Below are 576716 nucleotides of genomic sequence, written 5' to 3'. Positions count from 1 at the left end.
ATAATAAACATCAGTTTGCAATTCTGAAAGGGCCCTCCAGTTGGCCCATTGGATCAATATCCATATTACGCGACTCCTCCCTCACTCACGGGCCAGGCAAGCCAACAAAACTATTCAGCTGACTTAATTGTTTAACTAATATTATTATTAACACAATCTTCATTGCGTATCGCTTCCGACAAGCAACGAGCCCGCAAGTGAGTGATTAGTCCTCGTGGGATGGTTGAATGCATAACGAATAACGAACATAGTTCACCTATCCTGTTCGCATTACAGAATGCAAAGCCTCAAGATGGCACGCAATCCTCCTGCAGATAGATAGTACTGAGAAAACTCCAACAGCCTACCGTCTTTAAGAAATGTTACCAAAACGTGCGAAGATTCACAATACGCTGGAAGCATTTTTGAACAGCTGCTACTCTCATGGAATAATGATGCGATTTGTCTATTAGAAACGATGACGGGAGATGAGCATTCACATGCGCACATACTGCCGGCTACGCCATGGTGTAACCGGCAGTAAATGCAATCTAGGGTTAAAAGGAAAGCTGGGGGTGGCAGTTTTCTGCATAACTCCTTAAGTGAAGGTGGGTGAAATTATATTCATCGCACTTCTGCTTGCTTTTAAGGATACTTGTAATTAGAGGCGTAATATACAAATTCAGCAGCACCTATACTGATATAGCAGTAATTCATATTCCAACACGATCATATGTCGATACTAACAGGCATCCTATATAGCTTCCACCTATCAGCAGTCCACTTGATCGGTGGAGATTTCAACCCCCCCCCCCTCCAACCTCTTAAGACCTTGTATTAGTCTCAAATCCATGTACCAGATACTTCGATTTCGATCTTGTACCGATAGTCATCCTTCTCCGAAACCCCCTCCCCCCCGCACCAGACTTCAACGCTGTACGTAACGGACATACAAAGGTTAACTGGATACAAACAAATGCCTCGAACATACTATATCAAACACGTGGTGAGTATTCGAATTTTGCCATGCTGAACCAGGGCATGCTTCAGTCTCTAAATATACAGCTTCTAAGAATATTACTATCTGAGAACAGTCTAGAGCAGTGGTGTCCAACCTAAGGCCCGCTGGCCGTATCTGGCTCACGAATAATTTTTATACGGCCCGCGCGGAAAGTGAACTAAAACAATTTTAGAGTCGCGCCACTGCGTGTACAGGGATGCAAGTGTCGAGCTGGACTGTATAAAAAGTGTACATGTAGTCAAATGCAGTTATATGTACGCTAAATGCAGTTATGTACGTATCAATCAATCTTTTCATATTGTGAAATTCTACCATTTCGATATAACATGTTCATTGTATTGAATTATTATTAATTTGTACTGAATTAAAAAATAATCCTTAAAATTGTTCCCAAAGAGGAAAGTCGATTTTGAGTGTAGTGTTTAATCAAAGGTGGACTGAAGACTATTTCTTCATTGAGTACGATTTAAGAAAGCAGTGTTTGGTATGTAAGGAGACTGTGTCAGCTTAAAGAATATAATTTAAAACGACACACTATGATTCCAAGCAAATCTTATGATCAATATAAAGGAGTGTTCCAAAATGAAAAAAAGTGTTCAAAATTACAAAACAAATTAAGAAAACAACAAACACACTGGAAACGTAACAGTTAAGAAATGTATCTGCTGTAAGTGCCAGTTATCAGGGTGCACATTTGATCACTTTTGAAAGTAAACCGTTCAGTGATGGTGAATTTGTTAAACGTTATTAAAAGTAGTGGAAGAAATTTGTCCGGAGAAACGAATAATGATACAAGACAGTTTGTCTCGACAAACAATTATGCGAAGAGTAGAAGATATTGGAAAGAATTTGTTCGAGCAACTTTTGGAAAACATAAAACAAATGAAATATTTTAGTCTGGCACTGGATGACAGTACTGATGTAAATGGCACAGTCCAACTCCTTATTTTCATACGTGGAATTAATGACAATTTTGTACTAGTAGAAGATTTAGCTGATCTACAAAGTATGCACGGAATAACTACAGGTAAAAATCTGTTTGAACATTTTTGCCAATCTATTGAAAAGTTACGATTACTTATTAAAAACCTTGCATTGTAGGAGTCACAACTGACGATGCAAATATATGATTGGTAAAAATATAGGGCTTAAGGGTAGAATAACCAAGAAAATGATAGATATCGGCGCTGAACCTCCGATTAGAATTCACTGCATCAAGAAGCTCTCTGTGGGAAAGTATTGGATCTCCAACATATTATGAAGAATGTGGTTATTTCAAATGTAACTTTTATAAGATTACATGGCCTTAATCCCTGGATGTTTCAACAGTTTCTTTCAGAAAATGAAGCTGAATATGAAGATTTAATTTTAGATAGTGCAGTGAGATGGCTGAGCCATGGCAAAGTGTTATATCATTTCTTTAAACTGCGTCATGAAATTGATATTTTTATGACAGAAAAAGGGAAACCAATAAAACCGCTATTAAATATGGAGTGGCTGTTTGATCTTACAATTCTTACTTGCTCTTAATTTAAAACAACAAGGGAAAGGAAAATTGGTCTCTGATTTGCATGGTGACATCAAATAATTTCACAATAAGTTATTCAAATCCCAAATTCAGCAAAACAATTTAGCTCACTCTAAATGTTGTACCGAGCTAAAAGAGAAACACATACAGTATTTCCAAAGAATCGTTGCCTCTCGTTATTACAATTACTTTTTGACGAGTTTGAAAGTCGATTTGCTGATATAAGATCCCTGAAAAAGAATGCTTGTTTGAGAATCCATTTACTTCTATGGCTGAAAACCACAATCTCAGTTTGCAACTTGAAATTATTGATCTTCAAGGCAAAACATGGTTCAAAAATAAGTACAGTACAGCAATACCTCGGTTAGCACGGCTTCAAACAGCACGGGTTTCACTATAACACGGTTTTCAATTAGGTTTAAGTCAAATTAACTGTACATATTAAAACTCATTGAATAGCCTAGACACGTACTCTGCATGAGTATATATGTTGCGTTGCCTAGGTACGCATATATGCTGCGGCCCCAACTCTATTGTCGCACATGCACGTGTGCTCCCCTTAGGCAGTCAGCTGCAACGTGCAACAGTGTTCAGTATTTTTAATTCCATCCTGACGAGACGACGTGATAGCTTTTCATTTCACAATTTATTTTTTATCTCTTTAAATACGATAGAAAATATATTTACATCTTGGCTAGAAATCACTGCCAACAACATGCGTTCTGTTTGGCAACATATTTTATCCCATTTCGCAAATGATTTCACTGGTTTTGAATCGCAAATTCAGACAATTGCCGAACACATCGTGAAGATTGTTGGAAAAGACTTGGGATTCGAAACTTTGGACACTGCCAATGTACGTGACTGCATTGACCCACATGCAAATGACTTAGATCAGGGGTGGGCAACTTTTTTCGTCAGCGGGCCGAATGAAATTTTCGTATCATGATGCGGGCCGAATGAAATTTTCGCATCATGATGCGGGCCGGAATAGATTGAACGATTTAATAAAAAAAATCAGAACCTAAAAAATGTTATATTACTTGAATTACCAAATTATTAATGTATTTTTTAAAAAAATATCTGAATATCCAATTATCATTGAAAATGCGGCATTCGGCATCAATTTTTCTTTTTTTTTTAATTGGCTCATTTTATGGGCTATAAATTATATTAAATTAAAAATTGTAATAATTAGAAAAGGCATAAAACATAAAATATCTCGCACCAATATTATTTTTTTCAATAAGAAGTCAAACCCAAAGGAACTTCGTTCGATCGATGCTACAATAATAATTAGGAAATAACTCTTTGACGCTGCGTAGAATCACTTGGTTACTGTTGTACTGGCCGCGATTCCCGATTGAACCGAATTAAGCCGAACGTTTATGGCGAGTGTAGTCAGGTATGGATTTTCTATATTTATGCATTTACCGAGGGGGCCGGATTCAACATCGTCGCGGGCCGGCTGTTACCCACCCCTGACTTAGATGCAACTCTCCTTGAAATTGACGAGCGAACTGCTTATGAAAAAGAGGAAAACAATTGTGAAGTGGATAACACTGAAGTAGCACCAAAAGAATTTTCAACAGAAGAATTGGAGAAAGTTCTTTGGGAGGTTTACATGGCCTGCGAGGCGATTATGAATGGAGATCTGAATGTTGAACGTAGTATCAAGATACGGCAAATTTTACAAGATGGGATGCTACAAAGACTTGTACGCCGAGAAAAAGAAGAGACGATTTCATCAGACTTTTTTCACCACCTATTGAAATACCTAAATAAACAATAAAGCTTTTTTCGCATCTCTCATGATGTTACCTTTTCATTAATAAAATTTTTGCAATATTTTTTATTTCAAATATTTTTAATTGGCTATCAAGCATATTTTGTTATAGATTTATTATAATTTGTTTATAGACTGTTTCTCTGATACGCATTCAATTAAAATCCATTATCATTATAACTCAATCAGCACGGTTTCATATAACACGGAACAGTTTCGGTACCAATTATCAGTGCTATGCGGGGTATTGCTATATATGGACTGCAAAAATAAACTAATTGAATTCTACAAAGCTCTCACATCTGAAGATTTTCCACTAATAAAACAAAATGCTATGAAAATCGCTACTTTGTTCAGATCAACATATGTCTGCGAGCAAATTTTTTCACGCATGAAATCAAATAAATATTTAAAAAGAAACAGAATACTAGATGAGTATCTTCATTTTGTATTGAGAATTGGCGTCATAAATTTTCAACCAAATTTTGAATGATTATCTAAAAATATCCAGCCTCAATTACCTCATTAAATGTTAAGTTTTGTTCAGTAAATGTTATTGTGTATTGTACTTAATAAAATTTTCGAATATTTTCAATTTTAGATGTATCATTATATTTATTTATTCATCTAATTATTGAAAAGCAGTGATCCTTTCCACGTACAAATTTTTATTTGCTAAATTTTCTAAAGTGAGCATTTAAAAGCAAAAAGTAAGGTATTTTTTTTTTAAACAAAAGTAAGTAATATTTTTATAATTTAAATAAAATGTAAAAAATAAATCACTGACAGATTTGTTGCACATAAAAGTGTTGGGAATTTGCATTTTTTATATATAGCCTGAAAATAAAAAACGCTAACATGAAAATACAAACTTCCTTTTACATGTAACAATATGTGGAAAAAGTAACACACATTTTTCTCGAATCACTCAGTGCGGCAGGCGAAACAAATCTAACTTTAAATTTTGCCCCTGTATGGAAAAAAATTTGGACACTATGAGGATGGTGAACAACTGCTCTTTAATAAGCAAAAGATAAGTAGTCTGAGATGAATTTTCACTATATGTATCTACTTGTGAAGTCTAGATCTTAACTGTAAGTTTATTTTAAGACCTGTAATTCGATTTTTATTTCTAATTAGATTTTTCTTTAATAAAAATATAATAGAAGGGGAAAAAAAAACTAATTATCTTCTTACAAAATAATTGTTTCTCACATCGCTACCCAACTTTTTGTAATGTACTTTACTTATTTATTCCTGAATTTTTAATGAAAACTGAAATTCAACACGACGTATTTCACAGATCTTCTGCGATTTAATAAATTAAACACACCTCAGATCGTAGAATGCTGCTAATGCTGTCGTAAAGTACTTTACATATTTCCTTCTGGATTAAAAAAAATAATAATAATAAAAGACAACACGTATTTCATTCCTGCTGTCATTAATAAAGGAAATTAGTAAGAATTCATGATCAATGTATTTAGTAAATGGACAACAATAAAGCGAGCTCCTGAAGTTCCACATGCGCAAACAGAGAAAACAGAGAACCGAGAATATAACTTCAGAATAATTTCAGAAATCGTTAATTTGTATAAACTAAGCTGTTAATAATTCTGATATTCAGTCACGTAATATTAGAAAAAAAAAGTAATTAACACTGAAAGAAAGAATGATTAGCGAGCTAAAATCAAATTTGAGAACAATTACGCATTCTGCTACCTTTCCGTCAGCAGCACCACCACCTTTCCGTCCAATAACGTACTAAGAAATATATGCTACACTGTTAGAAGATAAAAATGCTTTAGTTTGAGGACCAAATGCCAATACTAACTTGCATCCTATATAACTTCCACCCATCAGTAGTCCACTTGATCAGTGGAGATTTTAACTCTCCTCCCCAACTTCAGCTAGTCAATATCCAGACAAGAATGTTAAGTAGTTTCTCTGCAATTAGTAGAAACCAAATTAATGACTTCCCTATAGGATGGGATGACCTTTTAGACCTTAAATCCATTGTACCGCCGTACGTCACACCAGAAGCTACAATTCCGATCATATACCAATAGTCATTCTTCTCCGCACTCCCTACCCGAGACGTCAACGTTGCGCGAAACGTACATATCAAGGTTATCATGAGACCAAGAACATCTGGATGCAAACAAATGCATCGAAGATACTATATCCATTCCGCTATAAGTACTGAAATTTTGCGATGCTGAACCAGGACTTGCTTCAGCCTCTAAATACACTACCCTACCATTAATATCCGGACACTTGCCTTTAGACAAAAAAAAGAGGTTTTATTGCGTCATTTAATATTTTTTGCTGAACCCTTTGGCTTTTATGACGGCCTTGAATCTTCGCGGCATATTCTCAACCAGCTTTTTTTTTTTAATTGTCAGGTGATATGTTCCTCCACTCGGCCTTTAAAGCAGCCACCAGTTCGACCTTGTTCTTTGGGCGATCACGACGTGCACGTATATGACGATCCAATACATCCCAAAGATGCTCGATAGGGTTCATATCAAAACTCTCGGCTGGCCAATCCAACTTTCCCACACCCATCTCCTCAAACCACTCTGTTACGACCCGAGAAGTATGGCATGGCGCGTTGTCTTGCTGATACAGGTATGGGCGCCTTCTCCGAAGTACTGCCATAATGTTGGAAGTGCATAATTTTCCAGGCTGTCCTGGTACTGCACAGCATTCATGGTTTTGTCGATAACGACTAATGGGCCCAAGCCAAACCATGAAAAGCAGCCCCATACCATGACACTGCCTCCACAAACTTAATTGTCGGGAGGATACAATCAGGAAGGAACTGTTCCCCTGGCATTCGCCACAGCCAGGAACGGCTATCAGACTGGTAGAGTGCGAACCTCGACTCGTCTGTCCATAGGACTGTTTTCCAGTACTCTACAGTCCAGGATTCGCACTCCTTACGCCGTGTTAATCGGCGTCTAGTATTTGTTGAGGTGACAAATACTAGACGCCGAATTGTACTAGTGCTGACATTAGTCCCAATACTCTCACAGAGGGTTTGCGCGACTTGAGACAATGGCAAATTACGATTTGCGCGCACAGTTCTTCGCAGAATTCTCTTGTCCCGTTCTGTTAGTTTTCGGGATTAACCAGGTAGTTTTTTGGCAGATTCAGTCCTATTCCTCTTCCATTTGCATATGACGTCACTAACCGTTGACCAAGGGATCCCCAGAGTGACTGCGATATCTCGTACAGAACGCTTGCTTATGTGGCATCCTACTATCATTCCACGTTGGAAGTCTGTTAATTCTGATGTCATATTGCATGCCCACTTTTGCAATTTTGTCTGTTCGAAGCCCAGTGTGCATATTTATAGCAGATTTTGTGACGTGTTGCATGACAGGACCTGTTTCCCCATTCATGGAGGGGTGTCCGGATATTAATGGTAGGGCAGTGTATATAGTCTTTAAGAAAATTACTATTTAAGAAAGGTCTAGAGGATGGTGGACAACTGCTCGTTAATGAGCACCTCAAACTAAAGAAAATGCTTCATAAAAGCTAGAAAAATTATAAGCCTGGTGGCATACCCTAGCCCGAGGGCAACTCCATCCGCCTTACTAATGGCAATTAACGTAGGGGGATGCACTCTTGTATGAGGAATGTTCCCAATTCTCATTACAGATGGGGAAATCAATATGCTGCGATTACAGTTTTCACAGCATATTGATTCTGAGGAATGGATGAACTTCATCGCAAAGTTTGTAGGAAGAGACCTTAATCTTAATCCTTACGTCGAGAATAGCGTTCCTACCGATGGAGTACACAGGAAATTCTCACTAAAATAACAGTCGATTACTACAATTATTACAGCAATTAATAATATGTCTGCAACGAGTACTTTGGGGTGGACGAAATCCCCCAGTTCATGATTATGTGCCTGGGCCCGTTCATTATCGACTCATAATATTTAATGTCATACTTCGTGGAGAATCTTCGCCACTGTTTGGAATGTGTACACTATAAGATCGCTGTCAAAGATGACTACTCTCCCTTGAACTAAGCATTTAAGACCAGTCTTTCGGTCGTCACGTTTTCTCAAATTGTTAGGCAAAAAAATTACTTTAAAACCCTGAATAGTTATAAATTTCCTGTTTATACTCCGGGACGACCAAACGGTCAGAGGAGTTCACGAGATAGACAGAATACAAGAAACAGCACCGTATTCAGCAGTCACGGATTTGAACCCCGGTCACTCAAGGCACGTCTACTTATGCACCCGCGCGCCTGACCACTAGGCTACGGCTGCAGACACTTGCACATATATTGCGCAATACAAGAGATCAATGAACTAGCAACCTTCAAATGACAACTAATCAAATCATCACAGCATTCAAAAAGTATGAAGTAGTGATAACCTAACTGGATTTGAGGGTGGCTTTTGGCAGTGTTAGTATTCCAACACTCCTGAAACATCCCCAGTCCTTCTATAACAGTAGATTTTAAAGTACGTTCTGAAGAACCCTGGGATTCTCCAAAGAACTCCAGGGTTAAGCAGAAATGAACCTTTATTTAAAGGGTTCCTCAACTGTTTTGTTATTGATTTTTTTTAATATTTAATTTCTACAACAATGCTATTTTTGAATATATTGGAGTTCCGTGAAAAAAGTTCGAAAAAGGGTTCCGTTGCCGAGAAATGGTTGAAAAACACTGCTCTTTTTAATTTTTAATTACTTACTGTTTTATAACGCCGCATTTTTAATTACTGTTTTATAACACCGCAGTTACTAACTGCCAACAGGAACATTACGCTCACTACTGGTGTCCAGCCATATCAGATATATATCAGACCGATATAATATCGTACGCGGACGATTTAAGAATGTTAACATCAGTAAAACTATCCATCCAATAACTTTCACGATACATCGATACATTTAAAACAGTCTCAGAGAAATAGGAAATTATTTCAAATTCTTTGGTCTGAAGACAAGTCCACTTGAATGGTCTTACTGAAGAGAGTGAAGCCTAGTCCGAACGTCCTGCAGCCTGTGCATGATGGCAAAATGATGAAGAGTTGCAAAACATCATGACCTCATAGTGATCTTTGACATAAGTTACGTTTTAACTACCATCCTGAGGAGTTACACCTTAAGACTTTCGCTTCTGACTTTTCCGACGACGGTTTCGACCCGGAACTGAAAACCACGGGATTGAGTCAAGCTGGATTAGAAAGGACAGAAACATTTTTGGATTTTCTTCTCATTATGACGGAATTAAACAGACTCCGGTGAAGTTGCTTGACAAAAAATATCCGGTTTTTCTTCTGCCAAAGTGGAAGAAACCGTTCTAAATGTCGGATGGTTTCCCTCCAATTGGATTAAAATCCGAATCCGCATATATCCGTTTGAGTTATAAGTGTTAAAATAAAAAAGAATCACTGGTTTGTTATTTGGAGCACTAGCAACTAAGGCCATATTGCTCCGGGATGCCGCAGCCTAGTGGTCAGGCGCGCGGGTGCATAAGTACACGTGCCTTGAGTGACCGGGGTTCAAGCCCGTGACTACTGAATACGGTGCTGTTTCTTGTATTCTGTCTATCTTGTGAACTCCTCTGATCATTTGGTCGTCCCGGAGTATAAACAGAAAATTTATTTATTTATATGCGGTGGTCATTTCCTGACCTTTCCGCATCCTCCGTATTTGGTGGCGACGGGCTCGAACCCCGGTCTAATCAAGAAGCGTGTGCTACGCGCTGCTGCTCCTGCCCACCTGGCTACGGAGGCACCAAAGAATCACTGGAAATTGCAATTATATCGAAGGAGGACGAAGGAAAAACCCAGCTTTTGTCCTAAATCCTTACATGGGGGAGTAATTGTAGGCACAAAGGGAGATGATGTCCTCCAAATTCGGAGAGATGTCTACTTATGGAACCGCCCATTGGTACCCCATATACTTGTTGTTAAAAATCTCCTTCATGGGTGAAATAATTCGCTGATAAAGTATATTTAGTAAGGTGGTTATATCCGAAATATCTAATTTGTTCTGTTTTTAAACATTGCAATTTCAACACCTTCTGAATTACACCTCACCCGGATGCAGCCGTTCCTGAAGAAAACCCCCAGGTAAGAGTATTCTTCTGCCTTAAAATAAAATATATAATATTCCTAAAATTTAATATTCCTTTAAAATTTCCAAAAATAACCTATATTACCCCTTTTCAAAAAAGTTTATTTTAAATCCATAATGAGATCGCAGATCCTCTACAAGGAAAAATTACAATAAATTATTAGTATTTGTCCGATTTTACGAAAATTAGCGGGTCTCGACTATTCAAGTTGTCTGTCCAACTCTCTACTCTGTAGTGTGATGAAATGAATGCATAAATGGAAAGACTTTTTAATGTATCACGAAGCATTTCTTCAGTGTTCCATGTAATGTAGAGCAATTTTGTTATGGGCTGCTTTTCAGCCACAGTTCTAAATATGGCACTTTATCTATTCATGACATGCGGATATTTAATACAGAAAAACGTGCTAATATGTTTTGCTTTGTTCATGCTTTGTATGTGTAGCGTCTCTTACAATTGCAAATTTATTAATCAATGGGCGTCGGCGTCGTCCGGTATGACCACTGTCTGCCTAAGAATCATGAACCCTCTCTATATGCATGGAGGGCTGATTCACAGAGGTTTTTCTTTGCTAGCCTTCCTTTTTTGCGGATTGTGTTGGATTTGTTGAATGTTAAATGTTAAGTTTAGGTTTAATACTTTCTTATTATTTTTTTATGTAAGTCAAAAATGCCTGAAAAGCAAGAAAAGAAATACATTTTGCGTTAGGGCGACATAGAGTCTGTTGGTGCTTCATTTCCCCTCTCGTCACCCTTCACTTCATCACGACAATCATTTCAGAGGAAGATCATGACACTGGGTGGTATGAGTCGTCAATATATCGTCAAAGGAAAAGGAAAAAAAATAAAAGGAGCCTGGCTGATAACTGCAAATATCAAGTGAAAACAGTCTTTCTAGGGAATTCAGTCGGTCTGAGACGGAGGAAATCTCTTACAAATGAGAAGTCCTCCTGTCCTCGATCGAAGATTATGCTGATAGACATCTGATCTTTTGAAAAAGGCTTAACGTAATCAAGTGGTTAGCGCGAGAGTACAGTAGCACACATGTTTAAGTTAGCCGTGATTCGAGCCTACGTAACTTCTAAATAAGGTATTCTTCTTGTATTAACTATCTTGTAAACTACTATAACCCTATATGGCCGTCTAGGGGTATACACAGAAAAAAAATTATATATATATTTCATTTAAATGCAGTGGAAGCTTTTTTTGGCCAGTACGAAAGCGGTATCTTGGTCGACTTGGATCAAACCTGCACACATATTTTAGTGTAGATCACAGAAGATGCGAGAACTGTCCATCCCGACAGTGTCGAGTTGACTGTCCTCGTGAGCTGAGAATACAGCGAGTAACAAAGAAATCCTGAAGCAAGTGCATAACTGAAGCATCACAACACAAAACCATACAATAGTATCCCATTCTAGTGCGGCCGGTCTTCCACAAAAATTTCCATATCCCAACATGTGTTAAAGTGTAGAGAGCATTGAATGCTATGAAGTGATGGACCAATCATGATAAGCCTTCTAACAATGGATGCTTTGTCATTCTGTCCATTATCGCACTTCTCTGACAAGCGTACTACTGACAGAAAAAACGATTGAAGAGGGGTGGAATGGAAGACCGAACTTTCATTATGCACACTTAAGAAGAAGAAACCACACATGCAATAAGTTCAACAATTTTCCATTAGTGTACTAGATGAATTCTTCCTCAATCCGCACATGCTCTCTGTCCATCTTACATGTGATGCCTGCAGAAACAGAATAACACTGCGGAAGTTCTTGGAAGCCATCTCTTGCACGTACATGCAGTTTCTGCGATGATAGTGCAACTAAGGGCGACACAATTTTAAAAGGATTTTTTCTCTAAATATGAAAAATAATGTCGGAATCTGGAATTAAAGTTTAGTGATATTGGATCAGTTGATCAAAAATTATCTGTATTGTGAACAAACAAGAGGACAAAAAAAAAAAATCCACACTATCATATGTATTGAAATGCATTTCAGAAAGCTGAATGGTATCGCTATTTCCAAAGGTTTTGACATGAATAATTTCACAGCAAACTGAAAAAGTTTTTCTATAAGGAATTAATTGAAACATATCTAGATCGAAAATGATGCAATGAACGTCGAAGTAATTTATCACTGATTTCCTTATTAGTTTTTTGGACATGAAACAAACTAGATTTCGCTGAAGGTCGTAAATAAAAATAATTAACGTGAGATATTAATACGTATTATTTATTTGCTATACGGAAGAGAAACAAGAAAGATACAATAGGCGCTTTACGCATATATGCGTAAAGCGCCTATTGTCTTCACGCCAAGTCTGCCTGTCAGCCCGCATACAATAACTCGACTCCCAGTGGATGGATTTTTATAAAAATGCTATGTTTAGCACTTTTATAAAGATTTGTCGAGCCAATTCAAATTTCTTTAAAATAGAACCAATAGAAATCCGGAAATTACCATTTCTTTATCCGTCTGTATGTAATAACTGGACTTCCTGTAGATGGGTTTCCATGAAATTTTATATTTTTCTCTTTAGAGAGATATTTGTCAAGCTTTTCCAAATTTCAATAAAATCAGACCAAAAGAAATCTGACAATTATAATTTATATTTTTCATACAAATAAAGATATCCATATATCGTATAATAATAATAATAATAATAATAATAATAAGTTTCTTTATTTACTTAAATTAGATATATTCATGATTACGCAGAACCCAGAGGAATCTTAGAACATAGTGCATCGATCTCACATTGCTGAGGCACTTCGCTACGATCGGCATTGTACTACGTACTCCCAATAAAATGCACTGATCCAATAGAGAAGTACTGTATATTGCTTTTTATTTAAAGTGCATGCTATTACCCAAACTTCATTATTTAATTACCAGTAAAGTTATTTGACTCTTTTTGGTATACCCTGTATATATTCTTAAATTACTTTCTCGTTACGTTGACAATTCAAATTTGCCGATGATAAACACACAGGGACTTCGCTAAAATCGTGTAGAGGTGTGGCTGATTGACATTTCAATGACACTGTAACCGTTGCAAATAGTACGACACTTTATATGCTGTTAATTTATTTCTGTATTATTTTTTTTTTTTTATCTGCACTGATGGGTTAATAAAGTTCTGAAAAAAAAAAATTAAACTTTGAAGGGCTCAAATAGCGGGTATCCCTAAGCAAGCGTCTAGTGCGCCTATGCATACCCGTAAACATGCAACTGTGAGAAAAGGAATGCTGGGCTGCACCTTGCATGATCATAAATCTACATAACAAAAAAGAAAAACAACTCAGAGATCTCAAAATATTTATTAGTGAATGCTGTTTTCCCTCTAGTCAGACGTCAGTGATGAACCATCTGGAACTTCGGGAGCAGATGATGTACTTCCAAGACCCCCAACATAAATTGGGCGTGTCCAGCAAGGAACAACAGATCTCAAAAATTTGCACAGTTCGCCTCTTTTTTGCAGACAGAACAACTCAACATATTGTAGCCCCGGCTGTGGTGTTGAACCCTTTGGATCCTCTCCCCCGCACACCGGCCCCCATGAGCACAGTCCGACCTTCCAGGCTGACAGTCCTTTTACCCAGGATAAGTGCATGATTCATGGTGAATCTAACCTGTACCAACCTTGCAGAAGACATCAGGAGAAGCCTGGTAGCCAGGTTCTGAGCCAGACTCATCACTGTTACATGATGGAGATGAGAGAAACCCCACATCAAAACAGGGAGGACTGGATCCACACTCAAGGGGATGCATTCTGTCTCTCTGATTAATTTAACTCTCATGTGCAATTTCCCAGGCATAACCCACAAATGGCTTGCGCCCAAAGCGTTTGACTGTGAAAACACAGGGAACAGAATTCCATCCTAGGAGCCTAATAGGTCGGTTCCAACCGAACCTACCTCGGTCCCTCTGTTGAGGAGACTTGAGGAGATATATAATATTTCGTTTATCCAGACCCGGGAGAGAATTTTTGTTTCCAGACTGGGACCAGCAACAAAAGCGGAAAGTATCAGGGCACTCTTTGCCCAAGAGCTTAGGATCAACTTAGACGCAAAGGCTATCAAAACTAGACATCCGACCTATTCTTCCTTTATCATCTCCTGCCCTAGAATCCAAGACTACTATGTAGTCTTCGATTCTAGCTGCTGGCCCGTAGGCACCCTCACAAAGCCGTTCCAAGAGAGGAGCAGATCGATCGCCTACAACGGACCCAGTCGAGATAAGCAGCCATAACTACAAAAGGATAACATGCTACCAAGTTCACACGAAGGAGAGATTCTTTGGTTTATGCAGAATGTACGCAGCCTAAAAAACAAGTTTCATTGTCTCCAGACGCTTCTATTTCTTAATGAGTTTGATGTCATCTGCCTTACAGAAACATGGTTAACGGCGGATCATGGTTAAAGCTTGATCTCACCCCTTTTAACACCCCTTACAAACACATAGGGAATCATAGGATTAGCGGTCGGGGAGAAGGTGTTGAAATCGGATGGTTTCCCACTCTTTATTATCAAAATTTGCAGCTCATATATAGTTGACCTTCTCCTTCATCTTTTCAGACAAATCCTGCAATCTGGAACAGTTCCTTCAATTTGGAGAACTTACCACGTCAAGCCCATTCCAAAGATCAAGAAACCCCAAATCTCCTAAAAACCTGCGACCAATCTCCTAAAGACCTGCGACCAACCTCCATCAGTTGTTCTTCACTCAAAATTTTTGAAAAAGTAATTCAGCTAGCAATTGCCCAGCACTGCTTTGTACACAGGTCTGAGTACCTGCATACCGTTCTGCACATGAGATCGAGAACTACCAATCTTCTTGATACCCTCTTCAGAATTCAGCGGACCCTTAACAGCAAATCACAGATTGATATCATATTCCTGGACATTAAATCGGCTTATGACAGAATACACCTCCCAGCTCTTTTTACCATTCTGAAACACTACTTCCGTCTGGCAGATACCTTACTTCAAATTTTGAAGTCAATTTTACTTCCTAGACACCTGTCTGTGACCCACAACGACTTCCAGGTAACTATTGCCGTCTCAAGAGTCATCCCGCAAGGAAGCGTGCTGTCAGCTAGCTATCCTGTTTGCAGCAGTTTTGGAGCCTTTCCTAGCTCAGAATCCTAACTTTATCTCTTACGCCGACGATCTGACGTTCTAAGTTAGCTCAGATCATAATCATCAGATTCATGATATCACTCAACAAGCTTCTAGGCAGATAGAAAATTATCTTGGAAAATTATCTTGGATGAGCTTGGAAAATTATCTTGCAACAATTGGGCTGCATCTGCGCCCTTACAAATCAGCGCAACTGCCGATAACCAAGAAGAGAGTCAAAAATGATATCCAAATCTTTTTTAGTGGGAAGCCGGTGCAAAAAGTGACCTCCCATTGAAGAAAAGAAGACCGAATACAGCATCATGTTGTACTGAGAGGATGATTGTTGTGCAATTAATTCATCATTGAACTAATTTCTGCCTTTCCTATAACTAATAAATATCATTCTGTTACCGGCATTGTATAAATATGATTCTTTACATTAATTTGCGTGATCTCTAAATACGAGGGTAGTTTAGTAGTCGACCCTCTTCTTCCTATTTCACCCCCCAGCCTTCACTCTCCCCTCCCAGCACTTTTTCTTGCACAGCGTATAGCCCTACACGTCCAAATTTAAAATACACCAAAAATTTTCGCCCAACCTTTTAGGCACTTTAGAAACAGGCTTTCAGCGTCAAACCCCATATTAGTGCTTTAATGTAAGTGATTTAAAATCAACCGCGGTCGTTCCAATTTTATTTTAGGTCCTAGCCACTAAAATCCCAGGAAAGTAAGTGGCAGGACCTGCCAGAGTACAATTGACTCAATGGTAACACCCGGCTAGCCTCCACGTGGCGAGGTATGGGCAACGTCTGGTCCCATTAGGGGCCTGGCGGCCAATAAGCCGGAGAAACAATGGGCACAACATATAACACTACTCATGACCCACACACTTCTAAATCTCTGGCTTTGACAGGGTACTGTCACCGATACATAGAACATTCGCGGAGATGGGAGAAATCCCAGGAGCCGCTAGACCCTCAATACCTCATACCTCATACCTCATGAAGAAAAGAGACTTAACGCAGCACAGCTGCCAAACGCCATTTGGCGACTTGAAGAGGGCACCCTAGCCTCCTTCATCTTTAATACCCATATCCCCCGGTGGGGGGGAGAGACGGTCTTACTGTCTCATCCCCTTCTCGCCATTCCCACTTTCCCTTCTGGTGGGGCATGGGCATGCCCCACTGTGACTTGGAGTTGCCTCCTCTCTCGACTCCATACTTCTGTCTTTTCCCCCCAGACTTCAGTCTCCCCACCCACTCTACCTGCACATACGCAAGCGAATGCCCTACACATCGGAATTGATTTAATCATCTCCAAATTACGTTTTTCGCCCATACACTCGGCGTTTCAAAAATTTAGCGTTATTCCCCATAGAATTTACCAAAAAAAAATATATATATATATATATATCTTAGTTTATTTTTTAACTTTCTTTTCCTCTTTTTTTTTTTTTTTTTTTTTATAGGTCCTAGCCGCCGAAATCTCAGGAAATTAAGCGGCAGGACCTGCCAGAGTAAATCTTAGTCTACTGGTGTTTCCTGGTCTGCCTCCACGGAGCGAAAGTGGGGCAACGTTGGGCCTCAGTAGGGGTCCAGCGGCTAAACGACCAGATGAACAACGGTACATGACATTACACATATACAATATCCATACACTTTTAAATCTCTGGCATTTCCCAGCGAACTGGTTCACTCACAATGAAAGCAACGCGGAGATGGGGGAAACCCCTGGTGCCGTTTGACCCTAAACACACTTTACACTGACCTTGGCCTCACCTATGATGTTGGGGTCACCTTTCAGCCTCACTTTGTCAGGATGAGGCAGAAGACATACGCGGCTCTTTGGGCAGTGCGTCAGGAGCTCGTTGGTGTGCATCAGTCAGCGCTGCTTGTTCGGCACATCCTGAGGTGTATTATGCCGATCCCTCTCTATGCATCAGAAATTTGGTCATCTTGCCCCTGCCTCATACCTTTACAAGTATCTCAGTTTAGAGTACTGGTTGCTTAGATGGATGAACAGGGTGGTAGGCCACCCCCTAACTATCTCCAGATCGATGCTACAGGCAAATCATCATGACAAAAAATGTCCTCACGCTTGTACGGGCTCTAACGGGGCGAACTGATGCTCCATCGGTATCCACATTAATCTCGGGCAAGAGGGGAGCACCCCGACTCCTGTCTCCCTCTGCGTCTTACGCTGTCAAGCACTGATTCCCTAAGGAACATGTTTCCAGCCAATTGTCTTCGGATCTTCAATAAATTTAGGATCCACCCTGATAGGTTCTGTGAAGACAAGCTCTACAGGAAGGAAATGCTCAAAAACTGCTACCAGATAATGAATCTATAATATTCACCTGCTCCTGGACATGACTGACTGTTTTTTTTTTTTTAACTTGCCTATTTGTATTTCACAATGACTTTGTTTTGTCTTCATGCAATTGTATATTTTGAATATTTAATCCTGGAAATGTCTTGGGTCGAGCACGCATGTACTCTTTGTATATTGTACATGTGTGTGTGACCGGGAAAGGTGTGCCAGAAGGGTGTGAATATTTACAAACTAAAGTGCGAGGAACACATGTACAATATGTACATGTGTTCCGGGGTGACCCAAGGTTTCTTGGGAAATAAACTGATTTTAATAATAATTATAATAATAAAGGAGAATAAAGTCGTCTATTACCACAATTATTCACCTTACTGGAATAATGAGTATTACTGCAGTAAAGTGGTATGTAATCGGTATTTGTTATTTAATCTATACTTTTAAAAACTGAAAATTTGTAATTTGTCATTTTTAATTACTTTTGTTGAAAATAAAAGTATTTAAAAAATGCTGGGCAAGGATACGTGCTCAACAGGGGAATATACCATTATGATGATATTAGGTTGGTTGGAATAGCATCCCTTGAGGGAGTTTAACTGGTAATTTTTGCTCGTGGATAATATCAAGAAAGTTGGCATCAAAGTTTAAGTTAAATTAAACTGCCACTGAAGCATCATCATCTTGCCATATTTCTTCAGTCTTTTTTGTTATTTCTGTAGATGTGTGTGTGTTATTTCTGTAGATGTGTTTATTCTGCTCAGAAGACCAAAAAAAAAAAAAAAAAAATACATATATATATATATATATATATATAAAATAACACGCAGAACCATCTAAGCGCATCTTCATTGTGGCTATTATTCTAATTTCGTCTTTTTTTCTCTTTTGGCGTAACTATCTACTGCAGAAGCCAAGTAATGTTGTACTTCTGACTACTGGACAACTGTTTCTGAAGGCGGCCCAGTAAAGCATCTTGAAGCATCCAATCTCTCGAGATCTTTTTAGACATATTTCTGCATCACAATAACTTACTAGTTAGTCCTTGTATTAAGGAAAAATAGGGTCATAGCTATGCCTCCATCACGAATATGCTACTAATCTTATGGCATTTCCTGAAGGCTATCCCAACAGTGCACTCTTTGGTGAAAACAAATCTGGTATGTCCATTTCTCTATTCATCTGTCACCATCGTGTTGCGAAATTCGTTTCGCTTACAGGTGCATTCCAGTGGTATCAAAATACATCTGTCCGTTATTAATAAGCTATAGCGATGTGGTAACTGGAATTTTCCTTTCAACTGGTCTTTTAAAATTGCAATGAAATTTCACCCAACTATGACTAAGGGCATCGAGAGCCAGCACGGGTTCTGACGAAAACTTCTTACTGGATGAGCCCACCTTTCTTTATAGGAAGCATGGACTTCAATCCCGCCACTCCTCTCCCCCAATGTCTGGGCTTGGGGAAGCTGACCTGCCTGTGTTCCCCTCACTCGACGCTCCTATGACTTATCCTTTGTGAAATAGGGAGTGTTTTTATCGGTCAGCTTACTTTATAATCACACTGTACATTAAAGAAACACGTTGTTATACTGTGTTTAATTTCTAAGGGCAAGACTTACTCGTAATTTAAAAATTTAATGAATTTCAAAAAATTAACTTACGAAACATCGAAATGTTTATTATTTCCTTCCTCACTCATGTTAGCATTAGCATTAGTAGAGGCATATGACGCAAGAAAGCAAGCTTATGTAGCAACAGCCAAAAAAAAAAAAAAAAACATTTCGCACATCCATTCCCTCTAAACGTTTGTTCAGTTCCTCCTTGAATTTATTTATCAACTTCCACAACGACAGATGGAAGTTTATTCCAGCAATCAACCCGCTGGATAAAGGCAAATTTTTGCACATCTATTCTATAACTGTCTTTCCTCAATTTGAATTTATGCCTCTTTCTGATTCTTCCTCTTGAAGAATAGGATTCTTCAGGAGAAAGAATCCTATCAGAATTGAGCCTGCTCAACCCATTCAAGGCCTTATACACCTCAGTCAGATCACTTCGCAGGTGTCTAGTCTCCAGATGCTGAAATTTGCAGAACTTAAGCCTTTCTTGGTAAGACCACCCCTTCGTTCACTTCACCAATCTTGTTGCCCTTCTCTGTACTCGCTCAAGCAACTCTGCATCCTTCCTAAAATGAGGTCTCCAGATCTGTACGCAGTACTCAAGGTGTGGCCTCACCATTGCCTTATACAAAGGGATAATCGCCTCCTTTTCCCTACTAGAAAAATTCCTATATATCATTGACAAAACCCCATGACCTGCTCCGGCAGCCTATCTACATTGAAGAAACTTCATATCTGACTGCAGTGGCAGATTCAGGGTAGGGACACCTGCCCCCTGTCGTTTCTCGGGAAAATATACACCAGTCGTTTAAATCCCTTCAGTTACAAAAGAAAAAAAAATGTTCATTGTTAATATAGGATTTTATCTATTTTTGCATTGTCTCAGCTATTTTCAACTGACTACAGTAGTCAACGCTGATGCTAATGTGATCGCCATTCTAGTGCACAAAATGGTGCCCCTCCTGTTATTTTTTTCTGGATCTGCCACTGTCTGACTGCACAATTACTTCCAGGTCTTTTTCATTTTCTACCACCCTAAGTGTAGTACCACACAGTTGGTACGTTACTCTGGGGTTACTTCTATCCATATGCAGTTCTTTGCATTTGTTAATCTTCAGTTGCCACTGCTAAGCGCATTTGCCCAACTTTCCTAGATCCTGTTGCAGTAGCACACTGCCATTACTGTCATTAAGAACCCTGCCAACCTTTGTATCATCTGAAAACTTCGACATTATGCCTGATATATACCTTCATAAATATCATTGATAAATATACAAAACAACAGTGGGCCTAAATCAAAAAAATAAACAAAAAAAAAATATATATATATATATTTATTTTATTTATTTTTTTTTTTTTTGTATGTGTGTCCGAGCAACTATACGCGAGTTTCCACGCTGCAGATCCTTTCTTGTGCGCTTAATAATGTAATTCAACACTATACTAAGATAAGAACTTCAGTTCAATTCAAAACTGGTGTTTAGTTGCTTATGAAAGGAAATCCAATTTGGAAACCTGTGTTTAGTTACTCAAAAAAAGGAATTCCTTAAAAAAAAAAAATGATAAACAGGGCTAACAATATAAGTTTTTTAATTGCACTCCGTAATAGTTTTTAATTCGTTTTATAGTAATTTCTTTAAATGAAACCTGAATTTAACCTAAGCAATTCAAAATGAACCTAACCGATTGTCAAGCATTCAACTTTTGGAAATCAGAGAATGAAATTGCGAAAGGAAACTACCAGTTATTTTACAAAAATGAATTTGAAATGAATTTTGAGAGCTTCACTTTTAAATTAAATTGGAACAATGGACGTGTTTCTGTCTTTGTGACAGCTTTCATGGCAGTGCATTGTTGGAATGACTGTACCTTTGACACCAGGTCCCTATTAAACTGCAGACCCTATTCTAGTCTATTAACCTTTTGGGCACAACTTATTCGGAGGCTACGTGTGTCCTATGGCTGGCTACTGAAAAGTTATCCATTTGGGACATCAATTTTAATAGTCTTAAACTTATCGAAGATTATTATTATTAGCAACTTTCATCAAACGCAATACTCGAAGAGCAGTCTTATGGTGGTTTATGTAAATAGTCTGTGAATTCGTCATCCAATTAAAAAAATAAATAAATGCTATTTAAGAATACGCGCATTATAATATGAAATGACCTACATTTTCCTGATGAGTCCGTTCAGAAATCACGATTGCGTGTTCATAAATGGTGTTGCCATGAGCGGATATATCTCTCTTCGCCCAGGTCGTTTCCCAGCATGAATACCGGTTATCGCGTGTCTGCTCCTTGCAGCTGTCAAGTTTTCTCTCCGTGCCATGTGCTGAGGGCTACGGCCTATTAGTTTTTATACAAGGCTAATCTTTAGAAATTGAGAATACTCTTGTTTTTTTCGTGTTTGACAGAGTCGAAGCAATTTGTCATCTTGTTAGATAAAAAGTAAGATTTACTTTGTTCTTTTATACGGTTTATTTGTTCTTGACACAAACTTTACATGTTGGCATCAAGTTAGAAAAAAAAAAAGAAATCAGTATTCAAGACAAAGGATACTATGAAAGAAATTCCACTATACAAAAGAATGAGATGGCAAGAAATCTAACAGATCTTCAACAGAGCGATGTGGACATTACAGAGCGTAACACACTATATGTCAAAGAAAACAAGCCTGAGGAATCCAGACAATAGCGGATCATCAAGAGAGAGGCGCCTCCGTAGCCAGGTGGGAAGGACAGCAGTGCGTAGCACACGCTTCTTGATTAGACCGGGGTTCGAGCCCGTCACCTCCACCACATACGGAGGATGCGGAAAGGTCAGGGAATGACCACCGCATATTCCGGAGCAATATGGCCTTAGTTGCTAATGCTCCTAACAAACAAACAAACATCAAGAGAGAGACAGACCCCAAGAAACAAAAGCACTGAGACTATATTTGGGTGAGGGTGGAATATTTGAGACTATATTTTGGGAATACCAGCATAAGGAAAATGGGCAGACCCAGCCTTCATGTTTTTTTTTTGGGGGGGGGGGGTTAAACATAGGAAAAGTTTACAGATAACGAAAAAGAAGCAAAACATGCTTTGCGTGAAGGTAATTACTCCATTTCTTCTGGCTTTCAATTCCGCCCTTGTCAAGAAGAAGAACCCACGAAAACACCTTGTGCATTTTTTTTTTTTTTTTTTTTTACTCCAAACAAGAAACCTCGAGTGATACTCTGTCGAAGCTAAACGAAAGTTCTCGGGTATCGAACCGCAAGCGATCAAGCCAGGTCAGAAGTCCACCTAGAACATTCAATTCAATAAAAAAAAGTACTGTACTCATACTTCTATAGCAAATAAAAGGCACTGTATCGGTTAAAAGGGGAAATGGATAACAATTATCAAGGCTCTACACCACATTGCAAAAAGCATAAAGAAATATCTCAACACGTTTTACAGACATTGTGAGTTAGGAGAACAAAATAATAGTTAACGATGGCGGCATTCAAAGATGGGCATAGACAAAAACTCTTCAATACAATGGAAGAGCTAGCATTATCTAACAGGATCTAAACTAACCCAACCCAATCAGGATTTCAGAAAGCGATACGATCAGAAAGACATTAGAAATCTTTGCTGCTCGCAAAATATTGGGAATAGTCTAATCGGGACTCTCATTTATAAACAATAATGCCAGTTTTGTCAAAAGTCAAGCTGAATAAATGAAAAACTCCGTTATTTTACAAGAATCTGCCTTAACGGGTTACAGATTAAAATGCTTCAAGTTGCGTCATTATCAAAATGGAATAGTTACCATTAATAATCAGTTGCTGTTTGAAGAATTTTTATGGAAGATAACCTCCTTTTCAGCTCGAAACTTGCTTTTAACCGACTTTCAAGCAGCAGCCCATAAAGCGCCTTTCTTAAGAAAGTGATCGAAGGAAATAATTAAGAAATTGAAACTCTTTGAGAAAATTATTTCAAAATGCCATCAATCCATCTTCGCATATACAAACATATGGCTCGTGCTCTTTCCGATGTTGATCATATGAGAACTTTTACTGATATCGCTAGTCTTTCAACAGCCGAATAAGGTTCTCAAGATTCAATTTTATCCATTCCGACAGATTTCATCATTATGGAATGAGAATGACCAATCAGCCGGACCCTGATTCCTTGATAATGCTATCAATCTGTCTTAAACCGAAAATGTATTCAAAGAAAAAGTGATGAGTAATGCAATTTTCATCATAGTCTACGTGTGTTCGTAATCATACATTATATATATCACCACCAGACTATGCAAAAAACTATAGGCGTAAGACTATAGGTTCTAATACCTTTCGGGTTTGGGGTTTCATAAAAAAATCGGGCCCTTTCAGTAATCTGATTGATTCTATATATACAAAACAAATTTTACTATATAAATTCATAATTTTTCTAATAAACATTTTATACAGGAATGATCATATTTGAGTTACTTCATGAAAGGTGGTGTTGTGCCACCTTTTTTTTTTTTTTTAATCTTATACTAATATCAGTCGAATCTTATACTGAATATTGTAACCCTTAATATACTGAATTCCATATATAATTTAATATAATGAATATTGAACATATGAATTATATGCTTCCACGATATTACTTCTTCACTGTTCTTTCACGAATCAAATTCTGCTCACATTTACTCTTCTAAACTTGTTAGGTAATATTAAATTAATGAAGTTTTTATTTCCTCTGACTAGAATTATGTTAGCTTAATATTATTATAACTTTTATTGCTTTCTTATTTATTGTTTAGAGGAATATATAGAGGAATACATATGTTAGAGGAATATTCCTTTCCTGTCTTAATACACATTCAATTTACGTAAACACAATACTGAATAAGTATATTCGTATTTTTATTTAAATTATTAAACCTATACGCAAAAGGCTGAACAGTTCGGTTTATCAGGTAAATTACTTTCCACCTGTATAATTTCTAAGTAAGATTTATGGTTTATTAGTTTTATCTGCTTCCTGAAATTACAATAAATGAAATCTTGGATATCAGCATCCTTCGATGCATTCGTTCCATACATACAATACAAAATTCATATTTAACGAAATTTAGGAAATAAGGCACATGTCGGAAAGAAAATATTTTAAGACAAGGGGTAATTATTGCAGATACACAGCCATTTAGAAATAATACAACGCGGCCAGTACCGATTTTATTTGTGTCAAAGGAAAACACAATAACCATCGGCGGCCATCAAAATTGTAGCCGGCGTTTAACAGCGAGTTGCTGTCAACGTAACTCTTAGGAACCATATTGGATCTATGTTAATTTCTGAATGGCATCTCGCAAAGCTTGTAATGAGGCTAGCCTTTAATATTTCTAACACATGATGTTTCAAGGTAAAACGAAGTATTAACTTACAGAAAAACTCCTCCTCTGCTTTGCTTGAACACGAGATAAGTACTGAGACATTCTCTTCAGCTGTACAGAAGCCACACTACTGCAAAGAAATGAACGATTTCAGCGCCATCTCTTGTTCACATGATCAAACAGCACCAATGAGGACAGAGTTATAGTACTATTCCCTTCACAGCAGAGAGTAAAATTCATACTGCTAATCCCGCTTAGTGAAGTTGATTCCCTTATAATAATAATAATTATTATTATTATAAGGGAATATCATTATTATTATATGTAAAGTTTTATAAGTAAATCTATATTTTAATAAAATTTATATTATTTACATACAGAAATTCTAATTTGAATATTCTTCATTTGGAGGGGGGGGAATAAAATTGATTTTTTAAATTAATATTAACTGAAGATTTCTCATTTCAATCACTTATTACTTATCACTAATTGAATCTGAACCACATTTTGTTTGCAAAAAAATTATGTGAATTATATTGAATTATATCTATGTTGTTGCCGTTATTATTAATAAGAATGATCGTTAATCCTTAAAAAGTTTTCATTAAGGATTAATAATCGTCCTGGAAAAATACTGATCCTTATTGATTATAATTTGGCCGTGAAGGGAAAGTGCAACGCTATTTAACCTTGTAACCAGCTACAATCAAATGTTGTTTCAGAAAAGAAAGAATCTCTATTTAAATAAATGCTCAATTATTGCAATTAGAAAGATTACAGAAAGAAAATGAAATGCATAACTAATTAATTTTTATTTTTCCACCTTGTTATATATCAGTTATTTATTTTATATGCGTTAAGATATAATTTCAAAATAATTTCATAATGGGGAATCTGTCACAGCAGCTAGCCTATACGAATAAACTGAATAACTTCAAAGAGCTTTTTAAGAAAAATCTAAATATAAATTATGAATTATCTTTATTACAAACAGTTAAAAGATAAAAATATTTAATGCAAATTAATACACAAATCAACAATGTTGAAATATTACAATGATTTCTGAAACGATGTATGGAAATATGTTGATTGCAATAAATCCAATAACAAAAATATAATTACTTATGCTGAGGAGTTGGGGAGGGGGAAGCAAGTCAAATCCCCTAGTTCCGGATACCACTCGGAGAAAGCCAGGCCAGCCCAGGGAGGCCGTCTGTCTCAAGATCGGCGCCTTTGTTACTACCGAAGGCATATGAACTGGCATTGTTTCCTTATCTCAAAATTTTGCGAGCCAAAAATTGAATCAAGAACTGGCCTTTTGGCAGTGAGGGGAAAGAGCAACACTATTTAAATAACGATTCTCTCTCTTTCTCTCTCTCTCTCTCTTCCTCTCGTACCAGATCAGGAACTAGTGGATTAAACTGCATGAATGGAGTGAAAGAGAGAGAGAGAGAGAGAGAGATTTGATAATTTTCAGGCTTTGTCCCTGTCGGACTACCTTCCTTTTTGTCTACTGAAACAACGTCTGTCAGGAAAGCATCTAATAACGACATATACCAGCGATGATGGCCAGCCTGTGATAATTTGACTATGCTTTCTTCTCGGCGGATATCCATGCACCAATGCGATAAGTGTTTAAACTGGGATTAAATAATTAAATTAATAATATTCCACCAATATTATTAATTTATATTCATTATTAAGATATATATATAAAGTTGTAAGTTATAACTTAAAGTGTACGTAAAGATGAGAGGCTGAAGTGTTATATTGCTGTTTATAAAAGACCAATATTCTCTGTTTCGAAGAAGCGCATAATGCATCTTTGTGTTCCTTCCCCTGGTAGCATCAGTGATGATGATCCCGAGCATTTTTGCTGTTATGGGTATAGCATCAGGCATGCATGTAAAATTTCACTTATTTTAATTGATTGCAATAAAGATAATATACCTTGACTGTACAGTGCAATACACCAATGATGATGCCACGTGCGCTATTCTATCTCTTCTCAATAAATGAAATGAATTTGATATAGCAGCAGGAATAGTGCTACAAGGGTATGAAGCAGATCCCAGGAGGAACTTTGGCTTTTAATTTATTATTTATGTATTTACTATTATTATTTTTTTTTATTTCAACACAGATTTAATTGATTTATTGTAAACTCCACTGAGATGGTGGTCGTGCCGGAGTATAAACAAGACCATTTTGAAGACTTGCGCTGCCATCTAGTCTGCCTGTTCATTAAATCAGCTCTGCATAGTAGCCTTGTGTATTTTATAAACCCCTAGTTTTCCTTATCCGTGAAGGAATTTGTGTGTACTTTCGTGTAATAACGATTATATTTATTTATTTATTTGTACAGTGAATCTTGTGAGTATGTACTTGGCACACCCAGAGTCCTGAGCTGGATATCATCATTCTTCTCTTTCTTGGTGATTCCTTTCTACTTCTGACTCTCTCTCTCTCTCTCTCTCCCTCTCTGGGTAACTCGGGAATTTTTTTATTTTTGGCTGGTGCAGCATAAGCCTCAGGCTTCCTTGCACCATATGACTAATAATAATAATAATATTTTTTTCCATGGGGGAAATCAGGAAGTACACGAACCTAAGAAAGGCGATCAAAGAGATGTGGCATATGCAACAAGTAACGATACCATCCCGATCATCGTGTCAACCACAGGTATGGTGCCAAAGACCCCTACATAACAGTCTAGCAGCAATAGGTCTCCCAGCGAACACCTACAAGGAACTCCAGAAAGTCGCAATCCTGAAGACTTGTAGGATAGTCAGAGAGTTCCTCGACCAACAGTAACATCAGACATACCAACAACCACCCTGTGTATTTGGTAGCAATACCCGTCGCGAGGTGGAAGCCCCAATCAAGGAGAAATAATATAAGAGCAATAATAATAATACAAGAAAGAAAACAATAGTAGCTTTTGCAATTGAATAAAACGAACATTTAACTCTAATCACTGAATGAAATAGAAACGAATGGGATAGCCAAAAAGAAAAGGCTCCATCGATGAGTTTCATTTCTTTGAGAGATCTCTACTACATAGTAAAAGTATGTTAACGCAAGAGTTAATGAATCAAAAAATAAATAAATAAAAAAAATAAAATCTCTAATCTCAGTGGATGGCCTTTGTAAACAAATGTGTAATTTTTAATAAAAAAACCCTTTTTACTTTAAATTACAGATACACTAAAAAATATGTTAAAAATTAGAACCTAGAACAATGAAATCCAATAGGATTTTTACCGCCAAACTTTTTGTAATGAATAGATAACCATATAATGCAAAAGATATTAAAATAGTATAATTTAGTATTAATCATTTCCAATATTTAATTCAATATTTAACCATAAGTAAACAATATTGCTTACTTATGGTTCGTAATATCCCAATTTGGGATATTACGACCAAAATCTCGATGTCTGTACAGATTTTGGCCCTAATGTCACAATGTCATCGAAAAAGTTCTATGCTGTTTCGTCTCGTTTTTCGTGTATTTCAGTCTGTTTTGCTGAATTAAATACATCTTCAGCAACAACATCATATATCTAACATTATAAAGTAGTAAAGTAGCAATGCGAATTGAATGTTCGCTTGCTCACGCATTACTTATAGTACTATTATAGTACTGTTTTCAGGTCTAAAATAAAATTTAAAAAAAAAAAAAAAAGCAGAACTCTTTTAAAATTATTGATAAAAGAACGTCGAATATTTTTCGTAATTCATGGAAAATACTTACGTGTGAATGTCTTTATAAGGAAGGCCCTTCAAATAGTGTTCCTTATAAAATAATCAACAAATGTCGCCTTGATGACGAAGTTGAATATACAGCATGTATGGCATTTTTGAGAAGAACTGGATATGGTGAATGCACTGATATAAAAACTCACTTAAAATAAAGAAAATATAAACAAAATTTCAGAGGAGGAAACCAATTTTGGATTAACTTTCGAAATACTCTTATTGGTTCCATAATGGAACCTCACAACCATATCGTACCAACTATCAGGTTTTCCTTACTCGTCGAACCCCTTCCTCCTCAAAGTATGGTAATTCCGTCATTGCAAGCAAGATTGAGTGAGTTAAGTCCTTTCAACACCTAAATGTAAATAGCCAAATGATTCGCCACATGAAGTGAGCATGGTAATATAGTAGACTCAATTATCTGTAGGGCGGATTAAACAATAGGTTTAGATTTAGACTTCGGGAAGAAGTCTAAGCTGCGTCTTGCAAGATGTTTTGCATTTGAAAATTTACTGCGCTGGAGGAACGTTGTTGCATCGTGTTGGCATTTATTTTCTATATTAAAAATTAGATGCAAAATTGTGTCTATACTGAAATAACAATATATAGTTTGTAGTAACATGTGGAACGAAAAAGATGTGTTAATGGTAGGCTGACCATACATACGTACCGTTTTTTTTTAACGTTAAAAAACGCTTAAATATTGGCGAAACATAACCTATAAACGTGATTATGTCGTAGGATGGCTACTAGTCATTCGTGTAACCACAGTTAGGGGCGCCTGGAAGTACAACTTCAGTGGAAGGAATATTTTCCATAATGACAGCATGTGGTAGAAGGAGAAATCTAGATTAAATGTTGAAACCTTGAAAGCAATGTTAATTATAAAGCAAAATTGTAATATGGACCGTGATAACTTTTACGACAAGATCTTAAAAGACCAAAATTTGTTACGCAAAATGCGTTCATCCGAAAAATATTCTTAGTATGAACTTGATTATGCGCAGTCCCCTCCACGTCGACCTAAAAAGATTTTGTTGAATATTTTTTTCTGCTCTTTCCGAACAACATTTCTTCTCCCCGTCCCGTTTTAGCCTCATGGAATTACGGTCAGCCTAATTAATGGCTGCTGATGCTTGTGCAGTAATTTGTGCGAGTACATCATGAAGGAACACAAAAACGAAAGAACAAGTGTTGGATTCGTTCACGTCTACAAAAGAGAAATGCGTATGATGCAAATGAATTACTAAGGAATTTGAGGAACTACGACCTCTTATTGGTCGAAATTCGTACGGATGGAAATTTCAAATACTTCGAGCGTATGACTAGCTCTGCCATGTAGTTATTACTGGGGAAGCATGAATCGATAAAATGAAAAGCATACACGAACTTCAGGGAAGCTATATGCCACTTTACCCAAGAACGATTACTAAAGAATTGTACGCGAACCACTTGGAAATAAAATGGGCACCAGCTCCAGAATTTTTCATATTACACTATTTTCTGCGTCTTCTGTAAAACACCGAGTTTCTCATTTTTTTTTTTTTTTTTTTTTTTTGCTGCTTCTTTAATTGGGACATCCAGTAGCTGTACATACGGCAGGAACTCCAGACATCATATTTTGCCTCCCTGAACTTATATTTCTTTTCTTTGGGGTTTCAAAGACAACATACTGTTGTTTGTAATTATCAAATTACTAATTTGATAATTAATAAATTATTAAATTAGTGCAATTCTCTGAAGTCCATTTAAACGCCATGTCGATGAACTAATTACTTATTGCAATTAACTACTAAGCTCGCACCATAATGTTTTTTGGTGACGCAACACGTACAAGTCTTAACTGGTAACAAACCGTTCACATAGAAGAAAGATTTATATGACTGCATGTGTTTCATATTTTCTTTACCACTCTATATGGAAACTTGCAACGAACGCCAAATTTTCTTTATTAAGACATCAACATAATGCAATACTGCAACAAACGCAATATATAAGTTGCTCTTATGTTTCTTAAATGGAAACGCAGCTTTAGAAAACAAAAAGAAACACGGAATCCATTGCAAATACTGTTTGTTTACATTCTGTAATGTCTCTTCAATTTCTAAGAAATCGTAAAGCCATCTTTTAGTAATTATTCCATGTTAGTGTTGCGCAATTAACTTTAACATCCTTCCCCCAAGTTAAAATTCCCTCATCAATGAATTAAAAAGATGGTAACGCGCCAACTTTAATGGGTTTCTGTTGGACTGCATGAAATAACAAGAAATCGCTGTCGTTGAATTTCGAAATGTGCAGCGTCGTACTGTACAATTCGGTGGAATGCAAAGCAAGGGTAAAAAAAAAAAAGAACTTCGCGATTTTCCTATTTCAAAAAAAATTATATTATTAGTAGTGGTATATGATGCAAGCAAGCATACAATGCATCAGCAAAAAAAAAAAAAAAAAAAAATGAAAAAAGAAAAAATCTCACCACTTCTCCATCTCCTCCAAAATAGTTTTGTCTACTTCTTTAAATTTATTCAAACACTACCCACTTCCCAAACAAAGTATGGAAGTTTGTTTCAGCAATCAATCACCCGCTGGCTGAAGGCCTCACATCTATCCTGCAACCATCCATCCTCAATTTGAACTTATGTCTCTTCATGTGTGTAGTCTGAGCAAGAGGACGAATTATTATTATACTTGTATTATTATTTCTCCCTGATGGAGATTCCATCCTATGATGGAATCTCCATCAGGGGTAGAGGTACCAAGTGCAAAGGGCGGTTGTAGCGGAACCCCTCTATCCAACAGTTGTTCAGGATTGCGACTTTCTGGATTTCTCTGGGACATCTTGTTCTGCTAGGCTCTTTGACTATGTAGGGTCTTTGACACCACACCGGTATCTCCCTGTACTGGTAACAAACCGTTCACATAGAAGAAACATTTATTAATATGACTGCATGTGCTTCATATTTTCTTTGCCGCTCTATATGGAAACTTGCAAAAAACATCAAATATTCATTTTTCATATTTCTTCATATTTCTTCACGGTTTGGTTGTTGTTGGGTTTTAGGAGCATTGGCGACTAAGGCCATGTTGCACCGCGTATATTGTCTGTAAATTGCGTGTGTTCCGAGGTCGACTTATTTCTTTCTGTTTGTTGGACAAAAACCCCGAGTTTCCAGGAGAAAAAAACATGCTTCCCTCGCCTGAGACCGACTAAGTGACCCACGTTTTGAAAAAGACCCATAAAAATTCCTCCTATCACTGACGGGATTTTTTTTTTTTTTTTTTTTTTGCGCTGGCTTCCTGTGGATTCAGATTGCAGGATGTTTTACCCCGTATTTAGGAATTATCTCCTTGGGTGTATGTATGTATATATACAGGGTGTTTCAAAAGTGAGGTCAATAATTTAAAGGTGAACTGTACAGACTACAATATGCAAAAAAGCCTAGTAAATATGGGTTCTTAAGTGAATCGTTTTCGAGATATTGCACAATTCTAGTTGAGATCCACCACTGACTTATTTGTTTAGCTTATTTGTTATGCTCATTCTTTACCTTTCCCCTTTCTCAATGCTCTGAGATGTAGTAGGCATACTAGTACTTGTCAAAGGATAGTCAACACGGAAAGAGGTTACAGCAACGAAGAGTATGCAGACATGCACTTCATGTATGGTAAAGCCATCGGCAGTGCACTCGAGGATGCACGTTTGTACCAAGAAGCATTTCCCCGCCGAAGGCAGCTCAACAGGCGCACATTCATCAGGGTACATCAATGCCTTAAAGAACATGGGCGCTTCGCACGTGGAGTACGAGCAGGTAGGCCCAGAAGCATAACACCTGATGTTGAGGAAAGGGTGTTAGAAAGAGTAAAAAAAAAAAAAAAATCCAGGAATTTCGACAAGGAGGGTTGCTCTGCAAGAGCGGGTACTGAGTCATAGCAGTGTGGCGAATTTTACATCGCCAATTATCGTATCCCTATCATACCCAGCGTGTACAAGGTCTCAGCAAAACAGACTATCCTCCCAGAGTGTAGTCTGTTTATAGTCAGTGGCGGATCTTAACAGAAAATGTGCATTATTTCGAAAGCGGTTCATTTGCGGAACGATGTTCACTGGAACTTTTTTGCTTATTTAATTTGTACTTTTCACCTTTAAATTATTGACCATCATTTTTGAAACACCCTGTATATATATATATATATATATATATATATATTTTTTTTTTTTTTTTTTTTTTTTTTTTTTTGCGGTCTCCTAGGAGTGGGCATACTAGTGATGGGATACTGGCACCCACTAGTCTTACACTTAGATGGAGTATTTGCCTACAATTATATTGGTGGAGATGGATGTAGATTCGTGTGCCACTGTGACAGGAGACATACATACATGTCTTAGGTCTGGTGGTGCGGGGTTTCATGCGCGAATTGCGCTACAGTGATAGTAGACCAAGGTCATACAATATACTCTTCCAGGCCCGTTCTGTAGAGATTCTATACTATCTCAGGCATCCAAGGTGGAGTTGGGCTTATGCCTGGGAGCCACCCCGCTTCAAGAACACATTTACACACACATGTCAAAAGTTATGTACACTGCATTTAAATATATGTAAATATATCCTGTATATAAATCTTATTTATAACTTGGTGTACATTAGTCTCGAGGTTGTATTTTGTGTGTGTAAATAAAGGAAAAATGAAAATAATGTCTTAGGTCTGTGTAATCTTTTCCTCGGTTTTCTGGAGGTTGCTGGTGTTAAGTACCGCAATTTAGATCAGGTAGGTAAACATTTGCTTCCTGTTGATAAGGGTTGTCTGGTTGTTGTGAGGGTGTGATGTGGTTTTAGGAACATCAAAAAATTGTGTGTGCGTTATGTGGTCTATTTTTTGTTTGTTGTCGAAAATCCAGTTTCCGGTAGAAAAAATCATGCTACCCTCGCCTGACCGACTAACTCAACCAAGTTGTGAAAAAGGCTTCTAAAATTCCTCACGTCATTGACGGAATCGAACTCAGATCTTTTCCACCCGGTGTAGGAGGATGGCGATTCTACAACTGTATCAACTGTGCCACACACGAGGGCTGTTGTGCGGGATCGTCTTTGTCAGTTATCATGGCGCGGTCCCAATATAGTTTGTGAGTAGGGGTCTCTAATACGGCTTGAGGTTCTTAGTTGTAATACGATGCACTTTCTTTCATCAACTGGTATTTCCTGGCTAGCTTCTGATGACCAGATCCTGGCGAAAAGGTTATGTCTGGGAGCCTACTCCATCTTATCACCCTGCATCCTGCGGCGATGTGTTGGATCGTTTCTGAGGCCAGGTGCCATCGTCGAGATGTGTCATCCGTCATTCTGAGTTCCCTGGTGATGTATTTTCTATAGTTTTTAGTGTTGTTTACCTGGTCATGGATGGCAAGCATAAATCCTTCAGTCTCCGAGAAGAGCGTCCCGCTCGTGAGCCATGCAATGGAAGCCATCGTAGCCATCTTGATGGAGGTCATTATAGTGTCTGTCATGGAATGTCTCTTTGCTCCTCTTTCTAGCTTCGTTTGTTCCATCTGGGCCTTAGGCGTCTCCTCGCTTAGGTTGAGTGGGGTATGTCTCATGTCTATCTTCCTTATGGTCTGGTAGAAGGTATTGTTTTTCCGGAAGTAGTACCTCACGTCCTCTATCGTTTTCTTTTGTTGCTCGATGATGTCTATCAAGCCCCTTCCTTCTCCTTTCCGAGCTGTGGTCATTTTCTCTACGGCCGACTTCGGGTGGTGCTGGCGGCTGTTGTTCATCATTCTTGTCTTTCTCATGATCTCCTCCAGCTCGGTGTTAGTACACTGTATGATTCCGAAGGAGTACGCTGGCACTGGGGCTGCATATATGTTTATGGCTTTAACTGTGTTCTGTCCATTTAGTTTTGCTTTTAGCAGGCTCTCAGTCTCTGATGGTATTTTTCAATCAGGTACGCTTTTATCTCCTTGTGCTCTGACTGTTGAGTCTGCCTCATCCTCAGGTATTTTTAGGTCTTTCCCTCTGTCATGGCTTCGATCTCTTCTCTGGTCTGCAGCTGGTAGTTTTGGCCAACTAATTTCTCTCGATGCACTCCGCAGGTCTTGCAATTGTCTAGTCCAAATTCCATCCCGGTATCATTGCTGAATTCTTCAGTGATCCACAGAAGCTGTTGGAAATAATTCTAGGTTCCGCGTAGAGTTGATGTCGTCCATATACATCAGGAGGGAGAGGGTGTACAGGTTTTTCCTTCCTTTTTTGAGGATATATCCGTACTTGCTATTGTTGAGCTTAGTAGATAGCGAGTTGATTGCTAGACAGAACCATAGTAGGCTCAGGGAATCTTTCTGAAAAATTCCTCTCCTGATGGGAATTGGTCTGCTTGTTATGTTCGCGACCCTGATGGTGGTACTCCATTTTGCCATGGTTGTTTGAAGTTTGTTATTGTCGGATTGACTTTGTAGATCTTCAGCATCTCTATTAGCCAGCTATGAGGCACGGAGTCGAAATCTTTGCGGTAGTCAATGTCAGGTTACGGTGCTTCTTGTAGGCTTACTCCATGACTATCGCATTAACAGTTAATTGTTCCTCGCATCCTTTACTCATCCGCTTACATCCCTTCGGCTGCTCGGGGATAAGGTTTTGGCTCTCCAAGTGGTTCGATATCTTCTTGGCTGAGCAGGATCATGTACATTGCTGGGAGACAGGTAATCAGTCTGTATTTCTCTCGGGTTTCTTGTATCTTGGTCCTTAGCCTTTAGGTATGTGATTCCTTGAGTAAGAAACTCTGGGACTGTCTCTAGGCGACTTATTGCTTCTTTCTCATCAATCTCCAATTCTGTCATCTCTTGTATGCCCTTAGTTTTCTTCCATTCTAGTTGTATCCAGGAGGTTCTGCTGTTATGTCTTACTTCAATGTTCCATATGTTGCCCAGAACTTCTTGATCATCTTCTGCTCAGGTGGTCTGTTGCCTTCTTTTTTCTCTTGTCCAATTTTCCTGTTGAAGGCTCTCTGTTTTTCATCAAATATCCTCTTATCTATTTTTCTCTGGGCAATCTCCCTGTAACGTCGAAGTCTCTTGCTGAGTTCCAGGCATTTCTGATTGAGGGTGTCAAAGTATCATTCGATCCTCTGTTTATAGGTCTCGTGTTTGGTGTGGATGTTTTCTAGTCTGCACTATAGCACGGTGGAATCGTCACCGTCCTCCCCATACCGGTTGGAAAAGGACCGCGTTCGAATCCCGTCGATGACGCAAGGAACGATAATGGGCTTTTTTCACTTCGTGACTGAGTTAGTCGGTCTCAGACGTAGATAGCAAGGTTTTTTCGTCCAGCAAAACAGACAAATCGATCATAGAACACGCAATTAACAGACATAAGACACACAGCACTGCAGATAAATTTAATTATTTTGGCAGCCTAAAAATAATAGTTAGTTTTTTTTTTGTGGGTCGACGTAGTCTTTCTGGAGGATAACTTATCTTCACTCAGCTCTTCTGCTGTAGCTTTCTTTCACACACTAGTGGTTCCTTGCCTTTGTATTTTCTGTTGTTGTTCTTTGATTCCCTTCCGTTCACACGGCCATTTACTGTGGCTGCTACAGCAGCACAGTAAATGGCCGTGTGAACGTTGTCGCTTTAGGTGGTATGTGACTTGCCACGGGTCTCTGCTTTGGTATGGTGTTGTCTGTCTTTGTGGGATCCATTCTCTCGAATTCTGCTAAGGCTTTCTTCCAATCTTCTTCTCTTCTGTATAACGCGATCTTGTCTATTTCCAGTTCTTGTCCTTGCGGTTCCTCCTTCAATTCTGGTTCCGTTGTGTCCGAATTCGTTGTTGTTTGTATTTGTTCGCTCACATCCTGCTTGATTTTTTTCCAAGATTACTGGAGCTATCAGGTTCTTCTTCACGATGGGCTGTCTCTGGTTTGCTATTCACTTTTCAGTGACCTGAACAGTTGGGAACCGTTCGAACTGTGGTTGTGAAACAGAACACTGTCAATACCAGAGGTTTAAAGGTGTATGGATTTTGTATATGTGTAGTGTCGTGTGTCGTTGTTCCTCTGGTCATTTAGCCGCTGGGCCCCTAATGGGACCCAACGTTGCCCCACTCCGCCCCGTGGAGGCAGACCAGGTACACCAGTATCATAGTTATTTACTCTGGCAGGTCCCTGCCACCTAATTTCCTGAGATTTCAGTGACAGATCTAAAAAAAAAAACAACCGCTACAGATACGGGGTCAGCCAAAACAAAAGGAGTACTAGTTGGGCGATTTGATGTTATTAAGTTTTTGGGTGTAGGGCTCAAGCAATTTGGAGTTGATTCCGATGCTAGTTGTAAGTTTGAGAAGGGGAGGGAGACTGAAGACTGGGGGGAAAAGTTAGAGATAGAGATACGGAGTCCATAGGGAAGATGATCCCAAGTCAGTGGAGCAGGCTCATGCCACACCAGAGTGAAAAAGAGGGGCGGCGAGGGGGGAAGACCAGGGGTAACCTTCCCCTCTCCTCGCCCGGGGAGTGCAGGCAAAGGACCATGCAAGGCAGCGTGGCTAGGAAGGCCTAATGGCAGCAGCTGAGCTGTGCTGGTGGTTATGTCACTCTTGGGACGAACGAAGGAAGGAGTTTTTTTTTTTCTCTCTGAGAGGACTGTCATATCCAGGAAGTTTCTTATTTTGATCTTCCGTGGGTTGTGTTTGAGTGTCTAACCCGTCTTGCAGTGCAGATTGTGGAAACTCAGTAAAGGCGGCGTAGCGCTGCTCGTCCATTATAATCAGATGCTCAAATGCCGGGGATTATCTTGGATTTTAGTGGTAACCTTAGCCGGAACGCATCATATTCATGGCTATCATACATTACGTGATCCCACGTTTCTTCAGCCCCGCAGTGACACAGTGAATCAATGCGTAGGGATGCTAGCTTCCCTTTAAAGGGTCCGTGGCCTGTCAAGAGAAATATAGTATGGAGGCTGGTGAGTATCAGGGAGGAGGCGTTGGACTGATGGGGTTCACAGAGGGAATGAATTTTTTGGTTATTAATCCTTTGTTGGTGGTGTCCCATGTCTCTTGCCAGGTCCTGTACATAATTTCAGATATTCTGTTCCTTTTCTGTTTGGGGTTGTTATCAAGGTTAAGAGTGATGCTGCTGTTTCGGTGGGAATACTCTTTTTAAACCGTTGATATAATCCTCTTCTTATTACCTCTAGGTGTAGGGGTATACATCCAGCTAGCACCTGTAGAGCTGGGGTGCTTACTGTACGGCATGCTCTTGTTACGCTGTATGGAGTCTAGTTTACGGCGATTTCGGGCGAGGGAGGCCCTAGTACACCATACTAAGGCACCATACCAAGCTATTGGGAGAAATATGACATTATAGATGAGGGCCAGAGCCCGGCGCTTATGGCCCCAGTCTGCACGGCTTATACGGATGATCATGGCCGTGTATTTTTTTATTTTCTCTGACATATATTTCAAGTGAGGATGGGAATTTAGCTTCATATCTAACACGATTCCTAAATACTTGATTTTTGGGTATAATCTTATGGAGGTGTTGTCAATTTTGAAAACCGGTGGTCTTCGTAGTTGGAGCGTTCCCTTGAGCAATATAGATTTTGTTTTCTCTCCCGAGATCTTTAGTCGGTGAATGGCCGCCCAATCCTGGAGCATAGTTAGTGCGCAATTTGCGCGCTCCTCTAGGTCAGCTCTTGTATCACCATGCACCACCAAAACCAAATCGTCAGCAAACGCAAGGGGTTGAGCCATCCCCAAGTCCATCCCAAGGAACTCGTCCAGGACGATGGACCAAAAGAACTACTTGGTGTATAGCTTCGTCCTTTACATTGTCAGGTAATCCGTTTTGCTTCGTTATTTCATAGTATGCTGGCATGTAGCCAAGTGGTCAAGCGCGAGGGTGCATTAGCGCACATGCCTTGAGTGATGGGTTCAAGCCAATGACTACCGAATACGGTGTTCTTTCTTGTATTCTCTTTGCCTTGTTAACTCCTCTGACCATGTGGTTGTCCCGGAGGGTAAACAGAGAAAAATTTATTTATTTATTAATGTATTAATTTCGATGTTCCCACTTCTGGTGTTGGCCTCTTCCTTCCTGAGTGGTCACTCGCACAGGGAGCACTTACAGATGGATGGGCTGGGTGGGCTGGGTATGGTTACCGCAACCTTTCAGTTGCGGTAACCATACGTGAGACAGTGTCACCTGCTCCACTGTCGTCTGTGGGAGACAGTCTCCGACTTTTCGAGTCGACCACTCTGTCAAAGGCCTGAACGCCATTGATTTCTTGCAGGACAGTCGATCAGTATGTTCAATATTTCTACCTCTCATATCTATCCCCGCTAAGGAGGTGGACCTATTTTAGCTTTGGCTTTTTCAAGAAGTGTAAGGTAGTAGTTACCATAGTGACACCAGATGGCGAAAGTAGGTACGATGAAGCAACTTTCGCGATTTTTTTCGCCCGCCATGTTTATTATTATTTTTTTTTTTCTCAGTGGAATTCGAATCTGCTTCCATGATATTAGCGATCCTGCGTCGTAAGCACTGGGCTATCGCGCCTCATTATTATTATCATCCACTTACTGATCAAACACCCTTGTACAGAAATTGCCTAAGAGAGTGGCAGTTACATTCATCAATACTTAATAGATAACAACATTAAAAGGAACAATAATTCTATGGGAAACAATTATGTACACTATTAACTGAATCGCAAGATGTAAATCTGTTATACAGTATTTCATCAGTCTAATTTTATTATTATCTTTATAAAAGACATACGGTTACAGCTGTTGACCAGGGGTAGGGTGTAGGTACATAATCAGGGTGTAGATATATAACAGAATATAATACTATATACAGTTTTACAATACATGTAATACTTATTATCTGACTTATCAAATGCATGTAGTACTCTTTATCTGAATTATACAATACATGTCACACTTGTTATCTGTTTAAGAATTACAGTTTTTAATTAATATAGTCAAGTAAAAACTTAAAACTGCTACTTATAAAGCATAACATCTGACTTGACACAAAGTAATGGGAGATTCACCATATGTAGCACGAATATTAACAGCATGCTGAATGTAACATGACACGATGTAACTTCAGATACGACAATAGTACAAACTGATACAATATGTACAGAATAAAAATTTGACAATTCATTTTTACTATTTCCATCAATCGGAGTAGAGTAGGAAGCGTAAGTCATATCTTTAAATATATTTCTTGATAAGTTCAGGATTCCTAGTGCTCGCAAGTTCCTGTCAGGAAGTCAAGAGTGTTGTATATTTTTTTTTACATCTGTATTAGGAATTTTCGAGAACTTCTTTTCTATATGATTTGCTTGTGCAACGTTTTTCAGGGTTCATATTTAGGTTATTAAATAGCTTTATCGTGTTTGCCGAGTGTCATTATATTCCTTGTGGTGATCATTTATCTCCAAGATGTGACCTCTAGATTGGAGTGTAATATAAAGATGGTAAAAGAGATGGTAAAAGATGAGAGAGAGAGAGAGAGAGAGAGAGAGAGAGAGAGAGAGAGAGAGAGAGAGATGGTAAAAGGCTTAGATGAAATACTGTTTAGCCATCTCAAGAGCCAGTATCCTAGTCATAAGAAAGCCTTGATACTGCCTTTGAGGAGTTGATGACCAGATTTGTGACCCTCACAGGAAAAATGGAACAACACATCTGTTGATATACTGCTTCATTAAAGTGAAATTTCTAATACCGGTGAGCTCCTGTCTGGTTGTCCAGAGCGCCGCGTATGTATTCCTACGAAGGAAGGAAGTTCAGTCCCTTCATCCCGCTTGAGTCCAAGCTCAACATGTGACTGAACCTTTTGGACTCAGATATCGTTCACGTATATTGTTATTTTATTTGAATTTATTTTATTTACGAAGGACATTTGCACAGTTTTGTTTTTATTTAAGTGTAGCCCGATACAAATCAGGTATTTTTGGAGTTTAGCTTCCTCTTTTGGGCTAAGAAGGGTTCTAGCGCTATAGCAAAAAGTGTAAAAGGTTGGTAGACGAGACGCCACCTGGTAGGAATCCTTTATCGACCTGATACGTAGCTTACATGTTCCCGTGTGTTACAGTAATTTGTCTGCGCCGAAGTCTGTTCTTTGAAATGTGGAGGGTATTTCCCGTAATGAGGAAGTAGTGCAGCAGAATAACTGAAAGCTAGGATGGATAAGTTATCATATGCTGCAGCAACCTCTAAAAAACCGACATTCAGTTGCTGCTTATTATTTAGTACTTGCTGGATCCTCAGCAGTGTTCCCGTGAGGTTGGTGATAGTAGATCTCTGAGGAACTATTGAATTCTAGTCTATGCTTTAAAGCAATGTTGGATAATAGTGTCCAGGATTGTTTTTTTTTTTTTTTTTTTTTCCGAAGATTTTCTCTAAAGAGCATCGAACAGCGATTGGTCTGAAGTCTTTTACAGACTTAGGGGATAAGTTAACGCAGTAGCTTTTCCAACGCTTAGGGAAATCCTTTTCCATCAATATTCTCTGAAGTATGTGTAATAATATATCGACGATAAAACAGCCACAGATTTTATTCATAAATAGTAAGAGTCTTTTCTCTCACTTTTTAAGCGCCTTAACCAATATTCTTTATAGAGTCATACAGAGTTTATATGACCTTATATTCTTTTGTTGTAGTTCCTCTTCTTTCCTGATTCTTCATTAAATTTGGAGTTTCTTGAAAATTTCAGCTGCAATAAGATTCTTGTAGGTCTTGTCTTGGCAGTACCTATTCGAATCGATTTTGAGGTCTAAAAAAATTCTATTGTGTTAACAGGGAACAGCCGCCTTAATCCCTTTTTGTTATGGAGAGCACTCCGTAAGCTATGGGGACATTTAAATCTTTCTTCAAGACGTGGTCTGATCACAAGGTTCTCAATTTTAGGGACATCTAAACTCCCAGTCAAAAGTTGAGGTAGAATGCAGATGTTACTTATGGTGATCAGCTGAATCCACTTGGATCTTCGAGCTTGCATTCCATTTGGCTTTTGATACTATTACAATATCAAAAGCAGATTCCCGGTTGATACTATCCCAGATTCCCTTTTGATACTATTACAGTATCAAAAGCAGATTCCTGGGATCCCCGGTAATCCTATTCATCGATCGGAGTACCTAGTACTCCAGGCTGAGAAACTTCCTTATTAGCATTAGTAGAGGCGTATGATGCAAGAAAGCAAGTTCATACAGCATCAGCCAAAAACAACCCCGAAAAACCTTCCCATTTCACCCATCCATTCGTTCTAAATGTCTGTCTAGTTCTGCCTTGAATTCAATTAAGCAATCAACTCCCGCAACAACAGATGAAAGTTTGTTCTAGCAATCAACTACGCACTGGCTAAAGGTAAATTTCCGCACATCTATTCTATAACTGTCTTTCCTCAATTTGAATTTATTTCCTCTCAGGTTCGTCATCTGAGCAAGAGGAAGACTCTCGTCAGAATTGTGCTTGCTGAACCCCTTCAAGACCTTATACACCTCAATCAGATCACCTCGCAGGTTCCTAATCTCCAGGCGCTGCAATTTACAGAACTTAAGCCTTTTTTGTTGGTAAGAGCATCCCTTTGTTCCCATCCCGGTCTTGTTGCCCTTCTCTGTACTCGTTCTAGCAAATCTACATCCTTCCTAAAACGAGGCTTCCAGACCTTTACGCAGTACTCCAGGTGTGGCCTGACCATTGCCTTATACAAAGGGATAATTATATAGGATTTGGGGCAAAGAACCAAATTGTCGAAGCATAGCGGGAAATAGAAACGATTTTTGGATGTATTGGGTTACGAATTCCAGTTATTTCCTGTTTTACAGCCTTCATGGCAACTTTACATTACATTATCAGAATAAAAAATACAGTTTTTATTCTGGTGTTTTGAAAGTGCAGTTGAACTGTGAGACCCTCATCCGGAATCACTTCGAGGTCAGTGCATGCCATCAGCATTGAACTTGCTCAATCCATTCAGAGCCTCAAAATTCCATATAAAGATGAGGGGAGGAATAAACAAGGCTGGAGCGTGGAACTAAGCCCGGAGGCATTGCAAGTCTTAAAGGACAGGACAAGAGTATATATAGAGTGGGGAAGCTACCGCTTTCGGGAGCGAGTGACAGTTCCTAAATGTTCGGCAAGTTCGGCCACTCTACTCACGTCTGCTCGCAAACGGGCCCAACATGCGGACACTGCATAGAGAAAGGACATGATTATAAAGACTGTCTTCATAAAGATAAGGAAGCTACCTGCGCAAAGTGCAAGTCAATGAAACTGGAATTTGGGCACTAAATCAGGGATCCCAAATACCCAACCTACCTTAGAGCCAAGAGCATATACCTAAATAGAATCAATTAGGGTGACAAGAACTAAAGATTATAATAAAACAATGATAAAAAATATTTAAGACTAACGCATAGCGAGTTAAAACGGTGGCAGACCAAATCCGCGTCAGGGCCGATGCAGAAAACATTGACGCAATCATACTGCAGGAGCCGAAAAGTTCATGCAAAGCGGGTAGCGGGGTACCCATTGCAATATAAGGTAATCTACACTCAGGTGAAGTCCCCACGGACTGCAGATGTGCAAATGTATATCCGCAATTCACAAAGGAGGCTCTAAGGGTGACACGAGTAAAACAGTAGTTAAACTAACAGACCTGTTAGTTTAACTACTGTTCCAGGGAAAATAATAGAGTCACTGGTTGAAGATGCATTGCAGTATCATCTAAACAAGACTGCGGTAATAGTTCAGACACAGCATGGGTTTGTTAAGGGAAAGCCTTGTCTGAAAAATTTGATTGGATACTATGATGTGGTTACAAAGGAACTGAATGCAAAAAATAATTTTGATATCATGTACTTCGATTTCAGGAAAACTTTTGACACTGTTGTGCGTGGAAGACTACCTTACAAATTGGAGCAGAATGGTATTAAGGGTAAGTTGCTACAATGGATAAAAGGATGGTTGAATGGGAGAAGATAGAGAGTGGTAATCAATCGACGCTGCTTCATGAACTAATATTATTAGTGGAGTACCCCAGGGTTCGGAGTTGGGCCCACTGTTGTTTTGTATATTTATCAATGACATTGATGAAGGTATATCAGGCTTAATGTAGTAGTTTGCAGATGATACAAAGTTTGGTAGGGTTGTGAATGACAGTAATGGCAGTGTGCTTACTGCAACAGTATCTGGAACATTTGGGCAGAGAAGTGGCAACTGCAGTTTAACATTGACAAATGCAAAGTACTGCATATGGGTAGAAGTAACCCCAGAGAAACGTACCAACTGTGTGGTACTACACTTAGGGTGGTGAAAAATGAAAAAGACCTGGGAGTAATTGTGCAATCAGATATGAAGTTTTATGAGCAGTGCAGACAGGCTGCCAGAGCGGGTCATGGGGTTTAGTCAATGATACATAGTAGGGAAAAATCAGTAGGGAAAAGGAGGTGATTATTCCTTTGTATAAGGCAATGGTCAGACCACACCTTGAGTACTGCGTACAGGTCTGGAAGCCTCATTTTAGGAAGGATGTAGATTTGCTTGAGAATGTACAGAGAAGGGCAACAAGATTGGTGAGGAGAATGGAAGAGTGGTCTTACGAAGAAAGGCGCAAGTCTGAAAATAGCAGCGTCTGGAGACTAGGCACCTGCGCGGTGATCTGATTAAGGTGTATAAGGCCTTGAATGGGTTGAGCAGGCTCAATTTTGATGGGATTCTTCCTCATGCTCAGATTACGAACAAAAGGGAGCATAAATTCAAATTGAGGAAAGACTTTTGTAAAATAGATGTATGGAAATTGCCTTTAGCCAGCGGATAGTTGATTGCTGGAACAAACTTCCATCTGTCGTGGAAGTTGATAGGTTAAATGAACTGGATAAACATTTAGAGGGAATGGATGTGTCAAATGGTTGTTTTTTTTTTTTTTTTTTTTTGGCTTATGCTACATAAATTTGCTACATAAACCTAGTTAATTCAGTCATTGGATTGATGTGTTTTGAGTTATTACCCCTGGAATGGTCAAGATTTTGGATAATTCTGATTGGGATTAGGTCAATAATTAGATTGGCTTTGAGGTATTGGTGGTCTTTGATTTTTGGTTGCACTGACTGATAGTGCTTGTTAATAATATAAATTCCTAAATGGGTTATGATGCTTGTCAATACTTATTAAATTGGCTATTGTGGTTTAATTGTAATATAGGTTACGTTGTTTGAAACAATACCGGATATGGTAATTGATAGTAAAGCTGAAATTATATATGCTTGGTTTAAATCTTATTAGAGAAGTAACTAATCGTTGATGATATACAAAGGTACTGATGATATGGTGTGTTTATTCTCTGACTAAGTCCTTTAATTTGGCTGGTAAATCCTTTAGGAGTTCAGTATCTTATAGCAATACTTGAAGAATTACACAGTTGTATTAGACTTAATTATGGATACTGAAGTGTTGTTAACTCTGGGTTAATCCTATACTTAAATTGTGTATATTCCAGTCTTTTATCTTTTATTTAGAGTTGTTCTATGAAAGTTAATGCAAGAAGAAGCACATTAATCTCTCTCCCTCTCTCTCTCTCTCTCTCTCTCCAACGTGCGCTGGATGAGGACATTTAATTTATTTAAGTAAAATTCTGTAATATAATCTATTTATTAATTGCTTTGCTGTCTGATTGACAGCTGGTTTTGCGTTTCAAATATCCCAGTCGGGATTTAGTTTTACGTTGTCCTGATGGCAGCTATACTTTTAATATTATTTTTAAATATCCATACTTGCTGGATACATAGATTCCTTATTATAATTTTATAATGTTTATGGATAGTGTACTAACTGTCTTGTTATTTTCTGGGAGATGCCTTTCTCTTTCATATCCCACCTTTTCTAATACTTTCAGATCCACCCCTCATTTCCATACTCTCCCACTATTATCCCATTTCTTTTCATAATTTAGCTTGGAGTTTCCAGGTAATCCCTGGAAGCCCCAGTACGAAACTTTTAATTTTGGGTCCCTGGCGCGGCTTCGGATGAAAGTCTGGGGGCTGGGGACCAGGTGTCCTCTGCCCCCTGGCTGCGAAGACGCCAAGCGCTGGCACTTCACATTCAACAGATACATTACACACCCACATTGCCACACTTGTGGGCTTTGGCTCATGCCTTACAGATGCAACTGCGGCATATAGAGGAAACCCTGGAGAATGGCAAAAAATACAAATTATAATTGAATACTTGAAAAATCCCATTAACCCATACCTTTAAGTGACTAACACAATTGTGGTTCAGTACTTAATTGGTATGTATGTGGATTCTAAGATTAATCGAAGACAATGCTAGGATACTGAGCTGGTTGTTTCATGAATGGAATATTGTACATAGTTGTAAATAATCTTTGCACTGAAATTAAGGGTCCGTGATTATTGATTCTGGAATAAAACTTAGAAAGAATATTGGCGATGTATTTATGCGTTAAAAGAATGCCAAATTCCTTTGGTGGGAATTTGAATTCCGGAGCTCTTGTTTTTAATTTCTGTGATTTAATATTTAAATTGAACTTGTGGTGCTGAAATTATACCTTTGCTGAACTGGTGGTGCTTGATTTGGTGTTTTGCTTGATTGCAAAACTTTAAACTATAGTCCTAGTAATATTAGGACTGAATCAGACGGATGATTGGTTTAATTGTTTTTGAAAGTGGTATGTTATTGTGCACTGTGTTTATTGAACTTGGATTGCACTGCTGATGGCGCCTCCGTAGCCAGGTGGGAAGGAGCAGCAGTGCGTCGCACACGCTTCTTGATTAGACCGGGGTTCGAGCCCGTCACCACCAAATACGGAGGATGCGGAAAGGTCAGGGAATGACCACCGCATATTCCCGGAGCAATATGGCCTTAGTTGCTAATGCTCCTAAAAAAAAAAACCAAATAACAAATAACAAGCACTGCTGATACTTAGCTACTCTATATGAGACTTGGTTTGTACATGGTTGGGTCTCTCTTCCATGTGTGCGACATTGGCTCACAGTATTGTGGGAATTGATGATTGGTGTGTCCAAACTGTAGATATGGCAGTTGTGGATGGGAAAAGATCCTTTGGTTTCTGTATCTAGCTTAGTGCGAGTAATAGATGTATTGGTCTTGAGTTGATTGTAAGGACCAAACTTAGGATAAGGTTTGATTTGTTGGGCAATGTGATGAAACCTGCCATTCTCAGCATGGAAAGGATACATGCTGTACATTTATATCCTCTAAAATGGATGGTGTTTAGTTACTTGGGCAGATTTCATCAATTTTAACTTATGAAATCTGATTTATGATTGATTGATGAAGATTGATGAATTTAACTTAACTTCCTACAAGATTTCATCTTGTAGGAAGTTAAGAGTTTTCTTTACTGTCTTATTAAGAGTGATCTATCTGATGGATTGTGTCACATGATTACTTCTCATAAGTGCAGGAGTGAAAGCACCCTTCTTGCAAGGGTTAAATTAAATTAATCTCCAAAAATGATCGTAGTTTTGATAACCAAATTTGGTATTTACTTATTTTTGTAAATAGTGATTTGTCTGTTCTTCTCTAGTTGAGAGAAATGTTAAATTGTTGGCTTCGTAAATAATTGGAATATTAGTTTTAATTTTGATCTGATTGTGTGGCCTTACCAAATTGGAAAGTAAACTTTTGGTAAGTAAAGACACTAGTGGACAAAGTAAACTTTGTCCACTAGTGTCTTATATTCTTTACTCTTTAAACTCTTGCTTTCTTCCTCTTCTGGGGATGCCTATTTCTTTCATCCCACTGCTTTTCTTCTCTTTCCCATCCATTCCCTTACTCCTACTTCTCACGCTATGTTCCTTCCTTTTCATTTTTCCTTATTTATTGGGATAACAAGTTTTCTTGTTATTCCACTAAGAGTCTTTGCCTGTTGGTGTTCCCCGACACGCCTCCACGTCGCATGGGCCAACCATGCATTGGGAGTCAGGGGTCAACGAACCAGGTGTTCGCTGCCCCCTGGCTGCAAAGTTGCCAGGCGTTGGCACTCAATATTCAACATAACGCACACATAAACTTTTCACACCAACACTTATTCCCACTTGCCGGCTTTGGCATGTTTGCTTTTCAGACGCACTGCGGCACATACGGGAAACCCTGGAGACCGCCTCAAAAAATAAGAATACCGTAAATCCCATTAACCTCAAACCACAGCAGAGCTCGTCGAAACTGGTGCCATGAATATGTGACTTGGATCTCTGAAAAATGGGATGCAGTTCTGTTCTCTGATGAGTCCCGTTTTAGCATACAAACAGATTGTAGAAGTTATTTCATCTGGAGACAACGAGAAATGCGGTACCATTCCCACAACAATCAGGAAAGGGACACTTACGGTGGAGATGGATTCTCGTGTGGGGCGGAATAACGGCCGCGCCCCTCTTCATGTTCTGTGCTCCTCGTCAGGTACCGAGAAGAGATCCTCGAATCCTATGTGCGACTTTTTAGAGGGGTATGGTTTGCTCAGAATTTCTTATTATCCGGAAAGCCTATTTCCCAATCACACAAATAATCGAGAGTCTGTGCATCAATGGTTTGCTACCCCTGAGAGGTTAACATGGAAATGATGGAGGAATGAATATCTTGAAACTGAAGATATCCGGACTACCCTCTCTAGCACGTTTACCAGACTTCAATCCGATTGAACATGTGTGGGACACCCTTGGCCATAGCATTGCAGGCCGACAACCAACACCTCAGTCACTTGAGCTAAGATCTGCGCTGGTGGAAGAATTGGATTTGTTGCTAAGGAATCTTATAGACATCCTTATAACGAACATGGTTCACGCTGTTAGGCCTGTTTAGCCGTTGGAAGGGATCATACGCTGTACTGATATCATATGACTAGATTTCGAGCATTTTGTATCGACTTCTGTAATGTGACCTTTTTTGGTAATTGTTATACAACCCCAATAAATGTCTCTTATACCTGTTCGAAGAGACTCGCTGTCTCCTCATTTCATCGTTGTTCTATGGTACACTGCTATACCAAATGTTGTCTCGCTTCAACGTAAGATGCACAAATTACCCCACGTTTTCTACGTGTTTTGTTAATTTTGTCGAGCAGTGTATTGTGTACGTACTTATCTATATAATATCGGTGTTTAGATACACCATAGACACGCTTAAAAAACTACAAAGTAGTTGTTGTGGGCATCATTTGCTCTTTCTCATATTGTGCTCTGCCTTCACGACGAGTTGCCATGATACTGCACTACCTCAAATAAGTAACGCTTCACTAATAGAGAAGACTATTGTTACTTATTCTCAGTGAGTACTTATCTATGTAAATAAATTTACTTTTGTTTTTCATATTTATCAGTATTTTTTTTTTCATTTTGCATATTATCCGGGAAAGCCTATTTCCCAATCACACAAATAATCGAGAGTTTGTGTATCAATGGTTTGCTACCCCTGAGAGGTTAACGTGGCCCTAACTGCAAGTTATTTAATTAATATCAAGTGATTTTTTGTTTGTTTTTTTACGGAATAGCATTGCAATTTTAAAAAAATTAAAACAAGGCACTAGGTAGAAAAATGGATACCATTTCCTAAAAAATTGTGATCAAATAGTGCAAATACTGAACTGAAAGCTTGATTTAATGGACTTGTGGGTGGGGGTTAAGCCTCTTCGTTAATTGGCTGTCATTGAAATCCGAAAGACAAAGTCTCCGAAGCTGCCAGAACGTTTTGAAAAACGTGCTCTACTAGTTTGGTTTGGTTTTGGTTTTTATGGCGCATGAGCGACAAGTCCACGTGCTCTATCCTACTGAATTCATTGTTTTGTTTTAAATTTTTCCGAATGGAAACGAATATTCACAGACAACCAATCTGCAAGTAGCAACTGATTGCAAATTTACTTGCCTGAAAATTTATTATCGCTTGTACAAATTGTGCGCCGACCAGACCATTAATTAATCATTACCTTCCCTCTTTTTAAGCAAGGGCATAAAGGGATGAGGATATTCCTCCTAGCCCCGAAAATTTGTTGGATAAAAGGTTGAAAAGGGAAGCTATGACAGTTTCAAAAGTGTTCCGCATTTACGGTTCATTCCCTTTTCCAATTTTTAAAGACTTGGGCGTTACATTACATTATGCATTTTATCCCTCTGCTCATTAGAATATATCATTGGCTCCTCGAGCATTTAAATTGATAAGTTTAATCAAACGCTCGGCATCTTCCTTTAGGGGATTCCAGAGGAGTAACTGGGTTAGAGTGAATGTGGCACTGATCACAGACGTCGATTCATGACGGGCAATAAATGGAATAAGGAGAGTCTCAGAATAACTAAATTTATAATTCAATTTTTAAAAAATATATCACTGCACCCGATATTATCTAAGTAAATTACTGTAATAGCTATATAATTATTACTTTATTTCATAATTTAGTTAAAAATTATGAGAGCGCGAGTGATTTTTTATGGGAAATTTCAATCTGCTTCTTATGGGCTGGAGAAATTGGGAGGAAAACTCACCATGAGGATTTTTATTGGAATTGTGTTAATGAAGCTGCCCGTCACTGATGTTACCTCAAATAACTGCATTCAGTTCAAAATAAGTGGAGTGACAGATGCCAATGTTGAAAAGAAATGCAAGTTTATGTGTCAGTTAAGCAATGTTTATTCAGTGCACATCAGTTTGAAATATGGCCTCCAAGACAGCCATACAAGCGGCCAAATGTCGGGATAGGGTCGAAAAGTAATGGCATCTTGTTAAAGTGTGGTAGGGCCGAGAGATATAGATCAGGATGGTTACATGACAGGAGGATGAAGTTGTAATTAATTATTACTCTTCACACTGACTAGAATTAGAAAGGAGAACGCTCAAGGATCGGTACAGGATCTAGGCTTATTTCTGATTTACTTAAATGGCGCTGACGAGGGCCTGATGTCAAAATTTGCAGATGATTAGAAAATTGGAGATTGGTTAATGAGCGGTGCCAAGCTATGAATTTTAAAGAGTGAGATGAGGCAGCCTTTGGAGATGGCCAGATAAATGTCAACTATGCTTTAAGAAAGATTTGGAGATTAAGATAAAGGCATGTCTGCGGCTGTGTCGGAAAGTACGATTAGGAGACCACTGTGAGAGGTGGACTACACACACGCCTTCCGTTTCCTGTTTGGGATCCAGTGAGGACCATATGCACGTGGGAAGGTAAGTGCGGGACAAAGCCAATCTAGCCTCCATCAAGGAATGCATAAAGTGTAAAGTATTTGTCTAACGGAACCAGGGGTTTCCCCCATCCCCGCATTGTATGCATTGTAGGTGTAACACAGAGGTCTGTGAAAGCCAGAGATTTATAAAAAGTATATGGACAGTGTGCTGTTGTGTAGTGTCATGGTATATTGTAACTCTGACCATTTAGCCGTTGGGCTCCTGGTGGGACCCCCGTTGCCCACATTTGCTCCGTGGAGGCAGATCAGGGTACCCAGTAGCTTTATATTCAACACTCTGGCAGGCCCTGCCACCTAGTTTCCGGGAGATTTCAGTGGTTAGAGCCCAAAAAAAAAAGTTATCGGTGGGACTTATCGCTTTAGTAATGCTATTCCAAAAGGATTAAAGGTTGACTGAATTTTCGATTCAAGTTATATTTAGTCCGAGAGCTGTACATGGTTACAAAAGTTAGAGTGGGGGGAGAGATTGAAGGCTCAGGGGGTGTGGGGATACAGGGAAGGCGTCCCCAAAATTAGCAGTGGTAAGAACTACCAAAGGGTGAATAGGGTAGCAGGAGAGCGAGGCGACGAGTCGTCTCGTTCCCCTGCTAGGAAGGGGAGTTGAAGAGAGCTGGGCAGGAGCGCTTGGCTCAGGCAACGAAAGTCGGCCACTGTTCGTCTTCATTCCGTTCTTTTGTACATCTTCATGGTTGCTCAGCTTTGGAGCGAAGAAGTCGTCCTTCCTCCCCCCCTCCGCCAGGGGAGAAGAAAGGAAGCGGGCCAGCTAGAGTGCTCGGCTCAATTTGCAGAAAGGCGGGAGGCAAATGCCTCATTAGAAGCTTCACCGCAGTAGCTCTCTCTCATAGGTGCAGACCCAGTCTGTCTTCTGGGGGCTTCCTTCCATTTTTATGGCTGTCATGGTTTTGGTTGAGTTACTGTGGAATAAGGTTAAGTCTTCGCTTGTAGAGGTCTTCTGCAAATTTGGAGAAAGCTATACATTCTTATTTGCTGTCAAGAAGATGACTTTCCCGGTTTCTAGGCAGGAAGGTGATCATAGTAATAAGCTGGCAGCGGAGGGCATCATAGAGCTGACATTCATGCATAAGATGCTGCCAGCTCTCCAACTCTCCACAGCAGCACACAGGATCGTCAGTAATGCCCAGGGCTGTGAGTTTGGCTCTGAAGGCTCCTTGTCCGGTGAGTAGGAAGGTTGAATGTAGTCCAGGTGAGACCCATGGCGGTGCTTTCGAGAATAATTTGTTCACATTTGGGAGGAATATTTAGCGATTTCTCCTTTGGGGGCGTTGTTCCATCTGTTTTGCCAATTTTTTCTGAGATGGGCAGTAAGTCTCTTCTTTTCCATCGAGCGACTGGTGGCAGGGTCCGCATTGAAGCCCATGAAGGAGAATGCCTTACCTTGGGACAACTCATAGTGGACACATCTTGCCACATCGAGATCGAGTGGGAGGGTTCCTTCCAGCACCTGCAAAGCATGGGTGCTTACTGTCCTGTAGGCCCGGGTAATAGCTAGTAGCATGACTCTGTGGGTGGATTCTAATATTCTATGGTTGCTGCCATGGTGACTTTGGAGTATTATGCTCCTAAAGCGTATGTAACTATTGGAATGAAAGCAGCTTTATAGAAGAGCTTGAGTGTTTTTCAGTCCAGTCTTTCCTAGCAACCCTGCTGACTATAGCCGTTTAGCATCTGATTTTCTTCCTGATGTACTGGAGGTGCGCCTTGAAGGAGAGCGTGGTGCCGAGCATCACTCCCTGGTACCCGAGTTCTGCAGTTAGCCGCAGTATGGTTGTGCCGATCTTGATTTGATGGGGTCTTCTGTAATCAAGGGTTACCCAAAGGTGGATGGAGTCTATTTTGGTCTCCGAAATCGTGAGGAGGTGTATTTTGGCCCATGTTTGCAGGATTTGAAGGTCGTGGTTTGCCTTCACTTCAAGTTGTGATCTATTGTTTCCAGCGACCGTAACGATAAGGTCGTCTGCAAAGGTTTGTGAGGAAGCGTCACCAATGTCCGTATTAAGGAACTCGTGCATAACTATGTTCCACAATGTTGGTCCCAGTACAGAGCGAGGACTATGTACGGGGCGTTTATCTTGATGCGTCTGTCTGATAGATAACTTTTGATTGTGGAGTGCATACTGGGAAACACCCAGAATCGTGGTATGGGAAACTATCACATGCGATAGCCGTTTCATTTCAGGTCGTCATTAGGGGACGTTAGGCCAAGGCATTATGTTGAAACCATACTAAGATCTGTGTTTCTGCATTTTCTACGCTTCATCTTCAATCGGCGGATACTTCATCCTCCCATTCTTCTGATGCCACTAGACCCTTGGCAACGTGTTCTAATACTTTATTTTACCCATTGCCATTGAGCAGCGTCCAACACTTAGCATTAGTACAGGCATACGATGCAAGAAAGCAAGCAAGCTTATACAGCAAAAAAAAAAAAACCTTCCCATTTCACCATCCGCCCACACAAAGGACGATTTGCCGTGTTGACCATCCAGCTTCTGGAAACCCCCTTTGATGCTGAGAAAAGTTAGTAAATTGTATATGAAGAGAGCTCATTGTTTTGTTTTTCACACACGTTATTGGACGTTCTACTGAACTGTGCAGCTTGGCATACTAATCGTTTATGCACAGTTATACTTGCACTTTTTCAAATAGATCCGTACATTCTTCACAGGTGGGACAATTTGAATGAAGAGCAGTGTATATGAAGTACGGCGAGAATATTCTAAAAATTACTTTATACACAAGTCAAAACTGAATTTATGAAATATTTGCTGTGTTGTCTTCAAATTGTTCTCCTTGGGAAGTATGCAAGAAACGACACCTGAAAGCATATAAGTAATTAGCATTAGCATTACTAGAGGCATACAACGATGAGCCAAAACATTATGACCAGCGAGTCATTATGCAAATCGAAGCAACTGCAGGTGAAGTACGGCGCGGGTCGAGACATGGTGTAAAAAACACATGGTACTGAGCTCCGTTAATCAGTGTTACTCTTGTTCTTCAGATGGGAAAGGCAGCAGACTTAAGCGAGTTTGACAAAGGCCAAATTGTAATGGCCTGACGACTGGGTCAGAGCATATCCGAAACGGCACGGCTGATGAGATACTTACGGTCAGCAGTGGTTAGTACCTACCGAAAGTGGACCGAGGAGGGAAACCTACGAACCGCAGGCGAAGTGTTGGACGACCATGGCTCATCGATGAGCCACCTCCCATACGGTACGTGGTAATAGAAGGGCGATTGTGGCGCAACTCGCCGGTAATTGGAAAGCTGGTGACCGGAATAATGTGTCACAACACACAATACATCGAACCCTGCTGAAAATGGGGCTACGTAGCCGCAGGCTGCTCCGAGTGCCCATGCTAACCACGGTTCACCGGCGACAGCGCCTACACGCGAGCATCGAAACTGCACCTTGAGTGATTGGAAGGTCTTGGTCCGATGAATCATGTTTCCTGTTCTACCACGTGGACGGCCGGGTACGTGTGCGTCGTTTACCTGGGGAAGTGAGCGCCTGGATGCACTGTGGGACGAAAACAAGCTGGTGGCGGCAGTGTCATGCTGGGATACTCTGGGTCTAATCATCCATGTGCTGGGCACTCTGACATCTACCATCTACCTAAACATCACCTACATCCTATCTACCTAAACATCAGCCTGGGAAAGACTAATCCAAACGAAAGGAAACACAGACCCATATGGTCTAGTCTATAAACTGCTCATCATCCAGATCCCCTCACAAGAAATATATGCTACCATAGCTTCCAGAGAAACCTCCACAAATGACTGGGAAGAAACCATCAACGTGATCCTGGACACGATCACCTGGAACATGAAGAGACATCATACCAAAAAGAAATGAGACAAAACAGAGCATATCAAGGATCCCCAGAGGAACTACCATTCAGCTTGGAGGAGATATGCCAAGCCACAGCCACTATGAGGAATGGAAAATGCCCGGGGCATGATGCCTTGGAGGTGGAGGTCCTAAAGAAGGCGTGGAAAGTGATCCCCATGTGTCATCCAAAGTGCCCTCAACTCCTTGTCTCCTTTCTGGCACCTTCCCCAGGACCTGGAAAACCTCAAAATCATCCTGAAAAGTCCCGACAAACTTCAGCAAGACCCTACTTCATACCGTCCGATCGCTCTTCTCCCGGTCATGGGCAAAGTTCTGGAAAAGGTCATTGCAGCCAGACTGATTCACAACAACAAAACAAAAGGCCTATACTCATCAAAGCAGTATGGATTCACCCTCGGGCGCAGCACAGAAGACACCATCTCAGAATTGATTGCCACAAGAGATAACTCTAAGAGCAAGTACCTCCTAGCCATCTTCGTGGACTTTTCGGGGGGGGGGGGGTTTGACACACTCTGGTGGCAGAGCTCCCTCGCGAGGTTCAGGGAAGCCGCCATTTCTGCTCCGCTTTTCTCCTTTCTCGCTGATTACTTCTATGACTGGGAGGTGATGGTTCGGAGCGGTGTTCAGGAAATCAGAAGAAAAATCACAAGGCTCAATCTTGGGCCCACTCTGTTGGAACCTTGTTTTCGACACCTTATTACATAAGACCTTCCGGTCAACAACATTAATAGCTTTTGCAGACAACCTCACTATAGTTACGGCCGGCAACTCTAGGAGGGAGATAGAAAATAATGCAAAACAAATCCTAGAAGAGCTTGCCACATGGGCAGATAAACACAAATTAATGTATCCAAAAAAAAAAAAAAACACGCAAATGTTGATCAAGGGAAACTCAATAGAGAGCACCCACGACTCGTCAAGTAGAAAGATCAAAGAATCAAATATACACAAACAACTAGATACCTAAGCGTCATGTTGGATGAATCAGCTTCCTCCCACACACGAAATACTTAAGAGAGAAGACAATACTTTCACGGAAATAACCAGAAGAGAATGGGGCCTAAAAGACCACACGCTAAGGTTATATTATAACTGTGTTTTCCTTTCTATTCTTACTTACGGAGCGGGTGCGTGGGGATATAGAGCAAACAAGGTGACAATAACCAAACATCTGGGACAAGCACAAAGACAAGCGCTCTTAACCATGTCAAGGGCATGCCGAACAACTTCAACAATGGCATTACAAGCTCTACTAGGGAAAATGCCAGAAAATCTAGAAGTACAATTCTAGATTTTCAGAATAATTCTAGATCTATTCTGTGCCTGAAGTACAGAATAAACAAAGGAACACCCACGACTATTGATGACATCACTGTTGATCTGCAGGCTGAAAAGAAAACGGAAATAGCAAGAATAAGGAATGTGATGAGGGAGAAATGACAAAACACCTGCACAACCACGGAAAAGGGAGCAACAACAAGATAATACATCCCGAATGTGCAAGAGCTAATCAAGAAGGAAAAAGTATGGCTAGCGCCAGGTCTATATGCCTCCTTCCTAATGACGGGCCATGGCAGTATAAACGCCAAACTTACACCAACTGGGCCTAACAGAGACACCACAATGTCACTGCGGCGAGCCTGAAACTGCTGACCATATACTCAACGATTGTCATTGTTACCAGGATCTAAGGCAGGAGCTCTCCTCCTTAGTAGATTCCACACCAACAATTTGCAGAGTACTACCATCTGCGGCTGCTCGCCACCTTCAATAGGTGCCTCGATTATGGCGAGTTCCCTTCAATCTGGAAGAATGCTCACCTTAAATTAATCTTAAAAAGCCCAGACAAACCACCAGAAAACCCGAAATCGTACCATCCGAGTAGCACCCTCTGGGAAAGTACCATCGACATCACCCTGACCACGCCAACTATTTCTGGAAAGTTCAGCAAGTGGAAGGTTAACGAAGCATGGACCACTTCTGATCACAGAGCGATCACCTATTCTCTTGGCCGCTCTGTGGAATCGCACTACATCCCTTGGTATTGGCGTTCCGCCAATACCAAGGGATGTAGTGCGATTCTGCACAAGGAAAGCTGACTGGCCAAGCTTTCAAGCCGAACTTGTAAGAAGACTTCATGAAGATTCTTCACAACTGAATCACATCACCTCTGAGGACTGTGCAGTTTCCCTCTCCAAGACCATCAAAGAGGCCTGTGCTATGGCAATCCCCAAGAGAAGGCTCTTCAAAAACGCAGTCCCTTGTGGAATGCTGAACTACAAGATATGAGGAAGGGAGTCCACCAAGCTCGTAAAACTTTTCAGAGAGCCCGTGCTCACCTCCCACCCTTGGAGGTCGAAGCGGCAAATTACAGTTACCGATTCTTAAGGAACAGTTACATTACCATGATTATACACTGCAAAAAAGCTTCATGGCAGAATTTAGTCTCGATCACAGGAAATGATAAACCCTGGGGAGTTGTCTATCGTATCGTTGTGAACAAACTTCCTAGAGGTGAAGTTCTCAGTACAACTGTAAAGCCTGATGGTTCTTCCACCTTCATGTGGGAGGACTCTGTCCACAAAATGCTAAATGCCCTCTTTCCAACAGATGATGCACAGCTAACTGAAGAGCAATTACATATTGTTACCGCTAACGATTCTTACACAACAGAAAATACTGAAGAACCTTTTACTAAAGAACATAAAACTCCTGGCAATGACCTCCTCGAGGTGGATGTTATCAAGAATTTTGCAACCTACTTCCCTAACACCATGCTCGCCACTTTCAACAGATGACTAATGGAAGGCCACTTTCCTGCTATCTGGAAGGAGGCTTGCCTTAAACTCATCATGAAGAACCCAGACAAACCACCTGAAGAGCCAAAATCTTACAGGCCAATTGCTCTCTTGCCAGTCCTCGGCAAACTTCTGGAAAGGCTTCTACGCTTCAGGATTGGGCAGCCATTCACCGACTAAAGATCTCGGGAGAGAAAACCAAATCTATATTGCTCAAGGGAACGCTCCAACTACGAAGACCACCGGTTATCAAAATTGACAACACCACCATAAGATTATACCCAGAAATCAAGTATTTAGGAATCGTCTTACATATGAACCTAAATTTCCATCCTCCCTTGAAATATATGTCACATAAAATAAAAAAATACTCGGCCATGATCATCCGTATAAGCCGTGAAGACTGCGGCCTTAAGCGCCGGGCTCTGGCCCTCATCTATAATGCCATATTTGTCCAAATAGCTTGCAACGGAGTCTCAGTATGGTGTACTAGGGCTTCCCTCGACCGAAATCGCCGTAAACTAGACTCCGTACAGCGTTCTAACAAGGGTGTGCCGTACAGCGTTCTAACAAGGGTGTGCCGTACAGTAAGCACCCCAGCTCTACAGGTTCTAGCTGGATGTATACCCCTACACCTAGAGGTAATAAAAAGAGGATTGTATCAACGATTGAAGAAGAGTATTCCCACCGAAACAGCAGGCATCACTCTTAACCTTGATAACAATCCCAAACAGGAAAGGAAGAGAATCTCGGAAATTACGTACAGGACCTGGCAAGAGACATGGGACACCACCAACAAAGGATTAATAACCAAAACGTTCATTCCCTCTGTGAACCTCATCAGTCCAAAGCCTCCTCCCTGGTACTCACCAGGCCTCCATACTACATTTCTCTTGACAGGCCACGGACCCTTTAAAGGGAAGCTAACATCCTTAGGCATTGAAGATGATTCACTGTGTCACTGCGGGGCTGAAGAAACGTGGGATCACGTAATGTATGATTGCCATGAATATGACGAGTTCCGGCTAAGGTTTGCCACTAAAATGCAAGAAAATTCCCGGCATTATGAGCACCTGATTATATGGACGAACAGCGCTACGCCGCCTTTACCGAGTTTGCCCAGTTTGTCTTCACTGCTAGACGGGTTAGGCACCCAAACACCACCCATTGAAGATCAAAGTAAGAAACTTCTTGGATATGACAGTCCTCTCAGGATAAGGAAAAAAAAAAAAACCCTCCTTCCTTACTTCCTTCGTCCCAGGAGTGACAGAACCCACAGCACAGCTCAGCTGCTGCCATTACGATTTCCTAGCCACGCTCCCTTTTGTGGTCCTTTGCCTCCACTCCCCGGCGGGAGGGGGAGTTCATCCCTGGTGTCCTTCCCCCCCTCGCCACCCCTCTTTTTCACTCTGGTGGGGCATGGGCCTGCTCCACTGACTTGGGGTCATCTTCCCTATGGACCCCATATCTCTATCTTCCCCCCCCCCAGTCTTCAGTCTCCCTCCCCTTCTCTAACTTACAACTAGCGTCCGAATTAACTCCAAATTGCTTGAGCCCTACACCCAAAAACTTAACAACATTAAATTGCCCAATTGGTACTCCCTTTGTTTTGGCTGACACCTATCTATAGCGTTTTTTTTTTTTTTTTTTTTTTAGGTCCTTGCCACTGATATCTGAGGAAATTAGGTGGCAGGACCTTCCAGAGTAAATAATTATTATAGTGGTGTACCTGGTCTGCCTCCACGGGGCAACGTTGGATCCCATTAGGGGCCCAGCGGCAAAATGGCCAGATGAACAATGGTACATGACACTATACAAATACAAAATCCGTATCCTTTTAAACCTCTGGCACTGACAGTGTTCTGTTTCACACCCACAATGTATAGCACGCAGAGAAGTTCCCACTTCTCCTCCTCACCTCTGTTCAGCTGGAGGATACCTTCCTTCCCATCACTTGCCATTTCTCCTCCTTGTTCCCACTTTGATTCCACTTCTTGTACTATCTTCCCCACTCAATCTCACCATTTTATTTATTTATTTTTTTACTTATTTTATTATTATTTATTTAATTAATTAATTAATTTTTTTTTGTTCTCCGTCAGGAAGTTCAGGCTGCCCGTGACGGAGAGCAACCAGAGTACTATGGAAGTCTGGCTCACCTCCCAGTGGTGGTGGTGGTGGACGGCGAAGTGGAGTCCCACTTCGCCGGCGAAGTGGGGCCTTGCGGCTAAGAAGCCAGAACATTACAACAGAACCCAACACAAAACTCTTCACATACAACACACTACACTTTTTTCTGGCTTTTACAGAATTCTGTATATATCACAAGAGTACTAATGGTGCAAATGTGTGAAACCACAGATGGCGCCTTACCCAAACACTATTCCACTACGCCACCACCAATTGACAAGCCAAAGCTCACAAACAGCAAGGACAATTTCAAGGCATTCAACACTTCGCGACTAAGGCCTTTAAGAGAATAAAGTCCAGTAGGAGCGAGGACAACCGGATTTGACAAATAACGACCAACCTTGGACCTGACTGAAGACAACATTCTTTCCTCTCTCTCTCTCTCTCTCTCTCACACACACACACACCACCCTGAGTGAGAGATAATTTATCCTTACTATAACTCTCATCACTTCTTCTTAGGGCGGTCCTATTCTTGGAATTTCCCCCTTTCTATCACTCTTCCTTACTTCCCCCCTAAATTGAGGGTCCTGAATCTCTCAGGGACACTCAGCCAGATGATAGTAGAACCCGGCACGCCTCCACATGGGAGGAGGGGGGGCGGACACCTAGTGTCTCTGCCCCCACTTGCTAAGTTGCCGGTTAGAAAGAAAGAAGTCTTATAAACAAGAAGACATGAATCGGCTAATGGGGGAAACTCCGGGCTCCGCTCAGGCAACCGAAATACACGCACACACACCTAAACATCACTACCTGGACTCTCATCTACACTTCAATCGCTGAAGAAAACCCCAACTACCAAGGCTAAGCCACTGCATTCCATCTGTCTCTAGGATGGTATTACCGCAACAGCGAGACACTGGCCTGGACTCTCTCCGAATTCCTGAAGATCCCCTTCCTGAACGTGACCTAACCTGAAGCGACCATCATGATATTTATGAAGGGGAGAGTCACATGGCCCCCATCATCCATGCTCCCTTGCATGGAGGATGGAGGAGTTGGCTTTGCCTACCTCTCCTCCTCGCCATCCCTCTTTTCTTTCTAGTGAGGTATGGGCATGTCCCACTGATTACATAGGGCTATTCTCCCTGTCGGACCCATATTTCTATTTCTATCCCCCCAGTCTTCAGTCTTCCCTCTCCTTACTTTTTATCTTTCACAGCGCGCAGTCCCACACGTCAAAATTTTTAAACATCAAAATTTAGCCCGACCTTTCAGGCACTAATGTTATCCCTTCAGCATACAAACCCAACTAGTGTTCTTAAAATTAACTTAAGCAAAACTGACCCGCGATATACAGTACACGTTTTTCTTTTTTTAGGTCCTAGTCACCGAAATCTCGGGAAAGTAGGTGGCAGGATCTGCCAGAGAAACAAAGGAATAAATGGATACTTTCATACACCTGGCTGGCCTCCCCGTGGCAGAGTATGGTAACGTCGAGTCCCACTAGCGGCCTGGCGGCCACAAGCCAGAAGAACAATGGGCACAACATATTACGCAAAACATGATCCACAGACTTTAAATCTCTGTCTTCGACAGAGTACTCGACACAAAGAACATAGGCGGAGATGGGGTATGTTACCCGAAAATACTTTATACCTAAACATCATTGCTGACCCGGTACACCCTTTCGTGACAACGGTCTTTTCCTCTGGCGATGCCATCTTTCAGCAGGATAATGCGCCAAGCCACACCGCCCAGATTGTTTGAGACTGGTTCGTGGAACATGAGGAAGACTTCTAGGTATTGCCCTGGCCTCCAAATTCCCCAGACATCAATCCCATCGAGCATCTGTGGTTTGTGTTGGAACAGCAACTCCGATCTGCGGCGTCTCAACCACGGACCTTACAGGAGTTAAAGGATCTGCTGGTTACGTGTTGGTACCAGATACTACCAGACACATTTAGAAATCTTGTAGCGTCCATACCTCGCCGGGTACGAGCTGTTTTGGCTGCACGTGGAGGACCAACATCACATTAGGTAGGTGATCATAATGTTTTGGCTCATCGGTATATATTCCTGACAAAACGTCATAAGCTCTCCTGGCAGCCTGTCTGGACTGTTCAGAAAACTTCGTATCTGATTGCACAATTACTCTAAAGTCACTTTCATTTTCAACTACTCTGTGTTACCATACAGTTAGGTAGTACTACTTGAGTTTAGTACCTGCTGTGGAAAATCTGGGATTGACTGCAACCTAGAAGCAATAATCTTATATTTATCAATTACCATTTACCAGCCGATGTGCCTAATTTTTCTATATTGTATCGAAGTAACGTACCTTGATTACCATCATTAACCACCTTTGTATCATCTGCAAACTGAGACATTAAGCCTGATGTATCCTCATCAATAAATATTAAGATAACAATGGGCACTGTATTGAACCATGGAGGACTACACGAATAACAATAGTCCACGAAGAGCAGTGTCCATTGGTAACCAGTTGTGTTCTCCCAATAAACCTTCCTTTATTCATAGCTGTAACTTTTCCTGAATGCCACACTGTTCCAATTTGTACAGTAGTCTTGTATGCGCAACAGTATCAAAAGCCTGAAATCGCTAGAATTTATCACGTGTAAATGGACATAGAAAATACCTATTCAGTTTCTCCACAACCTATGCAGGATCGGCAACAGTTAAACCAATGAAATCAAACGGTTACATCCCTCCTTGTTGTCTGTAGCGTTTTCATTAGTAAAGAAATCTTTGCTATTTTTCCCTTGCCAAAGATTTCTCATAATCTACCCTAGTTGCCCAAACTCCTTTGTGACTTCATTGCAAATTATTTTATATCTACCATAGGCTTCTGGATCATCTGATCGTTTATATTCATCCCATGCATTTTCCTCCTCTGTCAGTCTTATCAGTTCATCTAATATCCATTTAGTGTTAACAAAGCCTTGAACAATATTTCTTAGTTGGTATGAAAACCCTAACAACTTCTACAAATACTTTCCTAAATGTTTCTAATTTAGAATTTTCTGTTGGCATCATCAATTAGTTACCATGTGCAAAATTTAGAAACTCTGAGGCTAGTCTGGCCACCTTTATGAAAGCAAAAGTTCTTTTCTTTACTCTTATTTATTTATTTGTTATTAACAGCTACAAAACAAAAATCAAACATATCTGAGGGTGCAGCTACAAAGCATCATTATGCAGCTCCAACGCAGAGATATTGAGTATAAATTTTCCAATGTAAAGAAAAAAGTAAATGTCTTAAAGAGAACAACAATAGAGTAAATTGATATCTACAGGAAAACAAAACTAAATAAATAAAAGGAGGAAGGATCAGTCAGACTGAAATGAACAGGAAGGGAAAAGGTTGAACAATGGTATTTCTTCACACACATTACAGAATCAGTCTTTTTAAGAAGAATCAATTTTAGGATTCAGATAATGGTTGCGGTTAGGAATTTCAGTTGCCTCTTGAAGTGTCCAGGAGTTTCAAATATCTCCAAGTTTGCTTTGTTGATTGATCTTGCAGTCCTATTATAGTAGTTGTAGTATCCATAATTTGTTCTTGCATAGGATGGTTTTAGCAATGGATGGCTTCTTAAAGCTCTTGTCAGTGCGTTAAAGTTTATTTGTGAGACGAGATGGGGGCAATTTATGGTACCATTTACCAGCTGGTTAAAAATGAGTAAGTTCGCTTTATCTCTCTTTCTTCCAGCGTTTCAAGTCCAAAGAATATGCACCACTCTTGATAAGACTTCTCATTGTATGCAAGTCCACTTTTAAAACAAAAGTATTGTATTGCTATTTTTTTTTTTTTTTTTTGGATATTTTCAATTTCTAATTTTTGGTAAGGTGCATGGGGAGAGACCTGTGGGGAAAATTCTAGGGCTGGCCTAACATACATTTTGTAGAGAAAAGATGTTAAGTGCCAATTTATTAAAATCTCTGTTAACTCTTAAGAAAACGTAGCTTTTTGCGAGCTCTAGAGCGTTAGAAGCCCGTGCGAGCCATGCACTGCAAGTACTACAGGATTGGGCAAACCTGCATACACTGGAGATTTCCCCGACCAAAACGAACTCAATTCTACTGAGAGGAACACTCAACATCAGACGGCCGCCTCAGATAAAAGTAAGGGGAAGCACAATCAAACTATCAAAACAGATGAAATACCTAGGCATTATCCTAGATTCCAACCTGTCCTTTAAACAACACCTCTTATATCTGAAGGAGAAGCTGAGAAAATACGCATCACTAGTAGTCAGAGTAACACGCAGAGACTGGGGACTAAACAAAAGAACATTATCCCTCTACTATAAAGCGATTTTCGTTCCAGCAATTACTTATGGAGCCCCAATATGATACGCCAAAGCAAGAACCGCAGCAAATAAAAGAATCCTCGAAACAATACAGCGAAAAGTACTCCTCACCATCACCGGGGCGTGTAACACGGTGAGTGCCTGTGCGCTGCAGGTCTTGGCGGGAACTCTCCCTCTGGACCTGGAGGTGGCAAGATGTGGGTTGATGTACTACCTGGCAAAGGGAACACCAACCACGTTTGACACTGGACCCTACAAACAACCACCAAACGGAATAACATAAAATCATGGAACACCTGAAAGAAACTTGGCAGAGGAGATGGCAAGAGACGGCCAAGGGTGAAGTCACACGGAAATTTATACCCTACGTAGACAAGACCTATCCAAAGGCCCCCAAATGGTTCTACCCGGGACTGAACACCACCTTTCTCCCGACGGGCTATGGGCCGTTTAACGCAAAACTGAATGCACTCGGACTGACCGAGGACCCAACTTGCACCTGTGGCAATATGGAGACGTGGCAACATATCATGGAGAAATAAATGCCATGAGGAACAAAGATCAGTACTCATCACCAGTATAAAGTTCGTACCAAAAAGACAATGAGCATCACCTCCTGGATTCGGAAGACGAGTACACCGCGTTCAGCCGCTACGCCCAGGACATCTTTAGCAGACGGAGATCGGAAATCGCTATCCACAACAATACGGAAACAACTGAATAGAAGAACTCCATTGAAACTAACCAAGGAGGAGACATTCAAGACTACAGCATGAACATGCCGCATGACTACAGCCGATCAGAAGAAATTACCAACAAAGATAACTCTCCATTCATGACCTGGTGCAAAAGGCCAGGACTGATGCTCTCAACGAATATGACTACCAGAATTGCATCAAAGCAGTACTACAAACTGACCAGAGTCATCACTCCTCTTCTTGACCCCATAAGACGAACACGAGACTAGTGAGATACTGAACCAAGACTGTGACCTACCTGAAGTGACACTGAAGTGAACATCCAAAAACCATGACTGTGACCCCAGTAACTCACCTGAAGTGATTCTGAACTGGCAATCAAAAACCATGACTGTGACCGCAGCTACGCTGTTGTCTCGCCTTTTTGCGATCTGGGTTGGACACCTAGTCTGGCCCACTTTCTCTCCATATCCTGGTGGGTCTGCCTACATGGGGCTGAGTGTGGGCAACGTTGGGCCCCAGCAGGGGTCTAGCGGCCAGAGGAACAACGATACACAACACGATACTTCCAAATCCCATACACTTTTAAATCTCTGGCCTTAACAGTGATCTGTTACACCCACAAAGAAAACCACGCGGAGATGGGGGAAACCCCTGGTACCGTTTGACACGAACACACTTTACACTTTACCTTTCAAGTGTTCCAAAAGGTGAGCGCACACACACACACACACACACACACACACACACACACACACACACACACACACACACACACACACAAACGCCCTGCAGGTCATCGCAGGAACTCTCCTCTTGATCTCTAAGTGGTGAGGAGAGGTATACTTTGAGCTCACCATGCCTTGCACACAAGGATTTTAGCGCTGATCCCACTAAAATTTGTACCAAGGAAAAAAGACCGCTCCAGGCTTATCTGCTGCTGTCGCAGGGGCGCTGGGACAATTCCACAAAAGGCGAAATTACCAAAAAATTCCTTCCCAAGGTTGACAGATTTCAGTCAAAGCTGCCGATCTGGTACTCACCAGGTCTATTCGCACCTACTGACCAGACATGGTGCCTTCAATGCAAAATTGACAACACTTGGAATATCAGACAATCCTAACTGCCTCTGCAGAGAACATGAAACTTGGCAGCAGCAGCAGCTCATGTTTGACTGCCCCCAATATGATGACCTCCGTTGCCAATTGATAACAAGAACACAATTCCTTCCCAAAGACCAGGAGCAATACTTCCTCGAGTGCAAGAAGGTATACGTTGCCTTCACTGAATATGCGCAGGAGTTATACATGAGACGTCGAACTCTGCATGCCCAACAACTTAATCCAGGAATATGACCGCAGAGGAACTGGTGGAACCACCAAATATAGGAGACATCAACATTCAAAAATCGGAACGAGACTCACTAGACTAACAATGATATCACCGAAAATGACTACAAAATCTGACATGGCTGAGGAATTGAAAAACATGGATATTGGTAGACCTGAACGTGTCTCACCGGACTTTACCCATTGAAAAAACTACTGTTGGGACAACTAGAAACAGAAGATAACACGGATACCTTACTGCTGGTCCAGACTCTGTTGAGTTGAAACTGGAACCACCGGACCTAACAACATGCAGCTCCACCCAAGCGCCTACTCGCGATGTGAATCGGGTGCTTTAATTCGGTTTCACCCTTAAATCCATTTCCCTAGTGGTGGGGGGGAGACAATTATCCAAGCGGTGAGTGGGGCTCGCTCCCACTGACCACTTGGGCTTCAGTCTCGCCCTTTCTAACTATACCGACAGAGTACGCCCCCACAATACCACCAAATTTAAGTAAATGTCTAAATTCCAACAGTACGACTGTAAACCTCATTCGATCTATTCCAAATTCCAGCGTTCCCCAATTTTTTTTTTTTTTTTTCACATAGGCCCTTCCCATTGAAATCTTCGGAAACTAGGTGGCAGAGCCTGCCAGAGTACAAATAATATCTACTGGGTACCTGACTTGCTTCCTTGTGGCAAAGTGTGCTAACGGTAGGTCCCACTAGGGGTTGGTTGGTTTTTGGGTTTTATTGGCGCATTAGCAACTAAGGCTATAATGCGCCAAAACCAGGTTATATATAAAAATGTTAATTTCACTGACCTCATTATTTAGGTCACCATGTCAAGATATAACAACGGTATAAAATGTATAAAAGATAAATCAATAAAGAAATAACAATAACATGTAAATTTTAAATACAAGTAAAACCTTTATTGATTTAAAATAGCTAAAAAAAGCAGACACATTGTCACTGTCGGATAAAATCTGCCCACTAGGGGCCCAACGGCTAAATGGTGAGAGATACAACGCACCACGACATTACACAATAGCACAATATCCATATACTTTTTAAATCTCTGGCCTCCACAGAGTACTGTGCTTCACAAATAAAATATACAACGCGGAGATGGGGTAACCTTGATGCCATCAGACCCTAAATACTTTACACTTTATCTTTCAAGTAGTTTGCAATCCAGTCCAGTTCCTCTCTTCTGATACCATTACGTTCCAGTTTTATAATGTCTTTACTTGTCGAAGGCTTTGCTTAAATCAAGGAAGATGGAGTCGCCTTGTTCTCATTCGTCAAGTTCCTGGGATATATGCGAGACAAAAGAAATCATATCTATGCAGGTGGAACGACTCCCTGATAAATCCGGGAGAATAATCCGACAGATTAAGTTTCATAAATTTGAATGGCTGCTTCATTACAATGGATTCAATTATCTTTTGAGAGTATATTTAATTGACAAACTGGTCTATAGTTGTTGGGTGAGGAAGGGTCTCCTTTTTTTTATAAACAGGGGTAACAAAAGCTTATTTAGTTGAGCTGGATAGTTTCCACTCTCGAAGAACAATTTAAGTGAAGTAATGGCTTTACCATTGTAGCTCCACATTTTTTTCCATAAAACAGTAGGTATCATCCGGACCTCATTGGAGGTCCTTTTTCATACTGTGGATAGTTCAACAATTCGGCTTTGCTGATTTCAAAACTCTTAGTGAAACATCATCGTCTGTATCTGTTTCTTCAAAGCTGATAGCTAAGTAGTCCATCACAGACATAGATGACAAATCATTGGGAATATCCAGCGTGTTTACAGCCGCGTTTTGATTTTTAGCCTTGAAATAACTAATAGAGGCTTCATATCTTTTGCCTCAAAGAATCTTCTTTCAACGAAGCCCAAATATTTGTCGTAGTCCTGTTTTAATGTCATCTTGACCTGTCTTCTTAAGGAAGAATATTTATTATAAAGCCATATTTCCTTATTTATCTTAAACCTACTATGCATTTTTCTTTTTTTTCCCCCGTAAGGTTTTTAATTCCTTGAGAACCAGTGTGGGTAATTTGAATCAGAAGCACTATAGCATGGAATAAGGTTGTTTGCAACTTTGTTAATGATTTGATAAAAGCAGTCCAGTGCTTCTTGGGGATCATTGATTTGATGGTAGTTACATCTTTAAGTAACGAATCTGGAACTGTCTAGTGTAATAAATTTAAAAATGTCCTTTTTGGATCCGTTATTGATTTCAATTACTAAGTTTGCGCACCCTCATTCATTTTTATCTCCTCGTAATGAAAATATCGGGATAAGAAATCGAGCAGGCTACCATATTAACAGTTGTAAACCAAGGAGACACACCAGGCAGATAGTTCACCCGAATGTCAAGAGGAAGATGGGTTGGAATACCTATGTCCTCGTCCAAGTTGAGGCCCCGCAATTTTTCTCATTTCTTTTCCTTAGTTTACAGTAAACTAAGGAAAAGAAATGAGAAAAGAATTAGGACTGCTGAGCAAGGGCAAACCAAAACAGGCTAAGGACCAAAGCAAAGAGCACAGGAGCAACATACCAATACATACACATCCAAAACCTAAAATCCCTTGGATGTTGTGGTTGCTGCTAAGCTGCAGTTAGAAGAACTAATGTCCACGCAATATAACAGGTTCATTTCGGCAGTGCGCAAATGAATTATTCAGTATTAGCTTTATCTGAAGACGGCTACTACAGAGGTAATAATCCAGAACATGGTACTTGCGTGCCATCCACCTGTTCTTATTCCATTCTTAGCCTGTTCTTAGTCACCCTAGAACAGCCCATGTATTTGCTCGTCAGACTACTGACGATTCTTGCACTGCTTCTAACAGAAGCAGTGCAAGAATCGTCAGTAGTCTGACGAGTAGTTACTGAACTGCTTCTGTTAGTTTGTTTGTTATTTGGTTTTTAGGAGCATTAGCAACTAAGGCCATATTGCTCCGGAATATGCGGTGATCATTCCCTTGACCTTTCCCCATCCTCCGTATTTGGTGGTGACGGGCTCAAACTCCGGTCTAATTAAGAAGTGTGTGCTACGCACTGCTGCTCCTTCCCACCTGGCTACGGAAACGCCACTTCTATTAGAAGCAGTTCAATAACTACTCGAGGGAGAGAATCTAGAGGAGTGATAGGAATAATATAGACTGGCGACAGGGGCCAAAATTACACTTGATCCTTCTTGTGAGCAAACGGTGATGACCTTATGCACTAAAAATAAGATTGAAAGAGGCGCAAAAACTACCAGCAGACAATACCATCTGGAAAAAAACGTGTCTATTAACTATAAGCGACATATCATTGTTGTCAAAAACAATAAATTCAAATATTAATTTTGATATATTGTAATGAACAAAGCAAATAAATTAATATAAATATAAAAATTTAAGGAATCTCTTCTTTTGATTATTACTGTTGATGCAATCGGACTAACGGAAACAGTGCAACCTGGAGATAGGTCAAATGTGTAATATCATGCGATTGGTTAGCTCTTTGCTTGATGAAAAAAGCAGGTTTCTTGGAGGAAAACCATGCAACCCTCGTCACACACCGAATAACTCACCACATTGTGAAAAAAGTGCATAAAAATTCCTCCTGTCATCGACTAGAATCGATCCCAGGTCCTTTTCATCGCGTGATCACTGGCCCGGAGAAGAATTTCATTATGGAATGCAACGAGAAATATGGAGTGGCGAAGTACAGTTGAGGGACTGTCATGCTTCTTAGTAAAAATTCTCCGAACAATTAGGCAGTTTTCAGAATCAGATTAAGTTCAGATGGTAGATGAGTCTTTGTGGTCTGGGATCAGAGGCGGATTTAACGGCGGGCGCACCGGGCGCGCGCCCTGGGCCCCGATTTCTGAAGGGCCCCTCAAAACCCCAACTTTACACTTTTTTCTAATGACACCAAGTTTGGTTTCATATGTGCAATTTTAATTACGTACAAGTTTATAATCGGCGGTAAAACCTGATAGTATGTTTATATTCGCTTATTTTCATTATTTCATTACTACACTGCATACTATAAACATACTACAAAGGTTCTCCTGCTGTGCAGACTTACGATATACGCAAATACGCGTATATCGTATATTGTTGAAATTATATTAAGATAAAATTAATTCCTGTTGTTACATCAGCGCCTGGATTTTCGTAGCTAATGAATAATTTTTGAATTTTAATTAATCATTAATTTATTGCGCTATAACGAAAAATCTCTTCTCTAGTATTCTAATCATTCAGACTATTAAATTTTATATTTTTCTTTTCATTGGTAGGCTACCAATGGTAGCTAGAAAAATGAAATGACATCTATCAGGGGCCGAAAAAAGACAAATTAAAAAAAGACGCGAATATAATACATATATTATATTCCAATTTTATTGGAAATAAAACATTAATAGTACATAATATTTTTTATTTATTTAAAAAAACGGTTAACGTGCATTTTTATTTTCCCTGTCTCTCTCTTTTTTTTAAGGGGCCCAATATTTTCTTCTGCGCCCGGGGCCTCAACCGACCTTAATCCGCTTCTGTCTGGGATACTAAAGGAAAGACACCAAGAGAGGTTTCTTACAGATCAAATGATTCTAAGCATTATGACAAAAATCTTTTAGGTAACTCGAATGGGCAATCAAATTGTAGGTGCCATAATGGACCACTTCAAGACTTTATGGGCAACTACCTCTTATAGTCAATACGTCATTTTGAAACTGTTTCTTCAGCCGCCTGTATAATTTATTTATTCCATAATATCACCGCGGCACTAATATTTCAAAAAGATCAACATCATGTTTTGTGCAAAGCTGGAGGAAAAGTCTACTGAAACACACAAAATATTGCGAACAAGTTACGAGGATGAGGCTCTTGTCCAGAAGTTTGTTCTACACTGTTGAGAAAAAACTCAGACAACTGGATGCTTGCAAAGATTTAGTTGATTTAAATCTGATTTCCTAAACAGCATTAGGCCTCAGCAGACTTTTTTGTTTCTGCTTTCCAAGTTGAAATTGGGATCGAAAAGACACTTATTTGATAGTATGACATTCAAAAGAATGTAATAGCAGAACTAAATGCCATCACAACAGAGGAGTTTTCCAACACTTTCCAAAGCTTGTATGAAGACTGTAACGAATGTATTTGGTCCTTTAGGGACTATTTTGAGGGCGACGAGTAAGAATAATATTTTCCTTATTATTTTACCTTATTTTAATTCAGTTACAATACTTTTTTGCTGCACTGCATAAATAGCTAATTTATATTTTTATCATTATCTTTAATAATTCAATTAATATATTACACTACAATTACAAATTATTTGTATTACAGTATTTAGTAATTTAAGCTTGTAAAAGTTCTAAATAATGGACTGGCTTTGTCAAAAATCAATACGACAGAGCAAATGAGAGATTATCACAATAAAAATACGTTTACCAGAGAGTTGCATCTATTCACATATCCCTCTCTTTATATATTGCTCAAAAAATTCCAACGCAAAATGGTTGATCAAACAGGAAACAGGATCCAAGTTAAAAAAGAAAACCGTAGTCATGAATTATGTTCAAAGTTGCATCTTTCTCATACGGTAACATGCTTCCGAAATGTCGTCTGGAGTTCCTCCAATACCCGTGAAGGAATTCCTTTTAAGGTAGTTCAATATCAAACTTCCTTCTGCCAATATAATACGCAAACAATAGACAACATAATAACTGCAGCTACTAACAGAGAAAATTCAAGAAACCAACAAAACAATTCAACACTAACCTCTCCAGGCTCAAACAAATGGACTGAATGTTTCCTTAATCTCATAAATCATCACAACACCGATTGCCAAAGATTTGTCAATCCTACAGAAATCAGGCCTACAGAAATCAGGCTCAATGCAAAATGTACCAGTCTGCAACTGCCTTTTGTTAACACGTGAAAACAAATCATATTCATCGTTTTATGTATATTTGTATGTTACTATATTCCCAAGAGACATCATCTTTGGTGACAGTAAAGTTATTTATATAATTTATGAGATCCTAAAAGGTTTTCCCCAAGATAGCTAATTTTCTGTTCAGAAAACCATCCAATTCCAAATTAGTACGGTACTTAACCGAGAAAAAGGGATCACAAACTTTTTAAATTCTCTTCTCTATTATAAAGACTTCTTAATTGTTTATAGAAGGTAGTTTTTGTTCAAATATGTGTAGGTTACGTGTTTTTTGCGCTCCTAATCCAAGCATATAGATGACAACGCAAGAACCGGAACAAATTAGAAATCACTGACCTTCCAAAGCGAAAACCATGACGGCTAGGAGAAAGCAATGCACTGCAATAAGAGGCATGAGCTTTAACTGCTACTGAATCAATTTTAACTATTTTGGATGAGTAATTTAGAACCCTTACTGAAGAAAGGAATTGCATAAGCAAATTTAAAATAGCATGGATAGACAGTACAATATGATTGGTTAAAAACATCTGGGGTGAAGAGATAAAAGAGGTTTCTTTCCCCGCAAAAGACTAATAGCACACCACGGGTTCAAACATGCTACTTATCTGGTTGGACAGTTTTTGAAGGCTCGGATTCTATTAAATTAATCATTTATACGTATTAAGCATTGCTTCCTAAAAAGTTCAGTAGAGCAATTATCACGATGATGAGTTTTTGTGAATAGATCGATTTGTGATTAGCGTTTTTAAACAATAAGGCAGGCTCTAATTTATACCGTCCATTTTTGGAATTTGGAGTTACACTTAACCACATATGAGCAAAGAAAAAGGGGAGAATTATGAGCTCTTGCTTTTGGATGGCGAAATCTTTCGAGCAGATCCTCGTGGATGAAATTGCCAATGATGAAACCGTTACGATCTTGGATATTTCTTTGTCCTCAACTAGTAGCTAATTATATTTATTTTATACTCCAAGAGAGCAGCTGGTCACTGTGATAAGAGGAAAGATGATTGAGCATTATTAAGCTGCATGCAATCCAATGAAGAATGAATCATGTGAGCTCATTACATTCATTATAATGAGTCAGCAACATAGCTCGTTATACTCAGTGAAGTAGGGAAAAAAAAAAAGAGCTAATTAGAATTACGATGACATGATTACGCTCCAGTCTATCTAGTTCTTAATATTGTTGTTTTTGGATGCGCGTGGCTATCAAAAACAGACGGAGTTTTGCAATAAAGCTAACTTCCTTTATTCCTTCGGTTTTCTTCTATTTCCCGTTATTCTTGGTACAGAATTACTGGCAAATATTGAGTGAGAAAACGGCATTTGTGTTCTCTCTCTCTCTCTCTCTCTCTCTCCCTCCCTCCCTCCTGATGTTCGATCCATGGAGAGCGCACATGACGGCTGCGCGCAGGAGACCGCTGTATGCGATATCAGCTATGGCATTTGTTGCCGCCAGTGCTGCCATTTGGGTTGTTGCTGTTTACGGTATCCGTATCACTTTTACCATCACACAAGGTCTTATTCGACTGTGGGATTACAATGTTTGCTTCGCTTCACTTCGGTCCATTTGGGCATTGTACGGTAAGCATTCCTATAAGCACATTTTAGCTACATTTGCGTGTCTGCAAATTCGCACGCCACTGAACCGTTCTCGGCGTTCCGTAGAGTGACAGTGCCGTTTTCCTGCCATGTTCCTTTCCGGAGTTTAGGATTAATGCACACGATTCTTTTTCTTTACGTTGCTTTTTTTTTTTTTTTTTTTTTTTTTTGGAGCTTTACTAAATGTCTTAAGTGTTATTTTTAGTAAATCGTTCAAGGATCTTTGACTTGCAATTAGGATGCTGGTTTCGTATGTCTCAAATCCCTTCGATTTAAAGTCGAATTCATTTCTTCAGTTTTTTTTAATGTTTCTTTAAAATTCAGATCAGCAATTCAAATCCAAACGATGTAATGAACAGTCAAAGTGACAAAAATTTATAATTAATAATAATAAAACCATGTAGTTGAACAAAATATTTACAAAATTTCGTAGATGGTGCTGGAATATTGGCTATTTATATAATTAATCAAAAAAAAAAGTTAAAAAACACGCATGTTTTCCGGTGTTGAGAGCTATGACCTTTGAAGCATCTCTGGGGCCGACTGCTTTGAATTATTTCATTTAAATTCAAGTGGTCGAAGAAGCTGTCTTAGAATTTACCAAACCTACAGGAACCAGCGTCCCCATCCCCCCTATCAGCGGGCAAAGCGAGAATTTGATACGTGGGATGTCAGTTGGGTTCTTGAACAACACGGGACTTGTCGCCATTTTGAAAGGACGTATCGAGAGGTTTTGTAAAATTTCCTAATTATTGTAATATCACAGACTGCATTTTGATTTTTGGGATGTTCACATTCCGTCACATTCCTATTTCTCCAATATTAACTGTTCTTCGACCGATCAGACGAATAAGCTTAAGTAAACGGATAGTAAAACTACAGCTGCTGCCAGTGCTATCCAAGTCACATAACTCTTGTTATTGATCACACAGATCATAGCCCCATTTTGTGGGAGAAAAAAAAATTTAGCGCACCTCTCACAAAAGCTATCTCGTCGTCCTGAAATATAAAGGCTGCCCTTAGTGGTATTGATCTGCTGTTATAAATAAAAGGCTTATAGCTACGCAATTTTACAATATAAAATTCATAACATAAGATAGCAAAATAAATATGTCTCAGAAAATATTCTGTTCGAGGCAAGGGCACTTTTTTGAAGTGAATAATTCAGCGCAAAGAGACATGTCTGAGAAGAGTAGTGGATAAGGAATAACTCGAAAGAAATAACGATGATGTGGCAAAAATAGTTTTGCAATGCAATATCTAAGATTTCCTCAATATATGTTATACGTTGACCTATTTATAATGTTATCGCTTCAACGAATTATATGAGAATACACTTTAAAGATACGTGAAAAATACTTCATGGGACAAATTATGATGTAGAAATTTTAAAACCGTATTGTTTATATGCTATAAGGAGTAATTTTTGTCGATTATGAAGCTAGGAAATTTGCATAATTTGAATTTCAAATTTAAGTGTTTTTCCGTTATTATTGATATTTTTAATTTTTGCAAGACGAAAGTCAAATTTCCGCGAATGCATTTTTAAATTACAATTAATGCGATCGCCAACAACTTTATTCAAAAATGAAAGATGCATTCGCATAAGATTATCCAGATGCAGATAATGATCATGGGCGTATTGGAGAATCGAATAAGTTTTCTGGTGTCTTCTTTCCAGATAGAAAACCAAAACCATTAACAGGGGAAATAGAAATGTTTTTCTTTGGCATATATTAATCATTTTAATTTTTAGAAGAAGAATATTTCATTTAATTTTATTTTAATAATACTCCATCAAAATTCTGGTTGATTGCTCTTCTTACTCGATCTACAAGGTTTCAAATATCAAGATTTGGGTTATTTAACCCAAAATCTTGGATTCATCGAAGATTTCCGGTTTAGAATGCAGAGGTTATCGAAGGACCAACGAAACTATAAAAATTTAAAGAACAAAACGCATAAAAAAAAACTAGGCAGTCTAATGCGTCTGGAAACAAGCCAAAGCAAGGTTACGTAGATTATTCTTACTACCAATAACACCAGTCCCACTGAAGTGATGCATGGAAATTATCCTGAAAAATAAATGCTTCTTTACAATAATTTATATGATGGTGAATTCGAAGCCTTTTCTTTAACAATAAATTTTGATGCGTAATATCAGTGTAGTCGGTGTTATACAGAAGTGATATGGATGCAACTTACCCTATGTTTCATCGATAATTCGTTTTATAAGTGGAATCATTATTTTATTAAATTTATGTGTCAGTTTTGTTGCTTACAGTTAAATAACAAAATGCCAATTTTAATATTTAATTGTTTTTAAAGTAATATTTATACAATTTTTAATATTTAAACTATTTAAATATTTAATTATTTCATTAAAATTAAAATAAAAACCAGAAAAATTCAAGAATATTTCGGATAACTGGCCCTCTACTATATCATGCAATTGGGAACACGGTTTCTCACATCCTATCGGGGCTAGTCATTTTACTATGCTTTTAACTTTAATTCGTTTTGGCTTATTTTTCTGTAGAGCGATGGTACTTCAGGTTAGCTACTCACATACGAATGTTAAATCATCAAGTAGTTTAATTTGTACTCTGCACTCTCTGCCTCACCTTTCTTTTCGTTTATTAATTACAACGCCATGTAATTTCTTAATGTCATTGCAGTCCTACCTTTAAATGCACAAGAATGATGTATATAAACATTAGCATTAGTAATGGATAATTACTAATGGTTACTAATAGATAGAACATTAGTAATAGTTATGCAAGAAAGCAAGCTTATACAGCATCAGCAAAAAAGGGAAAAAATTCCCATTTCACCTATCCATTCCCTCTAATAGTTTGTCTAATTTTTCCTTGAATTTGTTTAGGCTATCAACTTCCACAACAACAACAGATGGAAGTTTGCTCAGGAATTAACCACCACTGCTTAAAGGCAAAATTCCGCACATCTATTCTGCAAACGTCCTTCCTCAATTTCAATTTGTGTCGCGCATGTGCGTTGTCTGAGCAAGAATCCCATCAGCTTTGATCTTGCTCAATTCATTCACACTTCAATCAGATTACCATACAGGTGCCTAGTCTTCAGACTCTGTAATTTGCAAAACCGAAGCCTTTCTTGATAAGAACATTCCTTTGTTCTACTCAACAATCTCGTTGCCGTTCTCTGTATTCGTTCCAGCAGCTCTACATCCTTCAAAAAACGAGAAGCACTTTGCATTTGCCAATGTTAAACTTCAGTTTCAATTTTTCAGCCCATCTGCCTAACATTTCTAGGTCCTGTTGCAGTAACATACTGTCATTGCTGTCATTAACCACCCTACTAATCTTTGTATCATTTTCAAACCTGGATATTGAGCATGATGCGTTCATCAATATCATTGATAAACGACAATGGGTCCAACACCGAACCCTGGGGGGTCTCTACTATAAAACATTAGCTCACGAAGGGCAGTGTCCGTTGATTATCACTCTCTGTCTTCTCCACTCAACCGTCCATTTATCCCTTTATTCATAACAGCAACTTGCCCTTAATGCCACATTTCCCCAATTTGTACAGCAGTCTTATGTGCAACAGTATCAAAAGGTTTCCTGAAATCTCAGTATATGATATCAAAATAATTTTTTGCATCCAGTTGCTTTGTGACCACATCGTAACATCCAATTAAATTGTTCAGACAAGATTTCCCCTTAACAAACCCATGCTGCGTCTGAAGTATAACTGCAGTCTTGTCTAAATGATCCTGCATTGCTTCTTTAATTAATGACTCCATTATTTTCCCTGGAATAAAAGTTAAATTCACAGGTCTGTGATTGCTCCTGTCACCTTTTGATCTTCCTTTGTGAGCTGGGGATACATTTGCACATCTCCAGTCTGCAGGAACCTTCCCTAAATCCAAGAATGCTCTCGTAATTATGGCTAAGGGTTTGCTTACTTCCTTCGCTACCTCTCTTAATATAATTGGATAGATCCCACGTGCCTTACGTTGAACTTCAGAAGTTTCTCTTCCACTTTCCTCTCAATTATTACAAAATCATTTAGCTACCTGCTAGAGTTTGATAAAATTCTGGCATCCCCTTCTCTAAAGAATTTCTGATATGCCATCAACAATCGCGCTATCAATGTCAAGTGGACCAATTTCATTCATCCTCTTCCTTCTGGTGTTTACATAATAAAGAAACCTTTGCTGTTTTTCTTTGCATCCTTTGCCAAAGATTTCTCGTAATCTGCCTTCGCTGGTCTAACCTCCTCTGTGACTTGATTCTGGACTAGTTTATATCCACAATAGGCTTCTGTGCACCTGATAATTTATATATGCATCATATGCATTTTTTTTTCTCTACTAAGGGCTTCATTAGTTCATCTGACATCAATTTAGCATCCATATAGTCATTTGTTTTTGATCAGTTCACAATTTCGTCTATCATTTGGATATGGATACTTTGGACATAGAAAGCATTTAGTTTATAGTTCTGTTCTTGAAATTGAAGAATATTCTGAAATATATTAGACTTGAGATTATCTTGTGATAACAAATCAAAAGAAGTACATTGACAAAGAAAAATCATGGCCGAAGCTAATACTGAAAATCCACGAAAGCCATTCTAAGAAGTTCATAAAAAGTCTGGGACTTCCAAACTAAAAATATCATGATATTAAGAGATGGATCTTTAAAGAGTGCGTTCTGGTTTCAAGCCCTATATACCCAATTAATCCAAGCTTTCAATAATGATTCCTTTGAAGATAGATATGTTAATCGCCGTATTGAGCAACAGAAAATCTACAAAAATCTACTGAAATTACAAACTGTAAAGAAATAAATTCTCCTGGGTGCGTTTTTTTTTTCAGACAGAAATGATCTTAATAGGCCCTATGGACCTTGCATAGCTATAGAGGTTAAGAGATTCAGCACTGCAAATTTTTCCCTAGGAATCTAAAAATATCGTATTGTCAAAATTTGCGAATCTAGACATGCGAAAATAACTATTGTGTAGTTTAAGATTTATACTAGTCCTACGTGCTAAACTTGGCCTTCTGTAATAGCGAGAGTAGCTCTAATTCCTTTGAGCCCCTACTTTGGCTTGTAGGCTAAGCGTACGTCCCATCGGGACACCCGTAATAAGTTATGCCTTAATAGGCGCACGCTTATTACAAACTTTCTCTGTAACAACCAACCCTAGCCAAACATAGCCCACCCTAATTTTGGGCATTAATTACACTAAATGGAATCCTTCTAGTTCCAGAGCCATTCTGATCGTCAAAGCTGGTGTCATTGGAGTTGATTCTATCATCCTAGAACTGCGTAGAAGCGTCTATCCGGCCCTCAAATGCTATTTCTTCCCCCTCCACATTAAAAAGAATATGCCTCAATTTTTGGCCTACCCTGTGTATTAGAACAGCCTTTTTTCAAACAGATCTACTGTTACAAAAGTCCAAATTTAGAGTGGATGGGTCGTAAAGTATTAGCTAAATTCCTTGGTGCGGATGAAAGTTGAATCGATGAATTTTTGATTAAAACATGTCAATGCCAAATTTAATCAGACTGTTTCAACAAGGTGTGTTCTAGGTGCATGGACAAATATCCACAACAAACATGACGAAGTTACTTAATCGGTAACGATGGCATTTCTGAGATTTTGCATAAAATAGTACAAACTAGTGTTTAAACTCATAATTGGGAATATTCTAACCTGAAAACGACAAAATGTCGGAATGAAAGACTATTATATCACGTGGTATATACCACGTGATATAATAGTGTAGTGTCTATCAATTTATTAATATAAAAATTAAAAATCACGTAACCCTTTCGAGTAATTAGAGTTGAGAAAAATTCTCAACTCTAATTACTCGAAATTAGTTAGAGATTAGAGAAAAATTTTAGTTAAAGAGTAGATTAGTTAAAGTAATTAGAGAAAAATTTTATTTTTCGTTAAATCATGAATAGTAAGTTATTTAGAGAATTTGCTTTAAATCTTTTTTATAGGTCTGTTATTATTGTTATATAGTTTTTAATGAAAATAAAACAAATTTGTCACTGTTATCTTATTGCTAAATATTGCACATTTGTTAATTAATTACAAACAAGGAATGGCAGTTAAATTGCAGGAGAAAGAATAACAAAAAAGTAGCACACTTATGGTAACTTTGTTTTAAGCAGAAATACATTTCTTGTCAACAAATAATTACCGTATTTACACGCGTATTCATCATACTCGCGTGGTTTTAAACGGTCATACCCGGGGTAGAATAAAATGTAATTTTCACCACTGCGTACAAGTAGCATTATCGTTTTGCTGATTTTGTTTATGCATTGCGACTTCATTGAACACGGCAAGCTTTTTTAACGTTTAGTGCACGTGACTCACTCCATCCATGTTTCCACTTCACTTGTAAGTTGAAACCGATGTGGCACAGGGTAAAGCAACGAAGTATTTATGGTATAAGAAGTAGTGGTGTGCATCGGTCATGTAACTGGTAAGGAGTTGGTGCGTAACTAGTGAGGGAGAATGACCAAAGTTTCAAGAAAATAATGCACTTAATGCTCTTGATGAAACCGAAGACCACGCCATTCGGAACGATCTCAATACATGTTGATGGTTTTCGAAATGATCCATCACATTACAAAAACCCTATAATGATCCAGTATCAAATAAAGGTTGATGATTATAGCCAGTGCAATATCGGTGTTTTTGTGGCCTAATTTCTTAATAGATACATCGCTTTTATTTCTCAAGTTGCAGACGTAACAAAAATAATGATTATGGCTTTAAATGATTGGTTTCATTGTGTAAATAGCTAACGTTTTTTATAGGCGCAGTTCTAGGTTTAAATGCAGTGTTTTTATTTCGCGCTTGTCGGTAAAAATTCTTTTAAGATGATTTGTCCACAGTTTCAACACCGATCATAACATAACAGTATTTGAAATCCTGGAACTTAATTGTCAATTACTTCATTTTGTTTACTGAATATCAATCGCTGTATTTAGTAATATGGACTCTTTATTTCTTTTCTTTTTATAGGAATTCCTATTACCAAAAAAAGCCTTCGAGAGATGGAACCGACACCCACAATGAACTGAACTGAGTTTTCAATATACAGAAAGATGCACGTTTTATAATTTAACGATTAAGTATACAAATGTTGAACATTTCGCTTATTCACTGGATATTTGTGTTCAGATATTAAAATCTGATAAATCATGCACAAACGTGATATGTTTTCTTCATTGGCACGAAAATAGTGCTATGGAAGCATCTTCTGAGGATGTCGGGGAGAAAAAAAAAAGACAAAGAATACCAAAGTATATGAAAAGCGTACCTATTAAAATATTAACTCACCCTGTTGATAAGAATATAGCCTGGAGCTTCTTCTTCTCGGTAATCTTTGTAGCTGTGGCTATAGTCACTGGTTTCCCCGTCGTGGCTGTCCTTACGCTGCTTTTGCCTATAGCTATGTTATTTCGCCAAACATGTGCAAGCTGCTATCGTTGCTCAGAGAGAAGGTGCTTCCCTAAAAAGATAAACATGTTATCAGCAACTGACTCGTTTTGGTTGCACGATTCCAGATTTAATTTGTACGTGGCACATTGTTTATTTTTCTTGGACTATGGTCTAAGTGCAGCAAAACTACGTGACCTTATTACTGTGAGAATAATCAATAAAACTACAGAAGGTGGAGAGAGAGCATTCCCTCGATTTGTTGAAAAACTGGTATCATTATCCACAGGTTATTGCTGGATGGAAGATGTTGCTTTCAACATCGACAATCACATATTCCAAGAATCCAAGAGGATAAGAAACAGAAGACAACTTCGAGAGCACGTGAGCAATCTTATGGGGGAACCACTGACCCTTCAGCGTCCCCTATGGGAAATTCGACTCATTTCCAATTTTGGAAGAGCTGGCGATACTGTATTAATTGTAAGGATACACCAGGCAATCAGCGATGGAATTTCGCTTGTCAAGATATTAGCAAATTACATGTCAGACAGTGAACAAACCGGACATACAAAGCCACGCTATGGTGGAATGACATTCCCGCTGAATGTATTCAGAGCCCTTATTGTTGGACCCTTAACATTTCTAAGTTGGTTAATTTTCACGAAGAGAGATTATAATTATCTGAGACACGGCAGACTGCATTCGAGGCAGCGTGTGGTAACGTGGTCACGAGATATTCGATTTTCAAAAGTAAATCGCATTAAGCAGGTTATGAGGTGCACACTAAATGATGTTTTAGTCACTGCGATATGCGGCGCTGTGAGGACGTACTTCAAAAAATGTGGAATCAATAATCCTCCAAATGTGACGGTAAGTAGAAGTTAAAAAAGTTTATAAACATTAAAGTATTATAAATAAAACATGGTTATAGCTGAAACAGGAACATTCTAAATATCTCATTCTGTGTTATTTATATATATTATCTTCTTCACTTCCATTAAAAAACCAAACATACCTTGCGCTCTTCATATTGGAATTACTGCGCGAGACCAATTGTTTGAAACAAAATGGAGCATCGCAAGGATGCACCACTTTGCTTTTAATATGATGGGAATACCAGAATTTGGCGAAAAGAGCATGAAGCCACGAACCCATCCTGCCAGGTATAAACAACGCAGGGTTGTATTTGTCGATGTAATAATATGTGAAATGTTTTCCTGGTGAACGATAGGCTCCTTAATACCAGTGGAGCAACATTTGGATGCTGCAGGTATCTGGAAATTGTTTCCGAGGTGAACTACTTCATGGTTGCAGTGTATGTTTCTGCAAATGGGTTCTTCCACTAATATAACGTGCAATGTCACAAGGCCAGAATTGTAAAGAACTGTCTCAGGGAATATGAGGGAATTCAGCCTACTGGTATCTCAATACAATTGAACACCTGTGTGATGAGATGAGACGAGCTCTTTGGACTCAACTGTGGAAAGCACTTGAATCAACATTTCTGTGGAAAGCTTTCGACAAACTCGTTGAGTCCATTCTACGACGAATTCAGTCTGTTCTTAGTGCTAAAGGAGGACAATCATTATTAGGTAGGTGTACCTAATAAAGTAGCCACTCAATGTACGCAATTTCCTCTGACTCTATTGAAAACACAGAATTTCGCATGTCTGTTGGTTATTAAAGAAGAAAAATTAATGGCTTCGAGCACAGAGAAGTCGCACTATGAAATAATCACAGGGATTTGATGTAAGTTCGATTTCAAAATAAAATAGCAATAGAGGAGTTGGCTAAAGATTCTATATAAAAAAGCTTCAGCTAATTCATGCAATTCCTCCAATGACAGAATTTTTCACGACAAAGCCTTGAAACTAGCTTAATAAAAAAAAAATAATTAAAAAGGGTTTAGGGCTAAAAGCCTCATGGGAAATTAACTACACGATCAAATTAGTGCAAAGCACCATTTTAGTTAATCATCGAAGTAGGTGAAATGGCATCGTTTTTGTTACGTCTTGTATAGTGTAGTGAACGCCTTTACAACGAGTTTACTATTATTGCACTATCTCGAATAAGCAAAGCTTCCCCGGTAAAGAAGACTAATGTCACTTATTCTCGGCGGATACCACCATTCTATGACGAATAGCCGTCACAGAATGACGAAGCTTCACCGTTTCGGAGCTTGTTAGAATCTCATGTGGGAGGGTAGGTATCCCAGTGATACGCTGGCAGACGATCCCTGGCCGTCCCCATGTTCCAGGAATGTATAGAGATATGCTTGGTGCAACCCAACAATTGAACTGCGACATTTTCCTGTTTGCTATAAATTCAGCGTACAGGCGGAACATCAGAATTCCACAACATAAACGTATTATCTGAATGGCAAACCCATCTTTTTGCTACCATAGATCAATCTGGACATTCATTGAACATAATCAAGAAGATCGTTAAACCGGAGAATCGAACTGGAAACCCAGCGTATGGCACAAACAGCATGAACCCATGGACCCATTCTGCCATATGTGAAAGCTAGCTGGGATCGCCTTCTTTAATAAATGAATAAAAAAAGGTACTCTGGTGACCGAGGAAGCTGCTATATAGGCGGAATATACTCTTCTGTTCCTATCATCTACAATTCTCTCCTTGTGACGACGCGTTACCCCATTGTAATAACACGTTCTGAACTGAATACACAAGGCCTCCGTAGCAGAGTGGTCAGGGGCGGGAGTGCAGTAGCACACGCTCTTTGAGTAGAGCGGGGTTCAAGCCCCTGACTGTAAATATGGTCGATCTGCCAACCCGTACTGGACCACGGTGGCAGATTATGGTCCGTTTCCCTCAACATGGATTTTTGAGGAGGCCTCCATCCTGCAGTGGATTGCCGTTACCAAGCTTACAATGTTCACACCTGGCAGAATGGGTCCATGCTGTTTGTGCCATACGCTGGGTTTCCCATTAGATTCTCCGGTTCAACCATCTTCTTGATTATGTTCAATGAATGTCCAGATTGACCTATGGTAGCAACAAGATGGCTTTCCATTGAGATAATACGCTTATGTTGTGGAATTCTGCTGGTTCCGCCTGTACGCTGAATATATAGCGAACAGGAGAATGTCGCAGTTCAATTGTTGGATTGCACCAAGAATATCTCTATCTTGGTTCGGGGATTCGCTAAGAGCATAGTCCCACATATTTGGCTATGTAATAATACCTGCAAACATTTTAGCTGTGAAGACAAGCCAATAAAATTACACACAATTAAACTAAACATCAAATTCCAAAAGATACACTTGTCAAATTGCAATAGTTTCAGGCATATTATATACTTCTCGCTGTCATACTTCTGCCAAAATTTTATGTAACTTTTTTCCCAACCAAGCAGATAATATTTTAAGAGGTATAACATTCCTTTTAAAATATTAAAAAATATTATAATTACCTTGAAGAAAGTAATTTCTATATTTAAGTTTTTTAATTCCCCACAGATGAGTATACCTGTGGACTTGAGGTATGAACCAACATCCACGGAAACAGTTCCGCAGATGGGAACTCGTTTCGCTTTAGTAAATGTCCGATTACCGACCAACACAGAAGGGTCTATTCCTCGTCTGTGGGAAGTCCGGCACATAATGGATGAACTAAAAACATCTGCGGATCCCGTAGTAATGTATGGTGCGATTCAATTTTTGTTACTTCTTCTCCCTGAGGTCATATCTCAATGGTTGCTCGGAAATATTAACCAGAAAGGCAGTGTCTTCTTCTCAAATATTCCAGGACCAGAGGAAGCTGTGATCCTAGGCTCGCGAAGAGTGAAGAAAGTGACATTTTGGATGGCATGCACGCCTGAAATTCCTATTTCGTTCTCGGTAATGTCATATGCAGGATCTCTCCAAATCGCCGTGTCAGCCGAAAAGACCTTCGTCTCCTCTCCCAATGTGCTACTGAAGGAATTCACGACAGAAGTAGGTAACAAAATAATTAATGAATGTTAAATGCAAATTGCATTGTAGTTTTAATTTATATAATCATATGTAGAATAGTAATTTTAAATTATGATTACACAAATGAGACGCAAAGCAACTCAATTGGAATCAATACTGATGGCATAAATTCTATCATAATAAATCTCAAGCTCTTCTCTACCAAAGCAAAAGGCCATTGTCACCCAGCACTTTCATCAGCTCTCTGGATTCTAACAAGTTTTTAACCAAATTGCAATCCTGCTGGTGTTTTTGTTATAAGCTATCTAGAGTCCAGCGCCATCTACATATTACGCCATATTACGTTGTGTACGTATTATGTTTCAAAAAATATATCTTCACGGGACCATTTACATGTTGTGCGACTGCAAAACCCGAAATAATTCACGTGGAAAGCCATACTCCTCAGAGTAGCTTACTACACTGGCCCGACTGAAGATAGTTTAAAGAGTTCCTCCAGTTTTCAAAGGTTGGAACCGGAACCTCTTAAAACGAGTCACAAGTGAAAAAACACTATACTGTCATGGCGGACACGCCCTACCTGAAAATACCTGGGGGCTTTAGGGGAAATTCCCGCCGTCACCCCTCCTATGCCTCTTTTAGGATAATCTTTGATAGTCTTAATACGGAAAAGTTTCTAAAGCCAAATGTTCAGTCTGTCACCCTTCTTTTCATGTCCTCAAATTGTGATCCTAAGGTTACTTATGAGTTACGATTCAGTCAGAGATGAAATTTTCCATGCAATGTAAGTAAACAAGTAACTGTGATGGTGCATGGTATCATAGCTATGATATATAGGACCTTCACAAGTGGGGAAAAGTATGTCATTGTCCCTTGATGATAATGGAGGCTATACTTGAAGAAAGACGTAGAGATTCTGTTTTTCTTCAAGCGTGGGTTGCTAAAGAAAGTGTTCAAAGAAGGATAACCAAATTGATAGGGTACTAATCGACGTCCATATGAAGAACACTTAGAAAGAGTGGACTGCAAAGATTGGCAACCAGACATCTTGGGGGCCTGATAGAGGTATATAAGACTTGAAGGAAATCAGTGAAATGAAAAAGGGAGATATATTTTCACTGATAGAAATGAGAAGAACAAGACAAGAGACGAAAACACAATATTTTTGGGGAAACGGAAGGTTGGATTTCAAGAAGCTTACTTTCTGTGTAAACTTTATGGGATTGTAGATCAGCGGAATGCCATAAAGGTTGAGGTGGATAGTTTTGTAAAGTTCAAAGTGGAATTGGACAGCCAGTTGTTACAGAAAAAGTTCTCTTCGTTATGTCATATAACAATAAACTGCCACATTAAGGCCGCCGGAGAACCAACTCATCTGCCCGTGTGTAATATATCCATCAGCTGTGTGCGCGTGTTATCTGGTCAGATCGCTGTTTTTTTTTACTGAACGAAAAGCCCGACTTTCCGGGGGAGAACTTTGCTATCAATGTCTGAAACCGACTAACTCAGCCACGGAGTGAAAAAGAAGGCCTTAAAAGTTCCTCGCGTCATTGACAGGATTCGAAATCGAGCTTTTTCTACCCGGTGGGGAGGACGGTTATTAAAACCACACGCGTGCCCTCCTCATATAATATAACAATTATAATAATACTAATATTGCTTCCTCCTCAGAATCCAAACGGACGAGACGAAACGAAACGATACGATACGGTTAACAGTGCAGCATTGCCGGACATGTCCCATAACGAATGTAGTGCTCATATCTCCAGACACAACGTTTCGGATCCTGATTACCCTCCCAGGCTTGTTTGTCATACCGGTATGCTAATCTGTAATTGCTAGTACGGCAATTTTGGAGTTTACCATAGTCATTTGGCAAAAGCACGTACATAGATGTCCCGTTACAGCAATCTGAACCAAGCCATCTGAGGATGTCCCTCTAAATTGTTACATGCAGAACATACGACTATTGAAGAACAAGCTAACTGATCCCACAGACATCTCACTGCCGATTGCCTTTGATTTTGTTAAATTTATAGAAACGTGGTTAAGAGAAGAATCTCTTCTTTCACACCTAACCTTGAATTCTAGGTTACCATTGCAGAAATACATTCGCCATCTGTCAAAGCTAGCAGTTTCCGTTGAGAAAATTAACAACATGTCCTGGTAACACCTCGAAGCAATTTTGCATTGTACAAGTTAGAGGATATGGCATAACTGCATTTAACCTTCCTCTGACAGAATGAAGCGGGTAAACTTTTCTGCACGGGTCATTACTTTGGCTCGCTATAATCAAAGTGCGGTCATTACAAGTGTTTCAATTTGCTACTGCTTGCTTCTTCCGAACTACCGAATAAATTTAGGCAAAACTTTTATTAGTTTTGTTTGTTTCTTTATGATTTATTTTTCGTCAAAGTAACTCAGACTATGAGGTGTCAGTGTACTTTTTCTGTGAACTGCGTGTATTTTATGGTCGGTTTCTTAATATAGGATGAAAATGCTAAAAATGAAAGGTATTAGAACCTATAGCAGTAATGTTCATGGGTTGAAGGCTGAGAAAATAGAAGAATGCGAAATTGTTGACATCAGACTTGAATTCCTGTGGAATTCAAGTCTGATGTCAACATGTGAAAAAATTGTTCCAAAGAACAGAAGTAGCGACCATAAATGAAAAAGAAAAGTTGGTTCTATGAGACTGGAGTTGAACAGCGAATGAATGGATTACTTTCATTCTGATTGCAGCATGTGTTCGAACTGGTTTCAAAGAAAGTAAGAGGATTGCAGATCCCGGTTCAGAAGTATCTATAAAAGAGGCATTCAACAGAAATTGAACGTCTTTGAGATAAAGAGTGGATAGACTTTGTAAGACACGTTGTTAATTAAACCTGACTGTCTTATTTTGAAGAGAATCTAGTAACTTTCGGGATCTTTTAGGAGCACTCTCCAAGATGCGGGAACCATAGTAGGATGGATTTGAGAGTTGCGCAGAGTGAGTGGTTGTTTAGAAGAGCCAAAAAAAGAAACCCAATTTTTTTTCATGCAAAGAAAGCAATATCTGTGATGTGCTTATAACGAGAGAAAGAGAGAGAGAGAGAGAGAGAGAGAGAGAGAGAGAGAGAGAGAGAGAGAGAGAGAGAGAGAGAGAGAGATCTTTATTGCAACACAAAGATGACGATTACATCAGTCAGGGTAATCCCCGAAAGGATGTGACGAATATGTGTGTCAAGGGTTTGTGACGAAATCAAGAGTTTCATCGAAAGCAAGCTTAGAAGAAGTACTGTTTTTTCACAGGATATAAGACAGGTTGAATTTTAGACGGATTGAAATTTACGAAAGTTTATTCGCTCCATATTTACCTGGAGACTAGCATTTAAAGAACTGGTGGTGGATATTCGCGTTTAGGATGTTTGCGTAGGGCAAGGTTTCTCAAACTGCAAAGTGGAATGCAGTTGGTTGTGATAAGCAAAATTCTAGATAAGATTTATCTAGAATTTTTGTGGGGAAAAATGATTAAATACACAAGAAGGAAAACAGCGAGAGAAAGAGCCGAACCTTGGAGGCATTAGATGAGAAATTAGTTTTCTCTCTCACCGCTTAGCCACGGGTGAGGGTTAGAGAGAAAAACTGAACATCCAATTGCAAAAACAGACCGAAATTCGTAAGATGGAAGCTTATTTATGAGACCACTAGAAGATCCAAACAATATCAAAGCCTCAGAAATGTCAGGAGTAACTGCTTTAGTTTCACACTTTTCCACCGAATTTGTCCAAAGATGAGTAATATAAGCCAATATATCAATGTGTAAGTGGATCAACACTGACAGAATCGATACAAGCAGGTGATCAGATGGTTCAGATAGTTTAGGAGTTGGCAGTTGATGGACTTCTCCATTACTTTGGAAAGAATAGAGGTAAGTACAACGGGGCGATAACTTAAAGGAAGACATCTGTCATTTTAAGACTGACTGGATATGAGCAAATTTTAAAGCAGAAAGAAAAACACCAGTGGAACAGGAAATTATAAAAAACGGCAACACAGAACATTATCGAGCTCAAGAGCAACGTTTCGACGTGGAAAAATGCTGCCATCAAGAACTGGATCTTTCGTGGCATCGGAATTCTCCTCACATTCTGTCGCAGGTGCACGGGAAGGAGGTATTGAGTGGTCTGTATTGGGTATGATTGGAGGGGTATATCAAGATCGTTGATACAAGACAGAGGAAAAAGTAGGATGTTAGTAAATGAACTATATTTGAAGATGATCTCTATCTGAGGATTTAGCTGACAATGCAGTAGAACCATCAGCTTGTAACAAAGTGGGATTTGTTAAGTGTACAAAACTGAAGAAAGGGCTGCGGCCCTGGTACAAAAATCTATGTAATGATGAGCTAACGCTTGGTCTCACACAATAGAGCAAGAGGGCCGTACTTATAAACAGGCGCATGAGGCACTAGCATCGGGCCTCACCACAGAGGGAAGCCTCGCATGGCCTCTGTAATCTCCAATTGTTAAAGCGATCTTTGTATTGCAACGTTTGTGTTTAAACAGATCAGTAAAAAATAATTGGTTTTTTTCCGGATTATATTTATATATGCAAGTTTTTTATTTTTAGACTCTGGACCTCTGGTATCTTTAAAGAGGGGGGCATAAGAGCTTAGTGCCTCGGGCCCCCTAGCAGTGTAAGTACGGTCTTGTAGAGCAACCACATCCTCCAGTTTCAAAAGGAAGAGGTCAGGCAGGACAGCTCCAGGACATTGTGGAGGTGCAGAATTCGAGTCCTGGCCCCCAATACGGAAAAAGGCGGATGGTTCAGTGTGATTGTTTTCCCAGAGCCCATGCTAGCTCTCGACACCTCTAACCGCATAATGTTGCTAAATTTCAAACCTAAGGACACAGATACCATCAACTTTCTTTCCAATAAAAGAAAGATAAAGCGAAGGGAGCCCTTTCAATTACAAAATTGCAACGTATTTGCTACAAATTAAATATATAATATGTTGTAAAATATACTATACCCGGCGTAATCTTAGACAGAGAAAATAAAACACTAAAGACCAGAGGACTCGCATCGAGGCTGAGTGACTGTACATGACTTAATTGAGATAATAAATGAAGATTACTGTACAGAACAATGAACGTTTAGAATTTACCAAGGTACAGAATACAACAATTAATATGAAACAAAATATTTATCAAGTGGAAGATGAAGAAGGTGAAGATAGAATGAAAATTAAATGAAAAATAACATTAGGATAAAATGAAAAATAACATTAGGATAAAATGAAAAATAACATTAGGATAAAATGAAAAGTAATAGTACAATAGTACAGTAATACAATAATGACGAATGTAACACATCGAAATACGAGTACAACAAAAAATAATATGAAAAAATGTATAAATAATAGATAAATGAGAGTGCAGTAAATTCTGTGAAATCCGACACTACAATCTGGAACTTTTAGTGAAATTTCTCTCTTTTTCATATGCTTGGTTGTAGCGGTTCGTGACTCTGATGTTTGGGGGTGCTGCGTCTTAAAGTTACCTTAAATTGGATTGGTTATAAGACATGTAGATATACACAGTAATAATAATAAACAAGTTAAAATACTACAAAACATTAACTAGACATTTACCATTAACAGACTTGAACTTTTATTTTAAAACAAAATCCATTCTTCGGTTTTTGTTTGTTGAAAATAGTTTAATAATTTTTTCATTCAAGTCTGGTGCACTGTTGCCCAAGCTTTTCTCTATTGAAAGCACTGCTTGAGCATTTAGCCTTTCCTGATTCATAGTGCTCCTTAAAAATGTTTTTATTCTTTTTAATATCGAATGGCAGAGTTTGGGCTCTGAAGTAGTCATCGGAATGGTCAAAAGAACTTTTATGAGTTTTGTAAGTTCACCAAGAACTTCAGCTAGATTATTTTCTGAAATAAATTTCGGCGAGTCAGTTAATTTGCAATAATTGTGTAGATCACGTCTGCTATAGAAAACTTGTAATTTTGTAAGGAGTTTTTCTCTTTCAGTCATGGGATATGCCTCAGCAGACTCCTGTACCTCTTCAATGGGCATTTTCGTACGAAAAATAAAAGTTCTCCTCGTTATAGCAGCAATTAATTGTTTTGTAAAAGAATATCTCTCACCTATGTCAACACTTATACAGTATAGTCGCATACTTCCTTCGCTTCAATAATCAGTGTTTTTGAAGGATTTTCACAGTTCATTGAATTCCTGATTTCAGAATGGCATTCTTAAAGTTTCCTATCATGTATTTTAACTGCCTCAATTTCTCAAGATTGCATTTGGTTATAAAATAACTTCCACGTGAGGCATTATCTGATGGAAAAGTTCTAACCAGAACTCAAATTTTTCATTTACTCAAGATGTTCAAAATTCCAGTTGCTTCTGAAATCGTCTTATCTGCGTTTGCTGTCGCTTGTAATTCCTCCGTGCAATTTTTTTAAGGATTCAAAATTTTCATAAACGCTGTTCACGGTGCATATATTGAAGTTACATCTTGTAGGGGAAGGTCGGGCAACACGGCTGTCCATATGCTTTTTGAGAACAGAGAGACGCTGTGGTGATCTCGAGAAAAATGTTGGTATCGACACGAGGTTCGAAAAGAATATTTTAATCTCGGGTACTACTTGTTGCTTTTCTCATCATCAGATTCAATTGGTGTGCATAGCAGTGAATAAAATGTGCATTTTTGTACACTTCTTTTATTTTAGCCTGAACATCCCCTTTCTTTCCTTTCATCACACTTGTGCCATCAAATGTCTAAGCAACCAGTTTTTGAGTATTTCCTTCGAGGATTATGTCTAACTGATCTAGAATGCACTTCAACATTCCGTCTGCCGTTTGGTTTTCCGGAGTGAAAAAACCCCAAAAATGTTTCCATTCGGTTCATATCTCAGAACAATTACCATTTGTATATGTTCTGAAACATCTGTTGTGTCATCAGCCATGACAGCTACGAATGAAGCCTCTTTAATTTCTCTTTTTATTTCCTCAGGGCATATTTGCAGCAAACAGTCAAGAATATCATTCTGAATAGTTTTTCAAATGCCTTTAAATGCTGCATTACTTTCTGAATGGTTCTTTAAATTGGAATCTAATGTACAGGCGAAATTTATTAATTCTCTGAATATTTTTAGAATCGTCTTTTTCGTCATGTCCACGTAAAGGAATTTCAAACTGTCCACAAAATTTAATGCAGTCTATTAGTTTCGATTCTTGGTAACTTTTCTGTTATGTGTGCAGATCGGAAGTCTGTAGGCCTCACTAAGCTGTTCTTTTATATTTACGCTTCCTAAAACCGATAGTGAAATCACATTATCAATATGTTTCTTCGAACTCTCATGATTTAGAGTTTTTTCTTTCGTTCTGTTTATGTTTGTAAAGCCACTTTTTGTCCACGTTAAATCACCTCCGAACAGTAAACATGGAAAACAAAACAATACATTTTAACTTCACAACCACAAAGCCAACTTTTCCCTTGGTACCATTCAGTTTTAAAACTGCGAATATATTTCTTATTATTACTTATTCCCCGCTGAGAAATTTGAATATTTGGTGTGGGACGGCCTTCTTTTTTAATCGCCTTTTTTTCTTGGAGCGATAATTGTGAAAAATTTAAGTTGCTGAAGTTTATTCACTACCACGCGATTTTCTTCATAGGGAACATGGGAACCATGATTGAATCAAATTTCACAAAATCGTGTGTCGTAGAAATAATGTTTTACTTACACATCGCCTCATAATATAACTTCATCTTACCAAGTTCAAGCTGAATTTGCAATTAAGCTGTAATCACATAATTACACTGTCGAATGTTGAGTATTGACTTAACACCGATATTATTTAGTTACTTAATGGGAATCGGGCAAATAACAAAAAGACACCGACATTGTGGCAACACACCCATCATGATCAACGATGAAATCTGCAGCTTTACATTTCGTTTCATCTATAAAAATTATATATTGGCAAGTTGCCAATAGACCTGGTATCTGGTTGCCAATGGCAACCAAATACCAGATATTCACTGGAATGCAAAATGTGTCAATGCTTGGCGCACAGTGAAGACTACGGTTAATTAAACTTCAAAGTCTGAAACGATTTCGTGTTTTTATTCGTTTATTATTTAAATGATTACTGGAAATAGAGTATGCGAACACTATATGCGGGTCCCGTTAATAAAAATATTCATTGCGTTGTTCTTCACAAAATTCCATATAACTCCGTTCACTGTATATAGTAGTAGTAGTGGCATGTGATGCAAGAAAGCAAGTGTATGAGCTTATGCAGCATCAGCCAAAATCCTGTTGCAGTAGCACACTGCCTTTGCTGTCATTAACAACCCTGCCAACCTTTGTATCATCTGTAAATGCCTGTCCAGTTCCTCCTTAAATTTATTCAACCTATCACATTCCACAACCACAGATGGAAGTTTGTTCCAGCAGTTAACCACCCGCTGGCTAAAGGCAAATTTCCGCACATCTATTCTACATCTGTCCTTTCTTAATTTGAATTTACGTCCCCTTAGGTTCGTAATCTGAACAAGTGGAAGAATCCCATCAGAATTCAGCGTGCTCAACCCATTCAAGGCCTTATGCACCTCAATCAGATCACCGCGCAGGTGCCTAGTCTCCAGCCACTGAAATTTGCAGAGCTTAAGCTTCTCTTGGTAAGAGGATCCCTTCATTCCCCTCACCAATCTTGTTGCCCTTCTCTGTACACGCTCAAGCAAATCTACATCCTTCCTAAAATGAGACCTCCAAACCTGTACGCAGTACTCAAGGCGTAGCCTGACCATTGCCTTATACAGAGGGACAATCAAGCAAATCTACATCCTTCCGAAAATGAGGCCTCCAGACCTGTACGCAGTACTCAAGGCGTAGCCTGACCATTGCCTTATACAGAGGGACAATCACCTCCTTTTCTCTGCTAGCAAAATTCCTATATATCATTGACAAAACCCCATGACCTGCCCTGGCAGCCTGTCTGCATTGCTCAGAAAACTTCATATCTCACTGCACAATTACTCCCAGGTCTTTTTCATTTTCTACCACCTTAAGTGTAGTACCACACAGTTGTTACGTTTCTCTTGGGTTACTTCTACCCATATGCAGTACTTTGCATTTGTCAAGGTTAAACTTCAGTTGCCACTTCTTAGCCCATCTGCCCAAATTATCTAGATCCTGTTGCAGTAGCACACTGTCTTTGCTGTCATTAACAACCCTGCCAACCTTTGTATCATCTGCAAACTTCGACATTAAGCCTGATATACCTTCATCAATATCATTGATAAATATACAAAATAACAGTGGACCCAACACCGAACCCTGTGGGACTCCACTAATAACATTAGTCCACGAAGAGCAGTACCCATTGATTACCACCCTCTGTCTTCTCCCACTTAACCATCCTTTTATCCATTGTAGCAACTTACCCTTAATACCATTCTGCTCCAATTTGTACAATAGTCTTCCATGCGCAACAGTGTCAAAAGCTTTCCTGAAATCCAAATATATGATATCAAAATTATTTTTTGCATCCAGTTCCTTTGTAACCACATCATAATATCCTATCAAATTTGTCAGACAAAACAAATTCCCTTAACAAACCCATGCTATGTCTGAATTATTGCTGCAGTCTTGTCTAGATAATCATAAGATGCATCTTTAACCAGTGACTCCATTATTTTACCCGTAACAGAAGTTAAACTAACTGGTCTGTAATTACTCGTGTCACCCTTCAATCCCCCTTTGTGAATTGGGGATACATTTGCACATCTCCAGTTCGTGGGAACCTCCCCTGAGTCCAAGGATGCTCTCATAATTATGGCTAAGGGTTTGCTTAGTTGCTTTACCGCCTCCTTTAATATAACCGGATAGTCCACCCCAGGTGATTTTCTTATGTTTAACTTCAACAATTTCTCCTCCACTTTGCTCTCAGTTATTACAAAATCATTAAGTATCCTGCTACAATTTGATAACCTTCTGCCATTTTAAAACCTTAATAACTCCTCATGTGTGAATGTAGATGCAAAATACTCATTCAGTTTGTCTGCTATCTGAGCAGGATCATCAACAGTCGAACCATCGATGTCAAGTGGACCAATCAGATTCATCCCCTTCCTTTTAGAGTTTATATAACTAAATAAATCCTTGCTGTTTTTCTTAGCATCGTTTGCCAAGGATTTCTCGTAATCTGCCTTCGCCTGCCTAACCTCCTTTGTGACCTGATTACAGACTATCTTAAATCTGCCATAGGCTTCTGAGTCGCTTGATAATTTATATGCATCCCATGCATTTTTCTTCTCTGTTACGAGTTTCATTAGTTCATTTGATAACCATTTAGGCCTAAACCTTGAACAATATTTCTTAATAGGTATGAAACTTTTAGTAGCATCCACGATTAATTCATTGAATGCTTCCCACTTAGAATTTACTGTTGGTAACATCGTCAGTTGATCCCGCTATAAAGAATTTAAAAATTTTCTGGGACCACTGAGCACAGAAAAATTTTCTGAGCTATTAAAATTTATATATCTAGATTTAAATAGCTGGGGGGGGGGGGTGCTGCAGTGACTATGGACGAGCCGCCCCTGCTTGTATGACTATATTTGTCATTTAGTCTATTTTTTTCTGACAATAAGTCTTACAACCAAGGAAGTGGAAGTCTTACAACCAAGCAAACTAACCTGTGCAAAGAGTTATCTGAACCATTTTCAAACTAATGGGCTCGCTAACAAGTTAATATTTGTTTTAAAGAGTGCTGTGCTGTTGCACTATTTCAGGACTAACTGGTTTCCATAACGTAGTAGCAGGTGGTCTCTAGTGAGAGACTACCTGCTGTCTGATTAGAGACCTGAAAGAGGCTGTTATAGACGCTTCATCTTTTAAACTAATTTTCAATTTAACCTTTAGCGTCGACTATCTGTTTGAAAATAGTGCAATACCGCGATAACTAACTATGAAGGCAAGTTTGTTTTGCTAAAAAAAGTTAAAACCATTGCATTATCAATTCAGTTTATATTGTCTGGACGCAAAAAGATGGAAGAACATGATAATCCTGCAAACTTCTTATGACTTCTCTGAGGCTCTATGACTTTAACTATATAATAACTTTGAATTTCCTTCTTTTTTCTTACTGAGTAAACTTCGTTACGTAGCGCGAATTGCTCTTGCAAATTACAGCTGTGTGGCTGATCATACGGCGCTTGCGTGAGCTGGTGACTAATTTAATTTAATAACTCTTTAGAATAGTTGAGAGAGCAAAGAGAGATACGAAATGCCGATTGTGGGTACAGCTACAAAATATATGAATGATTTAATCTATGCTTAATCTCTTCCGTAAAAAAACTACTTACTGACCCACAAATAATAGAATTTCATATATCTCGTTATAAATATTCCTTAAAAAGAAGAAGAATAATTAATTTTTTAAATCCTCCAATTCGATTTTTTTTTCTCTCTGAAGCAAATTCATTAATGTTATCTATTTCTTTGACACCGTACTAGACATACATTTAAAAGTGATATTACAGTACATGACAACATATTCTATGACTTTATTCATTGTCATTTGTTTACATTTAGAAAACTGCAAAAACTACTCAACCACTAAATACACCTCTCTAAAATCCGGCATCGTGGGCATGAGGTGTCGGATTTTAAAGAGTTGACTTGTCTAAATGGTACATGCAATGTTTTATATTGCACCCACCATAGTGGCAGGTAGCAGGAACGTTGACTTCCATATTTATATGCTGCCTAAAGAACGATTGGGTAGATCACTGCGAGAGTACAAAGCACCATCTTGGCATGCACTTATCTCATGCCTAAATTTTCAGTTAAAATTTGTCTCTTTCTTTGTCCATATTGAGTTCTGATGTAACTATTCTAATGCTTAAATAACGATCACTTCTAATTAATGTCCTTGCCCAGTCTACATTTTCATAGCTATAGGCCGGCCTGGCTGTTCATAGTCCTCCACATTCGCACTTCCTTCCAAAAATCTTTATGCCATTAAAACACGCGAGCCCTTGACATAGTAATTTCTCCATAAACTTGATGTAACTGATCACTTGCAGATGGTGTTTTCTTTAGTTTTGTTAAAAATTTGAGGTTGAGTCTTTGTCCGATTCTTTTGTCTGTCTTTAGTCTTTGTCGAAATCCCTTCAAGGAGACTCCTCTCAGTTCTCTCTGATTTTCTCATCACTTATGGGGCCCGCTCCTGCTTTCCTTGCATATGCAGGTCATTTTATGCTACATGCTTTATCTACACAACTTCAGGCAGTGAATATTGGCTTCCATGCCTTTAATAACTATCTAGTCTATTTCTACAAACTGGCAAGATAGTAGGAGCATGCTCGTTCGAATCCAACTCATCTTTTTCCCTTCATCCCTCTTAAACAATTAAATTCCTGGAATAATACTGGACTAAACTCTGAAAGATCACTTCAGAGTATAAATGATCTGTAGCATTGCGAATACATGACATGAAACACAAATTGAAAATATGTTTTACTACAAGTTCTTTACTAAACATAAAATATTTTAAATTTTGGGTTATTCGAACCGAAGCTAATACACCCATATGCGTTGTCTTATATTTTTGTGTCTGTAAAAATCTTTCTCTAGTGTGTTTGCCAATTGTTAAAATAAATTAAAAATCAATCGAATGCCTTATAAATTTCAGAACATATAATAAATTTAAATGACTTCTAGACCAATGTTTCCCAACCTGTGGTTCGAGTAACTTATTGGACGTGGTCGACAGGACTTCAGTAAAACAGATTTCTTTTCAGTGGGAAATAATCCTATTAACATTGGAGAAATACATGTATACCTACAACAAACTAACATATTCTTAAGGCTACAATATCATTGTATTTAGAAAATAGTTATTAAATATATTTTTATGTTAATTTAATCTTTCTTGTGGTCCGTCGTTTCTACTTCGAATATAAAAGTGGTTGTATCTGAAAAAAGGTTGGGTAACTGTTTTAGACAATGCAAAAAAAGTTGGAAATAGAATCGGAAATTAAACCTGAAATTGATCAAAGAAGAAAGCTCAAATCCAAGACGAAGTTGGAATGATAAAAAAAAAACATTTTAGGATCCACTTTTTAAACATTTTTGGACACGCAATCCGGGCAGCGGAAAGTCAGGGTTTGAGCTGATCGTAAAGCATAACGATGAATTCCAATATGGATTTAGAAATTCTGCGTATAGATGGTTATCAGAAAGTCAAAGAATTCTTCGAATTCAAGACTTAAGTGTTGTGAAACCATTTCTAAGACAGTTATTCTCACTGAAAATCTCGCAATTCATGTACTCAAACAATTTGATGGTATCATTAGCAAATCTTTTTGTGGTGCTGAGAATTCTTACAATGTTACGCTGCATTCATGTTGGAATCCATTGAATATCCACGAAGGCTGCCACGCCATTTGATCTGATCTTGTGGTGAGAGCTTTGGTTTCTAGTTCACCCATTTTGAAGATGCCCGTTAATGGGATAAATCTGAGGGGCGAAGTGAACCCACTGGAAAAAATATCCATTGCTGATAATAATAAGAATGTCAGTTTTGTCCGTTGATCTTTCAGGAGCAGCGTTTTATGTTCATAGTCGACTCCATACAACGTTCTGTTATCTGCTTTCGTCATGCATGTAGATTAAAATAAACTGCAGCGCATTGTTTGTATGAATATATACAAAAATAATGCAGCGCATTTTGAAATGTTACAAAACATCTTTAGACTACGGGATGCATTATAAAATAAAATTTTCTGGAATGAACACACATGCTCAGAAGACTACGTTTTAAAATTTAAGTGGAGTTATAATACTTTTATTTGGAAAACGCCTTTCGATACACTGGTTAAAAAGAACATTATTATTGTCAAAGTATTAGTAAAATAAGTCACAATTTACAGGAAAGAAATACTGGCATTTAAAGGCCGCTGCTAACTTGTTACTAAAATAAATATAAATCGATTTTGTAAATAAATACCATCGCAATGTAAGAAAAATAACTCCAAGTATAGTACAATTCTAAATAATTTGCATATTTCAGTTCTTATTATTTTTTGTTTCGTCACAGATTAATCGCTTGTCTCATCTTTTGGAAAAGCGTCGGATCCCCGGGGAACATCGTAGACGAAGTAGCTATTCTGCTGAGCGACGACAGGAAGAGATAATCAAGCCCCCTGTTCAGGAAGTGAGTGAATGCAGAAATCGTTTAAAATCTTAACCACTGTTCCACCTTTTATTAAATTTAGCCCTTAATTGCATTTTGTATATTTCAAATTATTCTCACGTTAATATAATAATCCAAATTAGTATTCAATATAATCATCTAAATCAACTCGCTGTGTCATGAAATATCTAATGGTAAAAATGCAACTTTAAGCCAGGAAATTACAAATCATCTTCTTACAGTTGGTATTTAATCTCCGTTGATTATCACTTGTATGGGCAATGAAGAAGCATTCTCAAGGGCAGAAATTCAAGACAGATGAAGAACTCCGTGTCTTCGGTTCACGTCAATTCGTTACATGAGACAATTTGGTGAAAGGCAATTAGTGGTTACAACAGTTCGATGAGAAGGAAAACGAATCTTGAAAACGAATAATGTCTAGGTCAACTTTAACTACCCTCGTAGTAAAGAAGGTGAACGAGTGCTACATAAATTCCTATATACACACACTTCGTTCTGATGGAGGAATGCTGTTCGTGTTGTGCTCCTGTAATTTTGTTAAAGTTCAACTATTTTGAACTTATGTTATTCAATGCGGATGCGCTTATGCATTCATTCACCTCCACCTCTGTGCATGTGCAGGTACACTATGTAACCAGAGGGAAATCAACCACCAAACTAGTTTGCAATTACCAATGCCATATTGCAAGCATTTCAATAAAGATGCGAGCTTGTACTCGCTTACTTAGACGTTCAGGCTGCCTTCGATGCGATAAGCGTGCCATCCCTTCTCTACACGTTTAAGGAATACAATAATTTTGGCAAAAACCCATTGTGGTTCCCGACAAGCCTTCTACGAAGAGGGTAATCATAACAAAAACTGAGAACAAAAACCACCTTGCGCATCATAACCACAGAAGCTCAAGAAGTTGTCTATTTGGTGCCGAATTTTCAGAAACAATAAATCCATTTGTAACAGCTCGTTCTCCCATCACATCAGACTTATCTTCATAGGGCTAATGTGTCATCAGTAGAGAAGACAAGTTCCAAGATCAACAAAATATTTTTCAAAGATCAATCGCACAAAATATCTCAAATTACATTCTACTTGAAGCAGTATCCCACTATCATAACCTCTTTACTCAAGGATGTACCATCAACAATGTTAATAGTCACACTAACCTAGAAGTCATCTTGTATTTGAAGAGGATTGAGAGAATCTATGTGCCATTGTTCTAAGTGCTTTTTGGTGTCTCTTTCCGTCAATTTCTCGGGTCTGTCTAGTGCTATTACAGCAGGTATGTTATACCTGCTGTAACAGCACTTCCATTACGGCAGGTATACCTGCCGTAATGGAAGTCACTAATTCGTTTTTATGGGCTGTGGAAGTCTGGCGTAACTGTGACCTTCGATACAAGCTCTGAAAGGCGACCATGCAAGATAGAGAACAATAATAAATACATGGAGCCCATTATAGGTGTTTTCTGTTTAAATTTTGTAATTGTAGACTTTCCTTGATATCCTCTGATTTCTCAGAAACCTCATCTCCATCTCTGCTTTCTACCGATTAGCTCATGCTAGTTAAAATTCAATAATCCTTCAGTTTTACTGCTGTACGGTTAATGTGACATACTTCTCGCTATTTTTATAATTTTGAGCCGGTTACATTTATGAGTTTTTCTTTGATTTTGATGATTATCCGAGCAATTTTTTTTACATAAAAGGAATAGATAATAGGGAGTCTATAATAGTGTCACCCGGGAGATCAAAGAGGCCATAGGAGCTGATATTAGTACAAGACGCGTACTAAGACGCAGGGAGCTGCGTGGAATCCTATTTCACAGAACAGCTGCGACACACAAACCAAATGTAATTGGACCCTGGAACACGTTGGCAAGCTGAGTTGTGATGCACGATTTTCCTATATGGTGGCTACGTTTTCGGTCTGGCGGATGTCCAGAAAACTTTAATTACAAGTTGGCCGAGGTGCTGTCACCATCTGAGAGTGTTTCTTGTGGTTTTAGCTTGGACCATTGGTCTCCTGAATAGTGAATTCTATACGGTACATTGACATTCTGAACAATTCTGCTCTTCCTACACTTTGGATTCAGTATGAAGAAGTGGGAGTGGGGGGAAGAAGTTTTTTCTTTCAGAATGGACATTTTACTATGTTGTACTGCACAGTCGGCAGTAATTTGGAGACATGGAGGTGCAAAAGTTTCATTGGGCTGCTCAGAGAGCAGACCTTAACCCCACTGAACACCTTTCGGATGAAATGGCTTCGGGCAGGGCCAACACGCCCGAAATTAGCTGTGTTGAAGGAGGAATGGACTAAAATATCGTCCTTCCTCTTATCAAAGATCGGTTCGAAGTCTACCGAAACACTTTTACTAGATAAATATTGAGCCAATAAAAGATTCTTTGACATATGTAGGCATGCGTTTTTTCTTTGTGTGTGTGTGTGTGTGGCAAATACTGGTGTCTTCCTTTCGAGAATAGCACTGATTAAATCTTTTCAAATTTCAAGTGAAATGTAATCATTAATGTACGCAGTCCATTACATTTCAAGCGCGTTAGCAAATACGTAGTAATATTTCATGATTTATCAACAAAATAAGTCAAGCCATCCACATGAAAATTTGGTACAGAGATTCCTAAAATGTTCTAAGTAAACTAGCATTTGGAAATGGATTAAGGGAGATTATAGCTTTCCAGGGCCCACCGAAACATAAGTTGAAAATGTTATATCGATTGAACTTTTGACGTGAATACGTCTTTAAGTTCCGTCCGGTAGAGGGGGGGGGGGGTCTCTACGAAAACTCTAGCGACCAAAAAAAAAAATGGCAAGATTTGTCGCGCTTATATCTCGTAAACTATAAATGATAATCTAATGATTTAAATTTTGTTGGATAGAGGGTTTTTGTCTGTATTTAAAATGGTGGGTAGTGGGGTGTGCAGCGGTGAGGGGGGGGAGGAGTAGCGCTTGCGCGTGAACACTGAAAATGGCTTGATTGATTGATTGATTGATTGATTGATTTAATTTTTATGGCGCAAAAACAGCAGGGTTATAGTGCGCCAGGAAAATGTTAAAATATAAAAAGGTAAGACTGGTAATTTGTAAAAAACTTACGTCGCCTAAAAATACATAAAATCATATAAATAAATAAAATCAGTACAATGATAAAAGCAAATTATATATTTCATATGAGTGTATACATATTGATCAACTTTAAAAATTTAAAAACTGCTGACACATTGTCGTTGTCATTTAAAATCTGACTGAGTGTATACGGTTCAGTCAGATGGGTAAAAGCAGTAAAACGAGCATTTATAAAACTGGAACAATCACATAAAATGTGTTGGACGGTTAAAATGGTGTCGCATTGCTCACACATAGGAGGGTCATCAGCCCTCAGCAAAAAGGAGTGTGTTATATGACAGTGTCCTATGCGGAGCCGAGCAAGAACAACTTCCTCCTTGCGATCCTTGCGTAAGCTGGACCGCCAAGGATGGATCACAGGCTTAATTCGACGCAGCTTGTTCGTAGTAACCAGGCGATGCCACGAATCATGCCACTCAGAATGCAGGTTACTACGGATAACTTGCCTGTAGTCTGTATAGGGGACTAACAGGTCAAGATTATCCGTCAGGGCTGCCGATTTGGCTGCATTGTCAGCCAAATCATTTCCTCTAATCCCGATGTGACTGGGGATCCAGCAGAAGCGGATATCGAATCCAGTTGTATAGAGATTGTATATTATCTGCTGAATTCGGGACAGGGTTGGGTGATTAGTGCGTGACATCGCTGATAAAGCCTGCAGTGCACTCATTGAATCGGCATAGATAATACACCGTTGGTATCGGTGTTTTGTTATGTGATCTAGAGCTAACTCTATCGCATGCAGCTCTGCAGTGTAAATGCTGCAATCAACGGGTATCTGCTCTGATATGGTTTTATCTGGAAAAACAGCAGCAGATCCCACATACGATTCTGACTTCGAGCCGTCTGTGTAAACTGGCAAGAAGTCAGAATGTTCTGCACGGTGTTGTGAATAGAGCTGAAGGTAGACAGAGGCTGGAGTATTAGACTTCGTCGCAAGTTTGAGCGAGAAGTCACATGCTGGTGTTTGTGCATGCCAGGGTGGAAGGGGCTCCTTTGGTGATTGAGCAACCTTGTCTACCGACATGTTAAGCTTATTGAGTAGCTCCTGAACACGAATGCCGAATGGCCGATTGGCAGTACGTCGTGTGTTATAAAGATTTTCCCATCGTGGCTCGAAAACGGATGTCCACGTGGGATGGTGTGGTAGGGACTTCAGCTTGAAGGCATATTGCAGAGACAACTGCATTCGCCGAAGCGACAAAGATGGTTAATTTGCTTCGGCATACAGACTTTGGACAGGCGAAGTTCTAAAAGCACCAGTAGCAATACGGATGGCTTGATGATGGACGGGGTCAAGCCAACGAACAGCGCTATTTCTGGCAGATGAAAAGACCTGAGACCCATAATCTAATTTTGAGCGTACAAGTGCACGGTACAGACGTAGAAGAGTGCAGCGGTCTGCACCCCAAGAGGTAGAGGAGAGAGAGCGGAGGATGTTAAGCCCTCTCGTGCACTTTGTGCGAAGCTGACGAATGTGTTGGACAAATGTCAGCTTTTTGTCAAAAATGAGTCCCAGGAATTTCGCCTCTGATACTACTGGAATGGTGCTTTGTCCAAGTCGTAATTCAGGCTCGGGGTGGAGGTTACGTTTGCGACAAAAATGGACGCAAACGGTCTTCTCCGGTGAAAACCTGAAACCATTGGCCGTGGCCCAGATGTTATCACGGTCAATAGCTTGTTGCAGTTGTCTCTCAATAACCCTCATATTGCATGATTGAGAGAATATGCTGAAGTCATCGACATAGAGTGCACTGTTTATAGTTGGAGGAAGTTGTTCCGAAATAGAATTTATTTTAATGGCAAAAAGCGTAACACTTAAGACAGATCCTTGTGGTACTCCCTCCTCTTGGCAAAAAGGCCGAGAAAGGGAGGATCCTACACGAACTTGGAAATAACGGCAGGATAAAAAATTTTTAATAAAAATTGGAAGGTGGCCTCTTAGACCAAGGTTGTAAAGGTCTTTTAAAATACCAAATCTCCAAGTTGTGTCGTACGCTTTTTCCATGTCAAAGAACACCGACACCAAGTGTTCTCTTTTTAGGAAAGCATCTCGAATAGATGTTTCCAGTCTAATTAAGTGGTCCAGTGTGGACCTGTTTCTTCGGAAGCTGCACTGAAAGCGGGAGAGAAGGTCGTTCGATTCTAAATACCATAAGAGACGGGCATTGACCATTCTCTCCAATATTTTGCACAGACAGCTGGTCAGAGCAATGGGACGATAGTTTTTTGGACATGTAGGATCCTTTCCTGGCTTAGCAAAAGCAAGAATAGTTGCCTTGCGCCAGGTATCCGGAAAATGCTCTTTAAGGAAGATTCTGTTGTACAGGAAGAGCACATGGTCCATGGATTCTGGTGAAAGATGGTTGATCATTTCATAATGGATGTTGTCTGGTCCAGCAGCTGTAGCCTTTGTACGGGCAAGTGCTGTTTTCAGCTCATTGATATTAAACGGCCCATTGTATGGGTGGGAACCCTTTGATGTGAAGTTAAGGGCCTGTTTTTCAATGTTGTGCTTTAAGACCAGAAACTCTGGGGAGTAAGATGATGTTGCAGAGATGTTAGAAAAAGTTTCCCCAAGAGCATTGGCTATTGCAGTAGAGTCTGCAATAGTACATCCATTATATTCAAGGACCGATGAGGGGTGTGCTGTGTATTTTCCCTTCATTTTCCGGATTTTTTCCCAGACCACCTTAGTACTGGTCGTCTGGGTAATGGATGATGTGAAACGGATCCACGATTCCCTTTGACTCTGACGGCGGATGTAGCGTGCTTTGGCTCGGGCACGTTTAAAGGCTAATAGATTGACTGTGGTAGGATATCTTCGAAATATCCCCCAAGCCCTGTTTTGAGCCTTTTTAGCTGCTGTGCATTCTGGATTCCACCATGGCTTTGGAAATGGAGGAAACCGGGTGGATGTTTTTGGAATTGTGGTTGTAGCTGCATGGACAATATTTTCTGTTATGCACGTAACTGCATCATTGATAGGCTCCTGACTGAATGTAGAGTTGTCAAATTTTGCCAGGTGTTGAAAGGCACTCCAGTCAGCTTGATCAAACTTCCACCGCGGTAACCTGACAGGAAGACAAGGTCTCCCAGTAATTAAGGTGGTTATCACGGGGAAGTGATCACTTCCATACAGATTCCCTTCTACCTCCCAGGTAAGTGAAGAGAGAAGAGAAGGCGAGCTGATAGAGAGATCAATGGCAGAAAACGTACGGGTAGGCATGTGGAAGAAGGTGTTTGTTCCAGTATTTAGAAGGGAAAGGTCATTGTCATTTAGCATACGCTCTATGACTCGTCCCCTTCTGTTGATGTTAGCACTACCCCACAGGGTGTTATGTCCATTAAAATCCCCGAGAAGTAAGAAAGGGGGGGCAGCTGCGTTAGAAGATCATCAAGGTCTGCCTGGGTGATGTCAGTCCCAGGTGGCAAATAAATGGAGCACACAGTTATTAAAAATCCCACTGAAAGGCGAATTGCAACAGCCTCTATGCTAGTTGTAATTAGCAAGGGCTGCACTGGGGTCTGGTTACCCACGAGGATAGCCACTCCCCCATGTACAGAGCCATCCGCAATTCTATCCTTTCGAAAAACTGTGATGTTGTGCATGGTGGGATCATCATTTGCCTTTAGATATGTCTCCTGCAAGCAAAAGCAAACTGGCTCGTGCTTTTGCAGGAGGGCCTTGATGTCATCAATGTTTCGCCGAAATCCACGACAATTCCATTGTAGGAATTTAGCCATTAGTTTGGCTTGGTGGGTCCATCAGGCGGCTTCCGAGGTGCTGAGGGCTTACTTTTATCAGTCTTGGATTTGTCCTTTTTGGGGAAGAATGGACGCTGTCCCGTGTCCATTTCTTCCTCCGCGAAGAGTTCCAAGACTGACTCTTCGGGTACCTCCTTCTGCTCGACATCCATCTTTTCTTGGGTACTAGGGGGGACTTCCCCTTTCTTATTCTTTTCTTTCATAATTGTCTTTGTTACTTGTGGAGCATCAGGAGGTACCGATATAGGAGTGGCAGCTGATTGGTCCTTTTGTGCAGGTTTTTGAGAACTTAAGAGATACCGCGCGATGGGAGTGAAAGACTCCTTTGGAGGAATGGTCATGTCCGTCTGAGTTCCGACGGAACATCTCCCTGCTACCTTCTGGGCGTAGGTAGGTCTGTTGGTATTCAGGGGTTTCACCGATTTCCTCGCCTCCTGGTATGATATGTTAAGCTCTGCCTTCAGCCGTTGAATCTCTTTTTCTTCTTTCCACCTCTGGCATGCTCGTGAGTAGGCCGGGTGTTCGCCTTCACAGTTAATACAGGTGGGTTTTGCGGCTGAACATGCTGTTGTTTCGTGGTCCTTTGCACCACACCGGGCGCATGCAAGGACTCCACGGCAGGCCATTTGAGAATGTCCATACTTCTGACATTTAAAACACCGTAAAGGGTTCGGAATGTATGGACGTACTGGACAGTTGATGTATCCAGCTTTAATCTCATCAGGAGGTTTAGGAGTGTTAAAAGTCAGGATAACGCTCCTGGTTTTAACAATTTTTCCATCCCTTCGCGCAGTGATTCTCTTAACGGCAATGACTCCCTGTGGTTTTAATTCGGAGCAGATTTCCTCCTCGTATACGTCGAGAAGGTCCCACTCCGAAATGACACCTCTAGATGAATTGAGTGTTCTGTGTGGTGTCACTGTTATAGGGATTCCTCCGATTGATGTTGTTCGGAGTAGATGTTCGGATTGCCTGTCATTTTTAGTTTCAATTAAGAGGTCTCCAGAACGGAGCCTCTTAACTGACTTGGGTGAACCTGCTAACCCATCCAACCCTTTTTGAATGAAAAAGGGCGACATTTTACCAATCGGTTTTTCACCGGTTGAGTGCATTATTAGGAACCTTGGTACAGGCCCTGATGTTACTTCTGTTCGCTGCCTCTTTGTACTAATGATACTATCTGGGTCTTCGTCTATGTTTGCAGATAGGGACCGGGTTGGGGCCCCTGAAGAAATATGTTTATCAGGATTCATATAGGTTTTTAAATTGTTCAGTGCCCGGGCTCCCCACCCACCACGGAGCCCAAAGGGACGCCCACTACCCGGCATGCAATAAATGCGCTCGGGAGTGGGACGCCAGGGCTACCCAGACACTATACCCGCACCGCCGCCAGCCTGAATCCTGTCCCTCGGACCATGAGGGTAGGGGCGTGGCATTGACACGGTTGACCCTCGCAGGCGAACCTACTAGCCGATTGATCCTAGCCGGGCCTTCCAGGACCACCCGTCTTGTCGAAGCAGGGGCCAAAGTGGTGTATTGGAGCTGGGCCCCTCAACCACCAGGATCCCCCTTTCCGAATTTCCACGGGTCGCAGCGCACGGCAAACACGCCGGATTCCATTGATGTAAGCCCGGAACCTAGGCTGTGGGCGTTGGATCCCAGTGACGCTAGTCTGGAAGTCCAGCAGCGTCACTGGGAGGTCCCCTCACCACGTACCGGTGCCCACGTCGAGGGGCTGAAAATGGCGACGCCGCGCGGCGTTTGGGCAGTAACTTTGGATTGCAAAGAGATATGACGTTGAAATTGGTGTCGATTTGTAGAGAATAACAGGATCTACAATATTATTTAGCAATAATAACCGACAAAAAAAAATTTGTAAAGTTATAAGCCAATAAGTGTGCCGAGTTGAAGAAAATTTTCATAATGTCGAAAAAATTGCAAAGGAAATATGAACAGAAATGTAAGAAACGTATATCATTGGAAAGAAAAATTTAAAAGTTCAACGTGAATTCAACTTGAAGTACATTTCTACATCACCCACTACTCTAGGCAACACTTGTATAGCTTTAACCTTTGTAAGAAACATCGATGTGAATACTATGCCATATATATCTTACTTCTCCTATCATCGGCCTTTGATAAATAAAATTATACTTCACTTATAACCACCACATCTTACCCTTCTAATAACACAAAGCCGGATTCACGCCTTAAACGATTGCGGTTGTGTCCCCGTACACAACCCACCCCATTTTTTTTTCCTAATTAAATGATGTTTAAACATCCAATAACATACTTCCATTACAAGTTAGGTAATGTACGCAGTGCGTTACATTTCAGACTCATTCTGTTTTTTTTTTTCTTTTTCTGTGATTATCTGAAGTGAAAAGGTAAATATATTTATCTTCTTATCTGTTAATTACTAAAATTATAACTTTATAGAACACAATAAACTCTACAGTCTCGAAAAATAGCTGTTCAGTTTAATTACAACTGCATATATTATTTATTACTCTCCATCAGTACTTTTAAAGTCTTTTTCTCTCTCTGCATGCATCTCCTCATAAGCAGACAAAAATGTACAAATATTTTTGTGTTATGTAAGCGCGTAGGAACTGTCTAAAGCTTACAATATTTCATTAAAATTATTTTAAAAATAAAAGAAATAATTTCCAGATTTTTCAATGAAATTTGAGATTGCTCGACAAACCTTTCTACTATATGAACCAAAAATGAAATTTAGTGAAAATCCGTCTACTGGGAGTCCAGTTGTTACATGCGGACGGACGGAGGGACGGACGTTGTTAAAGTGCTTAAAAAAAAGGTAGATTCCCCAATACATGCTACCTTTTTCAATAATACTTGAAAAAAAAAAAAAAAAAAAAACACGGCGTATCAAACTTCTTTTTCATTAAAATACATCTTACAAAAGTATTTTTTAAAGGGAAAGTATAGTACCAAATCAAGTGCAATGCCCATACAAAAAATTCCGCTGCTACCATTTCTGTTTTGTGTTGTTTTGATGTACTTTTATATCTCTACGACCTTCTGCCATTTATACTTCTCAGAAGGTCGAATCTTCAAAGGTCAGATGTATTAACTGCAGTCTCCAACGGCAGAGTAGCGTGAATCTCAGTTTCCTGTTCTACTTTCATCATAATGCCTCTTAAATCCAACTTGTCATTGTGTCTCTGCAACTATTCTTTCGGGGACGTCTAACAATTTCAAGATGCTGTTTCCGATAGTGTCAAGCATTATATTTGTGACTAAAGAATGACTGCCTTTATTTTCTGGCCTTAGCCTGCAGCTATCTTGAACCTAAGGAGAACTGTTCCGTGCATTCTCTAACCTCGTGTTTGCTATTTAGTACCTACATGTAAGATGATTTTATTTGCTTATATTTAATTCTCCAATTTTGGAAAGATAAATTTAAAACGAATCCGATATAAAAATAAATAAAAACTTGAAAAACAGGAGGGACGATATATAAGGCGATATTTATCTCAGGCGAACTTTTGGGAAGAGCACACCATTTTTCGAGATGGACGATCAGGTGTGCGTGTCGTGCCATAGTTCCACTTTCTGTAATCATTCTTATACTGCTTGGAGGAGATTTTTCGTGGAACTCTTTTCTGCTTATTATTCTATCTGAACCCTTTTGGCTATGAGGTGCTTTAATTAGTTATTTTTTAATTATTATTATTTCTTGTTTACTTTTATGTTAAAGTCTTATTTATAGCCGAGTGTACACAATTCAGCAATACAGCTTTCTGTCTTGAAGAATATTGTTTATTGCTGTCCCCAGATCTAAAGGTCATTTGGGAATATCAGTTCAAGTATGCTGAAGTCAAGTGTTCAACACGTTAGGCGTAGGTCATAGATTGTTATTGATAACTGTTACTGCCAACCTGAACAATTTCAGTTTTTTTTTTAAAGTTTTATACATTTTGTTTTTCCGATTCTAAATTAAGGCTGATCTGTTGATCTGACTCTGCATCACGCTTGCTGGACTCTTATAATTACTACTGTTATTATAATTTTATGAATGCGTTCGTTATAAAGGTTTTAATGCAGATTTATGTAGCTAAAAGTGGAGAAATTCAGTTCTTTTTTTACAAAAGAATGGATGTTCCTTCAAACTAGACGCTTGACTATATTTTCAGCCCAAAATCAGCTGAAATATCTATTAAGTTTCCTCTTAATCCAGACTCAGTGGATTAGCTGTCGATATAGATACAAATTTTCTCCTCCACCAAAATTACAGTACAATGCAGCATTTTTTTTCCTTTGATATTTGTTTTTGAAGTTCTAGCTCTCACTTCTTTATACCGCACTATATCTTAATATAAGTGATCTTTGATTAAGATCATTTTGTGAAAAATCCGAAATAGAGTCAATGCACTGAATTCTTTTTTATATTTTGTATTAATCTTCCAAACACTTCGACCTGAAAACTGTAAGGGTTAAAAAGACACGGAACAAGCAACCAACCGATTTATACGTATTTTAATGCCAGAGACAATAAAATTTAATTCTGAACAAGTCATAAAACAGAAGCAGTAAAGCACTCAATATATTTCTTTGAATATAAATAAAGATTTAACTGTAGATTAAATTAATTTAATATCACACCGTTTTATATATTTTTCTGCAAATGGACATAATGTAAATTTGTTAATATGTCAATGTTTACACACACATACAGATATAGACTTACGTATATTTGAAGTGCAGAAGTGTTACAGATGTGATATTCCTTTACTCTTTTAGCTACAACAAAAACTGCACGCTGTCCAGGAAGAAATCCATGACATTTCAGAAAAACTAGATGACGATATTTTAAACACGAATATGTCTCTAAAAGATAATATTATCGAGTTTCCCGGATCTAAAGCTGCCCTCTATCAGCGGTTAGATCAGCTGAAAGAAGAATTCTCGGAGTTAATGACAGAATTACGCAGAAGAAAATCACTTGCCGATGGGATCATAATTAATGTAGAGGTAAGCTAAATATCTATAATCCTACAGTTATATTCAAGCTCAATGTATACGTAATGACAATTTCTCTCTTTTAGTGCTATCGCTTACTCAGTAAACTTCGTGACTTAGCGCGAACTGCTCTAGCAAATTACAACTAGGTGGCTGTCTGCGCTGCTCGCAGAATTTTAACGAAGTAAATTTGTTAAAATCAGCATCGGATAATTTGATAACCCTCATTGAAAATGTCAGTTCTTTATGCTTTATTCAAACACTGAAGCTTAAGATTTGTTGCAAACTGATACACGTACTACTAGGTAAAATTGGTTTAAAATGCTATTAAATTATAGCATTTTAAACCAATTATGGCACAGTCATGAAGATTCAACTTTTTCCAATATCCGAATTAGTTTTCTTTAAGTTACAATTTAAAACTCATTATTTGGACTACAGATTAATACCGCTACAGATAAGTATGTAATATTAATACATAATTCAAAATTATTACTCAATTTACGAAATACAATGTTATTTTACCCGACTGTTCAAATTTAGGAAGAAGACCTGGATGGTGGATTACGACGCCCGAGGAAAAAAGTGCAGGCTTCGGCAGTTCGACGAACTAGTCTTACTTCTGTTTTATCTACTGCATCAACCGCAAGACCTCTCACTACACCAACCACACCGCATCATGCTTCCTTTGTCATGTCAACACCAAATCTTGATTCATCTGTCTCTCCTTTCTTGAACCAAAAACCTGTTCCATTTTTCAGAACTAATCAGGTAAGAACGAATCTTACTGGAACATTAGATTTATTTTAGAAATAAAATTTGATTTTATTAAAATGAGAACTGCATTTTAAGGATTTCATCAAATGGCTCACAACCTTTGTTGTCCTTGTAACCCCCGTCAGACAAATCCGTCGTTAACCCAATCCTAGCATATGCATTCAATGGCTAGGACATACGAGGCAGGGTAGAAAGAAATACGCTTTTATTAGACGCTTAGACCTATCAATAGGTCTAAGCCTCCTATCAATAGGTCTAAGCGTCCGGCAGGAGGATTCGGTCAGCAGCAAGGTCTGATGACCGAATCAAGTATCGACAAGATACCTGAAACGTTACTCAAAGTATATTAGTTTAGGTAACACCTAAATAAAATATATTAAAACTCCACGTGCAGTAAGAGTGGTAATTTAGATATATTATAATTTAAATGGATAGAAACCACGTAACGTCCTTCCCTAACCATGTTAGAACTCTGTAAAGATAATTTTACGGTAACTGTATAGCCAAATAACAGCTTACATTTGAGCAACCCTCGTGTATTCCTTAAATCTTTGAAAATTTCTTATTTCTGTGCTGTTTTGCGAAAATTTCTTAAAAAACCCCTATGATCATAATACCACACTTCGTCTTTTCAACAAGGTTCTCCAATTATATGTTAAAATTGGGCATTGCAAAAGAAGGCACAGGCGTCTGTGTTTATTACACCCACTATCCTGAATACCAACTCGCCAATGACAATGTGATGAACAAATGCAATGTTCATATAGAGTTTCGCACTCCCCTTTTAGCTAAATGCTCCACTAAGAGCCTTTGAACAGCTCAAATATGCAATGCTTCCCTGAGGAGCAATTTTCTATTTACACGTATTTCAAAGAAGGTGTCACTACCCTGGCAGCTATTTCGGTAGCTTTCCATCTCATCGGAGAGCGGGCGTGACATCAGATATTATTTTTCGCACGTTACAGGGACGTAAACATTTCCCTGTCGTATTCATCACGTTCATCACAGCTTGTTTCGTCTGTTCATTTGCTAACAATCATGAGAAGAAAATGTTGATTTATATTCTTATTTAAAAGCGCCGCAGCATTTCCTCTGTTGTAAATTTTCACAAAAATGAACAAAAGCCATCATTACATAAGAATACCAAACGAAAATGATCGCTAAAAAAAATTGACAGTCCATTTTTATGAATTCTTAGTTATTGGAGTGGTCTTCACACCATTTAAACGGAGCTTCACATGAATCTAGGAAAGAACACGATTTTAATTGCAATGTGAACCCCCGCCTCCCCAGATTTGAAAAATTCAAATATGGGCAACTATTTTTGGAAAATAACAGCAAGTTGCACTTATGTGCTGTTATTTTTCATTCACATAAACCCACCATTTCAAGCACTGATCGCTGCACCAGAGTCAAACCGGACTTTCATCCCTGAAATTGAGTAGAGTTATGGTATATTTAAAATAACGAATCTTAAGTGACCCTTAAAGATGAGTGTCACTGCCAACTCTCCTTATCATATTATCAACTTCTCCAAAGTTGGTAAGGAGAAATTTAGACTGCGTTATATTTTTCAGGCGGGAAAGATAGGTATTAATGCTCCCTAAGAAAATTGTCACAATTTCTAGTTATTAGATTAATTTATTTAAAAATTTCCTCACTATGTAACCTACTCCAAAAATTACAACAGGTTAATATGCCCACATTCTGAATTCCTTATATATTCTTTATATTTTTCAATTACAACTGATTAAATGATAAAGTGTAATGTCCTTTTTGTCAATCGCCTTTTTTTTAAATACTATTTGACTAACATTGGTAAAATTACAAGCAAAGAAGCAACTGCTAGGGTCTGATAGATTTTATCAACAGAGTTGAGAGTAAATCCGAATCCTCCTTCCCCTCATTACGTTGAGGGGAAGACCACTCTGGAGTTAGGCAATTTGCAAGTAGCTTCCAAATTTATTAATTCAAACAATGTCCATTACATACTGTACCTTATTATACAATCCTAGCATTAAGCATCTGTACTGACTAGATTTAAATTATATACCACCATTGGGGATTGCTACTAATAGTTCTGCTAGGCAACAGACCACATTGATGTACTGCATGCACATTAACAGAGAATGCGGCGTTCAGAGCGAGAGGAGTTCAAATGTGCACTACGCAGAGTGCACATTTGTGCTTCTTACAGCGGAACGATTCTCTCCAGCAGCAATTCACCACCATAGGAAAAAGGTGTAAATCGACAGCTGTATGTCACTCCTGCGAGTGCACAGATAGGCAGATTTTGCCGTGAATGAAGATCTGGCGAGAAAAACCATCACTCAAGACAAGCGCAGACATTTATCATACAGATACAAAATATAGAATATCATACAAAAAATTCACATAATGAAAATGCCCACGTCTAAGTGTATTATATAGAGAATGAGGTACACACTAAGCAATAACGCACTGAGAAAATCCTTTTCAAAGCCTGGAAGCTTTGGTGGTAAAATTCTTTCTCCTAGAACACGGTGTCCAGTCTTGCTCAAACCTGCAAATTATGGAGATAAAGCAGACGTGCTTGCTGAAGGTAATTTCTTCCTAGCTTAAGCTGCAGACGAAGTTTCTTTATTCCTGTCGTTCCAACTAACTTTCTCTTCTTATCAATAGATTGAGCAGTCCGTATCAAGCAATCCACTTACAATTATCTCTAACCAGTTCAAGCATCTATTCTACATTGAATACCTAAAAGCATCAGTTCAGAAAATTACGATTCCAAGCTCATCTCATTCACCATTCAAGTCCGGATTCCATGTTTCTATTTCTTTTGATTTCAACCATCAGTTTTGAAAATTCACAGCTCATGAAATCTCTCCTTAAAAGTTCATCAAACCATTTCAAAGGATCTAACACTTTAGCTTTGAATTTTAAACAAATGTCCCCTTTCCGTTTCGAGGCTGTGAATGACATCGATCGTATTGTTCCATACATTTCTTTACAGAGCTTTCAAATAATTTGGACATGTATTACATCACACAGAAGGAGAGAACCAGAATTAGCTTGGTGTAAGCTCGCACAAAATGAGCCATTATCTCTTGAATAATAACAGCTTAAGGGTGGATCTGTGTATGACAGACGATGTGGCCAATGAACTGTATATTAGTCATGAGTCTGCCTTCTACCAGACATGATCTACCTACTGCATATGTGCAGAACGTGTCGAAAAGAGCGCCGAATTTGGCTAGAGCTGAAAGTACTGAAATTGGGCTGCACCAAAAAGCGCGCCGAAATTGGTTATAGCCAAAAATGACATATTTTTTTCTCTAAATGGCGAATCAAATATTTACATCACTGCCTTTCCTACGGTAATATCAACAATAGTTAGCAGGTAATAGTTAAAGTTAATGTTAATTAATATTAACATTTGCTCCAAGTGACCATCGTGCGATTACCTTCTCTGTGGCTTGTTCTGCACAAGTCTACAATCCTCTATTAGGGGATCTTAGATTTTCTTTGAGACACATCATGTGGAACCGATTTGATGACTCTGTCAACACTGACTTCTCACATAAGCTTCGTCCACTAATTCACAGCTTCTGAATTAGCTTCCTATGTTAATGATATACTCTGCCGTGCCTGTAATAAAGCAGCCTAAAAGATAATTCAGTCTTCCAATTTTACTCCTTGAGGAAGCTGGAAACTCTTTGATTTGTTAATAGGTGCGTTTTAGGAGTAATTACCACCGACATCACAGAAGCTGACCACCTCCTGACGTCAAAAGATTAAAGCGGAATATGAGATACTCAAAAGGAATTATATCAAGGCTATCACTATTTGTAAAATTAAATCTTCGCAGAACTTGGTTGCTTCCACTAGCAATTGGTTCCTTGTTTATTGCCTTACCCGGAACAAATTACATTCTCCTGCTGTTCAATGTCCCTTACTTGCAACCAATACTGAGACTCTCACCAAGAAGGACACCATTATGGACGACACACTGCTTCTTTCTGATCGCCCGAAGGATGACTTGCCTGTCCATCAATAAATGAGATTGCTCAACGACTCCTGCACTTTTGAATCTCAGCCTTTTACGCAACTGGAGGTGGACACTGTCCTAAAAGGTTAATAAATGTGGCTGTACAGGTAGACCTTCATGAGGATATCTTTATTAGGCAATTATACAAACTCCTTCTATTGGTTCTTCCGACAAATGACTTAGTGAAAGTACTTTTTCTGTTCTTTGAAAAACAGCTCTTCCTTAAATTAATTCCTAAACCTTCCAACATCTCGAGTGAGAGATCCTTTTGTCCTATTGTTCTGTTATCTCATTTAACCAAAACACTTGAACGATTGATCGTTATAAAGCTCACTTCTTGTTTGCTAATAACTGTCTTGTATTAACTGATAAATATCAATATGGTCCCTCATCTGGACGAAATACTGAATTAGCCCTTGTTGAATTTCTTTCTCGAGTTCATTCTGCAAACTTTAAGTATGTCCTTGCAATTTTGGTTGATTGCTCTGCGGCTTTTGATCTATTATGGTGGTCTAGTCTTGCTGATTGCTAACTAACTAAGTCTAACTTGGAAATAAATAAATGGAACATCTTTCAGAGAAAGTCAAAAAAATCTACTTCAATTTGATTCTGTGGTGTGGCTGTTGTGTCACGTTAGAAAGCTTACAGTCTCCAGTCTAAACAGTCTCCTTAACTGCTCTCTGTCCCTTGATTTGCTCTTTTTGTACCGAAGTTGTGCTTCTACATCAGGTATGCTGTCCTTGAACCTTCTTGGATATTACTGTTAATGTCAATTCGATCCCAATGCAGAGAAAACAAGCTGTTCGAACCTTTTGAAGCGGGCATTGGCAAGACAGGTCTCCAATGACCTTGTTACCTTAAAGTTTATCCCTTACTTAGACAGGCACCACTCATGCCGTCACTATACATGCTGCGCTGATCGGTGACTTCACTCCTAGGTGATGTGGTAAGTTCACTTGTGGAGAAAGAGAGGTGGTTATGTTTTGAGAGTAATGGCTGGAATTATTGATTAATATTATCTGATAATCGAGGGTTTTTTTTTTTTTTTTTGATGTGTTATTTGTTTGGAAAACTTTAGGATACTTCATAGTTGCTTTCAGGTAAGTTTTATTTGATTAATTTCATAATAATATTGAGATTGCAGTTGTATAAAGTTTACTTTATCGGAGGCAATGGCGGGAAACGCCGCCATTACGGTCGTACATTGCCACCGTAGTATCGGTGGCAGTGTAAAATTTAATGGAATATGGATATTCACTGGAACAAGTTAAAAGAACAAGTTAAAGGGGTAACTTTCATGTTTTCGAAGAAGCCAAAATCGCCTACTAAGTGCATTTGAGTCATCAGTTTTATGCCAAATTTATATAATAACATAACTATGAATGACAGAATTTACTTAACGTGGAGTTCCCACAAACGTAAACCTTTTACTAACGAAGTGTTTTTTTGTGTTTAGCTTACGGGCACACGACTCTCCATCGTGTGGACATTGTTCCCGTGGAGGTCATGTTTGCAGAGTGCCCACACAAGGACGAGCCACTGTCCTGTGTAAATTTCAAACGTCGCAAACGTGATTTTCAGTATTCAGCACGAGATCCGGTATGTCCAGAATATCAGCGTTCATTACAAATGATAATAATTCAAATTTAAAGAAATCTATTGTTAAATTAAGGATAATGCCCATAAATGGCCAAAGATTGTATCAAATGAAATCAGAGTAGCTGATGACGTTAACGGTATAGATATTATTGCTATACAAGAGCCTTATTGTATTAAGGCTCAGTATGAGGAAGGAGATCCAAAAGCTGGAACAGCGGGAATGAACAATAATATTGATATAGTTACAACATATAGTTTAAATTCTAAAAATGCAGTATGTGTTATGATTACGTATTTTTCAATTTAATTTAATTTCAGTTTATTGTTCACCCTTTGTTGACTTTAATGAGTTTCTTAAATATCTGGAGCATGCTATGCAATATCTTGGAGATAGCAAAGTTATGGTATCTTCAGAGATGTAAATGCAAAATCAAGTTACTGGTATAGTTCAACGACTGATCCTAGAAGGAAATTTCTGGAAGAATTTGTAGTCCCTGGGGCTATTATATAAAATTTCAAGAGAAAAACTGCATACAGCTGAGCTATTTGGCTCAGTTCTTAATAAGACAGAAGAAACTGTAGCATGGACAGATAGTATTGATGCAGTAATAAAAAGGTTGTTTCCTACAGATGATTTTTCACATGATTTTTGCAATATCATGTGGAAATACGAGAAACAAACATTAACAACGCAAATGTTAGGAGATAAAAACAAGATTTATTATAAACAATATGGGTTTACTGCAAGTAGAACTTGTGAGAATGCTCTTGCTGATTTTGTTTCTCATCCATCAAGTTATGGTGGATGCCCTCAAGGATCTGTTGGGACGATTACTGTGGAACATCATACTAAATGAATGGCTTGAAAGAGGTTCTGATTGTTGTAGAAATATATCTTTTGCAGATTACCTCACGATCATCGTTCGAGGTAGATCAAGGGTAGACACAGAGAAAACTTCTAACTACATCCTTAATAATGATTAACAAATTAATAATAAATACTAGTAAAACAAAAATTATTTTTAAAACTCATCTAGGTCACAGAAGACCACCACAAATTAAAGTTAATCAAATAAGTTAACCTTTCATCCTCATTTAACATATATGGCGGAGAAAATTACAAAGTTCTCAGAAATAATTAGGATTTCAAGAGCGGACTAAGGCCTTTCTAGAAAAACGTTATTTTTATATTATAAAGCAGTTTTACCTATTGCCACATATGCATCAGGAGCCTAGTTTTATAGAGCTGGAACGGTGTATCATTTGAAACTTGTTTGCAAATCTTAAAGTTCAATGTTAATTGTTGTCAATCGTGAGACAGTATGAACTGTCGCATTACAAATATTAGCTGGAACTATTCCATTGGACTTATGTTCTTTTTCGAGGATTATGTTACAGAATTAAGAGGGAGATACCAACTTTATACTGAGTTTGATCTACAGGCCAATCCAAAGAAAAAACATTGGAATGAACTTATTAATCTATGGCAGACTAGATGGGACAGCTCTTCAAAGGGAATGGTAAAAAAGAAGTTTTATACCACAAGTTATATTTTACTAAATGAGTTTACAAGAATATGATTTTCTATGGGAATAGAAACTTCATACATTATAAATGGACATTGGTCCCTGAATGAAAATTATTCCAACTGGGACTACATGATACATGTGGTGCTGTAGAAAACTGAAAGCATGTACTTTATGACTGTCCGTATTATGTTGACTTACGATTGCAAATGCAAGACTGCGTTTCTAATTTCTGTCTTGGGGAAGAAGAGAATCTTCTCTCCACCAGAGCAACTTTTCAGAAATTAAAATAATTTGCTACAGAAGTGTTTAAAAGAAGACAGATGGTTATTGAAGAGAGGGGACTTCTAATAGCAGTTAAATTTCTGTCTATATGTCCTCGTCTCGTCTCGCTGCTTCTAGGACAGCTGAGCCCGAAGGATCTCAGTGTCTCATCTTCGGCCAACTCAGCAGCTGTTCCCTCACGTCTTCTCCTGTCCGACCGATTTCTCCCATAGATTCTAGATACTGGGCGCGAGAGAGAGAGAGCATTTGCTATGGGAGAAATCCGATTACCATCTAGATTCTAGATGGTGATCTGAAGTTTTCCCAGGATCCGGTATACAGACGAGGAATACTCCGTGACCACTGGCCGAGACCACAACAGTCTTCCTCTGTGGTCTAATAAGTTATATACTCAGTTAATTTCTCTTAGGAAGTAATCATAACTTTATGCATTCTGATCTAAGAACCTGCATACTACTGGTCTTCCGATCCGAGCCTGACTGGAGGGTTTGTCTACGCCTATTTAATTCAGGCACATCTTAGTGTTCTATAAATATCCGAACTTGTGTGCTTTGACAATTGTACTGTAACCCATGTCTTTTATATATTAATTTATACTGTACTTTATTATTATGTTTCCTTACACGTTACAATAAAGATACCCCTTATTAAAGATAATTTTTTAATTTTCTCCTTTTTTTTTCTTCCAGATTAGATATGGCAGAAGAAAATCTGATTTTAACTAAATTCCCCCTATTTGTTTATATTGTGAGAAGAATCAATGCACATGTGGAGTAATAATTTCTTTTAATCAAGTAACATGCTTCGTGGATTATGTATAAATCATGCATATTATATATGTATAAATGAATCACATTGACTTTGGATAGAGAACAGTAATTCTCAAGTAGTTTCCAGATACATAACTATTTTTTTCCTCTTGATAAATGTGAATAAACAGGTGAATATTGTACGTTTGGGAAAGATACGCATTTATTTACAGTTTTAATGGTTTATTACGCATTTCAGTTGCCGAATAACAACAAATCATACTTGAATTCAATAGTTAATACAAAAAAGCATTACGAAACAAAAAATTAAAATTAATTTTTAATAACTAAATTAAAAAGCATAACTAAATTAAAGTAGTTACTAAAATGTCACACAACCATCACTTATAAACTTAGTCACCTTGTCAAAATGCAACTGATTGAACTATATTTCACATTTTATTTTTTTCAATCAAAGTACATATGCGCAACAGTTGACCATTTACAGCGCATGGAAACAGAGAAAACGAAAATGCAGTTAATAGTAATACATACAATATAATATTTACATTTATATATTTACACCAATATTATATAATCATAAAACAAATAATAAACAATAAATACAAAACAACATATTTAACAATTATTACTATTAATTATTGTTTATTATTCTATTGAATAGCAAAATGTAATTCAAGTAAAAGATATGCATTATACAATTTAGGGCAGACAGTTTGCTCCATGGGAGATAGCGCCGAAAAAATAAAAATTACTGAGAATTTTTTCTCTAAGGTTTTAATATTTTAATTTACATTGAAATACAAAGTATATCATATTTACTCAATGCTATTTTTTGATCAACGGGCATACTAACTTTCTGGGAAGGGTGGGGGAGAGGAAAATATTTATTAAGCATCAATATAAAAAAATAGAAGAAGAAAAAAAGCAGTCTATTTGTATTTTTTTTTTTTTTTTTTCTGTTTTATTTCTGGCTCTTGCCAGAAATAAGCGTAATGTCTTTTGGGTTTTCTTCTGTTGCTTTGTCTTTGGCTGCAGAGCCCTTAGTGGGACTCTGTGCTGCCCGCCACAACCACTGGGAGGTAAGCCAGGCTGCAGATCATACTCTGGCGGGCCATAAAAAACAATAAATAAATAAAAAAACTTTTTGTTGAAGAGAGCATACAGCGAGTAAGATCTCAGGCAGCATTATAGGGAAACCAGAAACTGATACACGGACGCCATTCGGAAAAGTAAGGAACGAACTTGGGAACGCTTAGTGACAACAACTGGAAATTATGACCCCTGGGGAACAGTCTGCAGTCTATCAATAAACTCGCTGGGTTGTTGTTTGTTATTTGGTTTTTTAGGAGCACTAGCAACTAAGGCCATATTGCTCCGGGGGATATGCGGTGGTCATTCCCGGACCTTTCGGCATCCTACGTATTTGGTGGTCACGGGCTCGAACCCCGGTCTAATCAAGAAGCGTGTGCTACGCACTGCTGCTCCTGCTCACCTGGCTACGGAGGCGCGAACTCCCTGGGGAGGGGGGGGTTGTGACTACCACACGAACCCCATAAGGTCAAATGACAACAAGCTGGGAACAATCAATGGTCAACATCTTGAATGCAATATTCAAGGAACCGGTGGTCCCAACTCTATAGGAACAAATTCATCTCTGTCAAGAAAACCGGAACTACAACACGCAAACCACGGAGCCCACCCCACCCTTCACCATGGAGTTGCTCAGTGCTGCTGCCGCCGCCCGGATAAGAAACAGAAAATGTCCCGGCCTAGACATGATAGAACCCGAAAGACTTAAAAAAAGTAATCGAATATACACCGAAACTTCTATTGACCCTGTTCAACAGATGCCTAGAGGTAGGGAAATTCCCCACAAAATGGAAAACGGCCAACATCAAACTTATCATCAAGGGTCCGGCTAAGAAATCAGAGTGCCCGAAATCCTACAGACCTATCGCACTTGTTTCAGTAGTTAGCAAATTTTTTGAAAAGCTACTGCGCAAACGAATCCTCCAAGCAACTGCCCTCCCAGCTGGGTCAGTTTAGATTTAAACCGGAACCCTCCACAACAGAAACCTAATTAACAAGGTCAAAGAATGTGACAATAAGTATTTCCTCGTAATATCGATTGACTTTGCTTGGGCGTTCGACTCACTCTGGTGGCCGAGCGTCCTGGGCAGACTCAGGGAAGCTAAAGTATCGATCAACCTCTATACAGCCATAGAAACCTATCTCTCACAAAGAAAAATTGAGATAAACACTCCGTACAAAAAAAGTCACAAGAACAGTACACAGAGGATGTCCACAGGGTCTGTTTTGGGCCCACTACTTTGGAACTTGGTATTTGATGAGTTCTTGAGGATGGACCTAGGAGCGGTGGGGGTGCAGGCCTGATTTTGACAGTGCAAGCAAACTCCAGAGCCCAATTGGAAATTCTAGCAAATAAGGCCCTGCAGATACTCCAAGAGTATAAGGTATAAGGTATGTTAGTGTCTAACGGCTCCTGGGATTTCTCCCATCTCCGCGGGTGTACATTGTATCGGGGCCAGAGATTTTAAGTGTGTGGGGGTCATGTGCTGTATATTGTGTTGTGCCCTTTGTTCCTCCGGTCTATTAGCCGCCGAGCCCCTAGTGGGACCCGACGTTACCACACCATGCCACGGGGAGGCTGACCGGGTGTACCACTGTAGCTAGAGTACTCTGGCGCGTCCTGCCACCTACTTTCCTGGGATTTCAGTGGCTAGAACCAGATTTGAGAATGAGATGATCGCTGTTTCTTGAGCAACGGTTGTAATTTTAACAGAGCGTAGGGTTGTTCGCTGATAACTTGTTCTAGGGCCAAATAGGTAGGGCAGTAATTTTGATGTTTTTAGATTTAGACCTGTGGGGCATGCGTGTGTGTGTGTATATAAATATATATATATATAATACACACACACACACGCACACATATATATATATATATATATATATATATATAAACTAAATAAAAAAAAAAAAAAACGTTGTGCAAGAGAAAAGTAAGGGAGGAAGGCAGAAGACTGGAGGATAGGAAACAGAAGAAAGGGGCCAATAGGGAAGATGGCCCCTGATGACAGTGTGGCATGCCCAGTGCCTCACCAGAGAGAGGAGTGGGGTAGCGGGTGGACGAAAACCACCACCCCACAAAAAAAAAAAAATCATTCTGTAAGAGAAAAATAGGGGGGGGGGGAGTAAAAGAACGGATGGCAGGAAACAGAAGAAAGAAGCCGAAAAAAAAAAAAAAAATGAGAGAGAGATATACCCCGAAGTTCAGGGTAGGTACAGCTAGCACGGCCAGTCAGTTGGAGCCGACAACTTGCTGGAAATCCAGCAGTGTGAGTGCTGCTATGGTGGATGGGTCATGTTCAGTAAGGTCTAGTTCAGGATGCCGTCATTGGGACTCCATTTGGTGAGTCTGTGTCGCATCCAAACTGAAGGCTGGTCCAGTAGTCCATCAGAACGAACAGTGGGAGTGGTCAAAACCGGGAGTCCAAGATTGATGGTCAAGTCCAGGGATCGATGCTAGGCCTCTTCTTGATGAGATGTGTCACATCTGGTCGAGAGAAGTTTGTCCAGAAATCAATGATGAGGAATTTGTCAAGGTATGTGCGGACCCTGCCTTTTATTGCACTGCTGGTCAAGTCTCGTGCAAGTTGGTCCAAGGCGTTAGCATCCATGGCTCAATGATGCGTAGCAACAATTGGCAGTCATGGTTGTTATGACCTATTGATTCGGATACTAAGGTGGTGGTAGTGCTTTCTGCCTGGTAAATAAGTCCATTGCAAATTGAGTCAGAGCTCGGTAAGTTTCTTCATTCTGTAGGGTGAGGTGTTCTTGATTTTGGTAGTTGAAGCGTAGTTTTGTTATTAGGATCCTCCTGAAGTGGGCCAAGAAGAATTTCTTAACAATGTCACCGACAAAGACATCGTCGGCGCTGCTTAAAGGAACTCTGCAACTGAGACGACCCCCCCCCCCCCAGATTAAGATTGATGGGACAACTGTCAAGTTCGCCAGTCAACTAAAATACCTGGGTGTCATACTAGACAATAACTTATCCTTCCAACCACACCTCAAATTCCTAAGACAAAAGATCAGAAACTACTCTGCCATGGTAGCTAGGGTCACAAACAAGACAACTTCCTCCCAATAATTATATACGCTTCAGCAATCTGGTACGAAAAAACTGCCCTGGTCGTAAATAAGAGAACCCTGGATGCAATTCAATGCACCATCCTGCTCACTGCCACACGCACCAGCAGAACGGTGAGTAAACCTGCGCTGCAGGTGATAGCAGCAGTACTTCCACTTAATCTTGAAATCACAAGAACAGGACTCCTCTACTACTTATCTAAGGGAATAACCACCACTTTTCCTGGAATTTACAACAGACCCAACAAACAACCACAAGGCAGAAAAGATCCGGCTTCAATCTCACCTGCTGCAGGTGTGGCAGGGCAGGTGGGCAGAAACAACCAAAGGAGCCATCACCCACAAGTTCTTGTCGCAACTTGAAAACATTCATCCAAAATCGCCTACTTGGTTCTTCCCGGGGTTTCAAACAACGTACTTGCTAACTGGACACGGCCCCTTCAACGCAAAGTTAATGGACTTCGCCCTTGTAGAGGAACCATACTGTACATGTGGAAAGATTGAAACCTGGGAATACCTCATGTACGACTGTCCGCAATACGAGGATCTCAGGTGCATCCTAATCACGAGTATAAAATACCTCCCCAGCGGGCAAGAGTTTCACCTACTGGATTCAGGGGAGGAATACAGAGCCCTGACCAACTTCGCTCAAGAACTCTTCTCAAGAAGGAGAACGCTAAATGCAATATACCAGGAGTGAGAGATGACCAGCTAGATAACAAATCAAAACATCCTTTCGGGCACATCCCGGAATGATAATTATGCGGAAGATACTAGCTGTCTTGCCTAGGAAGAGTGACGGCGCACTTCCTATAATGATACGAACCAACACTTGAACCAAGAAACCCTGCCTATGTACCAACAAATGTGAGACCTAAGTGAAACTGACAAATGTACTAACCGAAGATAGGGAACCAAAGAAAAAGACATTTAACCTGAAAGGGACACTGTCCCACGAGAGACTCTACTACCGGACATGATCTTATATGATTACACTAAGACTGCTGCAGCCTCGCTGCCATGTAATAAATTGGCGATCTGCACCAGCTCCCTTGCCTGGTACCTTTTTTCCTCTCCCGGCAGGAGGAGGAGGAGACAGTCTTCCTGTCTCCTCCCTCCCCTGCCACCTCATATACATCGTCTGGTGAAGCATAGGCATGCCTCACCAGACGAAGTATAGTGAGGCATGGGCATGCCTTACTGATCACCTGGGGTTGCCTTCTCTATCGACCCCATATTTCTGTCTCCCCCTACTCTGACTAATACGCCAGCGTAAACCCCACACAGCTAATCGACATTAACGATTTCTAAATTGAAACTTCAACCAGAACTTAAGTGTTTCCCCCCGTTTTTTTTTATTTTTTTATTAGGTCCTTTCCACTGAAATCTCAGGAAATTGGGTGGCAGGACCTGCCAGAGTGAAAACTTAAAATTACTTGGTAAATAATTTTAAGTTTTCATTGAGTAATTACTTGGTACCTGATCTGGTTTTCACTGAGTAATTACTTGGTACCTGGAGCCCAACGTTGTCCACACTATGCCTCTACGAGGCATAGTGTGGACAACGTTGGGCTCCAGCAGGTGTCTAGCTGCTAAATGGCCAGAGGAACAACGATACCTAACACTACACTTACAAAATCCATACACTTTTACATCTCTGGCCTTTACAGTGAACTGTTACACCTACAATGAAAGCAACGCAGAGATGGGGAAACCCCTGGTGCCGTTAGACACGAGCACGCTATACACTATACAGCGAGTAAGAAGAAGAGGTCAGAATGTGCAGAACAGTAGCTGGAGTGGACTAATAGGGAAGGCAGCCCACTCAAAGTTAGGCGAAGGCAAGGGATGGAGAAGGGGATTGAAAGTCACAGGAACAGGTGCTCCTGTGTGAGCGCCATTGGTCTTGAGCTCTCTGAGTATCCCGCAATCTGAGGAGTGCCAGCATGAATCCTACCCTTATCGGATTAGCAAGGCAACTTTCCTTTGAAATCCTGCAACAATGTGCAAGGTCTAGACCAGCTGCATAACCAATAGCAGCAAAAGTGACGTAAGCAGATGAGCAAAGAACAATTAACCATTGGCGCCGCAGTTATGGAGCGAGACAAATGCAAGACCCATGGATTGAATCAAGGAAATCCAGTCGGCCGAGCCTACCAGCTGAAGACCGGCGAAAGATTGAAGCCGTGACAGAGGGATGTACCAACAAAAATCTGGGAATAATGCAGGCTCATCAGTTGGAACACAAGGAGATCAAAGCCTGAGAAATATCAGAGACTGAGAAGCCTGTTAAAAGCTGAATGGCGGGAACAAGATCAGAACCATAAACACCTACTCAGTCCCAGTGCTAACATACTTCTTCGAAATCATAGATTTAAGCAACAGTGAGCTGGAGGAGATCGGACAGGATAGTGATGAACAAGAGCCATCAACACCACCCAACGTCGGCAATCGAGGGACTAACCATAGACAGGAAAGAAGGACAATAACAGACTTCATTGAACAGAAGAAGTCAATTAAGAACCGGAAGGTTTTACTTCCAGGAACACAACGCCAATTTACCAAGCCATAAGGAAGATAGACAAGCAGCACACACCGCTCAAACTCAATAAAGGGCCCCACTCATTCAGACAGAAGAAACAACGACAGAAAGATGGGCGAAAAACGTAGTCCATTGAAAATTACATAGATGGCTTCCAATGCGTGGTTAACGAGCGAAGCTCTTTCCCAAGAGGGAAGGATTCATGCGTGCCGTCCAAGACCAGGTAATCAAAATCAGGAACTACAAAACTTAAACTATTTTATTAGGGTCACGAAAATTTAATTTCAACTACCCGTGTGTATTGTGTTTGTAAATTGCTACTTTGCTGGACGAAAAACCCCAGTATTTCCATGATAAAAACGTTTCTATCTACAACTGAGACCGCCTAACTCAGTCACGGAGTGAAAAAGACCCATAAAAGTCCCTCGCCTCATCGACAGGATTCGAACCCGGGCCTTTTCCACCCAGTGTGGGAAAGACAGTGACGATACTACTGTGCTACGCGCGCAGACACCAGGAACTACAAAAAATACATCGCCAAGGACCTTGCAGTGGCAGATACAAAGTGCACTGTATTACAAGTACGAACCTCAGGCCGTCTACCGACCTCTCCTCATAAACTCTACCGGGACTGCGCCATAATAACGGATAGGACGATCCAGCACAACAGACCAGACATAACCCTCTTCGACAAGAAGGAAATGACTACTTACGTGATCGACATAGCGATGTCCAACACCAGCAACCTCCAGAAAGCCTACGAGAAAAATATCAGGAAGTACAGAGACCTAAGACAAGAAGTCAAAGAAATGTGGCTCATAGAACAAGTAATGACCATCCCGATCACAACATGGTGCCAAAATGTCTCCATAAGAGCCTAGCGGGAATAGGCCTCTAGAGAACACTTACATGTAACTCCAGAACGCTGTGATCCTGAACATCTCTACGATAGTCACAGAGTTCCTCGACCAATAATAGTAACCGGATATAACAACCACCCCATGCACCTGGTACAAGTACCTATCACGGGATGAGGAAAAAAAAAACACATTAGGAGAAGAAAGAGATAATAATAACAACTATTTGTTTCACCAACAGGAATAGTGAATGAATTCGGCAAATTTTCTTACCCTACACTAAACGGAAAAAAAAAAAAAAAAAAGATATTTTGATAGATCAAAGAAAAAAGTAAAAACTACCTGTTTCACTTCACCAACGAATAAAATGCATTGAAAGAAATCGCTGATTTTTCCTTCACACGCTTAGCGTAGACTAAATATTGTCCACATTTGATATATGCAAAGATTAAATGATCTTATATATACTATTTCCAAAAGTAAATTTGGCAATCTGTGGAAAAATGAAACGTACACCATCTACTCTTAAGTATAAAATCGGTATCTACGTTCACGCAGAAGCAGGCAGTTCGACGAAATATAGTACATCGGTAGAGGCGTTGAGTTTGCGATTTCTGTTGGAAATCGCAAACTCAACGAAACTGCAACACCCTACAATTACATCAACAGTGACCGCATAATCACTAAATGGAAACTTCATGGTGTTGCTTCAGTCGGGAAACAGTCCTCGTCGAATTAGGAACGACGGAGACCAAAGGAACTGATATTAGTACAATGACAATACGGTGGAATCACCATCGCATTGTATTTTGCAGAAGAGTTGCCGCATAAAACCAAACATCACACAGGCAGCGCAGCAGGCACTTTCTTGGTGCACAACCCTTTGTAATTGGTGCCCAGAGAGTTAGCAAGCTGTTATTGAATGGCGAATCACTATACGCGGTTTTCCATCAGATCGAAAAACCGCGTATAGTGATTCGTCATCTTTGGGTGTAGCGGAGGCCCGTAAAAAGTTGACCAGAGTATGTAGTCCGAGTTGTGAAGTTTAATGGAGGTGTGGTCAACGTCTGGGGTTGTTTTTCGCTTGGACTTGTCGCCTCAGGAATAATGAATACCATGCGGTACATTGAACAAATTGAACAATCACTTATCCGACTATTTATATTCTGAACAATTCTGCTCAGAATTGTTCAGAATGTAAATAGAATTCTGGCAGCAGTATTTGAGAGACCTCTTTCTTTCAGCATGGCATTGCACCATGTCATACTACAGTGTGCAACAATTCAAAATTATGGGCGTACAAAAGCTTCATTGGCCTACTTAGAGCGTGAACTTCCTTCCCGAACATCTTGAGGTTGGAATTTTGACTTCTGACCAGGCCATTGTAATGATGACCAGAGGGGAGCCAACAATAACTTAAGTATTGTATCAATAAAAGTTGTTTTGGAAAATGCAGAATTGCTTTCTGAAAACTGTATATAGAGCGAAATCCTTAAATTTGAAAACAGCTTTCATTTCAGCAGACTTAGTCCCAAAAAAATCCAAGAATGGGCTCTCTCAATATAAAATTTATGATTCAGATATATAAAAATGGATGATTTTATATCGAAGTGCAAAACGGTGACAGATTCATCTCTGATTAATTTGATTTTTTCGTGTGGGCCTATAAATGAAAATACTACATTTCTTCGGTTATCTGGTGACAAGCAGACTATAAATTGCTTGCGAGTCGTTTCATTCTAGATTGTAATTCCAATTTTTAGACATTTATCGGACTATTCACAAGTTCATAAATATAAAATTATTTTCGAACATAAAATTGCATTAAAATTACGAGTGAAGTTCCAGACAACGAAATTCGCAAGCTACAAAAGTTGGTGAATATATATCAGATGAATGTTGTAGTTTTGTAACAAAATCAGCAGATCGATGTCGTCAAATGTATGCAAACAAAATTCGTGAGTAATGAATAAATTTTTTTGTTATACTTCCAAATAATATTTCTTCATTTATTACTCTTTTTATGGCAACTAACAGAACAATGGCTGTTGTCCTCTAAGAAGTTAAAAGGCTTCTAATCGGGCAGCGCGAAAATTACGGGTATGAATAAAATTTAAATAATCGCGATCGAATTAGTCAAGTAGCTTTGCGGATTGTAATATCCTAGCTTTTTATGAAATTTTGAAACTTTGTAAAGGTGAAAGTTTTGTACATGCATTCATATTTTGCCATTCACGAGAGTTTGGTTCATGAAAATCCTCACAAAGCTACCTTTGACCTTCTGGAAAAACTAGAAGGGAACTTTTTCCCTACCTTTGATGGGAACTCGCGAGATATGGAAGCTCTCAATAATACTTTTTTCTCAATCGAAATAAAATAGTACAGATTAAATATGCAGTTAATCTGAATGACATTTAAACACCTTAACTGATCAATAAATATTCATTTATCTCTGATTCCGCATTTTCCTCATCATATATGAATGTTATCCGGTGATGGCATTCATTTACAATGAGGATGATGCACCTTTGACGATTTGTAGTGTGGCGATGAGAAAAGTCAGAGACGAGTCATTTGGGGTCCCTACTACTAAATTTGGAACATTTGGGTATACACTCAGTGATCACACATTTTTAATCCTTCAACTGTTAATTGTTTTTTTTTTTTTTTTGTTTTTGTTTGCAGCGCTAAATGAAGTGAAGCGACACAAGAAATGAAGTGAAGTGGAATACAGATCATTGATTCAATTCCTCTTTCTGCAAGGGAAAATACCCAAAATAAGCTGGGAAAAATGGGCGCAGTTTATGTAGAACACTACAGCGTTGTTGCACATTGGTATAAACAATGTCAAATGTCAGGACGCCAATCAACTGCAATAATAGAAGAGTGTTGCAAATATTGAGGCATTAAGCCTGGAAGATCGCGGTATTAGCGTCAATTAACTAAACTAGTGTAGAGTCTGTGGAGAACATCATCCATGAACATGAGCATATGAGTAAAGTGTCCGAAAGATGGGTTCCAGACTTCTCGCCACTTACCAGAAGAAGGAAAAGGCACCATGTGCATATGAAATAAATATGTTCCAAGGCATAAATATATGAAATAAATATGTTCCAGTACCCTACAGTTCATCAATGGACTTGAAATAAACTCTGATAGTCAATGAATAGGTCTTACAGACGCCGGATGCTTGAAGAAACCTGCCGTCTAAGGCCTGAGCTCTGCTGCTTCCACAGCTCGAAAGGAGGCTTTCCTCCATGAATGTTATAAAATTGTATACAAATGAGCGGAGCACAATCCCGTGAGCTTTAGATGTATATTGACTATTTATTATAAACTACACTGCATAATAGTATCAGCATTTCTCATGGCACTATGCATATGTTAATTGCTTATATATTATTCATGTTCTGTAATTCGATCTGTTTGTAATTTTGAAATTGTGTTTGTGCACACTTTATGTAATTGGTGACTTTTGTTATTTGATCTGTTGATAGTGTATACGCCTCTTTCCTGCAGGCTATTCAGTAAACGAATACCGTAATAAAGCAGATTTTAATAATAAATATTGGCAATGTTCCAGGAAAAACGGAAAATTGTTGCACCCTGATTCTCTCCGACCATGCACTTTCGGATTTCTTCGTCTTTCCTGCCCTGAAAAGTCCTTTTTTCGTGGCAAACGCTTTGCTGCTGCTCAAGTGATTTCTGCTGCTGAGTCGTAGTTTGAAGAATAGTCAAAGGACTTCTACAAAGCTGGCCTGTGGAAGTGTATTGACAGGTGGCAAAAATGTGTGTCATTTTGTCTGGTGACTATATCGAAAATGCCGAAAGGGGCGCCCAATTTTTGGCTACTGAAGAAAGTACCGAAATATGGCTGCGCCGAAAAGCGTGCGGAATTTGGTTATAGCCGAAAACGGCCTACCAAATCGGCATACCTTTAGGTTTCTAAATGGAGAATCAAATATACACATCACTGCCATTCCCTACACTGTTCCAATGGTAATAATGACTTTATAGTTAGTATCAACATTTGCTCAAGAGACGTTGATATTAACTATAAAGCACGTACCTACTCTATGACTTTTTCTGCACAAATCTACAATCCTTCATTACGGAATCTTAGGAAATTTTCTTTGAGCCGCATCATACGCTTACTTCTGAATGAAGCTTATGATTTCAGGTGAAATCATAACCTCAGAAGATTATGATTTCACCTGAAATCATAATCTTCATTCACAGCTTGTAAATTAGCTTCCTATGTTAACGATGATCTCTGTCGTAAGAAAGCAGCCTAAAAGAAAATTCAGTCTTCCAATTGGACTCCTTGACGGAACGGGGGAAACTCACTTTTCTACGTCGTTTTAAGAGTAATTAACACCAATATCCCAGAAGCTGACCGCCTCTTGACGTTAAACACAAAGCAGAATTTGTAAAGACTATTACTATTTGTAAAATTAAATCATGGCAGACTTGGTTACCACCACTAGCAATCGGGCACTTGGGTCCATCTTTATCTCCTTACCCAGAACAAATTACATTCTGCTGTTTACTGTTCCTTACCTGCAAAATGTATTGAGACTCGCTCCTGGAATGTGAGAATCTCAGTACCCTTAGCCCTCTAAAGGCCAGGTCTCTCTAACCTTGAAGGAATTCATGAACACCATTTGGACATTCTGCTTCTTTCTAATCGCTCGAAGGATGATTAGTCTATCCCTCAACACATGAGACTGCTCAACTACATGTGCACATTTAAATCTCAGACAATTACGCAACTGGAGGTGGACAAGTTAATAAAGAAATGTTAAAAGTTAATAAATGTGGCTGTCCAGGTAGCCCTTCATGAGAACATCTTACTAAGCAATTCCATTCCCTCCATTGGTTCTTTCGACAAATGTCTCAGAAAGTACTTTTCGTGTTCTTCCTTGAATTAATTCCTAAACCTTCTACACCCCGAGTGGTAGATTCTTTTTGTCCTAATGCTCTTGTTTCATTTAGCCAAAACATTTGAAAGATTGATCACTATTAGGCTCACTTCTCTTTTTGCTGGTAACTATCTCTTCTCGTGGGTAGCCCGGTTGATAGGAAGATCGTTGTCCTTCCCACACGGGATGGAAAAGACCGGAGTTCGAGTCCCGTGAACAGGAAGTATTTTTATTGGCCTTTTTCAAAACGAGGCTGAATTAGACAGTCTCAGGAAAGGTTAGATGGTTTTTTATCCCGAAAACTCAGGTTTTCCGTCCAGCAAACAGAAAATCGACCACAGGACACTCACATTTAGAGACAATATATCTGGAGCAATATAGTCATAGTCGCTGATGTTTCTACAATAACAACCGAACCGAATGTTATGTTAATAACTATCTTGTATTAACTGATCAATATAGTCCCTGACCTGACGGAATACTGAATACGTGCTTGTTTAAATCCTTTCTCGATTTTATTTCTGCAAACTAAGTATGTCCTTGCAATTTTTGTTGATTTCTCTACGGCCTAATATATATATATATACGTGCTGATTATCATATCATATACGTGTGATATACATATAATATTTAAAGAAGTTATTTTGAAATCCGTACAATTTCTATTATTTCTAGGTCTAACTCCGATCTGTTAGTAGGATCTGCTGCTCACAAGGCTCAGTTCTTGGGCTACTCGTCTGGAACATCGTTCTTGACCAGTAGCTCCTTAAAACTTTTCCTTCGACTTTCAAATTGGCATACGGTGGATAATCTCACTCTGTTGACCCTCGGTTGAAACAACTGCCAATTTGGTCATGTCACATCTCTCTCAATGGTCCACTCTATCCCAAGCCAAAACTAAGGTTGTGTTGGTTAAGTGTTCGCTTAATATTTTACTGTATGATTTTATTCACATTATGTGGTATTAACACCTTTTTTCATGGGGCTCATGTAACAGTGAAATACACACAAATCCTGTCGAAAATTATGGTTTCGTTGTATATGTGTTGGCTCATGTAACAGTGAAATACACACAAATCCTGTCGAAAATTATGGTTTCGTTGTATATGTGTTACTGCTTTTTTTTTTTAATCAGTCAAATTCTGATTTAATTTGAAAGCTATGAAATTCTGATGAAATTCTGTTTGCACACTCAGAGTAGTTAGTTAGTTAGTTAGTTATTTGGTTTTTAGGAGCATTAGCAACTAAGGCCATATTGCTCCGTTATATGCGGTGGTCATTTCCTGACCTTTCCGCATCCTCCGTATTTGGTGGTGACGGGCTCGAACCCCGGTCTAATCAAGAAGCGTGTGCTACACACTGCTGCTCCTTCCCACCTGGCTACGGAGGCGCACTCAGAGTAGTGCACAAGTTCCTGTTAGTGAGGATGCTGGAGATTAGCTACATTTGATGTAGGGTGATTCAAAAATTAGAATTTTTAAAATAATCTTTTATTGCTGAAAATAATCAGAAATTACCAGATAAAGAAGTTAATAACATATTCTCAAAACTTTATTGCCTGTTGTTCTTCCTTCAACAATTGTCAAATTCATTACAAGTATAGGAGCATCTTGTTGAACCACTACTAGAACTGAACTATGCTTGCCAATAATAAGTCGTTTTTCTCTTGAAAATATTTGAATTCTTCCTTGAGTATATAGTGATTTTGTTACTTGTTTGCAGCGGTCTGCCAGTCTGGGGCAGATAGAGTTCCCTCCCCACCACGAGTTATTCCAAATTTTTTCGGTCTAGTAACATGCAAATTAGCCTGTGAGTGCAAACTTGTACAGACATAATTCAAACAAAATCGAATTATTAAATACCAGACTGCTCCAAAAAAACACAAAAAAAAAAAAAAAAACACTAACGTATAACCAAATTTTAGTTTGATTTTCGGCTCAGCCAAATTTCGGTACTTTCGGCTCTCCTTTCGGGTATCTTGGCTACAGCCAAATTCGGCGCGTTTTTCGGGTATTTTGGCTATAGCCAAATTCCGCGCGCTTTTCGGGTATTTTGGCTACAGCCAAATTCCGCGCGTTTTCGGGTATTTTGGCTATAGCCAAATTCCGCGCTCTTTCGGGTATTTTGGCTATAGCCAAATTCCGCGCTCTTTTCGGCTTTAGCCAAATTCTGCGCGCTTTTCGGGTATTTTGGCTATAGCCAAATTCCGCGCGCTTTTCGGGTATTTTGGCTACAGCCAAATTCCGCGCGCTTTCGGGTATTTTGGCTATAGCCATATTCCCCGCTCTTTTCGGCTTTAGCCAAATTCTGCGCGCTTTTCGGGTAATTTGGCTACAGCCAAATTCCGCGCGCTTTTCGGCATTTTTGGCTTTAGCGCTTTTCGGGTATTTTGGCTACAGCCAAATCCCGCGCGCTTTTCGGGTATTTTGGTTAGAGCCAAATTCGACGCGCTTTTCGGCATTTTCGGCTTTAGCCAAATTCGGCGAGTTTCTTTTTTAGCTTAACCAGATTTCTCTATCTTTTTTTTCTTGTCGAAATTGTTTTATTGCCGCCGAATTCAATGGAGCCACTTTGGCAGTTAACCGTCATAGATTCTGTATTTATTGCTTGCTAGAATGGATGATAGCAAGGATAGTATGTTCGAAAGTTATATATATTTTCGTACATCTGTCACCTAATTCTGCCAACAGAAAATATTCTTGCATCCCTGTAAAAAAAAAAAAAATTAACAGCATGCACAGACCATGCTAGGAACCTTGCCGAATTCACTGACAAAGCTACCGCCCCGGAAAAATTTTATACATTTTCAAATTATAAATTAGATATAGGAAGCTTCTTTTCCAACTCTCCTAGTCCAACTCACTAATAATTCTTGAGGATGGCGATACCTATTTTGTAAACCAGGTGGGACATACTCCAGATTGGGAATATGATGGTCTTATCTTTTATTTCGTCCTTGTTTTCCCTATATATGACTTACCAGCAGATACCATCTTATAACGTTTAACGGTGATATCGGTGATATCTTATAACGGTGATATCGTTTTACAGGTTAGAACTAATGATATTAAGAAATCTGAGGACTTACTTGACAAGTACAGAGAAACGTTGGGAAAAAGTCGCTAGTTAGGATTAAATTTTAAAGTGTCTACAGTTCCGCCCAGACTCGATAGGAGGGAATATATGATGAGAGCTTTGTCAATCAATTCCGCCCTGGAGAGATTCTGCATGGCTCGCGGGTAGAATTTTTCACAGCGTGGTCTGCACTTGTTAACAGGAGAGACTACAGGGACGCGAAATACTTAAATAGAAAGGATACAAGAATATTTGCTGATGCTATTGAGACAGTGTTAGATGGATTGGAAAACTGCTCCTATCTTAGGAGTAAACACAGCAGCTGTAAGTTATTATCATAAATAATAACCTACAGCAGCAGGCAGAGGTGAAAGCAATTCTTGCACTGCTTCTATTTGAACGTGCAGCAGCCAAGGTGTCGGGATCCATCAGGTTCCATCGGAGCCTGATGGAAGAAGCAAATATATGGGTTGTGCTAAGGTAACTAAGAGGAAAAACAGATGCACAAATACTTGCATGCACAATAATGCTAGAAGCATAGTAAATAAACCTGATGAAGTTGAAGTCTGATTAAGTTGTCGAATGCAGACATTGTAGGGATTTCGGAGACGCGGTGTCACTCAGATATAATGGAGGAGAATTTCAGTATGGGGATAGAATATGTACAGAGAGGAGAGAGCATAGGAGGGGAGGTTATGCTCTTAGTAAAGAATCATGTGAAATGGATGATTCTAAGGAAGTGCATCCAATTCATTTGTGTGGCCAGTGCAACGATGAGGCAATTTGGAGTGACATAAGCACTGGTAACACAAAACTCAGATTAGGAGTGTGTTATAGGCCTAATGTCTATGAGCAGTATAATGATCAACTATACAGAGTAATAAAGTGGACCAGTAAATCATAATGACTTATAATGGGGGTGGTTAACTTTCCAGATATTGAATGAAACCTGTAGATCGATCACTCACGCACAAGCTTTTATGGATTTATTGGATGACTGCTTTCTACAACAGGTTATTACAGTTTTTAATTATATCTAGATTTTATTTCTTAGAAACAGTTTCACAGTTTATTACAGTTTTTAATTATATCTAGATTTTCTTTCTTCGAATCTATTATCGATTAATTTGCCATGGAACTTTTGACTAATTTAAAATCGGTTTTGTGGAAGTTATCGTTATATTTTTCAATTCCTTACTTGTAATGTTATTTTTTCTGACTTAATAATGAACAAATTCAAGAATTCTTTTCCTTCACACACTATCCTAACCATATCAGCATAAAATTCTTAACTAGAGTCATTGAAGAGACTGTCATTGACAAAACAAGAGACAGAATGGTTGGTCATAAATTGGTATTCTTCAGAGCGGAATGAAGCAGAGTGGATCCCTGAAGAATAGGTTCTCGGACTTCTCTTGTTTCTTTTCTTCTTTTTCTTAATGAGGGAATACAGAGGAAGCATGGTATACAGGTCTCGGTTTATTTTATTTTATTTATTTATTTTTTGCTACATTCGGAATAACTTCGTTTCCTCTCGTTATTTCGCCATTTTAATATTGTACTAATAATAAGACAAGACCTTCCTTCAAAGATTTACTGAAGATAGATAAATGTTTTTATCTTCAATAAATGCAGATATAATGTTCTTGTTTATACTCCCGGCACGACCACCAGGTCAGTGGAGTTTACAATAAAGCAATCAATACAAATGTTAATCGTATTTAGTAGTCACGGGCTTGAACCCCGGTCCATTCAAAGAGCGTGTGCTACTGCACTCGTGCCCTTGACCACTCGGCTACGGCATGCACTTCAGAATTGTTTTCCTCTTCTGCATATGCAGTTTGATCGTCAATTTCAAGGAGAGTAATGAAATGTGGTGGTGTATCTCCTTGTTTTGTCTATAATAATGTTGGACAGAGTCAATGTCAATAAAAGGAAATGAAAAAAAAGCAGTCTTTTTAAACTAATGAGAAAAAAAAGTGTTAATGGATCCGAAATTATCTGAAAAAAAAAATTGTACTGTATGCAATAGTGACTTAGCCATTTGCTTATTTCATTTCAGAGAAGAAAAACTGAGTTTTAATGGCCAACCTGCTGTCCAAACTCCCAACCAAGTAAGAACTGTATCGATTTTCTATCGATATATTCATAACTTATAAGAGAGAACTATTTTCAAATATTTGCTGGAGTTTTGTATCTTATAACAATTTGAAACGTTTAAAATTTTTAACGATTATTTTCCTTCAACTTATAGACCGGGGTTCGAGCCCGTCACCACCAAATACGGAGGATGCGCAAAGGTCAGGAAATGACCACCGCATATCGGAGCAATATGGCCTTAGTTGCTAATGCTCCTAAAAACCAAAATAACAATAACAACCATCAACTTAGTCCATTAACAACGTAATTAACAATATCCATAAATGGAGGCATTATTATTTGTCGTAACATTGAAAATTCCAATGAGTAGATGGCAAATATCGAATTAAATAGTTCCATTTGGAGTTATAAAATTTCGATAACTAATAGGCATAAATTAGAGCAGTTATCGGCTTTAATCTCAAAAAATCTCTCTCTCTCTTTTCCCTTTAATTAATCTCTCTCCCTTTGTAGTCAGGATTCATAATAATACTATTTAGTTTAGAAAATATTTATATTTATTTGTTAAAATGCATTTTTATGTGAAAAAAAATGTCGATAAAGTTTTAATTTGTGTGGATTAAAGCATAACAAATGTTATGAAGTTTTAGAAGTTTTAACACGACTAAAGTGGGCAAAACCCTGATTTCTGAAGTATAATGAGAGACTGAGACTTATTGATCATGTACCAAACTATTATCGCATAACAGTTTTCTTCGCATGAACATTTCGCATATTATCGGATTTTGGCAATCCAACAAGCGATAGGCGGATTCGGCTTCTCTCGGAAATAAAATAAACCTAAAACCTGGAAAGACTACAGACCTATCTCCATAGAATGCAACCTATTAAAAATTTGGAAATCCATAATCAAAAAAATAAATAATGTTTTGGCCATCGTCCATCCTATCTTCATTGAAAACAAGTCTACTATCACTAACCTCCTAGAGACAAGTTGCAGGATCCAAATCGCCCTGAACAATAAAAGCCAGATGGATATCCTATTCCTGGACATCAAAGCCGCTTATGACAGAATAGCGATCCAATCCCTCCTCCACTTCCTGGAATCTCACTGTTGCATTACGGGAAACTTACTCACACTATTGCAAGATTTACTTACAGAGAGGATCATAATAGTAAAGCATGAAGATTTTAACATCAGTTACACAGTAAATAGAGGAGTTTCTCAAAAAGGGGTGCTCTCTGCAACACTATTTGCCGCAGCCCTCTTTCCTCTCAACCTGCAATAACGTCATAACCTATGTCGACGATTTGAAAATATTCTTCCCATCTAGCAGTAATGACGATGAGCATAACGTTGCTCTACAAGCCACACAGCAGTTAACTAATCTGGCCAACTTCCTTGCCTCGATTGGGCTTGAAATTAATCCTTTCAAAACTGCCCAGATGTCCTTCTCCAGAAAGCATAAAATACATAACATCACCATTCTCTTAAATGGCCAACCCATCCAAAAAGTCGATCATTACAAGGATCTGGGAATTACCTGGGACAACAAGTTATCTTCACTGAGCATTTCATTACCACCAGGAAGAAAACACTAGCCACCATCTGGCGCTCAATACAAGAATTAGCTGCGTTTCAAAATGCTCAACTTGTGAAGGAATACTATTACTAACCTCCTAGAAACAAGTTGCAGGATCCAAATCGCCCTGAACAATAAAAGCCAGATGGATATCCTATTCCTGGACATCAAAGCCGCTTATACATTGTTAGGTGCATTGCCCTGATGACCTTATACACTTCGATCATCTAGTCCTCAGCTCCTGAAACGTACGTTAAAACCTTCCTAAACAGAATATTGGATACTCAGTGGATACTCAGGCTAAACAAGATTTTCCAATTCCCCTTCACTGTCTCCATAGAAACCCTAAACCGGTTTCAAGTTAACTGTGAAAAACTGTGCTCCAATAACGCCTACAGAAAGACTATCAACAAACAACTGAGTTGCAACACTACTAGCTGGAATTCACAGGCTTTTAGTACTCTGAGTTATGCTGTCATTACTACATTCGAGTGCGAAGTTAATAAAATTTTAGTGTTGCGAATGCTCCTCTACGAAGACATCCAGAAATGAAGAACAAAATTTTTATTTTAATACATATTTCCTTTATTTCTAAACTGTAAATATTTTTGTAAATTTATCCTCTGCATTGTAAATATATCCCTCTGGCTTGCACCGTACAAGGGGCAATTATATCTTACAATCAACTGAAAAATAAATAAATAAATTTCTAGCCTCTTAAAATGGAAAACGTTTTGCTGGGTGGTAAGACTAAAGCTAAAGTTGGTCGGTAAGTCTACCGATTGTGCTTCAATTTTTTGAAAACCAAATCAACAATATAAGAGAATAGTTAAATACCTTTCAGTTTCTCAAGTGATTCTGAAAACAAGTTACGCAGACTTATCTAACAAACTTGGATTTTTTTTTTCATTCGAATAAAAAATATATGATATAAAGCAAACAAAATGGTACGTTTTAAACCGTATTTTCAAAATCACTTTTCGCTTATCAGGTTGCATACAGACCCACCGCAACAATCCCCACAAAATTTTGGAGAAAATTTATTTCTAGCATGAGCTGATAATATTACATATCAATAAATTCTCGAATAACAAATTAACTGTAATAGAAAACACTAGGGTTTGACAATTGTGCAGGTAACGTGAAGTATACAATTAGATTTGATTTAGGATCTTTGAATCGCACTTAGAATCACTAAAAGAAAAAATTTAACTTTAATTAGCTTGCAGATTATGCTTGTATAAAAAATAAGTGATATTTTTACATTAAAAAAAACATAAGATCCTTCATTTGATTAACCTAAGTCAGATTCGTCCGTGACCAGAAGAAATGCTAAAAGTAATCAGTATACGCCACAATACAATATTATAAGTCAGATAATGACCAATTAGATTAATTTAACAAATTATCATAAAAATAAACAAAAAAGCAAATAATCAGTCGGGTTAGGACTGACGTTAATACAATCGCCCTTCAAAATTACAGTCCAAGATGCCATCACGATAGAATTTAGCAATCGACCAGGATGATGGCAAGTTGTGTGTTCAGATTCACGTTTGGGGAACATCTATTGAAACTTTATAACCTATTTAACCTAGAGTACAGGGAAGGGATGCCGCGCAGTTGTCTTCCTTCCTCCCTCCTCTCGGTCCATTCCAAGCTTTGGGCGTAGGGTTGACGAGACCGCCTGTTAGCTCAATTCAGCACCCATAATTCCAAGCATCGTGATTTCTTGAGGATGCATGTGCGTTGCGGACCTTTCATGAACATAACGTGAAAGACTGTCTTCTGATTTAGAATCATTTGATGAAATACCTCTGCGCGAAGCAGAACTGAACTAAATTCCTTGAATTTATTTACGCTATCAACTTCCACTACGACAAATGGAAGTTTGATCCAGCAATCAACCACTCGCTGGCTAAAGGCAAATTGCCGCACATCTATTCTGTCACTGCCTTTCCTCAGTTTGAATTTATAGTTCAGGAATAAGTCGTGGGACTTATTCCTTATAAATCAGCAGTTCAGCGGGAAATGTTAACGCCAGCATATCACCACTCTTCGTTACATCTTTATTACATGGAGGACACGAAGTAGATAAAACTGAAAGTTGTAAGAGATGAGGAAGAGTTAGGAAGTGATATTAGCTGCAAACTGTTGAGTCGGTTAAACAATGAGTAATAATATTAGGGGTGGGGAAGGTAGTATTGAGACTGAGTTTTTCGGAATCATTAAATCAGCATTGTGTGTATTACAAGCAGATAAAGTCACTAATAAGCTCGTCATTATCTGATCATTACGACTCTTTAACAATTTATATTGAGAAAATGACATTTTGTCCATTACTTGTTCCCCTTTTTCTTTTGTTTAGCAAATGGTCCTATTAAATTCGTAGAAGTCAGAAACCCAAACTAGGTTTTTCACTGTCAGACTGTGAAGCTTGTACACTTTCGGAGAAGTAGGTAGTGATAATAGTGTATAACGTAGCCTTGCCTTCTTGCTGCGTGAGAGATTCATTGTGGGAAAGGGAAGGAAACCTTTGGCAACATTAATAGGCACTTTGGAATTAGAGCCTACTAAATTGGAATTGCAATTTACACACTGAAAGTAAAATACTGTGGTTTGAGATATTTTATCCTACAATAAGTGAAGAATATCCAGTCAAGTATAAAACTGACTACTCAAATTCTCAAGCATATAAGTAAAATAAGTAACCTGAATTAATATAAAACATTTAACAGAAGAAAAACTCACCTGAGATAAAACGCTGCTGACAGAATAACGTTTCAACAGCCTTCTTTGCAAACTTAGTGAAGAGTTCAAGCACTGAAGAGTACAGCTATATCATGGATAGGACAAACACACCACTTTTTCCGAATATCCGTTGTGATTTAGTTGGAAAAGGGCTACACACATTAAATTCGTGGGATTACCTGAAACAATTTATAATTAAATTATGAAATGACATTAATATAATCAATTACGTAAATATAAACAATATTAATAAATAGACAATTATATTTATGTAGGTTAGCTGAATAGCTATGCGAGTCTAATCATTGTCATTATGTTCATTAATCGGACTCATCACAAAAATTAAATGTGACAGAGGAAAACATTTCGAACCAGCTTAAAAGATCTATCTAGTCGACGTATTTTTTCAATTGAAAAATACACGTCAATCTGTGTTACTTAACGCCACATTCTGCCACAAGGTTACTCTCCTCGTTGCTCAAATTTTCAATCCTAAACAACATGTATTTATTCCCGGCTGCTGTGTTACGCGTAACTTGCTTTTTTTTTTCTTTTTTTTTTTGGCTTTCTTACAATTACATGCTGGACACTAACAGTCAGTGTGGTCGTTGTTTACACTGACTTATCTCAAGTTGAGATAAGTCAGTGTAAACAAAATGCATGGGATGCATATAAAAGGCTTGAGATTCTCAAGCCTTTCATTCTTATCATTCACAGTCTTCTTTGCCATAAATTACTTTCATTCTGCATTCGCGATCCCCTTCTCCAGAGGATAAGCATATCCATCCACCCATAGTTTTACGCTGGTACCGGCGTTCGTCAGCAGTTTCATTATGCTTCTGTTGTTGCACGTTAGTCACAACCTTACATATTTAAAACGGCAGTTTGTTTTTAAATATTTAATAACACAGATAAATTTGTTACTTACACAAATGATATTAAACTTTAAATAGCTGTACTCTGCTCTTATCGTGCATCCACACTACCGAGTGATTTAAATGTTTCACATTTAGGCACTGCTAAGAAAAAAATGGGCAACGTCTCTAAATGTTTTATAGGCCTAATGACTCGGATGTGTGCAACGAACAACAGTACAGAGAAATGGAATGGGCCAGTAAATCAGAATTGGGAATTTTAACTTTCCAGATATTGACTGGACGTGTGGTTTGGTCACTCGCACACTAGCAAGACTTTTGTGGAACCACTAGGTTGCAATGATCGCAGTGTACTGATGTGGGATTTACTTAAAGATGTAACTACGATCAGGGGTAAATAGGAGGGTTTTTGCTTTCGTAACGGTGACTATAGTGGTCTCAGACAGTTTTTAAATTCCATACAGTGGGACCAATTGATGTTGTCACCAACAGCAAATTCCAAATGAATTTGGATTAATCTTGGAAGCTACTAGGCTTTTTATATCAAGTAAGAAATAGTGTTCAAGGTTTCGGCCTAAATGGATGTCAGATGACCTAATGAGACTCGTGGTAGAGAAGAAAAATGCATGTAAATTATCAGGCGACACAAAAGCCTATGGTAGATATAAGCTAGTGTAGGGGTTGGAAACCTTTGATCTTCTTTTGCTTTATTTTAGTGTGCTAAGTAGGCCTAACTCTAGGTGGTAGATGACTCTCATCAACCGGTGAAATACCACCACTTTGCTTGTTGGAGGCTTGAAGTGGTGGAACCCATGTTTAGTCTCTAGAGCTAAGTTCCGGTCAACCCTTCCCTATCTCTTCCATCATGCAGTATGATTGATGACTTTTGAGGTTATGATGAATGTCGTGGCGAGATCCAATATTCCTTACATTTCGAGGGTACAGCTCTAAAATGGTGTTCGCAGGCCGGCCGCTAGTTAATACGCTGGACCGAACCTATTGGTAACTCTCTAGGAGGCTTCCGGATCAGCTAGTGTATAATCTTGCTACTTCTACTCTGCCAGATAGTGACTGGAGGAAGTCCGAGTAGTGTGTATGAGGGGAGCATTGTCGAGGCCACGTTACGTCAAGGATCTGGGTATATTCTTACCACATGTACGCCATATCCAAAAATTTCATTACTTCATACAACATGTCCCACTCACTTTTTCTTACTATTGAATACACCATGAATTGTCAAAATAATAGAGCAAGCTTATCTGCGAAAAGATATAAGCCTCCCAAGCACTTCCTAATTCATTTCACAAATATACGTGGTCTCAATTCTAATCTCAACGATGTCCATTTCCACTTGCAGTCTGCCAAACTCCATGTACCTTTTCTGACAGAATCTCAGTTATCGGTTGATTCAACTATTGCTCATCTCAGATGCCCAAATTATTCGCTGTATGATTCCTTTCGCTTCTAAGGTGGTATATGTGCATATGTCCGTTCTGATATTCCCTGTCAGAGACTTGGAAATTTGAAATCTCCTCTCTTTGATCTTCTCTGGCTTAAAATCTCTCTACCTCATTGTGTAAAATTCATCTGTTGTCTCTACCGTTCTCCCAACTCCACTAATCACTTGGAGCTCTTTGACTTCCTCTCTTTGCAACTTGACTTTCTCCAGTACAACTTTCCTAACAGTGAGGTAATTTTCATTGGTGATTTTAATGTTCACAACTCCAGCTGGCTTCCGTTTTCTAGTCACACCGACCCAGCAGGTCGAGATGCTGAGGCTTTTGCAATTACTAATGACCTAGCACAGATTGTTCATTTACCTACAAGAATTCCGGACAATCCTAATCATACAGCCAATACGCTTGATCTTTTTCTCACAAACAACCTTTCTAAGTACACGGTTGAAGTGAGAGGTCCTTTAGACACTTCAGATCACAACTTGGTGATTGTCTCTTCTCCGATGGAACCTTTATCTCATGGCTATTCCCAACCTCATGTTGATTGGCATTACAAGAATTCAAAATGAGATGACCTGCGAGACTTCTTTTCTTCTTTTCCTTGGTCGGATTACTGTTTCAAAACTTCTGATGTCAACGTTTGTTCAGATCGTGTCAGTGAAATTATTCTTGCAGGAATGGAATCCTTTATCCCACACTCCACTTTAAAATCTGGTCCTTTATCTAAAGGACGAGATTTTAACTTTATCTTTTGGGGATTACCCTGACTTCTAATCTCTCTTGGCACAAGCACATTACAAACATTGCTTCCTCTGCATCTAAAAAACTTGGTTTTCTCTTTCGCTCTCGGCGTTACTTTTCTTCCAAACAGCTGCTCACTGTGTATAAATCGCAAATCCGCCCTGCCATGGAATATTGTTCCCATATCTGGGGCGGTGCCCCCAAAACCTCTCTCAGGCTTCTTGATTCCATTCAGAAGAGGGCAGTTAGATTAATTAATGATTCATCTCTAACAGAGTCTCTCCACTCTCTTTCTCATAGACGTATTGTTTCTGCTGCATGCCTCTTCTATAGATACTTCCATGGGCACTGTTCTTCTGAATTGGCTTCTATAATTACTGCTCTCTCTTTAAAAACAGTCCAAACACGTGCCGCCACCAGCCAACATCCATTTACTGTCCAACTTCAAACCCACAGAAACAACTTTTCATCTTCCTCATTTATTCATTCAACTGCCATTTTCTGGAACAACCTTCCTTCATATATATTTCCTGAAAATTGCAATCTACAGAAGTTCAAGTCCAATGTCAACAAATATCTTCTTTCGTCTTCTCAACCTCCAACCCAAGCACGGTACTAATTACTATAGGTTCTAATATCTCTCGTGTTTGGGGTTCACATAAAAAAAAAAAAAAAACTATGACACTAAAAGGTTAGCCTCATTATAAGATCCTCACAATTAATTAATATGTGAAGGCTACCCTCCTTTCCGTAACGAAAAGGGTCCGTACTGTTGTTATTCTCATATCCTTTGGGCACTGATAAGAAAACAAACGGGCAACGTCTCTAAACGTGTTATAGGCCTAATGACTCGGATGTGTGCAACGAACAACAGTACAGAGAAATGGAGTGGGCCAGTAAATCAGAATTAGGAATTTTAGGGGAATCCGAATTTGGGAATAATTGGGAAGAGGAAAATTATTTATCTCAAGACTCAACCCGCAGATAGGTCCAAATCTTATTAAAGAAATGTGCGACAGAGGATTAGGGATTGACGTAGAGGTCAAGCAAATACGCACAAGACATCCTGCATATTCCTCTTTCATACTCTCCTGCCCACTAAATAGTGAAGGACGGCTCTTGGACAAAAACATCTGGCCAGTAGGAACGCTAGTGAAAACATACAGAGAAAGGGCTGGGAGGCCAACAATTAGGAACAGCACCGCGAACCTACGAAGAGCCCAATAGCAATCAACACTCAATTTTTATCTCGCAAAAGAATCGAACTAGATTATTATCTTCTTGCAAAACGTAAGAAGCATATCGAATAAGCTTCACGCGCTACAAACCTTACTACTCAACTCGGAGAATGATTACATATGCGCTTAGTTGAAACATGGTTTCATAATAACAGACACCTGGACGCCCTTGCACACTCCTCCAGTTACAACTGCATCGCAAATGGAAGAGAGGGTAAAAGAGGAGGCGGTGTAATGATTCTTTTCAAGAAAGGATTCTCAGTAGTCAAAGAACTCGAGGCGCAATCGGAAAATTTCGAGGCTATCATTGCCACTTTTGGTACGGAAACGAGGAGATTGCAATTAAGCGTAATATACTTACCACCGGAGCACACTAAAGAAAACAGAGCCGAGCTTCTTACGTGGCTCACCTCAAATCTGAGCCTCAAATCATTATGATTGTGTCTGTATTCTCTAGTTCGAATACCGACACAATCATAATGGGGGACCTAAATATGCCACTACCAAAACATCGGGAGGGAAAAAACGAGTTGGACGATACAATGAAAGCTTTAAACATGATCAAATTGAAAACTCCGGCAACAAGAGGAACTCAGTGCCTAGATCTCATATACTACAATACCCCAAATATAAAGTTGAGGAATAGCTACATGAAATTCACTTCGGATCACCAACCACTCACGTGTGAAGCCACTTTAAGAATAATCCGGGACATCCGTCAAACTGAACCGCATCCAAAAAGTAATACAAAGATAATGTTCTCATCAAAATATATTAAAAGTGACGTCATTCTGAATTATATGCCATGCATCTGATGGCATATAATTGGCAAAATCTATACCTTTTGGGCACTGATTGATGATGCCTTATCAGCGCTCTCACAATCACTCATGCATATGGCTGAAGAAGGAGCATCTAAGGAAATAAAATTACCAGACAGGGCAAAGCCCTGGTTCAACTCACAGTTGAAAGTAATCTTCAAAAATAAGCAAAAATTGTTCAGGAAATGGAAAAGAACTGGGCATCCAGAGGACCACACTCGGTACAAACATGAAAGAGCACGTTTCATGAAGGGAAAGAAACGGGCACACATAGATATGGCTAAAGCAAAACTAAAAAAAGGCCAAAGAATTGTCAGCAAAAAAAGCCTCGCGCATAAAATGACTGAAACATCCTTTAAGGAATTGACCGAAGCCACTTTCGGAACACCCCTCAAGGAAAACCAAATTGACAGCGAAGCAAACAGTAACAGGATACAAGATGTAATCAAGGGGTTTAAGGAATCTATCAATAGTAATCGGATTGTCACTAACAATGAACATCTAAAGGAAATCAGTATTAGCAGAGACAACTTAAAAAGTGCAATCAACAGCCTCCCAAATAAAGCATCGATTGGGCCAGATAATTTCCCACTATTTATGATCAAAATCTGTAGCTGTTACATCATCAATGTACTACTACACATATTCCAGAGAATTTTGATGGAGGCGAACTTCCCGAAGCTGTGGAAAAGCTATTTTGTAAAACCTATCCCCAAAATAAAAAACCCAAAATCTGTAAAAGACTTCAGGCCAATCGCTATCGGATGCTCTTTGCAAAAAATCTTTGAAAAAACAATCCTGCACACCATTATCGAGCATTGCTTTAAGCACAGGCCAGAACCATCACCAACTTCATGGGGACACTGCTAAGGATCCAGCAAGCATTAAAAAGCAAGCAGCAGGTGGACGTAGTCTTTTTAGATGTGGCAGCCGCGTATGATAACATATCCATCCCAGCTCTCATAGTCATTCTGCGGGACTACTTTCACTTTACAGGAAATGTCCTCCATTTATTAAAGAGTACTCTTCGGCGCAGACAAATTGCGGTGACAAAGGAAAACATGTGCGCAACGTATGAGGTTGATAAAGATGTCCCGCAAGGCGGAGTCTTGTCTGCCACACTTTTTGCCATAGCGCTCGAACGCTTCTTAGCCCAGAACAAGAAGCACTTCATCACATACGATATAAATGATATAAAATTTTTTATTACCTCAGGAGATCAGAAATCAGCTGACTACCACAACCAAGTGGCTAATACTAAAATAAAAGAACTTCAAGAGTATCTAGATTGTATAGGGCTGCAGTTGAATGAAAAAAAGACGGCACAAATGACTTTCACAAATAAAATAAAGCCAAACAAAATGGAAATATTTGTGAACGGCATCCTCGTCCAAAAGGCACAGTCACACGTTGATCTTGGTCTCAAGTGGGACGAAGGCCTGAAGGCCCGCACTTCGCATACATCCCTAACAAAACATAAGCGGCGCTTTGGGCAACCAGGCAGGAGCTCACCGGTATTAAAGACCCCGGTCTGATGAAGCAATACATCAACAGATGTGTTACTCCTATTCCCCTATATGCGGCACAAAACTGGTCTTCAGCTCCCGAATGCAGTATCAAAGTCTTTCTAGGACTCGAATACTGGCTCTTGAAATGGCTGAACAGAATTTCAGCTAAGCCTTTTACCATCTCAAGAGCTATGCTATACTCCACACTCTGAAGACAAGTAATCACGTCAAGAAACATAATGACCCTCGCTCAGCTTTTAACGGGACGACTGGATGCACCGAAAGCCCGAGAGTGGATAATAATACCCGGCGAAAAACCAAGAGGAGTTGGAGATAAGGAACCACAACTGAAAGCGGTATTTACGCAGTTGGATAGCCTCGGAAGATTCTTTCCAGCAAATACCATCCAGCTTTTTAACAACCTCAACATCAATCCTGAAAAGCTCTGCAATTGCAAATCCTACAGAAAGGAAGTTCTCAGAAACTCTTACTTGCAAATACAGATGTAAGGATACAGTTTCAGCACCTTGTTCGGCCAGGCACGAGCCACTGGGCTTTAGGAAACCCGACCTCATCAAGAAATAGGTGTCAGGATGGTCCTACCTACCCCACTCTAATCCCCATTGCAGAAGACGACTGCTGGAAAATTGAACTTTCAAATTTTTATTTTGCTGTATCGCGGTCATTCCTGTTGTCATGTTGTTTCATATGCTGTACGTTGTTTGGCTGTAAATATTTGTGTTTATGTAAATATGGTGAAACTCCCACTTGTGTGTGTTTAAGCGGGTATGCTTCAATTGTCATGGTATTATGTTTTTACCAGTTTACAGTAGTAAAAGCCTTTGCGAGTAATTAATAACTCAAATATTCTATATTCCAGATAAAGTGTACATATAAATCAGATATTATGTATTTCATGTATTTTATAATCGTAACATAGATGTATATTTTGTAACATAGTTGTATATGTATGATCACCCTCTAGCCAGTGGCTGTAACCGGGTGTTCTCCTAAGAGAAATAAACTGATGATAATAATAATAATAATAATATAATAATAATAATAATATTCTATCTTAAATTTATATACACATAACCTTTAGGACTTTCAGAAATTCCAGGTTTTGTGGGAGCTGTGTAGAGCGAAGCAAAACTGACAACTCAGGATACTTGTTCAGGTAAAAGGTTAATAATAAAAAAAAAAAAAGACATAACATACATATATAACAAAAAAAAATCGTATATATTTTTTTCGTATATATCGTATAAAATCGCATAAAAAATCGGTTATTAAAATTAAGTATCCCCATGTAGAGGGCGCTGGAGCTAGTTCTAATGATCGTACTGAAAAAAATTTGGACAACAACTTTATTTGGACAATAAAGAATAGGCTCCCCATTTATTGGAAAAAAAAAATTATTTACAAAATGTGTCACTGTATGGCGCTGTGTCACTAGGGCGCGTAAATATTTAATAACAGATAAATATTAGTTATGATTATGCAAATAACTTAAGTTATTTGCATAATCATAACTAATATTTATCTGCCTGTCTACCAGGTTGTCCTCAGGGCTCCGTACTGGTGCCACTGGTCTGGAACATGGTTCCCCAAAATTGCCTTGGGAACTCCTTTGACAACACAAAAATTGTAGCATTTGAGGATGATCTCACCATCATCGTGACTGGAAACTCACGCTCTGCACTACTCTGGAAGCTAATGCTAAGCATGTTTTTTCCAATCTCTCCATCTGGACCAGGTTAAACAAGATCCACATAAATCCAGCTAAATCCAAAATGATGATCTTCAAGAACAAACGACCTTCGGAGACCCCCGAAAATCAAGATTCTGGTCTGCAACTGCCTTTAGTTATGCAAGCAAGGGTCTTAGGGGTCACTATAGACCACAAACTCTGCTTCTTCCCACACCTCCAACACCTGAGCACCAAAGCTAAAGGTTTTTCTGCCTCCATCCTCAGAGTCTCTCGAAGTGATTAGGGTTTGTCTAAGAGAACATTATCGCTATACTACAAAGCAGTATTCCTACCCATTGTAACTTATGCTGCTGGTGTGTGGTTCCACCTTGCAGTTATTATAAAAATGAGAAGCAAACGAAACTCCATTCAAAGGGGAATGATCCTGGCCACCCACCGTATACGCAGGACTGTCTCCACGGCAGCTATTCAGGTAATTGCAAGATGATAAGTGTGAAAAAATAAGATATTACAATGAACTGGTCAACATTTGGCAAACCTGGTGGAAAACGTCGCCACAAGGCACAGTAACCAAAAGATTCCTCCCCGAGTTAAAGTTTGCGATGACCAAAACTGCAAGATCCTGGTTCTCTCTCAGCCTTGAAACGTCCTTCTTGGTGACCGGCCATGACTCCCTGAATGAAAAGCTGTACCAACTGGGGTTTCTCGCTACCAACCTATCCTGGTACCAGTTTTCCTTGGCAAAAAGAAAAAAAAAAAAGTTTTCTTTTTGACTGTGAGGATCTCAGAGATCAACTTCGGAGAGACATTCTGAACTTCTCCCCATACCATGTGGATCAACTAATCCAGACTCCAGACAATCTTTCTTCCCTACAGGCCTTTGCATCTAGCATTTTTACCCGGCAAAAGACCTCATATGCCAATGCCAACTAAAACCAGACAAACAATTCTACAGACTAGATTTCACACTTGTGAAGGGGAGGCTAAATTCAATTTTTTTCTATTTTTTTTATTTTATTTATTTTAATTTTAATTATTATTATTTTATTTTATTTTATTATTAATATTATTATTATTATATATTTTTTTTTTATTTTAGTTCGGTTTTTTTTTGCAAAATTTGCCATACTATCAATTTTTATTTTTCATACATAAATATATTACTTTATTAGTATAATATATTACAATATATTACCTTTATTATAAAATATTACCTGCACGCACCACTAGCTTTTTTTATTTTTATTATTTTTTTATTCTATTTTTATTTATTTATTTATTATTCTTTTTTTTTTTAATTTTAAATTTATTTATTATTATTATTTTTAAAATTTATTTAAAATTTTTTTTTTTATTTTACAACCTGTACCACGGGTAGTTTTTCTCTCTCTCTCTCTCTCTCTCTCTCTCTCTCTCTCTCTCTCTCTTTCTCTCTCTTCCCTCTGGAATGGGTCCCCAGAGGTTCCTGGCCCACCTGCTGACAACACTAGGTGGGTCAGAGTCTCTTCCGAGACGGTACGTGTTTTACTGGGACTGGCCCACCTTCCCGTGGTGTGGACGAGTACCCAGAATCATCTGTCCAGGTGACTGATGTTTCTGGGTAGCCAAGCGGCCAGACACAACAACAGAGCACACACATAATACACACAAATCTACGTCACATCTGGCCCATTTGTAGTGATACTGTTCTTCACAGAGATACGAGGCGGAGTTGAACAAATGTTCTAGGTGCCGCCCTTACATACCCATATGTCCGCATGTCCGAGGTTGTCAGTGGGACTGCAAGGCTGAGGACTGTGTTTAGGATGTTTGTTATTGAACATGCCCATGTAGTTGTCGTTTCTCCATTTGGGAGTCGGGTTGCAGCAACTACCTCACCCCTGGGGACTTTGTTTGTAGTAACTTTGTACACAAGTCCCAAGGGTCGCTGTTTCTGGTGGTCTGAACGAATTGCTTCCAGCATTCCTGTTTGGCTCTTTGTGTCTGGGCAGTGTATGCGTTTCTTGAGTTCCTGTAGTTTTGCCTCATAGCCTCCACCTCTGTGGCTGGCCAGGTCCTTATTATTCTTTGGAAAGCCTTTCGTCTGGTTTGAGTCTCCTTCATAAGTCGCTGCAATTCACTACTTCCCAGAGTATCGGGCCCGGGATTGAATTTCTCGTAGGTATTGCCGCTTCGCCAGCTCGTGTTATCAACGCTGTGATTCTTTTTTGTAATACGTTGAAGTTCAGTTCGGTCAGTAGTTCTTCGCGATGTTTGTGTTGTCGTGACAACACAAACATCGCGTTTGACTTCCGGATGGAGAATCTTTGATGAATCTGCCTTGCGAGAAGTCGTTGGTTAACTGTACGGTTGAGGTAGAAGATGATAGCTCGATGATTTGAGGTGCATCATGCATTATGCACCATCCACCCGTTAATATTGCTTGCTGTGTTTCTGGTAGCCATTGTCACGTCTATAGTTGCCTCCCACATGGTGTTACAAAAGGTCGGGAGGTTGTTAGGCTGATTCAAGACCGTGATGTGGGTGTTTGCCAGGAACTCCTCCAGCCTTTGCCCGTTCCTGGTTCCCTCTCGGTCTGCTGTGTCGCTGTGCCAAACTGGCGACCTGCAGTTTGCATCAGTGCCTATAATAATCCGTGCTCCTAGCAGCATGTCAAGGACTGTTTGGAGGTACCTGACCGCAAAAGCGATATCTTTCCCAGGACGGCAGTATAAAACAACGACGTAATAGGAGCCAAGGACAGCGAGTATGTGGGCACAAGCCGCCCACGCTGTGCAGAGATGCGTGATCCTTGTTGTAGTTATGTCCGGGTTCCTGACCACTATTGTGGCCCATGGTGTGTCTTCTTCCATTTGGATAATTTTATAATTCAGGGGGTACCCTCTGACCGCCTTGAAAGTAGTATATGGCTCTTCAAGGATGAGGGTGTCAATATTCTCCTCATCCGCTTTCACTCTGACCTAATCAGCCACTGCTCTGGCTCTTTGCGCATTAATTTGCAGAAAGGTGACCTGGGTATTGTTGTATGTTCTGTTTTGTGTCCCATAGTCTAGTCAGGCTTGGTAGAGATGCGACTTTTTGGTACTGAACATTTCTTGTCCCTGCGTGAGGTTTGGCGTCCATTTTGAGACTTTCAGTTGTTGCAGGTTGGTTCTTCAGTTTTGCTTGGGCAATTGGCAAAGGAATGCCCTTTGGTAGTGCAGTGGCCGTAGGTCGGTTCGGCGTGTGTGCAAGTGTGAGCGGTGTGCCCAAATTTGCAACACCAAAAACATTTGGGGATCACCACCCGTTCCTGAAAGCGGTGACTGTAGGAGAAGATATTATCAGGGCTATAAGATACCTTCAAAGTGTACTAAATACTCTTCCTGAAGGGAGAATTATCGTTGGGGCAGATGTAAACTGCAGGTCTCCCGCGTGGTACAGCACAACACCAGACCGTCGAGGAGCAACAAACGGCCAAAGACTGGAGAACTACCTGGGTAACTCCCCTTTCGGAATCCTCAATCAGCCAAACAACCTCCCCACTTTCAGCAGCACCCTTTGGGAAGCCACCATTGACATTTCTCTTGCTACAAGAAACACAGCCAGCTATATCTCCGACTGGAAGGTCCAAGATGATTGGACGACCTCGGACCACCGAGCCATTACATTCAGGATCACAAAAAACTGTAATAGACAACCAATTTCCAGAGTAATGCAACATAGATATGCAATAGAAAAAACAAACTGGGACACGTTCAGGGGTGCCCTGCTGGAAATGGTGGGAAAACAGCAGCAGAAACTCAGGCAAACTCAAAATCCAAACCTTCTTCAAAAAGAGATTACCACCCTATTAACACAAGTCTGCAATGCCACAATTAAAAGGAAAAAACCTTCTCCGGGAGCGGTGCCCTGGTGGAATGAGGAGCTTCGAAGGATGAGAAAGGAGGTACAAGCCAAACGAAAAGCGTTCCAAAGGGCGAGAAGATCTTGGCCTGATGTGGAGGTCGAAGAACTTAAACAAGTATATCGAACAGCAAGAAACGTGTATACGGAAAGAATAAAGAAATCAAAGCAGCAATCCTGGGAGCAACTTGTCTCTTACACGGGAAATTCTGATCCCTGGGGGGTGGTGTACAAAATCACCACAAACAAACTCCCCAGGGGGGAAGTGAACACCGCTACAGAAACCCCGCAGGGAAACCTAACCACCACCTGGAGGGACTCAGTCTCAAACATCTTAAACAACGTTTTTCCTCCAAACATTAATCCAACAACAACTGAGCAGCATGAGATCTGCAGAGAAAATGAAACCTATTGGACTGGACAAGTTGAACCGCAGTTCACACATGAAGAACTCCTAGCCGCAGCAGCTCTTATCAAAGGGAAAAAATGTCCAGGGCCTGACTTGTTCGAGCCTGAGATTGTGAAGAAGGTTGTGGAGCTTTCCCCGGAGCTATTGCTGCACCTATTCAATCTCTGCCTACACACTGGCATCTTCCCTGATGACTGGAAAGTTGCAAATATGAAACTTATCCTTAAAAATCCGACAAAACCACCACATCTACCAAGTTCGTACAGGCCCATAGCCCTATTGTCCGTATGCAGCAAGCTCCTAGAGCGTCTCCTCCATGTACGGATCCAAAGCCACTATGAGAAAGCAAACCTAATATCTCCAAACCAATATGGTTTCAGACCAGGGCGTTCCACGGTTGATGCTCTACAGGCACTGCTCACTGAGGCCCACCAAGCAGACAGAAAATACTTCCTGATGATTACAATTGATTTCGCGGGAGCGTTCAACACCCTTTGGTGGCCGAGCGTCCTCCGTTGACAATTTGTTCAATATCATGAAAAGCTACCTCTCAAATAGGGTAATCACAGTAAATGCACCTTATCAGAAATTCACAAGACGGATACACCGTGGCTGCCCCCAGGGCTCGGTCCTGGGGCCGACCTTATGGAACATGGTGATGGACGAATTTCTATGCCTTGACCTCGGGGAGGTTCGTTCACAAGCCTTTGCTGATGATCTCATCCTGATGGTGACTGCAAATTCCAGGGCCCAGCTTGAGACATTGGCAAACCATGCACTCCAAATCCTCCAGGACTGGGCAAAAACACACTGCTTGACCATATCACCATCAAAAACAAAATCTCTGCTTCTTAAAGGAACTCTCTGTATTACAAGACCACCACAGATTAAAATTGGAAACAAGACCATAAAGTTGTCAGAGCAACTGAAATATCTTGGCATAGTACTAGATAGAAAACTCTCCTTCCAAGCTCATCTCAAATACATCAGAACCAAAGTGAGAAACTATACTGCCATGGTTGCTAGGATATCCCGGCGGGACTGGGGTCTCAGCAAGCGAACCCTCTCGTTGTACTACAAGGCTATCTTCATCCCTGTGATTACGTATGCAGCCGGAATCTGGTTTGGCAAGGCTACGACTGCAGTAAACAGACGAATCCTGGATTCCACTCAACGCACGGTCCTGCTCTCCATCTCTCGTGCCTGCTGCACTGTGAGTACTCACGCCCTCCAGGTCCTGGTGGGGGCCCTCCCCCTCGACCTGGAGGTGGTGAGAAATGGAATGTTGTATCATCTGTCTAAGGGCGTGTCTCAGACCTGCTTGGGATTCGAGCTGAATCTTACCAACAACCAAAAATTTGAGAAGAGGAGACTTCAAGCACACATGCAGTGGGTGTGGCAGGACCGCTGGACAAATTCAACCAAGGGGGAAATCACCAGGAGATTCATCCCAGATGTTAGCAGAATCTATCCAAAATCCCCATTATGGTTTTCTCCAGGCTTGTATGCCACGTATTTGCTTACTGGCCATGGTTCAATAAAGGCAAAACTAACAACCTTTGGCCTAGAAGAGGACTCAACATGCGCCTGTGGAGGAATTGAGGACTGGGATCACCTCATGCACGAGTGCCCCCTCTACGATGACCTCCGCTGCCAGCTTATCACAAAGTTGACTTATATACCAAAAGGCAAAGAAAACCACTTACTGGATACTAAGGAAGAGTATCAAGCTCTCACCAACTATGCACAGCAGCTTTTCTTGAGGAGAAGACAACTAATTGCAGCAACATGATAACCCTCTACTAAATGAACCCAGGGACCCTGATGGTACTGGAACCAGGCAGCTAAACTTAACCAGCATTACCATCATTGGTGTGAACTACTATACATTCTCCAAAATGTCACCCATCAAAGATAACTACCTTTGAATAGAGACAACCCACAAATTAAGACAATCTAAGAAAGACAAAAGGTTCTTATTCTTCTGGACTTGTCTCTCATGGATGTGACCAATAAGACAATCTCCTAGATAAAGACTGACAATGCCACCGGCATGCCATTGGATGTCAACTTCTTTTCTTGGCCAACTAGCATTCCGAACCATGTACCCTAACTTGGTTCACTTTAATACCCCCTCCCCTGGTAGGGAGAGGGAGGGGACGGGTTTCTGTCTCCTCCCCCTCCCTGCTACACCCTTTTTTTTTCTCCTGGTGGGGCCAGTCTCCACTGACCTTTCTGGGGTTGCCTTCCCTATCATCCCCATATTTCTATCTGTCCCCCCCCTTCCTCAGTCTTCACCCCTACTCTAACTAAATATGCATTTTATTCTATTTTATTTTTATTTTATTATAATTTTTTTTATTTATTTATTATTATTATTATTACTTTTTTTTTTCATTTATTTATTTTTTTTTATTTATTATTATTATTTTTTTATTTATTGATTTTTTTTTATTATTATTATTTTTATTTATTTTTTTTATTTATTTATTTATTATTATTATTTATTATTTTTTTTTTTTATTTATTTTTTTTTTTTATTTATTATTTTTTTTTTATTTTTTTTTTTTTTAGGCCCTTGCCACTGAAATCTTAGGAAATTAGGTGGCAGGGCCTGCCAGAGTAATTACTTCTAATGCGATCCCTCTATGCCTGACCTGCCTCCTCGGGGTTAAGTGTGGGCAACGGGGGGTCCCACTAGGGGCCCAACGGCTAAAAGGTCAGAGGAACAACACAACATGACACTACATAACATAAACATGTACCTTACACTTTTTAAAATCTCTGGCCTTCACAGTGTTCTGTGTTTCACAAACAGAGTACACAACACGGAGATGGGGGAAACCCCTTGGGCCGTTAGACAATGAACACTTTACACTTTACACTTTGTTCGGATCGATAAAAATCCTGGGCTGTCTGGCAAGAGCCTGCCAAGCCGCCGGGGCGAGGTCTAATGTCCAGTTTACTCACGATGGGTTTCTCGATGGCGTACTGTATTTAGCAGTGAGCAATGTTTCAGGGTCTTGGCTTGGTAGGGTGTGCACCAAGTTCAGTTGGTATATCTCTTCTATGATCTGGTCCGGTGTTATATCTTTTTGCAAGTCATAGATCATTATGACTGGCCCTTCCTTTTCGGTGCAGTCGCTGTCAGTCCTGTCAGTCAACCTGGCATTTTGTATCATTTTTTTCTGCTTCTTCTCTTGTTTCAGTCTCGATCCGAACTCCAACATTTCTGGTCTTCCTGACCACTCTTGTTCGTGTGCTTTTATGGTCGTCTTGGAGTTTGGTGATGACTTGCTTCTTTAGTTCTCAGCCGTTTGACTTACGTCCGGGGCTATCGGTTGTAGTACCACCAGATTTGGCTGCGGTAGGAGCGTTTTCCTCTTGGGAGTAGGAGGTACATTGGACCTGTTTTGCTGTGCGTTTTCCGTGGTATTCCTCAGCGCTTGGGAGTATGTGGGCACGCGCTGTGTCATTTTGTTTGCCCCACATTCCTTCTAGGCTTGTATCCGTGTGATCTCTCTCTCTCTCTCTCTCTCTCTCTCTCTCTCTCTCTCTCTCTGGGTCGAGATATGTGTCGTGGAGAATTGTCTCCATTTTATGAAAAATGGTCACAATTTGTGTCCTCAGGCCGGTTAACACTCTGTTTGGATTTTCTTTGAATATATTTTCCAGTGTGGTTTTGAGGTATAGAGTCTTTTCGTATATAGAGGCTGTTATGGCAGGATCAAGGGCTTCTTTATCTTCATTTGTATCCTTTTGGGACCCAGTGATTTCTGGGTGTTCCATAATGTCCGTCTGAGAGAAATGAGTAAGGAATGAGATCTTCCACAAGCTGCCTGTAGTTTCTGGCTTTAACATTTCCTAGAAAACCAGTAGAAATATTTCGAAAGGCTTTCCACGCTGATGGAAAACAATAATGGACCCAACATTGAACCCTGAGGGACTCCACAATAACATTTTGGGACACAGTGATTTCTGGGTGTTCTGTAGTGTGATGATATACCATCATCAATATCATTTATAAATACAGAAAACAATAATGGATCCAACACTGAACCCTGAGGGACTCCACAATAACATTTTGGGACACAGTGATTTCTGGGTTTTCCATAGTGTCCGTCTGAGAGAGTGTAAGGAATGAGATCTTCCACATGCTGCCTGTAGTTTCTGGCTTTAACATTTCCTAGAAAACCAGTAGAAATATTTCGAAAGGCTTTCCACGCTGATTTCTCGCTATCACTGAGGACACATTTGAACTGTTCGTCTTTGAAAATTTGCCTTATTTGTGGACCAATGAAAACGCTTGCCTTAACCTTCTCTGTAGTAAGTTTGGGAAATTCTCTTGCAAGTAAAAGAATGCAGGACCGTTCACTTCCAAAGCCTTCACGACATTTTTAACGACCCTCAGTTTGATGTGGAGTTGTGGAAGCAAAACTTTATTTGGATCTACCAGAGTGTCAAATGCTACATTCTTCACTCCATGTATTAATGATTTTTGTTGTGGCCAACACGTCTTCTCGTAGTTCATATCCTTGATACGACTATCCCACTGTATTAACCCTTTGGTAGTCCAAATAAAATGGCGATTACCTTTAAATCACCATATATCTGCCACTCATATTTCTGAGAGTGAACATCTCAGACGATGTTCTCCCTGTTTGCGTATGTTTCGTTTTTGTGGACGGCATACGCACAGGTATTGAAGGCAAAATATTTCCATTGTGTAATAGCACAGCCTTAAGGCTAACCTTCGAAACGCCTATAAATAGTGGTCATCCTTCGTGAACGTACTTCATGTTCATTGCTGCCATTTTAGAGTGAGGTCACCTTATGTTTGATACATCATAGAATTTATTTCGAGTGCGAAATTTTGTCACTTTCACAGAATGATCTAGAACAAGCTACTCAAAGTGTGGTCCGCGCACCGGCACCGTTCCGCGACGAATTGGAAACTGGTCACGAACGTTACCGATCCCCGACGATTCGTCCGTTACAGGTCCATGATATTTGAATTTTACAAAAGTATTGGTCTGCGACGGATTGGAAATAAAAGAAACTGGTCCTTCATCACAGTTGGTTTGAGAAGTACTGATCTAAAAGGTTCCACTGTTGTTAGCCTTGTCGCCAAAAGCACTGCTTTATTCTTCGGCAGTTAGAGATCCTTAATGAGGTCATTAAGCACAGAAATTAATGATCTCGTCCCTGATGAGGTCATTAATTTCTGTGATGTTATGTGGTTCAGAAGGTTGAAGGTTTTGGACAAAATGGTGGATCCCTTCACTTAGATAGTTACTGTATTTCTTCGTGTTTATCATGTTGATGTTCATCAGCGTCTTCATCTTCATCAGAGGTATACAGAAAAACGGTCGGTTGGTTCAGGAATAGGTAGTACTTCACTGCGAGGCACGGGACGAATTGCAAATGGTATATTTGGTACGTCACCGTCTACTTTTTCATCATTGTCATCTCTTTTCTAATATGAGGAACAATACTGAAGTAACAGTCTATGACGTGATTTGTTGGCTCCCTCGATATTATGGGCATAATAAATCGCATAAATCGTCCCTTCGGTTCACCCACGCGTTGAGTTTTGATGAACAGGTAGTACAGCATATGTGTGGAGACCAGTTCTTGACCTGGTCGCCTACTTTAGACTCAAAGTACAAGTAGTTCTTTTTTATGGCTCGAGTTAAGAGGCGCTTCCTTGAAGATAACGTGACTTCTCCACGTACTTAAAAGAAGTCATCCCGACTATTCACACAATTACGGAGCATAATAATCTTACACGACACAAATACAGTACTGCCAAAAAGTAGGAATTTCACAGAAAACAACCGTTAACTGAGAACAAATCACCCATATGATATGATTCAGTGTTTATTACAACAAACTTGGAGGCGCATTTGAGGCGACAACTTATCACATGATGCAGAATGAGCCTACACTTGCCGGTCACGTAATAAGAGCGTCGTGGTACTGAAACTGTGGTGTTGCCATGCTTTTTGCCGAGAGCCGTCGTTGATAATGTAGAGTATCTTTCCTCAGCATGAATTGTTGAGGAGGCTTCCATCCTGCAGTGGGTTGATAATGGCTGCACTTTATTTATTTTTTTTATTTATCTCGCTAATATGGGACCCCAATTGTAATTCGAAAACAAGCGCCAATAGATCAATTTTAATGCGATTTTCGTGTTCAGTAGCATAAAATTAGTCAAGATGGGGTATTTTCGTTTTCGTAACATTTTATATATTGACCAGTGTTATTGGAAGATATCCAGCGGTAATGCTTTATAAGCTTGCTCTCTTATACATATGCCATTGCTGCTGATAATACTAATAAGGCGTATCAAGCTTATTTCTAAGCTTGCAGATTATATAAAGGTTGGCAAGGTGGATAATGACAGGAATGAACTCATTCCTGTCATTATCTCATTCCTACTGCAGCAAGTCATGGATAAATTATGCAGATCGGTAAAGAAATGGAAATTTGGGTTTATCATTGAGTAATGCATGGTACATCATACGGGCAGCAGCATATCAATTAGGTGGTACCACAATCTATGCGGTTGACAGCGAAAGAGACGTGGTGGAATTATAAAGTCTGACATGAATTTCTCTGGGCAGTGCAGACAGCCTTCTAGAACAGATCATGTGTTTCTGTCAATTGATATACTGCTACACGTACCACAGTAGTATCATCACCGTCCTCCCAACAACTAAAGTCCCGGGTTCGAATCCAGTCGATAACGCGAGAAACTTTAATGGGCTTTTTTAACTCCGTTGCTGAGTTAGTCAGTCTCAGGCGTAGATAGAAAGGTTTTTCTCCCGAGAATTAGGGTTTTTTCGTCCAGTAAAACAAGCAAATCGACCATAGAACATACTCAATTTATAGACATAAATATGGGTTAATGTATTCAATTACGGGCAATCCTAAAATAATAATTTGATAATTTGATAATTTATCAATTGACAAATTTGATCTGTGCGTACCACAGTGGTATCGTCACCGTCCTCCCCAAAATTAAAGTCCCGGGTTCGAATCCAGTCGATGACGCGAGGAACTTTAATGGGGTTTTTTTCGTTCCGTTGCTGAGTTAGTCGGTCTCGGGCGTAGATAGTAAGGTTTTGACCAAAAAACTGTGGGTTTTTCATCCAGCAAAACAGGCAAGTGGACCAGAGAACCCACGCAGTTTACAGACACAAACACGCGTTTATGTAATCAATTACGGGTAACCCTAATATAATAATTTGATTTTTTTTTTTTTTTTTTTTTTTGTCAATTGAAACTGAAACTGTGCCAGCACGGCAGAGCCGTGCCGAGAGTGATTAAAAGCTGAAAGGGGCGCCAAATGAAAGATTAAATAATTGCCAACGTTGTCATGATTAATAGTAGAGCGCAGTTTTTCATTCTTGCCTCAGGTACTAAAATGGCTCGCCACGGCCCTGCAGCACTGACAAGGAGGTGATTATTCTGTCCTGTCCTGTAAAGCAATGGTTAGGCTGCATTCTGAGTACTGCATACAGGTCTGGAAGAAAGATACGCACTGTTAGAACGGGTGTCAAGAAGATCAATATGATTGATCTAGATGCAAAAGGATGTCCAACTGTTGAGATTTTATTTCTCAAAATTGCAGCACGTGGAAACTAGGAAGGTGCAAGAAGTCCTTACTCACTCAATCCATTTGAGGCTTTAAATGCATTGAGTAAACTACATGCTGATGTGGCATTCTTACTCTTTCTTGGTCAACATCCATATGAAGACAACCTAAATTAAATGAAGATGGCTGCAGAACAGATGTGCGAGAATTTGCTCTCAGACACAGAATAATTAATTATTGAGACAAAATTCTATCGGGTTTTGTAGAAACAGGTAGGCTGAATAAATTTGAGTAAACTACATGCTGATGTGGCATTCTTACTCTTTCTTGGTCAACATCCATATGAAGACAACCTAAATTAAATGAAGATGGCTGCAGAACAGATGTGCGAGAATTTGCTCTCAGACACAGAATAATTAATTATTGAGACAAAATTCTATCGGGTTTTGTAGAAACAGGTAGGCTGAATAAATTTGTTGGTAAGATTGCACAGATTGTTGGTGGGGATGTATAGATGAGGAGATTAGTTATTTTCGCCTGATGGTGCATTAAATTGTTTTGATGCACCTTTTTCACTACTAACACTAAAAGCTTACTAATGCTTGTGTCCATGCAGGTGGCACCATGGTTATAATCTCTGCGTTATAATCACTCCACACCTGGTTGAAATGACTGGGTTCAAATCCCGTCTTCTTCTATGGTTATGAAAAAGGATCTAAAGAGGTGGGGGGAAGTCTTGTGTCTTCAAAGCATTGTAAACAAAGACCCCTCGGCTTTCTGTAGCAGTTGATAGATGCTGTGGAGTCTCACTTCCTTATATCCTGAACTAACCGATGCGTTCCAGGGAAGGCCCAAAATTGAACGAACGCATCGACTGAGAATGGCGTTAATTCGTGCACGGTTTTCTTGGTTGGTGGTACCCCATGAGATAATTCCGTAGGGAAAGTGCGGCTGAATTAGAGAAAGGAATACTAGACTGAGAAGGGAAGGAGACACCCAGGCAGAGGCCCTGGCGAGTATTTCCGCTAATGATGAAGTTTTCTTTCGTAGGGTTATCATTTGTTTTACCCAACTTAGCTTATCATTAAAACAGATTCTGAGAAACTTGGTTTCATTTATCCTTTCAAGTTGTTTTGCTTTGTATATTATATCGAAATCAACATTTAGTGCAGTGGCGTAGCTACCATGTACGCAAGCAAGGCAATTGCCTCCGGGCCCAGGCCATTTAGGAGCCCAGAGTCGTTGGCTGGTTCCTGTTTTTGCACTTTTTATTAATTAAGTAGGGGCCCGAACATGTTCCTTGCCTCCCGGGCCGAAAAAGGGTAGCTGCGCTAGTGATTTAGTGATTCGTTTTTGGTTCTAAATGCCTTATATTTTAATTTTTCTGTTTTCAGTATAAGCTAATTCTTTTGAAGCCAACTATGCATTACAGAGAGCAAGGCAGAGATTTTGAGTTTAAGCTGGTTAGAGTTTTTATGTGTGATCTGGATGGAAATATCATCGGCATACGCTATTAGGTGGGAAGATAGGAGAAGAGAGAGAAATTCATCGATGTAAAGAACAAATAACTGATGTCGGAGTATGACTGATTTGTTCTTACGACAAACTGCCGATCAGTAAGGTAGTGTTCAAGGAGAAGGTTAATTTTCCCTCTCAAACCAAGGTCATTGAGTTTGTTGAGTAGGATGTTATGATTTATGCAATCAAATGCTTTAGATAAGTCAGGAAACCGTGCTATAGCCTAGTGATCCTTTTCAGGACGATCGATGATCCTTGAGGAGAAGTCAACTGTTGCAAGATCAGTGGATGATTTTGAGCGATAGGCATACTGTGGTTGATGGATGAGCTGATTTACTTCAAGGCAATCCATGAGTCTGCTATTAAGAATTTTTCGAATAATTTTGCAAAAACCGAGAGTAGAGCTATTGGGCGAAAGTTGTTGATAGAGTTATTCCTTTGGAACAGGAATGATTATTGCTTTTTTTGAATTGAGAAGGGAATTTATCAGATTGAAAGGAAGTTGAATATATAAGGTGTTTCAAAAATGATGGTCAATAATTTAAAGGTGAAAAGTACAAACTAAAATTAGCAAAAAAGTTCCACTGAACATCGGGCCGCAAATGAAGCGTTTTCGAGAAAATGCACATTTTATGTTAAGATCTGGCACTGACTATGGAAGCATTCTGGGCAGTCTGTATTGCTGAGACCTTGTACATGCTGGATATAGTAGGAGTACAGTAATTGGCTATGTAAAATTCCCCACACACTGCCATGACTCAGTACACACTCTTGCAGAGCAACCCTCCTTGTGGGCCTACCTGCTCGTACTACATGTGCGAAACACCCATGTTCTCTAAGGCGGGAAAATGCTTCTTGGTACAAACGTGCAGGCTCGAGTACACTGCCGTTGGCTTTACCATACGTGAAGTTCCGCATACTTTTCGTTGCTGTAACCTCTTTCCTTTGACAAGTACTTGTATGCCTGCTACGTCTCAGAGCATTGAGAAAGGGGAAAGGGAGAGAATGAGCATAACCTAACCTAAACAAACAAAAGCAAGTCAGTGGTGGATCCCAACTCTGTACAGCTTACCTTGTCAGTGGTGGGTCCCAACTCTGTACAGCTTACCTTGTCAGTGGTGGATCCCAACTAGAAATGTGCAAAATCTCGAAAACGATTCACTTAAGGACTCATATTTATGAGTCCTTAAGTGAATCCTTAAGTGAATCTATGTATGGTGCTTGAGCAGCACCATACATAGGTAAACTGTTTTGTTTGAAGATTGTAAAGTTCTCGCCCCTATGTTTTTTTGCATATTGTAGTCTGTACAGTTCACCTTTAAATTATTGACCATCACTTTTGAAACACCCTGTATACTTAAAAATTGAGCCAAGGACTTTTCAGCAGAGAAGGAGATATTTCATCAAAGCCAGGGGGTATTTGTTTTCTTTCAATTGATGTCCTGCTTCTAAAATATCTTGATCCGAGAGGGATGCGAGAAAAAAACGAGTTTCTGATTGAGTACTTGGCAGATTCTTTCATTTCATTGTCTCTGGAGTCAAGTTCGTTTTGAAAGAGGTTATTCACACTTGAGATAAAATGGTTACAGAAGGCAGTAGCTTTTCGCTGGTCATCTGAAATGACTACGTCGTTTTCAACCACGTCTCTAACGTAGCTCCGTGTTTTCAGTTTCCTTCCCGGTAATAGCTTGTTCAAAATTGTCCCTTTTTTTTTTTTTTTTTTTTTTTGCTTACTTGTTTTTATAATATTTTATTTTTTCTGACCGAATGCAGTCTGTGACTTTGTTTCTGTACATTGTGTATTGTATTTAATTTTATTTGTCTCGATTCCTGTTGCTCTAGCAATTCTTGCAAGGTTGTCCCTTTCCTTTAACGTGGTACGAATTTTGTTTGAGATGAACGGGTATATTTTTCCTATTGGTCTGGTCTTTTTATTCCCTGGACTCCTGATATATGACATGTATTTTTCATAACTGCAATTTTTTTTTTTTTTTTTTTTTTTAATTTCTTTGTTTTAACTAGATAATTTTGTGAACTAGGGAATGGTTAAGTTTTAACTCTTCAGGGAAACGAGGAGGGAAATTTGTAAACCGAGTACGAACTCCAGTTATATGAGTATAAGAAGCGATTGTGCATTTCGTTATATGGTAAGACGTTTGTTATCTATTTGTACATATTTTATTCTTTATGTTTTGATTTCTTCTTACATCTTGAAGAGTTTCGGCTCTGTTAGGCGGTGTATATATTTTACAATAAAATTTGTTGCGAATACTTAATTAAATATACCCTATAATTTAGTGAAAGTTCTCTAACGCTCTTGACAATATTCCGGGTACAGTATAGGTCAGTAGTTCCCAAGTGTGGGGTGGTCCCCACTTGGGTTCCCACTCGTTTTTTTTTTTTTTTTTTGATGCAATAGTATCCTAAACCATCCCATTAATCCATGTACGAAGCGTTTTTTATTTATTTCTATTATTTGTATATTATTTCTTCGAAATTAAATGTATTGAATACATATTATTTTAAGAGGCTCAAGGTATAAAAGACTGGGAACCTCTGCTATAGGTGCACATCGTATTGATATGCATATTAAATATATACAGATTGAGCCAAGAGTCATGGTACACTTGAAATTTTTGTTTATTTAGTATATCTATTAATTTGTCTCATTTATTTGTTATTTTATTTGCTGAATTTATTCCCACGGACGTGGATGCCTCGTTTCTCTTAATATATTGAAATAGCAAAGATTTTAGATGCCCTGTTACTTTTGATAAGTTCTTTGTGTACAGTATACAATATGAAGTATCAATTTTGATTTTATTATTTCGATGTTTGGTATTTCTGCCAGTACTACAAATATGAAATGAACTTGTGATGCCTTCCTTAAAACATGGCTTGAACTGGTTCTATATATATATATATATTTATATATATATTTACTCCGATAATATTTTTTGGTGTGATTTGATTTTGTTTGTGTGACTTGATGTAATTTGTTTGGTTATGGTTATCATAAAAGTTGATGATGCTGGTCACGTTGCTGACAAACTGTATAGGTACTTTTGGATCTACTTCCAAACATGAGTTTTTTAAGGGATGGAGTGGCCAAAAGTATATCAATTTGCAAGGATAATGTAAGATATTCTTTGAGTGGTGTGGTGCATAGGTAAGCTGTATTATTTGGAGAATCATTAGCATTATGCATTAGCATTAGTAGAGGCATATGACGCAAGAAAGCAAGCTTATGCAGCATCAGCCAAAAAAAAAAAAAAAAAAAAACCACTCCCATTTCATCCCTCTGTTCGCTCTTAATACCTGTCCAGCTGAGCCTTAAATTTATTTAGGCTATCAACTTTCGTAGATAACACTCGTTACTGAAACATAAATATTTCGTAGATAACGCTCGTTACTGAAACATAAATATAGCGTTATAACTGTGTTGGGATACAAGTTTAGGATTTAATTTTATACTGAAATTGAAATTTTATTGAAAGTAAATCGAAATCATGACTTAAACCAGAGCAGCAAAGCAAAAGGCTCAAGCTAATGGGAATGCTGTGGGTCAGGGGAGAACTGAGGGGGGCATTTGCCCTCTGAATCACAGCCTTTTAAGATGCATTATTTGCTTGATGTTTGCGGAGCAGTCAGGTATGGGACATGATACTGCCATGGGGGATGTCTTTGTATGTGCACAATGCAAGGAGTGTAAGGAAATCCGGCGACAACTCACCGTTGTTATGGGCCTATATGAGAGCTTGAAGGACAGGGTGGATGCCCTCGAAGGATTACAAGTGAGGGGCCCATCAAGCTCTCAGCTGCCCATAACAACGCCAGAGCTTGCACTTGGTCATCGCACAACACAGCGGCAACCCCCAAGGCAGAATGCTCTGGTCCCAAAGGAACTAGTAGTTGTTGGTGACTCTATTGTCAGGGAAACGGGAAACATGCTTTGTAAAAAGGATAGGTGGAACAGGACCAGGGTATGTCTGCCAGGGGCAAAGGTTGATGACGTTGTAAAGCGGATATCATCTTTTAAGGGCACAAAAGGTGATATAGTTGTACATGTTGGCACTAATGATATTAAGAGTAGGAGACCGGCGGAATTACTTAACAAGTACAGGTCACTGATGAAAGAAAGCCGTGAATTAGGGTTGAATTTGAAAGTGTCTGCAATTCTGCCCAGACACGATAGGAGGGAGTATATGATGAGAGCCCTGTCGATCAATTCGGCCCTGGAAAGATTGTGCAGGGCTCAAGGGGTAGAATTTTTTTTCAGCCTGGTCTGTACTTGTTAACAGGAGAGACTGCTTCTACAGGGATGGGATACACTTAAATAGAAAGGGTGCAAGAATGTTTGCTGATACTATCGAGGTAGTGTTAGGTGGGTCGGAAAACTGCTAGATTGGGGGGATACAAGGACTAATAGATTAACAGTAGCCACTGGCAGAGGAGAAAGTGATTCTTGCACTGCTTCTATTGGAATGAGCAGCAGCATGGAAAATAAGATGCAGGATATTACAGAGACTGCTGGGAATCATGGGGGTACAAGTAAACACATGGGTTGTATTAGGGAGGCTAAGAGGAAGAGCAGGTGCATGTATACTTGCGTGTACACCAATGCTAGGAATTTAGTAAATAAATTTGATGAATTTGAGTTATTGCTCAAAACATTAAAGGCAGATATTGTTGGGATTTCAGAGACGTGGTGTCACACAGATATAAGGAATGCAGAACTGGAATTTGGGGAGTACAATGTCTACAGAAAAGATAGACAGGATAGAAAGGGAGGAGGGGTTATGCTATTAGTTAAGAAACACATAAAATCCAAGGTAGTGAAGCCAGTCGACATCGCTGGGCAGTGCAGTGTCGAGTCAGTTTGGTGTGACATAAGCATTGGGAGATCAAAATTGAGAGTAGGAGTGTGCTATAGGCCTAATGACTGATGAGTATAATAAAAAACTGTACAGAGAAATAGAGTGGGCCAGTAAATCAGAGAGCTTATAATGGGGGATTTTAATTTCCCAGATATTGACTGGAATTTGGGGGCTGGTCACTCACACACTAGCAAGGCTTTTGTGGATTTATTGGATGATTGTTTTCTACATCAGCATGTTCGGGAGGCAACTAGAGGGAGTAATACTCTTGATTTGATTATCAGTAGTGATTCTTCATGCATTAAGAATCTGCAGATAAATGAACCACTAGGTGGCAGTGATCACAGTGTTCTGAAGTGGGAGTTACTCAAAGAGGTAACTACCATTAGGGGGTAAAGGGAAGGGGTATATGAGAGTAAAGTGGTATTGCTTTCGTAAAGGCGACTACGATGGACTGAGACAGTATTTAAATTCTATACAGTGAGATCAACTGATGATGTTATAATAGCAAATTCAAAATGGGAAGCATTCAAAGAACTTATCTTGCAAGCTACTAGGCTTTACATACCAACTAAGAAATATTGTTCAAGGTTTAGGCCTAAATGGATGTCAGATGAACTAATGAGGCATATGGCAGAGAAGAAAAATGCATGGGTTACATACAAATTAACATGTGACACAGAAGCCTATGATAGATACAAGTTGATCTGTAACCAAGTTACAAAGGAGGTTAGGCAGGCGAAGGCAAATTACGAGAGATCCTTGGCAAGGGATGCGAAGAAAAACAGCAAAGTTCTTTACTTATGTAAACTCTGGAAGGAAGGGGATGAATCAGATTGGTCCACTTGATATCAATGGTCAACTGTTGATGACCCTGCTCAGGTAGCTAACAAACTAAATGAATATTTTGCATCGACATTCACACATGAGGAGTTATTCAGCGAGGGGAATGCCAGAGGTGTATTCAACTCTAGCAGTAAGCTAGAGAATCTTGTAATAACTGAGAGTAAAGTGGAGGAGAAATTGTTGAAGATAAACACAAGAAAGGCACCTGGGGTGGATGGGATCTACCAGTTATATTAAAGGAGGCAGCAAAGGAAGTAAGCAAACCCTTAGCCATAATTATGAGAGCTTCCTTGGACTAAGGGGAGGTACCAATGGACTGGAGATGTGCAAATGTGACCCCAATTCACAAGGGAGGATCAAAGGCTGACACAAGTAATTATAGACCTGTGAGTTTAACTTCTGTTCCCGGAAAATTAATGGAGGCACTGGTTAAAGAAGCACTGCAGGATCATCTAGACAAGACTTCAGTTATAGCTTGGACACAGCATGGTTTTGTTAAGGGAAAGTCTTGCCTGACCAATTCAATTGGATACTATGATGCAGTCACAAAAGAACTGGATGCAGGGAATAACCTTGATATTATATATTTGGATCTTAGAAAGGCTTTTGATACTGTTGCATATGGAAGACTGCTGCACAAATTGGAGCAGTGTGGCATTGGAGGCAAATTGCTGCTATGGATAAAGGGATGGTTGATGGCAAGAAGACAGAGTGGTAATCAATGGACACTGCTCATCGTGGACTAATGTTATTGTGGAGTCCCTCAGGGTTCAGTGTTGGGTCCATTATTGTTTTCTGTATTTATAAATGATATTGATGGTGGTATATCAAGCTTAATATCCAAGTTTGCAGATGATATAAAGGTTGGCAGGGTTGTTAAGGACACTACTGACGCTATGCTGCTGCAACAGGATCTGGAATGGTTGAGCCGATGGGCCGAGAGTGGAAAAATGAAGTTTAACATTGACAAATGTAAAGTACTACATACGGGAAACAGTAACCCCAGAGCAACGTATCAACTCTGTGGTACTACACTGACAGTGATAGAGAATGAAAGGGACCTGGGGGTGGTTGTGCAGGCAGATATGAAGTTCTCTGAGCAGTGCAGATGGGCTGTAAGAGTAGCTCATGGTGTATTGTCAATGATATATAGGAATTTTTCTAGCAGGGATAAGGAGGTGATTATTCCCTTGTATAAGGCAATGGTCAGGCCACACCTTGAATACTGTAAACAGGTCTGGAGGCCTCATTTCAAGAAGGATGTAGAGCTGCCTAATCTGCTTTGTGACTTGGTTACAGACCAGCTTATATCTATCATATGCTTCCATGTCACCCATTAATTTATGTATCCCATGCATTTTTCTTCTCTGCCATATGTCTCATTAGTTCATCTGACATCCATTTAGGCCCAGACCTTGAACAATATTTCTTAGTTGGTATGTAAAGCCTATTAGCTTCCAAGATAAGTTCTTTGAATGCTTCCTATTTTCAATTTGCTGTTGGTAACATCATCAGTTGGTCCCACTGTATAGAATTTAAATACTGTCTCAGACCATTGTAGTCTCCTTTACGAAAGCAAAAACCCTTCCCTTTACCCCTGATGGTAGTTACCTCTTTGAGTAAATCCCACTTCAGCACACTGTGATCACTGCCACCTAATGGTTCCTTTATCTGCAGATTCTTAATGCATGAAGTATCACTACTGATAACCAGATCAAGAGTATTACTCCCTCTAGTTGCCTCCCGAACATGCTGATGTAGAAAACAATCATCCAATAAATCCACAAAAGCCTTGCTAGTGTGTGAGTGACCAACCCACAAATTCCAGTCAATATCTGGGAAATTAAAATCCCCCATTATAAGACTCTCTGATTTGCTGGCCCACTCTATTTCCCTGTACAGTTTCTTATTATACTCATTAGAGTGATTACACCTATAGCACACTCCTACTCTCAATTTTGATCTCCCAATGCTTGCATCACACCAAACTGACTTGACACTGCACTGCCCAGCGATGTCGACTGGCTTCACTTCCTTGGATTTTATGTGCTTCTTAACTAATAACTTCCTCCCTTCCTATCCTGTCTATCCTTTCTGTACACATTGAACTCCCCAAATTCCAGTTCTGCATTCCTTATATCTGTGTGACACCACGTCTCTGATATCCCAACAATATCTGCCTTTGATGTTTTGAGCAATCCCTCAAATTCATCAAATTTATTTACTAAACTCCTAGCATTGGTGTACATGCAAGTATACATGCACCTGTTCCTATTCTTAGCTACCCTAACACAACTCATGTGTTTACTTGTACCGCAATGACTCCCAGCAGGCTCTGAAATATCCTGCGTCTTGTTTTCCAGCCTGCTGCTCATTCCAATAGAAGCAGTGCAAGAATCACTTTCACCTCTGCCAGTGGCTACTGTTAATCTATTAGTCCTTGTATAACCCCAAGCTAGCAGTTTTCTGACCCACCTAACACTGCCTCGATAGCATCAGCAAATATTCTTGCACTCTTTTTATGTGCAAGAATATTTGCTGATGCTGATGTTCTTTCTATGTTCTAAAAAAATTCTACCCCTCGAGCCTTGCACAATCTTTCCAGGGCTGAATTGATCGACAAGGCTCTCATCATATACTCACTCCTATTGTGTCTGGGCAGAATTGCAGACACTTTCAAATTCAACCCTAATTCACGGCTTTTTTTTCAACAGTGACCTGTACTTGTTAAGTAATTCCGCTGGTCTCCTACTCTTAATATCATGTTTTACAAGAAATGGAATTCCTAACTCTTAACATTCATACCCAAACCAAAGAAAATCCACACATGATTGTCAGTACTTATTATCAGCATATTTTTTCCTTTAATGTTTGGTGTGATATTCTTGGAGATAATCTTATCGGTCCTTATTTTTACCGCCAAGACTCTTTAGGAATGACATACCTACATTTCCTATGTGAAAAAATGTGTGGGAACTACCTTTAATGCCTTTGAAAATCAGCAGAGGATATGGGCTGAGTGCACAACCTACTTTTCTTATATTTCTGGCTTTTAAATACAAAGACCAGTGAATTAATTGCTTAGATTTCTTGTGAAGTCACATGGAATCCATGTGATTTATTTTATATTATCATACAAGATGAACTGAGAAATCACATTTTTTGGAAGTTCCAAAACTATTAAGAATAGTCCTGAAATGATAAGATGTGCCAGAGAAACTATGGGTTCATGCTCATTGCTGCACTGAAGAAAATTGAGATCACTTTGAACAGCTGCTTTAGATGTTTTTCCTTTTAGAAATGTGTTTAATTTTGTTTTTTATGTTTTCTAATTATGATTAATGTTTAATGTCTTGGAAAAAAATACTTTTGAGACCTATATTTATAGGAACTTTTTATTTTTAGGTATAGAGTATATTCCTGCATTTCTTCCGTGTAATTTTTGAAACACCCTTTATTAATTGCACAAACAGTTCATTAAAACTTTTAGTTATAGCTTATGCTTTACTGTAAAGCATAAGCTGTAGCTAAAAATTTTAATGATTTAAGATATTAGACCTTGCTCATGAAAGAATTTCACTGTATGCAACAAATAGCATATCATAGAGAGGAATATCACAACTCTTTTACTAACTTAATTATGCAAACTTTATTTAAAAACTATTTTATAACTGCTAATATTATGTATAGAGTGCATAAATGAATAACATGTGTGAAATTTAGAGTATCGCATTCATGATCACTGTTTTGATTCATATAGCCATGACTGTTGCAGTACCAACAACTGTGGGAAAGCATCTTAGCTTTATTAAACAGTGGAAAGGTAAAGTATTTGTCATTTAATTTGATTCATTATGTGCTTTGTTATACAGTGTGAGGATTTTTTTTTTCTTACAAGTTGAATATATAATTCATCAGTTATTTTTGCTGATTCTCACCAGATATAGTTTATTACATGAAGAAACGAGCATTGTATAGCACAGCAATATAGTGACTTTTTATAGTGATAGTCTGTAGTACATTTACCCCTATCCCTTTTACATGTGAGCCTCCGTAGCCAGGTGGGAAGGAGCAGCAGTGCGTAGCACACGCTTCTTGATTAGACCAGGGTTCGAGCCCGTCACCACCAAATACGTAGGATGCGGAAAGGTCAGGGAATGACCACCGCATATCCCCGGAGCAATATTGCCTTAGTTGCTAATGCTCCTAAAAACCAAATACAGTAAACCCCCACTATTCGCGGTTTCGCGATCGCCGATTTAATATAAAATGAAACCTAAAAAAATGTGAATTTTAAAGCGCCGTAAATATTTTCCGCCATAAAAAACATGGCCGTGGCTAAGATTATCTTTCCCGGTCAAAACAGCGCTCAGTGGGGGGGGGGTGATAAAATCGCGAGTGTAGATGTTTCTCGCTAATCCTTGTTCAATATGTGTTATGCGTTTGTCATGGAAGGTTTCGTCGTTTGCTTTTAATTTATGTTTATAAATTGAATAAATTCATCAATTTATAAATTGATATGCTTACAAAAATGATAAATCTACCATTTTGCAGTGTAAAACAGACTTTTTCGAGTGTGTTAACGGAAGAAAGTGACTTTATTGTGGACAAGTTCTTTCTAACTCCTACAAAAATATGGCTACGAATAAAAAGAGAAATGTGAAAATATCAAAGAAGGTGATGACATTGGCGAATAAAATTGAGTTATTAGACAAAATTTCTAATGGTCAAAGTGTCTCCTCAGTGGCAAAGTATTATAAAATCAATGAGTCAACGGTACGATCAATCAAAAAATCGGAAGAAAAAATCTGCCGTAGTGTCCATGAAAACGTGCTAATTGCTTCAAAAATTTGCTCTGTAACTCGGGATGTTAAATTAGAAAAAATGGAAAAGGCTTTAAATCTGTGGATAGATGACCGAACTCAAAATAAAATTCCGTTGAGTTCACTCATCATTCGCGAAAAGGCAAAACTCCTTTATCAAAACTTTAGCGAAACTGGTGATAGCACTGGCGGGATGTTTTTTTTTGCTAACAAGCAAAGGCGCTGGTTTGAAAGATTTGTTTGAAATTTCTAATAAATATTACATTTAATATTAAATTGTTTCTTATTTTCATTTCGATGCCATATGCTTGCATTTCACTATGTACTGTCTATGTACATAGTCAGTACCTTCATACTATGTACATAGTATGAAGGTACATAATAATACATACATAGACAAAATTTTAGACTAGTTTTTCTTATATATTTCATACTTTGGAACGGAACCCCTTTATTACTATGGGAGCCATAACTCAGTATTCGCGTTTTCGGTATTCGCGACATTTCTCAGGAACGTAACCCCCGCGAATAGCGGGGGTTTACTGTAACAACAACCTTTCACATGTATGCATATATATACTTTACATCAGGCCTGGGCAAACTTTTTGGCTGAAGGGCCACATTAGAAATTCACAAAGAAGGCCGGGCCGCACGTAAATTCCTATTTTTAGATATACATATATTATTTGTTATCATGAAGAAGAAATACAACAAAAAATTATTCTCTAACAACCAAGAATTTAATGAGATGAATGGAACTGTTTTACATCTTTTACCAATTTTTTAATTTCGGGTGTTAATTTTGTAGTTGAGATTCTTAAAACTGCTTGTAAATGTTCATCGGTGATGCTTGATCGTAAACAATTTTTATTTAGATTCATGATGGAAAATGTTTGTTCACATATGTAAGTTGATCCAAAAATAACCAACATTTTTCGGGCAAAATCTTTAAGTTCGTCGAATTTGTCCGAATTAAGAGTATTGTAAAATTTACAGATTTCCTCACGACGGTGCAATTCTCTCAGATCGGTATCACACTGCAAATCTATAATCTGAAGCTGTAGTTCACTCGGTGCACTATCAATTTCTATTGAAAATGGGTCGCGCACTATTGCCAAACTTGTCTCAATTTTTCGGAAGTCGCCAAATCTTCGTGAAAAGTCGTCATTCAAAGCGCTGATAATTTCACAATATTTTTGAAATTTATTTTCTGGAATCTTCAGCAACTTCATGGTTGGAAAGTGGTCTACCTTGTTAATTAATAAATGTCGAAGGAACAACTGGAGTTTTAATTGAAATCCATTCAAACTTTTTACCATATCATGGGCGTATAAATTTTTCCCTTGTAACACAGTGTTGAAAGTATTTAAGTGTGTCACGATGTCCAGGGTAAACGCAAAATCACAAATCCAGTTATTATCAGTTAATTCGGGAAAGTCCATAATATTTTTCAGTTTTAAAAATAAAATGATGTCATCTTTAAGATCCCATACTCGCCGAAGTACTTTTCCTAAGCTAAGCCATCGAATTTGGCTATGATAAGGAATATCTGTGTACTCGGATTCAATATCTTGAAGAAAATTAATGAATTGTCTGTGTTTCAGGCCCCTCGATCGTATTAAATTTACTAGTTTAATAATACAAGATGTGACATGTTCAACTTTTAACACATTTTTACATAATACTTGTTGATGTATAATACAATGAATTGTAATTAAATTATAATCAGGATAATTTTCACAAATTTTATCCTGAATTTTCTTTAACGCTCCAACATTTTTACCTGTCAAACTTGGTGCTCCGTCAGTTGTTACGCTTACCATTTTGTTCCATTGTAGATTATATCTTGTTAAGCATTTTTCAACTTTTTCAAATATATCTGCTCCCGTTGTTTGGTCTTTAAGAGATTCCATCGAAAGAAGCTCTTCAATAATTTCAAAATTAGAGGTACATCCACGTATGAAAATTAATAACTGCGCAGTATTCTTTTGGTCGTTACTTTCGTCGAGAGCTATCGAGTACCATGTTATGGATTCTAATACTGATAATAATTGTTCATTCAAATTTGTATCGATACATTCAATTCTTCTTACTATGGTTCGCCGAGATAAACTTATATTCTCAAATTTGTGTTTAATGTCAGGACATATAATTCCACAAGCTTCAGTCATACATTCTTTAATATAGTCTCCATCAGAAAAAGGCTTGTTGCTTTTTGCAATTATATGAGAAATAACAAAACTTGCCTCTACAGTAGCTTCTTGTTCCTTAGTTACCCGTGTAAACACATTTTGTTGTCTAGATAAATTTTGAATCAATCCATCAGCAGTTTTCTTTCTCGCTTCCGGAGTTAAATTGGCACCATATTCGGAATGTTTAGTAGTGAAATGTCTTTTAATGTTGTACTCTTTCAACACTGAGACACTCTCCCGGCAGATGAGACAAATAGGTTTATTATTTATGTTAGCAAAAAAATATTTTGTGCTCCACTCTTCATTGAAGACACGATGCTCTTGTTGAATTTTTCGTTTTTTATTCATTTTTAAAAGGACGTAAATATTTTTATCGCTACTGGCACCAAAGATGATAACCGAAGATAACGCAAAAAACTAACTGCGGGATGACCGTCAGAGAAAACAGACTGGAACTGAGGGCAGTCAGCAGGTCTATCCTATTACTCCGCCACCTCAGCAAAGCTGTTGTCGTCATCACCAGTTGTCTGTTACTGTAGTTTCGCGCGGTTAGTTTATAATCGCAAATTATATTGTTATAAAAGGGCCCGTTGGAATTGGGACAGCATGCCGTTTAATCGGGGCAGGAGACCCCAGCACTGGAGATTACCCTACGATTGTCTCCGACGGTACCACATGGTTTGGTCGAAATTCTGGAGGTCACAACCATAAAACAATAAAAACAATTAGCAGTCACCTGTGTATTGGGCTTTTCTGTTAGTGAAATCTATCATAAACGGACAGTAAACTCGATCTTATTGAATTTGCGATAATAACGACAGCTGGCATTCTGTGGGTTATTATGGTGAAATGTGTTTACACTTCCATGAAATCTTCAATCATATAAAAAAATTAATTTTCAGATCTTCTCTTCATTCCTATTTTTAAATCTTTGTAACTCGTTACTCCGTTCTCACTTGCGCGTATCCTGTTACTTGCAATTTGTGTGTACCGTGTTCTTTGTTATTGATTGCTTATCTTTTTACTGTTTTAAATTTTAACCCCCACCCACAAATTTCAGTGAACAGAAATGTCAACTAGTTCGTATGTACATATTACAGTACGTATTAATTCTTCCGATTATCACGTATATTCTTCCGATTTTCACGTATCATTTAATTTTTTAATTAGTAAGGTAATAAAGGGTAAATTTGTGCTGTTTAATATAACTTTACTTTTATAACCTGTGGATAATATTCCTCCTATTTTCGCTAATTAGAATCGCTGTTTAATAGAATTAAAATTCAATTCACAAACGTGATCACAATGACCGGCGCTTACTGCACATTGTAATAGTGAACGGTACTTTACATGCTACCTATCAAATCACATTACGATGCTGACTCCATCGTAATGTGATTTGATTGTACAGTGAAACAATTGTAAAGGGGGAGTACATTGCATTTTTAACTATTTACGTGAAACTTCGGATAATTGGGGCAGCCGCTTAATCAAGCCAAAATGCACTAGTCCCGATGTGTCCCAAATAACCGGAATGGACTGTACAAATTTATTTTTCAAAAAGGCGTCGCAAAGGGCATAAAATAAGTAAACTTTTTTCGAAAATACAATTAAAGCTCGCGGGCCGCACACAAATGTGCGGCGGGCCGCATGCGGCCCGCGGGCCATAGTTTGCCCGGGCCTGCTTTACATACTTCTCCATATAAGAGATCAAAAGAGCATTCTGTCAATTTATTTATTTCAAATCTGATTCACAGAAATGCCACCCACAGACATTGCAGATCATATGGTAGTCAAACAGTTCAGTAATGGGATTAATTTCATGTAAAGGAAGCATTAAAAAAGTAAAAAAAAAAAAAAAAAAAAAATTAAAATATCACCGGCCTGTAAAATATAAAAGGTATCCATAATATAAACAGATAAAAAGCTTAAACTAAAGATTTTGTGTTAATTTTTCCAGTAATGTGCACATTGCACAGCATTGTCAGATCACAAAGCTAGGTCCTCTGTGAAGTATTGTGGACCAGAGGACAGCTCAACAAGTTTTCCATGGTTTGGATGGCACTGCAACCACATTGAGTACCATCTGTTTAATCCCAGTGGGTGTGATTAAATTTTGATATTCCTGTAAGGAACCAAAGTTTGTTTAAACTTTTCCACAGGGACCAGCCTAAACTGGTTCTGTGTGGATGTGCCTCTGATAGTGGAAAGCTGATAAGTCTGCTGGGTTTTTATCAACAACGGCTTTTTGCCAGGGTCTTTAATCTGGTAATATCAGGAGGAAAGCAAAGCTTTGTGCAGGAAGCTCCTACAGGACAAAAGATTGTATAGATCTTGTTGCTGGCCATATTGTAAATCATCATCATCAGTCATTTTCAATCCACTTCAGGATGAAGACCTCTATAGCAACTTCCAAATCCTTCTGTTTTGTGCAATGGCCATCCATTTGCTACCCATGAACTTGCGAATTTCATCTATCCATTTCCGTTGTTTCCTTTTAGCTCCTCTTGGGTACCATTCTGTTATTTTCTAAGTCCATCTGTCATCATGTCTTCAAGCTGTGTGTCCTGCCTCATGTCTTCAAGCTGTGTGTGACCATTTCAGTTCTTTAGTTTGGATAAGAATGTCCTTTATTTGCGTTTGCTGCCTAATCCATGTGTTTCTCTTCTTATCTAACAGTCTGATTCCTAATATAATTTGTTCCATTCTTCGCTGTGTAGTTTTCAGCTTCTCTTCCATTCTTTTGGTGAGTGCCCAAGTTTCACTTCCCTAAGTCATGGTGGGGAGTATACATTAGTGCAGTGTTTCTCAATCTTTTTACTCTCGTGGCACATTTTCCAAAGAAGAAAAATTTTGCGGCACACCTACGTAGTCATAGAAGAAGAAATTTCTAAATTAAATAAATAGAACGAAAAATAATATTAACAATTTTTTTATTTATACTTATATTATATCTGTGTTATGCAAACAATTCTTACAACCAAAATAAAATATTCGGACAATGATGTTAAAATAAAAACGACGTTAGTTTTTTTTTAAGATTTCGCGGCACACTTGGAAAATTTTGCGGCACACCCTTTGAGAAACACTGCATTAGTGCATTATTTTGAGCTTCAGAAAAATTGGGATATAGCTCCTCAGTATTTGACTATATTTCCTGAATGCTATCCATCCGAAATTTATTCTTCTCTTGTCTTCCAGCCATTTATCGTTATTATAGCTAATGACTTGTCCCAAATAAGTATATGAATCCACCTTTTAAATTACTGCTCCTTCAATGATTATATCCTTTCTGTGGCATACTTGTTTGTCATTATTTTTGTTTTAGCCATATTCATCTTTAGTCCGAAATCATTACTAACTCTGCATAATTGATTAAGATTTTCCAATTCTTTGGGATTGTGGCTTATGATCATAATGTCATCTGCAAATCATAAATGGTTTAGGTACTCTCAATTCACGTTGACTCCTTTCTGTAACATCTTCTGAAAGCTTCTTCAAGGGCAGCAGTAAACAACTTCAGAAATAGTGTCTCCTTGTCAAACTTCTTTCTCAATTTTAAATTTGCTACTGTCTTTGTCTAGTCCCTAGGTTCCCAACCTGTGGGTCGCAACCCTTAAGGGAGTCTCAAAGTGTTTTCTGGGGCCTCACTGTGGTTAATTTTAGTTGCAATTATTTTTATAGGAAATTTCAACACTTATTTATTAATTTCAATATGGCATATAGCTACACTGCAATATTCTACTAGTGGTTGTAACACTGATTTTTGATAAATGAAAGGAAGTGACTTAAGGTCCACCACTATGGATACTTAAAAGATATTAAAATTCCACCGTGTTCATACATATTAAACATTTTATATTATTTTAATTATTTGCTATGGCGGGCCCTTAATATTTTTTCAAATTTCCGCCGCGGCGGACCTTGATTCACTCCCTAAAAATAAAATATACAAATGCAGTGTTATCGTTAGGATAAAATTCTGTTACAAATAGTAAACTGAAAGAAATATTCACTATGATGCAAAATTGAATATCAAAATTAATTTTTAATCGGTGTCTCGGTGTGTGTGAATAAGACTGTTGAATGCAGACTGTCAAATAAAGGTGAGTTGCTCTCTTAACACAGTTGAAGATCCACTTTAAAATCTCGTCCTTTGTCTAAACCTTGGTTTCCAATAAATGTGCTAAGACTGTTCAAGAGAAGAACGTTGCATATTGTAATTGGATTGTATCCAAATCTTCAGTTTCATTTTCTGCCTACACTAAAGCTCACAAAAATTGTAAAGTAGTTATTAATCAGTCCAAACTAGATTTTGAACAGGCTAAGAGTAGAAAACTTGCTTCTTGCCCTAATGGTAGCTGAGCATTGTGGTCTCTTGCCAAATCTATTGGCCTCGACTTTTGCTCATCTCTGCTCCCACCTCTGTCAAAACCAGTTGGTTCTGTTGTCACTGTAGCCAAGGATAAAGCTGACCTGCTAGCATCCTATTTTTTTTTCCAACTCCTGTACTGATCTTGGTAAAACACCTCCCACCATTCCCAACAGGCTCCATTCAATGCCTCCTGTGTTCTTCCGTCAAGAGGATGTCAGAAGGATTTTGACAAATCTTGATGCTAAGAAAGCTCCAGGTCCTCATGGTATTTCTCCACTTGTTCTCAAAACCTGTGCTCCTAAACTTCTGTTCTTTGCCACCTTTTTTCACTTTCTTATTCCAAAGGTGTTTTTCCTTCTGCTTGGAAATTTGCTCATATCCAGCCAGTTCCTAAAAAGGGTGACAAATCCTTCCCATCCAATTATCATTCCATTGCAATTACTTCTACTCTTTCTAAATTATAAATCAACAGGGATTACCTTTATTTTAGATATAGGAAGCTTCTAGTCCAACTCGCTAATAATTCTTGAGGATATCTATTTTGTAAAGCAGGTGGGACATCGTCCCCACTGTCAGAACCGTAGTGTTCAGACCGTGCGGTCTCAACAATGAGCGCTCATGACTGCTGTCTACAAACACCATACTTCTGGCAGCATGGAAACCATTATTTGGATTGCATTAAAATTAGGTTTTTGGGATCTAAACTGTTTAATAAATATGGACCGGACCGATTATTTCTTTTGGTCTTATAGCTGGACTTTAGAGTTAAATTTAGGGGTCTAATAAAATTGGATAGGGGGTTATTATTCTCTACATTCCTTAAGTTGGACTAGAACTTTTCGGGCGTCATGTTCACAGGAATGGAGCAACTCACAATTAATCCGAAACTTTTGTCTTGTGTTGTAGTGTTTGTTCTTCACGCATGCGTATAAGTGACCAATCGTCGGACAATAGGAATGGCCTACGGATATTGATTGAAGTTTCATGTAGTTTCATCTCTAAGGTTTCTGCAATAAGTAGTTTGTGATAGTTCTGTTGAATATTTATAATTTTTGTTTCATTAAAGCTGAATGAATGTCGTTCATTTATTGCGTGGAACGAAAGTTCCAGTGCATTTGAACAACACGCCCGCACAGAAGCTTCGTGTTGTTTTGCTCGAAGCTGTGCCACACCCATGGTAGATCCTACATAAACAGCGTCGCAATTTTTGCATGGGATGCTGTATACGAGGTCATGCTGTGATTGGAATGTGGTATTTGAAGGTCGATTTCTGAAGAATGTGTATAATTTGTTCATGGGTTTTGCTATGATTTTCATGTCGGTTCCCTTGCATATTTGATTAAAATCAAATATGCAATCTCTCTCCACTTTCCCTCAGTTATTACAAAATTATCTACTCACTGCCAGAGTTTAACTCACCTCTGGCATTCCCCTCTCTGAATAACTCCTCATATGTGAATGTAGATGCAAAATACTCATTTAGTTTGTTAGCCGCCTGAGCAGGATCATCAACAGTTGAACCATCAATATCCAGTGGACCAATGATAGCACATTGCCGATGATAGCACATTGCATTCCAGTTTCCATTTTGAGAAACCTTGCCCTGCTCAATCAGCTTCAACTTCTCGAATATCTGCTGCCAATTCCTTAAATGCCGATCTCCAGGTAATTCTCCAGTGGGGCAAAGACAACTTAGTTGATTTCAGTTCTTCTAAAACTCAGTCTTGTCTTATATCTCGCAAAAAAGGATTTTTGTGCTTATCTTTGGTGACACTCCAATTTCTAGGCAAAATGATATATCTCTTTTGGGGATTACCCTGACTTCTAGTCTCTCTTGGCACAAGCACATTACAAATATTGCTTCCTCTGCATCTAAAAAACTTGGTTTTCTCTTTCGCTCTCGGCATTACCTTACTTTCAAACAGCTGTTCACTCTGTACAAATCACAAATCTGCCCTACCATGGAATATTGTTCTCACATCTGAGATGGTGCCCCCAAAACCTCTCTTGGGCTTCTAGATTCCATTCAGAAGAGGGAAGTTAGGTTAATTAATGACTCCTCTCTAACAGAGTCTCTCTACTTGCTGTCTCATAGACGTACTTTTTCTGTTGCAATCCTTTTCTACAGATACTTCCATGGGTACTGTTCTTCTGAATTAGCTTCTGTAATTCCCGCTTTCTCTTTCAAAACGGTCCAAACAAGTGCCGCCGCCAGCCAACATCCACCTTAAGTGGTACTCCACTTAAGGTGGTAGAAAATGAAAAAGACCTGGGAGTAACTGTGCAGTCAGATATGAAGTTTTCTGAGCAATGCAGACAGGCTGCCAGAGCAGGTCATGGGGTTTTGTCAATGATATATAGGAATTTTGCTAGCAGGGAAAAGGAGGTGATTGTCCCTCTGTATAAGGCAATGGTCAGGCCATGCCTTGAGTACTGTGTACAGGTCTGGAGGCCTCATTTTAGGAAGGGTGTAGATTTGTTTGAGCGTATACAGAGAAAGGCAACAGGATTGGTGAGGGGAATGAAGGGATCCTCTTACCAAGAGAGGCTTAAGTTCTGCAAATTGCAGTGGCTGGAGACTAGGCACCTGTGCAGTGATCTGATTGAGGTGTATAAGGCCTTGAATATGTTGAGCACGCTGAATTTTGATGGAATCCTTCCACTTGTTCAGATTACGAACCTAAGGGGGCATAAATTCAAATTAAGGAAGGACAGATGTAGAATAGATGTGCGGAAATTTGCCTTTAGCCAGCGGGTGGTTAATTGCTGAAACAAACTTCCATCTGGTGTTGTGGAAGTTGATAGGTTGAATAAATTTAAGGAGGAATTGGACAGGCATTTGGAAGGAATGGTATGATTTTTTTTTTTTTGGCTGATGCTGCATAAGCTCATACACTTGCTTTCTTGCATCACATGCCACTACTACTGTCCAACTTCAAACTCGCAGAATTAACTTTTCATCTTCCTCGTTTATTCATTCAGCTGCTGATTTTTTGGACCAACCTTCCTTTATATGTATTTCCTGAAAATTACAGTCTACAGAAGTTTAAGTCTAATGTCAACAAATACCTTCTTTCATCTTCTCAATCTCCAACCCAAGCACGGTACTAAGTACTATAGGTTCTAATACCTCTCGTGTTTGGGGTTTTCTTTAAAAATATATATATATTCATTCAGATGATATCAAAGAAGTGTTCCTGTTTTGTAGCAGTGCACTTGAAACTGGAGGACTACAGTGGAAAAACGTCTGTGGGATTTGTACAGATGGAGCACCAGCTATGCTAGGATCGAAGTCGGGCTTTCAGACAAAAGTGAAAGAACTTGCTCCCCAAGCAAAGGGCATTCACTGCATGATTCTCCGATATGCTCTTGCCAGTAAGACTTCACTGCGTGATTCTCCAATATGCTCTTGCCAATAAGACTCTTCCAGCTCCTCTGCAAGAGGTACTTGATTCTCTGAACAAAATTGTGAATTACATCAAATCTGGAGCCCTCAACACCTGTCTGTTTAAAGAACTCTGTAAAGACATGAATTCTGATCACAAGGTTCTTTTCTACAATGCTGTATGCTGGTTGTCGAATGGAAATGTTGTCAATCGTGACTTTTAGTTGAAAGATGAAATCAAGTTGTTCCTGGAAGTGCAAGGGAAACATGACTTTGTGGCTTACTTTAGTGATGAAGCTTGGAAGAAAAGAGTTGCTTACTTAGCAGACATTTTAGACCAGCTAAATAAACTGAACCTAATATTTCAGGGTAAGGAAACACACATTATCCAATTTCAAGACAGTCTTCAGGCATTTGTATCCAAGCTGCAGAACTGGCTTCAGAAAGTAACTTGGCGCAGTATAACTTTAGTCATTTTTGCACCAATAAAATCAAAATCAGAAAGTAAATCTTGGAAACATTGCCATGTTTGAAAAACTGCAGTGTGGTAGAGGAATCTGAAGGTGAACTGAATGAGAATCTGGAGGAGGAGATTAATGGGCACCTTGAATCCCTTGAAAAGGCATTTCAGTGGTACTTCACTGCGCTTACAGAAGAAAAAGAAGCTGCACTGGTATGAAACCCATTCTCTGCTTCCCTGAATGTAGAGAGCATTTCTGATGAAGTACAGGATGAATTCTTGGATCTGCGGAACGATTCCTCGGCACGTAATTTGTTTTATGAAAAATTTCTAACTGTTCTAGTGTGCCATGTATCAGTTATATCCAAATGTCACCATGCTTGCCTTTCGAGTTTTACTTACATTTGCTTCTATGTATCTCATGCGAGAGTGGATTTTCAACACTTCTTCATATCAAAACAAAGGCAAGAACAGACTGGATGTTGAGGATGATGTGAGGTTGGGTTTAAAAAACACTCAACCTTGAATATTGAAGCTGGTTGCTCAGATGCAAGTACAACCATCATGTTAAATATTAGATTAGAATTATATTCTGAAAAATCTATTTTTAATGTGTTTTCTTTACCCTATTAAAAATGCCTTTTTATGCAAATGTGGCAGGGGTCGCAAGTTACTTGGCTATTATAAAAGGGGTTCGTGACTCAAAATGTTGGGAAACACTGGTCTAGTTTAATAAAGGAGGTAGCATTCTCATATTTTCTTCAAAATCATAATGTATTGGGTATCCATACCTTGCTTTTCCAGTGCCTGAAACATTGCCTTTTCATAATTTACATGTATTGGAGTCAAATGCCTTTTCATAAACCACAAATGCCAGGCCTAATGGTGTTTTATATCCATTTGCTTTCTCCATTAGTTTTGAAGGTGATCCATAGTTGAGAATCCTGTCCTAAAGCCGCCTTTCTCTTTTGGTTGATTCTCCTCAAGTATTCTTTCTAATCTGTCAGTAATGACCCTTGTGAACAACTTGTAGATGTGGAACAACAAGCTTAATTGTTCTGTAATTTCTGATTTATCTCCTATCTTATGCAGCAAAATTATGATTGCATTATTCCACTCCTTAGGCTTCACACCTTTCGTGGTGTATTTTGTAAGGAGTCCTGCCAGTTTCTGTGTCATGTCTCTTCCTCCCAATTTTAATTACTCTACAGTAACTTCATCTCCACCCAGGGCTTTCTGATTCTTCATTTTCTTCAACGCCTTTTCTACCTCATCAGGAAGAATATCGGGTATGTCGTATGTGTTGCTAATTTGCGATCTATCTTCCCCACTGCTAGCATCATTTCCTCACTCCTTGTATAATTCTCTATAGTAGTCTTCTGTTATTTGAATTATGCCTTCTCAGCTATTTATAAGTATTATCGAAAGGAGTGTATCGAAATCAGGCAACAACTCAGCGTTCTTATGGGCCTATATGAGAGCTTGAAGGACAGGGTGGATGCCCTCGAAGGAACTAAATTGAGGGGCCCATCAAGCTCTCAGCTGCCCACATCAACGCCAGAGCTTGCACTTGGTCATTGTGAAACACAGCGGCAACCCCCAAGGCAGAATGCACTGGTCCCAAAGGAACTAGTAGTTGTTGGTGACTCCATGCAAAGTGCCATATACCCGTAACTCTGAACCAGATTCCAATTTCAATCCAGTTGAATGGATCAACTATATAGCCAGATTCCATGACAACATCACACAACCATATGATTACCAACCAGACCTCATTTCTAGTCCAGATGATGAGCTGTTTTCCATTCAAATCGATCGACAGCAGCTTCGTCAAGCAATCAACTCGCTACGTCCGTCATGCACCGCTGGCATCGATAAAGTCCCGCATTTCATCGTAAAGTGACTCAGTCCATATATCCTTGATCCTCTGCTCTACTTGTTCAACTCCATCCTCTCTCATAGAGTGTTTCCTGCATCCTGGAGAAAATACAGTCTTGCCCCACTACCTAAAGTTCAACTACCAAGCCAGCCGAAGCACTATAGACCGATTTCCACTGCATCCACGCTCCTAAAGCTACTGGAAAAAGTCCTTCTTCCGCATATAACACGCCATCTTCTTCCACAATCATCAAAACAACTCCATTATGTTCTCCCTAATAGATCAACTGTCTCCAACCTTCTGGCAGTCCAAACGGAAATTTTAAATGCATTTGAGGCCAAATCAGAAATGGCGGTTATTTATGTCGATATTGAAGCTGCTTTTGATAGCCTCAACATCTCAGCCCTTCTGAATCTCCTAACCAATTTCTTTCGGATCAAAGGTTGACGTTTTCGCTTTTCTGCACTCGCTCCTCCGGAATAGAACAGTGTACCTCACTCATCGTAACCTCTGCTACACCCGATCCATCAATGCTGGTGTGCCACAAGGTGGCGTTTTATCGGGGTTACTTTTTACCGCCCTCCTTATTCCGTTTGTGTGTAACAGAGATGATGTCATTACCTACGCCGACGATATAAAGTTCCTAACAGAAATACCACCATCAGCCGACAGGGGAGTGATCACATCGGAAATCTGTAATAAGATCACAGCTTTCTCCAGCCATCTCAACCATTTCGGTCTCAAACTGAACCCCCAAAAATCCGTTATTATGGTTTTTTCTCTGAAGAAGTGTCCCACATCCATACAACCATCACTGCAGGGTGCAGTTATTCCAAGTGTTACTAAACACAAAGATCTCGGTGTAACCTTCGACCCAAACCTTAGGTTCAACTGTCACATCGAATGTGTTCTACGCAAGATCAACCGAATGCGCTGGATTGCCCGTCAACATCTTCTTCATAACACAGACGCAAGAACCACAATCAGATATCTGGAAACCATTGTGTATCCTACCTTTCTGTATGCCTCTGAAATATGGGCATCCGCAGTACCTTCTCTCATGAAGCCCATCTTCGCCAGTGAATACTGGATATTGAAGTGGGCAACCCACAAACATCGACTCCCCCCTCAGCGGAGGACCACCAGCATGGCCGACCAGCTCCAAATCCCGCGGCTGCCACAAATAATCAGCATGAGGAGAACTGTGACCACAGTCAAAATGCTGGTTGGCAAAATCAACTCCCCTGACTTCTGGGATATATGCCAGTGGCATGTTCCATTTCCTTCCTTACGAGCCACCCCTCTTCTTCAGCTACAACGGAACAGGCTGAAGATCAGTGACAGATTCCTACCTGGACAAGTACTTCCTACAGTACAAGCCCTGCTAATGATCGGAGTTGACCTGCAGAAATTCGCTTCTGATCGCAATTACAGGCGCTCGTTGGCCGAACTTGTTCCCCTTTTGTTTGGCCCCTGATGTCGACTCATACTGATATCTCCATCTGCTATCTCCTATGAGGCGCATAATGGCACGTCGCAGGCAAATCGACGAACTGTCTCACAAGAAAATGCAATTCCGAACATCAATTTGGCACTGTGAAATATTCTGACTTGTGTGAATATGCTTAAATATGTGCTTTGTACATATGAACGTGCACATACCTTGGTGTACTGTCTGCCTCACAACTATGTACATATGAACGTGCACATACCTTGGTGTACTGTCTGCCTCACAACTATGTACATACTCATATCTATTGAATGGCTAATGCTACGTTTTTAATTGTTATGTAATCTTTTATACTGCACAAATTTTTATACTGTACATATTTTTATATTACCCTATATCATTGTCAAGCCCCTGGCCTCCTGACGGGGGCGGGCACATTATTGTATCTGTATCTTTACTGTACAATAAAGATTTTCTCTCTCTCTCTCTCTATTGTCAGGGAAACGGGGAACATTCTTTGTAAAAAGGATAGGTGGAACAGGACCAGGGTATGTCTGCCAGGGGCAAAGGTTGATGACGTTGTAGAGCAGATATCATCTTTTAAGGGCACAAAAGGTGATATAGTTGTACACGTTGGCACTAATGATATCAAGAGTAGGAGACCGGCAGAATTGCTTAACAAGTACAGGTCACTGTTGAAAAAAAGCCGTGAATTAGGGTTGAATTTGAAAGTGTCTGCAATTTTGCCCAGACACGATAGGAGGGAGTATATGATGAGAGCCTTGTCGATCAATTCGGCCCTGGAAAGATTGTGCAGGGCTCAGGGGTAGAATTTTTTTCAGCCTGGACTGTACTTGTTAACAGGAGAGATTGCTTCTACAGGGATGGGATACACTTAAATAGAAAGGGTGCAAGAATATTTGCTGATGCTATCGAGGCAGTGTTAGGTGGATCGGAAAACTGCTAGCTTGGGGGGATACAAAGACGAATAGATTAATAGTAGCCACTGGCAGAGGTGAAAGAGATTCTTGCACTGCTTCTATTGGAATGAGCAGAAGCCTGAAAAACAAGATTCAGGATATTTCAGAGACTGCTGGGAATCATTTCGGTACAAGTAAACACATGGGTAGCTAAGAATAGAAATAGGTGCATGTATACTTGCGTGTACACCAATGCTAGGAGTTTAGTAAATAAATTTGATGAATTTAAGGTATTGCTCAAAACATCAAAGGCAGATATTGTTGGGATATCAGAGACTTGGTGTCACACAGATATAAGGAATGCAGAACTGGAATTTGGGGAGTATAACGTCTACAGAAAGGATAGACTGGATAGGAAGGGAGGAGGGGTTATGCTATTAGTTAAGAAATACATAAAATCCAAGGAAGTGAAGCCAGTGGACATCGCTGGACAGTGCAGTGTCGAGTCAGTTTGGTGTGACATAAGCATTGGGAGATCAAAATTGAGAGTAGGAGTGTGCTATAGGCCTAATGACTCTGATGAGTATAATAAGAAACTGTACAGGGAAATAGAGTGGGCCAGTAAATCAGAGAGTCTTATAATGGGAGATTTTAATTTCCCAGATATTGACTGGAGTTTGGGGGCTGGTCACTCACACACTAGCAAGGCTTTTGTGGATTTATTGGATGATTGTTTTGTACATCAGCATGTTCGGGAGGCAACTAGAGGGAGTAATACTCTTGATTTGATTATCAGCAGTGATTCTTCATGCATTAAGAATCTGCAGATAAATGAACCACTAGGTGGTAGTGATCACAGTGTGTTGAACTGGGATTTACTCAAAGAGGTAACTACTATTAGAGGTAAAGGGAAGGGTTATTGCTTCCGTAAAGGCGACTACGATGGACTGAGACAGTTTTTAAATTCTATACAGTGGGACCAACTGATGATGTTACCAACAGCAAATGCAAAATGGGAAGCATTCAAAGGACTTATCTTGGAAGCTACTAGGCTTTACATATCAACTAAGAAATATTGTTCAAGGTTTAGGCCTAAATGGATGTCAGATGAACTGATGAGGCATATGGCAGAGAAGAAACATGCATGGGATACATACAAATTAACACATGACACAGAAGCCTATGATAGATACAAGTTGATCTGTAACCAAGTTACAAAGGAGGTTAGGCAGGCGAAGGCAGATTACGAGTAATCTTTGGCAAGGGATGCAAAGAAAAACAGCAAAGAGTTCTTTACTTATGTAAACTCTAGAAGGAAGGGGATGAATCAGATTGGTCCACTTGATATCGATGGGTCAACTGTTGATCATCCTGCTCAGGTAGCTAACAAACTAAATGAATATTTTGCATCGACATTCACACATGGGGAGTTATTTAGCGAGGGGAAAGCCAGAGGTGTATTCAACTCTAGCAGTAAGCTAGAGAATCTTGTAATAACTGAGAGTAAAGTGGAGGAGAAACTGTTGAAGATAAACACAAGAAAGGCACCCTGGGTGGATGGGATCTATCCAGTTATATTAAAGGAGGCAGCAGAGGAAGTAAGCATACCTTTAGCCATAATTATGAGAGCTTCCTTGGACTCAGGGGAGGTACCCGCAGACTGGAGATGTGCAAATGTGACCCAAATTCACAAAGGAGGATCAAAGGCTGACACAAGCAATTATAGACCTGTGAGTTTAACTTCTGTTCCAGGAAAATTAATGGAGGCACTAGTTAAAGAAGCACTGCAGGATCATTTAGACAAGACTTTAGTTATAGCTCGGACACAGCATGGTTTTGTTAAGGGAAAGTCTTGCCTGACCAATTTGATTGGATACTATGATGCAGTCACAAAGGAACTGGATGCAGGGAATAACTTTGATATTATATACTTGGATCTTAGAAAGGCTTTTGATACTGTTGCACATGGAAGACTTCTGCACAAATTGGAGCAGTGTGACATTGGAGGCAAATTGCTGCTGTGGATAAAGGGGTGGCTGAGGGGGAGAAGACAGAGAGTGGTAATCAATGGACACTGCTCATCGTTTAGTGGAGTCCCTCAGGGCTCAGTGTTGGGTCCATTATTGTTTTCTGTATTTATAAATGATATTGGTGATGGTATATCAAGCTTAATGTCGAAGTTTGCAGACGATACAAAGGTAGGCAGGGTTGTCAAGGACACTACTGACACTATGCTGCTGTAACAGGATCTGGAAAGGTTGAACAGATGGGCTGAGAGGTGGCAAATGAAGTTTAACATTGACAAATGTAAAGTACTGCACATGGGAAACATCAACCCCCGAGCAACGTATCAACTGTGTGGTACTACACTGACAGTGGTAGAGAATGAAAGGGACCTGGGGGTTGTTGTGCAGGCAGATATGATGTTCTCTGAGCAGTGCAGACGGGCTGCAAGAGTAGCTCATGGTGTATTGTCAATGATATATAGGAATTTTTCTAGCAGGGATAAGGAGGTGATTATTCCCTTGTATAAGGCAATGGTCAGGCCACACCCAGAGTACTGTATACAGGTCTGGAGGCCTCATTTCAAGAAGGATGTAGAGCTGCTGGAATGAGTACAGAGAAGGGCAACAAGATTAGTGAATGGAACAAAGGGGTGCTGTTACAAAAAAAGGCTTAAGTTTTGCAAATTACAATGTCTGGAGACTAGGCACCAGCAAGGTGATCTGATAGAGGTGTATAAATCCTTGAATGGTTTGAGCATGCCCAATGCTGATGGGATTCTTCCTCTTGCTCAGAATAATCATCTGAGAGGGCATAAATTCGAATTGAGGAAAGACAGATATAGGATAGACGTGCGGAAATTTGCCTTTAGCCAACGAGTGGTTGGTTGGTGGAACAGACTTCCATCCCCTGTCATGGAAGTTGATAGCCTAAATAAGTTTAAGGCTCAGCTGGACAGGTATTTTGAACGAACAGAGGGGTGAAGTGGAAGTGGTTTTATTTTTATTTATTTATTTTTATTTTTTGGCTGATGCTGCATAAGCTTGCTTTCTTGCATCAAATGCCTCTACTAATGCTAATGCTAAAGTACACCCTTGCTATTCTTCAGTTTCAGTATTATTTGTCTTTCTGTATTACTGCCCGTGGCTGCTTAATGCTTGTTCTACTTTTCTTGTGTTAAATCTTCTTATGTCCACTCTGTCTCTTTCTAATGGTCTTGTATAGCTCAGTATACTCAACTTTGGCCTTGTCAGTGTTTATTTTGCTCTTCATTTGTCATCATCAGTTCATTGTGACAAGCAGTGGAGGACTGGTCAGAGTATCAGTTTGCCCGATGGCAAGTGGGCCCCCTTTCGATAACATTAGACAATAAGTTAAAAATGTTAATGCCTTTTAGTAGCTTGAAAATATAATAGAACTTCCAATATTATTACTGTATGCAACTAAAATTTACGTTGTATTACTATTTTAATAAAATTTTTTTAACAAAATCATTTTTATTAAAGGGTGGGCCCTTTTGTCTCCTGGCAACCAATATTTTTAGACCCAGTCTGCCACTGGTAACAAGTGTTTCTTAACTAATATTTTCTTCTTTGAATTTCTTTTTACCTATAGGTTTCCCAGGCTTTATCACTTTCAGAAAATTATTGTATTCGTTGTTGATATCTTGGTCCTGAAGATATTGATATCTTCAGGACCAAGGTTGGTTCTTCAGAAACTCAAACTTGTTCTTAAGTTCCAGTACATACTGCTTTTTCTCCTTTTCTGTTATCTCAAAAACCTTTGTATTATTTATTCTACTCAGTTTTTTTTTTTTTTTTTTTTCTTTTTTTAAATCTATATCAAGTGTGCATCTTACCATTCTCTGATCACTTCCAACATTTACCTTGTTCAACAAGGTAACATCATTCGCAATATATCTTCTGCTAGTGAGGATGAAGTTGATTTCATTAGTTTTTAATCCATTTGGGTTCTTCCGTGTCCACTTTCTGTTCACTCTTTTCTTGATAAGTGTTCATTACTGACATTCCTCAAGATTCTCCAAATTCCACAAGTCTTTCACCTCTTTCATTTCTTTCACGAATTGCAAAATTTCCTACAGTTTCCCTTTCTGTGCTGTTTTGTCTCTTTCCAACATTAGCATTGAAGTGCCCTATAGTAATGGTGTAGTGAGGTTACTGTTCATCTAGAAGTCTCTCAATTTCGGTGTACATTTGGCTCGATGTTGGCACATAAATCATAACTTTAAGCTTGTACCTCTTAGAAATCCTGAATAATAGTCTTGACACCCTTGGTGATGTACTTTTGAATTCCAAAATGTTTTTTATATCTTTAAGGACCAGAAAGCCAACTCCACCTTCACTTCTTTCACTGTTTCCATTGGTGTACAGTAGATTTCCACTTGATAAACTTATAAGTGATTCATTTCTTCTTCTTGTTTCAGCCAAGCCAATGATATTCCATTGGTTCTAATATCCTACCTTCACTGATGAGCGATACAGTAGATGGGATGAAATTGCTTACAGGTTCTTTCTTTTGTTCATGTTAATTAAAATTTCTTTGTATGGGAAGGTTATTATCTTCCAGCATGTAAAAGTCATTAACTAGCATTGGTTTGAGGCTTCCAGTCTGCAGGTCAAGTTTAGAAGGGGATATAATTTATTTTTAATGAAAAGATCTCTCCCGAACAGGGCTGATGTACTTTGCAGTTAAGAAACATAAGGCTAAAGCTGTTGTTCTTATCATGTATTGGTTGGTTGGCTCCCTATTTAGCTGACATGAGCTTCTGAAGGATGTTATTTTGGGCTTCAACGTTTAGTTGGGTTTTTTCTGTGTCTTTTAAAGGTAAGGGTGTAATCCAGTGTGAAGCCTATGTAAACTGGGTGATTATCAAAATTTTGTTAGACGCCATTCAAAGAGATGTTGGCTGACCTGTTTGGCAGGACCAAAAGGCTACTGCATTCTGTCAATGCAATATCAACAACTATTTATGTCTGTATATCTACAAATTCTCATTAAACTCTACTGAGACATGCTGAAATCTGTCAGCTGTTTACAAGTAATAGTAACCAATTTTTATGTATGATAATTTCAAAAATTGGCGTAGGAGAGCATGACACCTTTAACAAACTTTGAGACAATGTGGAGTTGTCACGTTGAGTGTATGAGATTGTTGCACTTCTTCTATTGGAACATGCAGCAACCTCGAAATCGAGGTGTCAAGGATTTCAAAGGCTTGCTGCAGATCCTCCAGAAATACATGAGCTGAGTTTTAGCATTAGCATTAGTAGAGGCATATGATGCAAGAGGGGAACAGGCAGTCAGTCTAAAACACTGATGGATCCAATATCTTTCTATTCCAGAAGATTTAGGAGAAGTCTGGTTGGCCTGGCTCCCAAAAATCTACTCGTGCACACCTTCTTGATGGTGTTATGTCACTTAGGTGGCAACAAACGTATAGAGTGGTTATCTTCAAGATGCCTGGTCAGCGTGAAGAGGAAAAGACCAAACCCTCCAGCACATAACACTAAGATGAAACAAATGGCCCTCAGTCCCCAGCAGCTTTCACTCCCCCCTCTTACAGCAGTGAGAGGATCAGAGTGGAAGCACAGGGTGCTAAGAATCTCTGAGTACGACCAGGCTGCAATGCACGGAAACTGAACTTGGCCTGTTACAACGTAAGATCACTCATTGGTGAGGACAGGATATTAGAGCTGGAAAAGGAATTGGAATATCATCGGTTTGGCTGAAACAAGAAGAAGAAATGAATCACTTATAAGTTTATCAAGTGGAAATCTGCTGTACACCAGTGGAAACAGTGAAAGGACTGAAGGTGGAGTTGGCTTTCTAGTCCATAAAGATATAAAAAAACAACATTTTGGAATTCAAAATGTTCTCAAGACTACTACTCAGGATTTCTAAGAGGTGTAAGCTAAAGGTTATAATGATTTATGCCCCAACATCGAGCCATGATGATGATGAAGAGGTTGAAGAAATGTACACCGAAATTGACAGTCTTCTAGATCAGTGGTCCGCGATAGAATTTTGGTGGTCTGCAGAGTAATCTGAATATATGTGCAATTTTTGTGTTTATTAAAATGTTTCATTATATTCTGATTCTACTTTTTTGCAATTTTCACCTGATTATGATGCATGTTTATAAAAGGCCCAGTGAAATATCCGGTATTAGCGATGCTTTTATTGTGGAAAAATATAGAAAGCTATTTCTATTTCTTATCAATGGCCTAGCCTGGACTCAGCGCAGTTCATAGTTCTTAGGTAAGTGAGCAGTGATATTTTTATTTTAACTGTGCACAGTGTGATATTTAATGGCATCAAAGAGCTTTCTTGTTTGGTTTTAGATTCAAATAAAATAACCCCAACGAGTGAGAAAAAGCAAGCAAGCATTTTGCGCTTCTTAGGTAATACATCGTGTTGTCATGAGTTGGTTAATGAATCAGAGCCTCTGCAGCCACTGCAAGGCATCATCAGGAAGGACATTAGAACTGGAGGCAGAGAGAAGAAAAAGTTCAAAGTTTCAAGAAAATATGATGCGGACTACTTGAAGTTTGGATTTATTCAAGAACCTGGAAGTGAACTGGATCCACGGCCGCTTTGTATTATGTTCTGAGAGTTTATCCAATGATGCCATGAAACCTTCAAAACTCAGCAGGCACTTTCAGTCAAAACACCCAGATTTAGCTAAAAAGCCAGTTGAATACTTCCAAAGGATGCATGAAAATTTGCAAAATCAAAAAAGTTCATTAGCAACAATGATTGTTGAAGATAAGTCCTTAATAAAATCTTCTTATTTGATAGCACTTCAAATCGCGAGATGTAAAAAGCCGTATACGATTGGAGAAGAATTAATTAAACCTTGCTTGTTACAAGCCTGTGAAGAGGTTTTGGGGAAACAGGCTGTCCAGAAATTGAAAGGAATTCCTATGTCTGCTAACACTGTGAAGCGCAGAATTGAAGACATGGCCGAAGATATTGAAAATCAAGTGATTGCACTTGTGAAAATTTCTGTTTTATTCAATTCAACTTGACGAATCAACAGACATAACTAACAAGGCAGTTCTTTGTTTTGTGAGGTTTGATTGCAAAGGAGAATTAAAGGAAGAACTCCTCTATTCGCTAATCTTGTCGGGTAGAACAACAGGCTCTGAAATTTTCAATGCACTTAATGGTTATTTCCTGAAACACAGTACAGTCAGTCCTCGTATAACACATGTTTACACTACACGAATTCGATCATACACGATTTATAAATATGGAACGATATCTTATATAACACGAACCGAATTCGCTTATGCACGATTCGCCTTTGTGTTTACAAGAAATGGCAGTTGAACGCAGAATCACCCACAACCGAACCCAACACGATAGGAATGAAGAGAAGATTCCGAAAATGTATTTATGTTTTTTATATCAGTGAAGGGGAAACACATTTCACCATAATAATGTAAAAACCAACACAATTCCAGCTATCAGTATAATCGCGAATGCAATTAGATCGAGTTTACTACCAGTTTATAACAGATTCCGCTAGCAGAAATGCAATTGGAAATTGTTTTTATTGTTTTATGATAGTAACCCCCAGAAATATGCTTTAGTTAAATGTGAGGTGTTAATAGTGTATCTCTGCCTTTACGGTGTTGTTTATTCAGTTGCTACACGCGTGCAGCTTTGTTTATGTGTATCAAGCATGCCTCCTCATTTTATAATTGTGCTTTATTCCCTAAAAATGAGTAAAATACTGAAAAGGCTTGAAAAGGAAGCGTCCCGGTGGAGACACTGCAGATTCAGAGAGAAAAAGAAAAGCAATATCGATAAACAGAGGCGGACTGGGTCAAAAATTCTTGCCCAGGAAAATTTATAGTGGCTTCATACTAGCATTTATGGCCAAAATCACACTGGCCTCCGGCCCACCGGGGTTTCCCTGGTAAGGCTTATGGCCAGTCCGCCTCTGTCGATAGAGAAAAAATATGAAATTGTGAAACGCTTTGAGCGAAATGAAAGACCATGTGATATTGCACGTGCTACAGACCTAAATGAGGCAACGCCGAGAATTTCAAAGAATGCCCTCGTGCAATGCATTTTAATGAAGAATGCAGAGAAAATAAAAACAACTTTTATAGCAGGACCAACTCAAAGTGTAATTAAAATCCATTAGATTAAGACACAAAGAATTGGAAGAGATGGAGCGGCTGTCATCTGTTTGGATAGAAAAGCAAACAAAAAACAAGTTTGTTTACGATAGAAGCAAAAGCATTAGCAATATTTTATTACGTAATAGTCGTAATAAAATACTTACATATTTTATTACGATTATTTATTGTGTTTGGTAATGTTTTGGTTACAAATGTGTGTTCAATCTTGGGTGGTTGGCACCTAACCCTATTTTTCCCATAGGGCCTGTTGCTTATATTGCACGATTTTGCATTGCATGAGGGTTTTGAAGAACACAACTATCGTACCATATGAGGACTGACTGTATTGAATGGAAGAAATGTTGGATATGCACAGATAGTGCCGCAAGCATGCCTGGACATCGTTCAAGAGTTTTTGCAAAAGTGAAAGACGTTGGACACCCAGACATCTTGTTTACTCATTGTATTATACATCGTGAGCAACTTGTGACGAAAAGATTATCTCCAGAACTGCACGAAGTACTCTCTGATGTAATTAAAATTGTAAACGAAATTCACCACAAAGTGCTCAATTCTTGAATATTTGAGGCACTTTGTGAAGAAATGGGCTCTCAGCATACTCATGTTCTTATTCACGCTGAGGTGAGATGGCTGTTGAGGGGCAAAGTACTAACTCAATTGTTCGACCTGCACCAAGAAATCAAGTTATTCTTCCAGCAGCAAAATAATTCAAGGTTCCATGATCTTTTGTCCGACAATGATTGACTAGCCAAGTTTGCACACCTGGCAGATATTTTTTCTCTGTTAAACGAGCTGAACACTCCCTTGCAAGGTCAGCTTACGGGCATGTTCACACTGCGAGGCAAAATGGATGCATTTCAAAGGAAGATATTTCTGTGGCAAACGTGGTTGGCTGAAGAAGATCTGCAAATGTTCCCAAATTTTGATGATTATATGAAACAGGAGGATGTTAACTGACAGGTAATAACTCTTGTTCGATTGCACGTACAGACGCTCACTCTTTTGTTCGTTATTACCCAAAGGAAGAGGACCCCAGACATGGAAATACGTGGATAATATAGATCCATTTTCGGCGAAAATCAAGGATAGTAATTTGAACATGAAAGAAAAAGAAAGCCTAATCGATCTATTATCCGACGACAGTCTCAAAGGTAAATTCCACTCGTCACTAAGAAGATCTCATTTTTGGCTTTCTGTAAAAAGTGAGTGCTGAGTGAAAAGGCCATCAAATTTTAATTCCATTTGCAACTACATATATGTGTGAAAAGACATTTTGATCAGTTACTGCAATTAAAAAAAAGTACTGCTGTCGGCTAGAAATACAAACGGCTCTCCGTGTTGCAGTAACGTCATTGGAGCCAAGAATCCAACTGCTTATTTCAAACAAGCAGCAACAAATGTCACACTGATTATTTTTCAATAATTAATCCTTTATACACCTCTATGTCGAGGTGCACTCGATATTTGATAATTGTTAATATTAATTATTTCTCTTAATTCTTTTTTAATAAAATTAAATTTAAAATGTTTTTTTGCATTTTTCATAATGAATATATCTGTGTTTATTTATTATACTTTTTTTTATCATTATAAGGCCATTATATTATTAATTATATTAACATTAATGATATTCAATTTTTTGCAAAGAACTTGGAGTGCAAAAACAAGTTTAGAATGTTACTTTTATGGAAAAAATCATGGTAGTGATCCGTGTGATTCAAAATTGAGTTTAGTGGTCCGTGAGGTCCGAAAGGTTGGCGACCGTGGTTCTAGATGAACAGAAAACTCACTACACTATCATTATGGGGGACTTCAATGCTAAGGTTGGAAAGAGACAAAACAGTGCAGAAAGGGGAACTATAGGAAATTTTGAATTTGGTGAAAGACTTGTGGAAATTGCAGAATCTCGAGGAATGTAGTAGTAGTGGCACGTGATGCAAGAAAGCAAGTGTATGAGCTTATGCAGCATCAGCCAAAAAAAAAAAAAAAAATTACAAAACAATTCCCTATAAATGTTTGTCCAGTTGCTAAGGTCAGTCAAGATGCTGAGGCTTTTGCAATTACTAGTGACCTCGCACAGACTGTTCATTTACCTACCAGAATACCGGACAATCCTAATCATACAGCCAACATGCTTGTCTTTTTCTCACTAACAACCCTTCTAAGTACACAGTCGAAGTGAGTGGTCCTTTAGGCACCTCAGATCACAACTTGGTGATGACCTCTTCTCCAGTGGAGCCTTGATCTCATGGCTGTCCCCAACCTTGTGTGCCGCCTCCATAGCCAGGTGGGAAGGAGCAGCAGTGCGTAGCACACGCTTCTTGATTAGACCGGGGTTCGAGCCCGTCACCACCAAATACGGAGGATGCGGAAAGGTCAGGAAATGACCACCGCATATCCCGGAGCAATATGGCCTTAGTTGCTAATGCTCCTAAAAAACCAAATAACAACAACAACAACAACCAACCTTGTGTTGTTTATCATTACAAGAATGCAAAATGGGATGACCTGCAAGATTTCTTTTCCTTGGTCGGGTTACTGTTTCAAAACTTCTGATGTCAACATTTGCTCAGATCGTGTCAGTGAAATTATTCTTGTAGGAATGGAATCCTTTATTCCATGTTCTACTTTAATATCTCATCCTTCATCTATACCTTGGTTATCCAATAAATGCGCTAAGGCTGTTCAAAAGAAGAATATTGCATATCGTAATTGGCTTGTTTCGAACGGCCTTAGTGCTTGGTCACCCACCAATTTCCAAGCATTTGGGAACTTGTATGCTGCTTCTAGGTTAAACATAATGGGTATTATGTGACATATTAGCCTCTTCCCATTTCTGAAAGATTTACTGTTATATATTTCTGGGAACATAAAGTTGCATCATTCTAATAAAGAAAAAAATTTAATATCTTTAGCCAGCTGCTTCAGATCATTTGAAAATACTGTCACCTTAGAGCCATTTTAACCCTTTTCAAATAAAGGTGTATCAAAATTTTCATTTGTGACAACAAAAAAAAAATTGGAAAGCATTGTGGATTACAGTAATCTACAGATTCATGATGAGCTTTTAATTTCATGAACAAGAATTTGGCACTTCAAATTTGATTTATGATCTGAAAACTCTCTCTCTCTCTGTCTGTGTCTCTCTCTCTCTCTCTCTCTCTCTCTCTCTCTCTCTCCCCCCTGTAGGTTTGTAGTTTAAATGCCAATTTTGGGATCCAGTTTGGGTTCATTCTTTCATGTGACTGGTCCATTTTTTTCTGATATCGTTTTATGTCATCTACTATATTATCTACTTTTAATTTCTCATGAATATCTGAATTTCTTTGATCTAGCCTTGTAAAGCCTACTAATGGTCTTAAAAATCTCGTTTGTGTTGCTTGTAGGTTTTTTGCATCTTTTATTTATAACCTAAGACACAACTATAGGAGAGGGCTGATTTTAAAGTAATGTTGTGCAATCCTAATTTTGTTTCAGTTGTTTGTATTGATGTAAATATTAAATAAATTTGGTGATAGTCCACATCCTTGTTTGACTCCTTTATTGGTGTTAATTGGATTTGATAGTTGGCCATTAGAATATTTTATGCAAACTTCTGAGTTTTTATATAGGCTTTGTATCGCTTTCCGCAGTTGGATTGGAGTATTTTCTTCGTGTAAAATCCGCCAAAGTTTTTTTCCGGTTTACATTGTCATATGCTTTTTCATAATCAATAAACAGCAGGAATGTTGGTATGTTAAATTCTCTTCTTTTCTCCAAAATTTGTTGTAATGAGAAAATGGCATCTATTGTACATCTTTTTCTGAACCCACGTTGTTCTTCTAAAAATTGTTCACTATATTTATTAAGTTTATTCTTTATTACAGGAGTGTCAACCTCATTTGTGCCGCGGGTCATTTCCCTTATTAGTGTAACTCATGAATGCCACACACGGCCTATGAACCTTGCCATTGCTAAGCCTGAGGATGCTTTTTAATTGCTCAGTTGTTGCTTGTTACTGATTGATACTCGCAGCTGAGAATGCACTAATAACTAATTGAAAGGAAATAAAAGTCTGGATAAACAACAGAATGAATAATGAAAAGCAAGTTTATTCCAGATAATACAATATTTCAATGAGGAAATATACATGAAATTAAGTCATCTAGGCCTTTTTGCCAGACATTTGACTCAGTTTTTGTTTGCAACCAACTTTGCGAGATTTGGAGTTAAAGATTGAGAAGGCACAACCTTCATTATGGAAAAAAGATTGGCATCAGTTAGCCTTGATCTGTGGGCTGTTTTGTTAACTTTCGTACACGAAAACAGTTGTTCACATAAATATGTGCTCCCAAAGTAACGTAGAATTTTTGTGCGGCAAACTTGCATATCTCTGGATATTTTTGCCCTAAATATGAGTAGATTTTTGGGAACCCAACTTCTCGGTATTTCTCTTAAAATTGAGTAATTCTGCAGATGAATTAGTTCCATTTGTATGGAAATGGGAGTTTTCTACACATTAAAAGAAAAAGGACCCGTGAAAAGAAAAAAATCTTCTTGGTGCTCCTTGAAATCTTTAAAGTGCCTACCAAATTCGTCTTTAATCTTTTCTATTCTCTCACAATATTTTGAAAAGGTGTAACTTTGACTGATTTTTCAACTGTTCACACATAGAAAAGTAAGTCAGAATACCCTCTTTTAATTGATTTTGCCAAACAATCAACTTAAACTAGCCAGTGCATGTCTGTTATCAACTGATCTTTCCCTTGTAGTTTGATGTTTAGATCATTTAAGTGACCTGTAATATCTACTAGGAAGGCCAGATCTTGTACCCAAGACTGATCCTTCAGAAGTGATACATCCTGACCTTTTGTTTCTAGAAACAATGTTATTTCTTCCAAAAGTTTAAAAAAAAAACCTGTTTAGTACATTGTGGCAAGACAACAAATAAACCTCTGTATAGTATGGCAGCCCTTCAAATTCACTTTCCTGGCACCTCTGTAGCCAGGTGGGCAGGAGCAGGATTAGACCGGGGTTCGAGCCTGTGCCCACCAAATAAGGAGGATGCGGAAAGGTCGGGGAATGACCACCGCATATCCCCCTGGAGCAATATGGCCTTATCTGTTAATGCTGCTATAAAAAAAAAAATTTAAAAAAATAAAATAAAATTCACTTTCCAAGTCCTTAAGAAGGAGAGCAAACTGGAGGTGATTCAGTCTTCTGGGCAGGATGAAGTTCACAGTTTTGGCCACGGTCTTCAGCACATAGTCCATTTCCAGTATTTTCAAACACAGAACCTGTTGATGAATAATGTAGTGGAGAGACTAATTTTTGTTTGTCCAGATACTTGTCCTTCAGTGTTGATACAAATACTTTGACTTTGCCTGTCATCGGTGGAGTGTCATTGGTAGTCAGAGCCATGAGTCTCTTGAGAGCAAGCTTGTATGGCTAAGGTAAAGAAAGCCTGCACGAGAAGCATGCAAAAGTTCAATGAAATTTACCGGTAAAAGTACTTTGCCGTAACGGCATTTGTATTGTTGCTCACTCTGTCGATCTGGAGTAGAAGTTGAATGCCATGGAAGCTTGAAACCCTCTCGAAGTTGGTAACCTGACCTTTTTTCTTTAGAATCACTAATTGAATCACGAACAGAGTCATATTGGAAGTTCTGGAGTCATAAAAAATGTTCGTAACGTATTTTCACCGGTAAACTTTTTTGACGTTTGCCGTGCTTCTCGTGTGGGCTTCCTTTGCCCTTTTTTTTTTCCTTAATAAACAATTTATCCGCTAGTCCACCAGTGATTCTAAAGAAAAAAAGGTCAGGTTACCCCCTCCACTTCGGGAGGGTTTCAATCTCCCATGGGATTCAATTTCTACTCCAGACCAATAACACCCACAGTCTGTTTACCGAGCGAGCAACAATACAAATGTCGTTACGGCAAAGTACTTTTACCAGTAAATTTCATCGAACTTTTGTGTGCTTCTCGTGCAGGCTTTCTTTACCTTCGCCACTTGTATTTCTCCAGAATGCTCCATACGATATCACAAATGTCTTCCCCAGTAGTAGTTCCATGGATGGGAATCATTTCCAAAAACTCTTCAGTTATTTTCAAATTGTCATCGCAGGCTTGAAGAAACAGTGCAACTTGCACCATGTCTTGAATATCATTACTTTCATCAAGTGCAATTGAAAAACATTGCAGATGCTTCCTGCAGTTGTTCACGCAGGTTGTCTATCTTGGTTATCCTTTTAGCCACTGTTTCTTGACAACGAAATTTCTTGGAACACTTTCACATTTCTGGGACAGACATTTTCAGCTGCTTTTATCATGATTCCTTAACCACAGAGCCTTCACTGAAAGGTTTGGAATGCTTTGCGAGTAAATAGCTGATTTCATCACTGCCTTTGTTAATTTTTGTAATTATATTTTGCTGCCTTTTGAAGTAAGTTTTTCATATCCTTTAGTTTTTCTTCTCTTGAAGCGGGAAAAAATGCTTCTTTGTGAATTGTATCATAGTGTTGTTTAATATTGTACTCTTTTATTGACACTAATTGATTCATTGCAAATAATACACACAAATTTTGCCGACCAAGCTAGCCAGGTGACCCAAAGGTTGCGGGTTCGAATCCCGCCTCAGGCTTGGATCAGAGTAAAATGCAAAAACTTTGGGAGGTGCATTATGGCCACAGAAGCCGATGCGCCAAAAACTAACAAAAAAAATAATAAAAATACCATTTACCTCTGCAAAAATAACTCAGTTCCCATCTTTCTTGGAATTCTCTCCTCACCAACAACCTTTCTCTTTCTGGTTGGCTTGGAAAGCGACATCACATCATAATTGTGTGTGTATAAGAGTTGCAACACAAAACTGTTTGTTTCCTGATTTTATTAAATAGAAATTGCAACATAAATATTAGCTCACTTGCATTACGACGTAACTGAATCAAACAATATGAAAGCCACAGTAAAACTAATTGTCAGCATTCAAAACTATTGGTTAAATAGGCAATGGAAAATTCTGGAAATTTTGCAATCACAGAAAGCAGTGGAGGCTGTGCAGGCCGCAAAAATGCCCATCGCGGGCCGTCAGTTTGACACCCCTGCTTTCGTATATTAGAGTATAGCTTTGATGCAGTTCATAGCAGTGTAATCCCTCTGTAGTTGTTGGCGGTTATTTCTGGTGCCCTTTTTTTTTTTTTTTTTTTTTTTTGTAAATTGATTACTATTCCTGTTTCCCAATCTCTCGGTATCTGTTGCTTATTCCATATGATGTTAAATTATTTTAGTAGTGCATTTTTTAGTAAGGTGCCACCATACAGTTGTACATTCAAACTGTCTATGCTGCCTGGGCTTTTTTGATTTTTGTTTGGAATAGTGGATTTATTTGATCATTTGTGTTTAGTTTTAATTTCTTAAAAATTGTGAAACGTCTCTGTGGGTCCATGATATCACCCTCTTAAGAATTTAACAAATTTATCCCAGTCATCTCATCCTAACAAATTTATCCCAGTCATCTCATCCTATTCTTCTGCTTAGTTTTCTGACTTCTGCTCTATGCTTTTTATATTTTATGAGTAGATGTAGGTCTTTACTTTGTAGAGCAGTTTATATGCCTTTATTTTCTCATCAATTGTTTGTTTCTATTCTTCATTCCAAGTTCTTAACTAGTTTTTATTTTTTATAGGTTTGTATCCAAGGCTTTCTTCAGCAACATCCAGAATTGATTTTTTTGTTTGACCAGATTCCCTCAACATTATCACTTTCATCTTTCAATCGACTTTCATACAGTAATTTAGTTCTTTTATCTTCCAACAAATGTATTTTTAATTTCTTAGTTTTTGTTGGTTGGAATTTTTTTTTTTTTCCTTTTTATTAAAATAATTTATTTTTAATTTGAAAGTACTTTCTAGTAGGTAGTAATCACTGTCAATTTCACTGCCTCTAATCTTACTGTGTCTAATTTTATTTAAATTTTCATTAATGATAATATAGTCTATTATAGATTTTGTGTTTCTTGCTTCCCATGTGAATTTATGGATATTCTTGTGTCTGAAAAATGTATTTTTGATTTTAAGTTTATTAAAAATGCAGAAGTCTGTGAGACATCTTTCATTATCGTTGACCATGGGTTCACCTTCTGAACCTATACATTTGTCTATTGATTGAGCACCAACCCTTCAATTAAAATCTCCTGCTAGTATATGAAGTGTTCATTTATCATAAAATTCTACAGTTTCATCAATGTTGCTTTCTACTGGTGCATAGATGCCAATGATTGTTATTGTATATGATAGGATTTTTAGTCTTAATTTGAACATTCCAGGTGATATCTAATATTTTGTTTTTCCATTCTTTTTTAATTATAACTGCAACTTCTAATGATGCCCACAAATCATTTGGTATGCCTGAGTGTATCATTATGAACTTACCTATTTCTCTAGATCCTTCATTCTTCTTTTTTTGTTTTGTGTAATGACTGATATATCAATATTTCTATTTTCTAATTCCATGGTTAATTCATCCAATCTATGATTTATTCCCCTAACATTTCAGGTAGCTACTTTAATATCCTTAATTACAGACCTATATCCATTGCCTGGGTCGTTATCCTTGACAACCATCTTGTTTTTACCTCTGAGCTTATTTCGAGTATTCGGAATGTCCCCCAGATGGGTTACCAGCCTTTTGTGGGGTATGTGATGGGACAGTTATACTGCTGTGACATATATACATTACTCTCCAAAAACTGTTTTCATAGTTCATTGAACCTTCCAAAAAAAAAAAAAAACAAGTGACTTAGGCCAGTATACAAAGAAAGCTTACTAATTTTGAGAGGGGTCTTATGGTCAGATGTCACGGTCTGGCTTGTACAATTCTGACAACCTGCACTGTAACAAAGTCAGCTGTCAGTGATATTATCACTAAATGGAAGTGAGACATTGCCACCACTGTCTAGCAATGCACAGGAAAACCATGGATGCACGTGACCAGAAGGATAGTATGACAATCCTGCAAAACATCAATCGGGAATTTAAAGCATTAATAGGGGTTTGAGGTCTGTATAAACAGCCTCTGTTTTCATGGAAGAATGGCAGCACCAACATCAACCACCATTAGCTGTCTTGCCTTGTATGGTGCAACAAATGTATAACTGTTAAAAGTGTGACAAGTGTCACTACACCCTATTTTGATTAGGTGGGTAGATGTGGATGTGAGACAGGAGATTTCTTGGAAAACATTTGCTGCCAAAGTGCTTTGTACCAACAGTGAAGTTTGGAGGAGGGTAAGTTGTGATATTCGGCCTACAACTTTTGAGTAGATGGAATGTCTGGCACAGAGTCCCAATTTGAACCTATGGAACAGCTATGGGATGAACTGGAACACTGAACAAGAGCCAGACCAATACGTCCCACATCAGTAGCTCAGCTGGTCGCTGTTCTGCATGGGGATTGGAGGACTGTGCAACTGCTGTAGTTTGTTATTCATTGACGGAAAGCTTACTGGGTGGGGGGGGGGGGGCAAGGAGATCAACATGCAGTTGAAGTGAGTAGGGGTGATGTCAGTATGAAACTCTTGTGCTGGATACTCTTTGGATTATAGTGTACTGTGCATTGCAGTATTTTATATTAAAAAAAATAATAATAATATAAAAATATAAATTACAATAGGTTTTTTTTGTAAAATTAGTATTGCTACCACTATATCTGGGGGCAAGGAGATCAACATGCAGTTGAAGTGAGTAGGGGTGATGTCAGTATGAAACTCTTGTGCTGGATACTCTTTGGATTATAGTGTACTGTGCATTGCAGTATTTTATATTAAAAAAAATAATAATAATAATATAAAAATATAAATTACAATAGGTTTTTTTTGTAAAATTAGTATTGCTACCACTATATCTTCTTGTTAAGCCAAAAAAATATATTTTTTGATATCTATCATGAACTGCAGTGTATCATTATTTCAACTGCAAAATTAGGTAACTTAAAATACAATAAAAATAACAAATCCAGTAACCTGGGTTAAAAATCATTGCTAAACTTCATAATGAAAACTTATCGACAGTAGTATCAACTTGATTATTTTGTGTTAATTTTACTACATATTATATATGATACATATAAAGTAAATTGCAATGTATGTATGAAAAAATAAGACAAAATAATTTTTTTTGCATATGTCTTCTAATCACATCCATGAGGAAATTGTTTATGGTGTGTCAACCACTGTTGAGGAAAATATGCTGTTTGAAAATTGTGAAATATCTTCCATTTCAGTTATCAGCAGGCTAATAATAAATCTGTTAACCAGGCATGTTACATTAAAAAACTAAAACAAATTTTCATATCATTTCATTGTTTTGTCAAAACTATTTATTTGTAAGAGTTTTCAACAGTGTTTTCTGCATTAAACCTATAAATTCTATCATTTACCTTCCAGATGGTAGGCTCGTTTTGGGATCATCATCGCTTACTGGAAGGTATTGGACTGGTTCAGTGTGCTGTTTTCAGATTCCAGACGAAGCACCAGATGTTGAAAAATCTATTGCAGTAACAGAGACAGAATCAGGAATATGCGATGGCATGTGTTTTGGCGATAGTATGGTTGTTTTAGGATTAGATTCTGGTAAATTCCTTTACAGAATGCTTGCATTTCCTTACTGAGATGGTATTACAGTAAACCTTAATGTGTATTAATTGGGGGAGAGGTCATCTGGATTAAGCAATAATCCAGATTAGTGAAGAAAATGATTGTCCTAAAAGACAAAAAAAACTTAGAAAACAAATAAATAGAAAATTTAATGATATAGGTAGTGCTGATTATAATAAATAAAAATTATATATATATCACTGTAGAGCCTTTTATTTAAAAACTGTAAAAAGACAATACATTTATCCATTGATAGAAGACTAGATTAACCGGGACACTTCAAAACTCTAAAGTTAAAAAAAATATATCCACGGAAATCATAAAATTCAAGTAATAAATAGAATAGGTATAAACAGATGTTTTGCAAGTCGTAAATACATGACAAGAAGCAGCATTATAAGTCATGATAAAAAGTTTGAAAATGTTGCATCCGTTAAATCTTTAATGAACCATTATAATGTTGGTAACCAAACCATACTTGACATCATAAAAAATAAAGAAAGGTATTATATTTTGCGGGCACATCTGATAGCATTAAAGGCATGACTATCAGAAAAATTATGAAACAGTCTACATACGAGGACCTTGATAAGGCAGCCGTGTTGTGGTTTAACCAACAATTACATAAACCCATAATATATAAAATATGCACGTATATATGTATAAAGAAGTATGCAAATTAAGCAATAACACCCGTCCGACTCAGAGTCAACAACAATACTGAACAATACACAAGATAATGTGATGTTTCTTCCTTCTCTGCACAGCCAGAGTGACTCATCTGCCTTCCTAAATCCCGTATGTCTTTCAACGTACAATACTCAACTGTGAAAGAATTTTTCCTATTTTGATCCGGATTAGCAAGGTTTTACTGTATTATATTTTTATAGCTAAGAGATACATACAAATATGTGATCAAGCAATTCAATCTTTGTATGTATTACAGTGTCCCTCCCATTACTCTCCCCCCTTTTTTTTATTATTTTAGAACCAAAAATAGACAATTGCTAATTTAGTTTTCAGAAAAAAGTATGAAGATGTGCATTTCTGAATGGCTGTTGTAGCGGAGTAAGCAAATATAAAGGTATATTTTGTTGCACTCCTGCAGTAGGAGAACCTCGTCCTTGTAGTCTCTAATGGCTGTTGTTGCTAAAGAAAAATCTTTAAAAAAAATCTTGTCTTGTAAACTCTTGAGTTTTTGATTAACCCAGATTATAAACAGAAAATTTATTTTTAAGTAATGTTTATTTTAAATAGCAAGAAATGGGTCCATATCAATTTGTCAGGAGATGAAACCCCAATTCAGGACCCAGAAAAGAATAGTCAAGTACAGGCTGCTCTGGTCAAAGGCGTTTTTTTTTTTTTTTTTTTTGGGCGACTCTACTGTCAGGGAAACGGGTAACATTTTTTGGATAAATGAACTAGAACCAGATTGTGTTTACCAGGAGCAACAATTGATGATGCTACCAACAGATTGTCAGATTTTAAGGGAGGTAAAAAGAGGATTATTATTCGTGTGGGGACTAACGATATTCAGCATACACGGCCTCAACATCTGTTGGAGAAATATAGGACTATGCATAAAAAAATGCCACAAGTTAGGTCACAATGTGTACGTGTCTGCAGTTCTGCCCAGACACAATAGGAGGGACTATGCTGTGAAAGCCTTGTGGATTAACTCATTTTTATCAACATGGCCTGCATTTGTAGGTAGTAATCTGTTTTATAGAGATGGTATTCATTTGAACAAAGATGGTGCAAGGATTTTTGCCAGTATCATTGAGGATACTCTAAGGGTTCAGGGAAACTGCTAATTGGGGAGGGGGAGAAGGGTAATTTAGATCCCTGTTTATTTGATGATATGGATCAAACCCCAGGGGCTCACATCTGGTGAGTACGGGCTTGGCACACCCAGGGTCCTGAGCTGGATATCATTATTCTTCTCTTTCTTGGTGATTTCCTTTTACTTATCTCTCTCTCTCTCAGGGTAACTCGGGGAATTTTTTTTGGCTGGTGCAGCATAAGCCACAGGCTTCCTTGCACAATATAACTAATAATAATAATAATAATAATAAGTAATGCTTGCCCTCAGCTCAAGAATTCTTGTTTGTTGCCACAACAACCGATGTTGATACGTTCTGAGGTTAGCAATGGTTCAGATGACAGGGAAGATATAGCTTGGGATACAAACCCAAATGATTTCAAGGGGTGTGTAAGCATAGTAAACTATAGAGGATTACTTAGTCTCAACTAATGCTGATATAATAGGGCCAACGGAAATGCGGTGCCACCCAGAATTGGTGATGACGAGTTCCACTATGGTATGTATAATGTATTTAGGGAAGATAGAAGGGGTGGAGTGGTCATGCTTCTTGACAAAAGCAGCCTGAGTGCGAGCTTTTGCTGAGTCTGAAGTTACATCTGCTAGCATAGAATCTGTGTGGTGTGAGTTAGTCAGAAGCAAAGGAACAATGAGAGTGGGAGTAATCTACAGACCAGAAGATTGTGAAGAATACGATGAGAGGCTATATGCAGATGGAATGGGCAGGCAAGCAAGCATGAATGTCTTATTATGCGAGACTTTGATCTGCCCTGGGTTAATTTTAATAAGGGGGAAAAAACTTTTTAAAATAAACTAGAAGATTATTATTTGTACCAGCATGTTAGAGAAAGTACTAGGGGTGAGATTCTTGACCTCATCATTACTACAGTTTAAGGCGCTGTATGGCATCTGTGAACTGGGTAGATTGCCGAGGAATGGTGAATACATTTGAATTATGGAATACTTTTAAAGCAAAAATCACAGAAGACATGAACACATACATACCTTTAATAAAATATTGCTGCCGAAATGGATGACAGCGGAGGTGGCTCATCAGATAGAGCAGAAAAAGATATCATGAGACAGTTACAGAGCAATGAAAAGTACTGAAGCCTATAACAGGTACAAGTTGATCTGTAATAGTACCACAAATAAGGTCAGAAAAGCCAAAGCTGCTTATGAGAAAGCATTGGCTAAGAGAGCAAAGAATGGGGACAATGAATTTTTCGTGTAAGTGAATACAAGAAAGAAAAAAGCGAATCAGATTGGATTCTTGTGCACTGGGTGTGTGTGAAAGTCTTAGACAACCCAGATGATGTTGCGGATGAATTGAACAAGTACTTTGCATCTGTCTTTAGGGATGAAAGTCATTTCATGCTGAAAAAGAGGCTGAGCCATCTGAAATTAGCGATGTTGTAATTATGCAGATGATTGTTTATTAGAAAATCTTTTGAGCATGAAGGCAAGTAAGGCTCCTGGAGTTGATGGCATATACCCCGTAGTTTTGAGGGAGACTGCCAGGGAATGTATTGAACCATTGTGGTTAATTGTGAGAGCATCTTGGGAAATTCCTGTGGATTGGAGAAGTGCATTCCAATACAACATACATTAAAGCAGTTCTAAGAGTTAGAAGTTAGTGACTACAGACTGGTTAGTCTGACTTCGGCAGTAGGAAAAATCTAAGGGTAATTAAGAATGCAATACAGGGTTGGTTGGGGATTTATTTGGTACATCAGCATCTATGGCCATAGTGCGCCAGCAATACAGGGACATAGATAGATGGACATGGCATTCTGAAGGACACACAACATGGCTTTGTTAAGAGTAAATCATGCTTAACTAACTTAGTAGGCTATTTTGACACAGTTACTTCTGAGTTGGATTTAGGGAATAATTTCAACTTAGTTTATTTGGATTTTAGCAAAACATTTGACTCCCTCTCCCACGAGAGGTTACTGCAGTGGTTTTCGACCATTTTTTTTTAATAATGGCACCCTTAAATAATTTACTTTATTTTGTGGAACCCCTACTCAATTTTTGCCTGTTTGATCCGACTCTCTCTCTCTCTCTTTAAAAATATGATATATATATATATATACAAAAAGTTAACTATAATGTAATATATGTAATGAAACTGTTATCTTTTATAATGTGAGGTTTTTTTGTATATTTTTTTATTTTGGAATTGTAAATAGAATGATCAGTTTATATATGTAAATACTATCAGTGTTGTGGTTTATGGAAAACAATAATAAGGATGTTCCTTTTATAATGAAATAAATATATAAATTAAAAATATATATATGTTTAAAGTAATTTAAACCCAAATTATGTGGCATCCTGCAATGTTGGTGCAGTACCCTAAGGTGCTGTGGCACCCCGGTTGAAAACAACTGTTTTACTGTATTAGTTTGAACAGGTCAGGATTACTGGTAAGATTCTAAGATAGATTGCTGAGTGGCTGCAGGGCAAAAGGCAGACAGTTGTAATTAATGGATATTCTTCAGATTGTAACTTCAGGATTCAGGTTTTTCTGGGATCAGTTCTTGGGCTACTGTTGTTTCTCATTTTCATAAATGACATTGATGAAGGGATAGAAAGCATGATATCAAAATTTTTAGATGATGTGAAGATTGGCAGAATTGTTAATGATTAGTGCCAAGCAGTGCTCCTTCAGGATGACTTGAACAGACTTCAAAGATGGTCAGAGAAGCGGCAGCTATGGTTTAATGTTACTAAATGCAAGGCCTTACACTTGGCAAATAGCAACCTACAGATAAATTATACACTTCATGGGGTTTAATTAAAAACAGTGGTGGAGGAACAGGATCTGGGAGTTACAATACAGGCAGATACGAAGTTTTCTGAACAGTGTAAACAGGCAGCCAGGAAAGTCCATGGTGTCCTATCGATGATTTATCGAACACTATCCTGTAGAGATAGAGAGGTCATAATCCCATTGTATAAGGCAATTGTAAGACCATATTTGGAATACTGTGTGAAAGTATGGAGACCTCATCTGAAAAAAAAACATTGAACTTCGTTATAGGGTCAAAAGGCTGGCAACTCGAATGGTGAGATTGGCAGGATGATGACAGTATGAGAAAAGGCTTCAATTATGTGAGCTACAGAGCTTGACAACCAGACACTGCAGAGGTGACCTGATTGAGGCTCTGAGAGGGATAAGTAAATTGAATGAAGGTAGAATTCTCACTGTTCTAAAGAATTCCAGAACTAGGGGTCGTAAATTCAAATTACAGTGCTTAGGTTTAGATTAGATTATAGGAAGTTTTATTTTAGGAAGCGAGTCATTGATAGCTGTAATAAATTGTCCTCACAGGTAGTTGAGGCTGATAGTTTGAATACATTCAAAGGTCAACTGGATACTTACCTGTGTGAAGAGGGAAGCATATAATTTGTGTTTTCTTGTCTACATGTGTTTTTTTTTTTTTTTTTTTTTTTCAGTGCAGCAAATGCTTGCTGCTTTCTCGCACTATATGACAAATACTATTACTATATCGGTTTGGTGAAGACAGTTTTGTTTGTGTGTAATACAGATGTATGACAGTTATTACACTAAATTTAATCTCTGACACTTTCATGTATGGGAGCCACATTATTAACAGAAAATTTGTTGTACTAATGCAGTAGAAGAACCCTGAAAGTAAATAAAGGTTAGGTTTTTTTTGATTGCTGAAGACAATGTTGCTATACTAATTTTAATGATTGAGATTTTTTAGACCAGAGGTTAAAAAATATTTTAGATATTTTTTGTTTATTATTCTTTATATATATCAAGATTGCACCTATATGTTATTCTAAATTAGATTGTGGTTCTCAAGTATACACATCTGCTAGACTCGGTGTACTCCGACAGTTGGATCCCATCTCCACCATCATGTGATTCGTATTCAGTGCCGGATTAAGGCACAGGCTAGCAGGGCCCTTGTTTGGGGCGGCATTCTTTAAGAGGCACCAAATTTTACAAATCATGAAAAAATATATGTATCCTTAGTAAAGGGGACACTGAAAAATCTTTCTGCCCTGGGAGCGAAAATACCTTGGTCCGGCACTGTTCGTATTGTATCTGGAACATTCGGACATCTCCTGTCTAGAGTCTCGATGTCAAAGTAAATGAACTATCATTATCGCTTTGTTAGCAACAGTTATCTCTGTGGTGCCTCCGTGGGCAGGAGCAGCAGTGTGTAGCACACGCTTCTTGATTAGACCGGGGTTCGAGCCCATGACCACCAAATACGGGGAATGCGGAAAGGTCAGGGAATGACAACTGCATATCCCCGGAGCAATATGGCTTTAGTTGCTAATGCTCCTAAAAACCAAATAACAATAACAGTTATCTCTGCAGTATGCTTTCAAACTGAAATCTCTGCCAGACCACCCCATATAGACACCCATTTTTGAGCCATGCTGGGAAATGTGAAACACTTGCCAACTGTCCATTCAGTATTTGTATCCAGTGGCTACTCAGAGATTTGGACATTATAGTAGACAATGTTGCCCCATCACTAAGACAATTCCCTTCCACCCTGGCATTCTTGTGTTCCAGCGTGCAACTTCTCTCTCTTTCTAAACACCTTGAGTTGGTCCTTGAGGTTGTCACAGACATTCTCTCAGATATGCCAGACAAGCTGTACTTGCTACCTGGGAGTCTAAAACGCTGATGGAACTGATATTCGGGTGACACTCAAATCAAGTGAACCCAATTTCGGCGAAGTCCGGACCTTCTATGACAGCCAAATCCTCTGCTTGCACCTTCACGATGGTTGGACTGTTAGTAATCCTGGGTATAACCTCCATGCACAAGTACATGGTGGGTGACCACCCAGGTGTGAACCAACGTAAGCAGGGGTCGAGGTGTGGCGCCCACACCACATGGAGGAACGCCGCCCCTCTATGTTACCAGGCAGTACTAGGTGGTAGATGACTCTCATCAACCCGTGAAATACCACCACTTTGCTTATTGGAGGCTTGGAGTGGTGGAACCCATGTTTAGTCTCTGGAGCTAAGATCCGGCCAACCCTTCCCTATCTCTTCAATCATGCAGTATGATTGATGATTTTTGAGGTTATGATGAATGTCGTGGCGAGATCCAATATTCCTTACATTTCGAGGGTACAGCTCTAAAACGGTGTTCGCAGGCCGGTTGTTGTTATTTGGTTTTTAGGAGCATTAGCAACTAAGGCCATATTGCTCCGGGATATGCGGTGGTCATTCCTTGACCTTTCCGCATACTCCGTATTTGGTGGTGACGGGCTTGAACCCCAGTCTAATCAAGAAGCGTGTGCTACGCACTGCTGCTCCTTCCCACCTGGCTATGGAGGTGCTCGCAGGCCGGCCGCTAGTTAGTACACCGGACCAAACCTATTGGTAACTCTCTAGGAGGCTTCCGGATCAGCTAGTGTATAATCTTGCTACCTCTACTCTGCCAGATAGTGACTGGAGGGAGTCCGAGTAGTGTGTATGCGGGGAGCATTGTCGAGGCCACGTTATGTTAAGGATCTGGGTATATTCTTATCACATGTACGCCATATCCAAAAATTTCATTACTTCATACAGCATGTCCCACCCACTTTTTTCTTACTATTGAATACACCATGAATTGTCAAAATAATAGAGCAAGCTTATCTGTGAAAAGGTCTAAACCTCCCAAGGACTTCCTAATTCATTTCACAAATATACGTGGTCTCAATTCTAATCTCAACGATGTCCATTTCCACTTGCAGTCTTCCAAACCCCATGTACTTTTTCTGACTGAATCTCAGTTATTGGTTGATTCAACTACTGCTCATCTCAGATGTCCAAATTATTTGCTGTATGATTCCTTTTGCCTCAAAGGTGGTACTTGTGCATATGTCCGTTCTGATATTCCCTGTCAGAGACTTGGCAATTTGGAATCTCCTCTCTTTGATCTTCTCTGGCTTAAAATCTCTGTACATCATTGTGTCAAATTCATCTGTTGTCTCTACTGTTCTCCCAACTCTACTAATCACTTGGAGCTCTTTGACTTCCTCTCTTTGAAAAGAAATAAAATATCGAAGCAACGAAAAGAACCATATATGTAGTTATTGTAACATGGATAAACATACACTGAGTGATCACTGAATTATGACCACTACCTAATACTTTGTAGGTCCTCCTTTTGCCTTCAGTACAGCAGCTATTCGACGTGGCATTGATTCAACAAGATGTCGGAAGCGTTTGGGAGGTATGGCCAACCAAGCTGTGTGTGATGTGGCCAGCAATGCAGGTATGGAGGTGATTGGTGTATAAAGAGACGCCTGATATACCTTTCCATAGTGTCCCACAATTGCTCTATGGGATTGATATCGGGAGAAGTTCGGAGGCCAATCGATATGCTGGAAGTCAGAACTGTTCCTCAAACCATTCGTGCATAACGTGCCCGATGGCTCGGCACATTGTTATCTTGTAAGACATCATCGCCATTCAGGAAAAAGTGTAACATAGCAGGGTGAACGCAGTCAGCAAGCAGTTGACGATAGCGGAGACCATTGATACATTGTTCCACAAGCACTATGAGTCCAGGTTCCTGCCAGTGAAACATGTCCCACACCATACAACCGCCTCCACCGGCCTGCACTTTTGATACCATGCATGATGGATCAAGAGCCTCATGTTGTTGACGCCAAATCCGTATAGGACCATCCATAGTGTGGATGGTCCTATACGGATTTGGCGTCAACAACATGACGCCAAACTATAGATGGTCCTATACGGATTTGGCGTCAACAACATGACGCCAAACTATAGATGGTCCTATACGGATTTGGCGTCAACAACATGAGGCTCTTGATCCATCATGCATGGTATCAAAAGTGGAGGCCGGTGGAGGCGGTTGTATGGTGTGGGACATGTTTCACTGGCAGGAACCTGGACTTTCTCCAGTCCAACTTTCCTAACAGTGAGGTAATTTTCCTTGGTGATTTTAATGTTCACAACTCCAGCTGGCTTCCGTTTTCTAGTCACACCGACCCAGCAGGTCGAGATGCTGAGGCTTTTGCAATTACTAATGACCTAGCACAGATTGTTCATTTACCTACAAGAATACCGGACAATCCTAATCATACAGCCAATATGCTTGATCTTTTTCTCACAAACAACCCTTCTAAGTACAAGGTCGAAGTGAGAGGTCCTTTAGGCACTTCAGATCACAACTTGGTGATTGTCTCTTCTCCAATGGAACCTTTATCTCATGGCTATTCCCAACCTCGTATTGTTTGGCATTACAAGAATGCAAAATGGGATGACCTGCGAGACTTCTTTTCCTTGGTCTGATTACTGTTTCAAAACTTCTGATGTCAACGTTTGCTCAGATCGTGTCAGTGAAATTATTCTTGCAGGAATGGAATCCTTTATCCCATACTCCACTTTAAAATCTCATCCTTTAGCTAAACCTTGGTTTTCCAATAAATGTGCTAAGGCTGTCCAAGAGAAGAATGTTGCATATCGCAATTGGCTTGTTTCTAATTCTTCAGTTTCATTTTCTGCCTACACCAAAGCTCGCAACAATTGTAAAGCAGTTATTAATCAGTCCAAACTAGAGTTTGAACAGGCTAAGAGTAGAAAACTTGCTTCTTGCTCTAATGGTAGCCGAGTATTCTGGTCTCTTGCTAAAGCTATTGGCCGCAACTTTTGCCCATCTCTGCTCCCACCTCTGTCCAAACCAGATGGTTCAATTGTCACTTCAGCCAAGGATAAAGCTAACCTGCTAGCATCCCATTTTTCTTCCAGCTCATGTATTAATGATCTTGGTAAAACACCTCCCACCATTCCTAACACGCTCCATTCAATGCCTCCTGTGGTCTTCCGTCAAAAGGATATCAGAAGGATTTTGATGAATCTTAATGCTAAGAAAGCTCCAGATCCTGATGGTATTTCTCCACTTGTTCTCAAAACCTGTGCTCCTGAACTTACTCCTATTCTTTGCCGCCTTTTTTCACTTTCTTATTCCAAAGGTGTTTTTCCTTCTGCTTGGAAATTTGCTCATATCCAGCCAGTTCCAAATCCCTCCCATCCAATTATTGTCCCATTGCAATTACTTCCACTCTTTCTAAAGTAATGGAGAAATCAATTAACCGCCAACTCTTAAACTACCTAGAAACCTTCCGTCTGATCAACGATCGCCAGTATGGATTCCGTCAGTGTCGATCCACTGGTGATATTCTAGCTTATGTTACCCATTTATGGAGTAATTCAATGGAAAGGTTCGTTGAAACACAAGTAGTTGCTCTTGACATCTCAAAGGCTTTTGATTGTGTTTGGCATAAAGGTCTTCTAAACAAGCTTCCATCTTATGGTTTGCCAACTATTTTTAGTAATTGGTTATCCAGTTTCCTCTCTGATCACTCACTGAGGGTGGTGGTAAATGGCTCTCTGTCTTCTAACTTCTCCACTAATGCCGGTGTCCCCCAAGGTTCAGTTCTTTCCCCACTCTTTTCCTCTTGTATATCAATGACCTTCTTCCATTGACTGGAAATCCTATCCATAGTTTTGCCGATGATAGCACATTGCATTCAACTTTCCATTTTGAGAAACCTTGTCCTGCTCAATCAGCTTCAAGTTCTCGAAAATCTGCTGCCAATTCCTTAAATGCCGATCTTCAGGTAATTCTCCAGTGGGGCAAAGACAACTTAGTTGATTTCAACCCTGCTAAAACTCAGTCTTGTCTTATATCTCGCAAAAAGGATTCTTCTGCTCCTATGCTTAACTTTAGTGACACTTCGATTTTTAGGCAAAATGATATATCTCTTTTGGGGATTACCCTGACTTCTAATCTCTCTTGGCACAAGCACATTACGAATATTGCTTCCTCTGCATCTAAAAAACTTGGTTTTCTCTTTCGCTCTCGGCGTTACTTTTCTTCCAAACAGCTGCTCACTCTGTATAAATCGCAAATCCGCCCTGCCATGGAATATTGTTCCCACATCTGGGGTGGTGCCCCCAAAACCTCTCTCTCAGGCTTCTTGATTCCATTCAGAAGAGGGCAGTTAGGTTAATTAATGATTCATCTCTAACAGAGTCTCTCCACTCACTTTCTCATAGACGCACTGTTTCTGCTGCATGCCTCTTCTACAGATACTTCCACGGGCACTGTTCTTCTGAATTGGCTTCTATAATTCCCGCTCTCTCTTTCAAAACAGTCTTAACACATGCCGCCTCCAGCCAACATCCATTTACTGTCCAACTTCAGACCCACAGAACCAACTTTTCATCTTCCTCATTTATTCATTCAACTGCCGTTTTCTGGAACAACCTTCCCTCATACGTATTTCCTGAAAATTATAATCTACAGAAGTTCAAGTCCAATGTCAACAAATATCTTCTTTCGTCTTCTCAACCTCCAACCCAAGCACGGTACTAAGTACTATAGGTTCTAATACCTCTCGTGTTTAGGGTTCACATAAAAAAAAAAAAAAAAAAAACCTGGCGGAAGGCCAGGACTCCATCTCTTGCAAGTCTACACAGATGGTTCTAAATCAGAAGTGTCTCTCGCTTCCCAGACACTACAGCTCTGCAGTGAATATGCGTAAGTGCCGCATATTCACTGCAGAGCTGCATGCATTTGAGCTAGCCTTGGATCACATATAAGCATACCACCACCACCACCACCACCAAAAATGTATATACAGATTCATTTCAGGCCTAATGAATAATGAGGTACAATTCTTGTCCAGGGTCTAGCAGTGGCTGTATTATCTTTTGGAATGCAATTTTTATATTTTCTTCTGCTGGGGACCCAGGAAAAATGGAATCAGGGGAAATTATTTGGCTGATATTGCAGCCAAACCAGCAGTTTCCTTGTGTAACTATTAGTCCCCTACACAGACTACAGTCAAATAATACAAAAGAAACTGGTTTCCCGATGGTAACATTCATAGCATGGGCAGAATACAAACAAATTATGAGATTAAGCCTGCAAGTGAACAGTGGTAGTCTAGTCTGTGTAGGAATCATAAAAGAGAAAGTTGTTCTAGCTCACCTCCACGTAGGACACAGTCGTTTGACATATTTTTCTACTGATGACTCTCCTATGTGTGAGCACTGTGACACTGTTTTAACCATCAAGCACCTTTTTACAGAATGTATAAATTTTACTCATGAATGACATTTATGTTTTAGTGCTTTTAATCATTCGACTGAGCCTTTTAGTCAGATTTTGGCTGATAATGACAATATGTCTAAAATTTTTAATTTTTTTAAAAATTATAAATATATATGCATATATTTAACTTGTTTTTATATATATATATATTTTTTTCTTTGCTCATTTTTATTGAGATTTACTTTTATTTAGCTTTTACATATATTTGGCTACGTACAACTTTTGTGTATATATAATTTTTGACGTGGTAGCCTTTGGTCACCTTATGATTTTTCTTCTGTATTAACCTTGTACTTGGCACATAATGGTTTGGTGCTACCAGTGCACCATAAAACAGCAAATCAGTCAATCAATCAAGCATATTCAATTGGATAACATGGTGACTGATTTTGTCCATCTAGTGAGCTCTTTTGCTGACTCAAATAAATTTGTTTATTGTTTACAGATCTGTGTTGGCAAAACTTTGCAATGATAATGTGTTTTTTTTTTTTTTTTTTTTTTTGCCTCCCTACCTTCATGCCTCAATGATTTTATTCTGTTCTAGTAGTAGTAGTAGTAGTAGTAGTGGCACTTGATGCAAGAAAGCAGTGTAGGAGCTTATGCAGCATCAGCCAAAAAAAAAATCACACCATACCCTCCAATTGCCTGTCCAGTTCCTCCTTAAATTTATTTAACCTATCAACTTCCACAACGACAGATGGAAGTTTGTTCCAGCAATTAACCACCCGCTGGCTAAAGGCAAATTTCCGCACATCTATTCTACATCTATCCTTTCTTAATTTGAACTTATGTCCCCGTAGGTTCGTATTCTGAACAAGTGGGAGGATCCCATCAGAATTCAGCGTGCTCAACCCATTCAAGGCCTTATAGACCTCAATCAGATCACCGCGCAGGTGCCTAGTCTCCAGCCACTGCAATTTGCAGAACTTAAGCCTCTCTTGGTAAGAGGATCCCTTCATTCCCCTCACCAATCGTGTTGCTCTTCTCTGTACACGCTCAAGCAAATCTACATCCTTCCTAAAATGAGGCCTCCAGACCTGTACGCAGTACTCAAGACGTGGCCTGACCATTGCCTTATACAGAGGGACAATCACCTCCTTTTCCCTGCTAGCAAAATTCCTATATATCATTGACAAAACCCTGAGGAAGCATTTCTAACAATCACATTATATATTTATTTTATATCTATCTGTTATATCTATTATTTATTATTTATTTATTATATCTATTTATTTATATTGTATCTATTTTATATATATCCTACTATTATTAATTTGGAATGAGATTTGAAAAAGTCACTGTATGACAATGCCGTTTGGAAAGTTAGTTTCTTCTAGAATGTTATTAAATATGTATCTCTGCATGAGAAAGAAATGCAAAGGAAACATTTCATTGTTCTCTTATTCTAGCCATATGTTTTCCTCCCCCTGTTTTAGGTTCTGTGAATATTTTGCAACTGCAACAAGATTTCTTTTGTTCCGAAAGCAGTAACTGCGAACACGATGAAGCAGTTTGCTCCTTAAGTGTTAATTCAGATAACAGTACTGTTGTGAGTTCTAGTTATGATAAATGGTATGTACATATGCATATGATATAGATGTGTACATGTGTATTTTCTGATAATTAACAGTTAATCTGATAGATATATAAAAGGTTTTTAGTGCTTAATGTGTCCTTTTTCTTCCTGGTTGAATTTTTTTTTTTTTTTTCTAAGGCATTTGGAAAAAAAAAAGACAAGAAAGACAAGTCAGCAGTACATTAAAACTTCATAAAACTAGTAATATTTGGATATGTTCTGTCATCTCTAATTCTATAATTCTTAATTGTTTTTCTTTATCCATGTTTTGCTTATTGTAATCTATTAACCCTAGGCCTCCTTCTGGCTGTGAACAGCCAGAAGGAGGCCTAGTTGAACAAGCCCTTCGGGGCTTGTTCAGCAGTATTGTTAATTCTGCTCATACATATTTATTCTGAAATTATTTCAGTAGTTGGTTATGGAAAGCGAGCTTGCTGTCAAAAATAACTGTAATGCAGGGCTGGTTCTGGCTCCTCTGCTGCCTGCGTGGAAATTTACGAGCTGTATTTCAACAAAAACCTTTACACAATTGGTGGACGGGCCTGAAAAAATAAGTACCTTGACTTGTAAGTGCAGCAAAGTTGGTGTTTCTGAATCATTTTGTAATGCTGATTTTAAAAATACCTTCCATTTGTCTCCATCGCTTCCATCCCGCAGTGGGTTGATAATGGCTGCAGTTTACCTTTAGATTTGTATTTTTATAAAGGAAAAACTAAAATTCTTTTTAATAATATGAACAGATTTAAATTAGATTTTTATTAAAACCAAAATGTAAGAAAAAATACATAACTACATAAAAAATATAAACAATATAAAAAAAACTTGCACTTAAAAAATTTTCAAAATTGTTGTTAAAACTGCACTCTTCTACCTTTCTTATTAGCTAGGTAATTCAGCAATGGTGTTGGATAACTCTAAACTTTCACACAATTTATTTTTGATTGATGGGAGTTTCAAATCATTTAGCCTCTCTTGGCTCATAGAGGTGTATTTTGAAAAAATTCAAGTTTTCTCAGAAAAGGGTGTTTCTGTAATGCTGATTTTAAAAATAACTTCTGTTTGTCTCTAAACATCCGGTTTCTTCAAAAATCTTTTTTTTTTTTTCCCCTCCCGATTAATTTTTCACGAATTTTTGTTAATTTTGGCAGAATTTGTGCACTGAAATTATAACAAAATATTACTTTTACGAGCTCTAAACTTTGTATGTTGAAAACACTATTAAAAAGGGTAGTATGGTAAAAGTCCACTAAACACAAAACTCCCTTTTTAAAAACTGATTTACAATGGGTCAAATTTTTGTTTCTTTGATTTTTTTTTTTTTTTTTTTTTTTGCAGATCCTTCTACTTTGCAGTCCCTCTTCAGCATTCAGCAATAGTCAGCCATCGTGTTGATATTCAACCTCCCCTGTTACCCCCATCTCCATTAAAGTTCTGGTAAAACCTCTCACCTTGTTCTTCACTAACACTTCCTAGAGATTTTCTGGGAAGTAGTCAATGTGAGAGTTTGAAAAATGTACCTTGACACTCATGTTGCAGCCCAGCTTCTTTATGAGGGACATTCAATAAATTATCTACCTGCCTATGAAGGAAATGAGATAGAGGCAAAAATCTGTTTTGATTTTTCAATGTAACTCCCCTGAACTTCAATACACGTGTTCCATTTTGTTGGCAATGAGGAAATACCAGACAAATAAAATTCTTTGTCCTCTCCATCAAAGAATGCAGAAACAGCAGACTTCAGTTCATTGTTATCAGCAAAACGATGTCCACTTAGGTTTTTCTTGAGGTGAGGTGTCGAAACAGGAAATAGTCATTGGGAGCCAGATCTGAACTGTAAGGTGGATGGGTAGGTTCGGTAAAGTCACAGTCTCAATGCAACATGACCTGTGCACTGGTGTGTTGTCATGAATAAGCAGCACACCTCTGGAAAAGTTTTCCACAGCATTTTTCCTTTATGTCTTCCTGTAGGTTGTACATTAAGGATAATAAATATGACTCCCCAGTGCTTGTGTTCCACGTAGTGAATGTACAAAAGTCCCTCAGCATTCCAAAAAACGATGGCCATAATCTTGCCAGCGTGAAGGTTGTGTCCAAAATTTTTTTGGTCGGGGAGAATCCTTGTGCTTCCATTGCATTGATTCTTGTTTGGTCTCAGGATCCCAGTGATGAATCCATGTTTCATCACCTGTAACAATTCTGGAGATGAAAGTTTCAGGATCTCTTCCATAAAGCTCTAAATTCTCCTCACAACACCGTACTCTGAATTTCTTCAGCACCAGGGTCAGAAATCTGGGGACCCACCTTGCACTGACCTTACTCATCCCCAAATGTTCATGAAGGTTGGTTATGACTGTTTCCTCAGATATATCACATTCCCTAGAGATTTGGGACACCTTTAAACATCTGTTATTCGGCACAAGGATTTTCACAGCTTGGCACATTTCTGGAGTGGTTGCTGTCATGGGCATTCCTGGATGTGGATCATCTTTGATGGACTCTCTCCCACTCAAATTGTTTTGACCAGAATTTTACCTAGTACTCTGAAGTTGCACTGTTGCCATATAAAGCCATGAACGGCCTTTAAATTAAATTTTCATTTCCATTTTTTTCTTTGGCAAGAAAATTGATGGCTGAACAATGCTCCAATTTCAGCAAATCCATAATTTGGTACGGGTGTCTTAATTCTTTCTCTTACAGCAGCAAAACCTAAAAACATAGTGGGATCAAAATTAGTATCATTGAAATGTGAGATTTAAGTACCAATGGGGATTGGTAGATGCCGGATAACTGTAGTTTCTGGTTGCTTGAGAATTAGTATTAAAAAAATACTTAACTATTATACTAAGCCCAATACTTTGAAAATTAAGACAAACATAGACAAATTTTACTAAAGAAACTGAGTTTTATTATAGAAACCGCTTTTTGAATACAGTAACTTACAAAAAAACACACTCAAAACTGTTGAAGTAGGTAGAGAATTCACTGGGCAGACATTGCATGAGGATAGTCCGGATCTGCTGATGTAGCTGGGACAGGATCAGGAGGGTCTGTAGATGGTTTTGGATCTGCATCAGTAGATGATGTTGTGCTGCCAAACTTGCTTTCAGCATTCTTCAAAAATGAATGAATATCACCTTACTTTGAGGTCTTACGTCTCTCAGACAAAGTCAAGTTATGCATGATGTGGAGCTGCATAAGATGCTGAGAAGTGAAGAAGGGTTGCTGTTCTGCAAAAGCTATTAAAGTTTCAAATGCTGCAGTAGCTCTCTGCCAGGATACTTTTTCCACCTGACACACATCGTCATCGCTTTCTTCCTCCTCTGCAACTTTCATTTTTCCATGATTCACAACAGCTTTTATAATGTCTTCCGTATTCAGTGTATGAGTTGCTGGTATATCTTCATCCACAATAAGCCAGTCGCCCACTTCATTTCAAGGCAAATTCATTTCTTCAACTAACTCACAGATTTCATCATAAACAGTGCTATTGACAGCTGCACTATTGCCTGGAAACTCCTCAAATTCGACGGAGGAATTCTCAAATATCACAGCTGGCCACAACTTTCTCCAACATTTCTTTAATGTTTCATTTCTCACAGAGTGCCGGGCACAATTGATAGTGTAGATAGCATCTTTGAGGTTATATTTCTTCTGAAAATCCAGAATTGTCCTATCAAAATTAGTCACTTTCTGCGTGAAGTTGCGCCTGTAAAACATTTTTGTTTTGCATCACCCCCTGATCCATTGGTTGGATCAGACTTGTGACGTTAGCTGGAAGATAACACACGAAAATGTTGCCATTAACTAGCTCTTCAGCAGGAGGATGTGCATGACAGTTACCCAAGAGCAACAAAACTTTACTATTCTCTGCTAATGCTTTCTTTCGTAAATTTTCTTTAACACTAGGGACAAATGAATAATGAAACCACTTGGTAAAGATTCCTGCGTCCATCCAGCTGTTACTTTGTGCATGATAATGTATGGGAAGGTTACTTACGCCTTTAAAGCACCTTGGTTTAGCAAATTTGCCGACCACACACAGCTTTACCTTATGATTTCCTGATGCATTTGCATAAACGAGCACAGTTACACACTCTTTATTTTGCTTAAACCCATGAGCTACCTTCTCATTACCACCAGACAAAGTAGAATTAGGCAGACACTTCCACATTAGTCCTGTCTCATCTGCATTATAAATCTGTTCTGGGGTAAAGTCATTTTTTTACACTATTTCACTAAACACCTCACAAAATGAAGCTGCAGCCTGACAAATCCAGCTTACGGATGCCGTAACGAACCTTGAATTGAGTAAGCCAGCCACTTGAAAAGGAACACTTACCTTCAATTTTCATTTTCTCATGAAATTCTTTTGCTTTTTGTTGCAACATGGGTCCAGAAATGCAACCACCCTCGGATCTTTTCAGCGAAAACCACTCATACAGCCTGGTCAAGTACTTTTCTCGGTGTATGAAGAGTATTATGCTTCTCTACACTCTTGTCACTCTCCGACTTGGCATAAAACTCCTTTATTTTCTGAGACAGCCTTAATGTCATAGATCGTTGATGAGCCAACATTAAATTCTTCCATGAGCACTGCAAGACTTTCACCTTTCTCAAGCCTCTTGCATATTTCCATCTTCTGCTTGAGGGTAAGCACTACACGTTTACTCTTACTTGCTACCTGTTTTGGCATACTAGGGGTTGAAAGAGAACACAGAATTTGAATAACAGTAAATCAACCAGTAAAAGTGAATTGTTGGGAGTGAGAGACAAACATGTGATGAGGGACATGCGTACACGTACTCACAGCCAAAGCGGCGTGCCAGGTTTGAATCATTTTTATCTAGAAATTAATATGTATCATTTTAATTTTTCAACTACCTACTATTTCCACTACTATTTAATAAAATTTAATAAGATTTTTTGCCAGTTGCTTGAATTCTGGTTAACGGAGAGTCTACTGTACCTTGTTTTAGCTTCTTTTGGGCAATTGAAGAGAATTTAGTACAAAAGTAGTTGAAGCAAGGATCTTTCTTTGGTAACACTTTCAAAAACTGTTTCATCAAACCCAGTTTGATGCAAGGGTGGAAGTGAAAGGAGGACAGTTTGGGATATACCAGTGGTTTGTGAACTATGTTCTTTGATTCAGACAACAAATTGCACCTCATTAGCCAGACTTTGACATCCCGGTGCTTACCCCTTGCCTAACTGTCCCACTCACACAAAAAGTAAGGCATTTTTTGTGTAGCCAGATTGCTGTCCAAGTAATATGCCTATCAGTTTAAGGTCAGTACAGACCAACCAACGAGTTATGTTCTTCATACTTAATATTTGTCAACGACTTCAAGTTCTCGTACATTTCTTTCAAATGCACAGAGTGAGCTACTGGAATTTACCCATATTCATTGTGGACCAACACACCTTTTAGACCTCCTCTTTGATGAGTCAATGAAAAGTGTCCACTGTGTAGGATGAGTCAATGAAAAGTGTCCACTGTGTAACTAATTCCTAAATAGTTCATTTATATTACTGCAAAAAAATCATAGAATCATCCTCAGAAAAGTAAGATACTAGTTCTTGTTCTCAGTGTCTGTACTATAAGAAAAATGTCCCATGTGCTAGATTTCTTGACCTAAGTTTAGAACCAAGAAGTTCTGCCGATTCCTTTGGTAAATTTAAATCCCTTACCAAATCATTGAGTTCATGCTGTGAAAACATATGGACTTAATATCTCCAGGCATGTAGACTTCAGTTTTATCTTCAGAAGAAATACATCACCAAGGATCCCAGTGTAACAGATGACATGTTGTCAATGCCACCTATCCCCAGAAACAATCCAGCACATCACTGCAGGATGCAGAATGATCACCCAGACAGAGTACACTCACCGACACAACCAGGTGGCCATTATAGTACATCAGAAGCTAGCACAAAAATACTAGCTGATCAAAGAAAGTTTACAGTATTAGAAATACAAGTCTCAAGGCATACTAGAGACCTCTACTCACAGACTATTCTCGGACCATGCTATAATAACAGACAAGACAATCCACACAACAGACTAGGCATTAACCTCATCAACAAGAAGGAAATGGCTACCTACCTGATCGACATAGCGCTGCCCAACACCAACAACCTCCAGAAAACAATACGAGGAAAAGATCAAGAAGTACTCAGATATAAGACAGGAAGTCAAAGATATGTGGCATATGAAACAAGTAATGCCCATCCCGATCACTGTGTCAACCACTGGCATGGTGCCAAAAAGCCGCCATAATAACTTAGCAGTAATATGCCTTCCAGAAAGAAATCCTGATCACTTGTAGGATAGTAAGTAAGAGAGTTCCTCGACCAGCAGTAATAATAAGAATAATAATAGTAACCATAAAAAAACAACCACCCCATTCACTTGGTACCGGTACTCATCATGGAGCAGTGGGGATGGGGGGCCACAAAAGAGAAATGGTTTTTATAATAATAATAACAATTCCAAATTGAGTATATATTAGATGAACTGGGAGACCCCAGAACACAGACTAGTAGAGCCTCTACATAAGAAAATAAGGTTGGAGTTAATAGTTTCAAAAATTAATCATTAAATTTATAGAAAGCACAATTCATGATTTTACGAATACATTTTTCTTAAATAAATTTGTTCGTATTCTTTATTGTGTGGCCACTCGCCTACGTTAAGTTATTGATTAGTCTTTTTCCAGAATTTGATGAGTGATGATCAAATTTCACCAGTGTATTGCAGGCTTGTTATGGTAAGTTCCAGAGGTGGGGTTGGTGGAGGGCTTTTGTCAGGTGCAAACATGGTCTAATTCTCTTGTCAGTTGTGTTTACCCTAAAATTAATCAGTAGTTACTCCAAAATTGAACAGGGGGGGTTAAATTATTCAAGAATAAATTTGAACATAGTGCTGGGAAATTGGTCATGTTAGGCCCACTTAAGGATTCTATAGGAAAACTCAGGCCCAAAGTTCTATAGAAAGTACGTTTCTAATTAGGGGTAGCAGTCCTGAAATTAGCTGTATACAGAATTCTAGAAAAAATTTATTTATGAAAAACTATATCCGTTTTGAAATGATCTTCATATTTTTAATTTTGACTTAATCTAATTTCATGAGCCAGAAGCCCTTCAGTATTCATTTGTAAGAAGTTATGTGGGTTTGAGTCTCAAATATTCTGAGAAACTTTAATTCCAGAGGTTAGCTTTGGACAAGGATTGTTAGAGGAAGTCTCAACACTAGTGAAGAGTTGATGTACTGAGTCTTATTAATGTATAAGATAGGAAAAGAAAGTTTTAATACCTCATGAGAGCAAAGAATAGAGCTGATAAGGAAACTGCCTTGCTCTGTCTTGGAGTCACTGGTTAATAAACGATTTGAAATGAAGTAATCTTTGATAGGATAAGCTGAATGAAGGATAACATGGGATCTTTGGCTAGAAGGGAACATTTGAATAGAAAAAGTAGAGAATTGATGGAAACCGAGCCAGATCAGTAAATAGGTTTAACTTTTCTTAGAGTAGTTGATTCTGAACATAGGATTAGGCACAATCAGTCTATGCTCTAACAAAAAAAAAAAAAAAAAATATATATATATATATATATATATATATATATTAAAATTCTGGCACCAGGATTTTTTTTTTTTTTTTTTTCCCTCCAATTTTTTTTCTGTTTTTTCCATCTGGGATATATACTTGTATATCTTAAAAACTGGTTTCTGTACTGGGTAGGAATAATCCAATATTGGCACAGAGGCTTTAAAAAATGCTCTAATAAACTGCACATTACCAAATATTTAAAAATCCTGTTGTGCAACCCCAGTTTAGAGGGGCTCTATTTAACCGTTTCGGAAATGTGAAGGTACTAAGTGAAAATTTATCAAATAGAATTCCTAAACTCAACTGTATAACTGAATGTGAGTAAAATTAGTTTGCACTCACCCTGCATTAAAAGAGATAGATTCAAATATTTCCTGGAAATAATTCATCATTCTTAAGAAGTTCTAGTTAAAAAGGAATTAATTCCCTCCCCACTTTTTTACATTTCTCTCAAAGCTTAAAAGGACAATGCAGGAATCGCCCTCAGTGCCTATCAACTGGTACCAATGGACTTGCTTCTACCTAAAAAACTTCACTTTCAACAGAATGTCTTTTGCTTCTCATGGGTGGAGGCAGATCGATGTTACTTTATTTCAGTGCTATACAGCAGGCCCTCGTTATAACATGGTTCGCTTTACGCTGATTCGCTGTAATGCTCTTCTTATATTATAACCCATATCTGACTATAACGCTGTCACAAATCACTATAATGCTCTTTTACAGATTGCATTTTTGGCATATTTAACGAAACTGTTTCATTTGATGGAGTCGATAGCTTGAAAATGAATAGCAAAACAGCATTAAAACGTTTCCCCATGCCAACTTGAGAAATTTTCCCACTCTCAGTGAAATTTTCTCACATGCTAATTTAATTGCAGTACAGTGACTTGTTACGTAGTTCCGAGATCAACATTTTAAAAAATGATCAAGTATATGCTTGTAATATTTCCATTATATGCATTCATCCGAAGTCTGGTCATCACTCAGAACAGTATTAGACATTGTGCGTAACTGACAGTTTACTTGGACATTGTATCATAATTAAAGCAACCAATGCAATTACATTTTTTAAGAGTTAATAATGGTGGATAAGAATGAAAAAGCAACAACATCTGGATGCAGTACAAAGACTACAAATGTAAGAAAAAAGGCTGAAGTTTAAAGTGTGGCACCTTTGTAGCCAGGTGGGCAGGAGCAGCAGCACATGCTTTTGATTAGACCAAGGTTCAAGCCCGTGACCACCAAATACGGAGGATGCGGAAAGGTCAGGGAATGACCCGCATATCCCCAGAGCAATATGGCCTTAGTTGCTAATGCTCCTAAAAACCAAATAACAAACAAACAAACTGAAATTTGAAAATTAAATTAGACATTTTGAAGCAAATTGATTCTGGTCAACGACAAGCGGATGTGTGCCATAATTTAGGACCGGCAAGTTTAACTGTAAGAACAATCATAAAAAATAAAAGAATTAAATTTAGCAGCGGGAAAGACAGTTGTTCCACTGCAAGCAACTAGGACCAGGCAGGCTATTAGGATTGAAATGGAGAGACTTTAACTAATTTTATTGAAGATAATATCCAATGTAGAATTGAATTAAGTTAAATATTATAATAAAAGAGAGAGAGAGAGAGAGAGAGATTAACCTATATGATGAGCTGAAGAAAACTCACCTAAAAAAAAAAAAGTGGAACCATTTTTAAAACTATTAAGGTACATCACCAAGGGTGTCAAGACTACTACTCAGGGTTTCTATGAGGTATAAGCTAAAGGTTATAACGATTTATGTACCAACATCGAGCCATGATGATGAAAAGGTTGAAGAAATGTACACTGAAATTGAGAGTCTTTTAGATGAGCAGAAAACTCACTACACTATCATTATGGTGGACTTCAATGCTAAGGTTGGAAAGAGACAAAACAGCACAGAAAGGGGAAATATAGGAAATTATGGAATCAGTGAAAGATGTGTAATTTGCAGAATCTCGAGGAATATCAGTAATGAACGCTTTTTTCAAGAAAAGGGTGAACAGAAAGTGGACATGGAAGAGCCCAAATGGATTAACAACTAATGAAATTGACTTCATCCTCACTAATAGAAGATATATCGTGAATGATGTTACTGTCCTGAAAAGATAAATGTTAGAAGTGATCACAGAATGGTAAGATGCACACTCGATATAGATGTAAGAAGAGAAAGGAAAAGACTGCCTTGAGTAAATAATACAAAGGTCTTTGAGATAACAGAAGAGAAAAAAAAGCAGTATGTACTGGAACTTAAGAACAAGTTTGAGCTTCTGCAGACTGCTCAGGACCAAGATATTGACAAGGAATATTACGACTTTCTGAAAGTAATAAAGCCCAAGAAACCTATAGGTAAAAAGAAATCCAAAGAAGAAAAAATTAGTCAAGAAACACTTGTCATGATGAACAGAAGACGACAAATGAAGGGCAAGATAAACACTGACAAGGAGAAAATTGAGTATACCGAGTTATGCAGACCATTGGAAAGAGACTCAGAGAGGACATAAGAAAATTTAACAAAAGAAAAGTAGAACAAGCATTAAGGGAAAACAAAGGATTTAAATCAGCAGCCATTATCAGAAATACAGAAAGACAAATGACACTGAAACTGAAGAATAGCGATGGTGTACTTATAAACAGCAGAGAAGACATAATTCAAATAGCAGAAGACTACTATAGAGAATTATATATGGAGCAAGGGAATTATGCCATAAATGGGGATGATGGATCGCAAATTAGTAACTCATACGACAAACCCGATGGCCTTCCTGATGAGGTAGAACATGTGTTGAAGAAAATGACGAATCAGAAAGCCCCGGGGTAAGATGAAGTTACTGTAGAGTTGTTAAAATTGGGAAGAAGAGACATGACACAAAAACTGGCAAGACTCTTCACAAAATGCATTAGAAAAGGTATGACACCTAAGGAGTGGAATAATGCAATCATAGTTTTGCTGTTATCCAATTAGCTTGTTATCCCACATCTACAAGTTGTTCACAAGGATCATTACTAACAGATTAGAAAGAATACTTAATGAGAATCAACCAAAAGAGCAAGCTGGCTTTAGGATAGGATTCTCAACTGGATCACCTTCACATAATATCACAGCTAATGGAGAAAGCAAATGAATACAAAACACCATTATGACTGACATTATGAAAAGGCATTTGACCCTATACAGCATAAGGCAATGTTTCGGACACTGGAAAAATAGCATAGATACCCCATATATTATGATTTTGAAGAAAATATATGAGAATGCTACCCCCTTTATTAGACTAGACAAAGACAGTAGTAAATTTAAAATTGAGAAAGGAGTTCGACAAGGAGACACAATATCTCCAAAGTTGTTTACTGCTGCCCTTGAGGAAGCTTTCAGAAAATTAGCCTGGTCGCAGAAAGGAGTCAATGTGAATGGAGAGTACCTAAACCATTTATGATTTGAAGATGACATTGTGGTCATAAGCCATGATCTCAAAGAATTAGAGGAAAATCTTAATCAGTTATGCACAGTTAGTAAGGATTTTGGACTAAAGATTTATATGGCTAAAACAAAAGTAATGATGAACAAGAATGTCACAGAAAGGGTTGAAGGAGCAGTAATTGAAATGGTAGATTCCTAATCTGGGAAAAGTCATTAGCTGTAATAATGATAAATGGCTGGAACTCAAGAGAAGAATAAATTTTGGATGGATAGCATTCAGGAAATATAGTCACATACTGAGGAGCCATATCCCAATTTGTCTAAAACATAAAATAATGAACCAATGTATACTCTCCACCATGACTTATGGAAGTGAAACTTGGGCACTCACCAAAAGAATGGAAGGGAAGCTGAGAACTGCGAAGAATGGAATGAATTATATTGGGAATCAGACTGTTAGATAAGAAGAGAAACACATGGATTAGGCAGCAAACTCAAGTAAAGGACATTCTTATCAAAACTAAAGAACTATAATAGTCTTGGGCAGGATACATAGCTTGAAGACATGATGACAGATGGACTAAGAAAATAACAGGATGGTACCTAAGAGGAGCTAGAAGAAAACCTGGAAGACAACAACAGAGATGGACAGATGAAATTCATCAGTTTTTGGGTAGTAAATGGATGGCCATTGCACAAAACCGAAGGAACTGGAAAGTTTCTGGAGAGTCCTTCATCCTGCAGTGGATTGAAAATGGCTGATGATGATGAAGGGCTGGTTGAATAGATTTAAAATCCAGAGAGAAGCCACAAGTGCAGATCAAGGAACCAAAACTTTCAAAAAAGAACTTGTTAAAATTATTGAAGAGGGGTATTATGTGTTATACTTCTCAACAAGTTTTTAACATAGATGAAGCAGGACTTTTTTGGAAACGAATGCCTAAAAGAAGTTTCATATTGAAAGAACAAAAAAACATGCCAGGTTTCAAAGTGGCGAAGGATCGGTTGACTTTATTGTTGGGTGGTAACGCTGTGGGGTATTTAAAATTAAAACACCTTTTAGTTTACCAGGAAGAGGGCCGAAGTACAACCCAAAATGACACATTTTTCGTGATTAAAGTCATCAATTAAATTAAATCAATAAAATCATGATTTTAATTGGAATTAAGTTTAATTTTGATACGTAATGTAGTTACCACAAAATTATATATGTATGTAATGCAGAATATTTTATATGTACAAATATTTGAATATTAAATATTTTGACTGACATTTGTGCATCTTTTCACTACTGTTTATTATTGATTAGGAAATATCCTATGGCACCAACCGCAACTCACAAATACATATGTTACCTTATGGGAATGCGGCACTCCCATAAGGATTCACTAAGTGAATTCTTTTGGGATTCACTTAGTGAATCCCATTCCGGAAAAATAGAGCGCTAAGTAAATCCCATAAGGGGATTCACTAAGTGAATCCCATAATGAAGATAATTCATTCCGGAAAAACAGTGTTAAGTGAATCCCATAAGGATTCACTTAGCACTCTGTTTTTTCGGGTTGGATTATCAGCGTTAAGAGAGGGTCACCTGTATATATTACAGTGCACATCCTCATAAATCTAATTTAATTATGGAGTCAGGTTTACTAATCATCATTAATAAGTGAACAATATTAGGTTGTTGTCATTGATTATAATTCATGTTATTTCATTTTAAGATAAATTTTCTTTATTTTATTTATTTATTTTATTTTTTTTTTTTTTGTAATCCTAGTATAAAAATTTGGGATGTGCAAACATGGAGCTCTGTTGCTACCTACAGACCAGGTATGTTTTTTTTTTTTTTTTTTAATTTTCATTTTCAAATTGCATGAGAATTTTTACAAAGCATATTATTTTAAGAAATATATTAAAGAGGGTATTTGATGATATATGTGGGAGTAGTACCCTCCCCCGTAATTACCTATCTTTTCTTTTCTGCTTTCGACCTGAAAATGCATTTCCCCTTTAAAATAAGCAAGCAATACAACCCTTTTTCTTTCTGTCATATTCATCTTAATTTCCAGAATATGTTACTTTTGTTTTATTCTCACCTGAGAATATCCATTCAAAATTACTATGCATGTATCAGTCTTTGTCTACATTGGTATGTTTAAAAACCTTTTACTTATTTAATGGCAGTAATAAACTTATGACTATATGTAATAGCATCATCTCTGTCTGCTATAGCATCTCTCTCCTTCCTCCCTGTCCCACCTCCAGCCAGTGCTCACAGCCACATTATGTATAGTGTGCACCAGACTCAAATAAATACTACTGTAGGCTGTTAAAGGGAGTAGACATGTTTTAAGTGGCTTTGATGTGATAACTGAAGGGGATTAACATCAGGTGTCTGGTAGATTTGATATAGATGTTATAACATACGATCACTCATCGGTGAAGACAGGATATTAGAGCTGGAAAAGGAATTAGAAAATGTGAATTGGAATATCATCGGTTTGGCTGAAACAAGAAGAAGAAATGACTCACTTATAAGTTTATCAAGTGGAAATCTGCTGTACACCAATGGAAACAGTGAAAGGAGTGAAGGTGGAGTTGGGTTTCTGGTCCATAAAGATTTTAAAAACAAAATTTTGGAATTCAAAAGTACATCACCAAGGGTGTCAAGACTAATACTCAAGATTTCTAAGAGGTACAAGCTAAAGATTATAATGATTTATGCACCAACATCGAGCCATGATGATGAAGAGGTTGAAGAAATGTACACTGAAATTGAGAGTCTTCTAGATGAGCAGAAAACCCACTACACTATTATTATGGGGGACTTCAATGCTAAGGTTGGAAAAAGGCAAAACAGCGCAGAAAGAGGAACTATAGGAAATTTTGGAATTGGTGAAAGAAATAAAAGAGGTGAAAGACTTGTGGAATTTGTAGAATCTCAAGGAATGTCAGTAATGAACACTTTTTTCAAGAAAAGGGTGAACAGAAAGTGGACATGGAAGAGTCCAAATGGATTAACAACTAATGAAATTGACTTCATCCTCACTAACAGAAGATATTGTGAGTGATGTTACCGTCCTGAATAAGGTAAATGTTGGAAGTGATCACAGAATGGTAAGATGTACACTTGATATAGATGTAGGAAAGGAAAGGAAAAAACTGACTTGAGTAAATAATACAAAGGTCTTTGAGATAACAGAGGAGGAGAAAAAGCAGTATGTACTGGAACTTAAGAACAAGTTTGAGCTTCTGCAGACTGCTCAGGACCAAGATATTGACGAGGAATATTACAACTTTCTGAAAGTGATAAAGCCCAAGAAACCTATAGGTAAACAGAAATCCAAAGAAGAAAAAATTAGACAAGAAACACTTGTCATGATGAACCGAAGACGACAAATGAAGAGCAAGAAAAACACTGACAGGGAGAAAATTGAGTATACTGATTATGCAAAGCCATTAGAAAGAAACTCAGAGAGGACATAAGAAGATTTAACACAAGAAAGGTAGAACAAGCATTAAGGGAAAACAAAGGATTTAAATCAGCAGCTATGAGCAGTAATACAGAAAGACAAATGATACTGAAACTGAAGAATAGCGATGGTGTACTTATAAACAGCAGAGAAGGCATAATTCAAATAGCAGAAGACTACTATAGAGAATTATACAAGGAGTGAGGGAATGATACCAGCAGTGGGGAAGATGGATTGCAAAGTAGCAACACATATGACATACCCGATATTCTTCCTGATGAGGTAGAACATGCATTGAAGAAAATGAAGAATCGGAAAGCCCCGGGGGAAGATGAAGTTACTGTAGAGTTGTTAAAATTGGAGGAAGAGACATAACACAAAAACTGGCAAGGCTCTTCACAAAGTGCATTAGAAAAGGTGTGATGCCTAAGCAGTGGAATAATGCAATCATAGTTTTGCTGCATAAGAAAGGAGATAAATCAGAAATTGGAAATTATAGACCAATTAGCTTGTTATCCCATATCTACAAGTTGTTCACAAGGGTCATTACTAACAGATTAGAAAGAATACTTGATGAGAATCAACCGAAAGAGCAAGCTGGCTTTAGGACAGGATTCTCAACTATGGATCACCTTCACGTAATATCACAGCTAATGGAGAATGCAAATGAATATAAAACACCATTATGCCTGGCATTTGTGGATTATGAAAGGGCATTTGACTCCATACAACATATAGGCGCCTCCGTAGCCAGGTGGGAAGGAGCAGCAGTGCATAGCACACGCTTCTTGATTAGACCGGGGTTCGAGCCCGTCACCACCAAATACGGAGGATGCGGAAAGGTCAGGAAATGACCACCGCATATCCCGGAGCAATATGGCCTTAGTTGCTAATGCTCCTAAAAACCAAATAACAACAATAACCATACAGCATAAGGCAATGTTTGGGGCACTGGAAAGACAAGGCATAGATACTCCATATATTATGATTTTGAAGAAAATATATGAGAGTGCTACATCCTTTATTAGACTAGACAAAGACAGTAGGAAATTTAAAATCGAGAAAGGAGTTCGACAAGGAGACACAATATCTCCGAAGCTGTTTACTGCTGCCCTTGAGGAAGCTTTCAGAAGATTAGACTGGTCGCAGAAAGGAGTCAATGTGAACGGAGAGTACCTAAACCATTTACGATTTGCAGATGACATTGTGGTCATAAGCCACGATCCCAAAGAATTAGAGGAAAATCTTAATCAGTTATGCGCAGTTAGTAAGGATTTTGGACTAAACATGAATATGGCTAAAACAAAAGTAATGATGAACAAGTATGCCACGGAAAGGGAAATAATGATTGAAGGAGCAGTAATTGAAAAGGTGGAGTCATATACTTATCTGGGACAAGTTATTAGCTGTAATGATAAATGGCTGGAAGTCAAGAGAAGAATAAATTTTGGATGGATAGCATTCAGGAAGTATAGTCACATACTGAAGAGCAATATCCCAGTTTGTCTGAAACGGAAAATAATGAATCAATGTATACTCCCCACCATGACTTATGGAAGTGAAACTTGGGCACTCACCAAAAGAATGGAAGAGAAGCTAAGAACTACACAGCGAAGAATGGAACGAATTATATTGGGAATCAGACTGTTAGATAAGAAGAGAAACACATGGATTAGGCAGCAAACTCAAGTAAAGGACATTCTTATCAAAACTAAAGAACTAAAATGGTCTTGGGCAGGACACATAGCTAGAAGACACGATGACAGATGGACTAAGAAAATAACAGAATGGTACCCAAGAGGAGCTAGAAGAAAACCTGGAAGACAAAGGCGGAGATGGATAGATGAAATTCATGAGTTTTTGAGTAGTAAATGGATGGCTAGTGCTCAAAAAAGAAGGAACTGGAAAGTTGCTGGCGAGGCCTTCATCCTGCAGTGGATTGAAAATGGCTGATGATGATGATGTCTGGTAGATAAAATTTTTGTTTAAATTTTATTTCAAGAATTTTGTGGAATTAATTTCTATAATATTTTGATTTTAATCAGTAACTTTTCTAAAGTATTTTTTTGCTAATTTAACGTCTGTAATATATTGTAAATTTAAATTTTGTAATCTTTCTTAAGTTCAAATTTTACCTAAATAATGGTTGTTACAAGATTCGCTTACAATAAAAAGTCTAAGGATGTCATGGCTCAGACGGAAATGCATGTCAACATTTCCAGTGCGAGTCATGAGTTTGATGATTAAAAGACTTTAGAATACATGCCTGTGGCTTGTATTCTAAGGTCAGTCTAGTAGACAAACCATACCAATATCAAATTAGAACTTGGTGCATTGTGGGAATTTCAGTCACTGAAGAAACAAAAAAGCAAAGGTAACTGGGAGCTCATCAGAGACTCAGGTATATCATGACCTGCCAAGTAGTGAACCACCAATTTGGGTTCCAGAAAAGAATAGTCAAATGCATACTGCTGTGGTTAAAGGAGATTGTTTTATTGGAGGACTCTATTCTCAGGGGAATAGATAGCAATTTTTGTAACAAAAATAGATGGACCAGAACCAGAGAGTGTTTGCCGGGAACAACAATTGATGATGTTACCAAAAGATTGTCAGATTTCAAGGGGACTAAAGAGAGCAGTTATTATTTGTGTGGGGACTAATGACATTAAACAAACATGACCTAACCAATTGTTGGATAAATATAGGAACAATGCTAAATAAAATGCCACAAATTAAGTCAGAAGCTGTATGGGTCTGCATTTTTGCCTACACATGATAGGAGGGATCATGTCTGAAAGCCTTGGGTATTAACTCAAGACTTGAGGGAATCTGCACGGCTCTGGGGGAAGTTTTTATCAGTATGACTCACACTTGTAGGAGAAGGCATCTATTTTGTAGATATGGTATTTAAAAAAGTTGGTGCAAGGAATTTTGCCAGTATCATTGAAGGATACCTTAAGGGTTCAGGGAAACTGCTAGTTGGGGGGGGGGGAAGAGAAGCGTAATATAGATCCACATTTATCTGGTGATATGGGTCAAAGTAATGCTTGCAACATCTCAAGCATTCTTGTTTGTTGCTGCCGTAACAGCCAATGTTGGCAAGATGTTTTGAGAAACAATGTTTTGACATTGTTTCAAATACATGGTTAGATAAAGCTAGGGAAACAAACTTAAATAACTTCAAAGGACGTGACATGGTAGTAAACTAAAGAAGAATCCTGAGTCTTAATTGTGTCTACAGTAATGTCAAGAGTGTTGTAAATAAAATGGCTGAAATCAAACTGCTGGTTATGATAGCATTAGCTGTCATAACCAGCATTACAGAAACATGGTGCTACTGGGAAATTGGGATGACAAGTTCTACTATGGTTTGTATAATGTATTTAGGAAAGATCAGGAAAATAAAGGGGTGGTGGGGTTCGTGTTTCTTATCAAAAGCAGCCTGAACACAAAAAGAATGCTAACGCCAAAGCTACTTCTGCCAGCACAGAATCTGTGTAGTGCGAGTTAGTTGGAAGCAAAGATATAATGAGAGTGGGAGTAATCTACAGACCAGAAGATTGCGAAGAGTATGACAAGAGCATCTAGATGCAGATGGAATGGGCAGGCAAACGTGAATGTCTTATTATGGGTGACTTCAATCCACCCCTAATTGTTGGAATAAGTGGGAGAGGAAACTCACCATGACGAACAAAATTTTAAAATAAACTAGATGATTATTATTTGTACCAGCATATTAGAGAAAGTACTAAGGGTGAGAATATTCTTGACTTTATCATTACTCACAAATCAGATAATATCACGGAGCTTAAAGATCAGGAACCTTTGGCAAGTGTCACACAGTTGTTAGTTGGAAGATGAAAAAAGATGTAGTAGTTAAAGGTAAAGGCACCGGTTTTAATTTCAGAAGAGGGGAAACTATGATAGTTTAAAGCACCACATGGCATCTGTTAATTGTGAAAATTGCAGAGGGAGAGCAAATGCATTTGAATTATGAATTACATTTAAAGCAAAAATCACAGAAGCCATGAATGCAGATATACCATTAAAAACATATTGCACAAGAAAGGGTTATATGTATGAGCTGACTGTTTGCCATGAACAATTTATTTATTTTTTTTTTTCTTTTTGTATTTCATCAGTCAGCATTATGGGCCATCCACTTAGACTTTGATCATTGGCAGTAACTTTACCAACTTCATTGCCCTTGACGTGGAAAACTAACTGATGAAGAGTGCTGACATCAACAGTTTTATTCTTATACATGGCTATTAATCTATTACTCTTCAACAATCCAACTCAGTAACTAAACATTGTTTGAAATGCTACTCAAATATTTGAAACAGTGTAACTTTTAAATCGACAGCCCACAGAAATGCTATTTCACAAGTACTAAAAACTATTGGTTATGAAAAAAACCTAGTTGGAACTTGCCATGCCACCTGCCGAGGTTATGAACTAAGAGGCATTACATTTTAGCCTGCTCTCATAGTCTTCTCAGAGTTTTGTTATTAAATGTCCTCTGTGAAGCTCTAATATAAATCCCTTCAGCTTTTGAATATATTAAAATCGCAATTAGAAGAGAGAGAGGTTTTCAGTATTTGAACCCTATGGGTATTTCCCTACCCAAACTTAAATAAATTTCCATTTTATTTTTGATATAGCCAAGGCTAGAAGATTTTACATGTTTGTTGTGACTGTAAGCATACAGAATTAAAGAGAATAATAGCAAAGCTCAACTGACGGTACTCACCTCAAATAATCTGCTTGATTGTACGGTGTTTAAGAAAAAGTTATGGAAATTCGATTAAGTTGCACAGAAATGAAATTTAAAAATAAATGGAGTATGGATTATTAAAAACCTGTAATTAAATTTTTCCCAAAGGAAAAAGTGCACCACCTCATCCCCTGGTTATCCTATATAAATTGTTGAAACTATGAAGAACTAATAAATGATTCATACTTTCAACAATTTATGTAGGGTTGTTGTTGTTGGTATTTGGTTTTTAGGAGCATTAGCAACTAAGGCCATATTGCTCCAGGAATATGCGGTGATCATTCCCTGACCTTTCCGCATCCTCCATATTTGGTGGTGACGGGCTCGAACCCCAGAGAACCCCTTCTAATCAAGAAGCATGTGCTACGCACTGCTGCTCCTTCTCACCTGGCTACGGAGGGCGCCTGTTTTATGTAGGACAACCAGGAGATGAGGTGGTGCACTTCTTCCTTTGGGAAAATTTTAATTACAGGTTTTTAATAATCCCTACTCCATTTATTTTTAAATTCCATTTCTATGCAACTTAATTGAATTTCCATAACTTTGCCTTAAACACCGTATAACTAAGTGGATTATTTGAGGTGAGTACCATCAATTAAGCTTTGCTATTATTGTCTTTGTCAAATTTTAAAATAACAGTAAATTAAGGAGCTCTATTAATTAACTGTCTCATACAGAATTATTAAAAGCAGCTAGGTTTTCAACTGGTTCGCAGTGGTCTGTGTATTTTAAAATAAACCATCAAACTATCAACTTCAGCTTAGCTTAGGATTGATAAGTCTTCTCGGGTTCAGGGTTTGACTTTTTTTATTTATTTTTTTTATATCACATCAGTGGGCAGGTAGGCATTGAGATTGTTGAAAATGAAAATGGCCAAACTGGCCAGTTGAAATGATTTTGTTATTAGTGATGGCTGGTGAGTGACTCAAGTCACTGAGCTTTGCACTAATATCAACAGCCAGGGCTACAAATACAATTTGGTAAGAATTTGATTTTATTGTGGCATGTCTTGTTCAAATAGGAAATCATAGCGTATTCAGTACTGTTGAGATAGAACTGACACAAAATCTATTTGGTGAAAATAAAATGATTTGTCTCAGGCTTTTCAAATTAGCCCAAAGCAACTGCAATTTCAGTTCCGAGTGACAGAATTTTCTCGAACTAAACACCAAGAAGTAGAGCAGGTTGATAAGTTACATGGTGTCTAAAATCATGTTTTTAAGTAAAATATATTAAAAAATGTTTTTAAAATTTTTATGGTACTTTTATGTTTTGCCTTATTTAGTCTCTCATAATCTTTTTGCCATCTAAGTTTTATATTTTTATGACATCTTCCTAATTTAATATTTAATTTTATTAGGTTTTTTTTTTTTTTTTTGTATTGTATGAATAATAAAAGAAATGAAAAAAATAAATGTGCAATAAAATTTATAAGCTGACAGAATGATCATGTTTCTTGATTCATATCTAAAAAAAAAATTATATAAAATATGCAGTCATTACGTGGAATGTGTAAAGACTTATTAGTGAGGGGGGATGATGGCAAATTATCCACTATTCCCATTTGTAATAATATTATATTTAAACTTTTTTTGGAAGATATTTTCCTATAATGCTATCCCCCCCTCAAGCACAAAGATGAAAAGAACAGTTGCTTTACTCTAAAGAGTTTAGAGGCAGTGTTGGGAACAAGCATTCAACTGAAAGGGATTACTGAATGATCATTCTGTTGTCATCCTAACAGCCAAATACTCCATTTATTTTTAATCGATAGCTTTAACTTAATTTTTTCTCATTACTTGGTGTGTGCTGTGGATCAGTAGTATACCTGATGACCAACACACATACCACAAGCATTTTTTTTTTTTTTACCCCAATTGTTTATTTGTAATGGTTTACTACATGGTTTACTGGAATTCATTCACTTAAAGTTAGTTGGTATTTCCCATGAGAAATAGATAGTGAAACTTTTGGACATTCAGTGACTCAAAACTGTTTCAGTCTTCACTATTGGCAGCTGCTACTTTGCCAAATGACTCATTTTGATTATCACTATTTTGTATTCACTTGAGATAATAAACAAACATCTATTGATAAAATTTAAATTTGTTACAGGCTGTTATTTTATATTGTCACCATCTTTGTATGAGTGAGATATCAAACCCCCCCCCCCATCAAAACCCCATCCATCATATTTCTGGACATGTTGTTAATGAAACTTTTTGAATTTATAGCTCATGGTGATATTGTTTGGGCAGTGTCGTGCAGTACTGTTGAGCCTAAAGTCTTCCTCTCATGTAGTCAGGTATAACTTTTTCTTTTTAGTGTGTGTGTTTGTGTGTGTGTGTGTGTGTGTGTGTGTGCGCGTGCGCACACAAAGACGATAAAGAAACATTTTGAGCATATTTTATGGTTCGTATTTTGCAAAAAAAAAAGCTTTCCAAATCTGGTATACTAGAAAAGAATCTGCCAGTTGAGTTCTTGGGTTGGTAACTTTATGGCATGGAATAATTTGTTAAAAATTCAAGGTAGGATTATATGTATTGCTGTTCTTTGCTGATAGAGAACTCAGTTTCTGAATCTTGTAATTTGTATGTGAATCATTACACTGATATGATAACCATAGTAAAAGTTGTTCAGAGTATTCACTAAATGTTTTGAACAACTTTTAGGTTACCGTGTTTGCAAACAACATTGGTACAACAACTAGGATTCATTTAAAGACGGCAGAAAAAAAAACAACCCAATTTGCTCATTTGTGTGATTATTTCAAGGTTATTTATATAGAGGTTTTGTAGTTTGTACAATATGTACAGATATACATAGTTCAAGATGTGCTTTTATATTTAGACCATGTTTGCTATTAGATATGATATATTAAAAAAAAAAAAAAAAAAGTAAGCCAAGAGATCATGGATGTTCAAAATAAAAATAATGATCATTATTAAGTAAGATTATTTAATGAAGCTTTTTCCACAATTGTATTGCTGTGCAAGAATAACTTGGTATAATTAGACCTAAAATTGGCTGAGTGTACATTTCTATATTTAAATCCCTCCTCAGGCTTCGGTACATACATGTACAAAATAAATTAACACAGGTTGACATAGCAATATTTTTTTTAACTAAGTTAAAGTGAAATATCAAAAGAGTAATTAACAAGACTTCTAATACTATAATGAACTGAAACTGTCTACAGCTGAGGAAATTTTAACTAAACTCCAGATCAGACATACTGGACACCAATGTTCCCAGAACACTCAGTACTTAAAGGCCATAAACTCGAGTACCTCCAAGAAAACAGATTAGCATTAGCAAAGGCACATGATGCAAGAAAGCAAGCTTATATAGCATCAACCAAAAAAAAAAAAAAAAAACCCCTTATTTCACCAATCCACTCGCTCCAAATGTTTGTCAAGTTCTGCCTTGAATCTATTTAAGCTATCAACTTCTACAACCGACAGATGGAAGTTTGTTCCAGCAATCAACCACCCGCTGGCTAAAGGTGAACTTCCGCACATCTATCCTACAACAGTCTTTCCTCAATTTGAATTTATGCCCTCTCAGGTGATTATTCTGAGCAAGAGGAAGAATCCCATCAGCATTGAACATGCTCAAACCATTCAAGGCTTTATACACCTCAATCAGATCACCTCGCAGGTGTCTAGTCTCCAGACACTGTAATTTGCAAACTTAAGCCTTTCTTCATAAGAGCAACCCTTTGTTCCATTCACTAATCTTGTTGCCCTTCTCTGTACTCATTCCAACAGCTCTACTTCCTTCTTAAAATGAGGCCTCCAGACCTGTATACAGTACTCAAAGTGTGGTCTGACCATTGCCTTATACAAGGGGATAATCACCTCCTTATCCCTGCTAGAAAAATTCCTGTATATCATTGACAAGACACCATGAGCTACTCTTGCAGACCGTCTGCATTGCTGAGAAAACTTCATATCTGCCTACACAATTATCCCCAAGTCCTTTTCATTTTCTACCACTGTCAGTGTGGTACCACAGAGTTTATACGTTACTCTAGGATTACTGCTATGTAGTACTTTACATTTGTCAATGTTAAACTTCATTTGCCACCTCTCAGCCCATCTGCTCAACTTTTCTAGATCCTGTTGCAGCAGTGTACTGTCATTAGTGTCATTAACAACCCTGTCAACCTTCGTGTCGTTTGCAAACTTGGACATTAAGCCTGATATACCATCATCAATATCATTTATAAATACAGAAAACAACAATGGACCCAACATTGAATCCCGAGGAACTCCACTAATACCATTAGTGCACAATGAGTAGTGTCCATTGATTACTACTCTCTGTCTTCTCCCACTCAACCATCCCTTTATCCATAGCAGCAATTTGCCTCCAATGCCACGCTGGTCCAGTTTGTGCAGCAGTCTTCCATGTGCAACAGTATCAAAGGCTTTTCTAAGATCCAAATATATGATATCAAAGTTATTCTTTGCATCCAGTTCCTTTGTGACTACATCATAGTATCCAATCAAATTAGTCAGACAAGACTTCCCCTTAACAAACCCATGCTCTGTCCGAGCTATAACTGAAGTCTTGTCTAGATGATCCTGCAATGCTTCTTTAACCAGTGCCTCCATTAATTTCCCTGGAACAGAAGTTAAACTAACGTGTCTGTAATTACCTGTCTCCCTTTAATCCTCCTTTGTGAATTGGGGTCACATTTGCACATCTCCAGTCCATGGGTACCTTCCCAGAGTCCAGGGAAGCTCTCATAATTATGGCTAAGGGTTTCCTTACTTTTCTTTGCCACCTCTTTTAATATAATTGGATAGATTCCATCCACCCCAGGTGCCTTTCTTGTATTTATCTTCAACAATTTCTCCTCCACTTTACTCTCAGTTATTACAAGATTATCTAGCTTACTGTTAGAGTTGAATACACCTCTGACATTCCCCTCCCTGAATAACTCCTCGTGTGTGAATGTCAATGCAAAATATTAATTTAGTTTGTTAGCTACCTGATAGAGGGATCATCAACATTTGAGCCATCGATATCAAGTGGACCAATCTGATTCATCCCTTTCCTTCTAGATTTTACATAGGTAAAGAACTCTTTGTTGTTTTTCTTTGCATCCTTTGCCAAAGATTTCTCGTAATCTGCCTTTGCCTGCCTAATCTCCTTTGTAACTTGGTTACAGACCAGCTTATATCTATCATAGGCTTCTGTGTCACATGTTAATTTATATGTATCCCATGCATTTTTCTTCTCTGTCACGTGTCTAATTAGTTCATCTGACATCCATTTAGGCCTAAATCTTGAACAATATTTCTTTGTTGCTATAAAAAAGCCTAGTAACTTCCAAGATATAATTCTTTGAATGATTCCCATTTTGAATTTGCTGTTGGTAACATCATCAGTTCGTTCCACCGTAGTCACCTTTACGAAAGCAGAAACCCTTCCCTTTACCCTTGATGGTAGTTACCTCTTTAAGTAAATCCCACTTTAGCACACTGTGATCACTGCCACCTAGTGGTTTCTTTATATTCAGATTCTTGATGAATGAAGAATCATTACTGATAATCAGATCAAGAGTATTACTCCCTCTAGTTGCCCCCGAACATGCTGCTGTAGAAAACAGTCATCCAATAAATCCACAGAAGCCTTGCTAGTGTGTGAGTGACCAACCCACAAATTCCAGTCAATATCCGGGAAATTAAAATCCCCCATTATAAGACACTCTAATTTACTGGCCCACTCTATTTCTCTGCACAAATTCTCATTATACTCATCAGATTCATTAGGCCTGTAACACACACCTACTCTCATTTTTCCTTTCCCAGTGCTTATGTCACACCAAACAGACTCAACGTTGCATTGTCCACCAACATCAATTGGAAGCACTTCCTTAGAATTTATGTGCTTCTTAACTAACAGCATAACCCCTCCTCCCTTCCTGTCTATCCTTTCTGTACACATTGTACTTCCTAAATTCCAGTTCTGCACTGCTTATGTCTCTGATATCCCAACAATATCTGCTTTTGATGTCTTGACTAGCACTTCAAGCTCATCGAATTTATTAACTATACTCCTAGCATTGGTGTACATGCAAGTATACATGCACCTGTTTCTATTCTTAGTTACCCTAACACAGCCCATGTATTTATTTGTTCCATTATGATCCCCAGCAGTCCTGGAAATTCCCATTGCCTTGCTTTCCAGGCTGCATTTCAATTGCATTTCAATATAAGTTATTTGTAATTTGTTTTTTGTTTTTTGTTTTTTTTTAGGAGCATTAGCAACTAAGGCCATAATGCTTCGGGAATATGCGGTGGTCATTCCTTTGACCTTTCCGCATCCTCCGTATTTGGTGGTGACGGGCTTGAACCCCGCTCTAATCAAGAAGCATGTGCTATGCACTGCTGCTCCTTCCGACCTGGCTACGGAGTCGCCTTCAATAGAAGTAGTGCAAGAATCACTTTCACCTCTGCCCGTGGCTACTGTTAATCTATTAGTCCGTGTATCTCCCCAAGCTAGCAGTTTTCCGAGTCACCTAACTCTGCCTTGATAGCATCAGCAAATATTCTTGCACCCTTTCTATTTAAGTGTATCCCATCCCTGTAGAGTTAACAAGCACAGACCAGGCTAAGAAAAATTCTACCCCTTGAGCCTTGCACAATCTCTCCAGGGCCAAATTGATCGACAAGGCTCTCATCATATACTCCCTCCTATCGTGTCTGGGCAGAATTGCAGACACTTTCAAATTCAACCCCAACTCACGGCTTTTTTTTTCAGCATTGTCTTGTACTTGTTAAGTAATTCTGCCGGTCTTCTACTCTTAATATCATTAGTGTCAACGTGTACAACAATATCACCCTTTGTGCCCTTAAAGGCACAAAGATGAAAATCATAAAAAAGTTAATCCTAACAATTCAGAGTCAATTCACAAATGTTTACCAACATAAAGGATTCCCAGCCAAGTCCATTCATTGATCAACATAGAGAAATTCATCTCTTGAAATTCAACAGAAACTATCAGTCTCTCAACTCATCTGTTGAGTTATCAAGAAATCGTTTGGCCCATCGCTGATGAGTCAGAAGATTTCTTGGTGGCTCAACAGGCTTCTGTCAGCTGTTACTCCAAAGAATCCTCTTTCCATTAAGAGCACAAAAATGCTTATCCAAAAATTTTTTGGATATGCATTTTTGATTCAAATACAACCAGAAAGCATCTATTATCTTTAGACATGAAAGCCTATATAACCATCCCTATAAATGAGGCAGAAGCATGTATGAAAGAAGCCTTAGATCAACAACTTCACATAGAATTTCCTATATCAATAGATGATATCATGGTTCTCGAAGATCTTTTGGCAGGAGAATCATACCATATTTCCAGTTTAAAAATCAATTTTACCAACAAATATTGGAACTTGGCATGGTGGTCATTGTCTCCACTACCAAACAAACACTCGTGGCAACCTTGAGTCAAAGTTCTAGGAAACATCTCCCTTGAGACCCAAAATTCTGGGGCTGTTATGTTGATGATTACAGCAAGGGCTACCTCTACTTCAATAGTCAACATATTTTTCCCGTCAAATTTTTTTCACTATGGAATTTACTTTCTCGGAAGTTTATAGAAAGCTTATTGACACTCGAATACTGACACTGCCATTACTATGTTTCAAGCAACTCTACAAAAATAGGGATCTGCAGGACCTGCATCTTGGAGAGTCCTGCACATTTCAAAGCATGCTATGCAAGAATACTCATTCATCAGAAATGGCCATCAAAAATAACTATCCAATAAATCAAATATCTTCAGCAAACTATTGATGAAACCACTAAGGGGTTCAACAGCAACAAAAGTAAAAAAAAAAAAAAAATAATAATAAAAATATTAAAAATTGAATGAATATCTTTGTGTGGGAAAAAAGACTGTTTCTTAAAATATTCTTACTTCTCATTATCTAAAGAAACATTCTTAAAAAGCAACATGAATAGTTGTGATTTCTGTGATATGGCTTTTGGTGTTGGTTCATCAACTGGGTGCTGTGTGTTTTGGGAGAGGAAATATGTTATTTTTACTCTACCAGTATGCTTTGAAGGACCCCAAATGTATACTGAATCCTCCTTTGCTTATCACAATCAACAGCCTCTGACAAACATGAAAATTTGAAAAGAATAATTTTACCAAAATGTTCTAACATCATGTATAGAATCAAGGTAACTTTTTTCTTGGATTTGGATATACATTGTACAGTACAATAAGTTACCATATAGAAATGTAGTATTTTTGCTTTTTTTTCTGCTCATTTATGTAGAGCAGGGGTCTCAACTGGGGGGGGGGGATTTTAGGGTTTTAGGGGGAAGAGAGATTGGGACCACAGATTGACAGACTCAAACTGTTGGAATATTGATCTTTCTACAAACTACAATTCTACAGATTGTACATAATCTATGGGACATCACACTTTATTGGATGTCACATTAAAATAAAGATAAATATTTGACTTTTTTGTTTTTTATGTGCAGATTTTGGAGTCTTCTGAGTCAGACAATCTTGGAAAGGAAGAGGGGGATGACATTTTGACATATGGTGAAAAGGGTGAATGGGGAAAGAAAGGTTGAGAACCACTTATGTAATGTGATCACTCAGAATTGGGTAAATTCCAAGATTTTCTGTGGATCAGAACCAATGTTCTAATTTTTAATGGCCTGTGTGCACAAAAATTTCAAGTTGTGCAATTTTTTTGACTTCATTGAGAAATCTGAAAGCAACAGATTAATTTTCAGAAACATTGATAATTGCTTGAAATTTCCATCATTTTGCTGTGGGCCAAGAAAACATGGTATATATCGTTTGCATTAGAGTTTCAATATCATCTATTAACTTGACTCTTTCCACTTTCACAAATGCCCAAATCCTTACAGTATGTGTAAAATAGAAGCATCGCCTGCTACTATTGTTCTGATGCTGCAATATTCCACCAAAATAAGTTTTATGTACAGTAGAATCTTTAGGCCTACATTTGAAGTACAGTGTGAGGCATTTGTTGACAGATATATCTGTGTTTTTATCAACTGTTATTGTATGAAAATCTGCTAAAGCTATTTCCTTAATTTCTTTTAGAATAATGCTGTTGATAAGCTTCAAAATTTCAAATATGTAATTTTTTTTTGCTTTGCCAACTATCAGGAATTTTCACATACTTTGCCATATGTTCATTATGTCTTGAACTGAGAGCAAAGAGTTATTTTAATGGCTAATGGAGCACTTTAATTTGCCACTGGGTTTGAACGTTTTTGTTCTCGTTCAGCTGGACTTTCACACAGCACATGCAGCAGCCCTGTAGCTGGTAGTGAAGGATTTTGGTGTCTAGTTTTTATACATTGTTGACATGGGATTTGCTTGTGAGATGACACTTTTAAAAAGTCTGGGGAAGACTAAGGGCTATCCTTATAAGAAGTATGAGACAGAAATCTGCAAAACTTTAAAGTTCCCAAATGATGTCCCATCTCTTTCCACAGCAAATCTCCTGGAACTTTTGCATCACGGCAGTAAAAACATATAACGTTATTTTTTTAATGGAATATATATCAAATTATAACTCTTAAAAATATGACTTTTTAAAGTATTTAAAGTTCCTGTGATATAAATGTTCAGTAATGCTTTCTGTGCAAACCAGAAAGGGAAATGACTGTTTGTTAAGAAGCATACAGTGTTACCAAGAGACATTACACAAGCCTCAAATTGAGCACTAAAAGTCTTGAATAGCTATAATAATGCACACTGCCTCTCACAGCCAGTCTCATGGTTGTCCATTTTTCAGTGGACAACAATGTTTGTTTTATTATTATATTTTTTGTGCACAGTTAAATTTTCTGTGTGCTGATTTCAAAACCTGTGTGCACATGTACAACTCAGAGGAAACATTGGTCAGAACCAAGGTTGCCAGATTTGTAAATCTGGCAACTGTAACTGTATTTGTAACTGTTTGTAAACCCTCAATTTCACTGCCATCAAATTACCACTATACAATCCCAATAAATATGTTCTGCTACTTATGTAGTGTGTGTGTGTGTGTGTGTGTGTGTGTTTATTTCAGTGTTTCCAATACACATATACACACACAGTTTTTTAAATTTTCAATTATATTATGTGGGGTGCAAATGGTCTTAAAAAATAACCTTCAGTTTAACAGACATTTCGCAGTAACAGAGATCCCATCCCTCTATTGGTCTGTAAAATCAAGGGTTTACTTGTAATGATGAAAACTAGATATAGAACCAAAAATTATGGAAAATTAATTTTTTTCATTGAGCTTATGGTGTGTGTATTAACCTCGAAAGAAGTGGAGGAGGGAAAAATCCATAATTTATTGTTGTGTTCATCTTGTATCCTTAGTGTATGTAGTACTAATGAAGAAAAGGACATTCTTCTCAAAACATATTCTGTCAGTTCCATTTGATGTACAATTACAGGGTCCAGTCACATTATTATGACCACTTACCTAGTATCCAGATTATGCACTTTTCACAGCATGCACCACAGCCAGCTGCCATGGGAGGGACTCGATAAGTCCGCAGAAGATTGCTATGGGTATCTGTGACCATGCAGACTGCGGAGTTCCAGTAGGTTCCTTGCTGGAGGATCCATCCTTCTGATGTGTCGATCGGGGTGGTCCTATAGATTTTCAATTGGGTTAAGATCCGTGAAATTCAGTGGTCAAGGGAGTAGCTTGAAGTCTTCGTCATGCTCCTCAAACCACTCATGGATAATTCTGGCAACGTGGCATGGTGCATTGTCTTGCTGATAGATACCATTGCTCACAGGGAACATGGTCAACATGTACGGGTGTACCTGATCGGCGATGATTGATAGGCAACCATTTGCATTCAGGGTGCCCGCCAGAGGTATCAGCGGACCCAAGCCATGCCATGAAAATATTCCTCAGACCATAATTCCACTCTCACCAGTCTGCCTTCTGTCAACAATTGTGTCCATTCTCGGAGCTTTACTCTTAATAAGCCACCGTTCATTCACTCGGTGGGGCAGAAACTGTGACTCATCGGAGAAGGCCACCCTCGGCCAGGGTCCAGAACTGGTATTGCTGTACAAACTGATGGCGTTGTTTGCGATGAACAGCAGTCAGTCAGCATGGGTGCTGTCACCAAGCATCTGCTTCGGAGCCCAATGTGCAACAGGGTTTGCTGCACTGTCGTTTTGGTGACCTTTCTGGTGGCCCCACGGTTCATTTTGGACAGCCAGTTGAGCAACAGTAGCATGCCGATCGGTCCTGACCAACCGTTTCAGCTGGCGTTCACCTCTGGGATCAATGGCGCATAGGGCTCCACAATTGGCATGTCGGGTCGTCAAAACTGTTGCATTTATCCAGTCTTGATATACTTTCACCACTTCAGCACGTGAGCATTTCAAAAAGTCCACTGTTTCAGAAATTCTGGCATCCCTCGCCCAGTAGCCAATGATCATACCTTTCTCCAGGTCTTATGGGTCGTGTGCTTTGCCCATGACAGAGGCTGTTACTGTGTTCACTGATGCCGAACATCAAGCCTTATATGCTTGTGGTGTGTGAACTTGACACATGTGCTGTATGATTCGCTAGGCATGCGTGATGTCTTGCATTGGGGAGTGGTCATAATATTGTGACTGGATTCTGTATTTATTAATGTTAAACCAACTAATGTACAAGGTATCTTTGAAATTCTGTATACACAATTTGATAATTTTTCCTTGGTGCATACTTTCCAATTCTTGCAGTTTTTCCAGATTCTCTCTCTCTCTCTCTCTCTCTCTCTCTCTCTCATACATTCATGGTTTTATGAAAGTTTACATTTCTTTGGTTTTGAGATACCTACCTACTGAATTTATCAATAATGACTTGTGGCACCAATAGCTCATGTTTAATATAGTTGTATTGCTATGAGAATGAACTCAGAGTTGCCACCAGATGCAGTCTTTTAGAACTAAAGGGATGATTGGAGCACTTTGATTTTTATATAAATTATAGTTTTAAAAAAGTAATCATAATAAATGTATAATGTAATATCTGTATTCACCCTCTTTTCCTTAGTTCACTAATCCCTCCACTTCTTAGACTGTCTGGTGATGACTTTGAGTTCATTTTCATGGCAGTGGAACTTTCTAGAACACAATAAACATACAATCTTAGTAGAGATTAAGGTCACATGTTTTGTAAGTGCTGTGGTTTTGGTCTCATCCTAGATCCTAGTTTTTTTTTTTTTTTTAATGTTTTTGATTAATTCTTATAATTATTTGCTCTGTAGAAAATATTGGAAACATACCACCTAACCCAGGTTTGATTTTTTTTCTTTTATTTTTTTCTCCATGTGTATCAGGTGTCAAATCTCTTTCAAAATAAAATATTCTTCCATTTCATGTGTGAAAAAGTGTTACTTATTTTTCATTTAAATTGTTTGTAGTTGTGGAAAAGTTCATACAAAACAAATAGTAACAAAAATATTGTCAGTAAAGGAAACAGTGGAATTCAGATTATCCACACCTTATAAAACAGTTATAAGGATATTTGATTATTGGGATAATCAAATATGGAATATTGGATCTTTGCTGTGAACATACTTTTAGTGCAAAAAAAAGCAAAAGTAAAGGAAGCTTGCCATTTCTTGATTTAAAGTGAAGAAACATCTTGCATTTTTGCATACATTTTAATGGATATGTTACTTTCACTGAGGCTTCCACTTCCCCACGTTGAAAAGAGTCATGAAATTTCCAATAGCCAATGCATTATATTATTGGATGTCACTGGGAAACAAAAGTTATGAAAGTTTTCTTATTTCGACTCCAAATTTTCTCAGTGCTGTACAATGTGCATTGTGCTGTTTGGTGAATTCCACCTGAAAGATGGATCTACATTAAAAGTTCTGATTTCTAAAAATTTGCAGATATTGCTGACTTGCAGTACTGTCGGTGCTAACAAGGTTCAATGATTATACCATTTGTTCTAGCTCAGTATTGTCTTAGACTCTAAAAGTCTTCAAAATAAAACTCCTTCATTGTTTCATCAGACTTCCTAGACTGTTGTTTTCTTAGCCATTAATTACTAAGATTATTCCTCCTCATTCCAGAAAAAATGTGACCTTTTGATACTCATTGAAACACTTTTTCTTATGGGAAAACTGTTTTCCTGTGAAAATTTTTCTTGTGGGCTACTTTTCAAGGCCTTTAATTTTTGTTATAAGTCAGATTATATTAAATTTATTTTTGTTGAAACAGAACTCCTTGTATCACAGAATGTTAGTTTTATTAGCTCTTTAATCTATATTGGCAGTGCTGTGAACTTCGGTTGCCACTAGAATTGTACACATTTCTTGGGGTCTGAATTCTTGAGAACTCAGCTTTGTAATAATGGATGACATTTATAATCTTGTGTTTGATTATATTTACAAATGACTGACATTTAGGTTAACTATATACTTGTCTTTCAGGATGAGAAAATATTATTATGGGATTTAAGAATACCAAGACCTGCTACTGTAATTGGTAAGCTCAGTTTCTGTCTTGATACTTATTTCACACTGATAAGCTGTAAAATATATTTTGGATATGATTTACAGAAAATTGGTATCAATCCTAAATGTCAAAAGATGCCATTGTCAGATTTTTTTCCCACTTAAAATGTGCAGGTATATATAAAAATTTAATGCATGTAAATAGGATGCAATTTTTACTTTTTTTTTTTTTTTGAAATATTTATAAATACAGCCACTCCCCAGCTTATGTAATACTCGCCTTATGGAAATTCGACTTTATGTAAGTTTTTGCCAGCCGGTGCAAACTTCAAAAATTTGTGGAAACGTATTTTGCATTCTGTAGGAATAAATGAAGGTAACATGAAATTATCGTAATGTGAACCCAATAACACACTTTTTTTTTTTTTGGTAATTCGTTCCAAGACCTTAGAAGTTGAAATTTTTGCTATATAACTAAGCTATTTATCTCTCTAAAAGGTCATTTTTATGATGGAAAATTGCACTACTCTTTCATCATTATAAAATTATAAGAATCAATTTTGAGCGCTTTTGTGATATTTTCCTAAAACACATTTCTGGAGGTCACTAGAATAAAACAATTTGTACTTTCCAGTTTATTGGGCTTTTCTGTTAGCGCAATCTATTATAAATGGGTAGAAACTCAAACTTATTGCATTTGCAATAATACCGATAACTGGAATTGTGTGGGTTTTTAGGTTACGGTATTGTGGTGAAATGAGTTCCCCTTCACTGAAATCTTCAATCATATAAAAAACATAATATTAGTAAAAAAAAAATAATAAGAGGAGTTTACCTCAATATAGTGCATAGAACACTTCCGTATGATACCCTCCAGAAATAGTAAAACAATTTAAAACAATTAAAAATCAAATTAACGCAATTAAAAGAATCTAACGAAAACATTCAAAAACGATTTTTGAATATTTTTGTTAGATTCTTTTAATTGCTTTAATTTGATTTTTAATTGTTTTAAATTGATTTGAATTGTGTTAAATTGATTATTTAATTATTTATATTTTACTCTAATGTACTGGTAAGTTGTCGATTTTTTTCGTTTTTTTCCATTTTAATTTCTGGAGGGTATCATACGGAAGTGTTCTACGCACTATATTGAGGTAAACTCCTCTTATTATTTTTTTACTAATATTATTATCAATGTAGAACATATTGAGTAGTACAGCTTTGATTCATACTATAAAAAACATAAATAAATAAATTTTCAGAAACTCCTCTTCATTCCTATTTACTTATTACAATTTGTGAAGGAAAAGGGACCAACAGAAAGTGCAAGTGCTGGCAATGCTAGGAAACGAAACAAGATTGATTTAGAAATGAAAATCATTAAGAAGTACGAAGCAGGACAAAGTTTGTAATCTTACTGCATGGGAATTAGGTCTTGCTGCTTCAACATTGAATACAATATTGAATATAAAAGAACATGTTAAAGGATCAACGCATTTAAGATCAACAGTGATCACAAAACAGCATTCAGGTACTATATCGAATATGGAACAGCTATTAAGAATATGGATGGAAAATGAGATTCAGAAGCAAGTGCCCCTGAGTCCAATGGTCATTCAAGTAAAAGCAAGAAGTATTTATGAAGATATTAAGGATAAGTACAGCAAACCCCAAGCCAAGCTCATAGCAAGCAATCTGTGGTTTAATAGGTTCGCGCTGGTTTCCAAAACATTAAAGTATGTGTGAAGCCGCCAGTGCCAATTCTGCAGCTGCAGAGATATTTTGTGATGTGTTCGAAAAACCCCCTTCTAAATCTCCACAGCCCTCAACTTCTGCAGCAGCATGCTTATCAGCTGGAGAGTTAATTCTGGCAATGATGCTTGAAAGGTAAAACTGCTGACTTTATGCTTGTCTCCTCTCTCTTTTTGAAATTTTTATAATTTTGTATACTTTTGTAATTTTTCCTGCACACGAGATAAAAAAATTGAATAAATAATTCTATTTACATGTTCGGCGAACGTTTCTTTTTTGCTTCAATCAAATTTGCGAGTGCTGCATAAGCATTTGGGGAAATTCCGACTTACATAGAGTTCCGCAGAACGCTACCCTTAACGTAAGTCGGGGAGTGGCTTTATTTGTTTAGAAAATGTAGAAAACTTGTTTATTTGTAAATGAGTGGCTGTATTTGTTTAGAAAATGTAGCTTTTTTTTATCTTAACGTAGGATGCTTACCTTAGAAACAGAGTCAGTAAAACTAGTTTTAGGACTGACTTCAGTCCTATAACAAAATTATCTTACTGCTATAGAAGTGGATTGTGTAAGATAATTTTGAGTAGTTCAGTAATCAGAATTTTAACATAATATAATAATAGTTGTTTGCTAAAGTTATCCTATAGTAAAAAAAAAAAATGCATACATACATGTTTAAATGCATGTTTAAAAAGCTTGTGGCTTGGGTATGAAGTATTTATTTGAGGAACCTGTAACATTGTCCCCTTTGGAGTTGGTACACTTTTGCCACTGATGCTGCAATGCCTTAACTCCAACTGCAAAGAAAATTTTCTCTTGGGTCTCCAGAATGTATCCATTACATCAGTGATGTCAGTATCAGTGGGAAAATGGATACCACCCAGATATTTTTCCAAGGTGAAAGCCCAATAGTACTAGATCTGTAAATATTGGTGAGGGGTCTATGACAGTGTTTCCCAACTTTTTAATAGTTGCAGAACCCTTAAGCAGCTTTTCAGGTTTCATCTGCACCCCCTTCTCTTTCCCACCAAGTAGTAATAGTGGTAATAGTTCTTCATTATTGTATGAGATGAGAAATGAAAATTTTATCATTTTTAATATAGGTATTTAAATGGTACATAAACAAATGCTCCGATACATAATTCACTAGCAAGTAATTGACATTTTTAAACATAAATAAAATTACATCATTTGTGTACATTTATAAACAGAAATTTGTATTCAAATATTGCAGTAGGCATAGTGTATATTATAATATTGTTTAACATGACAAATGAAATATCTATTGTAGATTAGTATCATGACAGTATCTCGGTGTATATTATTGTACTGTCATAATAATGGCATGTAAAATTTATTATGTAAATTAAGAAAGACTTCCAAAGTAAATATAAAGTTAAATATAAACAATTTGTTAACACAAATATAAACACCCACAAGCAATCTCTTTTCCTAATGGGATATTTGAGCTTGCTGCTTCTTACAAATTTCAGCAATTCTTGGACAAATCGTGGATAGACAAACTCTCAGTTCCTCGTCAACAGAAATAAATTTCTCTTTTTTTTTTTTTTTTTTTTTATATTTGCCAAAGTAATTTTTTTTATATTTGCCAAAAATCAAATTCACATATACATGTATATGTGAATTTGATTTTTCGTTTAGGATGAAAAGTTGCTTGTCTTTACTGGCAAGCACTTTTCATCCTAAATTTGGGTATTCCTTGGAAACCTGAACCCAAAAGTCGTTCAGTGGAACTTCTTTATGCTTCTTGTTTAGGGATCTATCGTTACACATATCAACGAATTCTTCTTCCTCCTGGGTATTGAATTCTGTGACTCTTGAATTTCCAGAAAATAGTGTTCTAAGTTACTTTTTAGCATTTTTAAATAGTCTACTATCAGTCGACATATTTCTGGTGTATTTAACTTGGCTGTAAATGGAACATTTCTAGTTGACTATTGCTAACACCGTTTATCCAGATGTGAATTTTTTCTAATAGAGCAGAAAGTGTATTGCAAAAGGTTAATACATTTTCATTCTGCCCTTGAATAGCAATAATTAACCTTGCTCAAATGTGCAAATATGACTGGAAGATAAGCTAATTTGATGCACCATGTTTACTATGTAATAAATCACAAAGGTACATATGTTTTCATTGGCAAAAACATTGTTAGTCCCTTTCTTAACCTGTAAATGCTCAACTGAACCTCATGCATGATAGCCATCTTACAGATTCCATTGATTTGCATAAGTTTAAAAAAAAATGAGTCTTTACTGGCCTACTTTTAATGTAATTAACCGTTTTAACCACTTCATCAAGAACAGTTTTCAATTATGAACATAGAGTTTTGGCTACAAGAGCTTCATGATAAAGGAAACACTGAATAGGAATTACATTTTTATTATGATGTTTCACTGGGGAAATATCCTCTAGCATGTCATACTGAGAGCACCATTGGTGCAAATTCCAACAGAATTCCCGAGACAAACCCAAATACTTCATATAGAAATCCACTGATTTGAATATATCTTCACCTTTGGTGGATTCTTTGAGCTCTTTGCAGCAAAGGAACTGGTTTATTATTTTATCAACATCTACAAAATGAATAAAAACTAAGAGTTGACATTTTCCACCCCCATCTTTGGACTCTTTCACTGGAAGACTAGATGCAGTAGCTTCCTTTACCCTTTTCCCAATATTCACTTTGAAATTTGCTGACATATTTTGTCTTTTGACACTATTATTAGAAAGGGGAATTTTCTTGATTTCTTTTCAGCATCAGTACCTAGCATGATTTCTGAGCAGGCTGGAAGAATCAATAAATCACCTGTTGTATGGGATTTCATTTGCTTAACAATCAGTTCTGAGACTATGTAACTAGCCCCAATTGATCTTTGAACTTCTTAAACAAATAATGAAGATTGATTTACTCGTTTATCTAATAGTTGTTTAAAATACTCAACACTTTTGCCAACTCTGTGGATGTTTAATATACATATGGAATTTTAATTTACTATGTACGATTGTTTGTTTAGATAATTTCTCACCACAAACAATGCATTCAGGTTGGGAGCGGTTTTCATCACCAAACCAATTTAAACCCAATGCTAGATAATCATCACTGTATAGTCTTAATTTACCTCTAATGATTTTTTAGCCTTAACATGGCTACTGCATGAACTTGTGTTTACTTGTAATTCATCCTCACTCCTGAAGATGATGGAGCACTTTTCACCACGTTCTGCTACACTGTTTGATTTTTTGCTTTTTAATAACATATTTATCCAATTTTACTATGAGTCCTACAAAAGATTAAATTAATTAATATAAGCACCTTTAAATAATAGTTAAAAACACAATAATATACTTTTTAAATAAGTGTACACTTCAAAACATTCATGAAACATAATAAGATGACTAATGCAAGAGAAGTGTACAAGCAAGCTACCACTTCACAGGTAAGAGTAAAACAAAAATCCTTAAACACTAAGCTTTAAGTTTTAGGAAACCATCACTACTGTGTCTTAAGATTTACCACTTGTTTTAAACATGAATTAGAAGAAACAATGTCATAACCATTCTAGAATGGCACTCACCAACTTGGCATGATCAAAGCCAGCCATGTATAGTCTTGTGTGACATATTGGAACAGACTGGAATTCCTTTGCTCACAGAATGTGAGCAAAGGTGTAATGACAATGTAATCCAATGAGCTTAAAGATGAAAATAACTGAGTTAGCATGAAAAGTATGCTTTTTGTTTGCCTCCAATTTCTATAGTCCAAACTAGGAAAGACTATCAGAATTTTAAATGCCATTTTTTCCTTCAAAACTCTAATACTGAAAATGTTAGTTTATTTTCTTACTATTCATGTTTAAATGCAGCAAGAGCAACGGCAAGCAGTAGAATTTTCATGACATGCCCTTTAGAGCAGTGTTTCTCAACCGGTGGAACTTGAGCAGACTGAAAATATTTTGGTATGCAATAAGCTATGGATTTCCTGACAGTTCATTGTTATCTCTAGAGTGGAACAAAGAAAATGTTAGAATTTATAGTATTAAGCATTTGAACACATTGTTGGGACCAATAAACTGAGGTTAATCCAAACATAAAACCTGTTCTAGAAATGTCATTTTTAGTCTTTCCGTGAATGATTCCCACTGGCTCATGTAACCTCCAAACTCAAACAAGCTTGTACAGCAGGGTTGCAACCAAATTTTCTTAGAGGCCTAACCCTTCCCAATCTGTGCATACATAGTACGACACTCATTTTTGGCCATTTTACAGTTTTGTATCATCAGAGAGTATCACAGCAGAGTTGAACTAACATTTAGGGGCACCCTACATAAGACCCAACACATGTCCATATCCATCATTCCCAATTACCCCACTCACTGCCCTCCTATCTAAGGGAAACAGTGAACAAATGCACCTATTTTAGTGCCTTGTCTTTTAACTACCTTCCATTTTTTTTTTTTTTTTTTTTTCCCCCAAGAAAAGTTCAAAATGCTTAAGCATCGCAAGAAATATATATTGCCTATTGTGCTTGTTTCCTCCCAGTTCATTTAGCACTGTAAAAGATCTTAGTGAACATTCTCATTTTTGCCTGGAATGGAAGAAATACAGTCAGTCCTCATATAACACGATAGTTGTGTTCCTAAAAACCCTCGTGCAATGCAAAATTGTGCAATATAAATAACAGACCTTATGAGAAAAATAGGGTTAGATGCTGATCACCCAAGATTGAGCACATACTTGTAACCAAAACACTTATGCAGTTGAAAAATTTAATAATTTAGTCATTTAAATTTAGTTTCCTACCTTAAAAATAAATGAAGACAGCTTGAGGGAAAGGGTTGAAGCAGCAGAATTATGGGGGAAATGGCAGCAGGTTGTCATCATTATCAGAACTGGAAGGTGGGAGGAGATGCAGGTGAGGGCTTTGGATGAAATGTGGTCACACCAGAACTACAGGGCTGTGGCTCATTTTCTGTCTCTTTTTTGGGTGTTTTCATAAAAAAGATACCTAGTTTCTGTTGTTTTGCTACCTTCCTTCTTTCACAAAGCAGCTGCTTATATGGCTCCAAAGCAGATCGAATTGTATGAACTGCTCTTCTGCTTCTTATCTTCTGCATTGTAATTGTTATCTTCTAGCCATTGCATACTTTTCTCAAATGAATTCAAAACTGAAGTAGAAAGCTGTTTTATGGTGGCTTGCAGGCAACCATCTTTGTTGTCTTCCCCATCTTCCATCAACAAGTTGAAGTTTTTCAGTTGAAAGTTCTTTCTACAATTCCTTAAAGCCAACCTGCTTTGCCAGGGCAACACAATGTTGCTCATTTACAGGATCAAAGCCTTTAAAATCACTAATAAAATCTGGTAAAAGAGGCAGCCAAAATACCATGCAAGCATTCTTTATGTTGAATCGCTTACAGAAGTCCATAACTATTGGTGCATTTTCACCCTCTGTTGCTGCTATCAACATCCTAAATGTGCATGTTGTGTAATAGTGCTTAAAAGCAGCAATTACTCCTTGGTCAAGTGGCTGGATAAGAGATGTTGTGTTAGGAGGTAAAAACAGGATTTTGATGTTTGGTGGCAGTTCAGCAAGGGTTGGAGGGTGACTTGGTGCATTGTCCAAAACAATTAAAATCTTGAAATCCAAATTTTTCTTTTTTGCAGTAGCTTTGAAACATCCTCGAACACATCTAGTAGAAAATCAGTGAAGATCCACCCTCTTCTGCTGCTTCTAAAGCAAACACCCAGGGTAGACCTTATGATCGCTTTTAACACTCATGGATTGGCTGCATGATAAAAAACAACATGCTTCAGTTTCAAGTTGCCACTTGCATTTACTCCTAACATAAGTCAAGCTATCCTTAGCAGCCTTGAAGCCTGGAGCTCGTGCTTCCTCTCTTGAGATATATATTCGTGATGGCATTTTTTTTTTCCAATATAGTCCGGTTTCATCAAAGTTGAAAATTTGGTACAGTGTGTAGCCCTCTTCCTCAACTAGTTTTTTCAGTATCGGCAGAAATGCCTTTGCTGCTTCTTCATCTGCACTCACAGCTTCACCTGATAATTTCCCATTATTGTAAACATGACATTTCCTGAAATTTCATTCCAAATTATTGTTTCTTGACAGTTTTCAGCTTTATTTCTGAGGTCTCCAAATATTGCTAATGCTTTTGCATTTATTGTATGCAGACTTTTTCCTGATCTCTTCTTCTATCCAAATCTGATCTTCTCTTCTATCCAAACAGATAACAGACATTCCATCTCTTCCAATTTTTTGTTTTGATCTAATGGATTCTGTTGCACTTTTTTGTTCTAGCTATGAAAGTTGCTTTTATTTTCTCTGCATTCTTTATAATTGTTCTCAGCATTGCCTCATTTAGGCCTGTAGCAAGCACAATATCACATGTTCTTTCATTCTGCTCAAAGTGTTTCACAATTTCATATTTTTCCTCTATCAATATTGCTTTTCTATTTCTCACTGAACCTGTAGTAGCTACAAATTAATATTTCTTTTTTTCTTTCAGAGCTGAATGACTGAAAAATTATCTAAGAATGACATTAAGCTTAGTGCTTCTTGGAGTACCAGGTGCTACACACCATTCAGAATTTGACAGGCAGAATCCACACTGGCCTCCAGTTGATCAATAAACCATTTTAAAGAAAAACTGGAAGTGTTGCCGATTGTCCTTGAAGTGGGAGACGAAAAAGTGTAATTGAAGAAGAAACATTGGTGATGGTATGGCACTGCTTGCAAACAGCCAAAAAATATCGAAGAAGAAATGGGTTATCCGAAGTTTAGTAGTGTGCATTCTTCAAAAAAAAAAATCATTTTCACCCATAAAAGTGCAACTTGTTCAGGATTTGCATGGAGATGACACAGATCGGCAACAAGAGTTTTGTGAGTGGATGTTGCAAAACAGAGATGTATCGATCTTCTTTGGTGATGAGCAGTATTTTACCTTAGTGGTAATGTCAACGGAAACAATATTTTTTTTACTGGTCGGTTAGTGATCCTAATTGGATGGAAGTGACTAACATGCAAAACAACTCCTGTGTTATGGTGTGGGCTGGAAAATGGGATGGTCAAGTGATTGGTCCTTGTTTCTTTGACAACAACATTACTGGAAAAACATACTTAAATATGCTACAGACTTTTTTGACGTATTTTCTGGATGATGTTCCTTTACAACAAAAGATCAACATGTTCTTCCGGCAAGATGGGGGCACCTCCGTGGGCAGGAACGGCAGTGCGTAGCACACGCTTCTTGATTAGACCAGGGTTCGAGCCCATGACCACCAAATACGGAGGATGCGGAAAGGTCAGGGAATGACCACCGCATATTCTCGGAGCAATATGGCCTTAGTTGCTAATGCTCCTAAAAACCAAATAACAAATAACAATCCGGCAAGATGGAGAACCACATTCATTGGTTGCACAAAACTACCTCAATGAACAGTTCCCCAACAGGTGGTTAGGATGATGAAGCCCAGTTTGAATGGCCACCCAGGTCACCAGACTCACACCCCTCGATTTTTTCCCTTTGGGGTCATTTGAAGTCTGCTGTTTACCAGAACTGCCCAGGAAGCAGGTAGTATCATTAGAATGCCATCAAATTACAAAAGAGACATTGATACATGTCAAGACATCATTCACACAAAGAATTCAAAAGTGTTTGCAAGTTGGAAGTGGTCATTTTGAATATCTGTTACAATAAGAATAATTTACTCCATAGTGTGACTTTTGACTTGCCCTGTACAAAATCTATTAAGAAGTCATTGCTGCCACAGAAAGTAGCTATTGATAACGACTCCGTTGTCAGGAAAACAGAAGATATGCTATGCAAAAAGTTTAGATGGAATAATTCACGAAGCGTGAATTATTCCATCTAAATAGAGCAGTTATCTTTTTAAGGACACAAAAGGTACCAATGATATACTAGTATTGATGATATTAAGCATAGGCATTTGATGAATTTGAAATTCATCAAATGCCTGGGCTAAATTTGAAAGTGTCTGGAACTTGACTCAGAATGGCCTGTACTTTTTTAACAGGTATCCCATCCCATCCCTGTTTTAGCAGGGGATGAGATACAACTTTAAAAATATGATGAGATAAGAGTGATGGAATGTACCTGAATAAAAGAGGCACAAGAATATGTCTTATTGAGGCAGCATTAGGTGGCCTGGAAAACTGCTAGTTGGGGCAGAGGCTGATAGACGAATGGCAGCCTTAAGCAAAGGCAAAATTGACTCTTGGAGTGCCTCTATTTGGTATATGATTTAATGTGTATTAAGGCAGATTATGTGGCTTGGGGTAGTCATGGGACAAGCAAATATATGGGCTGTTAAGGTTAATAAGAGCTATCTAGTAACCAAGTAGGCTTATACATTATTTCTAGGAGACATATTAAACAAATGCCTAGTTCTTCCTTGAAAAGAACTAGACAAATTATTGAAGGAGATGGAGAGATGATGCAATTTTTTTTTTTTGGCTAATGCTTTATAAGATTGCTTTCTTGCATCATTTGCCACTATTAATACTAAATTTGATGAATCTGTGGTATTGGTAAATCATCAAATGTATACATTAGAAGAATATTAGAAATATGGTGCCACTCTGAACGGAGGATGCACAATTTGAATATAGAGAGAACCCTACATGATTATTATAAATTATTGGATATACAGAAATCTACAATAAGAATGAACTAAGCCAGTGGTTTTCAACCCTTTTTTAATAATGGCAGCCCTAAGTAATTTATTTTATTTTGCGGCACCCCTACTCAATTTTCTGCCTGTTAGATTCGATTCTCTCTCTGCATATATATATATATGATGGTTATTACAATAATATAATTATAAAAATTACATTTCATAATACAAATTATATATATATATATAGTATATAATAATTTTATTCTTTATATAGTAAACATCAATTATAGATCACCACAAAATTAAAAGGATACTGTACACCTTTTTATAATGAAATAAACATATAAATTTTTAAAAAAATAATAAGTTTAGTAACTTAAACCCAAATTACGTGGCACCCTGGAATGTTGTTGTGGCACCCCAGTTGAAAATCACTGAACTAAGCATTCAAAGAATTCTTTGTTTATTTTGGCACTAGAGAAAAAGGGATGACCCACATTGGTCCGCTGGATATGAATGGGCAGAACTATTAATGATCAGGTGCTGACAAACTAAATAAATATTTTGCATCTGCATTCACACTTAAAGAAGTTTTTAGGGATAAGGATACCAAAACTATACATAATTCTAACTGAAATCTAGATTATTTTATAACTGAGAGGGAAATGAGAGAGACTGTTAAAACTAAAAGTAAAAAAGTTACCTAGACCTCGTGAAATTTATCGAATTATATTACAAGATGCAACAAAAGAGGTAAGCAAATCTTAAGTCATAATTATGAGCACCCTTAAAGACTGTAGATGTGCAAATATTCCTCCTATTAAAAAAGGGGTATCAAGGGGCAAGTGAATAATTACAGACCTGTAAGCTTGATTCCTCGGCCCCGGGTGCCAAGCGATTGACTGAGCGATTTCTACTTGTGCTTTCACTGCGACTTTTTGATAGGTGAATTCTGCGTTCTCTTTTACGTTCCTCTCTTTGAGAAATCCTTTAATTTAGTAGCTCTTGTATCAAAAGTACTGGTAGAGAGCAAGGAAGGAAAGTAACCTTTCTTTATTTTTCATATCTAATAGACTAACTCCTACTAATTTCGCTTGGTCACTCCAGGCACTGCTCCTGCCTCCCCGTGGCGGGGCCGGTAACCTTGGCAGAAAAGTTCATCTGCCAGGGGCTAAAAGGAGCCAAGATGGAACAAAATATGTTTCCTTGTTTAGAACCGACAAGCAGTCGGCTAAACACAGAGCACGAACATGACTCTTCGCAAGCAAAGAGGTTAAAAACCATTTCCTCTGCGACCGAGTTTCCTGCATTTTTAATAATGCATTCATTGTCCACACAACCTGTCGGCAAGCTATCGCCTTTTCTGATACAGAAATGTTTAGAATCGGTTGTTGGATCCCCTAAAATGGTGAAGCGTCTCCAATCAGGAGACCTTTTAATTGAAACCTCAAAAACATCTCATTCGGAAAAATTGTTAAATTTAACAACATTCAACAATATTCCAGTGTCAGTTACGCCCCATAACACCCTGAACTCGTCTAAAGGTGTTATCAGTGAATGGGACCTATTAACTGTTTCTGAAGAAGAAATAGTACAAGAGCTTAGCGAACAAAAGGTGACACATGCACGGAGAATAATGACCAAAAAAGATGGCAACCTACTACCAACTAGGTCTATTATTTTGACGTTCAGCACTCCGAATCTTCCATCTTCTGTCAAAGCAGGTTATTTAAACTGCAAGATTAGACCTTACATCCCGAACCCCATTCGCTGTTTTAAGTGCCAGAAGTACGGCCATGCACAAACTGCATGCAGAGGCGATGCTGTGTGTCCTATTTGTGGTTCTAAGGAGCATTCCCAAGGAGAGTGTACAGTTTCCACTCCTACTTGCCCAAACTGTAAAGGAAGCCACCCTGCATTTTCTAAAGCATGTGACCTCTGGAAAACAGGAAAAAAAATCCAGAAATATAAAGTGGAGCATAAAGTTACATATCCTGAAGCAAGAAAGCAAGTGCTATTAACCATGCCTAGCAGATCATACGCATCAGTGACCAGAAGTAGCCGCTCAATTGCAACACAAACAGATGTCTCCATAGAACCAAGCAGTTCTTTTTCCACCTGGGCCAAAACTGCACTGCTAACATCCAAAAAGAAACTTACAGTCAATGAGACCAACAATACACCAATTAGTATCCCAACTGATGCTATCTCATCATTGCCCGAAACAGCAAAATCAGCAAATGTTGAAGACCAAGAAAAAGGGAAACAATGCAATAGGAAAATGGAAATTGATATTCAACCAGAGGATGAAGAGTCAGTTTTAGAATTATATGCTAATGATACCATAGAAACAGGACGCCCAACCTTTTCAAAGAATGAAAAATCAAAACAAAGCAGACTGAAACCTTCTCAGAAAAAACAGTCAGATCAATCTTATTCAATCAAATCCAAACAATGAATAAATTCATACAATGGAATTGTAGAGGATTACGTAGTAATTTTGATGACCTGAGTGATTTACTTTTTCAAACAAATGCAGTAGGTGTATGCTTACAGGAAACATTTCTATCACCAAAAGTCTCTCTCAGATTCAAAAATTACACCATGTTTAGATGAGACAGAGATTCTGATGGTCCTGCCCGTGGGGGCGTAGCTGTTCTTGTAAAATCTACTATACCATCAAGACATCTCCAGCTACAAACTTCCTTAGAAGTTGTTGCAGTTCGGATGGCATTGGGAATATCATTAACTCTTGCATCCATTTATATCTCGCCCAATTATCCTTGCTCCCTGGCTGAACTTGACAATCTAATTGCACAACTGCCACCTCCTGTCTGCTTATTCGGTGATTTCAACGGCCACCATCCATTGTGGGGATCTTCCACCATGGATAGGAGAGGCCAATTAATTGAATCATTCCTGGATAACCATAACCTGACTCTGCTGAATTCTGGCTCTCCGACTTATATACAACTACCTACAGGTACTACCTCAGCCATAGACTTGTCCATCTGTTCAGCATCTCTTTTTGCAAGCATGAAATGGTTAGTGTTGAATGACCCATTCCATAGTGACCATTTTCCTATTATCAGTTCAATTGAAACCCAGGCTGTGTCATGTCCAAAAGGCCGTACTTCTTGGAATTTTTATAAAGCAGACTGGGTAAACTACTCAGCTTGTGTCCTTCTCGACACTCAATATGTTCAACATCAACATATTGATGACGTAACTGACCACATTACCAGCCAAATCCTATATGCAGCAGAAATTTCCATCCCAAAATCAGACCAATGCAAACATGTACACAAAAACCAGTGGTGGAATACGGATTGCTCTAAAGCAAAAGTAGAAAAAAACCGTGCTTGGAACCGGTTCCGCAAATGCCCAACTACTGCCAACCTAATTTTATACAAAAAACTCAGAGCCAAAGCAAGGCAAATTAGGAAGAAAGCAAAACGTGACTCCTGGATAAGCTTTGCATCAACTATTAACAAAAATACTGACACTCGAATTATATGGAAAAAAATACAAGCTCTCAATGGAAAATTTCCTCCTCAGCAGTCCCCGATAATACAATGGAATGGGCAGGACCTATCCTCTTCTACTGACATTGCAAATGCTTTAGCAGAATCCTTCTATAACATTTCCGCCTCCTCCTCTTATGTCACCTCCTTTCAACGCATTAAATCTGTTGAGGAACGTCATAAATTTAATTTTTCAACTAGACTCTCACTTCCGTATAATCAACCCTTTTCTATAGCTGAACTCAAAGAATCCTTGAGCAAATCTCCAAATAGTGCAGCAGGACCAGACGGCATTCACTACAGTATGCTGAAGAATTTATGTGAAGCTGATTTCTACATACTATTACTCTTTTACAACCGGATCTTCTCAGAAAATACATATCCTCTCTCATGGCGTCATTCCTACATTTGTGCTATTCTAAAACCAAGTAAAGATCCTTCCATAGTTGAGAATTACAGACCAATATCCTTGACAAGCTGTTTGGGCAAAATCTTTGAAAGGATGGTGCATAAGAGGCTCATGTGGGTGCTAGACTCCCAAAACGTTCTTTCCGATCATCAATATGGCTTCCGTAAAAACAGATCTACCCTAGATTTACTACTCAAAATTGAATCTAACATACGTAACGCTTTTGTCATGAGACAACATCTGGTGATGGTGAACCTAGATATTCAGAAAGCATTTGATACCACTTGGCGTCATGGTATTATTAAAGATATACATCAGTTGGGGCTGAGAGGCTACCTTCCACAATTCATCCAGAACTTTTTAAGATTACGCACCTTTCAAGTCCGATACCAAAACATGCTATCAGCAACTCACATTCAAGAAGAGGGTGTTCCTCAGGGTTCCATACTGAGTGCTACCCTATTTGCTATTCGGGTCAACCACGTATTGGAAGAACTTCCAAAATCCATACAAATATACATGTATGCAGATGACCTCACCATATCCTGCCAGTCACAAAGTATGAATACTGTTGAAAGACAGTTACAAATTGCTCTTTCCAGAATAGAATCGTGGACCTTACGTAATGGATACCGCCTAGCTGAGCAGAAATCCACCACTACTCATTTTTGCAAATTACGGTCACTGCATCCCGATCCTGAGCTAAAGATCAATAACATTTCAATTCCTCTTGTTGACACTGTCCGTGTTCTTGGTCTCGTACTGGATAAGAAACTGAACTTTAAAGCACATGTAGCTTATCTTAGAACTATCTGCTTGAAAAAGTTGAATATTCTCCGGTGTGTGTCATCTATGTCATGGGGTGCTGATCGACATACCTTGATCCATCTTTATCGAGCCCTCATCAGATCCCGCTTAGACTATGGCTCTCCAGTGTATGACTCTGCGAGAAGAACTACATTAGAGCAATTAAACTCGATCCAGCACAGTGCGCTGAGAGTTTCTCTAGGAGCTTTCAGAACCTCCCCTGTTCAGAGCCTTTATATCGAAGCTCATGAGCCACCTTTACATCTTCGGAGGAAAACATTACTTTTGATGTTTGCCGCAAAAATTCGCAGTTTGCCCTCCCACCCTAGTTGGAAATATCTGTATAATACCGAATGGGAGTCATTTTACAACAGTAAGCCAAATGAAAACCGACCTGCTGCACTTAGACTTAGAGAACTCACTCAAGCATGGAATATAGACATCAGCAATATATTTCAGGACATGACACTTCCTGATCCGCCTTGGACAAATATTTCTGTTAATTACGACGATTATTTTCAACAGTGGGGTAAGAACACCTTGTCGCCCTCCAATATTGCACAATTACATGAAACTCACTCTTCTAACTCAGAGGCCTGCAAAATATATACAGATGGATCAAAAACTGAGACCCAAGTAGGTGCTGCAGCAGTCTTCCCTTCAGTCACCATTTCTGTTTCATTACCAATAGAATGCAGTATCTTTACTGCTGAACTTTATGCTATTAATTTAGCTCTCGACCGGATAACTGAATTTTTAATTACGACCGCTTTAATATACACCGACTCACTCAGTGCTGTCACTGCTATAATAAGTGGTAACAACTCTTCTCACCCTGTAATAAAACAGATTCGTTCTAAGCTACTTGCCTGTAAGGAATTGAAACAAACTGTGACATTCTGCTGGATCCCAGGACATTCTGGAATAGCTGGCAATGAAAGAGCGGATCATGCAGCCAAACAACCAGAATCCACCATTACGCAGAAATTTCAAGTTCCATATACAGATTACAAACACATTATCTGTAAAGCATGTTATAACAGTTGGTCATTAATCTGGAAAGATTATCCAGGAAATAAACTCTACCAAATAAAACCGGAACCAAAGCTATGGCAATCCAGCTTCAGCAAAAACAGGCGAGATGAAATAATTTTAGGAAGGCTAAGGATTGGGCATACGCACCTCACTCACCTATATCTATTAACTAATGACAGCGCTCCACAATGTACGTTCTGTCAAGTACAACTGACAATTCGCCATTTATTAGTGGACTGTCCCCACTTTCAAAATATCCGCTTAAACACCTTTAAATCAATAGCTAATACACAGTCATCAATAAATTTATTACAGATTCTGGGTGATGATTCTAATGAAAAAGAACTATTTATTTTCCTAAATCGTATAGGAATATATCATAAAATATAGTTATATCCACTATTAGAAAGACACAATATGGCCCTAGCAGCCTATGTGTCGTTAAACACAACAACAACAACAACTTGATTCCTCTGCCAAGGAAAATAAATGATTAAAGATAAGTGGTCAGTGGTTAAAGAAATAATGCAAGATCGTTTTTAGAGGAATGAAGTTATACTGCTTTCACAACATGGATTGGTAGGGGATCTTATCTGTCCACTCTGATTAGCTACAATGGGGTAGTCTAGAACTGGATGAAAAAAATAATTTTGACATATTGCTTAGATTTCATTGATACTGTTCCAATAAATGATTGCTGTACAAATAATTGAACAATTGCATTGTGGTATTAGGAGTAAGTTACTGCTATGGATAAAGAGATGGTTGAGTGGAAGAAGACAGAGTGGTTATTAATGGCCACCACTATTTTCAATGAAGGCATATCATTAATGGTATTGATGAAGGCAATCCAAATTCACTGTCTAAGTTTTCTGTGATGCAAAGGTGGACAGAGTAGTTAGTAAAAACAAATTGGGTGTGCTACTCAGAGATCTCCATAAGTTATGCAAATTGAAAAGTGTTGGTTTTGGCATTTAATGCTGATAAATGCAGTGTACTGCATTTGAGTAACAGTAATATCGAAGAAAAAACATGACAGCACCACATTAAAAGTAGTGGAGAATGAAAAAGAACTTGGGTAATTGTACAATCCAACATGGAGTTTTGTGATCAGTGTAGACACAATAAGATATCAGCATGGACAAGGAGGTTATTATCCCATTGTATAAGGCAATGGTTGTGCCACACCCTAAATATTGCATATAGATTTGGAAGCCTAATTTTAGGGAATGTAGATTTGTTAGAATGGGTTCGGAGAGAAGCAACATTAGTCAAGGACATAAAAGGGTATTTTAAATTAAATTAATATTGATTAAGAAATGTTTTCTTACCAGGAAAGACTGCAGCTCTGCAGTTGCAGCAGCTGGAAACTAGTAACCTGAATGAATACAGATATATACAGTTATACCCAGTTATTTATTAACAAATAAAGTACAAAACCAGTAGCTTTCGGAATGCGTGTCCCTTTATCAACTGATAAGTTAATATAAAATTGGAATACATTACAAGCAAATGTGGCACGTTAATCATGCGTCATTGTTGTAGCACGGATGTGTGCTGCTTTACTTACGCCAGTGATCATCCATCAATAAAACGGTTGTTTCTAGGATGGGATGTAGACGCATGCCTTTCTGGCGATTTAATGCCTTAGGATTGTTTATTATGTTTAGTGACTCTAGCCATAGGCGGTGGCGAAAGTGTCGCGCGTGGTCCACTATCTCAAAGTCGCGCTTGGGGTCAAGATCGTGGTTGGTAGCCCAAAAATGTTCTGCGACCGCGGACTGGTCAGTTTCGGCAAGCCGGATTGCTCTGTCGTGTTCCGTGAGGTGATCCTGGAGACGTCTCGATGTCTCACCTACGTAGCAACTGTTACAGGCCCTACAGGTGATACGGTACACTACATTGCTGCGTAAAACAGGTGTGATAGGAGTCTTCACGCTGGAGACAAGTGAACGTAGGTTCCTACCGGGTAATTGCACACATTTGATGTTGTAACTTCTAAGGACCTTCGAGATACGTCCTGACACTCCTGGATAGTACGGAATGTAGGCGGACGATATGCCGACTTGTTTCGGAGGTCTTGGGTTGGATGTAAGTTCTTCTGCCTGTAACAGGCATCTGTTTAGTACATGGGATGGATAACCGCATCTGGTTAGGTCCGTCTTCACACGGGAGATCTCGTTACGTCTAATTGTGTCGGTGCTGGAATGGCTCCAGGCCCTGGAGAATAGGGTGCGGGCAGTGCTATTAAGATGGCTTGGAGCATGGCCGGACCTGTAGTTGGTGAATTGACCGCACCACATGGGTTTGCGGTATACTGATGTCTCTAGACGTGGGCCTACGCGATGCACTAGCACGTCCAGAAACGGGAGCGAACCGTTCACCTCTGATTCTACGGTAAACTTGATGAAATTGGATAGGGAGTTGAGGTGTTCTAGTAGTACCGTTTCAGAACCACGTGGTATTATGGTAAAAATATCATCGACGTATCTACACCACGTTGTAATAGGTGTAGGTGGGTTCTGGTGTATCTGCTCCTCCAGATCTTCCATGGCGATGTTAGCTACTACGGAACTGACAGGGGCACCCATAACAGTGCCATGTACTTGTTGTAGAGTGAGTCTTCAAAGGTGAAGATGCTGCTAGAGAAGACTCACTCTACAAACCTTTGTAGAGTGAGTGACCAAGCCATCTCAATAGCACTGCCCGCACCCTATTCTCCAGGGCCTGGAGCCATTCCAGCACCGACACAATTAGACATAACGAGATCTCCCGTGTGAAGGCGGACCTAACCAGATGCGGTTATCCATCCCATGTAATAAACAGATGCCTGTTACAGGCAGAAGAACTTACATCCAACCCAAGACCTCCGAAACAAGTCGGCATATCGTCCGCCTACATTCTGTACTATCCAGGAGTGTCAGGACGTATCTCGAAGGTCCTTAGAAGTTACAACATCAAATGTGTGCAATTACCTGGTAGGAACCTACGTTCACTTATCTCCAGCGTGAAGACCCCTATCACACCTGTCTTACGCAGCAGTGTAGTGTACCGTATCACCTGTAGGGCCTGTAACAGTTGCTACGTAGGTGAGACATCGAGACGTCTCCAGGATCGCCTCACGGAACACGACAGAGCAATCCGGCTTGCCGAAACTGACCAGTCCGCGGTCGCAGAACATTTTTGGGCTACCAACCACGATCTTGACTTTGAGATAGTGGACCACGCGCGACACTTTCGCCACCGCCTATGGCTAGAGTCACTAAACATAATAAACAATCCTAAGGCATTAAATCGCCAGAAAGGCATGCGTCTACATCCCATCCTAGAAACAACAACGTTTTATTGATGGATGATCACTGGCGTAAAGCAGCACACGTCCGTGCTACAACAATGACGCATGATTAACGTGCCATATTTGCTTGTAATGTATTCAAATTTTATATTAACTTATCAGTTGATAAAGGGACATGCGTTCCGAAAGCTACTGGTTTTGTACTTTTATTTGTACTTTATTTGTTAATAAATAACTGGGTATAACTGTATATATCTGTATTTGAACTATGGACCCCAGTACTCCAGGCCCATTCGTTACTAACATGAATGAATGTTTTAAAGCTTTAAATGGGTTGAGTAAACTAAATAAAGGGGGTGGCAAAATGAAGTGGGTAGTGTTTTGGCTGATGCTATAAACTTGCTTCCTTGTTTCATTTTTCTACTTCTAAAGCTAATACTAAATTAAACAAGAGTTACCTCCATTGATTTTCTAATAATTTTCTTATATGTAAAGTAGAATCTCTAACTCTGCTGAAGCTGTCTGTATTGACATTTGTATCTTGGACTTCAAAATTGCTTTGCTGGAATTTCTTGATCCGTTTTGGTTGTGTTCTCTCCCATGTTCTACCCCCCCCCCCATTGTTTTATGCATGCATAAAACTGTCCAGCATGCACACATATGACTGACTTGTTTCTGAGTTATTAATATCTAATTATTAGGTGTTAATAATAATTAATATCTATTAATTATCTTAATGATTATTAATATTTAAAAGAACTCCGTGTTAATTTTATAGTAAAAACAGTGTAGTGGTAGATGACTTTCATCAACCGGTGAAATACCACCACTTTGCTTACTGGAGGCTTGAAGTGGTGAAACCCATGTTTAGTCTCTAGAGCAAAGTTTCTGCCATCCCCTTCTCCCCATACTTAGTACCGTGCATGGGTCCTTCAACCCATGCACGGTACTAAGTATTATAGGTTTTGATACCTTTCGTGTTTGGGGTTCTCATAAAAAAAAAAAAAAAAAAGTTTTAACTAGAAAATTAATTTATCTTCTGAGCTTCATTATCTCTGCAGCAATATTAAAGTAATTTGAATATACATTCTTTTTGCATGGACCTAGGGGAGGAGGCTATAGGAATTTACATATTTATTATAACTATTCTTTTGGCACCCAGTAAACTACATTACAGTAAACAATGAGATGTTCATCCATGTGGCAGCCTACAGGCTCAATTTTACAATATGAGTACTGTTGGCCACAGCAGAGATTCCTGTTCATCCTGTAAGACAGTGGTCTCAAACTGGCGGCTGCAGGCCGCATCCGGCCCCTGAAGCAATTTTACACGGCCCGCGAATACATTTCAATTATGATTTGTTGTAAATACGGTGCTTATAATTTTAGAGACATAGAGATATGGACTGAGCTTATGTGCACGACTGCTATTGAAGGAAAAAGAGATGGAATGAATATGTTGGGGCTTTGTCTTTGTCACTGTATGCTTGTATGCCAGGCCACGTGACTGGGGTAAGGTGGGAGAATTTCCCACGTCGGTACAATCAGTAAATTTAGTTCGCCAGCCGACAGTTGGTGGCGCTTCAGTATTGTGGTGTTTCAGATTTTTTCTGTTGAGTTGGTACTTCTGATATATATTTTCCTTGAGTCAGTCACTAGTTGGTTGGTTAGCTGGATGCACAGCTGCGCAGTTCATATTGCTATATAGATGGAGACAAACTAACGTACGGCCCGTCAGCTGCTTTCAGATCATGCATTCAGCCCGCATGCAATTTGAGTTTGAGGCCACTGCTGTAAGAGATCCAACACTATCTGTGTAGAGTGAACTGTGCTCTCTCTTGGCTAGAAAAAATATTTCCTCCAAATTTATTCTTAAATCATTGGGAAAAAAATGAAGTCATTCTGAGGGAGCTTTAAATAATGATCATTAGTTGTCATGCCATTAACAAAAATCTGCATATTTTCTTGCATCATTAATAAAATCATGCTTAATTTAACTGAGTATTTGGAAAAGAATGTTGCTAGACACTTAGACTTTGAACAAAAGCTTAGAATACTAGTCTTTTTTTTTTTTTTTTTTTTTTTTTCTCTCTTGGAGCACAATGCATTCTTATTGATAATTTTTTGATAATTTATTTATCCCTATTTTGTGTTACAATTGTTGGGAGATAACAGCAAGAAGGGAGGGAGAACACATAAGCCAGAGGCTTTTTAGGGGGTGTTCCCTTTGAAAAAGATAACAATAAAAACAGATACATCATGAATCGGACATGTTTCTACATTCCATTACAGAGACTTCGTAAACCAACCACACATGTCGCGTGGTTAACAACAGTACTTATAATTACATTGTGAGTACTTTTACAATAACAAGTATGAAAGAAAAAAATATGAAATAATTGCATAGTGTGTTACAAGCTTTTTGACAGCTATTCCTTCAACTTGTTTACACAATTTCCAAACTGGTATGCATTGTGGAAAGTTCAGGAGTTGAGTGGAAGGTGGTTTAGATCAGACATCCCTGGTGATGTGTTCAGTCAGGAGCTTCTTGAACTTGTTTAGTGAAATGGCATTTTTGATGTTTTCAGGAAGATTATTCCAGGTTTTTGCGCCTCTGTATTTTATATTTTTCTGACCTATGGCTTTTCTAAAAAGCGGAACCTTCAGGTTCACTTCATTTCTTAAATTATATCTTATTCCTTCTTCTTCTATTGTTTTAAAAAAGGATCTGAAGAGAGGAGGAAAGTTCGGTGTTTTCAAAGCATTGTAGACAAAGACCGCCTCAGCTTTTTGTATCAGTTGGTAGATGCTTAAGAGTCTCGCTTCCTTATATCTCAAAGTCACCGATGCATTCCAGGGAAGGCCCAAAATTGAACGAACACATTGATTGACAATTGAATTGATTCTCGTAAGGTTATATTGACTGGTCGTACCCCATGAGATGATTCCATATGTGAAGTGAGGCTGTATTAAGGGAAGGAGGTACCCAGGCAGAGGCTCGGGCAAGTATTCCTGCTAGTGACGAAGTTTTCTTTCGTAAGGTGATCATTTGTTTATCCCAACTCAGCTTGTCATCTAGCCAGATTCCTAGAAACTTGGTATCATTCACCCTTTCCAGTTGTTTTCCTTTGTATGTTATTTCGAAATCAATATTTAATGGTTTATTTTTCGTCCTAAACACCATATATTTGGATTTTTCTGGGTTTAGTATCAGCTGATTCTTTTGAAGCCAACTATGCATTTCAGAGAGCAGGGCAGAGATCTTGCATTGAAGTTGGTTAGGGTCTTTATCAGTGATTAGAATGGAAATGTCATCGGCATACGCTACTAGGTGGGAAGATGGAAGATGAGAGAGAAATTCATTAATGTAAAGAACAAATAGGATAGGTCCGAGAAGTGAGCCTTGAGGTACTCCCCTGGAGAAATAAGAAATGTCTGAAAAAGACTGGTTTGTTTTAACGACAAATGGCCTATCAGTAAGGTAGTCTTCAAGGAGAAGGTTAATTTTTCCTCTCAAGCCAAGATTGTTGAGCTTGTTGAGTAGGATATTATGATTTATGCAGTCAAAAGCTTTTGATAGGTCTAGAAATAGTGCTGTTGCATAGTGACCCTTTACAAGACAGTCCGTCATCCTGGAGCAGAAGTCAACAATTGCCAGGTCAGTGGATCTTATGCAAACTATATATCTTTCCCACCACTAATTCTTGTAAATGTTTTTACAAAATGTCTTTAATTAACCTCTGTACCACTGATTGTTTATTACTAATTCTTTTTGTTACAAATCTTTCTAATGTTACTAAGCAGATTTTCTTACTACTACTTAACTTCCAATTTTCTCAGGTAAAATTCCACTTCTCTCGGTTCCTACTGCTGTAACTTGGCAGCCACAGAGTCCTACTGTTTTTGCTGTAGGGGATAGTAGTGGTATGGTTGTGATCAAAGACATTCGTGGTACAGTTAGCCCAGTCCTGAAATTTAGACCACACGAGAGGCCCATTTTTAAATTGGTATTTTCGTCTAATAATAGGTGAGTAATAGTCCAGTATTTTTATATTTCTACCATAGCATGTTCCTGAAATGCTAGCCATGCTATTGTCCCTCTAGTAACAGCTTGAACTTATGCTCTTTAGAAACGACTACATTTATCTTTGATTCACCCTAAATTAACTATCATTTTAAATCAAATATCATGAACACTGTTATTATCGATTTCAAAATTGTTTCAGAGATGTTGTCAGATAACAGATAGCTCCATTTATGTGTTAAGCAGTGAATAAGTGTGTCAAATCGACACAAGCAGCTTGCAGAAGAGAACTAACTTGAAAATAACTTTCCTTACATCTATGATATAACCCTATTACTGAGCTGCATAAGACAGAGTAGCATAATTATTTAAAACTCTTTCAAACCAAATGTTGAAATAGTATGCATTCCCCTCTTTACCAAACTGCTGAATTGGGCCAATATGGCCCAGTAATAGTTATATTCAATCGCAAATTTCATCTACACACCACTTAGCTGGTCATTCAGATTCAATATCTTTATATACTGCTCTAAGCAAGGTTGCTAACTGAGACTACATAGCATCTTGTGATTGGGCAAAATAATTCCAAAACTGGTAATGATAGTACCTTTGGATTCTTAATGAACAAATGAGTGCTGAGGCTTTACAATTGTTAATGACTTCACACGGCTATTTCATGTACCAGGCAATCATAATCACTCTTAGTTTATCTTTTCCTCACCAACAAGCCATCAGAGTTAATAGTCCCCTAGGTACCTTGGATCACAACTTGGTGATGTCCTCTCTCTCTCTCTCTCTTCATGTCATTTGGCATTAGTTACAGGAACATAAAAGGAATGATATACATGATTGCTATTCCTTTTTTTTAATGATTAGATTACCATTTTAAATCTTGCTATCTAAATGTTTGCTCAGATCATGTCAATGAAATTATTCTTGGGTTGAAATCCTTCATTCTGCATCTCACCCAAAAATCTCGTCCTGTATTTAAGCCTTGGTTTTCCAAAAAAAAATGAGCTAAGACTGTTTGAGGTAAGAATGTAGAATAACGGAATTGGCTTATATCGAAGCCTACACTAAAGCATGCAACAGGTGTAAAATGGTTATTAATACTCCATACTCGATTGGAACAGGCGAAAAATAGAAAATTTGCTTGTTGTCCAAATGGTAGTTGAGCATTCTGCCCTTTTGCCAAAGTCAAGAGACCAGGACTATAATCTTCTAATCTCTCTCTCTCTCCACCAAAAAAACACTTTCTCTTTTTCTCTCTCAGCGTTATCCTGTACAAATCTCAAATAAAATCTGCCCCATGAAATATTGTTCCTACATCTTGGGATGCTGCCCCGAAAACCTCTCTCAAGTTCTAATTATTCAAAAGATGGTAATCACATTAATGACCAATCTTTCATATAGTCTCTGTTCATAAACATTCAATTTCTGTTCCATGCCTTTTCTGTAGACACTTCCGTGGGCCACTGTTCTTCTGAATTGGCACCTGTAATTCCCTCCATTTTTTTCAAAACTAGTCCAAACACATGCTGCAACTTGTCAGCATCCATTTACTGTCCAACTCCAAAACTCACGGAACCAACTTTTTCCACTTCCCCATTTATCCCTTCTACTTCTATTATGTGTAATCTTCCTTCAGAATCTACAGAAATACAAGTCTAATGTCAACAAGATACCTTTCACATTTGGGGTTTTCATAAAAAAAAAAAATTCTCCTTATTAATGATGTTTTATTCGATACTTACTTTATATTAATTTAATTAATATTTGAAACAGTATTCTTCTCTTTAGATTGACTTAGCATAAATATAGTTGTCAGGTGAACCAAAGAGTATAAGCTCAAGCTGTAATTTTAGAGACAACAGCAGTGTTATTTTCTCACTGTTTCAGTACCTGCATTGAATAGTGCCCCATTTTTTTTTTTTTTTTATTAAAATGTACCCATCTCTTTGATGCAGCATGACAAGAATTAACTCTAGATTGGAATTTCCAAAATTGTGTTGTTCGCGTTATTATTAGAGCATAAATTCTTTAAGTAAATTTTTAGGAGCGCATGAACTATTTAAATGAATTATTCATTGATGTTTATCCTTCCACTGAGACATAATGACATTTATAACCACTTAGAAACTTATAATGGTCAAAATAGTCGATATGAACACTATTTTATTTTTAAAGCATTTATTCCGAGATATTATCCTGAAAGTGGAAGCAAATATTAGAAATGCCTTTGCCAGAGCAGATGTCAAAGAACATCTGGTATAAATATATTTCAATATTGAAAAGCATGCAATAATGCAGTGAAATATGACACCTTGCAGTATTATAAGGACATTTATCTAAATTTATACAAAACTCTATGATGAACTGACCTTTTCAAATTCAAATACAAACCTTCCTTTAAAAAACATGAACAAGAAGGATGGAATGTTGATACGCCTTATCCAATAAAAAAATTTTATTGGATAAGAAGCATTAAATCTAAGGCAGTACATCCACTTGGCATAAAGCACGAGGAAAACGAAAATGAAAGTAGGAGTGTATTATAGAATGAACCAACAAATCAGAATGCCTTATACAGAGGGATTTGAACTTTAAAGATATTGACTGGACTTGTAGATTCATTGCTCACCCAACAGCAAGAATTTTGTGGATTTATTGAATGATTGTTTTCTAAAGCAGCATGTAAGAGAGGCAATAAGAGGAAGCAATACTCTTGATCTGATTATCAGCAGTGATTCTTCATGCATTAAGAATCTACAGGTAAACGACCCATTAGGTGGCAGTGATCACAGTGTACTGGTGTGGGATTAACTTAAAAGCATAACTACTGTCAAGGATAAAGGGAAGGGCTTTTGCTGTTGTAAGGGTTACTACAGTGGTCCCAAGCAGATTTTAAATTCTATGCAGTGGGATCAACTGATGATCTAACAGAATTCTGAATAAGAAACATTTGGGGAATAAATTGTAGAAGGTACTTGGTTTTTCATACCAACTAAGAAATACAGTTCAAGGCTTAGACCTAAATGGATGTCAGATGAAGTGATGACACTTGTGGCAGAGAAGAAAAATGAATGGTATGCATAGAAATTATCAGGTTATATAGAAGCCTGTGGAATATATAAATTAGACTGCAATCATGTCACAAAGGCAAGCTAAGACAGACTGAGAAGTCTGGCAAAGAATGCAAGAAAAGCAGCAAAGACTTTTTTACTTATGTAAACACTAGAAGGAAGGGGATGAATCAAATTGGTCCACTTGATATCGATGGTTCAACTGTTGATGATCCTGCTCAGGTTACTGACCAACTGAATATGAGTATTTTGCATTTACATTCACACACGAGGTATTCTTTAAGGAGGAGATGCCAAAAGTTTATCAAGCTTTAACAGGGAGGTAAATGATTGTGATAACTGAGTGGAAGAGAAAATTTTGAAGCTAAACATAAAAATGACACCTGGGGTGGATGAGATCAGAGGAGGTGCATGTGGACTGGAAAGTGCAAGTGTATCCCCAATTCACAAAGGAGGGGATCAAAGGGTGACACAAGTAATTATAGCCCAGTTAGCTTAGCTTCTATTCCAGGGAAAATAATGGAATCTCTAATTAAAGAAGTAATGCAGGTTCACTTAAACAGGAATGCAGTTATGCTGCTTGCTATGCTGCTTGCAGTCACAGCACGGATTTCTTAAAAGGTGACTTTGTCTGACCAGATTGGTTAGATACTACGATGCAGTAATAATGTGGTGCACTATGGCTATAGATGCCCATGCGCTTAAAAAATTCCCAAACAAACAAACAAGCAGTAATAATTGAAATGGATGCAAAAAATAATTCTGATATATACCTTGGATTTCAGGAAAGTGTAGATACTGTTGCATATAAAAGACTACTGTACAAATTGGAGCAATGTGGCATTAAGGGAAAGTCACTGCTATGGATAAAGGGACAGTTGAGTGGTAAAAGACACAGTGGTTATTATTGAACAGTACTCTTTGTGGGGTAATATTAGCAGAGTCCCCCAGGGTCATTGTTGTTTTCTATATTTATGAATTAAATTGATGAAGGTATATCCGGCATAAGTTTGCAGATGACACAAAAGTTGGCAAGTTGGTTAATGACAGTAATCAAGGTACGCTATAGCAAAAAAGATCTAAAAAATTAGGCAGATGGGCAGAGAAATGGCAGTCGAAGTTTAACATTGAGAATTGCAAGATACTGCATATGGGTAACAGTGATCCCAAAATTAATGTACCAACTGTGTGGTACTACACTTAGATTAATCAAAAATGAAAAAGACCTATGGTTAATTGTGCAATCAGATATGAAGTTCTCTGAGCAGTGCAGTCAGGCAAGCTCATACAGTAAGGTTTGGCAACCTGCAGCTCACGAGCCGCATGCGGCTCTTCGAAAGTGTAACTGTGGCTTTTTAACTTTTAGCCCACTGTAAGACAAGAGCGGCACGCAGTGGGCGGTGACATGAATATAACATTAGTTTCAGTTGCCTCAAACACTTCTCAGTTTAGTTTGCATGCACATTGCAAGCATTAATAAATAATATTTAAAAATATATTTTTTTAATAAAACACCTTCCCACTCTATACAATTTCTTAAAAATCACCCCCCCCCTCCCAGCTTCAGCTGAGGTGCTGCTCTTCGGATTCTTTTTTTTTTTTTTTTTTTTTATTAGATCAAAAATGGCTCTTCACTCAAAAAAGGTTGCCAACCCCTGTCATACAGTTTTGATTGTCCCATTCTTCAAAAGACTGTGGTTAGGTTAAGCTGTGTTTTGAGCACTTCATACAGGTCTGGAGGAATGTAGATCTGCTTGAATGGCTGCAGAGAAGGGCAGCGAGATTGATGAAGGGAACAAAAGGTTGGCCCTACCAAGAATTCATTTCTGCAAATTGCAGCATCTGGAGACTTGGATGAGTACCTGTGAGGTGATGTGATTTGAGGTATTTAAGGCTTTGAATGGACTTAGCAAGCTCACTGCTGATGGCATTCTTCATCTTGCTCAGACTGCACATATGAGGGGGGACATAAATTCAAATTGCAGAAAGATGATTGCAAAAGAGATGTGCAGAGTTTTGCCTTCAGCCAGTGGGTGGTTGATTGTTGGAACAAACTTCCATCTATTGTGGAAGTGGGTAGTTTTAATAACTTCAAAGAACTAGACAGATTATCAGAGGGACTGGACAGGTGATGTGAGAAGTTAGTATTATATAAAATGGGAATTGTAGTGCACTTTTACAAATGAAAAAAAAAAAAAGTGATTTAAGAAACACTCCTTTTCCTTAAAATCATCCATTTTAAGAAAATAATGTATCAAGTGATGAAATATATTCATTACTTATTTCTTCAGAAAATCTAGGGGTAGAAATAATTTTAAATTATTTTTATTATCAGTTAAAAGTTATTTTTTCTCCATATTTTGCTTGAATTTTTTATTGAATAAGGAGTGTCAACATTTAAATCTTTTAGTTGGAGTCTGTTGAAACTGACCAATTGCTTGGTTTTTTTTTTCAAGTTCCATTTATATAAAAAAAATTACAATTTTTTTTCCCAATTTTTACACTATTTACTGTTATTTAAGAGTTATATAAGGTAGAAAAAAAGTAAATAAATTTGAAAGATTCTTTTTCACAAATGGAAAGAAAATTCAAATTTCACATCTCTTCCTTATTGTAAAGGTGGTAATAAAAAATATCAAACAGAATGAAAATAAATGGGCCTGTTGTACTGGGTTCCTGGATTCCATAAAGAGATAAATAATGCATAATCCGGTGAAAAACTTTTAATAACAAATGTCGTGAAGCTTTCAGGGTTAAATGGGCTTCATCAGCAAATTCTAACGGGATAAAGACATTAAAGACAAAATTTAACAGATACAGAGTTGTGCTTGCAGTGATGCATGAATGGTCACAGGATTAAACATTCAACTACTAGATTGCTGCTCGTTGTTGTTGCACGGACAAATGTGGATTTTCTGGCAGCATTTATCCAGTTTAAAGATAGTTGCCTCCAAGATATGGTGTAGCCTCGTGTCCTTGAAGCGATTCATAGTTCTTGAATTGCATGATGATATGTTAAGTGACTCTAGCCAGGGGTGGTGTCGAAAGTGTCGGGATTGGTCAATCACTTCGTAATCGTGCTTGGGGTTAAGGTCATGGTGGGTCGACCACAAGTGTTTCGTGATTGCGGATTGGTCAGTCTCACCAAGACGAATTGACCTGTTGTGCTTTGCAAGGCTGTCTTGGAGGTGTCTTGAGCTCTCCCCCATGTAGCAGCTGCCACAATCTTTGCAAGTTACGCGGTATATCACAGTGCTGTGCAAAAGAGGGGCGACCGGGGTCTTCACATTAGAAACCAGAGAACGCAAGCTCCTACTGGGTAGTTGCATGCATTTTATACGGTATTCCTGGAGGATTTTCGAAATTTGGCCCGACTGCCCGGATAGTAGGGAATGTAGGCATTTATCATGCATTGATGACAGTCTTTGGTTGATCATGAGCTCTTATGCTTGCAATAAGCACTTGTCTATATGGTTGTTCCATCTGATATATAGTTGGTAAACTGCCTGCACCACATTGGCTTATGGTATGCCTAGGTTTCCAGGTGTAGGCCCACACGTTTTACCACGACATCTAAGAATGGAAGGGACCCGTACACTTCTGACTCTAAAGTGAACTGGATGAACACTGACAACGAATTGAGGTACTCCAGTTATGTTGCTTACAACCCGCCTGTACCTATTACAACATGGTGCAGATACATTGATGACATCTTCACTGTCATCCCATGTGATTCTGAAGCAACATTACTAGAGTACCTCAATTCGTTGTCATCCAGTTCACTTTAGAGTTAGAAGTGGACGGGTCCCTTCAATTCTTAGATGTCATGGTAAAACGTGGGCCCACACCTGGAAACCTCAGTATATCGTAAGCCAATGTGGAGCGGGCAGTTTACCAACTACAGATCGGGCCACACCCCTAGCCATCTCAAAAGCACAGCCCATACCCTATTCTCCAGTGCTTGGAGCCATTCCAGCTCGGATGAAGCTAGGTGCACTGAGATTTCCAGAGTGAGAACAGACCTGGTCAATTGTGGCTATCCAACCCACATATTAGACAAGTGCTTATTGCAAGAGCTCATGATCCACTGAAGATGTACAAATGTATCCCCAATTCACAACGATCTTTGCAAGCTACTGCGTAACTTGCAAAGATCGTTGCAGCTGCTACATAGGGGAGAGCACGACAGGTTAATTTGTCTTGACCAATCCGCAATTGTGGCACACTTCTGGTCAACCCACCATGCGTGATTACGAAGTGATTGACTAATACCGAGACTTTTGCCACCGCCTCTGGCTAGATTGCTTAACATATCATGCAATTCAAGAACTATGAATCGCTGCAAGGGCATGAGGCTACATCCTATCTTGGAGGCAACTATCTTGAAACTGGATAAACGCTTGCAGCATGTCCACACACATCTGTGCAATAACAATGAGCAGCAATGTAGTAGTTGAATGTTTAATCTCATGACCATGCACGCATCACTGCAAGCACAACTCGTTAAATTTTGTCTCTAATGTCTTTATCCCATTAGAATTTGCTGATGAAGGGGGGCGCCTCCGTAGCCAGGTGGGAAGGAGCAGCAGTGCGTAGCACACGCTTCTTGATTAGACCGGGGTTCGAGCCCGTCACCACCAAATACGGAGGATGTGGAAATGTCAGGGAATGACCACCGCATATCCCGGAGCAATATGGCCTTAGTTGCTAATGCTCCTAAAAACCAAATAACAATAACTGATGAAGGGGCCCATTTAAACCTGAAAGCTTCACGCCATTTGTTATTAAAAGTTTTTTGGTGGATTATACAGTAATTATCTCTTTATCAAAATGAATATTATAGTTGTAGAAATTTAGATGAACATAGAAAAGAAATTGTATGTGAATGTGGAAGAAAAGTACAAACAACTTATTTGTATAGTCATAAAAGATATACATATAAGAAGTCTTATGGAACTTAAAGGGAAAAAGAAGAATTTTCTATTTCCCCCCCCCCCCTTTGAAAAAAAAAAAAAATAGCACTAGCATTAGTAAGGCATATGATGCAAAAAAGCAAGCGTACACATCAGCCAAAAAAAATTCCCCTTTCACACAATCATTCACTTTAAAGGTGTATCCAGTTCTTCCTTGAATTTATTTAAGCTATCAATTTCCATAACGACAGATGGAAGTTTGTCCCAGCAATCAACCACCCACTGGCTAAAGGTTATTTCCGAACATTTATTCTGCAGTCATCAATTTGAATTTTTCCCCCCTCAAGTTTGTAATCTGAGCAAGAGTAAGAATCCCATCAGCACCGAGCCTGCTCAACCCATTCAAGGCTTTATACACCTCAGTCAGATTACCTCGCAGGTTCCTAGTCTCCAGATGCTGCAATTTGCAGAATTTAAGCCTACCTTGGTAAGGCACCCCTTAGTTCCCCTCACCAATCTTGTTGCCATTCTCTGTACTCATTCTAGTAACTCTACATCCTTCCTATATTGAGACCTCCAGACCTGTATGCACTACTCAAGGCTTGGCCTGACCATTGCCGCATACGAAGGAATAATCACCTTCTTCCTACTAGCAAAATTTCTGTATATCATAGACAAGACAGTATGATCTGCTCTGGCAACCTGTCTACTCTACTCAGAAAACTTCATATCTAACTGCACAATTACCCCCAGGTCTTTTTCATTCTGTACCACCCTGAGTGTAGTACCACACAGTTGGTACGTTTCTCTGAGGTTACTTCTACCTATATGCAATACTTTGCATTTGTCAATATTAAACTTCAGTTGCCACCTCTCAGCCCATCTGCTCAACTTCTAGATTCTGTTGCAGTAGTGTCCGTGACATTAAACTGTCATTAGCAACCCTATGAACCTTTGTATCATCTGTAAACTTGGACATTCAGCATGATATACCATATCCATTGATAAATATACAAAACAATAATGGGCCCAACACTGAACCTGGGGAACTCCACTAATAAAATTAGTCCACAAAGTGCAGTTATTCCATTAATTAGCACTGTCTTCTCCCACTCAACCATCCTTTTATTCATTTTTGGACAGAGGGTTTGGAAGGCCCAGTTGTGAAAGTCGTAACTAAACATAACCATGCAGCTCAAACTGCAAGGTCGGAAGCATTGCAATTGATTGGTCAAATATGGCAATATGCAACAACCACGAACGAACGACCACAGAAAATTGTTGCATCAGTTATTGCAGAGGCTCATACCAATGTCACGGCATTACTTTCTAAAAAGGATTCACTTAAACGAACCATTTGTCGTGTTCGATGCAACAATGGTACTCCTGATTTACCGAGCAATCTCCAGGACCTAGTAATTCCACAAAATTATCAAGAAATTATTATCGATGGCAATGTACAACAGTTTTTAATTATATTATAAATCAACAGGGATTGCCTTTATTTTAGATATAGGAAGCTTCTTTTCCAACTCTCCTAGTCAATATCAATGATTAATTGTGAGTTGCTCTATTCCTGTGAACATGACGCCCGAAAAGTTCTAGTCTGACTTAAGGAATGTAGAGAATACCCCCCCCCCCATATCCAATTTTATTAGACCCCTAAATTTAACTCTAAAGTCCAGCTACAGGGCCAAAAGAAATAATCGGTCCATATTTATTAAACAGTTTAGACCTTCAAAAATCTAATTTTATGCCAATCCACATAATGGTTTCCTTGCTGCCAGAGGTATGGTGTTTGAAGACAGAAGTCTTGAGCGCTCATTGTTGAGACCACACGGTCTGAACACTACAGTTCTGACAGTAGGGAAGATGTCCCACCTGTTTTGCAAAATTGATATCGCCATCCTCAAGAATTATTAGCGAGTTGGACTAGGAGAGTTGGAAAAGAAGCTTCCTATATCTAAAATAAAGGTAATCCCTGTTGATTTATAATATAATAGAAAATAGGAATTATCAAGCACTTAATAGCTCTCAATTATCAAATCTATTAAACAGTTTTTAATGTATGATTCTCAGGACGAACTGCTCCCGGGTCGCATGCTTATTTTTTCCACTAGTAACAATCTTCAGTTATTGGCGCATAGCCAGGAGTGGTTTTCTGATGGAACAAGAAGTATGCTGCAATTTCTGCTAGAATCAAAAGAATAGTCCAAGATTTTCAAAATCATAATGTGATTGATTACCTTAGAGGCATTGCATACAACTTCGAGTTTTAAACAATAATAATGTGCATTTATTCTGTGATTGATTACCTTTGATTGAATCATTCTATTAAAACAAAATAAATTAGAATTAATAAAAAATTAGGTGTATTATTTACATTTCTATAGCCTATTCATTATCTACTGGGGCGAAATGTTTGTTATTTGGTTTTTTTTTTTTTTTTAGGAGCATTAGCAACTGAGGCCATATTGCTTCGGAGATATGCGGTGGTCATTCCCTGACCTTTCTGCATCTTCTGTATTTGGTGGTCACGGGCTCGAACCCCGGTCTAATCAAGAAGCGTGTGCTACACGCTGCCGTTCCTGCCCACCTGGCTACGGAGGCGCCAAGGGCGAAATGCAGGGGGCAACTTATCCGGATCCCGAAATTAAATTGCTCACAATAAAAACACTTTTTCAGGCTGTAACATTTGTATTAAAAGATTTTACCCAACACCTGTATTATATCAAAGTTGCACTGCATGTATTCAGTGATGAGTTGCCAAAATCTTAACAACCAGTTCTCTATAATAATAAAAAAAGTTCTGATTTTAGGGATGTAACACAGTATGCTGTTAGATAAGAAGAGAAACACATGGATTAGGCAACAAACTCAAGTAAAGGACATTCTTATCAAAACTAAAATGGTGTTGGGCAGGACACATAGCTCAAAGACATGATGACAGATGGACTAAGAAAATAACAGAATGGTACCCAAGAGGAGCTAGAAGAAAACCTGGAAGACAACGGTGGAGATGGATAGATGAAATTCATGAGTTTGTGGGTGGTAAATGGATGGCCATTGCACAAAACAGAAGGAACTGGAAAGTTGCTGGAGAGGCCTTCATCCTGCAGTGGATTAAAAATGGCTGATGATGATGAACACAGTATGTATTTTTTTGTACTTTTCTCCATAGGAAGTGCCAGTGCATTGAGCTATTCTGAATCATACTTAACAATATTAAAAAAACATTACATGTTTATTACAATATAAAAAGTATTAATTACATAAATTTAAAATATGTTCATTTCAAACAAAGAAGATATAAAGAAGAGATGTATGAATAAGCAAACCATAATGATGTTTAAGAAAGAAATGCCTATCATTCTTGTATTATTATTATAAACCTTCTCTCCTTTTTATGAGATTTTTCTGCCCCGTGATGGGTATTGGTACCAAGTGCATGGAGTGGTTGGTTGGTTGTTTGGTTACTATTATTATTACTGTTGGTCAAGGAACTCTCTTACTATCCTAGGTGTTCAGGATCATGACTTTCTGGAGAGTTCCATGTAAGTGTTCTCTGGGAGGTCTATTGTTGCTAGATTCTTATGTGGGGGCTCTTTTCCACCGTGCTGGTGGTTGACACAGTGATCAGGATAGGCATTACTTGTTTCATATGCCACATATCTTTGACTTCCTGATCTTTTCCTCATAGTTCATGGAGGTTGCAGTTGTAGGGCACTGTTGTAGTCGATCAGGTAGGTGGCCATTTCATTCTTGTCAAAAAGGGTTTTGTTCTGGTCTGTTGTGACTTGGCAATTATAGTCATAGATGCTGATATGCCATAAAACCTTTAAACAAACAAACAATCTAATCTGTTGTGTGGGATCGGTCCATTATGATAGCATGGTCCCAGTATAGTCTGTGAGTAGTCTCTAGTACAGCCTGAGGCTTGTGCTTGTAATATGGTAAACTTCCTTTGATCAGCTGGTATTTTTGTGCTAGGTTGGTCTTGTCTGTAAGTGTACTCTGTCTGGGTAATCACACTGCATCCAGCAGTGATGTGCTGATTGTTTCTGGGCCAGGTGGCATCATCGACATCTGTCAGCTGTACACTAGGGTCTTTGGCGATGTAGTTCCTGGTGTTGATTAATTGACTTTGGATGGGCAAGCACTAATCCTTCAGTCCTGGGGAAGAGTTTTCCTTTCGTGAGCCAAGCATTGGAGGACATCTTATCTATGTGGTCTTGATGGAGGTCGTTGTGTCTGCTATGTTCCCACCATTCAGCTTTGATTTTAGTAGGCTTCTAAGTCTGATCATATCAGTGAGTTGGGCCTTCATCTACTTGTGGTCTAACTGGCAGGCCTGTAACATCCCCACAGATTTGTACATATATCTCTCCCTCTGTCATGGCTTCAATCTCTTCACTGGTCTTCAGCTGGTAGTTTCTTCTGACTGGATGTCCTTGATGTAATCCATGGGTCTTGCACTTGTCTAGGCCAAACGGCATCCTGATGTCAGTGCACAACTCTTCTGATCCAGAGTAGCTGTTGGAGTTCATTCTTGGAGTTTGATGTCATTCATGTATATCAGGTGAGAAAGGGTGTACAGGTTCTTCCTCCCTTCTTTTAGGGTACATCTGTATTTACTGTTATTGAAAATGGTGGACATGATGCTGTATTCAACAGGGTTGAGTGCTAGACAGAACCATAGTGGGCTCAGAGCATCCCCCCATGGAAGATTCCTCCTTTGATGGGTATTGGATGTCCTTGATGTAATCCATGGTCGTGATGTTCTAGTCCGTGATGGTGGTCCTCCATTTTTCCCCAACTGCTGCTAGGAAGTGTGTCACCGTTGGGTTGACTTTGTAGATCTATCAACCAGCTGTGGGGCATGGAGTCGAAGGCCTTGCATTTGATTTTAGCAGAGTTCTCAGTCTCTGATGGTATCAGTGAGTTGGGCCTTGATCTCCTTGTGTTCTTACTGGTGGGCCTGCAACATCCCCAGAGATTTGTATGTATATCTCTCCCTCTGTCATGGCTTCAATCTCTTCACCGGTCTTCGGCTGGTAGTTTCTTCCGACTGGACGTCCTTGATGTAATCCAGATGTAGGCCATGTACAGGTTGCAGTGCTTCTTGTAAGCTTGCTCCTTAATTGTAGCACAGTGGGCAACTGCTCCTTGCATCCTCTGCTGCTCAGCCATGATATTCTGGCTCTTCAAGTGACCTGATATCTTCTTAATTATGCAGCTGGTCAGGATCTTGTACATTGTTCAGAGACAGATGATTGGTCTATACTTTTCTGGGTTTGTGGCGTCTTTGTCATTAGCCTTCAGGTAGATGATTCCTTGAGTCAGACTCTGGGATTGTGTCAGGGTGCATTATTGTCTGGGTGAACTGCTCTGCTGTGTGCCTGTGTATGCAGTTGAACTTCTTATGCCAGTAGTTGTGGATATTATCTATTCTTGGAGTTTGCCAGTTGTGGGATTTCCTGTTGTACATCTTCCTACTGAATCTCCCATCTCTTGTACTTCCTTGGTTTTCTTCCTTTCTAGATCCATCCATGGGGTCACGACCTTTATGGCTAACTTCACTGCTCCGCAGGTTTCCCCAGAACTCTTCGTACCTTCTGGTTTGGGTGTGGGTCCATTGCCTTCCTTTTCCTCTTGTCCCACTTTCTTGTAGAAGGCTCTCTAGTTTTCATCAAATGTTCTGTTTTCCTCTTGCACTCTCACTGCAACAGCAAAGTCTCTTGTTCAGTGCCAGGAATTTCTGCTTGAAGGTGTCAAGGTATTCTTTGATCCTCTGATTATAGGTCTCATATTTGCTGTAGGTGTTGTCTTTCTTGAGGACATCCTTCACTTTTCTGATCAGCTTCTTACCTCTGTTACCCCACTGGTATTGGGTCAGTTGGCCTATCCTCACTTCTTTCTCTTCCCGCATCTGCTGTAGCCTTATTCACAGGCTGGTGGTTCCTTGTCTTTGCATTCTGTGTTATGCTGGTGTCTGGTTTTCCTTCCATTAATCCTGGTGGCTGCTACAGCAGCACAGTAAATGGCTGAACAGATGGTGTTACTTTGTTGTTGTTGAGATTATCTGGTATCATCATCATCATTATTATTATTATTATTATTACCTTGTATTATTATCATTCTTGTGTAAACAGGCAGCCAGGAAAACCTATGGAGTCCTGTCGATGATATATCGAACATTATCCTGTAGAGAAGTGTAGGTCATAGTCCCACTGTATAAGGCAATTGTAAAACACATTTGGAATATGTTCAAGTATGGGAACCTCATCTGAAAAAAGATATTGAGCTTCTTTAAAGGGTCCAAAGATGGGAAACTCACATGTTGATATTGGCAAAATGGAAACAATACAAGAAAAGACTGATTGTGTGGGCTAAAGAATTTGGCAACAAGGCACATTAGAGGGGACTGATTGAGGTTTATAAGGATGTGGGGCGGGAGTTAGTAAAATGAATGAAGGGGGCATTTTTATGTTATAAAGAATTCCAGAACTCAGAGGCATAAATTAAAATTACAGGGAAAGAGATTTAGACTAGATCCTAAGTTTTCTTTTAGCCAGTGAGTAGTTGATTGCTGGAACAGGGTTGCCTTTGTAGGTAGTTGTGGCTCACAATTTGAATAAATTCAAAGGTCAACTGGATAGTTTGCAAAAAAATTTTTTAACCAGCTCTGGCTCATCACTGCCTGTATTAATACATATTGAAATATGTGATGTTCATTGTGAAAAGTACTAATAGTTGAAAGTGCAAAATTTCGTACCCCCCCCATACTAGTTCTAATATCTTTTATTATATACTGTTTAATGCTTATCTACACTTAATTTTTAGGATTTTATATGTACTATATTTATTTTTATTTCTATTGTTTAGTTGGTCAATTTGATTATATTAAAATATATTTACTAATACTTTTTTAGATAAAATAAATCTTAATATAAGATTTTTAATTATTTATTTTGCATATTTTGTAATTTCCTTTGCTAAGGGCCTGAAATCCAGAAATTCCCAAAATTCAGAAAGTGTAGTCCCAAGCTCTTTGGATAAAGGGTCAGGTAATTTATGATTATACAGTAATACCCCGACTTACGCGAACTCGGAGTTACGCGGTTCTTGATTTTTTCGTTTGGCAATGCTGCCGCCCACTGTCTTCAAGGTCGTTTTTCATATGTTATCGATATACGGTGCGACGGCGGAGAATGAGAGCGAAAGATGAACAAAATTCAACTTTGCTGCTTTTATGTTTTTTATATCAGTGAAGTGGAAACACATTTCACCATAATAACGTAAAAACCAACACAATTCCAGCTATCGGTATAATCGCAAATGCAATTAGATCGAGTTTACTACCAGTTTATAACAGATTTCACTAGCAGAAACGCAACTGGACTTTTATTGTTTTATGGTAGTAACCCCTAGAAATGTGAGGTGTTAATAGTGTATCTCTGCCTTTATGGTGTTGTTTATTCAGTTGCTACATGCGCGCAGCTTTATTTATGCGTATCAAGCGTGCCTCCTCGTTTTGTAATTGTGCTTTATTCCCTAAAAATGAGTAAAATACTTAATTAAAAGGTGTGAAAAGGAAGCGTCCTGGTGAAGACACTGCAGATTCAGAGAGAAAAAGAAAAGCAATTATCGATAAACAGAGGCGGACTGGATCAAAAATTCTTACCTGGGAAAATTTATAGTGGCCTCATACTATGGTTTATGGCCAAAATCACACTGGCCCACCGGGGTTTCCCCGGTAAGGCTTATGGCCAGTCCGCCTCTGTCGATAGAGAAAAAATATGAAATTGTGAAACGCTTTGAGCGAAATGAAAGACCATGTGATATTGCACGTGCTACAGGCCTAAATGAAGCAACGGCGAAAAGCACATGACAATTGCAAACTTGACAAGTTGAAAATTGAAAAGGGCTCAATTGTAAAGGGCTTAAAAATTTTAGAAAACATAGACTCCAACGTAGAACGCGTTATAGCTACAAAGCAAGGAATAAAAAAATTATTAGCTTGCTACGAAGAAATTCTGCGTGAAAAAAAGAACGCGCTATGTCGTCAGACGAATTTGTTAGATTTTATGAAGCCATCGACATCGAAATAACTTTTTAACGTAAGTAATTTGTTTTTTTAATACATATTTTGTATTACTATGTATAAAGAACTGCAATTTTATTAATATTTTTCTTCTAAACTAGTGTTTATATTAGTCCTTGGTCCCAATTAAGCAAAATTTATATGTATTTATATGCAAAGTTGTACCCCGACTTACGCGAATTCGACTTACGCGATTTTCGTCGGACCCACCTTTCGCGTAACTTCGGGGTATTACTGTACTTTAAAAAAAAAAAGAAGAAAGAAAGAAACTTCCTATCTGGCTTCTACCATAGATATTGTGAAAATAACAAAGAAAAATTGAAGAACTGATTTAATGATAGTATATTTCTAGTAAGTTCCTTCCCATATGAAGCTTTAACTCTGTTAGAAGGGTAGTAAGTAAAACAATAAAGAAGAGCTTCTCATTCTCTATGATAATATAATTGGTTAAACACTTGTCACTCATTTGGTTCTTCCTTAATTTTAGTCATTCCTCCAAAAACAATTATTTGAAGATATAAAAGGTTGAGTGGCCTTCTAGAATTGCTTTCTTGATTGTCTAATGGACATGTAAGTTAAAACCTAAGAATGGGTGCTTTGGTTTATTTTCTTCACCAATCAGTGGGAAAGAAATAGTTTTAAGATGGGGCACTTTAAAACTTTATTCTTAATTATAACCTGTATTGGATAATGTTAATAAATAATATCTTAATTTCATCATCCATACTGTCCAAAAAAAGTTTCCTGTTCCTATGTCCTACTTCTCAGAGTAATTAAGCAGGCAAAATTGTAGCTAAAACCAAAGCTCTGTCAAAAATTAACACAGGAGTGAACACACAAACACATGGCACACATTTTGCACAAGCATGGTGCCACAAAGAATTTTTTTACTGCTCAACTTTTCCAATCAAAGAATTGATAATGCACATCAATTGGAATTTTTTTTTTTTTTTTTTTTTATCTATTCTTTTGGAATAGACTTCAGAGCCTGCATAAAGTTGAATATCTCAATTGTGGCCAGGATTTCATTTTTTAAATGAACTAAAAGTCTTTCTGAGGCAGATCTGGTGAATAGGACGAGCGATCAGATTGTATAAAATATAGTTTTGGGTTAATTAATTTGTGGAAACTGCAGTGGTGAAGAAGATGGGGCTACAGATTGAATATACTTATAAAAATTGTAATAATTTTTTAATTCAGTTTCATATTTATGTATTTTTCTATGTATAAAGAAATGTATAATTCTTTTATTCCAGTTCTTTGCTAGCATCCTGTGCTGGTGATGATACTGTTAGAGTTACTGAAGTTGGCAAGGACAGGACAGAATCTGTGTAAGTAAAATAATAACTAATTTAAAAAACTGAAATATTAATTAGAATTAGTATTGGCAACGTGGTGCAAGGAAGCAATGCTTATATCTTTGGCAAAGGATGCAAAGAAAAACAGCAAAGAGTTCTTTACTTAATGTAAACTCTAGAAGGAAAGGGATGAATCAGAGTGGTCCACTTGATATTGATGGGTCAACTGTTGATGATCCTGCTCAGGTAGCTAGCAAACTGAATCAGTATTTTGCATCTACATTTACACATGAGGAGTTATTTAATAATAACTCTTCATATTTCACTGTACAATTCTATTAAATAATAGAATTGTGCAGTAAGATATGAAGTAATAAACTCTGGCAGTGAGCTAAATGATTTTGTAATAAAACTGAGAGCAAAGCTGAGCAGAAGCTGTTGAAGATAAACATAAGAAAGGCAGCAAAGGAAGTAAGCAATCCCTTAGCCATAATTATGAACGCTTCCTTGGACTCTGGGGAGAGGTACCCATGGACTGGAGATGTGCAAATGTGACCCAAATGCACAAAGGAGAATCAAAGGGCGACACAAGTAATTACAGACCTGCTAGTTTGACTTCTGTTTCAGGGAAATTAATGGAGGCACTAGTCAAAGAAGCACTGTAGGATCATCTAGACAAGTCTTCAGTTATAGTTCAGACACAGCATGGGTTTTTTAAGGTGAAGTCTTGTCTGACCAATTTGATTGGATACTCTGATGTGGTCACAAAGGAACTGAATGCAAAGAATAATTTTGATATCATACTTGAATCTTAGGAAGGCTTTTGATACTGTTGCACTTGGGAGATTGCTGTACAAATTGGAGCAGTGTGGCATTGGGGACAAATTGCTGCTATAGATAAAGGGGTGGTTGAGTAGGAGAAGACAAATTTGATTTTATTTTGGGTTTACTGGTGCAACAGTAACCTAGGCTCTAATGTGCCAACCACGACGAGAAATTACCACAGAGAGTGGTAATCAATGGACACTGCTCTTTTTGTGGACTAATATTATTAGTCCTCCAGGTATTGGGTCTATTGTTGTTTTCTGTATTTATTGAATGATCTTGATGCCTAATTTTGTAGACGATACGAAGGTTGGCATGGTTGTTAATGACAGTACACTACTGCAACAGGATCTAGAAGAAAAAAAAGTTGAGCAGATGGGCTGAGAGATGGCAACTGAAGTTTAACATTGACAAATGTAATGTACTGCATATGGGTAGAAGTAACCCCAGAGTAATGTATCAACTGTGTGGTACTACACTCAGGGTGGTAGAGAATGAAAAGGAACTGGGGGTAATTGTGCAGTGAGATATGAAGTTTTCTGAGCAGTGCAGATGGTCTGCAACAGTAGCTCATGGTGTCTTGTCAAAAATATACAGGAATTTTCCTAGCTGGAATAAGGAGGTGATCATTCCCTTGTATAAGGCCACACCTTGAGTACTGTATATAGGTCTGGAGGCCTCATTTTAGGATGGATGTAGAGCTGCTGGAATGAGTACAGAAGGGCAACAAGATTAGTGAATGGAACAAAGGGTTGCTCTTACGAAGAAAGGCTTAAATCTTGCAAATTACAGTGTCTGGAGACTAGTTACGTGCGAGGTGATCTGATTGAGCTTTGAATGGTTTGAGCAAGGTTAATGCTGATGGGATTCTTCCTCTTGCCCAGATTAATTGCCTGAGAGACATATTCAAATTGAGGAAAGACAATTGTAGAATAGATGTGCAGAAATTTGCCTTTAGCCAGTGGGTTGTTGATTTCTGGAACAAACTTTGATCTGTTGTAGAAGTGGACAGTTTGAAAAAATTCAAGGCAGAACTAGAGGAGCAAATGGTTGGGTGAAATGAGTTGGTTTTTTTTTTTTTTTTTTTTTTTTGGCTGATGCTGTATAAGGTTGCTTTCTTGCATCATATGCCTCTATTAATACTAATATAGCACCAGCTGAAAAGAAAAAAAAAAAAAACAAACTTAATTTTCCACCTTCCAATAATTTATCTAAACCTTTCTTAAATTTACATTCCTCCACAATGCAAGGCAGAAGTTTATTCCACCAATCCATTAGTCTTTGGATGAATTCAAATTTCTTCAACCATCCTTTTATAATTTAAATTTATGCCACTTTGTGTTTCATCTTAGAAAGATTAAAGATTCATCAGCATTTAGTTTACTTAACCCTTTTAAAGCAGTATACATTTTAGTACACCACACAAATGCCTACTTTCCAGAGATTGCAGGTTACAAAACCCCAGGCTTTATTGATAGGAATATCCTTCTTTGCTCCCCAAAATAATCCTGTTGCTCTTCTCTGCACTCATTCCAACAGACTTTCCTTTCTAAAACGAGGTTTTCAAGCCTAATGGGGTATTCTAGATGGGACCCAACCATTGTCTTATACAACAGGATGATCACCTCCTTGTCTTTGTTCACAGAACCACATGAGTTGTTCTAGTATACTATTTGTACTGCTCAGAGAATTACATGTCAGACTACAATTATCTATAGATCTTTTTTTATAAGCCACTTATATATCATCCAAATGGCATGTTATTCTGGAATTAGTGTTATCCAAATACATTTTTCTATACATTTCTTAGTTTATATAGATTCTCTTGAAGTAACGTAATTTGATTACCCAATAACTGTGTCCCCTTTGTATCATATCACTAATATTAAGAACAGTAAGAGGCCCATCACTGACTCCTGCAGAGCCCCACTCATCACATTATTCCATGAACAGCAATGGCCATTTGTAATCACCCTTTGTCACCTGCTACCCAGACATCCCTTTTTGAATATTATAACTTGTTCCTAATGCCACATTGATTTAAACATTAATTTACATGTAGTGCACTATCAAAGGCTTTATGGAAATCTAAGTATACAATGTCAGAATTATTCTTTGTATCCAGATCCTTTGTGACAGCTTTACTAATCAGGATGGCAGAGTGCGATCTACCATTAACAAACCCATGCTATGATTGACATACAGCTGCTATGACCTTGCATTGCTTAACTATTGATTCCATTATTTTCCCTGACACAGGGTTTGTAGTTACCCACTTCCCCCTCTAACCACACCTATGAATTATATTCATAGGTGTGGTTAGATGCATTTGCACATCTCCAGTCTGCAGGTACTTCTTCTAAATCTAAAAGTGCTCTCATTATTATGGATAAAGGTTTGCTTACCTCTTTTGTAGCTTCTTGTAATATATTTGGATAGATTCTATCAGCCCAGGTGCTTTCTTCACTTGTAGAATTTCTCTTCCTGCTTTCTGTTATTATAAAGCATTGTTAAATATTATAACTCCCACTCAATATCAGACAAGGCTTCTGCTAACTAGCCCTATCCATAAAAACTTCATGTGTGAATGCAGATGTTAAGATATTTATTCAGTTATCGGCAATCTCGGTAGGAGATAACAGTTAAGCCATTCATATCCAGTGGGCCAAATGTGGTTCATCCCTTTCCTGCTAGTATTAGCATATACAATGAATTTCTCACTGCTTGATGGAACATTGCTGATAACCTGAGTGAGTTTTCAATCCACAACTTCCATTTGATAACTGGAAGTTAAAATCCCCATGTCTTTGCACGCTCATTTTTTGTTTTCCCATAGTCTGCCTTAGCCTGCCTAACATCCCTGATGACTTATTGCAGGACTCTATATATCCCCTGCCAATTTGAAATCATCCCATGCATTTTTCTTCTTTGTCACAACTCATCAAGCCATTTTGGTCTGAATCTTGAACGGCATCTCTTAGCAGTTATAAAAGATAGTGCCTCTGTGATTCCCTCTGAACTTCCCATTTGGAATGTAGATTTTTTTAACAGAATGAGTTGGTCCTACTGAAAGGCATTTCAAAAATCTGAACCCATTATAATCACCTTTGCAAAAGAAAAATCCCTTCTCTTTACCCTTGATAGCAGTCCTTGAAGGTTCTTAATAAATGATGGAACATTGCTAATAACCTGAGTGAGTTTTCAACCAACAACTTCCATTTGATAACTGGAGGTTAAAATCCCCCATGATAAGACATTCTAATTTGCTGGCCCACTTTATTTGTGTCTATAGTTGTTCATCATACTCCTCAGCCTATAACGACACCAACTTTCATTTTTGTACTTGTAACCTATATCTTATTGGTTGTACTATTAACCTTCCTTAACTTCAGACAAGTGGTCAAGCACAAAAGTTAGTAATGCATACATGTTTGAATAGTTCAAGCCTGCTTGACTGCTAAATACAGTTAATGAGTGTATTCATTGTCAAAATAATTAATTGTAAACTCCTATAACCTAGTAATCATGCCAGAGTACAAACAATAACTTTTTTTTGTAACCAACATCCAAACTTTGCTTCTTAACCAAAAATCTGAGGAGCATCATCTCATGCTCAGTTAATAAAAACTATTGTAGCATTTCTGGAGCAATTTAAAAAAAAGCTTCAGCTGTACTGGAAGCATCAAGTAAGCCAATGCGCATTTAATTATAGTCTGGTTTAGAAGCCTCCGTAGCCAAGTGGTCAGAAGCGGGAGTGCAGTTGCACATGCCCTTTGAGTAGACCAGGGTCGAGCCCCTGACTGCTGAATACGGTTGATCTGCCAACACCTGCACTGGACCAGTGTGGCAGTATGGTCCATTTCCCTCAACATGAATTTTTGAGGAGGCTTAATGGCTGCAGGTTTTTTTTTTTTTTTTTTTTCAGAAGACTAGAGTAGCACCTCCATCATCCCACTCATTTGGCAAAAAAATTAGTGATAATTATGATTCAACTGAAGTTGAATTTGAAATTTTTTAATAAAAAATTCTGGAGCAATTTAAAAAAAACTTCAGATGCACTGGCAGCAACAAGTGATCCAGTGCTGCATTTAATTATTAGTCTGGTTTAGAAGACTAGAGTAGCACCTCTAGCCTTCAGTTATGGATGGATAAATTATTTCTGAACTTAGTACAGCTAGTGAAAGATTTTCTACAGTAGCATTTCTAATCCAAGAAAGAAGGATGCAGCTGAACCTGGAAACTGCTGATGATGTTTTCTTTTTGCACAGAAACTTAAAAAATGTGTAAAATTAATTATGATGATGTTTTCTTTTTGCACAGAAACTTAAAAAATGTGTAAAATTAATTATGCTATGAATATATTTCAGTTATATTTTTATTTGTTTTTTAACTTTTTATATAGATTTACCTCGTTAATTTATTACATTATTATTGCTGTATTAAGACAATTTCTTAGTACATCAGTTCATTGTGTGTGTTGTTGTTAGTGGATTGGGTTCGGGTGTAGGTATAATACAATGAAACAATGCAAGATTCGGCTACTCAGCAGTGCCTCTCGTGTACTGCTCAGAAACATTCCCATTCTACTCATTTCGCAAAAAAATAGTGATAATTATGATCAACTTCGGCTGAATTTGGAATAGCAGATTTTTAGATTCTGAAAAATATTGACAATTTGAGAATAAATATTTACTATTACGTTAAATATTTCTTATTTTATTTATTTATTTATTTATTTATTATTAATTTTAAAATAAGTGCTATTTGTCAGAACACACTTTTGGTACAATGAAATGAGCCATGTTTTTGCTGTAAGGGAATTTTACTGTAGAGTAATTTACTTATTGCTTAACCTTATAACAGCTAAAGACTGGTTACAGTCAGTGAAATGAATTTGTCAATATTCTAAATAATACAGTTTGTGTAAATTTTGCATTCTACTGAGATGTGTAATAGTGATTTATGGAACAACTTCATGGATTATAATTTATGTGAAGAAAAAAGTACTAAAAATTTTGCATTCAGTGTGAATAAAATTATCAGATATGTTTGGATGTGCAGTAAGCTTTTGCACATATTAACACGGAGACTAGTGACTGGAGGTTCATTCAACCCATTTGCTAAAGGCATTAAAGTTATTTAAAACTAAACATGTAATTACTAATGTGTATCCCAAACGTAAGCTGAACGTATGGAAAAGTCAATAAATACAGTTGCAAACTGCATGTGCTGTTTGTATTGGACATTGAGCTCAGTCTAATTGAACTTGAACATGCCTGAAGTCAAGTGAATGGCTGCATTGCTGCTGAGAATGGAGCAGATAGAATTGCAAAAGGTAGATCTTGCAGATGCACAAAATTATTACAGCAAGTATTTGGTTATGTTATGTTTTGCATGTACTAAAGGTGAAAAAAGAAATGTGGCAATCACATAGAATGACTAATAACGATAGTTTAAACTTTACTAGAAGGATTTTATACGGCAGCACAATGGAGCAGTGGCAAATTAAGTGGAATAGAGGAGTTAACACAAACATATGCATACGAAGAAATCAGAAAATTATAATCTCTCCCCCTCTGCTGATATACAATTTACAAAAAATAAACTAACCATTATAATTATGCTCACAGAACAAAAATATAACTAATGATGAATATTACAAAGAAAAGGCACATGAAACAAGTCTATTATAATTCACAGTTAACCAGTCAGGCATTATTATTTCAACAAGTCATTAAAATTAGCAATTAATTACACATCATGCATGTATACATATACTTTAAAATCCACATCCTGCCATCCCTCCTTGAAAATATTGTTCTTTCCATATCATTCTCTACACAAAAATTTGTTAATCCCATACAGCTAATAGTGACTTTACTTGCTGTCACAAAGCATAAATATTTGACTGTATTTTAAAACTTTTTTGGTATCTCAAATACCTTTATATAAACATTAAGAAGGTTTAGTTAATGTTGAGAAATTGGTAGGTAAATTTTAAGTTTTAATTTATTAAACTGGTCTTTTGATAGTTATGAAAATAATTCGCATGAGGATTATGTTCGTGATTTATTGTGGATTTCTGAAGATACTTTGTACAGCTGTGGTTGGGACAAACAAGTGAAGAAACATATTGTCAATGCAAATATGGAGCTTAATAATGGATCAGAATCATAGAATTTTCTATAAACAATTTAGTATAATTGCAAAATCAAGTAAGTATACTATATCTGTATGTTTCCAGTCTGGAAACCATCATTTTCAGAATGCTTCACGGAATTAATTGCTAAAGAAATCATAATTATTTAATGTGAGAAATAATCAGTCTTGTGTGCAAAATGGTGATAAAAGGAATGTATAATGGAATATGTATAATAAATAAACTGTTAACATTCATTTCATATTTGGTATTCTAAAGTTGTCAGCAGCCAGGTGCAATTTGAGGCCAAAAAAATACAGGATGCTAATAAGTAATTTCTGGAATATTATTTTATATTTTTACATAGATACTTGTAAATCTTTCCAGATGTTTGCTGATATGTAAATTAAAACACTATTGTTACCTCAATTGCTGAAGACAGCATATAAGCAAAAAAAAAAAAATGATGAAATTAAATTTAAAGCACAGTATTCTTTGAAAAGGTGTAACTGCCTGTAAACATGAAAGGAAATCCCTACTGCAATAACCTAATGGGCAAATACAGATGTCCACTATGAAGAAAATAACATAAGAGAAAGTTTAAGGGAACTACAGTGGCCCCAAAGTTTCTTTTGTTATTGGTGTCTAACCAGTGTACTTAACTAATGAAAATGGGGAGGGGCTTTTTTTGTGAAACATGTTCAAGTGCCACAAGGCCCATTTGTAAAAATTTTCACATTTATTTCTCCAGTTCATATGAGGTTGAGTCACGTGGTGTAATTATTTTACCTTATGGAAAAAACTAAATAATTGCGATGTGAGATAATATTTGAGCTCCCTCAGGCCACTTGAAGTATCCGTATGATACAGTGGTTAGTAAAGCCCACAAACTATCTCAGTGTGGACTGACAAACAAAGTGAAATATTTTGTTTGATGGGCTTCTGTGATAAAAATAAACCAAAAAGGTAGGGATATGTTGGCAAAGGTTTGCACAATGGCTTTAACTGGACTAATACCATTTTTATATTTTAATAAATTTTCCTTTCTTAAAGTTCATATACATACACCCATAATTTATTTAGAAATATATGTTTATAAATTTAAAATATTCTTTGTTTTTTCTAAGAAAAACCCTTAGACTTTTTCTGATATCCAACTTGAAGTGCTTATGCTTCTTTTCTAGCTGCACATAAGCATTGAAGTGCTTAAGATCATTTCTGCAGCAGCTTAATGCTGCTTGCATCTGTAAATTTTGCTTCCATAACATTGAACTGAATTTTGAATTAAATGACTTATAAATGCCTTCCGTGAATTTTGCTTTCTAGTAGTCAGTTTCAGAATCTCTTCTGTGTAGTCAGCCTTGAAAAGAGCATGCATCTATGTGCCAAAAAAGAGATGTCTGGACAGTTGACTTGAGTTTATTAGTGGGACTCAAATTCCTTTAATATCTTCTAGTACTGTAACACTCCACTATACTATGGTTGCTGGAAAAGGAACTGGGAAGTAAAAATTCATGTTTTGCAGACTGTTTATCTGTGACCTTTTAGGTAGAACATATTCCTTTTCATACATGTTGATAAGTATCTTGCTTTATCATTTTCCCTCATCCACGTAAGATGCCATGCAGTAGTTTTAGTAGTACTGATTAAAAACTGTTAGCCTCAACTTGTGAGGGCAACTTGTTCCAGCTATCAACAACTTGCTGGATAAAAGAAAACTTCTTACAATCATTCTCAGATAGATTATTACTCTATAATCTCCTGAAAATGTAGGGTACTAGTTTTAAATGCTGAAACTGGTTTCACTGCATTTCCTTTTATAACACCCTGTATTTTCTAGTTGAAGAGTTTCTTTGGCCATGGCTTGAACTGAAAATAATAATCTATCCTCTCATTTTATATGGATTTTCATCTGTGTTATTACTAATCTCTCATTCTCTAACCAGTTTTGACTTAAATTTAAATTCAATATATACCTCCCTATGGCATCATCATTATTAATAATTTCTATAATTTATTTCTATTCTCTTATGTAATTACTATTTGCATTTTATTTTCATTTTTAATGTATATAATAAACTTAGTTTTTCACCTTATTTGAACTTTTATTCTTTCTTGTTTCTTATTATTATTCTTTACATCTCATACAATTGGCAGTCTATGCAAACTGCACTTCTATTTTCATGCTTAATTCATTTTTAATTGTGTGTGTGTGTGTGTGTGTGTGTGTGTGTGTGTGTGTGTGTGTGTGTGTGTGTGTGTGTGTGTGTGTGGATATATATATATATATCGTGTAGTAGATGTAGAGGCTGGAAGAAATAATTTGAATAAAATAGATATATCCAAGCAAATCTATAGAGTACACAATTATTAAACCTTAAATATCTATTGTAACGAAATGAATTAAATTAAACAAGGCATATTGCTGTATACTGCCCATTCTTAATGATTTTTTCAAGATTAAGAGAAAGGTGGCAACATGTGTGTGTGTCCTTTATTTCTGTTATAATCTTTATGCAGGCAATAATATATACTAGATAGGTGAAGATTGGAATTCTAAAAAGGAAATGCAAAATAAAATACAATGGAATAAAACTTACTATTTCCATTGGGGGGGGGACATAAACATTGCCACTTGCAACTCTCAAATTAAAGTGAATATGCTGCCAGAAGGACAGTAGCAACCTTGAAATAAAAATAAAAAATTGTCCAGAATAGCCAAGTGTGTGTTGTTTTTTTTTTTAATTTTTTAAATTAAAGGCATATGTGATGAAACCCAGCTGTAGATTAGTATTAGTAGACGCATTTGATGCAAGAAAGCAAGCTTATGCAGCATCAGCCAAAAAAAAAAAAAAAAAACTTCCACTTCACCCCTCTGTTCGTTCAAAATACCTGTCCAGCTGAGCCTTAAACTTATTTAGGCTATCAACTTCCACGACAAGGGATGGAAGTCTGTTCCACCAACCAACCACTCACTGGCTAAAGGCAAATTTCCGCATGTCTATCCTACATCTGTCTTTCCTCAATTTAAATTTATGCCCTCTCAGGTGATTATTCTGAGCGAGAGGAAGAATCCCATCAGCATTGAGCATGCTCAAACCATTCAAGGCTTTATACACCTCTATCAGATCACCTCACTGGTGCCTAGTCTCCAGACACTGTAATTAGGAGATAATAGCTTGTGAAGTAGTAATGCGAATTTTACTGATCTTCGAAAAGGTGAAAAAAGCAAGAATATACAAAGGGTACTAGGAAAGTTTTGCAATACAGCTTTGTTTATTTAATTTTTTCAAAGTAATTTCCTCTACATTCAATACACCTCTCCATCCTCCGAAACCAATCTTTAAACCAGTTCTGCCAAGTTTCACTAGGGAGTAAAGCACACTCGTTGTCCCAAGCCCGTAGAAGGTCCTCATCACTGGAAAACCGCCTCCCTTTTAGCTTCATTTTCACATGCGGGAACAGTGCAAAATCGCAGGGATCAAGGTCTGGACTGTAGAGAGGGTGCTCGAGAAGTTTCAGTCCTGTCGTGGTCAAATATTCGGTGCAGGCTTTGGCGCGGTGAGCTGCAGCATTATTGTGATGGAGGTACCAGGTGTCCATTCTTGACTTTGGCCGCAGGTTCTTCATAGATCCAATGACTTTAGGCAGGCATTGTTCAGTATACCACTTAGCTGTGACTGTCTTCTGCGTGTCCAAAACGACACATTCCACAATTCCACTCGATTTGAAAAATACAGCTATCATTTTCTTCTTTACAGATCGGGATTTTCTGACAATTACGGGTGTGTCGTCATCATCAAAGCCCCAAACTTTGTTTTGAGCCTTGATCGGCAGATCGTAATAGTACAGCCAAGTCTCGTCACCCGTCACGATGTTGTTCACATACCGAGATTGTCCCTTATCAAACTTTTTTAACATCTCCAGGCACCAAGTCACACATCGTGTCATCTGCTCTTCAGTCAGTTGATGCGGCACCCAGAGAGAACAAAGTTTCTTCACGTGCAAATGATCTTGCAGAATCGAACGAATTGCTGGTGCATTTAGGCCCAAAGTATCCTCTATCTGTTGGTAGGTCACTCGCCTGTTTTCGTCAAGCTTTTTCCTCACAGCAGTAACGTTTTCCTCCGTAACTGACGTTCGTGGCCTTCCCGGCTTCTCAGAATCCTCCAGAGCGAAATTTCCCCTTTGGAATTCTCTATACCACCTGAATATTGTTGTACGATGTGGACAATCATCATCTAGTGCAAGAGTCATTTCTTCTAAGCACTGGTCTATGGTTAAACCACGCACGAAATTATATCGCAAAACTGTCCTTATCTCATTTCGTGACCACGATGCCATCGCAAGCACTTTACACTCTCACTACTAATGAATAACTGAGCCCATCGACTTGGCGCGGCACCTACTATGCACGTATGAACATGTCTCAACATGCAGCAACAAGCAGCTTCCTGTGATTCATTGTTGCGTCATATTGCAAAACTTTCCTAGTACCCTTTGTATATATATATATAGTATCCTGTTCACCCTTGGATTTCTCTAATAGAGATATAAAAAGAAAATATGGCAAAAAGTAGAGGAATTGAGATCACTGATCTTCAACTTTCCAAACCTAGTTTTCCATCTACCATACAAGAAGTATACTGTTTCTACATACATGGTGCCTGGCTGTGCCAGGAACCTATACCCAGTTTGTGTGATTAAGGATTAGAGAAAGGTTTTCATTTTATGTCCCAGAATAATAATAGAGCCAACTCATTGAAAAGGCCTCTGGAATCAGGAACTCTGTAATTCATCCGTAATGCTACTAAATAAAGCTGACTCGAATCTGTAAAACGTCTTTATTATGATAATATAAAATAAAATACATGTGTACTGATCGTATAACTGTATATTAAAATAAAATAAATGTTGTATAATAATAATAAAATATATAAAATTAAAAGCGATAAAAGTTGTTAAAATCACTAGAACCACTAACAGAGGGGTTCTCAGCAGCAGCGGCTGCCTTCATCAGCTATATTCAGCAGGATGACCGACAATCTGTATGTACCACATATGTCTCAGCAGGTCTGCAGCATGAACTGTGGCATCTGCACATGGTTCACTTCTCATGCATTGGAACCGGAAAGTGGACGGGTCACTCTAAACCATTTGTGCCTTAGTAGGATAAGGGTTTCAAAGATTGGATGAATGCGACAGCCCTTATCCCTATTAAGACTGTAGTGCTCAGACGAATATATTCTTAAACTCTCCAGCCATTTCCAGTTCCAAAAGCCATGTGCCTTATCCACTATTATGGCTTCTTTAGCAGTAATGCCATGCCCCATTTCCTAGGCATGTTCTGCTAAAGCTGAACCTCCGTAATTTGCAGTCTTAAGGGCTCTATTGTGCAAGTTGCGCATGAATTGTGTAAGGTTGCACAATTCATGTCACAGACCTGCTGAGGCATATGTGACAGATTGTCGGTCATCCTGCAACCACTATAGCTGATGAAGGCAGCCCCGCTGCTGCCCAAAAGCTCCTGTGTTAGTGGTTCTAGTGATTTTAACAACTTCTATCGCTTTTAATTTTATATATTTTATTGTATTTTATTCTTGTTATACAACATTTATTTTATTTTGTTTTAATATTTTAATATCCAGTTATACGATCAGTACACTTATTTTATTTTATATTATCATAATAAAGACATTTTACAGATTCGTGTCAGTGTTATTTAGTAGCATTACAGATGAATAATAGAACCAACTTATGAAAAAATTTCATCTCTTCCATCCCTTCTACTAATATGATGAGATGAGTATTTCATGTCTCTCTCCCATCATTCCTTAAAATGCAATGTATACTCCTGCAATCACTGTAAAAAAAAAAAAAGTACAATGTGGAGCATTAAATAAGACTAACATCAAAAGTGCTTCACTGAAAATATTAATTACAATACTTAATTGGTCTTAATTTGTCCTCCTTTTCAAAAGGCTCTTTTTTTTTTTTTTTTTTTTAAGCCTTTTGAGAAACTGCTGTTTATTCATGGATATCCTCAACTAACTGGAAATGAGTCATCTGAGTGAATTTCAATTTCAGAAATGGAGGTGGAGAGATAAACAGAGTTCAGAGCACAGACATGCAGGAACTTGGTTTTTGGGCAAAAACTGCCAGAATGATATCACATTGAGTGCAGGTCCATTGTGGTAGTTCAGAATGCAACCTTGCAAAATTCTAGTCTTAGTCTCTCTCTCTCTCTCTGAAAGCATAACATGAAAGGTATTAAGGTATTACAACCTATCTACAGTACTCAGTAGTGCATAGGTTGTAGGTTGATAAGACAGAACGTATTTGTTGGCATCACACTTAACATTACTGAATTTCTGTAGATTGTGAATTTTGGGAAATACATGAAGAAGGGTTGTTGCAGAAACAAAAGTAGAAAGAATAAATGAGGAACAGCAACAGTTATTACTGTGAGTTTGGAATTGGAGTGTGAATATACATTGACTAATTAAGATATGTATTAGGAATGGTTTCAAAGAGTTCAATTGCATGAAAATAACTATAAAGCAGAGCATACAGCAAAAACTGAATGTCTGTGTGACAGAGTAGAGTAGACAAAGTTTGTAAGAGAAGGGTAATTAATTAACCTGACAGCGTCTTTTGAGACACAGTCAGGTTAAAGTCTGGTTTGAGCACCTCCTCAGATGTAGGAACAATATTCCATGGTGGAGTAGATTTGAGATTTATAGTTGGTAGTTATTTACAAGAAAAGTAACACAGTGTAAAAAGGAAACCCAGTTTTTTTGATGCAGAAGAACAATGTTTGTGATGTGCTTATGCCAATAGAGGTTTGTAGTCAGAGTAATCCTAATAGAGATATTGTCATAGAAGCCTTGAAAGCATATATACCATTAAGAAAATATAGCAAAAGATGGATTCTGAGATGAATGAATAATGAACTAGCTAGTTGAACAGAGCAGAAAAAGATAGCATGGAAAAGTTATGGAGCAATAAAAAGTACTGAAGCCTATAACAGCTACAAAATGATCTGTAAAAATGTTAGAGGCTGACAAAGGCAGATTACGGGGAATTTTTCTTGTATATTAAGAAGAAAAGAGTGAATCACATCAAACCCTGCTGATGTTGCAAATGAACATTGATATTTACAGAATACCTTTGTGGTGAGACAAAACTGTGCATGTGAAGCTGGAAAGCATGAAATTAGTGATACTGAACATTATTTGTTAGAAAAAGTCCTGGAGTTGATGGTATATACTGAATAATTGTGAGGGAAGCAGCAAGGAGTGTTGGGTGTGTGTTTAGGATTTTTTTGATATTCTCATATACAGGTAGTCGTAGACTTACGACCTATTCGCTTTACGACTGCTACTGCGTCTCGCACCGCGTTTCAGTCTGAACTGAGCATACACACACAAGATTGTTGCTGGAAAGAATGCTATACGCAATTCAACCCCTCTCTTAATTAATGCAGTGCTCTCAGATTTTTCTACTACATTCACACGCCCTATCCTTGTGGTCCCCAAGCCCTGAAGCCTAATGAGAACGGTTGTGCATGTAGCGTCAGCCCACTGCCCAGTAACGTGTGTTTGGTGCAAATAAGCTAGTCTTAATCCGTTTAGTCAGCTTTGCCGTCACAGTCAAACAAAACATCTTACCGATGTATGTATGTCGTGATTCATGCATCTCGATCTCTGTTTGCATACATATTACGTTCACTATTTCTGGTTCAGTTATATTTGTGTTACAATTAGTATTTTTTTAAATGCTAAACATGTCAACCAAGAGGAAAGTTCATATCACAAATTTAAATAAATACACCAACCGTTCTGATTAAAATAGTTTAATACTTAAAAATATAAATATAATAAAATGTACCAAGCAATACAGTGGATACTGTAAAACAATATTTACAAAACTGATTTACTATAAAATAAAATTTATTACGAAAATGTTAAAATACAATAAAATAAGAAAATTAAAAGCGATAAAACAATGATTGTAGCTTTCGGGGGCATCCGCCTCCTTTCTCAACAACAATGCTACTTGGGCAACACATCCTTTAGTATCAGGTTCACGGCACCCGTGGCTGACCAGGCGCATGTTCGGTATTACTTTCACATTTGATGCAAGTACTACACATGGGAAACAGCAACCCCAGAGCAACGTATCAACTCTGTGGTACTACACTGACAGTGGTAGAGAATGAAAGGGACTTGGGGCTGGTTGTGCAGGCAGATATGAAGTTCTCTGAGCAGTGCAGACAGGCTGCAAGAGTAGCTCATGGAGTATTGTCAGTGATATACAGGAATTTTTCCAGCAGGGATAAGGAGGTGATTATTCCATTGCATAAGGCAATGGTCAGGCCACACCTAGAGTACTGTATACAGGTCTGGAGGCCTCATTTCAAGAAGGATGTAGAGCTGCTGGAACGAGTACAGAGAAGGGCAACAAGATTAGTGAATGGAACAAAGGGGTGCTCTTACGAAGAAAGGCTTAAGTTTTGCAAATTACAGTGTCTGGAGACTAGGCACCAGCGAGGTGATCTGATAGAGGTGTATAAAGCCTTGAATGGTTTAAACATGCTCAATGCTGATGGGATTCTTCCTCTAGCTCAAAAAAATCACCTGAGAGGGCATAAATTCAAATTGAGGAAAGACAGATGTAGGATAGACGTGCGGAAATTTGCCTTTAGCCAGCGGGTGGTTGGTTGGTTGGTGGAACAGACTTCCATCCCTTGTGGTGGAGGTTGATAGCCTAAATAAGTTTAAGGCTCAGCTGGGCAGGTATTTTGAACGAACAGAGGGGTGAAGTGGAAGTGGTTTTTTTTTTTTTTTTTTTTTTTTTGGCTGATGCTGCATAAGCTTGCTTTCTTGCATCAAATGCCTCTACTAATGCTAATGCTAATGCTAACATGTGCCAGAACCGGAAGTGGCTCAAGAATGTGGAACCGAGAAGCGCTCATCTCTTGCAAGGACTACAGCTGCCAAGATGGGATGGAGCCGAACACCCCTATCCCTATTTATGCTTCTGTTTTCGGATGAGCCAATCCCCAAACTCTCCAACCACTTACGGTCCCAGAACCTGGTCAAGGATGACAGCATTCTCGGGGGAGACTTGGTGCTGTTTTTCCCAATAATGCTCAGCATTCATGGACTTATTGAACTCTGCGGTCTGTATGGCTCTCACGTGTTCCCCCAGATGGTCTGTTAGTTGCCGTTCTGTCTCCCCCACATAACACTCCCCACAATCTGGGCATCTGATCTCATATATAACCCCACTAACTAGAGTCCCTAGCAATGGGGTCTTCGACCTGTGACACTACCGTGTGCAACCTCCGGCCTGGAAGTTGCACACACCGTGCCTGAAAATCATGAAGCATCCTTGCAGTACGATCTGATAAGCCCAGATAGTAGGGAATATAAACTGTGGTGACTGGAATGGATGGTGTTGTTTCATGATTAGATTGCACATCTCTACTATATTTATCAATGACCCTCTGGGGGTAACTGTATTTTATAAGGTCCGTCCTGACTTGCTCAGTTTCTTTCTCTCTCTCCTCAGAGGTACTACAATGTGTCCTAACCCTACTTGCTTGTACATTACTCCTTGAAATACTAAGGTGGTACTAGAGGCATAACTCTACACCACAACATATATCCTCCAAACTTAAATGAGATCTAGCACTTAAGGTATCATCTTTCTGCAGGGCTAGCTTTACACATTCCACCCCATGTACTATGGGGATACAAATAAATAATAATATTACATCTAACGACATCATTACCTCATTCTCTCCTACATTTTGGTTCTTTATAAAGCTCACAAATTCCACACTATCTTTGATAACAAACACAGATCATCCCACTATAGGGGAAATCAGCTGCGCCAGAAATTTTGACAAAGCATAAGTAGGGCTACCAATAAAAGAAACAATAGGTTGTAGCGGGACCCCCACTTTATGCATTTTTGGTAGCCCATAAAATCTGGGCAGCTGACACTCCGATGCATCCATAGACCAATATCTCTCTTTAGAAATCTTTCCTGATTTTAACCAGAGTTGTAAAATCCTGTTAACACGTTGTTCTAACCCGGCTAATGGCTTTCTTTGGATGATCTTATATGTGCCACTATCCTGTAACATATCTAAAACTTTTTTTTTTGTGGGCGAGACAGAACGGCGACTAAAAGACCATCTGGGGGAACACGTGAGAGCCATACAGACCGCAGAGTTCGATGAGTCCACGATTGCTGAGCATTATTGGGAAAAACAGCACCAAGTCTCCCCCGAGAATGCTGTCATCCTTGACCAGGTTCTGGGACTGTAAGTGGTTGGAGAGTTTGTGGATTGGCTCGTCCGAAAACAGTAGCATAAATAGGGATAGGGGTGTTCGGCTCCACCCCATCTTGGAAGCTGTAGTCCTTGCAAGAGATGAGCGCGTCTCATTTCCACATTCTCAAGCCACTTCCGGTTCTGGCGCATGTGAAAGTAATACTGAACATGCGCCTGGTCAGCCACGCATGCCGTGAACCTGATACTAAAGGATGTGTTGCCCAAGTAGCATTGTTGTTGAGAAAAGAGGCAGATGCTCCCGAAAGCTACAATCATTGTTTTATCGCTTTTAATTTTCGTATTTTATTGTATTTTAACATTTTCGTAATAAATTTTATTTTATTTTATAGTAAATCAGTTTTGTAAATATTGTTTTACAGTATCCACTGTATCGCTTGGTACATTTTATTATATTTATATTTTTATAGTATTAAACTATTTTAATCAAAACGGTTGGTGTATTTATTTAAATTTTGTGATATGAACTATTCTCCCAACCTCAGAGGCCTTTTTGAGGACAAGAGGAAAGTGCCTTTGTCTACTCCTAGACCTGTCAAGAAAGAAAGAAAGGCCATTGATTTAGACACAAAATTGAAAGTGATCAAGCAGCATGAAGAAGGAAAGAAGGTAAACGCGATCGCACATGATTTTAAGTTATCTCATTCTACAGTGTCGACGATTTTGAAAGACAAAGAAAGGATTCGTGAAGTTGTTAAAGGTTCGGCACCCATGCGAGCAACAGTGATAACAAAACAACATACAGGGCTCATCCATGAAATGGAAAAATTGTTTCTTTGGATGGAGGATCAGATATAGAAGCGAACACCCTTAAGCCTTCTTACAGTGCAGTCGAAGACTAGAAGTCTCTCTCAGACTCTCAAGAAATGTGCTGGAAAAGATTACACTCAGACATTTATAGCAAGTACAAGATGGTTCAAAAGAAGATTCAATTCAATCTTCATAGGGTTCGAGTCACTGGAGTAGAGAATCAGCAAGTGTGGATGTGGAAGGAGCTCAAGAGTTTTAAGTCTGGATGAAATAATTACGGAAGAAGGATATCAACCAGAGCAGCTTTTCAACGTGGATGAGACTGGATTGTTGTGGAAAAGAATGCCAGAATGCACTTACATTCACCAAGAAGCCAAAAGCATGCCTGGTTTTAAGGTACTTAAAGATAGGCTGACATTGCTCCTAGGCGGGCACATCACAGGTTTTAAACTGAAGCCTTTTTTAATTTATCATTATGAAAATCCCCGTGCGTTCAAGAATGTAAACAAGCACACTGTGCCTGTATACTTCCGTTCAAACCGAAAAGCCTGGATGACTCAAACATTGTTTGAAGAATTGTTTTGTACCTCAAGTTCGTGAATATTGCTTCGAGAAAGAAATTCCTTTCAAAATTGCATTAATCTTAGATAATGCACCTGGCCATCCACCTCCATCCAGGTGTAAAAGTTATTTGCGGCCAAATACAACTCAACTCGTTCAGCCTATGGACCAGGGGGCGATTGCCAAATTTAAGGCGCACTATCTTCGAACCACTTTCACCCAAGCTATAGCCGCCGACCCAGAACTATCTTTGCGAGAGTTTTGGAAACAGTACAGTATTTATAAATGCATCAAAAATATTGCAGCCGCGTGGGAGGCTGTGGCAAAGAAATGCATGAATGGAATCTGGAAAAACTGTCTAGCGTTTTCTTAATACTATTGATGAATTTGATAGTGAACGTGAACTTTAAATGGTTATGGAAAATATTGTAACACTGGCAAATGAACTTTCTTTAGAGATTGAAGTGGAAGATGTTGAGGAGCTGCTTGAGCAAGAATCTGGAGAACTTATGAATGAAGAACTTATCGCTTTAGAAAAAGAAAGAACGGCTGAAGAAGAAAGGATGGAAGAAGAGAAAAAAAATGAAGATGAGGAAGAACCAGAAAGAAAATTCACCACTAGAGGGTTATCTGAAGGTTTTTCTCTACTAAATAAACTTCTTACACAATTTGAGGAAATGGACCCAAACGATTTGCAGGGATTGAACGAATGGTACAAGATGCTTTTCGGCCATACAGTGAAATTTACGAGCAGAAAAGGAAACAAACAATTCAGACAAAAATCAACATGTTTGTGAGAAAAACAACTCCCACTACATCAAGTGGCGGCATTGAGGACCCGCAGCCAAGCACAAGTGGTCAGTAAAATATTTCTTATCTGTATTTTCTACATATGTTTTGTTTAGTTCTTTAAGATAAAATTTTTTTAGGTTTTATACAGTATTTGATATCTTTTTCATATTTTTTTATTTTTGTAAATAGTAAACCAATTGTGTTGTACACAGTGTCTGATTTACTTAAACTGGTCCGGTCTGACTTACGTCCAGATCGCTTTACGACCGTGGGTTGGAACCTAACTTGGTCATAAGTCGACGACTACCTGTATAAATGAACAAGTTGTGTAAGATAAGAGTAACCACAAAAGCCTCACCATCTCAGCCAGCTAGAACATTAAAGCCCAAGAAAAATTACCACAGTATTAGAAAAGTTAGATTGGAAAAAGTTTCAAATAGAGAAAGTGAATGTTCTGAGTGATTTATAGAACCAGAAGAACAGTTAGTGCAAATGATGAATTTGAGGAGTACAGAGATTTTAGCATTAGCATTAGTAGAGGCATTTGATGCAAGAAAGCAAGCTTATGCAGCATCAGCCAAAAAAAAAAAAAAAAAACCCACTTCCACTTCACCCCTCTGTTCGTTCAAAATACCTGTCCAGCTGAGCCTTAAACTTATTTAGGCTATCAACCTCAACTACAAGGGATGGAAGTCTGTTCCACCAACCAACCACCCGCTGGCTAAAGGCAAATTTCCACACGTCTATCCTACATCTGTCTTTCCTCAAGCTAGAGGAAAGACAGATGTAGGATTCATCTGAGCTAGAGGAAGAATCCTCTTCCTCTAGCTCAGAAAAAGGAGTCTGCTGACAAGGCTACTAGAGACGGTCGTGTTCAAAGCCGCTAAGTGGATTTTTCTTATTTATTGATTTGAAATTATTGTTTTTCTAAAACTTTTGATTTAAATTCAGTAGTATAACATTATTTTGTGATTTTCTGATTAATTTGGTGTATTTATTCTTTACTCGGCCTTGTAATTGCATAAAAGTATCGGTAAAGGTTTCCACGTGTTTCAACTCCGCTACCATTCGTAATTTTCCCGCCTTTGTGATACGATAGTTATATAACGTACTAGATAGCGTTAGTTGAACTTCGTTAGCAGTTAAATTGTACGTTTAAATAAATACATATAACGACTTAGATTACAAACGTAATATAATTAATTATATTTAACATAATTAATTAATAAATTAATAGAATCATGACTCAGACCAGAGTAGCAAAGCAAAAGGCTCAAGCTAATGGAAGTGCTGTGGCTCAGAGCAGAACTGAGGGGGGCAGTTGTCCTCTGACTCACAGCCTTATAAAATGCACTGTTTGCTTGATGTTTGCAGAGAAATCGGGTACGGGACATGATACTGCCAAGGGGGATGTCTTTGTGTGTGCGCGATGCAAGGAGTGTATCGATATCAGGCAACAACTCAGCGTTCTTGTGGGCCTAAATGAGAGCTTGAAGGACAGGGTGGATGCCCTTGAAGAAACTAAATTGAGGGGCCCATCAAGCTCTCAACTGCCCACATCAACGCCAGAGCTTGCACTTGGGCATCGCGTGACACAGAGACAACCCCCAAGGCAGAATGCGTTGGTCCCGAAGGAACTAGTAGTTGTTGGTGACTCTATTGTCAGGGAAACGGGGAACATGCTTTGTAAAAAAGATAGGTGGAACAGGACCAGGGTATGTCTGCCAGGGGCAAAGGTTGATGACGTTGTAGAGCGAATATCATCTTTTAAGGGCACAAAAGGTGATATAGTTGTACACGTTGGCACTAATAATATTAAGAGTAGGAGACCGGCAGAATTACTTAACAAGTACAGGTCACTGTTGAACAAAAGCCGAGAATTAGGGTTGAATTTGAAAGTGTCTGCAATTCTGCCCAGACACGATAGGAGGGAGTATATGATGAGAGCCTTGTCGATCAATTCGGCCCTGGAAAGATTGTGCAAGGCTCGAGGGGTAGAATTTTTTTCAGCCTGGACTGTGCTTGTTAACAGGAGAGATTGCTTCTACAGGGATGGGATACACTTAAATAGAAAGCGTGCAAGAATATTTGCTGATGCTATCGAGGCAGTGTTAGGTGGGTCGGAAAACTGCTAGCTTGGGGGGAGACAAAGACAAATAGATTGACAGTAGCCACTGGCAGAGGTGAAAGAGATTCTTGCACTGCTTCTATTAGAATGAGCAGAAGCCTGAAAAACAAGATGCATGGTATTTCAGGGACTGCTGGGAGCCATTGCGGTACAAGTAAACACATGGGTTGTGTTAGGGTAGCTAAGAATAGAAACAGGTGCAGGTATACTTGCATGTACACCAATGCTAGGAGTTTAGTAAATAAATTTGATGAATTTGAGGTATTGCTCAAAACATCAAAGGCAGATATTGTTGGGATATCAGAGACGTGGTGTCACACAGATAAGGGATGCAGAACTGCATTTTGGGAAGTACAACGTCTACAGAAAGGATAGAAAGGGGGGGGGAGGGGTTATGCTATTAGTTAAGAAACACATAAAAACCAAGGAAATGAAGCCAGTCGACATCGCCGGACAGTGCAGTGTTGAGTCAGTTTGGTGTGACATAAGCATTGGGAGATCAAAATTGAGAGTAGGAGTGTGCTATAGGCCTAATGACTCTGATGAGTATAATAAGGAACTGTACAGGGAAATAGAGTGGGCCAGTAAATCAGAGAGTCTTATAATGGGAGATTTTAATTTCCCAGATATTGACTGGAATTTGGGGGCTGGTTACTCACACACTAGCAGGGCTTTTCTGGATTTATTGGATGATTGTTTTCTACATCAGCATGTTCGGGAGGCAACTAGAGGGAGTAATACTCGTGATTTGATTATCAGCAGTGATTCTTCATGCATTAAGAATCTGCAGATAAATGAATCACAGTGTGCTGAAGTGGGATTTACTCAAAGAGGTAACTACAATTAGGGGTAAAGGGAAGGGTTATTGCTTCCGTAAAGGCGACTACGATGGACTGAGACAGTATTTAAATTCTATACAGTGGGACCAACTGATGATGTTACCAACAGCAAATTCAAAATGGGAAGCATTCAAAGAACTTATCTTGGAAGCTACTAGGCTTTACATACCAACTAAGAAATATTGTTCAAGGTTTAGGCCAAAATGGATGTCAGATGAACTAATGAGGCATATGGCAGAGAAGAAAAATGCATGGGATACTTACAAATTAACACATGACACAGAAGCCTATGATAGATACAAGTTGATATGCAACCAAGTTACAAAGGAGGTTAGGCAGGCGAAGGCAGATTACGAGAAATTCTTGGCAAGGGATGCAAAGAAAAACAGCAAAGAGTTCTTTACTTATGTAAACTCTAGAAGGAAGGGGATGAATCAGATTGGTCCACTTGATATTGATGGGTCAACTGTTGATGATCCTGCTCAGGTAGCTAACAAACTAAATGAATATTTTGCATCGACATTCACACATGAGGAGTTATTCAGCAAAGGGAATGCCAGAGGTGTATTCAACTCTAGCAGTAAGCTACAGAATCTTGAAATAACTGGGAGTAAAGTGTAGGAGAAACTGTTGAAGATAAACACAAGAAAGGCACCCGGGGTGGATGGGATCTATCCAGTTATATTAAAGGAGGCAGCAAAGGAAGTAAGCAAACCCTTAGCCATAATTATGAGAGCTTCCTTGGACTCAGGGGAGGTACCCATAGACTGGAAATGTGCAAATGTGACCCCAATTCACAAAGGAGGATCAAACACTGATACAAGTAATTATAGACCTGTGAGCTTAACGTCTGTTCCAGGAAAATTAATGGAGGCACTGGTTAAAGAAGCACTGCAGGATCATTTAGACAAGACTTCAGTTATAGCTCAGACACAGCATGGTTTTGTTAAGGGGAAGTCTTGCCTGACCAACTTGATTGGATACTATGATGCAGTCACAAAAGAACTGGATGCAGGGAATAACTTTGATATTATATACTTGGATCTTAGAAAGGCTTTTGATACTGTTGCACATGGAAGACTGCTACACAAATTGGAGCAGTGTGACATTGGAGGCAAATTGCTGCTATGGATAAAGGGGTGGTTGAGGGGGAGAAGACAGAGAGTGGTAATCAATGGACACTGCTCATCGTGGACTAATGTTATTAGTGGAGTCCCTCAGGGCTCAGTGTTGTTTCCATTGTTGTTTTCTGTATTTATAAATGATATTGATGATGGTATATCAAGCTTAATGTCCAAGTTTGCAGATGATACAAAGGTTGGCAGGGTTGTCAAGGACACTACTGACACTATGCTGCTGCAACAGGATCTGGAAAGGTTGAGCAGATGGGCTTCGAGGTGGCAAATGAAGTTTAACATTGACAAATGTAAAGTACTACACATGGGAAACAGCAACCCCAGAGCAACGTATCAACTCTGTGGTACTACACTGACAGTGGTAGAGAATGAAAGGGACTTGGGGGTGATTGTGCAGGCAGATATGAAGTTCTCTGAGCAGTGCAGACGGGCTGCAAGAGTAGCTCATGGAGTATTGTCAGTGATATACAGGAATTTTTCCAGCAGGGATAAGGAGGTGATTATTCCATTGTATAAGGCAATGGTCAGGCCACACCTAGAGTACTGTATACAGGTCTGGAGGCCTCATTTCAAGAAGGATGTAGAGCTGCTGGAACGAGTACAGAGAAGGGCAACAAGATTAGTGAATGGAACAAAGGGGTGCTCTTACGAAGAAAGGCTTAAGTTTTGCAAATTGCAGTGTCTGGAGACTAGGCACCAGCGAGGTGATCTGATAGAGGTGTATAAAGCCTTGAATGGTTTAAGCATGCTCAATGCTGATGGGATTCTTCCTCTAGCTCAGAAAAATCACCTGAGAGGGCATAAATTCAAATTGAGGAAAGACAGATGTAGGATAGACGTGCGGAAATTTGCCTTTAGCCAGCGGGTGGTTGGTTGGTGGAACAGACTGCCATCCCTTGTGGTGGAGGTTGATAGCCTAAATAAGTTTAAGGGTCAGCTGGACAGGTATTTTGAACGAACAGGGGGTGAAGTGGAAGTGGGTTTTTTTTTTTTTTTTTTGGCTGATGCTGCATAAGCTTGCTTTCTTGCATCAAATGCCTCTACTAATGCTAATGCTAATGCTTTACAATTGTTGCGAGCTTTGGCATAGGCAGAAGAAACTGAAGAATTGGAAACAAGCCAATTACGATATGCAACATTCTTCTCTTGAACAGCCTTAGCACGTTTATTGGAAAACCCAGGTTTAGATAAAGGACGAGATTTTAAAGTGGAGTGTGGGATAAAGGATTCCATTCCTGCAAGAATAATTTCACTGACACAATCTGAGCAAACCTTGACATCAGAAGTTTTGAAACAGTAATACGCCCAAAGAAAAGAAATCTCGCAGTTCATTCCATTTTGCATTCTTGTAATGCCAAACAATACGAGATTGGAAATAGCCATGAGATAAAGGCTCCATTGGAGAAGAGACAATCACCAAGTTGTGATCTGAGGTGCCTAAAGGACCTCTCACTTCGACACACCTCGACTCCTCCTTACATTGGTTCACACCTGGGTGGTCACCCACCGTGTGCATGTGTATGGAGATTATACCCAGGATTACTAACAGTCCCACCATCGTGAAGATGCAAGCAGAGAATTTGGCTGTCACAGACTGTCCGGACTTCGCCGAAATTTGGTCCACTTGACTTGAGTGTCACCCGAATATCAGTTCCATCAGTGTTTTAGACTCCCAGGTAGCAAGTACAGCTTGTCTGGCATATCTGAGAGAATGTCTGTGACAACCTCAAGGCCCAATACATTAATGGACCTCAAGGAGCATGAATTAATGAAATTTTTATATGCAGTAAAAATATACCCAGCATCTTGATATAATGTGGTCTCGACAGTGCCTCTCCACCCACAACACTACCTAGACTCCCAATCACTAGATGTTGGAGAGATGAACTGGATCCTGCTCCTCCTCTATAGAGTTAACAATGTTTGGTCAATAGACTATAAAATAACAGCTACGTGACTGCTGGTTTATAGTTTGACCATGTGTAGTTTGTGTTTAGTCACGAACATGCCTTTCATATTGAAGAAAACATGCATTGTCTCGTAGAGTGAGCTGTTTTCTCACTGCATACATCATTTAATTTTTGTCATATTGGAAGAGCCAAGTTTTATTGCAGGTGATCACATTACTCAAACATTAGTGCACATTGGTTTTCTGGTTGATTTTTTATCTTCAATAAATTTTTTGCCACCATTTTAGCATACTTTTCTCATGGCTTCCTAAAATTTTCCTTCCTGTTTCCTTACCTAGATTTAATGCTTTTACTATCATTCTGGTACTCAAATGGCAATCATTCAAATGTAACGAACAGTCCTTACATTCTTCTGAATTTTAATGGACACTCGGGTCAGTCGTCGTGTTCACTTCTTTTCTTCTGATGAGTATTTTGTGTCATTCAAAAATGCATGCTCTTGATAAGGTCTTTCCCATACATTTACATAACAATTGATATATTTCAGTTGCAGTTTTCTTTAATTTCATTAAAATTTTGATAAATTTCCACATTGAGCATTTTAATGGCATTTGTAAAATCTTCATTCAAAAAAGAAAAAAGTGTGTGTAACTTTACATTTAGTTGCTATATTGACACAACTGTAATATACAGTACACAACTACAAGAAGGATCAAGGTACACAGCTGCCTGGAGTGGAAACTATTTTTTTTTAACTGTGCATGTGCAGTGTCATTATTTAATGGTAATGGTTACATCTTATTATTCAACTCACAAAACACATGATTAAGATAACATTAATGTTTATTTCAATTTATACAAGCAGCTTTTATTATAAATGTATATCAGTTTATATAAACTTTAATTAACAAAAAACACAACTAAGCTTATCTGGATATAAGTGCCAAAATTTTTCACAGCTATATAAAATAATCAAAAGCAAATAGTTTCTGCATATACTGCATTTGAATAATCTGGTGAAATGGCTTAAAACCTCCTGTCTAGTTTATATTTCAAAAGGAATTACTTAATTTTCTAAAGAATTGTTTTAAAGAAAATTCAATTTCAAATAAGTGTTATTACAGAAAACTATATTTGTCAAATATATAAGCCAATCAAATGTGAGTACATTGTCATAAAATTTACCATTAATAGCGACAAGTCCATATGTGGTCTACTTGGGAAACTGCCACTGATTTTTATATCCAGAATAATAACAAGGAAGACAGTATCTTGGGCAGAGAAAATAGAAACACTATTTTTGTCCACATTTTAGGAACCAAAGTATCTTTATCACAAATCATTGTTCTAAAAGCTGAACATAATTAGCTGGGAAAAGTCCAACCTGGTTTTTACATTCGCCACGCCACCATCCTTCATCAATCTAAACAATTTGAGAAAATACAAAATGGTATTTTTTAAATTACATTACGAATTGAAGGTAATAAATAAACTGTTTAGAGTAACTTCACCATATGTGCAAATTATGTTGCTTATCTATTGAAATTTTCATACATGACTATATATATATTTAGCTCATTTCGACATGGGAATTGTTATTTCAATATGTGCTGCCATATATAAACATGAAAAACAGTCTGTTCACTCACATTCATATTATTTTCCCTATCATGTTACAGCAAGTTATAAATTATAATAATAATTTCATTATTAATTTAAAAAAAAACTGTATCCTGTACGCACAAAAGATATTTTATGTGAAAACATCTCTGCCGAAAATCAGAACCGTTTTAAAAATCGAACAAGAACTGAAGTCGTGAACGATGTAAAGGTTTATGCTCATGCCCACTACTTTCTACTGTCTACCAAATCTACGTTAATGACATTAGCATCATACTTCAGTCCGAAATATTTAGTATGAATGGTGTAATGTTTTATGCACATGCCCACTACTTGCTCTATAAAATCATTTGGAAGAGGTTGGCAAAATCCAAGTCATCAGTCTAATTACCCATTTAATTGTAGCCGTTTGCTGAATAGTATGATTGCAACAATACAAGTATTTGTATTGTTGCAATTTGCATTTTTGTTACATTCCACTGTTAGTGCCTCTATAGATGTTTTCACATCAATAACTTTATGAATAGTGAAAGGGACTCAATGCCACACAGCCTTTGCATTCAACAATGCAGAGCATTGTCAAGAGTATCAAGCTAGCTAATCTAAGAAAAAAAAGGAGGTATCAATAAGTGTGCGAGAAAGATAGACTATTGAGATTGCTTAAAAGACAAACAGAAAATCAAGTGTTGGATTTAGCAGTGCCTTCAACCAGCAATGCCGCTCCTTCTAACAATAATATACCCAAAGTGAGTATTAATCATGTTCGATGGAACATTTCTCCAGTTGTGGAGCAGATGAGTTTAAATGATCAAGCTCTTTTACCTTAACCGACTACTATTTACACAAGAACACACATCAAGAGTTTAAAAGGATATTTATGAAAAATGGTTTCTGTTCTATATGTTACATTTGCAACGTTTACCGTTCGAGAATGACACAAAGAAACCAGCTACTAAAGATGCACCATTGATATGCACTGCATTTCTCGATGGGATCCTGGTGTGTGGAGGATTATTTAAAAAAAAACACCATTCCAGCACTATCTGAGTTGAACAGCTTTGTCTACCCAGAAATACCATTGCATTTACAGAAGTTGGATTTAGTGACAGAAACTTATTTCTTTGCAAATAAAGCATCTGAGACCCGCATACGGACAATACGGAATTTTAGACCAAGTGATTGATGTGCCTGTTCCAGTCAACGTGGTAGTCCATTGCTTGCCAAGGGAGATTCGTGATGATCATTGTATAAACATGCATATAAATACAAGAAAATACAGAAGTCTAGCCATTTGATCAGGTTAGTAAGAAAGCGAGTGGTTAAAGCATGGCTTCAATATTTGGTTGATTGTATCAAATCACGATAGATCAGTCATTCTTTAATGGAAATTAATTTTGCTAAAGACAACATAAGCGAAATGGTTCTGATCAAAGAAAGTCCCAACAGCAAATGTTGTGGAATGAAGATAAGTATCTTAGAATCATCCCAGGAGAAACTAACGTACTGCATGATGAGCATGCACAGCAACTGTCTTTTCACAGCAATTATCTTGGACAGTTCAGAACATCCAGAGAGAGAGAGAATTTAATTGCGACTCCGTTCATGATGGCAACAAGTGTGCTCAGACAATCTGGCCGATGTGGTGTTACTCCATATCATTTCCTTTATGTAGCAATGAAGACAATGGATTGAGAACGAGGGACTCTTTGATGGTGGCTTTCAAATATACAGGTAAAGAGACAAAACTGAGCCGCGAGTAAGTTCAATCTAAAGAATACATCCACAGCTATCAAAAGCAACTTGGCCTTCCTAAGGACAATTCCTAGCTCTACCTGCTACTGGCTCGACATAAGCACGATCTATTCGCCATGATTAGATAGTTCAGTGAACCTACCATGATCTTGATGCTGAGTGCCAATGAAATCAGTTGCCAACCCTTGCTTCAGTTTTGTACAAGTTACAGAATAAGGGATACGATATTAGTGAGGATGATGCGAATGACATGAACTTCATGCAGAAGGCAACATGAAAAAGTTTATCAGGAATACGCCATTTCTGGAATAATACCTCATCGTGAGCAGAGAAAGGTGGTAGTGGTGGTGGATGAACGTGGCCCTCGACGTCTGTCTTGCATTGTTTCAGCCAACCAAAAAGCGACAGTGGCACAAATCATCGCCAACTTCAACAAGGAAGGTGCCAAAAACCTATCCACCACGCGATCAGTAGCTGCAAAAGGTTATGGGAGCCACCAACCCACCAGAGTCCCACTGCTAACACCATGGCACAGGACTCTATGCTTCAACTGGGTGAAAGAACATTGGCACTGGACCTTGGATGATTGGAGATGGGTCTCCTGGTCTGATGAGCCCTGTTTCCAGTTCTTTCGAGCGGATGGGAGGGTGCATATCTGGCAGAAAGCACATGAAGCTATGTACCTGTCATTTCAACAAGTAACTGTTCAGGTGGGTGGAAAGTTGTCCACCTGCCTGAACAGTTCCTTGTTGAAATGAGAGTAATGGTCTGGTAACATTGGTAATTGTCTGGGGTGTGTGTTCAACTGGCACACAGGACCTCTGGTATGCCTGGACGCATCTCTAAACGGTCCAGGTTACATGTTCATCCTGCAGACCGTCTGCATCCCTCGTGCACCCACCCACAGGACAATGCACTTTCCCACAGAGCTGTGGTGACTAAAACATGGTTCGAAGAGCATTCCACAGCTTTTACCACCATGGAATGGCCTCCCCATTCACCCAATATGAACCCTGTACAGCATCTTTGTGATGCTATGGAAAGGTCTGTTCAAGCTTTGGATCCTCCACCCAGGATTGTGACAGAATTATGCACAGTGATGCAGCAAGAATGGATGGAAATACCTGTGGAATGCTTTCATGAACTAGTGGACTCAATGCCTCACCATGTGACTGCCCTTATCTGGATGAAAAGGATACCTACTTGTTACTAGGTAGGTATCCCATGATTTCTGTTCACTCTGTGTAAATATCTATAGTGAGGCAAGAAAAAAAAATTGAACATATGTAGATATCCACTTTCTATTGCCATAAAGTAAATCTGTCAAAAAAAGGGATCATTAATTAAATGTTCAATTTTTGGATGTAATCTAGAAATTTAAGAGAGATTTTTGAACAAAATTAACACAGCACTAGGTTTTAAGTAGTAGTTTTAATTTGGCAGCTGTGCATTGCACAGGGCATGTCAAACTAAAAGGGGGTGCAATGTGTTATCACCAAAATGATTTTTTATTTTTTTGTTTGGTTTTTTTTTTAGGAGCATTAGCAACTAAGGCCATATTGCTCCGTAGATATGCGGTGGTCATTCCCTGACCTTTCCGCATCCTCCGTATTTAGTGGTCACGGGCTCGAACCCCGGTCTAATCAAGAAGCGTGTGCTACGCACTGCTGCTCCTGCCCACCTGGCTATGGAGGCGCCTCACCAAAATATGGAAGAAGGTCAATAATATACATGAGGAAAAGGATTAGTGAAAGAACAGCAACTTAGAATTGTAGCATTAGTTGAGCAAATATTTACCAAGATTGTTAATACAAGGGTTAGGAAAAAAACTGATGCTAGTAAATTGGATTTAGCCATAGATGAATATGGAAAATAAGATTTACTAATAAAGGCTTGCAACAATATACAGAAAATGGAGTGGAGATGGAATACAAACCATTTGTGATAGACAAACATTCTTTTTCTTGAAAAGTTATGATTTGAATGTGGTTTAGAGTGAAATGAAGAAAAAAGGATGCTAAAAGAATAATTTTGGAGAAATGATCTAAGATAGATATTAAACAGTAGCCAACCAAGGAAAATAAATCACATAGATCCAAGCTATTACTAATTCTAAATAACCTGAAAATGGCCATGGGGCAGATTTCTCCACTGGATTTCTTTCCTCTTTCCCCTCGCCAAGTAAACGCTGTCTGATATTCTATAGAGTAAATGAACATTACCCCACCTTCATGGGGATTATATGCTGAAAGCCTTGTGAGAATCTGCAGTTCCATTTTCCACCCCCCCCCCCCAGATTCTCACAAGGCTGAAAGCCTTGTGAGAATCTGGGGGGGGGGGGTGGAATTTTTATCAGCATGGCCTGCACTTGTAGGTAGAAAAAATCTATTTTGTAGAGACAGCATTCATTGGAACAAAGGTGGTGCAAAGATTTTTTTCCTGTATCACCGAGGATACATTAAGAGTTAAGGGAAACTGCTAGTTAAGGAGGGAGAAGGGTAATTTAATTAAGAATACTACATTTATTAAGTTGTAACTTTTATATACAGGAACTCCCCGACTTACATAAGGGTTGCATTCCGAGGAATGCTACATAAGTCGGAATTTCTCCCAAGCTTGTTCAGCATTCGCAACTGTGCTCGCTGAATTGATTGAATCAAAAAAGAAATGTTCAACAAACATGTAAATAGAATTATTTATTATATTTATTCATTTTTTATCTCGCCCATAGGAAAAATTACAAAAGCGTGCAATTTTAAAAAATTTCAAAATTATAAAATTACAAAAAAAGCAAGGAGACAGGCATAATGTCAGTAAGTTTAACCTCTCGAGCATCATTGACAGAAACGACATCTTCAGCTGATAAGTGCGCCGCTGTGGAGATTTAGAAGGGGGTCGACCACTCAATTACTTACGAAAGAACATTAATGGATGACTGGACAGTGGCTTTTTTCTTTTCATCATAGATTTCTTTATAGCAAGCAACCATATCATTCACCCCTCTGTTAACTTTTTAGAATTGTTTGCTATCAGGATCCATCTTCTCAAACTTTGCCATTGCCATCTCTCTGGTGATAAAGCGTTTCGGCTCATTTGTTTCATCCTGAGCTTCGTCAGCATTTTCTTCTTTCACTATTGCTGCATGCAAGTCATCAAGTTCTTCGTTAGATAATTCCTCCACGTCTTTGGCATATTGCTCCAATTGACGTAGCTCTGCAACCTTTACAATCTTATCTGTAATCTCTTCATATGATTTGTCTTTTTCAAATCCTTCAAAGCCTTTTACGTGCCATGGGCATATTTTCTTCCATGTGCCATTTAAACAACTTTTATTAATTTTTAAGATGGTGTTGTAAATATTATAAGATTTCCAAGTCTCTTAATATAAAATTTTTCTCATCGTCTACTGCAGACAATGCCTGAGCAAATGTTATGTGTAAATAGTATGCTTTTAAATTTGAAATAACACCATGATCCATAGAATGGATGAGTGAAGTCATGTTTTGTGGTAGAACTATGACTCTCACATTATATTGAAATCATCTAGATGTATAGGATGTCTCTAATAGAAGCAAAATCTTGAAATGAACGTATTTCCATGCCTGCACTACATCATTCCATGTCAAGTCTGTCTGCTTTCTCTCCGTATCTTCTCTTCCATCCCCCTCTTCTATAATCAACCTGCCTTTGTCCCTTTTGCTGGCTGTTTTGCATGTTCAACAGATTTTCAAAATACTTCTTCCATGTTTCTCTTATCTCTTCATCCTTGGTTATTAGGTTCTCATCCATCAAGTATTTGCTCAGTTCACCATCTCTTCTTCTATTTCTCACCTTAAGTGTCTTTTTATTAACGTTGATATCTTGTTGTAGAGTTTTGCTCCGTTCTTCCAACCACAGTCTTCTCTCCTCATTAACTATCCTCTTAGCCCCTCTCTCTTTATTCTCAATTCCAAACAAAGGTATAGAAATATTAAAAATATTCTGGTAAATAAAAACCATAAGAATAATTTCAAATAGAATTTGAATTTGAAGCCAGATCTGTGCCTGTTAAATTGTGAAAAGCAGATGTTAGTGCTAAATGTTTTGTCAATTTTTTGAAACCGTCTTAATTTATCCATTCCATGTTGCTTGGATAATATTTCAATCCACAAATTATAATTGTCCAGATGATTCCTTTAAAAAATTGTCACACAGTAGTAATCAAAAAAAGTATACCTGCTATAATTAAATTAAAAACATGATGAGAAAATACAAAATAAGGAGGTGTGTGTGAACCAAATTAGCCATTCATAATTGCTACTCTATTGGAAGATTGACTAACCCACTTCTAATTTAATAACATTACATCATGATAGTAACAAGGGTAATAGGAATAATTTTTAAAAATCTCTTTAACAAATTATAACTAGATTATAATTTTGTACTGAAATTGAAATTTTATTGAAACTGAATCGAAATCATAACTCAGACCAGAGCAGCAAAGAAAAGGCTAATGGGAGTGATGTGGCTCAGGGGAAAACTTAGGGGGTGTGGTTGTCCTCTGAATCGCAGCCTTTTGAAATGTACTACTTGTTTCATGTTTGGGGAGCAATCAGCAAGGGGGATGTCTTTGTGTGTGCACGATGTGAGAAAAATCAGGCATTGTTATTGTTATGGGCCTATATGAGAGCTTGAAGGACAGGGTGGATGCCCTCGAAGGATCTAAATTGAGGGGCCCATCAAGCTCTCAGCTGCACACATCAATGCCAGAGCTTGCACTTGATCATCATGCAACACAGCAGCAACCCCCAAGGCAGAATTTGCTGGTCCCACAGGAGTCAGGGAAACGGGGAACAAATTGTGCAAAAAGGATAGATGGAACAGGACCAGGGCATGTCTGCCGGGGGCAAAAGTTGATGACGTTATAGAGCGGATATCATCTTTTAAGGGCACAAAAGGGTGATATTGTTGTACACGTTGGCACTAATGATATTAAGAGTAGGAGACCGGCGGAATTACTTAACAAGTGCAGATCACTGTTGGAAAAAAACTGTGAATTAGGGTTGAATTTGAAAGTGTCTGCAATTCTGCCCAGACACGATAGGAGGGAGTATATGATGAGAGCCATGTCGAACAATTCGGCCCTGGAAAGATTGTGCAAGACTCAAGGGGGTAGAATTTTTTTCAGCGTGGTCTGTACTTGTTAACAGGAGAGACTGCTTCTACAGGGATGGGATACACTTAAATAGAAAGGATGCATGAATATTTGCTGATGCTATCAAGGCAGTGTTAGGTGGGTCGGAAAACTGCTAGCTTGAGGGGATACACAGAATAATAGATTAAGCAGCAGCCTGGAAAACAAGATGCAGGGTATTTCAGAGACCGCTGGGAGTCATTGCGGTACAAGTAAACAGATGGGTTGTGTTAGGGTAGCTAAGAATAGGAACAGATGCATGTATACCTGCGTGTACACCAGTGCTAGGAGTTTGGTAAATAAATTTTGATGAATTTGAGGTATTGCTCAAAATATCAAAGGCAGATATTGTTGGGATATCAGAAATGTGGTGTCACACAGATATAAGGAATGCAGAACTGGAATTTGGGGAGTTCAATGTGTACAGGGAGGAGGGGTTATGCTATTAGTTAAGAAACACAAAATCCAAGGAAGTGAAGCCAGTCGACTTCGCTAGACAGTGCAGTGTCGAGTCAGTTTGGTGTGAAATAAGCACTGGGAAATCAAAATTGAGAGTAGGAGTGTGTTATAGGCCTAATAACTCTGATGAGTATAATAAGAAACTGTACAGGGAAATAGAGTGGGTAAGTAAATCAGTCTTATAATGGGTGATTTTAATTTCCCCCAGAACTCACACACTAGCAAGGCTTTTGTGGATTCATTGGATGATTGTTTTCTATATCAGCATGTTCGGGAGGCAACTAGAGAGAGTAATAATCTTGATCTGATTATCAGTAGTGATTCTTCATGCATTAAGAATCTGCAGATAAAGGAACCACTAGGTGGCAGTGATCACAATGTGTTGAAGTGGGATTTACTCAAAGAGGTAACTACCATCAGGAGTAAAGGGAAGGGTTTTTGCTTTTGTAAAGGCAACTACGGTGGGACCAACTGATGATGTTACCAACAGCATATTCAAAATGGGAAGCATTCAAAGAATTTATCTTGGAAGCTACTAGGCTTTACATACCAACTAAGAAATATTGTTCAAGGTTTAGGCCTAAATGGATGTCAGATAAACTTATCAGACATATGGCAGAGAAGAAAAATGCATGGGATACATATATATTAATGGGTAACAATGACATCTAGGATAGATACAAGCTGGTCTGTAACCAGGTCACAAAGGAGATTAGGCAGATTATGAGAAATCTTTGGCAAAGGATGCAAAGAAAAACAACAAAGAGTTATTTTCCTATGTAAACTCTAGAAGGAAAGGGATGAATCAGTTTGGTCCACTGGATATTGATGGTTCAACTGTTGATGATCCTGCTCAGGCGGTTAACAAACTAAATGAGTATTTTGCATCTACATTCAACCATGAGGGAGAGGGATGCCAGGGGTGAGTTAAACTCTGGCAGTAAGCTAGATATTTTGTAATAACTGAGAGGAAATTGGAGGAGAAATTGTTGAAGATAAACATAAAAAAGGCACCTGGGATGGATGGGATCTATCCAGTTATATTAAAGGAGGCAGCTTAGGAAGTAAGCAAGCCCTTAGCTATAATTATGAGAGCTTCTTTGAACTCAGGGGAGGTACCCATGGACTGGAGATGTGCAAATGTGACCCCAATTCACAAAGGAGGATCAAAGGGCGACACAAGTAATTATAGACCAGTTAGTTTAACTTCTGTTCTGGAGAAAATAATGGAATCACTGGTTAAAGATGCATTGCAGGATCATCTACACAAAACTGCAGCAATAATCCAGACACAGCATGGGTTTGTTAAGGGAAAGTCTTTGTCTGACAAATTTGATTGGATACTATGATGTGGTTACAAAGGAACTGGATGCAAAAAATAATTTTTACATCATATACTTTGATTTCAGGAAAGCTTTGCCATTGTTGCACATGGAAGACTACTGTACAAATTGGAGCAGTATTGTATTAAGGGTAAGCTGCTATAATGGATAAAAGGGGAGAAGACAGAGGGTGGTAATCAATTTAGTTTTTATTTATTTGAATTTTTTTTAGGAGCGTTAGCAACTAAGGCCATATTGCTCTGTGGTGGTCATTCCCTGACTTGTCCGCATCATCTGTATTTGGTGGTCACGGTCTCGAACCCCGGTCTAATCAAGAATTGTGTGCTACGCACTGCTGCTCCTGCCCACCTGGCTGGAGGCACAGTGATAATCAATGGATGCTGCTCTTCTTGGACTAATGTTATTAGTGGAGTCAAGCCAGTGTTTGGTGTTAAGCCCACTATTGTTTAGTATTTTTATCAATGATATTGATGAAGGTATATCAGGTTTAATGTTGAAGTTTGCAGATGATACAAAGATTGGCAGGGTTGTTTAATGACAGTAATGGCATTGTGTCACTGCAACAGGATCTAGAAAATTTAGGCAGATGGGCTGAGAAGTGGCAATTGAAGTTTAACATTGACAAATGCAAAGTACTGCATATGGGTAGAAGTAACCACAGAGAAATGAACCAATTGTGTGGTACTGCACTTAGGATGGTATAAAATGAAAAAGACCTGGGAGTAATTGTGCAGTCAGTGATTATCTCTTTGTATAAGGGTCAGGCCACGCCTTGAGTACTGCATACAGGTCTGGGGGCCTCATTTTAGGAAGGATGTAGAGTTGCTTGAGCATGTATAGAGAAGGGCAACAAAATTGGTGAGGGGTCCTCTTACCAAGAAAGGCTTAAGTTCTGCAAATTGCAGTAGCTGGAGACTAGGCACCTGCAAGGTGATCTGATTTAGGTGTAAAACACTTGAATGTGTTGAGCATGCTGAATTCTGATGGGATTCTTCTGCTTACTCAGATTACGAACCTGAGGGGAAAGACAGTTGTAGAATAGATTGTGTGGAAATTTGCCTTTAGCCAGCAGGTGGTTAATTGCTGGAACAAACTTCCATTTGTAGTGGAAGTTGATAGCTTTCAAGGAGGAACTGGACAAACTTTTAGAGGGAATGGATGTGTGAGTTTTTTTTTTTTTTTTTTTTTTTGGCTGGTGCTACATAAGCTCATATTCTTGCATCACATGCCTCCATTACTATTACTATTTCACCTTGTAACATAACTTCCAGTAGACTGATTTTCATGTTCATATTTGGGTCTCTTAGAAAGGTTTGTAGAGCCATTGTGAATTTCATCAAAATCAGATAAAGAGAAAGCCAGAGCTCTTTCACTCCCATTTACATCGCATACGCTACCATATATTATAGCTGAAGCACTGGTTATTATGTTTGATGCCATGCACTAATAGGAGGAATGAATGGGCAATATGGCAGATCCAAAGAAGCAAAATATTCTTGGTTTGCACATAAAAGCCATTGCTGTTTCAGAAACTCATTTTGTTATTAGTTTACTAAATACATAAAATCATTATTACTATTTAGAAATAACAACCTTAATTTGCAAATAAAAAAAAGTCTCTGATACCACTTGTTCTGCAATGCCACCTAGCAACACTATCTTAACCCTTAAATTTAACTTAAGTTAAATTTCCTTTTCTTTTTCCTTTTCTTAAATGTTTTAGATCTGAATTTATGCACTATGTGAAAGTGTAGCGTATAGTATATAATTTTATATTTTTGGTTGCACCAGCCATAATTCTAAGGCCTAAAGCTCACCCCTTAAGTGCATAACGTTCACATTGTTGTATTTTTTCTATAATTTAAAAGAAATCTACAAATGTATTTTGTAATGGTACATCATAAATACTTACTGAAAGGTAATAAAACTGTTCATAAAAATTCAATAAAACTAAACATGATTTCTACAATATTAGTTCTGTTTAATACTTACCATTTCTATGTTGATAATAATATCATCTGGATCAAATGAAATTTCATCAGAATCGGCTAAAAACATAAAAATAAACTTTTTTAAATTTAAATAATTGAAAATTGAGATTTCTCGACAATTAATCAAAGTAATGTACACTACCTTGCAAACTTAGAAAAACAGAAAACACTAATGAAAAAAAATTTAATGGGTGAAAGACAATAAAATGCTTTGTTAAACACTCACAAAAAGACATATACTATGTTTGTATGTGTACTAAATAATCAAGAAAAACATGACATGCGTGCACGCACACGCATGTGTATATTTGCTTGCATTGACAGAGATTTACGAAACATGGCCCTAATGGATTATCACAGTTATAGTCTCCTGACAAAGTTTGCTGTGATATTCCATTTTTCTTTTACTTCATTATTGATGTTTTGAATCCATTATACACTTATCCCAGGTTTTATATACAGGGTGTCTCAAAAATATTGGTACAAACATTTAGGGGAGGTAGGTAACATCTAAAGGAATGTGAATCGCATAGGAACCCATAACTGGAAACATCACCGTAAGTTGGTACATGGTGCTGTTCATCAGTTCGCGAGAGGGAAATTTTCTGGTTTACTCATTCAAGCAGTAGTCGCCGCATGAAGAGCATGCATCGATATACGAACGGTGAGCTGGCAGACATGCACCTAGTGTATGGATTAGCAGAAGGCAATTGACGAGCCACTCAACGAATTTATGGAGAACGCTTCCCAGACAGACATGTACTGGACCACCGTTTGTTTGCGCGTGTGCATCAAAATTTGTGCAATTATGGGTAACAGGAGTAGTGCAGGCAGACCACGTTCAACGCGAACTCCTGCCATGGAAGAAAGTGTGTTGAATGCTGTCCAGAATAATCCTCCTACCAGCAGACGTGCCGTTGCCTCTACCTTAGGAGTGTCTTGTTACAGTGTCTTCCACGATGATTCCTTACACCCCTTTCATCTCCAAAGGGTTCAGTTACTGCTCCCCCAAGATCATCCTGCACGTGTGGCTTTTGCGCAGTGGTTTCTCCAAGAAAGTGGTCAAGACTTGAATTTTCCAGCCTATGTTTTGTTCACGGATGAGGCTTATTCAATCAGCACAATGCTCATGTGTGGGCTCACGACAACCCACACGGTGTGTGCCCCCATGCGGCACAACATCAAGTCGCAATAAATGTGTTGGGCAGGTATGGTCGGTGACTGCTTAGTCGGCCCATATCTGTTACCATCTAAATATCGGATCTTTCTTGAACAAGTTCTACCAGGGTTACTTGACGATGTTCCAGCAAATGTGAGACGCAACATTTGGTTTCAACATGACGGGGAACCTGCCCATTATGGAAGGTGTGTTTATGACCATTTGAACAGGCGTTTTGGGTGTCGATGGATTGACCGTGGTGGACCTGTTGCCTGGCCCCCACCCTCGCCTGATTTATCTAGTCTTGATTTCTTTCTGTGGGGGGCCCTCAAATCTATCATGTATGAATCGCCTGTGGGGACGGAAATGGATCTCGTGGCGAGACTCATCTGCGCTGCTGCTGCTACTGTCAAAGAAACTCCAGGTGTGTTCGACCATGTCCGCCAATCCATGCTGCGTCGGTGTCACGCACGCATGCATCGCGTCTCATGGTGGAACCTTCAAGAATCTGTTGTAACATCATGAAATGCGTCCATCTCGTACTCCATTGTTAATATTATGTCAAATAAATGTTTGCCACTAATTACTGTCTTGTGTCAGTTCTGCTTCTTGTGCCTCTGCTACTACTTTCCTGTGACGTTTCCGGTTGTGGGTTCCTATGCGATTCACATTCCTTTAGATGTTACCTAACTCCCCTAAATGTTTGTACCAATATTTTTGAGCCACCCTGTATGTAATAGCTATATAATGACCCCCCCAGGGGAATGAAAAAACGTTGTTATATAGGAATGGTATTATATCGATTGTTCATAAAATAGAATTAGGTTAATAAGGATCCAGCTGGGACCAACCACATAGGACGTTATAATGTATGGGTTATTAAAAGGAGGGTCACTATAAAGAGCTTCAACTGTAATTGCTTATTATTTAGTAAAAATTACAAAAAAATTTATAACTTGACTACAGGTCAATTCTGATAAGTATTTTTAAATTGTATTTTGTGGATATAATCTTTATCATACTATGGTGAGCTTGGCCACCTTAATGCACTTGGCCAAGCCAAATAATATGCAGGAGTACAATAGTCTAATTGTGGTCTTATTGGGGCTCTATACAGGTGCAAAAGTCAGCGCCAAGTTTTAGCTGATATGACTTTGTTTCTTCAGGCAGGTAACAGAGATTTTTAATGTGGTCTAACAAGTTCAGCTTATCCAGCATAAATGCCAAGAAATCAGATACTGGATATGTGGGGGATGACATTACTCCCTAGTCTCAGTTCTGTATTGTTTATATTTTACTGGTTGCATCATGATTTAGTAAATAAATTTGATGAATTTGAGGTATTGCTCAAAACATCGAAGGCAGATATTATTGGGATATCAGAGACTTGGTGTCACACAGATATAAGGGATGCAGAACTGCAATTTGGGGAGTACAACGTCTACAGAAAGGATAGACAGGATAGGAAGGGAGGAGGGGTTATGCTATTAGTTAAGAAAACACATAAAAACCAAGGAAGTGAAGCCAGTCGACATCGCTGGACAGTGCAGTGTGAAGTCAGTTTGGTGTGACATAAACATTGGGAGATCAAAATTGAGAGTAGGAGTGTGCTATAGGCCTAATGACTCTGATGAGTATAATAAGGAACTGTACAGGGAAATAGAGTGGGCCAGTAAATCAAAGAGTCTTATAATGGGAGATTTTAATTTCCCAGATATTGACTGGAATTTGGGGGCTGGTTACTCACACACTAGCAGGGCTTTTGTGGATTTATTGGATGATTATTTTCTACATCAGCATGTTCGGGAGGCAACTAGAGGGAGTAATACTCTTGATTTGATTATCAGCAGTGATTCTTCATGCATTAAGAATCTGCAGATAAACGAACCACTAGGTGGCAGTGATCACAGTGTGCTGAAGTGGGATTTACTCAAAGAGGTAACTACCATTAGGGGTAAAGGGAAGGGTTATTGCTTCCGTAAAGGCGACTACGATGGACTGAGACAGTATTTAAATTCTATACAGTGGGACCAACTGATGATGTTACCAACAGCAAATTCAAAATGGGAAGCATTCAAAGAACTTATCTTGGAAGCTACTAGGCTTTACATACCAACTAAGAAATATTGTTCAAGGTTTAGGCCAAAATGGATGTCAGATGAACTAATGAGGCATATGGCAGAGAAGAAAAATGCATGGGATACATACAAATTAACACATGACACAGAAGCATATGATAGATACAAGTTGATATGCAACCAAGTTACAAAGGAGGTTAGGCAGGCGAAGGCAGATTACGAGAAATCCTTGGCAAGGGATGCAAAGAAAAACAGCAAAGAGTTCTTTACTTATGTAAACTCTAGAAGGAAGGGGATGAATCAGATTGGTCCACTTGATATTGATGGGTCAAGTGTTGATGATCCTGCTCAGGTAGCTAACAAACTAAATGAATATTTTGCATCGACATTCACACATGAGGAGTTATTCAGCGAGGGGAATGCCAGAGGTGTATTCAACTCTAGCAGTAAGCTAAAGAATCTTGAAATAACTGGGAGTAAAGTGGAGGAGAAACTGTTGAAGATAAACACAAGAAAGGCACCCGGGGTGGATGGGATCTATCCAGTTATATTAAAGGAGGCAGCAAAGGAAGTAAGCAAACCCTTAGCCATAATTATGAGAGCTTCCTTGGACTCAGGGGATGTACCCATAGACTGGAAATGTGCAAATGTGACCCCAATTCACAAAGGAGGATCAAAGGCTGACACAAGTAATTATAGACCTGTGAGCTTAACTTCTGTTCCAGGAAAATTAATGGAGGCACTGGTTAAAGAAGCACTGCAGGATCATTTAGACAAGACTTCAGTTATAGCTCAGACACAGCATGGTTTTGTTAAGGGGAGGTCTTGCCTGACCAACTTGATTGGATACTATGATGCAGTCACAAAAGAACTGGATGCAGGGAATAACTTTGATATTATATACTTGGATCTTAGAAAGGCTTTTGATACTGTTGTACATGGAAGACTGCTACACAAATTGGAGCAGTGTGACATTGGAGGCAAATTGCTGCTATGGATAAAGGGGTGGTTGAGGGGGAGAAGACAGAGAGTGGTAATCAATGGACACTGCTCATCGTGGACTGATGTTATTAGTGGAGTCCCTCAGGGCTCAGTGTTGGGTCCATTATTGTTTTCTGTATTTATAAATGATATTGATGATGGTATATCGGGCTTAATGTCCAAGTTTGCAGACAATACAAAGGTTGGCAGGGTTGTCAATGACGCTACTGACACTATGCTGCTGCAACAGGATCTGGAAAGGTTGAGCAGATGGGCTGAGAGGTGGCAAATGAAGTTTAACATTGACAAATGTAAAGTACTACACATGGGAAACAGCAACCCCAGAGCAACGTATCAACTCTGTGGTACTACACTGACAGTGGTAGAGAATGAAAGGGACTTGGGGGTGGTTGTGCAGGCAGATATGAAGTTCTCTGAGCAGTGCAGACGGGCTGCAAGAGTAGCTCATGGAGTATTGTCAATGATATACAGGAATTTTTCCAGCAGGGATAAGGAGGTGATTATCCCATTGTATAAGGCGATGGTCAGGCCACACCTAGAGTACTGTATACAGGTCTGGAGGCCTCATTTCAAGAAGGATGTAGAGCTGCTGGAACGAGTACAGAGAAGGGCAACAAGATTAGTGAATGGAACAAAGGGGTGGTCTTACGAAGAAAGGCTTAAGTTTTGCAAATTACAGTGTCTGGAGACTAGGCACCAGCGAGGTGATCTGATAGAAATGTATAAAGCTTTGAATGGTTTAAGCATGCTCAATGCTGATGGGATTCTTCCTCTAGCTCAGAAAAATCACCTGAGAGGGCATAAATTCAAATTGAGGAAAGACAGATGTAGGATAGACATGCGGAAATTTGCCTTTAGCCAGCGGGTGGTTGGTTGGTGGAACAGACTTCCATCCCTTGTGGTGGAGGTTGATAGCCTAAATAAGTTTAAGGCTCAGCTGGACAGGTATTTTGAACGAACAGAGGGGTGAAGTGGAAGTTGGTTTTGTTTTTTTTTTTTTTTTTGGCTGATGCTGCATAAGCTTGCTTTCTTGCATCAAATGCCTCTACTAATGCTAATGCTAATGATTTAATGACGTCTACCACATTGTAGTTGTCGTTCAATCAGGGAAATATTCTGTGAATGGCATGAGCGACTAAGATCATCAGCAAATAGGATTACACTCAGAACTGAATCATAAGAGATTCCTTTTTGAATACATATTCTGGAAAGGGTATTACATACTCTAACTTTAAAGGTTCAATTCAAGAAGTTTCATATGAATTTCGGGAGATATCCTCTTATTCCAAGATCACATGCCATGTGGAGTATGCCATGTGGAGTATGCCATGGCACCAGATTAAATTGAGGGTGTTTTCTATATCAAAGCAGACCACAATCGAGTGCAAATTTCTCAGGTATTTGATATTTGCTTCTGCTTTGACAATCAGATTTAATGCCGATCTGTCTTTTCTGAAACCCATAATTGTTTGAGCTAAATCTTGAATGTAAAGAAGCCACACTAATCTGGTATTTAACTTCTTTTTTTTTTTTTTTTTCCTTTTAGTATTTTTGTTTCGCAACTTGTAAGAGAAATAGGGCAATAATGTATTTCTGTTATAAAGAATTGCTGGAATTCTGTTGATCCAGTTCTAATGAAATTGGTTAAGGCTCAAATATAAAATTTTATGAAAATCCATCCACTAGAGCTTATGATAGCAGGCAGATAGGATAAAGATAATAGGAGTATTGAGTTAGTTCTTATCAAGTTATCTAATCGGTACATAATGAATCATGCAAGACCTGTAGCATTACCTGTGTTTTAGCTAAAGTGTGCCACATTTCATTTGTCATGAAATTTGATTATATGCTGCATGGCAGGTAGTGTTTAAAAGTTAGAATATATCTTTCTGTTTGTGCTTTTAATCACTGAAATGCTAATGTATGAAGATGTTGGGATTTACAATATATTGTACATTCCAGTTCGATATCAGATTAGTATGAAGGAGAAATTTGCCATAAATATCACTCCAGTATTAGTAGTTTTATTGATCATGGAGGTAAATCTTTGCATGATTTTTTATCCTCCCTTCTTATGCATCTAGCATAAGGTTTTTTGTACTGAATTAGGTTCACTGTTGAGAAATTTACAAAATAGGTTCCAGGCTTTCTTCTTGTTACAGCTGTATTCTACCAGGATTTTTGTTGAAAGTGAAATCTGTGCGATGGATTCAGAACAATGGATTTCAATGGTATTTTATTAACATTGGGTTTCTGATGTGACTTGCTATGGAGTTTGTTGGGATGGCAAGTACCTATTCTCTGTTCTAGACTTCCAAATTATCTGCATTTGGCCAAATTCATTGGGCCATTGGTCCTTGAGGTTGTCACAGACATTCTCTCAGATATGCCAGACAAGCTGTACTTGCTACCTGGGAGTCTAAAACGCTGATGGAACTGACATTCGGGTGGCACTCAAGTCAAGTGGACCCAATTTCGGTGAAGTACGGACAGTCTGTGACAGCCAAAACCTCTGCTTGCACCTTCACGATGGTGGGACTGCTAGTAATCCTGGGTATACCCTCCATGCACAAGCACACAGTGGGTGACCACCCAGGTGTGAATCAACGTAAGCAGTGGTCAAGGTGTGGCGCCCACACCACATTGAGGAATGCCACCCCTTTGTGTTACCAGGTACTAGGTGGTAGATGAACCAGTGCAATACCACCACTTTGCTTATTGGAGACTTGAAGTGGTGTCTCCGGAGCTAAGTTCCAGTCAACTCTTCCATCATGCAGTATGATTGATGACTTTTGAGGTTATGGCGAGATTCAATCTTCCTTATATTTCGAGGGTACAGCTATAAAACTGCGTTCGCAGGCCGGCTACTAGTTAGTACACCAGACTGAACCTATTGGTAACTCTCTAGGAGGCTTCCGGATCAGCTAGTTATAATCTTGCTACTTCTATTCTGCCAGATAGTGACTGGAGGAGTTCAAGTAGTGTGTATTGGTGGGGGGGGGGGCATTGTCAAGGATCTGGGTATATTCTTATCATGTGTATGCCATATCCAAAAATTTCATTACTTCATACAGCATGTCCCACCCAAATTTTTCTTACTATTGAATACACCATGAATTGTCAAACTAATAGAGTAAGCTTATCTGCAAAAAGATTTAAACCTTCCAAACACTTCCTAATTCATTTCATAAATATGCATGGTCTCAATTCTAACAAAGGTGGTACTTGTGCATATGTCCGTTCCGATATTCCCTGTCAGAGACTTGGTAATTTGGAATATCCTCTTTTCGATCTTCTCTGGCTTAAAATCTCTCTACCTCGTGTCAAATTCATCTGTTGTCTCTACCGTTCTCCCAACTCCACTAATCACTTGAAGCTCTTTGACTTCCTCTCTTTGCAACTTGACTTTCCTCAGTCCAACTTTCCTAACAGTGAGATAATTTTCCTTGGTTATTTTAATGTTCACAACTCCAGCTGGCTTCCATTTTCTAGTCACACCTAGAAAATGGAAGATCTAAAGATCTTGCACAGATTGTTCATTTACCTACAAGAATACCGGACAATCCTAATCATACAGCCAATACACTCTATATCTTTTTCTCACAAACAACCCTTCTAAGTACACAGTCAAAGTGAGAGGTCCTTTAAGCACTTCAGATCACAACTTGGTGATTGTCTCTTCTCCAATTGAACCTTTATCTCATGGCTATTTCCAACCTCATATTGTTTGGCATTACAAGAATGCAAAATGGGATGACTTGCGAGATTTCTTTTCCTTGGTCAGATTACTGTTTCAAAACTTCTGATGTCAATGTTTGCTCAGATCGTGTCAGTGAAATTATTCTTGCAGGAATGGAACCCTTTATCGCACACTCCACTTTAAAATCTCGTCATTTTATCTAAACCTTGGTTTTCCAATAAATGTGCTAAGGCTGTTCAAGAGAAGAACATTGCATATCGTAATTGGCTTGTTTCTAATTCTTTGGTTTCATTTTCTGCCTCCACCAAAGCTTGCAACAATTGTAAAGCAGTTATTAATCAGTCCAAACCAGAGTCTGAACAGGCTAAGAGTAGAAAACTTGCTTCTTGCCCTAATGGTAGCTGAGCATTCTGGTCTCTTACCAAAGCTATTGGCCGCAACTTTTCCCCCTATCTGCTCCCACCTCTGTCCAAATGAGATGGTTCTGTTGTCACTTCAGCCAAGGATAAAGCTGACCTAGCATCCCATTTTTCTTCCAACTTGTGTATTAATGATCTTTGGAAAATACCTCCCACCATTCCCAACACGCTCCATTCAATGGCTCCTGTGGTCTTCTGTCAAATGGATGTCAGAAGGATTTCGACAAACCTTGATGCTAAGAAAACTCCAGGTCCCGATGGTATTTCTCCACTTGTTCTCAAAACCTGTGCTCCTGTGCTTTCCCAAGATGTTTTTCCTTCTGTTTGGAAATTTGCTCATATCCAGCCAGTTCCTAAAAAGGGCAACAAATCCCTCCCATCTAATTATTGTCCCATTGCAATTACTTCTACTCTTTCTAAAGTAATGGAAAAATCAATTAACCACCAACTCTTAAACTACCTAGAAACCTTCAGTCTGATCAATGATCGCCAGTATGGATTCCGTCAGTGTCGATCCACTGGTGATATTCTGGCTTATGTTACCCATTTATGGACAAATTCAATGGAAAAGTTCGTTGAAACACAAGCAGTTGCTCTTGACATCTCAAAGGCTTTCGATCGTGATTGGCATAATGGTCTTCTAAACAAGCTTGTCTTATGGTTTGCCAACTGTTTTTTGTAATTGTTTATCCAGTTTTCTCTCCGATCGCTCACTGAAGGTGATGGTACTGTCTCTTCCAACTTTTTCACTAATGCCAGTGTGTCCCCAAAGGTTCAGTTCTTTTCCCACTCTTTTCCTCTTATATTAATGACCTTCTTCCATTGATTGGAAATCCTATCCATAGTTTTGCTGATGATAGCACATTGCTTTCCACTTTCCATTTTGGAAAACGTTGCCCTGCTCAATGGGCTTCAACTTCTCGAAAATCTGCTACCAATTCCTTAAATGCCGTTCTCCAGGTAATTCTCTGGTTGGACAAAGACAACTTACTTGATTTCAATCCTTCTAAAAGTGAGTCTTGTATTATATCTCACAAAAAGGGTTCTTCTCCTCCCGTGCTTACCTTTGGTGACACTCCGATTTCTAGGCAAAATGATATATCCCTTTAGGGGATTACCCTTACTTCTAATCTCTCTTGGCACAAGCACATTACAAATATTGCTTCCTCTGCATCTAAAAAACTTGGTTTTCTCTTTCAATCTCAGTGTTAGTTACTTTTCTTCCAAACAGCTGTTCACTCTGTACAAATCGCAAATCCGCCCTACCATGGAATATTATTCCCACATCTGGGGTGGTGCCCCCAAAACCTCTCTCAAGCTTCTTGATTCCGTTTAGAAGAGGGCAGTTAGGTTAATTAATGATTCATCTCTAACAGAGTCTCTCCACTCGCTTTCTCATAGACATACTGTTTCTGCTGCATGCCTCTTCTACAGATACTTCCATGGGCACTGTTCTTCTGAATTGGCTTCTATAATTCCCTCTCTCTCTTTCAAAACAGTTCCAGCATGTGCTGCCACCAGCCAACATCCATTTACTGTCCAACTTCAAACTCACAGAACTAACTTTTCATCTTCCTCGTTTATTCATTCAACTGCCATTTTCTGGAACAACCTTCCTTCATACGTATTTCCTGAAAATTACTGTCTACAGAAGTTCAAGTCCAATGTCAACAAATATCTTCTTACGTCTTCTCAACCTGCAACCCAAGCATAGTACTAAGTACTATAGGTTCTAATACCTCTCGTGTTTGGGGTTTACTTAAAAAAAAAAAAATCAAATTTCCACTTAACTACTTTGTCTGCACAATGTAGAGTACTCATTGAAATTTTGCAAATTACTGGGTAGTGGTCACTGATTAATGGATCATCATAGATTCTACACTTAATGCATAAAAGCTTGGGGACCACATTGATAGGTCAACAGCTGAGATTTGTTTTTGTGTATATTTGTGTATACAGGGTGTCTCAAAAATATTGTACAAATGTTTAGGGGAGATAGGTAACATCTAAAGGAATGTGAATTGCATAGGAACCCATAACCGGAAACGTCACTGTTCATCAGTTCGAGAGAGGGAAAATTTCTGGTTTACTCATTCAAGCAGTAGTCGCTACACGAAGAGCATGCACCTAGTGTATGGATTAGCTAAGGGCAATGGACGAGCTGCTCAACGAATTTATGGAGAACGCTTCCCAGACAAACATGTACCGGACCACTGTTTGTTTGCGCGTGTGCGTCAAAATTTGTGCGATTATTGGTTACTTAGAGGTAACAGGAGTAGTGCGGGCAGACCACGTTCGACACGAATTCCCCCTATGGAAGAAAGTGTGTTGAATGCCATCCAGATTAATTCTACTACCAGCACACGTGCCGTTGTCTCTGCCTTAGGAGTTTCTCGTTGCAGTGTACAGCATGTCTGGCATGACAATTCCTTACACCCCCTTTCATATCCAAAGGGTTCAGTTACTGCTCCCACAAAATCATCCTGCACAGTGGTTTCTCCAAGAAAGTGTTCAAGATTGAATTTTCCAGCCTATGTTTTGGTCACAGATGAGGCTTATTTCACTTGGGAAGGCTTATTCAATCAGCACAATGCTCATGTGTGGGCTCACGACAACCCACATGGTATGGGCCCCCATGCGGCACAACATCGCTTCACAATAAATGTGTGGGCAGGTATGGTCGGTGACTGCTTAGTTGGCCCATACCTGTTACCATCCCGCATGAACTCCACTAAATATCGGATCTTTCTTAAACAAGTTCTACCAGGGTTACTTGACGATGTTCCAGCAAATGTGAGATGCAACATTTGGTTTCAACATGACCAGGTGCCTGCCCATTATGAAAAGTGTGTTTGTGACCATTTGAACAGGTGTTTTGGGCGTTGATGGATTGGCCGTGGTGGACCCGTTGCCTGGCCTCCAAGCTCACCTGAATTATCAACCCTTGATTTTTTTCTATGGGGGGGCGGCCTCAAATCTATCATGTATGAATCGCCTGTGGGGACGGAAATGGATCTCGTGGCGAGACTCATCTGCGCTGCTGCTCCTACTGTCAAAGAAACTCCAGGTGTGTTCGACCATGTCCACCAATCCATGCTGGGTCGGTGTCACGTACGCATGCATCCCGTCTCATGCTGGAACCTTCGAGAATCTATTGTAACATCATGAAATGCATCCTTCTCGTACTCCATTGTTAATATTATGTCAAATTAATGTTTGCCACTAATTACTGTCTTGCGTGTCATTTTTGCTTCTTGTGCCTCTGCTACTACTTTCCCGTGACATTTCCGGTTATGGGTTCCTATGCAATTCAAAGGTACTGACTACAACTGCTTCTAATGATGTTTCCAATGGAATGCGCTTAGAATTGATTACAATAGCTATCTAAGAATTGATTACAATAGCTATCTAAGAATTGATTACAATAGCTACATTTCCATAAGGAGTGCTGGAAGATGTACATTAGCATTAGTTGGGGCATGTGATGCAAGAAAGCAAGCTTATAGAGCACCGGCCAAAAAAAAAAAAAAAAAAAAAAAAAAACCGTTCCCATTTCACCTATCGAATCACTCCAAATGTTTGTTTAGTTTAGCCTTAAATTTATTTAAGCTATTAACTTCCACAACAACAGACCTAAGTCTGTTCCAGCAATCAACTACCCGCTGACTAAAGGCAAACATCTGCACATCTATTCTACAATTGTCTTTCCTCAAGGTCCTTAAGCTGAGCAAGCAGAAGTATCCCATCAGTAATGAACATGCTGCAACTATTCAAGGCCTTGTACACCTCACAGGTGCCTAGATGCTACAACTTGCAAAATTTAAGCCTCTCTCTGTAAGAGCACCCCTTTGTTCCTCTCACCAATCTTGTTGCCCTTCACTGTACTCATTCTAACAACTCTACATCCTTCCTAAAATGATGCATTCAGACCTGTACTTAGTATTCAAGGTGTGCCCTGACTATTGGCTTTAAACAAAAGTATAATCACCTCCTTGATTATATATAATATAGAGGAATTTTGCTTCAGCTAGCAAAATTCCTGTATATCATTGACAAAACTCCATGACCTGCTCTGGCAGCCCATCTGCACTACTCAGAGAAATTCATATCCGAATGCACAATCACCCCCACGTCTTTTTCATTCTCCACCTCCCTGAGTGTAGTACCACACAGTTGGTATGTTTCTCTTGGGTTACTGCTACCCATATGCAGTAATTTACATTTGTCAATGTTAAACTTCAGTTGCCACTTCTCAGCCCATCTGCCTAACTTTTCTAGATCCTGTTGCAGTAGCATACTGTCTTTACTATCATTAACAACCCTGCCAACCTTTCTATCATCTGCAAACTTGGATATTAAGCCTGATATACCTAGACTATGTATAAGTTAAGTGCAAATGCATCATTAATACACAGCCAATTCTAAATTAGCAAGATATTTGCACAGGCGGCATCGTTTTAATTTATATATATCTCATATTGTGAATACCTTAACAATGAGTTGCGATGATATCGCACTACTTCGAATAAGTAACGCTTCACCTAAAGGAGAAGACTAATGTTACTTATTCTCAGTGGATACCACCACCCAGACGGCACCGTTTCAGGGCTATTTGGCCCTTCTTCTGTGGGTGGGTAGGTACCCAAGTGCGTTTAGGCATTAGCCCTAAACGCATTATAGTCTTAATACATTATACACCATCAGGCATCTCTCATATTGTGGAGTTATACTTCATAACTGTTTTCCCATCATTGCATCACTTGGGTACCCACCCACTGAAGAAGGGCCAAATAGCCCTGTAACAGTGCCGTCTGGGTGGTGGTATCCACTGAGAATAAGTAACATTATTCTTCTCCTTTAGGTGAAGCGTTACTTATTCGAAGTAGTGCAATATCATGGCAACTCGTTGTGAAGGTATTCACAATATGAGATATAACTTAAAACGATGCCGCCTTTGCAAATATCTTGCTAATTTAGAATTGGCTGTGTATTAATGATGCATTTGCTCTTAACTTATACACAGTATAGCCTAATATACCTTCATTGATATCACTGATGAATACACAAAACAATAATAGACCCAGCACCAAACCCTGGGGAACTCCACTAATAACATTAGTCCACAGAGCAGTGTTCATTTATTACCACTCTCCACCGTCTCCCAACTCAATCATCCCTTTATCCATTGCAGCAACTTGTCCTTAATGCCATACCGCTCCAATTTGTACAGCAGTCTTCCATGTGCAACAGTATCAAAAGATTTCCTGAAATCCAAGTATATGATATCAGTATTATTTTTTGTATCCAGTTCCTTTGTTACCACATCGTAGTTATCCAATCAAATTGGTCAGACAAGACTTCCCTTAACAAACTAATGCTGTGTCTGAACCATTACTGTCTAGGTTCACTGTTGAGAAAAGGTCCTGCACCACTTCTTTAACCAGTGACTCCATTATTTTCTCTAGAACAGAAGTTAAAACTAATAGGTCTATAATTATTTGTGTCTATAATTATTGGGGATACATTTGTACATCTCCAGTCCATGGGTACCTTCCCTGAATCTAAGGATACTCTCATAATTATGGCAAGGGTTTGCTTATTTCCCCTCACTGGCTCCTTGAATATAACTGGATAGTTATGTACTCTTATGATGCTTAAGAGAAGACTGAATTAGGTCCTCATAATGTTTTTTATTGGTTTCGTTGGGTGGGTTTTTTTTTTTTTTTTTTAACCCACAAGACTAAGCTGTTAAGTTGTCCATGGTTGCTCCTGGGAGAGAAGACTTTTCCTGCCACATGGAAGCAATAATAGTCCATCCATCTAGTGACAAAGTGGCTGGAGATTAGTTTGTTAAATAACAAAAAGAATTAAACAAAAGGTGGCTGCCCTTCTTATTCCTATGAATACTTTTCCTTTCAGCTTTTGTTAAAGAGATTTAACATTGAATGCTTTAACTCAAGAAATATACAGAATGTTATTCTATATGGAGGTCGTTTTATCAGTTGCACTGGAAATCACAGATGAGATTTCAGATTGCTGCTTATGTGAAATGGATTCCAATGCATAAAAAACTGGAAACAAAATATTTTAAAATATGGTTCAGCCTTTGATATACTGCTCTTAGCAATATATCAAACTGCTCTTTTGTTACATCAGAGTTTCAGATTCTCAAGAGGAACATAAAAAATAATGCAGTTTATGGCAAAACATGAATTTCACAATAGACACTAGAAAAAGCAAAGTTGACAGTTTCTAAGTAATTATACTGTATTACTATAAAATTAACTTGTGTTATTTAAACCCAAAGTAGTACATCCTAAAGGGAGGGGGAGCCATAGTCTCATTCAGAATGCAAGCCCACTGCATTTTACTACTTTTTTATGGAAAATGATTTTTGAGGTTCATTGAAAAGGCCTCTGGAGTTATTATTACAGGAGTAGTATTACAGATGAATTACAGATGTAATTCATATGTAATACTACTAAATAACACTGACTCAAATCTGTAAAACATTTTATTATGATAAAATAAAATAAAATGTGTACTGGTCGTATAATGTATATTAAAACAAAACAAAATAAAATAAATGTTGTATAACAATAAAATATATAAAATTAAAAGCGATAAAAGTTGTTTAAAACCACTAATACAGGAGCTTTTGGCAGCAGTGGCAGCCTTCATCAGCTATAATGGTTGCAGGATGACCAAACAATCCATATGTACCACACATCTCAGCAAGTCTGCGATGTGAACTTTGGCATTTGTGCATGGTTTACTTCTCGATCATCAGTCATACAACCACTATTGCTGATGAAGACGGCGGCTGCTGTTGCTGAAAGCTCCTTTATTAGTGGTTTTAAACAACTTTTATCACTTTTAATTTTATATATTTTATTCAATTTTAATTTTATATATTTTATTCAATTTTATTCTTGTTATACAACATTTATTTTGTTTTAATATTTTAACATATAGTTATACAATCAGTACGCATGTATTTTATTTTATCATAATAAAGACGTTTTACAGATTCGAGCCAGTGTTATTTAGTAGTATTAATTACAGATGAATTTTTGAGGTGTTGGTTTTTGCTTATGCTATGTGTTCCAGGAATAGGTTAATCACAAACTCAAATGGAGGTACCTGTTGGATTTTTCTATACAATTTTGTTTGGCTACTCACCTATGGTGACCATTAGATTATGTGGCTGAGTTGTTCCTATTTCCTAATTATGCAGTATGCTATAAATTGGATTCCCTGTAAATATTATCTCATGGTTCATTTAAAAGTGTGGGCTAATTCAGTACAGCATTATTCAGAGAAAAAAACTACAGTAACAGTGCATTTTCCATTTAAAACATTTAACCAGTTTCATCATTGATGGCAAAATAGCAAAATTAAGAGATAAAACATGCAAATGAAATCTGCTTATATAAAAATGCTTGCTTAATAAGCCATCTTTTGGTCATTGTGTATTTATATTAAAAAACTGGAAAAAGGAAGGTGGGTTAATTATATTTTCAGCTATAACATGCTTCACTTATAGTGCAGGTGTTCAAGTTGTTCCCTGACACTTAGATATCAAGTACTGTATTTTAAAACAGTAAATTACAAATCTAGCTGTCATAAATAAAATTGACTATGCATATATAAAATTTACTTCAATTTTAAAAAGGCAACTTATTGCTTTCAAATTAGTAACTTACCAGCTTGATAGTCGTAAAGGGCTACAGCTGAAAGTCCAGTTCCTTCATTTGAATCTGTGTATGTTGGATGATTTCCTTCATATGCATCATAAGCTAATTATAATAAATATATTATATTTTTTATTGTTATAATTTTAAGCATGATATAGATCCTGAAAGCTATGCTTTCAACAAATTTCATTAAAAATGTACACTGAATTATTATTATGAAAAAACAAATTTTTATTAATAATTTTTTGCCACTTTATTTGCAAAGTAAACTAAAAATAAATTAGCTTAAAATAGTCAAAATACTGAGCATTTCTTTTAAGAATATTAAGACTATTTCAAATTTTAAAATGAAATGAAAAGACACACTTAAAAAAAAAAAGGCAAAAATAATAGGACTTCACTACATCAGATCTCACATGATAAACCATGATGTAATGATAAACGTAACATGATTTATAAAATATATGGGAGGAATTATGAACCAAAATATGAATTTACACTAAGATAGGTATCCTTTAGACGTCTGCATTTCTGAAAAAGAATCAATGACTAAAATTTTCATTGATTTATTTGCAGGGAATAGGAATGTCCTTGGGGGGGGGGGGGGCATTATGTCTATAGAACACAAATGTATGGCTTGGATGAGTGCTCACAAAATAACATGCACTGGAACACAAGAGCAGCAAACAGTATAGTGAACTATATTATAACGAAGTGTGTGGACTAAGCAGAGGTATGAAGTGTACATGCTTCACAAAGGAGAAGGCACTGGTGATTTCTCAATAAGCTCCTACAAGTAATGGAATGACAACAGCTAAGTATCCAGCATTTTCAGAAGACGAGTTTGTGGCCAAAATTATTGTCATGTTCCAAGTGGTATGGTAAACAGTGGAGGAAGAGAAATTGGTGTTGCTTCTGCTGGCTCTGGGACTGGAATGGAAAATAACAGAAATTAATGTTGGCAGAATAGAAGATGCCCAAATGCAGCTGAACTCAGGACTGATGTTAGCTGGACCCCCTCTCCCCTTTCACCTCCTTGTTGCACGGTCTTGAGCAGGAACCCTGTTCTTAATGTGTGGACCAGATTGTGTTAATCAGAAAGGCTTTTCTGTTATTATAGCATGACTATTTCCGCTATTATAGCACTACTAAGCCTAGTTATGGAACCAAAATTGATCCTGAAAGGATCAATTCCAGTTCCATAACTAATTCTGAATAGAGCAGGAAACAGGTCTCTAAAGTTGGATCTAATGCCAACAAAAATGCAATGAAAACATGTCCAATATATTATTTGATATATTGGACATGGTTTTTGATAGGAAACAGGCTTGAGTATTATCTAATTTTTACTTCACGAACTCATAAAACCACACCATTATGCAACCAAGAATGTGCTCATTGTCTATACTGCATGTTTTCTACAGCTGGTTTGTTTGTTGCTGTATGCTGTAAAAAAATCAAACTAAGTTTCTGGGTGAAATATCCATGCAGATTTTGATATTGTATCATAACTGATACTAAACCAGCTACAAGGCAAATAAATTCCCTCTAACTCTTCAGAAATATCTTTTGCCTTTGACCAGAAAGAGAAAATGAACCTGGGTGATCTTGGTATAAAAGAGAAAATGAAAGAGCAGAAATTCCATCCATTAAGCTACCTACAAAAATCAAGTTCACTTATGTGCTTGAACCCATAAACTCAGATAACACAGTGAAGTTGTAAAAGCTTCTCTTTCCTGGTGGCTATCTCAGAATATAATAATATAACTTATAATCAGTACAAAATATAACTTCAAAAGAGTTAAAACTTTAAAGACAGTTTGTTAAAATTTTTAAAATGCATTTCTATTATGAAAAAACAGGCACTTTTCTGCATATGTTCATTAGAAAGAAAATGTAATGAGAATTAACTGATATTAATAAATAAATAAATTTAAATATAAAACTGCACATTCTGGTTTCTATTTTGGAACCTTCTTCAGTAGTATTAATTACAAAAACTGAGTTGTTAAATTATATTGGAGGAGCAAAAAACTATACACTGACAAAATAGTTTTTCACAACAGGCCTTTCAATAACCATATTAGACATCACTATTATATTTTACTGTATTTACAGTATCGGTAAGGGTATCTAATCCATGTGTTGGACAAGTTTTGCAGCTCCTGCGAATGCTAAGTTTTTAATTATATTTAGCTGCTTTATTGACTTAATTGTTAGATTAAATTATTTTCTATAAGTAGTTTATAGACTTAGTCAAGCTCCATGGTTTATTTTGAATTTATATAGCGTTATTTTGAAAGTAATTAATACCTTGTGTCCGTAGATTTACCGTTCGTAACTTGCTGCCATTGTTATACGATAAAACGTGTACCCCGAACTAGATAGCGTAAGGTTTAACGGAAACTAGATAGCAAGTATAGTAGTATAAATTATAAATTAATCGGTAAAATTTACTAATCTTATTAAATTTCATTGTCAATTAAACTGTACATTTTTAACTGAATACATATAACGACCTAGTTTTTACAAATGTAACATTTATAAATTAATACAAATAACTTGACAGGGGATAAGAAACTCATATAACGTAACTCGGAGCTAATATTCGACACTGAAATACATATATGTATATATATATATATATATATATATATATATATATATATATATAAATAACTGAATTGGGATATAAGTTTAGGGTTATAATTTGTATTGGAATTTTATTTGAAATTGAATAGAAATCATGAATCAGACCAGAGCAGCAAAGCAAAACGCTCAAACTAATGGGAGTGCTGTGGCTCAGGGAAGAACTAAGGGAGGAGAAGTTGTCATCTGAATCACAGCATTTTGAAATGCACTGCTTGTTTGATGTTTGTGGAGCAATCAGGAATGGAACATATATCATGCCAAGGGTGTCTTTCTGTGTGCACAACGTAAAGAGTGTGAGGAAATCAGGCGCCAACTCAGCGTTGTTATGGGCCTATATGAGAGTTTGAAGGACAGGGTGGATGTCCTCGAAGGATTTAAATTGAGGCGCCCATAAAGCTCTCAGCTGCCCACATCAATGCCAGAGCTTGCACTTCAACAACACAGTGGCAACCCCCAAGGCAGAATGCACTGGTCCCAAAGGAACTAGTTGTTGTTAGTGACTCTATTGTCAGGGAAATGGAAAACATGTGCAAAAAGAATAGGTGAAACAGGACGAGGGTATGTCTGCCAGGGGCAACGGTTCATGATGTAGAGCAAATATCATCTTTTAAGGGCACAAAGGCTGATATTGTTGTACACGTTTGCACTAATGATATCAAGAGTAGGAGACCGGCGGAATTCCTTAACAAGTACAGGTCATTGTCGAAAAAAAAGCAGTGAGATAGAGATGAAATTTAAAGTGTCTGCCCAGACATGACAGGATCAAGTATATGATGAGAGCCTTGTTGATCAATTTGGCCCTGGAGAGATTGTGCAAGGCTCAAGGGGTAGAATTTTTCTCAGCCTGGTCTGTGCTTGTTAACAGGAGAGACGGCTTCTACAGGGATGGGATACACTTAAATAGAAAGTGTGCAAGAATATTTGCTGATGCTATCGAGGCAGTATTAAGTGGGTCAGAAAACTGCTAGCTTGGGGGCATACACGGGCTAATAGATTAACATAACAATAGCCACTGGCAGAGGTGAAATTGATTCTTGCACTGCTTCTATTGGAATGAGCAGCAGCCTGGAAAACAAGGTGCACGGGATTCCTGAGACTGCTGGGAGTCACAGTGGAACAAGTAAATACATGGGCTGTGTTAGGGTAACTAAGATTAGAAACAGGTGCATGTTTACTTGTGTGTATACCAATGCTGGGAGTATAGTTAATAAATCTGATGAGCTTGAAGTGCTAGTCAAGACATCAAAGGCAAATATTGTTGAAACAACAGATGTGGTGTCACACAGACATAAGCAAATGAAGAATTGGAATTTGGGGAGTACAATGTGTACAGAAAGGATAGTAAGGACAGGAAGGGAGAACGGGTTATGCTGTTAGTTAAAAAACACAAATTCTAAAGAATTCCATACGGTGGGACCAACTGATGATGTTACCAACAGCAAATTCAAAATGGGTACCATTCACAGAATTTATCTTGGAAGCTACTAGGCTTTACATGCCAACTAAGAAACAGTGTTCACGATTTAGGCCTAAATAGATGTCAGATGAACTAATGAGACATATCGCAGAGAAGAAAAATGCATGGGATACATATAAATTAATGGGTGACATGGAAGTCTATGATATATATAAGCTGGTCTGTAACCAAGACACAAAGGAGATTTGGCAGGCAAAGACAGAGTATGAGAAATCTTTGCAAAGGATGCAAAGAGTGGGTCCACTGGATATTAATGGTTCAACTGTTGATGATCCTGCTCAGGTGGCTAACAAACTAAATGAGTATTTTTCATCTACATTCACACATGAGGGAGGGGAATGCCAGCAGTGAATTAAACTCTGGCGGTGAGCTAGATGATTTTGTAATAACTGAGAGGAAAGTGGAGGAGAAATTGTTGAAGATAAACATAAAAAAGGCACCCGGGGTGAATGGGATCTATCCAGTTATATTACAGGAGGCAGCAAAGCATTAGCCATAATTATGAGAGCTTCTTTGGACTCGGGGCAGGTACCCATGGACTGGAGATGTGCAAATGTGACCCCAATTCACAAAGGAGGATCAAAGGGTAACACAAGTACTTATACACCTATTAGTTTAACTTCTGTTACAGGAAAATTAATGGAAGCACTGGTTATTAACAGGATCTAGAAAAGTTGAGCAGATGGGCTGAGAGGTGGCAAATGAAGTTTAACATTAACAAATGTAAAGTACTACATATGGGAAGCAGTAACCCCAGAGTGGTAATTGTGGTAATACCTGGGGGTAATTGTGCAGGCAGATATGAAGTTTTCTGAGCAGTGCAGATGGTCTGCAAGAGTGGCTCATAGTGTCTTGGCAATGATATACAGGAATTTTCTAGCAGGGATAAGGAGGTGATTATTCCCTTGTATAAGGCAATGGTCAGACCACACCTTGAGTACTGTATACAGGTCTGGAGGCATCATTTTAAGAAGGATGTAGAGCTCTTGGATCAAGTACAAAGAAGGGCAAAAGATTAGTGAATGAAACAAAGAGTTGCCCTTAGAAGAAAGGCTTAAGTTTTGCAAATTACAGTGCCTGGAGACTAGGCACCTGCAAGGTAATCTGATCTCTGATCGAGGTGTATAAAGCATTGAATGGTTTGAGCATGTTCAATGCTGATGGAATTGTTCCTCTTGCTCAGAATAATCACCTGAGAGGGCAGAAATTCAAATTGAGGAAAGACAGATGTAGGATAGATGTGCGGAAGTTTGCCTTTAGCCAGTGGGTAGTTGGTTGGTGGAACAGACTTCCATCCTTTGATGTGGAAGTTGATACCCTAAATAAATTTAAAGTTGATCTGGCCAGGTATTTGGATGAAATGGGAGCGTTTTTTTTTTTTTTTTTCTTTTCGCTGATGCTCTACTAATGCTTGTTATTTGGTTTTCAGGAGCATTAGCAACTAAGGCCATATTGCTCCGGGATATGCGGTGGTCATTCCCTGACCTTTCCGCATCCTCCGTATTTAGTGGTGACGGGCTCGAACCCCGGTCTAATCAAGAAGCGTGTGCTACGCACTGCTGCTCCTTCCCACCTGGCTACGGAGGCGCCTCTCTACTAATGCTGATGCTAAGTGCATCCAATTGATGTTGGTGGACAATGCAATGTTGAGGCTGTTTGGTGTGACATAAGCACTGGGAAAGGAAAAATGAGAGTAGGTGTGTGTTATAGACCTAATGAATCTGATGAGTATAATGAGCAATTGTGCAGAAAAATGGAGTGGCCAGTAAATGAGAGTGTCTTATAATGGGGGATTTCAAATTCCCAGAGATTGACTGAAATTTGTAGGTTGGTCACTCACACACCAGCAAGGCTTTTGTGGATTTATTGGATGATTGTTTTCTACAGAGCATGTTTGGGAGGCAACTAGAGGGAGTAATACTCTTGATCTGATTATCAGTAGTGATTCTTCATGCATTAAGAATCTGGAGATAAAGGAACCACTAGGTGGCAGTGATCACAGTGTGCTGAAGTGGGATTTACTCAAAGAGTAAATCCCACTTCAGCACACTATTACTCAATTGAGATTACTCAATATATACTACCATCAGGAGTAAAAGGAAGGGTTTTTGCTTTCATAAAGGTGACTACGGTGGTCTGAGACAGTATTTAAATTCTATATTGTTGGACCAACTGATGATGTTACTAATAGCAAATTCAAAATTGGGAAGCATTCAAAGAAATAATCTTGGAAGCTACTAGGCTTTTCATACCAACTAAGAAAAATTGTGCAAGATTTAGGCCTAAATGGATGTCAAATGAACTAATTAGACATGTGGCAGAGAAGTAAAATGCATGGGATACATATAAATTAACAGGTGACACAGAAGCTTATGACAGATATAAGCTGGTCTGTAACCAGGTCACAACGGAGGTTAGGCAGGCAAAGGCTGATTACAAAAATCTTTGGCAAAGGATGCAAAGAAAAACAGGAAAGAGTTCTTTACTTATGTAAGAATGAAGAAAGAAGAGGATGAATCAGATTGGTCCACTTGATACTGATAGTTCAACTGTTGATGATCCTGCTCAGGGAGCTAACAAACTAAATGAAAATTTTGCATCTACATTCACACATGAGGAGTTATTCAAGGAGGGGAATGCCAGAGGTGTATTAAACTCTGGCAGTAAGCTATATAATCTTATAATAACCGAGAGTAAAGTGGGGGAGAAATTGTTGAAGATAAACATAAGAAAGGCACCTGGGGTGGATGGAATCTATCCAGTTATATTAAAGGAGGCAGCAAAGGAAGTAAGCAAACCTTAGCCATAATTATGAGAGCTTCCTTGGACTCAGTGGAGGTACCCATGGACTGGAAAGGTGCAAATGTGACCCCAATCCACAAAGGAGGATCAAAGGGAGACACAGACCTGTAATTACAGGTCTGTGTCTGCCTTTGATTTAATGGAGGCACTAGTTAAAGAAGCATTGCAGGATCATCTAGACAAGACTTCAGTTATAGCTCGGACACAGCATGGGTTTGTTAAGGGGAAGTCTTGTCTGATCAATTTGATTGGATACTATGATGTAGTCACAAATCTGGATGCAAAGAATAAGTTTGATATCTTATAGCTGGATCTTAGAAAGGCTTTTGATACTGTTGCACATGGAAGACTGCTACACAAAATGGAGCAGTGTGGCATTGGAGGTAAATTGCTGCTATGGATAAAGGGATGGTTGAGTGTTAGAAGACTGTGTGGTAATCAATGGTCACTGCTCTTTGTGGCCTAATGTTACTAGTGAAGTCCCCCAGGGTTCAGTGTTGGATCCATTGTTATTTTCTATATTCATTGTTTGTTATTTGGTTTTTAGGAGCATTAGCAACTAAGGCCATATTGCTCCGGGATATGCGGTGGTCATTCCCTGACCTATCCGCACCGTCCATATTTGGTGGTGACGGGCTCGAACCCCGGTCTAATTAAGAAGCGTGTGCTACGCACTGCTGCTCCTTCCCACCTGGCTACGGAGGCGCCTATATTCATTAATGATATTGATGATGGTAGATCAGGCTTAATATCCAAGTTTGCAAACAATGCGGAGGTTGGCAGGGCTGTTAATGACAGTACGCTGCTGCAACAGAATCTAGAAAAGTTTAGTAGATGGGCTGAGATGTGGTAACTGAAGTTTAACAATGACAAATGTAAAGTACTGCATATGGGAAGCAGTAACCCCAGAGTAACGTATCAACTGTGTCGTACTACACTGACAGAGGTAGAGAGTGAATAGGACCTGGGGGTAATTGTGCAGGCAAATATGAAGTTTTCTGAGCAGTGCAGATGTTCTGCAAGAGTAGCTCATGGTATCTTGTCAATGATATACAGGAATTTTTCTAGCAGGGATAAGGAGGTGATTATCCCCTTGTATAAGGTAATGGTCAGGCCACACCTTGAGTACTGTATACTGGTATGGAGGCCTCATTTTAAGAAGGATATAGGGCTGTTGGAACGAGTACAGAGAAGGGCAACAAAATTAGTGAATGGACCAAAGGGTTTCTCTTATGAAGATAGGCTTAAGTTTTGTATATTACAGTGTCTGGAGACTAGGCACCTGCAATTTGATCTGATTGGGGTGTATAAAGCCTTGAATGGTTTGAGCATGCTCAATGCTGATGGGATTCTTCCTCTTCTTGTTGTTGTAATAGGGTTTTAGGAGCATAAGAAACTAAGGCCATATTGCTCCGTTCTTCCTCTTGCTCAGAATAATTGCCTGAGAGGGCATAAATTCAAATTAAGGAAAGACAGTTGTAGGATAGATGTGTGGAAGTTTGCCTTTAGCCAGTGGGTGGTTGATTGCTGGAAGAAACTTCCATCTGTTGTTGTAGAAGTTGATAACTTAAACAGATTCAAGGCAGAACTAGAGAAACATTTGGAGCCTGTGGATGAGTGAAATGAGAAGGGGGCGTGGGTGTTTTTTAAGTCAATTTCACTAAAATTTTCTTGTGATCAAACAAGTTGCAGCACCTTTAATGGCACACACACCTGACAGAACTATTGCTCCTGCTTACATGTCAAAAAAGACTTGGCATGACATACTGGCTGATGATTGAAACTCATTCTGCATCAATCAGAACCTGATTTGAGAACACAGGTTTCACTTTCAGTCAAACCCCCTTTCCTTTTCTGAATGAGTTAGCCAGTCTCAGAGTGTATGGTTTTTCTCTCACAAACTTTTTTTTTTTTTTTCCCAACTACAAAACAGGTAAACCTAATGCATGCAATTCACAGATATGATATCCTAATGGCCTTAGTTGCCTTGTTGCAATTGTAAACAAAGAATCAATGGACCTGTGAAAATTATTTGGACTTGGAGCTCTGAAATACTAAATGCACCTTTTTCAGAATGCTGAGGCAACTAAGCATTTACAATGAGGTGGAAAGTGCACATGGGATATTCTCAATAAATAAATGAAAACTATAAAGTAATTGATACTCAACTCCACATATGATTTAGACATGACAAGTACACATGTATAGTATCTTGTGTTTGACAACACCTGTACATCAGTTCTACTGCACCTTGATACACTATGATGAATATAGAACTCTGTAAAAGGCCAGAAATGTGTATAATGTTATGTCTGAACAGTGTATGTTGTTATGGTGTTTAGTTGTTTCCAACCACTTTGTCACCAGGAAGGCAATCCCACCTGGAAAGCGTGCTCAGTGTCTGTCTATACCACAAGAAGGTGGACCACCTAAGTATGTACTGTAGCCCACTGTAACAATCTTGTAAACTGGTCCTGAAACAGACAATATCCTGCACCCACTGGAGTTAGTGCAATACCAATTTGTGCTAGCCATCCCGTAGTTAAGAGAACCCATATCTCAACTACCAGCAGTAAACATTTTTTTTTAAAAAAAAGTAGAAAATAATAGTAATAAAATAAAATAATAAATATTAAACAAAAATAAATGAATAAAAAAATGAAAAATAACAAAAAAAATAGGGAGAGTGGGAAAAAAACTTACAAATAACTGGGAATAAGACCAATCAATTTGCAGGTTAATAAATATATATAAAAATATACACATGATATAGGAAATTATAATACATAATAAGGCATAGGTACATATAAAAAACATGAGTTCAATAGCATAATAAACAAAAAGGCAAACAATCATGTAACAATCAATCTACAGAAAATGCCAATTTAAGTATACAAAGACCAAAAGTATAAGACAAGCAAGTCTGTCACTTGTTCCTACAATAAGTAGTATCGGAGATTTTTCACCACTGATCCAGAATAGTAATATGCTTAGTCACAATTAGTTTTTCAGGGTCTATAATGAGGAATGAATAATTAACATCTTTCTTAAGGAGAAAACTTCAAAAGTCAACTCTTGGTGCTTAAAAACTTTCTGGAGTTGAAACACTTTTTCTTGCACAGGAATAACAGTGGCGAAAACCAGCTGTTGTCTAAGAATCTCATATGCAGGACAATTGAAAAGAATATGGGCAACAACTTCAGAAAGACCACAGAAACAGAATGAAGTTGTAGATAAATTAAAATAAAAAAACCTTTGTATTAATAGAACCATAGCCGGAAAGTAAGTAACAAGTGAAGAGATGTAGGGTTTGCCATTTTAAAGTTACCTTACTAAAAATGGAAGCAGTAGGAAAGAACTGATATGTGAATCTGCCTTTAGAGGAAGAACACCAGGGAGAGATCACAATTTGAATACAGTTTTTCCAATTTTAGAAATAACTCTGGATGGTACAATCGATTATTTGGGTCACATTGGGACGGCTTAATTGGGCATTTTGGCCCAATTAAGCAGCTGCTCCAATTATCTGAAGTTTCACGTAAATAGTTAAAAATACAGTGGAACTCCGCTTTACAATTGGTTCACTGTACAATCAAATCACATTACGATGGACTCACCATAGTAAAGTACTGTTCACCATACGATGTGTAGTAAGCACAGGTCATTGTGATCACATTTGCGAATTGAATTTTAATTTTATTAAACAGCGATTCTAATTAGCAAAAATAGGAGGAATATTATCCACAGGTTATAAAAGTAAAGATATATTAAGCACAAATTTACCCTTTATTACCTTACCAATTAAAAAATTAAATGATACGTGAAAATCGGAATAATTAATACGTACTGTAATATATGCCATATTTAAAATAACTAAATGCACAAGGCATAATACATTAAGAGTTTAATATCTATATAATATCTGTGTGTAGATACACCATAGACAACTCTTAAGAAACTACAAAGTAGTTGTTGTAGGCATCATTTGCTCTTTCTCATATTGTGCTCTGCCTTCACGATGAGTTGCCATGATATTGCACTACCTCGAATAAGTAAGTAACGCTTCACTAATAGAGAAGACTATTGTTACTTATTCTCAGTGAGTACCACCACCCAGATATGTTTCAAGACTATTGGCCTATCTTATTCTCAGTGCGTACCACCACCACCACCCAGTGGTGGTACTCACTGAGAATAAGTAACAATAGTCTTCTCTATTAGTGAAGTGTTACTTATTCGAGGTAGTGCAATATCATGGCAACTCGTCATGAAGGCAGAGCACAATATGAGAAAGAGCAAATGATGCCTATAACAACTACTTTGTAGTTTCTTAAGAGTTGTCTATGGTGTATCTACACACCGATATTATATAGATATTAAACTCTTAATGTATTATGCCTTGTGCATTTAGTTATTTTAAATATTGTCATATACACCTTTTGGCATCTCTCATATCGTGTGATTATCTTCACAACTGGGTCGTCATGTCTGCAATACCAGGGTACCTGCCCACCCGACATGTTTCAAGACTATTGGCCTATCTTATTCTCAGTGAGTACCACCACCCAGTGGTGGTACTCACTGAGAATAAGTAACAATAGTCTTCTCTATTAGTGAAGCGTTACTTATTCGAGGTAGTGCAATATCATGGCAACTCGTCGTGAAGGCAGAGCACAATATGAGAAAGAGCAAATGATGCCTACAACAACTACTTTGTAGTTTCTTAAGTGTCTATGGTGTATCTACACACCGATATTATGTAATACGTGCATACTAACTAGTTGACATTTCTGTTCACTTACATTTGTGGATGGGGATTAAAATTTAAAACAGTAAAAAGATAAGCAATCAATAACAAAGAATATGGCACACACAAATTGCAAGTAACACGATACGCACAAGTGAGAAGGGAGTAACAAGTTATGAAGCTTTAAAAATATGAATGAAGAGAAGATTCTGAAAATTAATTTTTTTATATGATTGAAGATTCCATGGAAGTGTAAAGACATTTCACCATAATAACCCATAGAATTCCAGCTGTCAGTATTATCGCAGATTCAATAAGATCAAGTTTATTATCCATTTATGATAGATTGCACTAATAGAAAAGCCCAATAAATAGGTGACTGCTAATTGTTTTATGGTTGTGACTGAACCACGTGGTATGGGCGGAGACAATCGTAAGGTAATCTCCAGAGCTGCTGTCTCCTGCCCCGATTAAATGGCATGTTGTCCCAATTAAGCGAAGTAAATCCTGGCTATTTTACCGATTGGGTTCTGTTTTTAAAGATTTGTCCCAAATAAACGGGTACCCCGATTAATCGGAATCCACTGTATTTGGAAATCAATCCAAATACCATCAAATTAGCATTAGCAGAGGCATGCAAGAAAGCAAGCTTATGCAGCATCAGCTGCATAAGCTTTCGTTCCAAATGCCTGTCCCGCTCTCAGCCTTAAATTTATCAACCTATCAACTTCCACAACAGCAGATGGAAGTTTGTTCCAGCAATTAACCACCCGCTGGCTAAAGGCAAATTTCCACACATCCGTTCTACAGCTGTCCTTCCTCAATTTGAATCTATATCCTCTCAGGTTCTTAATCTGAGTAAGAGGAAGAATCCCATCAGCATTCAGCTTGCTCATCCCATTCAAGGCCTTATACACCTCAATCAGATTACCTCGTAGGTGCCTACTCTCCAGGCACTGCAATTTGCAGAACTTAAGCCATTCTTGGTAAGAGCATCCCTTTGTTCCCCTCACCAATCTTGTTGCCCTTCTTTGTACTTGTTCTAGCAACTCTACATCCTTCCTAAAATGATGCCTGCAGATCTGTACACAGTACTCTGGGTGTGGCCTGACCATTGCCTTGTATAACAGGACTATCACCTCCCTGTTCCTGTTAGAAAATTTCCTATATATCATTGACAAGACTGCATGACCTGCCCTGGCAGCCCATCTGCACTGCTCAGAGAACTTCATATTTGACTGCACAATTACCCCCAGGTCTTTTCCACTTCCCTGAGTGTAGTATCACACGGTACGTTTCTCTTGGGTTGTTGCTACCCGTATACAGTACTTTCATTTGTCATGTTAAACTCCAGTTGCCACTTCTCAGCCCATTTTCCCAACTTATCTAGATCCAGTTGGAGTAGCATATTGTCTTTACTGTCGTTAACAACCCTGTTAACCTTTATATCATCTGCAAACTTGGACATTAAACCTGATATACCTTCAATCAATATCATTGATCAATACTGAAAACAACAATGTGCCCAACACCAAACCCTGGGAAACTCCACTAATAACTTGTTCATGAAGAGCAGTGTCCATTGATTACCACTCTCTGTCATCTCCCACACAACTATCCCTTTATCTATTGTAGCAACTTTCCCCTTAATGTCATACCTCTCCAATTTGTATAGCAGCCTTCCATGTTCAACATTATCAAAAGCTTTCCTGGAATCCAAGTATATGATATCAAAATAATTTTTTTGGCAATCTGTTTTTTTGTGACCACATCATAGTGTCCAATCAAATTGGTCAGATAAGACCTCCCTTTAACAATCCCATACTGTGTCTTAACTATTACTGCAGTCTTGTCTAGATGATCCTGCAATGCTTCTTTAACCAAGTGACTCCATTATTTTCCCCAGAACACAAGTTAAACTAACAGGTCTATAGTTAGTTGTGTCACCTTTTGAACTCCCTTTGTGAATTGGTGACACATTTGCACACCTCCAGTCCATGGAAGCTCTCATAATTATGGCTAAGGGTTTGCTTACTTCCTTTGCTGCCTTCTTTAATATAACTGGATAGATCCCCTCCACCCCAGGTGCCTCCTTATGTTTAACTTCAACAATTTCTCCTTCATTTTGTTCTCAGTTATTACAAAATCACTTAGCTCCCTGTTAGAGTTTGATAAACTTCTGGCACTCCCCTCATTGAATAACTCCTCATGTGTGAATGTAGATGCAAAATACTCATTCAGTTTATCAGCTACCTGAGCATGATCATCAATAGTCAACCCATCTATGTTAATTGGTGCAATCTGATTCATCCCTCTGCTTTTAGAGTTTACATAAGTAAAGAACTCTCTGCTGTTTTTCTTTGCATCCTTTGCAAAGATTTCTCGTAATCTGCCTTTGCCTGCCTAACCTCCTTTGTGACTTGATTACAGACTAGCTTATATCTGCCATAGGCTTCTGTGTCACCTGATACTTTATATGCATTCCATACATTTTTCTTCTCTGCCACGAGCCTCATCAATTCGTCTGACATCCATTTAGGCCTAAACCTTGAACAGTATTTCTTAGTTGGAATGAAAAGTCTAGTAGCCTCCAAAATTAAGTCCCTGAAGGTTTCCCATTTAGAATTCAACGTTGGCAACATCATAAGTTGATCCCACTGTACAGAAATTAAAAACTGTCTGAGTCCCCTGTAGTCACCTTTACGAAAGCAAAAGCCCTTCCCTTTATGGTAGTTACATCTTTAAGTAATTCCCACATCAGTACACTGTCACCCATGGTTCCTTATCTGGAAATTCTCAATGCATGAATAATCAATCCTGTAGAAAACAGTTATCCAACAAGTCCACCAAGTCTTGCTAGCGTGCGAGTGACCAATCCACAAGTTCCAGTCAATATCTGGAAAGTTAAAATCCCCCATTATAAGACATTTTGATTTACTGCCCCACTATTTCTCTGCACAATTGCTCATTACACTCATCAGATTCATTAGGCCTATATCACACACCTACTTTCCTTTCCCAGTGCTTATGTCACACCAAACAGACTCAACATTGCATTGTCCACCAACATCAATCGGATGCACTTCCTTAGATTTTGTGTGTTTCTTAACTAAAGCATAACTCCTCCCTTCCTGTCATGTCTATCCTTTCTGTACACATTGTACTCCCCAAATTCCAATTTTGAATTCAGTTGGGTAACCCTTCTGAATGCAGAATGAAAGTTCTCTGAAGGTTAAATGAAGGTCAAGGGGAGGGTGTCAGGAAGAATTTGGAGAGCAGGAATGGAGACCCTGCAACAAGTACAAACAAAGATAAGGAGACAAGAATGCTGACCTGAATTTAGCATAGACTGAAGAGGAAGGAGCTTGGCATGGTGAGGCCAGCTCTGGCCCCATAAGTGGCAGTGGAAAGAACAACTGCTTCGTATGTTAAGCAGAGTTTTAGCACTAAACATACCAAAGAATTTTTTTTCTGTCAAGTGCATGATTTGTAGTAAGAGGGCAAGCTGATTATCAATTTTAAGACCTGAATATTTAGTCATTGTAGCAAAAGAAATAGGTTGATTATTAATTCTGACAAGAGGAGGCCTGCTGATAGAAAGATATCCTTTAGAAACCATCACAAGTCTTGGAAGTCGAAATCCAATTGTGTAAGTCAAGCAGAATTTTATTAGCTATGGTTCCAAGCTGAGCCCTAGAGTTACCATAAAAAAATAGAGAAAGATCGTCAGCAAAAGCAAGTGAAAGTAAGATCCATATTCCTTAAACATCACTGATTTAAAACTAGATTCCACAGAAAGAATTCTAAAACAGAGCCCTGGGGAACAGCCACAAGATACTAGTCTAGTTATAGTGTGAAAGTTCAAAGCAATGGTGACAAGTTCAAAGCAATGGTGGGAAGTAGTCCTAAAAAGTTAAATAAATCTGTTTTAGACATTGAAGAAGGCGAAAACGTTCTAGGATGCTTTCCACCAGAGAGAGTCAAAAGCGTGTTCAAACATAACAAGGGTGTAAGTATATGTAGTGAGATGAATTAACCTTGTGAACTCAAGCAAAGCATCTTCTACCGCAACCAAGAGAAAAACCAAACTGATTACTAGCAAGACAATTATTTTGCAAAAGCAAGGCAGAAAGTCTAAAGAAGAGTAATCTTTCAGAAACCTTCCCCAAAACAGACAAGAGAGCAATAGGCCTATTAGCATGAGGTGAAGGGGGAGATTTACCAGGCTTTTGTAGGATTTTCAACAAGCCAAATTTCCAAAATATAGGAATAGAATCATGAGAAAGACATTTGTTATAAAGGTTTAACTAACACATTGGGATTTATGGAAAATAGTGAAATTATGAATGAGCATTAGTAGTGGCATATGATGCAAGAAAGCAAGCAAGCTTATATAGCATTCAGCCAAAAAAAAAAGAAAAAAAAAAGCTTCCCGTTTCACCTATCCATCAGCTCCAAAACTTTGTCTAGTTCTTCCTTGAATCTATTTAAGCTATCAACTTCCACAACAACAGATGGAAATTTTTATTCTGCAACTGTATTTCCTCAATTTGAATTCATGTCCCCTCAAGTGAATAATCTCAGCAAAAGGAAGAATCCCATCAGCACTGAGCTCAAACCATTCAAAGCCTTATACACCTCAATCACATTACCTTGCAAGTGCCTAGTCTCCAGATGCTACAATTTGCAGAACTTAAGCCTTTCTTGGTAAGAGTACCCCTTTGTTCTCCTCACCAATCTCTTTGCCCTTCTCTGTATTCATTCTAGCAGCTCTACATCCTTCCTAAAATGAGGCCTTCAGACCTGCATCCAGTACTCAAGGTACTGGATGCAGGTCTGACTTGTATAAGGCAATGGTCAGTCCATTTCCTTATACAAGTGGATAATCACCTCCTTATCCCTGCAAAATTGAGTTAAACCGAGTAGCAAAATTAAGAGCAACTCTGGCAGCACTACTCAGAAAACTTCATATCCGACTGCACAATTACCGTCCCAGGTCTTTTTTCATTCTCCACTACCCTGAGTGCAGTACTGCACAGTTGGTATATTACTCTGGGGTTACTGCTACCAATATGCAATACTTTGCATTCGTCAATGTTAAACTTCAGTTGCCACCTCTCAGCCCATCTACTCAAATTTTCTAGATCATCTTGCACAAGCATATTGGGATTACTGTCATTAACATCTTTGCCAATTTTCATATCATCTGCATACTTGGACATTAAGCCTGACATACTGTCATCAATATCATTAATAAATATAGAAAATAATTTGCCCTCAATGTTATCAAAACCTGGACATTTACCTCCTCAAGAGTAAATAATTTCATAGACAAATCCAGTGAATACAGGCACTGAGTTATCTAATCCTAAGATGCACTGGATCATCATCAGATGAGTCATCAATAAGAAAAGGAAAGTCAAGAATGAAATTGACAATATTATGCTTCTTGGCATGATACTGTCAATAAAATTTCAATGATATGATGATCAGATGTAGTTTTATCTTCAATTACACCCTAGGAATTAACAAATGGGTATAAAGAATCGTCATCAATTACGTCCCAAGAATTAACAAACGGGTATAAAGAATTGGAAGAAAGGGAAACATTTATATTAGACGAGCCTTGCAGTGTTTGGAATGTAGGTGGCATATTGGGAAGATTAAGAACGTTTAATTGATGATGAAGAATGAAACCATCCAAAAGTAGTCCTTTATGATCAGAAGTAGAACTAAACCAGGTAGAGTCCTAGCATTAAAGTTCCCTCTAAAAAAAAATTGAGAGGAGTTTATACTTAACAGAGCATGATCCAAAAAAAAAGAATGAATGGTTTCTAAATCACAGGATGTAGGACAACAGACTGAGAAATAATAGGCTGATCTAAAGGAGCCAGTTATAAAAGCACGTGACAAAATGAGTACATAGCCCAGAAATAATGCTGACTGAAAACAATAATAGCAGAAAGAGGTGTAGGATGATCTACAGTGATTATCTACAGTGAAATGGGATAGCTCTTTCCCACAGAACATATAAGGTTCCCGAATCAGTGCAATATCAACCAAAACTTCCAAGGGGTATTGATGCAATTCGTCAACAGTAATACAGGCTTTATGGGCATTTATTTGGATGACTTTAACAAGATCACTATGAGGGTTAGTGGGCTGAATGAGAGGTTTGATGACATATTAGACATATTGTGTTCTAGTTTTGTATATTTTTCATGACTCTTAAGATACTCAGGAAAATTAACATCCCTGACAATGTTTGAAAATTTTCTCTTCTCTCTTGCAGTTACAGCAAGACAGAGGTTGTTCCTTATTTGGACCCTTCGAATGTATATGACTCACGAGCACAGTGACTAAGGAGAATCTACAGAGCACGACTGAGTAGTATGCCCACAGCCCAGACAAGAGGAGCACTGTGTTACAACAGTAAAGGGCTTGTGCACTGTCCTTCCTATGTAGAGTCACTGCTGGCTGATAGTATGCAACTAAAGAGTAAGTGAAACGCCCAAAACCCAGTTAAAGAATTGATTAGATCTAGATGAGGTTGAAAACCTAAAAGTAACTTGATCAGAAAACTGTTCAACAGTAAAACCAAAATAATTAAAGTTCTTGTAATAGAGATCTGCAGTGATATCTTGTTTAGACATTCCTTTGTCAATGTCATATACGAAGCAATTTCCACAAAGTTACCCTTGTTTTTTATTTTTTTTTTTTTTTATTTGACACTTCTTTAAAGAATGATTTCAAAGCTTTGAAAACTTCGTCCTTAACTTCTACACTGGTTTTAAGTAAACTGTCCTCAGAAGCTTTGAGAAGAAGCACATTAGGTTTAGAACCCAAAACATTAACACCAAGATAGATCAGAAGCATAATTATGTCCTCATAGGGCAGGAAGTTCTGCCACAGCAACAGTAGCATTAGTGGCCACTTTAGGTGAATGAACAAAATGTTCAGCTCCCGATATTGGTAAAGCAGACAGAAGCCTGGCCTTGTCAGCATAAATATCACGAGTAGATGTAGCAGGAACAGCCTGGGAAATGGAACAATTGAGAAGAATATTAATTATCTGTAACTCTTCAATATGTGCTTTATAAACTTCCCTATCAGTTATTAAATTGTTCACGATTCCAGTTCACGCCAGCATTCTATTATGAATTTTATAGCAATACGGATAGCCTAATGGTGGATAGGATTAAGCCTTCAAAGGATGCTGTTTCTGGCAGATCCATATACCTAGAACCCATAATCAAATTTTGATCATGCAACTGCATGGCACAGATGGAATAAAGCACACCAGTCTGCATCTCACAAAGTAGGAAAGAAAATGTGGAGGATAGTCCATGTGCATTTTGCTTATAGTTGACAGATGCATTTAAAAAATGCCAACTCAAATATTTGTCAAATATGAGGACCAGTCAAATATGAGGACCAAGAATTTTGTCTCCAGTACTACCAGAATAGCATTTTGTACAAGCCTCTCAGGTTCAGGGGGAAGATCACATTTGGTTCAGGATGATTTTTACAATTGTGACAAAAATGTATGCAGCCTTCTATGAGAAGACTAAACCGCTGGCAAATTCCCAGGAATTGCAGAAATCAACACTTGTTGCAGTTATGTTTCAGTAATATTCATGTTACATGACTGGAAAAATATGATAAAATCACTGACATCAGAGGGGGGGTACTGTTTACAGCTGGAGCAAGGATAATGCAATTCACTTTAATGGCAAAATAGTGCAACACTCTAAACTGGTCCTTCCTCCTTTTCTTGGCAAAAAGGCTAAGAGAGGGTGGATCCTACACAAACTTGGAAAGAATAATGGCCTAAAAAGGTTCAATAAAAATTGGGAGGTGACCTCATAGACTGAGCGCTTTTGAACTGCTAAAACTCCAAGACATGACATAAACAGACACCAGGCATTGTTATTTAAGGAAAGGAATGCAAATAGTAATAGTAATCGTGGCATGTTATGCAAGGAAGTAAACGTATCAGCTTATGTAGCATCAGCCAAAAAAAAAAAAAAAAAAAATTCATACAATCATTCCCTCTAAATATCTGTCCAGTTCCTCCTTAAATTTATTTAACTTATCAACTTCCACAACGACAGATGGAAGTTTGTTCCAGCAATTAATCACCTGCTGACTAAAGGCAAATTTCTGCACATCTATTCTACAGCTGTCTTTCCTCAATTTGAATTTATGCCCCCTTAGGTTCGTAATCTGAACAAGTGGAAAAATCCCATCAGAATTCAGCGTGCACAACCCATTCAAGGCCTTATACACCTCAATCAGATCACCTCGCAGGTGCCTAGTCTCCAGCCGCTGCAATTTGCAGAACTTAAGCCACTCTTGGTAAGAGGATCCTTTCATTCCCCTCACCAATCTTGTTGCCCTTCTCTGTACACGCTCAAGCAAATCTACATCCTTCCTAAAATGAGGCCTCCAGACCTGTACACAATACTCAAGGCATGGCCTGACCATTGCCTTATACAGAGGGACAATCACCTCCTTTTCCCTGCTAGAAAAATTCATGTATACCATTGACAAAACCCCATGACCTGCTCTTGCAGCCTGTCTGCATTGTTTAGAAAACTTCATATCTGACTTCACAATTATTCCCAAGTCTCTTTCATTTTCTACCACCCTAAATGTAGTAACACACACTTGGTATGTTCCTCTGGGGTTACTTCTACCCATATGCAGTACTTTGCATTTGTCAATGTTAAACTTCAGTTGCCACTTCTCAGCCCATCTTCCCAAATTTTCTAGATCGTGTTGCAGTAGTAGTACACTGCCATTACTGTCATTAACAACCCTGCCAACCTTTGTATCATCTGCAAACTTCGACACTAAGCCTGATATACCATCATCAATATCATTTATAAATACAGAAAACAACAGTGGACACAACACCGAACCCTGTGGGACTCCACTAATAACATTAGTCCCCAAAGAGCAGTGCCCACTGATTACCACCCTCTGTCTTCTCCCACTCAACCATCCTTTTATCCATTGTAGTAGCTTACCCTTAATACCATTCTGCTCCAATTTGTACAGTAGCCTTCCATGTACAGCAGTATCTAAAGCTTTCCTGAAATGCAAGCATATAATATCAAAATTATTTTTTGTATCCAGTTCCTTTCTAACCACATCATAATATCCAATCAAATTTGTCAGACAAGACTTTCCCTTAAACTGTGTCTGAATTATTGCTGCAGTCTTGTCTAGATGATCCTGCAATGCATCTTTAACCAGTGACTCCATTATTTTACCCAGAACAGAAGTTAAACTAACTGGTCTGTAACTACTCGTGTCACCCTTCGATCCCCTTTGTGAATTGGGGATACATTTGCACATCTCCAGTCTGTGGGGACCTCCCCTGAGTCCAAGGATGCTCTCATAATTATGGCTAAGGATTTGTTTAGTTCCTTTGCTGCCTCCTTTAATATAACTGGATAGATCTCATCCACCCCAGGTGCCTTTCTTTATGTTAAACTTCAACAATTTTGCCTCCACTTTGCTCTTAGATAGATGCTTCCAGTCAAATTAAGTGGTCTAGAATAACATAGTTAAAATGTTCTTAGTTACAAAACTGCATTACAAAATAGAACCCTTTCTGAAAGAGTTACCCTAGAATTATATTTATAATAGGAAATTAAAAATTTAAACTTCCCTAGAAGAAAAGCATCTGTCTTGAAAAGCTAGTGGTTAACTCGGTGTCATAAGTCAGACTAACAATGTGTAAGTGGGGATATATATATATATAGAGAGAGTGTCTCAAAAATATTGGTACAAACGTTTAGGGGAGTTTGTTGTTGTTGTTATTTTTGGCGCAAGGGCTGCTTAGACCATATTGCGCCTATCAATGATATGAAAGTTATCAATGGTGACTGTTATGGAAGCAGTTAGAGACGATCATATAATTTTATTCGTTTAAGAAAGCAGAATAACTCGAAGGGATTAGCATCGTTGCCTATGATATGAGAGAGTTTTAGAGGTTCTTTTAGATTTGGAAGGAAGCTGAATGAGCATTGCCGAGCATGTTAGTACAGAGTGCATTCAACAAGAATGTGCTTCATTGTGAGTTGACAGTTGCATTGAAAACACTGAGGAGGATCATTTCCTGTGAGGAGAAATAGGTGAGTAAACTGGCTGTGGCCGATTCGTGCTCTGGTTAAGATTACTTCTTCCTTTCTGTTAGTACGAAAACTAGAGGTCCATAACTGTGGTTCTGGTTTTATTTGCAATAACTTATTATCCGTTTGAGCCATAGAAGTGTCCATTGTTCCTTACACATCCTTCGTATGATAGGTCTGTAATCAACATATGGAACGCAAAGGCCTGAAGATGATGGGTTAGATGGATGTTTTGTGGCATAATCTGCACATTCGTTTCCTGGGATCCCAGTGTGGCCTGGGATCCAGCAGAAGATGACTACTTGCTGGCGTTCCTGAATAAGAATCATCTTACTTCTTATGGTTTTTATTAAAGGATTGGTTGGTGAGGAGGTGTTTTGTAGGGCTACCAGTGTACTCTGCGAGTCCGTATATATTATACTTTTTTTAATGGAGCGATGGACAATATTTTCTAGGGCAAGCTCGATGGTGAATAACTCAGCTGTATAACTGCTGCATTCAGTAGGCAGAGATACAGAGATGGTGTTAAAAGAGAAAACTGCTGCAGCACCTACTCCACCATCAGACTTTGATCCATCTGTGTATATTTTCGTGAAATGCGGATAACTTTGTGTGTGAGCAGTATGAAGTTGCACGTTAATATTAGCAAGGGAATCTTTTCCCCAGTTTAGGAAGTAATTGTCACAGGATGGCTTAACAGGACCATGGGGGAACTGGTGTTTGGATCTTGGAGGACTTTTTCAAAGTGTACATTCCAGCTTTCTGATAGAGCCTGCAATCTGATTCCAGTAGGTTGAACTGCTCTGGGTTTATTTCTGTAGAACATTTTAAACTGTGGATCACCAAGTATAGGCCAAATGGGATGGGTAGGCATTCTTTGGATTTTAGCAGCATAATTCAGAAGTAACACCTTTCTTCTGAGGCACAGTGGAACTTCATGGGCTTCAGCGTAGAGACTTTGTACTGGCGATGTTCTATAAGCACTTGTAGCAATCCTGAGGGCAGAACGTTGAACAGGAGCAAGCCGTACTAGCACACTCTCCCTAGCAGAGTCATACACCTGGGCTCCATAATCAAGACGAGATCTAATTAGAGTTCTATACAGGTGAAGTAAGGTGCAATGGTCTGCACCCCATGTTGTAGAAGAAAGAACTCTGAGAATGTTCATTTTTTTCTGGCAGGTTGTCCGGAGATATTTGATATGTTCTAAAAAATTAAGTTTCCTATCAAAAATTAGACCGAGGAGGCAAATGCTACTCATAACTGAGATAGGATGATTTGTCAGGTGTAGTTCTGGGTCAGGATGCATTGCTCGTTCGTTACAAAAGTGAATGGCACTAGATATTTGATAAGATAGTAGGTCACCATTCTGTGTCATCCATAGTTCAATATTGTTTAGCGAGATTTGTAGTTGCCTTTCAATGTAGTTCATATTCAGCGAACTGCAGGAAACAGTCAGATCATCGGCACAGAGATATGAGTTCACAGTGTTGGGAATACATTTGGCAATAAGATTTATTCTCAATGCAAATAAAGTAGCACTGAGAACTAAGCCCTGTGGGACTAGCAAACTTGAAAAGATCTATACTGAAGGAAGTTTTGTATGTAGCATGGTAAGTGGCCTCTCAGGTTAAGGGAATGAAGATCTTTCAAGATACCAAAACACCAGGTGGTGTCAAAGGCCTTCTCTATGTCAAGGCAGACCATGACAAGATGTTCTTTTCGAATAAATGCATTCCTGATATTTGTTTCAGCTTTGACCATAAGATCTAGGGATGAGCGATTTTTTTCTGAAACCAAACTGGTTATCAGAAATTAGAATCCAGTTTTGAATCCAGATACTATGTTAATCGGCGGTGTATAATTTTTTCTAAAGTTTTACTGAAGCAACTGGTAAGAGAAATGGGTCTATGATTATGAGGGATAGAATGATCTTTCCCTGGTTTGGGAATTGCCAGTACATAGGAGTGATGCCAGCGAGTGGGGTATGCATGTTCAATAAATATACGGTTGTAAAAGGTCAGCAGCAAGGATAATGATTTATTGTCTAAGTGTTGAAGCATTATGTAACACACTCCATCTGGACCAGCAGCACTGTTTTTTGAGGAATGCTTAGCTTCTTGAAGTTCGATCGTAGTAAGTTTCTGATTGTATGGTAGAGAAGCAGCGGTTTTGAAGTTAAATTTTGATTTTTCGGCTGAAGCTTTGATCTTCTGAAATGACGGATCATATGAAGTTGAGGCAGACAACTGGGAGAATACTGTCCCTAGAGTATTCACAATCTCTACAGGAGTAGAGAGCTCCTGTCCATTCCAGCTGAATATTGGCGAAGATAATGGAGGAAATTTGCCATTTAGCTGTCTTATTTTTTTCCATATTGTTCTTACATCAGTATTTTTATTTACTAAAGTTGCAAATCGGATCCAAGAGTTTTTTTTAGCTTTCTTTTTGATGTGTCGGGCTTTGGCTTTGAGTTTCTTATAATTTATTAGATTATTGGTAGTGGGGTATTTGCGGAATATATTCCATGCTCGGTTTTTTTCTTTTTTGGCATTCTCACATTCTTCATTCCACCAATAGTTTATGGGTCTATAGGTGTCTGACTGTGATTGTGGGATGGCAATAGATGCAGCTGCTAGAATTTTTTTGGTGATATGATCAGTGGCTGTGTCAATTGGGAAAGATTCGATGACCTGTTTATCAAATGAAACATGAGAGGTATACTTGGCCCAATCTACCTTGGAAAATTTCCATTTTATGTGGTTTTTTGCATTTGAGGAGTGTGATGTTTGGATTTTACAGATTAATGGATAGTGATCACTGTATAGTGGATCATCTAGAGCTGTCCACTCAATATTAGGAAAGAGGATCGGAGAGCATATAGATAGATCTATTGCAGACACTGATCCTGTTGGGAGATGGATGTAAGTTGGTGAACCAGTATTTAGGATGGTTAAGTTTTGTCTGTCAATGAGCATTTCAATGAGTTGCCCTCGTCCATCTGTATTGGGAGAACCCCACAATAGATGGTGTCCATTGAAGTCACCCAATAAACAGAAAGGGGTTGGCAATTGCAGGATAAGATTTTCAAGTTCGTGAATAGTACATGGATGATTGGGTGGTAGATAGATTGAAACAAGGGTCAGAGTGATGCCAATTGCTATTTGGGTAGCAACAGCTTCTATAGAGGTTTGTAAAGAAATGCATCTGCATGGGACTCGCGAATCTATGAGAATGGCTACTCCATCACGAGTATTATTTGAAACAGGTCTATCTTGTCTGAAAAGAGTATAGTTTTTTATCAAGGGATATCAAGATACCTGAGGAGTCAGATATGTCTCCTGTAAGCAGTTTCCCACTGGATTATGTTGTACATGTCATCAATATTGGTCCTAAAGCCTCTACAATTCCATTGGACAACGTTGTTCATTGTTTCAATTTAGATGAGGGAACTGAATCTGACTGCTTTTTGGAAGTCTGTTTGACACGGTCAATTTTAATCCCATCTCTTTTTGAGAAAACAGGTCTTGTGTCTATTTCATCCTCTGGATGGATCTCCAGAATGGTTTCGGTATCGTGTTGACTGGAAATTTCATTAGTATCCATAAGGGAGGAGTCAAATGTCTGTTTTCGATTAGAATCTGCGTTATCTGCTTGGACGGATCTTACGGGAGCTGCATCGGCAGAGGGTGGTATCGTGACTGGTGTGTTGTTAGCTCTGCTAGAAATCTGTTGCTTTGAAGGTTGAGGTACAGAACTGAGTAGGGAACGAGCCCATTCCAAAATAGAGATATTTGGAGGTATTGATGTATCAGTCTGGACTGACACTGAATGAAACTTTTTAGAGGCTTCAGCATACATGTGTCTAGGTGTCATTAGCTGTATTTGCTTTCTTGCTTCTGGGAATGAAACTTTCTTTTCTATTTTATATTTCTGGATTTTTTTCTCATATTTCCATTGTTCGCAATTTTTAGAAAAGGCTGGCTGGTTGCCTTTACAATTGGGGCAGAGCGGAACCTGGGCTTTACAGTCAGCCTGGGAATGATCTTTTGAACCACAGTTAGGACATACAGGGTCTCCTCGACAGACTGTTTGTGAGTGTCCGAATTTCTGACACTTGTAACATCTTATTGGGTTCGGAATATATGGGCGAATGCGACAATGCAAATACCCTGCTTTTACTGATGAAGGTAAATTAGGGGAGCTGAATGTCAAAATTATGCTGCGAGTTGGAAGGAGTTCGCCATCTTTTTTCATCATAATTCGTTTTGCCTGTATGACTTTCTGATCCTGCAGTTCCTGAACAATTTCTTCTTCTGAGACATTCAGTAGGTCCCATTCAGAGATAACACCTTTGGATGAATTAAGTGTTGCATAATTCATCTTTTGGATGAATTATGCAACATTGCATAATTTTTATTATGCATTAAGCATGAATTTATTATGCATGAATTAAGTGTTGCATGTGGGGACACCTTAACTGGAACTCCACCAAATGAGGTGCTGAGAAGAGACTCAGAGTGTTTGGAGTTGGTGGTCTCAACAAACAGGTTGCCAGATTTCAGTCGTCGTACCATTTTAGGGGAGCCAGCTATGCTCTCAAGACATTTTTGAATGAGGAATGGTGATAAACTACCCAAGGATCGGTTAGTTAGCGAATGCAGAATCAGAAAATTTGGGTTTTCCATTCAGGGAGTATCCGTCCTCAGTCTCTTTGGGTTGGATGAGTCATTATCGGGTATGTGCAAATCCAATGAATTTGGATTTGCAGTCCTAATCGGTGGAAAATTGTCACAGTCCATGTTTTGTTCCTTTTGGCCCTGGGGGTTGGTTTTACCACAAAGATTTCCGGCCCCGCCACGGGGAGGCAGGAGCAGCGCCACAAGGTGACCAAGCAGCTAAGTTAGTTAGTTAGTACTATTAGAAATAAAAAACAGAAAGCTAACTTTCCTTCCTGGGCCTTTGCCTACTTCATATAGTGCAAAAAAGCTAATCGGTGGAAAATTGTCATTCCATGTTTTGGTCCTTTTGACCCTGGGGGTTGGTTTTACCACCCAGACTAATTAATAAATAAAGAAAACGGTTGTTGAAACAAAATATAATCTATCACTTGAAGGCTCTTTGGAGATAACGCTTGGCACCCGGGACCACTTAGGGGAGGTAGGTAACATCTAAAGGAATGTGAATCGCTTAGGAACCCATAACCGGAAAGTCACAGTAAGTTGGTAGACGGCGCTGTTCATCAGTTTGCGAGAGGGAAAATTTCAATGTTTTGTTCACAGATGAGGCTTATTTCACTCGGGAATGCTTATTCAATCAGCACAATGCTCATGTGTGGGCTCACGACAACCACACAGTGTGTGTTCATGCGGCACAACATCGCTTCGCAATAAATGCGTGGGCAGGTATGGTCGGTGACTGCTTAGTCGGCTCATACCTGTTACCATCCCGCATGAACTCCATTAAATATCGGATCTTTCTTGAACAAGTTCTACCAGGGTTACCTGACGATGTTCCAGCAAATGTGAGACGCAACATTTGGTTTCAACATGACAGGGCACCTTCCCATTATGGAAGGTGTGTTCGTGACCATTTGAACAGGCGTTTTGGGTGTCGATGGATTGGCCATGGTGGACCGTTGCCTGGCCCCCCACGCTCACCTGATTTATCGAGCCTTGATTTCTTTCTGTGGGGGGCCCTCAAATCTATCGTGTATGAATCGCTTGTGGAGACGGAAATGGATCTCGTGGGGAGACTCGTCTGCGCTGCTGCTACTGTCAAAGAAACTCCAGGTGTGTTCGACCATGTCCACCAATCCATGCTGCGTCGGTGTCACGCATGCATCGCGTCTCATGGTGGAACCTTCAAGCATCTATTATAACATCATGAAATGCATCCATCTCGTACTCCATTGTTAATATTATGTCAAATAAATGTTTGCCACTAATTACTGTCTTGTGTCATTTCTGCTTCTTGTGCCTCTGCTACTACTTAAGGCTCAGCTGGATAGACGAATGGAGGGGTGAAATGGAAGTGGGTTTTTTTTTTTTTTTTTTTTTGGCTGATACTGCATAAGCTTGCTTTCTTGCATCATATGCCTCTACTAATGCTAATGCTAATACTAATACTTTCCCGTGACGTTTCTGGTTATGGGTTCCTATGCAATTCACATTCCTTTAGATGTTACCTACCTCCCCTAAACGTTTGTACCAATATTTTTGAGACACCCTGTATATATATATGTAGACATATATAAAAATTACATATGGACTTATATAGAATTACATATATGGACTTAAACAGAATTCCAATATCAATTATATTATATATTTTATTTTCTGACCATTATACATGTATAAAATTTTTTTATATAAGTTTATACTTGTCCTAGAATTTTGCTAGCAAGGATAAAGTGATAATCCCATTGTACGAGGCAATGGTTAGACTGCATCTAGAGTAAGTACTGTAGGTTTGAAAACCTCATTTTAAGAAGAATGTGAATCTGTTGGATTGGGTGCAGAGAAGACCAACAAGAGGACAAAAGGATACTCTTATGAAGAAATACTTCAGTTCTGCAAATTGTATTATCTATAAACTTGGCATCTGCAAGGATACTTGACTGAGTAAACTAAAAGATGATGGCATCCTTACTTTTTTTTTCAGTGACACACATAAGGAAATAAAAATTTAAGTCGAAAAATTATGGTTGCAGGATAGATACATGAAAATTTCACATGTCTCTCCTACAACTATCTATGAGGTTTATAAATATAAAATCTTTCTTTTAGTGAGGGAGTAATTGATTATTGCAATAAACTTCCATCTAGTGTTATGGAAATAACCTGTTCGAATAAAATAAAGGAAAAATTGCACAAAACAGTGGAGGGGATGGACAGATGTGTGATTTTTTAATATTTTTCCTTGATCCCTTGTATCATTTGCCACCATTAATACTAATACTAATTAAGAATTTTAAAAAAAATTGTAATAAAAATTACCAGGTTTATGATACACAATTTTATACCAATGGTAAACATAGAAAAAATAACAGGGAAAAAAATAATTTAATAAAAAATATTTATATATGGCCAATACCATGTGAATTTGTATTTATATTTAGTAGTCATAAATAACTACTATGTTTATTAATGTGATATTTTACTTTACAATCTATTATTGACCAGAATAAGAATTTCAAGCAGAAATCTAATGGAAGCATTGATATAAGTGCCTAAAATTTGGATGTGCCATCAGAGCTTTGTGCTAACACAACTGAGAATCTTAACAACAGTTGGATTTAGGAATATGAAATTTTTATTATGTTGAACATAGGCAAAGAAAACAATAAATTACAAAAGCAGCAAAGAAAACAATAAATTACAAAAGCAGCAAAGAAAACAATAAATTACAAAAGCAGCAAAGAAAACAATAAATTACAAAAGCAGCAAATAAAACAATAAATTGCAAAAGCAGCAAAGAAAACAATAAATTACAAAAAAAAATTTTAGAAATGGATGCTATAAAACATTTGAATTTTGGAATTATTTTTGACACCACATGATCTGACTGATGAAGGCTTAAAAATGGAAATGTCACTGGCCAAACTTATTCTGATTAATTCTCAGAAGTAAATCAAAGAAAGAAGGGGAAAAAAATTACCTGTGTCTAATGTGGTATACATATTTTCATCTGATGGTATTGTGTTGCTTTCTATAGATTCATCAGGAAAAGGTTCTTCAAGTTCAGTTTTCTGCACAGTTTGATGAGCCAATTCGACATCTTCTGAAATATGTTTAGGCTAAAAGGAAACAATTAATTTAAAAAATAAATAAAAAAAACTTGTAGACAATGTTAATGGGCAAACAAATAATATTTAGTCACTTATAATAATATATAATCACAAAATAAGTTCAGAAAGAATAAACTGGGAAGTCAGGACTTATTAACCAGTGCAAAACTGCTGTTACACCAGGGAAATCATCCAAATCATTTCTTGCCGATAAAAGGTTTGAAAAACCTTTTATCGGCAAGAAATGATTAACATAAGCATTACAGAAGTATATGATGCAAGAAAGCAAGCTTGTATACAAGCATATACAGCATCAGCATACAGAAAAAAAAAAAAAAAAAAATTCCCATTTCACCCACCCATTCACTCCAAAAGTTTGTCTAGTTTTGCCTTGAATTTAAGCTGTCAACTTCCACAATGACAGATGGAAGCTTGTTCCAGCAATTAACCACCTGCTGACTAAAGGCAAATTTCCGCACATCTATTCTACAACTGTCTTTCCTCAGTTTGAGTTTATGCCCCCTCAGTTTCGTAATCTGAGGAAGTATCCCAATCAGCATTGAGCCTGCTCAAACCATTCAAGACCTTATACACCTCAATCAGATCATCTCACAGGCTCCTAGTCTCCAGACACTGCAATTTTCAGAACTTAAGTGTTTCCTGGTAAGAGCACCCTTTGTTCCCTCACCAGTCTTCTTGTTGTCCTTCTCTGTACTCTTTCTAGCAACTCCACATCCTTCCTAAAATAAGGCCTTAAGACATGTATGCAGTACTCAAGGTGTGGCCTGACAGCTGCCTTATACAAAGGGATAATCACCTCCTTATCCCTGCTAGCAAAATTCCTGTATATCATTGACATCACCCCATGACTTTCTCTGACAGCCTATCTGTACTACTCAGAAAACTTCATACGTGATTGCACAATTACCCCCAGGTCATTTTCATTCTCCACTACCCTGAGTGTAGTACCAAACAATTGGTACATTTCTCTGAGATTACTGCTACCCATATGCAGTACTTTGCATTTGTCAACGTTAAACTTCAGTTACCACTTCTCAGCCCATCTGCCCAACTTTTCTAGATTATAATGATTATCAACAAGAAATAATTCAGAACTGTGAATTCTTTTTTATGAACCTTACATTTTTCAATCTATTTTGAATACAACTGTGAAATCCTTTTTTTAGTACTGAAAATGTATATATATTTTTAAATATTTTTTAAAATAACACCATTGGGGCATGGTCATTTGTTCTTGTTTAGGTTCATCTCCGCTCTGTGCGTGTGGGTAATTTGTTGCTCTGGGCAGAAGAAGAATGCACTGCTAAGGTAAAAAACAAAAAGCAATATGCAAAAAACACTAACACAACCACACGTTGCCAAATTAGTAGAATAAAAGTATTAAACAAAACTACTGTCATTTGGAGACTACAATGTACAAAGTACAAAAATATTATACTAAGTTCATGCAACTAATTTTCAATAATTATAGACAAGGTCTCACAGAATACACAACACATATTGCCATTACTACACGTATTACTAGTGTATTTGAATAAATAATGACATTCACAAATGTAAAAGTTTATTAATCATGTTTCAATTATAGCAATTAACTTGGTGCATGTTTTAAAAACAACTAGAGAAATCTCATGAGAAACCAGAGTGGCCATGCTGATAGCAAGAGATTCCAGGATTCTTTTGATCTCTGACAAAAAATCAAAGGAGGGACTGGGGGAAGGATGATTTCCAAAACACAACAATGAAGAGATTGGAAGAAAAATAAGATGCTTGTAAGTTAGCACTGTCTCTAGATGAAAAATGCAGCAGACCCATTAGGATGTGAAAGAAATTAAATGGAATTAAGGATGGGCAGAAGTGGTCAACAGCTTTAGGACAAGACAGTAACAGAAAGTTCAACTGTCATTTGCAGAGGCAATTAAAGACTAATTATACTTTTTACAAATAATTTGTGTAAAAAAGTACAAGAATATTATTCTAAACAGTTCATGTAATTCACTTTCAGTAATCAGAGACAAAAAGTCTCACAGAGTACACTGACACATATTACTAGTTTATTTGAATAAACAGTGACATACACAAATGTAAAAGTTCATTAATCATGTTTCAATTATAGCAATAGCAATTTTACACTCAATTTAAATGATACAAGAATCTTAAATTAAAAAGTCGACTTACATCTGCTGTAGGAAGTGGAGTACGTGAACATAAGGATGGTGGAAGAACCTGATAACCAATCACGACCTTTTCAGGATTTGTTCCAGGAGATGATGATGATGATGGTGCATTTTCCACTATATTCTGCTCTAGGCCAGTTTCCACTTGCTCTTGTTCAGAAATAAGTTTTTTCTGCCTCTCCTAGTGAAAGTTTTTGTTAAATTTCACATTAAAAAGGAAAAAAATCAAAAGACTACCAATGTTAAAACCATCAAATTTTATAATCTTTTTCTATTTCATTACTTATGACCTCTTTGGTAATAGGCCATTAATGGATAAAAACTTCGATAAAAAATAAGACTAAAATACGAAGCGTGGCAATAAAGTTCTGGACTTGTGTAATAAAAAAGAACACAGAGTGAGGAAGCTCAAAAATGGATTGTTGGTTTTTTTTTTTTTTTTTCAAAAAAATCACCACCTAATTGAATACACTTATTACACCATAATAAAAGTTTCTGAAAAGAGTCAGTGAAAGCATCCAAAGAGATGATGTTCAGTCCAGCAGTTATGTTTTTTTATGTCCTCAATATCCTGAAATTTCTTTCCTTTGAGGACAGTTTTCACCATGGGAAAGAGGAAGAAGTCCACTGGTGCTAGATCAGAAGAGTAGGTTGGATGGTTGATGTGTAAAATGACATATTTCATCAGAAATATCTTCACAAGTGCAGAATGGGTGGGGACATTGTCATGCAACAATGCAGCCTTGCCTAGGAAGTGCACTTCAATAGTCTCTGAAGCATCTGTGTGTAGAACACAGCATTGACTCTCCCATTCAGAGTACAAATTCCTTATGAATCGCACCATTTCTCGAAAAACATGATCAGCATCATCTTAATCCTGGACTTCTGTAAACAAACGTTTTGGGCCTTGGTGACGATTTATTTTGAAGTCCGCTGCATGCTCTGATGCTTCATCTCTAGGTCATACTGAAACACCCAACACTCATCACCAGTGACAACACAACACAGTCAAGGAAATTAAGATCATATTGATGAAGTCTTTGCATGATGACACTGATTGCTTCTGCTCATCCGTGAGTCTGTGCAGCACAAATTTTGCACAGACCTTCCTTTTCCATAAATCTTCATGCAGAATTTGATGAATAATCTCCTTATTCACATTCAACTCATCAGCTGTCATTCTGAGGATAAAAGAATGCTCTCTTGCCACAATTTCCTGAATTTTTCAACTCAGTCCTATCATTTCAAAGGTTGACAGACACCCGACCGTGAGTTATTGCAAACATTCTCATATCCAACTTTGAACAGCTTATACCATTCACACTCACTGGTACAACTTAACATTTCATCAGCATAAACAGTTTTTAACATTTCATATGTTTCTAACACAGATTTTCTCAGTTTAAAGCAAAATTTGATATATGCTCATTGCAAAATCGTGACACAGAACATTAGCACTACTAACAAAACTGGTTGCAACCTCTCAGCCTACTGGACAATCCTGTACCACCATCTGTTGGAGCAAGTTTAAACTACAACGTACCACTTCCGTTTATTTTCAAACTCATCAAACATGACCAGTCCAGGAATTTTATTGCCACACCTCATAACTGAATTTTAACATTGTGAGAATGACATACACAGTAATTTAACAAATACTTAACCTACAACACAGACACTTAATAACCACATGAGAAGAAGTTTTGTTATAATTTACTAAACAACTAAATTCATACTACACTACATTGGGATTGAAATAAATTATTTTTAGAATCAATTACAAATGTATGTCAAAACTTTCTGTAACTAGTGCTTTTGAAGGTCACTGCATTTGTGAAATGAAATACCCAAGAATAAAAATGGAATACAATTAAACAGAATAAAGTGGGTTTTTTTTCCCTGCTTGGACCCATCTCCTCAGGAACCTAAAGGCATTTGCATCTGAAAACCAAGGAACATAGATCCAATGTAATTAGGAATTTAATTAATTATAACCAAGGGACATAGCATTTCAATAGCTTCCCAATCCATCAGAGATCGAATTTAAAGTCTGTGGTCCTATGCTATGCAAACCACAACCACAAGAAATGCTTACACAGTAGACATTAAAAGAATCCTCAATAAACTTTATCAGTGAATAACCTCATCCCCTCTATTGATGAAAAATTAATCAGAATGTTGCAACAACAGTATCTCAGAAAATAAAATCAAATAAAAATATAAATAAATAAAACCACTAAATCTAAATATTATGTACACCCACTCAGGTTTACAATATCTTATCACTGCCTCAGTTTTATTTGCTTTTTTTGCTTTTTTTTTTTTCACACCTCATAAATTTGCCCTGCCTGCTGAGACAGCTGTTCCAACGTTCTGATTAATTTTTCATCAAGATAGTGTTGTTCTGGACCAAGGTCTCAGTAAAGCCACACAAGTTTTAGTAAGGATCCCTTATTGCTTCTGATATTTGTTAATGAAATTGATTTTCAAAATTTGATGATGATACAAGGGTTGTGAGAGTGGTAAACAATAGTAACAAAAGTCAACAAAAATGAAGGTGTGTATATATATTTTTTCAACAGCAGGAATCTTCATAAACTTTTTTGTGGCAACCTCTAGCCAGTGGAAAAATTCACCAATGCAACAAATCAAACTCATCCTCACACAACCTATACATTATGAGGTCCACATTGACAAGTTCGCTATGAAAGACTAATATCATTATAACAGCATAAATGGTTGTATTCTATACTTAATATCTTTTTATCAATATTCTTTGAAAAAATCTTCTAAATCAATGTGAAGTTAACCTAACATATATCTATATACAGCTGTTTTCCCTTTACATTTCAGATCCAGTTTCAGAATGCTCTCTAAAGTCTTCATAACTATGAAGAATCTATGAACACGTTTGCACAAAACGGGCCTTATTGTATTTGTATTTAAAAATATATATTTCATGGAATTTGAGCACTAGGCAAAAATTAATACGTTTCTCAATTAATCCAATTGAACAGAACAAGTACACAGATACCACAAAGGTGTATTTAAAAATATATATTTCATGGAATTTGAGCACTAGGCAAAAATTAATACGTTTCTCAATTAATCCAATTGAACAGAACAAGTACACAGATACCACAAAGGTGCCTCCGTAGCCAGGTGGGCAGAAGCAGCAGTGCATAGCACACGCTTCTTGATTAGACCGGGGTTCGAGCCCATAGCCACCAAATATGGAGGATGCGGAAAGGTCAGGGTATGACCACTGCATATCTCTAAAGCAATATGGCCTTAGCTGCTAATGCTCCAAATAACAAAAAACAGATACAACTAACCTCATATATAAATACAAGATTAGTAAAATAATAAGAGGAGTTTACCTCAATATAGTGCGTAGAACACTTCCGTATGATACCCTCCAAAAATTAAAACGGAAAAAAACGAAAAAAATCGACAACTTACCGGTACATTAGAGTAAAATATAAATAATTAAATAATCAAATTAACGCAATTAAAAGAATCAAACGAAAATATTCAAAACGATTTTCCTTCCAGAAGCTGACAACGCTTTTCGACCGTATGTCGTGATCACAGGAATGAAAATTCTGGAAGGAAAATCGTTTTGAATATTTTCGTTTGATTCTTTTAATTGTGTTAATTTGATTTTTAATTGTTTTAAATTGATTATTTAATTACAGTCTGTCCTCGTATAGCACGATAGTTGGGTTCCTAGAAATTCTCGTGCAATGCAAAATCGTGCAATATAAACAACAGGCCCTATGGGAAAAGTAGGGTTAGGTGCCGACCACCCAAGATTGAACACACATTTGGAACCAAAACATTACCAAACACAATAAATAATCGGGTAATTTTAATCGTTATAAAATACTTACGTATTTTATAACGATTAAAATACGTAATAAAAATAATATTATATCATAATAAAGTATTTTTAGTATTTTTTAATACAAAAAAGTATTTTTACGAATAAAATACGTATTTTATTCGTAAAAAAATTATTATATTAAATAAAATAGTCGTAATAAAATACTTACGTATTTTATAATACGTAAGTATAAATTATAATACGTAAGTCGTAATAAAATATTGCTAATGCTTTTGCTTCTATCGTAAGAAAACTTGTTTTTTGTTTGATTTTCTATCCAAAGAGATGACAGCCGTTCCATCTTTTCCAATTCTTTGTGTCTTAATCTAATGGATTTTAATTACACTTTGAGTTGTTCATGCTATAAAAATTATTTTCTCTGCATTCTTTGTAATTCTCGGCGTTGCCTCATTTAGGTCTGTAGCACGTGCAATATCACATGGTCTTTCATTTCGCTCAAAGCGTTTCACAATTTCATATTTTTTCTCTATCGACAGAAGCGGACTGGCCATAAGCCTTACGGGGGAAACCACGGTGGGCCGGAGGCCGGTGTGATTTTGGCCATAAACTGTGGTATGAGGCCACTATAAATTTTCCCGGTTAAGAATTTTTGACCCAGTCCGCCTGTTTATCGATATTGCTTCTTTTTCTCTCTGAATCTGCAGTGTCTTCGCCAGGACGCTTCCTTTTCACACCTTTTAAGTATTTTACTCATTTTTAGGAAATAAAGCACAATTACAAAACGAGGAGGCATGCTTGATACACAGAAACAAAGCTGCGCGCGTGTAGCAACTGAATAAACAACACCGTAAAGCCCGAGATACACTATTAATTAACACCTCGCATTTTACTAAAGCACATTTTTGGAGGTTACTACCATAAAACAATAAAAACAATTTCCAGTTGCGTTTCTGCTAGTGGAACTTGTTATAAACTGGTAGTAAACTCGATCTAATTGCATTTGCGATTATACCGACAGCTGGAATTGTGTTGGTTTTTACGTTATTATGGTGAAATGTGTTTCCCCTTCACTGATATAAAACACATAAATACATTTTCAGACTCTTCTTCATTGCTATCGTGTTGCGTTCAGTTGGGGTGATTCCGCGTTCGACTGCCATTTCTTGTAAACACAAAGGCGAATCGTGTATAAGCGAATTCGGTTCGTGTTATATAAGATAACGTTCCCCTATTTATAAATCGTGTATGATCGAATTCGTGTAATGCAAACACGTGTTATACGAGGACCGACTGTATTTATATTTTACTCTAATGTACTGGTAAGTTGTCGATTTTTTCGTTTTAATTTTTGGAGGGTATCATACGAAAGTGTTCTACGCACTATATTGAGGTAAACTCCTGTTATTATTTTATTAATATTATTATCAACGTAGAACATATTGAGCAGTACAGCTCTGATTCATACTATTTATATAAATACAAGATGGATTAGAATTATACAACAGCCTAATATGTGTCACAAATATAAGGCACTTGTCAATTAATCTTTTTGTGAACAAGTTTCTGGATAGTTTCTACCCCCCCCCCCAAGGAATTTCGAAGTTTTGTAAAAAGTGAAAAGCCATGCCATGTACACGAACATTTTTTTTTAAATATTAATGTTTTGCTATTTTTACTTTATAGCTTAACATTAAAGTAAAATTATAATCAAAAATAAAATCAAGATGAAAATTTTCTAAAAAAAAAAGAATTGTAAAAATTATAAAAACTACTCCTCTTATATTTTTATAAATGTACTCTACATTTATGTATGTATTACTTGATACAGTTTCACTAACATATGTATCTGAATTTCCCAGAGAATTTCTTCAATTACAGCTTGTATAACCCACATCATCACAAACCTTGTTAAAAGGTTACTCCCTCATGTGCTGATTTTTAGTAAAGGATACAAAATGTAATCACATTTGGCAATTAATCCAACATCATTAAAACAGAAGAATTGCAAATTAAAATATTTGCATTTTAATTATAATTTAAATAAAGGGAAAGATGAAACAAATGAATAAGGGAATTATGTTGAAACAAATTAACTATATGTGACAGAGCATGTGAGATTAAAATTTTAATTATATGGCCATTATCAGATGAGGATCTGTATAATCTTGCTATCTTTCTACAGCATAACAATTTAGAACTTTCAACTAACTGTAGGTCAAATGATAGAAATAACTGAGGTGCTTCCTAAAGCACTAGCTTTAGGAAGCACCTCAGTATTTCTTCTAAAGTTTACTAATTAACAGTTTTGTTAAAATTTATTAAAAAATTTTTTTTTGGCCTCAACTGATACTAATATATTCATATGGGTATTTTCAGGATTCAATGCAATGAGAATATCAGTGCACTGGCTCAGTGTAAAGAACCCTGGCCAAAAGCTGTGGCAATAGTTTGGCAGGGCCATGGTAAATCTAAATTCATTGATTATAGAATATCCAAACCTGATTCCTTATCTTGCCTAAACTCCTAAAATCTTTCATGCATCTTTGGTGTTTATCTTTGAATTTTGGTAAAATATGGTTACCAATTAATCATATTATGTTATGCTCCAGACTTAGTCCATGATATACTTACGGTTATAATTTCTGCAGCAGTCTTAATGACTATTCATATGAAATTCAAAACTAATTTATTTTTTAAGCCAGCTAATGCTTCCACTAGATGTTCCCTTATCATATTCACATGTATTTTGCTATACTGGAGTTCTAGTTTGTAAGGCTGATACCTCTAAAATTAATTTAAAATTAAACTCATTTTTTTATCATACAACTTATTGGATATTTCATTAGAATCTATTTATATTTCCATTCAAAGTAAGTAACTTAGAACTGCCTATATGTGTTGTTATGTTCTATTTCTAGGTTTAACAGAAATATGCTATTTGTAATTTCATAATTATAGTTAGATTCTGAGAGGATCAAGTCATCTATAAATATACAAATTTTTACATTGCCATCTAGTGTTTTCTTTTCATGATAGTACAAATAGAAGTTTGCAAGCAGAGGTGTGTAGGAATAACTCACCACTATTAGTAGTAGTAATGGGGCTTATGTAGCATCAGCCAAAAAAAAAAAATTTCGCACATCCACTCCTAAAACTTTGTCCAGTTCCTCCTTGAATTTATTTAAGCTATCAACTTCCACAACAACAGATGGAAATTTGTTCCAGCGATTAACCACCCACTAACTAAAGGCAAATTTCCACACATCTATTCTACAACTGTCTTTCCTCAATTTGAATTTATGCCCCCTCAGGTTCGTAATCTGAGCAAGCGGAAGAATCTTGAACCGTAGTGAGGGTTTTCGAGCTTAGGTTGATGATATGACTGGGTAGTTTAGAGTTATCACTCGTTTAGGCACATTCATGGGTAAGGTTAGATTTATTTGGGAAGGAATGATTATTGTTTAAGTTATGTGGTAAATTTTGGGTTTTAAGCCTAGAGATTTTTACTTCGAGATATTTGGATAAATCTATATGTGTTTTGGTAGTGCAAATGGCGATTAGTCAGATCATGTTTGAAAAATCGTTTTCATTAAGGTTTGTCTTTAATTTTGCAAGAATCTAAGTTTAGCTATGTCTAATCTACTTTGTCTAATAGCACTCTGTAATAATTTTAAATGTGTGATGTTAATAATTCTTTCTGAAAAGTTATTTTTAACGGGGTCTTTGGTTTTAAGACTAGCTGGAGTAATTTTTTCAAAAAGATATTGGTAATTGTAATTGTAATATTGCTAATTATATTTGTAACCCTTTCTATTTTTTGTTCCCCCAACAGCTGTTTGTCGTTTGTTGTTTGGTTTTTAGGAGCATTACCAACTAAGGCCATATTGCTTCAGGGATATGCAGGTCATACCCTGACCTTTCCGCATCCTCCATATTTGGTGGCTACGGGCTTGAACCCTGGTCTAATCAAGAAGTGTGTGCTACGCACTGCTGCTCCTTCCCACCTGGCTACGGAGGCACCTCCCCCAACAGCATGGTCTGATGATGGGCATCAGTAAGATACCTGAAACATCACCTTAATGTTTATTAATAGCTTAATAAACTATATTATTAATTTCACATGGTATAAGAGTGGTATTAAATATAGTAATAATCTTAATGGAAAACAACCACATAACGTCCTTCCCTAACTGTACAGATAATTGTCCAGCCTTATTAGCACACTAGACATTGAACTTCTACAGTTCATGCACCCGCCCCATTAAAAGGCAATGAAACTCTAATTCAAGAAATATGAATTTCAAGTCCCTGCTACAAAAAGTAGCTAGTGAGAAATTGCATTTGTTTCATTGAAGTTCTGCAGTTCGTGTACCCAGTTCATTAAAAGGAACTGAAGCTCTGCAGTTCGTGTAATGTGAATTTGAAGTCCCTGCCATAAAATGCAGCTAGTGAGAAATTGTAGTTCATGCAATCTCAATGTGACATCCAGTCTGAGAAAAAGTCATCTGATAAGACTAGTGGCAGAGAAGAAAAATGTATGAGACTGATTATAAATCATCAGGGTACACAGAAACCTACAGCTATAAACTAGTCTGCAATCAAGCTACTAAGACGGTTACACAAGACAAGATAATTATGAGAATACTTTGGCCAAGAATGCAAAGAAAAGTATTCTTTGATTATGTTAACACTAGAAGGAAAGGAATGAATAACATTAGCCCACTAGATATGAATGGCATAAGTATTGGTCATCCTGTTCAAGTTGCTGACAAATTGAATAAATAAATATTTTGCATCTAAATTCACATGTGAAGAACCTTTTAGAGATGGGGATACCAGAACTTTATCAAGTTATAACTGTGAGCTAAATGATTTTATGATAACTGAGAACTGGAAGAATAATTGTTGAAGCTAAAAAAAATGAATAAGGCACCTGAGGCTGATGGAATCTGCCCAATTATATTAAAAGGAACAGCAAAACCTCTGGTCACATTTGTGAGACCATCCTCAGATTCAGGGGTGGTCCCTACAGAATGGAGATGTGCAAATGTCTCGCCTATTCAAAAAGAGGATCAAAGAGTGAAAGGAATAATTACAGACCTGTAAGTTTGACTTCTGTTCTGGGGAAAATAATGGAGTCACTGGTTAAAGAAGTAATGCTATACTAACTAGATAGAAATGCTGTTATACAGCATTCACAGCACAGATTTGTTAAGGGGAATCTTTTCAGCAGTGTGGAATTAGGGCCAGTTTACTGCTATTGATAAAGGGATAGTTGAGTGGCAGGAGACAGCAATTGGTGAGAAGTGGCAACTGAAGTTTAACACTGAAGAATGCAAGAAGATACTGCATATGAATATCATCCAGTGCAGTATCTTCTTGCATTCTTCAGTGTTAAACTTATTAATTAACAATTATTAATATAAATAAAAGGGAATAGATTTTTAGGTAATCTTAAACCCAACAATCTGTTTCTCTCAAGGTTATTTTTTAGTTGAGAAGATAAGTAATAGCATCCTGTTATTATTGAAGAAAATATTGGTACATTTTTTTATCCTTTGAATCTGGGGACAAAATGGCCATCACAAAAGAGCATGCAAAATAAACATATATAATTCTGTATTTACAGGGGACAGAATTAAACAATGAAATTAGTTATATTATGCTATAATAATTAAATAATATGGAGCAAGAGGGGCTATACTGCCTCACCATGCAGTCAAAAGGATGTACTCTGCTTATAACCTGTTTCAACCTAATTTGACACCACTGAAAAAAGAAAAAGGGTCTCCTTGCACAACAAATTACAACATTAATGTGCCCTAATCCTATTCACAGCCATAACACAGCAGTCCGATTTCTTTTTTTGCCAGTATTACACAAAAATATATATTATCAATTATTTAATATATAATATATACTATTACAAATTATTTATTTAAAAATAAATATTAATATTATCATTTGCAGTTTCTGAGCAGTACTAAATTAACAAAAAAAGATTCATGGGCACAGTGCTGCATTCTATTCCAAAGTCGAAAGATACCAATAGGAAATGTCACTTTAACATGAGAATGAATATAAAATAAAACTAATTGCAATGGAAAAAAAGTAATATTTATTATACCAGTTCTTCCATAAAATATATAGATACATTTTACAGAGCAATATGAATACAGTTTGAATACAGAGCAATTTGAAAACAGTTTGCTGGAAAAAAAAAAAAAAAATGAGAGCACAGGAATCTTGCACTTCTGACAAGAGCATCTAAAAGGGTCATGAAACATTGAGGGTCGTGAAACGCTGCTGAAACAGGATACAGAAAAGTTGAGTAGATCGGCTGAGAGGTGGCAAATGAAGTTTAACATTGACAAATGTAAAGTATTACATATGGGAAGCAGTAACCCCAGAGTAACATATCAACTCTGTGGTACTACACTGACAGTGGTAGAGAATGAAAAGGACCTGGGGGTAATAATGCAGGCAGATATGAAGTTTTCTGAGCAGTGCAGATGGTCTGCAAGAGTAGCTCAAGGTGTCTTGTCAGTGATATACAGGAATTTTTTGTAGCAGGGATAAGGAGGTGATTATCCCCTTGTATAAGGCAATGGTCAAACCACACCTTGAGTATAGTATACAGGTCTGGAGGTCTCATTTTAAGAAGGATATAGAACTGTTTGAACGAGTACAGAGAAGGGCAACAAGATTAGTGAATGGAACAAAGGGTTGCTCTTACAAAGAAAGGCTTAAGTTTTTCAAATTACAGTGTCTGGAGACTAGGCACATGCTAGGTGATCTGATTGAGGAGTATAAAGCCTTGAACGGTTTGAGCATGCTCAATGCTGATGGAATTCTTCCTCTTGGTCAGAATCCCCTGAGAAGGCATAAATTCAAATTGAGGAAAGACGGTTGTAGGATAGATGTGTGGAAGCTTGCCTTTAGCCAGCAGGTGGTTGATTGGTGGAACAAACTTCCATCTGTCATTGTAAAAGTTGATAGCTTAAATAGATTCAAGGCAGAACTTGACAAACATTTGGACCGAGTGGATGGGTGAAATAAGGTTTTTTTTTTTTTTTTTTTTCCGCTGATGCTATATAAGCTTGCTTTCTTGTATCATGTGCCTTTGCTAATGCTAATGCATTGCCTGAATAAAGAAAAAAAATGTGTGTGTGCTGAGCACATTAAGCAAAAATCAGCATTAGCATTAGTAGAGGTACATGATGAAGGAAAGCAAGTTTATACAGTATCAGCCAAAAAAACACCCTTCCCATTTCACTGATCCATTCATTCCAAATGTTTGTCTAGTTCTGCCTTGAATTTATTTAAGCTGTCAACTTCCACAACAACAGATGGAAGTTTGTTCCAGCAATCAACTACCTGCTCACTAAAGGCAAACCTCTGCACATCTATTCTACATCTGTCTTTCCTCAGTTTAAATCTATGCCCCCTCAGGTTTGAAATCTGAGCAAAAGGAAGAATCCCATCACCACTGAGCCTGCTCAATCCATTCAAGGCCTTATACACTTGTTAACAGGAGAGATTGCTTCTACAGGGATGGGATACACTTAAATAGAAAGGGTGCAAGAATATTTGCTGATGCTATCAAGGCAGTGTTAGGTGGGTCGGAAAACTGATAGCTTGGGGGGATACAAGGACTAATAGTTTAACAGTAGCCATAGGCAGAGGTGAAGGTGATTCTTGCACAACTTCTATTAGAATAAGTAGCGACCTGGAGTGAGGGGTGTTGGGGGTTTCAGGGACAGATGGCAGTCATCCTGAAATAGGTGGGTATATGGGATGTGTTAGGGTAACTAGGAATAGGAATATGTATACAAATGCTAGGAGTTTGGTAAATAAATTTGATGAATTTGAGGTATTGCTCAAAGCATCAAAGGTGGATATTGTTGGGATAGCAGAGACGTGGTGTCACACACATATAAGGAATGCAGAACTAGAATTTGGGGAGTACAATGTGTACAGAAAGGATAGACAGGATAGAAAGGGAGGAGGTGTTATGCTATTAATTAAGAAAAACATAAAATCAAAAGAAGTGCACCCAGTTGATATAGATGAACAGTGCACTGTTGAGTCAGTTTGGGGTGACATAAACCCTGTGAAAGCAAAAATAAGAGTAGGAGTGTGTTATAGCCTAATGACTCGAATGAGTACAATGAACAATTATACAGAGAAATAGAGTGGGCCAGTAAATCAGAATGTCTTATAATGGGGGATTTTAACTTCCCAGATATTGACTGGAACCTGTGGGTTGGTCACTCACACACTAGTCAGACTTTTGTGGATTTATTGGATGATTGTTTTCTGCAGCAGCATGTTCGAGAGGCAACTAGAGGGAGTAATACTCTTGATCTGGTTATCAGCAGTGATCTTTCATGTATTAAGAATTTGCAGATAAAAGAACCACTAGGTGGCAGTGATCACAGTGTACTGATGTGGGATTTACTTAAAGATATAATTACCATCAGGTGTAAAGGAAAGGGTTTTTGCTTCCGTAAAGGTGAGTACAGTGGTCTCAGAAAGTTTTTAAATTCTGTACAGTGGGATAAACTGGCGATGTTACCAATAGTAAATTCTAATTGGGAAGCATTCAAGGAATTAATCGTGGATGCTACTAAAAGTTTCATACCTATTAAGAAGTATTGTTCAAGGTTTAGGCCTAAATAGTTATCTAATGAACTAATGAGACTCATAATAGGGAAGAAAAATGCATGGGATGCATATAAATTATCAAGCGACTCAGAAGCCTATGGCAGATATAAGCTAGTCTGTAATCAGGTCACACAAAAGAGGTTAGGCAGGCGAAGGCAGATTACGAGAAATCCTTGGCAAAAAATGCTTAGAAAAACAGCAAGGATTTCTTTACTTATATAAACTCTAAAAGGAAGGGGATGAATCTGATTGGTCCATTTGACATTGATAGTTCGACTGTTGATGATCCTGCTCAGATAGCAAACAAACTGAATGAGTATTTTGCATCTACATTCACACGAGAGGAATTATTAAGGTTTGAAAATGGCAGAAGGTTATCAAATTGTAGCAGGATACTTAATGATTTTGTAATAACTGAGAGCAAAGTGGAGGAGAAATTGTTGAAGTTAAACATAAGAAAAGCACCTGGGGCGGATTGGATCTATCCAGTTATATTAAAGGAGGCGGCAAAGCAACTAAGCAAACCTTTAGCCATAATTATAGAGAGCATTCTTGGACTCAGGGGAGGTTCCCACGGACTGGAGATGCGCAAATGTATCCCCAATTCACAAAGGGGGATCGAAGGGTGACACGAGTAATTACAGACCAGTTAGTTTAACTTCTGTTCCAGGTAAAATAATGGAGTCACTGGTTAAAAATGCATTGCAGGATCATCTAGACAAGACTGCAGCAATAATTCACACACAGCATGGGTTTGTTAAGGGAAAGTCTTGTCTGACAAATTTAATAGGATATTATGATGTGGTTACAAAGGAACTGGATGCAAAAAATAATTTTGATATCATATATTTGGATTTCAGGAAAGCTTTTGACACTGTTGCGAATGGAAGACTATTCTACAAATTGGAGCAGAATGGTATTAAGGGTAAGTTGCTATAATGGATAAAAGGATGGTTAAGTGGGAGAAGACAGAGGGTGGTAATCAATGGGTGCTGCTCTTCGTGGACTAATGTTATTAGTGGAATCCCACTGGGTTCGGTGTTGGGTCCACTGTTGTTTTGTATATTTATCAATCATATTGATGAAGGTATATCAGGCTTAATGTCGAAGTTTGCAGATGATACAAAGGTTGGCAGGGTTGTTAATGACAGTAATGGCAGTGTGCTACTGCAACAGGATCTAGATAATTTGGGCAGATGGGCTAAGAAGTGGCAACTGAAGTTTATCCTTGACAAATGCAAAGTACTGCATATGGGTAGAAGTAACCCCAGAGAAACGTGCCAACTGTGTGGTGTACTACACTTAAGGTGGTAGAAAATGAAAAAGACCTGGGAGTAATTGTGCAGGCGGATATGAAGTTTTCTGAGCAATGCAGACAGGCTGCCAGGGCAGGTCATGGGGTTTTGTCAATGATATATAGGAATTTTGCTAGCAGGGAAAAGGAGGTGATTATCCCTCTGTATAAGGCAATGGTCAAGCCATGCCTTGAGTACTGCATACAGGTCTTGAGGCCTCATTTTGGGAAGGATGTAGATTTACTTGAGCGTGTGCTGAGAAGGGCAACAAGATTGGTGAGGGGGAATAAAGGGATCCTCTTACCAAGAGAGGCTTAAGTGCTGGAGACTAGGCACCTGCGCGGTGATCTGATTGAGGTGTATAAGGCCTTGAATGGGTTCAGCACACTGAATTCTGATGGGATCCTTCCAATTGTTCAGATTACGAACCTAAGGGGGCATAAATTCAAATTAAGAAAGGACAGATGTAGAATAGATGTGCGGAAATTTGCCTTTAGCCAGCGGGTGGTTAATTGTTGGAACAAACTTCCATCTGTCGTTGTGGAAGTTGATAGGTTGAATAAATTTAAGGAGGAACTGGACAGGCATTTGGAGGGAATGGTGTGATTTTTTTTTTTTTTTTTTTTGGCTGATGCTGCATAAGCTCATACACATGCTTTCTTGCATCACATGCCACTACTACTACACCACACCACAATCAGATCATCTCGCAGGTACCCAGCTTCCAGAAGCTGCAATTGGCAGAACTTAAGCCTTTCTTCATAAGAGCACCCCCTTTATTCCCTTCAACAGTCTTGTTGCCCTTCTCTGTACTTGTTCTAGCAACTCTATATCCTTCCTAAAATGAAGCTTCCAGACCTGTACACAATACTCAAGGTGTGGCCTGACCATTGCCTTATACAAAGGGATAATCACCTCCTTATCCCTGCTCACAAAATTGCTGTATATCATTGACAAGACCTCATGACTTACTCTGGCAGCCTGTCTGCACTGCTCTCATAAAACTTCATATGTGACTGCACAATTACCCCCAGGTATCTTTCATTCTCCACTACCCTGAGTGTAACACCACATAGTTGGTACATTTCTCTGGGGTTACTGCTACCCACATGCAGTACTTTGCATTTGTCAATGTTAAACTTCAGTTGCCACTTCTCAGCCCATCTACCCAACTTTTCCAGATCCTGTTGAAGCAGCATTCAACAATTTGTTGAAAATCATTAAGCACCCTGCTACAATTTGATAACCTTCTGGCATTTTCCTTCCTTAATAACTGATGTGTGAATTTAGATGCAAAATACTCATTCAGTTTGTTTGCTATCTGAGCAGGATCAACAGTCGAACCATCAATATCAAGTGGACCAATCATTCATCCCCTTCATTTTAGAATTTATATAAGTAAAGAAGTCCTTGCTGTTTTTTTAGCATCCTTTGCCAAAGATTTCTCGTAATCTACCTTCGCTTGCCTAATCTCCTTTGTGACTTGATTACAGACTAGCTTGTATCTACCTTAGGCTTCTGTGTTGCCTGACAATTTATGTGCATCCCATGCATTTTTCTTCTCTGCGACGAGTCTAATTAGTTCATCTGACATCCATTTGGGTCTAAACCTAGAGCAGTATTTCTTAGTTCAAACAAAAAGCCTAGTAGCTTCCAAAATTACTTCCTTGAATGCTTCTCATTTAAAATTTGCTATTGGTAACATCATCAGTTGGTCCCACTGTACAGAACCTAAAAGATCTCTGAGACCACTGCAGTCACCTTTACAAAAGCAAAATCCCTTCCCTTTACTCATGATGGCAGTTACATCTTTAAGTAAATCCTACATCAGTACACTGTGATCAATGCCACCTAGTGGTTCCTTTATCTGTAAATTCTTAATGCATGAATAATCACTGCTGATAATCAGATCAAGAGTGTTACTCCCTCTTGTCTCTCTAACATGCTGCTGTAGAAAACATTCGTCCAATCAATCCAGACTAGTGTGCAAGTGACCAACCCAGAAGTTCCAGTCTATACATGGGAAGTTGACATCCCTCATTATAAGTCATTCTGATTTACTGGCCTACTCTATTTCTCTGTATAATTGTTCACATTAATTAGGCCTATAACAAACCTTCATTTTTGCTTTCCCACTGCTTATGTCACACCAAACTGACTGAACATTGCACTGTCCATCTATGTCAACTGGATGCACTTCCTTAGATTTTATGTGTTTCTTAACTAACAGCATAAACCCCCTCCTCCCTGTCTATCCTTTCTGTAAACATTGTACTCTCCAAATTCGAATTCTGCATCCCTTATATCTGAGTGGCACGAAATCACTGATATCCCAACAATATCCGCCTTGGATGTCTTAACCAGCACTTCAAATTCATCAAATTTATTTACTTTGCTCCTAGCATTGGTGTACATGCAAGTATACATCACCTCTTCTTATTCTTAGTTATTCTAACACAGCACATGTCTTTACTTGTTTCATGATCCCTAGCAGTTCCTGAAATCCCTGGCAACTGGCTTTCTGGTTGCTGCTGCTCGTTTCAATAGAAGCAGTGCAAGAATCATTTCCACCTCTACCTGTGGCTACTGTTAATCTATTAGTCTGTGAATCCCCACAAGCTAGCAGTTTACCGACCCACCTAATACTGCCTCGATAGCATTAGCAAATATTCTTGCACCCCTTCTAGTTAAGTGTATTCCATCCCTGTAGAAATAATCTCTTCTGTTAACAAGCACATACCACACTGAGAAAAATTCTACCCCATGAGCCCTGCACAATCTCTCCATGGTCGAATTGATTGACAAGCCTCTCATCATATACTCTCTCCTATCGTGTCTGGGCAGGATTTCAAACACATTCAAATTTAACTCTAACTGACGACTTTTTTTCAGCATTGACCTGTACTTGCTTAGTAAATCCGCAAATCTCCTACACTTAACACTAAATTCTTTAGAATCTTTTGAAACATTTATTATTTCGATGTTATAGTGGTTTAATATTTTACAATTGTTTTACAAGTTTATTACAAAGTTTTTACAGATCTCTCCTTTGTACTCAATGAAGGTGGTTTTGGTGGTTGCAATACATGTCTTTACTTGTTTTTACATATACATGTCTTTACATATACATGCTCTATATGCCTTACAACACTCACTATTAGTCCTTGATAAGTTCAATTGTTGATTTTTTTTCTGTCAAAATTTTTTTATGAAATACAGTAGAGAATGGTGAAAGAAATATTTTGGTTTTGTGATTTTCAAAATTGGACTGCAAAATCGGAGATTTAGCAGTCCAATTTTAAACTTAAACACAACACGTGTACAAATTACACTGTGGCCACACTGTAGAGGAATTGATTGCATTGTGTGTCACTGGTACATGTGCCACTGTGTCACCCGTGCCTGGTATGCAGTGGTACAATGGTGGTATGCGATGAATCATTTTGTGGCGATTTTTGTCAATCCACGGGCGCTAGTTACTCCCATGTGAAAAACTGTCTGGGGTGCGCCTAAAGAAGTTTCACTTTAAAAAAGAGAGAGATGGAATGGAACCAGAGGATGTCTGCCATGGACTAAACTTGATGAAGTTGTATCAATATTTAAAGAACACAAAAGGTGTTGCTGTAAATGCTGATACTAATGATGTTAAGAGTAGGAAATTGGAGGATTTACTTAAAAAGTAGGTAATGTTAAGAAATATCAAATTAGGATGCAAGAGTAGCTAGCATTATGTAATAAAGTTTACTGAATGAGTGGAAGTGCTAGAAGAGAGAATGTTACCTCTTTTTTTGCTTAGAGTATTAAACAGCAAATAATATCCCAGAATATGGATAGTCTCTCTCTTTAGAAGTTATGTATAATTATACATAAGCACAATGCTTGTTCTAATGTACAATGCTATAAACCAGGAGTCCCCAAACTACGACCCACAAAAGAATTTTATCCGGCCCGTGGATATTTCAATTAGATCATAAAATTTAATGTTTACATTAGATCACAATAAAATTTATGAAAAACACATTTTACAGATTATTTTAACATTCATCGGTTGATTAGTAGTGTTGACGCCTCTGGTTCATCAGCTTAGTCTTGTTAGATATTAATTCTGTTATTTCCACACAAAGCTATTCTTTGAAACATCGTTAAAATAATCCATTAATCTTTACCCTATCATTAAATAGCAGTAGGTGTCAAAGACAGTAATTAAGGATCTCCTAATTTCATAAAATTAGGAGATCCCTAATTAATAAAATATTTCATAAAATTTTAAGACACATTCAGTGCTTGCTTACTTCAATATTCACGAGTATTTTTTTTTTTTATTCCAGTCACCCCATAAAAATCATGTCAAAGTCGATGTCGAAAAAAAGAAAAGTTAATGCTGAGTGTCGCGTTTTTAATGAGCGGTGGCCAATAAATTACTTTTCTGCATTGCTCAATGATACTTGTGTGTGTCTCATTTGAAATGTTGCCTTGTCGGTCTTCAAGGAATACAATGTAAAATCATTACACCACAAAACATGCCTCAAATTACAATAAATTTTAAGGAGCTTTGCAGCAGAAAAAACTCCAAGAACTAACCCAAACTTTTCAAAGTCAACAACAGAAGATTAGAACTTTTACTCATCATAATTTATCTGCAGTTAGAGCTAGTTTTTGAGCCACCCAAATCATTGCTGAAGAAGGAAGGGCCTTTATGGATAGAGAATTTGTTTGGCAAATGCAGATGATGTATGTCCTGAGAAAGTAAAGAATTTTGCATCTGTAAGTTTCTCAGGAACGTAACCCCTGCTATTCGCGTTTATCTTCATCAACTGTAAAATGAAGATTTAGGAACCAATGTTCAAAATAAACTCATAGAAAAAGTTTGTGAATGGCACACATTTTTCAGAAGCAATTGACAAGAGTGAAGATACAAGTCATGCAGTTCAATTACTAATTTATATCCAAGGTGTAAATCAAAATTTTGCAGTAACTGAAGAGCTAGTTGCATTAAAAAGCTTGAAAGATACAAGTGAAAATATATTTTTGAGTGTGTCAGAAGTGATCGATGACCTCAAATTGAATTGGGATTTGCTATTAGCAGCTACGACAGATGACTCTAAAAATATGGTCAGTACTAAAATTGGGTTTCGTGGGTCAGCTTCATAAATACAGTAAACCCCACGAATAGCAGGGGTTACGTTCCTGAGAAATGCCACGAATACCAAAAATGCGAATACTGAGTTATGGCTCCCATAGTAATAAAAGGGTTCCGTTCCAAAGTATGAAATATATAAGAAAAACTAGTCTAAAATATTGTCTATGTATGTATTATATGTACCTACATAATATGACAATGTACATAGACAGTATATAGTGAAATACAAGCATAAGGCATCGAAATGAAAATAAGAAACAATTCAATATTAAATGTAATATTTATCAGAAATTTCAAACATATCTTTCAAACCAGCCTGCCTTTGCTAACTAAAAAACTTATCCCACTAGTGCTATCACCAATTTCGCTAAAGTGTTGAAAAAGGCGCCTTTTCACAAATGATAAATGAACTCAACGGAATTTTATTTTGAGTTCAGTCTTCTATTCACAGATTTAAAGCTCACTGATTTTATGTTTTGACACTGACGAGACACTTTCGCTATTAGAAATTTTGTCTAATAACTCAGTTTTACTCACTAACATCTTCACCTTCTTTGATCTTTTCACAATTCCCTTGTTATTCGGAGCCATATTTTTGTAGGGGTTAGAAAAGAACTTGTCCACAATAAAGTCACTTTCTTTTAACCGTTAACACACTCAAAAAAGTCTGTTTACACTAACACACTGCAAAACGATAGATTTTTCACTTTTGTAAACATATCAATTTATAAATTTATTCAATTTATATGCTTATAAATTGAATAAATGATGCAACATGGGGAAATGTTTTGAGGGTCATATGGTTTTATACAAAATCTGCAATTATATAAATATTTGTATTTGGAAAATTAAATGCACAGGGCATAATCCTTATGGGTTTTGATAATTAACTATATAGTATCGGTGTAAATACACCATAGTTAACCCATATATTTGAACTACGTATGTAGTGTAGAGGGCATTGTTTTTATTGTATCTCATAATGTGGTTGCCTTCACAAAGAGATAGCTGCTATTGCATTACTTCAAATAAATAATGCTTCTCTAGTAGAGAAGACTACTGTTATTTATTTTCAGTGGTACCACCACCCAGAAGATCGTTTCGAAGCTGTACGGCTTCATCATCAGTGGGCGGGCAGGTACCCAGGTAATACAACAAGCCATCACAGTTGCGAAGTTATTTCTAGAGAAGCATTATTTATTTGAAGTAATGCAATAGCAGCTATCTCGTTGTGAAGGCAACCACATTATGAGATACAATTAAAATGATACCCTCTACGCTACATACATAGTTCAAATATATGGGTTAACTATGGTGTATTTACACCAATACTATATAGATAAATATTTGTGTAAATAAAACATTTTTATTTGAACACAGAGTATCTATGTAGTTCAAAAACTCCTTAAAACTTTGTCATGCTCTTCTAAAAATTCTTTAAAACTTTGCTTGTCTTGAACACTCCCATACTCTATGGAAAGTTTTTACTGGTCTGATGGATCAAAACATCTTCCACACTACTCACATGGTGTGGAAGGTGTTTTGATCCATCAGACCTGTAAAACCTTTTGCAAACAGATGTAAGTAGACTATCAACAATTTTTCAAACTGGTGATAAGTCTGCTTACATCTGTTTCTAGTATATGAAGTGACAGGAATATCATAAAGAGATGAGACCATATGAATCGCTGTTTCTTGTGATCACTGGTCGGGCAGAGATGTCACTGTAAACATCTCTTAAATGCCAATCAATGGAGGATACGATGCAGCGTGTCACTGTATTATCATCCTCTTATCAACTTAAATCATATGCTCCATCCTTTTTCTTTCTTACTCTACCAAAACTGCTACACATCATACCACAACAAAGCAGCCAGATTCCGAAACGAACGTTGTCCATCCTGGTCTATTATAGACGTGGTATGGCATATTATTGATAATGTCTAGGGTGTCTGTATTTCTGTATGAGCAACTATAAATATGACTAATGCTGTTGTTAGATTTGTTGGTGCATCAGCAACTTAGGCTACAATGCACAAATATGGCTAATAATCATTATGTTACCTGTTCAGATTTTTCTGCTTCTTCTCGTTCCTTCAGTTCCCTAGTTAGACGCCTCGTTCTTTCTTCTTCAGCTCTTTTACGTGCATCATCTTCTTCAGTTTTTGCCATGTTTTCAAATTTTTCCCTTAAACTACTTGCTTTGGCTGGACCTAAGGAAAGAAAGGTTCTTTTTAAATAATACATTTTCTAAATTCCAAACTCTCATTATTACCATAAAAGACTTAAGCAACAAATGCCAATATAATATCAGAAATAAGTGTTATTCAGAGTGTATCTAATACATGAAAACTGAGTCAGGGTGTTTGAAATAACCAGGTCAGGTATATTTTTTTTTATTTATTATTATTATTTTTTTTTATGTGTATGTAGTAATCCCAAACAAGAAAGGTTACTGAAATCTGCATGTATGTGGTATGACCACTTAGATCACATTGTGCCAGTCAGTATATTAAATAGGATCTTTTACCATGTATTTTGTCTGTACAAATGTGTGACCACAGGTTGATTTGCATATTTTCTCACCAGTGGAGTGTAAGACAAATATCATTAATTAGCCTGAATGCTCTCTTTTGGATAAATTCTAAGTGTGGCTCTTAGTGCAACGAAGTAATGTGTTTATTAATTTTTTTTTATTTAAAAAATAAATTTATTAATTTTTTTAATTAATTAAAAAAAGGCTTTGATAAATTTTAAGCTTTCTTTGATTCCTTTCTAGTTTTAATGTGTGTTTTAGTGATTGTGTTTTGCTAAAGCTATTCACAAAAAAAAAGACCCAATTTGAATCTGTTTTATGACTCACCTAACTGAATGCATTTGTAACATGTTAGAATAATAAGAACCACTGATTTTCCAGGCTAAAGTGAAGTAAAAACACATATTTCTGTATTTTTTAATGATTTTATGCATTAAGGACTATGAAATGATTCTTTTCCTTCCATGCTACATTAACAGGTTTTCAAGATTAAAACATTATTTATAACAGTATTTTCTTAAAAGAAAATTCCTGAAATGCAAATGGCAACATATACATGTAATGCTTATACAGGTAGTGAAAAGGTGTTTTATATGTTTCATCACATTTTAAAATGATTTTACTAAGCAAAACATTCACATCAAATTTCACTGAAAATAAAGAAAAAGCATTAGCATTAGTAGAGGCATATGATGCAAGAAAGCAAGCTTATGCAGCATCAGCCAAAGAAAAAAAAAACACTCCCATTTCACCCCTGTGAAATTGGAGTGTTTTGACCCCTGTGAAATTGGAGTGGTTTGTGAAATGGGAAAGAAAAAAACCACTCCCATTTCACTCAAAAGTGCAACAGAAACCCACAAAATGTTTAAAAAACCTTCCAGAGAAGATGTTATGTGTTGTTTAAAGACTTTTCAGTGGTTCACAAGTTTAAAAGATGGCTGTTTGTCGATGCTCTGGCCAACCTTCACCTTCAAAAATCAATTATTCAAATTCTCATATTCATGATCTGATCAGGAGCAACTAATAGTTAACTGTCTGCAAATCAATTGCTGATAGGCATAACTAAAGTATAATCTATTTTTATAAACACAGATCAATTACAATTGAGCAGCATAATGATGCCTGAACTGATAGCATTAGCATTAGCATTAGTAGAGGCATATGATGCAAGAAAGCAAGCTTATTCAGCATCAGCCAAAAAAAAAAGAAAAAAAAAGAAAAAAAAAAAAAAAAACAACCACTACTCCCATTTCACCCCTCAATTCGTTCGAAATACCTGTCCAGCTGAGCCTTAAATTTGTTTAGGCTATCAACTTCAACAACAAGCGATGGAAGTCTATTCCACAAACCAACTGCCCGCTGGCTAAAGGCGAATTTCCGCACATCTATCCGACATCCGTCCTTCCTCAATTTGAATTTATGCCCTCTCAGGTGATTATTCTGAGCAAGAGGAAGAATTCCATCGGCATTGAGCATGCTCAAGCCATTCAAAGCCTTGTACACCTCTATCAGATCACCTCGGCGATGCCTAGTCTCCAGGCTCTGTAATTTGCAAAACTTAAGCCTTTCTTCGTAAGAGCAACCCTTTGTTCCATTCACTAATCTTGTTGCCCTTCTCTGTACTCGTTCCAGCAGCTCTACATCCTTCTTGAAATGAGGCCTCCAGACCTGTATACAGTACTCAAGGTGTGGCCTGACCAATGCCTTATACAAGGGAATAATCACATCCCTGTCCCTGCTAGAAAAATTCCTGTATATCATTGACAAGACACCATGAGCTACTCTTGCAGCTCGTCTGCACTGCTCAGAGAACTTCATATCTGCCTGCACAATTACCCCCAGGTCCTTTTCATTCTCTACCACTGTCAGCGTAGTACCACAGAGTTGATACGTTGATCTGGGGTTACTGTTTCCCATATGTAGTACTTTACATTTGTCAATGTTAAACTTCATTTGCCACCTCTCAGCCCATTTGCTCAACCTTTCCAGATCCTGTTGCAGCAGCATAGTATCAGTAGTGTCCTTAACAACCCTGCCAACCTTTGTATCGTCTGCAAACTTGGACATTAAGCCTGATACACCATCATCAATATCATTTATAAATACAGAAAACAACAATGGACCCAACACTGAACCCTGAGGAACTCCACTAATAACATTAGTCCACGTTGAGCAGTGTCCATTGATTACCACTCTCTGTCTTCTGCCACTCAACCATCCCTTTATCCATAGCAGCAATTTGCCTCGAATGCCACACTTCTCCAATTTGTGCAGCAGTCTTCCATGCGCAACAGTATCAAAAGCCTTTCTAAGATCCAAATATATAATATCAAAGTTATTCCCTGCATCCAGTTCTTTTGTGACTACATCATAGTATCCAATCAAATTGGTCAGACAAGACCTGCCCTTAACAAACCCATGCTGTGTCTGAGCTATAACTGAATTCTTGTCCAGATGATCCTGCAGTGCTTCTTTAACCAGTGCCTCCATTAATTTTCCTGGAACCGAAGTTAAACTAACAGGTCTATAATTACTTGTGTCAGCCTTTGATCCTCCTTTGTGAATTGGGGTTACATTTGCACATCTCCAGTCCATGGGTACCTCCCCTGAGTCCAAAGAAGCTCTCATAATTATGGCTAGGGGTTTGCTTACTTCCTTTGCTGCCTCCTTTAATATAACTGGATAGATCCCATCCACCCCGGGTGCCTTTTTTATGTTTATCCTCAACAATTTCTCCTCCACTTTCCTCTCAGTTATTAGAAAATCATCTAGCTCACTGCCAATGTTTACTTCACCTACGACATTCCCCTTCCTGAATAACTCCTCATGTGTGAATGTAGATGCAAAATACTCGTTTAGATTGTTAGCCACCTGAGCTGGATCCTCAACTGTTGAACCATCAACATCCAGTGGACCAATCTGATTCATCCCTTTCCTTCTTGAGTTTAAATAGGTAAAGAACTCTTTTCTGTTTTTCTTTGCATCCTTTGCCAAGGATTTCTCATAATCTGCCTTTGCCTGCCTAATCTCCTTTGTGACTTGGTTACAGACCAACTTATATCTATCATAGGCTTCCACGTCACCCATTAATTTGTATGTATCCCATGCATTTTTCTTCTCTGCCATATGTCTCATTAGTTCATCTGACAACCATTTAGGCCTGAACCTTGAACAATATTTCTTGGTTGGTATGTAAAGCCTGGTAGCTTCCAAGATTAGTTCCTTGAATGCTTCCCATTTTGAATTTGCTGTTGGTAACATCATCAGTTGGTCCCACTGTATAGAATTTAAATACTGTCTCAGACCAGCATAGTCTCCTTTACGAAAGCAAAAACCCTTCCCTTTACCTCTGATGGTAGTTACCTCCTTGAGTAAATCCCACTTCAGCACACTGTGATCACTGCCACCCAGTGGTTCATTTATCTGCAGATTCCTAATGCATGAAGAATCACTACTGATAATCAGATCAAGAGTATTACTCCCTCTAGTTGCCTCCCGAACATGCTGGTGTAGAAAACAATCATCCAATAAATCCACAAAAGCCTTGCTAGTGTGTGAGTGACCAACCCACAAATTCCAGTCAATATCTGGGAAATTAAAATCCCCCATTATAAGACTCTCTGATTTACTGGCCCACTCTATTTCCCTGTACAGTATCTTATTATACTCATCAGAGTCATTAGGCCTATAGCACACTCCTACTCTCAATTTTGATTTACCTATGCTTATGTCACACCAAACTGACTCAACACTGCACTGTCCAGCGATGTCAACTGGCTTCACTTCCTTGGATTTTATGTGTTTTTTAACTAATAGCATAACCCCTCCTCCCTTCCTATCCTGTCTATCCTTTCTGTAGACGTTGTACTCCCCAAATTCCAGTTCTGCATTCCTTATATCTGTGTGACACCACGTCTCTGATATCCCAACAATATCTGCCTTTGATGTTTTGAGTAATACCTCAAATTCATCAAATTTATTTACTAAACTCCTAGCATTAGTGTACACGCAAGTATACATGCACCTGTTTCTATTCTTAGCTACCCTAACACAACCCATGTGTTTTCTTGTACCGCAATGACTTCCAGCAGTCTCTGAAATATCCTGCATCTTGTTTTTCAGGCTTCTGCTCATTCCAATAGAAGCAGTGAAAGAATCTCTTTCACCTCTGCCCGTGGCTACTGTTAATCCATTAGTCTTTGTCTCCCCCCAAGCTAGCAGTTTTCCGACCCACCTAACACTGCCTCGATAGCATCAGCAAATATTCTTGCACCCTTTCTATTTAAGTGTATCCCATCCCTGTAGAAGCAATCTCTCCTGTTAACAAGTACAGTCCAGGCTGAAAAAAATTCTACCCCTTCAGCCTTGCACAATCTTTCCAGGGCCGAATTGATCGACAAGGCTCTCATCATATACTCCCTCCTATCGTGTCTGGGCAGAATTGCAGACACTTTCAAATTCAACCCTACTTCACGGCTTTTTTTCAACAGTGACCTGTACTTGTTAAGTAATTCCGCTGGTCTCCTACTCTTAATATCATTAGTGCCAACGTGTACAACTATATCACCTTTTGTGCCCTTAAAAGATGATATCTGCTCTACAACATCATCAACCTTTGCCCCTGGCAGACATACCCTGGTCCTGTTCCACCTATCCTTTTTACAAAGCATGTTCCCCGTTTCCCTGACAATTGAGTCACCAACAACTACTAGTTCCTGTTGGACCAGCGCATTCTGCCTTGGGGGCTGCCTCTGTGTTGCAAGATGACCAAGTCCAAGCTCTGGTGTTGATGTGGGCAGCTGAGAGCTTGATGGGCCCCTCAATTTATTTCCTTCGAGGGCATCCACCCTGTCCTTCAAGGTCTCATATAGGCCCATAACAACGCCGAGTTGTCGCCTAATTTCCTTGCACTCCTTGCATCGTGCACACACAAAGACATCCCCCATGGCAGTATCATGTCCCGTACCCGATTGCTCCGCAAACATCAAGCAAACAGTGCATCTTAAAAGGCCGTGATTCAGGGGGCAACCGCCCCCCTCAGTTCTCCCCTGAGTCACAGCACTCCCATTAGCTTGAGCCTTTTGCTTTGCTGCTCTGGTCAGAGTCATGATTTCGATTTAAATGTCAATAAAATTACAATTTCAGAACAAAATTAAAACCTTAAACTTGTATCTTAACACAGTTATAACGCTATATTTATTTTTCGGTATCGAGTGTTATCTACGAGTTCCCTTTATATAACTTCCGTATCAAGTATGTATTAATTATTTGCTACGTTTGTACTCTAAGTCGTTATATATATATAGTTAAAAGTACAATTTAATTGACAATGAAGTTTAACAAGATTAATAGATGTACTGATTAATTGACAATATTATATTATGCACTATACTATACAAAGCTAATGCTGTCGAATTCCGGATATGCTGTATCGCGCTTCAGTAACGAGTGTTATCTACGAAATCCCTTTATATAACTTCTGTATCAAGTTATGTATTAATTATTTATTTTTACTAATTATTTATGTTCCGTAACCTAAGTGGTTATATGTATAGTTAAAATTACAATTTAATTGCCAATGAAGTTCGACAAGATTAATAGATTTTACTGATTAATTTTCACGTAGCAATGGCGGCCGTTTATGAACGGTAAACACGTGGATTTGATACCCTTTCCGATACTAAGTAATACCTACAAAATCTCTATCTAAGTTATTTTAACTTTAAGTACCGTAAATAGGAATATAAAGCTACTCTAGAAATAAGTTAATATGTCAATTTAAACTAATAAAGCAGAAAATAAATCAGAAAAAACTTCTCTATTCCAAGAGCGGCAGAAAGGCACGTCCGCACAGGAAATCCTCGACCTCAGAGGATAAGGGCAGAAAGTCCTATAACTACAATACTAACTACCTACCAGAGTTTTGATATCCATGAATGGGTCCTTGAACTTCACTACTAATTTTTCATTAATACATGACTGCTACACAAGATCACATTTTTCTAGAAAATACTGAACAACTTCCAGAACCCCATTACATATATATATTAAAAAAAGAGCAAATTATCAAGGCTATTAATTTCTTGCAACAATCAATAACTGCGATGCAGACTGCATAGTACATCCTTTCTTAGCAAAATGTTTAAATAAATGTGATTTATGATTAAATTCAAAATTAATTGTCAACTCCTCTGACGTGGTGGTTGTGCTGAAGTATAAACAAGAAATCTATATACTCATATAATCAATCCTCTGCTAGTCATTTTTAATGTAATTCTTGCACAGCAAGTGTTTCCTGTCATGTAGAACTTTGGTTTTTTGGTTGTTTTTTTTTAGGAGCATCAGCAACTAAGGCCATATTGCTCCGGGATATGCGGTGGTCATTCCCTGACCTTTCCGCATCCTCCGTATTTGGTGGTCACTGGCTCGAACCTCGGTCTAATCAAGAAGTGTGTGCTACGCACTGCTGCTCCTTCCCACCTGGCGCCATGTAGAACCAAAACACCAGCAGACCCTTTCTTGAGAACTGGGAACTAGTTCTTGCAGTAGACATTAAAATACAAACACTTGCAAATAAATTAATAAATGTCAGAGCAACAAGGCTCAATATGTTCTACGTTATATGTCAATTAAATAAAGAATGAGAAGAATTAGATCAATATCGAAATTTGCAGATGTATACAAAGGTTGGCAGGGATCCTGTTGCAGTGTGCTTCTGCAACAGGATCTAGAAAAGCTGGGAAGACTGGCTGAGAAGTGGCAACTGAAGTTTAACTTCGGCAAATACAGAGTACTGCACATGGGTAGAAGTAACCCCAGAGAAACATGCCAACTGTGTGATACCACACTTAGAGTGGTAGAAATGAAAAAGAGCTGGGAGTAATTATGCAGTCAGATATGAAATTTTCAGAGCAACGCAGACAGGAATTTTGTTAGTATGAAAAAGGAGGTGATTATCCCTTTGTATAAGGCAATGGTCAGGCCACACCTTGAGTACTGCATACAGGTCTAGAGGCCTGATTTTAGGAAGGATGTAGAGTTGCTTGAGTGAGAAGGGAAACAAGATTGATGAGGGGAACGAAAGGGGTGGTCTTACCAAGAAAGGCTTCTAAGTTCTGCAAATTGCAGTGTCTGGAGACTAGGCACCTATGAGGTGATCTGATTGGGGTGTATAAGGCCTTGAATGGGTTGAGCAGGCTCAATTCTGATGGGATTCTTCCTGCTACTCAGATTACAAACCTAAGGGGACATAAATTCAAATTGAGAAAAGACAGTCATAGAATAGATGTGCAGAAATTTGCCTTCAGCCAGCAGGTAGTTGATTGCTAGAACAAACTTCCATCTGTTGTTGTGGAAGTTGATAGCTTAAATAAATTCAAGGAGGAACTGGACAAACATTTAAAGGGAGTGAATGTGTGAAATTCTTTTTTTTTTTTTTTTTTTTTTTGGCTGATGCTACATAAGCTTGTTTTCTTGCATCGCATGCCTCTACTACTACTACTAATAATAATAATTTTTTACTGGCATATTAATTTATTTTTTAGAGTTGCTTTGTATTCCTAGTTGTTACTTTCGTTTAAATTGAATTTAGATACAGATTTTGTAGGTTATTACTTAGTATCAGTAAGGGTATCAAATTCACGTGTGGACAGGTTTTGCAGCTCCCGCGAATGAAAAGTTTTTAATTATACTTAGCCGCTTTATTGACTTAATTGTTAGATTAAATTATTTTCTATAAGTAGCTTATAGACCTAGTCAAGCTCTGTGGTTTATTTTGAATTTAGATAGCGCGATTTGGAAAGTAAATAATACCTCGTAACTTGCAATGGTGGCAATTTGTAACTTGCCACCATTGTTATACGATACACTTATGCTAGCGTAAGGTTTAACGGAAAACTAGATAGCGAGTATAGTAGTATCAGTTAATCAGTAAAATTTATTAATCTTATTAAATTTCATTGTCAACTGAATTGTACTTTTTTTAACTAAATAAATATAGTGACCTAGTTATTACAAACGTAACATCATAAATTAATACATATAAGTTGACAAGGGATAAGAAAGTCATATAACGTAACTCAGAGATAATATTCGATACCGAAATACATATATATAGTGTATAACTGCATTGGGATATAGGTTAGGGTTATATTTTGTATTGGAATTTTATTGAACTTCAATAGAAATCATGACTCAGACCAGAGCAGCAAATCAAAAGTGGAGTGGAAATGCTGTGGCTCAGGGGAGAACTGAGGGGGGGGGGGAGTTGTCCTCTGAATCACAGTCTATTGAAATGCATTGCTTGTTTGATGTTTGTGGAGCAATCAGGAACGGGACATGATATTGCCAAGGGGAATGTCTTTGTGTGTGTGTGTGCACAATGTAAGGAGTGTGAGGAAATCAGGCGTCAACTTGACATTGTTATGGGCATATATGAGAGCTTGAAGGACAGGGTGGATGCCCTCGAAGAATTTAAACTGAGGCGCCCATCAAGCTCTCAGCTGCCCACATCAATGCCAGAGCTTGCACTTGAACATCATGCAACACAGCAGCAACCCCCAAGGCAGAATGAGCTGGTCCCAAAGGAACTAGTTGTTGTAGGTGACTCTATTGTTAGGGAAACGGGGAACATATTGTACAAAAAGGATAGATGGAACAGGACCAGAGTATGTCTGCCAGGAGCAAAGGTTGATGATGTTGTAGGGCAGATATCATCCTTTAAGGGCACATTGGCACTAACGATATTAAGAGTAGAGGACCAGCAAAATTACTTAACAAGTACAAGACAATGCTGAAAAAAAAAGCCATGAGTTAGGGTTGAATTTGAAAGTGTCTGCAATTCTGCCCAGACACGATAAGAGGGAGTATAGGATGAGAGCCTTGTCGATCAATTCTGCTCTGGAGAGATTGTGCAAGGCTCAAGGGGTAGAATTTTTTTCAGCCTGGTCTGTGCTTGTTAACGGGAGAGACTTCTACAGGGATGGAATACACTTAAATAGAAAGGGTGCAAGAATATTTGCTGATGCTATCGAGGCAGAGTTAGGTGTGTCGGAAACTGCTAGCTTGGGGGAAGACAAAGACTAATAGATTAACAGTAGTCACTGGCAGAGGTGAAAGAGATTCCTGCACCGCTTCTATTGGAATGAGCAGAAGCCTGAAAAATAAGATGCAGGATATTTCAGAGACTGCTGGGAGTCATTGCGGTACAAGTAAACACATGGGTTGTGTTAGGGTAGCTAAGAATAGAAACAGGTACATGTATACTTGCGTGTACACGAATGCTAGGAGTTTAGTAAATAAATTTGATGAATTTGAGGTATTGCTCAAAATATCAAAAGCAGATATTGTTGGGATATCAGAGACGCAGTGTCACACAGATATAAGGAATGCAGAATTGGAATTTGGGGAGTACAACGTCTACAGAAAGGATAGACAGGATAGGAAGGGAGGAGGGGTTATGCTATTAGTTAAGAAACACATAAAATCCAAGGAAGTGAAGCCAGTCAACATCGCTGGACAGTGCAGTGTCAAGTCAGTTTGGTGTGACACAAGCATTGGGAGATCAAAATTGAGAGTAGGAGTGTGCTATAGGCCTAATAACTCTGATGAGTATAATAAGAAACTGTACAGGGAAATTGAGTGGGCCAGTAAATCAGAGAGTCTTATAATGGGGGATTTTAATTTCCCAGATATTGACTGGAGTTTGGGGTCTGGTCACTCACACACTAGCAAGGCTTTTGTGGATTTATTGGATGATTGTTTTCTACACCAGCATGTTCGGGAGGCAACTAGAGGGAGTAATACTCTTGATCTGATTATCAGTAGTGATTCTTCATGCATTAGGAATCTGCATATAAATGAACCACTGGGTGGCAGTGATCACAGTGTGCTGAAGTGGGATTTACTCAAGAGGTAACTATCATTAGGGGTAAAGGGAAGGGTTATTGCTTTCGTAAAGGCGGTAACAATGGACTGAGACAGTATTTTAATTCTATACAGTGGGACCAACTGATGATGTTACCAACAGCAAATTTAAAATGGGAAGCATTCAAAGAACTTATCTTGGAAGCTACTAGGCTTTACATACCAACTAAGAAATATTGTTCAAGGTTTAGGCCTAAATGGATGTCAGATGAACTAATGAGACATATAACAGAGAATAAAAATGCATGGGATACATACAAATTAACACATGACACAGAAGCCTATGATAGATACAAGTTGATCTGTAACCAAGGTACAAAGGAGGTTAGGCAGGCGAAGGCAGATTACGAGAAATCTTTGGCAAGGGATGCAAAGAAAAACAGCAAAAAGTTCTTTACTTATGTAAACTCTAGAAGGAAGGGGATGAATCAGATTGGTCCACTTGATATCGATGGGTCAACTGTTGATGAACCTGCTCAGGTAGCTAACAAACTAAATGAATGTTTTGCATCGACATTCACACATGAGGAGTTATTCAGCAAGGGGAATGCCAGAGGTGTATTCAACTCTGGCAGTAAGCTAGAGAATCTTGTAATAACTGAGAGTAAGGTGGAGGAGAGGTTGTTGAAGATAAACACAAGAAAGGCACCCGGGGTGGATGGGATCTATCCAGTTATATTAAAGGAGGCAGCAAAGGAAGTAAGCAAACCCTTAGTCATAATTATGAGAGCTTCCTTGGACTCAGAGGAGGTACCCACAGACTGGAGATGTGCAAATGTGACCCCAATTCACAAAGGAGGATCAAAGGCTGACACAAGTAATTATAGACCTGTGAGTTTAACTTCTGTTCCAGGAAAATTAATGGAGGCACTGGTTAAAGAAGCACTGCAGGATCATCTAGACAAGACTTCAGTTACAGCTCGGACACAGCATGGTTTTGTTAAGGGGAAGTCTTGCCTGACCAATTTGATTGGATACTATGATGCAGTCACAAAAGAACTGGATGCAGGGAATAACTTTGATATTATGTACTTGGATCTTAGAAAGGCTTTTGAACTGTTGCACATGGAAGACTGCTGCACAAATTGGAGCAGTGTGGCACTGGAGGCAAATTGCTGCTATGGATAAAGGGGTGGTTGAGGGGAAGAAGACAGAGAGTGGTAATCAATGGACACTGCTCATCTTGGACTAATGTTATTAGTGGAGTCCTTCAGGGTTCAGTGTTGGGTTCATTGTTGTTTTCTATATTTATAAATGATATTGATGATGGTATATCAGGCTTAATGTCCAAGTTTGCAGACGATACGAAGGTTGGCAGGGTTATTAATGACACTAATGACAGTATGCTGCTGCAACAGGATCTAGAATAGTTGAGCAGATGGGCTGAGAGGTGGCAAATGAAGTTAAACATTGACAAATATGAAGTACTACATATGGGAAACAGCAACCCCAGAGCAACATATCACCTCTGTGGTACTACACTGACAGTGGTAGAGAATGAAAGGGACCTGGGGGGGTGGCTGTGCAGGCAGATATGAAGTTTTCTGAGCAGTTCAGATGTGCTGCAAGAGTAGCTCATGGTGTATTGTCAATGATATATCGGAATTTTTCTAGCAGGGATAAGGAGGTGATTATTCCCTTGTATAAGGCAATGGTCAGGCCACACCTAGAGTACTGTATACTGGTCTGAAGGCCTCATTTCAAGAAGGATGTAGAGCTGCTGGAACGAGTACAGAGAAGGGCAACAAGATTAGTGAATGGAACAAAGCAGTGCTCTTACGAATAAAGGCTTAAGTTTTGCAAATTACAGTGTCTGGAGACTAGGCACCAGCAAGGTGATCTGATAGAGGTGTATAAAGCCTTGAATGGTTTGAGCATGCTCAATGTTGATGGGATTCTTCCTCTTGCTCAGAATAATCACCTGAGAGGGCATAAATTCGAATTGAGGAAAGACAGATATAGGATAGATGTGTGGAAATTTGCCTTTAGCCAGCGGGTGGTTGGTCGGTTGGTGGAACAGACTTTCATCCCTTGTCGTGGAAGTTGATAGCTTAAATAAGATTAAGGCTCAGCTGGACAGGTATTTCGAACGAACAGAGGGATGAAGTGGAAGTGTTTTTTTTTTTTTTTTTTTTTGGCTGATGCTGCATAAGCTTGCTTTCTTGCATCAAATGCCTCTACTAATGCTAAGTTCAATGATTAGATGACACAATATAAAACATCTTCGCACAAAACTGTACACAAGAATAATTTCAGAATAATTTCAACAAACATTATTAAATATTTAAATGAAAACATTTAATGAAATGAGCTGATTTACCAGCAAATAGGAGAGGCCCACAGTGTCTAATTGATGATTTTTCAAACATTTGCTTGTAAACATAGGTCATAATATCATTGGACAAGGCAAATATAAGGCCTCACTTGGAATACTGTGCCCAGGTTTAGAGATAACATCTGAAAAAGGAGGTTTGTGCTTCTTGAAAGGACCGAAAGACAGATAACAGGCCTAGTGAAATCAGCGAAAGGGCACCCATAGGAGGAAAAACTTCAAACACGCAGGCTACAGAGCTTGGAAACTAGATATAGTAAAATGGATCTAACTAGGGTCTATAAAGCTCCAAATAAAGTAGGGATATAATAAATGAAGGTGAAATCTGTACATGATATCAGTTTTTTGACACTGGCTGACTACATGATAAATATATAAATCATGCATGTGTTGCATGAAGTAAGAAGGATATTTACAATGCACAGTTATAAACATGCACAGACTTTGAAAGGGGTTACAAGATACAAAAAAATTAATATAACAGTATATTTCAAATTATTTTTGAAATATGAAGTACCTTTTATACATTTCTAAATTAAGCTTAGCTTAACTTTTGTTTATTCTAATGAAATTATGGCAACCTGTAGTATATGAAGGCAACTATGACATTTATAACTGAGCTCATATTGAGTATAATTAACATATTTATCTTTGGATTAGCTTTCAAAACCTGTAAGAAATACTACACTTCAATTAAATAATATAAATTTGTTAAATTTATATAATTTAACTTTCTACTGGCTTTCCACTATTTATAACAATAAGTTAATTATATTAGCTATTATTCAAATAAGATGAAAAAAAATTAACCTGTTTCTAGTTTTGGTCTTTCATATGAAGGTTTGGGCTTTTCCATTACGTCAAAGGAATGAGCAGACTAAAAATAAATAAAAGTACAATAAAATTAATAAAATAGTTAATAAAATAATATAAAATAAAAAGTTAATCAATTTCTTAGGATATATATATATATATATATATACACACACACACACACACACACACACACACACACACACACACACACACACACACTGATGAGCCAAAACATTATGATCACCTACCTAATATGATGTTGGTCCTCCACGTGCAGCCAAAACAGCTCATACCTGGCGAGGCATAGATGCTACAAGATTTCTGAATGTGTCTTGTGGTATCTGGTACCAACACATAACCAGCAGATCCTATAACTCCTGTAAGGTCCGTGGTTGAGACGCCACAGATGGAGTTGCTCTTCCAACACAAACCACAGATGCTCGATGGGATTGATGTCTGAGGAATTTGGAGGCCAAGGAAATACCTGGAAGTGTTCCTCGTGATCCGCAAGCCAGTCTCGAACAATCCGGGCAGTGTGGCATGGCACAGTATCCTGCTGAAAGTGGCACTGCCAGAGGGGAAGACTGTTGCCATGAAAGGGTGTACCTGACCAGCAATGATATTTAGATAGGTGGTAGATGTCAGAGTGCCCAGAACAAGGATGACTGGACCCAAGGTATCCCAGCAGAATATCGCTAAAAGCATGACGCCACCGCCACTGGCTTGTTTTCATCTCATGGTGCATCCAGGCATCATCACTTATCCAGGTAAACAAAGCACACGTACCTGACCGTCCACATGGTGCAACAGGAAACATGACTCGTCGGACCAGATGACCTTCTTCCAATCGCTCAAGGTCCAGTTTCGATGCTCGCATGCCCATTGTAGGTGCTGTCACTAGTTAACCATTGTTAGCATGGGCACTCGGAGTGCCCTGCGGCTATGCAATCCCATTTTAAGCAGGGTTTGATATACTGTGTGTTTTGTGACACATTACTCCCATCACCAGCATTCCAATTACCAGCTAGTTGTGCCACAATCACCCTTCTGTTGCTTTGCCACGTACCATCTGGGAGAGCCTTCGCTCACCTCAAGCATCAATGAGCCGTGGTTGTCCAACAGCTCACTGGGGGTTCGTGGGTTTTCTCTCCTCGGACCACTTTCAGTAGGTACTAACCAATGGCTGACTGTGAGCACCTCACCAGCCATGCTGTTTCAGATATGCTCTGACACAGTTGTCTGGCCATTACAATTTGGCCTTTGTCAAACTCGCTTAAGTCTGCTGCCTTTCCCATCTGAAGAACAAGAGTAACACTGATTAACGGAGCTCAATATCAGGTGTTTTTTATACCATGTCCCAACCCGTAGTTCACCTGCAGTTGCTTCAATTTGCATTACAATTCACTGGTCATAATGTTTTGCTCATCGGTGTGTGTGTGTGTGTGTATATATATATATATAAAATGTGTGGTTTGTAACATAAATAAACTGTCTGTGAAAATGGAAATGAAAAATACACAAAGTGCCTGAACTAAGAGAAGTTTAAGGGATAGTAGAAACTGGAAGTGAAGTAGTGGTGAAAAACTGAAAGAATTTGAAAAACCTAGTACAAAAATGAACTGAGACTGAGGAAGCAAACAATATACAAAATTTTTTTTGTATAAAATTATATTTTTTTGTATATTGTTTGCTATAATATGTTGCATAGAGGAACAGAAGTTAAAATATTCCTCCTCTTATGCCAATGGCAAAGACTGGAAACATCACTGCTGTTCTAAAAGATATTTCTTGGCTAAATGCCTAAGAGTATGAAGGAGTTTCCTTATGCATGGGTAATGCACACATCATTTCTATTATTAATAGAAATAAAGAGCAATAAAAAGTACTGAAGCCTATAACAGCTACAAATTGATCTCTAATAATGCCACTGAAAAGGTTAGGCTGGCAAAGACAGATTATGAGAAATCGCTGGCAAAGAGAGCAAAGAGGGGGATAAGGAATTCTTCACATAAATAAATGCAAAGAAGAGAAGAACAAACCAAATTGGACCCTTATGTAATGGATGTGGGATAGTATTAGATACCCTAGCTGAAGTTGCAGATGAACTCAACAGTTACTTTGCATTGATTTGTATTTACAGAAGAAAAACCCTTCACATCAATGAGAGTCTGGGAGTGAAGTTGAAAAAAATATAATTAATGATGTTGAAATTTCACATGTTTATTTAATGAAAAAACTTTCAAGCCTACAGGCCAGTAAGGCTCCTGCAGTTGATAGCATTTACCCTATAATCTTAAGGGAGGTGGCAAGTGAGTGCATTGAACCATTGAGGCTAATTATGAGAGCATCACTGGACTCGAGAGTGATTCCGTTGGATTGGAAAAGTTCCAACGTAACTCCAATACATAAGGGGGGTTCTAAGATGGATAATCCTTAGATGAATTGCTGGATGGCTTCAGTGCAGGAGGCAGAGGGTTGGGATAAATGGTTATTCCTCAGATTGGGTTGATAAATGGTTATTCCTCAGATTGGGTTGACATAAGAAGTCAGTATTAGAACCACTGTTGTTTTTGATTTTCATAAATGGCATCTAAATTTGCAGATGATGTAAAGATTGGAAGAGTAGTTAATGATCACCACCACCAAGCAGAGCTTCTTCAGAATGACCTAGATAGACTTCAGGACTGGTCAGAAAAATGGCAGCTATGCTTTAATCCAGAAAAGTGTAAGGTACTGCAACTGGGGAACAGTAACCCCAAAATAACTTATACACTTGGCGGAGTTGAACTAAAGCCGGTAGTGGAGGAAAGGGACTTGGGTATTATGATATGGTCATGAAGTTCTCCGAGCATTGTAGACTGGTTGCAAGGAAGGCCCATGGTGTCCTATCGATGATTTATTGAACAATTTCTAGTAGAGATAAGGATGTCATAATCCCATTATATAAGGCTATTGTTAGACCACACTTGGAATATTGTGTTCAAGTATGGAGACTGCACCTAAAGAAATATATTGTGCTTCTTGAAAGGGTCTAAAGACAAGCAACTTGCCTGGTGAGATCGGCAAAAGGGTGTCCCTATGAGACTTTGAATTATGTGGGTTGCACAGCTTGGAAACTAGGCATCTTAGAGGAGACTTGATTGAGGTGTTTAAGGCTCTGAGAGGCATAAGCAAACTGAATAAGGACGAAATTTTCACGGTTATAAATGATTCTAGAACTAGGGGCTTAATTCAAGGGGGACGCTGTTTAGACTGGATTGCAGGAAGTTTTATTTTAGCCAGTCTGAAGAAATTCAAAGGTCAGCTGGATAATTATCTAAGGGAGGAGGGAAATGCATAAGTTGTCCATTTCCTTTTCTATTAATTTTTATTATTATTATATTTTTAATTTTCTTCTTATTATTATTAATTTGTTTTTGTTCTTATTATTTTATTTGATGTATTTTTTGTTATTTATTTTTTTTTTTTTGGCTCGAGCAGCATAAGCCATAGGCTTCCTTGCACCACGTGGCCATTACTAATACTAATACTAAATTAAAATGCACCATTTTAATTGCCATTGTATTGCATTACCTCGAATAAGTAACACTTCATTTATGGAGAAGACTAAAGTTACTTATTCTGGGCAGATACCACCACCCAGACGACACAGTTTCGAAGCTTATTGGGTTCCTCAGTAATGCTTCACCTATGGAAAAGACTAATGTTACTTATTCTCGGTAGATACCACCACCCAGATGGCACCATTTAAAAGCTTATTGGCTTCTCATCAGTGGATGGGCAGGAACCCTGCTGTTGCAAAGTAAACTCCTTCATACTCTTAGGCATTTAGCCAAGAAATATCTTTTAGATTAAACCATGCACACCATCAGGCATCTCTCATATTGTGGAGTTATACTTTATAACTGTAACTATTGAAACAACAGGGTACCTGCCCACCCACTGATGAGAAGCCAATAAGCTTTGAAATGGTGCCATCTGGGTGGTGGTATCTACCGAGAATAAGTAACATTAGTCTTTTCCATAGGTGAAGCATTACTGAGGTATTGCAATACCATGGCAACTCATTGTGAAGGTATTCACAATATGAGATATAATTAAAATGATGCATTAAAACTACCTTGGTAGTAGAAATGATGTGTGTGCATTACCCATACATAAGGAAACTCCATCACTGCTATTACTGACAACTGCAGTGGGTTGCAAAAATTTGGTGTGAAACATGGCCATAACATGTGGAAGGTGAACCACTTATGACAGAGGGTATTTTCATCATAATCTTCAGCAGTACACTACTGGAATTTATTAAGGAGAGGCCACAGGTGGGGCACGAGAATGAACAGGACAGCAGATAAAATTCAGTAATTTACCGAATATTCGTTACTCTCTGATTCTTCTTCCAGTCACATAGCTCCCTGAGAAGCTGTTGTAGCCACCAACAAATTCTTCCAACTGCATCGATCATGTGCTATACGAGCAGCATCGTAAAGTGTCATGCCCAGAAGTTCACTGATCCCATCCTTCCACCTAGTTGCAGGTCTTCCTCTGCACCTCTTCCCCTCAGTTTTTCCTCCCATTATATTCTTCAACAGAAAGTTTTCCCTTCTTACTATATGACCAAGAAACTTGAGTTTTCTTTTGTTGGTGCTATGAAGAAGAATTTTAGGACTGCCAATTTTATTCAATACCCGCTCATTTGTTCTTCGATCCAAGTAACAAATATGCAGTATTCTCCTGTAACACCACATTTCAAATGCCTCAATTTTCTTCCTGTCAACTCTTTTCAGATTCTATCCTTCACGTCCATAAGTGGCAACTGGAAAAATTAACGAATCAATGATTCTCGGTTTCGTCTTTAGGGGAAGATCATGATCTCTCCATAATTTTATCATATAAACAACCAACGTTTTAGCAATTGCCTGTCGTCTCTTGACATTGTTTGAGCAGTACTATTTTTATTTATTCTTGACCCTAAGTAATCAAATTCATCAACTTCTTTGATATCTTGCCCATTAACCTTCACTTTACTGGAACCAAGATTATCACCAATCACCATAATTTTAGTTTTACACACATTCAGAAACAATCCTTTTTTCTTACTTGCTTCACATACTCTCCTCAGTTTCTTTAAGATGATCCTTACAATTACAAATTAGTACAGTATAATCTGCATAACGAAGGTTGTTTATCTTCAGTCCTCCAATTTTGATGACAGTCTCTAAATTTTCCAAAGCTTCACGCATGATATCTTGGGCATAAAGATTAAAAAGGTGAGGTGACAAAATACAGCCCTGTCTGACACTGTTACCTGTTGTGAAAAAGTTTGTGTTTCCCATGTTCGTTCTGATAGTTCCTTCCTGTTCCTGGTACAGTAGCTTAATCAGCTGAATTATGTGGATTGGGAAACCCATAATAGTCATCGTTTCCCATAGTTTCTCATGTTGAACACAATCAAATGCTTTTGCATAATCTATAAAACACAAAACGACTGGAACATTGAATTCTTTGCATTTTTCAATAATCAGTTGTAGCCTTAAGATCTGATCTCTGGTTTCTCAACCCCTTCTGAAACCTGATTGCTCTTTTGGAATTTCTTCAAGTTTTCTTGAGATTCTGTTTAATATGATTTGAAGAAGAATCTTGCTAGCGTGAGAAATTAGGTTAATAGTCCTGTAATTTGAGAAAATTTTCAGATATCCTTTTTTTGGTAAGGTGATGAAAATTGATTTCTTCCAATCTGATGGCCACCGTCCGATTTCCCAAATTTTTACAATCATGTTATGAAAAACCCCAGTGCCCTTCACACCTGTAGCTTTAATCAATTCCAGGTGACTTGCCACACGTTAGTTCTCCGATGGCTTTTTCAACTGATTACTCTTTGAAAATAAAAAGTAATCAGAGAAGCTACATTAATTATTTATTTTTGACAATGAATATTTCACCCTCATGACTGACTGCTCAGCAAGCCTATGTTCTGATAGGTGAGCAGAGCAAGACTAAAGCAGCATCACATAACTGGGTGAAAAAAAAAAAAAAGCAGGTTATAGATTTCAGGTTTCTGAATACAAGGTTCCATACTATGTATATATAGCTGGTCCCATATTATATACAGGGTGTCTCAAAAATATTGGTACAAATGTTTAGGGGAGGTAGGTAACATCTAAAGGAATGTGAATCACATAGGAATCCATAACCCAAAATGTCACCATAAGTTGATACACGGCACTGTTCATCAGTTTGCGAGAGGGAAAATTTCTGGTTTACTCATTCAAGCAGTGGTCGCCGCACAAAGAGCATGCATCGATATACGAACTGTGAGCTGGCAGACATGCACCTAGTGTATGGCACCTAGTGTTAGCAGAGGGCAATGGACGAGCCACTCAATGAAGTTAGGGATAATGCTTCCCAAAAAGACATGTAACGGACCACTGTTTGTTTGCGTGTGTGCATCAAAATTTGTGCGATTATGGGTCATTTAGAGGAAACAGGAGTAGTGCGGGCAGACCACGTTCGACACAAACTCCCGCCATGGAAGAAAGCATGTTGAATGCCGTCCAGAATAATCCTACTACCAGCACACGTGCCGTTGCCTCTGCTTTAGGCGTGTCTCGTTGTAGTGTACAGCATGTCTGGCACGACGATTCCTTACACCCCTTTCATCTCCAAGGGTTCAGTTACTGCTCCCCCAAGGTCATCCTGCTCGTGTGGCTTTTTCGCAGTGGTTTCTCCAAGAAAGTGTTCAAGACTTGAATTTTCCAGCCTATGTTTTGTTCACGGATGACTCTTATTTCACTTGGGAAGGCTTATTCAATCAGCACAATGCTCATGTGCTCAAGACAGCCCACACTGTGTGCGCCCCGTGCGACACAACATCGCTTCGCAATAAATGTGTGGGCAGGTATGGTCAGTGACTGCTCAGTTGGCCTATACCTGTTACCATCCCGCATGAACTCCGCTAAATATCGCATCTTACTTGAACAAGGTCTACCAGGGTTACTTGACAATGTTCCAGCAAATGTGAGACGCAACATTTGGTTTCAACATGACGGGGCGCCTGCCCATTATAGAAGGTGTGTTCGTGACCATATGAACAGGCATTTTGGGCGTCGATGGACTGGCCATGGTGGACCCGTTGCCTGGCCCCCGTGCTCATCTGATTTATCGAGCCTTGATTTCTTTCTGTGGGGGCCCTCAAATCTATCGTGTATGAATCGCCTGTGGAGACGGAAATGGATCTTGTGGCGAGACTCATCTGCGCTGCTTCTACTGTCAAAGAAACTCCAGGTTACAAATGATGTTACATCTGTTGTAACATCATGAAATGATGGAGTACGAGCATCTGTTGTAACATCATGAAATGATGTTACAACAGATGCTCGTACTCCATCGTTAATATTATGTCAAATAAATGTTTGCCACTAATTACTGTCTTGTGTCATTTCTGCTTCTTGTGCCTCTGTTACTACTTTCCCGTGACGTTTCCGATTATGAGTTCCTATGCGATTCGCATTCCTTGAGATGTTACCTACCTCCCCTAAACGTTTGTACCAATATTTTTGAGACACCTTGTATATGCTGTGCATGCGTGGTTGAGTGCCAGCACACAGCTACACATGCACCTGCACACTTCTAAAATATTTATATACGTAATGTGTAAGCAGAAATATGTTGCACATATAATTTTGAATTTCACACACTTAAACTTGAAAATGAATGTAACTAATAGGTGTCATGTTTTCATTTTGTTTTTTGTTATTTTATTTTTTTTAAAATTAATACAAGTTTTGTTTCGTTGAAAATAAACAGGTATCAAAAAATAAAGTTTTCTTTAATTTTTATATTTGTCATAAAAAAACAAAAAAATATGCATTTAATAAGTATTGAAATCCATAAGTAAAAGGTGGACACCTTGGTATACCTCAAGCAGATCTTAAATATACCAAAATCTCTTTCCAGAAGCTGAAAGAAAGAAAGAAAAAAAAGACACTTTTCGATCCCACATAACCACTTCTTTGTTACAATTGAGAATGCAATTGGTGCAGGGTTAGCAAAATGGTTATGGAATTATTTCGAATGGTAAAAACTAATAAAAAAATCATGTGTGTGTACCCTGTATGCACAAAAGATGTTTTATGTGTAAACATCTTTGACAACACCTACTAAATTTCGAACAACTAGAACTGAAATCGTGAACAATGAAATTTATGCTCACGCCTGCTACTTACTCTACCGAATCAATGTTAGTGATAAATAGGATATGCACACCTGCTGCTTACCCTACCGAATCAATGTTTGGAAGAGGTTAGGCCAATAGCCTAATTACCCATTTGATTGTAGCCATTTGTTGAATAGTATGATTGCAACAACACAACAACAAGTATTTGTATTGTTACAATCATACTCTCATGTTGGATCATGTTACTCTGTCATGCTTTGTTGCAAAATACACATACAGCGCTACAAGATCTGCAAGAAACAACAGTATCCACGCATAATATGCTATCGAAACAATGACTTGGCTCGGAATCTCAGCGAGTACAAGCACGAGATGGTAAGGTTGAATTCTATTTTGCAATGAGGAAACAGAGATACTGTCAGAGATGAAATACGTCAAGATCTACGACGACAATGAAGAGTTCATACTCATAAGGCGCCTCCGTAGCCAGGTGGGAAGGAGCAGCAGTGCGTAGCACACGCTTCTTGATTAGACCGGGGTTCGAGCCTGTCACCACCAAATACGGAGGATGTGGAAAGGTCAGGGAATGACCACCGCATATCCCGGAGCAATATGGCCTTAGTTGCTAATGCTCCTAAAAACCAAAAAAAAAAAAAAAACCAAACAACAACAGTTCATACTCAATCATAAATTGTATGAATCGGACTTGGATATTCTCAAATTGATTGACATATGTAAGATAATGTGTCAAGGCAACGACAACGTTGACCCTGATGAAGCATGCAGTAATGACCTGCATAGCCTTGTAACATGACTGTGAGAAAAAGACCCCCCTTCAAAACTTTTACAATCATCCAAACAGTGACATGAATGAGGATCTAAAGCTCGCTATGCTCAACCGACTCAGTGCAATTGCAAAGAAACACAAAAACTTGATGACCAATGGAGACTTCTGCAACTTAATGAGAATGGCCAATGACAAGCAAAAGATTCTACTCATACATGTAATTTGGAGTCTGTTATCTCCCAATTGTGAACCGATTCAAATATTCTTGACTGGCCCAGCTGGTAGCAGAAAAACATTCATTATTTGCCTCGATGGAAATATACAACTGCTTCAGTAATACAGACGAGTACTGTAATGTCTACATTACATGCGCTTCAACTAGTAAGGCTGAAGCGCATGTAATGAAGGCATTACAGCAGCTCAGAGCTGGTTTATGCTAGCTCTGAGCACATCCAAGATCACTGCCCTCAAGATATCCATTTCTCTAGTTACCGAAAGGTTTCTGCCATGGGTGGCAATGGTTAACTCAAAGCCACCTATGTGGTATGCCCCGAATCATAAGTGTTTTTCCATAATCAGCTGGTTTATGCCAGCTCTGAGTATATCCAAGATCACCTCCCATGATCCTTTGCTTTAAATGCTTTACTTTACTTTAAACTTTGCAAGATATCCATTTCTCTGGTTACCAAAAGGTTTCTGCCACAGTGGCAATGGTTAGCCCAAAACCACCCAAATGGTATGCCCCGAATCACAATGTTTTTCTGCAGCTAGCTGGTTTATGCCAGCTCTGAGCACATCCAAGATCACCTCCCATGATCCTCTGCACAATCTCTCCCAATTCCGCTTTTCTTTGTTATGAAATGGAAATGACATCAAATGACGTCATTTCTGTATCACAAAATCGTAACAAAAATGATTTTACTACGGTCCAAAATTTAGTAGCTCATCTGCAACATCACCTTCCATGATCCTTTGCACTATCACATCCAGATCACCACCCATGATCCTTTGCACAACCTCCTCTCCTGACTCCGTTTTTCTGTTATGAAATGGAAATTAGGTCAAATAACATCACTTCTGTGTCACAAAATCATGAAAATTTGGTTTTTCTACCATCCGAAATTTAGTAGGTGCTGCCAAAGATGTTTATACATCAAGAATTACTTAAAAAATAATAAGAATATGCAGATATATGCCTAATAAGAATAGAAATTTCAGTAGGTACATGTCCGCATATTCTTAATTTTTTTTTCCTTATTTATTCTTATTTCGTTTTTAATTCAAATAGCCATAGCTCCATAACCATTCAGAAGACAGGTTTATATGACTTTTTTTCCTTATTTTGGATCCTCGAATACTTACCAGAATTTTTTGCACATACTTTTGAAACATCCTGTGTAATAAATGATATTTAGAATTATATAAATAAATATCTATACCATACAATATATTGTAATAGGTTTAGAAATTCTGAAAATTAAAGACAGCCATAACCCGGTTAGTGTTACTCCTTTTAGCTCTGTTTTATTATGGCGCTCTTGCAAATTATGAAATTCAATTTTTTTACTAGAAATTAAAAGAAATTACAAAAATTTGTACACTAAATAATGTATGATGATGATAGTACATATATTTTTATTCATTAGTTATGGTTTTTTTATTCATAAAAAAGTCAATATATACATAAAAAGTATGTTAACAATATTAACATTTTGGTCAATTTTAAAATTTCCAGTTGTTCAAGTGCATCCAACCGGTTGCCCTTAGCTGCAACACAGCAGTGGATTAAGGCCGAAACAATCGAATCATTCATGTAGCCAAATCAGAGCACTTCATACATACATATGTAGGTACTCACTCACAGCCAACCAATGCTCTCCTCTCAGTCTTCTCTTACTTCAAGTTCTGCCACAGTCACATGTGTTACACATTCTTATTTAGGCATCAGTTCTATTTTATTACCCATCATGTTTGAAAATGGCCTACAACTTCAAATGCTGATAGTGCATCTGAGATGGCGAGGAAAAGCATTTCCTTGAATGTAAAACTGCAAGTGTTGAGGAAATTGAAAGCTGATGAGTGTCAGGTAGATGTAAGTGCTTCTTTGAACTTGGCTACATCCACAATTAGGACAATTATCAAAAATGAAAAGAAGATAAAGCTTCAGCAACGACGATCTCAAAGTTGTCTGCAATGAAGGGAACTCCTTCAAGAAGCCATTTGCTTGAAGAAAGATGGCTTAGTTTGAGTGGAGAAACAAACAAACACAATGGAACATTCCTGTAAGTCAACTGATATTAATGAAAAAGGCAAGGAGCATCTTCAGACACCTTCAGGAAGAAGAAGAAACATTCACAGCCAGCAGAGGTTGGTTTGATAGATTCAAATGGTGCATTAACCACTACAGCATACATATTTCTGATTAAGCTGCTAGCATGGACACAAAGACGGCCCAAGAATTCTTGTGACTCTGAAAGTCATCATCAAGCGTGATAATTACCCACCCAAGATTTTCTTCAATGTCAATGAAACACATTTTTTGAAAAAGAATGCTATCTTGTAATTTCATCTCCCAAGAAGAGAAATGCGCATCTGGATTCAGGGTTCAAAAAGACAAATTAACCCTCTTATTAGAGGGAAAAATTCAATATGACTTTAAGTTAAAGCTGATGCTTGTGAATTATTTGTAAACACCACGAGTTATTTGGAAATACCACTATGAAAGGATTTTCAAAATTACATCTCCCAGTGATTTGGAAATCAAACAAGAAGGCCTGAGTGACAATTGATATTTTCCAGCAGTGGTTTTTTTCTCATATTTTTGCTCTGTAGTAAAGCACTATTGTGATGAGCACAACCTTGAACCAAGGGTATTCACAAGGTGCTCAATTGTTGGTGCTGAATAATGCCCTAGGCCACCCCGAGAATCTAGACACCCTTTGGACCTGAATTCCTGTAGAAATGGTTTACCTTCCACCCAGCACCATTTCATTACTCCAACCAATAATCAAGGAGTGATATCAAATTAAGGCCTACTACCTTGGCTGCACATTCGGACAGCCCGTAGAGGAAACAGATGGTGACAATAAACAGTTCATCAGGCAATTTTGTAAAAAATACAATGTCGTGAATGCTATAGACAATATCACAGCAACCTGGCATGAAGAGACTCAAAACTTCATGAATGGAGTTCAAAGAAGCTATGGCCAGAAACGTGCAACAACTTTATAGGATGTCACAAGGAACCAGTCATCAAAAACAATGAACTAACCAGTGAAGCGGGAATGAAGAAATGTAGATGTGCACGATGTTGATGAATTACTGCAGTCTCATGGTAAGTCTTACTAACAATCAACTTCATGATTGGCAAAGCAGTGCATACAGAGTGAAACTAACGACCCTGACAATCCTGATGCAGAGGAGGAAATACCAGTGAGAAACCTCACCACAGAATTTCTCAATAAGTAGTAGTATTGCCATGATCTTCCAAATCATGGACCAGTTCAGAGAGAATGACCCTGAATAGCAGCAAAGCAAAGAGAAAAGAGAGAGGTGTTCTTGATATGATTTCCTGCTATCAAGAACTACTTTGCGAGAGGAAACGAAAGAGAAGGCAGATGAACTCTTGACTCCCTATTTAGGTTGATATTGCATTCCCCATGGAAGATTGAAGAAAAATTAATTCTTCAAGTGACTTATTCATGATATATGCTGAACACCATTCAAGCAGTATTAGTCTAAGTTTATCATACCCATAAATTATTGTATATTATTTTTCTCAGGTAGAAAAAGCTTTATAAGGGCTGCATCTACACTTATTCAATATCAGAATGACTCTGTATAGCGCAGTTTAGTTAAGCGCTTCATTTTCTAGGAAAATATCCTGAGTGCTAACCGGAGTAAGTCTGCACAAGGAACAGGGAACTAAAATATAAAACTTTAATTTTGATATCCACTCCTTTCTAAACAGAAAAAAATCAATCATATGATTTACCTTGTCTTGTCTATCTGTCTGAACACCAAATTTACCTCCGAAACCACACTTCATATCAACCTGCGAAGGATGGGCATCTGTTTTTGTGACTTCTTCCCATCCAAGAGCAGATTTGTCTTTTCTGTCCACCTGAACTCCATATTTTCCACCAAAGCCTTGTGCATAATCTATTTAAGTAAAATTAATACCAGTTATTGCAAATTATTTTCTCAGTATATTTTTCTGCATTCTTTTCCAAAATTCAACTATTATTCCAGTATTTCATGTAATTCCAAATTCAGTGGAGCAATATTTTGTTATTTCTTCAACACCAAAGCAATACAGACTAAGAAACATAAACTCTGTATTAAATAAAGAACTGAAGCAAAGAGCTCAAGGTAACGGGAGTGCCAAGACTCAGGGGAGAATTAAGGGGGAGCGGTTGTTTGTCCTATGAATCAAGACTTTATGAAATGTACTGCTTATTTTATGCTTGCAGAGCTATCTGAAATGGGACATGATATTGCCAAGCAGGCTGTTTACTGTGCTCGATATAGTGTGAGGATATTAGGTGCCAAATCAGCATTATTTTGGGCCTTTATAAGAGCTTAGAGAACAGGGTGGATGCCCTCGAAGCATTTAAATTGGAGAAGCCCATCAAGATCTCAGCTGCCCACATCGATGCCAGAGCTTGCACTTGATCATCAGACAACACAGCTGCAAAAACCCCATGGCAGAATTCACTGATTATACAGGAGCTAGTTGTTGTCAGTGACTCTACCATCTGGAAAACAGGAAATATATTATGCAAAAAGGACAGGTGGAATAAGACCAAGGTGTACGTCTGCCAGGGAAAAAGTTGATAATGATGTTGTAGAGCAGATATCTTTTAAAGGCACAAAAGCTGATATTATTGTACAATAGAAATAGGAGATCTGAAGATTAACTTAACAAATACAGGGCAATATTGAAAATTGTCACACGTTAGGGCTAAATTTGAAAGTCTCTGCAATAACGCCCCGATACGATAGGAGGGAGTATATGATGAGAGCCTTGTCAACCAAATCGACTTGGCAAGATTGTGCGAAACTCATGGGGTAAAATTTTTCTTGCCGTGGTCTGTGCTTCTTCACAGGAGAGACTGCTTCTACAGAGATGGGATACACTTAAATAGAAAGGGAGTAAGAATATTTGCTGATACTATCTAGGCAGTGTCAGGGGTCAGGGAAAACTGCTCGTTTTTGGGTGATACACAGACTAATAAATTAACAATAGTCGCAGGCACAGGTAAAAGTGATTCTTGAACTGCTTCTATTGGAATGAGCAGCAGCCTTGAAAGCAAGTTGCTGGATTTCAAGAACTACTGGGAGCCATCAGAGAACAAGTAAATACAGGGGCTATGTTAGGTTAGGTAAATAAGAGTAAGAACAAATGCATGTATACTTGCATCTACACCAATGCTAGGAGCATAGTAAATAAATTTGATTACTTTTAAGTGTTGGTCAAGACACTGTGGGATATCAGAGACATTGTGTCAATCAGATGTCATCAAATGCAGACATTTCTGGGATATCAGACATGGTGTCACTCAGGTATAAGGGATGCAGAATTTGAACATAGGGAGTACAATGTGTAAAGAAAGGGCAAACAGAATAGGAGGGTGGACAGGTTATGCACTTAGTTCAGAAACACAAAGTCTAAGGCAGTAACATCCAGATGATATAAGTAGCCAGTGCAATGTTGAGTCAGTTTAGTGTGATATGTTGTTGTTATTTGGTTTTTTATGAGCATTAGCAACTAAGGCCATATTGCTCCGGGTATATGCGGTGGTCATTCCCTGACCTTTCCGCATCCTCCGTATTTGGTGGTCACGGGCTAGAACCCCGGTCTAATCAAGAAGCGTGTGCTATGCACTGCTGCTCCTGCTCACCTGGCTACAGAAGCACCTTTAGTGTGATATAAACACTGGGAAAACAAAAATGAGAGTAGGCCTAATGAAGCTGATAAGTACAACAAGCAACTGTACAAAGAATACAGTGAGCCAGTAAAGAAGAATGTTGTATACTGGTAGATTTTTAACTTTCCAGATATTGACTGGAACTTTTGGTTTGGTCACTCGCACACTAGCAAGACTTTTGTGCATTTATCGGACGACTGTTTTCTACAGCAGCATGATGGAAAGGTAACCAGAGGAAGTAATACTCTTGATCTGATTATCAGCAGTGATTATTCATGCAATAAGATTCTACAGATAAAAGAACCACTACGTGGCAGTGCTCATAGTGTATTAATGTGGGATTTACTTAAGGATGTAACTACCATCAAGGGTAAAGGAAAGGGTTTTTGCTTTTGTAAAGATGACTACAGTGGTCTCAAGCAGTTTTTAAATTCTATACAGTGGGGCCACATAATGATATTACTATCAGCCAATTACAAGTAGAAACCATTCAAAGAATTAATTAATCATAAAAACTGATAGGCTTTTCCTACCATCTAAAAAATACTGTTCAACATTTAGGCCTAAATGGATGTCAGATGAACTAATATGACTCATGGCAGAGAAAAAAATGAATGGGATCTATATAAAATATCAAGCAACACAAAAGCCTATGGCTTTAAATATAAACTAGTCTGTAATCAAGTCTGTAATCGGTTAAATATAAACTAGTCTGTAATCAAGTCACATAGGAGGTTAGGCAAGAAAAGGTAGATTACAAGATATCTTTTGCAAAGGATGCAAAGAAAAACAGCACAGACTTCTTTACTTATGTAAACACTAGAAAAGGATGAATCAAATTCTGTACTGTGCAAACAACTGATGATGTTATCATCAGCCAATTATAAATGGAAAGCATTCAAAGAATTAATCATAGAAGCTAATAGGCTTTTCATACCAACTAAGAAATACTGTTCAACATTTAAGCCTAAATGGATGTCAGATGAACTCACACACTAGCAACTCGCAAACTAATAAGAATCATGGTGGAGAAGAAAAATGCATGGGATATCAATTTCCAGGCAACATAGAAGCCTAAGGTAAATATAAACTAGTCTGTAATCAAGTCACAAAGGAGGTTAGGCAAGTGAAGGCAGATTATGAGAAATCTTTGGCAAAGGAGGCAAAGAAAAACAGCACAGACTTCTTTACTGATGGAAACACTAGAAAGAGATGAATCAAATTGGGCCACTTGATATCAATGATTCGACTGTTGATGATCCTGCTCAGGTTACTGATAAACTGAATGAGTATATTGCATCTAGATTCACCCACGAGGAATTTTTTTTAGGAAAGTGGAGAAAGAAGTTTATCAAACTCTAACAAGGAGCTAAATGATTTTGTAATAAACTGAGAGGAAAGTGGAAGAGAAATTGTTGAAGTTAAACATAAGAAAGACACTTGGGGTGAAAGTAATCCATCCGATTATATTAATGGAGGCAGCAAAGGAAGTAAGCAAACCCTTAGCCATAATTATAAGAGAATCCTTCAATTCAGGGGAGGTCCCCGCAGACTTGGACATTAAGCCAATGTGCAAATGTATCTCCAATTTGCAAAGGGCGATCAAATGGTGACAGGAGTTGTTGTTGTTGTTATTTGGTTTTTAGGAGCATTAGCAACTAAGGCCATATTGCTCCGGGATATGCAGTGGTCATTCCCTGACCTTTCCGCATCCTCCGTATTTGGTGGTGACAGGCTCGAACCCCGGTCTAATCAAGAAGCATGTCCTACGCACTGCTGCTGCTCCTTCCCCACCTGGCTACGGAGGTGCCTGGTGACAGGAGTAATTACAGACCTGTTAGTTTAACTTCTGTTGTAGGGAAAATAATGGAGTCACTGATTAAAGAAGAAATGTAGGAACATCAGTCCAAAACTGCATGGGTTGCTTAAGGGGAAGTCTTGTCTGACGAATTTGATTGGATACTACGATGTGGTCACAAAGGAACTGGATACAAAAAAAATTTTTGATATCACATACTTGGATTTCAGAAAAGCTTTTGATACTGTTGACACAAAAGACTGTTGTATAAATTCAAACAGTGTGGCATTAAGGGCAAGTTGCTGCTATTGATAAAGGGATCATTGAGTGGGAAAAACAGAGTTGTGATCAGTGGACGCTACTCTTCATGGACTAATGTTATTAGTGGAGTCCCCCAGAATTTGGTGTTGGGCCCATTGTTGTTTTCTACATTTATCAATGATATGGAGGCATTGATCAAGGGTGGAATTCAGGATCATTTGGATCGAATTGAAATTCTCAAGGATACTCAGCATGGTTTTGTAAAGGGAAAATCATGTTTAACAAATCTGGTTCGCTATTTCGAAAGGGTCACTCACGAGCTGGATTTAGGGAATAATTTTGACATTGTTTATTTAGATTTCAGCAAAGCTTTTGACTCAGTCCCACATGAGCGGTTGCTTTATAAGCTGGAACAGGTTGGAATCACTGGGAAAATCCTTAGATGGATAGAAGGATGGCTTCAGGGCAGGAGGCAGAGGGTTGTGATAAATGGCTATTCCTCAGATTGGGTTGATGTAAGAAGTGGGGTTCCCCAAGGATCAGTATTAGGACCACTGTTGTTTTTAATTTTCATAAACGACATTGATGAAGGGATAGAGGGCGTGATGTCTAAATTTGCAGATGATGTTAAAATTGGTAGAGTAGTTAATGATCACTGTCAAGCTGAGCTTCTTCAGAGAGACCTAGATAGACTTCAAGAATGGTCAGAAAAATGGCAGCTGTGCTTTAATCCAACAAAGTGTAAGGTATTACACCTGGGAAACAGTAATCCCAAAATAACTTATTCACTTGGTGGAGTTCAACTAAACCCAGTACTGGAGGAAAGGGACTTGGGTGTTACGATACGGTCAGACATGAAATTCTCTGAGCATTGTAAACAGGTTGCAAGGAAGGCCCATGGTGTCCTATCGATGATCTATCGAACTTTTGCAAGTAGAGATAGGGACGTGATAATCCCATTATATAAGGCCTATGTTAGACCACACTTGGAATACTGTGTTCAAGTATGGAGACCGCACCTAAAGAAAGACATCGAGCTTCTTGAAAGGGTGCAAAGAAGGGTAACTCGCCTGGTGAGATTGGCAAAAGGGCGTCCTTATGAAGAAAGACTTCGAATATGTGGGTTGCAGAGTTTGGAAACTAGACACCTTAGAGGAGATTTGATTGAGGTGTTTAAGGCTCTGAGAGGCATCAGTAAAATGAATGAGGACAAAATTTTCAAGATTATAAATGATGCTAGAACTAGGGGACATAAATTCAAGTTACGCGGGGAAATGTATAGATTGGACTGCAGGAAGTTTTATTTTAGCCAGCGAGTTATAAATTACTGGAATAAGTTGCCTTCATGGGTGGTAGAGGCCGACAGTTTGGGGAAATTCAAAGGTCATCTGGATAGTACTTTCGGGTAAGGGAAGCGCATAGGATGATAGGATTAATTTCCTTTTTATTTAATTTTTAATTTCATTTTATTATTTTTATTTATTTATTAATTATTATTATTTATTTATTTATTTAATTTTTGTTTTTATCATTGTTTTGTTCGGATTTTTTTTTTTTTTTTTTTTTTGGCTGGTGCAGCATAAGCCATAGGCTTTCTTGCACCATACGGCCGTTACTAATACTAATACTGATGAAGGCATATCAAGCTTAATGTCCAAGTATGCAGATGATACAATGGTTGGCAGGATGGTTAATGACAATATGTTAATGATAATAATGACAGGATCTAGAAAAGTTAGGTAGATGAGCTGAGAAATGGCAACTGAAGTTTAACATTGACAAATGAAAAGTACTACAAATGGGTAGCAGTAACCAAGAGCAATGTACCAAATGTTTAGCACTATGCTCAAGGTAGTGGAAAATGCAAAAGTCCTTGGGAGTAATTGTGCAATCAAATATGAAGTTCTCTGAGCAGTTTAAAGATGCTGCCAGAGCAGCTCATGGGCTTTTGTCAATGATATGCAGAAATTGTTCTAGCAGGGATAAGGACGTGAATATCTCATTGTATAAGGCAATGGTCAAGCCACATCTTGAGTACTGCTTACAGGTCCGAAGGCCTGATTTTAGGAAGGACATAGAGCTGCTGGAACAAGTACAGAGAAGGGCAACAAGATTGATGAGGAGAGCTCTTACCAAGAAAGGCTTCAGTCCTGCAAACTGCAGCATCTGGAAACTTGGCACCTGCAAGATAATCTAATTCAGGTGTTTAAGTATGATGAGGGGCATAAATTCAAATTGAAAGGTGGAAATATTGTGCGTTGAATTAAACTCTGTGTTCTGTTAATTGATGAGACCTGAACATTTGGAGCCTCGCCAATTAACAGAAAGCAAGGAGTTGAATTCAACCCACAATATTTCCACCTTTTCAACAAGAAAATATTCCAGATATCCAGAAGAGCAGCTCACATACAACCCTCTCCAGACCCCTAGAATCAGCCTACACAACAATTACAAATAATCAGAGTATGAGAGTAAAGTTCACCCCAAGGCTTTCACTCCACCAAGAACCACTGGATCCAGGATAGAAAAACCTGGCATCTTTCCATTGGTTAACAGACTTAATCCCACACCTGTAAATTAACTGTTGGCTGCACCTCTTTCCAGTATAGTGTATCAGCAAGCAGGAATCTGTCAGCAGGTAAGAATTTAATCTTTATGTATTTTTATCCGTATGTATTTACTTATTTTTAATATCTGTTTTCTATTGTAACCAGAATGGAAATTTAACTTTAAATACTTTAGACTTAAAATTCACAATTAATAATTATTGTTATACAATTCAAATGTACTACCCCTTCTATTTTTCTACCCCTAACAGAATGGTGTGATGATGGGTATCAGTAAAATGCCTGAAATATCAATTTAAATGTATAGTGGTTTGGGCTATAAGTCAATAAACTATAGTATTAATTTCACGTGGTATAAGAATTGTTATTAAATATAGTAATTAATCTTCATGGAAAACATTTCGGTTGATATACATTCCATTTTGAGACGCCAGAGCCCACCACTTCCTGTGCAAAAGCAAATATGTGGCTGGGATCTTACATTTTTTATGGCGACGGAACTCTTGATTAACATTTTTAACTTGTTAATTAAAATAATGAAAGAAATATGTTAGTAGGTTAATACAACAGTTCTTAGCCTGCTCCGAGAAGAATCACATCTTTCTTCTGTCCTAATCGAAGCAGTTACCGCCTGTGCCACGAGGAGGTGAGCCACTACTATCTGCAATCATCATATCTCGTCTTTTAAAAACTTTAAATACAAATTCATTAAAGTATGAAATATTTTCTTTACTTATGAACAGGACACTAAGACAATCTTCCTTGAGAAAACCGATTTGTCGCTCTAAATTTGATCTTAGATCAACATAATTGACACACTCCAGCATTACATGCCTAGATGTTTCATTTTCTCTGCATATGCAGTGACCACTTTCCTTTAGTTTATTTAAATAATTTTTGATTCAATCCATGGCCACCAAATACGAAGGATGCGGAAAGGTCAGGGAATGACCACCGCATATTCCGGAGCAATACGGCCTTAGTTGCTAATGCTGCTAAAAACCAAAACAACAACAATCCATGGCCGGTTAAAATAAAAGTGGCTTGCAAACCGAACTGCTACCAAGGCCTTTGTCTAGTGTTTATAATATCTACATAAGGTAGAAATAAAAATGTTTGCCAGCCTTTACTAGCAGCAACCCATGATTGCTGCCACAAGGTTAAAATTTCCACCAGAAACTTTTTCTTCTCTTTCTTAATATCATTTGATTGTTACATGATTGTTATTTTATATTGTACTTAATACGTAGTCATATAGTTATAGTTACGCTGGTTATTTTTTATTTTTAATTTAGATAAAGAGTTTTTGTGGATTTTACTTACGATAGGTAAAACCGTTATTTCGTTCCATTTTTGTAGCCATTGTTTTTGGATATAGTGGTAGGGAATTCAAATTTTTTAATTGAGGTAGCTAGGTAGCTCTAACGCATAATTATATAGTAATACGCTTCACTGTTTCTATTTAATAGTTTCTATTCAAATACTATTGACATTTAATTTATTGATTTTATTAATTTAAACTACCATGCCCCAGACTAGAGCAGCAAAGCAACGGGCACAAAGTGGCAGGAGTGCTGTGACTCGGGGGAGAACTCAGGGGAGAAATTCTCCAACGCATCACAGCCTAAAAAAATGTGCAACTTGTGAAATGTTTGCCGAACTCTCTGGAACGGAACATGATATTGCCATGGGGGATGTCTTTGTGTGTGCGCGATGTAAGGAGTGTAAGGAAATCAGGCGACAACTCAGCGTTGTTATGGGCCTATATGAGAGTTTGAAGGACAGGGTGGATGCACTCGAAAGATCTAAATTCAGGGGCCCATCAGGCTCTCAGCTGCCCACATCAACGCCAGAGCTTGCACTTGGTCATCACGCAACACAGCGGCAACCCCTAAGGCAGAATGCGCTGGTCCCACAGGAACTAGTAGTTGTTGGTGACTCTATTGTCAGGGAAACGGGGAACATCCTTTGTAAAAAGGATAGGTGGAACAGGACCAGGGTATGTCTGCCAGGGGCAAAGGTTGATGACGTTGTAGAGCGGATATCATCTTTCAAGGGCACAAAAAGTGATATAGTTGTACACGTTGGCACTAATGATATTAAGAGTAGGAGACCGGCGGAATTACTCAACAAGTACAGGTCACTGTTGAAAAAAAGCTGTGAAATAGGGTTGAATTTGAAAGTGTCTGCAATTCTGCCCAGACACGATAGGAGGGAGTACATGATGAGAGCCTTGTCGATCAATTCGGCCCTGGAAAGATTGTGCAAGGCTCAAGGGGTAGAATTTTTTTCAGCCTGGACTGTAATTGTTAACAGGAGAGATTGCTTCTACAGGGATGGGATACACTTAAATAGAAAGGGTGCAAGAATATTTGCTGATGCTATCGAGGCAGTGTTAGGTGGGTCGGAAAACTGCTAGTTTGGGGGGATACAAAGACTAATAGTTTAACAGTAACAGCAGGCAGAGGTGAAGGTGATTCTTGCACAACTTCTATTAGAATAAGAAGCGACCTGGAGTGAGGGGTGTTGGGGGTTTCAGGGACGGATGGCAGTCATCATGGAATAGTTGGGTATATGGGATGTGTTAGGGTAACAAGGAATAGGCATAGGAGCATGTATGCTTGCATGTATACCAATGCTAGAAGTATAGTAAATAAATTTGATGAATTTGAAGTGTTGGTCAAGACATCAAAGGCGGATACTGTTGGGATAGCAGAGACGTGGTGTCACAAAGATATAAGGAATGCAGAACTGGAATTTGGGGAGTACAATGTGTACAGAAAGGATAGACAGGACAGAAAGGGAGGGGGGGTGTTATGCTGTTAATTAAGAAAAACAAAATCAAAGGAAGTGCACCCAGTTAATATAGATGAACAGTGCTCTGTTGAGTCAGTTTGGTGTGAGATAAGCACTGCGAAAGAAAAAATAAGAGTAAGAGTGTGTTATAGGCCTAATGACTTGAATGAGTACAATGAACAATTGTACAGAGAAATAGAGTGGGCCAGTAAATCAGAATGTCTTATAATGGGGGATTTTAACTTCCCAGATATTGACTGGAACTTGTGGGTTGGTCACTCACACACTAGTCAGACTTTTGTGGATTTATTGGATGATTGTTTTCTGCAGCAGCATGTTCAAGAGGCAACCAGAGAAAGTAACACTCTTGATCTGGTTATCAGCAGTGATCATTCGTGTATTAAGAATTTGCAGATAAAGGAACCACTAGGTGGCAGTGATCACAGTGTGCTGAAGTGGGATTTACTCAAAGAGGTAACTACCATTAGGGGTAAAGGGAAGCCTGTGGCAGATATAAGCTAGTCTGTAATCAGGTCACAAAGGAGGTTCGGCAGGCGAAGGCGGATTACGAGAAATCTTTGGCAAAAGATGCTAAGAAAAACAGCAAGGATTTCTTTACTTATATAAACTCTAAAAGGAAGGGGATGAATATGATTGGTCCACTTGACATCGACGGTTCGACTGTTGATGATCCTGCTCAGATAGCAAACAAACTGAATGAGTATTTTGCATCTACATTCACACGTGAGGAATTATTACAATTTGAAAATGGAAGGTTATCAAATTGTAGCAGTGTGCTTAATGATTTTGTAATAACTGAGAGCAAAGTGGAGGAGAAATTGTTGAAGTTAAACATAAGAAAGGCACCTGGGGTGGATGGGATTTATCCAGTTATTTTAAAGGAGGCGGCAAAGCAACTAAGCAAACCCTTAGCCATAATTATGAGAGTATCCTTGGACTCAGGGGAGGTTCCCATGGACTGGAGATGTGCAAATGTGTCCCCAATTCACAAAGGTGGATCGAAGGGTGACACGAGTAATTACAGACCAGTTAGTTTAACTTCTGTTCTGGGTAAAATAATGGAGTCGCTGGTTAAAGATGCATTGCAGGATCATCTAGACAAGACTGCAGCAATAATTCAAACACAGCATGGGTTTGTTAAGTGAAAGTCTTGTCTGACAAATTTGATTGGTTATTATGATGTGGTCACAAAGGAACTGGATGCAAAAAATAATTTTGATATCATATACTTGGATTTCAGGAAAGCTTTTGACACTGTTGCGCATGGAAGACTACTGTACAAATTGGAGCAGAATGGTATTAAGGGTAAGTTGCTACAATGGATAAAAGGATGGTTAAGTGGGAGAAGACAGAGGGTGGTAATCAATGGGTGCTGCTCTTCGTGGAGTAATGTTATTAGTGGAGTCCCACAGGGTTCGGTGTTGGGTCCACTGTTGTTTTGTGTATTTATCAATGATATTGATGAAGGTATATCAGGCTTAATGTCGAAGTTTGCAGATGACACAAAGGTTGGCAGGGTTGTTAATGACAGTAATGGCAGTGTGCTTCTGCAACAGGATCTAGATAATTTGGGCAGATGGGCTAAGAAGTGGCAACTGAAGTTCAACCTTGACAAATGCAAAGTACTGCATATGGGTAGAAGTAACCCCAGAGAAACGTACCAACTGTGTGGTACTACACTTAAGGTGGTAGAAAATGAAAAAGACCTGGGAGTAATTGTGCAGTCAGATATGAAGTTTTCTGAGCAGTGCAGACAGGCTGCTAGGGCGGGTCATGGGGTTTTGTCAATGATATATAGGAATTTTGCTAGCAGGGAAAAGGAGGTGATTGTCCCTCTGTATAAGGCAATGGTCAGGCCACACCTTGAGTACTGCATACAGGTCTGGAGGCCTCATTTTAGGAAGGATATAGATTTGCTTGAGCGTGTACAGAGAAGAGCAACACGATTGGTGAGGGGAATGAAGGGATTCTCTTACCAAGAGAGGCTTAAGTTCTGCAAATTGCAGTGGCTTGAGACTAGGCACCTGCGCGGTGATCTGATTGAGGTCTATAAGGCCTTGAATGGGTTGAGCACGCTGAATTCTGATGGGATCCTTCCACTTGTTCAGATTACCAACCTACGGGAACATAAGTTCAAATTAAGAAAGGACAGATGTAGAATAGATGTGCGGAAATTTGCCTTTAGCCAGCGGGTGGTTAATTGCTGGAACAAACTTCCATCTGTCGTTGTGGAAGTTGATAGGTTAAATAAATTTAAGGAGAAACTGGACAGGCATTTGGAGGGAATGGTGTGATTTTTTTTTTTTTTTTTTTGGCTGATGCTGCATAAGCTCCTACACTTGCTTTCTTGCATCATGTGCCACTACTACTACTACTATTTCTAGATTATACATAATCTTCACTTGGACAAGACATAATGCCTAATATAGTTTCCCTCACATTGTTCTTCGTGAGGAAAATTAGGCCTTTTAATAACACTTCGTATGGTGCTGGCATCCTCCCTGCTACCACCTGCAATGCTTCGGCGGAAACAGTTATACATGCTCTAGTGACTCCTAATAATGCAAATCTCTGAGCCCGAACCAAGTACTTCTGAACCATTACATTTCCTATCCTATGTACCCAAGCCCCTGAGGCATAGGTCACAATTGGGGTAAATAAGCATTGATAAAACAAATTTAACGCTCTTCCTTTTATACTCCAATCGGTCCATATAACCCTTCAGAGCTTGGTGTACAATAATCTTATTTTATTCTTCAGATATTTTACATGTTCAGTAAAAAAGAGTCTTTCCTCAAGTTGCAGGCCCTCAAGTATCGGTTGATATACAAAGAAAAAAAGACAACCACCTCCAGGGCCATAACTAATACTAGTATTGCCTCCTGTGGTCTTCCGTCAAAAGGATATCAGAAGGATTTTGATGAATCTTGATGCTAATAAAGCTCCAGGTCCTGATGGTATTTCTCCACTTGTTCTCAAAACCTGTGTTCCTGAACTTACTCCTATTCTTTGCCGCCTTTTTTTCACTTTCTTATTCCAAAGGTGTTTTTCCTTCTCCTTGGAAATTTGCTCATATCCAGCCAGTTCATAAAAACGGTGACAAATCCCTCCCATCCAATTATCGTCCCATTGTAATTACTCTTTCTAAAGTAATGGAGAAATCAATTAACCGCCAACTCTTAAACTACATAGAAACCTTCTGACTGATCAACGATCGCCAGTATGGATTCCGTTAGTGTCGATCCACTGGTGATATTCTGGCTTATGTTACCCATTTATGGACTAATTCAATGGAAAGGTTTGGTGAAACACAAATAGTTGCTCTTGACATCTCAAAGGCTTTTGATCGTGTTTGTCATAAAGGTCTTCTAAACAAGCTTCCATCTTATGGTTTGCCAACTGTTTTTAGTAATTGGTTATCCAGTTTTCTCTCCAATCGCTCACTGAGGGTGATGGTAGATGGCTCTCTGTCTTCTAACTTCTCCACTAATGCCAGTGTTGCCCAAGGTTCAGATCTTCCCCCTACTCTTTTCCTCTTGTATATTAATGACTTTCTTCCATTGACTGGAAATCCTATCCATAGTTCTGCCAATGATAGCACATTGCATTCCACTTTCCATTTTGAGAAAACTTGTCCTGCTCAATCAGCTTCAACTTCTCGAAAATCTGCTACCAATTCCTTAAATGCCAATCTTCAGGTAATGCTCCAGTGGGGCAAAGACAACTTAGTTGATTTCAATCCTTCTAAAACTCAGTCCTGTCTTATATCTCGCAAAAAGGATTCTTCTGCTCCTATGCTTATCTTTAGTGACACTCCGATTTCTAGGCAAAATGATAAATCTCTTTTGGGGATTACCCTGACTTCTAATCTCTCTTGGCACAAGCACATTACAAATATTGCTTCCTCTGCATCTAAAAAACTTGGTTTTCTCTTTCGCTCTCGGCGTTACTTTTCTTCCAAACAGCTGCTCACTCTGTATAAATCGCAAATCCACCCTGCCATGGAATATTGTTCGCACATCTGGGGTGGTGCCCCCAAAACCTCTCTCAGGTTTCTTGAGAGAAACCTGAGAGAAGAAATTCAGAAGAGGGCAGTTAGGTTAATTAATGATTCATCTCTAACAGAGTCTCTCCACTCGCTTTCTCATAGACATACTGTTTTTGCTGTATGCCTCTTCTACAGATACTTCCATGGGCACTGTTCTTCTGAATTTTCTTCTATAATTCCTGCTCTCTCTTTCAAAACAGTCCGAACACGTGCCGCCACCAGCCAACATCCATTTACTGTCCAACTTCAAACCTACAGAACCAACTTTTCATCTTCCTCATTTATTCATTCAGCTGCCGTTTTCTGGAACAACCTTCCTTCATATGTATTTCCGGAAAATTACAATTTACAGAAGTTCAAGTCCAATGTCAACAAATATCTCCTTTCGTCTTCTCAACCTCCAACCCAAGCACGGTACTAAGTAATATAAGTTCTAACACCTCTCGTGTTTGGGGTTCACATAAAAAAAAAATAAAAATAAAAGTATTAGTAATGGCCACACGGTGTCAAGAAAGCCTATAGCTTATGCTGCACCAGCCAAAAAAAAAAAACAACCACGTGACATCTTTCCCTAACTATAAAAAGTACTCAATTTTGACAATTTTTTATTAATAAAAATAGTAAATTTCTATATTCAGTATTTAATCTGATATCAATATTATTAAGATATTTGTGCTCACATGTCAACTGTAGTAACTATAATAATGGAAATATCTTCTTTGCTTCCCTGTGTCACCTTCACTGTACAATTAGTTTACTTGTGGATATTTTATTTATTATGTAAATATCTGGATATCCATTGCCTACCATTAATATCCAGACACCCCTACATTCAGTTGGGTCACATCCTATTCAAATACCACATCAGACACAATTATAAATATGTTTGCAGGCCTTTTAGGGGGTAATGTCAATTACTCCTATTTGAGGAGTAATGTCAATTACTCCTATTTGAGGAGTAAATTGTGGCATCTTGCATTTGCACATGAGCAATCAGTGTGTGTGTGTGTGTGCACGCGCGCACATTATGGGTGTTTAATGGGGCATAAGTTGCACTGGCTTATAATGCACCTGGACTGTATCATGACATTTCAACAATACTGATGATCAATTAGTTTATTTATTTATGTAATGTAACTATCAGTTAATATCCTATAAGGTGTTAAGTTATGGTTATAAGATATTAACTAATAGTTATAATAGTTAAAAATAATAACTAACATTAAATTAAAGTTAATTGATGTTACTTAACATTAACTAATTAATAGCTAGTTAGATAATAACTAATTAATAACTATTAGTCATTAATATCTTATAAGATAAAAGTTAATATCTTATAAGATATTAACTAATATCTGAAAAGATATTATAAATCAATATCTTATAAGATATTAACTAATAAAAAAATAAACTGCAGCCATTATCAACCCACTGCAGGATGGAAGCCTCCTCAACAATTCATGCTGAGGGAAATGGACCATAATCTGCCAAGCTGGTCCAGTGCAGGTTGGCAGATGGACCATATTTAGCAGTCAGGGGCTCAAACCCCAGTCTACTCAAAGAGCATGTGCTACTGCACTCCCGCTCCTGACCTGGCTACGGAGGCCATATATTGACTAATAGTTATAATTAACTAATGTTAACTTACTAGTAATGCAATAACTATTATAATTATTAACTTACTAGTTAATTAACTATCAACCATTATAACTAAGTTAACTAAGTTACTACTTAATTAGTAACTAGTTAACTAACTACTAAGCTAATTAGTTAACTAAGTTAATCAACTTATTTATATTACTAAATTAGTTACTAACTTAGTTAACTACTTACTAGTTAACTAACTAGTATGTTAACTACTTACTATTTAACTAACTGGTAAGTTAACTACTTACTAGTTAAACTAGTTACTTATCTTACAAATTAACTAACTTAAGTTAACTAAATAGGTAACTAGTTATTAACCAGTTAACTAGTAAGTTAACTAACTAAATTTTATTAGTTCTAACTAGTTAACTAACTAAATTAAACTATTTTTGTAAGTTAACTACTTAATCAGGGCTCCAGAAACAAAGCTTAAATATACTACCGGCAAAAAAATTTTACTCACTCATAGTATCGGTCTAATTTATATAAATACTTTTATAGGTGATGTTTTAAAAAGAATGTTAAATGTTATGAAGAAACAAAAGTAATACATTCTTTAGTTCTTACTACAATTTACATATACTTATACAGCCACTCCTCGAATTACTTAAGAGTTGTATTCTGCAGAACTCTATGTAAGTCGGAATTTCTCTAAATGCTTATACAGCACTTGCAAATTTTATTGAAGCAAAAAACAAATGTTCGATGAACATGTAAATAGAATTATTTATTCAATTTTTTATCTCATGCACAGAAAAAAATTACAAAAGTGTACAAAATTTCACAAATTTAAAAACTATAAAATTACAAAAAGAGAGAGGAGATAAGCATAACGTCAGCAAGTTTTACCTTTTGAGCATTGTTGCCAGAATTAACTATCCAGCTGATAAGCACGCCGCTGCAGGATTTGAGGGCTGTGGAGATTTAGAAAGGCTTTTTTCCAACACATCATAAAATTTCTGTGCAGCTGCAGAATCGACACTGGCGACTTCACTGCATACTTTGTTTTGGAAACCAGCACGATGCTTGAACCTATTAAACCACCCAATGCTTGCCACAAACTTGTTACTTGCCACAAACAGGTTCACCGTGCTTATCCTTAATATCTTCATAAATACTTCTTGCTTTTGCTTGAATGGTCATTGGGCTCGGGGGGGGGGGGGTACTCGCTTCTGAATCTGATTTTCCTTCCATATTATTAATAGCTTTTCCATCTTCAATATAGCACCCGAACGCTGTTTTGTGATCACTGTTGATTTAAATGCGTTGATCCTTTAACATATTCTTTTATATCACACTGTCTCTTAAAATAGTATTCATTGTTGAAGCAGCGAGACCTAATTCTGTGCAATAGATGACAAACTTTGTCCTGTTTCGTACTTCTTAATTTATTTCTAAATCAATTTTGTTTTGTTTCCTAGCACTACCAGCACTTTCCATTGGTCCCTTTTCCTTCACCATTGTAATAAATAAATAGGAATGAAGAGAAGATTCTGAAAATTTATTTATGTTTTCTATACAACTGAAGATTTCAGTGAAGGGGAACTCATTTCACCCTAATACCGTAACGTAAAAACCCACAGAATTCCGGTTATCGGTATTATCGCAAATGCAATTAGATAAAGTTTACCCCATTTATAATAAATTGCGCTAGCAGAAAAGTCCAATAAACTGAAAAGTGCAAATTGTTTTTATTGTTTTATGTTAGTGACCTCCAGAAATGTGTTTTAGAAAAAATATCACAAAAGCATTCAAAATTGATTCTTATAATGGAGCATTTGATAACGATGAAAGTGTAGTACAATTTCCATTATAAAAATGACCTTTTAGAGAGATAAACAGCTTAGTTATATAGTGAAAATTTCAACTCCCAAAGGCATGGAACGAATTACCAAAAAAAAAAAAAAAAAAAAACCAATGTGTTATTGGGTTCACATTACGATATTTTCATGATACCTCCATTTATTCCTATGGGATGCAAAATACGTTTCTATGATGTGTTTAAGTTTGCACCGGCCGGCAAAAACTTACATAAAGTTGAATTTCCGTAACTTGAGCCGGGGAGTGGCTGTACAGAAATATCCTTTCCTTTACATGGGTTCAAAATGTACACCACTATCACTTACAGTTCATTTACATAAGGACTTCTTATGTCTTCCAGTGTGTCTTTTCATGGTTGCAAAATACCACTTATCCACTGATATATCTGGAATAAAGTTCTGCAGAGAAGGCCATTCGTATGGAGGGATTCACTGATGACCTCAACTTTCCTTTTGTTAGATTTATTTGACTAAACCTCGTTCACATGAAGAAGTACTTGCTGGTAAAATGCTACAATTTCAAGCAGTTTTAAGAAAACTGGAAATCTGTCCTTATTATCCAAGATCTTGTATATTCAAATGTTTCCCCATAACTCTGAATTCTTACCACTCTTTCATCAAATTTAATGAAACTGTTTCTTTATGATCATCAAAATATTATCTGAAGCATCAGGTAATATTCATCTGATAATATTATCAGATCTTCAGGCCAGATAAATGTATCAAATACTGAGACAGCTTTAGCAATTTCTGTTTCATTTTCACAAAATTTTTTTTATCAAATACTTTATTCCTTCATCTATATTATTATTATTATTTTTTTAATAACATACACGTAAGTTATAATCCAGTTTAATACAAATATATATATTTGTATTAAACTGGATTATAACTTACGTGTATGTTATTATAAACTATGGACCCCAGTACTCCAGGCCCATTCGTTACTATTATTTTTTTTTTCATTCAACATTCAAATAGCTCTCTGCATGAATTAGCTGAATACCATTGTACCATTTTCCTCATTCCTTTCAGAGCATTCAAGGCTATCTACATTATATTTTGTTTGACTAAGCAGCATGTTTTCCTTTTGAAAAAAAATCAGTGACAACTGCTTGAATAAATTTAAAAAATCTAAGAGAAAATGGGTTCTTATTGCAAAGAAGTGTGACTTTATTTTCTTTAGTAAGCCTTTTGATGTTGCAGCATCATCCTCTTTTCCATTGCCTATTTCCTCCAAATGCATTACCACTGCAGAGTAGTTGTTGACAAGTGCATCAGTGCTCCCACTCTTTAAACACTCTTACTGAATACAGCTATTTGAAGTTATGGATGTTTGTAGCATGTCTGCTACCTTTCCCATTCTTTTTGTCTTTTTGGTGAATTCTGGAAAAATGTATATAATTTTTTTACCACCATTTCAATTTCGGCAACAAAGAGAACATCTTTTAATAGAATTTAAAAACAGCCACATTCAACTTATGTGCAATAGAGTTGGTTGATATATGATCTAACAATCAGCCTGTCTCTCTTTGATTTTGCCGCTCACCCACTGTTTTTCCCAGCATGTTACCTGCTCCACCTGTTCTAATGCCTTCCATGGCAAGAAAAACTTGTCCATTTCTTGATCTTGACCAAATACTCTTGATTTAATTATCAGTAGTAATTCTTCATGCATTAAGAATCTGCAGATAAAGGAACCACTAGGTGGCAGTGATCACAGTGTGCTGAAGTGGGATTTACTCAAAGAGGCAACTACCATCAGGGGTAAAGAGAAGGGTTTTTGCTTTTGTAAAGGCGACTACGGTGGGACCAACTAATGATGTTACCAACAGCTAATTCAAAATGGGAAGCATTCAAAGAATTAATCATGGAAGCTACTAGGCTTTACATACCAACTAAGAAATATTGTTCAAGGTTTAGGCCTAAATGGATGTCAGATGAACTAATGAGACACATAGCAGAGAAGAAAAATGCATGGGATATATATAAATTAAGGTGACACGGAAGCCAAAGATATAAGCTGGTCTTCACTCAAGTCACAAAGGAGGTTAGGCAGGCAAAGGCAGATTACGAGAAATCTTTGGCAAACAATGCAAAGAAAAACAGCTACTTATGTAAACTCTAGAAGGAAGGGGAAGAATCAGATCTGCCCACTTGATATCGATGGTTCAACTGTTGATGATCCTGCTCAGATAGCTAACAAACTAAATGAGTATTTTGCATTTACATTCACACATGAGGAGTTATTCAAAACGGGGAATGCCAGAGGTGAATTAAACTCTGGCAGTGAGCTAGATGATTTTGTGATAATTAAGAGGAAAATGGAAGAGAAATTGTTGAAGATAAACATAAAAAAGGCACCTGGAGTGGACGGGATCTATCCAGTTATATTAAAGGAGGCAGCAAAGGAAGTAAGCAAACCCTTCGCCATAATTATGAGCGCTTCTTTGGACTCAGGGGAGGTACTCATTGACTGAAAGATGTGCAAATGTGACCCCAATTCACAAAGGAGGATCAAAGGGCGACACAAGTAATTATAGACCTGTTAGTTTAACTTCTGTTCCAGGAAAATTAATGGAGGCACTGGTTAAAGAAGCACTGCAGGATCATCTAGACAAGACTTCAGTTTTACCTCGGACACAGCATGGTTTTCTTAAGGGAAAGTCTTGCCTGACCAATTTGATTGGATACTATAATGTGGTCACAAAGGATGCAGGGAATAACTTTGATATCATATACAGGCATACCTCGAATAACGAATAGGATGCGTTCCACGAAATTACTTCGTTAAGCAAAACTTCGTTTTCAGAGGTAAAAATACTATGGCCAGAATAGGGATACGTTCCTACGTAAAGAAAATGAAAAGCTTTTTTTTTTTCGAACAAAGAAAAGTTTTATTAAATAAACAGTCACCTTACATACAAAGTGAAATCACATTTTAAAATATGAGTCTAAATTTGATTGTTTATGCTTTTTTTCTCTTTCATTTAACAATTGCTTATACGGAGTTATTGCATTTAACACTGATCGCTTAACAATAACACTTCTTCCTAAATCAGGATCATTTTCACTTTTTAAAAAAATTTAAAACGTTTTCAATGTCATTTAAGCATCTTTTTAAATCTTTGGTTGTTAACACTTTTTCGGCAGGAACGTCTTTAACTTCGTATTCATTATCTTTGTCTTCGTTGCTAACAAGGTTTTCTAAATCTTCCACTGAAAAACCATCATCTTCTGCATTCATTAGCATTAGCATTAGTAGAGGTATTTGATGCAAGAAAGCAAGCTTATGCAGCATCAGCCAAAAAAAAAAAAAACCCACTTCCACTTCACCCCTCTGTTCGTTCCAAATACCTGTCCAGCTGAGCCTTAAACTTATTTAGGCTATCAACCTCCACCACAAGGGATGGAAGTCTGTTCCACCAACCAACCACCCGCTGGCTAAAGGCAAATTTCCTCACGTCTATCCTACATCTGTCTTTCCTCAATTTGAATTTATGCCCTCTCAGGTGATTTTTCTGAGCTAGAGGAAGAATCCCATCAGCATTGAGCATGCTTAAACCATTCAAGGCTTTATACACCTCTATCAGATCACCTCGCTGGTGCCTAGTCTCCAGACACTGTAATTTGCAAAACTTAAGCCTTTATTCGTAAGACCACTGCTTTGTTCCATTCACTAATTTTGTTGCCCTTCTCTGTACTCGTTCCAGCAGCTCTACATCCTTCTTGAAATGAGGCCTCCAGACCTGTATACAGTACTCTAGGTGTGGCCTGACCATTGCCTTATACAATGGAATAATCACCTCCTTATCCCTGCTGGAAAAATTCATGTATATCATTGACAATACTCCATGAGCTATTCTTGCAGCCCATCTGCACTGCTCAGAGAACTTCATATCTGCCTGCACAACCACCCCCAAGTCCCTTTCATTCTCTACCACTGTCAGTGTAGTACCACAGAATTGATACGTTGCTCTGGGGTTGCTGTTTCCCATGTGTAGTACTTTACATTTGTCAATGTCAAACTTCATTTGCCACCTCTCAGCCCATCTGCTCAACCTTTCCAGATCCTGTTGCAGCAGCATAGTGTCAGTAGTGTCTTTGACAACCCTGCCAACCTTAGTATCATCTGCAAACTTGGACATTAAGCTTGATATACCACCATCAATATCATTTATAAATACAGAAAACAATAATGGACCCAACACTGAGCCCTGAGGGACTCCACTAATAACATTAGTCCACGATGAGCAGTGTCCATTGATTACCACTCTCTGTCTTCTCCCCCTCAACCACCCCTTTATCCATAGCAGCAATTTGCCTCCAATGTCACACTGATCCAATTTGTGTAGCAGTCTTCCATGTGCAACAGTATCAAAAGCCTTTCTAAGATCCAAGTATATAATATCAAAGTTATTCCCTGCATCCAGTTCTTTTGTGACTGCATCATAATATCCAATCAAGTTGGTCAGGCAAGACTTCCCCTTAACAAAACCATGCTGTGTCTGAGCTATAACTGAAGTCTTGTCTAAATGATCCTGCAGTGCTTCTTTAACCAGTGCCTCCATTAATTTTCCTGGAACAGAAGTTAAGCTCACAGGTCTATAATTACTTGTGTCAGCCTTTGATCCTCCTTTGTGAATTGGGGTCACATTTGCACATTTCCAGTCTATGGGTACCTCCCCTGAGTCCAAGGAAGCTCTCATAATTATGGCTAAGGGTTTGCTTACTTCCTTTGCTGCCTCCTTTAATATAACTGGATAGATCCCATCCACCCCGGGTGCCTTTCTTGTGTTTATCTTCAACAGTTTCTCCTCCACTTTACTCCCAGTTATTTCAAGATTCTGCAGCTTACTGCTAGAGTTGAATACACCTCTGGCATTCCCCTTGCTGAATAACTCCTCATGTGTGAATGTCGATGCAAAATATTCATTTAGTTTGTTAGCTACCTGAGCAGGATCATCAACAGTTGACCCATCAATATCAAGTGGACCAATCTGATTCATCCCCTTCCTTCTATAGTTAACATAAGTAAAGAACTCTTTGCTGTTTTTCTTTGCATCCCTTGCCAAGGATTTCTCGTAATCTGCCTTTGCCTGCCTAACCTCCTTTGTAACTTGGTTGCATATCAACTTGTATCTATCATAGGCTTCTGTGTCATGTGTTAATTTGTAAGTATCCCATGCATTTTTCTTCTCTGCCATATGCCTCATTAGTTCATCTGACATCCATTTTGGCCTAAACCTTGAACAATATTTCTTAGTTGGTATGTAAAGCCTAGTAGCTTCCAAGATAAGTTCTTTGAATGCTTCCCATTTTGAATTTGCTGTTGGTAACATCATCAGTTGGTCCCACTGTATAGAATTTAAATACTGTCTCAGTCCATCGTAGTCGCCTTTACGGAAGCAATAACCCTTCCCTTTACCCCTAATGGTAGTTACCTCTTTGAGTAAATCCCACTTCAGCACACTGTGATCACTGCCACCTAGTGGTTCGTTTATCTGCAGATTCTTAATGCATGAAGAATCACTGCTGATAATCAAATCAAGAGTATTACTCCCTCTAGTTGCCTCCCGAACATGCTGATGTAGAAAATAATCATCCAATAAATCCACAAAAGCCCTGCTAGTGTGTGAGTAACCAGCCCCCAAATTCCAGTCAATATCTGGGAAATTAAAATCTCCCATTATAAGACTCTCTGATTTACTGGCCCACTCTATTTCCCTGTACAGTTCCTTATTATACTCATCAGAGTCATTACGCCTATAGCACACTCCTACTCTCAATTTTGATCTCCCAATGCTTATGTCACACCAAACTGACTCAACACTGCACTGTCAGGCGATGTCGACTGGCTTCACTTCCTTGGTTTTTATGTGTTTCTTAACTAATAGCATAACCCCTCCCCCCTTCCTATCCTGTCTATCCTTTCTGTAGACGTTGTACTCCCCAAATTGCAGTTCTGCATCCCTTATATCTGTGTGACACCACGTCTCTGATATCCCAACAATATCTGCCTTTGATGTTTTGAGCAATACCTCAAATTCATCAAATTTATTTACTAAACTCCTAGCATTGGTGTACACGCAAGTATACCTGCACCTGTTTCTATTCTTAGCTACCCTAACACAACCCATGTGTTTACTTGTACCGCAATGGCTCCCAGCAGTCTCTGAAATACCATGCATCTTGTTTTCCAGGCTTCTGCTCATTTTAATAGAAGCAGTGCAAGAATCTCTTTCACCTCTGCCAGTGGCTACTGTCAATCTATTGGTCTTTGTCTCCCCCCCCCCAAGCTAGCAGTTTTCCGACCCACCTAACACTGCCTCGATAGCATCAGCAAATATTCATGCACCCTTTCTATTTAAGTGTATCCCATCCCTGTAGAAGCAATCTCTCCTGTTAACAAGTACAGTCCAGGCTGAAAAAAATTCTACCCCTTGAGCCTTGCACAATCTTTCCAGGGCCGAATTGATCGATAAGGCTCTCATCATATACTCCCTCCTATGTGTCTGGGCAGAATTGCAGACACTTTCAAATTCAACCCTAATTCTCGGCTTTTGTTCAACAGTGACCTGTACTTGTTAAGTAATTCTGCCGGTCTCCTACTCTTAATATTATTGGTGCCTCTTTATCGACATTTTCGAAACCTATTGATTGAGTCATCTGGATAACTTCATTTCTAATTCCTTGGATGTTATTTTCTTCTTCTAGTACAACTTCTGGCCATATTTTGCGCCAAACTCCATTTAAGCATTTCTTAGTGACTTCTTTCCAAGAACTATCAATGTTTTCAATTGCATTTTTAATGGTGTAGTTTTTCCAAAAAGTTTTAACTTTTTGTTAAAAACTACAGTTCAGTTAAATTGCTTAATGTTCAACGCAGATAATAAGCTTTAAATGATGCTATTACTCCCTGATCCAATGGTTGAATCAGGGAAGTTGTGTTTGCTGGAAGAAACACAACTTTGACAGGAATGCATGTGTCCAACGTGTTAAGATCAGTAGGATGTCCCGGAGCATTGTCTAACAACAAAAGAGCTTTTTCTTCAAAGTTGTTTTTTTGACAATACCGTTTTACTTCAGGACAAAAGTGGTTAACAAACCAATCAGTAAATAACTCTTTGGTAACCCACTCTTTTCTATTTGCTTTCCATATTACAGGTAAATTCATTTTTATGTTACCTTTAAACGCCCTCGATTTTCTGAATGGTAAACTAATAACAATTTTAATTTATAATCGCCAAAGGAATTTGATCCAAAGAGTAACGTTAAACGGTCTTTGGCTGCTTTGAACCCAGCAGCTGATTTTCCTTCAATAGAAATGAAGCTTTTTGTTGGTAGCCGTTTCCAGAACAAACCGCTTTCATCAACATTGAACACCAAATTTGGTGGAAAATTTTCACGTTCAATTATTTTCTTTAGTTTTTCTGGAAACTTATTTGCAGCTTCAACATCTGCACTTGCAGCTTCTCCTGTTAATTTTACACTATGAATCCTGGCCCATTTTTTAAATTTCTCGAACCAACCACGAGAAACCCCAAAGGTTTCCATAATTTCTTCAGTTTGTTTAGATTTCAGGTGATTAAACAAAAATAATGCTTTTTCTTGAATCACCATTTGACTTAAAGGCATATGACATTGTGACATATCATCTATCCACAAACTTAACATTTTCTCCATTTTTTCTAAAATTGGATTCCTTAAGCGAGTTAATTTTGCCGCTGTAACATCTGTACAATTCTGAGCAGACTGTTTTATTTTTTCTGATTGACTTAGTATGGTTGTTAAAGTTGATTGCGCTAATCCTAAAGAATGTGCCACATCGGACTTTCTTTGGCCGCTTTCAACACGTCGTACGATATTTAGTTTAGTTTCCAAAGAAATTGCTTTTCTTTTCTTTGATTCTGACATTTTAATTAACTAAAACAAAAATATTTCTATTAAAATTTACAAAATCTACGTTATGTAATGCTATCAAAGAACCTACGTCGATTATTGCAATGCACCACACTGAAACAAAGTCAATCATGTAAAGGAAATGGAGGACAGTTAAAAATCACGATCTGGCATACCAAGAAAACTGACAGATACGGATCATTGCAATGCACCACACTGAAACACACCCCATGAAGTGTAAACAACAACTAAATTAGGCGAATGAAGTGCAAAACTGTTATAACAGACACACCCGCAGCTCGGGAGCACTCGGGAGTACGTAACGAGTCCCCGTCAGTCACAAATCGGATGATTGTAGGGCGTTGGCCTTAAATTGGAATATTTTTTTTAAGATAAATGGGGCTTGAAATTGCGGACTTCGTTATATCGAAGCTTCGTTATCAGAGGTAACATTAACCGAGGTATGCCTGTATTTGGATCTTCGAAAGGCTTTTGATACTGTTGCACATGGAAGACTGCTGAACATATTGGAGCAGTGTGGCACTGGAGGCAAATTGCTGCTATGGATAAAGGGATGGTTGAGTGGGAGAAAACAGAGTGGTAATCAATGTACACTGCTCATCGTGGACTAATGTTATTAGTGAAGTCCCTCAGGATTCAGTGTTGGGTCCATTGTTGTTGTTATTTTGGTTTTTAGGAGCATCAGCAACTAAGGCCATACTGCTCCGTGGATAAGCGGTGGTCATTCTCTGACCTTTCCACATCCTCCATATTTGGTGGTCACAGGCTCGAACCCCAGTCTAATCAAGAAGCGTGTGATACGCACTGCTGCTCCTGCCCACCTGACTATGGAGGCGCCATCCATTGTTGTTTTTTTTATTTATAAATGATATTTATGATGGTATATCAAGCTTAATGTCCAAGTTTGCAAACGATACGAAGGTTGGCAGGGTTGTTAAGGACACTAATGACAGTACGTTGCTGCAAAAGGATCTAGAAAAGTTGAGCAGATAGGCTGAGAGGTGGCAAATAAAGTTTAACATTGACAAATGTAAAGTACTACATATGGGAAACAGTAACCCCAGAGTGACATATCAACTCTGGGGTATACTACACTGACAGTAGTAGAGAATGAAACGGATCTGGGGGTAATTGTGCAGGCAGATATGAAGTTTTCTGAGCAGTGCAGATGGTCTGCAAGAGTAGTTCATGGTGTCTTGTCAATGATCTACAGGAATTTTTCTAGCAGGGATAAGGAGGTGATTATCCCCATGTATAAGGCATGGTCAGGCCACACCTTAAGTACTGTATACAGGTCTGGAGGCCTCATTTCAAGAAGGATGTAGAGCTGCTGGAACGAGTACAGAGAAGGGCAACAAGAATAGTGAATGGAACAAAGGGTTGCTCTTGCGAAGATAGGCTTAAATTTTGCAAATTACAGTGTCTGGAGACTAGACACCTGAGAGGTGATCTGATTGAGGTGTATAAGTATGAGAACGAGTGTAGCCTTGTGCAAGCGAAGTTTTTTACTGCTCCTGGAATAGAGAAGTTTTTTCTGTTTTATTAGCTTAAATTGGCATATTAAGTTATTTTCTAGAGTAGCTTTATATTCCTAGTTAAGATACTTAGTTTAAAGTTTAACTTAGACAGAGATTTTGTAGGTATTACTTAGTATTGGTAAGGGTATCAAATTCACGTGTTACAAGTTGCAGCTCCGCGGAACGAGAAGTTTTTTAGCCGTATTTAGTTGCTTTATTGACATATTGTTATATCAAATTATTTTCTATAAGTAGCTTATAGACGTAGTCAGGATCCTTAGTTTATTCTGAATTGAGACAGCAAGATTTGGAAGTTAATTAATACTTAAGTGTCCGTAAATTTACCATTCATAACTTGCCGCCATTGTTATATGATACAACGTTATATCCCGAACTAGATAGCGTAAGCTTAGTATAGTATAGTATATAATATAATATTGCAGTCAATCAGTAAAATCTATTAATCTTGTTAAACTTCATTGCCAATTAAAATTGTAGTTTTTAACTAAATACATATAACGACTTAGATTACAAATGTAACATAATTAATACATACCTTGATACGGAAGTTATATAAACGGAACTCATAGATAATACTCGAAACAGAAAAATATATATAGCGTTATAACTGTGTTGGGATACAAGTTTAGGGTTATAATTTTGTACTGAAATTGAAATTTTATTGAAATTAAATCGAAATCATGACTCACACCAGAGCAGCAAAGCAAAAGGCTCAAGCTAATGGGAGTGCTGTGGCTCAGGGTAGAACTGAGGGGGGCAGTTGCCCTCTGAGTACCCTCTGGGTACGGGACATGATATTGCCAAGGGGATGTCTTTGAGTGTGCGCGAAGTAAGGAGTGTAAGGAAATCAGGCGACAACTCAGCGTTGTAATGAGCCTATATGAGAACTTGAAGAACAGGGTGGATGCCTCGAAGGATCTAAATTGAGGGGCCCATCAAGCTCTCGGCTCACCACATCAACGCCAGAGCTTGCACTTGGTCATCATGCAACACAGCGGCAACCCCCAAGGCAGAATGTGCTGGTCCCACAGGAACTAGTAGTTGTTGGTGACTCTATTGTCAGGGAAACAGGGAACATGCTTTGTAAAAAGGATAGGTGGAACAGGACCAGGGTATGTCTCCCAGGGGCAAAGGTTGATAACGTTGTACAGCGAATATCATCTTTTAAGGGCACTAAACGTGATATAGTTGTACACGTTGGCACTAATCATATTAAGAGTATGAGACCGGCAGAATTACTTAACAAGTACGGGTCACTGTTGAAAAAAAGCTGTGAATTAGGGTTGAATTTGAAAGTGTCTGCAATTCTGCCCAGACACGATAGGAGGGAGTATATGATGAGAGTAGTGTCGATCAATTCGGCCCCTGGAAAGATTGTGCAAGGCTCAAGGGGGTAGAATTTTTTTCAGCCTGGTCTGTACTTGTTAACAAGAGAGACTGCTTCTACAGGATGGGATACACTTAAATAGAAAGGGTGCATGAATATTTGCTGATGCTATCAAGGCAGTGTTAGGTGGGTTGAAAACTGCTAGCTTGAGGGGATACACAAAATAATAGATTAACCAGTAGCCGCTGGCAGAGGTGAAAATAATTCTTGCACTGCTTCTTTCTATTGGAATGAGCAGCAGTCTGGAAAACAAGATGCAGGGTATTTTAGAGACTGCTGGGAGTCATTGCAGTACAAGTAAACAGATGGGTTGTGTTAGGGTAGCTAAGAATAGAAACACATGCATGTATACTTGCGTGTACACCAGTGCTAGGAGTTTGGTAAATACATTTTGATGAATTTGAGGTATTGCTCAAAATATCAAAGGCAGATATTGTTGGGATATCAGAAATGTGGTGTCACACAGATATAAGGAATGCAGAACTGGAATTTGGGGAGTTCAATGTGTACAGAAAGGATAGACAGGATAGGAAGGGAGGAGGGGTTATGCTATTAGTTAAGAAACACATAAAATCCAAGGAAGTGAAGCCAGTCGACATCGCTGGACAGTGCAGTGTCAAGTCGGTTTGGTGTGACATAAGCATTGGGAGATCAAAATTGAGAGTAGGAGTGTGCTATAGGCCTAATGACTCTGATGAGTATAATAAGAAACTGTACAGGGAAATAGAGTGGGCCAGTAAATCAGAGAGTCTTATAATGGGGGATTTTAATTTCCCAGATATTGACTGGAATTTGTGGGTTGGTCACTCACACACTAGCAAGCTTTTGTGGATTTATTGGATGATTATTTTCTATATCAAAATGTTCGGGAGGGAACAAGAGGGAGTAATACTCTTGATCTGATTATAATTAGTGATTCTTCATGCATTAAGAATCTGCAGATAAAGGAACCACTAGGTGGCAGTGATCACAGTGTGCCGAAGTGGTATTTACTCAAAGAGGTAACTACCATCATGGGTAAAGGGCAGAGTTTTTGCTTTTGTAAAGGTGACTACGATGGTCTGAGAAAGTATTTAAATTCTATAAAGTGGGAACAACTAATGATGTTACCAACAGCAAATTCAAAATGGGAAGCATTCAAAGAACTTATCTTGGAAGCTACTAGGCTTTACATACCAACTAAGAAATATTGTTCAAGGTTTAGGCCTAAATGGATGTCACATGAACTAATGAGACATACGGCAGGGAAGAAAAATGCATGGGATACATATAAATTAATGGATGACATAGAAGCCTATGATAGATATAAGCTGGTCTGTAACCAAGTCACAAAGGAGATTACACAGGTAAAGGCAGATTATGAGAAATCCTTGGCAAAGGATGCAAAGAAAAACAGAAAAGAGTTCTTATCCAGATTGGTCCACTGGATATTGATGGTTCAACAGTTGAGGATCCTGTTCAGGTGGCTAACAAACTAAACGAGTATTTTGCATCTACATTTACATATGAGGAGTTATTCAGGAAGGGGAATGCCAGAGTTGAAGTAAACTCTGGCAGTGAGCTAGATGATTTTGTAATAACTAAGAGGAAAGTGGAGGAGAAATTGTTGAGGGTAAACATAAAAAAGGCACCTGGGGTAATGGGATCCATCCAGTTATATTAAAGGAGGCAGCAAAGGAAGTAAGCAAATCCTTAGCCATAGTTATGAGAGCTTATTTGGACTCAGGGGAGGTACCCATAGACTGGAGATGTGCAAATGTGACCCCAATTCACAAAGGAGGATCAAAGGCTGACACGAGTAATTATAGACCTGTGAGTTAAACTTCTGTTCCAGGAAAATTAATGGAGGCACTGGTTAAAGAAACACTGCAGGATCATGTAGAGAAGACTTCAGTTATAGCTCGCACACAGCATGGTTATGTTAAGGGAAAATCTTGCCTGACCAATTTGATTGGATACTATAATGCAGTCACAAAATAACTAGATACTGGGAATAACTTTGATATTATATATTTGTATCTTAGAACGGCTTTTGATACTGTTGCACATGGAAGACTGCTGCATAAATTGGAGCAGTGTGGCACTGGAGACAAATTGCTGATATGGATAAAGGGATGATTGAAGCGGAGAAGACAGAGAGTGGTAATCAATGGACACTGCTCATCGTGAACTAATGTTATTAGTGGAGTCCCTCAGGGTTCAGTCTTGGGTCCATTATTGTTTTCTGTATTTATGAATGATATTGATGATGGTATATCAAGCTTAATGTCCAAGTTTGCAGACAATACGAAGGTTGGCAGGGTTGTTAAAGACACTACTGACACTATGCTGTTGCAACAGTATCTGGAAAGGTTGAGCAGATTGGCTGAGAGGTGGCAAATGAAGTTTAACATTGACAAACGTAAAGTACTACATATGGGAAACAGCAACCCCAGAGCAACGTATCGACTCTGTGGTACTACACTGACAGTGGTAGAGAATGAAAAGGATCTGGGGGTAATTGTGCAGGCGGATATGAAGTTCTCTGAGCAGTGCAGACAGGCTGCAAGAGTAGCTCATGGTGTCTTGTCAATAATATACAGAAATCTTTGTAGCAGGGATAAGGAAGTGATTATTCCCTTGTATAAGGCAATGGTCACGCCACACCTTGAGTACTGTATACAGGTCTGGAGGCCTCATTTCAAGAAGGATGTAGAGCTGGAACAAGTACAGAGAAGGGCAACAAGATTAGTGAATGGAACAAAGGGTTGCTCTTACGAAGAAAGGCTTAAGTTTTGCAAATTACAGTGTCTGGAGACTAGGCACCGGCGAGGTGATCTGATAGAGATGTATAAAGCCTTGAATGGTCTTATCATGCTCAATGCCGATGGATTTCTTCATCTTGCTCAGAATAATCACGTGAGAGGGCATAAACTGAGATTGAGGAAAGACAGAAGTAGAATAGATGTGCGGAAATTTGCCTTTAGCCAGCGGGTAGTTGGTTGGTGGAACAGATTTCCATCTGTCATTGTGGAAGTTGATAGCCAAAGTAAATTTAGGGTTAAGCTGGACAGGTATTTGGAACGAATGGAGGGGTGAAATGGGAGCAGTTTTTTTTTTTTTGGCTGATACTGCATAAGCTTGCTTTCTTGCATCATATGCCTCTACTGATGCTAATGCTAATTTCATTCTGTAATGTATCAAAGTACCCTGCAGCTGTTGTGTTTTGTAGAGAAATTAAGGAAATAAATGCTTTTTTTTTTTTTTTTTTCAGTTTCCAATTTGTATCTATACATCTCATATAAATGACAAGTTCCTCCTCATTTGAAATTGTAGATGCATCTAGAAGAAGACTCACTCTACTGGAGTGTTTATTTCCTTAACTAATTTTTGTTTACTGACGTCACCAATAACTGACACAAATTGTTTAGAAGAGTAGGCCCAGAAGAGTACCAAAATGAGATTTCCTGTCATTTCAGTACTCTTCTACTGCTGGACTGTATCTACATCATGCTTATTTAGTAGGGCTATCAAGTTTTTGAAGTCAGTAAATAGTTTAATTGAATTTAGCAATATAATAGGCTGTTTTAAAAAGGAAGGCACTTGAGATATTAAAACATTTTAGAATCCATCTTTCTGTGGCAAGCAGCTAGAGGTGTGTTTTCTGGGGAAGTCTCTGTCACAGCATTTTTTGTGTGAATTGGGTGTCTCATGAAACCTAAATGTCTTCACTTTGAAAGGTCCTCAAAAACATTGTAGTAACTGAGAGTCTAGAGTTACTGTCAATAGGATATTTTTTACATACATTACAAAATGCAACTTCTTTGCAGCACAACCAATTGAATTCTAGAACCATTTGTCTTGGAGAGCATGTCTTACATGATTTTTACGTGATGACACAACAGATCTCTTTTCTCCAGTGTTTTTAACACTTTCTGGTTCCTTACCTTTTCCTTCAGCTTTACAAAACTAGAAAGTGTTTCTTTTCACTGTTCATAATGAAGGGCGAATTTACATAAATTATCCATAAACAATAATTCAATAGGAAAGGCAAATAATAAAATTTACAAAAACAACCAGAAAGTAGTTAACACCTGCTAAGGAAGCCAGACTCAGTTTTCATAACAATGTAATGTTGGTCACGTGATCCAGTCTTACCTTCTCTCCTTCACGCCCCCTACCTCACTTTCCACTTCAGTGACTCGTCATTGCAAGATTACTGCATTTTTCTGAACACATTGTACTCCCGAAATTCCAATTCTGCACTGCTTATATCTGTGTGGCACCACTTCTCTGATATCCCAACAATATCCACTTTTGATGTCTTTACCAGCACTTCAAATTCATCAAATTTATTTACTATACTCCTAGCATTGGTGTACATGCAAGTATACATACACCTATTCTTACTCATAGTTACCCTAACACAATCCATGTATTTACTTGTTCCACGATGACTCCCAGCAGCCCTTGAAATCCCCAGTACCTCACTTTCCAGGCTGCTGCTCATTCCAATAGAAGAAGTGCAAGAATCACTTTCACCTCTGCCTGTGGCTACATTTAATCTATTAGTCTGTGAATCTTTAATACTTTAATACTTATAGTATTAAATACTTATAGCTTTAATACTTATAGTTATTTTTTAGTTATTTGCTTTTATACTTCTTATAGTTTCAGACACTGGTCTGAAATATAGTTAGCTATATTATTATTTCACTTATATATAACTATATAACAGTTAAACATATACAGTTAAATTGTTAAGATTGTAAGATACTATTTTATATATAACTACATAACTCACTTATATAATGATTATCAGAAAAAAACTATCATAACTTCTTAACTACCAAAAACTCATTTCTTAAAATTTAAATTATATGTTTAACCGTTTTATAGTGAGTTATACTCTATATTATAGATAGGTGCACTTAGATACTCAAGGTTAACAGGTTGAGTCCAGGAGTTCCACCACAACAACATGCAGTACACCCCAGTGAAGCAATTGCCAGACCAAACAAGACTAAGCAATTCAAACTTAAAAGAAGAAAAAACTGTCTCATCCCAATAATCCAGACAAGAACCCAAACAAAGTCTTCACAGCAAGGTATATATTATTTAATAAGTGAGTTATATAACGACTATCAGAATAAACTATCTTTTTTTTTTTTTTTTTTTTTTTTGGTAGTTGTTGATACATAGGCTTCTGTGGCCATAATGCACCTCCCAAGGTTTTTGCAGTACTTTGATCCAAGCCCGAGGTGGGAATCGAACTCGCAACCTTTGGGTTGCCAGGCAGGCACCTTACCCACCCGGCTAGCCCGGTCGGCGAATAAACTATCATAACTATCATTCATCCACAACTAGCTAAACATATGGATTATTAAAAATTTACTCACATCATCCCCAATCTTGATGTCAGATACAGTTTTTATCATGTCTGTTCACATGGATACACTTACATAACCTTACCTAACTTAACATTACCAAGAAGACAGACTTGTGCAATATCTTAGGTAGGTTGACTATCTTGGGCCCAGTCAAGATTCATTGTAATTGCACATAGAAACAATACAAGATAGCCAATTTTAAAAAACAGGTCGGCCATGCATAAATTAATACAATTTTACCAGTTCCATAAAACTACAGTCAATTATGATAGGTGGCAAAATTACAAGGGTGGCCAACTTACTACAGTGAAACTAACTTGGGTGGCCAGTAGTTTCACTGTACATACATTTCACTCTACATATTATATATATATACTTTGCTGTGTACATTTTATGGAATTAGTAAAACTTAAGAGTATAAGAAGATGCACATGCATTTTTATAGAATAAGAAAATATTTCTCACACACATATTTCTGATTACCTTTTTGTGAAGAATGCCTCTCAGTTTTCTCATGATATTCCCATCCAACAGCAGATTTATCCTGTCGTTCTTTTTGAACACCAAACTTGCCCCCAAATCCTTTAGCATAATCTTTTTGTGATTCATGTTTTTCCATTTTTTCATGATAATCCCAACCAAGAGCTGATTTGTCAACACGATCTGCCTGTAGCCCAAATTTCCCTCCAAAACCTGATGAATAATCTGCAAAATTATTAATACTTTTATATTATATTATATTATATTATATTATATTATATTATATTATATTATAAATCTATTATATTATTGCAATTCAGATTTCAGGGATGAAACTTTGTTTTAGTTATATTTGTTTTCATTTTTTTTTTTTTTGTATGACATTAAATAAATTATTAGTGAACACCTAGCAACAAACCTTTTCATTTATTTAATGCTAAAGTGCATAAAGGACATATTTTCAGTAAACTGTTTTACTGAAAATATGTCCTCTAAGTCAGAAATATATGTTTGTTTTCCTGTTATTATATGATGCTCAATACATACTGGTACTTTACATGGAATTACACTGGATTTATAGTCTGATAACAATTGTCTGAGAGATCTATTTATATTTAAAATTTCAAAATGTGAGAGTTGAAGGACATCATTATGCAAACAGAAACAAATAATTTATTGAAGAAAAACTAAACTCCATTAAAAGAACATTATTTAAATATTTAATTAATCCATAAATTTAAGTATACATTACAATCAAGACATTTTGGAACCCTGTGATCTTTCTATGGAAGAATAGTTAAACTGTATAAGAGAATATAAGAATACAGAATTATCAATGTTTATCAGAATTTATCTACATTCTGGTAAATTATACATGGGGTCTTCCATTAGTCCTGTGCTGATTGGGCAGCAGAGAGTAATAATAAAAAGTAACAAACATACTTTGCTACAAACATATTTTGCATTCTTATCCTTCTCATAATTCCATCAATACTCTTTAGCTTATTTAATTCAATAGTAATTTGTCACCAGGCTAGTTTCTAGGTTTCTGTGACCCATGATAATTTATTTGCATCCATTGCATTTTCCTTCTGTGCCAGTGGTCTCATTAGTTAAGCTAACATCTAATTAGGTTTAAAACCTCGAAAAATATCCCTTAGTTGGCATAAAAAGCTTAATAGTTTCTGTGATTACTTCCCTGAATGCTTCCCATTTAGAATTTTCAGTTGATCCCACTGAAAAGAATTTAAAAACTGTCTAAGACCACCTTTACAAAAGCAAAATCCATTCCCTTTATCCTTGACAGTAGTTAAATCTTATAAATCTGACGTCAATAACCTCAATGCATAAAAAGTCATGCTACTGATAATCAGATCAAGAGTATTACTTTCTACTTGTTGCTACAGAAAACATGCTGCTATAGAAAATGGTCATGCAATAAAACCAGAAAATTTCTGCTATCATGGGAGTGACCAACCCACAAGTATGTGTCAGTATGTGAAAAGTTAAAAGCACCCATTATAAGATATTTCAATTTTCTGGCACACTATTTGTCTGTATAGCTGTAGACTCATCACAGTCATTTAGCCCATAACATACTCCTACTCTCATTTTGTTTTCCCAATACTTGCATTACACCACTCAACATTGCACCAGCAACTCCCCTACATCAAATGGTTGCATTGCCTTAGAATCGGTGTGTTTCTTAATATATCCAAGAGCAAACATTAACCAAGAGCATAACTCCTATCCTCTATCATTTCTGTATATATTGTACTCACCATATTCAAATTCTGCATCCCTTACGGCTGATGTATTTGAAGCATTGGTTAAAGCATCTGATGATTTAACCAATACTACAAATTCATATTTGTTTACTATACTACTAGCATGGCCCTTGCACAAAAACAGAAGGAACTGGAAAGTTGCTGGAGAGGACTTCATACTGCAGTGGATTGAAAATGGCTGATGATGAATAGCATTACTGTATGTGCAAGTAATCATAGCTATGTTTTAATACAGCAAAATGCAAAGTCTTACATTTGAGAAATAGCAACTAAAAACAACAGAGGAACAAAGAGATCTGAGAGTTATAATACAGCAGATATGAAGTTCTCTGAGTAGTGCAAACAAGTGGATAGAAAGCCCATGGTGTCTGATCAATGATTTATCAAACATCATCATGTAGAGATAGGGAGGTCATAAGCCCAATGTATACGGCAATTCTAAGAATGCAATTGGAATACTATGTTCAAGTATGGAGACCACATCTGAAAAAAGACTGAGCTTCTTGAACAGGTCCAAAGGCTGGCAACTCACATGGTGAGAGTCATCATACATCCCACGAGATGCTCTTAAAGAGGAAAGGTGACTACAGCAGAGCCCCGCTTAGTGCAGAAGGCTGATTACAACTGGTTTTCACCTGGTTTCCAGAGGTCATCTATGAGCAAACGGATATATATTATTCATTAGATTCGCACAAGTAGTTATTATATCTTCAGTCAATGAATTTATTCATAAGGTGATGCTATTATCCCTCTTCTTCCTTCTTCATTATCGGATTAATGTCCAATATTTCCAATTAAATTATGTCGAATATATTTTAAAATAATTTTCTCCCAAACCATAAAGCATGCAACTTTTCCTTACCATAAACAAAGTTTCATGCTGATTCGCACCTTAACCCCCGATGAATACATTTCTTATGTTTTAAAATATTCACTCCTATATTTCAAACTTACACTCCTTTCATTAACCGCTGCATAATCGTCTGTATTCTTCGAATGTGTTAACCGTTAAACTGTTATTCTTTTCTTAGAGCCACACAGATATAAAATATGTGTCTAATGGCTAATGCTAATACTAACTTATACAAAGGATCTTTGCTAAAGAATTCTCATAAACTCCCTTAGCTTGCCTAACCTCTTTAGTGACTTTATTGCAGATTAGTATACTATAGGTTTCTGTGTCCTCTAAATTTATAATTATTCCATACATTTTTCTTCTCTGCCACTAGTCTTATCTGTTTATATGACAATCATTTAAGTCTAGACATTGAACAGTATTTCCTCTTAGTTCGTATAAAAAGCCTGGTAACTTCTGTAATTACTTCCTTAACACTTCTCATTTCGAGTTAACATCATCAGTTGTTCTCACTGAAATTTAAAAAACTGCCTCAGACCAATATAGTCTCTTTTATGAAAGCAAAATCTCTTTCCTTTACCCTTTGTCCTACAATAATAAGTAAATCTCACATCAACAGATGTGGGAATTACTTAATATTTACCCACTACTAATAGATTCGCAGCTGATATATATATATATATATATATATATATATTTTTTTTTTTTTTTTTTAATTTCTCATAACACTGGATTATTATCGTGATATTCCATACTTTAGATTTCAGCTCACTTCAGTGCTCTGTAATCGCAAGACCTTTGTAGCTTAAAAAATTCTTTGCTTTTGATCTTTTAGCTATGATGGGCATTATTAATATGCATTTATTCTATGGTATAATCCAATGTATAATATGGCATAATCCTTTTGCCAATTTTTTTTTATAAAACTCCCCAAACATGAAAGGTGTTAGAACCTATAATACTTAGTGCCATGCATGGGTTGAAGTTTGAGAATACTGAAGATACTTGTTGACATTATACTTGAATTTCTGTAGATTGTAATTTTTGGGATATACATGTAAAGAAAGGTTGTTCTAGAAAACAGAAGCAGAAGGGATAAATGGGGAAGAAACAAAGTTGGTTCTATGAGTCTGGAGTTGGAGATTAAATGGATGCTAACTGGTTGCAGTACACATTTGGACTGGTTTGGAAGAGAGTGGGGAAATTACAGATGGGTCGTTACTGGCAGAAATACAGTAATGGCAGAAAAACAGGGATGGACAGGTACTGCGGTTTTTTTTTTTTTTTTTTTTTTGAGGCTTTATAAGCTTGCTTTCTTGTATAATTTTCCACTACTAATAGTAATATGGCAATTACAGCACAGATTTATTAAGGGAAGACCTTGCCTGATCAATCTGATTAGCTATTATGATGCAGTAACAAAGGAACCGGATACAAAAAAAAAAATTTTTCATTTTAGTAAAGTTTTTTGATACTGTTCCACATGAAAGATTGCTGTACAACATGGAGCAGCATGGCATTATGGGCAGGTTACTGTTATGGATAAAAGGATGGTTGGGTAACAGAAGACACAGAGTAGTTCTTAACGGACAATGCCCTTCTTGGACTAAAATTATTAGTGGAGTTTCCTCGGGGTTCAGTGTTAGGCACCTTACTGTTTTCTGTATTTCTTAATGATACTGATGAAAGCATATGGAGACCTTATCGGAAAAAAGACATTGAGCTTCTTGAAAGGATATCCAAAGATAGGCAACTTGAATGGTGAGATCGGCAGAAGGATGACTGTACAAGGAAAGACTCCAATTATGTGGGCTACAGGAGCTTGGCAACCAGGCACCTCAGAGGTGACCTGATTGAGGTTTACAAGGCTCTGAGAGGGATCAGTAAAATGAATGAAGGTAGAATTCTCACTGTTATAAAGAATTCCAGAACTAGGGGAACTCATAAATTCAAATTCTAACACTTGAGGTTTGGATTAGATTGTAGAAAGTTTTTAGCCAGCAAGTTATTGATTGCTGAAACAAGTTCCTCGCAGGTAGTTGGAGGCTGACAGTTTGAATAAATTCAAAAGTCAATTGGATACTTACCTGTATGAGGAGGGAAGCATATGATTTGTTTTCTTATCTACTTGGTTGTTTTTTTTGCCAATGCAGCAAAAGGCTTCCTTGCACTATTACTATATCAAGTTTAATGTCTAAGTTTCACAAGGTGGTCAGTGACAGGAATCAGGATAAGCTACTACAACAAGACAAAATTCTGTAGAGGATTGAGAAGTGGTATTTGTGATTTAACAATAAATCACGTACCATTTATGTAGCAGTAATATCAGAATAACATTTGTGTAGCAGTAATCTCAGAATAACATTTGTTTAGCAGTAATCTCAGAATAACATTTGTGTAGCAGTAATCTCAATAACATTTATGTAGCAATAATCTCAGAATAACATTTGTGTAGCAGTAGCCTTCGTAACCAAGTGGTCAGAAGAGGGAGCGCAATAGCACACGCTCTTCGAGTAGACTGGGGGTTCAAACCCCTGACTGCTAAATACAGTCAATTTGCCAATCCGCACTGGACCAGCATGGCAGATTATGGTCTATTTCCCTCAACATGACTTGTTGAGGAGGCCTCCATCCTGCAGTGACAATGACTGCAGATTTATTTTATTTTTATTTTTTTTTATTTAATCTCAGAATAACATTTGTGTAACAGTAACCCCAGAATAACATAGCAATGGGGGTTTGTTTAATATACTTTTTCAAGAAAAAAGTATATTAAAATAAACACAACTGTAAATCACATTTTAATAAAAAAAAAAAAAAAAAAAAACATGGAACCAAAAAATACATCTCAGTAAGTAAATTTCATGGTCAGCAAACGATGGGGATCAGTTTCTTTTTCAATAAAATTATCCATGTTGCTTTATGTTGTGATTATAATAATATATAGATGGCATTTTAATAAAGATTATGTAAAAAAATGTTTGTGACCTTTTTCAAGAAAAAAGTATATTAAAATAAACACAACTGTAAATCACATTTTAATAAAAAAAAAACCTCAAAATTTAACAATATATTTAAATGAAAAATGTCTTTTTTTTGGAAGTCTGCTCAAAAAAAAAATAATTAACACTTATATAGTTGTATTTATAATTATATTTGGATAGTTAAAATGCCATAGATTGGCATTTTAATTAAAAAAAAAAAAACTACAACAAAAAATCTAAATGAAAAAAAAAGTTTTCTTTAGAAACCTGTTCTAAAACAAAACATAACCCCATCTACAGAATCACAATTCATTAACTCGATGAACAGTGAAAATTTTTGGATGTCTGACGTGAAGGGAATGGGGATGCTTGGCATTCTTCTGAAGGTGGGGAGGAGTAAGACACATTTTTCTTAAAGAATGAACCACCAATTTTTTTTTAGAAGGAAGAAATTTTCACCTATTTCAATTTCAACACCCCATTCAAGATAAATGCATATGGCTTAATATGAGTCAATTCCAAAATAAGCCTTGCTCTGCTATGGTGAGAATCACATGAAGACAAAAAATAGGTTAATTTGTGTGCCTTGGCAACAATTTCCTTCAGATTTTACACTGCAAGTTTATTCATTGCATCTGTATATACAGGTTCTGATACTTCTTTGTGAAAGAAGAAGAAATCTTCCAAGATTTCTTCTTCAAAGAGGTCTTCAGAATGAAACTGGACAAGCTCTGCCACATCTTCCAATGACACCCCAAGACTGAGATTTTCTCCAAGCTGTAGCACTTAGTTTTTCTTCCTCAGTGGGTTCAAATCCTTCAAATTTGGGAACAACTGGCACAAATTTTTACATGCTGCTGAGAACTATTTCTGGCTCACTTTCTCCCATGCTTTACCAATGTTATGTTGAGAATACTCAACCAAAAAATTTAAGTAACTTTTCAGGTCTGAAAATGTGAAAGAAGAAGTCAAACACTTGTGAACTTCTCCCACTTCATTTTAATAAACTGTAGTTAAAAAATAAATAAATAAACACCACACAGCTTATTCCAGAAATCTTTTAATGTTGATTTACCTTCTCCTTCAGTCACCAAGAAACATTGTTGGAATGTGAGCTTATGATATTTCACCTTAAAGTTTGTGATGACATGCTGATCCATTGGTTGAATCAATTAGGTTCTGATTAGGGCAAAAATTGCACTTTTATAAATCCTGGGACACATTCAAGGTCTAAGCAAGGATGAGATGTGTTATCGACAAATAGAAAACCCTTCCTCATCAAGTTCTTATTCTCTAAGATATTGTTCTATTGTTGCATAAAATAATTCACAAACCAATCTTGAAAAATTTCATTCATGCCTTGTATCCTACCAGCCTTCATAATACCTATTCATCCTTCATAATGTATGTTCTTTTGGGCAACTTTTTCCACAAAGCCCAGTTTCATCAAAGTTGAACTTTCAAACTTGGAAAGGTGAATGAGTTTGGACAAGCTCTTCAAAATTTTCCAAGGACTCACTTGGCTGCAACTTTATCTGATGCCATCCCTCCCATTCCTGGTATTTTGTTTCATTGGAGAAATCAATTAACTGGCAACTCTTAAAACTATCTAGAAACCTTCCGTCTGATCAATAATCGCCAGTAGGGATTCCGTCAGTGTTGATCCATTGGTGATATTCTGGCTTATGTTACCCATTTATGGGCAAATTCAATGGAAAAGTTCAGTGAAACACAAGAAGTCAGTTGCTCTTAACATCTCACAGGCTTTCGATTGTGTTTGGCATAAAGGTCTTCTAAGCAAGCTTCCATCTTATGGTTTGCCAACTGTTTTTTTGTAATTAGTTATCCAGTTTTCTCTCTGACCGCTCACTGAGGGTGATGGTAGATGGCTCTCTCTGTCTTCTAACTTCTCCATTAATGCTCGTGTCCCCCAAGGTTCAGTTCTTTCCCCCACTCTTTTCTCTTGTATATTAACGACCTTCTTCCATTGACCAGAAATCCTATTCATAGTTTTGCTGATGATAGCACATTGCATTCCACTTTCCAGTTTGAGAAACCTCATCCTGCTCAGTCAGCTTCAACTTCGCGAATATCTGCTATCAATTCCTTAAATGCCGATCTCCAGGTAATTCTCCAGTGGGGCAAAGACAACTTACTTGATTTCAATCCTTCTAAAACTCAGTCATGTCTTATATCTCCATGTCCTGTTCCACCTATCCTTTGTAAAAAGGCTAGGTGGAACAGGACCAGGGCATGTCTGCCAGGGGCAAAGGTTGATGACGTTGTAGAGCAGATATCATCTTTTAGGGGCACAAAAGGTGATACAGTTGTACACTTTGGCACTAATGATATTAAGAGTAGGAGACCGGCAGAATTACTTAACAAGTACAGGTCACTGATGAAAAAAAGCCGTGAATTAGGGTTGAATTTGAAAGTGTCTGCAATTCTGCGCAGACACAATAAGAGGGAGTATATGATGAGAGCCTTGTCGATCAATTCGGCCCTGGAAAGATTGTGCAAGGCTCAAGGGATAGAATTTTTTTCAGCCTGGACTGTACTTGTTAACAGGAGAGACTGCTTCTACAGGGATGGGATACACTTAAATAGAAAGGGTGCAAGAATATTTGCTGATGCTATCGAGGCAGTGTTAGGTGGGTCGAAAAACTGATAGCTTGGGGGGATACAAGGACTAATAGTTTAACAGCAGCCGCAGGCAGAGGTGAAGGTGATTCTTGCACAACTTCTATTAGAATAAGTAGCGACCTGGAGCGAGGGGTGTTGGGGGTTTCAGGGACGGATGGCAGTCATCGTGAAACAGGTGGGTATATGGGATGTGTTAGAGTAACTAAAAATAAGAATAGGTGCATGTATACTTGTATGTATACCAATGCTAGAAGTATAGTAAATAAATTTGATGAATTTGAAGTGTTGGTCAAGACATCAAAGGCGGATATTGTTGGGATAAAAGAGACGTGGTGTCACACAGATATAAGGAATGCCGAACTGGAATTTGGGGAGTACAATGTGTACAGAAAGGATAGACAGGATAGGAAGGGAGGAGGTGTTATGCTGTTAATTAAGAACATAAAATCAAAAGAAGTGCATCCAGTTGATATAGATGAACAGTGCACTGTTGAGTCAGTTTGGTGTGACATAAGCACTGCGAAAGCAAAAATAAGAGTAGGAGTGTGTTATAGGCCTAATGACTTGAATGAGTACAATGAACAATTGTACTCATTCAAGTCATTAGGCCTATAACATAATGAACAGAGAAATAGAGTGGGCTAGTAAATCGCAATGTCTTATAATGGGGGATTTTAACTTTCCAGATATTGACTGGAACTTGTGGGTTGGTCACTCACACACTAGTCAGACTTTTGTGGATTTATTGGATGATTGTTTTTTACAGCAGCATGTTCGAGAGGCAACCAGAGAAAGTAATGCTCTTGATCTGGTTATCAGCAGTGATCATTCATGTATTAGGAATTTGCAGATAAAAGAACCACTAGGTGGCAGTGATCACAGTGTACTGACGTGGGATTTACTTAAAGATTTAATTACCATCAGGGGAAAAGGAAAGGGTTTTTGCTTCCGTAAAGGCGAGTACAGTGGTCTCAAACAGTTTTTAAATTCGGTACAGTGGGATCAACTGACGATGTTACCAACAGTAAATTCTATGTGGGAAGCATTCAAGGAATTAATCGTGGAAGCTAGTAAAATTTCATACGTATTAAGAAATATTGTTCAAGGTTTAGGCCTAAATGGTTGTCAAATGAACTAATGAGACTCGTAACAGAGAAGAAAATGCATGGGATGCATATAAATTATCAAGCGACTCAGAAGCCTGTGGCAGATATAAGTTAATCTGTAATCAGGTCACAAAGGAGGTTCGGCAGGCGAAGGCAGATTACGAGAAATCCTTGGCAAAAGCTGCTAAGAAAAACAGCAAGGATTTCTTTACTTATATAAACTCTAAAAGGAAGGGGATGAATCAGATTGGTCTACTTAACATCGATGGTTCGACTGTTGATGATCCTGCTCAGATAGCGAACAAACTGAATGAGTATTTTGCATCTACATTCACACGTGAGGAAATATTAAGGTTTGAAAATGACAAAAGGTTATCAAATTGTAGCAGGATACTTAATGATTTTGTAATAACTGAGAGCAAAGTGGAAGAGAAATTGTTGAAGTTAAATGTAAGAAAAGCACCTGGGGTGGATGGGTTCTATCCAGTTATATTAAAGGAGGCGGCAAAGCAACTAAGCAAACCCTTAGCCATAATTATGAGAGCGTCCTTGGACTCAGGGGAGGTTCCCACAGACTGGAGATGTGCAAATGTATCCCCAATTCACAAAGGGGGATCGAAGGGTGACACGAGTAATTACAGACCAGTTATTACAGATCCATTGTATAAGGCGATGGTCAGGCCACACCTAGAGTACTGTATACAGGTCTGGAGGCCTCATTTCAAGAAGGATGTAGAGCTGCTGGAACGAGTACAGAGAAGGGCAACAAGATTAGTGAATGGAACAAAGGAGTGCTCTTACGAAGAAAGGCTTAAGTTTTGCAAATTACAGTGTCTGGAGACTAGGCACCAGCAAGGTGATCTGATAGAGGTGTATAAAGCCTTGAATGGTTTAAGCATGCTCAATGCTGATGGGATTCTTCCTCTAGCTCAGAAAAATCACCTGAGAGGGCATAAATTCAAATTGAGGAAAGACAGATGTAGGATAGACGTGCGGAAATTTGCCTTTAGCCAGCGGGTGGTTGGTTGGTGGAACAGACTTCCATCCCTTGTGGTGGAGGTTGATAGCCTAAATAAGTTTAAGGCTCAGCTGGACAGGTATTTTGAACGAACAGAGGGGTGAAGTGGAAGTGGTTTTTTTTTTTTTTTTTTTTGGCTGATGCTACATAAGCTTGCTTTCTTGCATCAAATGCCTCTACTAATGCTAATGCTAATGCTAAACTTCTGTTCCTGGTAAATTAATGGAGTCACTGGTTAAAGATGCATTGCAGGATCATCTAGACAAGACTGCAGCAATAATTCAGACACAGCATGGGTTTGTTAAGGGAAAGTCTTGTCTGACAAATTTGATAGGATATTATCATGTGGTAACAATGGAACTGGATGCAAAAAATAATTTTGATATCATATATTTGGATTTCAGGAAAGCTTTTGACACTGTTGCGAATGGAAGACTATTGTACAAATTGGAGCAGAATGGTATTAAGGGTAAGTTGCTACAATGGATAAAAGGATGGTTAAGTGGGAGAAGACAGAGGGTGGTAATCAATGGGTGCTGCTCTTCTTGGACTAATGTTATTAGTGGGGTCCCACAGGGTTCGGTGTTAGGTCCACTGTTGTTTTGTATATTTATCAGTGATATTGATGAAGGCATATCAGGCTTAATGTCGAAGTTTGCAGATGATACAAAGGTTGGCAGGGTTGTTAATGACAGTAACGGCAGTGTGCTGCTGCAACAGGATCTGGATAATTGGCAAATGGGCTAAGAGGTGGCAACTGAAGTTTAACCTTGCTAATGCAAAGTACTGCATATGGGTAGAAGTAACCCCAGAGAAACGTACCAACTGTGTGGTACTACACTTAAGGTGGTAGAAAATGAAAAAGACCTGGGAGTAATTGTGCAGCAGATATGGAGTTTTCTGAGCAATGCAGACAGGCTGCCAGGGCAGGTCATGGGGTTTTGTCAATGATATATAGGAATTTTGCTAGCAGGGAAAAGGAGGTGATTATCCCTCTGTATAAGGCAATGGTCAGGCCACGCCTTGAGTACTGCGTACAGGTCTGGAGGCCTCATTTTAGGAAGGATGTAGATTTACTTGAGCGTGTACAGAGAAGGGCAACAAGATTGGTGAGGGGAATGAAGGGATCCTCTTATCAAGAGAGGCTTAAGTGCTGGAGACTAGGCACCTGCGCGGTGATCTGATTGAGGTGTATAAGGCCTTGAATGGGTTTCGCACACTGAATTCTGATGGGATCCTTCCAATTGTTCAGATTACGAACCTAAGGAGGCATACATTCAAATTAAGAAAGGACAGATGTAGAATAGATGTGCGGAAATTTGCCTTTAGCCAGCGGGTGGTTAATTGTTGGAACAAACTTCCATCTGTCGTTGTGGAAGTTGATAGGTTGAATAAATTTAAGGAGGAACTAGACAGGCATTTGGAGGGAATGGTGTGATTTTTTTTTTTTTTTTTTTGCTGATGCTGCATAAGCTCATACACTTGCTTTCTTGCATCACATGCCACTACTACTACTACTACCTCAAAAAAAGGATTCTTCTGCTCCTATGTTTGGTGACATCCAATTTCTACAAGATGATATATCTCTTTTGGGGATTGCCCTGACTTCTAATCTCTCTTGGCACAAGCACATTACAAATATTGCTTCCTCTGCATATAAAGAACTTAGGTTTCTCTTTCGCTCTCGGCATTACTTTTCTTCCAAACAGCTGTTCACTCTGTAAAAAATCACAAATCTGTCCTACTGTGAAATATTGTTCCCATATCTGGGGCAGTGCCCCCAAAACCTCTCTCAAGCTTCTAAATTCCATTCAGAAGAGGGCAGTTAGATTAATTAATGTCTCATCTCTAACAGAGTCTCTCCACTCTCTGTCTCATAGACGATCTGTTTCTGCTGCAAGCCTTTTCTACAGATACTTCCATGGGCACTGTTCCTCTGAACTGGCTTCTGTAATTCCTGCTCTTTCAAAACAGTCCGAAAATGTGCTGCCACCAGCTAACATCCATTTACTGTCCAACTTCAAACTCACAAAACCAACTTTTCATCTTCCTCGTTTATTCTCTCAACTGTCATTTTCTGGAACAACCTTCCTTCATACATATTTCCTGAAAATTACAGTCTACAGAAGTTCAAGTTCAATATTAACAAATATCTCAACCTCCAACCCATGTACGGTGCTAAGTACTATAGGTTCTAATACATCTTGTGTTTGGGGTTTCATAAAAAAAATTTTAAAAATTCCAGCTCTCTTCTAAAACACCTAAGCCATCCAAAAAATGATTTAATCTCAAGTGCGTAACTTAGTTATTTTCGCAATCAGGAAATAGTCTACACCTGCTCAAGATTTCTGCAGACACATCTGTATCTATTTCATGAGCCTGTCTACAAACCACTTGAGCAGTTTCTTTTCAAAGAGCAGTAAAATTGAATCCCTTGGCTTAAGCACTTAACATTTTGGGGCCTTGTGTATGTTTTGCAATCTCACGGTATTTTTCCTTACTAATTTTAACATCTTTTACAGCTGTCCATGAAATATTTAGTCAACACAAAATATCAGCCTTTCACCTCTTTTCAGTTTATTCAATGGGACAAAGTTTCAAATTCAAACCATGAACTTTATAGATGCACTCATTTGCTTTTATTTGAAACAGATTCACTAGCATCACTTTTCCTTTTCTTTGTAGGTATGCTGTAACTAGGTATACACAATTACAAATTTAATATAATCAGAATTACTATTACTGTGATTAATAATAATGCACTGGCAATTCACTAATTCAAAAAATTATACTGAATCACTAAAGTTTGCTTTTAATAAAAAAAAAATTGTTCAAATGTTCCGAAATCCAAAAATACACACATCTATATAAACTTTTTGGGTGCAACTTCTTTAGTGTGTCATGTGCAACGCATGACCATTGAATGTTCCCCCACTTTGGTGCCGCCTACACAATATATCTTGCTATCTTGCATACGATGAGATGAAAGTTTGAAGATTTGTTTTTTTTTTTCTCTGATTAACTGCAAACAAAAACAAATCTAAAAAATATGCAAAGGATGGGTCAAAATTTGGGGAGATTAAAAAAATACATTTGAGTGCACATTCTATTTAACATTTATTCTAGAGTGTGATACCTTGGAAGTTCAAGATGTGCTTTACTCCAAGTACAGGGTTGTTAAAATTAAAGTATCCCTATGTAGAGCCTTAGAACTCCGGAGCAAGTTCTAAGGCTTGTACTGAAGAGAAATTTGGATAACAGGTACAAGAACGGACTCGCCATTTATTGGAAAAAAAAAATTTGTTACAAAATTTATCACTGTATGGTGCGTAACTATCTTAGTTACAATTATACAAATGACTTATATTATTTGCATAATCATAAGTTATTACCACAGCACCACTACTCAGCTATACCGTACTGTATAAAAGCAAAGCAGTCACTTCAAAATCATACAGTAGATGTTTGCCTGCACTACAGCAGCAATGCCAACAACATTGCAGGAAAAGGCACTATTAGTGAAACCGTACTATCAGAACAGCATCAATGCAGCTGCGGCTATCAGATAATTCCGGTGTCTGAAGCGCATAAGGCCCACGTGGACCTGTCCGCAAAATGATTGCGAAATTTGAAGTGACACGACATCTTGGTGTTCAACCAGGTAGAGGTCGAAAACGAGTGGACTTCTCTCGTGCTGAAGATGTGGCTATGGCTGTCATGGATTTATCAAGTTGATCTCCATGTGGTAGTGCAAGTGTGCCAGCTGTTTCTCGTGAAGTGGACATACCGGTATTCCACTGTAAGGCTAGTAGTGCGTCAGGTGCGGTACTATCCTTACAAGATGCACATGCTACAGCAGCTAAAGCATGGTGATGCAGATATTCATTTCACATATGCACTTCAGTTTCTGGAGCAAATGACAGTGGATATCACTTGGCCGTGGAACATCCTTTGGAGTGATGAAGCCCACTTCTGCTTAAATGGACAAGTGAATACACACAACTGTCGCATTTGGGAAACAGAAAACCCTCAAGTTATCCAAGAGGTCCCATTGCATTCTCCAAAAGTTACAGTGTGGTGTGGATTTATGGCCACATTCATGATTGGGCCATATTCTTTTGAACAGGTAACACCGACTGGACCCCACACCTGTTCCATCACTGGACAGCAATATTATGAAATGTTGGCAAATTTCGCAATACCAGAGCTGCAACGTGGGTGCCTTCGTGATACCATATTCATGCAAGATGTTGCACCACCCCACATCCACTGTTGTGTCCAAAGATTTCTAAGGCAACACTTTACAGACGAACGGGTCATCAGCTGTTATTTCCAGACATCTTGGCCACCCCGATCACCAGACCTCACCCCATGCGACTTCTGGTTGTGGGATTATTTGAAGAACCAGGTGTATCGGGAAGGATGTCAAACTCTGGCAGATCTGAAGGACAGCATTAGACATTATGTGCTGGCTATTCCAGCTGACATGTTATGTTCTGCTGCAGAAAATGCTGTTCTTCAAATGGAAACTGTTGTTGACCAAAATGGAGGACACATTGAACAATTATAGTGCTGTCCAAGTGATCTGTATTGCCACAGCGCCATATAGCTAAAAATTTTGTAACTATTTTTTTTTTTTCCAATAAATGGCGAGTGCATTCTTTATTGTACCTGTTGTCCAAATATTCTCTTCTGAGCGAGCGAGCCTTAGAACTCGCTCTACGTGGGGATACTTTAATTTTGAAAACCCTGTACTTATTTGACACTGACAGGTGGTATCAAATTTCCCTCATTTCAACTAAAAAAATACATTTTTGCATGGCTCAGAAAATCATGGTCAAGTGGATTTGAAAGAGATGTTTTTAATGCATTTCAAAAGAAAAAACATGATAATACAGACTTTATGGTAAGTGGTACTGCAGTAAATGGACACCCACACTGTATCACACTGAAGGTAGCAGAAACAGAAAAGAAAAAAAAAACTTAGCAAGCTGAGTGGTGCAGAGGCTACTATGACAACTCATGAGATTCTGTCAATGATACAGTAATTTTGCCAGCAGCGACAGGAGGTTATTAGGGGCAAGAGGAACATCTTTTGCTGCCATTTCTTTTACTTTAAATGCAATTAAATATTAATATTAAATTTAAATTAAAATATTACCTTTTTGAGATCCATGCTTCTCTAACTTTTCATGAAAATCCCACCTATGTACCAACTAGAAATAATAAATTTACACATCTGCATATTATTAGAATGTAAAAAGCAATGGTTAGGCTCTACTTTGAGAATTCCACCGCTGGCAGAAGTGAAAGTGATTCTTGCACTGCTTCTATTGAAATGCAATTGAGGAGCAGCCTGGAAAGCATGGCAATAGGGATTTCCAGGACTGATGGGAGTCATAGTTGAACAAGTAAATACATGGGCTATGTTAGGGTAAAAAAGAGTAGAAACAGATGCATATGTACTTCCATGTACACCAATGCTAGGAGTATAGTTAATAAATTTGATGAGCTGGAAGTGCTAGTCAAGACATCAAAGGCAGATATTCTTTGGGATATCAGAGATGTGGTGTCACACAGACATAAGCAGTGCAGAATTGGAATTTGAGGAGTACAATGTATACAGAAAAGATAGACAGGACAGGAAGGGAGGAGGAGTTATGCTGTTAGTTAAGAAACACATAAAACCTAAGGAAGTGCATCCAATTGATGTTGGTGGACAATACAATGTTGAGTCTGTTTGGCATGACATAAGCACTGGGAAAGGAAAAATGAGAGTAGGTGTGTGTTATAATCCTAATGAATCTGATGAGCAATTGTGCAGAGAAATAGAGTGGGCCAGTAAATCAGAGTGTCTTATAATGGGAAATTTTAATTTCCCAGAGACTGACTGGAATTTGTGGGTTGGTCATTGGCACACTAGCAAGGCTTTTGTGGATTTATTGGATGATTGTTTTCTACAGCAGCATGTTTGGGAGGCAACTAGAGGGAGTAATACTCTTGATCTGATTATCAGTAGTGATTCTTCATACATTAAGAATATGCAGATAAAGGAACCCACTAAGTGGCAGTGATCACAGTGCGCTGAAGTGGGATTTACTCAAAAAGGTAACTACAATCAGGGGTAGAGGGAAGGGTTTTTGCTTTCGTAAAGATGACTACGGTGGTCTGAGACAGTATTTAAATTCTATACAGTGGGACAAACTGATGATGTTACCAATAGAAAATTCAAAATGGGAAGCATTCAAAGAAATAATCTTGGAAGCTACTAGGCTTTTCATACCAACTAAGAAATACTGTTCAAGATTTAAGCCTAAATGGATGTCAGATGAACTAATTAAACCTGTGGCATAGAAGAAAAATGCATGGGATACATATAAATTAATGGGTGACATGGAAGCCTATGATAGATATAAGCTGGTCTGTAACAAAGTCACAACGGAGGTTAGGCAGGCAAAGGCTAATTATGAGAAATCTTTGGCAAAGGATACAAAGAAAAACAGCAAAGAGTTCTTTACTTATATAAACTCTAGAAGGAAGGGGAAGAATCAGATTTGTCCACTTGATATCAATGATTCTGTTGATGATCCTGCTCAGGTAGCTAACAAACTAAATGAATATTTTGCATCTACATTCACACATGAGCAATTATACAGGAAGGAGAATGCCAGAGTTTTATTAAACTCTGGCAGTAAGCTAGATAATCTTGTAATAACTGAGAGTCAAGTGGAGGAGAAATTGTTGAAGATAAACATAAGAAAGATATCTGGAGTGGATGGAATCTATTCAGTTATATAAAAGGAGGCAGCAAACCCTTAGCAAAAATTATGAGATCATCCTTGAATTCCGGGCAGGTAGCCATGGACTGGAAATGTGCAAATGTGACCCCAATCCACAAAGGAGGATCAAAGGGAGACACAGGTAATTACAGACCTGTTAGTTTAAATTCTGTTCCAAGGAAATTAATGGAGGCACTGGTAAAAGAAGCATTGCAGGATCATCTACACAAGGCTTCAGTTATAGAGCAGACACAGCATGGTTTTGTTAAGGGGAAGTCTTGCCTGACCAACTTGATTGGATACTATGACGCAGTCACAAAAGAACTGGATGCAGGGAATAACTTTGATATTATATACTTGGATCTTAGAAAGGCTTTTGATACTGTTGCACATGGAAGACTGCTGCAGAAATTAGAGCAGTGTGGCATTGGAGGCAAATTGTTGCTATGGATAAAGGGATGGTTGAGAGGGAGAAGACAGAGAGTGGTAATCAATGGACACTGCTCTTCATGGACTAATGTTATTAGTAGAGTCCCCCAGGGTTCATTGTTGGGTCCATTGTTGTTTTCTGTATTCATTAATAATACTGATAATGGTATATCAGGCTTAATGTCCAAGTTTGCAGACGATACAAAGGTTGGCAGGGTTGTTAATTACACTAATGACAGTACGCTGCTGCAACAGGATCTAGAAAAGTTGAGCAGATGGGCTGAGAGGTGGCAACTGAAGTTTAACATTGACAAATGGAAAGTTCTGCATATGGGAAGCAGTAATCCCAGAGTAACGTATCAACTGTGTGGTACTACACTGACTGTGGTAGAGAGTGAAAAGGACCTGGAGGTAATTGTGCAGACAGATATGAAGCTTTCTGAGCAGTGCAGACAGGCCACACCTTGAGTACTGTATACAGGTCTGGAGGCCTCATTTTAAGAAGGATGTAGAGCTGTTGGAAAGAGTACAGAGAAGGGCAACAAGATTAGTGAATGGAACGAAGGGTTGCTCTTACGAAGAAAGGCTTAAGTTTTGCAAATTATAGTGTCTGGAGACTAGGCACCTGCGAGATGATCTGATTGAGGGGTATAAAGCCTTGAATGGTTTAAGCATGCTCAATGGGATGGGATTCTTCCTCTTGCTCAAAATAATCACCCGAGAGGGCATAAATTCAAATTGAGGAAAGGCAGTTGTAGGATAGATGTGTGGAAGTTTGCCTTTAGCTAGCAGGTGGTTGATTGCTGGAACAAACTTCCATCTCTCGTTGTAGATAGAAGTTGATAGCTTAAACCGATTCAAGGCAGAACTAGACAAACATTTGGAGTGAGTAAATGGGTGAAATCAGAAGGGGAGGTGTGTTTTTTTTTTTTTTTTTTGGCTGATGCTATATAAGCTTGCTTTCTTGCATGCTTATATAGCTTGTGCTCTTGCTAATGCTAATGCTGAATACAGGTCAGAAAGGGTACATTTAGGATGTGAATCTCTTGGAAAGGGTGCAGAGAACCGCAACAATACTAGTCAGGAGCACAAAATTTTCTCTTACCAAGAAAAACTTCAATTTGCAAACTGCAGTGTATGAACTATAAAACTGTGAGGAGATCTGACTGAGATGTTTAAGTAACTTTAACATTGATGGCATCTTTAATCTTTCTCAGATGACACAGGGAAATAAATTTAAATTGTAAAAAGGACGGCTGCAGGATAGACATGCAAAATTTTTTTTCAGTCATACAGTAACTGATTGTTTGAACAAACTTTCATCTGGTGTGAAAGTAGGCAGATTCAAAAAAATTGAAGAAGGATTTGAAAAATTATTAGATGGGATGGACATGTGATGTGTTTTTTGTTTGTTTGTTTGTTTTTTCTGTTGTTGTATAAGCTTGCTTCCTTGTGTCATTTGTCACTAAATAATACTAAAAGCTTAAAACTGTCTTTTTGAGGAAATTTTATAGAGATTTATTTCTAATTCAAAGTGCAAGTCTGTATTCTTAAAATGGTGTGACGATGCTTTAATCTAGACTTTGAAGAAATCATTTTCTTTATGGGCGTTATCCATAGAGACTAATACCAGTTATGTACACTCTTTGCACCACATTAAAATCATTTATTCGGCAATGTTACAGCATCTTTACCAGAGTCCTGATCATTTGCAAACTAGATTAAAGCCCATGAATATAAACATGAATATAACTGAGTGAGGTGTATGAGGCCTTGAATGGTTTGAGCATGGTCAATGCTGATGGGATTCTTCCTCTTGCTCAGAATAATTGCCTGAGAGGGCATAAATTCCAATTGAGGAAAGACAGTTGTAGGATAGATGTGTGGAAGATTGCCTTTAGCCAGCGGGTGGTTGATAGCTTAAACAGATTCAAGGCAGAACTAGACAAACATTTGCAGCGAGTGGATGAGTGAAATGAGAAGTTTTTTTTTTTTTTTGGCTGATGTTGTATAAGCTTGCTTTCTTGCATCATATGCCAATGCTAATGCTACTAATTCCTATAACATGTACGAATAACATCAAACCTCAGTGAACAACTTTCTTAACTGCTTTTTAATTGGATAAAAAATTTCCCATATACAGGTAACCTCATATAACACGGTAGTTGGTTCCTACAAAGTCTCGTGGAATCCGAAACCATGTTATATGGGGCTAAGAACCAGTACAAAAAGGGGGGTTACGTTCCAAAAGCTAACAAAAATACGCCATTTTTTTTATAACTACCAGAAACTTAATTTTTATTTTAGTAAAAACTTAATATTTTAACTTTATATTTATAATAGTAGTAACTTAAATAGTAATAAATGAACAAACTTACCTTACAAACTGTGATACTTATATGTGAGATAATGTACGTTCATTTAATTTTCTTCCTCTTCATCACTGCTAAGCACAATCTTTTCTGCAGCATCTAGATTTTGTGTACCCTCTGGTCTCTTTAAAAGTCACTAACTGCACTCTTCGAAGTCACAATTATTTTTTATGGTCTCAAACAAGCACAAGTTCAATAGCATAGAGTTCAAAAGTTCAATAGCATAGAACCTAACCCAGGGATCTCCCAACAAAATATAGTGGACCCCCTTAAATGATCGTGAAAATCGGAAGAATATTTTCCAGTTAGAAAAATAAAAATAAATCTATGCTTACATACAACGATGAGTCAAAACATTATGACCACTACCTAATATGACGTTGGTCCTCCATGTGCAGCCAAAACAGCTCGTACCCAGCGAGGCATGGACACTACAAGATTTCTAAATGTGTAACAAAATTTCTTGTTACTGAATAATTGACTCGCTTAAGTCCACTGACTTTCCCATTTGAAGAACAAGAGTAACACATTAACCGAGCTCAATATCAGGTGGTGTTTTTTATACCGTCTCAACCCGCGCATTTGCCATTGTTCACCTGTAGTTGCTTCGATTTGCATAACGACTCATTGTCATGTTTTGGCTCATCAGTGTACATAGCTTAATTAATACATACTGTAATATGTACATACTAATTGATATTTCTGTTCACTGACTTTTTTCTTTTTTTTTTTTGGTTGTAAAATTTAAAACAGTAAAAATGATAAGCAATTAATAACAAAGAACACGGCACGCACAAGTTGCAATAAACATGATATGGAGTAATGAGTTTCTGAAAATTTATTTATGTTTTTTATATGATTGAATATTTCATGGAAGGGGAAACAATTTCACCATAACATAAAAAAAACCACAGAATTCCAGCTATCATAACTACAGCAATTGCAAGAAGATCGAGTTTACTACCCATTTATAACTGATTACACTAACAGAAAAGACCAATAAACCGGAAGCTGCAAATTGTTTTTATTGTTTTATGGCAGTGACCTCCAGAAATGTGCTTTAGAAAAATATCACGAAGGCAATAACAACTAGTGAGTCAACAGCAGGGATTCTCACAAAGGAATGGAAATGTTGAAAATTACAGCTAACATAATAGCAAGGTTTTCCCAGTACAAAAGCTCAAAAATACCGTGTTATGCAAGATTTCCAGCGATTCTCAAACCGTATTAGAGCAAAACCCTATTGTACAAGTACCATGTTGTGCAAGGATTGCCACAATTTATCAATCGTGTTAGAGCAAAACTGTGTTGCAGAAGTACCGTGTTATATGGGGGTTGCCTGTATTCCCATCTAACTTTGTACGTCCTTGTTACTGAATAATCCATTCCATGGGCATCAAATATCTTTACCATTTTTTTCTGTCCAAAGTATTTTGTTAAAATTTCTAATAAAAAAATGCATATATGATTTGTTTTTTTAATGAAATCTCTTTTCCCCTTTTAATTTCTTAAAATTATACACAAATCTGAAAATTCTGAATTTTTTTGTTGAGTTTTAGGCTAATCAACAACTTAAACCAGTGGTGTCCAACCTACAGACCACAAATAAGGCCTGCACAGAAAGTGAACTAAAACAGTATCAATCGCCACTGCTGTACAGGCATGCAAGCGTCCAGCTTGACTGCATCAAACAGGCACATGTGGTTCAGTGCAGTCATATGTACGCTAAATACAGTTATGTATTTTGATATAGCTTGTTCATTGCATTGAATTAATTATTAATTTATACCGAATTTAAAAAAAAATCATTCTTAAAAATGTTCCAAAAAAGGGGAAAATCGATTTGGAGTGTCGTGTTTTTGATCCAAGGTGGACTGAAGGCTATTTCTTCAATGATTACCATGAAAAAGTAGTGTGTTTTGTGTGTCAGGAGACTGAGTTTTTAAAGAATATAATTTAAACGACACTGACTCCAATCATAAATCTTATCATCAACATAAAGGAGTGCTGCGAAAAGAAAAGTGTTCAAAGTTACAAAACGAATTAAGAAAACAACAAAACATATCAGTCAAGAAATTTATCTGCTGTACATGCCAGTTATCAAGTTGCACATTTGATTGCTTTTTAAAGTAAACCGTTCAACGATGGTGAATTTGTTAAGCATTGTTTGTTAAAAGTTGTGGAAGAAATTTGTCCAGAGAAATGATACAAGACATTAGTTTGTCTCGACAAACAATTATGCGAAGAGTAGAAGATATTCAAAAGAATTTGTTTGGACAACTTTTGGAAAACATAAAACAAATGAAATATTTTAGTGTGGCACTGAATGACAATGCTGATGCAAATGACACAGCCCAACTCCTCATCTTCATACGTGAAATTAATGATAATTTTGTACCAGTTGAAGATTTAGCTGATCTACAGAGTATGCGTGGAACAACTACAAGTGAAAATCTTTTTGAAAATTTTTGCCAATCTATTGAAAAGTTAGAATTAAATATTAAAAACCTGGTAGAAGTCACAACTGGTAGTGCAAAAAATATGATTGGTAAAAACATTGGGCTTATGGGTAGAATAACCAAGAAAATTATAGATATCGGAGCTGAAACTCTGATTGGAATTCACTCCATTGTGCATCAAGAAGCTCTTTATGGAAAAGTATTGGATCTCCAACACGTTATTTCAACTGTACATTTTACAAGATCACATGACCTTAATGTGGCTGATGAAACATCACCGAATGTTTCAACACAGAAAAGGGGAAACCAATAAAACAACTATCAAATATGGAGTGGCTGTTTGATCTTGCAATTCATACATACATTTCTAGTCATTTAAATGCTCTTAATTTACAACAATAAGGGAAAGAAAAATTGGTCTGATTTGTTTGGTGACATCAAATCATTTCAGAATAAGTTATTTAAATCCCAATTGAGCAAGACAATTTAGTTCACTTTCAATGTTGTACTGAGCGGCTAAAGGAGAAACAAATTTCCAAAGAATTGTTGCCTTTTGTTATTACAATTACTTTTTGACAAGTTTGAAAGTCGATTTTCTGATATAAAATCCCATGAAAAAATATAAGATTTTGTTTGAGAACCCATTTACTTCTATGGCTGAAAACTACAATCCCAGATTGCAACTTGGAATTATTGATCTTCAAGCCAAAATATGATTCAAAAATAAGTATATAGACTGCAAAAATAAACTATGTATTTGAATTCTACAAGGCTTTCCCATCTGAAGATTTTCCACTAATAAAATAAAATGCCATGAAAATGGCTACTTTGTTCGGATCAATTTATGTTTGCAAGCAGATTTTTTTCACTCCTATAAAATAAATATTTAAAAAGAAACAGAATAACAGATGAGCATTTTTTTTTAAGAAAACCCCAAACACGAGAGGTATTACCTATAGTACCTTGCATGGGTTGAAGATTGAGAAGACGAAAGAAAATATTTGTTGACATCAGACTTCAACTTGTGTAGACTGTAATTTTCAGGAAATACGTATGAAGAAAGGTTGTTTGAGAAAACAGCAGTTGAATGAATAAACGAGGAAGATGAAAAGTTGGTTCTGTGAGTTTGAAGTTGGACAGTAAATGGATGTTGGCTGGTGGCAGCACATGCTGGAACTGTTTTGAAAAAGAGAGAGCAGGAATTATAGAAGCCAATTCAGAAGAACAATGCCCATGGAAGTATCTGTAGAAAAGGCATGCAGCAGAAACAGTATGTCTATGAGACAGAGAGTGGAGAGACTCTGTTAGAGATGAATCATTAATTAACCTAATTGCCCTCTTCTGAATGTAATTTAGAAGCCTGAGGGAGGTTTTGGGGGGCACCGCCCCAGATGTCGGAACAATATTCCATGGTAGGGCTGATTTGCGATTTGTACAGAGCGAACAGCTATTTGGAAGAAAAGTAATACTGAGAGCAAAAGAGAAAACAAAATTTTTTAGAGGCAAAGGAAGCAATATTTGTAATGTGCTTGTGCCAAGAGGGATTAGAAGTCAGAGTAATCCCCAAAAGAGATATATCATCTTGCCTAGAAATCGGAGTGTCACCAAAGATAAGCATAGGAGCAGAAGAATCATTTTTTGTGAAATATAAGACAGGACTGAGTTTTAGAAGGATTGAAATCAAATAAGTTGTCTTCGCCCCACTGGAGAATTACCTGGAGATCGGCATTTAAGGAATTGATTGTGGATATTCGAGAAGTTGAAGCTGATTGAGCAGGACAAGGTTTCTCAAACTGGAAAGTGGAATGCAATGTGCTATCGTCAGCAAAACTATGGATAGGATTTCCGATCAATGAAAGAAGGTCATTAATATACAAGAGGAAAAGAGTGAGGGAAAGAACTGAACCTTGTGGGACACCAGCATTGGTGGAGAAGTTAGAAGACAGAGAACCATCTACAATCACCATCAGTGAGCGGTCAGAGAGAAAACTAGATAACTAATTACAAAGTACAGTTGGCAAACCATAAGATGGAAGCTTGTTTAGATCTTTATGCCAAACACGAATGAAAGCCTTTGAAATGTCAATAGCAACTGATTGCGTTTCACCGAACCTTTCCATTGAATTTGTCCATAAATGGGTAACATAGGCCAGAATATCACCTGTGGATCGACACTGATGGAATCCATACTGGCAATCGTTGATCAGATGCAAGGTTTATAGATAGTTTAAGAGTTGACGGTTAAATGATTTCTCCATTACTTTAGAAAGAGTAGAAGTAATTGATGGGAGGGATTTGTCACCCTTTTTAGGCACTAGCTGGATATGAGCAAATTTCTAAGCAGAAGGAAAAACACCTTTGGAATAAAAAAAGTGAATAAAGGTGGCATATAACAGGAGTAAGTTCAGGAGCATAGGTTTTTAGAACAAGTGGAGAAATACCACCATCAGAACCTGGAGCTCCATTGAGAAATACCATCAGGACATAATCTTCATTATGTATTGAGATTGGCATCACAAATTTTCAACCAAATTTTGAACAATTATTTAAAAATATCCAGCCCCAATAATCTCATTAAATGTTAAGTTTTGTCCAGTAAATGTTATTGTGTATTATACTTAATAAAATTTTTGAATATTTCAATTTTAGGTTTATCATTATTATCATAAAATATTTCAATTTTAGGTTTATCGTTATTATCATAAAATATTTCAAATTTAGGTTTATCATTTATTCACCTTAATATTGAAAAGCAGTGATCCTTTTCAGGTTGTCAATTTTCTAAAATGGGCATTTAAAAGCAAAAGTAAAGTAATTTTTTTTTAAACAAAAGTGAAGCATTTCAAACAGAAACAAAAGTAAAGTATTTAAAAAAAAAACAAATAAAAGTCATATTTTTATAATTTTAATAAACTCTAAAAACAATTCGAAAATTGTAGATCTCTTAAAGTACCATTTATAACTGACACAATATAATAGCATAGCTTAATTTAATTTATTATGATACTCACCTTTTTATAATCTGCATTGATGTTGGAATAAATTGGATGATAATTTTAAATTTAAGTTAGCATGAATAAGTTAGGATTTAAAAGCAGAATTAAAATGTGAGCATGGAAGTAGAAGTGCACGTCTTCGGTTGTTAATATTGAAATTTGAAACGATTTTAGTTATATGTTTGGAAACAGAAGGCCAATAGTCATAACAAGTGGCTTTCGTTTTACACGTCTTCAGTTGGCAATGGTAGAATGAGAGTAAACACGTGTATTTAAGAAGACTAGGTTCCCGTGATGCTCCTGGATACGCGTGGGAATCTCAGGTGCATGAGATTCCAGACCAGTGCTATGTTATAGGGTAGTTTGGAATTTAATACTTGAAGAGTGGAATGGCGGCGAAACCATTCTATAACTAGGGCTTCATATTGGAAAATTTTAAAATTGAATTTTAATTTGATAATAGGAATGGCTAAATTTACTAAGGAGGTGTGGTTGTGAGATTGAACATGTGTTGCTAATTCAGTATTGGACTGTCCCATCCTAAAGCTATTGTAGTGGTAGTAAGCACGTGTGTTTGATGTTTTGGTAGAACTGTATTTTGTAGTGGTGCTACCAGTGTAGCAAGCGTTACAGTTATCTTGACATTTTATTAAGTAGATGATATTATTCATGTCACTACTGTGGTAATTTTGTGTATCTTTATATGAGTTGAATAATGAACCTAGTTTATTGTAAGATGAGAATGTAAGGGTGATATCAGTGCTTTTGAATAAACGGCGGAATTGGTTGGCAAAATTACTATGGTAAGGGAGGATAATACGTGGATTATTACTGGACATGCATTTGGGTGGGTTATTGATATTATTTTGGACTGTGATAATAGTTTGTTTGATTAATTGAATAGGATATTTCCTATTCAATTAATCCAATATTGTAAGATATTGTAGTTCATTATTAAGGTCATAATGTGTGGAACTGTATTTTATAGCATTGTAAATTTGATTATAAAGGACTGCTTTTTTTGTGTTGAGGGGGGGTGATGTGATTCAAAGTGCAAGTATTTGCCCGTGTGAGTATTTTTTCTGAAAATTCTTGTTCCTAGTTTTGTATCGCTTCTGTATATAGTGAGGTATAGGAAATTAATTTGTCCCTTTTCTTCCAATTCCAGGGTATATTTTAATCTATTATGCATGGAATCAAATTTAATGAAAAGATCATTTACTGTGGAATTGGGGCCTATTAAGAGGATATCAGCATATCGTATAAATAATTTAATATCAGGGGGTATGGTTGTAATATATGATTTTCTATGGAGGCTAGGTAAATTTCAGATGGGGGGGGGGCACTGAGATTCCTAATCCCATAGGTAGGCTGTAGGTTTGCTGGCAAATCTGATTAAGAAATCAGAAGTATCTGGCATCTAATAGAAAGGTTGTAAGCTCTAGTATGCTATTAATTGAAAGGGAAGTGCAATTCGATAAGGTTTTGTCATCTGTTAAGAAATTACGTAAGTTTTGTAATGTGGATGGTAAATGTACATTAGTGTACAATGAGACTACATCAAAAGATGCTAGGACGTCATCACTGGTTATTGTGATAGAATTTATTTTTTCAAAGGTTTGGGAGGTATTGTTTACTTTAAATTTTGAAAATCTGGTGAGGGGGGGAGATAATTTTGACCAGGAAGGAAGATAAATTAGTGACAGCTGATTTGCTGAAGGATATTATGGGTCTTAGTGGGTGATTGGGTTTATGGAGTTTGGTAATACCAAGCATATGCGGTAGAATATTGTTACGGATACCAATCTGTTGAAGGGTGTATAAATTAATTTCATTGTTGGATCTTAATTTCCTTAAAATGATGTCAAGCTTATTTTTATGTTTGGAAATAGTATATGTGTTATCCAGTTTGTATGTATCTGAATCAGAGAGTATAGATTCCATTTTTTTTATATATGTGCTTTTGTTTATTATTACTATGGAATCACCTTTGTCAGCTTTCTGGACGATAATATTTGGATTGTTACGTATTTTTGTAAGTCCATTAACTGTTGTTTGTTTATATTGGGTTGGGGTTTGAATCTGGAGTTAAGAATTGAATTACTTTGGTGTTTATCTGGATGGTTATCTAATTTGGTTTGTAGTTCTATTATACATTCTTTGTAGGGATATTTACTATCTTTAATAGCAAAGTTAAAACCGTAATCGAGGCTAGTGAGTTCAGTAGAAGAAAAAGGGTACGAAGAAATGTTTATAGTGGAAGATTTTGTGGCGGCGTGAGGTTTCTGTGTAAGGATCCCCCATTTTCTGTTGTGTCTGAGTTCGATGGCGTTAATGGCAGCTGCTATACGTATTTCATTATATGTCGTAAGGTCCGCCCAAGATTGCGGTGCCATATTTCTTTTTAGGCTGAATCTTAATCGGTGTATTTGGGATAGTAGGTTATATTTTTTATTGTATCTCTTCTGTAATTCTTTTTGTACAATTTTAATACAGGTTTGATGGATAATATATGGATATTTTTTACATGTATTTCTAAGAAATATGCGTGCAAATTTCGGGATAATATGATGAAAGAGGCATTTTTCTAAAAATAAATATAAATTTTATTGGAAAAATATTTAATTAAAATTTTTTATAGTTGTGTACTGGATAATTAAAATCCAGTTTTAAAATTTTCCAATATGAAGCCCTAGTTATAGAATGGTTTCACTGCCATTCCACTCTTCAAGTATTAAATTCCAAACTACCCTATAACATAGCACCGGTCTGGAATCTCATGCACCTGAGATTCCCACGTGTATCCAGGAGCATCACGGGAACCTAGTGTTCTTAAATACATGCGTTTACTCTCATTCTACCATTGCCAATTGAAGACGGGTAAAACGAAAGCCACTTGTTATGGCTATTGGCCTTCTGTTTCCAACCGTATAACTAAAATCGTTTCAAATTTCAACACTGACAACCAAGGACGAAGATGTGCACTTCTACTTCCTTGTGCACATTTTAATTCTGTTTTTAAATCCTAACTTATTCATGCTAACTTAAATTTAAAATTATCATCCAATTTATTCCAACATCAATGAAGATTATAAAAAGGTGAGTATCATAATAAATTAAATTATGCTACGCTATTATATTGTAAACTCTAAAAAATAAATCACTGACATAGATTTGTTGCACATAAAAGTGCTGGGAATTTGCATTTTTTTATATATAGCTTGAAAAGAAAAAAAGAAAAAAAACTTTTACAAGTAACAAGATAGAGAAAATGTGACAATTTTTTCTTGAATCACACTGTGAGGCTCGCAAAACAAATCTAACTTTGAATACAGCCCCCGTACGGGAAAAGGTTGGACACCACTGACTTAAACCACATTGCACCAATGTTCATTATTTGTATACAAGAGTGAGTGTGTGTGTGTGTGTGTTCAGGATCAATTAGCATGTTGTATGATCTTAAAAATCCAGAATTCTGGTGACCATTCCACCTGAGATCAGCTAACTACATCAGTCTCGATTGAAGAGGCCTTTAGAAATTCCCCCAGTCATTCACAGGACTCCAATGGGAGGAAAGCACCCATTCCTCCAAATGGGTGACTAGTGGTGAAACCTGTCACAAAGGGTTTTTTTTTTTTTTTTGAAATTTGTTTCATACGCTCACCTATAAATGTTTCTTATCCGTGCGCTTGTCTAACCTCCACATTCACAAGTGTTCTGGTAAATAATATATCATTTTTTAATATATGTGGAGGTTCTTTTAATTGATTTCTCATCTTATTTAGAGGCTTAAAATTAGTTCCACAACACATTTTTTGCAAATTCTTTTTTTTTTGTTTTGTTTTTTCCAATCCCTATGATATACTGAATGAATACAGCCTTTCTATAATTCAAAGATTTTCTTTTTGGTTTCCAAAATCCTGAATTTATCTATTATTTTATTTATTAGTTTACCAAGAAATGCATTTTTTGCTGTTTATCAAGTTTACTTTTTTTTTTTTTTTTAGTTTTTACTGTTTACCAAGAAACATTTTTTGCTGTTAATTAAGGAGCATTAATGTCTAACATTTACTATTTATTCCTTTATTTTGAAGTCTATATTTGAATAAACAGATTGGTCAATAGAAATTCCTTGGCACTCAGAGCCTTTAATATTAAGTAATATAAGTATATATATAGATGTAATAATATTAAGGAATATAGGTGTATATTACTATATTTAGTAATATAGTAATATAATAACCAGGCAGCGGCCCACCTGAAATATATTTACAACTTTAAATTCTTAATATTCTTAATTCTACATTCTACTATGGCTACTTTTATTAAAGAACACCTTTTACAGCCATTTCTTTTACTTTATATGTAATTAAATGCAATTAAATATTAATTTTAAGATTAAAATTAAAATATTACCTTTTTGAGATCCATGCTTCTCTACCTTTTCATGAAAATCCCACCCATGTGCTGACTAGAAACAAGAAATTTACATGTTTAGATGCTTCATACAGAGAGAGTTTATCTGATTTCAGATATTGTTTCATAACAAATAAGACTTTTTGTATTTGTGAAATTTCTTCTGCAATATCTTCAATATAGAATAAATTTCACAAATATAGAAAAATGGTGCACTCAAAAGCAATATACAGAAGCACAAGAGATTCTCAGAAAAAAAGATGTTTTCTGAGAATCTATTGTGCTATCTATATGAGAGGTATAAGGTCTGTTTGTTTGTTATTTGGTTTTTAGGAGCATTAGCAACTAAGGCCATAATTGCTCCGGGATATGAGGTGGTCATTCCCTGATCTTTCTGCATCCTCCGTATTTGGTGGTGACGGGCTCGAACCCCGGTCTAATCAAGAAGCGTGTGCTACGCAGGTATAAGGTCTACATACACTTGTGTTTCTGAAAAAGTTAGAGCTGAGCTGATGAAGAAATCAGCCATTGCAATCATTTTATTGACAGTGTTTCTCCTACTATCCAGAGAAATTTGTCCCATCAACAAACAGTGTTTCAATCTGTGCTGCACAGAATTCTCTGGGATGCACAGCCACTTGAGGGAATCAGCATTCACACCACCACCACCACCACCATCATCACTTCAGAACTAGCAGCCTCCAGAAAAATCTTGAGTGATCCACACAGATAGTAATTGCAAGGAAATAAATCAGGGAAGCTGAGAGGAGGAATTCAAGACATTCCCTCCCACTTCTGACAGAATTCTAATCATTATGCTAGTTAAATAAGGATGAGTGTTGTTGTGCAGTAATGTCATTCCCCTCTGACACCTGCCAAATGAAATTTGCTCTGAAGCATGCATAATAGATTACTCTAATAGATCAAACTGATTGCAGCTGCATGATGATTAAAGTCCAGAGAAAATAAAACTGAATGTTCAGCTCAGGCAAAACAGCTGGCAAGATCACTCACTGAGAAGAACTTTTTTTAAAATCCTTTGCATTTTGATACATGTCCTTAATAGAGTCTTGGATTAGCATATGATGCAAGAAAGCAAACTTATATAGCATCAGCCAATGTTTGCAGTATTGTTACTAGGTATGCCAACTTTTCCAACTGTATAAGAGGGATATTTGACAGCTTTTCAATTTTTTAAGGAGAAAAAACTGAGTATCTCAAAAATATAAATCAGAATATCTGATGGAAACAAATAAAACGTTTCCATAATAAAGTACAAATAAGTCTGTATATAAGTTCTGTAATACAGAAAAATCATAATGAATAATATTTCTTGCAGCAATATCAACACAGGAGCAAGACTGTTTAATGGCAGCTTCAATTTACCCATACTCTTTTGTGGTGTGATGTAATGACGACACTACTAATGCATGTTTCCTAATAATTGTTAACAGGAGACATTGTTTTTACAAGGATGGGATACACTTAATTGAAGAGGTGCAAGAATATTTGCTGACGCTATAGAGGAAGTGACATGTAGGTTCGAACCCTACTACTTGGGAAAATACACAGACTAATAAATTAACTAGAGCCGCAAGCAGAGATGAAAGTGATTCTTGCACTACTGCTATTGGAACATGCAGCAACATGGAAAGCAAAACGTTGGAGATTTCAGGACCTGTTGTGGTTCATCATGGAACATGTAAATACATAAGCTGTGTTAGGGTAACTAAGAGCATATGTGCACGCATACTTGCATGTACACTAACATTTCTAGGAGTATTGTAAATAAATTTGATGAATTTGAAGTACTGAGTGAGTGAATGATGGGGGTTTAATGGCGCACGAGCTGCTGGGGCTATAGTGCGCCTATTCATAGGAAAATGATAAAAATCAAATTTCAGATATAATCATTTGAAGTACTGATTAAGTCATCAAATACACACACTGTACAGGTAGCATAAACATGGTGAAATTCAGACATAAACAGTGTTGAATTTGAATATGGGGGGGAACAGGATATACAGGAAGAACAGACAGGATAAAAGGATGGAGATGTTACGCTTTTAGTTAAGAAGCATATTAAATTTAAGGTAGTGCATCCGGTTGACATGGGTGAACAGTGCAATGCTGAATCAGTTTGATGTGATATATAAGCACCCGGAAAACAAAATTGAGGGCAGGAGTATGTTATAGGCCTAATGAATCTGATGAGTATAATGAACAATTGTTCAGAGAAATAGAGTGGGCCAGCAAATCAGAATGTCTTATAATGGGAGATTTTAACTTTCAAAATGTTGATTGGAACTTGTGAATTGGTCACGCACACTAGAAACACTTTTGTAGATTTCTTGGATGACTGCTTTCCACAGCAACATATCAGAGAGGCAACTAGAAGAAGCAATACTCTTGATCTGGTTATCAGCAGTGTTCTTCTTGCATTAAGACTCTGCAGGTAAAAGACACACTGGGTGGCAGCAATCACAGTATACTAATGTGGAACTCAAGCGTTTAGGGCATACGCCTCAAGCTATGAAGGAGTCTAGACTATGTATAAATATAGTGCAAACGCATCAGAAATACATAGCTATATCTGAATAAATCAGAATATTAGTAAAACGGCATCGTTTTAAGTTATATCTCATATTGTGAATACCTTCACGACGAGTTGCCATGACATTGCAGTACTTCGAATAAGTAACGCTTCACCCAAAGGAGAAGACTGCTGTTACTTATTCTCAGTGGATACCACCACCCAGATGGCACCGTTTCAGGACTATTTGGCCTGAAACGGTGTATCTATGCCTTGTCTTTCCAGTACCCGAAACATTGCCTTATGCTGTATGGAGTCAGATGCCTTTTCATAATCCACAAATGCCAGGCATAATGGTGTTTTATATTCATTTGCTTTCTCCATTAGCTGTGATATTACATGAAGGTGATCCATAGTTGAGAATCCTGTCCTAAAGCCAGCTTACTCTTTCGGTTGATTCTCATCAAGTATTCTTTCTAATCTGTTAGTAATGATCCTTGTGAACAACTTGTAGATGTGGGATAACAAGCTAATTGGTCTATAATTTCCAATTTCTGATTTATCTCCTTTCTTATGCAGCAAAACTATGATTGCATTATTCCACTGCTTAGGCATCAGACCTTTTCTAAAGCACTTTGTGAAGAGCCTTGCCAGTTTTTGTGTTATGTCTCTTCCTCCCAATTTTAACAACCATACAGTAACTTCATCTTCCCCAGGGGCTTTCCGATTCTTCATTTTCTTCAATGCATGTTCTACCTCATCAGGAAGAATATTGGGTATGTCGTATGTGTTGCTACTTTGCAATCCATCTTCCCCACTGCTGGTATCATTCCCTTGCTCCTTGTATAATTCTCTATAGTAGTCTTCTGCTATTTGAATTATGCTTTCTCTGCTGTTTATAAGTACACCATCGCTATTCTTCAGTTTCAGTATCATTTGTCTTTCTGTATTACTGCTCAGCTGCTGATTTAAATCCTTTGTTTTCCCTTAATGCTTGTTCCACTTTTCTTGTGTTAATCTGTCTTGTGTTAAACAGCTCTGGTATCTAATACTATCCCACATCCACATAAGGGTCCAATGTGGTTTGTCCTTCTCTTCTTGGCATTAACATATGTGAAGAATTCCTTATCCTCCCTCCTCTTTGCTAGCGATTTCTCATAATCTGCCTTTACCAGCCTAACCTTTTCTGTGGCACTATTGCAGGTCAATTTGTAGCTGTTATAGGCTTCAGTACTTTTTATTGCTCTGTAACTTTTCCATGCCATCTTTTTCTGATCAAGTAATCTGGCAACTTCATTATTCGTCCAACTTGGAATCCTCCTCGTGGAGTATTTTTTTAATGGTGTATATGCACATTCAAGGCTTCTGTGATTAATGCTTTAAAGGTATATCATAATTCAATTGTATTTGCTCTCTGTGAGATATCAACCCAGTTAATAGAGGCCATGTAGCATCTTAAACCGTCATAATTTCCTGTCCTGAAATTATAACCCAGTCCTTTGCCTTTAACTACTGCTACCTCTCTCTCTCTCTCTCTCTTCGTTGTCAACCATAGAACTCCATGATCACTTCCTGATACTGGTTATTGTACTATCAGCCCTATTATGTCATCTGGTTCATGGGTGATGATGAGGTCTAGAATATTCTTTTCTCTAGTACTTTCCTCGACATGCTGATACAAATAGCATTCATCTAGTTGATTTAAAAATTATGTCCCCCCATGTGGAGTTTTCTTCCCATTTGCTCCAATCAATTAGAGGCAAATTAAAATTACCCATAATACGACATTGACACTTGCTTGCCCATTCCATTTGCATGTAGAGGCTCTCATCATAATCTTCACAATCACATGGCATGTAGATTACTCCCACTCTCATTATACCTTTGCTTCCAGTTATCTCACACCATACAGATTCTACACTAGCACGCGAAACGTCTGAATCCGGGAAAGCTTTCATCATGCTCAGGCTGCTTTTGATAAGAAGCATGACACCACCACCCATTCTATCTTCCCTATCCTTCTTTGATACATTATCCATACCATACTGAAACTCACTGATCATCCCCTATCTCCTAGTGGCACCACATTTCCGTAAGCCCTATTATGTCAGCATTACTTATCCTGACCAGCAGTTTGAATTCACTCATTTTATTGATGACACTTCTGATATTCTGTATAAACAATTAAGACTTAGTTTTCTTGTACAGTTAACTATCCTGACACAGCCCTTAAAGCTATTTAAGCTCCCATCCCTGGGATTAGCTGCCTGCTCATTTGAAACGTTTCTGCCCTCAGAACATCAGAACTTGCTAATATGTTCTGTTGTGGTAACAAACAAGAACTCAGGTATGCACAAGCATTAATTTGACCAATATTATCAGATAAACGTGTATCTATATTACCTGTATCCCCCCCCCAAAACTAGCAGTTTCCCTGAACTTTTAAGGTATCCTCAATAATATTGGCAAAAACTCTTGCACCACCTTTGTTTAAATATATCCTGTCTCTACAAAACAGATTCCTTCTACCTACAAGTGCAGACCAAGCTGATAGAAATTTTCCCCCAAAAGTCTTGCAGAGTCCTTCAAGCCTTGAGTTAATCCACAAGGCTTTCGGCATATAATCCCTCATATCGTGCCAGGGCAGAATTGCAGACACATAGAGATTGTGACCTAACTCGTGGCATTTCTTCAGCATGGTCCTGTATTTGTCTGACAAATTGTCAGATTGTGTATGCTTAATGTCATTAGTCCCTACATGAATAATAATATTCTCTTTATCCCCCTTAAAATCTGACAGTCTGTTGGTGACATCATTAATAGTTGCTCCCAGCAAACATACCCTGGTTCTAGTCCACCAACCCTTATCACAAAAAAATATTTCCAACTTCTCTGACAATGGAGTCTCCTAATAAAACTAAGTCCTTTTGAACCGGAGTAGTTTTCACTTGGTTACTTTGTTCTGGGGTCCAAATCAGGAGTGCATCACTTGGTAGGTTGCTAGAGTCTTGAGTCCCTGAGAGCTCCCAGTTACATTATTCTCGAGAGCAAGCACCCGTTTTTTCAGTGACTCAAATTGTTCTAGCGATGCACCAAATTATAACTTAAGATCGGTGCACTCCTTATAACAGTGACAAAGAAAAGAATCTCCAAGTGAGATAGGATTATCTACTAGGTCATGCTTGGAATACATGCCACAGGATCTGCAAAGGATAAAATCATGACTCACCTGGAAATCGCCATCAGCTATTTCCGTATGAATCATGGTACCCTCTGATGAAGTGTTCAAGGCAGATCTTGTAATAACCATTTTAAGATTTACTAATTATTAATAAAATAAACCTTCAAAAAATTATATTTATAATATTAAAAAAATCAAACTATTACAGGAAAACAAAACTTATCAAAATAAACTTCACAATATACTAAATAACCTTTGAAATACTGCTCACTCAACTAATCCTGCTCTAATCCCCTCTTATCTATACTTCTTTACTGTCTCTATGAAGAGCTGTAATAGGTATGTCTGCTCGCCACGAATGCCAAAAGTAGAATTATATTTATCTACTGTCATTAAATACAATTAGCTATTATATTTACTGGTCGAACTGAATTTCTTTTTAAATAAATTATCGGTATTCTCTAGTGTGTCATATGAGATGAGTTTAATTAATGAAGTACAATTATATTTGAAACAGTATTTAAAACAAAAGAAATCTATTCTAATTAAATAAAAAATCTATTCAAATTTAATAAAAAAATATTTTCTAATTAAATAAAAACACTACAAAAGTTAATTTCTAATATTACAATGGAAAATATTATTGTATTTTTTTTTTTTTTTTTAATATATAAAAAGTTATAATGGTTTTAAAATGAGCCATCCTAACAATTCACCGAAAAGCACTTTTTATTCAGCCTTACAAAGATTCATAAAAATGATGCATAACTGCTTGAGATGTTTTCCTTGTTGAGTATAGGTCCAGCAAATTGGTCTTCTTTCTTTCCGCTACTGGAAGCAGTTGTGTACAAGGATCAGAGGATTATGTTTGAGTTTCTGTTTAGAGGAGTCATTGCGTTCTTTCTGTCTTGAGGATATCTTGGTATGTTGTTTTATACTTCAGTGTAAATTAGCATTAGCAGAGGCATATGATGCAAGGAAGCAAGCTTATGCAGCATCAGCCATATAAAAAAAAAAAAAAAAAAACGCTCCCATTTCACCCCTCTGTTCATTCCAAATACCTGTCCAGCTCAGCCTTATATTAATTTAGGCTATCAACTTCCACAACAAAAGATGGAAGTCTGTTCCACCAATCAACTACCCGCTGGCTAAAGGCAAACTTCCACACATCTATCCTACAACTTTCTTTCCTCAATTTGAATTTATGCCCTCTCAGGTGATTATTCTGAGCAAGAGGAAGAATCCCATCACTGTTGAGCATGCTCAAACCATTCAAAGCTTTATACCCCTCATTCAGATCATCTTGCAGGTGCCTCGTCTCCAGACACTGTAATCTGCAAAACTTAAGCCATTCTTCATAAGAGCAACCCTTTGTTCCATTCACTAATCTTGTTGCCCTTCTCTGTACTCGTTCCAGCAGCTCTACATCCTTCTTGAAATGAGGCCTCCAAACCTGTATACAGTACTCAAGGTGTGGCCTGACCATTGCCTTATACAAGGGAATAATCACCTCCTTATCCCTGCTAGAAACATTCCTGTATATCATTGATAAGACACCATGAGCTACTATAGCAGACCATCTAAACTGCTCAGAAACCTTCATATCTGCCTGCACAATTACCCCCAGGTCCTTTTCATTCTCTACCACTGTCAGTGTAGTATCACAGAGTTGATATGTTACTCTGGGGCTGCTGTTCCCCATATATAGTACTTTTCATTTGTCAATGCTAAACTTCATTTGCCACCTCTCAGCCCATCTGCTCAACTATTCTAGATCCTGTTGCAGCAGCATACTGTCATTAGTGTCATTAATAACCCTGCCAAACTTCGTATCGTCTGCAAACTTGGACATTAAGCCTGATATACCATCATCAATATCATTTATAAATATAGAAAATAACAATGAACCCAAAACTGAACCCTGAAGGACTCCACTATTAACATTAGTCCGCAAAGAGCAGTGTCCATTGATTGCCATTCTCTGTCTTCTCCCACTCAACCATTCCATTATCCATAGCAGCAATTTGCCTCCAATGCCACACTGCTCCAATTTGTGCAGCAGTCTTCCATGTGCAACAGTATCAAAACCCTTTCTAAGATCCAAATCTATGATATCAAAGTTATCCCCTGCATCCAGTTCCTTTGTGACCACATCATAGTATCCAATCAAATTAGTCAGACAAGACTTCCCCCTTAACAAACCCATTCTGTGTCCGAGCTATAACTGAAGTCTTGTCTAGATGATCCTGCAGTGCTTCTTTAACCAGTGACTCCATTAATTTCGCTGGAACAGAAGTTAAACTAACAGGTCTATAATTACTTGTGTCGCCCTTTGATCCTCCTTTGCGAACTGGGGTCACATTTGCACATCTCCAGTCTGCAGGGACCTCCTCTGAATTGAAGAATTCACTCATGATTATGGCTAAGGGTTTGCTTACTTCCTTTGCTGCCTCCATTAATATAATCGGATGGATAGATTTTACATAGGTAAAGAACTCTTTGCTGTTCTTCTTTGCATACTTTGCCGAAGATTTCTCATAATCTGCCTTTGCCTACCTAATCTCCTTTGTGACAGACCAGCTTATATCTATCATAGGCTTCCATGTCACTCATTAATTTAAATGCATCCCATGCCTTTTTCTTCTCTGCCATATGTCTCATTAGTTCATCTGACATCCATTTAGGCCTAAACCTTGAACAATATTTCTTAGTTGGTATGTAAAGCCTAGTAGTTTCCAAGATAAATTCTTTGAATGCCTCCCATTTTCAATTTTCAGTTAGTAACATCATCAGTTGATCCCACCATATAGAATTTAAATACTGTCTCAGACCACCATAGTCGTCTTTATGAAAGCAAAACCCCTTCCCTTTACCCCTGATGGTAGTTATCTCTTTGAGTAAATCCCACTTCAGCACACTGTCATCACTGCCACCTAGTGGTTCCTTTATCTGCAGATTCTTAATGAATGAAGAATCACAACTCATAATCAGTATTACTCCCTCTAGTTGCCTCCCGAACATGTTGATGTAGAAAACAATCATCCAATATATCCACAAAAGCCTTGTTAGTGTGCAAGTGACCAACCCACAAATTCCAGTCAATATCTGGGAAATTAAAATCACCCATTATAAGACTCTGATTTACTGGCACACACTATTTTCCTGTACAGTTTTTTATTATACCAATCAGAGCCATTAGGCCTATAACTCACTCCTACTCTCAATTTTGATCTCCCAGTGCTTATGTCACACCAAACTGACTTGACACTGCACTGTCCGCACTTCCTTCACCCTTCCTTCACACTTCCTCCACCCTTCCTATCCTTTTTTTCCTTCCTCTACACATTGTACTCCCCAAATTCCAGTTCTGCATTCCTTATATCTGTGTGACACCACGTCTCTGATATCCCATCAATATCTGCCTTTGATGTTTTGACCAACACCTCAAATGGATCTCTTTCCCCAATCTAATTATTTTTATATCTCCAATTTGCACACCATCACTGTCACAGTTCCTCTTACAATTTATTTCAATATTGCTGCTTAAATGGTTCATGCCCAAGAAATCAGTTTGTCTCAGTTCAAATAATTTGTAAAGGTTTCCTTTCTCTTTTGCAGCACAAAGCAGTGAAATCCATTGGCCAGAATGAAAAATAAGTACTGATTTCAATGATCTCTTAACGTGCTTCTCTATCATGGAATGAACATTATCACCTTCATTTTGACATTGGCATTAGCATATTTGTACATTTTGATGTAGTCACAAAGGAACTGGATGCAAAGAATAACTCTGATATCATATATTTGGATCTTAGAAAAGCCTTTGATACTGTTGCACATGGAAGACTGCTGCACAAACTGGACCAGCGTGGCATTGGAGGCAAATTGCTGCTATGGATAAAGGGATAGTTGAGTGGGAGAAGACAGAGAGTAGTAATCAATGGACACTACTCATTGTGCACTAATGGTATTAGTGGAGTTCCTCGGGATTCAATGTTGGGTCCATTGTTGTTTTCTGTACTTATAAATGATATTGATGATGGCATATCAGGCTTAATGTCCAAGTTTGCACACGATACGAAGGTTGACAGGGTTGTTAATGACACTAACGACAGTACATTGCTGCAACAGGATCTAGAAAAGTTGAGCAAATGGACTGAGAGGTGGCAAATAAAGTTTAACATTGGCAAATGTAAAGTACTACATATGGGAAGCAGTAATCCTAGAGTAACATATCAACTCTGTGGTACCACACTGACAGTGGTAGAGAATGAAAAGGATCTGGGGGTAATTGTGCAGGCAGATATAAAGTTTTCTGAGCAGTGCAGACGGTCTGCAAGAGTAGCTCATGGTGTCTTGTCAATGATATACAGGAATTCTTCTAGCAGGGATAAGGTGATTATCCCCTTGTATAAGGCAATACAGGTGACCCCCGCTTAACGCTGATAATTTGTTCCGGAAAAACGGAGCGCTAAGTGAATCCGCGCTAAGGGAGCGCTGCATTCCCATATGGTAACATATGTATTTGTGAGTTGCAGTCAGTGCCATAGGATATTTCCTAATCAATAATAAACGGTAGTGAAAAGATGCACAAATGTCGGTCAAAATATTTAATATTCAAATATTTGTACATATAAAATATTCTGTATTACATAAGTATATAATTATGTGGTAACTATTTACGTATCAAAATTAAACTTAAAATTCCAATTAAAATCATGAATTTAATTGATCTAAATTGATTTAATTTAATTGATGAATTTAATTATGAAAAATGTGTCGATTTTTGGTTGAACTTTGGCCCTCTTCCAAATAAACTAAAAGGGGTATTAATTTTAAATCCCCCGCAGTTTAATCACCACCACCCAACAATAAAGTCAACCGATCCTTCGCCGCTTTGAAACCTGGCATGTTTTTTTCTTCTTTCAATATGAAACTTCTTTTAGGCATTTGTTTCCACAAAAGTCCTGCTTCATCTATGTTAAAAACATGTTGAGAAGTATAACACATAATACCCTTCTTCAATAATTTTAACAAGTTCTTTTTTGAAAATTTCGGCTCCTTGATCTGCACTTGCAGCTTCTCCCTGAATTTTAAATCTATTCAACCAGCCCTTACCAGTTTTAAATGGTTCCACATTTTTTTTTTTTTTTTTTTAGGCGAGTTTTCTTCAGATAATCATATTGGCTAATCTCTCTCTCTCTCTCTCTCTCTCTCTCTCTCTATCTTATAATATTTAACTTAACTGAAATCTGCATTGGATATTATCTTCAATAAAATTTGTTAAAGTCTTTCCATTGCAATGCTGATAGCCGGCCTAGCCCTAGTTGCTTGCAGTGGAACAGCTATCTTTCCCACTGTTAAAATTAATTGTTTATTTTTTTTATAATTGTTCTTACAGTTAAACTTGCAAGTCCTAAATTATGACATACATCCGCTTGTCGTTGACCGGAATCGATTCGTTTCAAAACGTCTAATTTCATTTTCAAATTCAATCTTTTTCTTACATTTATAGTCTTCATACTGCACAGACGTTGTTGCTTTTTCATTCCTATCGGCCATTATTAACTCTTCGAAAATGTATCTGCGTTGGTTGCATTAATTACGATACAATGATCGAGTAAACTGCCCGTTACGCACGATGTCTAATACTGTACTGAGTGATGACAAGACTTCGGATAAATGCATATAACGCAAATATTACAAGCAATATACTTGATCATTTTTTAAAATGTTGATCTCGGAAATACGTAACAAGTCACTGTACTGCAATTAAATTAGCGCGCGAGAAAATTTCACTGAGCGTGGGAAACGTTTTAATAATGTTTTGCTATTCATTTTCAAGCTATCAACTCCATCAAATGAAATGATTTCATTAAATATGTCAAAAATGCAATCTGTAAAAGAGCGTTATAGTGATCTGTGACAGCGTTATAGTCAGATACGGGTTATAATATAAGAAAATCGTTATAGCGAATCAGCATAAAGCGAACCGCATTATAACGGGGGCCTGCTGTAGTCAGGCCACACCTTGAGTACTGTATACAGCTCTGGAGGCCTCATTTTAAGAAGGATGTAGAGCTGTTGTATTGAGTACAGAGAAGGGTAACAAGATTAGTGAATGGAACAAAAGATTGCTGTTATGAAGAAAGGTTTAAGTTTAGAAAATTACAGTGTCTGGAGACTAGGCACCTGAGAGGTGATCTGGTTGAGGTTTATAAAGCTTTGAATGGTTTGAGCATGCTCAATGCAGATGTGATTCTTCCTCTTGCTCAGAATAATTGCCTGAGGGGGCATAAACTCAAATTGAGGAAAGATGGTTGTAGGATAGATGTACAGAAGTTTGCCTTTACCCAGCAGGTGGTTGATTGCTGGAACAAACTTCCATCTGTTGTTGTACAAGTTGATAGCTTAAATAGATTCAATGCAGAACTTGACAAACATTTGGAGTGAGTGGATGGGTGAAATAAGGGTTTTTCTTTTTTTTTTAGCTGATGCTATATAAGCTTGCTTTCTTCCATCATGGGTCTTTGCTAATGCTAATTAGTAAATGATGTTGTTATTTGGTTTTTAGGAGCATTAGCAACTAGAGCAATATTGCTCCGGGGATATGTGGTGGTCATTCCCTGACCTTTCCGCATCCTCCGTATTTGGTGGTCACGGGCTCGAACCCCAGAGTAAATGATGCAAGATTGCAAACTTATACAGCAGATGCCAAGTGGGGAAAAAAAAAAAAAAACATGATGCCTCCCATTTCACCTATTCGTTTACTCAAAACGTTTGTCCAGTTCTTCCTTGAATTTATTTAAGCTATCATCTTCCCCAACAACAGATGGAAGTTTGTTACAGCTATCGACCACCTGCTGGCTAAAAGAAAAGTTCCACACATCTATTCTTTTTTTTTCTTTTTATGTAAACCCCAAATACGAGCGATATTAGAACCTATAGTACTTAGTACTGTGCTTGGGTTGGAAGCAAGTTTTCTACTCTTAGCCTGTTCAAAATCTAGTTTGCACTGATTAATAACTGCTTTACAATTGTTGCGAGCTTTGGTGCAGGCAGAAAATGAAACTGAAGAATTAGAAACAAGCCAAATACGATACACAACATTCTTCTCCTGAACGGCTTTAGCACTTTTATTGGAAAACCAAGGTTTAGATAAAGGACAAGATTTTAAAGTGGAGTGTGTGATAAAGGATTCCATTCCTGCAAGAATAATATCATTGACACGATCTGAGCAAACGTTGATATTAGAAGTTTTGAAACAGTAATCCGACCAAGGAAAAGATGAAAAGAAATCTTGCAGGTCATCCCATTTTGCATTCTTGTAATGCCAAACAACACGAGGTTGGGAATAGCCATGAGATAAAGGTTCCATTGGAGAAGAGACAATCACCAAGTTGTGATCTGAAGTGCCTAAAGGACCTCTCACTTCAACTGTGTACTTAGAAGAGTTGTTTGAGAGAAAAAGATCAAGCATGTTGGCTGTATGATTAGGATTGTCCAGTATTCTTGTAGGTAAAAGAACAATCTGTGCAAGGAAGTTAGTAATTGTAAAAGACTCAGCATCTCGATCAGCTGGATCGGTGTGGCTAGAAAACGGAAGCCAGCTGGAGTTGTGAACATTAAAATCACCAAGGAAAATTACCTCACTGTTAGGAAAGTTGGACTGGAGAAAGTCAAGTTGCAAAGAGAGGAAGTTAAAGAGCTCCAAGTGATTAGTGGAGTTGGGAGAACGGTAGAGACAACAGATGAATTTGACACAATGAAGTAGAGAGATTTTAAGCCAGAGACGATCAAAGAGAGGAGATTCCAAATTGCCACGTCTCTGACAGGGAATATCAGAACAGACAAATGCACAAGTACCACCTTTGAGGCAAAAGGAATCATACCGCAAATAATTTGGGCATCTGAGATGAGCAGTAGTTGAATCAACCAATAACTGAGATTCTGTCAGAAAAAGTACATGGGGTTTGGCAGCCTGCAAGTGGAAATGGACATCGTTGAGATTAGAATTGAGACCACGTATATTTGTGAAATGAATTAGGAAGTGTTTGGAAGGTTTAGATCTTTTTGCAGATAAGTTTGCTCTATTAGTTTGACAATTCGTGGTGTTTTCAATAGTAAGAAAAAGTGGGTGGGACATGCTGTATGAAGTAATGAAATTTTTGGATATGGCGTACACATGGTAAGAATATACCCAGATCCTTGACATGATGTGGCCTTGACAATGCTCCCCGCATACACACTACTCGGACTCCCTCCAGTCACTATCTGGCAGAGTAGAGGTAGCAAGATACACTAGCTGATATGGAAGCCTCCTAGAGAGTTACCAATAGGTACGGTCTGGTGAACTAACTAGCGGTCGGCCTGCGAACACCGTTTTAGAGCTGTACCCTCGTAATGTAAGGAATATTGGATCTCGCCACGATGGTCATCATAACCTCAAAAGTCATCAATCATACTGCATGATGGAAGAGATGGGGAAGGGTTGACCGGAACTTAGCTCAAGAGACTAAACATGGGTTCTACCACTTCAAGCCTCCAATAAGCAAAGTGGTGGTATTGCACAGGTTAATGAGAGTCATCTACCATTGAGTGCTGCCTGGTAACATAGAGGGGTGGCATTCCTCCATGTGGTGTGGGTGCCACACCTTGATCCCTGCTTACATTGGTTCACACCTGGGTGGTCACCCACCATGTACTTGTGCATGGAGGGTATACCCAGGATTACTAACAGTCCCACCATTGTGAAGGTGCAAGCAGGGGATTTGGCTATCACTGACCATCCAGATTTCACCGAAATTGGGCCCATTTGACTTGAGTGCCACCCGAATATCAGTTCCATCAGCGATTTTAGACTCCCAGGTAGTAAGTACAGCTTGTCTGGCATATCTGAGAGAGTGTCTGTGACATCCTCAAGGACCATTCTGCAATAGTCCTTCCTCAATTTTAATTTGGGCTCCCCTCATGTGTGTAGCCTGAGCAAGAGGAAGAATCCAATCAGCATTAAGCTTGCTAAATCCATTCAAAGCCTTAAACAACTCAAGCAAATCACCTCATCAGCGCCTAGTCTCCAGACTACAATTTTCAGAACTGAAGCTTTTCTTGGTAAGAGCACCCCTCTGTTTCCCTCACCATTTCATTGCCCTTCTCTGTACTTGTTCCAACAGCTCTACATCCTTCCTAAAATGAACCTCCAGACCTGTATGCAGTACTCAAGATATGGGATAATCACTTCCTTATTCCTGCTAACAAATTTCCTGTATAACACTGACTAATCCCCATAAGCTCTCCTGGCAGCCTGTCTTCATTGCTCAGAGTACTTCATATCAGACTGCATAATTACACCAGGTCTTTTTCATTTATCACTAACATGTGTAGAACTACACAGTTAGTATGTTACTCTGGGGTTACTGCTACCCATATACAGTATGTTGCATCTGTCAACATTAAACTTCAGTTGTCATTTCTCAGCCTATCTGCCTAACTTTTATAGATCCTATTGCAGTAGCATACTGTCATTACTATCATTAACCACCCTGGCAACCTTTGTATCATCTGCAAACTTAGAAATTAAGCTCAATATGCCTTAATCAATTAATAAATATTGAAAACAACAATGAGACCAACACAATACTGGGGGGACTCCACTAATAACATCAGTCAACAAAGAGACAATGTCCACTGAGTACCACTCTTTGTCTTCTCCCACTCAACTATCCCTTTATCCATAGCAGCAACTTGCCCTTAGCTGCACTGCTCCAATCTGTACAGCAGTCTTTTAAAGGCAATAGTATCAAAAGTGTTTCCATAATCCAAGTATATCATATCTTCTTTTTTTTTTATCAAAATTAAAGAAGTAACACCAGATTAACTCCATAGGAATAGAGCTATAAGGCAATCATATGGCATGGATATGTTGTTCATACTTGACCAACCTGATTTAGTTATTTGAAGTTGTCACAAAGAACCTGGATGCAAAGAATAACTTTTACATCATCACTGTTTGACACAACTGTTAGTTGTATAAACTGGATTAATGTGGGATAATAAGCAAGTTAATACTATGGAATAATCGATGATTATGTTTTAGAAGACTAGCTGTAAATGGCCACTGCTCTTCACGTACTAATTGTATGAGGGGGGTACCACAGCGGTTCAGTCTTTGGCCTCCCTTACTATTTTTAATATTTACTGATACTATAAATATAACATTAATAAATTAACATGTATAGAATCTAGTTTTCTTATAAGGATAGATGTATATAGTTAATAACATTAATTAGGGTATGCTACTTCAAGAAAATCTAGATAAACTAGGCAGGTATTTAATAAATTCAAGGTGTTGCCTTTGGGTAGCAGTAATCCCAAAAAAGATGAGAATAAAATTCAATGTATTCAATAAGGTAAAAGAAATTCAACGTGAAGTTCCCAAAGAAGCATAGAACAGCTCATGGGATTCTGTCAATATACAGGTACTTTGCCAGTAGGGGGCAAAGAGATCATTATTCAATTGTAACCACAGGCCCAGCCACATCCTTAATACTACATACAGGTTTTGAAAACTCCTGCTAGGAAAGACACAGATCCATTGAAAAGGGTCAGAGAAGAGCAACAAGATTAGCTGGAGGTGCAAAAGAGTATTGTTAACATGAGAGACTGGAGTTCTGTAAAGTGCAGCAACTGGAAACTAGGCATCTATGTTTAAGGCCATAAAAGGGCTGAGAAAACTAAATGTTGATGGCACAATTACTTTTACCCAGAAGACGCGCATACACACACACACACAGAAGAAGACAAAACTAAATTGAAAGAGGATGGTTGCAGAATAGATGTGTGGAAATTTGCCATCAGCCAGAGAATAATTTATTGTTGCAATAGGCTTCAATACAAAGGGAAATTTGCCTTTAGCCAGCGGGTGGTTAATTGCTGGAATGAACCTCCGTCGGCTATTGTGGAAGTTGATACTTTAAATAAATTCAAAGTAGAACTGTTTGTTTGTTATTTGGTTTTTAGGAGCATTAGCAACTAAGGCCATATTGCTCCGGGGATATGCGGTGGTCATTCCCTGACCTTTCCGCATCCTCCGTATTTGGTGGTCAAGGGCTTGAACCCCAGTCTAGTCAAGAAGCGCTACACACTGCTGCTCCTACCCACCTGACTATGGAGGCGCCAGGAAGAACTGGATAAACTTTTGGAGTGAATGGATGGGTGAAATGGGGAGGGTTTTTTTGGCTGATGTTATATAAGCTTGCTTTCTTGCATCATATGTTAATCTAGTGTTGTGGAAGTGGGTAGTTTAAAACAGGACTGGACAAATTATTAGAAGAAATGGGCAAATTCAATGGGAAAAGTCTTTCTTACTCTTTCACTGATGCAGTATAAGCTGCTTCCTTGCATCGTTTCACAAATCTCATGCTGCAATTGAAACTGTTGACTGAAGAACCCAACCTATGAGGTCGGGGGTTGGATACATAGTATAATTTCTTGCATGCACTGACCAAGCGAAAAGAACTTTAATACTAAGCGAGAGAGTATACACAATAATACATAAAATGGAAACTGACATAAGGCACAGATATTCAAGAGATAACATATATTAAATTTAGCACAAATACATAATGAGAAATACATTTATTTTCATTATTACTTAAAAAATTATTCTAAATTGGGATTATAACTTTTTGATATCCCACATAAAAATTAATAAATTGCAACATGGCAATGTCTCTTTTTAAATTCATAAACCTCAAAATCCATAATAAAAATGAGATATGTTTAAGTAAGATTTCTGAATTTTTGGAAACAAGAATGCAAAGTTCAACATTGTGTACTTGCATACTTACAAAACAAAAACAAAAATAAAAAAAATACAGAAAATGAAAACAAAAATTAACATATTTGAGCTCACAAAAACAAGTTGGATAAATGAGATATTTTTATGCTTTATTAAGTAATATTTGAGTTAAACATACCCTGTCTTGTCGATCAGCCTGAACACCAAACTTTCCACCAAAACCTTTCACAGAGTCAGTTTGGGAGGCATGCTTCTGTATTTGAGCAATGTAATCATGTCCTACAGCAGACTAATATAATTAAAACAAAACATAACATTGGTAAATTTCTAACTCTAATATTACTCTCAAAGTAACACATTTCTAAGAAATGCATATCAACAGTGAATCCAGTATTTAAAAGGCACATCACTAAATAGCATGAAATAGGTTAGGTCTACAGACACACTAACAGAAATTTCTGAAAATGACCCACACAGAAAATAAAACAAAATTTAACTTCTAAAATTAATGATTACCAATTTTTATGTGCAATTGTAACATGACATGATAACATAAAGAGAGTAAATATACTTGAATAAAATGCTTCAAAATGTTAATCAAAATCTTTTTTTTTTTTTTTTATGTAAACCCCAAACATGAGAGGTGTTAGAAACTATAGTACTTAGTACCGCGCTTGGGTTGGAGGTTGAGAAGACGAAAGAAGATATTTGTTGACATTGGACTTGAACTTCTGTAAATTGTAATTTTCAGGAAATACATATGAAGGAAGGTTGTTCCAGAAAACGGCAGTTGAATGAATAAATGAGGAAGATGAAAATTTGGTTCTGTGGGTTTGAAGTTGGACAGTAAATGGATGTTGGCTGGTGGCGGCACGTGTTCGGACTGTTTTGAAAGAGAGAGCAGGAATTATGGAAACTAATTTATAAGAACAGTGCCCATGGAAGTATCTGTAGAAAAGGCATGCAGCAGAAATAGTACGTCTATGAGACAGCGAGTGGAGAGACTCTTTCAGAGATGAATCATTAATTAACCTAACTGCCCTCTCCTGAATGGAATCAAGAAGCCTGAGAGAGGTTTTGGGGGCACCACCCCAGATGTGGGAACAATAATCCATGGCAGGGCGGATTTGCGAATTATACAGAGTGAGCAGCTGTTTGGAAGAAAAGTAATGCCGAGACCGAAAGAGAAAACCAAGTTTTTTAGATGCAGAAGAAGCAATATTTGTAATGTGCTTGTGCCAAGAGAGATTAGAAGTTAGGGTAACCCACAAAAGAGATATATTATTATTATTATTATTATTATTAGCTATATGGTGCAAGGAAGCCTGAGGCTTATGCTGCACCAGCCAAAAAAAAAATTCCGAAGTTACCCTGAATAACAGAGAGAGACAGAGAGAGAGAGAGACAGAGAGAGAGAGAGAGAGAGAGAGAGAGAGAGAGAGAGAGAGAGAGAGAGAGAGAGAGAGAGAGAGAGAAGGGAATCACCAAGAAAGAGAAGAATGATGATATTAGCATTAGTAGAGGCATATGATGCAAGAAAGCAAGCCTACTCAGCATCAGCCAAAAAAAAAAAAAAAAAAAAAGCACAACCACTACTCCCATTTCACCCCTCCGTTCGTTCGAAATACCTGTCCAGCTGAGCCTTAAATTTGTTTAGGCTAACAACTTCAACAACAAGTGATGGAGGTCTATTCCACAAACCAACTGCCCGCTGGCTAAAGGCAAATTTCCGCACATCTATCCAACATTCGTCCTTCCTCAATTTGAATTTATGCCCTCTCAGGTGATTATTCTGAGCATGAGGAAGAATCCCATCGGCATTGAGCATGCTCAAGCCATTCAAAGCCTTATACACCTCTATCAGATCACCTCGCCGATGCCTAGTCTCCAGACTCTGTAATTTGCAAAACTTAAGCCTTTCTTCATAAGAGCAACCCTTTGTTCCATTCACTAATCTTGTTGCCCTCCTCTGTACTCGTTCCAGCAGCTCTACATCCTTCTTGAAATGAGGTCTCCAGACCTGTATACAGTACTCAAGGTGTGGCCTGACCAATGCCTTATACAAGGGAATAATCACATCCCTATCCCTACTAGAAAAATTCCTGTATATCATTGACAAGACCCCATGAGCTACTTTTGCAGCTCGTCTGGACTGCTCAGAGAACTTCATATCTGCCTGCACAATTACCCCCAGGTCCTTTTTATTCTCTACCACGGTCAGCGTAGTACCACAGAGTTCATAAGTTGATCTGGGGTTACTTTTTCCCATATGTAGTACTTTACATTTGTCAATGTTAAACTTCATTTGCCACCTCTCAGCCCATCTGCTCAACCTTTCCAGATCCTGTTGCAGCAGCATAGCATCAGTAGTGTCCTTAACAACCCTGCCAACCTTTGTATCGTCTGCAAACTTGGACATTAAGCTTGATATACCATCATCTATATCATTAATAAATACAGAAAACAACAATGGACCTAACACTGAACCCTGAGGAACTCCACTAATAACATTAGTCCACGTTGAGCAGTGTCCATTGATTACCACTCTCTGTCTTCTGCCACTCAACCATCCCTTTATCCATAACAGCAATTTCCCTCCAATGCCACACTGCTCCAATTTGTGCAGCAGTCTTCCATGCGCAACAGTATCAAAAGCCTTTCTAAGATCCAAATATATAATATCAAAGTTATTCCCTGCATCCAGTTCTTTTGTGACTACATCATAGTATCCAATCAAATTGGTCAGACAAGACCTGCCCTTAACAAAACCATGCTGTGTCTGAGCTATAACTGAATTCTTGTCCAGATGATCCTGCAGTGCTTCTTTAACCAGTGCCTCCATTAATTTTCCTGGAACCAAAGTTAAACTAACAGGTCTATAATTACTTGTGTCAGCCTTTGATCCTCCTTTGTGAATTGGGGTTACATTTGCACATCTCCAGTCTATGGGTACCTCCCCTGAGTCCAAAGAAGCTCTCATAATTATGGCTAGGGGTTTGCTTACTTCCTTTGCTGCCTCCTTTAATATAACTGGATAGATCCCATCCACCCCGGGTGTCTTTTTTATGTTTATCCTCAACAATTTCTCCTCCACTTTCCTTTCAGTTATTAGAAAATCATCTAGCTCACTGCCAATGTTTACTTCACCTACAACATTCCCCTTCCTGAATAACTCCTCATGTGTGAATGTAGATGCAAAATACTCGTTTAGATTGTTAGCCACCTGAGCAGGATCCTCAACTGTTGAACCATCAACATCCAGTGGACCAATCTGATTCATCCCTTTCCTTCTTGAGTTTAAATAGGTAAAGAACTCTTTTCTGTTTTTCTTTGCGTCCTTTGCCAAGGATTTCTCATAATCTGCCTTTGTCCGCCTAATCTCCTTTGTGACTTGGTTACAGACCAACTTATATCTATCATAGGCTTCCATGTCACCCATTAATTTGTATGTATCCCATGCATTTTTCTTCTCTGCCATATGTCTCATTAGTTCATCTGACAACCATTTAGGCCTGAACATTGAACAATATGTCTTGGTTGGTATGTAAAGCCTGGTAGCTTCCAAGATTAGTTCCTTGAATGCTTCCCATTTTGAATTTGCAATTGGTAACATCATCAGTTGATCCCACTGTATAGAATTTAAATACTGTCTCAGCCCATCATAGTCGCCTTTACGAAAGCAAAAACCCTTCCCTTTACCCCTAATGGTAGTTACCTCTTTGAGTAAATCCCACTTCAGCACACTGTGATCACTGCCACCTAGTGGTTCCTTTATCTGCAGATTCTTAATGCATGAAGAATCACTACTGATAATCAGATCAAGAGTATTACACCCTCTAGTTGCCTCCCAAACATGCTGGTGTAGAAAACAATCATCCAATAAATCCACAAAAGCCTTGCTACTGTGTGAGTGACCAACCCACAAATTCCAGTCAATATCTGGGAAATTAAAATCCCCCATTATAAGACTCTCTGATTTACTGGCCCATTCTAGTACCCTGTACAGTATCTTATTATACTCATCAGAGTCATTAGGCCTAGAGTACACTCCTACTCTCAATTTTGATTTACCCATGCTTATGTCACACCAAACTGACTCGACACTGCCCTGTCCATCGATGTCGACTGGCTTCACTTCCTTCGATTTTATGTGTTTTTTAACTAATAGCATAACCCCTCCTCCCTTCCTATCCTGTCTATCCTTTCTGTAGACGTTGTACTCCCCAAATTCCAGTTCTGCATTCCTTATATCTGTGTGGCACCATATCTCTGATAACCCAACAATATCTGCCTTTGATGTTTTGAGCAATACCTCAAATTCATCAAATTTATTTACTAAACTCCTAGCATTGGTGTACACGCAAGTATACATGCACCTATTTCTATTCTTAGCTACCCTAACACAACCCATGTGTTTACTTGTACCGCAATGACTTCCAGCAGTCTCTGAAATATCCTGCATATTATTTTTCAGGCTTCTGCTCATTCCAATAGAAGCAGTGCAAGAATCTCTTTCACCTCTGCAAGTGGCTAGTGTTAATCTATTTGTCTTTGTCTCCCCCCAAGCTAGCAGTTTTCCGACCCACCTAACACTGCCTCGATAGCATCAGCAAATATTCTTGCACCCTTTCTATTTAAGTGTATCCCATCCCTGTAGAAGCAATCTCTTCTGTTAACAAGTACAGTCCAAGCTGAAAAAAATTCTACCCCTTGAGCCTTGCACAATCTTTCCAGGGCCGAATTGATCGACAAGGCTCTCATCATATACTCCCTCCTATCGTGTCTGGGCAGAATTGCAGACACTTTCAAATTCAACCCTACTTCACGGCTTTTTTTCAACAGTGACCTGCTGTTGGTCACTGTTGAAAAAAATTCTGCGGAATTCACTGTTGAATTCCGCTGGTCTCCTACTCTTAATATCATTAGTGCCAACGTGTACAACTATATCACCTTTTGTGCCCTTAAAAGATGATATCCGCTCTACAACGTCATCAACCTTTGCCCCTGGCAGACATACCCTGGTCCTGTTCCACCTATCCTTTTTACAAAGCATGTTCCCCGTTTCCCTGACAATAGAGTCACCAACAACTACTAGTTCCTGTGGGACCAGTGCATTCTGCCTTGGGGGCTGCCTCTGTGTTGCAAGATGACCAAGTGCAATCTCTGGCGTTGATGTGGGCAGCTGAGAGCTTGATGGGCCCCCTCAATTTATTTCCTTCGAGGGCATCCACCCTGTCCTTCAAGGTCTCATATAGGCCCATAACAACGCTGAGTTGTCGCCTAATTTTCTTTCACTCCTTGCATCGTGCACACACAAAGACATCCCCCATGGCAGTATCATGTCCCATACCCGAATGCTCCGCAAACATCAAGCAAACAGTCCATCTTAAAAGGCTGTGATTCATAGGGCAACTGCCCCCCTCAGTTCTCCCCTGAGCCACAGCACTCCCATTAGCTTGAGCCTTTTGCTTTGCTGCTCTGGTTTGAGTCATGATTTCGATTTAATGTCAATAAAATTACAATTTCAGAACAAAATTAAAACCTAAAACTTGTATCCTAACACAGTTATAACGCTATATTTAGTTTTCAGTATCGAGTGTTATCTACGAGTTCCCTTTATATAACTTCCGTATCAAGATTTGTATTAATTATTTGTTACGTTTGTACTCTAAGTCGTTATATGTATATAGTTAAAAGTACAATTTAATTGACAATGAAGTTTAACAAGATTAATAGATTTACTGATTAATTGACAATATTATATTATGCACTATACTATACAAAGCTAATGCTGTCGAATTTCGGATATGCTGTATCGTGTTACAATGGCGGTAATTACGAACGGTACTTCTACGGACTCTTTTAAGTATTGATTAACTTCCAAATCTCGCTGTCTCAGTTTAGAATAAACTAAGGATCCTGACTAGGTCTATAGCTACTTATAGATAATAATTTGATATAACAATTGGTTAATAAATCGGCTAAATACGGTTAAAAACCTCTTGTTCAACGGAGCTGCAATTTGTAACACGTGGATTTGATACCGTTACCGATACTAAGTAATACCCACAAAATCTCTATCAAGTTAAACTTTAACTAAGTATCGTAACTATGAATATAAAACTACTCTAGAAAATAAGTAAATATGCCAAAAAAATAAATCAGAAAAAAACTTCTCTTCTCCAGGAGCTGCAAAATAGCTGCGGCCGGACAGGCTACTCTCGAACCCTCTCTCATTTTGCCTAGAAATCGGACTGTCACTAAAGATAAGCATAGGAGCAGAAGAATCCTTTTTGCGAGATATAAGACAAGACTGAGTTTTAGAAGGGTTGAAATCAACAAAAATTTTTTTTTTTTAAGTTGTCTTTGCCCCACTAGAGAATTACCTGAAGATCGGCATTTAAGGAATTGGTAGCAGATTTTCGAGAAGCTGAAGCTGATTGAGCAGGACAAGGTTTATTGAAATGGAAAGTGGAATGCAATGTGCTATCATTGGCAAAACTATCGATAGGATTTCCAGTCAATGGAAGAAGGTCATTAATATGCCAGAGGAAAAGAGTGGGGGAAAGAACTGCATAACTGAACCTTGGGAGACATTGGCATTAGTGGAGAAGTTAGAAGACAGAGTGCCATCTACCATCATCCTCAGTGAGCGATCAGAGAGAAAACTGGATAACCAATTAAAAAAAACAGTTGGCAAACCATAAGATGGAAGCTTATTTAGAAGACCTTTATGCCAAACACGATCGAAAGCCTTTGAGATGTCAAGAGCAACTACTTGCCTTTCACCGAACCTTTCCATTGAATTAGTCCATAAATGGGTAACATAAGCCAGAATATCACTAGTGGATCGACACTGACGGAATCCATACTGGTGATCATTGATCACATGGAAGGTTTCTAGGTAGTTTAAAATTTGGCGGTTAATTGATTTCTCCATTACTTTAGAAAGAGTAGAAGTAATTGCAATGGGATGATAATTGGATGGGAGGGATTTGTCACCCTTTTTGGGAACTGGCTGGATATGAGCAAATTTCCAAGCAGAAGGAAAAACACCTTTGGAATAAGAAAGTGAAAAAAAGCGACAAAGAATAGGAGTAAGTTCAGGAGCGCAGGTTTTGAGAACAAGTGTAGAAATACCATCGGGACCTGGAGCTTTCTTAGCATCAAGATTCGTCAAAATCCTTCTGACATCCTTTTGACTGAAGACCACAGGAGGCATTGAATGGAGCATGTTGGAAACAGTGGGAGGTGTTTTCCCAAGATCGTTAATGCATGAGTTGAAAGACAAATGGGAAGCTAGCAGGTCAGCTTTATCCTTGGCTGAAGTGACAACAGGACCATCTGGTTTGGACAGAGGTGGGAGCAGAGATGGGCAAAAGTTGCGGCCAATAGCTTTGGCAAGAGACCAGAATGCTCGGCTACCATTAGGGCAAGAAGCAAGTTTTCTACTCTTAGCCTGTTCAAACTCTAGTTTGGACTGGTTAATAACTGCTTTACAATTGTTGCGAGCTTTAGTGTAGGCAGAAAATGAAACTGAAGAATTAGAAACAAGCCAATTACGATATGCAACATTCTTCTGTTGAATAGCCTTAGCACATTTACTGGAAAACCAAGGTTTAGATAAAGGATGAGATTTTAAAGTGGAGTTTGGGATAAAGGATTCCATTCCTGCAAGAATAATTTCACTGACATGATCTGAGCAAACGTTGACATCAGAACTTTTGAAACAGTAATCCGACCAAGGAAAAGAAAAAAATCTGTGCAAGATCATTAGTAATTGCAAAAGCCTCAGCATCTCGACCAGCTGGGTCAGTGTGACTAGAAAATGGAAGCCAGCTGGAGTTGTGAACATTAAAATCACCAAGTAAAATTACCTCACTGTTAGGAAAGTTGGACTGAAGAAAGTCAAGTTGCAAAGAGAGGAAGTTAAAGAGCTCCAAGTGATTAGTGGAGTTGGGAGAACGGTAGAGACAACAGTTAAATTTTACACAATCAGGTAGAGAGATTTTAAGCCAGAGAAGATCAAAGAGAGGAGATTCCAAATTGCCAAGTCTCTCACAGGGAATATCAGAACGGATATAGCACAAGTACCACCTTTGAAGCGAAAAGAATCATACAGCGAATAATTTGGGCATCTGAGATGAGCAGTAGTTGAATCAACCAATAACTGAGATTCTGTCAGAAAAAGTACATGGGGTTTGGCAGACTGCAAGTGGAAATGGACATCGTTGAGATTAGAATTGAGACCACGTATATTTGTGAAATGAATTAGGAAGTGCTTGGGAGGTTTAGATCTTTTCGCAGATAAGCTTGTTCTATTAGTTTGACAATTCATGGTATTCAATAGTAAGAAAAAGTGGGTGGGACATGCTGTATGAAGTAATGAAATTTTTGGATATGGCATACACATGGTAAGAATATACCCAGATCCTTGACATAACGTGGCCTCGACAATGCTCCCCGCATACACACTACTTGGACTCCCTCCAGTCACTATATGGCAGAGTCTGATCCGGACTGTCACTAGCTGATCCGGAAGCCTCCTAGAGAGTTACCAATGGGTTCAGTCCGGTGTACTAACTAGCGGCCGGCCTGTAAACACTGTTTTAGAGCTCTACCCTCAAAATGTAAGGAATATTGGATCTCACCACGATGTTCATCATAACCTCAATCATACTGCATGATGGAAGAGCTGGGGAAGGGTTGACCGGAACTTAGCTCTAGAGACTAAACATGGATTCCACCACGTCAAGCCTCCAATAAGCAAAGTGGTGGTATTGCACCGGTTGATGAGAGTGATCTGCCACCTAGTACTGCCTGATAACATAGAGGGGCGGCGTTCCTCCATGTGGTGTGGGTGCCACACCTCGACCCCCTGCTTACTTTGGTTCCCACCTGGGTGGTTACCGATCATGTACTTGTGCATGGAGGTTATACCCAGGATTACTAACAGTCCCACCATCATGAAGGTGCAAGCAGAGGATTTGGCTGTCACAGACTGTCCGGACTTTGCCGAAATCGGGTCCACTTGACTTGAGTGTTATCCAAATATCAGTTCCATCAGCGTTTTAGACTCACAGGTAGCAAGTACAGCTTGTCTGGCATATCTGAGAGAATGTCTGTGACAACCTCAAGGACCTGTAAATAAATTGTTAAAGTCAATGAAAATGTTAATATATTTTGTTAATGAATTCTGCACTGATGGTTTTCATTGTGTATTTGAGACTTCAAAAGAATTAGCATCAGCTAAATAAACGTACTGAATTAAAAAAAAAAAAAAAAGAAAAGAAAACCTCGATATGAAAAAAGTACAAAAAAAAAGTTTATTACAAATGCCCAATTATGACAAATGAACAGCCAATGTACTCTACAGATAGACTGAAAATGTCAATTTTAATACAATATAATGAATTGTGATTTTTTTTACAACACTATGAAAAAATCATAATGATTATTTTCCATGCAAAAAATTGACAATACCACTTTAAAAAATCACTGTAGTAAATGTTCTTTTTGATGGTCAAGACAAAGAAACTTCAATTGCATCATTAAAAGAATTAACTATTTTTAGTCCTACTTCCTAATTGTAATTATTCACTTGACATAAAAATAACATCTCTCTCTCTCTCTCTCTCTCCCCCCCCCTCCCTCCCCATACCCTTAGTCAGCTGTACTCCAATACCAATATAAAGTCTAATATTTCTAACAATGTTTTGTTATCAGTGGATAACAAAACAAAAATGCACACAGTACAGAGATGTTTTTCTTCTCTGTCACATGTCTAATTAATTCATCTGACATCCATTTAGGCCTGAACCTTGAGCAGTATTTCTTAGTTGGTATGAAAAGCCTAGTAGCCTCCAAGATTAAGTCCTTGAAGGCTTCCCATTTAAAATTCACCATTGGTAACATTATCAGTTGATCCCACTATATAGAATTTAAAAACTGTCTGAGACCACTGTAGTCACCTTTATGAAAACAAAAAACACCTTCCTTTTAACCTTTATGGTAGTTACATCTTTAAGTAAATCCCACATCAGTACACGTGATCATTGTCACTTAGTGGTTCCTTTATCTGCAAATTCTTAATGCATGAATAATCACTACTGATAATCAGATAAAGGGTATTACTCACTCTGGTTGCCTCTCGAACATGTTGCTGTAGAAAATAATCCTCCAAAAAAATCCACAAAAATCTTGCTAGCGTGCGAGTGACCAATCCACACGTTGCAGTCAATATTTGGAAAATTAAAATCCCCTATTACAAGAGATTCTGATTTACTGGCTGATTCTATTATGCTGCACAACTGTTTATTGTACTCATCAGAGTCATTAGGCACCAACTCCACTAGGGCCTGACGTAGCCCAGTGGTCAGGAGCGAGAGTGCATAGCACGCACACCTTGAGTGGACCGGGGGTCAAACCCGTGACTACTAAATACGATAAATATTTGTATTGATGATTTATTGTAAACTCTACTGACTTGGTTGTTGTGCCAGAGTATAAACAGAAAATTTAATTTAATCACTTCAGGCTCTTTGCAACTTAACTTTCCTTACAATGAGGTAGTTTTCCTTGGTGATTTTAATGTTCACAACTCCAGCTGCCTTCCATTTTCTAGTCACACAGACCCAGCTGGTCGAGATTAGCATTTTAGCATTAGCATTAGTAGAGGCATTTGATGCAAGAAAGCAAGCTTATGCAGCATCAGCCAAAAAAAAAAAAAAAAACCACTTCCACTTCACCCCTCTGTTCGTTCAAAATACCTGTCCAGCTGAGCCTTAAACTTATTTAGGCTATCAACCTCCACCACAAGGGATGGAAGTCTGTTCCACCAACCAACCACCCGCTGGCTAAAGGCAAATTTCCGCACGTCTATCCTACATCTGTCTTTCCTCAATTTGAATTTATGCCCTCTCAGGTGATTATTCTGAGCTAGAGGAAGAATCCCATCAGCACTGAGCATGCTTAAACCATTCAAGGCTTTATACACCTCTATCAGATCACCTCGCTGGTGCCTAGTCTCCAGACACTGTAATTTGCAAAACTTAAGCCTTTCTTCGTAAGAGCACCCCTTTGTTCCATTCACTAATCTTGTTGCCCTTCTCTGTACTCGTTCCAGCAGCTCTACATCCTTCTTGAAATGAGGCCTCCAGACCTGTATACAGTACTCTAGGTGTGGCCTGACCATCGCCTTATACAATGGAATAATCACCTCCTTATCCCTGCTGGAAAAATTCCTGTATATCATTGACAATACTCCATGAGCTACTCTTGCAGCCCGTCTGCACTGCTCAGAGAACTTCATATCTGCCTGCACAACCACCCCCCAAGTCCCTTTCATTCTCTACCACTGTCAGTGTTGTACCACAGAGTTGATACGTTGCTCTGGGGTTGCTGTTTCCCATGTGTAGTACTTTACATTTGTCAATGTTAAACTTCATTTGCCACCTCTCAGCCCATCTGCTCAACCTTTCCAGATCCTGTTGCAGCAGCATAGTGTCAGTAGTGTCCTTGACAACCCTGCCAACCTTTGTATCGTCTGCAAACTTGGACATTAATCCCGATATACCATCATCAATATCATTTATAAATACAGAAAACAATAATGGACCCAACACTGAGCCCCGAGGGACTCCACTAATAACATCAGTCCACGATGAGCATTGTCCATTGATTACCACTCTCTGTCTTCTCCCCCTCAACCACCCCTTTATCCATAGCAGCAATTTGCCTCCAATGTCACACTGCTCCAATTTGTGTAGCAGTCTTCCATGTGCAACAGTATCAAAAGCCTTTCTAAGATCCAAGTATATAATATCAAAGTTATTCCCTGCATCCAGTTCTTTTGTGACTGCATCATAGTATCCAATCAAGTTGGTCAGGCAAGACTTCCCCTTAACAAAACCATGCTGTGTCTGAGCTATAACTGAAGTCTTGTCTAAATGATCCTGCAGTGCTTCTTTAACCAGTGCCTCCATTAATTTTCCTGGAACAGAAGTTAAGCTCACAGGTCTATAATTACTTGTGTCAGCCTTTGATCCTCCTTTGTGAATTGGGGTCACATTTGCACATTTCCAGTCTATGGGTACCTCCCCTGAGTCCAAGGAAGCTCTCATAATTATGGCTAAGGGTTTGCTTACTTCCTTTGCTGCCTCCTTTAATATAACTGGATAGATCCCATCCACCCCGGGTGCCTTTCTTGTGTTTATCTTCAACAGTTTCTCCTCCACTTTACTCCCAGTTATTTCAAGATTCTGTAACTTACTGCTAGAGTTGAATACACCTCTGGCATTCCCCTCGCTGAATAACTCCTCATGTGTGAATGTCGATGCAAAATATTCATTTAGTTTGTTAGCTACCTGAGCAGGATCATCAACACTTGACCCATCAATATCAAGTGGACCAATCTGATTCATCCCTTTCCTTCTAGAGTTTACATAAGTAAAGAACTCTTTGCTGTTTTCTTTGCATCCCTTGCCAAGGATTTCTCGTAATCTGCCTTCGCCTGCCTAACCTCCTTTGTAACTTGGTTGCATATCAACTTGTATCTATCATAGGCTTCTGTGTCATGTGTTAATTTGTAAGTATCCCATGCATTTTTCTTCTCTGCCATATGCCTCATTAGTTCATCTGACATCCATTTTGGCCTAAACCTTGAACAATATTTCTTAGTTGGTATGTAAAGCCTAGTAGCTTCCAAGATAAGTTCTTTGAATGCTTCCCATTTTGAATTTGCTGTTGGTAACATCATCAGTTGGTCCCACTGTATAGAATTTAAATACTGTCTCAGTCCATCGTAGTCGCCTTTACGGAAGCAATAACCCTTCCCTTTACCCCTAATGGTAGTTACCTCTTTGAGTAAATCCCACTTCAGCACACTGTGATCACTGCCACCTAGTGGTTCATTTATCTGCAGATTCTTAATGCATGAAGAATCACTGCTGATAATCAAATCAAGAGTATTACTCCCTCTAGTTGCCTCCCGAACATGCTGATGTAGAAAACAATCATCCAATAAATCCACAAAAGCCCTGCTAGTGTGTGAGTATCCAGCCCCCAAATTCCAGTCAATATCTGGGAAATTAAAATCTCCCATTATAAGACACTCTGATTTACTGGCCCACTCTATTTCCCTGTACAGTTCCTTATTATACTCATCAGAGTCATTAGGCCTATAGCACACTCCTACTCTCAATTTTGATCTCCCAATGTTTATGTCACACCAAACTGACTCCATACTGCACTGTCCAGCGATGTCGACTGGCTTCACTTCCTTGGTTTTTATGTGTTTCTTAACTAATAGCATAACACCTCCCCCCTTCCTATCCTGTCTATCCTTTCTGTAGACGTTGTACTCCCCAAATTGCAGTTCCGCATCCCTTATATCTGTGTGAAACCACGTCTCTGATATCCCAACAATATCTGCCTTCAATGTTTTGAGCAATACCTCAAATTCATCAAATTTATTTACTAAACTCCTAGCATTGGTGTAAACGCAAGTATACCTGCACCTGTTTCTATTCTTAGCTACCCTAACACAACCCATGTGTTTACTTGTACCACAATGGATCCCAGCAGTCTCTGAAATACCATGCATCTTGTTTTTCAGGCTTCTGCTCATTCTAATAGAAGCAGTGCAAGAATCTCTTTCACCTCTGCCAGTGGCTACTGTCAATCTATTGGTCTTTGTCTCCACCCAAGCTAGCAGTTTTCCGACCCACCTAACACTGCCTCGATAGCATCAGCAAATATTCTTGCACCCTTTCTATTTAAGTGTATCCCATCCCTGTAGAAGCAATCTCTCCTGTTAACAAGTACAGTCCAGGCTGAAAAAAATTCTACCCCTTGAGCCTTGCACAATCTTTCCAGGGCCGAATTGATCGACAAGGCTCTCATCATATACTCCCTCCTATCGTGTCTGGGCAGAATTGCAGACACTTTCAAATTCAACCCTAATTCTCGGCTTTTGTTCAACAGTGACCTGTACTTGTTAAGTAATTCTGCCGGTCTCCTACTCTTAATATTATTAGTGCCAACGTGTACAACTATATCACCTTTTGTGCCCTTAAGAGATGCTGAGGCTTTTTCAATTACTAATGACCTCGCACATATTGTTCATTTACCTACCAGAATACCGGACAATCCTAAATATACAGCCAACATGTTGATCTTTTTCTCACAAACAACCCTTCTAAGTACATGGTCAAAGTGAGTGGTCCTTCAGGTACCTCACATTATAACTTGGTGATTGTCTCTTCTCCAATGGAGCCTTTATCTCATGGCTATTCCCAACCTCGTGTTATTGGCATTACAAGAATGCAAAATGGGATGACCTACGAGATTTCTTTTCTTCTTTTCCTTGGTCAAATTACTGTTTCAAAACTTCTGATATCAACGTTTGCACAGATCGTGTCAGTAAAATTATTCTTGTACGAATGGAATCCTTTATCCCACACTCCACTTTAAAATCTCATCCTTCATCTAAAACTTGGTTTTCCAATAAATGTGCTACGGCTGTTCAAGAGAAGAATGTTGCATGTTGTAATTGGCTTGTTTCCAATTCTTCAGTTTCATTTTCTGCCTACACCAAAGCTCGCAACAATTGTAAAGCAGTTATTAATCAGTCCAAACTAGATTTTGAACAGGCTAAGAGTAAAAAACTTGCTACTTGTCGAAATGGTAGCTGAGCATTCTGGTCTCTTGCCCAAGCTATTGGCTGCAACTTTTGCCCATCTCTACTCCCACCTCTGTCAAAACCAGATGGTTCCATTGTCACTTCAGCCAAGGATAAAGCTGACCTACTAGCATCCCATTTTTCTTCCAACTCTTGTATTAATGACCTTGGTAAAACACCTCCCCCCATTCCCAACATGCTCCATTCAATGCCTCCTGTGGTCTTCCATTAAAAGGATGTCAGAAGGATTTTGACGAATCTTGATGCTAAGAAAGCTCCAGATTCTGATGGTATTGCTCCACTTGTTCTGAAAACCTGTGCTCCTGAACTTACTCCTGTTCTTTGCTGCCTTTTTTCACTTTCTTATTCCAAAGGTGTTTTTCCTTCTGCTCGGAAATTTGTTCATATCCTGCCAGTTCCTAAAAAGGGTGACGAATCCCTCCCATCCAATGATCGTCTCGTTGCAATTACTTCTACTCTTTCTAAAGTAATGGAGAAATCAATTGACCACCAACTCTTATAAACTACCTAGAATCCTTCCGTCTGATCAACGATCACCAGTATAGATTCCATCAGTGTCTATCCACTGGTGATATTCTGGTTTATGTTACCCATTTATGGACAAATTCAATGTAAAAGTTCGGTGAAACACAAGCACTTGCTCTTGACATCTCAAAGGCTTTCGATTGTGTTTGGCATAAAGGTCATCTAAATAAGCTTCCACTTATGGTTTGCCAACTCTTTTTTGTAAATTAGTTATCCAGTTTTCTCTCTGACCGCTCACTGAGGGTGATGGTAGATGGCTCTCTGTGTTCTAACTTCTCCACCAATGCGGTGTGTCGTAAGGTTCAGTTGTTTCCGTCACTCTTTTCCTCTTGCATATTAATGAAATTCTTCCATTGACTGGAACTCCTATCCATAATTTTACTGACGATAGCACATTGCATTCCACTTTCCATTTTGAAAAACCTTGTCCTGCTCAATAAGCTTCAACTTTTCGAATATCCACTACCAATTCCTTAAATGCTGATCTCCAGGTAATTCTCCAGTGGGGCAAGGACAACTTAATTGTTTTCAATCCTTCTAAAACTCAGTCCTGTCTTATATCTCGAAAAAAGGATTCGTCAGTTACTAAGCTTCTTTGGTAACACTCTAATTTCTAGGCAAGATGATATATCTCTTTTGGGGATTACTCTGACTTCTAATCTCTCTTGGCACAAGCACATTACAAATAATATTTCTTCCTCTGCTTCTAAAAAACTTGGTTTTCCCTTTCACTTGTCAGCATTACTTTTCTGCCAAACAGCTGTTCACTCTATACAAAATCACAAATCCACCTTATCATGGAATATTGTTCCCACATGTGGGGCGGTGCCTAGAAAACCTCTCCAAGGCTTCTAGATTCCCTTCAGAAGAGCACAGTTTGGTTAATTAATAACTCATCTCTAACAGAGTCTCTCCACTCACTGTCTCATAGACGTACTGTTTCTGCTGCATGCCTTTTCTACAGATACTTCCGTGGGCACTGTTCTTCTGAATTGGCTTCTTTAATTCCTGCTCTCTCTTTCAAAACAGTCCGAATACGTACCATCACCAGCCAACATCCATTTACTGTCCAACTTCAAACTCACAGAACCAACTTTTTATCTTCCTTGTTTATTCATTCTACTGCCGTTTTCTGGAACAATCTTCCTTCATACGTATTTCCTGAAAATTACAGTCTTCAGAAATTCAAGTCTAATGTCAACAAATATCTTCTTTCTTCTTCTCAACCTCAAACCCAAGCATAGTACTAAGTACTGTAGGTTCTAATATCTCTCGCGTTTGGGGTTTTAAAAAAAAAATAAATAAATAAAAAATAACCCCTCCTCCCTTCCTACCCTGTCTGTCCTTTCTGTACACATTGTGCTCCCCAATGTGTACAGAAAGGACAGAAAAATAAAAAAATAATAACAATAATTTTATCTAATACAAAGTAAACTCATATATGTAAAAACAGAATTATTATTATTATCAATTTATTTATCCACAAAAATGCGGACCACACCAGGATGGCTATGTGCCAGGAGGGTGTGTTATTTTCAGGCTGGGGCATGATGTACCACATGTACATGGCCTGACCCAGTAATATTAACTCAAAATTTTACGTATATACAAAAGGTTGAAGTAATATACAAAGTTTGAAAATTATACATATAGTCTCAAGTTACACAAAATTATGGTTAATGTTTACAAAAATGTAGCCCTTTTTGCAAAAAGTTTCAAATGCATGGCCGGATGCTGTGTTTTAAAAGCGTTGCTCCTCCTAACTGATCACATGACTACATAAGCCAGTCGTGCTGTCAGTTAGTCATGTGACATACGTGCCGAGAAAACTGATGAGACTGCGCCTTGCCTTTATAAACTGGTCACATGACATCAAGGGTGCTATGCCAGTGCTTTCCTTGGATCTTGACTACAAACAGAGAGAAAGATAGCGCCTACTGGTACCATTTTCTAAACATTCGTAGAATGCTAGGGAAGTCGCCCTACAGTGAATTACATTCCAGTGCTTTCCCTCCCTCTTTTTGTTGAAGAATTAATCTTAAGAATAAGATTAAAAATTAAATCTGGTCACGTGACATCTAGGGCTCTATACCAGTGCTTCCTCAGATCTCAGCAACAAGCAGGGAGAGACTATGGGTACCATTTTCCACATATGAGAAGAATGATAGGGAAGTCACATTGCAGTGAATTCCTTCTTTCCACTGGCTGAGTGCCACATATATGTTGATTTGTTTGTTTGTTTGTTTATTTGGTTTTTAGGAGCATTAGCAACTAAGGCCATATTGCTCCGGGGATATGCGGTGGTCATTCCCTGACCTTTCCGCACCTCCGTATTTGGTGGTCATGGGCTCGAACCCCGGTGTAATCAAGAAGCGTGTACTACGCACTGCTGCTCCTGCCCACCTGGCTACGGAGGCACCACATATATGTTGAGAGAACTGACTAAAGTTTCAGTAGCTGACCACCTGACGTTCCGTGATATTTATGCCAAGAAAACAGCCTAGACTGTGCCCTCCTTTGCAAACTCGTCACAGCGTGATATCAATGGCGCTTTCCTCTGATCTCAGCAACCAGCTGTCTGAGAGAATACAGGTACACTGTCCTACACATTTGTAGAATGCTAGGGAAGTGGTGCTACAGTAGATGCTGTCTTACCACCAATTCATTTCGGCATTGAACGCAGTTAGTCGCACAAGATTAAAACACATTGATCAAAGAGAGTACTTAAGATTAAAACACATCAAAAATCCATGGAAGCGGTTCCCGCTTGTAAAAATTAACATTCTAAAGATAAAAAAACAAAAAATTAGCATTCTTAAGATAAAAATGCATTGGACAGACAAGAAACATTCTCAAGATTAAAACACACCAACATGAAGGGGTTACATATGCAAAATAGAAGGAATACACGTATTTCATCGTGCCAGACATTCATTAATCCTTTTCAGCTGGTGGGTAAATGGTCCTGATGGATGAAAGAAATTGTTTTGTGATGTCATTCGATGCATATCTCCTTCACCAAACAAAATTCAACAAAATATACATCGAACTGGTTTCTTGCAGCCAGCAGGGCACCTGCCTCTTGATGGCACTCCATGTATCTTAAAGAGTGTTGGTGTTTCCTCCGGTTTCAGGATCGCTGATGCTAAGTGAGTGGTTCACAGCAATATGCCAAAAACCTTCCTCCCCCTAGGCAGTCATAAGACTTCCAGCAATCCACCACTAATGTATTTACACACCTCAATCAGATCTCATTGAGGTGTATGTGGCCTTGAATGGTTTGAGCAAGCTCAATGCCGATGGAATTCTTCCTCTTGCTCAGATTAATGGCCTAAGGGGACATAAATTCAAATTGAGGAAAGACAGTTGTAGAATAGATGTGTGGAAATTAGCCTTTAGCCAGCAGGTGGTTTATTGCCTGAACAAACTTCCATCGGTCACTGTGGAAGTTCACAGCTTAAATAAATTCAAGACAGAACTAGACACTAGACAAACAACTGGATGAATGGATGGGTGAAATGAGAAGTTTTTTTTTGTTTTTTTTTTTGGTTGATTCTGTATAAGCTTGCTTTCTTGCATCATTTGCCTCTACTAATGCTAATAGTAGTGCCAGACAAAATTAAAGCCTTAATGACATCTAGAGGGACTTCTTTAATTGTATTTTCAACGACACTGAAAAAACACTGTACAGATCCACACTCAACACCACCAAACACCCATTTACATGCTTACCTCTATTAAACTTCCTTTTGCCAAACTTGGTTTGATCAATTTCTGCCACAACACCCCACTGATCATACAACTTTCTCGTGCACACACATCTCCGGGCAAAAGCAGCTCCCATCACTCATGGTCTTGGAACTCACACCCAGTTCATTCTTCACAAATGCACAAAGCATCTTCTGAGCCCAATAATAGGTCAAAAGAAGCACTTGAGTCATTCCTAACTTGCTCTTCAAGAACCAGGACTCCTTTTGTACAGACCTTTTCACATAATGAGCATTTAACCCTTTCATTCTGCACTTCCATTCACAGCCATCCATTCTATCCTTTCTCTCATATAATTTCATCTCATTTCTACATGTGGGACACTCATACCAGGCTTAAGGATCAAGCTTACACTCATACACCATTCGATCACTTTCAAATGCTCACTATTCATCAAACCAAAAAAAATAAAAATGAATTCAGTCTCTCCTGAGGATTCATGACATACACCATCTTCCTAAGCAAAAATGGAAATCACTGCTATCACTAAGTAAAACAATAAATCTATAATGAAAAGAGCAGTAACTGATAGCCAATGAAAACAAGAATAAGATTAAAAATAAATAAAAAATAAATCTTCAACAAAAACAGTGGGAACTGATAGCCATTCAGAAGCAATTCAGCAGACCTCTGCATTTCCCATTTTAATGTGTTTGTTTGGTTGCTAATTACTGCTCCTTTTAGTTTTTTTTCATTAGCTGTCGGTTCCAGTTCTTTTTGTTGTCGGCAAAATAAGGTTTAATGGGTTCAATCTTGAGAATATGCCACCCTGTCCATCCGATGCATTAGTGTGTTTTAATTTTAAATTCACAGAAAAAGGGCCCATTATTTTCTCTGATTGCTTGTCGCTGAGATTCAGGGAGAGCAAAGGTATGGTGCTGCACAGATGTCACTTGACCAGCTTACAATAACGTGTTTTATCTTGAGAATGTTACTTCATCTGTCCAATGCGTTATAGTGTTTTAATCTTAAGAATGTTACCCCATCTGATCGATACCTCTCCTCATTCTCCGAATAAGGTACCCCACCATCGGGACTGTTTACCCACTGACTGAAAAGGCTTAACAAACAGCCAATGAAATGAGGTACATGTATTCCTTTTATTTTGCAAATTGTAACCCCCCTCACGTTGGTACTTTAATCTTGAGAATATGTTACTATCCCATCCATTAGAAGCATTAGTGTGTTTAAATCTTATAAATGTAACCTGTCCAATCAATACCTCTTCTCATCCTCCGAATACGGTACCCCATAATCGGGACCGTTTACTCACCAACTGAAAAGGATTATGAAATGGCCGGCAAAATGAGATAGGTATGTGTATTCTTTCCATTTTCCATACTGTAACCTCTTCACATTAGTGTGTTTTATTCTTGAGAATATGTTTACAATACTCTTTACAAGCAAGTACCTTTTTGTAGATTTTTGCTACCCCATTCGATATGGTATGCTGGTGTCACCAATTGCGTACCACGCCAGCATGTAGTCTGTGGAAAGATAGCATTATCTGTAGAGCCACTTCCCTAGCATTCTTCGCATGTGTAGAAAATGTTTTGCCTTTAGCCAATGGGTAGTTCCAGTTGATTACTGGAACAGATTTCCATCTGTTGTTGTGGAAGTTGATAGTTTAAATAAATTTAAGGCTGAACTAGACAAACATTTGGAGTGACCAAATGGGTGAAATGGGAAGGGGTTTTTTTTTTTGGATGGTGCTGTATAAGCTGGCTTTCTTCCATCATTATGCCTCAACTAATGCTAATGCTAAAATGGTACCCATAGGCACGCACTCTCTATCTCTGCTTGTTGCCAAGATCTGAGGAAAGGACTGGCATAATGCCCTCGATGTTATGTGACCAGTTTATGAAGGCAAGGCAAATTCTCTTCTTGGCACATATGTCACACGACCAGCTTATGTAGCCATGTAATCAGTTAGGAGCAGCGAAGTTTGGCAAACATAGCATCCATCCACACCTTCAGAACTTTCCACAACAAGGGGTAAACATTAAACCTTTCATAAACAATAACCAAAATTATTTATAGAGAGGCATTCATTGTACATCACAGATTCATTAGCTGAAATATAAAGATGTAAACAAACTAAAATCGAAATTTTAAATTTTAATTGGTATTTTTAACGTTAACAGAAATACAACAAATACCACGGAATCATATTGGACATCAGTTAGATTTCCCCTTTTCTTGTTTCCATTTCAGCAAAAGTTTTTCAAATTTTCTTGCTTTCATTTCGGCAAAAGTTTTTCAATTTTCTTGATATCTCAGTTACGCGCCCATTGATTTTTTATAGATAAAATGGCAAGTCGCGACAGTCCATCTGTTATTGTACTTTTGAAATAATTTTCAATTAAATTTAATTTCACATTGATTAACATGTCAAGGGTGGAGAATCTTTAGCCCACACAGAGACAATAAAATAAAATGAACACATATATCAATTTTATATATATATATAAACACATATATATATTAAACATAAAAAATGATAAAAGTCTTAGTAAACAGGAATGAGAAATTAAAATTTAAGAAATTTTATGAAAAATATATATAAAATATATATAAGACTGGGTTATGCATCCAGGGTACTACAGTAAATGTAGAAAAAACTGGCAACCATAATGAAAAATAGATAAAAAGGTAACATCAGTGTATTTGTGTATTTGGTAGGGGAGTTGAGCTATTAGGTGTAATAACCATGGAAGAATTGAGAGAACCTGAATGCTAAAAAACAAAATACAAGCAAGTATTATATTGATATAAAATGCAGTTAATATAATTATTTTAAGTACCTAAAGCTGTGGGTCCTAGGACTTCATCAGGGGGTTAGCAGTGAAAATCGTAGGAGCAACTGCAATAAGCCAAGTCTGTTTCTGTTATAATGTACACGTAAAAGGTATAGGTTAGATAGTATGAACCAGAGCTGTAGTGCTCAATACGTCCTACGTTGATATCAATATTTGTAAAATAATAAGAGAAGTTTACCTCAATATAGTACGTAGAACACTTCTGTATGATACTCTCCAGTAATTAAAATGAAAAAAATCAAAAAACTTACATTACAGTAACAAATAATTAAAAATCAATTTAACACAATAAAAATCAATTTAACACAATTAAAAATCAATTTAACGCAATTAAAAATAAGAAAATTAATTAAAAGAATTTAACGAAAAAAATTGCAAAACGATTTTCCTTCCTGCAGCTGATAACGCTTTTTGACCATATGTTGTGATCACAGGAATGAAAATTACCGAATAGGGGCGAGTATGAAACTTAAATAGGGATTATTTGTCTTCATGCATGTGCATAAAAGCCCACGAATCGGAGATGAGATAGGGCCGACTAACATTAACAGAATTTTCGTGTAATTTAATTTCTACGGTTTCTGCAATTAATAGTCGCGATAATTACGTTGGACACTAAGTATTTTGGCCTTGTTAAATAAAAAAGTATGTTTTTCGTTAATGGCATGAAAGGCTAATTCTGATGCTGCTGAACGAGAAGCATGAACTGAGGCCATATGTTGATTAACACGAATATTCAAAGGAAAACGTGTCGAACCTTGGTAAGAAGAGTCACAATCACCACTAGAAATGTTATATACCAGGTCATTAATTTGTGTTGCGAACGAGGAAAGGACTGAGTTCAGTATAGTGTATAATTTCTGTATTGGCTTGGCTACAATTTTAAATTCGGTATCTTTAAAGAATCCGTTAAGCTGTTTGTGCTACTGTTCAACATATGGGACAGAAATAAAGTATTTTTTGATATTACTATTGTTGCTTGGTATAGTATTTTGTATCCTATCCTTAGCTTGTATCCTAATTCAGTTTACTGTAGCAAGGGGATAACCGCTGTTTAAGAATCTGCTGGTTAATATTTGTATTTCTGAGCCCAAAGCAGATTCCGTTGTTGAATATTTGTAGGCATTTAGAAATTGATTAAAGATAATTGATCTTTTGTAGGTGAACGGGTGATAGCTGTTATAATGTAGAAGCATACTGGTGTTTGTAGGTTTTCGATAGATGTTAAATTGAATTTTATTTGAGTCCCGAGTAAGCGTAAAATTTAATGACTTTGTATCCGTATCTAATTCATCTGTAATGCTACTAAATAACACTGACTCTAATCTGTAAAACGTCTTTATTATGATAAAATAAAATAAAATACATGCGTACTAATTGTATGACTATATGTTAAAATATTAAAACAAAATAAAATAAATGTTGCATAACAAGAATAAAATTCAATAAAATATATAAAATTAAAAGCGATAAAAGTTGTTTAAAACCACTAATACAGGAGCTTTCAGCAGCAGCGGCTGCCTTCATCAGCTATAGTGGTTGCAGGATGACCAACAATCAATACAGATTGTTGGTCATCCTGCAACCACTATACAGGAGCTTTCGGCAGCAGCGGCTGCCGAAAGCTCCTGTATTAGTGGTTTTAAAAACTTTTATCGCTTTTAATTTTATATATTTTATTGAATTTTATTCTTGTTATACAACATTTATTTTATTTTGTTTTAATATTTTAACATATAGTTATAAAATCAGTATGCATGTATTTTATTTTATTTTATTCATCTATAGCATTACAGATGAATTAGAGAGTTCCTGACTCCAGAGGCCTTTTCAATGAATTATCCTCCCTTTCCAATGTAAATTTAAGCCTAGAATGAATATTATTAAATGAATGTAAAATGTCTTGGATTAGTACTACAATCAGTAATAACTAGAACACTGTCTAAATACCTCCCGTAGTATGGGGTCGAAAAGGCATGCATCAAATGTATAGGCTCAATCATTGAGAGAGAGATTTTCGATATTAAGCTGCTCAGGCTCAATCCCATTGGCAAACCAAAAATTTGTCTGTATACTTTGTCTCGAAAGGTGATATAGTTGGCCTCAACTAACAGTTTAATTAAGTGATAAATTTCCTTAATAGGAAGCTTCGTATAATTAATCGGTATCGATTTATTATTTAACATATCCCAAATAATATCTAATGTGTATTCAACGTTTACATTCGTATATAATGAGGTAACATCTAGTAAGAATAAATTGTCATTGTCGCCAAGTCTACAATCCTTAAGGTTATTAAATAATGTATCATAGTTCTTAATCCCAAATTGTATCGCCTGCCTAAAGGGTTTTATAATGCTATATACATGTGTGGCTAAAGATGAAAATGCCGAGTTTCTGTAGGACACAATAGGCCGAATAGGAAATCCAGTCTTGTGTAATTTTACCTGACTGAAAAGTTCAGGAATATTGTATGTTCTGGCCTTCAATTCCTTTAACTGAGCCATAGTAACGTAGTCGTTTTTTCGATACGTGGTTAACATTTTATTGTATTGATTGACAAAATTTGCAAATAGTGCCGGGTCTACTTCAAGATAAGTGGAGGTAACTAAAACATTTGATTCTAACTTATTAATATAATCAAGTTTATCAAGTATTACCACTGTATCTCCTTTATCTGCCCTCTGTATAATAATGTCTTTATTTTCCCGAAGTTCATGTAAAGCTGAACCATCATGTGTATTCAATTTAGGAAGTCGCATTTCTTTTATGTTATTCACACTTACTTGTTAACTTGTTGAATAAATAAATCTTTTTGTGGAACATTACAAAGTACAAATTCAATATCAATTACGCACTGCTTTTTAGGTAGTTTTTGAGGTGGTAAATTATAATTTGATCCTTTGGATAAAAGTGAAATTTGGTCCTGTGATAACGTATAAGAGGAAAGATTTGTAACCTGTTGATATGTTGAATGTTGGGCGAGGGGGGGGGGGTATTTGCGAACAAGCTGATGTATTCTGTGGTAGCACGTTATGTGTATGCAGGGGGGTCATCACCCAGCTTGTATGCACTTGGTCGCAAGCCCGCGACAATGTGTTAGAATTCGTTTGAACGTGTCTTGACCCTCCCGATAATGTTTGTAATTTGTTAAAGTGTCTGTTTTTTATATCTGAGGCCTGTGCTTCTCGTCGCAAATCTATGGAGGTCTTCAATACAGACCAATTGTTAGGATGTAGATAATTTTTAATTTATCGCAAAGCTTCCTAACCTGGGAAAGGTATTTTTGTTTATTAGTATATCGAGATTTTAAGGCAAGTTTAACGATATTATGCAATGTGGCAAGTGCTAGTTGTTTTATGCCCGATATTTTTTGATTTAAACTGACCCTAGCAAACTTCGGAACAATATTGTTTTGAAGGCGATATTTTAGAAACGAAATATGGTAACTTTGGGCCGAGTATCTTAGTGTTAATTTAACGTAGTTTTGCACCAAGCTACTTATTTGACGTTTAGAACTAAGTCGTAGTTTGTAATGTTTTTAAATTTAATAATGTTAAATGATTTTTTGAAGTGATGGTAGAGGAAAGCAGCCAGGAATTTATTTTGTAGTGATTTATTGTAGAGTATTTTAATTTTGTCCGAAAATAGACTGATGCTGTTGCATACTGTTGTTTATTTGGTTTTTAGGAGCATTAGCAACTAAGGCCATATTGCTCCGGGATATGCGGTGGTCATTCCCTGACCTTTCCACATCCTCCGTATTTGGTGGTGACGGGCTCGAACCCCGGTCTAATCAAGAAGCATGTGCTATGCACTGCTGCTCCTTCCCACCTGGTTACAGAGGCGCCCTGTTGCATACTGTTGTAATTCTTAAACATTTGGGAAAGAATTATGTTTGCATGAACTTTGTTTTTTTTAGAAATGTTAGAGTGCCAATGGGTAAGACTGACTACATTGAAGCTAAAAGCATCTCTTTTGTTGTATATGTTGATAGCAGTATGAGGGCTATTGATATTTATGTCCAGGTCTAGGTAGTTGGCTGAAAGGTCATTACTATTTGTTTTATCCAGGGCCAGTTCTGCAGGATAAAAATTAGCAAAGTCCAGCTTAATAGTTGGGTAGCTGAAAATTATCAAGTCGTCAATGTATCTATAAAGCTGTATGTCTGAGGGTAGAGCTGTCTCGGACCAGTATAGGTATAAGTTAGCTAAGACGCAGCTAGCAGGGCTACCCATGGGGCTACCTATGGTTCGTAAGTAGATAGATTTACCATCAGAAATGTAATTGTTGGAAACACAAAGATTAACAAGGTGTTCCAAAAAACAGCCTTACAACCAATAATATCTATGTAGTTGTTGTAAATTATATTTAGCACAGATTTTAAGTTAGTTTGGTTTATGCTGTTGAATAGACTGTTGAAGTCAAAGGTTTGCACATGAGAGATGTTATTTGTTTTTAGAGCATTTATAACCAGAAGGCTGTTATTAATAATTCTGCTCTCGGAAAGTATATCCAAGATAGGTTTAAGTAACTGTACTAGTGTTGTTTCAGGTTTATGGGCATAACTGTATTTACAGGAAATGAACCTGACACCTATGGGGTTTTTATGGAACTTGGGAATGAAATAAATATAGGGAAATTTGTAATTGTTAAAGCTGATATTGAGTTTCTTGCTAAAAGCAATCAACGTTTTTGTAATGATGCTGCTATTGTTAGTGATGAAGTTGTAGGTGGTACTGGAATTTAATTCTGCATTTAATATATGGAAATAAAAGGTTTTAGAGATAATGGCATAATTGCATGCAGCTTTATCAACAGGTGTGATAATGAAGTGTTTCTGTAGGTCGGCCAATTGCTGTTTTAAAATGGAAGAATTGAATTTAATTCCTGAAGGTGGTTGTACCTGTGGAAAAGATGATTTGCAATGTTATAACATTGCCTTTAATACAGAATTAATCCATAATTGGAAGGCTTCAATAGGAATGGTGTGAAGGTAGGAGAGCTTGAAACAGAAGTTAAGCAAATCTTGGTGTAACTGTTTTTTGAAGAGTTTGAAGTTTATCTTATGATATGTCCTGTATTTGAAGCCATAAGACATGATGTTTCTAAGTTCTTTATTATGGATGATTTTTAAATTGCCTGTTATAATATGGCCATGGTGTTGGTCAATAAAAGGTTGGAAATTAGCCTGTTGAAAAATACAAACATTGGAGGCTAGATCGGGATTAAATTTTTCAATGTTAGTGGCTAGTTGCTTATAACTGCACACTCTGAGTCCAAAAGGTTTATCATATCTAAATCTCGATATAATATTCAAGTTACGGCAGCCATCTGGAAGTAGATTATTTGAAATATTAATACAGTCATTAATGTTGAAGTTGTCCAAGCAGGAACTGAATTTAAAAATGATGACGGTATTATTATTATTATTAACATTGGTAAGTTTGAGGTTACATTTTAATCTAAATTTGCATATATAATTTGCAGGTTCTCTCAATTCTTCCATAGTTATTACACCTGATAGCTCAACTCCTCTACCAAATACACAAATGCACTGATATTACCTTTTTGTCTATATTAAATATATATATATATATATATGTTTACTCATACATAAAGACTACTCTGTACTCAAAGATAACGAGCACGTCTCATTTAAGGGAACAGACAATCTGGAAATATACAAAGTATGCTATTTATAATAAACTCGATCTCTTGAGGAACTGATTTTTTCCATTCTTTCTTCAATTAGGAAGTTTCAGAAAATTGCTGAAATAGATCAAATGTAAGGTAAACTTGTGGCCCCTAAGCACAGGCCATGGGCCCTTAGGGGTTCACAGACCTCTGGTTGAGAAACACTGAATTAAGCTACTCAAAATTGCTATTTTTTTTGGTATATATGTATATACTAGAAAAAATGTTTTTTCCACTATACACAAATATTAATAAATATTCTTATGTTGTTGTTTAGTAATTGGGTTTAATAAAATGAATTTTTGTAAATAAATAAATTTTCTATTTACACTCCAGGATAACCACATAGAGGGCACAAGAACATTAGCGCATTTAGTGGATATGTGAGCTCAAACCATAGTCAATTCAAACATTTATACTAATACACTCCCATCATTTAACCACTCAATACTATGTCAGGCCTTAAAAATAAATTTTCATTTTATACTCCAGGACAGCCATGTATGGTCAGAGGAATTTACAACATAGCAAACACATAAACATTACATATTTAACAGTTATGTGGGCTTGACCCATAGCCAACTCAACCATGTGTATTACTATACTCCTGCATTTAACCACTTAGCTTCATTAGACCTTAAAATTTCCACTCATACATTGGATGGCCACATCCAAAAGAGTTCACAACTTCATTGTAACTGTTTTATTGCAGCTAATTTACAGAACAGTTAACAATGGTCCCTGTACTTTTTATGAAAACTGTCACTGAATGCTTATTGTTCATTTTCTATTCTTAAACAAATTTCTTAAAAAGCACTATAACTTAGGATATTAATAGGTTAGAAAGATAATAACAGCATGAGACACCACATTCAGATCCCAAAATTAAAAGGACTTAAAATCCCTAAAGTTCGTGATAAAAACCAAAAATATATGATGTTGCTGTACACAAACTTACTTTCCCAATGTGCATTCATTTACAATTTTGGCAATTTTCACTTAGAAATAAAAAAACAGTCCTGAGTGAAAAAGGCTGAATCTATTAAGCTACATATATCTACCCTTTAGCAAATGGCTGTTGGGACACTGTCATCAGGGGCTCACATCTGGTGAGCATAGGCATGGCACACCCAGGGTCCTGACTGGATATCATCATTCTTCTCTTTCTTGGTGATTCCTTTCTACTTCTCTCTCTCTCTCTCTCTCTCTCTCTCTCTCTCTCTCTCTCTCTCTCTCTCTCTCTCTCTCTCTCAGGGCAACTCAGAAATTTTTTTTTTTGCTGGTGCAGCAAAAGCCTCAGGCTTCCTTGCACCATATGGCTAATAAAAATAATAATAATAATAACTAGCAAAAGTGGCTGACTTTTGGATCAAAAACAGCTTCTATTAGAATTGCAGCCTCAAGTTCAAGAGTGTACCGCTGAGTGTGCCCAGGGGCAGTGGTGAGCTATAGTGGGCTCACAAGAGCCCATTGTTATTTTTTTTGAAAATTTGCAAGCCCATTGTTGAGACGATCATTTATTTTACAAATGAAATCCTGGATGCAATTATTGAGTATCCAGAGCCTACAGTGGGGCAAGCGGGGCCCCATTCCCAACATTTTAATGGTGCAATCGATCAGTTATGTATTTTAAAATTGCTTCATTTTTGATTTAATTACAGTCGGGCCTCTGTTTAACCAACTTCTTTATACCAAATTTTTTTAAATTCCTCTTCCTCTTGGTAATTATATTTAAAATACAGTAGTTTCCGTTGAGCGAAAATAACGTCCATATAATGAACAGATTAGGAGAGACAACTTTGTATGCATTATTCTCACCTCTGGCCTTTGGGTAATCAGACAGCACGAATTAAGGGTAAAAGGGATTACTGTTTCACAATGTTAGTGGTGTCTGTAAAACCTATGCAGTCACATACCGAGAAGTCGCGCTAGTCAATATGCTTTCCATAGCCAGTCAGAGGATTAAGAAGATTGCCGATATGGATAATAGCCTCTGGTCAAGCTGTATTGTGGTTCCCGTTTAGTCCGACAAATGGGTGTGTTTTTTGGAGAAGTGAGTGATCCACGCTTTCTAGTAAATTTCTCCTGTCTATGTTTACATGGTCACAGTTAGCTGAATATCCGAGTTATTCCAATATTTTGCACAGTATTCAAAGAACTAGTGACAGTAGCGATGTTGGGGGGGGGGGGGGAATGAGGCAACTTTGAGATAAACTTTCCAAAGATGAAATGTTGGCAGATTTGGAAACCGCATCAAGGCTTTCACTGTGAAGAAAATGTTCCAAAATATAATGGCATACAGGCAATAATTAAAAAAAAAAAACAAAACTGTATGCATTATATATCACCAATCTCCAAAAAACCAGTGCGAATTAAAAATGGTTGCTAAAGAACTTGATATGGAAACTACAAAGATCAGTCGTACGTTCAGGCTACGATGAACAGCTTGTAGCTTGCGAATGATAATTGCGGGTTAAGGGAATTATCCTGCACTGTGCAAACATTTTGAATCAGAAGTTAAATATTCTGGATTGTTAAATCGACTTTTAAATCTGGAATTTCTTAACCATTTAGCACTAATGATCGACATCCTGCAGGAGCTCTCTTACCTTTCAGACGCTTTACAGAATCACAATGGTAAAAGCATATAAATTAATTATTCGAGCTATCAATGCTATTGCTAATTTGAAAAATTCAGAAGGAAATTATGAAGCTAAAATTGAGAGCATGTTGAAGTGGAAAGAATTTGAAGGAATCAAAATCGAAAGTAAGAACAGTAAAATTTCCTCGCAACAAGTTATTAAATGCATTGTTTTAAAGGATAAGTTATTAATGCAACAGAGTGATTTTAAATTAAATAAAGAAAATAATGATACCATTGAAAGAAATTTTAAACATATGCTACCGGAAATCGTGAAATATGAAAGAACTTTTGTCTTGGTGGCAAGACAGTGAAACCAAATAAATTTGTTTTCTGATAAAATATGAAATAAAAATGAATGATTTTAGAGATTTTGTCGAAGACAGTTTAACTTTAAAATCGAGTGAAATTCCCTTTTCAATTAAGAAAGCCAGAAATATCTTTGAAACCATTGCGATTAGCAGTGCTGAAGCTGAGCGAGCTTCCAGCATAATGAATAATATCGTGTGAATGAAAGAATAATGTTGACAATTAAACAAGTTGCAGATTATGATGACCATACATCTAATGGAAAAACATTGCTTCGATTTGATCCGGATTGTTATGCCAAATCATTCCTCCGTGTTAATAGCTCAGCTACTGAGCAAAGAAGATCAAAACAAATATTAATAAAGAAGTAAATTATATATGGCAATTTTTAGAATAAAATTTTCTTGAATATTTGTGCAATAATTTTTTTCATGTAATCTGTGATTTGTGTGTACCGTTTCTAGAACAGTTTGTTTTTTATGTAATATTTGTTTTTATATTCTAGAATGTTTTGTGATAATTCATTATTTGTAATGCCATGTTATTTTTTATTCGCAATATTAAAATTTTATCATGAAAAAAAAAAAATGTATCCATTATATTTCCCTAGTTTTAAAAAAAAGAATAAAAAAGTCGCTTGTCTGCCAAGCACACGCACGGTAATTGTTTTATGTGAAACATCCTTCGCGTTTCTTTTAGATATTTTGATTTGTATATAATGATTACGAAATAAAAGAGCTTTTGTATTGTAAATATTTTATTGATCATTCACAAATTTCCATAATTTCTGGAAGACAATATACAATGGATTTATGATAACAAAAGTAAGAGACATATACTTGCTACTGCAACGTATCTACAAAGGGTACTAGGAAAGTTTTGCAATATGACGCAACAATGAATCACAGGAAGCTGCTTGTTGCTGCATGTTGAGACATGTTCATACGTGCATAGTAGCCGCCACGCCAAGTCGATGGGCTCAGTTATTCATTAGTAGTGAGAGTGTAAAGTGCTTGTGATGGCATTGTGGTCATGAAATGAGATAAGGACAGTTTTGTGGTATAATTTCGTGCGTGGTTTAACCATAGACCAGTGCTTAGAAGAAATGACTCTTGCACTAGATGATGATTGTCCACATCGTACAACGATATTCAGGTGGTATAGAGAATTCCAAAGGGGAAATTTCACTCTGGAGGATTCTGAGAGGCCGGGAAGGCCACGAACGTCAGTTACGGAGGAAAACGTTACTGCTGTGAGGAAAATGCTTGACGCCTACCAACAGATAGTGGATACTTTGGGCCTAAATGCACCAGCAATTCGTTCGATTCTGCAAGATCATTTGCACGTGAAGAAACTTTGTTCTCTCTGGGTGCCGCATCAACTGACACGACGTGTGACTTGGTGCCGGGAGATGTTAAAAAAGTTTGATAAGGGACAATCTCGGTATGTGAACAACATCGTGACAGGTGACGAGACTTGGCTGTACTATTACGATCTGCCGACCAAGGCTCAAAATAAAGTTTGGGTCTTTGATAATGACGACACACCCGTAATTGTCAGAAAATCCCGATCTGTAAAGAAGAAAATGATAGCTGTATTTTTCAAATCGAGTGGAATTGTGGAACGTGTCGTTTTGGACACGCAGAAGACAGTCACAGCTAAGTGGTATACTGAACAATGCCTGCCTAAAGTCATTGGATCTATGAAGAACCTGCGACCAAAGTCAAGAATGGACACCTGGTACCTCCATTACGATAATGCTCCAGCTCACCGCGCCAAAGCCTGCACCGAATATTTGACCACGACAGGACTGAAACTTCTCGAGCACCCTCCCTACAGTCCAGACCTTGCTCCCTGCGACTTTGCACTGTTCCCGCATGTGAAAATGAAGCTAAAAGGGAGGCGGTTTTCCAGTGATGAGGACCTTCTACGGGCTTGGGACAATGAGTGTGCTTTACTCCCTAGTGAAATTTGGCAGAACTGGTTTAAAGATTGGTTTCGGAGGATAGAGAGGTGTATTGAATGTAGAGGAAATTACTTTGAAAAAATTAAATAAACAAAGCTGTATTGCAAAACTTTCCTAGTACCCTTTGTAAATGTCTCTGCACCTAACAATGTATCTAAATGTCGGGGCACCTACAGTGGAATGTTAGGTGCCCCGAGCAGCTGCGTATGCAAAAATGGAAGACGAAATAAGAAACTGTTGACAAATCTTTGTATTGTTGCAGTCATATGACAAATGCAATCATACTTACTGCAGTAGTAACTGCAGGAAGTATGACTGTGATGTCATACTATTCAAAAATTCCAAAAAGTTAGAACTCGAGATATCGTACTGGCCATGAAAAATGCATCACACACTCACTAGTTACACGATACACGCAAGTTCTCACTTGCGCATATCGTATTACTTGCAATTTGTGTGTGCCGTGTTCTTTGTTATTGATTGCTTATCTTTTTACTGTTTTAAATTTTAATCCCACCCACAAATGTCAGAGAACAGAAATGTCAACTACTTCGCATATTTAATTTTTTAATTGGTAAGGTAACAAAGGGTAAATTTGTGTTTAATATATCTTTACTTTTATAGCCTGTGGATAATATTCTTCCTATTTTGACTAATTAGAATTGCTGTTTAATAGAATTAAAATTCAATTCACAAATGTGATCACAATGACCGACTCTTACTACACATCATATAGTGAACGGTACTTTACTATGGTGAGTCCATTGTAACATTGTTTGATTGTACAGTGAACCAATTGTAAAGAGGGGGTCCATTGTATTTTAAAATATTTACGCGAAACTTTGGATAATTGGGGCAGCCACTTAATCGGGCCAAAATGCACTAGTCCTGATGTGTCCCAAATAACCGGAATCGACTGTATATGTTTTAACACATTTGCTATCTCAACACATATATGCATAACATGGCACTAGGAGTGATATGCCGTGTTATGACAAGGTATAACTATGTTCAAAATGCACCCAAGCGATGTGCCATAATGCACACAAGTAGTCATTCTTAAGTGGTCAACCAATGAGTGTCAGAAACATAAAAGCAAGTGAAATTAACAGCTACTTTTTTAAAAAAATCCTGAAAATTATAGCACACTGAACGAGTTCTCTCACTTTTAGGTGGCAGTGAATGTGTTATCTTATTTATCTAGCATGTGTTCTAATTTATCTTACTAAGGATCAAACCCAGAAACTTCCCGATTCTAGAAAGCATTTGGGTCCCAAGCTTTCCAGATTTTCTGATTTCTTAATTCTGTGGTTTTGTAATCAGAAAGTGAGAAAGAGGCACAAAGGTCTGAAATTGCATCAGGGAACCAATATGCTCAGTTGGCACTTTCTGTCACTATCAGCACAGCAATGCACCATGTCACACAGGACCAATTTTTGGAGATAACATGAACAAGTTGGACTGTCCAGCTAAGAGCCTGAGACTGCTGAATTCATCCCAGAGATGAGATGAATTGGGAGTTTCGATTAAGCTGTGACTAAAATGGCCTTCTTCCAAACTGGCTCTAGCAGCTGCTTACAGGAAGAATGGAACTGAATTCCAATCAACACCTGCCAGAATTTGGTAAAAAGTATCCAGACTGTCGAGGCTGTCGTATGGGCCAAAGGTAGTCTAACTATATATTATATGTTTGAATTAAAACACTTTTTTGTAAATACTTATGTGTATGCACATATGAATACTTTTGGTCACATAGTGCATGTAGTAACACACTTATTATTGTTACCAACCCTTTTTAAAAATGAGTTAAAACACTTGCCTTATCCATCCTGTCTTCCTGAACTCCAAATCGTCCTCCATAACCAAAGGATGCCTTGGGTGCAGATTCCATTTCCTTTTTCTTAACTTCAGCATCGTCATGTGTAACCTGGGCCCGCAGTTCATGTATGCTTAAATTTGAATTAAAAAAAAAAAAATACATTAATTAAAAATTCATTTTAATACTGTATCTTAAATTTATTTAAGGCCTCATTAGCATAAACAGACATCCCCTTCCCCCATTAACCTGTAAAAATTACTGCCAAATGTCTGCTGTTAAATCGAAAGTTTTTTCTGAGACCATTTGCACTCCACATAATTGACAATTTAAACAGTTACTCTGTATATGTATATATTAGAAACACTGAAATAAAGTTACAGAATAAAAAAGCAAGCTTTTTTATTCCTTATTGCATATGGTTAGAAGATGATAATTTACATGATGTATAGTAGTGACTGGAAAAATTTCATTCACGGTCGGAACTGAAAAGCTGAAGTTGAGATAGTGATGAACCTTCAGAGCCAGATACTTAAAAATTCCTTAAGCCTTGCTTTTTACATCTGAGTTTGTTTTTTACACCATATTCTTCACAGATATGGGAAATGGACACATCAGAATCTAACCTTCTCTAACAACTTTAATGTCTGCACAGCACTCAGATGCACACACTTACTCTTTTTATCAGTTTTCTTAAGGAACAATGATAATACACTATAAGTAAGGTTATAATAAAGAAACAGCACTTAACAATATAATAGTGAGCATATCCATAAACAAGTTAGGTTCAGTTACTAAGGCTGTGAGACATCGGTATATCATGTATGTAACTGTGTATTCTTCAGTTGGTTTGCTGTTTGCCAGATGAAAAAACCATGATACACTCCCCTGAGACCAACTAACTCAGCCACATTGTGAAAAAGAGCTCATAAAAATTCCTTGTCACTGACAGAATTTGAACTCAGTTCTTTTGCAGGTGGTGTGGAGGATTGATTATATCCATTGTACCACCTGCAAGGACTCCATAAACAGATTGCAATTCTTGATAGTAACTGTCATAACTCAAAATTCCCAGTTTATCCTATCTCTTGAGTACATTTGGAATACACTCTGTTTTAATAAAAAAAATTTCATTTGTTAAATCAAGGGTTTACTGTATAATTTTCAGAACAGTAAATTATGAGAGTAGAAATTAAATCACATGACATGTGAAATTAAGAGTCATCTGAAATTAAGAGAAGGACCTGAATGTCAATCAATATATCAAAACTATAAAAAACTAATCTTTCAACTTATGACCTTATTTCTGAAAACTGTTTAAACACTGAAAGTTTGTAAACTTTTTTATATCTCTATTAAAGTATTTGATGTATTCTATATTTAATCCACATTCTGATGTTAATTTATATATAAAGATAAAACAATATATAATAAACCTTGATTTTAGAGATTAATGGGGGAAGGAGGTGTCTGCTATTGCCAAATATCTGTTAAATTGAAAGTTTTTTGAAGACCATTTGCACTGCACATGTGTATAATGTTAGTCTGTATTGTGTATGTCTTTAAGAACAAAGTGATATGCAATGATAGAGAAAGCAATACAACTTTAAATAAGTTACATCCTCAAATCGTGCAATGGGCTGCAAATGGATTGCAAAATTTAATGGTATATACACTGTACTTAATTATTTATTTTAGATTTATTATTATTTTTTTTTAAATTTTTTAAGTATCTCAAATCTGGCATTCAAAAAGCCAGTCCTTTTGGAAACTGAAAAAAAAAAAATAATAAATGTCAATAATAACAATCTGTAAAGTTCTCAAAAGTCCTGTTATTTAACCATTCCTGTTGCTTCAGCAATTGTAAATTATATATAAACAATGAAAAGTTTGCTACAGCCTTGCAGAATACCACATTTTTGGAGGGATCAAACTCTAAAAAAATAAACACTTTATAATAAACATTTGAATACTAACTAAAGTATTCAAATTATAAATTTACATAATACTATCTACAAATTGGACTTATTCCTTATAAATACAGTGAAATCTCTCTAAAGAGGCCACCACTGAGTCAGAAGGAAATATGAATGTAATTATTATTTATTTATTATTATTATCGTTTCTACATTCATATTTATGTAATTGTTTGAATATATTTATATCCTTATAATTTGATTATAAATGGCTTCAGATAAGATCCTACGGATCTTATATGAAATGTGGATTACTAAAACACATTCATCGTTGCGCTTCGAAAGTGTACAAATCACCCTACTGTTATGTGTATGGCTCTTTCCTAACTAAATCACAATGGCCTACAATCATGACAGATATTCAGAATTTACAAGTTATACTTTGGCTGTCCTCTACATAACAAAATAAGCCATGAGTGCCACATATTATTTTTACTGCTTGTTCGAATGAACTGACTGTTTGTTTGTTAGGTTTTATTGGCGCATTAGCAACTAAGGCTATAATGCGCCACTTGTTCGAATGAACTGACTGAACTAAAGGAAAAGTCAATGCTGTAGGCCAAACCCAAGATATGGATGAAGCCAAAAGACTTGTTATTGTTATTTGGTTTTTTGGAGCATTAGCAACTAAGGCTATAATGCGCCACTTGTTCGAATGAACTGACTGAACTAAAGGAAAAGTCAATGCTGTAGGCCAAACCCAAGATATGGATGAAGCCAAAAGACTTGTTATTGTTATTTGGTTTTTAGGAGCATTAGCAACTAAGGCCATATTGCTCTGGGGATATGTGGTAGTCATTCCCTGACCTTTCTGCATCCTCCGTATTTGGTGGTGGTCACAGGCCAAAAGACTGTGATTTCTATTTTTATAATGTGAATGCAACTGGATTTTCAGCAAAAAATAAGTACAAGATTGTTTATCCAAACCTGAATTCACAAATGAGATCAATCCCTCATGATGGCAGTATGCCAATTCCGATACCTCACAACATTCTTTAGAAAACTAAATGAAATGTGAAGATACAACTGGCAGAGACCTGAGAACCTCAGACAATCCTGAGTACACACACAACAAAGATTGATTTGATTTTTTTGATTTGGTAGTTGTTGGCGCATCGGCTTCTGTGGCCATATTGCACCTCCCAAGGTTTTTGCAGTACTTTGATCCAAGCCCGAGGCGGGAATCGAACCCGCGACCTTTGGGTTGCCGGGCAGGTACTTTACCCACTCGGCTAGCCCGGTCGGCCACAACAAAGAGATATCAGTGCTGGAGCTATTTACCTAAGATGAGTTGAATGGCCTTGTTAGAGATCTAGCCTCTCCAAAGATAAAGCCAAAACTTCTCTTGGGACTAAAGCAGAAACACATTCTGACATTCTTCTTAACATTACAGTACCTCACTACCAAAAAAGAAACCAAGTTTTGGCAACATTCTTTACAGTAAACACTCTGCTACTGAATGGTGCTTCTTCATCAATTCTTTTCTGTGAAGTTTGAAAGCTGTTCTCTTGCATAACAGGTACTTAAAGCTATCCATCCCCATTGCCCACCCTATTCATCCAAAGAAGATAGACACAGAGACACTACAGAAATTCAATACAGCACTCATCAATGAAATAGCTCCAGTAACCTCAAAGTCAGTGGTATGTCAATGAGCTTGCAAGGAGGATTTGCAAAATGTTTCCTATGCCTATGAGACAGTTATTCTACCACAGACAACCACATGAGAAGTGAACAGCCTCAAAGAAGCACATATGAGTGGAGTGCAGTATGTTCCATTAGTGGATCCAGTGAAGATTTTTAAACTTGGCCTAATGAAGTTTTATAAAACTAATGGACAGGATGAATTCAATTTTTTTACTTTTTTATTCTTATTTTTTATGATTAAATTTTATTACTTAATTACTTATGCAGTCCACTGGTAGTGTGACTTTTTTTTTTTTTTTTATTGAAAGAAATGTATTACTGGTGTATTCCCACACTTTTTTAATGTACAGTACCACGAAACAAATCTTAAATGCAGATTCTACAGTACTTCTTTTTTTTTAATTTTTTTTTAAATTCTAGCAACAGCATTTCTCAGTTTGGCAAGTTTATTGCTATAATAAGTGGTGTGTGTGAGTGGAACTGCATCAAACAGTCCAAAATGTGTTTGAAAACATTCCGTACCAGTGATGAACATATTAACAGCATATTGTGCCATCCGCTCTCTGAGTTATCTACGGCTATCGCAAGTCTAATTAGTATTACTGTAATGATGACCTTCACTTGCCTTCATTGCAAATCCTTTTGCCCTATAAAAACATGCATATTTGTCAATTATCCTTGAAAATATCCAGTCCAGGGTGATTGAAAATACAAAAAGAACACCTAATAAAGGATGTGAATACAGATATGAATGCCTAGTTCACATCCATATTAGAGAATTTCAATTTTAGAGAGGTTGTTTAACAAATACCTCTGGCCCAACCCTGAGTATCCACAACAAAAGGTGTATCTTTTAGGGAGGGGTATCTGTTAAAGAAGAGATCTATTGAAGGACCTCAGCTGAGGTCCCTCAATAGATCTCTTCCCAGAGGGTTTATAAATGTAGTAAAGTGTATTTGGTGTCAAGCAGCATCAGGGATTTCCCCCATCTCTGCATTGCTTGCATTGTGATGGGTGTGCCAGTTTACTGGAAATGCTAGAGATTTAAAAGTGTGTGGATATTGTACATATGTACTGTCGTGTACTGTTGTTCATCTGGTCATTTAGCTGCTGGACCCCTGCTGAGGCCCAACATTGCCCCACTTTCGCCACCCCTGGCAGGTCCTGCCACCTAATTTCCTGAGTTTCAGTGGCTAGGACCTTAAAATTAAAAAAAATAATAATAAATTTATGCTGGCTGGGAGGAGCTAGGAATGGGAGGCCAAAAGTAGTGGGAAAAGACGATTTTAGATAGTTTAATTTAGATTGTGTGGGCATTCACTTGCATGCAGTTAGAGTGGGAGAGACTGAAGACTGGGGGAAGGAAGGCAGAGACATGGAGCCAATAGGGAAGACAGCTCCAGTTTACAGTGGGACATACCCATACCCATACCCCACTAGAGAGTAAGAATGGAGGTGGTGTGAATGGATGGCAGAACCATCACCCCCCCACCACCACCACCAGGGAGGGGTGGAAAAGGTGAAACAGACAAGGGAGTTGGCTCATGGATTCTCCTCAAAAATGGTTTCAAGGCCTGTTTTCAGAAAGAGAGTTTTCTTGTATACATGTGGTATGGTTCAGGGATGGTTCTTGTTAGTTGTCATCATTTGTTTCTTTTTGCAATGCAGTGGCTTCTGGCTGTTCCTTTGTTTCAGCTTGAGATCGTATTTCCCATTCCGAATTGGGAACCACTTGCTTGAGGGGGGAGGTCCCAGGTTGGGTGTCCTCAATTTCCTCTGGTTGGTCAATAATGATGGGGTCATCATTTTGTGTCTCGGTCAGAGGATCTTTGCACTTATCTAATTTCCCCTCCATTTCTGTGGATTCCGGATTACCGGAACTGTTCGGTTAATTGGGTTCACAATGTTGGTGTCAGATAGTTTGTGTTAAATGATGGCGATTGAGGCCAACCACAAGTTCGTGGGTGTACTTGGAGGCACACAGTGGACTGTGAAAGTTTTGGGGGTGTCCACACAGCACTTTGGGCGGGGGGACACCAGATATAAAAATGCCCCTAGAAGGACAGGACTACTTTCCCAGGGGGTATATGTTGGTGGCAAAGAGGTTGGTGGCATTAAAATTTCTGGTAGAAGCACAGGCGCAAAAATAGCCTCTCTCCATGGACAGATTATGGTGGAGAAGGGGAACACTAAAGTCACATTTCTTTGATATTGTTCAGTAAAGACAAAGATTGATTGAGCACAATAACTGCTCAGTTTGCACTAGTTAGAGCAAATGACACCTTGACCCCAGTCAAGGTGTCAGGTAGAAACGCAACAGGTGTGTTATATCAGCAGCCTCTCTCTCTCTCTCTATAGCCCTGTTGTCAGCCACATGGTAACCATGCGGTCTGGCAACAAAGGATAACAGATAAATAATGCTTCAATCTGACCAAATTCCCAATATATAGGCAAAAGTTTCTCACCAGTAGAATCCAATCCAGTTTATCTTCAAGTGAGGGCACATTTCAAGGCACTGACTGAAAGTAAAACACATTTTTAAACTAAAATTTTGCAGTGCAATGAAACACACATCTTCTCTTATAATTTTCTATGGGTTCAGTTATTGGCCAGGCTGCAAAAACCATTTTGAAGTTTTATCCTAAAAATGTTCCATCCCAGTTTTCATCCAGCCCCAGTTTTGTTCCCAGTTTTCTTCCAGCTCATGTATTAATGATCTTGGTAAAAAACACCTCCCACCATTCCCAATACGCTCCATTCAATACCTCCTCTGGTCTTCCGTCAAAATGATATCAGAAGGATTTTGATGAATCTTGATGCTAAGAAAGCTCCAGGTCCTGATGGTATTTCTCCACTTGTTCTCAAAACCTGTGTTCCTGAACTTACTCCTATTCTTTGCCGCCTTTTTTCACTTTCTTATTCCAAAGGTGTTTTTCCTTCTGCTTGGAAAGTTGCTCATATCCAGCCAGTTCCTAAAAAGGGTGACAAATCCCTACCATCCAATTATCGTCCCATTGCAATTACTTCTACTCTTTCTATAGTAATGGAGAAATCAATTAACCGCCAACTCTTAAACTACCTAGAAACCTTCCGTCTGATCAACGATCGCCAGTATGGATTCCGTCAGTGTCGATCCACTAGTGATATTCTGGATTGTGTTACCCATTTATGGACTAATTCAATGGAAAGGTTCGGTGAAACCCAAATAGTTGCTCTTGACATCTCAAAGGCTTTTGATCATGTTTGGCATAAAGGTCTTCTAAACAAGCTTCCATCTTATGGTTTGCCAACTGTTTTTAGTAATTGGTTATCCAGTTTTCTCTCTGTTCGCTCACTGAGGGTGATGGTAGATGGCTCTCTGTTTTCTAACTTCTCCACTAATGCCGGTGTCCCCCAAGGTTCAGTTCTTTCCCCCACTCTTTTCCTCTTGTATATTAATGACCTTCCTCCATTTACTGGAAATCCTATCCGTAGTTTTGCTGATGATAGCACATTGCATTCCACTTTCCATTTTGAGAAACCTTGTCCTGCTCAATCAGCTTCAACTTCTCGAAAATCTGCTACCAATTCCTTAAATGCCGATCTTCAGGTAATTCTCCAGTGGGGCAAAGACAACTTAGTTGATTTCAACCCTTCTAAAACTCAGTCTTGTCTTATATCTCGCAAAAAGGTGACACTCCGATTTCTAGGCAAAATGATATATCTCTTTTGGGGATTACCCTGACTTCTAATCTCTCTTGGCACAAGCACATTACAAATATTGCTTCCTCTGCATCTAAAAAACTTGGTTTTCTCTTTCGCTCTCGGCGTTACTTTTCTTCCAAACAGCTGCTCACTCTGTATAAATCGCAAATCCGCCCTGCCATGGAATATTGTTCCCACATCTGGGGTGGTGCCCCCAAAACCTCTCTCAGACATACCTCAGACATGCTGCATGCCTCTTCTACAGATACTTCCATGGACACTGTTCTTCTGAATTGGCTTCTATAATTCCCGCTCTCTCGTTCAAAACAGTTCCAGCATGTGCTGCAACCAGCCAACATCCATTTCTGTCCAAGTTCAAACTCACAGAACCAACTTTTCATCTTCCTTGTTTATTCATTCAACTGCCGTTTTCTGGAACAACCTTCCTTCATACGTATTTCCTGAAAATTACAATCTTCAGAAGTTCAAGTCCAATGTCAACAAATATCTTCTTTCATCTTCTCAACCTCCAACCCAAGCACGGTACTAAGTACTATAGGTTCTAATACCTCTCGTGTTTGGGGTTCACATAAAAAAAAAAAAAAAATGTAAAGCATGTTGCGTCTCACCATGATGTCTGTCACAATGTAAAAAGACAACTTATACTGCGCATGGGGGAGGAAGGAGCAGGGCTTTTCTCTGGAAGTCAAAGACAGTTTTGGACTTCAAGCTTCCATTAAGTAAAGTAGTGGTGTTGTATCAGGTAATTGAAGTAATTTACTTACCACCTTGTACTACCTAAGCTCACAGATACTCAGCCATTTCCCTGTAAGGTGTGGATGTTTAGAGTGATTACGTTTATTTTATTTTTTGAAAATATAGTAAAATCAGCTTACTATGTAATATGGATGATAACTCTTAATATAACAATTCTCAACTATTACATTAAAAATTATATAAAATTATATAATTTTTAATGTCATTTTACATGAAGTTCAAGGCTTTTACCCTTGAAATTCTTAACTATAATTTAATTAAATAATTTTATATAATATAATTATATTTCATATAAAAATGGATAAAATGCCAAAACTAAACCCAGTGAATGGTTGTGTGTATTTTTGTGTAGCACAATAAAGATAATATTTATTCATTTTTGCTTCTCAGAATACAGTGTGCAACTACTCACTAACTTCTAATTCAAAATAGAGTCAATTATATATTTTTTCATTATATCATGAAACAAAATTATTCTTTCATAAACTTACTTAATGGCTCCTGCAGTCCTTCCTGAGCCCTCAACAGTTTTTGAGCCCCAACGTTGTTCCTCTTCAGTCACATCATTCTATTTAATATTCATATATTTTAGTAATAACAAAAACTGTAACTTAAAATAGCTATATGACTCTAAGACAACCTTCTTTATTTATTTTTGACTTTTTTTCATATTTTTTATGATTAAATTTACTAATTCAGGCACCAACTCAAGCATTCTGATGGGCATCTATGAGGGCTTGAGGAGTAGGGTAAATGCCCTTGAAGAAATTATTATGAAGGGTCCATCAAGCTCTCAGCTGCCCAACTCAATGACAGCACTCACTCCTGTGCATCAGGCAAAACAAAGGAAATCTCCAAGGCAGAATGCACTGGTCACAAAGGAACTAGTTATTGTTGGTAACTCTATTGTCAGGGAGACAGGGAATATACAATGCAAGAAGGATAAGTGGAAAAGGACCAGGGTATGTCTGCAAGGGGCAAAAGTTGATGACGTGGAGCACATATCTTTAAAGGGCACAAAAGATAATGTTGTACTCGTTGGAACTAATGACATTAACAGTAAGAGATCTGCAGATTTTCTCAACAAGTACAGGTCAATATTGAAAAAAAGTAGCGAGTTAGAGTTGAATGTGAAAGTGTCTGCAATTCTGCTCAGACACGATAGGAGGGAGTATATGATGAGAGCCTTGTCAATCAATTCGGCCCTGGAGAAATTGTGCAAGGCTAAAGGGGGTAGAATTTTTTTCAGACTAGTCTGTGTTTGTTGACAGGAGAGACTGCTTCTACAGGGATGCACTACACTTAAACAGAAAGGGTGCAAGAATATTTGCTGATGCTATCGAAGCAGTGTTAGGTGGGTAGGAAAACTTTTAGCTTTGGAAGGAGATACATAGACTAAAATGTTAACAGTGCCCAGGTAGAAGCAAAAGTGATTATTGCACTGCTTCTATTAGAATAAGCAGCAGCCTGGAAAGCAAGGTAATGCAGATTTCCAGGACTGCTGGGAGTCATAGTGAAACCAGTAAATATATGGGTTGTGTTAGGGTACCTAAGAGTAGAAACAGGTGCATGTATACTTGCATGTACACAAATGCTAAGAGTATAGTTAATAAATTTGCTGAGTTGAAGTGCTAGTCAAGATATGAAAGGTAGATATTGTTGGGATATCAGAGACGTGGTGTCACACAGATATAAGCAGTGCAGAATTGGAATTTGGGGAATACAATGTGTACAGGAAGGATAGACAGGACAGGAAGGGAGGAGATGTTATGCTGTTAGTTAAGAAACACAAAATCTAAGGAAGTGCATCCAATTGATTTTGGTGGACAATGCAATGTTGAGTCTGTTTGGCGTGAAATAAGCACTAGGAAAGGAAAAATAAGAGTAGGTATGTGTTTATAGGCCTAATGAATCTGATGAGTATAATGAGAAATTGTACAGAAAAATAGTGAGCCAGTAAATAAGAATGTCTTATAATGGGGATTTTAACTTTCCAGTATTGACTGGAACTTGTGGATTGGTCACTCGCACACTAGCAAGACTTCTGTGCATTTATTGGATGATTGTTTTCTAGAGCAACATGTTCGAGAGGCAACCAAAGGGAGTAATACTCTTGATCTGATTATCAGCAGTGATTATTCATGCATTAAGAATTTGCAGAAAAAGGAATCACTGGGTGACAGTGATCCCAATGTACTGATGTGGGAATTACTTAAAAATGTAACTACCATCAAGGCTAAAGGGAAGGCCTTTTGCTTTCATAAAAGTGACTACAGAGGTCTCAGACAGTTTTTAAATTCTGTACAGTGCGATCAACTGATGATGTTACCAACACTGAATTCTAAACGGGAAGCCTTCATGGACTTAATTTTGGAGGCTACTAGGCTTTTCATTCCAACTAAGAAATACTGTTCAAGGTTTAGACATAAATGGATGTCAGATGAATTAATGAGGCTCATGGTAGAGAAGAAGAATGTATGGGATGCATATAAAGTATCAGGCGACACAGAAACCTATGGCAGGTATAAACTAGTCTATAATCAAGTCACAAAGGAGGTTAGGCATACAAAGGCAGATTACGAGAAATCTTTGGCAAAGGATGCAAACAAAAACAGCAAAGAGTTCTTTACTTATGTAAACTCTAGAAGGAAAGGGATGAATCAGATTGGACCACTTAACATAGATGGGTTGATTATTGATGATCATGCTCAGGTAGCTGATAAATTGAATGAGTATTTTATATCTACATTCACACATATGGAGTTATTCAATGAAGAGAGTGCCAGACGTTTATCAAATGCTAACAGGGAGCTAAGTGATTTTGTAATAACTGAGAGCGGGGTGAAGGAAAAGGAAGGTACATAGGGACCTTCCCTGAGTCCAAGAAATCACTGGTTAAAGAAGCATTGCAGGATCATCTAGACAAAACTGCAGTAATAGTTAAGACACAGCATGGGTTTGTTAAAGGGAGGTCTTGTCTGACCAATTTTATTGGATACTATGATGTGGTCACGAAGGAACTGAATGCCAAAAATAATTTTGATATCATATACTTGGATTTCAGGAAAGCTTTTGATACTGTTGCACATGGAAGATTGCTGTACACATTGGAGAGGTATGGCATTAAGGGTAAGTTGCTACAAAGGATAAAGGGATGGTTGAGTGGTTGGTTGGTTATTAGGATTTTTATGGCGCATCAGCATCTAAGGCTATAATGCGCCAAGGTTGAGTGGTAATCAATGGACACTGCTCTTCGTGGACAAATGTTATTAGTGGAGTTCCCCAGGGTTCGGTTGTTGTTTGTTTGTTTGTTGCTTGGGTTTTATTGGCACATTAGCAACTAAGGCTATAATGCGCCAAAACGTGGTCATAAAAAGTAAAATTTTCAGTGGCCTAATGATTTAAGTCACTAAGTCAAAGTATGAAAACAAGTATAAACTAAAAGATAAATATCAGTAAACAAGTAACTATAATAAGGTAGATTTTTTAAATGTGACTAAAAAGGTTTACTGATGTCAAAAAGCTAAAAACAGCAGATATCGGATAAAATCTGACTGAGTGTATACGGCTCAGTCAGATGGTTAAAAGCGGTAAAACAGATATTGCTAAAATCTGGACAGTCAACTAAAATGTGCCTAATTGATAAAATTGTGCCACAGGACTCACACATAGGAGGGTCATCAGCCCTCAGCAAAAATGAATGAGTCAAATGACTATGTCCTATGCGGGTCTGGGCAAGAACAACTTCCTACTTACGATTCCTACGCAGACTAGACTGCCACGGTTCAATTACAGGCTTTATACGATATAATTTATTCGTAGTCTGTCTATTCCACGAATCTTGCCATTGGGAGTGTATCTTCTCGTGTATTATTTTCCTGTAGTCTGTATGGGGGACTGACAGGCAGCAGTTATTATTGGGAGTTGCTGATTTGGCTGCGGTGTCAGCCAAATCATTTCCCCTAATCCCAACGTGGCTAGGAATCCAGCAGAAGCGGATATCATATTCACATTCACGGAGGAAGTGAATCTTCTGCTGAATACTATACAGAACTGGATGAGGATTATATCTTACAGATATTAAAGCCTGTAATATACTGAGGGAGTTGGAATATAAAATGAACCGTTGGTATTGGCATTCACTAATGTGATCCAAGGCTAACTCTATAGAGTGCAGCTCTGCAGTAAATATGCTGCATTCAGAGGAAATCTGCTCCGATGTAGTGCTGTCTGTAAAGACAGCAGCAGATCCCACATATGATTCCGACTTCGAACCTTCTGTGTAAACTGGCGCAAAGTCAGAATGTTCAGCTCGGTGTGATGAATAAAGCTGCAGGTAGACAGATGATGGAGTGTCCGACTTTCCCAAATTTCTAAGGGACAAGTCACATGTTGGAACATGAGCATGCTAGGGTGGAAGGGGTTGCTTTCGTGTTTGGGCAACCTTGTCTACCTTGATATTAAGTTCTTTGAGTAGCTCTTGGAGACGAATACCAAAAGGACGATTGGCAGTCTTACGGGTGTTGTACAAATTTTCCCATCGTGGCTCAAAAACGAATGGCCATGTAGGATGGTCTGGCAGGGATTTCAGTTTTAAAGCATACTTTAGAGACAACTGCTTACGTCGAAGCGATAACGGCGGTTCGTTTGCTTCGACGTATAAGCTCTGGACAGGAGATATTCGATATGCTCCAACAGCGGTACGGAGAGCCAGATGATGGACAGGATCCAGCCAACAAAGTACACTGTCTCCGGCCGAATTGTATACCAGGGACCCGTAATCTAGTCTGGATCGTACAAGTGCACGGTAGATGTGTAGTAGGGTGCATCGATCCGCACCCCAAGATGTAGAGGAAAGAGAGCGCAGAATATTCAGCCCTCTTGTGCACTTTGTGCAAAGTTGTGATCAGAAAGGTCAGCTTTTTATCAAATACGAGTCCCAAGAATTTTGTGTCCGCCGCTACTGGAATAGCATTTTGTCCTAGCCTTAATTCAGGTTCAGGATGAAGATTACACTTACGACAAAAATGTACGCAAACGGTCTTCTAACGGCAAGAACCTGAAGCCATTAGCAAGTGCCCAGGAATTAAGGCGATCAATGGCTTTTTGCAGTTGTCTTTCAATAACCCTCATGTTGCATGACTGACAAAATATGCTAAAGTCATCAACATAGAGGGCACTGTTTACGGTTGGAGGAAGTTGTTCTGTGATGGAATTTACTTTGATGGCGAAAAGCGTGACACTTAAAACTGATCCTTGTGGTACTCCCTCCTCTTGGCTAAGGGAACGAGAGAGTGAGGATCCCACACGAACTTGGAAAGATCGATTGGCTAGAAAGTTTTTAATAAAAATGGGGAGTTGCCCTCTAAGACCAAGGCTATGCAGATCTTTTAAGATGCCAAATCTCCAAGTTGTGTCGTACGCTTTCTCCATGTCAAAGAACACTGACACCAAGTGTTCGCGTTTTAGGAAAGCATCCCGGATGGATGTTTCCAGTCTAATAAGATGGTCCAAAGTGGACTGGTTCCTTCGGAAGCCACACTGGATGTTGGAGAGAAGGTCATTTGATTCTAAATACCAGATTAAACGAAAATTAACCATTCTCTCCAGGATTTTGCACAGACAGCTAGTCAGAGCAATAGGACGATAATTAGTAGTGACTTTTGGATCCTTTCCTGGCTTAGCAAAGGCAAGAACGATTGCCTTGCGCCAGGAATCCAGAAACTGCCCTTCAATAAAGATTCTGTTATACAGAATGAGCAGATAATCCATAGATTTTGGTGAACGATGCTTAATCATTTCATAATGGATGCCATCTGGTCCAACAGCACTTGCTTTGGAAAGAATAAGAGCTCTTTTCAGTTCTTGTGTAGTGAATGGACTGTTGTACGGATAGACGCTCTTAGACTTAAAACTAAGTGCCTGTTTTTCGATTTTATGTTTCAGGACCAGGAACTCTGGGGAATACGAAGATGTTGCAGAAATGTTAGAGAATGTTTCCCCAAGAGAATTGGCTATTGCAGTTGGATCTGCAATAATGCATCCATTATAATCTAGGATTGAAGAAGGGTGGGATGTATATTTTCCCTTCATTTTCCAGATTTTGTCCCAGACCAACTTAGTACTAGACGACTGAGTAATTGATGAAGTAAAACGGATCCACGATTCCTTTTGACTCTGACGGCAGATGTATTGTGCTTTGGCTCGTGCGCGTTTAAAGGCTATAAGGTTGGTCGTGGTAAGATATCGGCGGAATATCCCCCACACTTTGTTTTGAGCCTTTTTTGCTGCTGTGCATTATGAATTCCACCAAGGTTTGGGAAATGGTGGAAACCGGGCAGATGTTTTTGGAACAGCATTCACAGCTGCTTGGACGATAATTTCTGTGATGTACGTTACTGCATCATTGATAGGCTCCTGACTGACGGTACTGAGGTCAAAATTTGCCTGATGTTGGAAGGCAGTCCAGTCAGCCTGATCCATCTTCCACTGTGGTAACCTGAAAGGAAGACACTATCTCCCAATATGTAAAGAGGTTATCACAGGGAAGTAATCACTTCCATATGGGTTTTCCTCCACTTCCCAAGTGAGTGACGGGAGTAGAGAGGGGGAGCAGATAGAGAGATCAATGGCAGAAAAAGTACGGGTAGGCATGTGGAAGAAGGTGTTTGTTCCAGTATTTAAAAGGGAAAGGTCATTGTCATTTAGCATACGCTCTATGACTCGTCTCCTTCCTTTGATGTTAGCACTACCCCCACAGGGCATTATGTCCATTAAAATCCAGCAGTAGTTGCCGCACGAAGAGCATGCATCGATATGCGAACTGTGAGCTGGCAGACATGCACCTAGCGTATGGATTAGCAGAGGGCAATGGACGAGCCGCTCAACGAATTTATGGAGAACACTTCCCAAACAGACATGTACCGGACCACAGTTTGTTTGCACGTGTGCATCAAAATTTGTGCGATTATGGGTCATTTACAGGTAACAGGAGTAGTGCGGACAGACTATGTTTGACGTGAACTCCCACCATGGAAAAAAGTGTGTTGAATGCCGTCCAGAATAATCCTACTACCAGCACACATGCCGTTGCCTCTGCCTTAGGAGTGTCTCATTACAGTGTGTCTTCCACGATGATTCCTTACACCCCTTTCATCTCCAAAGGGTTCAATTACTGCTCCCCCAAGATCATCCTGCACGTGTGGCTTTTGCACAGTAGTTTCTCCAAGAAAATGTTCAAGACTTGAATTTTCCAGCCTATGTTTTGTTCACGGATGAGGCTTATTTCACTCGAGAAGGCTTATTCAATCAACACAATGCTCATGTGTGGGCTCACAACAACCCACACAGTGTGCGCCCCCATGTGGCACAACATCGCTTCGCAATAAATGTGTGGGCAGGTATGGTCGGTGACTGCTTAGTCGGCCCATACCTGTTACCATCCCGCATTTCAGGAGTAGAAATTGAATCCAATGGGAGATTGAAACCGTCCCGAAGCGGAGGGGGTAACCTGACCTTTTTTCTTTAAAATCACTGGTGGACAAGTGGATAAACTGTTTATTAAGAAAAAAAAAAAGGCAAAGAAAGCCCACACGAGAAGCATGGCACACTTCAAAAAAGTTTACCGGTGAAACTACGTTACGAATATTTTTTAAGATGCCAGAACTTCCAATATGACTCTGTTCGTGATTCAATTAGTTAATTCAATTAGTGATTCTAAAGAAAAAAATGTCAGGCTACCCCACCTCCATTTTGGGAGGGTTTCAAACTACCATGGAATTCAACTTCTACTCCAGACCGATAGCACCCACCATCTGTTTACTGAGCAAGCAACAATACAAATGCCATTATGACAAAGTACTTTTACCTGTAAATTTCATCGAACTTTTGCATGCTTCTCGTGCAGGCTTTCTTTACCTTAGCCAATTTTTTTTTTTTAGCCACCTGCATATGTTTAATAATAGTCAAATTAATTTCATGTGCTGAAAATTGAAATAGAGAACAATATGTGGGTATGAAACATTTCAGTATATTTAGGAAAAACAATGGTGAAAAAAACTATGGAAGAATAAAACTATATAAAAAAAACTACAAAAAACTTGTCTTTTTTTTAAAAAAACTGAACGGTACAAGTAGCAAAGTTTCACTATTTTCTACATTTAATTACCCATAAACTTTGGTCAAATACCACCTGCAGATAAATTACCTTGCAATATAATCTTACCTGACTGAAATTTAATACAGTTTATTAAATCTAAGCAAAATACAATTATAAAATTTCAGTATGGTTTCCCCTACTTGTCAGTAACAATTTGCCATCACTGCAGTAAATAACCTCTTTAAACAACTAATTTTAAAAACTAATTTTATGAATTTAAATTATTGCAATGATTTGTCACCTTATATTGTTGTTTTCACCTTTGTTTGATCACCTTATATTGTTGTTTTCACCTTTGTTTGATCACCTTATATTGTTGTTTTCACCTTTGTTTGATCACCTTATATTAATGTTTTCTCTGCTCAACATTTATGTGGCTTGACTAGAAAAAATATGTAACTGTACATTCTATTATTAAACAAAAACACTTACAACAAAATCAGGATCTGTCTCCCAGTCATCATCACCTCCACCTCCATTCTGTACTTGCTTTTCTACATTCAGTGAAGCAGCTGCCTTCCATGTTGTCATCTAGAGTGGAGAAGGGGGAAAGGAGATAGGTGTCGGTGGGAGGAGGGAAAGAGAGAGAGACAGAGAGAGATTAAATATGTATCCAAATTAAAAACTGAAAATGCTTCAGTGAAAGAATGGGCTGCAAGATCAACGTTTCTACAATTATGTAATTTGAAATTTAAAGTTCTCAGAGCACACTTGATTTCCTAATGTAGTCATTGCAGGGCATTTTTAAAAATTATTCTTTTTTAAATTAATGATTTTAAAAATCATTCATCTAAAAAATCATTTTTAAAAATCATTCTTTGTATGATTAAATTGTATGGTAACATAAAAAAAAAAAAAAAAACATTACAGGCACATGGAGCCATTTTAATCCTTTAACCAAGATTTCCCAAAATTTTAATACAGTGACCAAACATACAATCTTTCCTGAAAAGGGAGTTACGGCTAGATGAGTAGTGGTTTTTAGAGAACACGGGGGGGGGGGGGGTCAAAACAACCCCACATGTGCCCATGGATTAACACCTTAATGTAACCTCATGGTATGTAGTCATCAATGAATTTATAAATGACTGTACATTTGTACCTGCCAAGTATAATTAGTATAAGAAAGAGCTACAATGCTCAATACGTTCTACATTGTATTTCAATATTTGTAGAAGAACAAGAGAAATTTACCTTAATATGATATGTAGAACACTTCCTAATGATACTCTCCAGCAATAAACAAATATAAAGTTAATTTTAAAAAAAATTTTAAAAATTAAAACTAGTTCAACGCAAATTTTGAAAAAAAGACTTTCCTTCTTTTAGTATAAGACAAAGCAATGATGCATAATACGTTCTTCGGTGGCGGACAAAAAAGCTGCTCCTTAAAAAAAATTGAAACATTTGTAGTGAAACGTATAAGATATTGTTTGATTACAGTTGTTTCATTTGTTGCAAAGCTAAGTATTGAGTCAGATAACACTTCTATTGCATTAGACAGTAATTGCAAGGTGTTGCATCAGCTGTTTCTATAAATACGGCATTGGAGGGGTATACACGCTCATTAATATCCTGTTTTGTGGAGTTGTAAGCATGGCTCTATATGTTCAGTTGACACCAAGAAAAAAAAGTGTAGCTATTGCTCTGTCCCAGGAAGAGCTATCTATGTGTGCTATTGCTAATAAAACAGGCTGCCACCAGTCAACAGTATCCCGGGTACTGAAATTAAAGCGTGAAACCGGTGATGTGAAGAGAAGACCTGGATCAGGCCGTAAGAGAGAGACTACACCTTCCCAAGATCAATAAATTGAAACAGATATGCCTTCGTAATTGCCATGCTAGTGCTCCTAATCTAAAACTGGACTTTGAGATGGCCTCTGATGTTGAAACAAGTGCATGAACTATCCACAGACGGCTTTCGGAATGTGGTCTACATGCCTATTGGCCCAAAAAGAAGCCTTTGAGGAAGAAAGGCTTCTTTTTGGGCAATAGGACACTGTTTCTTTGCTTCTTTGAGACAAAAGGGCAATGGGACACTGTCATCTTTTCTGATGAATTAAAATTCAACCTACATGCTCGAATGCGAAGCGATATGTCAGAAGATGAAAATCAGACATGCCATCCTGACTGCATAACACCAACTGTAAAGTTCCCCGCCAGTCAGATGGTCTGGGGATGCATAACAAGCAAAGGGGTGGGGCAAATTAATTTTATTAACGGAACAGTGAATACAGAAACCTACACTGCTATCTTGGAGGAGTGCCTGAAATCCATTATTAGGGATCACCACACACATCCAAAACTGCATTTTGGATGTGTGTGGTGAAAGCAAAATTGGTAAGTTTTATGCTATTTAGATTTAATGATGAGTTTGTCTTCTTGTCTCACAGCTTAAAACATACTTAGACCAATGTTTTCCCTCATTTTTGTCCCTTAAGGTGCATGCAGTCATACCTCAGAAATGCTGGAATTACAGTGTTGGACTGGCTGAGCAACAGTACAGATTTGAACTCTATTGAACATTACTGGTACATAACGTCATCTAAAATTGCTCAGAAGAAACCAATAAGTAAGATTCAGCTGCAGGAGAGCACTGTAAGGGTGTGATACTATGAAACTGGGCAACTGTATATCCAGAAGTTGATTTTATGCCAGATCGTTGCAAGGCTGTGATTGCAGCTCAAGGAGGAACAACAAAATATTGAGGACTTATTTTTCTGATTTACAGTACATAATACTATTATGTTAACTTGTCATTTCAGTTTGTATACATAAATGCAACAAGAGACCGGACATAACCGGACATAAATCCCACACAAGAGACCGGACATAACCCTTGTCAACAAGAAGGAAATGGCTGCCTATCTGATTGACGTAGCAGTGCCCAACACTGGCAACCTCCAGAAAACCCACAAGAAAAAGATCAGGAAGCACACTGACCTGAGACAGATATAGCATGTGCAACATCAAAGAGATGTGGCACATGCAACAAGTAAGAACCATACCGAACATCATGTCAAATCATGTCAACCGGTGGTTGACATGATGATCAGTATGGTTGTTACTTTGGCACCAGTATGGTGCCAAAGACCCTACATAATTTTTCTCAGCCTAGCAGCAACAGGTCTCGCAGAGAAGACATACAAGGAATTCCAGAAAGTCACAATCCTGAACACCTACAGGATAGTCAGAAAGTTCCTTTGACCAACAATAACACCACACATAATAACCACCCACACTCGGTACCAGTAACCATCACGGGATGGAACTAATATATAACAACAATAATAATAATAAAACATCTAGTAATTAGAAACCTAATACCTTTAACTCATGACCCATCACTTCCCTAAATGGAACAAAGACCCCCTATAGCATCTTGGCAGATGGTTTTTTTTTTTTTTTTTAATAAAAATTTAACAAAAATTTTGAAAATTGGACTTGACTGCACATTTTCAATGCAATTTCAAATGGCTTATTGATACCCAGAGGTAGAAAATACCTTTAAGTCTTTTCCTGTTCCTCCAACAACACGCACATTCAACACAGCATATAATATTGCCCTACTGCCAACATTTTGGATCCATATTTGAGCATCCATTGACGTGACAAAACTCGTAGATAATACTCGATACTGAAAAATGTATATAGCGTTATAACGGTGTTGGGATACAAATTTAGGGTTATAATTTTGTACTGAAATTGAAATTTAATTGAAATTAAATCGAAATCATGGCTCAGACCAGAGCAGCAAAGCAAAAGGCTCAAGCTAATGAGAGTGCTGTAGCTCAGGGGAGAACTGAGGGGGGCAGTTGCCCTCTGAATCACAGCCTTTTAAAATGCACTGCTTGCATGATGTTTGTGGGCAATCGGGTACGGGACATGATATTGCCATGGGGGATGTCTTTGTGTGTGGGCGATATAAGGAGTGTAAGGAAATCAGGCGACAACTCAGCGTTGTTATGGGTCTATATGGCAGCTTGAAGGACAGGGTGGATGCCCTCGAAGAATCTAAATTGAGGGGCCCATCAAGCTCTCAGCTGCCCACATCAACGCCAGAGCTTGCACTTAGTCATCACGCAACATAGCAGCAACCCCCAAGGCAGAATGCGGTGGTCCCACAGGAACTAGTAGTTGTTGGTGACTCTATTGTCAGTGAAACGAGGAACATGGTATGTAAAAAGGATAGGTGGAACAGGACCAGGGTATGTCTGCCAGGGGCAAAGGTTGATGTTGTTGTAGGGCGGATATCTTCTTTTAAGGGCACAAAAGGTGATATAGTTGTACACATTGGCACTAATGATATTAAGAGTAGGAGACCGGTGGAATTACTTAACAAGTACAGGTCACTGCTGAAAAAAAGCCGTGAATTAGGGTTGAATTTGAAAGTGTCTGCAATTCTGCCCAGACACATAGGAGAGAGTATATGATGAGAGCTTTGTCAATAAATTTGGGCCTGCAGAGATTGTGCAAGGTTCTAGGGGTAGAATTTTTCTCAGCCTGGTCTGTGCTTGTTAACAGGAGAGAGAGACTGCTTCTACAGGGATGGGATACACTTAAATAGAAAGAGTGCACGAATATTTGCTGTGCTATCAAGGCAGAATTAGGTGAGTCAGAAAACTACTAGCTTGAGGGGATACACAGAATAATAGATTAACCAGTAGCCGCTGGCAGAGATGAAAATAATTCTTACACTGCTTCTTTCTATTGGAATGAGCAGCAGCCTGGAAAACAAGATGCAGGGTATTTCAGAGACTGCAGGTTGTCATTGCGGCACAAGTAAACACATGGGTCGCGTTAAGCTAGCTAAGAATAGGAACAGGTACATGTATAATTGCGGGTACATCAATGCTAGGAGTATGGTAAATAAAGTTGATGAATTTGAGGTATTGCTCAAAACATCAAAAGTAGATATTGTTGGGATATCAGACTTGGTGTCACACAGATATAAGGAATCCAGAACTGGAATTTGGGGAGTACAACGTCTACAGAAAGGATAGACAGGATAGGAAGGGAGGAGGGGTTATGCTATTAGTTAAGAAACACATAAAATCCAAGGAAGTGAAGCCAGTCGACATGGCTGGACAGTGCAGTGTCGAGTCAGTTTGGTGTGACATTGGGAGATCAAAATTGAGAGTAGGAGTGTGCTATAGCCCTAATGACTGATGAGTATAATAATAAACTGTACAGGGAAATATAGAGGGCCAGTAAATCAGATAATCTTATAATGGGGGATTTTAATTTCCCAGATATTGACTGGCATTTTTGGGGGTTGGTTACACACAAGCAAGGCTTTTGTGGATTCATTGGATGATTGTTTTCTACATCAGCATTTTCGGGAGGCAACTAGAGGGAGTAATACACTTGATCTGATTATCAGTAGTGATTCTTCATGCATTAAGAATCTGTAGATAAAGGAACCACTAGGTGGCAGTGATCACAGTGTGCCGAAGTGGTATTTACTCAAAGAGGTAACTACCATTAGGGGTAAAGGGAAGGGTTATTGCTTTCGTAAAGGCGACTACGATGGACTGAGACAGTATTTAAATTCTATACAGCGGGACCAACTGATGATGTTACCAACAGCAAATTCAAAATGGGAAGCATTCAAAGAACTTATCTTGGAAGCTACTAGGCTTTATATACCAACTAAGAAATATTGTTCAAGGTTTAGGCCTAAATGGATGTCAGATGAAATAATGAGACATATGGCAGAGAAGAAAAATGCATGGGATACATATAAATTAATGGGTGATGTGGAAGCCTATGATAGATATAAGCTGGTCTGTAACCAAGACACAAAGGAGATTACACAGGCAAAGGCAGATTATGAGAAATCCTTGGCAAAGGATGCAAAGAAAAACAGAAAAGAGTTCTTTACCTATGTAAACTCTAGAAGGAAAGGGATGAATCAGATTGGTCCACTGGATATTGATGGTTCAACAGCTAAGGATCCTGCTTTAGGTGGCTAACAAACTAAATGAGTATTTTGCATCTACATTCACACATGAGGAGTTATTCAGGAAGGGGAATGCCAGAGGTGAATTAAACTCTGGCAGTGAGCTAGATGATTTTGTAATAACTGAGAGGAAAGTGGAGGAGAAATTGTTGAGGATAAACATAAAAAAGGTACCTGGGGTGGATGGGATCTACCTAGTTATATTAAAGAAGGCAGCAAAGGAAATAAGCAAACCCTTAGCCTTAATTATGGCTTTCTTTGGACTCAAGGGAGGTACCTATAGACTGGAGATGTGCAAATGTGACCCCAATTCACAAAGGAGGATCAAAGGCTGACGCAAGTAATTATAGACCTGTGAGTTTAACTTCTGTTCCAGGAAAATTAACGGAGGCACTGGTTAAAGAAGCACTGCAGGATCATCTAGACAAGACTTCAGTTATAGCTTGGACACAGCATGGTTTTGTTAAGGGAAAGTCTTGCATGACCAATTTGATTGGATACTATGATGCAGTCATAAAAGAACTGGATGCAGGGAATAACTTTGATATTATATATTTGGATCTTAGAAATGCTTTTGATACTGCTGCACATGGCAGACTGCTGCACAAATTGGAGCAGTGTGGCACTGGAGGCAATTTGCTGCTATGGATAAAGGGATGGTTGAGGGGGAGAAGAGAGAGAGTGGTAATCAATGGACATTGCTCATCGTGCACTAATGGTATTAGTGGAGTTCCTCGGGATTCGATGTTGGATCCATTGTTGTTTTCTCTATTTATAAATGATATTGATGATGATAAATCAAGCTTAATGTCCAAGTCTGCAGATGATACAAAGGTTGGCAGGGTTGTTAAGGACAAGTATGGCGCTCCTGCTGCAACAGGATCTGGAAAGGATGAGCAGATGGGCTGAGAGGTGGCAAATGAAGTTTAACATTGACAAATGTAAAGTACTACATATGGGAAACACTAATACCAGAGCAATGTATCAATTCTGTGGTAATACACTGACAGTGATAGAAAATGAAAAGGACCTGGGCGTAATTGTGCATGCAGATATGAAATTTTCTGAGCATTGCAGACAAGCTGCAAGAGTAGCTCATGGTGTCTTGTCAATGATATACAGGAATTTTTCTAGCAGGGATAAGGAGGTGATTATTCCCTTGTATAAGGCAATGGTCAGGCCACACCTTCAGTACTGTATAGAAGTCTGGAAGCCTCATTTCAGGAAAGATGTAGAGCTGCTGGAACAAGTACAGAGAAGGGCAACATGATTAGTGAATGGAACAAAGGGTTGCTCTTACGAAGAAAGGCTTAAGTTTTGCAAATTACAGTGTCTGGAGCCTAGGCACCAGCGAGGTGATCTGATAGAGGTGTATAAAGCCTTGAATGGTTTGAGCATGCTCAATGCCGATGGGATTCTTCCTCTTACTGAGAATAATCACCTGAGAGGGCATAAATTCAAATTGAGGAAAGACAGATGTAGGATAGATGTGCGGAAATTTTCCCTTAGCCAGCGGGTAGTTGGTTGGTGGAACACACTTCCATCCCTTGTTGTGGAAGTTGATAGTCTAAATAAATTTAAGTCTCAGCTGGACAGGTATTTCGAAAGAATGGAGGGGTGAAATGGGAGTGGTTTTTTTTTTTTTTCTTGTTTTGGCTGATGCTGCATAAGCTTCATATGCCTCTGCTAATGCTAATCCAAAATTGGAAGGTGACTGGTCTCACCGACATTTGGGTGAGACCACTCCCCAAGAGACAAGTCACCTCCAAATCTTGTTCTTGAGAATGAATATCCAAAATTTTGATAACAGTGCAACATTATTTTGTACATTGAACATGACTGTTGGGTGGAAATAAGGTTAAGCTGTTGCTTTTGTAACTCATGCCATTTTATACTGCTTAAAACACACAGAGTCAAGTGTATAATTTTGTTAATTTTTGAGTATTCATCCCATGTAATGCCTGTCACATAAAATATACATAAAATTTAATTTTTAACATTTTTTTAAATTTTGAATAAAGCATTTTATGAACTCAATTTCCAGCTTTTCATCCCACAAAGCTCTACCACCTGGAAAAAATTAAGCAATTTTCAGAAAAATACACGCACACACAACAGGTTAAAAGAGCCAAATTACATTACGCCATTGGTGCAGATGTTACCCATGATTCATGATGAAGGATGTTATCCTATCCTTCAAGGTGGGCAGGAAACGCAGGAAGAATTACAGTTGCTGGATGAGCACAGTACATACACAATTTCCGGAAAAAAAAGTTACATTTGCTCAGAAAAAAAAAGTCACATCTTTCAGGTTCCAAACAAACAGTTCATCTTTCATAATTCTAGTAAATTTAAATGAAAACAGAAAATACTGTATCATCTTTTGGAGAATATTGGTGGGGGAAAGGTAAAGGAGGGCATCAGTGGGAAAAATATCTCTGAGAGAGAGGACAGAGTGGTAATCAATGGATACTGCTCTTTGTGGACTAATGTTATTAGTGGATTCCCCCAGGGTTTGGTGCTGGGCCCATTGTTGTTTTTTGTATTTATTAATGATATTGATTAAGGTATATCAGCTTTAAAATCTAAGTTTGCAAACAATATGAAAGTTGGCAGGGTTGTTAATGACAGTATACTAATGTAACAGGATCTAGAAAAATTGAGCAGATGAGCTGAGAGGTGGCAACTGAAGTTAACATTGACAAATGTAAAGTACTGTGTATGGGTAGCAGTAACCCCAGAGTAAAATATCAACTGTGTGGTACTACACTTAAGGTGGTAGAAAATGAAAAAGACCTGGGAGTAATTGTGCAGTCAGATAAGAAGTTTTCTGAGCAATGCAAACAGTTGCAAGAGTGTGTCTCATGGTGTCATGTCAATGATATACAGGAATTTTTCTAACAGGGATAATGTGATTATTTCCTTGTATAAAGCAATGGTCAGGCCACACATTGAGTACTGTATACAGGTCTGGAGGCCTCAATTTAGGAAGGATGTAGAGCTGCTGGAATAAGTATAAAGAAGGGCAGCGAGAATGGTGAATAGAACAAAGGCTTAAATTCTGCAAATTGCAGTGTCTACAAGACTCGGCACCTGTGAGGAAATCTCATTGAGGTGTATAAGGCCTTGAATGGTTTGAGCAAGCTCAATACTGATGGGATTCTTCCTCTTGCTCAGATTAATTGCCTGAGAGGCAAATTGAGGAAAGACAGTTGTAGAATTGATGAGCACAAATTTGCCATTAGCCAGTGGGTGGTTGATTGCTGGAACAAACTTCCATCTCTCAATGTGGAAGTTGACAACTTAAATAAATTCAAAGCAGAACTAGACAAACATTTGAAGCGAATGGATGGGAGGAATGGGAAGGTTTTTTTTTTTTTTTTTTGCCTGATACTGTATAAGTTTGCTTTCTTGAATCATATGCCTCTACTAATGCTAATGACATCCAAAATGGGATGTTTCCCTTATACAGGTGAAACCTAGTGGGCAGTGCTGGATTCTGTAAGGGGTGCCAAAAACAGAATAACAATGAGGCAAAAAAAAAAAATATATATATATATATATATATTCTTAGTAAATGGCGGCAAAAACTTTCTGCCGGGGTGCCGAAACACCTTGGTTCGGCACTGCTGGTGGGCAGGGGGATATCGGGAGAGGCAGGGATACTGAAAAGGATACTGAATACAAAAAAAAGGGCATTAATGACAGGGCAGAACATATACTTGTGGTTGCATGTACACCAATATATAACTTTTGATCTAAATCTTTATATCATGTACGTATACTTTGTGTGGGGGTACGCGTCTGAAGCAGCGAGTTTCATTCCAGCTCCTCTGCGGAAAATCGAGAGAAGCAGTGGGCTCACGGATTGGCACTCGGCCAACGTGTGAGGGTGTGTGTCTTATAATGGATACCATATGATATCATCTGCATGTAGCATCAATATAAAAGGTAACTACGTGTTAGAGGGGTTTACCTTTTTCTTTCAGCAGCGATTCGCACATGTACAAACAATAGGAGGAAACCACTATATTATATTTATTGCTTGTAAGGAAAAGTCCTAACTGTACAAAAATTAATTAAATTAAAAAAAAAACAAGTGATATCCGCTTTATGAAAAACCACAACTGATTTAACACACCCCCAAAACACAACACACGTTTCCGTACGAGCCTAAACTTCCTGTTCGGAAACAAAAACAGTGCCATCTATGTAATAAAATATAATATAAGCATCTAATCGTTATCTAATTGTCTTTGGGGCAGATGATTATTTTGTTTGTGTTCTTCTAGGGCATTTAAAATTCAGGAAACCGAAAAATACCATGAGCTGCACCAGTATTCACAATGTGTGCAAAAGGTGCAACCACACCGGGACTTGCGATTTCACTGAACCTCGAATTTACGTTAAGGAGTTTTCAGTCCTCAGAACAGCTTGGATTCCTTAAGACACAGACAGAACCACGTGCCCAAAGCGTGCCACAGTAATGCTAGTCCAATTCAACTCAATTTCTTAGTATTAGCACTGGCAAACGATGCAAGAAAGTTAGTTTATATATATATAGCCAAAAAAAAAAAAAAAAAATCCCATTTCTCCTATCCATTCCCTGCAATTGTTTGTCTATTTCTTCGTTCAATTTATTTAATACATCAACTACAACAAACACAGACAGAAATTTATCCGAGCAATCAAACACCCGCTGGCTAAAGGCAATCTACAACACATCTATTCTGCAACCGTCCTTCCTCAATTTGGATTTACGCCTCCTCATATGGACAGTCTCAGAAAGAGGAAGAATCCCATCAATATTGATCTTGTCCAATTCGTTTAAAATCTTCGAAAACTCAGTCAAATCACCAGGCAGGTGCCAAGTCTCCACATGCTGCGATTTCCAAAAATCAAGCCTTTCTTGTTGCGAGTGCTCTTGTGTTCTCCTCGCCAATCTCGGTGACCTTAAATGTACTCGTTACAGCAGCTCTACATCCTTTCTAAAATGAGGTCCCCAGACCTGTATGCAACCTTACACAATGGGAGACTGGTCTCGATAACCATGCTGGAAAACTTCCTGTATATCATTGACAAGCCCCCACGAGCTGTCCAGGCAGAATGTCTGCACTGCTCAGAGAATTTCATATCTGACTGCACAATTAGCAGAAAGTCATTTACATTTTCCACTACCCTGAGTGTATTACCACACAGATGATACTCTGTATGTTATTCTTGAGTTACTACTACCCTCATGGGGTACTTTCCGTTTAACAATGTTAAATTTCATTTGCTATTTCTTAGCCCATCTACCTAACTTACCTAGATCCTGTTGCAGTAGCATATCAGCATTATTGTCACTAGCTAAACTGCAAACCTTTGTAACATTTGCGACTTTGGACATTAAGCCGGATATAATTTTTAAAAGCAGAAAAGGAACAATGAGACCAACACCAAATCCTGAAGGACAACAGCCGACAATAACATTAGTCCACAAAGAGCAGGGTCCATCGATTACCCCACTCTGTCTTCTCCTACTCAACCATTCCTTAATCCATAGCAGCAACTTGCCCTTAATGCCCCACCGCTGCAATTTGTAGTAACAAAAGCTTAACTCAAATCCAAGTATCAAATATAAAAATTGTTTTTGCATCCAGTTCCTTTCTAACCACATCGTAGTATCCAATCAAATTGGTCAGAAAAGATTTTCTCTTAACCAACCCATGCTCTGAAGTTTTCTAGATGATCCGACATTAATTCTTTAATCAGTAACTGCATTATATTCCCTGGAACAGAAATTAAACAAACAGGAATATTACTCGTGTCACCATCTGATCCTCCTTTGTAAGTTGGGGATACATTCCCAAATTCCCAGTTCCCGGAGGCCTTTGCTGAATCCAAAGATACTCTCGTAATTGTGTTCAAGAGTTGGCTTAATTCCTCTGCTCAGTCACTTAACATAATTGAATAGATCCCATCAACCTCAGGCGCCTTTCTTATGTTTAACTTCAACAATTTCTCCTCCACTCTGTTCTCAGTTATTACAAAATCCTGTAGCTCACTCTTACAATTTAAAAAATTCTGGCATTCTCCTTCCTTAATAATTCCTCGTGTGTGAATTGTAGATGCAAAATACTCATTTATTTTGTCAGCTACCTGAACAGGATCATCCACAGTCGAAACGACGATATCAAGTGATTTGATTTGATTCAACCCCTATTTGATTCATCCCCTCCTTCTAAAGTGTACATAAGTAAAGAAATCTTTGCTGGGTTGTTTTTTTTTTTTTCCCAAAGATTTTTGATTATTTGACTTAACTTGCCTAAACTTCTTTGTGATTTGATTACAGACTACTTTTTATGTACAATAGGCCTTTGTGTCGCTTGATAATTTATAAGCATCCCATGCACATTTATTCTGTGCCACGAGTCGCATTGGTAAATCTGATCCATTCAGGCCTATATCTTAAATGGTATTGCTTAATTTGAATGAAAAGTCAAGTAGATTTTATGATTAATTCCTTGTATGCTTCCCATTTAGAATTTGGTGATGGTGGCATCGCTAGTTGGTACCACTGCATAGAATTTAACAAACTGTCTTAAATCACTGTAGTCACCTTTTCTTAAGCAAAATCCAGTCCCTTTACCGTTGATGTCAGTTATATCTTTACGTAAATCCCACTCAATCAATTAAGGTATTCATGCAACTCGGCGATTTTGGAGTTTGCTTCGTTGTTGCATTGTAAGGATGTATTTTGGTCATTCGAGGCGATGAAAAATTTTAAGTCGTCTGCATATACGACAAATTGTTTTTTATTTTGGGTCAGGAAAGGATGCAGTGCTGTTGTAAAGAGAGTAGCAGAGAGGAAACCACCTTATGGGACTCCCCTGTTAACTTGGAAGGTCTCTTTGGAAATTCCATTTATGGCAGTGATGTGTCTCTCCCTCAAAGAACTCGCTATTATTGCTAATACATGCCCAGTTATATTGAAATATTCCTCCAAGATGGTAGTAATAGCCGAGATGGATATACTGTCGAAAGCGGATGCAACGTCTAAGAAGACAATATCTAATTGCTGTCTAAAGTTAAGGGCGTGTTGGATTCGAAATAGAGTCTCCATAAGATTCGTGGTAGTAGATCTTTGTGGGATCACTGAATGAAGGTACTCTGGTCTATGCCCGAAGCAGTGATGGTTGATGGTATTTAAAATGGATTTCTCAAATATTTTTTGAAACGAACATCCAATTGCTATAGGCCTGTAGTTGTTGTTGTTTGGTTTTTAGGAGCATTAGCAACTAAGGCCATATTGCTCCGGGAACATGCGGTGGTCAGTCCCTGACCTTTCCGCATCCTCCGTATTTGGTGGTGACGGGCTCGAACCCCGGTGTAATCAAGAAGCGTGTGCTACACACAGGATTGTAGTCTTTGGCGGATTTAGGATTGTTTAGGATTAGAGGCCCCCAGGCGCACGAGGCGCGCGCCTGGGGCCTCTTAAATCGAGGGGGTCTCAAATCTCAAAAAAATAAATAATAATAAAATTGTTTCATTTTAAATTTTTACGCTCATATTTATTACCGTTACTGAATAAAACTATAATTTAAGATGAGAAGTTAGTAAACTCTTATGCGAATATACCTACATATATGAAATATGATTAAAGAGGCCTGTGCGCTCTGAATTCATTATGAAACTAAAATTACTGTAACACAGAGCAAAAACGGATACAAAAATAGATTTTGACAAGTTTAATAATGGGAAATATACATATATTAGATTAGATACATACAAACAAAGCAACTCTTAGGTAGCGTAATCACCTCCGTGTCTCCGGCTGCCAGATTGCACAGTTCTACGGACTACCGAAAGTGCACACCGTTAAGACCCATTGTCTCCTGTTGTGGCTCACCAAGCTATGAATTAGCTAAGTTTGTCTCGGAGTTCCTTTCTACCCTAGTAGGCAAGACCACCAACACCGTCTCTAACAGTAGTGAATTCATAGAACGGATCAGAACCATATTCATCTCACAAGATCAAATCATGGCATCATTTGATGTAGTTTCACTTTTCACCTCCATCCCAGTAGAACTTGCCATCACATGTGCAAAGCAACTTTTAGATAACGATCGAATCCTTGGCAGCAGAACCAAACTAACACCAGACGATATCTCCACCGCCCTCAGACTGTGCTTAACAGACGGTGCGATCATGTTCATCGACTCCATTTACCAACAAGTACACAGCACAGCCATGGGTTCTCCAGTTAGTTCGGTCACGGCAAATATCGCGATAGAGGAATGAGAGTCGTGCATTTACAAATGTACCAGATCCCATTACCTTTTGGTGTCGCTACGTGGACGATGTGTTCGGGGTTATCCCCAGAAATTCAGGTGACCGAATCTTAGACCACCTCAATTCTCTGTCGCCTTTGTAAAATTCACCATCGAGCTAGAGTCTGACAACACCATACCATACTTAGAGACCCTTGTCTGGCGCTAGGGCACGTGCTTGAAGATAATTGTCCATCGTAAACCAATGTGTGCTGGCCAATTTATCAACTTCCGGTCAGCACACGCGCGTAGCCATCTTCTTGCCACTGCACGAACCTTGCTAACTCGTGCCTGGACACACTCTAGCTCTGTAAATGAGAGGCGCACCGAAATTGTTAAAATCAAAGCGGGTCTCACGAGGTGGCTATGGCATCAATACCCTTGACAGGTGTGACCTACAGACACATGGCCACGTAGCGACCAACAGAAACATCCAAGGTAATGACTCAGCCTCGAGAGCCTTTATCCCATACTACCCAAACCTATCACAACAGGTTTGTAGATTCTTAAAATCACATGGGATAAAATGCGTACAACTCCAAGGCAGAAAATTACGATCCCTCATCTCTAAAGTGAAAACACCTGTCCCCCACCTTACTACAAAGCGGATTGGTCTACCGCATCTCTTGCCGTGACTGCACTAGCTGCTACAACGAGGAAACTGGGAGACGGCTCGAAAAACGCATTTGCGAACACAAAAGAGCAATCCGCTTAGCGGATGTGGAGCGCTCAGCTATTGCCTAACACGTTTGGGCAACCCACCACGACAGTGACCCACATCGCCATGTCGTGTTTGTAGATAAGTCGCGCCACTATCGCCGATGCGCCTGGTTGGAATCGTTGAACATCAAATGCTCCAGTACATCAGACAGCAGGAACAGTGGATGTCAAGTCCACCCTATCATCGAAACAGCAATCCTGACTATTGACAAACGCTGGCAACGTCCGCATGCATTACAGCCACAGGCTTCAACATCCAACAGTTAATCACGCACTTCACATACAAGATTGGCAGTACACGCCCTCATGCTCCATTCTTAACTGACAGTTTAACTGAGGAAGGTTGACAAAACAACCGAAAGCTTTTTGTTTGTATGTATCTAATCTAATATATGTATATTTCCCATGATTAAACTTGTCAAAATCTATTTTTATATCCGTTTTCGCTCTATGTTACAGTAATTTTAGTTTTACATATGAAATATCTATGCGCTAAGTGAATATGAAATAGAATATATATTATCATGCTTAAATTAAACACTTTCAGTTTTTATCTAGTGGAGGTAATTCCACGAGTGAAGAACCCTGTGACGATATTGCTCAAGAAACGATATTAGATTTGTTCGCGGAGGCAGTTCAAAACTATTCGCAAATAATTAACCCCAGGGGCTCACATCTGGTGAGTATGAGCTTGGCACACCCAGGATCCTCAGCTGGATATCATCATTATTCTCTTTCTTGGTGATTCCCTTCTACCTCTCTCTCTCTCTCTCTCTCTCGGGGTAATTCAGAAATTTTTTTTTTTTTTTTTTTTGGCTGCTGCAGTATAAGCCTCAGGCTTCCTTGCACCATATGGATAATAATAATAATAATAATAATAATAATTGAAAACCAATAAGCAAGCGCAGTAGTCTTTTAAAGCCTCTGAAATCACTACAGCGCTGGCTCACATGTAACGGAGCATTGTCTTTTTTAATAGCTTTCGGAACTAACATTTCACTCACGAATCTGTTACAAATTACTGGAGTTTGGTGTGGTTGGTGTTTTAGTGAAGGAGTATTTTTGTTTTTTTATCAAGTAAGTATCTGTAATATCTTATGTATTGTTTGTGTATTTATCAAAACTGAATTGTTTGACGGGCGTGACATTTATAGCAAGAGATAATTGGGAATTAATTTTTTAATTCCCAATTAATAATATATGTATGTAACGCGTGGTATAGTAAAAACGTGAGCGTAGAATGCACACTGTGGTGGTACCGAAAATATTTAGAGGGGGCCTCAAAACTGAATTGCGGCTGGGGCCTCTCAAGTGCTAAATCCGCCACTGTATACACTGCTGATCTTAATCATGAAGAGCGGGAATTTATCAGGCCTAATTGTGGCTTTATGCCTGAGGCTATTCACAGCGACTTTAATGTCATCTCTAGCGATATTAGCATTAGCATTAGTAGAGGCATATGATGCAAGAAAGCAAGCTTATTCAGCATCAGCCAAAACAAAAAAAAAAAAAAAAAAACCACTACTCCCATTTCACCCCTCCGTTCGTTCGAAATACCTGTCCAGCTGAGCCTTAAATTTATTTACGCTATCAACTTCAACAACAAGCGATGGGAGTCTATTCCACAAACCAACTGCCCGCTGGCTAAAGGCAAATTTCCGCACATCTATCCGACATCCGTCCTTCCTCAATTTGAATTTATGCCCTCTCAGGTGATTATTCTGAGCAAGAGGAAGAATCCCATCGGCATTGAGCATGCTCAAGCCATTCAAAGCCTTATACACCTCTATCGGATCACCTCGCCGATGCCTAGTCTCCAGGCTCTGTAATTTGCAAAACTTAAGCCTTTCTTCGTAAGAGCAACCCTTTGTTCCATTCACTAATCTTGTTGCCCTTCTCTGTACTCGTTCGAGCAGCTCTACATCCTTCTTGAAATGAGGCCTCCAGACTTGTATACAGTACTCAAGGTGTGGCCTGACCAATGCCTTATACAAGGGAATAATCACATCCTTATCC

General features: G+C 38.1%; 4 protein-coding genes across 7 annotated transcripts in view; 2 read left to right on the top strand and 2 right to left on the bottom strand.

Annotated features, from left to right (window-relative positions):
• LOC150075012 (growth arrest-specific protein 2-like) overlaps positions 1–24986 on the bottom strand; it is a 195578-nt gene extending 170592 nt beyond the window's left edge. The window contains exon 1 of the mRNA XM_090388717.1: positions 24912–24986. Within this exon, the coding sequence (XP_090244843.1) occupies positions 24912–24962 (51 nt within the window). The 5' untranslated portion in view covers positions 24963–24986. The remainder of the gene's footprint in view (positions 1–24911) is intronic.
• A 48433-nt stretch (positions 24987–73419) lies between these two features.
• On the top strand, positions 73420–120084 carry LOC150075011 (uncharacterized). The gene is made up of 7 exons (XM_090388278.1): positions 73420–73553; positions 80609–81898; positions 84511–84987; positions 99084–99200; positions 110878–111108; positions 111640–111867; positions 120000–120084. The coding sequence occupies exons 2-7, from the start codon at positions 80834–80836 to the stop codon at positions 120033–120035; spliced, it is 2154 nt and encodes a 717-aa protein (XP_090244404.1). The 5' UTR covers positions 73420–73553; positions 80609–80833; the 3' UTR covers positions 120036–120084.
• Positions 120085–165424: 45340 nt separating this feature from the next.
• LOC150075010 (methylosome protein WDR77-like) lies at positions 165425–302278 on the top strand. Of its 3 annotated transcripts, XM_090388924.1 has the most exons (11): positions 165671–165723; positions 165886–165993; positions 173330–173392; positions 207650–207835; positions 221259–221394; positions 234234–234286; positions 242941–243011; positions 254174–254228; positions 277534–277720; positions 295074–295148; positions 301973–302278. In XM_090388924.1, exons 3-11 carry the CDS (start codon positions 173332–173334, stop codon positions 302115–302117), a joined length of 969 nt encoding a protein of 322 aa, XP_090245050.1. In that variant the 5' UTR covers positions 165671–165723; positions 165886–165993; positions 173330–173331; the 3' UTR covers positions 302118–302278. The 3 variants fall into 3 exon arrangements, with proteins under 3 accessions (XP_090245051.1, XP_090245050.1, XP_090245049.1); XM_090388925.1 differs by lacking the exons at positions 165671–165723; positions 165886–165993 and adding an exon at positions 165425–165526; XM_090388923.1 differs by lacking the exon at positions 165671–165723 and having other exon boundaries at positions 165879–165993.
• On the bottom strand, positions 257616–570039 carry Cortactin (cortactin). Of its 2 annotated transcripts, XR_016547902.1 has the most exons (16): positions 569645–570039; positions 560139–560237; positions 552040–552116; positions 543468–543597; positions 509401–509511; positions 491709–491763; positions 461867–462088; positions 428273–428439; positions 415310–415376; positions 401772–401920; positions 380760–380939; positions 378431–378569; positions 348961–349053; positions 332898–332953; positions 321744–321981; positions 257616–259252 (listed from the first exon to the last, which is right to left on the bottom strand). XR_016547902.1 is itself a non-coding variant. In XM_090388922.1 (15 exons), exons 2-15 carry the CDS (start codon positions 560235–560237, stop codon positions 321898–321900), a joined length of 1629 nt encoding a protein of 542 aa, XP_090245048.1. In that variant the 5' UTR covers positions 569645–570039; the 3' UTR covers positions 321559–321897. The 2 variants fall into 2 exon arrangements, 1 of the variants encoding a protein (XP_090245048.1); XM_090388922.1 differs by lacking the exon at positions 257616–259252 and having other exon boundaries at positions 321559–321981.
• Positions 570040–576716: the final 6677 nt, after the last annotated feature.

The sequence above is a fragment of the Mastigoproctus giganteus genome, chromosome 14 (assembly GCF_048544385.1).
Source record: "Mastigoproctus giganteus isolate SK-2022 chromosome 14, ASM4854438v1, whole genome shotgun sequence".
Lineage (NCBI taxonomy): Eukaryota > Metazoa > Arthropoda > Arachnida > Uropygi > Thelyphonidae > Mastigoproctus > Mastigoproctus giganteus.
Note: the sequence above shows the minus strand (reverse complement) of the source record. Positions and strands in the feature narration are given on the sequence as shown.

What these genes read in the sequence shown, in the direction of transcription:
- LOC150075011 (XM_090388278.1), top strand. Translation starts at nt 80,834, where the DNA reads ATGGAAGCATCTTCTGAGGATGTCGGGGAGAAAAAAAAAAGACAAAGA. An exon ending in TCAAGCCCCCTGTTCAGGAA is followed by an intron (nt 99,201 to 110,877) that starts GTGAGTGAATGC and finishes TTACTCTTTTAG; the next exon opens with CTACAACAAAAACTGCACGC. An exon ending in CATTTTTCAGAACTAATCAG is followed by an intron (nt 111,868 to 119,999) that starts GTAAGAACGAAT and finishes TTTTTCTTCCAG; the next exon opens with ATTAGATATGGCAGAAGAAA.
- LOC150075010 (XM_090388925.1), top strand. Translation starts at nt 173,332, where the DNA reads ATGACTGTTGCAGTACCAACAACTGTGGGAAAGCATCTTAGCTTTATT. An exon ending in AGTTCTAGTTATGATAAATG is followed by an intron (nt 221,395 to 234,233) that starts GTATGTACATAT and finishes TTGTAATCCTAG; the next exon opens with TATAAAAATTTGGGATGTGC. An exon ending in TCTTCCTCTCATGTAGTCAG is followed by an intron (nt 243,012 to 254,173) that starts GTATAACTTTTT and finishes CTTGTCTTTCAG; the next exon opens with GATGAGAAAATATTATTATG.
- Cortactin (XM_090388922.1), bottom strand. Translation starts at nt 560,237, where the DNA reads ATGACAACATGGAAGGCAGCTGCTTCACTGAATGTAGAAAAGCAAGTA. An exon ending in AGGACTGCAGGAGCCATTAA is followed by an intron (nt 543,598 to 552,039) that starts GTAAGTTTATGA and finishes TTCAAATTTAAG; the next exon opens with CATACATGAACTGCGGGCCC. An exon ending in AAGACCAAAACTAGAAACAG is followed by an intron (nt 401,921 to 415,309) that starts GTTAATTTTTTT and finishes TTCTTTCCTTAG; the next exon opens with GTCCAGCCAAAGCAAGTAGT.